The sequence below is a fragment of the Mastigoproctus giganteus genome, chromosome 12, assembly GCF_048544385.1.
Source record: "Mastigoproctus giganteus isolate SK-2022 chromosome 12, ASM4854438v1, whole genome shotgun sequence".
Classification (NCBI taxonomy): Eukaryota; Metazoa; Arthropoda; class Arachnida; order Uropygi; family Thelyphonidae; genus Mastigoproctus; species Mastigoproctus giganteus.
Window position 1 is genome coordinate 75279054 of NC_143586.1, and position 576716 is coordinate 75855769.

Genomic DNA, 576716 nt, shown 5'->3' on the forward strand with positions numbered 1-576716 from the left:
TTCAACAACACCATTTTCTCGTTTCTCCCTTATATCATTAAAAAAACAGCCTAAAAATGCTGTATATATCAGAGTTCGAAGCGGTATGAAAACTTTATTGCAATGTTACTCAAAGAAAGCCCTCGTGGGCAGCACAGTTAATAGGATCCGTCCCCAACCGGGTGAAAAGGCCTGAGTTCGAATCCCTTCGATGACGGGAGGAATTTTTATGGGTATTTTTCATCACGTGGCTGAGTTAGTCGCTTTCAAGGTTAGCATGATTTTCTTCTCCCAGAAACTCGGGTTTTTCGTCCAGCAAACAGAAAATCGACCACAAAACAGACAATATACGCTGAGCAACGTGGCCTTAGTTGCCGATGCTCCTAAAACCCAAAAACAACAACGGCTCAAAGAAAAAAAATATTTCTTTATTTTACTATACCCAAATAAAAGAAGTCAACTGCACAAATTCACATAAAGAGACTCGGGAGAGACTATACAATAAATTAATATTCATTTTATTCTTTTAGAAATGTTACACGAGTCTACGATTATAAATATTTAATAAAAAAAACAATGATTAAAACAGTTTTCATAGTAAAGCTGATTTTGTCCATTAGGATTATTTAAAACTTTCCTTCAAATAATTTGGGAATCAAAATTGCAGCTCTAAGTAAAGGGATGAGGGTAATCTCACCTCTCTTCACCATTCCTGTTTTTCTCTTCAATACAAAAGACTTTTATTTATAAACTGCTCGGGAGACATCTTTTTCTGTCATATTAATAGATGGACGATGTCGACATGTCGGCACTTGGTTTATTGCTGCATTGTAATACAGATAATCGTACTCTGTCATGTCGGAAACAAGAAACAATACAAGTTAGCGAACTGTCTCCTTTCCTTTATTTCTCCTGCAGATGTATTCGTGTAGCAATTGTTCTTTTCTTTCTTATCTCGTTCACCAGGAGACAAGATGAAAAATGAAATGTTCACGGAGTAGTGACCAATGGTTGTCGTCTGCCAAGAAGGAAGGGCCGGGTACTCAATAATGCAATGAGACGTGTGAGAAACTCTGCACCTTTCTCATCAGATCTAATAACAAACGGGCCGCATGTAAGATCAGCGGCAACTTCCAGAAATGGCACAGATGTCTGCGTTCTCTCCGTAAGTGGCACCTGAGATCAGACGAGAAGGGTCCCGAATTGTTACGCAATCCACGAAAGCGAAGTTCACATTCGTTGTGACTGCCTATCTTCCTAACTACGGTCGGATACATCCTGTTCGTCATCACGTTATAGACAGCGGAAGCCTTTTTTGTTTCTCTCCAGCAATCAATTTAAACAGCATAAAAGAGGGAACGTGCCACTCAAGAAAGTTAGTGTAATGTTTCATATTTGGTGCCTAAATTTAGGAAGGAAGTTTAAGCTTACTCTGACAGAATTGCTTATCACGATATGTGAACTTGAATGTATTAAAATGAGTGGTACTCAGTATTTTATGCGAGTTATTTAATAAGAGAATTGATAGAGCAACAAGAAAGGTGATAAGAGTGGTCAGTTAACTGGCATTCCTTCAAAATGAATCTCATTTAATGCAACAGGCTTAGCATATTTTCATTTCCTCTAGTATTTCAAAATAATTTAATAAAAGTTAATATAATTAACTTTTATTAAATTATAAAATAAGTTAAATAGAGTATATAATTTTTGGTACACATATTTCCAGTTTGACAGTGTCGAGGCTGTTAAAATTTACCGAGGTAACTAAGGACATGAGGTATTAGCGTGATTGACCGTAAATTTCATATATGCTGTGATCTAAAGAGAAATGTATATATACTGCCTATACATGCATATTCATTAGCCAAAGCGTTATGACCATCTCTATCTTCAGTGGAAACATCCAACAGCACCTAGGAATTATGTTACCCACAGGCGTAGCATAATAGTGACAGCACGAGTAGTGTCAGTTCGTCAGTGGGGAACGTTCAATGAGGAAAGGAAACCTGATGTAATTTGAATGTGGGGTGATTTGCGGCTCTAGGAAGGCGGTGACCAGCATCTGAGCAACCGCAGGTACTGTTGTCTGTTTGAGGGCCGCTATAGTGAAGGTGTCGCAAAATGGTCCGGAGAGGAACACACAACCACTCTACGTGCCGGGACGGGGAGGCCACCACTACGTGATGGTCAGCGGTTAGTACGTGCTCTCCGGGACAGCAGACTGCGCACCAACCCTCATTTAACGGCAGACTACAAATGGAACGCACAGAGAAACGTTTCCAAGCACAGCATCCAGTGGACTCTCTTGCAGATAGGCTTACGGAGTAGGGAGAAAGCGACCTGTTCATGTGCCCTTGTTGACGTCAGCGACACCCCCTTCTGGACATTGGATGATTAGAAAAGGGTCGCTTGCTCTGATGAATCAAGGTTCCAGCTTCATCATGCCGATAGATGAGTGCGTATTCGACGGTAAGCAGGACTGTGTGGGATTTTTCAATATTAATCTAACATTGAAAAATCCCAAAAAGCCACCTACACTACCAAGTTCTTACAGCTGCAACCAAACTATACGGTTGAACGGTAACAGATTGGCGGCAGTGGTATCACGCTTGGGAGATGTTTTAATGAACATCAGGGGTCCCCTTAGCCCCAATGAACAGTTTCTCACCAAGTTTTGCTCTAAATGCTATCAATGTCACACTGGCCACTGGAAGTCTGACGGGCTATATGCTGAACTGGTGGGTCCAGGACTCGTGGACAACCTTCGACCACAGGGTAATTATTTATTGCCTACAAAGAAACGTGGACAGCAACCAAATTCCCACACAAATATAGACACGCTTTGCGGTTCAAAAGGCGAACTGGGAATGTTTCAAAGAAGTCCTTATTCCCGCAGCACCTAGGCAAATGGAGCAAATCCAACACCTGACAGATCTCGATGAGATTCAAAGAAGCGTCACAAAGGTCATTACGAATGCAAGACAAAAGACCATCCAGAGGAGAAAACAAACCCCAGGACTGGTGCCATGGTGGACCCAAGAGATCCAACACCTTAGACGAGACGTCATTAGAAAAAGAAAAACATTCCAGAGAGCGAGACGAACTTGGCCGCCAGCTGAAGTGGAGGCATTGAGGAATATATACAGAACGGCAAGAAATAAGTATGCTAGCGAAAAAGTCAAAAGCAAACGCAAGACCTGGGAAAATCTAGTTACTGAAACTGGAAACAGGGAACTCTGGGGAGTGGTGTATAAAATCACCACCAACAAGCTCCCCAGGGGAGAAGTTATTACCACAACACAGACTCCACAAGGAACTGTGACAACAAACTAGCATCCATTCTGCTCAAGGTCAGACTTGACATCCGCAGGCCATCCCAAATTAAGACTGACACCAAGACCATTGGCTTAACCGACAAAATGAAATACCTTGGCGTTGTTGTTGATAACAATCTTTACTTCAAGCATCACCTATCCTATTCGCACAAAAATAAAAAGATACTCTGGCCTACTAGCAAGAATCGCACGACGGGACTGGGGGTTATCAAAACATATCCTCAACCTATATTATAAAACAGTCTTCCTCCCAGCCATCTTGTACGCAGCTCAGGCTTGGTATAAAAAAAAATTATTATTTTAGGGTTGCCCGTAATTAAATACATTAACCCGTATTTGTGTCTGTAAATTGCATATGTTCTATGGTCGATTTGCCTGTTTTGCTGGAGAAAAAAACCCCAGTTACTGGGAGAAAACCCTTGCTATCTACGCCTGAGACCGACTAACTCAGCCACGGAGTGAAAAAAGCCCATTAAAGTTCCTCGCGTCATCGACGGGATTCGAACCCAGGCCTTTTCCACCCGGTGTGGGGAGCACGGTGATGATACCACTGTGCTACCGCGCAGACTCAGGCTTGGTATACCAAAACAACAATGGTTGTAAATCGGAGGACCCTGGACGCAATCCAAAGAACTGTGCTGCTCACTATCACGCGTGCCTGTAGCGCCACAAGCAATAGTGCCCTGTAGGCCCTGGCGGGGGTCCTACCCCTAGACTTGGAAATTGCAAACAGTGGAATCAAATACCATATAGTGAAGGGGCTTCCCTGCACCTTTCTAGATTACACGGTTAACAACAGCACGCTATGCAAAGAGGAAAAGAATAGGCTTCAGAACCACCTCATCCAGATCTGGCAACGTCGTTGGACTGAAACCACCGAAGGCTGTATCACAAAAAAATTCATCCCGGACCTGGGGAAAATATTCCCACAAATGCCCACTTGGTTCAAACCAGGACTTCTCACATCATATGTACTGACAGGCCATGGCGCCTTCAAAGAAAAGATGGCCCAGATGGGATTGGAAGAAGACCCGAGATGCGTGTGTGGTGAAGCAGAGAGTTGGACACACGTCATATATAACTGTCCAAGCTATGAGGACCTACGATATAGGTTAATAACTGGAATAAAGTACTTCCCAAAAAATATGGAATCGCATTTGCTGGACTCGAGTGAAGAATATGGAGCACTAACAAACTTTGCTCAGCAGCTCTTCACCAGGCGAAGAACACTCATCGCCTTACACAGAATGACATGAAAATGGTGATACAGAACAACACAACAAAATGACTACGTTCTCACCAACCCTCCCAAGGTGAAGCCAGACAAGCCAACAACCAGAAAACCGGACTAGACAAAACGAGAAAACTGCAATTACTAAATGGAAACGACAAACGGTCTCTTTCCCCGTGCACCACTGAGTGCTCCGTGGTGTGGTGACTCCTGAAAGAACTACCCAAATACAAGGACTGGAACGGACATACTCTGAACCTTGGACGGTTCTCCTGAAAGCCGAGGAAGGCCATCTGGCAAATGGGGCTGGACATCTGTTTCAGCCTGCTTTCTCCCCCTTTTCCAGGTGAGGGAGGCGACGCTTTCACTGTCTACTCCCCCTCCTACCATCCCACTTTTCCTTCTGGTGTGGCATGGGCATGCCTACTGAAAAACGAGGGACTACTTTCCCTATCGGTCCCTTCCTTCTACTTCTACCCCCCAGTCTTCTGCCTCCCCTCCCAAAACTTTTCCTACACAGCGTATTACCCCACAGGCCCAAATCTAATACACCAAAATTACTGCCCGAACTATTAGACCTCTAGAAAAACCTATTCAGCGAAAACCCCACTCAATGTTTAAACAAATCGTATTATTAAGCAAACCGCGAATATATTTTTTTTAAGGTCCTAGCTACTGAAATCTGAGGAAAGTAAGTGACAGGACCTGCCAGAGTGCAATTAGTCTTATTAGTACACCCGGCCGGCGTCCCCGTCGCTGGGTATGGTAACGTCGGGCCCCACTAGGAGCCCGGCGACTGACAGGCCAGATGAACAATGGGCACAACATACTACATTCTACATGACCCACACACTGTCAAACCTCTGACATTGACAGGGCACTGTCACTCGATAGATACACAGAACGTACGCGGAGATGGAAGAAATCCCAGGAGCCGTTAGACCCTCAACATACCCAATACATAGTTGTCCTAGATGGGGATTTGTGCACAAGGCACTAAGGTGATAGTAGACCCAGGCTCGACTCCTTGAGCCTGGGGGCAGGCAGCGGCTGTCTAGATGTTGGCTGCTCTCATTGGCAAGGTAGACTGACACAAGCGACACACCAATACATAAAGCTTTGCAGAGTTTCTGCGCCAACACATACGTGCAAGGTAGAGATGGGTTTAGGCCTAGGAGCCACCCTTGATACAGGTAAAACATACACACACCTACATAGTGACCGTGTATCCAGATGGCACTTGATTCCTTCAACGAGACAACGCCCCGTGTCACAGGGCCCGCATTGAAGAGAATGGTTCGATGATCACGTCCAAGCATTTTGCGTGCTCTCCTGGTCGCCAGATTTACCCGACATCAATCTCATAAAACACTTTTGGAATGCGATGCAACGCGACGTTCGGAAATCCAAACCAAGCCGCGCTCCGTTGCCGAACTACAGGACATACTTCTGTCCGTCTGGTCAAGGATACCTGAGGGGTACCTTCGGCAGTCTCGAGGAGTCGAATGCCATGCCGGGTGCAAGCAGTTATCACAGTGGAAGGCGGCCCAACACGCTATTAGGTAGGTAGGGATAATGTTTTGGCTCATGAGTGCCATTATATGGTTGAATGATTAAATTAATTACAAAAAAAGAGACTGAATAAAAAGAAAAGAAGGAGAAATTCAAATAAAACCTGTAAACAGTTACTGTGTCAAGCAATGACAACATCACACAGATTAAGCGCTTTGAAATGTTTTCTAACGCGTTCATTTGGTATAATTTGAAACGAAAGAGTTATATTTTAAGAACTTCGGGGAACAGGCTGAACGTAGCTGTTGTCACTAAGAGAAATCTACAAAAATAAAAGGAAAAAATAGAAAATCTAGAAAAACAGTAAAAGCTGGAATATCTAGAAAAAGATTAGGCAAATCTAGAAACCTTAAAATTTTATCCGAATAAATAAACTGTCGGCTATAAATATGACTGTCGGTTGTAGAACTCTAAACAAATATCAAAGTTTTACCAGAATCTATTCCATTATTTCCAGGGTTTCCGGTTGTTGAATTACAAGCACACTGAACCCAGTCAGACATATCACAAGGCATCAGCGTTGTACCCTTATTTCCAAATAATGAGCGCCTTCATTAGTTCGGATATTTTCGATACACAAAAAGCCTAAGGATGTTAAGCGATTAGCAGAAAAAGGATTTCAACATATTCAAGCTCATTAATGATATAAAGGCTTCTTCAGCTGATGCGGATCGATATCTTGTTATTATCGATATGGATTCGTTTGATAAATATTCCATAAGTAGATTGCAGTTCAGAAACTGTTGGATATTACTCAAATCTGATAACGCCAAACAGCTTCCGATTATATTGCGTATTTTGTACACGATAATGATGCATAGTTTGTGCACATTAATGATACGTAGTTTGTATGCATTAATGATGCAAATTACCTTCCTGGTCTTATAGAAGCTCTGCAAATGTCTATTCTTTTAAAATCACTTAAGTTTAAAGATGTTTAAAACCGCCAATAAAAACTGAACTTAGAGAGAGAGAGAGAGAGAGAGATACACTGGATTTTGTTTGTACATCATATAATTTCGCCCTTTTTTGAGAGTATAGGAGTTATCTGGAAACCCAAAATAAACTACATCAGAAGTCTTATTCTTAGTCAGCAGTCTGGAGACTTAAGTTGTCGTTTAAATATTTAACTTCGGGAATGAAAGTAACTGGTTCGATTAAATCCAGAGTAAATAAAACTAACCAACTTCGCTTATTTATTTAACAAATTTCCACCGAGTACCCCACTACCGATGCATCGATAAGCTGACTCGAGGGTAATTTAGCACATATGTGCATTATAAATATTGTTTTAGTGCGTTCGACAAACGGGGTTTGACCGACTTTGGATTTACACAAAATTGCTAAATAAATAAATCTCCGCCTACGAATATTTAATTATCCCATACTTCTAAGACGAAGAGTCCACCGTGCCAGGTGGAATGGATTTCTGCCAGAGGTAATAAATTAATCATCGTTACATTTTGTGCATTTGCACTCTGAGGGTTCATAATCAGTAAAATAATGCGCAAACACCGAAAATATCACGAAATTAAATTGAAAGTTTTCAAGAGCTAAATTCATTATAAATTCCTAAACTTCAATCACAGTTTAAAACACACTGATTAGGTAATTTTTATTTGAAAAAAAAAAAAAAAAAAGAACATAAATAAAAACAGTTTTCTGATGCTTCATGTTTAGATCCTGTTCAGAACCAGAAAATTCAGATATTCACGTTTCCCGGTGATGAATCTTCGCCAAACCATTCTATGAATACATTTTGTTTATCAGCAAGCGAAGAAACATCTACTGTGCAACAGAATACATTTTGTATATCAACAGGTGTACGAAAGGGAGAAAGCAGATACGAAGGATAAATCTTCCAACGTTCGGAAGATAAGTAAATGTACAATACAATTCTTGTAACAGCCGACAAAATGAAAGAAATAAAGCCTTTATTAAATTCATTTTTAAAATTATAAAATAAAATATACAACAAATAAAGATTTATATAAAATGTACATATAACATAAAATATATGTGCAGTCCATAAAAAGCACGTGATTAACATAGGCAAGGGACATGATCTCTTGTATTTCATCACAGAGAACCATGGAGGAGTTGGACAATTGTGTTCCAGCAAGACAATACGCCCTGCCAAGTTTCCGGTTGTGGGTGGTTCGCCAAAAACGAAAATGAATTCCAGGTGCTACCTTGGCTGTCGATTCGCCTGATATGAATCCCATAGAACATCCCTGGCATTTCGTGGATCAACGGATCCAGCGTAATGGAATTACTCCGCATCTGTCGAGAGTCCAGATTTAATGGTCATACTCCACCACGGACTATCACCGATCTATGGGACGCAATCATGAACGACATAGTACATCATACATCCTGCAAGGTTCAGAGGCATTATAGAATCTATCCCTCGCCTTGTAGCGGTGGTATAGAAGTGGAGGACATACCTACGATTAGGAAGGTGGTCATAACGTTTTGACTAGACTGGTAAAATAACGTGCTTACTGGTTCGTGCACAGTGGTCTGTATATTCTTATTGTTTTTATTTTTATGTGTATATTTTTATTATTCTATTTTATCTGAATATTTTATTCAGTTGTTACAAGTTCTATTTTGCATAATGCTTATTCCTGAAGCACATGGCCTTTTTCCTAAAAATTTTCAAGAAATTTTCTAGCTAAAAACAAAGTAAAATAACTTGTTATTCTGCAAAAGCCTTTTTCTGTTTTTAAAATCCAAAAAGTTTACCATTCTTTAGTTTTTTTTTTTTTTTGAAATGACAAAAATAATTATGCATTTTGTTCATTTGAAATTAATATAATACGATTATGTTTATTCTTATGCTGTAATATATAATAATAATAATAATACTAATTGCAATTCAATACAAGGAAGATTTCAAATGCTAGTTTTTGATTACATCGAGTTATTAGCTAGAATACAAACAAGCATGACAAATAAAGAAACATTAGTATTCCTTTTCAAAAATCTGAAAACAATATTTTCAGAGTAATCTGAAATAAAAAAAAAATACGAAAATAATTTAAAGGAATGTGTTGACTCCCAATGTGAGTATTATATTACAAGACTGCATTTTATCTGGAATATTTAAGGTCTAGAAAGCCCCTATTGAGTCCTAACTGCGAGGACCATAAACTACAATGCGCATCGCTTCTTTGCAGTAAATATTTTGTATGCAAAGAGTCTCAAGATGTCCACGGACATGCATTGTATATGAAATGAGCTGATCCCACGAAACTTTTTCATTTAATATGGTATAAGAAAAGCGGCGGTCTCTCTCTGTCTCTCTTTCTCTGTCTGCATTGCTCCTTTTATGTCTATAATTTGTTCAATCAACACTTGACTGAATTAGGGTCAATATATTCCATGCCTGCAATACAGCAACAGTTCATTCAAAATTTGCACGTTCTTTTTTTGTTCAATCCCTCTTGGCCCTAATATAGTTATGAAACTTCTGATTTTCACCGTTTGAGTTCTACTTCGACATAATGTTATTTCCCGCGATGCTCCAAAATTCCCCAGTTCGATGCTTTAGGGAGCCCAAGTTTTCGCTTTACATTTTAGATGCGTTCCTTCTTCAAACGCACTACGAAAAGTAAAAATAATTTCCAGTTTAACGATGAAAAAGGAATCCAGACCGAAATGTTATAATGATATATTCTTAATATACGCTGCTTCTATGTATTGGTAAACCTAAATGTTTAAATAATATTAAGGGAGATTTATCTCACAAAACAGTGGTAGAAAAACCCTTAATCAATATGACACCTTAGATATAACAGCATTAACACAGAAGAAGTCAAAGAAGAGTAAACATCAAAATCTTTAAATGAATTTGGGTATTTAGCGCATCACTTTAAAAAAAATGAGGAAAAAACACCCACTGGGATGGGTGTAGATGAGGAAAGCGACTTGAGTGTTATGATGCAATCAAGCACGAAATTCTTAGCATGCAGTATAAGAGGATAGCCAGGAAGGTACACAGTATTTTTTTGAATGATATATTATACTTTTGCTCCTAAAGAGAAGGAAATTGTAATTCCTGTTTTGCAAGTCAGCAATGGTAAGATGTATTCGGAATATTATATTCAGTTCTCGAATCCTTGAAAGGGTCAATGCAGTAGAAGTTCGGTATTATGCGGTCACTTAGACTACGAAGGTGTATTACACAGCTTGGAAACAAAGCATCTCTGGAGAGCGTATAAGGTGCTTACGAGAAGCAAACTGAGTGACATTTTGATATTTATATTTAAATGAGACTAAATACCTTTCTGACATAAGTAAAAACTATTGGAGAAAACTAATAGACTGGACCTGGGGAAATTTTTGTTTGGTTAGTATGTTGTCATCTACCGAAATACATGGTATGTTAACTGAGTGCAGTCTAGGTCTCTTTCGAATTGCAAGAATTCTGAGTTCAGTATACAAGTACTTTGTACTCGTGCATCGAAAAACTCTTCCGGATTCTTAAGATTTAAAGTGTTAATGAAGTATGAAGAATCTAATACGAACATGAACAGTGGAAAGAGCAGAACGTGCTCAAATTGTGAGAGTAAGAGCCATGCATTATGTTCCACTTGTGTACCTTCTACGCTTCTCCGTTGTAGATAGTTGGCATTAAGTGTAGAATATTTCCTTACACTGGGCCTCCTTATTTGAACTCTGAGTAAATGTGAAGGGCTATCCAATCAGCGAAGCTATTCAGATCCGACCATTATACTTCATTTGTATTCTGATTACATTAACCCTCGTGCTTCATAGCATAATGCCTCATATCCATGTAATATATTCTGGAAGGTTCCAGAATTTTAGAGAGGAGGGAAATTTCACAGGAAAGTTAATTATCATCCTTGAAAGAGATTCTAAAGCAATCGCAGCAAGACGACATAAAGGCGCATTCAGTAGGTATTTTAGAGAGAGAGATTCATCATAGTGAAGATAGCATGCTCTCTTTCCACGAGGTTATAATCATCTCGCCATAGTCAGTATCGTATTAGTCAAGAATTATGGCGACTTAACTAGATTATCTTATATTCTAGAAATATTGATGCAACAGGCATGCGAATTATTATGTTTTCTTTTATTAATATAATGAAAATTATATATTATTAAAATTATACAGTTCCTGAAAATTACAGTCTACAGAAGTTCAAGTCCAATGTCAATAAATATCTACTTTCGTCTTCTCAACCTCCAACCCAAGCACGGTACTAAATACTATAGGTTCTAATACCTCTCGTGTTTGGGATTTACATAAAAAAAAAAAAATATATATATATATATATATATATATATAATGGTTCCAAAGTTAAAGAAGCCAAATATTAAATGAGAATACCGTATTTGGAATACCGTATGTATTCCCACATTTCTACCTTCCATTCAGCTTTCGTCCCTGTATTGCATTATATACTGATGACTAATAACCTGTGTAAACCTGATGAATTTTTAACTATTGATTCATTAAACTCATTGAAATTATAATTAGCGCATTAAAATAAACTTTTGTTTATCTTATGTTATAAATATACAAATTTAATACAAACCTCAGCTTGAGGGAATGATTTATCAGTTATATTAAGTCAAGTACTCAAAATATGTTTAGTTTTAAACTCACTTCACAGACCCGAAATACTAACGCCCCATGGCCTTAAGTGCCTAAGCATAAATTCTAAACAACAACTCGCCTTAGCGTTAAATTGATACGTCTGTTTATGGCATTAAAGTTAATATTAATATCAAACAAATAATTCAAAATCTATCTTTGACTGAGGCGATGTAGCTCTATACATTGCCACACTGACGTGTATTGTGTAATATTATATTGCATTGTATTATAAACAAATAATATAATGAATAATAATAATAATAAATCTGTCATTTTATCTACCCACAGTGCTAGTGAGGTTTTTTGTAACCTTACTAGCAATGTTGCTTTAATAGATGAGCCTTTTGAACTATGTATAATGAAACAGCTCTTTGTAAAGACAGAATGATTTATTTGTAAACAGAAAAATGCGAATTAATCAAAATATGTGGCACGCCTTTTACGGGAGATTATTTAGATACAAATTAAATAGCTGAATGTCTCCTTAAGGCATCACGTATATGATTTAAGGGGCTGAAATCTAATGATCGTGTTGCATAAACATCGAGAAAACAGTAATGGATTCTTCTGTTTGGTTCAATTACACTAGTTATGGTTTAATTACACTAGTTCTGAGTGAAAGAATATTAGCGTCCACAAAAACAAATTTTCTTCAATTGCATCTGGAAGAAAGGATTCAACGAAAACTCTACTATCCATCAAAATTATGCCCGTATACTCATTTGCCGGCGTTAATGATACAGTTAAATTCGATGTTTTATCAAGGTTTGGTGTATGATTTCAACAATTTCTGCGATCTCTGAAAAGAAATGAAAAACGAGAAGCTACCACTTCATTCTGAAGTTGGAGGAAATGTATTTATGAGACTACGTGAAATACACTGTTGTTTAAAACCACTTTTTTATTTATGGAGATGGTTTTTTTTTTTTTTTTTGGTAGTTGTTGGCGCATCGGCTTCTATGGCCATAATGCACCTCCCAAGGTTTTTGCAGTACTTTGATCCAAGCCCGAGGCGGGATTCGAACCCGCGACCTTTGGGTTGCCAGGCAAGCACTTTACCCACCTGGCTAGCCCAGCCGGCATATGGAGATGGTCCGTTTCCGTTCGCGTTATCTGGAACTCTGTTCGGAAACTCCGATTAGCCTTTTGACTGATATTTTTCATCTGATAACCTTAGTTTAAATAATACTTTTTGAAAATACCTTCCTGAAATGACTAAATTAAATCTCTCCTGAAAACCTACGAGGAAAAGTTCAGAAAGTACGCAGACCTAAGAAAGGAATACAGAGAGATGTGGCATATGGAATAAGTGACGACCACTGATCTTTTCCGGAGAATTTCGACCATTTCACGAAACTTGATCTTTCATTCCTTCTTCAATATGGTCTTCATTGCATCAATAGATGTGGGCCGTACTTGCCTAGCCTTGATTCGGAATTCAAGTTTTGTCTCAAAGGAAATTCCTGGGAGGGATTCGTAGTAGGACTCTGAGACAGTTGTGGTTCCTGAGATTCCTGGAACCTGGTGCTGAACCAAATTAAAATTATAAGCCTGAACGAAAAAAAAAAACAACAAAAAGTATTTGGTTTTTCGAATTGTGCTTTTAGTGCGCTAATGCTTGACCTTTTATGTCAGTTATGACAATTATGTCAGTATCCCCATTTCGTAAAATCGTAAAATGTTACGATCGTGGCTTCTTTTCCCCCTCTCCTGTTGAAGCAACAGCTTTACTTGCCATAGTGTACAATACCTTTGAAAACAACGTTCTGGCCTTGTTTTGGTAACGTAGAGCACTTTTATGACACCGTCCTGGAATGAACATGGGTCAGTTGATTTACTCTTCATGGCCACAAACTCATTTTTCTTATTTGCCGTGATGATTTTCACGCAGGCGAGTGCGAGATGCCTTAGAGAGACTAAAAATTTGAGTGAGACTAGATTTTCTGAGCTATAGCAATCAGGACAAAGTAGAGTCAATGAAATATATATTCAAAATGATCTGCGACCGAGGATCCAATCAGTTTTTCTTGATCTTTAAGTTTTAAGGTACAATAGTCATTTTTATGTGCAACCGTCTCGTTACACTTTGATAATTGTATCGCTCTTTATTTTCTTTTGGATGGTAACTGATATGTGAGGATTGTTGTCGTGCGACATTCTTCATGCATTTTTCAAAGAAAGGGAATTCAGAAAGGGTAGTGGGAGCAGCATGTTAATTCCCCAAGGGTACTCAGCGCTACAGACGTTTGGGAAGAATTAGAGACATAGAAGTTAATTCTATAGCGCACAATAAATTAATTAAAGACATCGGCGTAAGTTAAGCATTGTTCTACCTGATTCATCTATTTCTTTTGGCACTTATTTAATTTAATGTTTAATTAAATTTCTGTATTATGTACTAATATGGAGCTTTAAAGATTAATTTGTTGGCTGCTTGCAGAGTGTTATTTGGAAAGTACCTGTCTAGACACGCTAATACAACGTGGAATTAATTATGAATAGCCTTTAATTGTAGTTTCTCTTAGAATAACCAATTTCAAAATATCGGCAGTTCATCTTTCCGTCAATTAGTTTAGAAATATTCTTACGTTGTAAGTTCATATGCATTCTTGAAACTTAGGATGGTTAGAATCTATATAATAAAAACTAGCTTACTGAAGTTAATTTTAATCCATCTTTCTGATCGATATTGTTCTGTTATTTATTGAAGTTATTTTGAATTAGGTCTTTTGAACAGAGATAGAATAATCTTTAAGACTGTAGCTAGACCGTTTAGGTTATTCGCACCAAGAATTTCTTTGACGTCATACAGTATGCTCTATCTTTCAGGATGGCCCTGTTTGATCGTGGTAGATACCGTATTTTACAGCATATAAAACGCATGGGACGCACCCCCATTTTAGAAAGGAAAATTAAAGAATAAACGTTTCTGTATATTTAGGCATTTATTATTTATTCTAATGTGTATAGCAGAAAAAAGCTCAACCTAAACATGTGATCAGAACAGCAAGAAAAATGCTAATATTGTATAATAATACATTATTTAATTATTATTATTAATTCACCATTTCAGCAATTTAAAAGAGAAATAAAAGAACCTTAGCTACATTAGAAAATATTTTATATGAAGCAAACTACCACTAGGATTGAAAATGAACAAAAAGACAGTGAGGGAATGGTAAAAAACGTTAGTGTTCTGCAAACGGAAAGTTCAGTCATTTTGAAAACCAAAAAAATCATTGCCTTCAAATCCCAAAAACTCTTTCTCGATAATATTGGTATCACTATCTTCAGTGCCATCAAGAGAATTACTAATTCCAGTCTTATTGAAAGACTTTATAATTATTTTACCACTTATATTTCTCCAAGATTCCTTAGCCCATTGACACACCTGTGCAATTGTGGGCGTTTTCATTCTTCCTGTGGGTGGGAGGTCATGATTGGGTTCTCCCATCCATTTGTTCCACTGTTCTCTCATAATTTGCTTAAATAGCTTGTTTATGGATACATCCAAAGGCTGCAGTTGGCTTGTCAGTCCACCAGGAATGACAACTACCTGTGTATTCAGTTACCTCACCCTCTTATTAAACTTCAGTTCTGTGGACTCTGAACTGGTCCCAAATGAGAAGAGATGGTTTCCTTAAGAGACCACCAGGACCACCGTTTATTACGTGAGAAAATTTCCTTGATCACATGTTCATATTTTCCACTGTCCTGGAAAAACTTCTGCAATATTCAGAGGTTTGAAAGTTTTTCCTCTACTATAAAGCTAAGATGAAGCTCCTTGCAAAATTTCATTAAATTTGGTCCAGTAGAAGATAAATTAAACTGGAATAAATTTTCGTAACGCTTTTCGCATGACGGTTTTTGGTTACAAAAGTTTTGGAATAACCCCAGTAAAAACGTTTCTAACGTCAAAAATGGTGGTAGTTTTGTGCCTTCAGCACAGCAGGCCAAAACTGGTATACTATTAACACTGGTCTTTATTTTATTTCAGTTACCCACAATGACTACAATTCATGTCGTGATTATAGTCACTTCACACACACAATTAAAGTACACTACCATACATGGAGACACACTCAACATCACGAAAGACCGGACAGAACTGCTGGCCCGTCGATTGTGCCACCTTTTAAAACTATTGAGAAACGTGGAGAAGAATCTATTCTGGCGAACAATGAGAAACCTAGAGAAGAATCTATTCTGGTGAACTATTCAGAAACCTGGAGAAGAATCTTGAAGCTTCCATCGCCTTCTAAGACTTTTCCTGTGTTCCCTGGCTTTCGAAACTTCTTAGAACTAATTCCAAACAACTCTGCGAGTACAAAAGTACCCTAGAGAGTCCCGTTATCCAACAGAAACGAAAATATTCTGACCGAACGGCGAAATACAACCTCCCCGCTAGCCTCGATGCCGATGAGGGATAACTCACTTCCGCATATAGGACTCAGGGTGATTTTTCAAGGCATTTTCTCGGTAAAACAAGTGCGTCTTATATGCCGTCAAATACGGTATTTGTAAGAGAAAACGAATTTTCATTTTCCACCTGCTTTGCATAAAAGTATTTTTGTTATAGTTAATTCGGGTAGGATAGCTTATTTGCTATAATAATTTTAAGATTTAAATGAAACGGACATTGGTCGAAATTAGTTGTGCTCTTTGGTCTAGTTGCTTATAATAATAGGAGGGATTGAGATACCAGCTCCTTTCCTTGAAGAACCCCATGCATAATCAATTGGATTCTGTTCTCGAGATCAGGCTGTCCGCTTCAATATCCTTACTTTGAAGGAATTCATCCATCAGCTGTAGCCCAATGACGAAGAGCATTCCTCATTGGGCTATAGCTGATGGATAAATTCCTTCAAAAAGACTCACATAAAGCTCAGAGATCTCAACAATGAAGAAAGTTCCATCACAGATAGAGAATTGAGTTGCCATTCATCGTAATTCCAGTCTGTCAGACTATTACAACGACAGTGACTTAAATTGGATCGTGTTTCATGCGTTCTCTTCAAATGAAAGTATGACAAGTATCAGTTTCAAAACTGAATCTCAACTCATCTCTACGGAGAACATCGGCACATTCATTTTGATTCCAGAGAATGTCAGATGTGTTCTCTTGTAGGGGGTAGGGGGATTAGAAGCAAAATAATGGGCCATCGCCTTTCCTGAAGCTTCGTGTATACACTTTGCCTTAAAATTGTTGTTCCTGTGAAAACTGAACTCAGAAAACACAGAACTGACTGCTTGTCGCCTTCCTGTGGCTTATCGCTTTATAGATCAGATAGCTACCACCTGTGATTTTATGGTTCTAATGTTATTGCCATAAACTTAAAAATTCCTGTTATTGTCATGTTTAAGGCTCTGATAACCTCAACTTGCAACTGTGCTGTCTTACAAAAGTCTGTGTTCCATTTTACAAAAAGAGAAAAACAAGATCAAATGATTCGGTACGCGTTAGTTATGAAAAAAAGCGCGTGCGTACCCTGTACACACGAAAGATGTTTTATGTGAAAACATCATAATATTAGTAGTTATCACTACTAACATTATATTCCTAGTTAACTATAAACTTAATGTTAATAGTTAATGATAGTAGTAAAAACAATATACCCAACCGTATACTACTATATATTCCTATTCACAGTTAGCTATATACTATATTAGTAGTTATACTATACACTATACCTACTAACCATATACTAGACGTATGCACAGACCGCAACCTCGGGCCGGGTACAAATAACATGAATGAATTGTTATTTCAAATATTTCAGGCTATTTCTTACATATATATATATTTTTTATTTAACTTTTTAAAGGTTTTTTTTAGAAAAAAATGTGTATTATTTGTCTGTTGACATTTTGGCCAATAAGGCGCACTTCGCCAGCGTCTCCAAAATTTGTACTCCTTCGTGGAAATAACCCGCCAGCAGTGTAAGCTCAGAAAGAAATTTTTGTGCAGCCAGATTAGCAGTGCAAGAGAGCCGAAATTAGTGACAACGTTGGCTCTATTTTATTTCTGCACAACAATTGGGCGTGGGGTTAACCCCCCACGACTGAAGAACATACAACATACACGAATACAGACCCCGACATACTTGAAAATTCAGTACACCCGTTTTTGGGCGTATGGAATTTTCAAGGGGCACTACTTGACTGGACAGTGTAGTTCCTTATTCCCCATAGAAAAAAATATTCATTTTATTAAGGGGGACAAAAAATTTGAATGTTTTAATTAATAAAAAATAAGTTTATTTTTTGAAGAAAACTAGAAAGAAAATGCAAAGTAAAATTTAAAAGCAGTACAGCAATACTGTACTGCTTTTAAATATTTTTTTTATTATTATTTTTTTTTCACTATGTTTCTGAACTTGTTCTTTTGTCGACACAAGAGGCTTCTTCGGTGTCTTTGAAACTTTCATTCTTGCATAATATTACTACACGCTTCTTACGTTAGTGACTGAGTCAGCGTCATGTAGGCAGTAACGTTATTTCCGTCTCTTATTATGAACGATGCAACGTTTTATTCTCACGCTCGCTAATTACTATACCGAATCAACGTTAGTGCCTGAGTTAGTATCGTTAGCGCCATTTAGAAAGTGGCGTCATTTCGGTACCAATTAGTTTTACTTCAGTCCGAAAACATAGTAGGTACTGCGATAGATGTTTTCACATCAAAAAGTAATGCTGCTGCAGTACTCACTTTCGTAGCTCATCGTAGCTCAATTTGCATGATATTCTGAAAGCATATTTAGATTAAGCATCTTATACACTGCTCAACAAAATTAACAGAACAAAATGTTCTTCATGAATATTTTATTGTGAACAGTATCGCCCAAGGAAAATATTTGATATAATAGGCATCCTGGCGTGAAAATTCTGAGTATCCAATAGAAATCGACCTACCACCTTACAAAGCCGCAAATTAGGCAAATTATTCATACTTATAAAATCATGGATTGCGACCACATCACTACTTTCTGATTTTTTGACTTGCTCAGTGGGACAGCCACATTTCCATTACTCAGGATGGCAAGTCATCGTCGTTTAGATGGTTCCTTGAGATGGCAATCCATTGGACGAAGTGAAGCTGGCAGTTGCAGGCGGAGGTGCCAAGTTAGCTTAATGTGTCACGCAGTCTCGTCTCGGCGCAATACATTTCGGGAGAGGGAACCATTACGAGAAGAGCTGGTTGTCAAGGTCCCCAGAAGGTTATGTCAACCAGAACAGACTGCTGTCTAGCTCTAACAGTAGGACGGAATCCTACGATGTTCTGTCATCGACTGTCTATTGAGATTGCTGCTGCCACAGGTAAAAGTATTTTCAACCGGAAAGTGTTAAAAAGCTCAGTTCAAGTGGACTCTACGCAAGGAAGCCAGTGGTTTGTATCCCTTAAAACCAGTATGGCGTATAGGAGAAACCCTGGAGGCCGCAACAAAGTACAAAAAAATAAATACCTTAAACCACAAACCACCCGCTGCAGAGCTCATCGAAACTGCTGCTATGAATATGTGATATGGAGCCCTGAAAAATGAGGTACAGTTCTGATGTCATGTAACCATATTTTCGAGCATCTTGTATCGACTTGTGTAATGAGATCTTTTTTGGTAATTCTTATACAACCCCTATAAATGTCGGGACCAAATTTTGTCCCCTTTCATTGAAAACTGCACGAGTTTTCACACTGCGTTTTCTTCGTGTTCTTTTAATTTTGTCAAGTAGTGTACTTCTTCAAGACGGAAAAAAAAGTGGTTTCAATTTAACTTCGACACGTTTGCAGTTTCCAAACAATCATCGAAATTCGTTGAGCATGGAGCAGAAAATATGTCTCATTATTACAGAGCAAATTTAATACCGCACCTTCATTACAGTTTCTTAACAGAATCATTTCCGATCAGATTCTTATTTTTGTTCTTAACCCGATGCACTACAAAGAGACTTTTGACTGCGGTCTTAGTTGAATGTGAGGAGAGTTGCACGAGGTTTTCTCCGGGTTTTATTCAATTGAAAGCTTCTCTGTTAAAGATAAAACAAAGTAATATATTTTCAAATTAAAGATAACTAGGATTAACACAGGAAGCAGTCTTTTAATTCGATTATTAGCTATTTACATGTTGTCAAAAGAGAATGGCTAAATACAATAAAACTTCAAAAGGTGTAAGTTGTCCCGAGCAGAAAAAACTGGAGGGTGGAGACACTGCCCCATCCTTAAGAGAAAGCATTCACAGCAGTTACCACAAAAATATCGCATAAATAATCTCTGATTGCACTCTGTTCATGTTTGTGAGGGATCAAAAGAAAGGCGTACAAAATTAACTTATTTCAGCGTGATACATTCATTGATCAACGTCGTTCATGCCGTTAATTGAACAGCAGCAGACTGCGTGCGTGCCAATATTTCTCTGTATTTCAGGTAAAAATTTCTTCACTACTTCCATCCTGGCATAGCGCCAGGATGGAAGTAGTAAAGAAAGAAAAAACAATCTTTGGAATCCTTTGAGTTATTAATTTCCAGAAAACTTTCCACTACTTCAGAAATCTAATTTTGGTATTTCTTTTTTAACGTAGTTTTTAATAAGTCATATAGAAAAGTTTCGATTCAATAACCTTCATCTTTAATCAGACAAATATTGATGTGTTTCAAGCCGTTAATGAATCTGGAGGATAAATAGAAAGTGGTCAAATTAAAGATATCAATTAATTATTCGCGCGACTAAAATAAATATCGCTGATGAAAGATTTTGCTTTTATCGGGACAAAAAGTTTTCCATGAGATTTAAAAATAGCTGTTTGAAACTTTTCATTAAACATCAAAGCAATAAAGGACCATTGTACCCTACCTGACATCTTTGTTTTTCCCAGTCATTATTCGTGTGCAAATAACATTCAAAATATTCATTTATAGTAACGAAGGTAAAATGCGTGCATTTAAATCCATGGATAAATGAACTACTCAACAGTGCTACCAACTTTTTGACAAATGTTTGGAAGGTTATTGCCTCAACTCTCTGACAGAGAGCTACACGCAATTATCTACTGCCACTTATAGCGGAGATAAATATTCAAAACCAAGAATAAAGTATTATTAAGCGCATCACCCAGGATATTCAAAGTACAGTACCTTATAATGATTATAAGGTTAACTGAACAAAATGTGTCACTATATCTGCCACAGAATTCTAAATCAATGTATTGGACAGATAAATCGAGGCCTTCGGAATGGAGTCGGAACCAAATGCAAAGAAATCCGGCAACTTCTTATGACGGACAACTGATCCAGAGAAATGTCAATCAGTTCAGGTTCGAAATCATGCAATAAAACAAAGGGAGATGCCCTCTAGAATCGAAGAATATTTATACAGCAGTCATGGAAAACGGATCACACGAATTCCATAAATTTCCCAAAACATTCGTCTGCCTTACTACATCTAGAAAGCAACAAAATTCTTAACCGCCACTCTCTTAACAGTTACGAATCTGGAGCAAGATATTGAAAATTATTCGTATCAGAAGTAGGATACTCCTTATAGAGCATAAATAACAACTGTTTTTGCTTAAAAAAGCAACGTAAAATCATGAGACCACATGATTTCGAATGCATTGAGATTTTTCATATTTTATACGTGGAAACCAACGCGTCAATCAAAAATGCGGCATCTTCAATTAGAAGTTGACTCAGGCAGTTCCATTCACACGTGTCGATTAAAAATGTAGACCCAGTATCATTGATATACTTAAAATCTAAGGCAATTTTAACAACATTTGTAGACAAAACTTTGTCTGAAATACAATCAATGTACACAATCAACAGAAAATAAAAAGAACAGCAGGGTGGTTTATAAAAAAGTTAGTTGTGCAGTTTCTAAAACATTCTGGGCAGGCGATTAATAAAGGTTTTTACTGTTGATCATCTTAAAATAATTTGGTGAAAATAAAATTTTTGAAGATAGGTAGATTTAAGAGCCCTGGGCGATCATCTCTTAACCAACAGACGATTTTACTGATTGTTTTTTCTCTGATTCTACTAAGTATAACGCAATATATTTGAACTTCACTTTTATCTTTGGAATGTATTTAAAGACAAAGTGATATTTAACTTACATAATTTTTGATTAGTCTGCGTACACGATACTAGTTCTGGACTTATATATCCTGAGCCCAGGTTTTCTGTCAGAATCCTTTTTTAGATGTTGTTTATTGCTGTTTTGTTTTTACTCCAAAGGAAGTAAGGTTACGATGAATCAATGTATTCTATCTGTAAAGTGCATGTATTTTATGATTAGTTTGTTAGTTTATCTGGATGAAAAATTGATGTTCTGGAGGCAGGTGTAATCTTCGATTGAGACTGCTAACTAGGGCATTAAAAGAGAAAGAAAAACTTGACGGGATTTGAACCCAGTCCTTTCCAGATGATGTAATGTAGACGGCAATCATAACAACTAAGACCCCAAGAGTACTTTGTGTCGGAATGCTATCAAATATCTTTTGTTGAATCCTTCAGACATTTTTCAATCTCCTTTGCGTTTTTAAAAAAGGACGCCGAAGAGCGCAACGTTGGAAAAATTAGGGGTATGGAGACTGGCCGACATTTGCTTTTCGGAAAGAAACTGTTGGACAGACAGGGCGGTTCAAACATTTCGATAAAATGCGCTGGCAGCTTTCGAAAGAAAGATCCAGAATTTTGCATAAATAATGAATAATTAGATGAATTCATTTTCGAATGATTTCAACATTGTCTTGACACAAAACTTTATGAAAATCCTACTAATCTATTATTGAGTAGCTCACAAAGAATAGAAGTGCAGTACAAAATAGTAAACGACGAACTGCCATGAAATCATTTCTATTACCAACTATATGGAAAAATTCATGTTATTATCGGTATCATTGTAGTGTCACCATTGCTATAACTTTTGGATAGAACTCATATATAACTATTTTAAGTATCATTCAATAAAAATTCGTTTGAATTTCTACTTTAAGTTTGGTTTACTAAAACATTTTAAGGGGGGGGCAGTAGTTAAGAACTCTTGTATTTGTCAGGGTAAGGACAAAAGCGCAGAATTAGAAATCAGAATAAATCTGTCTTTGAAGAAGTTTATTTTTTACACATTCCGTAAAGCATTTGGTATAAAGGGAATATTCTGTTCGCCCATTGTTCAAACACAAAAGAAGTGCCCCTCCCATGATAATTGCTGGAAGAAATGTGATTCAACTATCGGGGAAAAATGCCCGCTTTATTCAAATTGGTTGTGTAAAAAAGAACTGTCTTTCTACACATCCAGTTCCCAAGCGATAATTAAGGACATTACAAAAATGCCGAATGAGCCGCATAAATAACGTACTTTTAGCGAACTAGTTCATTTAATGAGAGTTTCAGAAGAAGAATGCGAAACTTTACGAGCCTGGAGTGAAGACATCTGTGATCTATGGATATTGATCGGTTTATAATGTCTCACCGAGACGCAGGTGGATTCTTTGAAATGTACGCAAACTTTGTAAACGGTTGTTCAAAATGAGTTATAAAAGAACGGTTTCGGCTGATCTGTGATTTTGATCTCCCTTAATAAGAGTTCATTTCTTTGCGGAACGTTTGTCTACGGCAGACAGCGAAAACTGCATCTGCACCTCCAATCTTTTGTGAGTTTTTTTATCTTTATGCTTCGCAGCCTCCAGCTGTTCGCGAACTGCTTGATTTAAAACATTGCTCTTGTAATTTCGTATTCATAGCAGACCTATCGCCAAGATGTGGAATATATCGCAGAGCATTTACTAAAGATTCCGACCTGGTAATTTGGAAAACTCTGCAAAATGTAACAGAAATTTAACGCTGGATGTTCGTTCCTATTGACCTTTACAGGAATTCAAATTAAAATTTAAAAATTCATTAACAATTAACATTTTCTGTTATATTTTAATTTGCAATGCATCTGATCGTTATAGTACAGGGGTTCTTAACCTTTCTGTGCAATCATATCTTTAATAGAATGAAAAAAATCATGTCATCTTTAGAACGTTCACGGAAATGTGAAATATTCCCCCTAAAGGAGCAGTAGCCTACGAAAAGTTAATTTTTATGGTTTAATATTTCAGACAGGCACAATATTAATCTTGGAAAGCCGTACAAATTTCATCTACTGTCAGGAAAGTTTAGTTCACAGTTGTCACGAACATAAATCGTATAAGGAAACCCCAGTTCATTCAATATCTATGTCGTAACGGTCTTATGACGTCAACTTTTTAAATTTACTTCACCAAATGAATTTTTCAATTGGATATATAGTTCAAGAAAATGGTTTTTGACTCAAATTTCTTTATAATTCCTAATGGCCAAATATAGTCAATCAATTAATTAATATTCATATTGTGGAAGTTCGAATTATTAAGGTTATATTGTAGTGTTATTACTGAGAGAGCTAAAAAGATTTATATTTGTTTTAACCGAAATTATGAATGTTGGGGAAATTTTCAAATCGAATTTTGAATTTCAGGAATCCTATTTTTACCAAGGAAATAATCCGGAAGGCATGCCGTCGAGATTTCGAAGTTGGAGAACTTTTAAGTAAGCATTTAATTGACTAATTTACCTTCTGGCAGACTGTGTAAGGTTTTTAGGTACGTTTATATAGTAAATTTTGAAAATTCCGCACCATTCAAACGCTTTGGGAAGGTTTATTGCGTTGCCTTAAAGCTGTCACAGTTTACAAACTCATGCAACATGATACGATTTTTTTTTTAAATGCGCAAGTTAAAAAAATAATAATTAAAATATCATAATAAGAAACCCGACATAGGTTAAGCCATTTTCTAAACATATTATATAACTCAGAACATTTTAATAAAAATTCGAGTTGGTCTTATTTAAAGAATGTTAAAAATCCGTAAGGTTTTCAAGGTTTGTTTTAATTGTATTCATTGATTATTTCTACAGATTAATTTTGTATAATTAATAGATACCATTTGGAGGCATGGAGTACCAGTGTTCTACTTTGGTTTTTCTTTTTTATTTCCTATTATAATTTCTTTTAATCATAGCCCTTTTAAAGTGCCGATACATTTGGAAAATGGTGTTCTTTTGGAATCGCATTAAACTAATTAAAAATATTCGGTTTTTTCGCAATCTGCATTTGTTTATCTTCCACTAATATATTGTACCTATAGCTATTTTCCGTTTTTTTCCACTGTTTTGCTATTTATTTCAAAACAGTGAGACAATTAGAATTCTTTGATATTCTCTCATTTCTACTATTCATAGTTTTTATTCAACAAAAACTAGATGCCCATTATTTGTAACCCTAATTGCATTTCAGTCGTCTCTTTTTGTTCGCTGCTTACAAGTTTTGTATTTCTTTCAAATAGAAATTTATTTTTCCTATCTGTTTTCGCTACAAAGGAATACTTCTTTCGTTTAATCTAAGACGTCTCCTCTGTTGTCTTTTCTATTCACTTAACCCCAGTGGCGTACCACCATATTGCCAGGCCCGCCACTGCAGGGGTCCAAAGGATCAGGGAGCCCGGACGGTTGATTTGGATTAGTTGTGAAAGAGAACAAGGATACCGAACCTGAATCTCTGGGAAGCTCACAGAATTTATAGTTTCAATACCGCTTAGCTCCTTCAGTTATATAAATTCCATTATTTAGCACAAATGTATGGCCTGCAACTACGAGTATTGATTAAATAATTCTAATAAGTTTAAAATACATAATATCTCTCGTAAATTTCTGTGTTTATAATGTTACAGGTCCCTTTAATGGATATACTTTTAGTATAGTGGTATGAACTAGTGACTAGCTTTAAAGCTTTTTTTTTTTTTACAAAGTCAACACTAACTTCTTCAGAATTTGTATGAAAACTGTGTTATCCAGTTCTCTATTATATAAGAAAATCCTAGTTCGTGATTCCAAACACGAATATTCTCTTTTCCGCTACTTCGTTTTCATCACATCATGGGTTAAAAAGAACAAGGAGAAACTAGGGTGCGATATTAAACCACAAGAGCAGCAATTCGTGTTTGGAATGTGGAAACGAGCGTGAATAGCTGGAGCCTGAAAGATGTAAAGTGGCAAAATAAAAAGGGATAGCGAAAAAAAAATTGGTACAGCGAAAATACTAGCAGCCATGTTAATTAAACAAACCATTAAACTGGCTGCTAAACTCCGGTGCGCTACCACATGTAATTCATTTATAATTAGTGAGGGAATTAGATTTTTTTTTTCCTACGATGGCATTGAAAATACTGATATCAAATGAACGGCTACCAACTACTAGTTTCTTTGGTGTTACACAAGTTCCAAAGTCCTCTTAACAGTATAACGGGTTCACCACCCTTGTAGAAACTGGATTAAAATATCGTCAAAAACTGGAAGAATTGTTAAAAGTCCTTTCATTCAAGGCCAGATAGCCAATCCCCAAGAGGAGAGGAAGAAGATTTTTCGTTTTAGTTATTCATAGATGAATGACTCAAATGAAATCTATGTTTTCCAGCCATACAACATGCAATTGGCCAGTGAGCACACACTTCTACAAACAAACATAATACACGATATACCAAATGGAATGGTATATCTTGTATAATAATGCACTATGACTGAAGCAGCTAATGCGCCGAAAATCTTCCCAAATAACATCATCTGTCATTTATTTTCCGTTGTACATATTCGTGTGCTGCATTGCCCATGTGCAACATACTTTCCTGACAACCATCGTGCAACTCACTGAAAAATAATAGATTTTTTAACAAGTCGTAATGACTATCAGTATGCAAGTATACATAATTTCTTTTCCATTATTAAGATTTGTTAGCAAGAAATAATAATGATAACTAATGTAAAACGTGTAATCTTCTACTCGTCACAAAATCTTAACTTTATCATTTTCACATTGTGGCCAAGTTAGTCGGTCTTGGGACAGAGTTTATGATTCTTTCCATCTGGAAAATTGTTTTTCATCGTGAAACTACTTTGCTGGAGTCAAAACCTGAGCTTCCTTGTGTTCCACACACTTTTGATGGCCTTAGGTGCTTCCTTTTACTCTAAACATCGACAACTATTTAATGTGCAATTAGATTTTTGCATAGGGGAATACTTAAAGCAGTTATTGATTTAAGACTCAGCCTTTTGTAGATATTCGAAATAAATATTTTATGGGCGCGTAAAATTAATTTTTTCAAGCGCATTTTTATACTTTGGCAGTGAAGTATTTTTATTTAGTACACTACTGTATTTTTTCTGGAAAGTTGAACGCTACTTTCACTTTTTATGACAGCTGTATCCACTTATGAAGTAAAGGATCGTGGTCGATAGTAAAGCTGCATTCCTTGCTTAGAATTTTTTGTTTGAACACCTGTATGACTACCAGAAGCTTCCCAGCCTTACATAACCATGTGCAATATCACAAATTGCTTAATCCAGCCTTTTTTATTTCATGCTGAAGTCAGATATACTTCCCAGATATCAGACGGCCTTCCCTATCATTATTCTGTCAGCAAGGGCGCCTGAGAAAATAAGCTGTTCAACTCCGAACAACGTCTAAAGCAGGGCGTAAAACTCAGATCGCTTAGTGGGCCGAATTCCTTGTCTTGCAGTTGTCTGCGGGCCGCACCCATAATTTTTCACCGAAAAATTTACTACGCGCTAGGTTTCTACCATACTAAATTCGAAATATGACTTTTTAAGTTTTTTCCCCCATTGACGATAGTTACCAGCTTATAGTTGATTTAAAGTTGACGAACATAGCGCAAAATAATTATGGATAAAATACTTAAACTGATTATTTGTCTATGATATAACACTTTAGACTGTTGATACAATGCCTTTCAATAAATGCTTATATGAATATGTAATTTATAATCAATTTATATGATTATAATGCGTATAACTGAGACTTAATTTCAGTTTAAATAAGTTAAATTCCACAACGACAACCCCCAAGATCCACTATTCTCCAAAACACAGATTAACAACAACAAAAAACTTTCTTACCATGACTTGAGCTCATCCACTTGTGAGAATCATTGTCATAATAAAGGCAACCCGTAAACCTTCTTCATATTCCTCTTTTACAGAAGTATCCTATTTACAGGCAGGAGAGGGCTCTGTTTTACTCCCAAAAGACACACGTCTGTGTTTCACTAGAAGACCTACTCAGGGATTTTTGTTTACAGACATTCTCCTACCATTCCTCGGACAGAAGAGCAACTTTATTTGCTACACCGGTGATATAAAGATCTCGACCTCTATCAGCACAACCGATGACCGAACACGTACCACCGTTCGTATAAATGAAGACCTTCACAATCTTGCAGTAAACTCATCATCCTTCTCGATAAAAATCAACAAGAAAAAATGGGCCTTCACATTATTTTAACTCAATATAGTACGTGGAACACTTCCGTATGATACCCTCCAGAAATTAAAACGGAAAAAACGAAAAAATCGACAACTTACCGGTACATTAAAGTAAAATATAAATAATTAAAGTAAATTATAAATAATTAAATAATCAATTTAACACAATTCAAAATCAATTCAAAACAATTAAAATTCAAATTAACGCAATTAAAAGAATCTAACGAAAATATTCAAAACGATTTTCCTTCCTGAAGCTGACAATGCTTTTCGACCGACTGTCGTGATCACAGGAATGAAAATTATCGAATCAGGCTAAACCTGCAACTTAAATAGTGATTATGTGTCTTCGCGCATGCGCGTAAAGGTCCACGCATCGGAGATCAAATATGGCCGCCGAACATTAACAGAATTCTCGTGTAATTTAATTTCAACGGTTTCTGCAATTAATAGTCGCGTATAATTACGTTGAACGTTAAGTATTTTGGCCTCGTTAAATAAAAAAGTATGTTTTTCGTTAATGGCATGAAAGGCTAATTCTGACGCTGCTGAACGAGAAGCACGAACAGAGGCTTCGTGTTGATTTACACGGATATTAAGAGAAAACCGCGTGGAACCCTGATAAGACGAGTCGCAATCACCGCAAGAAATGTTGTATACTAGATCATTAATTTGTGTTGCGAACGCCGAAAGAACCGAGCGATTGTTCAGTATAGTGTGTAACTTCCGTATAGGCCTAGCTATAATTTTAAATTCGGTATCTTTAAAGAATCTGTTAAGCTGTTTGTGCCACTGTTCAACATATGGGACAGAAATAAAGTATTTTTTGATATTACTATTGTTGATTGGTGCAGTATTTTGTATCCTATCCTTAGCTTGTACCCTAATTCGATTTATTGTGTTAATGGGATAACCCCTGTTCAAGAATCTGCTAGTTAATATTTGTATTTCTGAGTCTAAAGCAGAATCCGTCGTTGAATATTTATAGGCATTTAGAAATTGATTAAAGATAATCGATCTTTTGTAGGTGAACGGGTGGTAGCTATTATAATGTAGAAGCATACCGGTGTTTGTGGGTTTTCGATAGATGCTAAATTGTATTTTGTTCGAGTCCCGGGTAAGCGTGAAATTTAGAAAGTTTAATGACTTAGTATCCGTATCTTCCCTTTCCAATGTAAATTTGAGTCTAGAATGAATATTGTTAAACGAATGTAAAATATCTTGGATAGTACTACTATCGGTAATAACTAGAACATCGTCTAAATACCTCCCATAGTATGTGATACGGGGACGAAAAGGTGTCAAATGTATCTGCTCAATCGTTGAGAGATAGATCTCTGACATTAAGCCACTCAGGCTCAAACCCATTAACAATATTCATTCTAGACTCAAATTTACATTGGAAAGGGAAGATACGGATACTAAGTCATTAAACTTTCTAAATTTCACGCTTACCCGGGACTCGAACAAAATACAATTTAGCATCTATCGAAAACCCACAAACACCGGTATGCTTCTACATTATAATAGCTACCACCCGTTCACCTACAAAAGATCGATTATCTTTAATCAATTTCTAAATGCCTATAAATATTCAACGACGGATTCTGCTTTAGACTCAGAAATACAAATATTAACTAGCAGATTCTTGAACAGGGGTTATCCCATTAACACAATAAATCGAATTAGGGTACAAGCTAAGGATAGGATACAAAATACTGCACCAATCAACAATAGTAATATCAAAAAATACTTTATTTCTGTCCCATATGTTGAACAGTGGCACAAACAGCTTAACAGATTCTTTAAAGATACCGAATTTAAAATTATAGCTAGGCCTATACGGAAGTTACACACTATACTGAACAATCGCTCGGTTCTTTCGGCGTTCGCAACACAAATTAATGATCTAGTATACAACATTTCTTGCGGTGATTGCGACTCGTCTTATCAGGGTTCCACGCGGTTTTCTCTTAATATCCGTGTAAATCAACACGAAGCCTCTGTTCGTGCTTCTCGTTCAGCAGCGTCAGAATTAGCCTTTCATGCCATTAACGAAAAACATACTTTTTTATTTAACGAGGCCAAAATACTTAACGTTCAACGTAATTATACGCGACTATTAATTGCAGAAACCGTTGAAATTAAATTACACGAGAATTCTGTTAATGTTCGGCGGCCATATTTGATCTCCGATGCGTGGACCTTTACGCGCATGCGCGAAGACACATAATCACTATTTAAGTTGCAGGTTTAGCCTGATTCGATAATTTTCATTCCTGTGATCACGACAGTCGGTCGAAAAGCATTGTCAGCTTCAGGAAGGAAAATCGTTTTGAATATTTTCGTTAGATTCTTTTAATTGCGTTAATTTGAATTTTAATTGTTTTGAATTGATTTTGAATTGTGTTAAATTGATTATTTAATTATTTATAATTTACTTTAATTATTTATATTTTACTTTAATGTACCGGTAAGTTGTCGATTTTTTCGTTTTTTCCGTTTTAATTTCTGGAGGGTATCATACGGAAGTGTTCCACGTACTATATTGAGGTAAACTCCTCTTATTAATTTACTATATCATTATCAACGTAGAACATATTGAGTATTACAGCTCTGATTCATACTATCACATTATTTTAACTTAAAGTTATGTCCAGTAAAAATTCAACTGGTCGTGTGAGGAACATAAATGCCTGAAGAACTTTCTAACAAAAATTTAGGAGTCCTTTTTGCTAGCAAACTATCTTTACATCTGCAACCTAGAGTTCTGTACCAAACAATGTACATCTTGCGTTGGCGCACAATGGAACACCTGCTACACATCAGCAATCTAGCAATGACACTAAAATACGTTTATCATATAGCTTAATTCGACCAGCAATAAATTATAAACTTGGAATATACACGCTCATTATAGCATGGACTTTTGGCACAAACAGATCAATCGAAGGAAAATCCCTTTATAATTTAGGTCTGGTTAACATCTGTCGACTACACCCACGAACTAGGTGATAACATCAGGCTGATAAACAGCTTCGATTTATGTTCACAAGTCGTTTAATGTACAGAAATTATGTAATACTCTAAGTAATTATGTAATTTAAAATTCTTTAATTCCTGAAGTTTCATAATGAATAATTGCTAACCGGTGTCTTTTTTTTTTGCTAGCTATCAATTCTGATTGTTATCAGTCAACTCATCACTGGACCTCTTTCCTATTGATTTCAACGGAACACACCTCCAGCAGGGCCTTTACTTCAAGAAATAAAACGACGTCTTCCTCTTATATAGGTTAGATTAAAACTGAAATTTAAGAAAACAGTAAACGTCTTGAATGTCTTTAAAAAAATCAATAAATGTATTAAAGACGAATCTAATACGTTTGGTGACCGACGGATCAAAGTAATAAAAGTGCTCTTAGTAGGCTCATCTGAGATTTTGGTATATGAAATAACATTACAATCATTCGAAACTAAAAAAGAAAAAACGCCTTTATTGGTTTATCAGTGAGTTTTATTTTGCTGTAAAAGAAAACAACAATAAAAATCAGCAAATTCCATTGGAGGTTACTGCAAGGAAACATATAACATGAAACCTCGCTGTAAGGAAAGAGCACCGTTATTAAAGTTGAAGATACTCACTAAATAATTGCTTTTGAGTTTGTCATAGTATGCGGATGGTAAAAGCGATCCGATGTTTAACTCAGATGATAATTCGAAGGCTATTCAAGCCTAAGAATACATTTTTAATGGGAAGAATTGTATCTTTTGAAAACTCTTATTGCAACTTATTTATATAATGATAATTCATTGCACAAAGAGACAGTCTTTTTCGTATTATCCTCATATTATCGTATCCTAACCGCTCGTCAATTAACCTTATTTCCAAGTAATTTAGAAAGTTTGTTCTGGAAATGGACACATAACTGATTTCTGGAAATGAGCTTTCATCTTCACAGTCTGTCAAGTTACAATTTTCAGCTACTTAAGTATCGGTAGATGAATTGCACGTTCAAAGTTTTGCAATTGGAAGGTCCGAACTAGCATATATCTTAAATGCTCTATGTTTTTAGCTAATGAAAGCAATAAGCTAATTAATAACCACATCGGTTATTCAGACACCACAGAACAGCCTCTTTGTTAGGCCACGGATCCTACTGGATAAATGCTCTCCTGGTCAATCGTTCCAAATTAAGAAGAGGGAAGTAAGATATTTTATGGGCCTTTGTTGGTAATTTACACTTCGACTTTTGCCGTCATTTATGCCTGTTTGAAATTCACCTTCCCTTCCCCAAAGAAAAAGCGATATCGATAATATGTTTGAGCATTACTCGACAAAGAAATAATACATCGCCACCAAAATTTCAGCGTATATTCTACAATTTCCCTGGAAAGGTTTCAGCTAATAATGGACATAATTGAATAATCCCTAAACGATTATTTAAATACTCGAATAGTTGCCATAGTGAGTAATTTAAATTGTATCTCTCTGTCACCTTTTTCTCCTTTATCAATTTATTTTCATATATATATATATATATATATAATTTTTGCCTCTTTTCTCTGTCTATATCTAAATTATGCGCATGAAATTTTGTATAAATCTTTCATTATCACAACTAATTGTTTTTTCTCTTTTTCCATTTATCATTACCAGTTTCCAGTATCTATAAATTTTAGGGCTAATGGATGATATATTAATACCAAAAAGATAACAGTACTGCTGACACAGCAGACAAATCATATTTATTAGAATCAGACTTGACTTATATAAGATATGTCCTGAAAAGATTTCTGTATTTCCTCAAAGACTCTGTACCATTATCTGCGATTTGATGTAGACGGGGCTAAGTGCGCAGAACCGAAGAGATAAATGACACCTGCTGAGGAAGCAACCAGTATCTCCATCATTTGAATCATTTTGTATGGAGGTGAATGCCTGTCGAACGTTAGCTGGTGATAAAAAGCGCCCGTCGAGGGCAGTTCACATCTACGGTCCGGACAAGGGAAAAAAAAAGCGTATTCATCATTTTTATTAGGGTGAACGTCCGAGGATCTTCATCACTATGGAAAAAATAATCTCGGCGGGCTACTACGTGACAAACTGCTCCAGCTGCTCGTATGTGAAGATCGCCGTTACCACCTAACTAATCGATAAAAAATACAGTTTCAGTTGCTGATGATAAGCTTCCGCTAACAGTCAGAAAATTGATAGAGTTAAATGGCTTTAAATGTAAGCCTAATCTTTAGAACATATATTGGAAAATAATCTCTGAAACACGCAAGTCGAATTTCTTAATGCTTTCCGAAATTGAAACTAAAATGTGAGCGGAATACGAGCAAAGTTAAATTTGGCAATCGCTATTTTAGTAAGACATCATGAAACTACAGAATGCGGCTGACTATAAAGATTTTATTTCGGTCATCTGGCAGAGAAGGTTTAGTCAGGATAATGTGGTTATATTTGTTTTATTCGTTTTATTTAAATATGGTTTTTAATGAGCAATAGCTTCTTATCAGATTTAAGCTTAGCATCACATCTTTCGCAGTTGTTTGTGTACTACTGTATAAATAATATGGCTTCCCCCTATTTGTTGTTGAACAGATACATTTAAAAAAGATCATTCCCATGATAGCTGGAAATGCGCTTCGTATTTCGGTTGATCTATCAAGCTTTACAGCCGTCTAAGTAAAAGAGTTCTTCCCTTTCCACAAAATGGATGAACTTTTGTGGGCTTTTTTCACACTGATTAGATCTATGAGGCTTCATCGGTCCCGAGAAAGGTTGCGCGTTTTTCCATCCATTAAACTGGTAAAATAGTCGCAAAATAAAATACGTGTAATTATTTACAGGAAAATACGCTGACACCTCAAAGTCTTAGTGCCCTTAATACAAAATCCTTACTTTTATGCTTAAGGATTAAGAAATAATTTTTAAGAAGTTTTTTCATGTCCTTCTTGAGTAAGTTGTTTGCGTCCAGGATATGAACAATAACCATGACTCCTCCCATCGGAAACTCCAGTTTTTCATCCTGAAAACTAGGAAGGCAAACCATAAAATAGAAAAACTTTACAGTCACAGTATACACAGTACTCATGACTTCGGTTGTCCAGGTTCTTATTCTAAACAACTGAACTTAACAAAAGAAATTAATAGCTTAACTGGACATCTATGAGCAATTTATTAATAATTCATCCCACCGAGTCTTCGTTGTTTTGCAGAGAGACAGAATGATAATAAAAAACCACCATTCCCTCAAAAAAAGTTTCATCCCACCTCAGTTCTCTCAAACATGTTTCCAACAGTAACTAATGTCTTCTTGGAGTAATAGGATGAATTTCTTTGCCTTTGAATGCTTGAAATTAATAGATACTCTGAGCTAATGGAAGGCGCTGCAAGCTGTATGAATATATACCCCGTTGTCATAAGATTAAGGCTAAAGAACGCTTCGTGCATTCTAGCTAATAAACAAAAATTATTACAGAAAAAAAGTTCTTAATTCTAAACCAGCTAGGTAATTTGCATAACACCAAGATTTGATTTGATTTGGATTTTATTGGCGCATTAGCAACTAAGGCTATAATGCGCCATCACCAAGAGATTGGAGCGTTCATTAGGTCTAATCTCTTGATGAACCCATCATTAGCCTTAATCTCTTCGTCTTATTTTCCTCTTTTGTTTTAAGCCTGAACTTGTTGAATTCCATTTCTTTGATAGCAGTTCTACTTTTACGTTCCATATTATTATGTTGTCTGCTAATGCACTTTTAAGCCAACTTTTATTATCTGAATTATTTATCCTCCCATATTCATTTACTTCTACGTACATTCTATTCTTATCAGTCCACTTAAGTCAAGAGGATGGAGAATCTATTCGAATGATTATATGCATAGTACTACGACATTTTTAATGGCTGTGTTACTGACTTCAACTTTTTTTTTTAATTTTAGAATTAACGTAATGTCAATAATATCCTCAGTTTTAGCAGTCTGTGAGATATAAAACTATTTGTTCTAGTTTGGTTACTTGCATTGCGTTAAGTAAATTTTATTTCACTTTTTGAAGGAAGAATGTACTATTAATGTTAGGAGTATTGTATAAAATTTGAAGTAATTATTCTCCCTTTTCATTTCACATGTACTAACGGAATCTTTGTATGATTTCTTAAATCTGTTTTACCCATTCTTGCATTAAGGTCTCCTGCTATTATGATTAATTGCTTTTATCAATCTTGTTAAGTGTCCCTTTCAAAAAATTAATCATAAATGTTTCCGTACCTTGTATGAATACTATTTTCGTTTGTTTTGCATATTCAAATCAAAGAGAGATACTGGAGTTTTTCGTCCATAAAACAGGAATCGACAGAAGAATACATTAGAGACACGATATACTGATTCCCCAGAGCTTGGCTGCTTTAGGGCTTAACATGCACAACCAACACTACCACTACCTTGTTTCCGAGGGATGAAAAACCTGAATAAGGACACGTGACACTGGCCAGAGACCCGACTAACACTGTCTGGACACGAAAAGGACCTGTAAGTTCTGATCATAAGCAATTTAAACCTGGGGTTTTCTCCCATGGAAAGAAGTACAGCATCGCAGCCACTGCACTGTGGTGGCTGTGTATGTAGTAACACGCACAGATTTCACACACACGATAAAATTTGTGTTTGAAAATTATTTATTTAAAAACAATTATTAAAGTGTGCTTAAGAGCTTTCATAATTTGTTCCAATTCATGTGATCCACTTTACTCTGAATGATGAGCACTGATAGGGTAAATCGCAGGGTAAGATTTTCATGTAATTTATTTAGAAACTAGGTCTATTACGGAAATGCAATGGTAAATTAGACGAAAATGAACTGACTGACTTATTTCTTGATGTGACTGTACACAGTGATGAATTAGAAATAACCAATCGATTGCATAGCCAAAAAGAATCCCTCGCAAGTAGCAATTAGATATAATCTTTGTCCTCCCTACAATGAGTGGATTATTCCCGGGTTCGAATCCCGTCAATGTGAGGAATTTTTATGGACTTCACAATGTCGCTGAGTTAGTCGGTCTCATGTGACGATCACATGTTTTTTTTTTTCCTCCCGGAAACTCTGTTGTTTTTCGTATAGAAAGCAAGCAATCATCATCAGCCATTTTCAATCCCCTGCAGGATGAAGGCCTCACCAGCAACTTTCCAGTTTATTCAGTTTTGGGCAATGGCCATCCATTTACTACCCACAAACTCGCGAATTTCATCTGTCCATTTTTGTTGTTGTGTTCCAGGTTTTCTTTTAGCTGCTCTTGGGTACCATTGTTATTTTCTTAGTCCATCTGTCATCATGTCTTCGAATTGTGTCCTGCCCAAGTCCATTTGAGTTCTTTAGTTTTGATAAGAATGTCCTTTACTTGTGTTTGCTGCCTAATCCAGGTTTTTCTTCTTATCTAACAGTCCGATTCCTAATATAATTCGTTGCATTCTTCGCTGTGTTGTTCTCGACTTCTCTTCCATTCTTTTGGTGAATGCCCAAGTTTCACTTCCATAAATCATGGTTGGGAGTATACATTGGTCAATTGTTTTACGTTTCCGACAAATTGGGATATTGCTCCTCAGTATGTGACTATATAATTCCTGAATGCTATCCATCTGAAATTTATTCTTCTCTTGATTTCCAGCCATTTATCATTATTATTCCATTTTTCATTATTAGCAGTGTGTTTCGGAAGAAGGCAAATCAATCACAGAATACACACAATTTACATACACGATATACTGATGTCACATAGCATAGCCTTAGTTACTTTGACACTTAACACACAAAAGAAACCAACAGTAATCCACGAAGACATTGCTGTGTATGGTGAAACAGGAATCTCTGAAAAAATTATGTTTTTAAGTGATGTCGATTGTTCTTGAAGACACTCAGATAACTCACGAACATCACTTATTCCTGTTAATGCTGCTGAAGTTGAACGTATCGCTAAAGAGAATCCTATGACATTGAGAAATACTATAAGAAGAAAGCAACCTCAGTTCCTGAAGATAGAATTTATCTTGCATGACAATATATGACCACATACTGTGCAATTGACAACAGATTTGTAGGAACAGACTGGATGGAACACTTCATAGCATCCTCCATATTGCTCTGATTTAACACCTTCAGATTGATTTTCGTCTGTCTATTCATCTTAGGCGAGGAAAGCACTTCCTTAATAATAATAAAGTTGTATATACAGAGCGCCTATCCAGTATCACTGCATTCCTGCAGCAGCGTGTTTCCAGAATCTCAGAAAACTTTAGGACAAATGTTTTCATGTTTAGGGTGATTATATCAAAAGGCAACACGTTTAATTAAGCATAATTTCTTTTCTATATCTTATAAACTTTTGAAAAAAAAAATGGATCCTATATTTTACATTAACTATAAAAATTAACTCGTTTAATTAATTAAATGAATGAATTAAAACATTTCACTTAAGAACAATTCTGTATATACAGAACAGTAAGTTAATTCTGTCTTCGATACGCCATTTATTAGCGCTTTCATTCTTCTTCAAGAGAACCCTTGAAGACCTATGGACACCATGCCTTTTCCAATGAAAGAATCGCGATATTTTTTATAGGCATTACTTTTATTTGTTTTCATCCGTTCCATTGATAAACTCAGTTTATAGAAAAATAAGCCTTCGTCATCACAACAACCGTTAACAACTTTTTTTATGTTGTTATTTATAACGATGGAATTCTTGCGTGCTTATATCTTGATGTGGTTGTTGACCTTCACACGCGATAGTATTTTCCTTAAAGAACGACTGCTTTTCTTACTTGGAATGTAACAAAATGTGTTTGCCATAATTTCGTGGGAAAATATTCAGAAACTCAATGTGTTTTTGGACAGACTTTTGAAAATACGACAGTGAGCTTGTTGTGAGTATTACAAGATGTCCTTTTGGTTGAATATAAGATGTCTGGGAATGCCAACTATCTCATCTCCTTGAGCCATTAACTGTGTTTCAGCAGCTTCTCTTTTCCTTACATTCTTTGTTCATGTTGTCAATAGACACCGGAAAATATCTTCGAAGTATTCAGTGCGCCTAAAGCTGAATAGTCTCTTCTAAGAAATGTGACAGAGATATGAACATATTATTTGAAATGTGAGAAGACGCGCACAGGAAGTACATAGTGTGGCTTCATTTTCGCTTTAAGTTTTTTTTTTTTTCCACTCTAGAATTTATCATTTTTGTTGTTTGTTTCCTGGGAGTGTTTTTAAGAGTTTCCGTGCCCAGTTTACTATAAGATTTATTTTAACTAGTCATATGAATATTTGTTAGTAAACACTTTCAACTTGCGATAAAGAATAGAGGATAATGAATTATGATGCTAGGAAGCCACATGGGTCTCGTTCATAATTTATAGGACCTCCACTAGTAGGGAGGAGGACTTCATTATCCCTTTATACAAGAGGATGGTTAGAGTTTGGAATATTGTATTCAGGTCTGAAGACCGCTTCTAAAAAGACAGAACTTCTGGAGACTGTTCAAAGAAGGGCGACTAGATTACTGATGAGTGAAAAGAGATGCACATGTGAAGAACTGAATGAGGAAAGTTTATTTTCCCTCGTAGGTGAGTCTAGAACGGAGGAGAGATACAAATATAAAATCTCATAACAGAAAACTGAATGTCATGAAATTTTCTTATGGACAAGGCTTGTGGAACGCTGAAATAAGTTGCCTCTCAGAGTAGTAGAAGGCAATGAGTCTGGCTAGATTTAAAGCACAGTTTAGCTAGAGTCAGTAATATTCGTAGTATTCTTATTCCTTGTGGAAATGGAAAAGTATGAATATTCTCTTTAGTTTTATTATTTATTTATTTATTTTATTCATTTTTTCCTGATACAGAAAATTCCTTGCATCATTTGGTCTTATTAATGTTAATACTAATTAAAAAGAAAATAATATACAAGAGACATTCAATAATCGAAATCCGAATAGGCCTGTGCTAAATAAGACAAATGCAGAACACTGATAACTGCGTTCGTGCAATTGATGGACGTTTTTTTGTAGAGTTGCTTCAAACACACTGAAAAGACAGCGTGAATGACCACACGAGCAAGGTAGACACTTCCATCACTTTTTATAACAGTTTTAATTAAATTCTACATTATGCTTTCATAAAACTCTGTGGCAAATTCATGCAAATTTGGTAATTGTAATTGCAATGGTAGAGTAACCACTTGATCTCACATAACGCGATTTTTTCCTTTTCTTTTCTATGTTTTTTTAGGGTAAAAAAGCTAAGATTTCCGTTTCAGAGATGGTAACAAGATGCAAGTTGCGTCGCTCTAATTGCATAATAGGTTGCGGTTGTAATTTTAGAAAGATCAAGAAAGTTCATCGAATTATCATTGAATTATTGCATTCAAACAAAATCTGTATTCATTCAAATTTAAAACAACTTTGGCTATCATTCCAGCCATTTTAACACCTATTCTAACAATTTTATAATAGTGAAAATTTTATAATAATCAAAGTATACAAACTAACGTGAGGTGTAGAAATAACTTCACAGTATTGCCATAAATATTTCGAAACCACGAATGGCAACATATTTTAATATAAAATATTATTATGTAAAATTACTGCATAGGATCATTAGATTATTAAATATAAAATATTGTTCATATATATATATATATATATATATATATATATATATATAATATATACTGGTGACTATTGCAGTAATCTATCAATAGCCGAAATGGTGTATCAAGTCTATCGGTTGATCAATAAGAGTCGGAAGCTACTCTTTCTTTCTCTCATGTATGTCACGTAACAAGTATTCAGTAATATTTCCTGTAATACATTAGGCCCAAAGATATATTGTAAATGTGCGTCAATTAATCTTGAATGTGTATAAATTTGCTATTTATTCTGAGTTTAAACTTAAATTTAATTTTTCGTCTCGGATTTTCATTGTTTTACTACGTACTCTTGCATGAATCCTCAACCAAACGGCAAAATGTTCTTTCCTTTAGTTAAACATTAGCAGAAACCAATTTTTTTTTACCTTTGAGTTGGTGAAACGTGATTTGCTTTAGTAGCAGTCAGTTTAAAGTTAACTTTTGCTTTCTAAATGACTCGGGCAGTTGATCTAGGTAATCCTAACTCTACAAATTTCTACTAGTGTCATTTATCCACGCTCTCTCTAGGGATTCTACAAAGCACTTTGTTTTACAGAAAATCACATTGCTCTCAGGTTCCATTACCACGCTTACAAATAAACGAATGGACTTTCTGTTTACAGCAATTGGGGATGTTGGGTCATAATCACCAACCATAACGGAACAAGTGTACGTTAGAGTTCTCCATAAACACAAAATCCTCTGATTTCTTTAGACAAAGATATTTGTAAGGAAAGTTGTATCAAATAAGGATTTCAGTTAAAGTACGCAGAGATTAAAATACTGCTGCCGTTAAAAAAAAAAAGAAGGATTAAAAGATGATGCAGTAGATTACATTTAAGAAACTATTTAAGCTGCTCTCAGATATATAGAAGAGTAAATAATTTAATTTTTTTTTTTTTTTTTGTAATGGAGGAATATTAATGTTTTGCAGTATTCAGCATTATAAAATACGAAAATTCAAAGGTCAGCTAGATCTACGCGAGGGGAAGACAAATGGGTGGTTTATTTTGTTATTTATTTTTATTAATTTATTTATGCAGAAATGGTGTATTATACATTCAGGAAACGTTAAGCGGTATACACTGGGGGGCGTTTATTAGCTACACATCTAAAGAATCCACTGCCGTATTAAAATCATCACGTGTCCATACCAGGCTATATAGTATAAGTGACTTTGAGCTTGGAGTGATAATTGGCGTCAGACGTTTCGGATCAATCATCAAGGACACTCAAATTCAAATTATTATATTAGGGTCACCCGTAATTCATTACATAAACCGGTATTTGTGTCTGCAAATTGCCTGTGTACTATGGTCGATTTGCCTGTTTTTCTGGACGAAAAAAAAAAAAGTTTCTGGAGCAAAAACCTTGCTATCTACGCCTGAGACCGACTAACTCGGTCACGGAGTGAAAATAGTCCACTAAAGTTCCTCGCGTCATCGACGGGATTCAAACCCGGGCCTTTTCCACCCGGTGTGGGGAGGACGGTGACGATACCACTGTGCTACCGAGCAGACACATCACAAACACTGCTGCCTTCTGGGAATGTATCTAGAGTGTACAAGAGAATGGCACACTCTAGAACGGAAAGCATCCAATCAACGCCATACCTGTGGCTGCAGACAGCTTGTGAGAGGTTAACGAGAGAAAAAGAATTGCGCATTTCAACACAGGCCGCAATCTGTCAAATGACAGCGCAACAGAACATTAATATGCAAAAGGATATACGGATCCCGCAATGCGTCTACCCTGTCAAATATGGGTTATAGCAGCAAACAACCTTACTGGGTCCCACTTTTATCTGCTAAAATGTGATTAATAGTTATTTATCTTTAGATTGATTTGTTAGAAATGGGGCCCCACAAGAATCAGTTCGGGGACCACTGTTGATTCCGAATTTCATAAATGATATCGATGAAGGGATAGAGGATGTGATGTCAAAATTTGCAAATGTTATTAAGATTTGGAACAAAACTTAATGATCATCGCCAACAAGCACTCCTTCAGGATAACTTGAATAGGCTTCAGAGATGGTCAAAAAGTGAAAGCTGTATTGTAATGCAGTAAAATGCAAAGTTTATTATACTTGGTAAATAACTCCAAAATAACATATACACTTGATGGGGTTGAATTAAAAATAGTAGAGGAAGAAAGGCACTTGGGAGCTACGACACGGTCGAACATGAAGTTCTCCGAATAGTTGTAAGTAGACGGCCATGAAAGCCCATGGTGGGTGTCCTATCGATAATTTATCAAACATTTGCTTGTAGAAAAAGGCAGGTCACGATCCCACCGTGTATAAAGCAATTGTAAGACCATACTTGGAATATACTTAAAAAGATATAAAGCTTCTTGAAAGGGTCCAAAGACGGGCAACCGGCTTGAAGAGATTTGCAAAAGGGTGCATGTACATCGGTGGTTGATACGATGATCGGGATGGTCGTTACTTGTTGCATATGCCACATCTCTTTTATCTCCTGCCTTAGGTTCGTATACTTCCTCATTTTTTACTCGTGGGTTTTCTGGAGGTTGACAGTGTTGGGCATCGCTATGTCAATCAGATAGGTAGCCTTTTCCACAAGGGTTATGCCCGGTCTGTTGTGCGGGACTGTCTTGTCTGTTATTATGGCGCGATTCCAGTATCGCTTGTCTCTAGTACTGCCCGGGGTTCGTACTTGTAATACAGTACACTTTCTTTGATCAATTGGTATTTGCTTGATAGGTTCTGATGTATTATTCTGGCTACCTGATAAATAAATAAATAAAACTTCTTTATTGCTGCTAAGTACGGTACATGTACTAGTGACAATAATTCTCATCACGGCGACATGGCCAGGAGTTTTATATTATATATGTGATTAATTGGCAAAAATTACAGTTACATGGGAAATTATGAGTTACACAAAATTAAACATGTTAAAGTGAAATTATAATAATAGGAAAATATAAAGAGGAACTGAACATCGTATGGAGGTATTTATCCCAGTTCCACAGATGTAATCCACTCGAGGAGCATGTGACGGTATTTGCAGTTGGTAGCCATTTTCTGTAGGTCGACTCCAAGACGGAGCAGTGCCTGAATTTTGAGGAGTGTCTGGGCAGGTAGGAACCGACTACTACACAGTTTCAACCGGCTGTATTTGAGGATTAGTGTGGGGTCTGACCTCAAGGATGGCAGAGGATTGTGCCACTCACAGAAATCCCAGATGTTTGGGGCGTTTATCACTCCTGTGTACATTTTTACTGTAGTCATTAAACGCCTGCTGTCAATTAACCTCGGGAGCCTGGGTGCATTTAGCTGCTCAGCCATGTCAGTTTTTCTCCATTGAGGGGGGTCGGCGATGCTTATTTATGGCCCATTTCAGGGTCCAGTATTCACACGACAACACCGGTTTTTGAAGTGAGGGCGACGCAGATGCCCAAATTTCAGCAGCGTATAAAATAACCGGATAAACAGTGGTTTGAAGATATCTGGTAGTGGTTGTGGCATCGTTGGAATGAAGTAAGTGCTGCTTCGCTCTCCAGCGTAGGGTGTTAAATGCCACATCTCTTTTATCACCTCTTCCGGAGGAGGCGCCTCCGTAGCCAGGTGGGAAGAAGCAGCAGTGCATAGCACACGCTTCTTGATTAGACCGGGGTTCGAGCCCGTCACCACCAAAAACGGAGGATGCGGAAAGGTCAGGGAATGACCACCGCACATCCCGGAGCAATATGGCCTTAGTTGCTAATGCTCCTAAAAACTAAATAACAAACAAACAATAACTCTTCCGGAGGTATTCAGTGTGAACATTAAATTTCAGCTTCGGATCAAAATAGACACCGAGATCCTTATGGCAGGTAACCACTGGGATGAGAGTACTCAAAACTGAAGGTTGAATTATTGTTGGTTGCTATTTCAATAAGTAAATCATTATTGCAGATTTTGAAGGGTTAAGGTTTAATCCAAACATCTTGAAGTAAGTTGAAAGAGCAGTCAAGTTCTCTGTGATTGAAGACGTAATTGCCATTTAGTTTGCAAACGGTGGGATTAAGTTAAGAAATTTTATATCGTCGGCATATATATATATATATATATATTTTTTTTTTTTTTTTTTTTTTGTAGTTGTTGGCGCATCGGCGTCTGTGGCCATAATGCACTTCCCAAGGTTTTTGCAGTACTTTGATCCAAGCCCGAGGCGGGGTTCGAACCCGCGACCTTTGGGTTGCCAGGCAGACCCAAAGGTCGCGGGTTTTACCCACCTGGCTAGCCCGGTCGGCCGGCATATATTAGAGCATCATCACGGGGCTCATGAAAGGAATTAGAATGGCTGAGAAGAGAAGGCGAGACAGGACGCCACCTTGTGGGACTCCTGCATTGATTTTAGTATTAGTAGAGGCATATGATGCAAGAAAGCAAGCTTATGCAGCATCAGCAAAAAAAAAAAAAAAAAAACACGTTCCCATTTCACCCCTCCGTTCGTTCCAAGTAACTGTCCAGTTCAGCCTTAAATTTATTTAGGCTATCAACTTCCACAACAAAGGATGGAAGCCTGTTCCACCAACCAACCACCCGCTGGCTAAAGGCAAACTTCCGCATATCTATCCTACAACTGTCTTTCCTCAATTTCAATTTATGCCCTCTCAAATGATTATTCTGAGCAAGAGGAAGAATTCCATCAGAATTGAGCATGCTCAAACCATTCAAGGCTTTATACACCTCAATCAGATCACCTCAGTCCATTTACTGCGGATGAGGATCGGGCCGGGGCCTAATACAATGGACCCTCACAGGATTCTGATGTATTATCAAGGATCGTTATCCATGGCCACTTATAAAATGTGAAATCAGATCTGCACAGTTTTGTGGGGTAACTGCAAGGTGCTTGCAATTTTGCAGGTGTTATTGGTTCCGAATTTCATTTACTCGTCTATTATGAAAATAACTAGAAATTGAAGAACTTAAACCCATAACGTACGAGTTTTAAGTTGAAGAGTATTTACATTAGTTCAACAAACTCACCAGCGTGGAATTTTAATGAAAGAAATTTACTAAATATTTTATCATATTGAATACGACTTATTAAGGCTATAATAATTTATGAATTGAAACTTTTAAAATTGAAACCACCGCTGAAACTTATTAAACTGAAACTATTGAAATTGAAACTGTTTAAACCGTTACTAAAACTAACGTATCTCCTTGAAGTATTATCACGTACATCTTTCTTCATGAACTTATAAAAGGTTACATCAGTTAGAACTATTCAAAGGTCGATTCAGATTGTTAATCCAGTACTAGCTTGTAAATTTATTGCACAATAGCTCTTCGATATAGGTACTGTAATTACGTTTAAGGAACATAACTGGGCGAACATCTCGTCTTATAAGTTGAAATAGAGATATATCTAACTGTTCTTGCTTGAATTTAAAACCATTTATGTGGGTACGTCCAGTTTATATGATGAATTGGATTCCCCAAACAGAAGCGTGGCAGAGGAGATGGGAGGTAGCCCATAACTACTTGAAAGCTTTGTATAGGCATTCTTCTGGATGACAGTATACCTCGAAACTATACAGCTTTCAACAAAACTCCTCTCCCACAAATAAAGCCTCCAGAACATACTTCCTGCTATATTATGGTATGAATTCACAGACGATATTTTCCTGCTTAAAATACGCGCGACTTTCTTACTCAGAATGTGAGAAAGGCAGAGACATAATTTTGTGAACAAAAACTCTGAAAAAAATTCGATTCTTTGTTTGACAACTCTTGAGAAAAGGTGTGCACAGTTTTCACCGTGAGTATTACGAGATGTCCTCTTTGGTTGAATATAAGTCCGTCGATGCGAAATATTTCAGCACTTCAGTCGGTGACTGTGTTTCGCCAGCTCCATATTCCTCGCATCTTTTGTTCATGTTGTCAATGGGATGTCGGAAAAGTCGAAATGTGCAAGGCGCCTAAAGCTGAATAGCGTTTTATAAAAGATCGGAGAGATACGAACATCGTATTTGAAATGCTACAGATACTCAGAGAGCATATGGTGTAGTCCTGGTTTTACCTTACGTCCTTTCTCTCTCTCTAGAATAAGTTTTTTTTTTTCTTTACAGAAAGTTAACTGTACATTTGCAAAAATATAAATAAAGCTTTTTTTCCCTTTAAGTAAAACATAAGTGTATTTAACAGAACATAGAAACAGAACCAACAATTCAGACTTTTTGGCCCTTTTCATATCATGACTCTTGTTTAAACTTATTGGAAGAATGGTTTCAAAAAAGAAGTTGCATAATTCTTCGAAAAATGGGCATTTCCGTGAGATTTTAAATGTCATAGTGGTTTTTAATAACTTACAACAATAAAATAATGTTTAAATAGATCTGATAATTCAGATCTATTTAAACATTATTTAAATGTTAGATTGATTAAAATTATCTCTTTCATTAACCAGTGTATAAACATGAGGTAAAAATACGTTATAATTGATGAAAGAAGTAAATATGTTCTTGAATTTAATAATTCCTTCTTATTATTATTTACTATTTATATAGCAGCGAATTAATTTTTTGTACAAGTGGTTAAACGAATAAGGTTTTTATGCATATTTTTATTTTATATTTTCGGTTGAGTTTGCTTTTTACTAAGAGTATTTATTTTGAACTTTGGAATTTATAATTTTACATTTTTTTTTTTTGCTAAAGGAACATTGCGGGAGCTGGTTACTGTTGAGATGAATGGGACCGAGAAAGATCAATAGGGCTGAAGTTACAAAACTCCCTGAGGGGTAAACAAACAGTTCCTATAATTCTTCTAAAATTCTATGCTTAATGACAGACGGAACAAAAAAGAGAGAAAAGAAAAAAATAAAATAAAATAGCTTGCAGATACTAGTTAGATATTAAACATTTAATAAAAAAATGGTTTGGTCCCAGGCAGGAAATAGCAAAACATAACGACTTAAAATTATTGCTGCGTTTATACATTTGTCTTAAACTTTCTTAGAGTTGGAAGTTCATCGACATACTGATAGCGATACGTTAGAAATAGTGAGAAACGACCCCTCATATCTACTGCAACTTTCTTTTTTGTAAAAATCGAGTGAGTTAGAACGGCCATAAAGTTTTTTTGTTTGTTTTTTTTAAGTTAAAAATAAGTTGCAGTTACACATCTCACTGACTTTTCTAGGTTTCACAGAAAATAAAGATAATTGTTTTAATAAATTATTTATATTAAAATACACATAAAATAAATCGTTGTCGGAATAGTATAATTAGTGCATATTTTATGGTTTAGGAGTGTTTTAGAATTTTTTCAAAGTTTATCGATATACGAGAGACTCTCTTTTTAGGAGCATCGGCAACTAAGGCCATATGCTTCGTGTATATTGTGTTCTGCGGTGAATTTTCTGTTTGCTGGACGAAAAACCTATGAATGTTTATGTGGAAAAAGCCACATAAATATTCCTCACATCATCGATGGGACTCGAACTCAGGTCTTTTCCACCCGGTGTGGGGAGGACGGCTATACGAGAGGCAGGGTATTGAAAATTTGAATGAAATTCTGTTAGACAGGCACTAGAGACTTTCGAGGTCAAAATTTGCATAAAGAGGTAGTTTTTCTGCCACAAGAGTTATACTGTAGAAATATATCAACAGTTGGTATTGCTGCTGAAATGGGTTGAGTCGATGTTCTGCCAATGTGTTGTCAATCGTTGACTGGGACTACCTAATTAAATAAATAAAAAGTCCGTTGGATATATTTGATTACAAACACACAATAGCAGGTGCCTGCATCTCAGCTGGAATATATTCCACTTCTTAAACGATTACTTCAGAGCCAGCAGTGAAAATGACTGCTCTCATTGCACACAAAACTTCAGTTAACCTCAGAACCAGACATCATGGTGCTGTACATATGGTCCCCAACTTAGTACCAGCGACCAATTTTACTTTTATTTCTTATTATTTTTATATGATAATTATATAATAAATAAATTACATTTACTTGCTTATCTCTTTATTTTGTTGTATAGAGTGCTTCAATTAAAAGGTACCTGGATCGATCTTGGTTATTTAAAATGTTCATCTGCCCCTTTTCTGTCAAAAACCGACCTTTTTTGTCCTCATTGGATAAAAACGGTCCAGCAATGTTTGAATTTAATGTTAAAACTAAAGTAAGTATTATTTTAGATTTTATGATTTATAAATAAAAATTGTCTAAGCATCTGATTGTTTTCTGAATCGTGATCACCGTCCGGTTTATTCTGAAAACGCTATTATTGTGCGTTTGACACGGAAGCTAATCGATTTTATTTGAAGAAAGAACCAAAAAAAAACGCATGGTGCTGTGTGATGTTCGCTCTTCAGTATCCCTGTTTAGCTGCATAAGGGAAGTTTATATTGAGTTGCACGCTACAACTGCTGTATTACAATTATTTTATGATTATTTTTTTTTCACAAATAAAATCGATTTACTTTCGTTTCAGAAGTACGCTGATGACGTTTCCAGAGAAGGCCGAGAACGGAACTCATCGAGAAATCAGAAGTTCATTAGCTAAAATTTAAACGGTAATACTAGTCCAATTTTAAAATCAGATTCAAAAAAGATTTCAGTCTAAATACAACAGAAAAAATGGTCCAGATGACCAACAGCCTAAACCTAAAAATAAGCCAGCTATACCCCGTTGCCTCTTAATTGAGCGACACCCTGTTTAAAACAAAACATTATTATCATTTGGGATAAAGGTGTAACATTTAATTGTCCCAAAATAGGGACAAGTGCAAAGTGTGTTGGTTGTCTGACGGCACCAGGGATTTCCCCTATCTCCGCGTTGTGTACTCTGTGTAGGCCACAGATTTAAAAATTGTGTTGGGAGTGGAAGGATGTGTAGTACACCTTTGTCCCAACATTTCCTTGGAGAGACTGCTACTTTATAGACTCAACAGCCATTACTTAGCTGCGAACCTAGCTTCGACGATCCAATTCGGATTCAAACAAGGAACCAGCACATTACGCAATTCACCACCTGAACTCTACAGCTACAACCACAGATTTCAAGTGCTCTATGGCAATAACCGTTGACTACGAGGGAGCATTCGATAGGATATGGTGGCCCAGCATCCTTAGGAGGCTCCGTCAGATCAACATCCCAACCAGCTTATATAAAATCATACAATCGTACCTAACCTACAGAAAGATTACTGTTGCTGCAAAGTTTCAGCGCTTCACCAGGCAAGTTTCACAGGGCTCTGTCCTGGGACCATTCTTCTGATCCATTGTCCTGGACGAGATCCTGGGAATGGACCTCGAGCAAGCCTCCTCTATGGCATTTGCTGATGACCTCATTCTGAGACTAGGGCACAGCTGGAATCCAGATCCAACTATGCAATCAGAAAACTACAGGACTGGGCTACCTTACACCGAATCTCCATTTCCGGAGAAAAGACCAAGTCAATCCTGTTGAAGGGAATCTTGCAGATTTCAAGGCTTCCGACAATCAAAATCGCAAACAGACCAATCAGGCTCTACTCTGAGATTAAATACCTCGGAATCTTGATAGACGCAAAGCTGATATTTTTCCCCAATTGCAGTACCTAGCCTCTAAGATAAGGAAGTGCACAGCCATGATCACACGCATCAGCCAGACAGACTGAGAGCTTAAACGGAGGGCCCTCTCTCTTTCTCTCATCTACAGAGTTATCTTCCTTCTCATACCTTGTTACGGTGCAATTGTGTGGTGTCACAGAGTTATCCTTGATAGAAATCGCAGAAAATTGGATTCTATCCAACGCTCTATGCTTTTATCCATCACAAAAGCTTGTTACACCGTAAGCACCCCCGCTCTCCAGATTCTGGCTGCTGTTTGCCCCTCCACCTTGAAGTCATCAAGAGCGTACTACATCATAAACTCAGAAAAAGGATCCCTTGCACAGTCGCTGGCATTCATCTTGATATGGCAAATGACCCAAAACACGAAAAGAAAAGGATAGCAGAAAAAACTGCGCGAAATATGGCAAGGTAACTGGGATTCGACAACAAAAGGTGCTGTTACCAAAAAATATATCCCAACTGTATCACTAGCATACCCAAAGTATCCTCCCTGGTTTGCTCCAGGTCTCCAAGTCGCCTTCTTGCTTACAGGGCATGGCCCATTTAGGCATAAATTAACCGCGCTTGGAATTGAAGAAAACCTATTCTGTGTCTGTGGCCATGAAGAAAATTGGGAACATGTCATGTCCACAGTATGACGACTACCGGACTAGACTATTCACGAAGATACAAGAAAATCCCCGAAATTCTGAGCACCTTTTTCTCACGGAAGAAAACTTTTATATAGCTCTTACTGAATTCTCTCAAGATGTATTCCAGAGAAGCCATTCTACCCACTTGAGGCACATTACCAATTCCAAGACAACCCAACTGATGACTCTAACTCTTCGCACTTTTTTTTTACACCTGAATACCTTTGGGTTGGTCGGGTGCACTGAAATCTGGCTTGCCAGAAGTGGTATGACAACATGGCGCTCTCCTTTGTAGTCCTCCCTTGTTCTGCAAACTGTCTTCTTCCCTGACAATGGATGGGCTCCCAATGCCAGGGGTAATTCTCACTTCTCCTCCTCACCTCTTTGCTCAGCTGGAGGATACTTTCTTCCCATCACTTACCATTTCTCCTCTTTGTTCCCACTTTGATTCCACTCTCGTACTATGTTCCCCACTCAATCTCACCATTTTTTTTATTTATTTATTTTATTATTATTATTTTATTATTATTATGTATTTTATTTTATTTTTTGTTCTCCGTCAGGAAGCTCAGGCTGCCCCTGACGGAGAGCAGCCAGAGTACTATGAAGCCTGGCTCACCTCCCAGTGGTGGTGGCGGGCAACGTGGAGTCCCACTAGGGGCCCTGCGGCTAAGAAGCCAGAACATTACAACAGAACCCAACACAAAACTCTTTACATACAACACACTACACTTTTTCTGGCTTTTACAGAGTTCTGTATACATCACAAGATGGTGCAGATGTGGGAAACCACAGGTGGCGCCTTATCCAAACACTATGCCACTATATCCCAACGTTTCCAGTACCGATTTTATAAAAAGTTATTAAAGAGGTGATAGGGTTCCCCCTCCACGCCTGACTGGATTGTTCATTGAGGAATCACATTGGAAACACTAATTTTCATCTCCAGTAGTAATGAAAACAAAAAAAGAGTTTTCATCAGTTTTCCGGACCTCAGCAGAAACCGCAAACCGGTTTCCTCAGTTTTGATATTAGTCTCTCATACGACTTTATTTTTCCCAAATGCTCAATCAACGTTCTGTGACAACTGTTTTTGCACGTACGGTGGAAGGGGACCCCCCCCCCCTTTCATTGCACGTTCGAAACATCTATCCACCCTTTCCTCGTGAAAACTCGAACACGGGAATGCGGTCAACCTTAATCATTAAGTTCCTTGCAGCAAATTATGCGTCCCTGTGGTACTTTTTCCACTTTTAAACAGACTTTAATGTTCACTAGTTTGTTGATCATCTCCAAGCAACACCAGATTAATACGGACCAAAACAAACCAATGGAAAGACGTCAAATGTGCGACACGTGCCGTTACAGGAAGAACACGTGAACTAATATAATATTTAGTTTTATTTATAATTAATGTGATCCACAGTATATGTCTTAAATCGAAAAAAATAGTTCAAGTAGTAATAAGGTCTGCCAACGAACCTTCAGGGATTCGCCATAGTCGCTCTTCAGCCTCGCACACAATTTTATTTTCCCGAAATCCTTAAGTCAAAATCAAAAATTTTGATTTTCACACCTAGAGCGAAGATACCGAATTTTTATTTCCTAATTCCTAACACAGCGGAAGCAAATAACGCTGTTTACGATCTATGTCAAAGCGTCAGACTCTCTGACAGTGCATGGTTGCAATCGTCCCTCCAAGACGTAGAAAAGGAGTAGATTCAAATACCATTAATATGAGAAGAATTTTATGGACTCTTTTCACACCGTGACCAGGTTAATTGGCCTCATGGGAGTTGCTTGGGTTTTCCCGATTTTTCTTAAGGAAAAATAAGCAAAGTGACCATTTTCAAAAGTAAATACATCCGTTGGCCAGTAATTTTAGTCGTAGTTCTACCGTACTGTGTACATTGAAAAGGGTGGAGCGGGGACGCGGTGAATCAAACCTGTTGCCTTCCCCTGCTGTAGAAAGTTACTTAGTTTTTTGTATCATATATGCAATTTATAGATTTAAAAACAACTGCGCACCGGTCGCACTGCCACCCGACCGTTTTATATTGAATATACACTGAGTGATCACTGAATAATGACCACCTACCTAATTTCATACTTCATAGGTCCTTCTTTTGCCCTCAGTACAGCAGCTATCCGACGTGGCATTGATTCAACAAGATGTCGGAAGCATTCGGGAGGTATAGCCAACCAAGCTGTGTGTAATGCGGTCAGCAATGCAGGTATGAAGGTGATTGGTGTATCCAGACGCCTGATATGCCTTTCCACAGTGTCCAACAAGTGCTCTATGGGATTGATATAGAGGGAGTTCGGAGGCGAGTCGATATTCTGGAAGTCAGAACTGTGTTCCTCAAACCATTCCTGCACGAGTGCCCGATGGCTCGGCGCATTACCATCTTGGAAGAGCCCATCGCCATTCGGGAAAAATTGCAACATAGCGGGATGTACACAGGCAGCAAGCAGTTGACGATAGTGGCGACCACTGATACGTTGTTCCACATGCACCAGGGGTTCAAGTTCCTGCCAGTGAAACATGCTCTACACCATACAACCGCCTCCACCGGCCTGCACGTTTGATACCATGCATGATGGATCAAGAGCCTCATGATGTTGACGCCAAATTCGTACACGAACATCCACGGTGTGGAGTAAATAACATGACTCATCCGACCAGCACACCTTCTTCCGGCCTTCTAACGTCCAACTTGTATGCTCTTTGTACCAGGCGAGTCTTTTACGCCGATGAACCTTGGTTAGAAGAGGATACTGTAGGGGTTGTCTTCTGGTATAGCCCATACGTGCGACGCATGGTCATGCCAGATATTGTTTCGGGTTGGCCCATGTTGTATTGGGTAGTCAACTCTTCAACAGTGCTGCTCCTGTTCGCCTGTACGAGTCATCGGACCCGGCGCTCACCTCTAACTTCAACCTCTCGCTGACCTTTGCAGCTTTGCCGTCGGGTCGTTGTTTGACCATTTTGACGCCACGCCTGGTACACTTTAACTACGGCGGTTCTCGAACACCCCACCAGTTCAGCCGTTTGGGAAATCGAGGAACCAGCTCGTCGAGCACCCACAATCTGTCCTTTATCAAAGTCCGATAAATCCTTCCTTTTACCCATCACGCTCGGAATTTTACTACCTACTGAACCACTGACACCTTATCTGTGCTACTAGGTCGACTAACTCCGCACTCTCGTACCGCACGTGGTCACATTCAGTTTTTATAGCAGTGATAACTCAGTATACATTATGTTGCCGAAAGTAACCAGATACGTGCATGTTACAAAGAGCATTACATTAAAAACAAATAACATTACTCCATTAATAGACTCCGAATCAATTTACGATAACAGGAAAGTGGTATTTTGGTCCATCATCCTTCAACACAGCGGACAATTCAGCTCTTGATTGCTGACGCGCTGGCTTAGCACGAAACCGAAGTTCCATTTCATTCTAAATGCGTTCAACAGAGTTAAGGCTGGAGCTCTGAGCAGGCTTGCACGCTCAATGTCAAAACAAGTCACTGCAGGCTGTGCAATATGACATGGTTTTCTGTTTCACCATGACAGTACATTCGCATATTGATACAACAGTGCAAGAAGAACGGAATTGTCCAAAATATCAATGTATTCATGACATTCGTTGTTCCAAGACCAACAATCAATAGTCCCAAGGCCAAACCACGAGAAATAACCACAGAAACTCCGCAAACTTCACAGGTGGGACAATTCTCAGCTAAATAATATTCTCTAGTCATCGGACCCGGCTATTAGATCGGGAAAAACGTGTATCGTGATATATCGCTCCAGAACAGCTTTCCAACTTTCCAGCGGTCAACAAGTCAACACTATGCATTATACGTTATGATGCTTGGTTTGTGTGCTGCGTAAAATTCGGCGCAAATGTAATTCAGCTCCTTAAATATCGTCTTTCTAGTAATATCAGCTCCCATGGCCTTCCTCAACTCTTGGTTGACAGAATTCGATGAGAACTTGCAGCATCTACGTACCAGTCTTTTGAGTACCTCCTATTTCCTTTCCGTTAGTTTTTGCTGCCTAATTGAATGTTACCCGGCTGCAGTAGCACCATGACGTCCCCATTAGAAATGAGAAGATTGTTTGCTAGTGTGGAATCCTGTAATGATGTCCTGTTGGAATTGGTATAACGCCTTGATGAGTGTGCTGTATTTCCTAGATCTGCTGACATCGTGAACACGATTGTTTTTATAGCTGTTCCTCTCATTTGGCAACGATATGGTTTATTTTATCCAAATCCCATGGATGTCCGCTTACTTTTGGAAATATAGTGTATGTGTGTAATCTTCAAGAAATGCGCACATTTATTGAAAAGAAAACCTGCTTGGTAAAGTCGTTCTGAATTAAAAAAAAATACACTAATTATTTCATTATAATACCATACAATGCGGATAATTTTAATCTAATTCCAGAGTTAATTTCCTCGTGACCTTTAAACTTCTGTCGCTGATAGAGAAACATTATGACCAACTAAAAGTAAATCGTGTTGCTTTTTAAAAGCTACTTGATTAACTTAACTCACAGGCATAGTTTCAACTTGTTTTTCTCTCTAAGCGGTTTCAACTGTTGATTTTGGTAATTCGCGTCTACCAATTCTGGTGGTGTCATCAATCCGCTCACAACAGCACGTGGAGTGTTTTTGCTTTCGAATACGTGGGTAATGGCAACTGCTCTCAGCTGCCATTACCACCCTCACCGACGAGCGAATAGCATTTCTGTTTGCAGTAACCGGACACGTCAATGGCCCGGTGGGCCGTAATTACCAGCCATATCGAAACAAATGTAAGTTACAGGTGTTCGCTACATGCGCAAACATTTCTTGGCTCTCTTTCAGAAAAAGTCTGTGTAACAAAAGCCGTTAGACTGACGAGGAACGTCAGCTTCCTGGTAAAACATCTTCAAATAAATATAATAAATTAAAAGAATGCCAATTAACTAGAATTTTATTGAATATAAATGTTTTTAGTAAACGTACATTGCAAAATAAAACTTAGATCCATGGACATTTATATTTATTTAATTTTTTTATCCTTTGAAACATTAATCCAGTAAGAAATCACCCCTATTGATGACTAAAGCGCTGTACATGCAGCTCTGATATTTTCAGTACAGGCGAATCACTAGTTCTTGATTCGGAGAAATTTTGGAGCATCGGTTATTTAAGCAGTAATTCCTCAATTCTTGTGATACTTGTCTTCAAACGGTTTTGTGGTACCTACAAGACTGTCTGTTATGGGCCAATCTGCAGGTTGAAAAAATCTAGAGTAATTGGGTCAAAAATCACTCCCTCTTTAAGAGGCCTTTCAGAAGTTCTGATATTTCACACACTCCAAATAACATAAGTTTTGAAATTGCCATACTTCCCCACCCTCGATGTGGGCACTCCCTTTCTGTCCAATCAGCCATAAATCTAAGCTACTTAACGAAAATAAACTTTTAATACAATTTATGTATGCCAATCATTCAAAGAAAACTCATCTAAACGCCAAATTTTAAAAATCAGCTATTTTTCAATTGATAAATAAAGTTAAAATATCATAAATGGGTGGTTTACTTGGGAAATAATTCCCTCTTGTGTTCGCAGGTTTTCCAATGAATTTTAGTTAAAAATTAAAATTAATTGGAAAAAATATAAAAGATACCATAATCTCATCTCGATGATGCAGAATATGATCGAAATTAATATTAAACTATTTATTTCATTTTATTAGATATAAAATTTATTAAATAGTTATTTAACTGTCTATGTATAATTGTTTAATTATCTAACTGCAGTATCTATTAAACAGTTAGCATTTTTGCAAATAAACTGGCAGATTTCGTTACCCTTCGGCCAATTTTATATTTCTACTTAATCGTTGCAAAAATTAGAAAATAAAAAGCGTATATTATATACTATAAACGGTTATAGTAGTATATGAAAACAATAGTCCAAAGTGAGCTGAGGTAATGAAATGATCGCACTTGGACTTTTAAAAACTGGCAACAATCTTTTCTGTACTGCATTATTTCGCTAGTGTTTCAGTAATTGTCACAGTTTGCAACAATTTGCAAACAAGAATAAAAAGTACCTCTCAACTGAAAATTCCTCAGTTTCAAATGAGGAGGGCAACAGCCTGTTGAGATTAATGTATGCTCGGTATCGAAGGAAGGTTCGCCAAGTTAAAAGCCTGACGGTCGTTGCACAAAAGGTACTGGTTTCTTACGTTTCAATTATCTCCTTAAATTTCCCCCCTTTTCCTGTTTAAAAGAAGAATTAGCACCTTATTCGTAATAAGTTGCTAAGTCTTTAGAATTTTATTAATTAACGCGAGCGGAGTGCTTTAATATTATACAGTAAAATTTCAGTGATTCGGAATAACAGGAAGGAATAGTCCGAGTTGTAGAACGCAATTATCTGTTCATGATTTCAAGTTCGGACAAAGGAACAGATTATTCAATCCAGCAACGTATGTTAACTTAATGGATTATTAGGACCCAGATATGACAAAAAAGAAAGGGTTAGTTAATATGAGGTTAGTTACTCTTTCATTTGTGTTCAACTCTGTTTTTAATCCAAACAAAATTGAAATAAAGAGTTCAGCTGATATAGAACTCGGAGATTGCGGTTTTTTAAACAGTAAACTTCAATGGCTACAATTTCAAGAGAAGACGACGGGTTCATCTCCAATCTTGCTGTCTTTTTTGAATTCAACAAAAGAACTCTTATTCTCTGTCCTATTTTATTTTCATTTCATGGGGTCATTTCATTTCTCTTAGAACGTATATATACTTTTCGAATTCCTTTTCAGAATATCCATGTCCTTTAACGTTGACCCCCCCTCCCCCCAACCCCTTCCCTTTCATAGTTTTCCCCAATCCAGGACCTCTACTAATGAGGGCGGGTAGTCACGCACCCGGATTTCCGAGTGAAAAACTTTCGCTTTATCTTCTACTTTCTTTTAGCTTTACTAAAACCTCCTTTTTCCCTCTCCAATCTATTAGGGTAATCCGAGGGAGCGGAGAGATTTCTAACTGTCCTGATCTTTCACCTTTCGCCTTCTGGAAACAAATTAGGACACCCCCTTTCCTCCCTTCCCACCACCGCCCCTTTTATAGCCTCACAATCCAGGACCTCTACTAATGAGGACGGGTAGTCACGCACCCGGATTTCCGAGTGAAAACTTTCAATCTTACTTCTACTTTCTTTCAACTTTACTAAACTCTACTACTTTCCCTCTCCAATCTATTAGGGTTATCCGAGGGAGCGGAGAGATTTCTAACTATCCTACTCTTTCTTTTTACCTTCCTTCATAGGGTCGATGCTTCATCCATTGAATCACACTTCGGAAACTTATCCACTGTTCTTTCTCATTCATTGGGATGCATTATTAAATCTTTCATTTGTGTTCATCTTTGATTTTAATCCTTATAGTGATTTCATTTAATGGTCTTAACTGTTTTAATGGGTTTCGTTCATTCTTCTGTGTAATAGGTTTATTTCATTTGTTTATTTGTAATAAATGGTTTGTACAAAGGTCTGAATATTCGGCTTTAATTAAATTCCAAATTCTTATATTTGTAGTTATAAAAGTTTATTTGTGATTAGATAATGGTCAGAGGGTCTTGAAGTAGAAGCAAATCTAGGTTCTGTAATAATTCTTGCCTCACATACTGCTTTCTTCCTTAAACTGCGTTGCTATTTCTTCTTCTTGTTTTGCCATATGATATTTAGCCTGTTCTTCATCTTCTCTACTTTATTTAAATCAATAATTCTTTTGCCACACTATTTATTTTTGATTCCAGGCAAATCAATAGGGAAATCTTCATCATTTAATAGCTTTCTTCATACAATTATTATTGTATTCTTTTTTACTTTATTGCAGCTTGAAACCTAGTCGTAATTGGTGCTTTTAAGTTATACTTTTAATATTGTCCAGTGTCTTTTTACCTCCTTTGTCCAACTCACTATAAAAATCCTCAGAAAGACTCTACCAATCCCGTTTCCTTTAACACAAAGAGCTAGGTATGATTCCCTAGATTATATTGGAAGATCAGAAAAGGTACTTTGGATAATTTTTCTTCATTTAAAATTATTGTGAAATCCTTCCATAAAGGTTAGAATATGTCATTCAATTCTCGTTTAAGAAAAATCTGTTCTGTGTAAATACGAGAAGGTACTCAGATTATAGAGGTTTCGAATTAGTGAAGTTTTATTGTAGTTATATTACAGCTGTTATAAAAGAAGCGATCCTACCAACCTGTCTTTTCCCATCCTCACCCAACCTTATCCTTCCTTGCAACAACTTTTCCGTCCTCCTTTAAATCCCTTTACCTCTCCTGATCCCCAAACCCTAACTCCCTCTCTTAAAACAACTCTAATTCAAATTCTGTTCATTCTATATCTCTACCTTTATTATTTAACCCTCACTCAAACTTCCCTCCAATCTCCCACAACTACTTACTTCTTCCTCTCTTACCCATGCAAAAGCTGTGTCCCAGTTCCTCACCACATGACCTTTCCATTCCTTACTTCCATTAAGAGTTTTTAAGTTTTATATTAAATATACACCCCTCTCCCTCCAACCATATTCAATTCTTCAAATGTGCTTTAAAGCTGATCTTAGTCCCTTTTCATCTCTCTTATACATAATGGCCTGCAGTCTCTTATTACAGACTCTTTTAACCGCATTGAAATATTTAACTGCAACGTGTTAACTGTCGGTATGCAGGTCTGCCCTCCCAATCCTTCATTGCTTGTCCCATTGCCTCGGGATTCCAGCTATGAATCAACTACACACCTCGTCTACATATACACTGCCTTACCATTATTGATCACCTCAACAAATGCTAGACGCTGATTAACATGGTGTGAGGAGCGCGAATCCTGGACTGTAGAGCAGTAGTAAACAGTTCTATGGACAGACGAGTCGAGGTTCGCACTCTACCAGTCTGATGGCCGTTCCTGGGTGTGACGAATGCGAGGAGAACAGTTCCTTCCTGATTGTGTCTTCCCAACAATGAAGTTTGGTGGAGGCATTGTCATGGTATGGGACTCCTTTCGTGGTTTGGCTTAGGTCCATCAGTCGTTATCGACAAAACCATGAATGCTGTGCAATACCAGGACAGTCTGGACAATTATGCACTTCCAACATTATGGCAATACTTCGGGGAAAGCCCATACCTGTATCAGCAAGACAATGCGGCGTGCCATACTGCTCGGATCGTAACAGAGTGGTTTGAGGACATGGGGGTGGAAAAGTTGGACTGGCCAGCACAAGAGTGCTGAATTGAACCCTATCGAGCATCTTTGGGATATATTGGATCGTTGGGTATGTGCACGTCGAGATCGCCCAAAGAACAAGGCCGAACTGGTGGCTGCGTTAAAGGCCGAGAAGAGGAACATATCACCTGACATTTTTAAAAAAGCTAGTTGAGAGTATGCCGGGAAGATTGAAGGCCGTCATAAAAGCAAAAGGTGTCAGCACAAAATATCAAATGACACAATAAAATCTCCTTTTTTTGTCAAAAAGCAGGTGTACGTTTCTCAGGTTTACTATGAGAATTAATGGTAGGGCAGTTTACGTATATAAGGATGAGCTATTTGTCAGTTTACCAAGAAGATATGCACTTTGTTGACACGTAAATTAAAACAGAGCAATTCATTTCAATAACAATATGAAATAGCAATATTTCCTTTTAAAGTGGCTCACTTCTATTATCTACTCAGTTAACGTCTCATAGAAATAAATAACATTAATTAAGTAAAATTAAATAAGCAAAATCAACAGCTACCTAAAAGCTGAAAGTTGTTTTAAAAACCATCGTACTCATAACGAAATGTATTTCGCTAATTGCGTTTATTTAAAACCAACTACAGAACTTTAAAAAAAAACAAAAGTTTATTATACAGTATCAAAAAGAGAACTAATTCTACACGAATATTAATTGTCTTCAATTGCTATTGCAAATACGAGAATAGCTGTTTAAATTAGGAAGAGTCATGTGTGGGGTGGTCTCACTTGAAGTTATCGAAGTTATCAAATGAAGTTATCGAAAAATACAGGGTTGCTATCCTGCAGAATAAACCCATTACAATATTGGGCAAAATAATCACCTAACTCTACCACATTTTGTTGGAAAATAAATGAGAAACGTATTTCGAAGCACGTATCGAGTTGGTTTCTTCTTATTCAAAAATTGTATCCTTTCTTTCAAATCTTAATACGGCTAATTATGAAGTAGTCGACTTAAATAATATTATGGGGTACTAATAATACAGTACGAGAATGCGCACGCGTTTCATCATAATATTTAAATCCAAAAATGGACATACGCTTAATGCTAGACAACCGTAGAATCCTTGAGGATGTGATACTTAGATAAAATGAATTTCTCTTCGCCCCTTGTGGATCGTCTGTTCACGTGACTCTTCCTAATATTAAAACTGCTACTCTCGTATTCCCGTACTGACAACTGAAAACGAGCGACACTCGAAACGTTAATCCTCTTTTTAACACATATAATAGCTTTTATGAAGCTACAATTTATATTTTGCAAAGTTTTCTTAGCTAGTTTCAAATGGATGCACTTTTAGTTTTCAATTTTACTTTTATTCTTAATTTTACTATGAGAATTTAGTCAAACAGATAGTATAGGTGAGTCGCTTTGAAACAAAAAGAAAAAGTTTGCTATTTCATATTATATAGAGTAGGATACAGTGATTAGGTCTACTGGGATACAATTTTAATTAGCACTGTCATAAATATGTATTGTAACATAACATTAAAGTAATACGAGCATGAAATTGAGTTCAAGATTTTAACTGTTCAAATTATTTCTCAGTAACCTCACATATGGTCTGCCTTATATATATACACACACCACTCGTTCTTAAGGTATAGAGGCGCCTCCGTAGCCAGGTGGGAAGGAGCAGCAGTGCGTAGCACACGCTTCTTGATTAGACCGGGGTTCGAGCCCGTCACCACCAAATACGGAGGATGCGGAAAGGTTAAGGAATGACCACCGCATATCCTGGAGCAATATGGCCTTAGTTGCTAATGCTCCTAAAAACCAAACAACAACAACTTAAGGTATATAATAAGTGATACTTGCGCATTTGAAAACGCGTTCAACCGAAATTTAATTTAAAAAGTCATTTAATTTACATAAACCTTTGATAATCGGTGCACTTATTACATAGGTATAAATTTAAATTTATAAAACGAAGGAAGCCGTTTTCACCCTTGATTGTGCTTTTGTAGTCAGTAGTATTTAAACTTCCTAGTAAATGCGGTAATCGTAATACTCAGAGCAAAACAACCTTCGCCTTTACCACGATGAAGTGAGGAATTATTATGACCTTTTGTTACAACGTGGCTGAGTTAGCCAGTCTCAGGCGAGGATACAATGGTTCCTCTCCTGGAAACTCGAGTTTTTAAAACAACAAACCTACCACAGAACACACTCAATTTACAGACAATATATACGGAGTGATATGGCCTTAGTAGCTGATGCTCATAAAAACCCTAATACAACAACAGCCTTTACAACGAGTTGTCATGGTATTGCAGTACATTTAAAAAACTTAATTAGTCATTTAAAAACTGACATATTCCAATGAAAGTCTGTTCCGGAATTTACTGGCACCTCGTCAGAGAGCAGGTGATTTCTAGCGACCATGTGCTCCCTATACACTTAATGGTCCTTGTCAGGTAACATATGGTGTTATCTGACAAGGAGACTACCTTATCACATTAAGGAGATCATCTACCACTTGATGAGGGATCAATATCTTCCGAAACAGGCTGTCCTAGTAATGTATCGGCTCTTAAATAAATAGCTTAACTTTTCGGTGATGCCATCTGTTTAAAAGTAGTGCAATACCAAGCAACTCGTGATGAAGACTAAGTTTGTTCTGCTCTGAGAATTAAGACTTGCTTGCACCAGGAAATTTAAAATCTTGCTATCTAGAAAAGCGCAATCAAGAACGAAGCAGTATTTCTGCTAATTTTGGTTAGGCCAAACTAGCATTAACCATGTATTTTTATAATTTTATAAAATTATTATAATTTCCCTTTTTTTTTTTTTTTTTGGCTCTTTTCTATGGATGACCTCGGATTGAGCGAAAGTGTGATTAAAGAGGAAATAAGTTATCGAAATTCCGCTGTAATTTTATTCCGTAACTGCAAATATTATTTTTGGCATCATATTTTATCAAACGTAGAACCAGAAAGTGGTATGCATGCTCCTGAGCAAGTATTTAGAAAGATTTCGAATTTCTCTTGCACAAAACTAATTAAATGCGCAACACCATAAACATCATAGCTTATGATCCGTTAGGTTTACAGCCATACATTCATAACACAGGAAGTCTCCCGTTTACGTCGTTCTGAATTGCATCGTTTCGATATAACGCCGTTATCGAACCTTAAGAACATAAACAATTTAAAATTTTAAATTCTAAATATGAAAAATTTCGTTCCCTCTCTTCCTTCATCAAGAAATACTGGAAGAAAACCTTAAGAACAGGGCCTTATTTGGTTTTGCGCAACGCATCTGGCCACCCTGTTAATATTTAAGTTGTGGATGGGGTCCAGTATTTCATGAACAAGTTTAGGTTAATATTTGTTTTTTAACAAATAGCTAATTAAAGCTTATATTAAAATGGTGATTCAAAAAACTTGACCAGAGGTGAGCATCTCACCTTTAGGTAAAAACATTCCCAATTTAAGTCGTTTCGATATACGTCGTCGTTAATAGAAACATATCCTCGATGTAAATCGGAGACTGCCTGTATTCCTGTTTCCCTCGTAATTTCTTTCTTTCATTTTAGTGAGGGAAATTTAACCTACATAAGCCTGATTTTCTTTCCTCCAAAAGCACCACATAGTTTATTCATAGCTGTAATGCCGAGAAAATTTTTGGAGATATCATTGCAATATAAGAGGTTAATGCCATTGTGCAAGGCTTGATGTAACTTTTCTTCCCAAATCTTCAAAGTTATTGGGCGTACGTTGATAGCAAGTGGGCTCGAGTCGCGCTCATGGGAAACTCAAACGAATGTCAAAAAAAACCTGAAATCATCGATGCGCAGGTCTACAGTTCACACCTTTCCGATGTTTAATTACTCTACACATCTTATCCCAATATGAAAATATTAAGTTCGATTTGACACGGTTAAAAGCTGAAGATGTTAGAAAACGGCGTGATTACCAAATACTATTTAGGTTGAAATAAAACGAAAATTTAAATAGCATAACGCCTCAGTCACGAACACAGTATAGTCCTGAAAAGTCTGTTGTTAAGCAAAAGAAATATTTTCTCACCGCTTGTATTATATAACTCGAAACGCGTTGCCAAACCCCCTCCCAAAAAAAAAAATTCGTTCTCCAAAACAAAATAAAATTCCATCAGAACAATAAAGAATCGCTAAAGTGATGCACTGTTGTGACAGCCTGTTCTGAGATTACTGGTCCCTCATTAGATGGTAGCTGATTTCTTTTTTGGCCCCTTATCTGATTGCATCTGGTGTGATAATAAGGAGACCACTTGCACCTACCATCTGATGAGGAATCAATAATTCCTGAAACAGACCGTGTCAGTTTATTACTTTGTAAATACCAGTATTACTGTGTTAACTTTTAAATAAAGCGGAATAACCAATTGGCCATATCATTTGTTTAAAAGTAGTGAAATGCGTATGTATGAATGCTTGTGTTAAGCGGCAAATCAAATAAGGCTCTGAGGTGTCAGTATATTGTGTGTTCTGTGATCGATCTGCTTGTTTTCTAGAAGAAAAACCACAGTTTTAGGTATAAAAATCATGCAGCGATCACCCGAGACCGAGTGGCTAAGCCACAGTTTGAAAAAGAACGATAAAAATTCCTTGTATCATTGATGGGATTCTAACCCCGACCTTTTCTTCCCGATGTGAAAAACGTGTAGCTGCCGTCCATTAATGAAAAAATTGATTTGATTCAAAAAATTCAAGGATGGTTGTGAACTCTAGGCCTGTGTGACTTAGTGGCTCTGCCACTATAACTAACGTAATTAACAAAACTAATAACTAACGTAATTAACAAAACTAATTGCAACTAAGCTAACCGATAAAATTAATTATAACTAAACTAACATTTACTAACATGCCAAAAGTAATTAAAAAGTGTAGGTAAGCTAAATGAAACAAAACTAGCTAAAACTAACTAACTTTAAAACTATGTAACCCATAACTAACTATAACCAACTAATCAACTAACACTAATTTGCTGACCAAATGAAAAGTGAAAATAGTCAATTAAATTCATTCCTTAAAATTAACTGTAGCAATCTAACCAAATCAAATGTAGTTTAATTACTAACTAATTAAACTAACCAAGTGAGGTTATTGTTAATTATAACTAATCAACTAAACAAACTAATCACTCAGCTAGAACGGGATCATCAACAACATCACCATAAAGGCAAAACAGCTTATCTGCATCTGTTTCGCATCAGAAAGAAGGCTCACTTTCAAGTACACAATAAAAACTTGATAAAGAAATCCTTATCAGGCAACGTAATGTAGTCAGCAGCGATTATAAACTGTTTGATTCTTGTACGTCGCAAGTGTTTCACTTCTTAGAATCTGCGACCTCATTCTTGAAGCTGCTAGGCATTTCTGCATCCATATGACCGAATCTCTGCTTACATTCCTTCACCAAGAAAACTGAAGTAAAAAGAAGCTTCCCAAAAGACAACTGTGTGCCTAGGTGGACTCCCTGTTTTCATCGCTTGTTGTTGGCCTTCTCTTACAAGTCTCCAACACAATTATTTCTTTTTACTCTTTCCTGGATACTGGAATCACTATCTAGTGAAACCTATACCGAAGATCGGTGGCTTAAAGAACCAATAAAGACCTCTAACCTATTTCAATTGGCTACTGACTCCTGAAATATATTGAAAAGTTTATTCACTCATCAATTGATGATCACTGCTGCGGCAACCATTCAACTTACTTCCTCTCAGCAATCAATAAGAAGTAAATTACCACTAACCTCCTCGAAATATCGTTCACATACAGTAGACCCTGAACGCAAGAAACCGGACATCATCTTCTTTGATATAAAGTTAGCGTACGGCATAATTACAATTCCTGCTCTGTTCTATTATGCACTCTGAAATCAGGAAACTTCCTCTATATCCAAAAAGCTATCGTGAACAGCGGATATCTGGCGTCAAACTTCAAGAATTTCATACCAACTACAACTCGCAAAGATGTGGATCCCGTCTAGAATAATTTTGCTTCTTCTACACCCTGTTTTAAGACTGCCATTAAAATGAAATCCTACGGAACAATGTGGGGACTTAGGCCGAAGCTTCTTCGAATATCTGATATACAACTGATTGTTCATCACGCTTAATGATGACTACAACCTGTCATGTATACGTCCATTATTTGATCCTTTGCCCCTCCAACGCATCGAACCTGATTTCAAGGGCTGGAATATTGAACCATGAAGTCGCTGAAGAAGATCAACAATTTCGCCATCTCTAAATTCATTCCATTACAACCTAAGTGTACTATTTGGAGGCAGTCAACAAACGTTTCTATTTTTGCACAGCTACATATAAAATAGACCGCCTAAAATGTCCCAAGTCGTTCAACAATAAATACGATGTGTCCCTAATGATTTACAACCTGTCAGCTACGAAACAAGCTTATTTAATCTGTGACTGTTCCAGGTTAGTTTACCTTACTTTTGCCGTGTTTATATTATATTACATTATATATTTATTTATTATCTGTTTACTTATTTATTTGTTTTACTTTTCATTATGGCAATGTTGAATACAATGTAATACATTCCCACACAAGCTTCCCAATAATGCAGCTGTGGGCCAAAATAATTTGGCCATTATAGGTACTCCAATATTCAGATACAAAACCGGGAAAATGAATAAAATTACCACTAAAACTTATATATTATAAATATATTTATAATTATCTTACTAATCAGTTAAATTATACCTAACCATAACTAATCAACTAAAATTAAATGAACCATCTGTAACTAATTACCTTACGAATTTCAAAAAAATCATTCGAAATTTAAAACTACCGAACGAATTCCAACTAATTAGTTGAGAGCATAAGTAACTCTAACAAACAATAAATAATTCTAGCTAAGTAAACTCACACTAACTGCATCTAACTAATAATGACTAGCTATAACCATAAAACTAAAGCTATAACTAACCTAGCTAAAATAAACAGACCTAACTAGTTCTCAGGCTTGATATACACTGCCCTACCATTAATATCCAGACACCTGCCTTTAGACAAAAAAAAGCACTCTTATTGTGTCATTTAATATTTTGTGCTGAAACCTTTTCCTTTTATGACGGCCTTCAATCTTCGCGACATACTATCAACCAGTTTTTTATAAATATCAGGTGATATGTTCCTCCACTCGGCCTTTAATGCAGCCGCCAGTTCGGCTTTGTTCTTTGGAGGATCGCGACGTGCACGTACCCGACGATCCAATGCATCCCAAAGATGCTCGATAGAGTTCAGATCAGCACGCGTTGTCTTGCTGTTATAGGCATGGGCCTTCCCCAAAGTATTGCCATAACGTTGGAAGTGTATAATTATCCAGACTGTCCTGGTATTGCATAGCATTCATAGTTTTGTCGACAACCACTAATGGGCACAAGCCAAACCATGAAGAAGCCCCATACCATGGCACAGCCTCCACCAAACTTCATCGTTGGGAGGATACACTCAGGAAGGAACTGTTCTCCTCGCATTTGCCACACCCAGGAATGGCTATCAGACTGGCAGAGTGTGAACCTCGACTCGTCTGTCCATAGGACTGTTTTACACTGTTCTACAGTCCAGGATTCCCGTTCCTAACACCATGGTAATCGGCGTCTAGCATTTGTTGAGGTGATCAATTCTGTTGAACTGTTGAGGTAATTCTGTTGAACGTGTCATCTTGCATGCCCACTTTTGCAATTGTCTGTTCGAAGCCAAGTGTGCATATTTATAGCAGGTTCTGTGAGGTGTTGCATGCATAAGACCTATTTCCCCATCCATGGAGGGGTGTCCGGATATTAACGGTAGGGCTGTGTATATACAATGCACTAATGAAAGCTGAACGGAAAAATAAAATGTAGTATTTTCTTAAACAATGTTTATTGTTAAATTCTGCAAAAGTTCTATCTGTTTCTGCTGACGAGCATTTCACTTTTTTTTTTTTTTTAAGGATTTAACGTTTCTTTTTCCTTTTTTATAATTTTCAAAACGATAACTGCAATTTCCAATGCAAGATGCTTCTCCTTTACTGCAGTTTTTTGTTTTAAATTTGAAGTCCTTCATCTTACAAGGGCCGTATTCAGTTTATACCTGCTTTATTTAAACCAACGATGGAAAGCCACACGGGCCACACAAACGAGAACAAATTCGACACTTCTAAATAATTCATAGATTACAATAAAAAATTATATATTTTATTTGAGATGAAATTTGAGCCACATCTAACGGTGAAAATCATAGGTGTAATTGTGTGCAAAATTATGCAGAAACAAAGTTCTCGTTAGAAACTTTTAAGCATTGTTATATTTTATAATATCAATATTAGACTGCTTGGTGATTTTAATTAGTTTTTTTCTCTAAGTATGGCAGGCGAAAATTGTTATCTTTTGTTTAGGCTTTTTTGACACGCAGGTTGGAAAAGGTTAGCCATCGACGTTGTAAACAGTTACATCATTTTTATGGTCAGATTAATTTTAAAGTAAGTTGACAAATCCAATCAAATTATTATATTAGGGCCACCCGTAATTTCTTACATATACCCGTTTATGTAATATACCTGAAAATGGCGTGTGTTCTCTGGTCGATTTGCCTGTTTTGCTGGACGGAAAAACCTTAGTTTCTGGGGGGGGGGACCTTGCTATCTACGCCTCAGACCGACTAACTCAGCCACGGAGTGAAAAAAGCCCATTAAAATTCCTCGCGCCATCGAAGGGATTCGAATCCGAGCCTTTTCCACCCGGTGTGGAGAGAACGGCGACGACACCACTGTGCTAAAGAACAGACCAAAGTCTATCATAGTTGATAGATATCCTTCTCTGATTTACATAACAATGGCTCAAAATCGTGCAGCCAAAAGGAAAGAGTGCACACTTTTACTCGGGGAATTTGGGTTTTTATCTCGATAAATAGGCAAGCTGGTACTTCAACGCACTTTACAGACACAAACATTGCATATTAAGCTGCTGGAATGCCAGAGGTGTATTCAACTCTAGCAGTAAGCTACAGAATCTTGAAATAACTGGGAGTAAAGTGGAGGAGAAACTGTTGAAGATAAACACAAGAAAGGCACCCGGGGTGGATGGGATCTATCCAGTTATATTAAAGGAGGCAGCAAAGGAAGTAAGCAAACCCTTAGCCATAATTATGAGAGCTTCCTTGGACTCAGGGGAGGTACCCATAGACTGGAAATGTGCAAATGTAACCCCAATTCACAAAGGAGGATCAAAGGCTGACACAAGTAATTATAGACCTGTGAGCTTAACTTCTGTTCCAGGAAAATTAATGGAGGCACTGGTTAAAGAAGCACTGCAGGATCATTTAGACAAGACTTCAGTTATAGCTCGGACACAGCATGGTTTTGTTAAGGGGAAGTCTTGCCTGACCAATTTGATTGGATACTATGATGCAGTCACAAAAGAACTGGATGCAGGGAATAGCTTTGATATTATATACTTGGATCTTAGAAAGGCTTTTGATACCGTTGCACATGGAAGACTGCTACACAAATTGGAGCAGTGTGACATTGGAGGCAAACTGCTGCTATGGATAAAGGGGTGGTTGAGGGGGAGAAGACAGAGAGTGGTAATCAATGGACACTGCTCATCGTGGACTAATGTTATTAGTGGAGTCCCTCAGGGCTCAGTGTTGGGTCCATTATTGTTTTCTGTATTTATAAATGATATTGATGATGGTATATCAAGCTTAATGTCCAAGTTTGCAGACGATACAAAGGTTGGCAGGGTTGTCAAGGACACTACTGACACTATGCTGCTGCAACAGGATCTGGAAAGGTTGAGCAGATGGGCTGAGAGGTGGCAAATGAAGTTTAACATTGACAAATGTAAAGTACTACACATGGGAAACAGCAACCCCAGAGCAACGTATCAACTCTGTGGTACTACACTGACAGTGGTAGAGAATGAAAGGGACTTGGGGGTGGTTGTGCAGGCAGATATGAAGTTCTCTGAGCAGGGCAGACGGGCTGCAAGAGTAGCTCATGGAGTATTGTCAATGATATACAGGAATTTTTCCAGCAGGGATAAGGAGGTGATTATTCCCTTGTATAAGGCAATGGTCAGGCCACACCTAGAGTACTGTATACAGGTCTGGAGGCCTCATTTCAAGAAGGATGTAGAGCTGCTGGAATGAGTACAGAGAAGGGCAACAAGATTAGTGAATGGAACAAAGGGGTGCTCTTACGAAGAAAGGCTTAAGTTTTGCAAATTACAGTGTCTGGAGACTAGGCACCAGCGAGGTGATCTGATAGAGGTGTATAAAGCCTTGAATGGTTTGAGCATGCTCAGTGCTGATGGGATTCTTCCTCTAGCTCAGAATAATCACCTGAGAGGGCATAAATTCAAATTGAGGAAAGACAGATGTAGGATAGACGTGCGGAAATTTGCCTTTAGCCAGCAGGTGGTTGGTTGGTGGAACAGACTTCCATCCCTTGTAGTGGAGGTTGATAGCCTAAATAAGTTTAAGGCTCAGCTGGACAGGTATTTTGAACGAACAGATGGGTGAAGTGGAAGTGGGTTTTTTTTTTTTTTTTTTTGGCTGATGCTGCATAAGCTTGCTTTCTTGCATCAAATGCCTCTACTAATGCTAATGCTAAAAGTTCACCCGAGAAGAAACTCATACACCCACGTGCATTATACCTGTAAATTGCGTGTGTCTATTGGTCGGCTTTCCTGTTGTTGGACGAAAAAATCTGGAATTCCGAGAGAAAAACTTTGTTGCCCTTGCTGGAGCTTGACTAACTCACCAACGCAAAAACAACCCATAAATGTTCTTCAGGCCATGGACAGGATGCGGAACTCAAGCCTTTTTCACGCAGTGTGGAAGGACAACTATCGTAGCCACTGTGTTGCCAATGTGGGTGGCTAGCATAGCGACCTTTAAGTGTGACTATACATATACAGTACTTACTCACATTCAAAGATCTGATGCACAGTTTTTTTAGTACTAGTAGTGATGCCGTCGTGGGTAGCACAGTTGGTAGAGTCGCTGTCGCCTACACCGGGTTGAAAAGACCTCAGTTCGAGTCTCATCGATGACCCTAGGAATTTTTATGGTCCTTTTTCACAACGTGCTTAAGTTCAGGCGATTGTAGTATGGTTTGTTTCTACCGGAAACTCGGATTTTTCGTCCAGCAAACAGAAAACCGACTACAGAACAGAACACACGCAATTTGCAGACTGTATACAAGGACGAATATTGCCTTAGCCGCTGATGCTCTTAAAACCATACAACAACCATATATTGACTACAGTTCTAATATACGAAGGATATATAAAGAACAATGAACACTTCTATGGAAAACTCAAACGCATAATAAGCTCTTTCAAATTAAACATGTTATGGGCCTACACATATGGGCCTTCCGTATAAACAGAAAGGAGGATAATCCTAACCAGAGCACGAATCGGTCAGCTTAATCACCTTTTTTTCTCCACAGGAAATGATCCTTCGCAGTGTATGCACAGCAATTAACCGCTCAAAATGAAACATATTCTTGTTAAAAGTACCGTATACACGCAGCCAATCAAGTCTCATTCATTTTTCGATCAAATCTTAAAGAACCTTTGACGCTCTGTCATACTATAACGATGCTAAACTGTTGCAGTTTTCTTGCTTTCTTAAACGGATAAAATTATATGATCGTTTCTGACTGTTAGAGAGAGATAATCTTTAATGCCCTTCACGGCCAAAAAGCCAGGGGTTTACATTTGTACAACTTCCCGAAACTTCCGGGAAAATAGAACAATTAATTTACAAAAACAGGTAATTTTACAAAAGAAAACATATTTTATACAAAGGAGAGAACTCCTTACGAGAGTTAGGTCTGATTGAGCTGACTTAACATCGAGATAAGAGCACCAGCTCAATCAGACAGGAACAGATGCAAGGTACACATGTCAATGCAGATTAGTCCTACTAGACATAATTTTTTTCCTGTAAGTCCGGTCAATAGCGAATTTGTTCAGGTCGGCGTCAAGTGCCTGGGTTTGCTTGAACATCTGGTGAGGGAGGAACCTGTCCGAGAGATGGAGTCGCGCTGAATGCGAGTAGAGCTCGGGATTGGCCCTAAGGGCAGCAGGGGGGATCCTCCAGCCACAAGTATCCCAGAATGAAGGTGTTGCGATTATGCCTGTTATCATCTTGACTGTTGCTAGGAGGCGTTGGTCTTCGACTAAAGTGGGAAGCCGTGGAATCCCGAGAGAGTTGGCAAGCTGCGTGGTGTGAATCAGAGCTGGAAGGTTGTGCTTCCTGTTGGCCCACTTTAGGAGCCAGAATTCTGTGGCAAAGAGTGGTTTCTTTATTGATGGTGCCGCTGACGCCCAAATTTCAGCAGCATAGAGTAAAGGTGGAAAGATGATTGCTCTTATGTACCTCACGGTTGTCTTTTTATCTCTGATATGAAGGAGATGCTGTTTTGCTATCCACCGGAGTCTTGAAGCACGTGTGAGGAGCATGTCTATGTGGGCGTTGAATCGAAGTTTGGAGTCGAATACAACGCCCAGATCACGATGGCTGGATGCAATTGGGATGAGGATGTTGCCGACCGAAGGCTGGAGAGAAGAAGGAGTTTGCTTCAATGAATACACCATGAATTCGGACTTAGCAGGATTGATCTTGAGCCCGAACTGGCAGAGGTAAGATGTGACTGCAGTGAGAGTGTTGTTAATTTCCTTTTTTACCAGATCAAGGTCTTGACCAGGGATGATGGGAGTCAGTATCTTGATATCATCTGCATAGCTCAGTAGACATCGAGAATGTGCAACCAGTGGGAAGATAATAGATGAGAACAGAAGGCCGGAAAGGACCCCTCCTTGTGGGACTCCTGCGGTGACGGATCTAGTAAGGGTGCGATCTCCTGTATGAAGCTTTATAACTCTGTTATTCAGAAGAGAGGAGAGAAAGCATAATATGTTCCCTGTGATCTGGAAGTGGCATTCCAGGAGAGTGAGTAGTTGGTTTACTTGGACGGCATCAAATGCAGCCTCAATGTCTAAGTAAGTCACAGCTAGTTCGTGCCTTTTCTCGAATGCTGACAAGATAGTATTCGTTGTGGCTAGCAGATTTGTGATCGTTGATCTGTTTGGAAGGGAATAGTGAATTTGGGCTGGATTACTGGGCATGATCTGCTTGGTGAGGATCGGGAGTAAGGTCTTTTCCAGGAGCTTCAGCAGGCTGGAGGAGTTGGAGATGGGTCGGAAATGTTTAGGTTTCGATGGCGACTGAACTTTGGCTAAAGGTTTGATGAGATAGTTTTCCCATTGCTGTGGGAAAATCTGGTTCGAGAGTAACTGGTTGAAAATAATTAAAAGTGGCTGAATAATGTACGGACTTAGGCATTTGAGCATGAATTGGGGTACTCCATCATCACCAGCGGTTGACGAGGCAGGTAGAGAATTGATGGCGACGATCAGCTGTTGTTTTGTGATCTGAATGGTGCTCAACACTTCTTGCTGGGTGGGCTCTGTTAGTAGAGCCAGATCTGAGTTTGGAATAGGATTACGATTAAATCTTGTGACGAAATCGAGCCACAATTCAGGATCAAATTGCAGAGGAAAATGAAGGTTCACTTTCTTGTATGGAATTTTTCCTTTAGCCAGATCTCGGTTAACATATAATTTGATTGCCTCAGATTTCATGCGATTAAATTGAGCCCGTGCCCTAGAATAAACGATGCGATCATTGACATTTTGCGACTGTTTCCATGTGCGATGGAGCTGTTGCTTCAGCTGGAAACTCATTTTGAGTTCTGAATTCCACCAAAGTCTTGTATATGGACTGATTGTGATTTTTTTAGAGGCGGCATATTTGGCAACCGTGTTGATCCAGTTTGTGAGAATGTTCACAGCTATTTCTGGGTCACAAGTCTCTAAGGCCACCCAGGGAATGAGAGAGGCGGCTCTGATGCACTTATCTACGTCAAGTAAGTTGGGGCTAGTGATGTCAACCTTTTTTGTTGTCCTTCTGGTTTCTAATTTGGGGGCTGGCAGATATGCAGTCACATGTATTGGTACATGATCAGAGTCGAATGACGTTTCTGCAATGTAATCAAGGGTGCAAGGGATAGAGGCTAGAACTAGGTCTAAGAGGTTATTCCCCCTGGTTGGAGCTTCATTAATAAGTTGTAGATCAGCACATCTCAAGTGTGCCAGAAGATCCTTTTTCATATTAGATAGCTGAGGAGGTAAATTGAAATCACCACAAACTACGTGAGAGGCTGTGGGATGCAGCTGATTGATTATCCAGTTGGAAACTTCAAGGATGATTTGCGGAGAAGGCGTTGGAGGTATGTACACCACACAGAGGTCAAACGTCACGAAGTTGTATCTTAACGTAACGAGGATTGCTTCATAGTTAGGGGAGTTACTGGATTTATTATCCAATAGCTTGAAAGTGGATTTCTTGTAAAATATTGCGACGCCTCCACCCTTGCGTGCAATCCGAGATGTGAATACGACCCCATAATCAGCTGGGGCAGCTGCTGCTAGGAATTCTTCATCGTCATTGAGCCAGGTTTCGGTGATGGCGAGCAGGTCAAAATATCCGGGGAGCAGAATTTGCTCCATAGTGTCAAGCTTGTTCCTAAGACTACGCACATTCTGATAAAATATGGTGCAGGCAGGTACTGTAGGTACTTTGATACGGACAGGTGGTCTCTGACATCGCACGACTCGATTCAGCGGGGTGTGTCTAGGACTGATGAGCACAGGGATCGGCATATTGGTGTTCCGTGTCTGTGGTTCTAGTTGCGGTAACGAGATCTGGGATTGCTATGAATCAGGGTACCATTGGTGGGAGTCCTTTCCATTACTTCTATATCGCTGCCCTTTATGCCCGAGATATGGCATAACAAGAGCTCCAGCAGGACAGATTTCAGGATTGAAGAGTGCTTCAAAATCTGCATCAGCCACATCGATCTTAAAGGAGGCGTAGGTGGGATATTTTGTGGATAGCTTGGTGACTCTACCATTCATTTTGAAAGCAGCAAGAAGGTGTTCCACATCATCAGCTGTGGTAGCAGGGGAGAGCCTACTAATGAAGACATTACGGATCCGCTTGCTCATCATTCCAGTGTTCGCAATTTGCATCTTGCTGAAGTGCAAATTGGTTCCAATAACTTTAAGATTGGGGCTCAGTTCCTTAACAGTTGGATTACGGGTCAGTGTTTGTTCTTTTGTTCGTTGGCTTGCAATCATTGCATACGTTGTAGTGTCTCTATGGGTCTTTACATTAGATGCAATCGTAGTCCCTGCATAATGGTTACCTCTCACGTTGTTTGAAGCGGAACTACAATTGCGATGTACTTCAGCAGCCAAAGCATTATCCGGTTTTGAGCGCGAGGACCCCATATGTGAGTTTTGTGATCGCGAATAGGTGCAATTTGGCAGATTCTGCTCCTGATGAATTCTTTGGGTCTTCTGTGAGGCAGTATTTCCTGAGTATCCGTTGGCATCTGCTGTGATTTCAATATATACTGGTCTAGTGCTACGTTCAGGGCACACAACTTCAGACTCACATGTTGTAAGAATGGGGGCTGGAGAGGGGTCAAGTGGTAATAAAGATGGGGTGGTTTGGGTAGGAGCTCTCGGTTTCGCGTGAAAGTGTTCGTCCGGAGGCTGCTGCTCATGATGGTTAGTTTGAACAGCAAGATCACAAACCGATTGCTTCAGGTCCTCGAAATTTTTCCGCAACACCTCCAATGTTTTGTGTATGCATTCATTGTGTTCTCGTAGTCGCTTGTTTTCTAGCAGTAGGTCTGCGAGGATATTATGAATTGGCGACAGCTTTATACATAGAGTTGTCTCAATATTTGTGAGGAGCGAGACCAGGAGTGGACTGTGTTCGAGTGATGTTTGATTAATTATTGCGGAGATCTCTGTTGATAGGGTGTTATCCTGTTGGGAGCTACTAGATTTTTGCATGATGAGATCTGAATGGTCATTTTGTTCTTCCTGTAATGAGTCGGGTGTCAATTCCACATGTGCATCTGGCGATGTCAATTTTTCCGTGTCTACCTCAGGTTCGGGTTGGGTCCTGTGCTCAGGTGAATCCGAAATTTGGTTAACGTCGATAAAAGTTTCACCAGTTGTTCCGAGTGAATGCATATAATTTTCTCCCTTACAGGGGGGACACTGCCAAACTTTCCGTCGCTGCTTTCCGAGCCTCTTTAGGTCCAACGCGAGACATTCGCTTCCGTATGTCTTGAGACAGGAAGTACATTTTATAGCTACGTCCGGAACAATTCCACAAATTACACAGCTTTCATTATTTGGGTGATCTTGCTTTAAAGGCATTTTCAGATTTTAGGCGCAGATAAAAGGATTACGAGTAGTGGGCTGGAAAAGAGTTTACAATTGTGTTTAGTAGTTGCCTTAACTACGTTTCGTATTCCAAGTGATACGTTTACGGATCAGATACAAAATAAGTCAAAAATTACGGCTTATTTTAGTTGGCTAGACTTGTTACTGTTGGATGTAGAAATCCGCTTGTCCGAGGCGTGGATAATTGCTAGGAGGCAGTAAACGACGTGTGTTGCCATGGTCACTTGACCGCAAGTACAAACCCACAGCGCATTTGCCTGACCTTGACCTGTAGCCGGAAGCGATAGGTATCTCTGGTCAGCCGTGAGTAGCAAAAACAGCAAATTTTGCAGTATAAGAAAACTATAAATAATAAATACCTGGATGTCCAGGTCGCCACACAATGGATATCCTCTTGTTCAGCATCAAATTAGGAATACACCAACATAAAAATCATCATATAAACCTGAGCATAATTCTGTTAATTTAACTGATTAACCGGAGCAACAAAGACACACAGCCGTACAACTGAACAACTCTCTAGTTAGTATGTTCTTCTGACCATCAACTATGTGTAACCTTCATATCATTGATGAGCACAATATAGCCTAACCAGCCCTGTGCCACAACTAACAACAACATATTCAGAAATAAGCAACTGAAATATTGGAAAACAAACCAGAAATTTAAACTCACAATAAATGGAAGAGATAAAAAAACTCCTGAATTCTTATCTTCAGAAAGCTATGAAAGATGGAACAAACCTTTCTTGTTCTGTTGGAAACGACAAAACATTCATGTTAAGTGATTATCAAAAAAGCAGATAAACAATGTGGACTATGTTTGACTGTCTGTTGTGTTTGTTTATATTTGAATAGAATACTATTTTTGCTCATTGAGGATAACCGTCCAGGTTGTTAACCCTGAAGATTCACAAAGCCAAAGTTGTCTAGTAAATAAAGAAAGCTCTCCTGAGTAAATAATACATCTGAAGTTAGGAGTCGACGTTGTTGGGTAAATATTCTTTCTTTGCCACTGAGGTTAGTACGACAGCCTTCCTGAGCCCGTCAATAATTAAAACGTCCGAGGAGAGAGGGAGAGAAAGAAATAGAGGACTGAAACTATGTGAGTGAACTTTAAGTATTGTAGTGCATAAGCACACTAGTTCAATTGTGCTAGAACCCAGAAAGCCACTCACAATTATAATTTTTTGTGGTCCAATCATTTGAAAACTAGATCTCAGTTATGTCTAGTGAAAATCAAAACTTCAGTACTCTGTGATATAATTGGTAACCTTATATGATTTATTTATTTATTTACAAACTTCTCACCCACAGGATCTGCGTGCCCTGTGGGTGAGATATTCCTGTTGTGGAGAGCAACGTACATCACAATAATTAAAAACAGGAAGTATAAGCTGCTTGTAAAGAAGAATTATAACTTTGTCGCTCTTAAAAGTCGAGGAAGAACGCTTAATCAAGCCGAGAAGTCTGGAAGTTTGAGATGTACGATCGACATCGCAAGACGGATGAAGATCAGATCGGAATAAGAGAACTAAATCCTTGAATATGTCAGTAGTTGCAATAGGAGAGTTTTCATATAATAATAATCAGTAAAGACCAAGGGCAGAACTGCACGATTCAAGCGAAAATGACATAATTTACATTTCAATGTATTTAGAAACAAGTTATATTTGTTGAGCCAGAGTGAGAGGGAATCAAGACAGGAATGGAGTTCATATTGTCAGTTTAAGAATAGATAACTATGTAAAGTTTGATATATGCATAGAGTTGCTACTCAGCATTAACAGACTGAAGCACAGTTGACAGATTATTAGCGTAAACAATAAACAAAATACCCAGAGATGATCCTAGAGGAACACCTTGCGAAGCAGTAAACGGAGTTGATGAAGTGCCATCGATTATTCCGGATAATTTACGATTTCCATGCGGTGAATCAATCAAATCCAGTAAAGGAGGTCGTAGACCATAAGATGAAAGCTTGAAGAGAGGAAGATCGATGCGAACGGAGTTAAATGCATCTGAAATCAAGGCACAGTAAATCAATTTGATTTTCCGTTGTCCAAATTAGTTTATGGGAAATGGGAGAACAAGACCAGATCTGAAATAGTTGATTTCCTCTGAAGAAAAGCTTACTGATGATTATTGATAAAAGGATGAAATAAGACGTTTATTAGTTCAAAATTTTTCGCAATTGTATTCAGTATAATAATAGGTCGATAGTTGCTAGGCATAGCTTTCTTACTCTACTTTTATATGTATGGATAATATGGGCCTCTTTAAACGCGGAAGGGTAACAACCATACATTCATTCAAGATACCGTTAAGACACCCACCACCAAAGTCGAAGCTTATATGTGACTTATAACTTGACTTTTTTAACTCATGCCGTATAATAAAACTCAATAAATTATTAATTAATTAATTAATTTAACACAAATAACTAAAATCGAGAGCTCATTATACCGCTTGGTACAAGCCAAGTGAGATAAACTTTCGACATTCATCGTAAGTCCCACCTATCCCAATGGACTTGGTTTCCATCCTTGCCACTGGGAGGCAGGCTCTGCTATCTAGCTTTTATTTGCTCTCTCCTTTTAAATACAGCATAAACAAAATCACAAAATCATTAAGATATGCAAGCTTATATTTTTTCCACAAATATAGTCCATAAGGATCTTTGCTCATGCCTTCCAATCAATATTTCCAAACGACTCCTTATGCCGACATAACAGCTGCAATAGAACATTATATAGACTCCACACGGGCAATTCTGATCTTGTGCCAACCCTAACTCATAGACTTTTAGCAAGACCGTTCCCGGTAATAAGGAAGGCAGCATTCACGCCAAACTGCTGCCAGATTTTCTTCCTTACATCAATAATATTAACTTTTGGCAAGAACATGTAGGTAATCCTACCTTTATTTGAGGTATTCCACCACCTTTTCCATTCTAACATAACTCAAAGTATCCTTCTTTTCTCAGATTGTACATCTTGTCTGGTATACAGCCATCCATCATCCCGACACGAACTCACATTGAATATGGTCTTTATTATATTCCTGCTTGTGCAATACATCAAAACGGACAGAATAATCAACAAATCCGCCGGCAGCCTATCTGAAACAACTTGAAGAGCTTCTGTCGAAACAGTTCAACATACTCTAGTGATAGACAAAAGAGCGAACCTTTGAGCCTACAAAATATACTTTTCAGTTAACGAATTTGTCATCCTACGAAGCCAAGCTGCTCAGGCATAAGTTATTATTGGGACAAAGAGGCAGTCATACAATAAATTAAGTGCTCTACCCTTTATGTCCCAGTCCACCCTTATAACTCTCTTTAGCTTGGCATATATGTTCTTATCTTATTTTTCAAATACTTAGTATATGAGACAAAACTGATCCGCTTTCCTATCAACACACCCAAGTATTTAACTGTCGTGACATACTGAATAGACACTCCATGTGCACGAACCCAAGGTCGCCTATTCTTGCTCAATTATCATTTTAACAATATTTGCACAGTTTTAGTTTCCAAAATTTGTAAGCTGCGGACCATTCCATTAAACCTCTCAAAACTCTCGCAGCCTGTTCTTCTATACGGATTCGAGCATTACCCTATACCATAAAGAGGTCATCGGCATAGGCTATCATATCAACACCCACATAATTATTACCATGCACCAGACCTCAGGACCGATCACAGAGCCCCGAGGACAACCACTCACTACATCTTTTAAAATTTCTTTGTAAGGCGTTTTTACAACTTTCCTATCGTCAAAATATTGTCGAAACACAGAAAAAAAACTTTCGGAACATTTTGTCGCTCTTCACCTAGTTAAGATCCCTTCTCACCACAGCCTATCAAACACACCACGAAAATCCACAAAAACACCAAGTACATACCGCCCCTCATACTCCTGTGTATACCTCACTATCTGACACACGGCATCTTCGGTTGATCTTATCTTCCCTTTCTATAACAAAATCGGTTACAAGAGGACAACAGATTTTGTTCATATATAATCATAACTCTACTACTAATACATAGTCGTCCATATGTTTTTGCCAGCACAGATGGTAAAGCAATCGGGAGGTAGGTATGCACCAGGCTCCTACGCTATCTTATCTGGACTTTTTATAATTAATCTTAATAGAGCAGTTCTCCAGGACGGGAGAAAGTAACCTTTATCTAAACATTTATTGCACATATCCACAAAAGCAACACGTCTCAAATGGAATACTTCATCCTTATCAGATTGATATGAAGCATTACCTCTGACCATCCCTTGATGTGCGTCTGTTTGTTCCATTTCTAATGCCGGAAACAACTGATCCAAGACTATGGTTGTCGAATCGTACCAATCAATGGCACTAAAATTTCCACTATTAATTGCATAACTCATTTCATTAAAACATACCTTTTCAGTTACAATCTTAAAAATCGATCACCCAGTGGTCTCTTGACCCTTTCTCATTCACAAACTTCTTCCAAGAAATTTCTTTTATAACCTTTATACTCTTAACATATTCTTTCCATAACCTCCTATATTATAATTTATACATATCAGACATTACAGTCACCAACGCGATGATAAAAATTTAAACTGTTTTCTAACACTCCTTTACTCCTTTCTCTGTAAATCAAATAATCCATCCAATCCACCAATTTACAGGACGCCTTCTAAATTTCTTTTTTACGCATGCTAACACTTTGATGATACATATAAAGCTTTTTGTAACTCTTGTACATGCTCAATATCGGACGATTCATGACATTTGACATTATTTATCTGAGTACAGAAAGGAAAGTTAAGTTGAATTTGGTCCGATTTGCAGTATGCACCGAAAATCTCTCTAACTCCTTCTCTTCTCTGGAAACTACAACACTACTTATTTCAAAGAGAATTGCTTTAGGGTCACTAGTCGAAAAGTCTTCAAGGACCTGCCAATTTTCTGTCTTACTATAAATAGAAATCATACTCACAGTTAAATCTACATGGGACTTCCTATGTACAGTGGAATACCCATACTGATGTCCTGGTCTATTTATTATCACCAACCCCGAGGCAGAAAGGTAACAACCATACAGAAGACAATAACTAAAGAGATTGGTAAGAATTTGTGCTAGAGAGGAACTACTTTTCTTGAATAAAAGAGTAGGCAGGATATCAGGGCCAAGAACAGTGAAATATTTAAGACGAGAAATGAGACGTCATTAATTAATATACTAAAATAGGCGTTGGAGATAGAACGCTGCTGTTCGGACGAACCAAGTTTCGAAAAATGGGTAGAAAAACATTAGCAAGAGGGCAGCTGATTGAAATATTTGAATCATTGTAACATAGGAATTCTACGAGATCTCGATAGCTGTTTGAGATATCACCATAAAGGTTTGAAATTGAAAATTTGAGTAGGTTCAGCTTCCATTGAGTGAAGGTAATGAGAATATTTAAATTTCGTAAATTTCTTAAAATGACGTCAGGAGAAGAGAAGGAAAACAGCTAAAGTTAGTTTTGAGTTTTAGATACCTTTTGTAAAAGAAATTTATTTTTGCTAAACATTAGACCGTGGCGAGATCCATTATCCTTTACATTTCGAGGGTACAGCTCTAAAACAGTGTTCGCAGGCCGGCCGCTAGTTAATACACCGGACCGAACCTATTGGTAACTCTCTAGGAGGCTTCCGGATCAGCTAGTGTATAATCTTGCTACCTCTACTCTGCCAGATAGTGACTGGAGGGAGTCCGAGTAGTGTGTATGGGGGCGGCATTGTCGAGGCCACGTTATGTCAGGGATCTGGGTATATTCTTACCATGTGTACACCATATTCCAAAATTTAATTACTTCATACAGCATGTCCCACCCACTTTTTCTATTGAATACACCATGAATTGTCAAACTAATAGAGCAAGCTTATCTGTGAAAAGATCTAAATCTCCCATACACTTCCTAATTCATTTCACAAATATACGTGGTCTCAATTCTAATCTCAGCGATGTTCATTTCCGCTTGCAGTCTGCCAAACCCCATGTACTTTTTCTGACAGAATATCAGTTATCGTTTAATTCAACTACTTAACTATTGCTGATCTCAGATGCCCAAATTATCCGAGGTATGATTCCTTTCGCCTCAAAGGTGGTACTTGTGCATATGTCTGTTCTGATTTCTCTGTCAGTGACTTTGTAATTTGGAATCTCCTCTCTTCGATCTTCTCTGGCTTAGTCTGTCTACCGCAATGTGTCAAATTCATCTGTTGTCCCTACCGTTTTCCCAACCCCACCAAACCAATCACTTCGAGCTCTTTGACTTCCTCTCTTTGCAACTTGACTTTCTCCAGTCCAACTTTCCTAACAGTGAGGTAATTTTCCTTGGCGATTTTAATGTTCACAACTCCAGCTGGCTTCCGTTTTCACACCGACCCAACTAGTCGAGATGCTGAGGCTTTGCAATTACTAATGACCTTGCACAGATTGTTCATTTATCTACAAGAATACCGGACAATCCTAATCATACAGCCAACACGCTTGATCTTTTTCTCTCAGACAACCCATCTAAGTACACGGTCGAAGTGAGAGGTCCTTTAGGCACTTCGGATCACAACTTGGTGATTGTCTCTTCCAAACCTTTATCTCAATGGCTATTCTCAACCTCGTGTTGTTTGGCATTACGAGAATGCAAAATGGGATGACATGCGAGATTTATTTTCTTCTTTTCCTTGGTCGGATTACTGTTCCAAAACTTCTGATGTCAACGTTTGCTCAGATCGTGTCAGTGAAATTATTCTTGCAGGAATAGAATCCTTTATACCACACTCCACTTTAAAATCTCGTCCTTTATCTAAACCTTGGTTTTCTAATAAATGTGCTAAGGCTGTTCCAGAGAAGAACGTTGTATATCGTAATTGGCTTGTTTCTAATTCTTCAGTTTCATTTTCTGCCTACACCAAAGCTCGCAACAATTGTAAAGCAGTTATTAATCAGTCCAAACTAGAGTTTGAACAGGCTAAGAGTAAAAAACTTGCTTCTTGCCCACTCTTTTCGTCTTGTATATTAATGACCTTCTTCCATTGACTGGAAATGCTATCCATATTTTTGCCGATGATACACATTGCATTCCACTTCCCATTTTGAGAAACCTTGCCCTGCTCAATCAGCTTCAACTTCTCGAAAATCTGCTACCGATTCCTTAAATGCGGATCTTCAGGTAACTCTCCAGTGGGAAAAAATCAACTTAGTTGATTTCAATCCTTCTAAAACTCAATCGTGTCTTATATCTCGCAAAAAGGATTATTCTGCTCCTATGATTATCTTTAGTGACACTCCGATTTCTAGGCAAGATTATATATCTCTTTTGAAGATTACCCTGACTTCTAATCTCTCTTGGTACAAGCACATTACAAATATTGCTTCCTCTGCATCTAAAAAACTTGGTTTTCTCTTTTGCCCTCGGCGTTATTTTTCTTCCAAACAGCTGCTCACTCTGTATAAATCGCAAATCCGCCCTACCATGGAATATTGTTCCCACATCTGGGTTGGTGCCCCCAAAACCGCCCTTAGGCTTCTTGATTCCATTCAGAAGAGGGTAGTTAGGTTAATTAATGATTCATCTCTAACAGAGTCTCTCCACTCGCTGTCTCATAGACGTACGCATTTTTTCTGCTACATGCCTCTTCTACAGATGTTTCCATGGGCACTGTTCTTCTGAATTGGCTTCTATAGTTTCCGCTCACTCTTCCAAAACAGTCCGAACACGTGCAGCCACCAGCCAACATCCATTTACTGTCCAACCTCAAACTCACAGAACCAACTTTTCATCTTCCTCGTTTATTCATTCAACTGCCGTTTTCTGGAACAATCTTCCGTCATACGTATATCCTGAAAATTACAGCCTATAGAAGTTCAAGTTCAATATCAAACTTCTCAAAACTAGAGTGAAGTCACTACGGTTAATTGTAGGGAATTTGATGGAAATGAACTCAGAAAATGCAGAATGAAGGATTAAGCACAGATAATTGATATGACGATCACTCGATTCAAAGTTTTGGATGGGATCCAACAAATGGCGCCAGAAACCGATTTAAAGAAGTCCGGTCAGTGTTCCTAAAGCGAAAAATGTAATTGTCACAAGAACGTTCAGAAATAGAAGTAAAGAAATCAACGAAGGTAGGGAAGTGATCTGATCGGATAGGATTATAACGAGTTGATTCATGAGTAAAACTAAATCAAAATAGGAGGAGTTCTGGGTCAGAAAGGTACAGTTTCAGTTAGGATATTACTAAGCCAAATGCTATAGAATTCTTTGGCCAGTGAATGTGGTTAGCGACTTAGGTCAAAGGCAGTTGGAACATTAAAATCACCTAAAATGAGTGTTATTTATTGCTTTGGTGGGCTTCAAAGAAGATTTATTCATCTGTAATACTGCTACTTCTTCTATTTCTGAACCTTCTCTAATTGTTGAATGGCGGATAAAGAAAATGGAGGAGAAAGGTAAAAATCATAAGCAGAAGAAGCTTTCGTGTATAATTAACTAATAACAAGATACCCTTAATGAAAGAATGTTTAGTGAATTGCAGCACCTTGATAAAGTGATGTGTAAAGAAAGAAACACCACCACACTTCGAGTCTCGAAATCTAGAGCCCTTGTTGGTTCCGAATGCGAACAGTGGCGCTCTAGTTATGTTAAATGAAGAACAGATATATCAGCAGATATTGTTGATTGTGTATTAGGCAGACGTTGATTAGAGTTCGTGGATCGAAGACTGGTCGTAGGAGCTGAGGAAAAAAAACTGAACATCCAAAATGATGGGCTGAGATGCCTTCGTAGGGTCATTCGCATTATTCGAAATGTAGTCTCCGGAAGAGCAAATAGAATCGAGGCGTATATTCGAAGACCTAGTGGAGCTTAATATTGTCAGAAAGAGGACCATTTAACTGGGCTGTATCTTAAGAAGGATGAAAAACTTGATTGGAAGTAGCTTTGCCTTCCAAGTAAGATGGTAATGCGGTATCCGCACTTATATATTTAGCTGATTCATAGAATAACTGAAGAAAACCTGCTTAGCATTTAAGATTATAAGAAGAGGCACTGTGCGATCCTTGGATTGCATATAGCCCCTTCTTATTATCTTAGTGCCCCATGGATCGCACAATGTGAGGAACAAGTGTGGAACGCTACATCATACGTCTTGAACTGGAGAGCGGCCTTTGATTTTGCCAGTGGGTTTTGTGTAAGAATGTAGCATAGAGAAGTCTGAAAAGTGATAGTTCATACGGAAAGAGGATGAGACTGAAACTTAAATACTTTCAGGAATGGTCACTGATTCATTGTTAGGAGTTTTGGAAGGGAGAATTTTGCAGAGGTACTCAATTCTGTTTAGCTGAAGTGAAACAGATGAGTTTGCAGAAATAAGAGGCCCGTTAGAAATTGCTATATATTTATGCATTTGAAATAGGGTTCCTACGTTTTTGCGGTGTCCTATTTATTGCTTCCGTGAGGTTACTAGTTACAGAAATTTTCCATTCGAGAAGATCCGACCTGGCTAGCCGGTTGGGTAAAGTGCCTGCCTGGTAACCCAAAGGTCGCGGGTTCGAATCCCGCCTCGGGCTTGGATCAGAGTACAAAATGCAAAAACTTTGTGAGGTGCAATATGGCCACAGAAGCCGATGCGCCAAAAACTAACAAAAAAAAAAATCGAGAAGGCTGCGATGCCTGCGCCGGTAGCACAGTGGTATCGTCACCGTCTTCCCCAACATTGGGTGGAAAAGGCCAGTGTTCGAATCCCGTTGATGACGCGAGGAACTTTAATGGGCCTTTTTCACTCCGTGGCTGAGTTAGTCGGTCTCAGGCGTAGATAGCGAGGTTCCCCCAAGAAACTGGGGTTTTTTCGTCCAGCAAAACAAACAAATCGACCAGAGAACACACAATTACGGGTTTATGTAATCAAATACCGGTGACCATAATATAATAATTTAAAAAAAATTGTAAAGTTAGCGTTTCAGGTGACGTTTCTGATAGTTGATCTTGAAAGCTCTGGAACTGTGTTCTGGATGCAGTATTTATAGCGTCACAGCCTAATATAAGTTAAATATCACTGCAGACGCTTAGTTCAGAGGATGGAAGATGTGTGTTTTCTCTTTTATTTTTTATATATACCTTATAAAAACTACTATAAACACGTTTACCCTGGAAGTACAAAATGTAGTTGTTGTATAACCCTTTTTCTTTACAACAGGTTTCCTCAGTCCCTTTCCAGTTAAGGATAATTATTTTCTTTTACCGCAAGATTTATCTAAGTTCCCAAAAAAATAGGCAGTGCATGTTCTCCAGAATCAGGGCACTAAAAATTATCCGCGCTGTTTGTCCCGGTTAGGGGTGGGCAACATGGACGGAACGCTTGTCGTTACGTCCACGTTGATATGTCCAGCCGGACTTTTACAAGCCGGCTAGCCAGGCCTGACGCTCTTGGTTTTATTTTGGTGTTTCCTTCACCCAACGTCAATGCAAACGTTTATCGTACTTAGTAGTCACGGGCTTGAACCATGGTCTACTTAAAGAGTATGTGCCACTGGACTCGCGCTCCTGAACACTCGGTTACGTCGTAGCCTGAATCGGGAAATTATCATTATTAATGTTAAAACAGAACATTTATTACATATACTCTATTTATATGAATAATACAAATAATATGAAATGGAACACAGCAGTTTCTTTTGAAATTTCCACATAATCTTATTACAACTATCCTTACTATCCATTATTATATTTACTACTTTCTAATACTCTCTTTCGAACTAGTCCCAACCCTATATGCATGTATTTATACATGCATATAGGGTTGGGACTATGAATTAAATTGATAGGGTTGGGACTATGAATTAAATATAGAACCTTTCTCTATGAACTATTTTGATCAGTGTTTCTCACAAGATAACAATACTCAATCCTCAGATGAATTAATCACAATATCATACAGGTCCCTAACCTAACTATATATTAATCTTAAGTAGTATTAAGAGTAGTATTTCTCTAATCTCTCTTTTCTGGAGAAATGTTACAAATGACCATACTTTATATTTATACATGACTGGATTTACGCAATCTCAGTATCGGCTACTGACACGTAGAAAAAATCCCTTTCCTAGTTACAATAATTTTCTTATTTTTGTTTAGCAAATCATAATTACAGTTAACCACTACAGTATGTCAAAACTATATCTAATACCAATGCCTGTACCTCTCTTTACTCTCTTTCAACTCCATCTCTCACTCACCCTCAAGAAAAAAAACAGCCCTACTTTCACGTCAATAAAATCAATCAATCACTCATTTATTCCTTACTTCTAATGGTACAGCCCTACTCTATAAACTTGTATGAACCATTAGGAACTTAATAAGCATCTCTAATTAGGGACTTACTTCTTTTTTCCAATAAAAAGGTATAGGTGATTCTGTCGAAAGTCTCTTTTTCTGTACCTCTATTTCCTCTCACGTCATTGCAGAAAATATTCTTTCTTTCTATCTTGGCTAGAAATATCTGAGAACGTGCATTATTCTAAGGAATGTCTCTAGATTCTGGAGCGTATTGGATACGGCATAGTTGGCGTACTCATAAGGCTACCACCATTTTTCTGGTTTCCCCGACTTCTGCTGGTCTTCATAATACTTGCTCTGTGTTAACTGGGCTTCCATGCAACTCATGCGTATCGTACTCATGCTTGTAAAATTCTTATTCTTAAACTACTCTGCCACTGCATTCATCGCGTCCATCTTACGCAAGTTTTCTTCTTGGAATTCTAACTTCTTTCACGTACAGCGCATGCTCTCAGCTCATGCGATTTTTCACTAAAACCTTTCTCCTTTTCATCATTCTGTATTGCACTACTTCCTATCTAGACCCCTGGTCTTCACATGACTTTCTCTCTCTCGCTTTTTCCTCGAAACCCTGTTCCTTTTCATAACTCCCTCCCTCAGTCACATCTTGGCCAATAGAATATTCTTACAATTTATTTATTTTCTTTCCTTTCATTTGCTAACTCTTTTCTCGAATTTCACATTACCCTCTCTTTCCGGAACCCTTTTCCCACAGAAATATCGGGTGTTTTATATCTCTGCCACCTGCTGGGCGAACTCTTCAGCGACACCTTTCATCCGCCATTTTGACTCATTACCATCGTTCTCAACAACTCTAAAACAAAGTTTCCCCACTGGAGACCTCTCCGTCCGTTGAGATTTCCACTCTCTCTTAATATAGTAGGATTTTTCTCGTCTTTCCATTATGATCCAGAATTGGTCTCTTTCACCTCGTTTCCTCTCGGTTTCTTTCATCTTGTTTTCGCTATTTTTTCAATACTGCCTCCCACTTCCTTGCTTGAATGTCCTCACACTGTACTACTTGGTCCATTGGTCATAATTCTAATGTTTACCTATAGCGCGGTTTACTCGCATAGTGTTTATATTCTTTCACTTTTTATGTCGTCTTCTATTACCTATTCATCGCAAATTTTCTTCCATCATTTCACATGTCCTTTCTTCCTCAGACTATTAAAATTAAAATGTAAACATAATATCACATTTATGTAAGACCTGGATCTCACAAGAGATTTATTATTTATTATCCGTAGAAGATAATTCACCGTGACCATATAATGGTGCCAGCAAAAAAAAAAAAAAAAACGGTTCGGCTAGTTTCTTACCATCTCAAATCATCAATACGTACATCAACACCAGTTGAGCGCTCTTACAAAACCACTTATACACTGCATCTTCTAGGTTAATACTGTTCGCTACTTAAATGTGCTTTCTGTCGCCAACTGTCACAACACTTCCATGAACAATATACGTCTGCGAAAACTCCTTAATGCTGCAGTCGCACCTGCGAGGTTCCTCTAGAAAATAATGAACTTGCATTAACTGTTGGAGCACTGCTGTCTGTTCTATTATGCGAAACACTGCAATACTAATGCAACTCGTTGTGAAGGCAAAGTTAATGTTCTGCTGTGAGCGTATGACAATTATATTTACTCTAGGAATGCTTGAAACTGTGTTTGTTCATAATTCAAGTTATTCAATAAATTGGAGATGTTATTTATCTGAAAGTAGTGCAACTCATTGTTAAGGCAAAATGTGTTCTGCTGTGAGTAGCAATTAGCCTTGATTTTTACAATATCTGATAGTTCGTTTTTAAACAAAAGCAATGGAAATAATCCCGAAGTTCATCTGCATGTTTAAAACAGAACTTAATTTTTTTATATAAACAGTAAATTTAGTTACAGAGGGAGAAATTTTATGCATAAACTCTGCGAATGCTAAATACCTTCATTCAATCGATTAATTAACTTTGTGATATCACTAAACTTCGCGTCATTCGTAATAGCAATCCAACCTATAGCAATTTCTCACCCTTAGACAAGCGACTTATTTTCAGCCTATCCTCCTTAAGCACTTCTTTTTAAGGAAAGTGAAAACAATGGCTGCGCTGCGTAAGAGCGCACGTGGGGAATTTCTCGATGGACGCATGCGCCACCTCTATTTGGTTAACCACATCAGGAGCGGTCTTCCCCACAGTACACAGAGGTGGTGCTCGGCTGTGTGATTCACAGGATAACGGATACAGTTTTCGGTGGGTGCACGAAGGCTTTGGGCAGGAAGTGTGACGACCATGAACGCCGTGCGGTCCGTTGCGATGTTTCAGGCAATCGTACTCTCTTTAGTCCTCGATGTAGTGACGCACACTAGAACATGTAAGTGTTTGTCTATTTTTTGCTCCTTTCTTAATGTAACGTGTAGTTCGCGTGTCACTGATCCACTTGCACGTGGATAAAGCCGTACCCAAATAAAGAAGGGTAAGATAAACTCGTAATGGCCGTGTACACATTATCGTAGTTTATTTTCTTAGCGTAAATAGTAATAAATATTTAATATGGGTCTATGTCTTTGCATTAGCGCGTATATTTTATTTCTCTTAATAAAGGATGCGGAAGTTATCGACCTTCGAGCCACCCAGCATCTTAGACACGCTACTTCTCAGTTGCTGTTTTAAAATAATGCGGATGTAAACAAAACTTTAGACGGTGATTATTTTTCAGCACGTAAACAAACTACAAATCGATATACGTACGCATGCCGTGAAATGAAATGTGGGATAAATAATGACATGGAACCATTGCCATTTAAATTCCAGTAGTATTTGTTGCTCTATATTTATTCAAAGTTTCATGAACAATAATGGATTATGTCAGATATAAAACGGTGTTTGAATATCAAAGAATAATACTCTCAAACAAATCAAAGGATAAAACTTTCAAAGTAAGAAACACTGTATTTATGGATTGGATTGTGTTATACAATAATGGATTATGTCAGATATAAACCGGTGTTTGAATATTAAAGAATGAAACTCTCAAACAAATCAAAGAATGAAACTCTCGTACAAATCAAAGTATAAAACACTGTATTTAAACATTGAATTGCGCTATACAATAATGGATTATTCCAGATATAAAACAGTGCTTGAATATTACAGAATAAAACTCTCAAACAAATCAAAGTATAAAACTCTCAAAGTATGTAACACTATTTTAAGAGTGAAATTGCGCTATATAGTTGGTGACTGCTTCAAAATTTTAAAAACATTCCTTTCCGTGTTTTTATAAGCCGTCCCCTTTTCGTACAAATGATTAAGTGGTATATTAATATGAACTTGTCTGTCTGCCCTTTAATGGAAGTACTGTACCTGTTTTAAAGCCTCAATTATTTAATATTTACATTTCGGTACATTTTCTAAGGCGTAGTTCACAAATTAAATTGCTTCCACAATAAGAATTGTAATAGATGCACTAATAAAGACGAAATTTTCTCTGTAATTTAACTTCGAAATAATTTACGAGTAATTATTTTGTAATTGAACGGAAGTATAGTTGGAGGGGTAATGATTTGTATTAAAATTGTTTTTAGCAGACTGCAGTGTCATAACAATTATTTACATGGCTCTCTCCCTCTCTCTCTCTTGTAGTATCTACCTGTGGCGACTCATAATTAGAGTGCAGATCACCAGCAGAAAGTAATTAAGAGAATATCCACAATTCATCCGCACAGTGTGGAAACAGCTGTTGCCACCAATAGTTTTTGCTGAATCAAGAACATTAGTTCTCGATTAACCTTCTGCGTTCTACCATTAATTCCACCGACTTTTTTTGTCCCTTCTACCTGTGTGTGTGTTGTAAATGGTGATAATGAATTACCTTCGTGTGAGATAGTCATTGAAGTCCTCAGAGAATGGGCCCTGCGTTATCATGATAGTATTTAAACTCGGCAATATAAAATGAAGTGTTCCATTGTGTGAACACAAATGTTTATTGGAGTACGGTCATGGGTTATTGGATTTGACTGCATCGACCAACTGAGAAATAATTTATCAATTACAAAGAAATAAAATCATTTAATTTTTAAGTTTATTTTTAGTCATTTGGTTTTTTTTTTTAGGAGCATTAGCAACTAAGGCCATATTGCTCCGGTATATGCGGTGGTCATTCCCTAACCTTTCCACATCCTCCGTATTTGGTGGTGACGGGCTCGAACCCCGGTCTAATCAAGAAGCGTGTGCTACGCACTGCTGCTCCTTCCCACCTGGCTACGGAGGCGCCTTTAAGTTTATATTTGACCGCTTTTAAAGTACAAAGCTCGTCTCGTATATGAAGCTACTTACCACTTTAAATAACCAAATCTTCTTGAAATGTCTCGCGGACGCTTTAATTTAATTTCTAATAAAAACAAATTTTCTACCTTTTACATGGTGACTGCATGAGTTTTACTAACTTACATTTGACTTTTGAATATCTCAAAATAATCCAGACAAAGTCTAGACAAAATAATCTATAAAACATAGAAAATACCCTCTTTAACCCATTAATCCTCGTAATCAGTCCTTCATAAAGATCGTACAATTTCTCGAAAAGCTGCCATACTAGCTTCTTATTGGCTGCTATTTTTGTAGCCACGAGGAAGACGCTTATTAGCTTTAAAAAGAAAGTTAAGTACTTTGGGCGGTGTATCTTGTTAAATCCAGCCAGACTAGCGTCTAATCCTAGGTTCGATGCTTAAGTTTTTATACTACACGTGTCATGCGCCGTTAGCTTTTAATGTGGTGTTTGAGTAATGTTGCAATATCTACAGTGTATATCAATGTAATAAAGGATACGTCATTTTTCGAAATATGAACAACTATTTTTAGAAAATGTTAGTCGTTATTTTGGCTCGCAATGTTTGGACACGAACGATAGCGTTCAGTGACATTTATTGACTTTTAGTTTAGCTGTTCTTGTCCTAAAGAACTTTCGGTTATAAATTCTTACGAACTCCACAAGAACGTGCAGTTGGCAAGAAAGTAAGCCATTATTCTTTATATGTAGCCTTCTTAGGAATGGTGAAGCTTTTTTCGTATCAGGTAAATTTAAGAGATGTGATGACTAACCTCTCACTCTGTCAGTGTAGCAAAATGAAACCCGAACTTTAAATTTCGTGGAAGATATTGCGACACCTGTCTAGCTGTCAGGCAATGAAGGATAATAAGGATGTGAACTTTACTCCTGACGGCTACAGATACGGCGTATTCGTTACCTACGGCAGAGATGCGCAAACTTTCCTTTCACTTCCGCTTTCTCAACTCCTTTTCATTCATGGATTTGGTTTTGCGTCTGCTTCATTTATTTTGGTTTCTCTTTATATCAAAAGTGCTCATTCAAATTGGCTATATTCAAATAAATCTGCATCATACAGCGACATGTCCCACCGTCTTACCATCTACTCTCCATATTAATGCAAAACATTATCTCTAGACCAGAGATTCTTAATTTTTTTCTCAAAAGAGAGATACCTCATAGAAATATGAAAAAATAATCTAAACAAAAAAACTGAGAGAACATAATTGGTCTTTTAATGAAAATTTACAGATCAGTAACACGCACCAAAGTGTAATATATATGAGAAGAGCGAATTTTGTAATCTTGGTCAAGAATATCAAAAAGATCCAAAAATGTATCCACCTAAACTGATAATACTTATTGCACAGTGCTATACACGTAGAATGCGCAATAGGTGTATAACCCGCGATACGTATACTTGCCATAGACTAGAGACCATAACTAAATAGGGGATGTAATCCACTACGTTTTAGCTTCAATTACTGTTGAAATTCATCAGCTACTATTTCAGAATTTTGCTGGTATAACCTTTAAAATTGGTGTATGTAGCCGGCTTGGGATCGCACCACACTTTGGAAATCAGTGCTAATAAAAATAGAGAAGAATTTCGTTCCCCGTTCCTGCTTGAGAATTGCCCAACTGTTTTCAATATCCCTTATTTATTATTCATGCTATTTAGTCTACAAATCACTCAATGCCTCAATGTGATCTCCATAATCTTCACATAACTGTTAACATAACTCCATAATCTTCACATAACAGACATAGGAAAAGCTCACAATCCGTCTATGTTATAGGAGATCAAGCAATTAGAACCATTACTGGAACATATAACTAATATTTATGGAACACGAATAATTTCTCGTTTAGAGAAAACAAAAAGCAGAGAATTTACCATTTGTTTATTTAATCTCAAATTGCTCATCTGGTATTAGTAATGGTATTATTAAAGCCTAATGATGCAAGGAAGTGGACTTTTTCTGCATTTTTCAAAAGACAATAAATCAAAAAATAAAATAATATGAAATAAAACAGTGTATTCATACTATTCCACTCATATAACTTAATTATCCAGTTCCTCTATGAACGTAGCCAGACTCACTACAACGTTGGGAGGAACTTTAGGGCCCGAGTGGTCAGGGCGAGGATACATAAGTACTCGTGTTTTTGAGTGGCCGTGATTCAAGTCCGCTTGATTACTAAATACGGTGCTGTTTCTTGTATTCTCTTTATCTTGCGAACTCCTCTGACCGTGTGGTTATCCTGGAGTATAAACAGAAAATTTATTTATTTTCTTTTACTTATTTCAGTGTTCGATAACCCGCTACCCATAGGTGAAGTTCATGAGATCAAATATTTTATTTCCTGAGATTTCATATTTATACCCCCTGGTTCTTCTCGCGCTTACGAGGGAGAACAGATATGCTCTCTTCTTCATTTTGTTTAACCCCTTTAGACCTTATACATCCCAATGAAATCTCCCTTAAAATGTCCAGATGTCAAACTTTGTAGTCCACACCTTCTACGCAGTTCATATGTGCATCTTCCTTGCACTCGTCAATAATCTGGTTGTTCTTCTTTGAACAATCTCCAGAAGTTAAATATATTTTAGGTGCGATATCCAGACCTGAATGCAATATTCCAAATGTGGTCTAACCATCGTCTTATATAGAGGGATAATGATGTCCTTCTCCTTACTGGCAGAGGTCCTATAGATAAATTTTAGGATACCATGAGCCTTCCAAGCCGCCTGTTTACATTCCATGGAAAATTTCACATCCGATTCAGTTATAACACTTATGTCTTTTCACCTTAAGCCACTTTTAGATACTCGCCTCTTAGATTATATGCGACTCCAGAATTTCTGTTACCCAAATGTTACCCAATCTAAACCTCACATTTAGAAACATTAAACTTCAATTGCCATTTTTCGGACCAGATACACAACTATTCCAAGTCGTTTTGAAGCCTGGCTCAAATTGTTAATCACCCTTCCCACATTAAGATCATCAGCAAACTTAGACATCTTCCCTTGAATAGTTTCGTATATATCATTTATAAAAATTAGAAATAGGAGGGGACCTAATGCTTGAGGAATGATCTTTTATGAAAACCCTCTGTATTCTATCTTTTAGCCAGCTTGCGATCTAGCGTAGAATCTTACCAGTAAATCTTGCCTCTTTCAGCAACCAACCAACCTTCCATGAGGGACGGTATCTAGATTTTTTAGTCTCCCTTATCGTATCATTTATTTTGCAGCAATCTGACTACTCAACATAGCCCAGAGATTTGAAATTTCTTCAGACTATAAATATCGTAGAGAATTGCATTGTTCAACTCAACTCATTTGCCATTTTTGGTAGCGTTCTATGGTCCATCCACTGCAATCAATTAAATATTATTATTAGTATTAGCCATATGGTGCATAGAAGTCCTATACTTTCGCTGCGCCAATCAAAAAATTAATTAATCAAATAACTAAAATAAGCCATCTATATGACTCCGTCCTCACACAGGTATCTATCCAGCTGACTTCTGAACCTCGCTAAGCTGTCAGCCTCAACCACTCACGGAAGCAAATAATTCAAGTAATTAACAACTCGCTGGCTAAGAGAAAACTTCCTGCATTTCAGTCTAAACTTCTTCCTTCGTAAGTTGAATTTATGGCTCCTAGTTCTGTAATAATTTATAACACTTAAGATGTCACCCTCATTCATTTTACTTTCCCTTCTGAAGTCTTATACACCTCGGCCATGTCTCTTCTAAGGTGTCCAGCTTCCACGCTCTGTAGCCAACACATTTAAAGTTTTTCCTCGTATGGATGCCCTTCTGTCGATCTCAACATGCGCGTTGTCCATCTTTGGATCCTTTCAAAACAAAGTCCGATATTTTTATAAGTGTAATCTACAACTGCCTTACCTGTTTTGATTTACCTCTTCTTTTTTGTATTGGCATATGAGAAATCCCTCTCCCCTTCTTAGCTCTCTTTGCTAGTGCTCTTTCTTTTAATCAGCTTTCGCCTGCCATACCCTATCAGTGGTTTCGTTACATGCCCTCTTATAATGGTCATACAAAAAAATCAGAATCATATTATAGTGGTTTTTCATAGTAAAATAAACTTATGAGAATTGAATTAAAACGTTGACACAATAAGTAACTTTTAATAGCTAGGACTTATTCGATGGCACTAGTTTTAATCTGTTGTTTCCATACATATATGAAGAAATAAAAATATATTTTTAATTTTTTTAACAGTTACCTCGCCACCGTCTAAACTACTGGTAGGACCGACTTTCCTCCACGAACCGCCTTCAAGAGTCGAATTTTCTAATAGTACAGGAGTTGTAATTCCATGCAGCGCGCGGGGACATCCAGAGCCATCAATAAACTGGGAAAGAAAAGATGGAAGTCCCGTTCTTAGTGTTCCTGGTGTTCGTCAGATTCAGCACGATGGATCTCTCGCTCTTTTCCCATTTAGTTCAGATAGAATGAGACAGGATATTCACAGTTCGGTCTACAGATGCATAGCAAGAAATTCCATAGGAAGAATAAGAAGCAGAGACGTTGACGTCAAAGCAGGTAGGGCAAAATATTGCTTGATAGTCTCTTAAATATTCAATTTAGACATGAGTTTACAACAAAATAGGGAGAGCCGCTAGCACAAGAGACGTGTACTATGAGAATAACATACGCCGATGCTACGTTATTGATGATATGAGACCATTGAAATAGATATTAAGGTGGTAACATCCTCCTTACAAATAAATTGAAATTATTTTTTCACTCAGAAAGTATCTGTAATAATATAATACCGTGGCACCTCAGGCAAATTTCCATTATTAATATATTAGTATTATTTTTTTAGTTTATTATTTCTATTTTTTAGAAACTTTAGTTTTGTGTAGAAAAAGAAGCATTTTAAGCTAATTATACTTGAAGAGAAGTTACCGCTAAATGAGTTAAAAACTATTTGTGTATATACTACGTAAGTACATTGAGCATTTCTTTTCAATTTAAACTACGAGTACTTGAAATAATGAAGAAACTGTCCTAGTGTTTTACGGAAAAATGCAACACGAATTTTAGTAGCTACCTACCGTATTAACCAGCTAAAATGTCTTCTCTCTTTTTGTTATCCTTCCACTTCTTCTTACTCTACAACAAAGAAATAGAAACATGGCGCGCTCATGTCGGCTCACAACCGAAAACTTATCGGAGAGACGTCTCTCCATCTCGGGCGAGTTTTAATATTCAAACTTCGAATTTCATTGGCGTAATTTTTGTTTGATGCTACTTTGTGGTTATAAGGAGATTTAATTTTTTCATTAACTATGCAAATTACTTTTGCACTCATTTCCGTTTTGAACAATCAGGGATTTTCACTGCTTGTACCCAGATTTGGAGTTTCTGGTTACGGGAACCGCTGGCATCCACTGGTATTACGCTTTCTCCAATGGATGCGAGATTCTTTGTGGTCTTCATCAACGTACGTGATTATAGGAGACTGCTGCACCCATACGACTTGCGCTTTTTCCTGTGGGTGCTGGTAATATTACATTTAGTTTAGCAAGCGTATAGTAAGGCCCGCCTCCTCGTGGCGTGGACGGTACCGGGAAGCAGCCTTCCTGGTAGCAAAGCGGCTAGAAACTACTAAACAACACACGTTATGCAAACATAGCACTACACTCATTTCTGGCCATTGCACAAAGTTTTGTATATCACACAGAACCATGGCAGAAATGAACTAACGTTTAGGGGCATCCTTATATAAGATACAACACATGCTCCCACGCACACATTTTTGAACAATCAGCTTTTTCAATATATTCAAGGTCATTACATTCATTTTCACATTTGTTCAGGTAGTAAATTTATGACGACATATATACACAAACAGATCTAACCGACATTCAGCAGGGTAAGATTTAAATTCCTGCCTTGAATATGCTCTGTTTTAAAAAGAATACTAAAGTTTTAACTATACTATTAAATCCTATAATTTACCAAACACATTCTGAAATATTTTTTTCCATAATGTCAGCTTTTCAAAAATATTTTATTAAAAAAAAAAATTATATGAGTAAAGAAAGGCCAAAAATAAGTTTCCAGTTTAACGTTCAGGGGTTAGTTCATTTAATCATAAAATACTCTTCCCAGTGGTATGCTTATTTATTCATCTCTCATTTAAATCACTTCATTCAATTTTTCTTTCAAAACAATAAAGGAATAATTAGAAAGAAAAATGCATAGGACTGGCTTTAATCTCGCATACCCAAAGTAATAAAAAACACATGGAAACCCTTTTATCCACTACATTTCTGGTTAAATTGTTATCCTGATATATAATGCAATTTATGCAATCACTTAATTTCGTGTTTAAAAATTAATTCATTAAATTATGGGTGATATAAACTCGAAATCTCGTTGAGATTTTTAATGATATCTGATTTACTTTTGTAGATGCAAAACTAGAGGTAAATATCGTAAAAAAACATATATTTAACAATGTTTTTGATAATGTATAACAGATGTCTTATCCAGTTATCATTACTCGAAGGAAAATTAGTTAATTTTCATTCTAGAAACGTTTGGAAACTTTTCAAAAGGAATTGGAAATCAGATATTGCTTTTTTTATGTTTTCTTAATATACTCTTAGAACCGACCGTTTTCTTTCCAGTGTCTTATAGCTCGCTTTCGTTTCAGCGCAATAAGTCCTTTCATCAGAATACATATGAAAAATGGTCTCCAGAAACTTGCCTTGCTCTCTTCAGATCCATTTCCAACAGTTTCAACCAGTTTATTAAAATTTTGCTAAAAAAATCTTCTCTCGGTAGTCCGTGAATTGTTCTATAAAAGTATCAGGCGATAACATTAAATGTTCCTGCAGATTTTTTTGATCACATTCTTTTGGATTGGAGCACTTTTCACAGCTGAGATTATTTTATTCATTCTCTTTCCGTATCTAAGAAATTTTTAATAAATTCAAGAAAGGCACGCACTGCCTAGTAATCGTGTCTCTTTATATTTCACGATTGGAATGAGTCTTGGAGAGCAAAAAATAAGAGTTCGGAAAGGTCATTGAAGATTATACGTGCTATAATGGCGTTATCGTAGCCCTTGTGTTATAGAACACAGTAAGATCATTGGGTCTGATGCCTTTGACTCAGAAAAAAGTACTTTTTTCTTAATGTAGTTTGAAGTGCTTTTTCTCAGATGTGCCTAATTTCCTTACTTTTTCTCCAAACTGCCCATCTCTGCGATTACCTGTCAGCAATCAGAACAGTTATGAAATGTTTAAAGCTGTTTGTTAAGTCTTTAGATTTTTCGTTTTCTTTGCTAAATCAATAATCTTTCCTTCGTTTCTTGGTCTCTGGCTGAGAATAAAAGTGATCTTTTTATTTAAGATAAAATATTTTTAAGTACATGCGAATTTTACTAATTTCTTCATTTCCTAATGACGATCGATTAAACTAGGACTAGTCCACCCACCTCTTGATTTCTTACTGCTTGCTGGCTTAAGTGGGTTCTTCAAGATTGCAATCGCTCTAGTTAATCTTTCGAAATAAATATATCTTTTTTTTGCCTTCAATTTTTAACGAAGTCATCTGTATTTTTGTGAAAATGAAATAAAATCAAATAATGATTATTAAAATGTTAATAACTCAAACAGCTGTTTTTGATACTTGAGAAAAAGGTCTTTTAGTCTTTAAATTATAAAAAAAAAATAATAAGGAAATATCAGAGATTTCGCTAATCACCAGAAAGAACTTCCCTACATAAATATGATTTAAAAAAAAATACCTCTTCAGCTTAGAATCCTGAAATTATTAAATGAAATGCAAAAAAAGAATTAAGGTAAATTACTCCAATTTCTCATTTAAATTTATCATAAAAACTACGCTTACTTTCACATTCAATAAGTGTAGAAATGGAAAATAAGATTTAAAATATGTACATTTTAATGATGATAAAAATAAAGAAATATTGCTGTATTGCTATTGGTCTAATTTCAATTAAATTTATCAAATCTTTCTACCAAATATAAAGTTTAATGAAAATCCAACCCACTGGGAATCGAGTTATTGCATGCGGACGGACGGACAAAGAAATAATAATTGTCGAATTTTTATTCTTCCGATTTTTGGAATGACTCGACAAATCTTTATAAAAATTGGAAATATAAAATTTCATGAAAATCCGGCCGCTGGTAGTGGAATTGTTACATGTGGATTGGTGGAGGGACAAAATGAATTAGAAGATTTGTTTTTTTTGTGCTCTTCGATGATTTCATAAAGGGCTTACAATTTTATTGTAGATTAAACAGCGCTTTTTTGTGTCAACTTACAGATTCGATTATGTGACGTTCGTAACAGTGTCCAGGTACGTTACACCTCAAAGCCACAGGCAGTCTCTGGTTTGAGAACTTACTATTTTCTGAACAGTGCTTCCTTTCATTTCGAATGTGAATTTTTTTTATTTTTTTAAATTGATAAAAGAAAGCAAGCTTAAATTAACTATAAACTCACCGCCTCTTGAAGAACGTTTACCGTTATATATTAGGTTCCATTGCCATGAGCGACAATTCTTCTCTTTCCAATCAAGAATGGCAGAGCTATGAAATAGCAGTACTGCGCGACAATAGCCTCAAGTGAAAGGGGGTCGTGGTTGTAGCAAATTAAATGAAATAATGTCACGAGTAAGAAAAAAGGTTGAAAGCTTAGGTGAGGGGTAGCCATTGTCGTTGGCCTTTTAATAAAAACGTATCTCAAATGCAATTTATTTTAAAAATGACACACATCGATTAAGTTTAAGTTGGTTCCTCGTTTCCACGTGAACTGCATGTTATTTTACCCGAAGGGCTAACCGGACTGCTCATATACCGCCTGACACGGACCAGAAATGGCGGGGATATATTTAATCTCAGTCTACTAGCTGTATTGCGAATGACAGAATTAATTAACCACCTCTTATAATTCATCTGTGGTTGAAAACGACTCATATCACTGGGTAGATAATGATCCATCGGCAACTCAATCACTGCGTAACTCACAAAGAAAAGTTCGCTGTATGCATCATATTTGTTTGAAGTTAATTCGCTATCTGTTGCTTGTCTTCATAATCCGATTTCCACTATTCACGTCTGGATTACGAGGTCCTGTCCAATAAGAACGGTTACGCAGCAACGCTGCCAAGAAAAGCACGAATATTTCCAGTTAGGTGGCGATACTCTATACTTTAGTAGTAGTTTATTTCGTCACACGCAATTGTGCGTTGTCATTCATGTATGCGAAGCTGTACAAATTGCTCTACGTTTTATTTTATTATCATTATTATTTTTTTGTAATGAGCGACCAGAGATTTCTTGTTTACAAATAGGAAATTGAAACTTAAATATAAGGACATCTTGGAAATTCAGCAAACATCGCATGGATTATCAACAGTATTACGGAAAACAATTTCAGACATGATTCTAATGATTGCAAAGCTCGATGTGTTAAACTCTAAGAAAGCATACTTTGATTGGGAGATGTTGCAAAATTAGGTAAGTTGAACGAATCTTTGTTAATGGGTTGGGCTATTTCGAATTATCACAGAGGCAGTTAAGAACATAAAGCTTCACTATGTCGTGTTTCTTGGCAGGCTTTAATCTGCCTGCCTGATTTTATAGACAAAGTCGCAAGTCCCGAGAAACCATGCAACAACCCTCGCTGTAGATCGACTAACTCGGTCAATCAAAAACGCTCATAAAAGTTCTTCCCGTCGAGATGGGATTCGAATCCATACCTTTTCAATTCTTAATGCTTTTGAATCCCATGAGATTTGCTGTGGCTTCTGCATATATTGCTAAAAAAATGCACACATAGACTTTAAAACTTATGTAAAGTTCCCTGAGATATTCTCATTCTGAAATCACACTCTTCTTGCACTGTGCCTGGCACTGATCAAAACTTCTTGAATTTCTTTATTCGACTCAAATCGTTTTCCTTTTATGGCCTATTTTATTTCTGACAATAACCAAAAGTCGCATGGGGCCAGATCAGAAAAATAAGGTGGGTATGGAATGGCTGTAAAGTTTTTATGGATCAAAAATTACCGTAAGCTGAGTAACATGTGACGGGGAGCATTGCCATGGTGAAGGCGCCAACCATTTCGTGATTTTTTTGGGTAATTTACGGAGCATGGCGCTCTCAGTCTGATATCAATCCTCGATCCCATCAAATGGTGGTGTAAAGGTCACTGATGTTTGATTGTTTCGGGTTTTTGACGGGGAATCACTTATCTGTTTCAATGACTGACTTTCCAGCTTTGCAACAAAATTTAATGTTCGAACTTTGTTCAAGTTTCCCTATTTTCAGTACACGTGACAAATTTAGCTCAAATATCTCAGTATCCCTTTGTGTATGCAAACGCGAGTTTTAATTCCACCCTAAAAAAATATTTTGATGGCATTCTTTCACTTTTTCAGACAACAGACACCGGAGGGGACATTAATTCAAATTGAGGGAGGATTGTCGGAAGTTTGTCTTCAGCCAGCGGGTGGAAACTTCCATCTGTTGAACTTTTTGATCAAACTTGTAAGCAGTACCACAGAATGTTCTTTTTTTTCTTTTTTTTAGTTGTTGACGCATCGGCTTCAGTGGCCATAATGCACCTCCCAAAGTTTTTGCATTTTACTCTGATCCAAGCCCGAGGCGGAATTCGAACCCGCGACCTTCGGTTTGCCAGGCAAGCACTTTACCCACCTGGCCAGCACCACAGAATGTGGATGCAGTTAAGAAGACTAGTCAACGTAGCATCAGTAGCAACAAAAGCCTAAGCCTTCATACTATCCTAGGAAGTGTGAGGTGTTTTACGATTTATAATAGGGTTATAAGAAGTAGGGGACTCTGCGTAGTACGATGCTGGAGTAGTACAATTTAACTCCCTTCGCTTTTGCTAAAAAGATGAGTGCGACGTCATCCGTGATTTTCATGTTTATGCTGAAAGATTTTTTGCAAAAGAGCGTTTATATCTGAACAGTATACGTTTTATTATTGTACAGTTATATTAACTGATTTTATTATCTATTTTTTTTTTATCTTTTTATAATTTGCACTTTTAATGTGGTCGATTTAGTCCTGAGTTTTTAGAAGTATCTTCCTTGCTCCCCGTGGTTATTTTATCGAATGAAAATATTTGTATTTAAATACTTCCTCAAATTTTGTAATTTCAAGATATCAAAGATTATCTGACTTCCGTTAAGATGCAGTAATGTGCTGGCGAATATTCGCCGCCTTCGTGTTATCTTTACGGAAATTAATGGTCCTAACTTGACTTTCCGCAAAATTTGAATCTCTTTAAAAATATACATTTTTAAAATGTTTGGCATTTTGAGTTAAGAAACGCGTAGCCAACTATCAGTGTTTATAACAAGTTATCTTAAATGCTGACTGAGAAGAAAAGTCTCGGCATTGCAGCACCCTCTAGATTGCAAATTTTTATTCACATAGATCTGAAATATTTTAGTAATTTGCGAATTAAGAGAGTTTCACCGGAAACTGTTATTGATTAAAACCAAAATGACCATATTTAATTAAATTAGCTTGAGTTCAAACGAAACCTTAAATCGGAAACATGAGTAATTATTTTTCAAACAAATATCTTGGTGCCAATTCAGTTTCAAACAGCTCTGCTGCTAAATAACGTCCCTACCTATTATTAATTAAAAGACAGAAGGTTCAAGTTCTCTTCTCACAATTGGAAATTCGATATTTTTCTAGTTCATTAAATCATACAGGATAACATTTCTTTTTAACTAAAAGGTCGCTCGTAAATTCCACTTTGCGCTTCAAATTTATACGCAACTGGGAACGATGTTCGAAATGTATAATTTTGCCTTAAAAAAAGAACATTCGCTTTTGCTGGCTTCCCAGTGACAAGCTTAAACGGATGTTCTTGAGGAAAGACACTTTTGATTTATCTTAAATAAATAACCAAAACATTCCTAAGGTTGCCATTTCTTGAGATATAGCGGCGTTCTTCTTTCTTTTTACATGAACCCCACTCAGGAATATTTTACGAATGTTAAAAGCAAGCAATCCAAGAAAGCATCTGGAATACCTGGTGGAATTTCTTTCTCCGTTGAAATCAACCATTACTTCTTTGCGATGTCAAAACTTCAGTGGAAAATGGTCGTTGCAGCCACAGTCAGAATAAAAATAGTCACTGCCAAAAGTAGTGCAATCGGTCATACATCCACGCATTCCTTCTATTTTTAGTATACTGCAGCGGCTATTTATGCTGTGTATTCAATGCCACATTCAATCGGATATATCAAATGTAATATAGATCTACCTGCAAGTTAATCACCTGGCATTGCGGTAAGAGTAAAATCAATCGCTTTCCTTGTTATTCCAGTCACAGTTCCTACCTGTTTTCTTTTCAGCTGTTGCTAATCAAAATTCTTCCATACACTGTCTAGCTTGAATGTGGACTTTTCATCCATATTTTGATCATTCAACTTATTGACAGCTATTACTTTGAATTGTTTAGGCCTTCCTTTTCGTGATGTGACTGAGCAAAGGTCAAGGAAGACCCAGCTCCTTTCCGATCTTTCTGAGTAGATTTTCTAGGAGATCTCGCTATTGATTTGTTCCGATGTTCGATATACTCCTCTGCACTGGTTGCTGCTGCTCTACAACTTTTTTATCTACCCAGCAGGCATTCCGTCTGAAATGTCTTTCTCTTTTTATCAATAGCAAGGAAGTTTTTTTCCGTTTTTGATATTACTTTAACAAAATGGATAAAAAGTAATTTCTAACTTCAAAATTATTTTTAATACGTTTATTATCAATCCAAATGGGCTTAAATAGCAAATTGGCTTCTGCCTGCGATCTTTGGGAGCTGGAACTTGACTGAGTTATAACTTGAGGCATGAGCTAAACAAACAACCAAAAATAAAAGATTGGTAAAGATTCTACATTCTGTATTTAATATACATTTTAACCAGCACTGGCCAAAACGTGCATTAAATACAGTATAACATTATAATGCAATAATGTAACTGCTGGATAATATTAAACAAAATGTTCTTGGGGGAGTTTTTCGTACCCTTAGCACCTTGGTTGGGTGCGCCTATTCCCAGCAAGTGTGATTAGTTAGTTAAAGCTAAAAGAGTAAAATAACAAGAGGTTACGAATTACAATCAACTCGTATAAAGAATAAATAGCTAAATGATTTTTATTTGAAATAACACACCATAGACTTTGTTAACGAATGCCGTAACCCAGATGGATAAAGTTGTGTGGGTAAGAACGTTGGTTAATTTTTCAACAAGACATTACTTTTATGTTTATGGCGGAAAATAATGTACGAATTCCCTAGGCCTTGAAGAGTAAGTACCCTGTGTTACATATTGCCACGACCTCTTTGTTTGACTAAAATGAGTTATTCATAGAACCAACAAAGTCTGCGTTGCTGTCAGAACTATAAAAATGCCTCCATCATCAATGAATTATGGTCACCCTAATGATCAGATGATGAAAGGTGTAATTATCGACTCCCTACTGAGATCCATCAGATTTACACAAAAGGTATCATAAAGTTCTCGGGACTATTCGACATGATCTGGGAGGGAGCAACACGTCTCCCTTGTGTAAAAGGACACAGAGTGTGGTAAATGTCAGATTACATACCACGTTTACTCAAAAAGCGTTAGACGGAAAGTTCTGTCAGCCCACTAAATGATGACTTCTGTGCTCGATACTAATCGCCCTGTACAAATGGAGAAGTTCCAAAAATAAAAAGTTGTGTCAAATAGCTTAAGAAGAAAGTAGTGGTTGAAAATCGTGCTTGGTGTAAAAATAATGGAATGAAGTGTTTATAGTAACCAATGTTCAGCGTTCATGCTGGTGAAATTCAAGTCTGGAAACAACTGTCTTTACCCGCTGAATAAGCAGGATTATCATACGATCATTGCTGTATAAAGCTATTAATTTTAAAGTAAAGTGGGACAGCGAATATTCAAAGCGTCCATTATCTGAAGCAATCGAAGGAGCGATAGTTAGAAAATTCATATCTTTTGTTTTATTTTAATTGTTATTTTTAAAGTTCTTAAGATACGAATGGAGTTCGTTTTCTTTTTTTTTTTTTGTTTAGAAGGTATGGGCTCAAGAACATAGCTCACGTTGTTCAACCCAAATTGTTCTTAAACCTAAAGTAAAGGGAGACCAACCGGCATAAGTTCCGCGCCACTGTAAATTTAAAGGTTCTGCAAGAGTAACAGTCCATTGTCCGAGAAGCAGGAATAATGTCTCGTAAAGATGCCATATGTGATCATTCTTGATCACATCATGCAATACCTTTGATATGATACCACAGGAATGGAAGGGATATTTGTGGCGTTTTTCTTGAGATCTTCGCCAAACATTATCTCGTGGAATAATTTCACATGGAACTAAAGCAGATGAAATACTGGCCTACTTCATACAATTGGCAGAACATTCAACAATTAGTTTAGTGACAAACGTGCGAGAATTCAACTAATGCATCTGCTGGAGAATTTGCTGAAATCTTGCTCAACTTGGGAAATTATACCATGAATCTGATAATCAAGGTGGAAGTTTTTAATCGAACTATTGAAAAACAGCTGCAAATTCAAGAAACTGAAAGAAGCACTTTTCCAAGTGTTGAATTTCACTTCCACGAGAGTAAAAGTCATCCTGCATAAATGATGTAATTTATACCACAAATAAGAAGGCCCCTCATCAATTTCCTGGCACCATGCAAAATTATGTATACGTATTTGACACTATGCCAAACAGCAATGAGGCAGTCGACTACTTTTGGACATATGTGGTACCTTATGTAGGGCAGCCCTAGACTTTAGTTTAATTCCTCCGTAGTACATTGTGATGTTACAGAACTCTCTACAATGGACACATGTATAATGATGTATTTGTGCACTGAGTGTGTCGTTGTGTGGTTTCATGCCACTGCACTACCGGGAAGCAGCGATTACAGGGGAGGCTGTTTGCCGTCCACTCCACAAGGAGGCGGGCCACAGCCATTCACGTACTAGCCTTAATGGACTATATTCACTACCCATAGGAAGTAGTGTATATAGGTTCCAAAATTCCTTTACGTACGGTGGTCATAACCACAAAAAAAATCCCACAGGCATTGGGAGTAGTGCAATACTAGTGCCAACAGTTATCGTAACCAGGAAATCCAAGTCTGGGCATAATCCCGCATAATTCGGGGCCAGTATTAAAAAAAAAAAACATAACAGAATTCTGGAAATACAGGGAGTATCCCCCACATAGACTGAAGCTCAAGGCTAGCGCTTCCAATATGCTTCGTAGGAAAGACCGCCAACACTGCAATCAAACACAATTAGCTGTCAAAAAGCTCATTTCATGTGCCACAGAAGCCACTAACATGACTGGCCAGGCGGAAGGTCAGAGTTAATTCACACAATTGTTCCCTGTGACCTGCTATTTTAGTTTAAGCTTCTACAGTTTTGTTCGCATAAATACTGGCATAAGCTTCAATAAGGTTCACGAACATTTTAACAAAACTTTATATAACATATTTTTTTTGCAGATTAGTTTCTAATTCATTTATACGACTACGGGCGAATGTCATAACTTCTAGGTTTTTACGTGGTTCTTTTTAAAAAAAAAAACACGTAATGTCCTTCCATAACTATATTAGTCCGAGGTTTTTCACACTGAAAGAAGATTACACAAATGCGGGATTCTTTCATTAAGAAAGTCTGCATTTTTACCCAACAAAACAGACAAACTAATCTTTAGAACCCACAATTTTTGCTCAATACACTGACGCTTTGTGAACCATTTTACCTTAAAGGCTAATCTAAACCAATCCGTACTTTAAGTTCTTGAATCAATCCTGAGTTATTCTGAGATCATGACTAAGGAAACGCTACTATGCTTGATTCCATTTAAAGCACTCGAATGTCTTGAAAATATGGGTTAATATCTGATTCATAAGAAACAAATAAATAATATTTGAAAGATGGAAAATATTATTTTACAATAGATCTTTCCATATAAGAAATGGCTTTTCTTAGTGAATAAAAAGTTGTAGATTCGGTTCCGAATTATTGGATCATTACTCTGAGTTCTTTGTAAATAAAAAAAAAAAAAAAAAAAAAAAACCTTATATTTCAGAAGCTAGATAACTACAATAAGACCAATAGAAAACTGGCTGCTCTCTGTGTTAACATTATTCAGTTGGCGCTTTTACAAAATTTGGTATTTGATTAATTCAAAGATCGATAAGAAAGCCTTTGAATCTGAGAAATCCTTGCTGGTCCTTATCTTCTTAATACCTTTTTTGTGAGCACACCGTAAGAAGAAGATTCTAATTCAAAAGAAATCACTAGAGATTTCACCTATTGAATACGTTTCAATTTTTTTTTTTTTTTTTTGCTGTTTTCTCTCTAGATGTTTACAAATAAAACTTGAGAATGCGGAGAGGAAGTTTTGTTTGGAAAAGTTTGTCGCTTCGTGTGTGAAAAAAAAAGGAAAAAATAATTCTACTTAAATCGTAATGGAAAAGAGTTTTGTTTGTTTTTACCTCCGCTACGCCTTTCCATGAAAGAGATATTAGAATTATACAAAAATACTGCGAGGGTGTTGTTCTCGGACACGAAAAGTAATAGAAATGTGAAAAGTTATAAAGTTCATTCGAATTTCAATATTCCTGTAAACAAGCTCCTCCAAAGGATTTCATGATACACAATTGGTAGTGAGTTCATATTTCCATAACTGTATAATTTGTAGCTTCAGGTATGGAAGATAGAAAGAAGCTGGTTGAGAGCAAAGATGAGTTAAAGGAATATATCAGGAAAGAGGTAGGAACACAGAGAGAAAGAAGCTGATAGAAAATGTACAGAGAGGATAGGGGAGGCGGATAAGCTAAAGAAAATATGAAAGAATTGTAAGGCACAGAAGTCTGGTGACTTGAAAAGATACCAATTACCTAAAGTAGGAATGGAATTTAATCTCTTTGTGATTTTTCCTTTTTTCTAAACTGGAAGTTTCAAAATGCTTCAACAAGTGATAGCATCATTGAAATAAGGCCATTCAGCCGCACAGCAGGAGGCAACTACTTTGAAGGGGAAGCATTTTCAGGAGTGTGTAAGTAGCTGTATTTATGTGTTACTGAATCAGTTTCAGTACTTTTGGACAGGTTCTCGTATATTTCGTTTAACAGTAGAAATTCGAAAGAGTGAAACTAGGTGATTGAGGAGGCCATGATGCTGATCGTCCGGGTTCTAACCAACGAACACGATGTTATTCAGTTTCTGGTGGGTCTTACTGGCAATGTAGGGGATAGAGCCGACTAGTTCTAACCATACCATTCAGTGAAAAATCATCGAGTTATTCAGCTATAGTTTTGTCCTGCAATCGGCTAATTGCAATTGAGTACATTGTTTGACAAGTCCTGGAAGCAGTATGGTCTAGCAATCATGTTATCAAGCAAACAAGGAACATATACGTCTGTACGTGAGCATGACTATTCATAAAGAACAGGCATTAATCACTAACCATCACACATAACAAAAGTTAAGCTTATTTTCCAAACGCTTAACGTCCAGTGTAGGGTAACAAGACTGTTTTGGGGGATTAGTACCACGTATTGTGCGCAAATGCTGCAATTTCTAAGGGTAAAAATATTTCTCCTTTAGTAGCCATACAATATATTCACTATTAATATCCTCTCTCTGTCTCTTTTGGGCTTGATGTTGAGCAAACTTTGTAGGAATCAGATTCCATCTTTGCAAATACCCTTATTATTGCACAATGTGCGTTATTCTTATGTTGCTGATATCGAATGGCCACTTCTTTTTTTTTTTTTTTTTTTTTTGTCAAAGACTGGGAATGTAGTGCTCATTGGTGAGGCAGTTTGGCTACAAATTGACAACTCCGCTAACTCGTTCTTCTCGTGTCATCATGGTTAAGATGCATTTGGTAAGCGACTTCAATTATCAACCGGGAAATTAAAGTAAGATTTTTGGCAATTTATTTTTCTGATTTGTCAACCTGACTTTGTGTCTTAATGAATAAAGGATAAAAACCAAGAAAAAGTAGTTGCGGACAATACGAATGAAGAGAAAGAATCTGCAGGGTGAAGACGAGGCACAGCGGATGGCAAGAATAACAGGGAGGCCACATATATGCTTCCCGTTCGCTCAGTACATAATGAAAAGGATAATTTCTCTCCGGATAATTGGATTGAATAGATTTCGCAAAACTGTTGAATGCGGAAAATAAAAGTATAGAAGAAAATAAGGTAAGAGGGGTTGCAGCGGAAATCAAAAGTACAAAAAAGGAACTTACAGCTAGATCCAGCGAGCTGATATTCGGCAAGGTAAAAAGAGCTTTTGTTAAGGTGGAGGAAATAAAATACGTGCAGAAGTTGCAGCCCGATACCCAGTGTTGGAGACTAGCACTTCAGTGAACGGGATTAAGTATTCTAGGAATCGAAAAGAATATATATTCGGCAAACTACTGTGCAGACTAAAGAAATGAAACAGAAACTGATGAATATCTGAGGCGGCGAACAGACAGCCCTAAGTATTAAGCGGGTATTAAGTGAGTAACGAGATGTAGCACATCACAAGGCCGGGAGGTAGCTTCAAGGACACGGTTAAAGGAATTGCTAGGACCTACTGAGATGAGAATATTTAGCTGTATGATGGTTAGACGCAACCAAGCAGAAATGTGGATACAAAGAAAGAGGTTCGGCGATAAAAAAATATTGGAAATAGGAGAAAGGCGATTATAGGGAATTAAGAGAGTTACGTTTTGGAGAAGAAACTAACTAGAAGAGTATTGCCATGCAATTAGGGGAAAGGCGCAAGAGGAAAACAAATTGGAATAACAAGGAATATATATGCAGCAAAGAAAACATGTCCCGAGAGAAAATAAAGACATTATTGAAGATGCAAAGACGAATAGCATTCATTTGATCCGTAAATGGCACTTGGCGTGTAAGGTGACACAAAACTATTGAAATTTGCCTCAAAATTATATTTATAACCTATTTATTGCTAAAATAAATTTTTATATAGAAAAATACGAATGATTCTTAATAAAAACTAATATTATAAGAAGACTTGTTATGAGGCTTCAGGATAGGACACCGTGTACGAAATCTTAAACTCGGTTCTGAATTAGTTTTCTGCCAATTAAGTCTTTTTCTTTTAAATAATTATATGAAAGAAGTTTATTTTTACTCAAAAATTAGAGAAAAGTTTCTCTTATAGGAAACGTTTAATATAAAATCGAATTACAAAAACATAGTAAGCATTGTCAACTTTAAATAAATGGTTGTATTTGATAAAATCTTGCAGAAGTGCGCAATGAAGTCAAACGGGATTGATTTATGACGCTTCCGATGAGCTGTTTCATATAAGCTAATGTTTCGCTCTGTTTTTTTTTTTTTTTTGGCGAGTTGTGCCTATTATCTTGACCATGCCCACCCGTCCGTCGGTCCGCATGTAATAACTGGGTTCTTTTTCATTAAATTATATTTCGGATCTCTACAAAGATTTGTCAAGATATCCCAAATTCCTACATATCACATAACTATTCATATATCGTATATTGTAGATGAAACACTGGATATCAATTTTTTTCCCATGTCCTGATTGGAAGAATGCGCAAAAGCAAAATGTTCTCTGTTCGCGCATAAAAATAGTTCCTTTTTGTCCGCTATGTTGTCGTTGTTATAAAACATGAATTATTACTATTATTTAATTATATTCTGCACAGATTAATTAACTTTTTATTATTATTATTTCATATTGAAAGTGACTAGATCCATGGGAATCTTCAGCAATAAGCTAATTTTTTTTGTTTGTTGTTTTTATATGAAAACGAGAAAAGGAAGTAAATGTATGCAGATTTATGAGTGCTAACGAAATGAAAATATAATTCTGCAATTTAAGCTTAAAATGGCACTGAGATTCAAATATATTACTTCTCTAATTAGCATACATGAAATCAAATCTGTGTGGAGAACTTTTCTGCATGTTCAGACCAAATTAAAAATATAAATAAAATTTAATATTTAAGTGAAAGAAAACTGAGTCTGTCTCCTACTGCTGACATTCTGCAACATAAAAAGTTGAATTTGAAAACTTTTAAGCTTGGTTTCTGAAAACAAGAGATTACGTTTAGTGGGAAAATAAATGATGGGAGAAGCGTAGATAAGGATTCATATAGTACTTCTCATTAGGAAGTAGCAAAATGATAAGTAGCACATTAAAATACTATTCTGAAGGTTTTAAATTTGCATTTACATTTTAATTGCAGAGATCCACTATCATTCTTGTATGCCATCAAGTGAAATGTAATCAAGTTTGCAATAATACGATTAACATAAATAAATATTAGTTTTATTGGTCTCTGGGGTGGGGAGATTACATAGAAGCATTGCATAATGTAATCAACATTTAACTTGCAGTCGCTCAACAAATAGGAATCTCTGTCGACTTTGTCACAACTTTTCCCTTGATTTTCTGTATATTCATGGCCACATTTGAGATCACCCCATTTCATGACTATATATTTCTCAGAAAGTAAACCTTTTAGGTTAGAGAATGAAACAACGGATCAAATTTCAGTTGCACATAGTATGGAAGTGACAGTTTATCGTAAAAATTTCTAGGGGATTCGTAAGTTGTGAATGATATGAAATTATTTATTTGTTCATTATTAATTATTTTTATTTCATTTTTATTATCATTATTCACATGTATGTGATGTGATGATTAAAATATGAAGGCTTGAATGCATTAAGGTTGACAAAGTTTGCGACAAGTCTAATAATGCATATCCTTGTATGTACAGTGTTACAAAGATATGATTAAAAGAAATAAATATTAGTTTTATTGGTCTCTAGTGGAGATAGATTGTTTCAGTGTTTAATTATTTGGTGACGAAAGTGAATATATATGCATACTAGCTAAGCGGTGTTATAAAGTGTGCGCCATGTAGACTTTCCTTTTGAAATGCCTTTTCTTCAGAAACTGGGCTATCAGGCTATGATCGATTGGTAAAGTTGGTTCTCGTAGGTAGGTCAAAGATCAATGGAGTCTGTCTAGAAGAGTTCCCGAAGGAGCTCGGGACCATTAAATTAATAGTGAGCTCGTCTTCGAAATGAAAATGAGAGAGAGAGAGAGAAAGATTTATGACAAAGTTAGCGAATTTGAGATGCGGGCCAAATTTTGTTTCAATTTTAAGCACCAAAGATTTGGCACTGAATGCTTTTTGAATATCTGTGCAGAATCCTTAACAAGCTGTGAGCTGGAGAAGCTTAAAATAGTCGAACAATTACTTAAATATAAATTTAAGCTCCTGCAACGTACATTAGGTTCGTTGGGAACAAATATATATACATTAGGAGCACCCGGTACTAAATACTACACACTAAGTATAACACCAGCTCTGTACTGAAAGTCATTCCAGTCAGTTACTTCTCAACACGGGAGTACACCACTGATATTTGGGCCTTGTTTTGTTGTGTTGCATTATCAGACTTGACGAAATGATCATTCTGAAAACCGATTTCGGAAACGATGGAGAGCTTTTGTTCTCTCTATCGAGCAGCGAGCTAATGGGATACGAGAAACGTTTTGTGCGCCTGGAAATATTCCCCGATGTGAAACTGATAGTCATTTAAACACCTGATACTCGTCGTGAGATGATTAGCAAACATCTCCCTCGAGTGATATGTATATTTCCCCCGAGTTGAGCCTGAATATTGCTTCGAATAGACGGTTCCATATCGACTTAGTGAATTTTGTGAAGCGGTGGTTTTTGTGAATAGTAATGTAGTGCTTTTATTTATTTATTTTTGCATGTATTAGGACTGCGACATCTAATTTTTGGAACTTTTATAACTTCCGGATAATTTATCAAGGCAAATAAGACTCATGCAATAATAGAGATCGTACCTTTTTTAAATTAAAAGTTCAATCATCAACATCCAGTTTCATTGAGTATCTAATTATACTGTATAATAGCGGGGAAAAAAATATAAAAGCATTTCTAGTTTTCGTATGGAGATCAGTTCAATATACGTTGCTATGATCTTTCTCTTACTTCGATATATTTTCCGCCGCATCTTAATATTGTTAAAATGAGCCCTAAAATTATCCAGTTTCCTATGAGGTTAAATGCCAAGGAAAAGTAAGTATTCTATGTGGTGGCTGTTGCAGTTAAATTGCGAGGGAGTGTAGATTAAGGCACTAAATTGTGTAAGTACTACGTTAATAAAACAGAGTGAACTAAGTGAAACCTGTTCTCCTATATAGTTATATTGCATAAATTTAGATGCGTTCCAGGGTACCGTGTTTACACTGTGCACCTTAATAGAAAGTTAGATTATAAATACATTGTATTTTTTTCGAAGCCAGTTGAAGGTATGATAATTATTTTTAAACGACACAAAGTATTCTCTAAATTATAACACTCGCTATTTCAGTCATATATCCCTATTCCCCTGAAATTTTAAAAAAAATATATTAATAAACAAAGTATAAAAACTTATAAATGAACCTGTTCTGTAAGGTAATGCACTTTTAACTTAATTTAATTAACCAAAAAGTAGCCAGAAAATATGATACGTGCTGCACATGTTCAAAGGATCACAAAAAAGAAACCGTATATATCAGAGAATCGAAATTTTTAAATTATAGTATTTCAGCATTTGATGCTAAGATACACTCCTGTCAGTTCTTAGTTCTCTTTTTTATATATATTTAAAAAAAAAACATTTAAACATTGCTGCTGTTATGCTAACGTTGGCAGGTTTCTTGATACATTCTGCCAAGTTTACCATAGTTGTAGCATTACGCGGGGATATATTTTATCTATAAAATCAGTCACCATGCTTTCTTACTGCCGTATTTTTATTCTGTAAGGAAAATTGATTTTTCTAATACTTCGTTGAATTATTACGTCCATGTAGAAAACTACGACCTTTAACCCACGCAAAAAGGAGTTCAGTTGCGTTATCCATTAAACTAGACATGCAAGCATACACGCAGGGTTGCAGCTCTCCGATCAACAGCAAATTACTGCCTGCTGGCTTGAAGTATAACTATAACATAATCAGCCCAGTTCCGCACGCCATAAATTCACAAGGGTAATTACAGGGATATCTAATCTTCGGGTAGCTACATTTCATATTTTATTTTCAAATTATTTGTTCTTACAGGTGACAATCTACTTTCATTTAATGAGGGAAACTAAAAAAATGAGTAGTCTAGAGATTCCGATAGTTTATTGCAGTCCAAATTATGGTCACAAATTAATGTGCATTTAATTTATTACATAAATCTACTTTTATTCTTAAGTTGGCGTATTTCCCCTTCCGTTACGTAAAATAAAATAACCGCATAAAAGAAATCTGGAAAACAAAAATACGGTAATTGGAAAAATGGAAAACAAAAAGTAATTCAAAATATGCAAAACAAAAATTAATTAGAATCATCATTATTAAAACAAAAAAGGTGTATTCAATGAATTGTGGAAAATTAAGGGTTGGCAAACTCTTCCTAAATACAAAATGCTATATATTTTTAATAGTAATTTGTTATAATTTCATGTACACTTTTTTTTTTTTTTTTTTAAATCGTATTTGCTATCGATAGTTAAATCACTTTTCTATATTATGAAAAATGTAATTTCCATCATAAAAAGTTAAAAGTCGCTCTCTATCCAAATTGGAAGATCATCAAAACAAACGTGTAACGTGCTTACTCCGTGACCATGGCAACAAAGTTCACAAAAAAAAAAAGCCAATGGAGGTGCACGTGCTTGTTTTGATGCTTTGCCAAGTTTGCCGAAGCTAGAATATGGGTTTCTTTTATGTTTGTCGCCGAGCGATGACATTAAAGAGATTTTTAGTCGGGCAGTACTTTAACTGAATCCCAAACTACAAAGTTCACACATTACAGAAAAAAGAAAAATCTTTATGTAAATTGAAAATGTTCTTGAAGTAATTAAAGAGTCCACTACTTTCGACTTATTGCCAAAGTCATGTCACATTAAGTTTGATAACTTCAAAACAAAGACATACATTACGATTTTTTTTCCATTTCTGTCCGTTTTTTTTCCCACTAGTTTGTACTTTATCCATGCGTTTGTAATGATAATGGCTGTCATTTGGATGGCGAACGATTTAAAAAAAAAAAGCCGAATTCTTTGAACTTGGCCACATTTGTAGGACCTGAATAAATCCTTACTCTAATGACTGCCATTTAAAAGTCGAAACTTTCACAAATACCCTCATAAAAAACCACAGAGCCGAAGATTACAGTTGGAGTCACTGTCACCTGCTACGCAGAATTTGGTTTTCAAATCGCCTTCGTTCGTTCTTTCTCTTGAGCACAATTTTCAGCTAAAACTAGCAGCTGCAACTAACAACAGTAATGAAGTAGTAGTTTAACCTCTAATGCATCCCTCAAATCTTTGAATGCCTGCCGTACGCTCGACTAGACTTGTCCTGATTTTCTTTCGTTTTTGCCGCAATGGCGAACACTCCCTGACCCCAATGCATTATCCATTATCCTGGCATCGAGGTATTAGGATTCTAAGGCTCTGTCTTATGAAGAAACCGTTAAGTTGGTCAGAGGAACATCCATCACCCGCACCTTCCCCTGTTCGCATGCCGTGACATCAAACTTTAAAGAGGTTTGAACTGCTCGAGGTACTCTTACCTTTATAACTTTTTGTTCAGACAACGAAGAACTAGCACGCAATTGAGACATGAAGACGATTTACTCAAAAAATGCAAGTGATATTTGTGGAAAGAGACATAAGCGGTCGAAATTACTAATGTTTTTGGTTAAATTATAGAATTCTTCCTATAGTATTTAATAATATTTCTACTGTGAATATAAATATTTACTTTTTTTTAATTTTCTTCTAACTACACGATTAAAATCATCCGATTTCCGCTTTAGCAGATAGAAATACTAAAATGACAGTCTGATGCATTAGAATTTCCTCCTCCAGAATATGGATAGGAGACAATAGGGAAAACGTTGCCTGGTCCGTTTCAAAATACGCTGTGGCAGCTCTCCCATTGAACAAGCGAGTAGCTTTAAATATCTACAGATTTTTACAAATAATAAGGACCAAGGCACACAAATTACAAGCAGAACTGGTATGGCCGAAGAGGTAATTAAGAATCTTAACAACTTCCTCTGTGACACGAAACTGGATTTTCAGAAAACATATCGAATGGCTAAATACACATGAAGCACTCATCTGCATGGGTGCGAGACCTGGGTCATGTGGAAGGCAGAAATCAGGAAACTGGAAGCGTTCGAGATGTGGACGCTCAGAAGAATGCTCAAAATTCCATGGACAGATCGGGTCACTAATGAGCAGATCCTTAAAAGAGCAAGGAGCACATGAATACTACTAACTACAATTGCAAAGAGAAACTCTGTCTATCTCGTACTTATTATAAGAAGCCCACAATATGACTTGCAGAGACTAATCCCGCAAGGGAAGATTAAAAGCAAAAGAAAGACAAAGAAAAAAGCAGCTTTATAGCATCAATGAATGGACAGGAGGTCTTACGAGAAAAGAACTATTTCACAAAGCAAGAGACAGAGTTTGCTGGATAACGTTGGTCTCCAACGTTCAAATTGAACACGGAACTTGAAGAAGAAGAAAAAGGTCCGTTTCATGAACTACGCATCCTCCCATCTGCTGTTTCACGATCCATCCTACCGGGTTGTCAACAAGGCAGGTTGCTGGTGGCAGTGTAATGGTGTGGAGAGTGTTTTCGTGGTGCACAATGCTCCCCCCCCCTTGATGGAGCAGGGGAGCAATATTTCGATGCACTGATTATCGGGAAACTGTTTCGACCAGGCAAATCTCTTCCTGGCTACAACGTATCCATCTGCGAATGGGTTCTTCCAAGGCTGTCTGAAGGTTCTTCCAGCAAGATTATGTTCTGTGTTACAAGGAAGACATTTACAGAAATGATTCCAAGGAACGTAAGAGTAATCCATCCTAGTGCGATAGACTCCCCGGTCACCAGATCTCACTTCAAATGAGCACCAATTTATTAGATAGTGATACCTAGTAAAGTGTCTATACGGTGTTTTCTAGAGATTCCTATTTTCAACATAATTTGTTACTTAAAAATTGAGTTAAAAATTAAACAATAACAAGTTCATTAACAGGAAGTTTAAAACGCTCTTAATAATCGTTTTCATTAGAAGATACAAGATTGCAGCAGTTAGAAGAGTTTAAATAACAGGAAATGTATCTTTTAAATTTCTGCATTTGAACCGATAACTATGACTACGCTTTCAGTTTAAGTACCCCACTAGAGCAACCAACTACCATTCTGGTTGACTTGAGAAATCGATAGTAACAAGTGAATCCCATGAAAGCTGTCATGCTGTTCTTGTTTACGTTTTCGTGGATTGGTTCAAGTAGGCTAAGCAATTACGAAAGTGTCACCTTTGATTCAGTATTAGTGGCAACATAACTGTCCTTAAGGAAATATATCGAATGTTATCGTAATAGAGTTTCTAAGTACTGATTTCGGCGTTCAAGTTATACATTTCAGTTTACGAAAGTTGAATTTAAGGGAGACTCTGTTAGCCAGCGAAAAATCGTGTGAGATATTTTATTACTGTGGGAAATATAAATATTTCATAAGAGAATTTGGGAATAGAGCTCATGATTGAGATGCTGCGATTGTTGAAAAAACTGGGAGTGGCAGCGCACTCTTGAAATCCAGCGACTTGGAGGTCATATATATAAATTGGATTTCATTTTTACAGTGGCAGGGGCTAAGTAGGTCACACAAGTAGAGTTTTAAATTAGGTGTAACTATGCGTTGTAGTTTTTTTAGAATTCTTAACGTGGATGCGTCTATGACGCAAGTAACTTTATGGCGTGAATGTAGAATTGAAATATCTCACTGGACCTATGTCGACTTAGAACTTAGTGGGACAACAGAGTCTATTTTGCAAAATGCTTTGCTTACATGAAGATGAAAACTTATGCTGTTTCACGGGCTACCAGACACGAACTTGTAGAAACTAGAGACCTTCTCGTAACGACCCAATACATTTTAAAATGTGTTCTTCTTTCAATGTATGCCTCTCAGATCTGGACCTCCGCTCCCGATTCACAAAGCAAACCAGTCTTTCACTTCGAAAACTGGCTCTTGAGATGGCTTAATAGAGTTTCTGACAACCTCTTCATTACCTCAAGGGCCATTTCTACTCGCTACTCAAACCTTATTACACCCTGCGTGCAGCTGATAATCAATTAGGACAGTGTTTCCCAAAGTGTGGTACGCGTACCCCCAGGAATACGCAAAAAGGGTTTTAAAGGGTACACGGCAGAATTTTTTATATTATTTTATTATAATTTTTTTTATCTTCAGAAAACAATTTAATAAAATTTAGTACAGTGGGTTCCGTTTATAGAAATCACTAGTTAATTGAATCATCAGCCGCTTCATTCAATCAAAACTTGAAAACCAGAACCCTTTATATAATGCAGTGTATAAAACCCTTCTCTTATTAAAATTACATTTTGTTTATTGACTCGTCAAAGATGATAGAGCTATATAATCCATGATTTTTCCGGTTTTCCTTTCTTTTTTTGCCTTTCATCTAATTTCATTCGACACCCTTAAAAAGCTTGACAGTAAAAACCATATTAAATTTCAGATGACTATCTAAAATATAAAGAGATAATGGTATGACACAGAGTTCAGTCGTTCCTGATATATTATATCCTAGGATGGAATGCTATTCTGCTGTATTTTTTAAGGTTAAAATAGTTGCTAAATCAGAAAATAAACCCGAAAACAGCAAAGCAGGTCAGCTTTTCATACTCTTAGAGCTTCACTTGTCATCTCTTACAATGATGTACTACATGTTTTCTGTAGATCAAACAGAATTACATAAAAACTGTTTCAGCCAATTTTTGAAATAGGTAGTTTAGAATGACAAAAATCAACTTCGATGTTTGACACTAATAGCTTAGTTCCTTTTGTTTTATCATTATTTTTTTTTCCTTATGAAACAGTGAAGCTATAATCTAATCATTATCTGCAACATAACAAGATATGAATTCTTTCTCTTTTTTTTAAGTATGGCATCCACGTTTTTGTATTGTTTTTCTCTGTTGACTCAGGTCTTTCATTTTGCATTTTTCCTTCTCTTTTCAGTACCTCAATCATATTGCTTTACTTTCAAATATTTTAGGAGTGGGAAATTTCTGTAACATACAGTAGATGAGGTAGAATTTCATCCTTTTGAACAATCGAAGCTACTGCTTTCATAAACTATATTCAGAACGTCTGCGGCTACGTGTTACCATTTTTAATAACACTGTTCAATGTTTTTTTGTTTAACATTAAACAAAAAAATTAAATAAGACATCATAAAAATGTTTAATGATTATCCAGAATTTAAAAAATAATCATTATTTTTAAATAATCATTTAAAAATTAATCATAAGGAATCAAGTAAACCGAAATATTAGGATGGGTACTGGAACCAGGAGGGTAGGAGTCTTTCTTTGAAACAGCACATCGAAAGGGCTGTCCGAAGGCTGTTGCTGTGACGTACATACCCTGGCAACACGTCAGGATGTGTAACGGTCCTTTGACTTCGAAAGAAGTCAAAGGGCGATTTATACATCTTAATAGAATTAGTCACAAGGAAATAAAGTACAATTGTATTTTTAGAACATTAAAGAAATTCCATGACGTCTGTAGAATGAGTAAGAACATCAAGATGATGCCCTTACCCATTTGAATATTTCTGAACTGTTCGCAGGATCATCTTAGAACCATTCATAAGCTAATTAATAAGCACAAAGGTTGACCTGAAGTACTGCGTAATGGAAGGCCATGAGATTCAATTAGACTAATGAAAAACTGCCGTTTACAGAACTACTATTAATACTCTAATGTAATGAACGTAGATAATTTAATAATAATGAACGTTGAATAAAATGGTGAAACGCCAGAAATAAAAAGGAAATGGCAAATTTCGCATTAAAGATCAACTATTAAAAGGTCTATGGTATAATGGAAAATCCGGGAAATACTCAGGTTACGTGGGTAAAAAACTTTGATAGTTGATTAAAATATAACGAAATTTAACAAGTGAAAAATACCATTCTTCTTTATGAGCTACGACTACTTTTCCCTTCATTCAGAATTCAGTGAATGCATGAAAATAGTATTGGCAATTCAAGGAGAAAATAAATTTAGCAAGAATATTTTAATACGAAATTTGAACAAGCAACACATAGTTCAGACTCGGATGCAGCAAATGAAACTGCCCTTGGTTTTCAAAAGAAGCTTGAGGAGAAAATTGCTAGACACGAAGAATACATTTTCTTATAAAGGAAGAGCATGAAGGCGTTTTATGATTTTTTTTGACGATAGATCTGCGAAAAAATTTAGAAAAACCAAGAAACATAAGTATAATATCTTTATAAGGGATAGACGAACTTGTAGCCGCTCTACGAAATGCACTAACAGAAAGGAAAAAGCCAATAACTAAAACAAAAAATATCGATTGCTGCTGAAATTTATTGATTCGTTGAAGAGAAGAAAGGAAAATTTTCTGTTTTATTTTTAGTACAGAATTATTATAAATGAATAGTAATGGAAAAAATATGTACTGTAATAAATGTTTCTGTTTTGATGACTAGTAAGCCTTCAAGATTGCCTACTATATCTTGCGCAATAGAGATGGCAATGACTTACACACTAATCCTTTAGATAATCCTTCTCATCGTCATTTATTTTAAGATAATTTTTTTACTTTTCTACGGAATTTTAGATTATTTTTGTTAGTTAGCAGCGATTTCCTTACTTCCTCTTGGACGTTTCTTGTAGTCGAAATGAGCATTCTACTCGTGACTCAATTATCTTTTATATGAAATGAATGAATTTTCATGACTCATCTTTAGATCCTCAAAACCCTTGTCTTCTCCTACAGAAATATCACACAAAAGTAGTTTTATCGAAGGCTCAAGGTATCACTAAAGGTTAGAAAATATTCCAAGCTCGATGACTGAGAAGGCAATGGCGGTATCCAATCAGTAACATAGGCTAACTTTGTTATTCTGAATAAGCCTTGAGTGCCAAAGCAACTAAGGCTATGAGGTATACAGTTTCTGTAAATTGCTTGCATTCTAAGGTCGATTTTCTGAATGAAAAACTTGATTTTCCGAGTTAAAAACCATACAGCCCTCGCCTTAGACCAAACAACTCAGTCGCATTGTGAAAAGAAGTCCATAAAATTCCCCGCATTATTGATGGGCTTCGAACAAGAGCATTTTACACCCGGTTTGGGAGGAAAGTAATTATATTCACTGTGCTACATGCGAGATTCACCCATTCTGTCTTTATTAATACTTTATGCACTGTAAACAATATATATATATATATATATATATATATATATATTTTTTTTTTTTTTTTTTTATGTAAACCCCAAACACGAGAGGTGTTAGAACCTATAGTACTTAGTACCGTGCTTGGGTTGGAGGTTGAGAAGACGAAAGAAGATATTTGTTGACATGGACTTGAACTTCTGTAGACTATAATTTTCAGGAAATGCGTATGACGGAAGGTTATTCCAGAAAACCGCAGTTGAATGAATAAACGAGGAAGATGGAAAAGTTGGACAGTAAATGGATGTTGGCTGGTGGCTCTACGAGTTCGGACTGTTTTGAAAGAGAGAGCTGGAATTATAGAAGCCAATTCAGAAGAACAGTGCCCATGAAAATATCTATAGAAGAGGCATGCAGCAGAAACAGTACGTCTATGAGACAGGCAGCGAGTGGAGAGACGTTGTTAGAGATGAATCATTAATTAACCTAAGTGCCCTCTTCTGAATGGAATCAAGAAGCCTGAGAGAGGTTTTGGGGGCAGCACCCCAAAACCTCTCTCAGGGCGGATTTGCGATGTATACAGAGTGAGCAGCTGTTTGGAAGAAACGTAAAGAGAAAACCAAGTTTTTTAGACGCAGAGGAAGCAATATTTGTAATGTGTTTGTGCCAAGAGAGATTAAAAGTCAGGGTAATCTCCCAAAGAGATATATCACTTTTGACTAGAAATCGGAGTGTCACCAAAGATAAGCATAAGAGCGGAAGAATCCTTTTTACGAGATATAAGACAAGACTCAGTTTTAGAAGAGTTGAATTCAACTAAGTTGTCTTTGCCCCATTGGAGAATTACTTGAAGATCGGCATTTAAGGAATTGGTAGCAGATTTTCGAGAAGGCCTCCGTAGCCGAGTGGTCAGGAGCGGGAGTACAATAGTACACGCTCTTTGAGTAGACCGGGGTTCAAGCCCCTGACTACTGAATACGGCCGATCTGCCAACCCGCACTGGACCAGCGTGGCAGATTATGGTCCATTTCCCTCAGCATGATTTGTTGAGGAGGCTTCCATCCTGCAGTGAGTTGATAATGGCTGCCCTTTACCTTTTTTTTTTTTTTTTTTTCGAGAAGTTGAAGCTGATTGAGCAGGGCAAGATTTCTCAAAATGTAAAGTGGAATGCAATGTGCTACCATCGGCAAAACTATGGATAGGATTTCCAGTAGATAGAAGAAGGTCATTAATCTACAAGAGTAATATAGGCGCCTCCGTAGCCAGATGGGAAGGAGCAGCATTGCGTAGCACACGCTTCTTGATTAGACCGGGGTTCGAGCCCGTCACCACCAAATACGGAAGATGCAGAAAGGTCAGGGAATGACCGCCGCATATCCCGGAGCAATATGGCCTTAGTTGCTAATGCTCCTAAAATCCAAATAACAAACAACAAGAGGAAAATAGTGGGGTAAAGAACTGAACCTTGGGGGGCACCGGTATTAGTGGAGAAGTTAGAAGACAGAGCCATCTACCATCACCCTCAGTGAGCGATCAGAGAGAAAACTGGATAACCAATTACAAAAAACAGTTGGAAAACCATAAGATGGAAGCTTGTTTAGAAGACCTTTATGCCAAACACGATCGAAAGCCTTTGAGATGTAAAGAGCAACTGCTTGTATTTCACGGAACCTTTCCATTGAATTAGTCCATAAATGGGTAACATAAGCCAGAATATCACCAGTGGATCGACATTGACGGAATCCATACTGGCGATCGTTCATCAGACAGAAGGTTTCTAGGTAGTTTAAGAGTTAGCGGTTAATTGATTTCTCCATTACTTTAGAAAGAGTAGAAGTAATTGCAATGGGACGATAATTGGATGGGAGGGATTTGTCACCCTTTTTAGGAACTGGCTGAATATGAGCAAATTTCCAAGCAGAAGGAAAAACACCTTTGGAATAAGAAAGTGAAAAATATAACAAAACACTACATTCATTTATATATGCATTATGTACATTTGTATGCATATACTCTTAATAAACGAATCTTTAAAGAACTATGTTACCGTCATGGTTTCATCTCAAAAACATATGAATCCGAAAAATTAAACACGAAATCTTCAAAAACCAAAACTCTCATTGAGAACATTGAGCTCATTCTCTTCTTTCCGATGGGTTCCTGACACATATTGACTTCTGTGAAGTATAAAATCATCAACGATGGGGAGAAAAATACAATGAAATCATAAGATTGTAAATATTATTTATTTTTATGAATCATTTCTGTTAGAACAAAGATGTAAATATCGAGAAATCCGCTTAGCTCTATCAACAATGGAGCCAGTCTAAAAGGGTAAATTAATATGAATGAAAAGCAACATATAGTCATCATGATGATGGCATGCAGATAAGCATGGGATAGCTGATCAGTACACATTCTCTCTCTCTCTCTCTCTGGACTCCTGCAAAAGTCCGCTTTCTCCATTCCTTCATTGAGAATTCTAGAAGCAACACTCCCATATATCACTTTACGAGGTTTCTTACGACACTCGTACCTCTATGGGTCATATCCTTAATCTGAAACTCTATCTTCGTGATTTATTTGTCAGTTTTCCGAGTTGATCTTTCTCTCAGAGGAAAGGGGAATGTCTGCCAGAGCTCAAGCAACTCACAACAGAACGATAGAAATGGAAACTCTGAATCAGAACTTCGATCTGCATCCCTCTTTTATCTGGTAGCCACTTTTCCAATCAGTCAGTCGGTGGAACTTTAATATTTAACTTTGTCATACCCAATTCAATATAAATAGTAAAACGGGCGCTGCTGGCGAGGTGATAAATAGGTTTTATTGACAATAAATGGAGTTTGTACGAAACCAATAAACTTTTCTATCCTCGGTTTAAAGTGAGTTGTGACAATAAACAATGATGTTAAAGAGTGAAACTGAAATCTGAACTGTTTCATTAATTTTTATATAGTCGCATAGAGACAGGTTCACAGTATTGATCAGTAATTTTTAAAAGGATTCAAAACATATCTTATAAAGCAAAACAAAGAAAAAAAAAGACTATTTCCAAAATCTCTTGGTAGTTCAACAAGTCTCAGAGCGCATTTATTCATCAGCTCATTAATTTGAACTATAATCCATAAACATACTTAATACCTTTATCAAGTCGCATAAGAGCGTCTTAAGATACAGCGGAGAAAGTGAATATAAAGTAATTATTTTATCTATGGCTGGCTTTGATATTGTTTACGAAGCAAAGTTCTTGATGAAGTCATCCATTTTTAAGCAGAACGAACACATCATTAAATGGAGATTTGAAGTCAATTTATTTTTCCAAAGACAGATGTATCCTTTTGCAATAAAAGCAAAGCTTGCAAGCTTTTAAATTAGAGAAAAAGTCTACTTTAAATTCTTATTTGAATAAAACTAAAATGTTGTTGTAAGCCTAAGCTTCTTAACTAGATCCTCTGAAATTCTACAAATTGAAATATTAAAACTTGAATGAGGACAACAAACGCTTATTTCGACTGAGATGTCTGATGCGATAACAGAAATAAATGACTTAGTTCTAGGGAATATGACATAACAAGATCACATAGAAACTTCAATTGCAATACTGAATTAATATTGATGACTTAGACAATGAGAATTTCATCTTTTACGCTTAGATTCTGAAAATGTACACTGTTTGCCAATATTATATATTCTAATGTTAAAAGAGCGTACATTTATAAAACTTCTTATCTAATGATACTAGTGATAGAATATCTGCGAGAGAGCGCACTTAAATATTATGTTTTGTTCTTAAAAACTGAAAATTTGTCAGCCATGATGGAGGAATTTATTGGGCCTTTTAAAGCTGGACTGTTGCTGGGTGTTGATTATTGATTCTGAGCAAGAGACGTTAGGATTTTCTAGACCTTGCGGGTCTATTTTTCATCCTGAAACAAATAATATATGCAATGTATAGGCACTATATATTGGTTCTTCGTCTAGGGGAGGCATTCTTATGGATGCTTTCATGCTGCGGCCAAGTTACTCACTTTCGGGAGAGCTACACTACTTTCCACGAAAATTCTGGTTCTTCATTCTGCAAGATAGATAGAAAATTGAGGTTATGATGAACACCATGGCGAGATCCAAACTTCCTTACATTTCGAGCATACAGCTCTAAAACGGTATTAGAAAACAGGCCTTGTGCGTCGGGTTGCATTAGATCATCAAAGTTTCTTGCGACGACCGACTAACTGGTTATTTTAACAAGTTAGTCGGTCGTCACAAGAAACTTTGATGATCTAAAACGGTGTTCTCAGGCCGGCCGCTAGTTAGTACACCTCACCGAACCTATTGGTAACTTTCTAGGAGACTTCCGGATCAGCTAGTCACGCAGTGGTTTTCAACCTTTTTTTAATAACGGCACTCCTAAGTCGTTTATTTTATTTTGCGGCACCCGTACTTAATTTTCTGCCTGTTAGATCCGATTCTATCTCTCTGTATGTATATAATATTAAAAAATATATACATTATATGATAGTTAATACAATAATATAATTATAAAAATTATATTTCATAATACAAATTACATATATACACTATATAATTATTTTATTCTTTATATAGAGGTAATAAGTAAACATCAATTATAGATCACCACAAAATTAAAAAAGATACCGTACATCCTTTTATAATGAAATAAACATATAAATTAAAAATAATAATAAGTTTAAGTAACTTAAACCCAAATTACGTGGCACCCCTGGAATGTTGTTGTGGTACCCCGGTTGAAAACCACTGAGCTCCTAGTGTATAATCTTGCTACTTCTACTCTGCTAGATAGTGACTGGAGGGAGTCCGAGTAGTGTGTATGTGGGGAGCATTGTCGAGGCCACGTTATGTCAAGAATCTGGGAATATTCTTATCATGTGTACGCCACAGACAAAAATGTCATTACTTCCTACAGCATGATCTCCCACACTTCTTCTTACTATTGAATACACCATGAGTTGCCAAACTAATAGAGCAAACTTAACTGCGAAAAGATCTAAACCTCCCAAACACTTTCTAGTTCATTTCACAAATATACGTGGTGTCAGTTCTAATCTCAATGATGTCCATTTACACTTACAGTCTGTCAAACCCCATGTACTTTTTCTGAAAAATCTCAATTATCGGCTGATTCAACCACTGCTTATCTCAGTTGCCCAAATTATTCGCTCTATGATTCCTTCGCCTCAAAGGTGGTACATGTGCATATGTCCATTCCTATATCCCCTTTTTTTCTTTTTTTTTTTTTTTTTTTTGGTAGTTGTTGGCGCATCAGCTTCTGTGGCCATAATGCACCTCCCAAGGTTTTTGCAGTACTTTGATCCAAGCCCGAGGCGGGATTCGAACCCGCGACCTTTAGGTTGCCAGGCAGGCACTTTACCCACCCGGCTGGCCCGGTCGGCATATCCCCTTTGGTTTTGGTTATTTGGAATCTCCATTTTTCGATCTTCCCTGGGTTAAAATCACTCTACCTCATTCTGTCAAATTCATCTGTTGTCGCTACCGTTTTCCCAACTGTACTAATCACTTGGAACTCTTTGACTTCCAATGTTTACAACTTGACTTCCTCCACTCCAACTGTCCTAACAGTTAGGTAATTTTCCTTGATGATTTTAATGTTCACAACTCCAGCTGGCTTCCGTTTTCTAATCACACAGACCCAGCTGGTCGAGATGCTCAGGCTTTTTCTATTACTAATGACATCGCACAAATTGTTCATTTACCGACCATAATACCGGACAATCCTAACCATACAGCCAACACGCTTGATCTTTTTCTCACAAACAACATTTCTAAGTACACGTTCGAAGTGAGAGGTCCTTTAAGAACCTGAGATCACGACTTGGTAATTGTCTCTTCTCCAGTGGAGCCTTTGTTTCATGGCTATCCTCACCCTCGTGTTGGGAATAGCCATGGCTATTCTCGTGGCCCATTTTGCATTACAAGAATGCAAAATGGGTTAGCCTGTGAGATTTCTTTTCTTCTTTTCATTGGTCGGACTACTGTTTCAAAACTTCTGATGTCAATGATTGCTCAGATCTTGTCAGTGAAATTATTCTTGTAGGAATGGAATCCTTTATTCCACACTCCACTTTAAAATCTCATCCTTTATCTAAACCTTGGTTTTCCAATAAATGTGCTAAGGCTGTTAAAGAGAGAAACGTTGCATATCGTAATTGGCTTGTTTCTAATTCTTCAGATTCATTTTCTGCCTACACCAAAGCTAGCAACAAATGTAAAGCAGTTATTAATCAGTCCAAACTAGAGTTTGAACAGGCTAAGAGTAGAAATATTGCTTCTTGCCCTAATGGTAGCCCAGCATTCTGGTCTCTTGCCAAAGTTATTGGCCGCAACTTTTGCCCAACTCTGTTCCACCTCTGTCAAAACCAGATTGTTCTATTTTCACTTCAGCCAAGGATAAAGCTGACCTGCTAGCATTGCATTTTTTTCCAACTCATGTATTAATGATCTTGGTAAAACACCCCCCACCATTCCCAACACGTTCCATTCACTGCTTCATGGGGTCTTCCGTCAAAAGGATGTCAGAAGGACTTTGATGAATCTTGACGCTAAGAAATTTCCAGGTCCTGATGGTATTTCTCCTATTATTCTCAAAACCTGCGCTCCTGAACTTAGTCCTACTCTTTGCCGCCTTTTTTTACTTTCTTATTCCAAAGGTGTTTTCCTTCTGCTTGGAAATTTTCATATCCAGCCAGTTCCTAAAAAGGGTGACAAATACCTCGCATCCAATTATCGTCCCATTGCAATTACTTCTTCTCTTTCTAAAGTAATGGAGAAATCAATTAACCGTCAACTCTTAAACTATCTAGAAACCTTCCGTCTGATCAATGATCACCAGTATGGATTCCGTCAGTGATATCCACTGGTGATGTTCTGACTTATTTTATCCATTTATGGACTAATTCGATAGAAACGTTCGGTGAAACACAAGCAGTTGTTCTTGACATCTCAAAGGCTTTCGGTCCTGTTTGGCATTATTAGGTCTTCTAAATAAGCTTCCACCTTATGGTTTCCCAACTGTATTTTGTAATTGATTATTCAGTTTTCTCTCTGACAGCTCACTGAGGGTTGTGGTAGATGGCTCTCTGTCTTCTGATTTCTCCGCTAATGCTAGTTTCCTCCAAGGTTCAGTTCTTTCCTCGACTCTTTTCCTCTTGTATATTAATGACCTTCTTTCATTGACCGGAAATCCTATCCGTATTTTTGCCGATGATAGCACATTGCATTCCACTTTTGGAAACCTCGCCGTGCTCAATCAGCTTCAACTTCTAGAATATCTGCTAGCAATTCCTTAAATACCGATCTCCAGGTAATTCTCCAGTGGGGCAAAGACAACTTAGTCGATTTCAATCCTTCTAAAACTCAGTCTTGTCTTCTTTCTAGCAAAAAGGATTCTTCTGCTCCTATGCTTATCTTTGGTGTGCACTCCAATTTCTAGGCAAAAAAATATATCTCTTTTGGGGATTACCCTGACTTCTAATCTCTCTTGGCACAAGCACATTACAAATATTGCTTCCTCTGCATCTAAAAAAACTTGGTTTTCTCTTTCGCTCTCGGCATTACTTTTCTTCTAAACAGCTGTTCACTCTGTACAAATCGCAAATTCACTCTACCATGGAATATTGTTCCGACATCTGGGGCAGTATCCCCAAATCCTCTCTCAGGTTTGTAGAATCCATTCAGAAGAGGGCAGTTAAGTGAATTAATGATTCATCTCTAACAGAGTCTCTCCAATCTGTCTCATAGACGTACTGTTTCTGCTGCATGCCATTTCTACAGATACTTCCATGGGCACTGTTCTTCTGAATTGGCTTCTATAATTCCCGCGTTCTCTTTCAAAACGATCAGTACACGTGCCGCCACCAGCGGAACGTGTACGGATCGTTTCAAATTTACAGAACCAACTTTTCATCTTCCTCGTTTATTCATTCAACTGCCGTTTTCTGGAACACCCTTCCTTCATACGCATTTCCTGAAAATTACAGTCTACAGAAGTTCAAGTCTAATGTCAACAAATATCTTCTTTTGTATTCTCAACCTCCAACCCATGCACAGTACTAAGTACAGTAGGTTCTAATACCTCTCGTGTTTGGGGTTTTCATTAAAAAAAAAAAAAAAATATATATATATATATATATATATATATATATATATGCGGTTTACCCATGTAATACGTTATTTTCAATAGCATACGGTGCTTTGACTCAGAAAAAAAAATTAAAAAGTGGCTCCTCATCGTTTAGTTTTCTTTGAGAAAATTCAAACAGAACCTGTTGGACACTGTTGGCATGAAAGGTTGTAAGCCGTGTTGACCAACCAGCTTATGACAACCCAGTAATCGTACCTATTTCAAAGTCTGCCCGCTGTGCATGCGTCACTTTATATTAAATGTATTACCAACTCATTGACGTTCATTCAATCACTGTTTTATTTGTCTGCTAATATTTGCATACATTTTTATCACACCTTCAGATTCCGATATCAGGATAGTAACGGATATGCCTCACTGGGCGTTTTAGTGCGTCCATCACTTGACAAGTCAGTCATTTACGTCCCTATACGTCACAATTATGCATGCAAATCGGTCTAATAATTCTGGGTGGAGCAAATATAATTACGAAAATTGTATATGAACCTTCACAGATTAATTGGCTAACCGGCGTGCAACAAAGAATCGTATGTAGAGTAAAAGCATGCCTATCGCTTGTATCTAAATGCTTAGTAATGCCCAGTTTTATCTTCAGCTATATTTCTGTGTCGCCTTTTTTGGAGAACGAAGTGTCGTTTGCATTTCTTTTTCCCTTTTTTCACAATTTATAAGGGTTAAAAGTGGTTATTAAATAGTAGCGTTAATTTTATTATAGCATTAACATTATCAGTTAGTCTCACTGTATACAGTATAAAAACTGTTTAGACTACTCTAGTCACTCTTAACAAAAGCAAACATCCTTCCCTTTATACCCTTGATGGTAATTGCATCTCCAAGTAAATCCCACAGCGATGCACTGTGATCACTGCAACCTAGTTGTTCTTTTACCTGCAGATTCTTTATGCATGAATAATCACCGCTGATAATCACATCAAGAATATCACGCTCTCTTGTTGCCTCTCTAATATGCTGCTGTAGAAAACAATCATCCAATAAATCCACAAAAGCCTTGCTAGAGTGCGAGTGACCAACCCACAAGTTCGAGTCAATATTTGGAAAGTTGAAATACCCCATCACACGACATTTACTAGTCCACTCTATTTCTCTGTAGAATTGTTAGTTTTACTCCTCAATTCAAATTCTGCATCCCTTATATCTGAGTGACACCACATCTCCGATATCCCCACAATGTCTACATTGAATAACTTAACCAGCACTTCAAATTCATCAAATTTATTAACTATTATTTTAGCATTAGTGTACATGCAAGTATACGTGCACCTGTTCTTGCTCTTAGTTATCCTAACACAGTCCGTGTACCTATTTATATGATGACTCGCGGCATGCCTTGAAATTCCCAGAAACTTCTTTTCCAGGATGCTGCACGTTCCAACAGAAGCAGCGCAAGAATCACTTCCACTTCTGTCTGCGGCTACTGTTAATCCACTAGTATGTGAATCCTTCCCAGATAGCTGTTTTCTGACCCACTTTACGCTGTCTCGATAGCATCAGCAAATATTCTTGCACCCTCTCTATTTAACTGTATGCCATCCCTGTAGAAGTAGTCTCTTCTGTTATACCCCGCTGAGAAAAATTCTACCCCATGAGCCGTGCACAATCTCTCCAGAGCCGAATTGGTTGACAAGGCACTCATCATATCCTCCCTTCTATCGTGTCTGGGCAGAATTACACTTTCAAATTTTAACCTAACTCGCGACTTTTCCTCAACGTTGCCTTGTACTTGTTAAATAAGTCAGTAGATCTCTTACTCTTAATGTCATTAGTGCTAACGTATACAACAATATCACCTTTTGTGCGCTTAAAAGATGATATCTGCTCTTCAATGTCTGCAATGTTTGTCCTTGGAACCTTGTACCATAACAAGGTGGTACAGCGTTTTGTTTTTAATCGAATTCGATTATCAAAGGTATATTCAGTACACACAGATTAATTAATTTCATATTTTTCACTTAAATTTTGTTATTATAGCATTTTCCGATGAATTGTGAAAAGAATCACGTACGAAGTGAATGTTAAAAAAAAATCGATAAATAAACATTTTCTATACTGATTCATTCCTCCTTGACCCCAGATGTTGGGGGGGGGGGAGTTCTCAGCTTTCGGAATTTGAGATCTATTCGATCAGGTGGTCGAAGAAGCGACGGAAGAATTTTCTTTTAAGAAAAGATAACGGCACACGCAGATAGAAGCAGTTCGTAGAATAGGCTTAGGCTACAACTTAATATCGCTAGGTTAAGAGACTTAGAGGTCGCAAACAGACCCTTAAAATCTGTTTAGAAGTGAAAGGTTTCAGATGAGTCCACTTAAATCGTTTTACTGAGACTAAGTAACGCAGAGCATAATACTTGTAAGGTGGTCCTAAATCACTTGGGGATTTCAATAAATCTTAGAAAGGCGCCAGTGAGAGATGTGTGAGTTATCTCTAACTTTTATTGGGTGAACAAATTGCCAGATGGCAAAAAGTGGATGAAGCAAAGAGCTTTCCTTCTCTTATCTCGAAGTAATGTTGACTGAGTTTTTGGTTGAAGAAGTTAAAGGAATGGATCAAAGCCATCATAACTATCACAGAAATATTTTTCCTTTTACTCTCCATTAAATTAGTGAAAACTCCAATTCACTCTTATATGAAATTAATTTATTTCATATTTTTCACTTAACATTTGTTATTATAGCATTTTCCGATGAATTGCGAAAAGAATCACGTACGAAGTGAACGTTTATTACATTCTCAAGCTGCGCTACAAAAATTTTTAATGAAAAGTATTTAAAAATAAATACGGATATTTTTGAATTTCTATGAATTATTTTTCAGATCAGTGTGCTCGGGGATTATCAGAACTTTATAAAATGATTTTAATTTATGACTAATTAATTTGTCATATAAAAGCGTACATTTTAAATCAGTACACCTTAGAAATTTAAATTCAAATCAAATTTATAATTTCAATAGTTTCAATCCATTGCTATACTCATTGGACTCACTGGTAGAGCGTGAACTCATTGATAGAGAATGGACTCATTGGAAGAGCGTGTCTGCGCTACGTCAATGAACTAGGGTATGGCCATCTCGTTCCGGAACCCTAGGTGCACAGAAATCTGTTATTGCAAGGCCATATAAATAATACGAGAGAATCATGAAAGTTCTTGGACTGTCGGGAATGATATTTTCCGTGGTAAATAAGCGAATTTATGTTGGCCTTACCTATCAGTTTTTAGTAGCCATAAAAATAAGGGCACACTCTGCTGCTCCAACGCAATCTAATTAAGTATTATAATACTCTTTCATAAAACATTCGACGGAATTCTATCAATACATGTTCTTCAAGATTTTATGGTTGTAAGTAATTCGTTGGCAACCATTGTATTATTTTTGTTGTTAAAGATAAATAGCGATTCCTAAACTCAACGGTCTCCTCAAGTTTTTTTTTGTCATGGTTTAGCTTTTTCTGTGTGTATGCACTTTGAGATGTTCAAAACGTTTTTTCATGGATTTTCATGAACAATTATCCAGTTGACACTTGAATTTCCTCCTCAACTACCAGCTGAGGCAAACCGTTCCAGTAATCAACTGCTCGTTGGTTAAAAGAAGAGTGCATCCTCATATGCGGTCTTCGCCTCCTTATCTTATCTGTGGTACTATTACAGATCAACTTGCAACTGTTGTAGGCTTCAGTATTTTTCATAGCCTTGTGACTTTCCTATGTTATATTTTTCTGCCCTGTTAGACCAGCCAGCTCCATATTCATCCAATTCAGCATCCTTCTCGTGCAATATTTTCTTAATGGAATATATGTGTTCATTGCATGTGATTTTTACTTTAAAGGTATTACATAATTCAAATGTATTCGTCCTCTCCTCCATCTGCAATCCGACCAATTAATAGATGTCATGTAATACGGTAAACTGTCTTAATCTCCTCTTCTGAAATTAAACCGTGCCTTACCTTTAACTACTCTAACATATTTCTTCATCTTCCATCTAACCACTGCATGATCACTACCCGCCAACGGTTCCTGTACTTTAAGCTCTGTGATGTCATCTGATTCGTGATTAATGATGAGGCAGAGAAAATTCTTACCCCTAGGACTTTTTCTAGCATTTGGTACAAAGTAAAGAGCATGCTTTTCCAAATTTCATTAAGATCGGACCAATACAAATTCGGCAATATTTTGTCATACTTATCTTAATTATCCTTTGGACGTTTGGATAATAACTCGAGAACAAGAAAGGACGGATCCACACACAATTTTCAAAACTATGAGAAGGATCTTAAACAGAATTCTGATTCCATAGATTCCGGTTCCTTTACAAAAATATTTCTGTAAATTTGGGACACGTTGTTGTTGTTGTTGTGGGGTTTTAGGTGCAGCAGAAACTAAGGCTGTATTTCTCCGTGTATACTGTCTGCAAATTGCGTGTATTCTGTGGTCGATTTTCTCTTTGCTGGATGAAAAATCCGAGTTTCCGGGATAAAAAAATCATGCTACCCTCGCCTGACACCGACTTACTCAGCGACGTTGTGAAACAGACTCATTAAAATTCCTCACGTCATCGAATGGACTAGAAGTGAGTTCTTTTCCACTCGGTGGCGGGGAGGGGCGTTTCTGACAACTATGCTACCCTCGAGGGCTTTGGGACACGAATTTATAGAAAAAGAACACCGACCATTTTAAAAATATCCAGACTCATTTAGAATATTTTAAGTCCTTTGTACCAAATTTCATGACCTATTTCCCCCGGTGCCCACTCAAGAAGTATCACATAATTGAACGAATCCGAAACATAATGCAATATGTACAATACTTGTTACTTTATGATCTGAAGATAGATTAGGTAGTCTGCATTCTATTTCCCATTTGAAACATACTCACTTAATGTTGTCAGTATTTCCCCCCACCATTTTATTTAAAATATTTATCTGAAGAAATAATATCGAAAGATATGTCGTTTTGAGATTACTTGACTCGATTTTGAAACATTTTAATTCGCACACTAATATGACCTAGAGATTTCCACATCTTCAGTTTCTTTGCGAAATGGTTCTATTATTTCCGCAAAGACGACGCCAGACATTGCTCTGAGAGAAAAAAAAGGGCTCATTGAAACTCTAAGTCTTGAACAATAGCCTTTTGGAATACTTTTGCGAAAAACTGAGAAGCTACTGGAAATCTTTAAAGCACAGTTGAGCCCTTTCTCTGGTGAGCTTTTCACGGTACAGCTTATAGATATTGTCTTCTTTGTTTCACTTCCATTAGCAAGCTAAGGCAAGGGAATTTCTGAAAATGGTAATCTAGTAATCTCTTGGCTTTGTTCTCATGTTTAGCTAGTGTTTCTGCCAGACAGAATTCAGCTAGCAACGAAAAGATGAATAGAGCCAGCTTTATTATTTACTGAAAGACTTTTTTTGCGAAATATCGGAGTCTATAAATATTAATTACATTTTCCCTTATTAACACTTCATAAGTTTCGTATTACAGTAGCCAATTACAGATTTTTAATTTATTATTCTGGTTTATGGTTTATTTATTACATGAGCATGAAAACCAATCCGTTATCAAATGAAATAATTATTTATGTTCACGCTTACAGATTTGTCAGAAACTGCTAAATAATTACATTGTTTCTAGCTATTGGGGATCTCTTAATTAATATGTTTTAAAATATACTAGATGAAAAAAAGCAATGGATTCATGAAAGATAGCTTTCATGATGCAAAGTACTTTGTTGTTTGGCTCTGCTTTCTGGAGCTTACCTGAGATTGGAAAGTAAGCTATACAAATTGGACTTTACGTCACCACCGCTGACGAATAAATGCTATCCAGCCTCGCTATTTCTAAAGTCTTAGAAGAAATTGGAATGAAAAGAAAAGGGTTAATCGAGGAAAGATAGAAAGCTTCCGAGCTACTTTCATTTCTGGTTTTGGTGAGAAGGGTATCAAAGCTTGCCCTGGTTTCTCGAGTAGGACGTCCCTAAGGTGTTATTATTGTGAAAATATAGAAGGAAAAAGTGTTTCTCAGGGCTACAGTCTACACTGTGTGGCTGGACTCGTTGACGCTAGTGCGGATACTCAAGCAAGATTGTTTGGCAGCAACTTGTATCCCTAAAATATGTTGCCCCAGGTGGCTCTCTCCAGCGCACATTTTGGAAATAGAATGACTTTCCCGAGGCGTTTATCACACTTTTAAAGTCAAAATAAGGGCTTAACATTGTTCGAAACATTTCATGGACCCTGGAGCAGTGACAGAAGCAGCGAAGTCAGCACAGTACCTTCATTACTTACAGCGGTAGTGTTTACTGTGTAGAAAGCTTAAGAGGGAATGCTATTCAGAGACATTAATTTGAATAGTTTATGGAGGATGTAGGAGTTTTTTCTAACACCTTGTCATTTTAAGAGCAATTAACAGTAGAACAATGGAGGCAAATTAACAGTAAATCATTCCTTCATCATTCTGACCGATTACATGCATCAAAGGATTCGACGTTCTTTCCTCAACAGAAATTGTTTTAGAATGGAAAACATGTGGACAATATAGGTGGTAAACATACTAAATTTATTTCCTATCTCTATAGTTCAATGCATTTTTCCGGATCAATAAATGTTTGTTGGTTCCTTATTCATTGTTTATCGAATATCGCATTATCTGTTTATAAACTATACATTTTGGCAAACCTAATAATGAAGTACTACCCAAACAGTGCATTGCACGTCCGCCATTGGATGGGGATGCACGGCGATATTCGCTATTAATGTTTTGTGGGCAACAGTTTTGCCTCAAACTTATCCCTAAACATTTCGAGCCTTGTTCCCAAATTTGGTGAAGATCAGATTATTTGTTATTTAGTTATAAGCGAAACACACGCGCACACGTGCTTTTCACTTTCTTGGTTCTACAGTTCTTATCATTATTTTAGGTTCCGTTTTCTTAAAATATTTACGAAAGGAAATGGAAACTTTTCCATATCATAAAAAAGCAAAGTACGTTTCTTACTTCTTTCCCTGAGATCAAGATTTGAACTGCGTGCTGATTACGAATAGTCAAGCATTTCATTCGATAGATTGAGATATTTGCTGATGTTATTGGCATGAGCGTCTGTTCAGTCTACAGTTCTATCATACTCAGCAATTTCAAAGCGTATCAACTTCAACAGCGGTATTGTATTATATCTGCTTCTGTTTTATGCATTGTGCAGAATTAAATTTTATTATTTCCTTCATATTTAATTAAAATAGTTTATTATTAAGTTTTACAGATAATTTTTTTATAGTTGGTTTGTTTTTGTTTGCCACAAAGCTTTGGTTCAAAGTTGACGGTGTTAGGAAAACTGATGATGAACCACAAAATGAGAATTCGGGACTTAAACCTTGTGATAGTGTTACAAATTCTCCACGAGATGATCTTAATAAAACATGCGAATTATGAATACCCATTCTTAACTCACGTACAGTGCAGTACGACCAAGAAAGCGCTGGACTTTCAAACAAACATATCAAAACAAGAAAATATGATAATTATCCAAAGCAGTGTACGAGAAATCAAAACAAAGTTTGATTTCTCGTACACTGGGAATAGATGGGAATAATGTTTAACCAGAATGCTTAAAAACAGTTATCATGAAACCTTCTATATTGTCTTTTAGGGCTGAAAGCTTTATTCAAGACAGTCTAATTCGCATTCTATTGGGTTTGAAGCAAGAATAGCCACTACTTTTTGAAAAAGCAGTTGAATTTATTATCCCATATCAACTGTTTACCTGTTTCTACCTGCGCCTAGGAAAATTCAAAATGGCCTGATAAACTTGATGCAGAGACAGATTTAACACTACTTTTGCCCTACTATCGTACCAAGAACCCTATCAAGAAAAAGAAGAACCCCATCAAGAAGAAGAAGAACCCCATCAAGAAGAAGAAGAACCCCATCAAGAAGAATAACCCCATCAAGAAGAAGACTCTATCCAGAAGAAGAAGAACCCTATCAAGAAGAAGAATTGTATCAAGAAGAAGAAGAAGAAGAACCCCATCAAGAAGAAGAACCCCATCAAGAAGAAGAACCCCATCAAGAAGAAGACTCTATCCAGAAGAAGAAGAACCCTATCAAGAAGAAGAATTGTATCAAGAAGAAGAAGAAGAATTGTATCCAGAATCCTATCCAGAAGAAAAACCATATCCAGATTTAGAACCCTATCCAGAAAAATAGCCACATTATAAGAACTCTACCTAGAAAAAAGAAGAGAAACCTTAACAAAAAGGTGAAAAAAACTATTAGACTATCAGAAAAACTCTATCCGCAAGGAGAAAACCCTATCCAGAAGATCGTATGAACATGACTCATAGAATCATCTCCTATAAATATATTCTAGATAGGAGCATCTTACAAGGCATTCTCTTCTCTTTCCTCTCTGCCACCGCCCTCGATTTCTTCCTGTCATAGCATGACGATTTCCTTTCTTATACATATAATCTGTAAACGTTTGTTACCTCAAGGAACGATAGCAATAATTTATAACTCATCAAAGCATCACACAAGATTTCTCTCTAACTGCACATCTCAACTCTATTGGTCTTGAACTATTACCTTGTCAAATTTGCCCACATCATATTTAAAAAAAAAAGATCTAGGAACAATACTGTCATCCACTTCGTTACCTAACCCATGAACTTGGTCCAGCACTACTAAGACTTCAGGGCCATATGGGAAGAACAGCTCACGTTTGGTCACCTGTCCATATTTTCCGACACCCGCTTGTAGAAACCTAGCAAGAGTTCAGTGGAATACATTATCCAAAAACAGATCACCCAATAAATCCTCAAACCTGTCTCCAGTGGCAATTTACGCTGCCGTTTATAGGATCGTCCACCTCGAAATCACAGTTCACAAACGTCTCAATGTAGACCACTGGGTCCTCCAGTGGCTCAGCAACATCCACAAGAAGAAGAAGAATATCGTGTTAGAATACCCGTATTCCGAAAAAGAACCAATCTCACCAGAAAAGAAGTAGAACTCCACCCAGAAGAAGAAGAACCCATCCAAAAGAAGAATCCTATCGAAAAGAAGAACCCATCCGAAAGAAGAAGAACCCATCCAAAAGAAGAATCCTATCGAAAAGAAGAACCCATCCGAAAGAAGAACCCTATATAACCCAGAAATGGAACCTTATTAAGAAGAAAAATCCTACCTTTAAGAAAAGAAGAGAAACCTCATTCAGAAGATGAAGGATCCTATCCAAAAAAATAAGAACCCTACTCAGAAAAGAAGAAGATCGACTGAATTTAATAGAAGAGCCGTATCCAAAAAAATAGTATCGGAAGAACCATATTCTGAAGAAACCATATAAACCAAATCCTGAAGTATCATACATATCTCCCTGGGTTGGATTCCCTGGGAATTTATCTTAACCCTATCCAGAAGATGAAGAACCCTATCCAGAAGAAGATGAAGAACCCTATCCATAGGTAGAAGAACCCTATCCAGAAAAAGAACTGTATTAAAAATAAAATTTCACCTAGAAGAAAAGAAGAACGCTACTCAGAAAAAGAAGGACCCTATTCAGAAAAAGATTAGAACTGCATCCAGTAGAAGAGCTGTATCTAGAAGAACGTCGTATCAGAACTATATCCAGAAGAACATCGTATCAGAACTATATCCAGAAGAATATCGTATCAGAAGAACCATATTCTGAAGAGACCTAATCAACCACATCCAGTATTCAGAAATATCAAGAAGTATCATACATACCTCCCTGGGTTGGATCCCCTGGAAAATTATCTTCACTCTGGAGGAACTATGTACTAGCAGGATAGACTCCGGAAATACCTTCATGGCCATCTCGCACACCTCCAACCATCATAGAACACGTCATAGCGGAGATTGAACACCACAGTACAAACTAGTGCGTTCCAAAAGTCTATAAAGAATGCTTCCATCCAACACGGTCGATACTTAACAAGCTGCCCATTAACAACGAACAATTCTGCACAGAGCAGAATTGCTCGTTATTACAGAACCACAGTTCTTTAGCAGATTCGGCTGTTGAAGTGTCACTTATAAAGCAAGGGATGCTCGTGAGTTCGATGTCATCGATCCACCCTGCGAACAAATGCAGTCTCCAACAGACTCCAATCTACGTTTAACATCAAACTAGCAGCTTCTTGCGTCAACTATTGTGGAATAACAGAAGCTGTCAATTTCGCTGTGTCTCGCCTTGTCATAAATCAAAAAACGTCTGTATTAATTGTAAAACTGCTATGCTGGCGTAAATTGTAAAATACTAGATGATGAGTAAAATGTAAAATTGTAAAACGGATTACATTTGCCTAAAATAAAATTGTTAAGTAAACTGCAAGTTGTTGTTTACTCGAGAAGCATCTGTTTCGGACTCAAACTATCAAACAAATATAATGCATCCCTGCAAAGCATGCACATTCATGATCCACCCAGGGCCACCACGAATTTCAGTTCCTTCCGCATCTCAAAGTCAAGTATGTACATACTTAAATTCTCTCCTTTTACCATTCTCTTCAAATCTTAAATTAATATAGTGAATAATGTACGAGTACGTTATACTTTCAACTGTAAATGGTAAATTCCAGCGATCAAAATAGAAAAACTGACATCACTATTTGGTAATGAGACTTCTGTCCACAGTCTCGCGCTAGTTCTGAATTACCCTCACCATTACTCCAAGTGCAATTTTCTTTAAAACGTGACTGACCTTTCTAAGATCAATGGAACACCTAAAGATAAAGCAAATTGACAGATATATACCACATATTCGGCAATACTGTTAAAGATTTGTTCAATATACGGCAGAAATAATTTTCCTCCTGTGCTCCACGCTTTCTATATTTAGTTTCAATATCAGTAATCGATTTACAGTAATACAGATTTTGTTTAAAGGGAGAAAGGTCCAAAATATTACGACTCTCTCTCTCTCTCTCTCTCTCTCTCTCGTGAATCGAACTGAGGCATGTTGGTCTCCTTCACTTCTGTCACGTGAGCCCTGGCCGATATATCACCCTTTACGACGTCTAAGAAATTTCGTGTTGATGTATCATTAGAATCCCCCAAGTTCTCTGTGTGGGAGAAAAAGAGGCCATTTCCAACAACAATCGTAAATGTTTTCGAGTTTCCAAGAATAAAGCAAACTACCACTTATAAGATTAACTGCACAACATCTTGTATTTTTCTACTTTCAGAAGAGAAAAAAAAAACTTCTTCCATTCGCTCTCTCAATAAAATATCATACTTGGTTCACCCAGACGCTTGGGAAAGGAATAAACATTCTTTAAACACGGAATGTAAGAGCAATAACGCTACTGTAATGTGATATATTATAAAGAAAGTACTGTACGCTCGAAATTGATGATATTTAGTAATACCACCACGGTGAATGTTTTATCCTAATCAGCTAAAAATAGGCGGTGCGAGAACTGGAAGAAATGAATATTAAATTTTCAGAAATACATTAAGGAGGAAGATAAATATGTGTTTCATGTTCGAAACATACCATAGTTGGAGTAGCTGTATAACTGGAGAAATAAGACTGATTATTACAGTAAAGATGATTATATGCTGCATCAGCTCTCTTGATTTCTGGAATGTGTCACTAAAGGATTCCACATCAAATCCCCAGAGCTTTTCTCCTCTGACTCCACAACAACAAGCGTAATAGGGTCCACTTAGCTAGCTGTTTCATCCTCACCAACATGAGTCAGACAGTCCAGAACCTTGATGCAGGCTTCCGCCGATTTGTACGCAATAATAGGTAAAGAAAATGAATCCTACATCCACCGTAGAATGAATTTTTGCAAAGTAATGGAGATCACTAAAAGATTGGTTCGAGATTTTTCCATTATTCTGCTCTGAGGTGATTGTGTCCAATTCATTCGCACCATTTCTCTTTGCTGTGTACATGGCAATTTCATTTTAATTTTATTTATTTATTAATCTTCAATTTTATCTGTTAACTTGTCCGCCTATATGAAATCTATTTTTATCTTTCTCGTAATACTTACTCATATTTTAATAAATTTATAAATTATATCTGATGCCTGGAGGTATCAAATTTGTAAATTATATCTGATGCCAAGATTTTGATATGAGCCCTGCTGCTATAATTCTCTTTCGATGTAAAGCCTGGCTATCTTATTGTCATGCGTTATTATTACAAGTTGGAATTCATAATCATAAAACAAATATTTATTATCTGCAAGGACTCTCAAAATTTCCACCCGTCATGTCCGCCAGACTGAACTCCGGAAACTATCGATATTGAAAGCTTAACATGCTTTCCTCTTTGAGCACCCGCCACAGTTCCAATTACAAAGATCTTGGGATGATATGTCTAATCAGCTGTTCATTACTAGCTGTACGCCTATTCCTTCTGTTCCCACCTAAAAAAAAATTCTCATCCCATCTAAACGGTTTCTTCTCACAAGGTATTGATAAAATTCGCTCTTATGCATGCCACGCAGCAGGAGCCGTTTGTCCCGAGTGACAAGTGATATTAGTGAGAGCAGTGTATTTTCATAGTGATTATCTGGTACGCTTAACTGTAAATACATGTGTATGTTTCTGCTGAATTTCGCAAGTCCGTTAACTCTTGAGTATTAGAATAAAATACATCTATTCAAATTGTATAAAATAGAAAGGAAAGCCACCTTTCTTTAATCCCTCTTTCGCTTTAAGTTTATACTAACCGTTTCTTATTCGCTTGGGTCACTAGGTGGTGTCACTTGGCGGGGTCACTAGGTGACCAAGTGGCTCCACGTGGCGGGACTGCAACCTGAGACGAAAAGTGAATCTCCCCGAGCCAAAACGAGCACACTATGAGTAATCCAAACTCTGATTTATCTGGGCAGCTAGACGCTCCCAGACATCCAAAAAGAAAGACAGTTCCACTGCAAGTACTGCCAAACGCCAGAAAACTGAGACAGAGACCTATCCTATTCCTACTTTCTTAATCACCACTCAATTGGTGCAAACGCAATTGGAAAACTCTCACCATTTAAAGTCCAAAAGGAATTAAAAAGTAGAGCTCGATCTCCCAAGTCTGTAAAGACTGAGGTCAGGAGACATTCTCATGGAGCCCTCTAATGCTAAACATTCAGAGAGGCTTTTGAGCATTAATCTTTTTGCAGGACTACCAGGAATTGTGATAACCCACAGATCATTGAACACCTCTAAAGGAGTGATCTCAGACTGCGATTTACTAGATGTGTCCAAAAGGAGATACTAGAACTTAAAGAACAATAAGTTTTTAAAGTCAAGAGAATCGTCACCAGAAAAGATGGCATTCTGACTCCTATACGCAATCTCATCTTGACATTTAGCACAAACCGCATCGTCCAACATCCATTAAGGCCGGATATCTGGTATGCAATGTCAGACCATACATTACAAACCCACTACGGTGTTTCCGATGTCAGAAGTACGGACATTCCCAGCCAATTTTCCAGGAACCCGGACTTGTTCAAAGTGCGGATCACTAGAACACAACTGCGAAGCCTATACTGCCCTCAATTAATATTCCCAAATTGTAAAAAAAGACCGCCGGGCCTATGCTAGAACATGTGAACCCTGGAAAAGTGAAAAACTTATTCAGAAGTATAAATTAAACCATAATGTGTCCTATCAAGAAGCAAAGCGAATCATCTCGCCACCAACCCATCCAAACAGACCTACGTATACCCAAATCACCAAAAAATACCAATCCACCGTAACGCAAATTGAACTAACAGTACCCCCAAAAGAGTCTTTCTCAAATTACGTTAAAACCCTGCACAGTGCAACTCAAACTCAAGCAGCCAATATCCATACCACGTGAAAAAATCCTCCCCACCCCGCACCGATGATGCAAAAAAAAAAAAAATAAATCATAACTTCCAGATATCAGACAACAGGAATAGATATTAATGAAAAATCTGCAGATGATGCTGTCCTATAATTTTTCATGAAGAAGACATGGACAGAAAGCCTTTTTTTAAAAATATATATAAATAAATAAAAACAAGATTGAAAAATAGAGAACACATCACAGCACCCAAATTCATTGATCCACCACGATGTCTCGATACCTTGAGAGAGAGGCTCTCAATAATTGTGATCTCGAGCTAGCTGTGGACCTCATGACCAGATGGTGCTACAAAAACTGTCTGCATCACTCCCCGTTCGAGAGCTTGGTGGACACCAGCATTGAACAACAGCTTTCAAGAAAAACAAAATCTGCATAAGAGATGGAAAGAATCAGGCGCTATACAAGATCGTATTGCCTTCTCCAGAGCCCGGGCAGTTTTCAACCGTCCGAAAATATTTGCAATTAAAAAGCAGTCAAATGCAACCCTACGAAAAGGCAAATCGTTTTATGACTCTCAGCACACAGGAATTCCTAAAACATTGGACCTTGAACTGTGGATGGACCACATTGCACGGTTCTCAAACACTGTAGCCTAGGCACCTAGGCAACTTACCCATCAACAACATCCCTAGTGATATCCTCGCCACCGTTCGCATCACCAGGAAGCAGCTTATAACTGCTATAAATGGATTGCCACCCACTGCAACTGCAGGCCCCGATCTTGTGCCACAATTCATGATTAGATGTCTTAGCTCGTTTATCATCGATCCTCTACTATCAATTTTTAACCGTGTCTTAACGCAGCACTACTTTTCCCCTCTCTGGAACAGATATGCTGTGAGGCCACACAATCTGCAACCCTCATTAAACAGTTCAGGCCAATCTCTCATTCTTCCTGCCTCTTGAAGCGCATGGAGAAGACATTACTTTCCACCATTACCAATCAAATCATGCCTCACAAACCCCCACAGATTCACTATGCCATTCCAGGAAGTTCCTCAGTCACCAATTTAACATCCATAACCAACACCATTCTCAGTGCACTAGAAGCTAAAGCTGAGCTTGCCGTCACCTACATCGACCTGGAAGCTGCCTTCGACTCCATCAGTATCCCCTCACTTGTTCACCTCTTAGAAAACTACTTCTATATAAAAGGTGACATGTTGTGGTTTATCGCAACCTTGCTCTCTGACAGAACCATTCTTCTTAAAGCGGATCAACACACAATCTGGAGAAAGATCACTGCGGGAGTTCCCCAAGGCGGAGTCCTCTCCGGAGCATTATTCACTGCAGTTATTATTCCGTTTGCAACAGAGAGAAGACACTCTGCTATGTCGATGATATTAAGATTTTATAATCAATAAAAAATCTGTGAAATTTTTATTGATGTTCTCTCAAACATCAATAAAAAGATCTGTGAAAAGTTACACGACTTAGGATCCTATCTCCATCAATCTGGCCTCCTCATTAACCCTGCCAAATCAGCCCAAATTGTCTTTTCTCTGAAGCGCCAACCCACTGAAATCCAAGCTTCTCCAGACGGCATTCCCTTCCCAGTGGTCAAGATGCATACAGACATGGGAGTCGTCTTCGACTATAAACTGAGCTTCAACCCCCCACATTGACAAGCTCATAGCAAAATTCTGTCAAATGCGCTGGACCACAAAACAACAACTGCTCCACGTTAGGGATCTGGATGTGACTCGTCCGTACATATACACTTCAGTATACTCCTTCGTATTGTATGCCTCGGAAATTTGAGGATCCGCGGCCGCTACCAACATCAAGCGCGTGTACTGCGCCGAATACTGGCTCCTTCGTTGGATCACGCAAAAACATCGTCGTCCACCCCAGCAAAGGACAACTGCGATGGCGATGTCAATTAATTTTTCCCGACTTCCAGATCTTGTATTTGAAAAACGCCTTGTTTTCACTGTCAAGATGACAACCGGAATGGTTCCAGAGCCAAGCATCTGGGAACTGTGTGGCTGGAGGATCCCTCTACCCAGACTGAGGTCAGCTCCCACGCTCACAATAACAGACTAGCGCTCAGTGACCGCTTTCTCCCCAGGGAGATGCTCCCCACAATCCATTCAATTGACGGCGACCTCTGTAGGTTTGCGAAGGATCGGAGGCACCGAAGACAGATCCTTAAGAGCCTGACCTTGGCCAGACAAAGTGCACATTGATAAGGGCAGCATAATAATGCCCAATATATTGTAAATAATGTTCAAAGCACGATGTCTTTATGAATGTGTTGTAAATAAAGTCAAGAATATCTTTATGAATATAAATATTAATATAAATGTAAATATGAATATATTTATTAATTCATTGTAAATACTGTCAATAGCATATATCCTGTAAATAATCTGACGCTGATTCTATTTTATTGTTGGCTCTGGGGGATGAGCCCGAACTTCGATGTGGGCCCCGTCTTCCCAAGGCTATTGTCCACCAGCCAATTTAAAACCCCTGGTATTGCTGCTGTTAAGGGTCTATTGTATATACCACGTTTATATACAATAAAGATTATATATATATATGCCGAAGCGCCTCTCTCAATCACTTATATTACGCTATGCATAAAAAATCAGATCTATGCCTGAACATCCAAACTAGCAGAAAAAAATTTTTCATCCCTCAGTAAAGCATGTTATACCAAAACCGCCCTTCTGCTAACCGACCTTTAGGTATATGAATAAAACACCTTTCAGAACTTAATCTGACTTTTAATAATTTTGCACATATCCTTCCATTTTTTCCTTAGTGTTTGGAACATTACTCCACCTTCATGCGATTTTTACCTCCATAAATGAAATAAACCTGCATTACACAAAAAAAATAAATAAATATTAAAAAATAATCTTGAAACTGCATGAGTTACCCAACTTCGTCGTTATGCATACAAATGGATCAAAGAATGATATCTAGGTTGGAATTGCCGCAGGTTTTCCGAAGATTGACCTATCTATTGCCACAGGAGTTCAGTATATTTTCTGCCGAAAAAATGGCAGTTCTGGTTGCCCTGAAGTATATTGAGTCCTCCGATATTGAAAACAGTATAATTTTTTCAGATTCTTTAAGTGCACTTCAAGCCCTGCAAAACACTATGAACATCACCCACCCTGTCAAAAAGGAAATAACCACCTCTTTGCATATTCTTGGAAATGAATTAACCAACAATGCTGAAAAATCGGCCGTCTTAACACCCGATGACAATTGGAAAGTCGCATATCGAGACTATAAATCAATAATCCAGGAAAAATGAATGTACCAGTGACAGTTAACATGGCAAAATCAACCTAACAATAAGCTTCGAACTATCATGCCAAATATTGAGCGATGGCCTTCAAGCTTCAGTTCAATTCGACAACAGTCGATATTGCCTCCAGTCAGGAGGTAACGTTGTCTCGTCTCCGAATAGGTCACATAAATATCACTCATGGTTATCTTTTAGAAGTGGAGATTCAAGTTTCATCACTGTAATTCTACACATTCAGTGAAAAATATCCTTGTTGATTGCACAAAATATGCAAGAGAACGCCAGAATCTCATCTCTCCAGTCATATGACACTCTCACGCGTATTTCACTTTTGGGTAATAAAACAAACGTCTCAAGCATTTTTACCTTTTTTTAAAAAATTATTAATATATATCACCTCCTTTAGCTAGTTAAAAACTGATTTACTGGTACTAGTTTTGCAGTTATCCCCATCTGACAAGAAATAGCATATATACTTACCATACGTATGGCGCACCATGGCCATAGAAGCCGATGCGCCTAATAAATACTCAAACAAACGCACGCATCTCTTTTGCAAGTCGTGTGGGCTGAAACTCCTGTGAATATACTTCAGTCGAACATGAGCTGGGCTAACTATAGTCCGCAACTAAACCAATAGCATGTAGCGAAATCACTATACCGTCACTAAGATTACTGGGGTAGGATTTTTCTCCAAGGTGTAAGGGCAAATCCCTCCCACCTTTGCTCAATTAACAAAAGAATCCATATATATATATATATATATATATATATACACACAGTACACACGTTTTTTAGTCACACCCACCCAGTTGGTCGAGATGCTAAGGCTTTTGCAATTACTTATGAACTTGGACAGATTGTTCGTTTACCTACAAGAATATCGGACAATCCTAACCATACAACTAACACGCTTGATCTTTTTCACACAAACAACCCTTCTAAGTACACGGTTGAATGCAAAATGGGATGACCTGCGAGATTTCTTTTCTTCTTGTCTTTGGTCGGATTACTGTTTCAAAACTTCTGATGTCAACGTTTGCTCAGATTATCTCAGCGAAATTATTCTTGTAGGAATGGAATCCTTTATTCCAAACTCCACTTTAAAATCTCGTCCTTTTTCTAAACCTTGGTTTTCCAATAAATGTGCTAAGGCTCTTCAAGAGAAGAACTTTGCATACCGTAATTGCTTCTTTCCAATTCTTCAGTTTCATTTTCTGCTTACACCAAAGCGTGCAACAATTGTAAAGTAGTTATTAATCAGTCCAAACTAGAGTTTGAACAGGCTAAGAGTAGAAAACGTGCTTCTTGCCCTAATGGCCGAGCATTCTGGTCTCTTGCCAAAGCTATTGGCCTAAAATTTTGCCCACCTCTGTTCTCACCTCTGTCAAAACCAGCTGGTTCTGTTGTCACTTCAGCCAAGGATAAAGCTGATCTGCTAGCATCCCATTATTCTTCCAACTCATGTATTAATGATCTTGGTAAAACACCTTCCGCCTTTTCAAACACGCTCCATTCAATGCCTCCTGTTGTCTTCCGTCAAAAGGATGTCAGAAGGATTTTGACGAATCTTCATGCTAAAAAAGCTGCAGATCCTGTTGGTATTTCTCCTCTGTTCTCAAAACCTGTGCTCCTGAAATTACTCCTGTTTTTTGCCGCCTTTTTTCACTTTCTTATTCCAAAGGTGTTTTTCCTTCTACTTGGAAATTTGCCCATATCCAGCCAGTTCCTAAAAAGGTTGACAAATCCCTCCCATCCAATTATCGTCCCATTGCAATTACTTCTACTCTTTCTAAAGTAATTGAGAAATCAATTAACCGCCAACTCTTAAAGTACCTAGAAACCTTCCGTCTGATCAACGATCGCCATATGGATTCTGTCAGAGTCGATCCATTCTTGATATTGTGGCTTATGTTACCCATTTATGAACAAATTCAATGGAAAAGTTGGGTGAAACACAAGCAGTTGCTCTTGACGTCTCAAAGGCTTTTGATCGAGTTTGGCATAAAGGTTTTCTAAACAACCTTCCATCTTATTGTTTGCCAACTGTTTTTTGTAATTGGTTATCCAGTTTTCTCTCTGATCGCTCACTGAGTGTGATGGTAGATGGCTCTCTGTCTTCTAACTTCTCCACTAATGCTGGTGTCCCCCAAGGTTCGGTTCTTTCCTCCACTCTTTTCCTCTTGTATATTAATGACCTTCTTCCATTGACTGGAAATCCTATCCATAGTTTACACGATGATAGCATATTGCGCTCCACTTTCCATTTAGAGAAACGTTACCCTACTCAATCAACTTCAACTTCTCGAATATCCGCCAGCAATTCATTAAATGCCGATATCCAGGTAATTCTCCAGTGGGGCAAAGACAACTTAGTTGATTTGAATCCTTCTAAAACTCAGTCTTGTATTATATCTCGCAAAAAGGATTCTTCTGCTCCTATGCTTATCTTTGGTGACACTCCAATTCTAGGCAAAAAGATATATCTCTTTTGGGGATTACCCTGACTTCTAATCTCTCTTGGCACAAGCACATTACAAATATTGCTTCCTCTGCATCTAAAAAACTTGGTTTTCTCTTTCGCTCTCGGCGTTAGGTTTCTTCCAAACAGCTGTTCACTCTGTATAAATCGCAAATCTGCCCTACCATGGCATATTTGCGATTTGTTAATATTACTACTATAATTTTGTTCCCACATCTGGGGCGGTGCCCCCAAAACCTCTCTCAGGCTTCTAGATTCCATTCAGAAGAGGGCAGTTAGGTTAATTAATGACTCCTCTCTAACAGAGTCTCTGCACTCGCTGTCTCATAGACGTACTGTTTCTGCTGCATGCCTCTTCTACAGATACTTCCATGGGCACTGTTCTTCTAAATTGCTTCTATAATTCCCGCTCTCTCTTTCAAAACAGTCCGAACACGTGCCGCCGCTAGCCAACATCTATTTATTGTCCAACTTCAAACTCACAGAACCAACTTTTCATCTTCCTCGTTTATTCATTCAACTGCCGTTTTCTTGAACAATCTTCTTTCCTACGTATTTTCTGAAAATTACAGTCTACAGAAATTCAAGTCCATGTCAACAAATATCTTCTTTCGTCTTTTCAACCTCTAACCCAAACACGGTACTAAGTACTATAGGTTCTAATACCTCTCGCGTTTGGGATTTTCATAAAAAAAAAAATCCATTAAACTTCCAATGCATCTTAGCGTGCTTTCATGATAACACAGTGTGTGTGTGTGCGCGTTGAGTAATTTCTGGACACTGGTGTACAGTTTATTGCATCAACCGAAGCCACTAGTAGAGAGAAATTCTTAGGTAGTCGAAGTTCATTAGCTGCCCTCACTCTGTCATACCGTATACCTTTCACCTACATAATTCGTGATACCAACTGCTTACATAAGCAGAACTGCAGCGTGAATGCATCGAGGAACAGTTAGTGAATGACCGTGTCCCGTCTACAGAAATTCTCTCGACTATAGTTGAGAAAGGCTTTAAAAAAAAAGCCACAAGCTACTATCGATTTTATGCTTTTATCACATTTATTACTGGTATGTTTTAATGCTTTTAATCAGTTTATTTTAATTCATATGCATTATTATTTTTATTGCTTTTACCTCAATTTGTACGTTTTATAAAAATAAACTTCATTACAAAACAGTCGGTGGCTACACGAATTGGTATATGTATGCTATTGTCGACCTTAGGGGGTTCTTTACTTATCTACGTTCTACCAAGTTTTTCCGCATTGCTTTCATCGCACTGATTTCGTGCATATTACAGTTTAATCTACGTCTTGTAATGTAGATTCAACCGTCGCTTGACATCTTATACTTCGGTCTAAAAAGAGCCTCTGCACTAAAAACAGCTGTCGAAAATTATTCTGGCGCCAAGTGGTGTAGAAAATCGTCTTGCATTACTGTGGAGGTAAGCCAGAAAAAAAGTTTGAAATCGCTGGTTCAGCAGACCTTTAAACTTCGTTAGCAGCCGTGTATTGCTGATAGAGGAATTTTGAGATATGAAGGAAACGAAGAAATCTTTTTCTTGGGCTAGTCATAGTCAACCAATATATTATGATTAATAATATTTACTGATATGTAATGAACTCACATGTTTTAGGAACAGATGTATTTTCAATAAACAGCACATTGTGGACACAGTTATATAAATTACAACCATGTTTTTAAGGTATTTTCGCAAATTTTTATATGAAATTGGAAATCCTTCTGTAATGTAACATGATACAGCCAAAACAAGTTCAGAATACAGTTATAATCTGCAGAACAAGGAAATCAAGGTGGGCTATAAAAGTGGCATTACAACAGAACCAATCGTTTCTAGTCCAGCGCGTACAAGAGCGCATCTGATCAGGTTTTCTCTTTCCGTGTATTAAAGCGTAAACGTTCTGAAGATCTGAAGTGGTGGATGACTAAAATCATGAAATCTGAAAACTGTGCTGAGCACAACTTTAAATGTCAAGAATGGTAATTTCAAGGATAGAGAAAAGGCAGAAGTAAACAATGATGAAAAGGAGTTTTGAAAACAAGTTCAACTTCGGCCAACAGTTACAGCTGTTCACTCCCAGGATGACCATTATTATGGCCAGATGTTCTTTCTAGAATTCTCAGCAGCGAGAGAAGGGCTTCAGAAAAGAAATTTTATGCGAGATGGCCTATTACTTCCCTTATTCTTTCCGGTTCCTTAATCTCTGAGGGAGGTACCTTGACTGCTCCTTGGTTTATGGAAGAGATCATCGAGCCCAATGTGAGGCTTTTTCACAGTATCATAGGACCTGAATTCATTTTCATGGACCAAAATATTTTCCACACAGTACTCAGCTGGTCGACGAATTCCCTCGAAGTGAGGATGCACTTCGAATGGAGTGGCCAATCAGTCTCCTTTCTGGAATCGGACATGTATGGGATGACTCATCGGAAAGAATAAGGACATACTGGCTTCCTACCAGAATCCACGATACTCTAAGATCTGAGAAAATAAAATAAATAGGATAAGATAAGAAGTGAAATTTATGACCACAAGATTATCAGCCTTTATTATTATCATCAGCCTTTTAAAGAGAATTATAAGTTGTTTGAATGTCACTGGTAGTCGACTTTCTATTAAACGCCTTAATTATGTATGACGATCCCGTCAATCTTGGATAGTTACAATTTCATGATTATGATTCATCCATCTTTTAGACATCCCATATAATAATACTCCACTACTAAAGACACATGATCCTACCAAAAGACATGGCACATTCTTCTAATTACAGGAAATATGGAAAAGGTGTAACATATAACGATAATCAGTAGTTAAACGAAATTTATTTCAAACATGTAAACGACATGAATGAAATGAAAAGAGATAATACGATTTCAGAGAGAGAGAGAGTGACTGTTGCATGTTGTAAGATAAAATGTCAGCGTATGTTTTTTGTCAAGAATTAAACATTTACAAGTGGACAGTTGAACATGCTGAAGATATGGAAGTCCAGAGATGGTAGAGAGCCCAAAAACCGCTAGGCAGGTAAAAAATACTGATTGACATGAGCAATCGAGCACCTTGAGATGACGTTTAGCACATTGGCCCTCAGCTCTGTATAAATTAAGTTTAGAACTGTGAGTGGCCACAGAAAACTTTGTGTTTTGACAAAGTTTTCTATGGCCACTCACAGCTGAAACGCAGAATTACGGTAAGGATAAGACCGCCCTGTTTGTTAAAAGAATGCACGAATGCTTGCCCAGTTTTCTATGAGCAATTACAAGGGTCTTCCATGACGTATTGCAGCACTCATTATGATAAAATTGACACCAACATGCTATTAATTTTTGTGCACACGTTATAAACAAAACAAATGTGTTTTGTTCATAACTGCAAGTGTCCCGGGACTTTTTGATCGGATTATGTATGTTACAATGATATGAAATACATATTTTAATTCATTCTGAGATTTTATGAAATTCGGTGATTCAGATTTTACTCTTTGCAATTTATTTTATGACAAGAAACGTAGTTAACGATAAGTAATAACCAATAACGTATAGATAAGTTTCAATTTGTATCATTCTTCCAGTCTGTCCTTTTTTATCGCCTTGTTTATATCGTTTACAATGTAGCACATGCTTTACATTGTTTTTCACGAATAAAGAAGTGAATCGATTTAAAACTTATTGAATTTTGAATAGTTTTTGTTTAGAATCAGAATAAGTCCAAAATACTCGATGATATTGAAAGCATCCCTTCCTAACAGATTATTCATATTCGCTTTTTGCTTAGAGGCTGCAATTGGAGTTTTCTGTAGATAAGACCAAGCCAATTAGAGAAAGAGCATGTCTCTACCTGCTGGTTGCCTCTTCGTGCACTTCAAAGGATTACCTCTGAAATTGGAATCCAAGAATTCTATTAGATTTTCGATACTGGGAACGAGAGAATATGGAATTCAGCTTCCCCAACGTTAAATGTATTTTTGTACAGAAAAAAATGAAAACATCTAGACCAAAGTATCAATAATAATAAAATAATTATGGTAATAAAACATACGATATTTAAAATTCCTTTCACGTAAAATATTAAACATTTGTTGTAAGAAAACATGCAACTCTGAATCTGAAAAACTCGAATAAAAAAAGAAAAAATATATTAAAATTTAAATAGTATTAAGGTATTGAATTTTAGATATTTAGATATTAGAATTTTACATTATTTTTTCGGAAACATTACTTTAGTCCTTTTTATGTCTCAAACTCTGTCCAAATAGGTTGCCTGAGAGCAACCTCTTTCAAAAATCCTATTAAATTTCTCCTCTCCTTGTCTGGGTTCGCTATTGTACCATCATAAGAGCTGCTTACCTTTTCTGATTTTCATTTATAGTCTCTAAATGACTTGCAAGTCTCTTAGCACTCTTTTCATTAAAACATCTCCATAAGCCGATCACGTATGCCTGAATTAACTTTAACATTGTGTTGAATCTGATTTATTCTTACGGGTCTATCCCTTTACACTTCTTTTTTGTTTCATTGAAGAAACCTGTATATGTGGTGTCGGCAGATCTGAGGAAATATATAGTTTTCTTCCTTTACTTACAATATGTGTCACCTTTTTGTAATCAAGCAATACTTGAAAAATATTTGTGAAAAAAAAACGTAAAAGTTCACGCTCCCATAACTCACAATCTTCCATTTTCTTCTTGAAATTAAATCTAGAAGGTTTGAATGAAATTACTATAAAAAGTTTGCAGTTTGGTTATAAAAATAGAGCCTTTGTGAAAAAAAAATTTTTACCATTTGTTTTTAAGCTATAACTCTGAAGCAAAATACTGAATTTTTTCCCTTCCACTCGCTCATTTCTATCCGCTTTTTTGAACCCCAGGTTCTAAAACTAGTGTTGCCATTACTTTTTTTTGAAAAATCCTCGTAATTACGACCCCTCACAACTTGGTGAAGAATCGCCTTCTTGTTGGACACAGAAATAGCTGTTTGACTCCAGCGATTTCCCCAAAAGGTGACTATACGGTAATATCTTCTGCTTAAACAGAAAAACCGCCTTATAACACACTCACAATGCATCAAACTGAAACAGCTATCTATCTCACGAAGGCGCATTACTTTTGCTGTGTTCTAATCTTCAATAAACTACAACTGCATGTGAAATAGCCGTTCTAAATGTTTCTTGAAGTTACGAGTATATTACAGGATTTCTGCACTTCATTTTCTTTTTAAACACGTTCCTGGTCATTTTACATCTCATATATCACAGCTTTCGACACTAGAGCTTTCTAAGCTGTACATCTTTATGTGTACTTCGAAATTTTTATGAATATCCCCGAATGATATCATAAAACCGTGAACACCTGAAATCCATTTATGCGGTAATACGGTTCTTTATATAAGCAGCACTCAATATTCCATTCCCATTTCGAAATATCTATAACATAAAACAATCTAATTTGAAATAACTTATATTAAAAAAAAAACTATAAAAGTTTTAACAAAAACTGCAAACACGACTTAAGTACAACATTTCAGAAAGCCACTTAAAATGCATAAAAAGAGAACAAAAATGCGTACAATATTTCGGTAAGTCATGTTCAGTGGACGTTGTCCGTTATTTCCGAAATCACCAATTCGATTTCGAAAGTAACGTGTACTGCATTCCAAAAAACGGCGCGTTTTTGTACTGTATTCCAAAAAATCTTGGAATTTCAAAACTTGCTTAGTAGACAATCATCATCAGTCATTTTCAATCCACTGCAGGATGAAGGACTCTCCAGCAACTTTCCAGTTCCTTCTGTTTTGTGCAATGGCCATTCATTTACTACACATGAACTCATGAATTTCATCAGTCCATCTCCGTTGTTGTCTTTCAGGTTTTCTTTTAGCTCCTCTTGGGTACCATTCTGTTATTTTCTTAGTCCATCTGTCATCATGTATTCGAGCCATGTGTCCTGCCCAAGTCCATTTCAGTTCTTTAATTTTGATAAGAATGACCTCTATTTGTGTTTTCTGCCTAATCCATGTGTTTCTCTTCTTATCCAACAGTCCGATTCCTAATATAATTCATTCCATTCTTCGCTGTACAGTTTTCAACTTCTCTTACATTCTTTTGGTGAGTGCCAAGTTAGCAGATAATACCATTATTCAAATCCATATAAATTGGTTTCTCTCTTCAGGCTGAGTAGTTTCGCATTCTAATTGAGTTATTTATTGTTATTTATTTTTAACACATAGAAACTAAGGCTACGAGGCATCAGTATATTGCGTTTGTAAATTGGTTTCTACTGTCAGCTTGACTATTCACTGGGTGAAAAATCTGAGTTTTGAGAGTGAAAAACTTTATAAGTGACAGTTTGGAAAGCATCTTTCCTTATATGAAAGAGAGGTGTCCCTTCACTTTACTAAATATACTTACGTTATTTAATATACAATAGTCTTTGTTTCAGAGAACATTTCCTTTCGATTGAGTGATAAGGTTATACGAGTTTTAAGCTGATTTTCAGAATTTGCTTTCTCATCAGCAACGAGATAAAAGAACTGAAAATCGCACACCTGTGGTACTACCAGATATCTGTATAAAATTTACAAACTTTAATTTAATTCTAACATCAACAGAAAGAAAGTTACGACAGTAAACAGAATAATAAACAGCACTCTCGCCATCAGATTTCTCGGAGAGAAACGAAGTTAGCGTGTTCATTTTTGTTGCTCTGTAGATGCATCTGAATCCGAATTTCGGCACTCACTTTCAAAACTTTGTTAAAAATCCATCTGAATAAGCAAAGCCGAAATGGGTTGGAAGGGACGAAATGCACGCATTTAACCCAAGGCGTAAGATGGAAATAGCAACAGAAGATGTACTAAATGTGAGGAGTTTTGTTTATACGATAAGAGAGCGCGAACACCCACCTCGAACTGCTTTTATCTTTATGCAGTCGCCATCGACGTTTCCCCCCACAGCCTTCCCCTGCGTACTTTGAATTGGAGAAATAATTTATTAAAAGCTTCCTGCCTACTCTTGTGTGAAATCGACTAACTTGTCTTTTCGAACATCCTTACCACGGCATACAATCCCCCACTCCTTTCCTCCCACCGCACACTTCCCTCAGCCTCTTGTATATTAAAGTAAGAAGTTTTCTTCGTTCCGAGAAAGTTTTATCTTTATGATTTAATTTCCCTTTTATGCTGCCGAAAATCTCATTGTGTTAGATTAAGCATATGTAACATTTCAACAAGACGAATCAGGTTTGCTTCTTCCCCATCCAGTAAACAAAATCAGTGAATGGATTAATACAACGTAATTATAGAGAATATTAAATTATTACTGGATTTAAACAAATTGGACTCCAGCAAGGATTTCTCTTTTGATTGATTTAAAGACGTGGCGATAAAATTATTAACATCAATCCACTACAGAAGAACATTAATGGATTTAAGAATTCTAATATTTGTTATACAAGTTTTTGTGGTTTGAAATAGTCGACTGTCTGCAACAAACTTAAATCGTACTTCATTTATAGTTCTAATTAAGTACGCAAAAAATAAAATGATCTATTACATTCTAAATATATTTTAGATAATCTGTATTAATTCTAAATGTAATGGAATACTTTCTCTACGCAAGAAATTTATTTTAATATCGTATAATTACTTCAACGAGAACTGTAATTTCTCTCTCAAATTTAGTCTCCATTATTTTAACAGTAAAATAAATCACGCTTTCTTACTTGTTATAAATATATCTGTAAAGACGAATTTTTGAGTACACTAAATGGTAACTTTATTAAGTACACCAATCTAATAGCGAGTAGGTCCTACTTCATCTCTAAGAATATCTGTATTTATCCTAAAATTACTCAAACAGGTGTCAAAAGCGTGCCACAGGAACGCTGGTCCATGTCGGCTCAAATACACTGAAAGGACAGAATTCATGGATAGCTGGTTCCAGGGCAACGCGACGGTGTCATCCCTTTCGCTAGTGGACGAACCCACCGCTTGGCAGCCATATAGGTACACTGCACTCACGTAGACGGTAATTCGATGTCAGTATGGATAAACGTCGTGAGTTAACAGACTTTGAAAGAGGGATGATAGTGGGTGCCCGACGCATGGATCATGCTATCGCAGAGGTGGTACAGAAATTGCACTATCCCCTTTCGACAGTATCAAGAGTGTATCAGGAACACGCCATTTCCGGAATAACATCTGATTGTTGACAGCGCTATGGGCGTAGACATGTATATTATCTTGTGTACGACGGCACCTGAACATCAGTTCATCTCTCAGCCTTGGTACATTGTGATGGATACAGAACTCTGTAAAAGGCCAGAAATGTGTTTAGTGTTATGTTTGTGCAGTGTGTGTATGTTGTTATGTTGTTTAGTTGTTTCTGGCCTCTTTGTCAACAGACAGGCGATCACCTGTAAAGCCTGTCCAATGTCTATACCACGGGGAGGTGGGCCACAACTACGCATGTGCTGTGGCGTACCTCGCTTAGCTCGTGGGTCTATTATTCCACAAATATTGCACAAATCCCGCACCCACCGGAGGAAGTGCTATACCGTCGAGTGCAGCGGTGTGGGCGGAGAAAGGTGGTGGACGAATTGCATCTGTCTCGCATTGTTTCAGATTTGTGTCATTGTCGCGACAATGACACAAATCAGCGTAGAATTCAATGAGGGAGGTGCCAGAAACGTCTCCACCAAGACCATCAGATGATCATTTGTCGCAAGAGGTTATGGGAGCCACCGAGCCACCAGAGTCTCATTGCTAACACCGCGACACAGAACTCTACGCTTCAACTGAGCGAAAGAACATCGGCACTGGACGTTGGATGATTGGAGATGGATCTCCTGGTCAGATGATTCCCGTTTCCAGTTATTTCGATGGAGAGGAGGGTGCGTATCTGGCGGAAACCGCATAAAACTATGCACCAGTCACGTCAACAAGGAACTGTTTAGGCAGGTGCACGGTCAGTAATGTTCTGGGGCTTGTTCGATTGCAACACGTTGTGACCTGTGGTATGTCTGGACGCATGGAATAAACTTACATTTGTCATTGTAGAAGCTGACAGCTTAAATAAATTCAAGGCAGAACTAGACAAACATTTGGAGCGAATGGATGGGTGAAATGGGAAGGGTTTTTTTTTTTTGTTTTTTTTGCTCTTTCTGTATAAGCTTGCTTTTTGCATCATATGCCTCTACTAATGCTAATGCACCTCTGAACGGTTCATGTTATGCGTCCATCCTTGCAGACCATCGGTATCCCTTCATGGTCATCGTGCACCCACAGGGCAATGCGCTTCCCCACAAAGTCGTGATGACTAGAACATGGTTCGAAGAGCATTCCGTAGATTTTACCACCATGGAATGACCTCCCTGTTTACCAGACATGAACGCTGTGGAGCATCTTTGGGATACTGTAGGAAAAAAAAAAAAAAAAAAAGGTCCGTTCGAGCTCTGGATCCTCCAGCCAGGAATGCGACAGAATTATGGACAGCAATGCAGCAAGCATTGATGGAAATGCCTGTGGAACGCTTTCGTGAACTAGTCGACCCAATGCCTTGCCGTGTAGCTGCCCATATCCGAGCGAGAGGTGGGCCTACCAGTTACTAGGTAGGTATTCCATGATTTCTGTTCACTCAGTGTAATTATACCGTCTTGTTTTTTTTTTTTTTTGTTTTTTTTTTCTGCTGACAGAAGAAGAACCCAATTTGGTGGTCGGCTGCAATATCCAACCCGTTACAAAGTACAAAGAATTGTGCGTTATGAAAGCTTCTGTGGTTACTACCGTTCTACCGCTGGGTTGTTATTTAACTGATTATAGCCGTTTTGTTACTCACTGAATCGTCGTTAATTGGATATTATTTGATTACTGGACGAATCTCGATACACCTCAGAGCTGTACGTGAAAACCCCAGCAGGGTGAGTTCCCTAGATACTCATACCAGCAGGTCTGCCGCCAATTACTATACCATGTTCAAAATCAATTAAATCTTTCATTTTGTGCCGCTCAGTGTAGATAAGTTCATTTTCATACATTGTTTTCTTCTATTTTCAGAAATCGTTTTCGTTTCTGTAAACTGAAGTAAAACAACTTATCTTGACCAGTGAGTGTCCTGACTTAAATATTAACACTGCGATTTGGCAATACGCTTTCTTTCGTTAAAAAAAATACTTCTGGTTCAAGGTCCCGATGTACCCATTAACTTTTTTTATGATTATTGTTATGCCTGCATGCATTAACAATTCAATCTTACTACTTTGTTACTTTAACAATTCAATCTTATATCCCAATTCGGGTTTGCTCTGAAAACCGATTTCTCTGTTAGAGACACCTAAGAACAAAACGGTCAGAGCTGAAATCACAGTAAGTGCTACTGAGGAGGAATGAATGCAAGCTTGCAAAGATACTTTGTGGGGGGGGGGGGGGGTGAGGAAATAAGAATTATCAATTGGCTTTAGTTTTTGTTGTATTTTAGCTTCCACCCTACTGAAGTCACAAGCGCACCCCACAAAACGCAAATCTGACTGCAATTCACAGAAAATTCTAGATTCTAGGGTGTGTAAAGCGAGTGTTAGCAGAACGTTAAAGACACACATTTTTTCAATAAATTTACAAACCTTTAACGAACATTGTATACAATATTTACATAAAAAAACTACATATATGCATATCAATTTCCATATATATGAACCATAGTAGTACAACATACTATCTCTCCCTCATCAATTATTCTCAATTCACAAATTATTAGCATCAGTTTGTATTAGTTGTATCTTACTAAATATGAATCCTCGATGATTGCTCAATCATTCTCTTCCATTACCAATTTTTATCACTTACATCAGTAAAACTTATTTCACCTTTTATTTCTCTTTTTGTATATTTGTTTCTAGCCTTCAGCACGTGAAGTATATTACAACTGGTATCCTCGTGCCTCAATAATATTCACTATAGATTACCCATTCTATCTTAATTACTCACTAGTTATCATCTTAGCCATCCCCTTTACCCCCCTTACGTTATTTCATTATCTTTGACATTCATAACCAATTGTCTCAACCTTAGTAACTAACTTGCCTAATACAACAGGAATGTTCCTTTGTTTTTTAAAGGAACATCACTCAATTCCTTACAGAGCAATTCCTCACAATTCCTTATGAGTCCTTGAGTTCAGGATTCGAGAAAAAAAAAACAGGAACAGACTTACGTTCCGGAATGGCCGCTACTTCTAATTCCCTTGCGTTCAGGCTTCCTTCATGGCAGACAGGCTTTCTTCCATGTTTTTTGGGCACTCTGCTTTTCTTAGTGGCGGACAGGCTTTCTTTCTTTTCTTGGCTCACATATTTGAACAACTGGCTATTTCTCAACTGGCCAGACCCTAGACATAGGCTCTTACACGACAAAACTTCGGAGGTACAGCTTGCGATTACGTTGCCAGGGACGCCGATCACCCTATCACTGCCCTCCAATAATGCCGGACCAGGCTTTCTTTCTCTTCTTGGCTCACTTATTTGCACAACTTTCAACGCACATGTTTCCCACTCTTCCATACCTCCAAAAAAAAACATCATCACTTTCAGTCCGCACGTACTCGCGTCCTCTACGCCTCATTACCTCTTTCTCTCACCTACCTCCATTTTTTTTCTTTTTTTCTTCATCTTGCTACCACAAGATATAAACTCCGACCACCAAAAAATCTACTTCCACTTCAACCCGCAAACTCACCACTTTTTCCCCTTAGACCACAAAGGTAATCCTTTGTGGTCTAAGGCGTCACGGTCCTATTGTTCTTGCCCTCAGCAAACCCTTTCACGCCTATTCACAAATGGCACCACCCCTAATGCTGACGGCTGTTCCTGTTTGCTCTCTTATATTACTCGAAATTACTTGTTTCCATTTAGCCGCTATTTAACATATACGTCTATAACTTTCCCTTCCCCAAATCCAGTGTTTCTTCAAACTTTAACTTTATTTACATTAAAACTAAATATCGAATCTAAATACTTACTATCTTTAGCTTAATACTCGGGCATTAATGCTAATTCTCACTTTCCATTACCCTTCATGGATTTATTCTAGCTAAATAGATATTTCTATTATATTTGTAAGATCTACTTCTTACAACTTGAATAAGGTAGTAGGTAAGAAGGAAAATTAGTATGGATCATGGCTCTTGTAGCTGGGAATGAAAAAAGCAGCATCTAACCTTTCCACACGGTTAGCGTAATATAATATTAAGTACCGCAGTATGGATATTAAGTTCTACGCATCTTCATGCTTGACAAATTTTTCACCCAATTTGGGGATCGAGATCCCTAGCCTCCGCATTCTATAGTGTAATACCACTTTATCAGTAATTATTTATTTGGAATGGTCCACGAAATATCCAACATATCAACTAAGATATCGCTTTCTTAATTACACAATATGTTCAGCTGAAAATGAGACGAAATTAATGTGTTGAGTTGATTTTTGCTGAAGCTGTGAGATCAGCAAACAAGGTGATTGAAATTAAAAGAGCGAATAACTTCCTAAACGGACTACGCAGAGTTATACACAACTCTGTGCTGCACTCACAACGCCTGTCAAATAATCTTCAATAAACGTGTGCAACGAATTTTCCTCCTCTGCATAACAATAAATTTGAGCTGCAGAGACTATCTTCAGTCTTGAAGATCATCTTACAGTCTGTCCATTTTAAGTAGCATCGTTAACAGCCTTGTAGTAAGCAGGATTTTAAAGCATCTAGAAGTGAGGAAGACGGGCATCTGAGTGCTAGACTATAACGATACTAAAGGCTGGTTTCTGGTTAATGTATTAAATTGATTAACACTCATTGCACTGAGCTGATAATGTGCGCATTGCGTTGCTGGAAGCACTTCTCGCTGTGAACTTTGTTCCAGGAAATTAATGGCATGTCGATAACTGAGTACAAGTGAGAACAATAAAGAGAAAGCAAAATCGTCTTAGGGAGTGTCTAAATGGATATAATTCCTTAAAATAAATGGCGAAGTTCCGTATAAATAAATGACGTCCGTGCCCTATTTCGTATTGTGTTTAGTTCCATTTATTTCAGGAGTAAATGGGTTATTGCATGTTATATTTATACAGCATGGATAGTGAAGGAATTTTGAGAATGGTGAGGAATCTCCTGAAACATTCAGACTTGCGACAGGTATTTACTAGTGTTGTATGCAATGAAATGCGAGCTGTATAGCTTTAAAGTCCAGACAATGGATTTCATTGTATCTGGACCAACAGCCGATTGTCTATGGAATTTTATCTTTGTCTAAAACAGAAATTTGAATTCTTTGATTAGAAATCCAAAATGTAGTGACCATACTTCACGAAAGACATGCCCTACAAACGATCTTCCCATTTTAAACCTTAAAAGGAGTTTCCTTTGGTGAGTTGTTTAGTATACTTCTTTTCCATTACCATACCCTGTTCAGAATTAGGTCTTCTAATTTACGCAGACGCAGAAAGAAATATTAATATTACTGAATATTACGAATTATTTTCAGCACGTTTTCGATATTCCTAATATGAGATTCTCTTATATATGCGATTGGCTGCCATCAGAGGTGCCCAATTTGAAATAATTGAATCCCTTCCTTGTTCATTAGATTTGATCCCTTTCCCTAGTGAGTTACACTTGCTCCTGAAACTTAAAAAGCATTTTAAAGCACCGAAAATTTCTAGAGAATAAGATGCAAGAACAAGATGGGACCAGAAAAGGTTTTAAAAGTGGAAGGTGCACTTCTGCATACCACTGAAACAACAGTATTTCATTTCTTTGGAACTACGTTGAAAACAATCATTTAGTTACATATGATTTTTCGTATTTGAAATGCAAAGGTTTTTAAATGGTTTTTTGGCAGGTTGTAATATAACTTCTTATAATATAACCTCTATTAACTGGAGTATATTCTTTCGAACACGAATAGTTTTACCAAAGCTATTTGGGAAACTATTCGTGATTTCTGTCTGAATCCTTAAAGTATACTTCCTAAGTAGTCTGCAGGTTCTAAACAGTTACTGTTATAGTTCGAGAGTAGTGGCATATCTAAAGACAGAGAAATGGAAATCATTGCTGATTTGGCATTGCTACATGTCTATGATGATATTTAATACTATTGCATGCTTGTTCTCTCATAGAGATAGAGATCGTTTTAGTTTTCTCCTGAATCCTGCAGTAAAACACTAAAAGAGATTTAAATTTTTAAATTTCAATTTAAGACAATGAATTAAAGTCGTCTTGTGTAGCGAAAATTAATATTTTTTATATTTTAAATAAATAAGACGTTGTCTGCATTGAAGCATTAAACGATCCTTTACTTCCATACTAGTATTCATAATCTATCTTCAACTTCTGACTTGATCAGGTTTCTTTAAATGAGTCGCTGAAGATTCCTTGAAAAGTGTTTACAACAGAACAGAAGCCAATGTCATTGCTTGTTATACTGGAATCACCTGGGATAATCATCTGCGTGAGGTTGTTATGGAAACCTACAGTTTGCTTCCTGTTGTCATCTTCCGATATATTTCAACTCGAATATTAATTTTCTGCTAAGGTACCATACAATATAAGATATCAAAATCAATTTACTTTTTAAAGTATTTGAATTACGAAGCAATAACTTACATTTTTTCTTTTGTCAATGTTATTGACGAAGGAAGTAATTCATCGTATAAACGAGAAGGCATTCTTCAGTGGCGTTGTAAAGGATCCTTTCTGATAATATAACTGTTTTTCCTTATTGTAAATGCGGGACACAACTGTTCACTGTCCCTTATGCATACCCTAAAGTGCCTTTTGTAGAGACATAAACATGTAACCAATCATAACAGATGTCAGAACACGACCTCGCAGAAGTAGATTTCCCCAGAAGATAGACTGTCAACACTCATCTGATCGAAGTTATCACTTAAGAGTAGGCGTAATCGATGCTGGCTTACAGAAGGAAACAAACATTCGAGATTAGATTAATGTCCGTTCTTGTGCTGATCTCAAGAGGACCAAGTGAATGCTTTCATGCTTATTGTGTCGTTCTGATGAGATCGACGACTGTTCTTTCTTCAGATTAAATAGAAATACGAGAAGAAGATAGAGAAAATTGTGGATATTGGTGATAACGATGAGAAAGGAAATAATTTGGTCTCTAGTATCAAGATAAGATTAAACTATAAAGAAACCATAGACGAAAAGAAAGAAAAAAAGATGAAATCTTGACATTTGAAATCTACCAACTGGTACTATGATTGATTAAAAAAAATGCTTTATCTACCTATTACAGAAAAAAAATGTATATATTAAAAATAAACATAGAACAAGAAATGTATAAAATGATGTTATTTCAGCGTTATTGACTAATACTATTGTAATAATACTAAAAGATACTACTTAATAAAAAGCTAAATTTTCGTATAACATTGCACCGGAGAACCATTTGTGCAGCCCTCTAGCTCCTTGAGAATTGCCTGAGCAGCCCCTGATCACTTTTCAGTTTGATACTTCTCATTGTACAATGCTATCACAATTAATGGATGCGTACACATCGTTACATAATTACGTTGTGATGTCATATACGTATATGCCATTCCAATTAATAGATGTATACATATCTTTATTTTTATTATGAAATTAAATTAATATATTATATATTTAGTGGTCATTTCAAAATTAATCTCGCATATTAATCTCACATATACAATGTCATTCTTTCCCGACTTATTTTGCTAATGATATCGTCTTTTGACAGGCGTTGTTGTTTTAGCGATTCTCAAACATGGCTACCTACACGAATGTCCGTCAAATATTATTGAATCCATTGTACGCGAGAAGACAATTGGAAATATCTTCTTCTGAGTCTGAAGAAGAAATGTCTTCTTCTGAGTCCTTTAGGCCACTACTTTGAAGCAGGAGCCTAAACGACTCAAGTCATGAATTTAACCACGAAGGCATACTGACTCTTGTTTCGAAAAGGCTCAGTGAATACGACGGTGCTTATGTAGTCAAATAAGGAATGATCCTAGATAACGTATCTATAAAGTTTACAAAGTGACGGACAGGGATGTGGTGGTCTGTTCCTGAATTCGGGTGGGTGTTCACTTCCATATGATCGACGTCCTCTGTTTCTACTTGAAGTCCTTGGTGGTTGTAACTGGTGGTTGTAATTGCCACCGGCAGTTGCTCGTGCTGGTTCGTACAGCAGTTCCGGTTCCTTGCGCCGGCAGTTCTTGTAGTGCAGGCAGTTCTGTTATAGACAGTTCCTATAACAGTGCAGGCTTTTCATAGCGAAATTCCTGGTGCCCACAGACTCTGAGAAGATGTAACTTCGTGAAGACTTCCTTATTCAGCGTCTACAGAAGGCTTTGTGCTGCTTAAATAAAAACGTCTGACAGACTGAGGCACATGATAGTGTTACATTTTGTTCTTTTGTTTACTGTGGTTTGGTACTGTTTGACATGATCATCTTAATTGATCACACTGTGCACTTTGAAATAGGCTGACAGTTACTTATAACTTGGACACCTTAACCAGGACTCTGAACTGTGTGAGTTTCTAAATGAATTTATTTTAATGTCTTCTTAATGTATCTATTTTTGTGTAGTCTTAAAGGTCTTTCTTACCCTGTAATTGAAAAAAAAAAAAACAGGGGCGGAAGTATATTACAATAAAACGATGTACGTTATCTTCGATAGACAGTGACGCTGCCAAAGATTGGCTGCGACTGCCTAAATGCAATAAATAAAAATGAATAAAGTCTACACAATAAATATGACTGAGACCTGTACAATGCCCTCCCAAGAAATGTAATGTACTATGTTAAATGAACAACACTTCTGCGTTAGCAAGAATTATTGATCTTCATTTGAGATTATTTCATATTTTAAGACAGCAATACAACTGAAACAGTTGAGAGAGTAGCCGGAACTTACTGCAAGAAATGGTAGTGATATTCCCTAATGCAAGCTTGTAGTTTGTTTGAAACTAGCCGAAGAAATTCAATATTCAATCACAATAGTATGCTAGCCCTAACTCCTATTTGAAAAAGAAACGAATTTAGGGTATGAGTCAGAAAATATGAGAAAATCAAGGGTGACCAATAAAACTACTGTTGCAAAGGAAATATTGCAAACCCTTCTTCGTGTCAAGAGAGACAGTGACAAACTGTCAGCCTTAACATGCCACATATGTCAGCACGTAAGAAACAAAATATATGTGCAGAGAAGAGGAAAGCAGCAAGGAAACAGCGACTGGAGAAAGAAGAAAAAAAGCGAATCGAACGGTCTGCGAAAACACGCGAGAGAAATAATTCATACATTAATACAGAAGCAGCAGTAATCCAGTAAGTTAAAACAGGTTAAATTACGCTCCATTTAAATTTTAATATAGGAAAATTAACAAAATCCTAAATATATCATTATGAATAAACAATGCAGATGTGAGATATCATAGCAGAAGAAACAGCTTATTATAGAGAATTTATTAACTGTAATTATGCAATAAATGAATGAAAATGCCAGGTTTGTGTACTCGAAAGAGACAATTTGAATCTGTGATGTTCATATATACACTACTCGATATGCGCATGCGTGTCACTTTAACTTCTGTATTATACTTTCACTAGAATTATTTTATTTAATTAATTGATTTTTTATGAATCAGTCTGCAATCTCTATCTTAATGTCCATTAGACGATATGCCAACATGCGAACATTGAACAGGATTGCAAATAAAGAGGAAAGGAGTCGTATTGAAAATGGCGTGAATTTTCTTTGAGCATTTCTGTTATGATAAAGTCTGGACTCAATAAAAAAAAAAAATCGCCCAGTAATGGAAGAATGTTAATAAATGGAATTTCACTCAGCAATAAATAAATATAAACGGAAGCACTTCACTTTACCACTGCCTTAGCTTTGGTAGGATGTCGAAAGCAAAATGGTAAGTATCAGTTAAGCAAAAATATAAAATTACTTGAATTTCCCCAATTGTGAGAAATGGGAAACATCATCAGAGAATATTTCATTTTTCTGAGTGTATTCCTATTTCAATAAGTGAAGTTTTTCAGCTGGGTCGTGGAGTAATGAGGTCTTCAAGGCCAACCGATTGGAAAAAGCAATAGAGCTACTTTCGTCTTTGGGGGGTAAAACACTCCCTGAACAATCAAACAATTCAGAAACTACATGCAGCTCACTCCTTGGCAAATGCACACACACTGCAAATTTATACTGACGGCTCCAAACGTGACACAGCTGTGGGAGCTACTGTGGTCCTACCAATATCAACAGTTTCTGTTTCTTTACCACAGGAATGAAGTGTTTTCACTGCAGAACTCTATGCCATTAAGATGGGTTTGCCTTACCTTTGCTAATGATTTCACGTCGAAGACTATATAACCTATACAGACTCTGTGTGTAGTGACAGCCCTCCAAGGCAATTTTCAATCTCCACATCCATTTAGAAATCAAATAAGAACTCAAATATTGGAACTTCATACGAATAAGCAGACTGTCCATTTTGGTGGATCCCATGGCACACTGAAAGTAGCAAGAAATCCCTTTGATAACAACCGTATCCAGATTCCTTACGTTGCTTTACTTGCAAGTACACTCCCACCTAAAAGTTTCGAATCACAGCTTATGACAGCAATTTTTGTTAATTGTTTTTGAAGTTAGATATGGCAATGTAAAGTTTAATATATAAAAAAAAAACACACTACAAAGTATTTTAAGGTTTTCTCATTAAGCACTGAAACATTTACAGTAAAAAATATTGAAATGATTAATATTAACAACTATACTGATTTTTTATCAATTATCAAAATAACCTCCACGAGATTTTATCACTGTCTGACACAGACGCGTCATTCTGGCCGCTAATTTTATATAGTGTCTTGACTAAGTGTCCCATAGCATCTTGGACTAACATTATTCCAAGCGATCTGAAAGGTTCCTGGGCAGGCTTCACGGACTCAACTATGCATAAAACCAGACTATAAACCAATCACACGGCGAGTATGCAATGAAAAATGGACAGAAATTTGACATAACAAGTTACGAAATATAAAACAGAATCCACAGCTAAGGAAACCAAGCTTCCGCTCAAACAGACACAAAGAGGTGGCGCTTGCCAGAGCACGTATTAGTCACATCCACCTTACGTATCTCTATTTATTGCAAGGAAATAATCCCCCACTATGCTTGCACTGTTATTCAACACTAATTATAAAACATATTCTTATAAGGTGCACGCATTATGAGTCTTTCAGATCCACATCATTCCGATTCCTCTCTAATTTAAACAAATCTCTTCAAGTTAGACATATTATTGGGGAAAACTCTTATTTGAGTTTTTCTACTATATAAAATTGATTAATATATATATATATATATATATATATATATATATATATATATATATATATATATATATATATATATAGTCTTCTAAATTCTTTTTATTAATATGTACGGTCTCTCTCCACAAGAATAGGCGCAAAGGCTAGTAGCGACCAAGGCTATATTGCTCCGTTTATACTGTCTGTAAATGGCGCGTGTTCTGTGGTCGATTATCTGTTTGCTGGACGAAAAAACTCGAGTTTCCGGGGGAGAAAAAAAACACTGCTACTCTTGCCTAACACCGACCAATTCAGCCACGTTGTGAAAAAGGCCCATTAAAATTCCTAATGTCATCGACAGGACTCGAACTCAGGTCTTTTCCAACCGGTGTGGGGAGAACGGCAATTCTGCCAACTGTGCTACCAACGACAGCACTACAACACAAACAACATTATTACGTTTATTTGTAGTGAAAAGCTTCTGAGCTCTTGTGGTACTTAAAAATTAATCTATTCTTGTTGGTAAAATCGTTTTCTGAGAGATTTAATCTTAGGTTCGTTAAGGCTGAAATTATGTTTGCAACAGTTTTGTTACGTCTAACCTGAATGGTCATATTCCACTATGAAGTTTCATTCGTGCTGCATTAATAATTCGAAACGAAAATTTCTTAATGGGATCTTTTAATCCTAAACTGGCTGAGATGACTTTATGTTCGTGGCAACTAACAAGAAATTTGTGCCTAAATTTGGCTTTTGTTATTTTAATAAAAAAGTTTTCTAATTCACGAATGTGATGAACTGTGGCTAGTCTATATACTTGGATTTAACTTAATTTGGAAATGAGGCTTGTGGAAATTATCCATAGATTAAATTTTGAAATGAACTACTCTTATACCAGTTACGTCTCAGATAGGTGGATAATGAGTGGTTCATTTTTAAAATTATATGTTTCCATAATTATTTTTTGTTTCGCATCACATCATAATATTAAACAATCCCTTTAAAAGCGTGTTTTGAGTATAAATGAATCAGATTCGAATTTTATAACTCGTTTCTTTTTTCGGCCAATGGTCCGCGGAACTCCTTCCAAAACACAGAGAAATAGAGCTACACTTGCTCTATTTATTTGTGTTCTGGAAGGAGTTTGCAGAAAGTAGATTTTAAACGGGTACACGATTACAAAAATGTAGAAGACTGCTACAGAATGAACTTTTTCTAGACATCGGCGCTTAGCAGCTGTTCCATGGTGACGCTCAAGTTTATAAATATTAATTCTAAAACTAAAAAGATTTTCAAATAGCTTTCTCTATAAGCTGATCTTTAGCAAGAGCCCTTATTTTATAATTTAGGACAATTACCTTCATGCATCACATTGTAAATTTAGAATTAGACTTTCGTTGCTACAAAACTTTTATTGTCTGTGTAAAAATTATCTTTAATCCAGAGCTGGCAAGCATTTAATGGCATTCCATTTAATTAAAAGTTGGAATTACTTGCAAACACTTTTCATACAAAGTATAAAAATATCACAAAAATGCTTATAGTTTAGAGGCGACTTCAATTATGTTTTATCAAAATAACAAAAAGAACAAATCTCACGATGGATAACCGAAACAGCCGACAACGTGAACATATTCTCGTACATCAACTGAATTACGTCTCCTAAAGAATGTGAGGATAAGGGTCACCAAAGTCTTGCTACATGTTTCACCCCCCACCCGAAAATTATGTAAAAATAGCTGAAAATTGACGGTTGTCAGGGTTAATTTATAAAATTTGTTTTCACACGCTATTTTTCTACATAAACTCGTCTTCTTCTTTATCATTATGCCACATGGATACAGGAGCAGATGTTCCTTGCCGGTAGCAAGGAACATCTATCCCTATGTCCATGGATCCCTTGATGGAAGGATTGAAGCCTTTCATCAATCCTTGGTGGACGCTCTATTGTCTTTCCGAACCAGTTTTTCACTCAACTACAACTTCCTAATCATATCTAAACTTTTTGTTCATCAAAATAACAGCTTTCTTTCATGTCCAAGAAGAAACTGGTCAGTCCTTTTTCCTGCCGAGTAGGCTTGTTTGAACTTCTTGTTTGGAGGGTTCTGCTGATTTCAATACACTGCACCTGCGCTCCACGGATGTCATTTGATTTCTGGTTCAAACTAGCTTAACTAGGTTCATTTCTCACGGTCAGTCCACCAAAGGAAATCTTCCCTATCTGCCTAATATTGTGCCAGAAACTCAAGCAATTTCTTTCTTCTGAAGTCTGTGGTCTGGTACCAGTTGTTGTGAAGTAACCAATGGCCACACACACCTTTGAATAACCCAGATGGTTTGATTAGTGTATTCACAATTGACAACTCCCTGTATACAACACACTGATCCCGTACAGTGATGTCCTTCACGTATTGCACGTTATTCAGTGTTGCTGTCAAAGAAAGGCGACCGCTATGTAGTTAATCATGGAGGTCAACATTTTCGCTTTGCAACTTTTTTTTCTTTTGTTCCCTTTCCTTTCTTTATCAACTTCTGTTCTCGTGATGCACTTGATCTTGGCAAACAACTGTTTTTCTTTCAACACTTTGCCCACCCCATAACATAATACAACACAGTTTTCCGACTTTTATGAAATTATAACCTCTATAATAAGTTGGCTAAACGAAACCAATCCTAAACTAAGAATCACGGATTAAAGGATTAATTGGATATTTACAAATGGGTAGTAGAAAACATTTTGAGGAAAAGTAAGTGACAGAGTTTCGTAAAGATTGGGCAGCTTGCTTCAAGAAATATAATATAAGATGAAAAATAAAGATCTTGCTGTGCCTAAAGTAAGGAAACCGAAAAAAAATGAGATTTTTCATTTAAGTTATTTGGAGGGAAACGAAGAATTGCTTAATTAATGTGGCGAATCTCAAGCAGGGTAAATATTTAGTTCAGGCGGTAAGAAAGTTAAAAGGATTAACTAAATCTTCCATCTAAAGATAGTAAAAAGTGGATTTCTTTTACAAGTTGCATAACCCTGTACAGCTCTCAAATTAACTAGCATGGCGACATGTTTATGTGCTCGTTTAGTGCGTAAACATCCATGCAGTTAATCTGTACAAAATTTTCCATTTTGCTGTTCCAATAAACTATGATTTTATGACGTGCAAAATAAGAATATTTCCACTTTATCACAGTCGGGTTTTTAACCAAAAGTACCTAGATAACCCGAAGTTGCAAAGTCCATGCTGATATCTGTGTGGCGTATCTACAGAAAATCTAAAAAAGTTGTCGCACAGGACAAACGCTAGCTCTCCGACACGCTAATTACTTAGAAGGCTAGGGGGAAAATCCCGGAGGATGGATAACAGGTGATGCGAGAGAAACTTTGTAAGTAAATCATCTTTAATTAAATTGCAGTATGCGCGGGGAGAAACGATGAGAGTGAAACTGAGGTCTTTTAGTAAGAATATAAGAGATGATGAAAGTTGTTTAAAGTTTAAACGTTCAAATATGATTGACTTTTAGTTAAGGTGTCATTAAGTCAGGCATCATACTCAAACTGAATTCATTATGAAATGCCGAAATTTCACAATTAAATCTTCCATAGGTAAAGCACCGTACTCAACTTCTTTCACGTTACGCTTATAGGACAGAGATTGACATTAGCAGCCTTAAGTAGTGTAGGGTTTTCTCGCAGTATCCAGTAAATATGTTGTAGTTGTCTTCCTTTCCCAGAAAATGACAGAACAAAAGCGTGCGTTTCTCATTGCTGTGAATGACATCAGTGACAGTGCAAATCCCATCAACGACGCTAAAAATTTTACTCATTTTCAAACAAGAAATAAGGATAAACGGCCTCCGTTATAGGTATATATGTTTCCGGGGATTGTCCATCCTTTTCAAAACCATACTGGAAGATAGAAAAAATATAGCAGATGTTTTTCAGTTCCTCAAGAAAATAAATTACTACAATCAAATATGAAACCAAATATTATCTCTGAAGCAAGCTATAGTCACTCTCTGTGACTCTTGGAAATTAGTACCAGCAATATACGAATTAGAACAAAATCGTTGTATAAAATCTTACAGGTGCATTTTAGCCGCAGTAGCTCTTGCGCCAAGAATTCTTAAATCAAATCAAATCAAAACAAAACTATCCTTTTCATCCTACAAGCAAACGAACTTCATTCGCTCATAAACTGAGTCACTATCAAAAGACTGGGCTTCAGTCCTCAGTATTGCTGCTGCCCCCTCTGCTTCAGGAAAACAGATCCAGGAAAACAACTGGATCTCTTGAATACTGAAAAGTTTTATTTATCAAGTGTTTTTTAATCTCCCTAGTCAAAAATTGCAAAGGTTCTTGCCACTACCTTCTCTTCCAGTTAAAATTTTAATCTTCACAATATAACTTTTGCAAATATTTCAAACTTCACAATATAACTTTTGCAAATATTTCAAACTTCAGCAGTTGGCCAAGAACAGTCCAGTCGATAATAAGTGCCAATCTAAGCATCAGCGTTAATAATCTACTGTATTCTTGATCAGATTTAATAGCTTACTTCCAGTTTCACTGAAATTTGTGAAAGTCAGAATAAAAGTCAGAATAATTATTCTGACTTACAGAAATTAATCAATGCAGATGCTTGATAAATGGCGTACCCAACAAGATGAGAGATAATCCCTTTCTCACGTTGGCTATATACATTGCATAATCAAGAAAAGCAATTGGCTACTAAAGAACTTCATTCTGACGTGCAAACTGTTAAATGGCAACAAAAATAAGAAGTTACGAAACCTAGCTAAATACCGATATTACAAATTCACATTAACAGTTTTTCGTTTAACTTACAAGATGAAAATTGCTTCTAACTTATTAATAAACTACTTCTCAGATGTATACGGGTGCCTGTCCAATACTAATAAAGTTCGTCATGCTTATTTTGTTCTATTTGATTAGAAATCTGAAACTTGTGAATGCCTGACGAAAGACTGATAATTGCTTATCGCTCTTAAATAATTATATAATTTAAGGTTAACACTGAGGCAACCTGGTTGCTACAAATGCAGCTTGATCGATAACCATCCCATAATCACTATTTCGCATCAAACATTGCCTCCTGATTCAATATCACTGTACGTTTATAATTCATGGATAATTTGCCCTTGCATAATTGTGAAACCATGTGCTCGTAGGACCGCACAGTCATTGATTGGCTTTACTATTCATTAAAATTCTTTTTAATAAACAAACAAACACCATTATCGTGAGAACAAGTTTCCAGTATTGCCAATTTTATATCGCAAAATTACAAGCATGTGGAAATACGTATATAACGAGTACTTATATCCTTAAAAATATTAAGAATCATCTTATGTAAGAAGTGTTGTAGCTCTCAGTAAATTTTAATATAGAGCATTTGTATATTTGTTATGTTATTCGTGTTAAAATTTGGTAACGCTTAAGTTATAAAGCACTTACTAAAATATAGCCCCCCCCTCCACTTTCTAGTAACATCGAAGGGGTTAATCACATGGCAAGCACGTCAACTTCGTTCGCTAATCAACAGAAAATCGACACCTCTGCCGAATTAGAAACTTGCATTTAAGTCTGCTCAATTAAACATAATTGCTGTCACTGAAGATGGCTTGTAACCGAGCTCAGTCAGTATATGTGGGTGTTTGTATGGCGTAGTATATCCGCGGGTAAACACGCGGCTCAAATTACCGCAGATAAATGATGGATGCAGCATCGGAACATTCAACACAAACTAAATTATAATGTATTGCTGCAAACTCCAGTTTACAAGGAGGTGCAATTCGGGCTCTGTGCAGACAATGATTCCGTCATTATCGCGTATCATGTGGTTGTGTCAGTTCACGCACATCTCGCGACGGGAACGTGATAAATTGTATCCCTGGTACTAGGCGAGTTAGGAAGTAGGGAGCAGAACTTGTTCCTCATTTCTAGCTCGTTACTTCCACGGCGATATGGGAGACAGTCAAAGAGAGAGACGAAACTACCACAGGTTGCCCTTTGTTAGTAATCCTTTGCAGTAGGCGAGGATAAGTTTCTCGTTAAACGTTTGTAATCTTCTGGTTTAACGAGAGGTATTTCGAACAAGCTACAGTCAGATGTTTGTATGCCATTACTGCGAATTCCGGAAATAAACACAGAACTAATGTTCCGATTTAGGAATAAATGGTAAGCCACATAATAAATTACAATAACGCTAGTTCTGTTTTCCTGTTCAACTGATTCACTTACTCCGATTCAACCTGCAAATGTCTACAGTAATAAAAAATAAACTTATTGAAAAGGAGATTTATAACAACGTATGAAACTATGACCTGTGTAGAGTTCGTTGTTCCATCCATAAATTTAAAGAAACATCAAAGTACGAGTGATTACAGATATTATTAAAAAATAGCTATTTTCGCCATTACATTATGTTCACGTGGTGTACTTGTGGAATCCGTAATTTCGCATACTAAACCTCCTGTTTTTGTCAACTGCTTTTTCAGCGAATCAAATTCCAATTATGGCACGGCACGACCATTCCCATGTCAGGCTGTCATTGGAGGTTCATCTTCTCCCAAGGAGATCAAACCCCCCACTAGCTGAAACCATTGAGTTATGGTAACATGCAGACATTCATGCATTTGAAATTAAGTTTGTAATCATAATGACTTATTTTCCATCTGAAATTCAAGTTACATCGGGCTAATCCTGCAGTTCATACAGTTTTGTTGTATATTATTTCTGTACAAATGTATGCTTGCATATTGTGTAGATGAGAACGCCGCGAGTAACCCATTGGTAGTCTAGTCCATCTACCTAACACTGTATGCATTTCCAATCGTGAGTTAGTGTTCTTTAAATACTGTTAAATACGAAAATATGGAGTGGTTTAAAGCTTATTGAACCATTCTATATTTCAGAACTTCGGGAGCGTGTTTGGGTAATAATAATAATGAAAATGAGTCTGAAAAGAATTTCTTGCTCTGCTAAAGACCTGAAATGTTGCCAGTCTAATAAAATCTCTAATGATCCATTTTCTTATTCACACATAAATATCAAAACCATTACCTGGTGTCCAATTTCAGTTTGGAAGAATGCTTTGCATTAACGAACAAGTAATTTCCACAGCAAAATTGTGACTTACACTGAAGAGTCTTGTACTGTAGCAACACTTTAGTCGTGTATAACAATTGCTTTAGATGTCTCTCCAAACAAAAATCTAATGGATTTAGGCTGAGGGAGTGAGAAGACCATGCAAGTAATTTCCCAAAAGGTAGTAATTAGCACACAGAAACCAGCAAAATTTCAAGAAGTTTTAATTCATCAAGTGGCATCACCCTTTTTAAAACTTCATAAAAATAACTTAAGATAAATAAAAATGAATATAATAATAGACAAAATATTAATTCTTAAATAACACTATGTTCTCTATTTATTGATCCTAAATACGGCGCCGAAATTTGATAAGGACATTATGAATCATCACAGACGCTATATTATCAAAAAACAAGTATTAGGACACCAAGAGACATTATAAATAAGACTTAAACAGTTTCAATATGATGTAGACCCGCCTTTGGCTTTCAGCGCAACAGTCTGTCTACTTAGTAAAAAGTATCCGCCAATTTTTTGGCAAGTTTCAATGGCAATATTTCGCCATTCCTCATACAGGAAGTATTTTAAAAGACTCTTATGAAGTCGCCTCAGTGGTTGATTGGACACACGCTCCTCCAGGTCATCTAATAGATGCTTAATGAAGTTCGGGGATCGGAGCCGCGTTCGTGCGTATTCTGCAGCATTGCTCATAATATCACGGTAAGACAACCCAGTCATCGTACCTTTCGTAAACGTCAGGCAGTTCAATGCCATACCATGAAAGAATCCGGTACACAGAACGATGGAGCACGAATGGAAGAGTTCTGTTAATTGCCACCCAGATCCTTCCATTAGATTGAAACAGCATATACCACGACTCGTCACTCCCGTCAACGCACTTCCACTCATTCTGTCTCGTTCCAATGTCTAATCGTCGCTGAATATTGGCTCTTGTGATCATGGGGTTTGTGTGGTTGAGTTTGTCCACGAAATACATCGCAATGCAGTTCAAGGGGACAAATCTCTCTCCTAGACCGCCTGGGATTTTACTTCAGCTGTAGTGGCGATTTTGTCCGAAATCCATTTGATAGAAATTACACGGACTTTCAATCAGTATAAATTTAACTTACAAATTCCCTTATCACATTCAACTTCCCGTTTAGGAATCGTGCAGTGGTCAGTGGGACTTCAAAGTCCCACTAACCACTGCACGATTATTAATCGAACACTGGTACTAGTCCGCTTTCGAACTAAGCTACGCTCCACGTGGCATTTCCGTTTGAACTGAGAGATACATTCTGCAGTCAGTTTATATATCTTTGTTATCAGTACGTCACATACCATAGAGTTTCTGTCGCCTTAATAATATTAACACCCAATGTTCAGTGCACGACGCTTTCCTTCTATTCAAGTATTCAAATAAGTAGGAAGTAAGAAAAATAGTATTATATCAGAAATTAGAGGACTAGTCAGAAAATTAAAAGCAGAAGAAATGCATAAAGAACGCATTAGAAAGAGGACGAGAGTCTCAATATCGTTAACCAATGTTCAAGTTTCCATAACAACTTTTCATTACACGTGTCATATTCCTTGCTGTTTTCTTAACAGATGCCATAACATTCATTTAAATTGTGTGTAATGTTTCGCGTCTTACCGAAAAACTTACATGCCGGAATTATCTCATAAATTCCATGTTTGTGTCACTCATGCTGGCAATATGCAACGTAATCTTAACCGTCCTCCTTACAACGCTTATTAATTAGCTCGCTATATGAGTCCCACGTCACCTGAACTCGTGTATGCTTCAGATTAACGAATATGAAATGAGACACGAGTCGTTCGTATTACAGATTTAAAACGATGAAAGGAATGAATTAGGAGAAAAAAATAATGAGAATCTTGCACTCCAGCAAGCTGGTTACTATGACAACCCCAACGAATTGATCGCTTCTGCACTTCCATCAAAAATAACGAACGAGTTTCGTACCGAATTAAGCCACGCGGAAATAAAGCATGAAACCCAGGACTTCGTCACCAAGGTACCCTTGACAGCTTTAAATCACATTCGTGCTCACCTAAAAGAAATTAGACGATTTATGATTTCTATGTCTTCGCTAAACTGGTGACACTTCCACTATGTTGGGACAGGTCATTCGTTTGCGATCTCGGTTTATATGTGCGTTTGTGTGTCGGATATAAACAGCTTTGTAGGTGATTTATGTAGTCTTTTTCGTATCTAAAATGAAACCATAGTCTTGAAATCACCGTTCAACAAAAGAACGAATATTTTGCGTTCACAAATGTTAAATATTCTCGCTTTTGTCGAGAATGTTTGCGAAGTCAATTAAATATTGTCGCTGTTCATGTACTAGAATTCGGTTTTATCTCCAAGATGCAATATCTGGACATTTCCTTCTTGGAAGGCCATTACACAGATGTGTTTTGTCGATGATCACCGGGTATTCATTCAAAAAAAGAACAAAAACCTTTAACGTACAAATAAAGTACATTACTCTCTTTGTCAGAGTACATTAAGTTTTGAGTTGCCGGAAAAGAGATCGCGTACCCTCTATAATGGCTTCAGACGAATTCATATTTCTTAATGGGTTTCCTAATCCGGTTAGGAAACAAATAAAACGCATTATTTCGTTTATTCTAGACGTTCCTCACTTTTTTTTTTTGCAATGTCTCTGAACAAATAAAGAAATATTGTTTGAAAATCAGTAACTTCAAAAGCATTAGCGAGTGAGTTTGTTTCTTGAAAGTTACTCATGGTTAGTGACGCCTCCGTAGCCAGGTGGGAAGGAGCAGCAGTGCGTAGCACACGCTTCTTGATTAGACAGGGGTTCGAGCTCGTCACCACCGAATGCGGAAAGGTCAAGGAATGACCACCGCATATTCCCTGAGCAATATGGCCTTAGTTGCTAATGCTCCTAAAAAAAAAAAAAACCTAACTCATGGTTAGCATATTTCGAGCCAAAACAAAAATGCAAGTACACGCCCATCTAAAAGTTTGGAATCACAGCTTATTACAGCAGTTTTTGTTAATTGTTTTTGAAGTTAGATATGGCAATGTAAAGTATAATAAAGTATTTTAAGGTTTCTTATTTTATAATAATCTTTTATAAAATAAGATTATAATATAATCTTATTTTATAAACGGCTAATTTTATAATAGTGTCTTGACTAAATGTCCCATAGCATCTTGGACTAACATTATTCCAAACGATCTGCAAGGTTTCTGGGCAAGCTTCACGGATCAACGGTTTACATGATCCCATAAAAGCTCTACTGGGTTTAAGTCAGGCGAATGGGATGGTCCTCACCATAGTTTGCAATACCCCCTCCTGATGTTTAGTTGCTAGAAAGTTCCTGCACAGCTTAGAGCTGTGTTTCGTGTTATTGTATGTCCAAGAGCGTTTTTATAGCGTTCTTTTCTTAAAATTCTTTCAATTCTGATGACATCACCCACTCCAGAAATATGGAAGCAAACTCAGATCATGATTGAACTACTACAGTGCTAGACTGTCGACACTAAACAAATGTGCCACCATTTTCTTCAGTTGATCGTCTCACATAAACCTTGCTTGCATTAAAAAGTTTCAAATTTGGTTTCATACATCCATAGTACGTTTTTTTTTTTTTTTTTTCAATTATCCAATGTTGATGGCTCTTAGTCTAAGCCAACTGTTTCTTTGGATTTTCCAGGTTTAATAATGGTTTTTAGAACTCAACACAACCATGAAGTCCTGCTTGTTTAAGACGAAATTTTATAGTGAATGTAGACACTGGGATTTTTATGTTCCTAATAAACTCAGCTCGGATTTCAGGTGCAGTACGTCGTCGACTGCGCTTAGAAATCATTATTATGATCTTATCATGTGCTTCCGTTGTTATGCGAGGTCGCCCTCATCTTGTTTTGTCCTTTAAAGTTCCAGTCTCCTTGAATCATCAAATGGTAAGTTTTACTCCTTTAATTGAAACAACTAGTTTTTTGCCAATAATTCTCATGAAATACTTTTTTATACAGAGTTATACACATTCTCGCTGATTGTACGCTATACACTGATGCCCGAAAAGCCTCATTCTACGAAATCTTCAAGAACCATTAACACTTCGTCATATTATAGGCAATGATGCAAATCTTCCAGAATGAATTTTTCTGCTTCCTAAAAGGGATACAGCTATATGATCGCCTCTGACATGAATCTATAATTACTATGTCTGAACTCCATACCGTTGATAGGCGCAATATGGCCCTAGTAGCCCTTGCGCCAGAAATACCAATACCGAGTTATAATAGCACTTATTTTTTCAACAATGTTCCTTTATTTCTTGCCATGTTTAACACGAAATACGCAAAACACTCTTCCTAAATGACGGGTACCAGTATTCGATTTTATAAGTTACACCTCTTACACCCCCAATTTACATTATTGCAAAACACTCTAGAATCATCTACATTCTATAATATTTTATAATATTGAAACAATACTCCCACTTTATAGAATATTCTGGAATCATCTACAGCATTTTTCTACATTGAGGATTTTTCTACAATGTTCTATTACATTCAGGAATATTCTATATGGTTCCACCACGTTTAGCAGTCTTCCACACCTTTCTGAAATATTCTTGAATAATCTAGAAATTTCTTAAATATTATTTAGGTTTTTTTTTTAATTTTCATACATAACAGAAAATATTTAATAAAAATTGGTAAACAAGTTGATTCTATTGAAAATTAAAAAAATGAAATGTTATGTGTGATTCCAAACTTTTAGGCGGGGATGTATGTTTATATTTATTAAAGAAAATGATATGGTATTTGATAAATTAAACAAATACTGAAAAAAATATTAAAAACTTTGGCTCTTAAACGCAGGACTTTGATGTAATCTCATGTCGGGCATATCTCCCAATTTGTGGGCAAAAAAAAAATAAATAAATATTTACATAATGATAGCCCTTACACCAGATTCAATCTTTATTTCCATTTCATAATTTGAGCTCAACTAGAGATCTGAGTTGCTTCAGATTATCGACATAAACCATAATGAGTACTCCTGCCTATGGAATGCTTGCATTCCAAGGTACGTTTTCCTGATTTGGACGAAAAACCTCGTTTCCAGAAGGAAAAACTGGGAAGACCTTTTTAGACCGACTGACTGTGCTACAGTGTGATAAACCCTTTTGAAGTTCATTGCGTCTAAACGGGAAGCATACCTTTGTACTTGACCCTATTATTTTTGTCCACATTATAGGGACAAATGCTGTATGCTTGCGTATTATTCTCTATTAAACAAACACCTGAGTTTTTTTCATGCTGCTGTTTTTATTGGATTTTAGGAGCATCGGCTACTTAAGTCATGTTGCTCCGTGTATATATTTGTCTGTGAATTACGTGTGTTCTCAGGTCGATTTTCTGTTTTGCTGGAAGAAAAACCCGAGTTTCCAGGAGAAAAAACCATGCTACTCTCGCTTGAGACCGACTAACTCTGCCACGTTGTGAAAAAGACTCATAAAAATCCCTCCCATTCCTCCCGTCATCGATGGGATTCGTTTTTCTTAATGAAGTGTGCATGCGTGCGTTGTGTTTTCAGTAACAGATATAGTTCCATATTTATTCCATCTTCAACATAAGTTTTTAAATACTTTAATATAATAGGCCTCATGAATTCAGGACAATCCCATCATCCTCCTGGTACAGGGTCTTTAAGATATTCAGCGTTATTATAAGCGATCATGTCCAAATCAGCACGCAGACTTCTTCCTTAACTTTGATTATATCTGCACATGGAGAGCAAATCAACTTTTGAGATTATTAAAGTTAATATTAAGCATAATCTTTCTTTTAATTACTCAGCACTAAGCCATTATGGATAATGATCATGAAAATGATGGCTTATGAAAGATAAGCGCTATCTAAGATCGGCTTCTTCTTCTTAGTGTCAATTACTCTCATCATTTTATGGCTTTCTAATTAAGACAACTAACTTATTATATACTGTATACAGTATATTTTAAAATCTTTCTTCTTAGCGTTCTAAGATTTACTGTACATAAACGAATTCGCTGAAGTTGTTTAGAAAAATATTCGCTAAAATTATTTTGAGCTTCTTTCTGCTTTAAAGAAATTCTGCTAAAAAGGAAAAGTTAGCAAAGAAAAAATCAATCAATACTCATTAAGTGTATTTTTCGAAAATGTGCATCGTACGTTTTCTCTTCTATTCATACACTCTCGTCAAAGCACTACTTACACTCTGTTATTCAGAGAAAGGTAATTTGGACAAGATATAATTAAACTGTTTTGCGTGGTTTGAGATGTTCATGAAATATGCTATGAATTTATTTATTTATTCACTTAACTATTTAACAAAAATAACAGGAAATTATGTTCCTCAGGAAGATAATAATAATTATCATCATCGTAACGGACCCGAGCGTGACCCATATCCGTATGCGTTTATTGTGTCTATGGAAGTGTGAGTATTGCATTCACGAGCGAATTTCCATGTGGTGGGGGCTAAAAAACTCACGAGGAAACCAAACCCCCTTCCCCTACTTACTCTCATCCTTTTACAGCCCTCTGATTAAGACAAATACCTTTTATGTACTGTATATATTGTAAACATTTTTCTTATTGGCGTTCTAACGTTTACTGTATATAAACGAATTCGGCTAACTACAGCCTCGATTGAAGAGTAGTAGAAATTTCTTTAGAATATGCTCCAGTCTTCGACGGGACTCGAACCCAGACCACGCCAAACGAGTACCAAGGGCGAAACCAGTAAGCTGTCACGGACGACAGATAGAGATGTATGTATGCATTTAATATTAGGCAGCACTTAGAACATCAGTTAAACCTCGCTGGGCGGAGAGAAAGATAGATAACTGGATGGTATCTCTAAGCAAGTACTTTTTATCGTTGTTTGGAGGGTGATTATGTCTCGAAAAAGGTGCAAAGTGTTGTTTTAATTTTATGGACAAAAATCTGAAACCTGCTGAAATTCATCGGCAATTAGCGGAGCCCTATACCTGGAACGCCATGGCGAAGTGTCAGTCAAGCAGATGCATAGAGCACAGGAACAATAGGAGCTCCTGATCAAAAAAGGTGTTATGCAACAGTCGAATCTATAAACTAGACAACCGAACAGATAGATGGATGCTTTTCCATCAAGTTGCTGAAGATGCTTACACCGAAGGAGACAAACTTCTATTACAGAGGCGTAAAGAGTTTTCCACTGCACTTTGAGATAAGTGTCATTGCACTCTCAATGACTATTAAAAAGTAATATAACCGTGTCACTGTGAACTAAACTAGTTTTATTGCAATCAGGCAACACATTTGGATAAATATAAACAACTTTTAGAGACTTAATGATCTCTCCCTCCCTTATATTCATAGCTTCATTATGAAAACAACCTGAAATTTAAACAGTTGACCTCCACCAATAATCCATAAGGAGCACGACAAATCCTTGACTGGTCTTCAGTGTGGTTGAAAGAAAGATCCTTTAAATCGCGAATCCCGCACTAGGAATCCACAACAGTTCAAATCCACACAATCGCGAATCCACACCACTTTCACCACACCAGGTGAAAAATACCTGGGCTCGAATCCTGTCAATGAGGAATTTTTATGGGCCTTTTCCACAGCGGCGCTGAGTATCAGGCGAAGTTATATTGGTTAACAGCAAATAACCACAGAACGCAATTAACAAACAGTTTGCACAGAGCAATGTTGTCTAAGTTGCTGATACACTAAAGCCCTACAACCAAACAATCATTGGTTCTACATAGAATGAAGAAATATACCGTTGAAGAATGAAGAACAACCGTACCCAGACGGAAGTGGCCTCGATTTCTGTCAGCTAACGAGAACAAAACCCATGACTTTTGATAGAACAATAACTGAATTCACCTACATTGATGAGTTTCACGAAGCTTTTCCAATTTATTCAAGGCATCCTTTTGTCAGTCTACAGGATGATTTTCAAATCGTAGCTGAGAATTTCTAGGTAAGACAAAAAATTAACAGACCTTGGTCTTACTTGAATGTACTGTGCCTCTAATTGAAACTTAGTAAACGGTATGCTGAAGAGATAATGGTATCGATGTGATTATTAAATGTGTTGTTTAACTCAAACGTGGACTACAAAATCTCTTTGGTCCAAGTAGTATTCATGGATGCGATTGTGCTCTAGTTGAAGTGATACATATTTTGCTTATTCTGTCTCTGCAGCATATTTTTGATTGGCACTGGAAGACTACCTTCTAAGTTAGGTCTAGCATTAGAATCCAAGTCATAGATTTAAAATTTAACTTTTGCAACACGATTGGGGTCAGTGGTAAAGCAGATAAGTTATGAACTTCATATTTTCTTCGTACAGTAAGAATCTAGCATTATAATAGACAGAGGTAGAGGTAATATCATTGTCCACGACGAAGAATATTAGTGACTTGAGATTTTACTGCTGATGACCACTAAAACGCGCGGTCTGGAAAGTTAGCCTCAACCCTTAAACAAACTGACGTTAGTTGCTTAGAGAGCAGAAGACGAGTTGGAAACAACAAATAAACTCAGTTTCTGTATCAACGATCCATGATCGACTGAGTAAAAAGTTTTACTCAAATCAGTATAGACCACATTGATTTCATGGAAGATGTCAAAGGGTTATGACCTTCCAAAGTACCAGACAATTAGCTGAGAGACATTAAGTAACCAAGTTCAAACATGAGAGATATCTTGGAACAGCCTAAAATTTCCTGTGAAGTCGGTTATATCATTTCTATAAATGGTGATAGGGCTATAGTTCAAGACTATTCATTTACGCCCAATATTGGGAATAGGAAGGATTTTTGATGGTTTGATTGGGGGTTTAAAAGGTGATGTCATTATTGAGCGACTTGTTAAAGGTGATGGTAAATAGATTCAATGACTCAATAAAACAGTATTTGATTAGTAGGCGTCTTCTCACTATTTGACTTCAAGTCATGGATTGCACATATAACATCTGCAGAAATAATGTCGAGAGATACAGAAAGCTTAGAAGGGATGTGCGATTCCTTGTATGAGATTTTGAAGGGAAGAAGTTTAGTTAAAAATGTTATTTAGCGAAACTAACACCATGACTGCATTGAAAAAATAGTATCCAATGTTGCTGAAATAAGCTGTTTTGAAGCGACAGTGAAATTCATTAGTTTATTTAATTTATTGGCTTGTCCTCGTATATTATAACCGATATCAGGTCAGGACTAAGCGGTGTGTTATCTCTTAATTTGTTCTAGGTAGATATTAGCTCGGGCAGGCTTACGGCTAAGTAACCTGCAGCATCATGATGATTTACTACAAGGTCGTAGCAGTCGATGAGAAAGGATTATTACAAGCATCGGATAAACTTGCAAAGGTCTCGCTTTATTGCAGTTGAACGAGAGGGAGGAGCTCAGATATCTATCCAGTCTATGTTCGCAGCGACGAAAAGGATAAGTGAATTGAGAGACGGAAATCGAAAAATAGAAACTGGAGAATAACGTTTTCTAGTATCAGAAAGTGGTTTGAAAACTTCTAAAGTTAAAACTAACTATATGCAGTTATTTATTTTTTTTAATAAAATGGACAGATGGATTATTGCGCAATTTATTATACGATCCTGTTAATGAACATCAGTTTGATAAAAGGAAAATTCTTTATTCTCTCTCTCTCTCTCTCTCTGAAATGAATAATATAAAATTTTTTATGAAACATCCAGATCTACTTTGATATCAACCTTTGGTGTAAAGATCATTCCCGCAGATGCCCATTACGAGAGCAGTTAAAGTTATCTTGCAGCGTTTAACAGTTTTCGTTCTGTTAATTATAAATTTTAAATGAATATTGGAACTAGGCAGCGATGCGTGATGCTATCACTCGAGTTATACCTCTGATAAGTGAACATTCACGGAATCACCAGCTTGTAATTTGCTAGTAGTAAAAGAGAGGGTAAAAAAAAAGATGGAAGAAATATATTTCTCTCCAGTAAAGGGTCTTTCTTTTTGTGTATTTTCACGTGGTTAAAATTTCTTTTGTTTTTATGTGAAATTTCATTTGTATGACGGTCGATTCCAATTTTACCTAAAACCAGATCTGCTGAACGAATATTGAGAACTTAGTACGAATAGCAAAAAAGATAGCATCCATCCATGGTATTTTTGTTATAATTAGAGTTAGGTAAGCTACGAGTTGTAGTGACCACAATTATCAAGAACCACAATACCACACTGGAAGAGTCATCTGAAAGTGTGAGAGGAATCACTATCCTGACTCATCTGTTGACACCCGAATATGGATATATTTTTCAGTGTACTGCGTGTACTGTATTGTCGATTTTATTATTTTTCTCTACTGTCGGGTAATAAGTGAAGAGGGAAACAACCACCCAACTCTCGTCAGAGACAAACCTACTCTGTCGAGCGTTAGTCCCATAAAAAATCTGTATGCTGACATCAAGGGCATATACAAGGTACACTGAAGTCTTAACATGCCGATTGAGTAATTGGTTAAATCTGACGAAACGTTGAGTTGGCTGCTCCTCAAAAAATGGCCAAACCTAAGGACAATCTTTCAGGCAATAAATAAAGTGGTCTTTCAGGGTATATTCCCTGGAATGCACGCGCGAAATTTTAGATGTGAACAACCTAATATACAGATATTCAACTCCAAAATTCCGCCGTTCCACCATAATCAATAATTGCGCTCGCTTTCGCTCTCTCTCTCTCTCTCTCACATGACGTTTGTGTTTGTAATAAGTATGATCAAAGAGTCCATTATATTCCATAAATCCTGTTATCCTGTGTTGAATAATTCGATTTTCTCGAAGTAGTTTGGCGTTGTGCCTGAACTACGAGTGTTTACTCTTTTGTTGTTGTTGACTCTTTAATGGAGAAATGTTCTTTCTGTTAGCAGAGAAAGTTTGAGTTGTTTTCTCTATTCGCCAAACTTCTGTGAGAAAAAAAGTTTTGCTATCCATTATAAATCAGGAATTCACTGCGCTAGAAGAGTAGGCTGTTTTCTCGAGGAGAAATGTCTCGTGTCTGTAATCCTTGCTCCCTATGATTGTTATTGCTGTTGTATTGGACACAAATTCACTGTTATTGAAACTTTTAACTCGCACAGTCATATTTTAAGAAGTATTATTCTAAGAGGAGTCAAATTATACCTTTCCTAAAAGTTACAAATGTTGATTTTATCATGCAAGAAATTGATATTTTGCATTTTGACAAAAATATCTAAATTGAACTGGTAGCTAATGTTAAATAAAGGCAATATTTTTCAAGACAAGTAGCCACTTGGACGTGATCTTGAAATAATTGGTTTAGCAACTAATTCGCGGAATATGGCATAATGTATTAAGGAGATCAGTTGAGCTAATTTATCATTCGTAATGATAAATTAGAGGGAAGTCTTAGGAATGGGAAAATATCAGTAAAAAGAGAAAGAAAGAAAAACAAAAATATTATTAATTGATAAGATAGGGCTATATTTTATTATTTTATTAGAAAACAAACTTGTGTATGAGTCCAATACTATTACAGGGGTTTAACATAGAAATATGAATCAAAAGCAATCAAGGGATTACAAGAGTGCTATGGATAAAATGACTACTGCGGATTAAACAGGATTAAAAGACATGGTTTAAACACTTTTATAGATTAAACATGATTAAAATGCTTGTGATTTTGAACACTATTGTGGATTAAATAGGATTAAAAGACTTGGTTTTAAAGACTATTATGGATTAAACAATATTAAAAAACTGATATCATTTAAAAGAATATTACCGATTAAACAGGATTAAAAGCCTGTCATGGTTTAAAAGACTTATGAATTAAAATCAAGTCATTCTAAAAACAACAGTTTTTTTTCCAAAAGAGTGACACTAAATACATTTCCAAATTGCAGTTTTGTTTCATGTATAATATAAATTAATAAATGAAGACTGTGTAATGTTTTATTTAAATTAAGGTTTTAATTTGAATGGGTTTAATAAATGATTTCATAGTTTTATATAATGTTTATTGGAAGTTTTAATTAAATTAGTGTTTTTCCGATTATTTTTGTCATGCTTTTTTTATATTGTAATGTTCATTATTTTAATGCTTTATGGTTTCTATTATATAACGTAATTTTTTTTTTGTTTTCAGCAAATGGTTTATGTACAATGTAAAGGGACAATGCCACTGTTTCTACGTTTACTAATACAAAATAAAGTATTAAATATAGATATAATTTACAAGAAATGATAGATTAAAAGTTTTCTACATTAACCACTCCGTATCCAGTTTACTCATGCAATTTATGGAAATAAATGCTATCTGTAACTACATATAACATTTAGCTACGTTTATTATATATTTTCTCTCTCTCTCGTTCTACTATTCCGTTGCCTTGAACCCCGTAGCATTCACGACATATCGATCGCCGTTTGTCATTCATTCATTTATTTATCAACGGGTTCGATTCCCATTGAGGAATAGATGAATTTATTCCTGTTTTTTGAGCTGTAAATCGACCCATCAACACATACTTCTTTAAACAAAAAAATAATACGGATATGAGCGACAAAACCAAGTCAATACCTTTAAATAATTAAATTTTTTTATTACTTTGCATTTCTAGATTTCCTTGCAAGGATTAAAAAGTTACACTACTCATATAAAAGTCGGCATACCAGATAATTTCACATAATTGTAAGATCGATGTATGAACAAGTATAGCAATAAAAAAAAAAATAAGACAACATTCCAATTAACTGGAAAGTCTAAAGTTCTCTAAGCCTAAGCGCATATCAAGCACCTCTCCCCTTCATTCCGTGTGCACACATTTTTGCTAAAGACCAGCAGAAAGTGCCCGTACATCCCCTGCTCTTTTCTGTCTTTACCATTCCTTCCATCCTAAAAGTATATTGATATATTTCGTCTCTAGACGGCCTTTGCATGTCGCTTCTGTTCTGTTCTATACTATATATGAAAAATTCCATTCTTCTTACCTCATCTTATTTCAATCTGTTCAATTCTATCTACGTCGATTACCTGCTCTCCTCTATTTTGTAGGATGTAATTAGAATGCAGGAGGAAGGCATTTTTATAAAGGTATGACCTCGTCTTTCTTCATTCGGTTTTCATTTTTGTGAAATACTGTTTTAGTCAAAGTCAAAGTAAAATTAATTTCCATTCTAGTAATTCGACGGCTTCATGTTTCTGTATCTCCCTCTCCTTTCAATTTGTTCGCGTATTTGTTTATAGGCTTAATCTAGCAACATACAGTTCTCAATTCTGTATTCCATCTTTGTGTCTTCATTTATTTCATGCCATTCAACCCAAGACACTAATTGAGTTCTGCCATGGCGAAACGACTTTTATAACAATCCGTAGAACAGGCGTTGTCAAAATTCAATCTTCTTTTCATTTTCATTCCGGGCTTCGGTATTAAATTGGAACAAAAAATTCTTTCTTGAATCACTTGGATGTAGTTTTCTTGGTGCCTCGCCTTAGAAATATCTAGTTATACTGTTGGCAGGTTTATCTAAAGGTTTTCACTTTGAGCTTTTACAAAAAACTTTCCAAAATAATATGGACATGTTTGAGCAGCTGCATTTATTATTTCTCTCAATAATTTGCCAGAAACGGAAGTAAATTTCGGTATCATATTTTCTCAATAATTCTTAAGAAGCTTATAAGCATAATGTGGCGAATGAATGTTTTTCGGGCATTGTTGAACTATACTGGGGTTCAGGTCGAATTTAAAATAATGGTATTAATTTATTTCCCAAGAATACAAATACGCATATCGACGATAATACCGCTTTGGAATCTGTTGTTATTGTTATTGTTGTTAGGTTTGTTGGTGCATCAGCAACTGTGGCTATAATGCACTGATTTCTGACTAGTATATCTTTGATGTTGATGCTGATTCTGATAAAAATTTAAACAAGGTGATATTTATCAATTGATTTTAGGAAAACAAAAACGTCATCCATATCTTGACGATCTTCCAGAATATTACGTAGTGTTAATTGATTGCAATTTTTGAAAAGTAAGGAGAAAGCAGTTTTTCGTTCTCTTAGATATAGCGGGCATTCGATAATGATATGCTTTACAGTGAGTGGACATGAACAGTTACTGCATTGTGGGGCATCTTCCTTTCTTAATAGATAACTGTGAGTGAGGTATGTGTGACCTATGCGCAGTCGCGCTAGTACAGTTTCTTCTTTTCTATTTCCTCTCAGACTGGATCGCCACTGTTTGGGTTCTTTCTTTATTTCAAAAAGTTTATTATTTATTTCTTTTTCCCATATATGTTTCCACTGTTCTTTAGAGGTCTGCTGTATAATGGATTTATAGTCAACATAAGGTGTCCTGAAATTGTAAGAAATAGGATTTGAAGCATTTTTGGCAGCTAAATCTGCCTGTTCATTTCCTGGGATTCCAGAGTGTCCAGGAATCCAACAAAAAATTATGCGGTGACCACGTGCATGAATTGCCATTAGCTGAGCCCAGATTTGTTGTACCAGAGGATGACTGTTGGGGCGTTTACTTTGCATACAATTCACGGCACTTAATGAATCGGTATATATTATGGATTGAGTATATGAGGCTTCTTTTATTTTCTCCAGGGCTAGTAAAATACCATACAACTCAGCAGTATAATTACTACATTCTAAGGGAAGCTGTTTCGCGATGATAGCATCCGGCAGGACTACAGCTGTACCAACCTTACTGGCAGTCTTGGATCCATCTGTATATATCTGCATATAACTCCTAAACTGAATTGAGTGGGCCAGATGTAATTGTCTGATGTTAATATCTGGAAGATTATTCTTCCCCCATTTCTGGAAATATCTGTCAACATATATTGTGGGTATTTGCCATGGCTGAATTTGCATGCTAGTATCCTGCATTATGTTATTCATGCTGATTCCCCAGCTAGTGTTTATAGCTTGAAGCCTAATGCCAGATGGTTTGTTGAGACGTGATTTAGTACGATAGAGGTTTTCCCATTTTGGTCTGAAGAGATATTGCCATATCGGGTGATGTGGAAAGCTGCTGATTTTTGCGGCATAATTTAGGAGAAGAATTTGTCGCCGAAGGTCTAGCGGCGGTTCATTGGCTTCCGTATATAGACTTAAAATGGGAGATGTACGAAAGGCACCCAGTGCTATTCGAAGTGCACTATGATGAATGGGATCAAGCCATTTCAGGACACTTGGCCTGGCTGAGGCGTATGCAGGGGATGCATAGTCTAAGCGGGATCTAATTAATGAGCGGTATAAATGTAGCAACATGTACCGATCTGCACCCCAAGACATAGAGGAGATTACTCTGAGAATATTTAGTTTCTTAAGACAGCTGGTACGAATATATTTTATATGTTCAAGGAAGTTTAATTTTTTATCAAGTATTATACCAAGAAAACGAGTGCTTGGTTGAAATGTAATACAATGGGAGTCTAACTGGAGGTTTGGATCAGGATGCAATGTACGTTTACGACAGAAGTGTACTGCAGTTGTTTTCGGTTTAGAAATTCTGTAGCCATTGTTTTTGGCCCAAGAGACTATTCTATTAATGGTGACTTGTAGTTGTCTCTCAATAAGTCGCATATTTTGAGAATGACATGAGATGGCAAGGTCATCGGCATACAGGTATGCATCAACTGTGTTAGGTATACTATTAGTTATAGAATCGATCCTGATGGCAAAAAGTGTTGCACTCAGCACTGAGCCCTGGGGAACTCCCTCTTCTTGAACATATGTGCCAGAAAGTGACGAGTGGTAGAGGACTTGGAAGGATCTGTTAGATAGGAAGTTCTGAATGAATTTCGGGAGATGACCCCGAAGACCAGATTTATGTAAGTCCCGAAGAATCCCATAACGCCAAGTTGTATCAAATGCTTTCTCGATGTCAATGCATATCATAACAAAGTGCTCATTTCTTAGAAAGGCGTTCCGAATATTTGCTTCTGCTTTGATAATGAGATCGAGCGTCGATCTACTTCTCCGAAAACCATACTGGCTTGGACTCAGAATGTTTTGAGTCTCCAAATACCACGTTAGTCGGGTGTTAAGTATTTTTTCCATTGTTTTTCCCAAGCAACTTGTTAAGGAGATAGGTCGATAGTTTGTTGGGTCTGTGTGGTCTTTTCCTGGTTTCGGGAAGGCTAGCACATAAGAGTGGCACCAGCTGGTGGGGTAATATTCCTCTAAGAAAATTCTATTATACAGTAGTAAGAGAGCACTTAATGATCTTTCATTTAAATGGGAAATCATTGAGTAATAAATTCCATCAGGACCTGGAGCACTGTTTTTCACTTTTGTGAGCGCATTAAGCAATTCAGTCATGGTCAACGGCAGATTGTATGAATGTTGGAGAGCGGTATTAAAATTCAGTTTATACTTTTCTGTATCGCGTTTTAGCATCTGAAAGGCTGGTTCATAGGCGGAGACAGCTGAGAGTGATTCAAAAGACGAGCCAAATGCATTAGCAAGTTCTTCGGGTTCAGAAATTTCCTTTCCTTTCAGAAATAGAATTGGGGAAGTAACAAGTGGGTATTTGCCATTGATACGTTTGATTTTTTTCCAGACTGTAGCAGTATCTGTGAATCTGTTTATTGTGGCAGCATAGCGTGCCCATCCTTCTTTTTTACTTATCCGTCTTATATAACGAGCCTTAGCCCTTGCTCTTTTAAACTGTAGGAGGTTGGCTGTGGTTGGATGTTTTCTAAACTGATTCCAGGATTTATTTCTTTCTCTTTTAGCAATGCTACATGCTTTGTTCCACCACATTTTTGGATGGAGTCGGATTTTAAATGATGATTTCGGGATAGCGGATTCAGCTGCTGTCATTATTCGTTCTGTGATATAGCTTACTGCAGAATCGATCTTGTCAGTAGTAATGATAGTGGAATCTAAATGAGCTATTTCTTGATATTTAGCCCAGTTGGCCTTGTCAAATTTCCAGATTGTTCTAATTCTGTTGATCGGAGGAGAACTTGTACAGAAATTACAGATGATCGGAAAGTGATCACTACCAAGAGGGTTGTCAGTAACTGTCCAGTCTATGAGAGGAAATATTGTTGGAGAACATACTGTTAGGTCAATGGCAGAGCTTGAGCCAGATGGTACATGAACGTATGTGTGATCACCTGTGTTTAAAATAGTTAGATTGTGTTTATCCAAGAATTTCTCAATTATTTTCCCTCTGCAGTCAAGTTGTTGAGAACCCCATAGAGGGTTATGTCCATTCCAGTCACCCAGAATACAGAAAGGAGCGGGTATTTGTCCTACTAGGTCATCTAAATCAGCCAGGGTGAATGCGTGGTTTGGTGACAGATACAATGAGACTAATGTTATCGTTATGCCAATGGTGATACGGGCTGCAACTGCCTCCAACGGTGTTTGCAAGGGAACAGGTCTGGAGGGAATTGAAGAGTTTACTAACAGCGCTACTCCTCCGTGTGATGCATTAGAGCAGTTTCTATCTTTTCTATACATGGTGAAGCGTTTAACTGTTATAGATACTGCATTCGTCAGGTTTGTTTCTTGTAAGCATGCTGCGACGGGCTTATATTCACTTAGCAGATCGTAGAGGTCATCTAAATTAGCACGAAATCCGCGACAATTCCATTGAATCACTGTCTGCAGTGTTTGGTTTTAAAAGGAGGGTTTGGTTTCTTACGGCGGATTTTTTTGTTTGCGCTTGTCTACTTTTGCTTTTTCTTTTTTTGGGAAGACTGGCCTACCGGTGTCAATGTCATCCTCTGGATGAATCTCAAGAATTGAGTCATCTTCATCTATCTTTTCATCAATATCCATGGTATCGGATATAAATTTAGTAGTGTTGCTTCTTTCAGGGGTCTTGGCTCGTTCATTTGGTTTCTCATTAGGCTTCTTATCCGGAGGTATTGTTACAGGAGTATTTGCTTCTCGAGTAGCATATTTAGGAATAGGTTTTTCCTTTGATGACGAGAGGAGCGATTTAGCCCAACCAGATATTGAGATATTTGGAGGGACTGAGCAGTCTGTCTGAGTTTCTACTGAGCGTAGCCGTTGGGTAACTGAAGCATATGTAGGTGACTTAGCAGGTACTGCAAAATGTTTTTTAGCTTCTTGATAGGATACTTTCTGCTCAATCTTATATTTTTGAATATTCTTTTCTCTTTTCCATTGAGGGCATTCCTTAGAGAAGGAAGAGTGGTTACCATGGCAGTTAGGACAAATTTGCACTTCAGTGTTACAGTTTGTGTGTGTATGCTCTTTTGATCCGCAATTAGCACAAGTGGCTATACTTCTGCAGACAGCTTGGGAATGACCAAATTTTTGGCACTTAAAGCACCGGACTAGATTTGGAATGTATGGTCTTACTTGGCATCTAAGATAACCAGCTTTAATATAAGTAGGTAGATTTGGTGTTTCGAATGTTAGAATCACCGTCCGTGTGGGAGTAGGTTCTCCATCTCTTTTAATAATAATTCTTTTGGCTTGTACCACGTTTTGATCTCTTAGTTCATGCACAAGTTCATCCTCTGATACGTTTAATAGATCCCACTCTGATATTACCCCTTTAGAGGAGTTTAAGGTGGCATGTGGGGTAACCTTCGTGGGGATTCCACCGAAAGTAGATATTTTCAATAGCCTCTCAGCATGTCTATGTTCGGTCATTTCGATCAATAAATCTCCGGATCTTAATCGCCGAACCATTTTTGGAGGGCCAGCCACATTTTCGAGACATTTCTGTATCAAAAATGGGGACAGCTTACTCAATGGTTGGTTTGTGGAGGAGTGTAGTATTAGAAAGAGTGGTGTGGTCTTATCCATTCCTTCTTTTTTTTGTCTCTTAGCATGGGATACATTTGTGTCGTCATGATCAGGGTTATGTTTGTCCAGTTCTGAATCATAAGATCCACACGAGGACTGTTTATTTTTGTCCATCGTTGCTCCTTTTAGCCCTGGGAGAGTGGATTTCTTCTCCCAGACTTCCAGCCCCGCCACGTGGAGGCAGGAGCGGTGCCACCTAGTGGCCAAGCGGTTGGAGAGGTTAGTTTGTTAGTGCGAAAATTAATAAATATACTAGGAAAAGAAAGGTGATTTTCCTTTCTGGGTTCTTACTTAGGATCTGTTAAGTACAGAACCACTTATAAAGAAATAAGGATGAGGAAAGCACTGGAAAGAAAATATAACGAAATCGCTTAGAAAGAGCACTATATATCACTTAGGAAAAATCGCTTGGACACTATCGCTTGGCACTCGGGGCCTTTGGAATCTGTGTCCTGTACGTTCCCCACTGGCGCTAGCGCTTTCGTGAACAATTTGCATCATGTGACCACTTCAGTTTACAAATTTTTTTACAGGCTGTGGTATATAGCCAAAACCTCCTTGGTCCTGTTAAAGTAACCCGGATGCGGTGTAACTTGTAGTGCTGTACAAGTTACTAATTTTGGCAAAGCAAAATTATCCAAGACTCCGGGGTCCCACCCACTTGTTCTCCATTCTATTGATCTGTTTCCTCCATAATTAGTGAAATGAATCCAAACTGGCGATAGCTGAGATTATGTCTAGAAGAAATATATATACAGTAGCGGCCACAGAAATTGTCCTTTCTCGATATATTTCGAACAAAGCTGGTCTGTAGTCTTCTCTGTCAAAAATTCTAAAATTCATTTTTCCTTGAAACGTTTTCAGTCTCACATTTTTCAGGAACGTGAAATCAAAAACTTCAAAAGGCAATCGAAGCCGATGAGGACTACAACACGGGACAGACTTTTAAAAACGACTAAGCCTACATGATCGTCTTGCAGATTAAAAGTCATGTGGGATGCATATATGGTATTAAAGCAAGCAAGCGAAAGCACTATCCAAGGAAGATTTGTCATGAGTGATCTGAAAAGCGTACTGACAACCTAAGTAGCCCATATTGATCAAATTCACGAGTGAAAAACGCCTTACCTGCGGTAATGCCAATTGGGCAATTGAACAGTGGGAATGTCTAATCTTCTTTAAGTCCAATCTCAGTGGATCAGATGAGAACCATTACGTTCAGGGCACACCCATTGAAGTTTGCCTCCCTGACTGCATGACAACAGTGAAGTTTCCATTGAGCCAAATAATTTGAGGGTGCTTAACAAACAAAAAGGAGGGAGCAGAATACACTCTGTAAATGTTACTTTTAATGATAACCGTTATAAAAATATAATAAATAAATAAATTAAGGAAACTCTTCCACCCTCTACTTCTGTCCACTGAAGACTCACTCCTTACTTTAAACCCATTACTTAGTGTTTTAAGAATATTTTTCAGTTAAGTAACAGATTTAAGGAAAGTAATGTGCTTTTGACTAGAGTGTGACAATTAAAAAATGCTAAATTATTGGATAACACAGAAGTCAGTAACAAGTTATCCAGGAATTGCAAAAATAGTACCCAAAAAAGGTATTTTAAAGTGGAGCGGAGTTATTCATGCAGTAACGGATGCATTGAACGTTCCTTATGCAATTTCGAGAAGTGCTATTGATAAAAATCGCTTGCGAATGCGATGGGGGTATGCGTAAGGGGTAAGGAGTGCATCTGAGGTTTGCAAGGTGCCTTAGCGAGGAAGTTTATCTCTGTGGAATTTAAACTACTGAAATTGTAAAGAGAGAGAGAGAGAGAGAGGACTACAAGATCATGAAGAGAAGTGGTAATCTAAAGGGAAAATGGATAGATTGGTGCAGGGATATCCTTCTTCAAGGCTTTCAAAAATATCTCAACACTGTTCTCTGAATACAGTTGTGAGCTGAAAGATACCTGACGATTAGGAATGAAAGGGACCCTAAGATAAAAACAATGTGATTTAGTTTCAGAAAAAGACAGATAAGTGTCTTTTTCTATGTGTGATATAGTTTCAGAAAAAGGCAGATATACAATTTGCGTTTGGCATTGAAAGAAACGTATTTAATGTAGACGGCCTGGCGAAGCCAAGTTGTCAAACTCAGGTACGTATATAGAATTAAACGCGTTTCAGTTGATTGTATTCGAATCCACGTGACAACTAAGTACCGTTAACGATAATATTAATTGTCGGATAAAGAGTTGTAACCTCATCTGATCCGTGTGGCCGAGTATAAACAGAACATTCTTAAATTTAAACGATTCTAAAAAAAATTCGATTGCTCTGCATTGGATTTTACGGAAATCGTAAAGGAAAATATTCATTCCGATTTTAGATAATTCGTTTCCGTTTTCTTGGAGCAATTTAACGTCAATTTGCTGTTATTTATATATTTATGATAAACACAGTATATAAATAATGATAAAGTCTAGTGAGAGAAGAAAAGTAAATTATAATTTCGTGACTAATTTTGGACTGTAGCTGATTGTTGCGCGTGTTCTGAAAAATCGAACTATCTGCAAAAAGGCACACAGCAAAAACGAAGCCTTTGTTTGATAAGAAGTGGATGGAATTCATGAGAAAGGACTAGTAATGATCACTTGCTTTTGAACAGAGTAATGGATTTTTAGAGACTATCTCAAACGGAACGGCATTCTGTAGTAGGTATAAAATTAAGAATAATTATTTTTCTAATCTTTTTAGAACGTCTTTAAAGCCACTTACAGTGAAAGGCGTAAGCAACAACGCGGTTTAAACCAGGATGCTGGTGAAAACCAGTATCTAAACTGATGCCCAGCTATCTGGGATGAATTGGCAAGGTGAAGTGGCCTGTGACGCCCTAGAACCCAGCCCAGTTCACGGCGGCTTACAAACGTCGTTCATGAGAATCAAGCTCCATAAGATATATAACGCTGTAATGAACGCACAATCTTCGCATATTTATTTATTTATTTCGTGATCAAATACAAATAGTGATAGATAATGGTTGATCTGTCAACTCTGTTTACCAACGATACAACTGAAGTGCATTATATCAACTTAATGAAAGAACCATATAATCGAGAAGTATTTTAACCTCCCCATCACTAAGTTTGCCCACAGAGCCAGAGATCCCAGATAGGCGCAAGAAGAAAAAAAAAAACGTACTGTTTAATAATATAGTAAAAAGTATATCACGTTATTAATTAAGTAATTTTATTCATTTAGCTATATCCCAATTTTTGGATATAATCACATAATCTAATTCGCCTTGTGTACTCTTTCAAGAAACTCAAAACCATTCTCAAATGCGATCTCCAAACCCCCAACACAGTGCTCTAAACGTAGTCTCGGATGCCGGAAATAAATTCAGTTAAGATTGCCATAAATCTAGAACTTGAAGTAGCTTAAAATTTCTTATATGTAATTTTTAGCAAAGGGAAGGGGGCGGTGACTCTGATAAATCCTTCTCGCCCAAGGACTCCGGATTCGCTTCGTTGCCACTGATTAAATTGAGGAAAGTTTTGGACAACAGAGGGGAAGACAGAGCCCTTTAGATCTGGAGGGCAGTGATAGAGGAAAAAGTTAATGGACAAGGGTGATTAAAGTGAAATGAAGAACAGATATTTAAATTTTATTCCTTTTGAGAATGTTTTTGTGTTTGTATAAGGTACCGAGAAAGTGTTAGGAGCAGATGGTTTAAAACAACAATCCAATCAAAGAAAGCAGGTGCAGATATTAACAACAGTCATGCTCTTTTACTTATTAGAGTACAACAAAGATGCACCTGTGAGAAAAGGGATGAACACATATATCAAGCTATAATTCTAGTTATATAGAGAGCCAACATCAAATTCTACTTGGAAGGGGTAACGAAAAAGATTTAAAGCGTGGCTAGGCTTGAAGTATTGGTATTCCAAGAAGTGAACATCTGGTTTAGATCAACCATGCCAGCGACGACAGTTAGGAAAATGAGTCAGTAGGAGGTAGGACTACTCGAATTAAAGTTAGGGATAATTATTATCATTAGCCATATGGTACAAGAAAATCTGAGGCTTTCGAGAGAGAGAGAGAGAGACAAAAGAGTCAGAAGTAGAAGGGAATCACCAAGAAAGAGAAGAGTGATGACCCTGGATGTGCCAAGCCCATACTCACCAGATGTGAACCCCTGGATGCAGATACACATTTATAAATCCGAATAAAATATTATCTTTTCTGGCCCTGTATAAAGTTTTTGAATAGTTTATTTCTGGAAGGCTGGGTTTCTTTCATACAGATGTACATTAAAGAAAAGAATCTTTGTGATTCTTGTAGCAAAGCCGCTTACCAGAACGGAAGAAACCCAATTTGGGACTTCTTGGTCTGATTAATGCATTTTATTCATTTATTCCTGATTTCGAATGAAAATTAGAGTAATTGACATTGCAAATTGAAACTGAAATTCTAAATGTATTCATGAAATATTATAAAAACCCATCAAGAACCAATTATGTGTCTGTAGCGATGAAAGAAATGGTTCGAAACATTTAGCAAAATAACTAAAAAAAAAATAAAAATAAATAAACCATACTAGAGTTCTGCAGCTGCACGCGACATTATTTTCTGTCAATTAGCGCACTCCACAAGATTATATTTATTGATTTGTGTGAAGGACTGTGCGCTGCTTGCTTGTCAAAGCCGCTAGATATTCGTGTGAGAGCGAAGGAAGCCGACAACAACGTCGGAAATTTAATTAGACTTTGTCATCTACTTTGACTGATGTCCAGATATAATCTTTTTAAGTCTTTTTACTGTCTTATCTGTCGGAAGAAACTGTATGTTTGGCGGAACATTGTACGAATATTGATTAAGGTCTTCTTGCGAATAGAGAAGTACGTTAATGACTGGCTATAAATTTAGTCGAAGATCCTTAAAAGGCGTTAAGGAAAAATACTGAAACAATTTGTTTTAAACGTAGAGAATAATTTTACTACTTGTCGGTAATTTCGTTGTAACTGGTGCTAGGCGCCTTATTTGCCTAAAGGTATCCGTTATCCAAATAACGAATAATACAAAACAAGAAAACGTTCCTCAGATGGTCGCCAAAAATAAAATCATAAACGATGCTCTCATATACATGTTATAAACCGCAACTATAAGTGCTTGTTGTTAGCTATAAAGTATAAGGAATGCTGCTATAAATGACAAAGAAATTTGGCAATGAACTGTACATAAACTGAGTTTATTATTTCAGTCCTAAAAATGCGTACTTCGTAAACATAACTGTAAATGCACTTTGAGAATTACTTTTAAAGAATTAAATGGCTTTCCTTTCTTCACTTCGGGATATAATTAGAGATTTGTTGGAGGCAATCTAGTGATTTTCATTAATTTTCTTAAGTCCGACTAAAAAAAATACAAAAAAGATCATGAAAGTCACTAATGCCCGCACACAGATGTTCTTTCTCTCTCGCCTATCAATACATATCGATCAAATGCTTTCTTTTCCTGTTGGCACCTGTCCATTATCAGCAACATCAAGAGTGTTATTATCAGGCCAACGTTGCTTGTTTCATGAAGGACATACTCTTCCAGAGTTTTTCGATTTCCTACATCACACAAGAGAGACACAAAGTAGATAAAAGATGCTGTTAACACAAGTTGGGTAAATTCGAACACTTTTTTTTTTTTTTATTAACGTGAATTTCATAAACAAATAATATAATTACAATTTCACTATTAAACATAATCCAACAAGCAAAGAAGCAGTACAGTAGCTAAGAAAGTAAACAATCAGAAGTCATAAAAATATTTATATTCTATTCATTTTTACCTTACTGATTTATTATATCCCAGATTTGATTTATTGCAAGGTTCACACTGCAAGTGGACACAGACACACACACAAACAAGAGGGGGCCGGTCATGCATTTCTCGCAAGGTGATGGCATCGGTTTTTTGATATGCTGGTGCAGTATGGCTAGTGTGTTAGCTTCAGAAATTCCAGACAGTCACAGGGGCATATTACTCAGTTGTTGTTATTAGATTTGTTGGTGCATCAGCAACTTCGGCTATAATGCACTAATTACTGTCCAACAGCTTCTTCCTTTATCTTACAAGTGATATGGTTTAGATAAGGTGATATTTATTTATCAATTTTAGAAAGATAAAAATATCATCCATGTCTTCGCGATCTCTTAGAACACACTGTAATGATAACTCGTTGCATTTATGAAAATAAGAGGAGAAAGCAGTTTTCCGTTCTTTTAGATATTGCGGGCATTCTATGATTATATGTTTTACTGTTAATGTGGAGGGTCATCGTTTGTTTGTAGGTAGCTATGAGTGAGAGATGTATGACCAATGCGTAATCTGGCTAGTATGGTTTCTTCCCTTCTGTTTTGTCTCAGACTGGATTGCCATTGTTTGAGTTCTCTCTCTTGATTTCAAGTAGTTTATTATTTCTTTGATCTCTCCACATGCATGTCCACTGTTCTTTACATGTCTGTTTGATAATGGATTTATGATCAGTATAAGGAGTCCTGAAATTAGATGGCATCACATTGGTAGCACTTTTAGCAGCTAAATCTGCTTGCTCGTTTCCTGGGATTCCAACGTGTCCAGGGATCCAACAAAATATTACGAACTGTCCATGAAATTCTAATAATAGTTCCCAAATGTTATGTATCAGAGGATGACTAAGGAAGGATTCGCACTGTAGAGCATTTACAACACTTAACGAGTCCGTATATATGATCGATTGAGCATACGAGGCTTATTTTATATTCTCTAAGGCTAGCAGAATACCATATAGCTCTGAGTTATAAGTGCTGCATTCTGATAGGAGCCGTCTGGAGATGGTGGCATTTGGTAGTACTACAGCTGTACCAACTTTACTACCAGTCTTGGATCCATCTGTGTATATTCGAAAGAAACTTCTGAACTTAGTGGAGTGCGCCATATGTATTTGCCTAATGTTGATATCTGGAAGGTAATTCCTTCCCCATTGTTGAAAATGTCTATCAATATGTATCTGAGGAATTTTCCATGGCTGGGTTTCCATAGTAGTATCCTGAAGAGTGTTATTGAAATTCAGGTTTAGTTTGTGATTACAGCTTGAAGCCTAATGGCGGATGGTTTACTGAGCCGTGGCTTACGTTCATAAAGGTCTCTCCATTTTGGCATGAAGAGATATTGCCATATGGGATCATGTGGCAGACTGCTGATTTTGGCTGCATAATTTAGTAGAATAACTTATCGCCGAAGGTGTAGCGGCGGTTCACAGGCTTCGGTGTATAGGCTTAAAATTGGTGAGGTACTAAAAGCCCCCAGTGCAATTCGTAGTGCACTATGATGTACGGGATCGAGCCATTTCAGTGCACTCGATCTGGCCGAGTCATATGCAGGAGACCCACAGTCTAACCTGGATCTAATCAGCGAGCGGTATAGGTGTAGCAACACGTAACGATCTGCACTCCATGACATAGAAGAAATCACTCTTAGGAGATTTAGTTTTCTAAGACAACTTGTACGAATATGTTTTATATATTCCAGGAAGTTTAATTTTTTAAACTTCCTCCAACTGCGAGGTTGGCCCTCGCAGGCAAGCCTACTAGGAGCCCTCAATCACCAGGATCCCCCGTTCCGAATTTCCACAAGTCGCAGCGCTCGGCAAACACGCTGGATTCCATTGATATTAGCCCGGAACAGAGGCTGGGGCGTTGGATCCAAGTGATGCTAATGTGGAAGACCAGCAGCGTCACTGGAAGGCCCCCTCACCAGGTACAGGTACTCACGTCGAAGGGAATGATTAGGGAATACTGTAAGTTTTTTGACTACTTCGGGGTTGGGAGGGTTTTAACGATTAGAACCACACTGTACTGTTTCAAAAGAATTTGCACCGACTGAAAGTATGGTGTGAAAAATGGCAGCTAAAGTTTAATGCTACGAAATAAAGTATTGTACTTGGAGAATGGAAACCTGGAAGCAGTTTATAGATTAAGGAGAGTACAATTAAAGCATGTACGGAATAAAAAAACTTGGGGATCATGATACTTAAAGACACGATGTTTGTTTGTTTGTTTGTTTGTTTCGGGATTTATTGGGCGCATCGGCAACTATGACCATAGTGCGCCATACATATGATAATTATGCATGCTATTTCTTTTCACTTACAGAAAATGGAAAAAGAAATCAGGAAATAATTTTTTTTCCCTAACTAAAGGAGGTGATATACTTTAATCATCTTCAGAAAGTTATATATGCTTGAGGCATTTGTTTCATTGTTTAAAAGTGAGGTAAGTGTAAGATCTTTTGTCGTGGCTGAAGTGCAAAGAATCTGGCGTTCTCTTGTATATTTTGTGCATTCGACCAGAATGTGTTTCACTGAGAGCAGTGTATTACAGTGATGACATTGAGGGGGTATTTCTCCTCTTAAAAGATAACCATGAGTGATATTTGTGTGCCCTATTCGCAGTCGAGCCAATATTACCTCTTGATGTCGGATTGAATTAAAGCTGGAAGGCCATCGCTCAAGGTTTGGCTTGATACTTCGAAGTTTATTATTAGGTTGATTTTCCCATGATAACTGCCATTGGCACATGCATTTTTCCTGGATTATTGGTCGATAGTCTTGATGAGGCACTTTCCATTTTTTCTCGGGTGGTAGGTGAGCTGATTTGGCAGCATTGTCCGCTAGTTCGTTTCCAGGAATTCCAATATGTCCTGGGACCCAGCAGAAATGTATGTTTTTTCCAAGTTCTGATAAGCTATGTAAAGAGCTGACTATTCTTTTCACGACTGGGTGGGTGATGTTCATGGTGTTTTTTAGTGCTTGGAGTGCACTTAAAGAATCTGTGAAAATTATACTGTTGTTAATATCAGAGGACTCGATATGGTTCAGTGCAACCTGAATTGCTATTAGTTCGGCGGAAAATATACCGAACTCAGGTGATAACTGATAAGCTAATGTGATGTTTGGAAAAACTGCGGCGATTCCAACGTGGACATCATTCTTTGATCCATCCGTATGTACTATGGAAAAGCTGGGAAACTGGTCTACTACTGCATGGTATAGTTGCGAGAAGTTTTCTCTATGCAAAGTAGATTTATTCCATTCATGCAGATGTAAGTCACATGAGGGTGGAATGATATTCCAAGGAGCAAGAGAGGATGGGAGGCTATGTGCCACATTGTTTAAGGTTAGATTTAGTTCTTCTAAGAGGTGTTCTATTCTCATACCCAAAGGACGATTAGCATTAGGGCGGTTTTGGTATAACCTACTGTGCTGTGATGTGAAAAGTATAGGCCAGTTCGGGTGTTCTGGCATAGATCTAATTTTATAGGCATAACGTAGTATCAGTTGTTGTCGCCTGATTGAGAGAGGTGGTTCGTGTGCTTCAGCATATAAACTATGTATTGGTGACGTGCGATATGCCCCTAAAGCAACGCGTATTCCACTATGATGGATAGGGTCAAGCCAGCGAAGGGCACTAGGTCTTGCTGAACTATAGACTGGTGCTCCGTAGTCAAGTTTCGATCTTATTAATGCTCTATATAACCGTAATAAAGTAAGGCGATCAGCTCCCCATTTGGTTGCAGAGAGAACCCGGATGATATTTAGTTTTTGTTGACATGATGTTCTTAGTCTTTTGATGTGCTCAACGAAAGTGAGTTTATGGTCTAAAGTGATTCCTAAGAACCGTATGCTGGGATGAACTGTTATTTGTTGGTGATTCAGTTGTAGCTCCGGATTGGGATGGAGTTTGCGTTGGCGGCAAAAATGGATGCAAAACGTTTTTTCTGGACAAAGTTGAAATCCATTAGTCTGAGCCCATGAACTGATCTTATTTATTGCCACTTGCAACTGTCTCTCAATAGTATTCATATTTTTAGCATGACACCAAATACTAAGATCGTCTACAAACAGTGCTTTATCAACAGTGTCTGGAATTTGTCCGGCAATGGAGTTTATTGCAGACACGATGTGCAATTGTCAGTGTAAGCAAGCGACAAGAAGGATACGTAGTACTTAATCTATGATTTTTTTCTCTTTACTTGCAAATTCTTTGAAAGGAGGGAGAGAGAGAGAGAGAGAGAGAGAGAGAGAGAGAGAGAGAGAGAGAGATAATTATTCCTTTATATAAGACGATGATGCTCCCAGACTTGGAACATTCAACCAAGTCTGAAGACCACATCTAAAGGAAGATACAAACTTCTGTGGAAGGTGAAAAGAAAGACTCTCGGATTGATGAAGAGTGCTAACCATTGATATAACAGATGATGATGTAGTCTGCAGAACTTACCAAGTGCACACCTTAGAAGGGATTTGACTGAAGTGTATAAGGCCTGGAAGGAGATCAGAAATAATGAGGAAGGTATATTCTTACTGGTAAGTGTGAGAAGACTAGACTTTACGCAGTTTATCTCGGGCAGAGTGTTGTAATATGTTGGAATAAATTTCCTGCAGGGTGGCCGAGCTGGGAGTCTGACAAACTCCAAGAAAGAATTGGATAGCCACGTTTTGACGATACGAATAATACGAGTCTTTTTTTTTTTTTTTTCAGCAGATGAAGAATTAGTTTTGTCTTGCATGATTATGCAATTTTAATACTAATAATGAGAGCCACGTTACTTTTAATAAAAGATAAATGGAGCATTAGAGGAAAGGCCAATGAAATTTCACTTGATAATCGAGGATTTCACTAATACATCAATACACTGAAAAGAAATTATAAGATATTCCTGATGAAATTTTTCCGAGAGTGTGCTGTAAGCGCTTCCTGTCCTTTCATACCTGTCTAAATATCTCTAGTTTCATTGATATAGCAGAAGACGGAGATTAAACTTGGTATGCGTATATCACTCTTTCTTTCCCGAAACGCAGTAATTCGCATGAATGCTTAGAGAAATTAGATGTTTTCACCTCATTAGGTTTTAATTTCCTCAAGTAGAAATCCTGAAATACTAGGAAACCATATCTAGCAAATGATAATCGGTTTACTTGTGCAATCGGCCATGAACTTCTGAAAAAGGAACTGCAGTCTACGGAGTTCCCATCTTATCCATTTAAGGTGGAAAACGACTTTAACAACCAAAGATTAAGTATTGGAACTTGCTTGGTGGTTCCATCGATAATGGGTACTATTATGCATAGCGAACCTAAGAAAAGAATTTTAATATGATACGACAATCGATTTTCAAGTTTGAAATATATATATATAAAAGAAGGAAATATGGAGAATTATACATACTGAAAAAAATAAAAACTATGCATATTAGAAAGAAAAGTGGAAAACAGGCTGATTAATACTGGAAGAAAAGTATGCGTGCCTTAAGCTCTAACAAAAAGAGAAGCCCCTAAAAATAATAATAATAAAACAACTAATATTGCTAATTATCATAAACATATACTGTGCATTGCTCTAATATTTTCTTTAAATGAGCAGTAATATTAGCGAGTCTAAGTTAAAGAAATACGTGGATTTGGTAGAGGAAACTGTTGGCTTTCTGGTTCGAATATTTTTAGTCACGAATTGGTAAATATATAGAATATAGATACAAATTTAGGTTGCGGCAGTTGAATGTTCTCAGAGCGTAACTGCCTTTTAATGACTTCCTATGCTTTACATGGGTTTTTAAATGAGAACTAATATGATTCAAAATTCAGGGACTGTTTCTTACTGACAGTCTTATCTTAGGTCACGAACCTCTAGCTCGAGATTACATGTGTAGAGGTAAAAAGATTTGTAGAGGTGGCTAGTATTTAAATTACTTATAGTATTCCAGGCCCAACGGTTTTAAGTCAGATAGCCGTTAACAATAGTCTACGTTAGTCGTGAAAGATGAACTGTTGTGCCATCTCTTAAATTAGTCATAAATGTAAACTCTAAAGAAATATTCAATAAGCTTTAGGTGGCATAAGCTCTACTACCGTTTACTATTTACTTTGCTCAAAGTTTACATTTGCGGATTCTCACCAAAGGAGAATCCTTAAAGGTTTAGGGTTTAAAAGGCGCAAAGGACAAAGGTAAGATTAGAGAAAGACATTTGGATGATAAGTTAGGGGACAGATCTATGGGTTTAGTTGAAGATATGGAAACACGGGAAAATACAGTAGTTATTGAAACAAAGGACAATAAAATGCTGTTGGGTGGAAAAGAGTGTGATTTTGATGTCAATGGGACATTGGTGAATGAGTTTTGCTCTCTCACGGCAGGGAATAATCAAGACATAGTGAAGGGAAGTAACGATTGCTTAGGATCTTCAAATGACAAGATTGTTCTAGATGCAATCTGTTCAGGCAAATTGAACTTCTTCAAATCCAATGCTGCCTGGTTTACCTTCCTCCAGACTACAATGAAGACTCTAGAGCTGAGCTGCTCACGTGGTTAGCAACCAACTTAGTGCCTAAAATTCCAACTGTTGTAGCAGGTGATTTTAACTTGCCACTGCCCAGGCATGGGAATGCCCTTGAGGGCATTTAGGCCACTCTTCGGGCCTTTAAACTTACACGGTTGGCGACGCAACCAACTAGAGCTTGTCAAGCCCTAGACCTAATCTTCCACAACTCGCAAGATATCAAACTCCTATCTAGCAACTTTCGATTCAAATATGATCACTCGCCAATTGCATGTAAACTATCCTTGCAAAACAATTCCCTTGGGTTCCTGGACGAGTACTCCGCTGAATTGCCTAGGATAGCCTTCTCTATCAAATATCTGAAGCCAGAGATCATTCTCCAATGCTTGATTGGGTTTGACTGGGGGCGTCTCTATTCTGAGCCGTTGGAGGATGCCGTTATGTTCTTGTCCGAACAACTGAAGTTAATTGCACTACTTGGTGCAGCCAGAATAACCAGGATTGGTAACAGGTCGAATCGGGGTTTTAATAAGACTAAGGTGGCTTTCATCAAGAAGCAGAAGGCCTACCGGAAATGGTAGAAAACTCAACTTCCCTCAGACCGTTCCATCTTTAAGAAAGAAAGAGCTTGCTTCTTGAAAAAGAAAAGGCAGGTCCTTAACCAAGTTGTTCTCGATAGGTTGAAGAGTGGTAGAAGGATCCTTTCGCATTCATCATCATCTAGCCATATAAATCAGGGTCTCTAGTTATTTCTATTTCAGACAAGTGTGCCCTAGGTAACCAGTCCTTCTGCGAGAGAGAGGAATCAGAGTCAGGAAAATCTGCCTGCAGTAAGCTGAACGGTGCCCATTCCTGGACAAGCTTGTGACAAGCACTTGTGGGGACAGTTCAGCTTACTACAGGCAGATTTTCCTGACTCTGATTCCTCTCTCTCGCAGGACTGGTTACATAGGGCACACTTGTCTGAAATAGAAATAACTAGAGACTCTAATTGATATCATCAATAAACTACCCAACAAAGCCACTGTAGGCCCGGATGGTTCCCCGCTCTTTATTATCAAAATTTGCAGCCCATATATAGTCGACCTTCTCCTTCACCTTTTCAGACAAATCCTGCAATCTGGAATAGTTCCTTCAATTTGGGGAACTTGCCATGTTAAGCCCATTCCAAATATCAAGAAACCGAAAATTCCTAAAGACCTGCGACCAATCTCCATCAGTTGTTCTTTACTCAATTTTTGAAAAAGTAATTCAGCCAACAATTGCCCAGCATTGCTTTGAACACAGGTCCGAATACCTGCATACCGTTCTAAAAAGTTGATCGAAAACTACCAATCTTCTTGATACCCTCTTCAGAATACAGCGCACTCTTTATAACAAATCACAAATTGATATCATATTCCTCGACATAAAATCGGCTTATGACAGAATACACCTCCCAGCTCTTTTTACCATTCTGAAACACTTCTTCGGCCTGGCAGATACCTTACTTCAAAATTTGAAGTAATTTTACTTCCTAGACACCTGTCTGTGATCCACAATGACTTTCAAGTAACTATTGACGTCTCAAGAGGCATCCCGCAAGGAAGCGTACTGTCAGCTATCCTGTTTGCAGCAGTTTTGGAGCCTTTCCTTGCTCAGAATCCGAACTTTGTCTCTTATGACGACGATCTGAAGTTCTATGTAAGCTCAGATCATAATCATTAGATTCATGATATCAACCAACAAGCTTCTAGACAGATATTGAGCTTGGAAAGTTATCTTGCCACAATTGGGCTGCATCTGAGCCCTTCCAAATCAGCGTAACTGACGATAATCAAGAAGAAAGTCAAAAATGATATCCAAATTTTTGTTAGTGGGGAAACGGTGCAAAAAGTGACCTTTCATACTGACCTTGGCCTCACATGGGATGTTGGGGCTCACATTTCAGCCTCACTTTGTCAGGATGAGGCAGAATACATAGGCGGCTCTTTGGGCAGTGCGTCACGGGCTCGTTGGTGTGCATCAGCCAGCGCTGCTTGTTCGGCACATCCTGAGGTGTATTACGCCGATTCCTCTCTATGCTTCAGAAATTTGGTCATCTCCCCCTGCCTCATACCTTCAGAAGTATCTCAGTTTAGAGTACTGGTTGCTTAGATGGATGAACAGGGTGGTAGGCCGGCCCCTCCGAAATTCTCAGTGAGGCAAAGCAAAATAGCAAATATGAGATGAATGCATTTTCAAGCTTTGCAAAAGATAATGATATTTGTATTAAATCGCTAAAACTAGTTTTGACTCACGCAAATATATGTGGTCACTAGCTTGCATAATGATATTAACAGTTCATATTTAATATTTAGAAAAAGGGAAAATAGGAGTACGGAAATGGATTTCAGTCCTGTTAGCATTCCTACAATGGTTCTGCAGCGGGAGATGGCACCCCCCCCCCTTCAGAACATTATACGAATCCCATTACACGATTTTTTGTTGCCTTTCCCGAGAAGCAGGTGAAACACCTCCCAATTTCTTTATACAGTGATGGAAGCACAAAACCATATACTGAGCCCAAATCTACGAACTCCTAAGGAAATTCAGTTTTCGATGATCAGAGTTGAGCTCCGGATTTTGTTGCCGATGGGTTTCTGTAGGTGTTGCCTATCTCAAGAGAGTTATTGTGTGGTGACGATGACGTTGGAACCTCAAAAGGATCGTGATCGTCGTACGAAGAACGCTGTATCGTACTGAGAAGTTTGTAGTTTCCAACTTACTTTCCTTGGGATATATTATAACTGGAATACTAAGTTTCGATTTGAGGCAGAGAACTCTCTCTCTTATGGACACTACCGTTGCAGCTTTCATATACGTTATAATACCTTCAATATTAATACTGTTGCGATTTCCATATATATTATCTTCGTAGAAATTCTACGAAGACAACATATATGGAAACTTTATAATTGATATATATATTTATATATAGATGTTTCTCTAATGGATACAACTTGAATTTTCGAAAAATTCTAAGCACTGGATGTTCTGTCATTTTAGTAATGGATATAAAAATATATTTTAGAATTACTGTCTTATTTTAAAATAAAAACTTACTTTATTAGCTGCACCTAGGTGCGTTTTCTTGTGAAACTTGCGATATAAGCAGTTCTTGGTTATTTGGTACATTGAGGCGGATGACAAAACCCATTCCTCATAAAAAAACAGTTATAAATTAAGGTTCGGTCCCTACTCCCCTATTATCTCGGCTATTTTCACCTAATTATTAAAACTACTGATCTTATTACATATTAAATACAATACAGTATAGTATTGTATTTATCAATCCAAATCATAAAACCTTAAATACAACGTACGTATTTATGTTTACTATCAATAATAAATATTGAAAAAAGGAATCGTTAGGATAGTACAGCGTTCGGATATCACATCACTTTAAAATAGGGCACAGTACAAAAATTGGCAAATGCATTAGTGTGATTTTTATTTGAACAGTGTTATATATGTGCCGTACACAAAAAATTAAAAATAGTGATTAATTTATTTTTCCATGCTTCCTTTCTTTCTTCGGTTTAATAGATCTAAAGTTATTGAAGTAAAGGCGAAGGTTGGGGTAGAGTGAACACCTTGAGGAACTGCGAAGTTTTGCTGGAAAAAAGAAAACAGCCGAAAGACTCTGTCCAAAGAAATTTGGACTGTTGAGCTTCTGTTCTGCCTGTACATTTTTCTATAGGAAGCAGTATGGTTAGATATATCTTGACTGTCTGCGAAGTCATTAAGGTTAGAATCTGCAAAAGTGCCATGGTACAGCATACTATAAGATCTCAACAGTATATTGATCAGTTGCTGAGAAGAAGCTGGTTGCGGAGGTCAAGATCGATCGGACAGGAATGCATCACGTGGTTTCAGTCCTCTGGCTCTCTACAGATGCAAAAAGCATCGTCAGCTAGACCAAAGTCGAGAAGACGTCGTATAAATGATCCGTGGCTAGTCAAAAGAAAGGACGTGTAGACATAAGGATAGAACCAATTGCAACGTCCTTTGTTGAGGAAGGTGACATCCGGAATAAAGAGTTTAGTAATTTCACCAGTTTTTGAGCTATTCCATCGTGTCTGTCATAGCGAAACCAGTTCAGTCCACACACGGGTCATCTCATGTTTGATGTTAGTGTCTGTACGCATTTTAATGGCGAGTATTTCAACCTTTTTATTCTTCTAGATGGGCCGATTCTTCTACATGAGAGAGGCCGAAGTATATGACATGGAGATCTAGAGGTAGGCATCCATAAGAACTTGTAGTGCAGCGGTTGACGTGGTCCGACACGCACGAGTCATTTGCAGCATCATAAGCCGCTGGACCTGAAGGATCAGACGTTGCATTCTTACTATCCTCATCCTGTTATACCACACTGCTACGCCATGTGTGAAAATGGGAATAAATACAGCTGTGCAAAGATGTAAAATGCGGCTTCCGACGCCCCAGTCTTTGCTGGTGGAGTGTACCAGCTTGGTAATATAGGCTTTAATTTTCTCTTCGATGGAACATAGGTGGGGAATTAAAGTTCCTCGGTCATCCAGTGTAATACCCAGATATTTGACAGCGCGTCGGTTTTTGAGTGATTGCCATTTTTAATGGATGGTCGGTGGCCTCCTCACATCCAACTTTCCTTTCAGTAGAAGGATTTTACTCTTTTCAATAGAGACTGAAAGTTTTTTCTCAACCCACTCGGAAAAGGAAGATAGTGCTGCACTGGCCCTAATTTCTTTTGTAACTCTCGTAGGTTCTTCAACGACGATGACAAGGTCGTCGGCATAAGACATTAGTGTGACGTTGGGATATATCCTTAGAAGCCAGTCATCCAGGATCATATTCCACACTGCTGCCTTGCGGACAACCTCTGGTAAGTTGCCGGGTGATGGAATGGAACTGTGTTTTGATGGCGGGACGTCGGTTAGAGAAGTAGCTCTTGAGGCAGTTGAACAGATTCTGAGAGCAATCAGTGGCCCTGACCCTCTGTAGGATGCCCGGCCACCTACAGAGGGATGGCCGGTGTCAAAGGCGCGCTTAAAATCTATAAAAATTGCAAAGACATAGGTTGCCTCAGAATCTTTTGCAAGTTTCAGAATAATGGTCAGAGCATAAATTGTGGAACAACTCGGCCTGAACCCGAACTGGAGGGGAGCTGCAAGACCGTTAGTTTCGTATGCAGGCTGGAGGCGAAATATTAGGAGTCTCTCAAACACTTTACCCAGTATTGGTAAAAGTGTTATAGGATGATAGACTGATGTCCTGTCAGTGGGATCCTTTGGTAAAAGTCTCAGGTTTGCAAGCTTCCAGCGTGATGGAAATATGCCATCTTTCAGGCAGGTGTTGAAAAGCTGAATGAGGATAGCAGGAGCGACAGTCCAAAGCATTTGACAGATCCCTCCTCGATAAAGTCCAGACCAGGAGCATTGCCATTCTTGATCTTGTTGATGGCCATGGCCACTTCCTCTTCAGTAAAACGATCTTCAATAGTGGCAGGTTGGAAGTTTTGGTTGGCGATAGGACTTGATTATGGAAACCTGTGTTATCATCTTGGTAACTCAAATCATCCAGAATTTTGTTCATTGTGTCCAGCCAATTGTTTGTTGTCTCAGGGGAGCCATTATTGCGTATGGAATCAATGATGTCTGTAGATCTGATTTTGTACCTGACACGTTTATGCACCAGGCCCCAAGAGTTCGTCTTCCCTTCTGTTTCTACCAGTGTGGGCCATGAGTTTTGTTTGTCATGGTAAATCCTATTGCAATATTCTCTGCGAAGGGCTCTGAATATTTCTTTGTATTGATCAGCAATGTGGGGAGGCTCAGTTCTGCGTTTACGCTGGTATGCTCTACGTGCATGCTTGAGATCATTCCGTAGGTTTGTAAGATCCTGCGATCACCAGGAGTCGCAGGACTTTGGACTTTTAGAACATTTCTTCATCGACACTTGTGAGGCTTTCGGGAGCAATGATTGAACAAAATCGGTTTTCTGGGTACTATTCATGGAGTGATACCTATTAAGGGCAGAGGGACTGTAGGTAGCTTCCCGGATGTTCTCATCAAAAATGTCCCATTTAGCCGATCTTATAGAGAACCTGGAAGTATCATGCATGTAGATTTGGTGAGGGGTAACTTCATCAGTAATATAGTATGTGATAAGGCGGTGATCACTGGTGGTCGCATATTCGTGCATCTGCCGTTGTTGGAGACGATTGCTGAGGGAAGGCGTTATGTTGTTGTTGTTGTTGTTGTGGGGGTTTTATGGCGCATAAGCTGCTTTGGCTATAATGCGCCTATTCTTTTATTGTAATAATATATATATATATATATAATATATAAGAAAGTCTTGTCACGTCAAAAAGGGCAGTAATCAGAAATGACTAAAAACTCCAATTTGTTTCAGAAAGTTAAAAAATTCCGGAATGTTTGCATTGTCACCAATGATATTCTCTAGAGTTATTGGTTTTCGAGGGTTAACCAAAGATAGCAGGGTTGTATTTCTGTTTTGTTTATAGTATGTACATTCAATGAGAATGTGTTTCACTGTCAAATTTAGAGAACAATGTGGACACTGTGGTGGATCATCTCCTGTAAGTAAATGAAGATGGGTCAGGTAAGTATGACCTATTCTTGCTCTTGAAAGAATTACTTCTTCCCGTCTTGATGTCCGGACACTGGAGAGCCAGATTTTCGGAACCTGTTTAATCTGTAAGAGTTTATTATTCGTTTGGGAATGCCATAGTGCTGTCCATTCTGATAGGCATGCAGCATGAATCATTAGTGCACAGTCTGAGGTTGGAACAGGGATGTTGGTTAAATCTAAGCTGGTTGGGTTTTTTGCAGCTTTATCAGCCTGTTCATTGCCTAAAATACCAGAATGTGCTGGTATCCAGCAGAAGGTGACCAGTTGGTGATGTTCTTTTATCTTTAGTAATATTTTTCTAATCTCATTTATAACAGGGTGAAATTTATCTGAGGAACTACACAAAGCCTTGATTGAGCTGAGGGAATCAGTGTAAATTACTGATTTTAAAGAGCAGTCAGAAGGGAGATTTTTTAAAGCTAGTTTAATTGCGAATAATTCAGCTGAGAAGATACTGAATTCAGGAGGAAGGGCTGCTGATATAATTGTATTCGGAAACACTGCAGCTGCTCCAACTTTTGAATTGGATTTAGAGCCATCTGTGTATATTGGTAAAAAATCAACATACTTTTGAGTGTGAACAGCATGAACTTGTCTGATATTTGACGATTGCAAAACATTCTTCCCCCACTGACAGAGGTAAGTGTCACAGGTTGGTATAGGAGGTTGAACCCATGGTGGTTGAGTACAAGTGGCTACTTGTTGTACGGAATGGATGGATATATTCCAAACCTGCAGTAGTTCAAGAAGGCGATGACCAGCTGGTTTTCCTATGCTAGGTTTATTTCTGTACAGATTTTCTAATGGTGGATTGAAAAGATAAGGCTGAATGGGATGCGAAGCACAACTTTGTATCTTGACAGAATACTTTAGCAATAGCAATTTCCTACGTAAAGATAGTGGTGGCTCGTGAGCATCAATGTAAAGGCTATGTGCTGGCGATGTTCTGAATGCGCCAAGTGCAATCCTCATTGCACTGTGTTGTACTGGATCAAGCCAGCGTAATGCGCTCTTTCTGGCAGAGTCATAAATGGGAGCTCCATAATCAAGACGGGATCTGATTAATGCCCTGTATAATCGAAGAAGGCAGGTACGATCTGCACCCCACGTTTGTGCAGATAAAGCTCTGAGTATGTTTATCTTTTTTAAGCAGGCAGTACGTACTTTTTTAATGTGCTCTAAAAAATTTAGCTTGTTGTCCATGATTAAACCTAGAAATCTAATGTTACTAGTAACTGGGACGGAAATATTAGAAATGTGAAGTTCAGGATCCAGATGAAATTTGCGTTGTCTACAAAAATGGATAGCAACTGTTTTCTGCTGTGATAGCCTATAGCCGTTAAGGCTGGCCCATTGCTGTATTTTATTTAATGATATCTGAATCTGTCGTTCAATAGATCTCATATTTTGGGAATGACAGGAGATGGCAAGGTCATCCGCATAAAGGTAAGTTTCTACAGTATTTGGAAGTTGTTTAGTGATAGAATCTATTCTTAGGGCGAAAAGAGTGGCACTCAGTACTGATCCCTGTGGAACACCTTCTTCTTGAATGTAAGTTGCAGAGAGGGCATGTTGGTATCGAACTTGAAAAGATCTAGTGTGTAGAAAATGCTTTATAAATATAGGAAGGTTTCCCTGCAGACCAAGAGAGTAAAGGTCTCTTAGTATGCCATGCCGCCAGGTGATATCAAAAGCCTTCTCTATATCTATGGATACCATTACTAGATGTTCATGCTTAATAAAGGCATTACGAATGGCAAATTCAGCCTTAACCATAAGGTCCAGGCATGACCTGTTTTGACGAAAGCCATACTGACTATTGCTCATTAACTGTTCTGACTCAATGATCCAGACGAGTGTACAGTGGACAATTTTTTCTAGAATTTTGCTGAGGCAGCTGGAGAGGGATATTGGTCTATAGCTATGGGGATTGGTTGGATCTTTTCCAGGTTTTAGGAATGCCAAAACAGTAGAATGATGCCAAGAAGTTGGATAGATATTTTCTAGAAAAATACGATTGTAAAAGAGCAGAAGGAGATGCAATGCTCTGTCATCAAGATGTTGTAGCATGGCGTAATAGATTCCGTCTGGTCCGGCAGCACCATTGTGGGCTGTTCCGATAGCATGCAAGAGTTCGGAATATTGTAGGGGTTTGTTATACGGCAGAAGGAGAGCAGTTTGGAAGTTAACAGAGTGCTGTTCTGCAGTGTTTTTAATTCTCTGGAAAAGTGGAGTATAAGCTTCTGTCGCTGAGATTTCAGCAAATGTGTTGCCCAAAGCATTTGCGATATCTAAAGGACTAGATAGATCTTGCCCATTACAGGACAGAATTGGTGAAGGTACGGTAGGGAACTTACCAGAAAGCTGTCTAATTTTTTTCCATATTATTTTGGTGTCAGTGTTTTTGTTAATGCTTGATGCAAAACGGATCCAGGATTCTTTCTTTGCTTGCCTTTGTATGAAGCGTGCTTTTGCCTTTGACTTCTTATAATTTATTAGATTGGGTGTTGTTGGATATTGCCGAAACAAATTCCAGGCTTTGTTTTTTGCTTTTTTGGCTTTTGTGCATTGCTCATTCCACCAATAATTATAGTGCTTACGAACCGAGGGATTTGATAGTGGTATTGTTTCTTTAGCCACATTTAGGAGATGTGACGTGATGTATTTTGTCACATCATCGATAGGCTGGAGACGGATTTTTTCCTGATCAAAAGATATTGATGACCGGAATTTTGCCCGGTTTGCTCGGGCAAATTTCCATTTTCTGCAGGGTTGAGCTGGAGGAGTCTGTGTTGTTAATAGGTTGCATACGATTGGGAAGTGATCACTACCCATTATATCATTTAAAACATACCACTCTATGGTCGGGACCAGTAATGGGGAACAAATGGAGAGATCTATGGCTGAGGTATGTCCATTTGGGAGCTGAACGTGAGTGTGTGTGCCAGTATTGAGTATGGTGAGGTTTACTGCCTCTATTAGGCTCTCAATGAGTCGACCTCGTCTATCTAATTTAGGATCGCCCCATAAGGGGTGGTGCCCGTTGAAGTCCCCTAACATACAGAGAGGTGGAGGTATCTGTATAAGGAGATCTTCAAGATCTTTTAAACAGTAGGTACGGTTTGGCTGTAAGTAGATTGATACTAAAGTTATTTCAATATAGAGCTTTATACGCACAGCAACAGCTTCTATTTCAGTTTGAAGTGGAATATGTTTAGGTGGGATCATTGAATTTATCAGGATTGCTACACCACCATGGGCAGCATTTGCTGTATTACGATCCCTTCGATAAAGGCAATAGCTCTTTATCGAAGGAGAAATTTGCAAAGTTAAGTAAGTTTCCTGAAGACAAAGGGCAACTGGAGAAAATCGATTTATTAGATCTTGGATATCGACTGTATTGCAACGAAAGCCTCTGCAGTTCCATTGTAAAATACAAGGCATTATTTGTGTTTAGTTGATGGAGCTGATTCTGACTGCTTTTTGAAAGTGACTGGTTTATGGCGATCCAATTTGTGTTTGTCTTTTTTTTGGAAGACTGGCCGACCAGTGTCCATTTCTTCTTCTTCGGCATGGATCTCTAAAATAGGATCTTCCTCTATAGATGTGCCATCTGTGTCCATGGTTGTGTCTCGAATATTTTTGATTATATTTGAATTTGTAATACATGCTGTGGTAGCACTTATTGGAGGAGGAGATTCTGCTGGTATTGTAAGAGGAGTATTATTTGCTTGGTCTGAGAGTTTGGGTTGTTGTTTACGGTCATTTGGTTTTTCCTCAGAGAGGACAGTTCTAGCCCAATCTGAAATTGAAATATTAGTAGGAACTGTAACATTGGTTTGAGTAGAGACTGTTTGGTATTTTTTAACTGCATTAGCATAGGAAATATTTTTATTCATAGTAGGTATCACTAGTCTTCTCGCTTCTGGGTAACTCACTTTGTTCTCGACCTTGTATTTTACAATTTGTTTCTCCGTTTTCCATTTTTCACAAGTTCTGGAATAGGCAGGATGATCACCTTTGCAATTTGGACATATCATTTTAGTAGTCGTACATTCACTTTGTATGTGATCCGAGGAACCACAGTTGGGACAGACAGGAACTCCTCTGCATACAGTTTGTGAGTGGCCATACTTTTGACATTTAAAACATCTTAAAGGATTGGGAATGTATGGGCGGATACGGCAAAGTAAATAACCTGCTTTTACAGAGGACGGTAAGTTGGGCGTATTGAACGTGAGAATAATGTTTCTAGTTGGGATAAGTTGATTATCTTTTTTAGTCATTATACGTTTGGCTTGAATTACATTTTGTCCCTGCAGCTCTTGGGTAATTTCTTCCTCTGTGACATTTAACAGGTCCCAACTGGATATGACACCCTTAGATGAATTTAGGGTTGCGTGAGGAGATATTTTTACCGCAATGCCCGCAAAGTTTGTTAACTGTAAGAGTTTCTCCGAATGCCTGTGGTTCGTAGTTTCCACTAGCAGGTCTCCTGATTGTAATCTCTTAACAGTCTTAGGCGATCCTGCAATACCTTCGAGATGTTTTTGTATTACGAAGGGAGACAGTTTGCTCATTGGCTGACTAGTAAGGGAGTGGAAAATTAAAAAGGATGGGCAGGGTTGCTCCATCTGATTAGTCTTCTGTCTCTTTGGATGATCATTTTCTAAGTCATTATTGGGGTCATAATTAATATAAGTGTCTGTTCTTGAGCTCAAAGGCTCTAACGGTGGATAATTATTTTTATCCATAATGGCTCCTTTTCGCCCTGGGGGTTTCTCCTTACCACCCAGGTTACCGGCCCCGCCACGGGGAGGCAGGAGCAGTGCCGCTTTGTGGCCAAGCGTAGAGTTAGTACGGTTAGTAAATCTAAATTAAAGAAAAAGGTGATTTCCTTCTTCTGGGCTCTCTTCTTATTTCTTATAAGAGACTAGAGCTACTTAACAGAAAATTGAATAACTGCAAGATAAAACAAAGGAAAACTTATTCGCTGGGAAGAAAAACGCTTGATATACGCACAATAATCACTTGACCACGGAAACGCTTGGCACCCGGGGCCGGAAGGCGTTATAAGGGTAACATCCAAATCGGATTCCACGGTTCCTGAGGTTAGGTTAAGTTGACCGGTTAAGTAGATTAGCGATGTCCAATATGCGGGCAGCAATAAAATCTTCAAGTAAATCACCTCTAGTATCAGTGGTGGCATTGTACCAACTAGTAAAGTGTGCATTGGAGTCGGCTGCGATGATAACATGTGAATCTTCAAGCAGGTCAAGAGCCAAATCCAGGGTGGCAATATGCGGGTGGATGTCAGTGCCGAACTGAAAGTAGGATGTAAGGAATGAGATGCGGCCGAAGCAGCCTTCTACAGTGGCAGCAGCCAGGTGGGAGGTGCATTAGGAATCGAGTTTGGTCACAACTTCGTCCGGGTTGCGGATTATGATAGCTGCAAGGCATAGCTGGTTTGTAGTCTGTATCTCCCGGTATGTAAGTGGATATCCAGAGACTACCGCAAACGCAGTAGGGTTCTTGGAGAAGGTCGAGGTCAAGTTCGTCCATGGTGGGATGGAGTTGAGAAGACACAGAGATTGATTTTTGTCCATTTATTTGGGCGATGCGAAGTCTGTATGTTGTCGGGTTAGATGGCCTATTATCTATAGGCCATCTAACCCGACCTCTCCATCTGTATATATCCTCGGGGACGTTTTATTCTAATACCGTTCAGTGAAAGATCTTTCCACTAACCGGGTTTTTTTTTTTTTTTTAACCCTATTTCATTCTGCGCCGTTTAAGTGATTTAAACTACTCAGAATATTATGAAATTCATATAATTTTTTTAGTTTTTCTTTTGAAGAAGGTATTTCAAAACTCCATACTTTTTGCTAGCATAATTTAGTATTTCATGGGTTATATAGAACTTGTGCAATTTTAATTCATTTTTATCTTGATATAATCCAATTTGGAGATCGTTTAGAATTTCGGTAGATGAGGAGAATAAAACCAGCTTGTTTAATATTTTATGAATATTCTATTTGTCTACATAAGCCTTCAAAGAATTCTGGTGCCCTCCTGAGTAGCAGTTGGTAGAATCGCCGTCCTCCCCACACTAGGTGGAAAAGACCTGTGTTCGAATCCCATCCATGACAGGAGGAATTTTTATGGGTCTTTTTCATAACGTGACTGAGTTAGTCGGTCTCAGGCGAGGGTACCGTGGTTTTTTATCCTGGTAATTTGGGTTTTTCGTCTATCAAAACAGAAAATTGACCTCAGAACACACGCAATTTACAGACAATATACACTACACGGAGCAATATGACCTTAGTTGTCGATGCTCCTAAAACCCAACAAAAACCAACCAAAGTATTTCGCAGAACAGCAAATCAGAGTTCAGCTGTCACAACCTTCCAAATTAATAGTCACATTCTTCTCACAGTTTAATAAAGTGATTTATTAAATTGTGAGAAGATTTATTTTGAGGGAAACGTGACTTCCAAATTCCCATTGTAGTTAGAACCTTATGCAGAAACGTCGTATGTTACTGATATGACCAACTTATCAATGCAGTAAAATTTAAACTAGTCACTTAAAATTGATTTCCAAGCTTGTTTCTTCTCTGTTTAATAGTTTACTATTCAAAAGCTAAATACAATGTACGCTAATTGTGCTGTCAGATATGAAGTTCTCTGAGCAATACAGACAAGACAGGATTCTAGGCCAGGTCATGTGGTTTTGTCAATGATATACAGGAATTTTGCTAGCAGGAATAAGATGATGATTATCCCATTGTATAAGGTACTGATCAGGCCACATCTTGAGTACTGCACACAGGTCTGGAGGTCTCATTCTAGGAAGGATGCGAAGCTGCTGGAACGAGTATAGAGAAGGGCAACGAGATTGGTCAGGGGAACAAAGGGGTGCTTTTACCAGAAAGACTCGGTTCTGAAAATTTCAGTCTGAAGACTAAGCACCTGCGCGGTGATCTGAATGAGGTCTTTAAAGCTTTTAATGTATTAAGCAAGCTCAATACTGGTGAGAATGTTCCTCTTGCTTAGACCACACACATGTGGGGCAGCTCAAATTGAGGAAGGACGATTGCATAATAGATGTGCGGAAGTACTTTAGACAGCGGGTGGATAATTTCTGGAACAAACTGTCATCTGTCGTTGTGGAAGTTGATAACTTAAATAAGTTCAAGGAAGAACTAAACAAACTATTGGAGGGAATGAATAGGTGAAATGGAAGGTTTCGTTTTTTTTTTTTTTTTTTTTTTTTTTGCTGATGCTGTGTAGGCTTCCTTTCCTGCATCATTTGCCACTGCGAATGCTAATATGATTGATATCCTGCTAAATGGCAGTAGCATAGAGCCTTGCAGTTACATTACTATGAATTGGGACAGCTGTCATGTTGCTAGCATGCTCTTAAAATTTTGATAAATTATTGCATTTTACATTACATTTTTCTTGCTCAGGACTATTGGCCAATTTTTAGGTCCTGAAATTACTGACAATTAGCAATTAGAAACAGATAGCTTTTACTGAATATTCCGGGGTTCGAGCCCGTCACCATCAAATACGGAGGATGCCGTACGGTCAGCGAATGACCACCGCATATCCTGGAGCAATATGGCCTTAGTTGCTAATGCTCCAAACAACAAACAAACAACGCACTGAGTATTAGTTGTACGTATTGAATGGTACTAACCCTTTATAATGTATCATTCAATGTATATTGATATTTATTACTTAGAGCGGTCCCAGACAACCATTTGCAACCCCGATGTCAGTTACACATAATTTAGCAGTACTCTTATATACTCCCTCTCCTGTTTGCCCAAGTACAGGGAGGGAAAAAACCTGCCATGACCAAAAAAGATTGATATGAATAAATTGAAAAATAATCAAATTACATAAAAAATAAAATATAATTAAATTTCAGACAAAGTCCAAACTTCATTGGAAATATCTGTATCTGTTCACAGTCTGTTGGAAAGCCAGCAGCGCTAGGAGCTGCCGAGAACAGAAATGCTAGCACAAGGAGCTGGAGTTGCAGTGGATATAGCAGACTCAACCCTTCACGATTTCACAGAATTCTAGGTAATTTGGTGTACACCATACCGCATTACAAATCCAAGGCCTTCCAGATGCAGTCTTCCGCCTAAGAAATATTGCAGTTGCAAAGGCTTGGAAAGCCAAGAAGTTCTCCTGTATATCAACTAAAATTGTCTCGCAGCCTTCTGCCAGAAGATTGAGTTTACCAACCCGAAATACCAATTCAATTCGTAGATCGCAGTAATCCTCACAGTTGTACATAATGTTCCCATGATTCTCTTTCGCCACAATGGCAACTAGATCTTTCATTAATTCCTAAATCATGCAACTTTGCATTAATCGAACCATGACCAGTTAATAAGAACATATCTTGTAAGTTTGTGGCAAACATTTGAATTTTATCGAGGCTTCCTTTCTTAAATCTGGGAAAAAATGTTGTGTAATCTGCCCTTTATCACAAACATTCCAACGCTCTTGCCAGACTTTTACCAAAACATCCCAGATTCTTCTCCTTTCCTTCCTGGGATCTGCCAAAATGTCCACCAGTATATTCAGAAAAGAACAGGGAATGCCACGGCGGATGAAGTAAGCCAATGCACAATACAATAAATGCAGATCAATAGGCAATTTTCCAGTCACAATCTGCAAAGTAGGGGGTCGACACAGTTCTACATGCAATGCACATCCTAAGGAGGATTATTCTTTGAATGGAACTGAGCTTTCTAGTAAATACTTTTCCACTTACACGTTCAAACCAAATTGGTGCACCATACGTTACCATGGGGATAAATACACATTCATATAGCAAGTTCAGTGCCTTACCTTTTATTACCCAGCCAACTCTAGTGATTCGAGTAATCATCCCAATAAATTTCCTCACGTTTTCTGATAAGTAACATGTGAGTTGAAAGTCAAAGATCCGTCAAACATAATGCCTAGATATTTTAATTGCCTTGCCGATTTTAGGCTCGACCTATTCATTCTAACAACCGGGGGTCTTCTACTCGAAAATTGATCCTTAAAGACCATTGTTCTTGTTTTGGTTCCTGATACAGTCAGTTTATGTAACCTACACCAGTTATTAAGTTCAAATAAAACCTGCTGTGACCTGGTTTCTAGTTGCATCCGTGTATTTCCGTCAATAAGCAACACAAGATCATCGGAATATGTCACCCTCTCTGTATGCTCGAAGTCCCTACACAAACAGTCCTCCAAAACTAGGTTCCATTAGTGGTCCAAAAACGACTTAACAGTTACTGTACGGTGCGTGAAGTAGTCCTTTACCACCCTAAAGATCTTAGTTGAACAGCCTGCAAGTCTCGACATCATAAGAACGCTGATCCATTGAATGCAGTCAAACGCTCCCTCAAAGTCAATAAAGATTCCAAGGATATACTTGCTGTTCGAGCCTAATATAGTTTCGCAACGCCCGAAGCGCAACTTCTGTTCCACAACCTGGAGTAAAACCATATTGTCTGCCATACCAGCCTAAGTTTTTTTCAGTATAGTCAGTAATCCGTCTCGCCAGCATCCTTTCAAACACCTTTCCTAATCCAGGGAGGAGGGCAATAGGTCGATAAGATCGTGGATCATTCTTTGGCCTAGATGGTCCCTTCAGTATTAGCTTTAATAGGGCATCCTTCCATGGTGATGGAAAGGCCCCATCACGCAAGCAGCCATTAAAAGCTTCAAGAAGGATCCCTGGTATCAGTCGATGAGCCCGTTTAATGACCTCTCTTTCAATGTGGTCCATCCCTGGACATTTGTTCCTTATGCGTTGTACTGCATCACAGAGTTCAATCAGGCTAAAGGGATCCTCGTCATGTACCCCAGAGTAAGCATGATTAAGTCTTTTCATGAACACCTGTTCCTCATCGTCTTGCTCAGAGATAGTATCTCCAATCAGATGATCCAAAATCGCAGACATACTTTCTCTCCAACTCGTACTTTCCTGGGCAACACCTCCAAAGGCCGCCGTAGCCTAGTGGTCAGGCGCGCGGGTGCATAAGTACACGTGCCTTGAGTGACCGGGGTTCAAGCCCGTGACTACTGAATACGGTGCTGTTTCTTGTATTCTGTCTATCTTGTGAACTCCTCTGACCGTTTGGTCGTCCCGGAGTATAAACAGAAAATTTATTTATTTATTTATTAATAGAGTATGCCGTATCTCCATTATATATTTTAGTCTTGCCAGTACATAGCTTATAGGCGCCTCCATATCCAGGTGAGAAGGAGCAGCAGTGCATAACACACGCTTCTTGATTAGACCGGAGTTCGAGCCCGTCACCACCAAATACAGAGGATGCCAAAAGGTCAGGGAATGATCACCGCATATTCCAGGAGCAATATGGCCTTAGTTGCTAATGCTCCTAAAAACCAAATAACAAACAAACATAGCTTATATTCATTTCCCCATGGGTTCTCATTGCTCACTGTTCTAACCAACGTTCTCCAGGCAGTTAATTTTGATTCAGATATCATACGCACGTATGGACACCGAATCCTCTGATACTCTACTTTAAGTACATTTACTTCCTCCTCCCCATTGTTACAGTTACTTCATTGATACCTTTTCCGCGCTTTATGAACCTGTTTCTGAAGTTGGCTTGACTCACCAGACCACCATTTAACTGGAATCCTATTACAGTTCTTTTGCTTCATAGATGCGCTGGAAGCCTCAAAAAGAGAACGCTGAAGTAACTCCACTGCATTATCTCCAGACATCTGACTGAATGCCCATATACCCAGATTCCCAAGTCGGACATGAATATATTCGTCAAACCTATTCCACTTTGCATTTTCGATAGAAAATCGTCGTAACTGTTCCTGAGACGGAGCTAGTTTTGTTATGTCCCTGAGAGAAAATACAATGGCCCGATGATCAGAGCAGACCCAGTCTGCTCTTTATCGCCAATCGTCCACGATACCAGCTGCCCTTACGTTACAGATTGTCAAGTCAATATTTGATTCTCCATTAACAGTGAAGGAAGTACTATCCGAACTTGGCAGATTTTGTATAAACAATCCACAACAAGCCAAGAATTCATCTAGTTGACGACCGCGATGCTGACCATGCGTTAGAATCCATCGCAAATATTACTGAATTACTACCCAAGCGATCTTGAACAACCAGTTCCATGTACCTGATGTAGAATTTAATGTCAGTTGAGTGATGACAATACATACAACATAGATAGAATGATGCAAGTTCTGACTCTACCCCTATGCCCACCATCTGTGAAGAGCACAACGAATTTATAACAGTAATAACTATGTCCTTATACAGTACAATTGCAGATCTTGAGTCTGGTTCATCTGCACAGAGTACACTTGCTGAAAGTGGATATCCTGTAGGCCGACCTTTCTCTAAGTATGGTTCCTGTATGCAGGCTATATCAATATTCTCTCTGCTGCACACTAGTCTAACTTCATCAACCACCGATTTCGATCTCTGAGCATTAATCTGTAGTATACGTAGGTTACCATTCGATTTTGCATTGTACTGATTAAGAATTAAGTGATTATCAAAATCTGCCATTAACGTTATCAAATGACCGTGCTCTTTCTTTGACCAACTAAAGTGCATTCAAGTATTCTGAACACTGTTTACTCTTTACAGAATGATTTGCAGCTCGATTTTTTGCCTTACGATTGGAACAGATCGGTTCTCGCTGATGAGTACAGAATGTGTAGGAGTGTCCTATACCTGCACAGTGACTACAGACAGGGTCTGTGCGATAACATGTTCTGGCTGTATGACCAAATCCCTGACAAACAAAGTAACTAAATGAAAGTCATTGAACTAATACTAAATGAAGCCAATGCAAACCCTACTACGCAGTAACAAATGACTTCTAATATGCCTTGACACATGGAGGACCCAAATATTTCCTGTTTTTTCTTTAATACTACAAAAACGGACAAATATCTCCATCTTCACTTCCTCCCTAGAGATGCTCATATTTAGTAAATTTTTGTTGTATAAGTCTTCTAACAGGTCTTCCTTGTTGATCGTTTTTTCCACATCATACAATATTATTTTTCGCCCTGGCTCTTTTGGAGTCGAGAGAATCCCGCCCAATCGTTTAATGCTCTCGCATTCCTTTACCTCTTGTAGCTCCTTTTCTTTTTGCATCTCCAATACCACACCATTATCCCTAATCTTCCGAAGCCTCCTTATCCTAATCTTCTTTAAGCTGCTTTTAAGCTCTTTAGTTACTGCTAAACGCACCTCATCATTATTTTTCAATCTTGATCTCTCAGCTGCTTTCACTATCAGAACATGTCCTCCTGTCTCATCCAATGACGAGGAAGACAAGCACACCTGACTTTCATTTCTGCCCTTAGTTTGCCCTCGTCCCTCGATGTTTACCTGATTCTGAGGTGTTCTATGCTGGATTATCTTACTATATAGTTCTCTTACCATATCACTATCTTTATTTTTCAGTCCTTCAATTTTTTGTTTGTATTCCTCCAATTTCACCTCCAAGGATGTAATGTTATCCTTTAAGCATTTATTTTCTGCTCCCAACAAGGAAGCATTAAACAGTTTCTTTAGTAAGCCAGTCTTCCTTGATCTGGATCTGTCTCAGTTGTTTCTCATTCACATCTAGTACTCTCGCTAAGCAAGTGACCTCCTTTAGACGTTCATTTTCAATGCCAACATCATGTAGAGCACTTTCAAGTGTGCGCCATCTTGAAAGTACTCCATTTACAATCTTCAAACCAACATCTTTTTTCTCCTGAAAAAGAAATTTCTCCAGGTCCTTGCGCAAGCAGAGGGAAAGCTCACTAAATGTTTTAAAAGGTATTTTTCTCAGCTAAATCTACAGCTAAATCTCAGAACATTCGGTGAATTATTAATTTCTACAAGTAATTCATTATGTATAACCAAAGTCAGAATGAATAATTTTCTCCAACTTTCATTATAAATGAAACTTTGACACAAAAGGAATTACCTCAAACTGCTAGATAGTAATAAGGCTTGTTAGCAAATATCAACGTATTCTCCCGCAACTCTTCATGAATATTATATTTTCCATTATTACTAACTTGCTAGAATGAGCGCCTGTTTGAAATGCAAGAGTATACGTTCACTAATTTCCGCTACCAGGTAAACAAATTATTATATACTCAACGGACAAAACCCATATATAATGGAAATTCCTATAATGATTATTAACATCTCATATCCTTCATTCGATATTACGTGAAAGAGACGGTAAGTGAGCCGAGCAATTTGAATTCCCTACATTAATGAGAAAAACCGCGTGACCCTTGTCGAATACTGACAGAAAAATCTCTCGATAAATAGTATACTGGAGTATTAATTATTAAAAATTTTAGCAAAAGCTTATTTTTCAGTACTAGCCTCTTAAAATCCGTAATTATCGTTTAAATTCCATAGGAAATAAAAGTGAGCAAATATAAAATTAACTATATGAATGAATAAGACCATGACGCCTTTAGGGAAAAAGAAGTGCACTGCTCTTTCTATGGTTGCCGTATATTAAAACTGCATAACATGGAACTATAATACAACACCGATAACCAAGACTCTAAACGTGGGACTTGCGATGCATTCATCATCAGTTGGTTTAGGATACACGCGAAGGGAATTATTTTATAGTAGCTTTAACTTCCATGATGAAAAGCGTTAAACACGTGGAAATGTTAGGTGTGTTAAGAGCCATAGTGACGAAAGATTTGTGGGTAATTTCGCGTTTAGGATTTCGTGTGACGAGTTTTGCCGGAACCACTCTATTGTTAAGGTTTCATACTGAAGTATCCTGTGATTAGAATTTAACTTAATAAAATTAATTGCAATGTCTATTAGTGGATTATGATGAAAGAACTGTGCATCTTGTGTGAGTTTAGTTCGATGTCTGTTACATAGATTGTTCCTCCTATTTTTGGCGCCTCCGTAGCCAGGTGGGCAGGAGCGGCAGTGCGTAGCACACGCTTCTTGATTAGACCGGGATTCGAGCCCGTGACCACCAAATACGGAGGATGCGGAAAGGTCAGGGAATGACCACCGCATATCCCTGGAGCAATATGGCCTTAGTTGCTAATGCTCCTAAAAACCAAATAACAACAACCACCAACCAAATTTCTACCACTTTCCACAGATGTCTCTTGCTGATCGCCAGAAAGCAGCTTTATATAGTCTACTCAGACATGCTGGCTGCATTTTTATCAGCCAATCTTGATTTGTTGGCCTACTTACACAAATTAGAAAATCACTATGCCATTCATAGTAATAATTTGGTCTTTTCGTGTCCTTCAAAACTTCGAAATGGAACATCACTTTAAAGATAGATCAAGGATAGGATATTCCTCGTTCTCTCCATAATCCCTTCCCTGGGAGATATTTTAGCTGATATTTGTTAGTTATTCGCTTCCACTACAGTAGTATGTAACATCTTGTCTATGCGCAGATGATTTAAACGTGTAGATTATGTCTTTGTAATACACATGATACTTCAAAGAAATATCGTTTCTTAAAGCAGACTGTCAAGTCTTAAATCTTCTTCCTTTTTTTATTTTTTTCAGTGTTGCTTTTCAATGAATATTTTTGGTTGTAGTTAGATAAGCGTGTGCTAAATAGTAGTAGTGGCATGTGGTGCAAGAACGCAAGTGTATGAGCTTATGCAGCAGCCGAAAAAAAAAAAAAAAAAAAAAAAAAATCACACCATTCCCTCCAAATGCCTGTCCAGTTCCTTCTTAAATTTATTTAACCTATCAACTTGCACAAAGACAGATGGAAGTTTGTTCCAGCAATTAACCACCCGCTGGCTAAAGGCAAATTTCTGCACATCAATTCTACATTTGTCTTTTCTTAATTTGAATTTATGCCCCCGTAGGTTCGTAATCTGAACAAGTGGAAGGATGTCATCAGACTTTAGCGTGCTCAACCCATTCAAGGCCTTATACACCTCAATCAGATCACCGCGCAGGTGCCTAGTCTCCAGTCACTGCAATTTGCAGAATTTAAGCCTCTCTTGGTAAGATGATCCCTTCATTCCCCTCATAAATCTTGTTGCCCTTCTCTGTACACGCTCAAGCAAATCTACATCCTTCCTAAAATGAGGCCTCCAGACCTGTACGCAGTACTCAAGGCGTGGCCTGACCATTGCCTTATACAGAGGGACAGTCACCTCCTTTTCCCTGCTAGCAAAATTCCTATATATCATTGACAAAACCCCATGACCTGCCCTGGCAGCCTGTCCGCATTGCTCAGGAAACTTCATATCTGACTGCACAATTACTCCCAGGTCTTTTTCATTTTCTACCATCTTAAGTGTAGTAACACACAGCTGGTACGTTTCTCTGGGGTTACTTCTACCCATATGCTGTACTTTGCATTTGTCAAGGTTAAACTTCAGTTACCACTTCTTAGCCCATCTGCCCAAATTTTCTAGATCCTGTTGCAGTAGCACACTGCCATTACTGTTATTAACAACCCTGCGAACCTTTGTATCATCTGCAAACTTGGACATTAAGTCTGATGTACCTTCATCAATACCATTAATAAATAAACAAAACAACAGTGGACCCAACATCGTACCCTGTGGACTCCACTGATAACATTAGTCCACGAAGAGCAGCACCCACTGATTACCACCCTCTGTCTGCTCCCACTCAACCACCCTTTTATCCATTGTAGCAACTTACCCTTAATACCATTCTGCTCAAATTTGCACAATAGTCTTCCATGCGCAACAGTATCAAAAGCTTTCCTGAAATCCAAATATATGATATCAAAATTATTTTTTGCATCCAGTTCCTTTGTAACCAAATCATAATATCCTATCAAATTTGTCAGACAAGACTTTCCCTTAACAAACCCATGCTGTGTCTGAATTATTGCTGCAATCTTGTCTAGATGATCCTGCAATGCATCTTTAGCCAATGGCTCCATTATTTTACCCGGAACAGAAGTTAAACTAACTGGTCTGTAATTACTCGTGTCACCCTTCGATCCCCCTTTGTGAATTGGGGATATATTTTCACATCTCCAGTCCGTGGGGACTTCCCCTGAGTCCAAGGATGCTCTCATAATTATGGCTAAGGGTTTGCTTAGTTGCTTTGCCGCCTCCTTTAATATAACTGGATAGATCCCATCCACCCCAGGTGCCTTTCTTATGTTTAACTTCAACAATTTCTCCTACACTTTGCTCTCAGTTATTACAAAATCATTAAGCACTCTGCTACAATTTGATAACCTTGTGACATTTTTAAACCTTAATAACTCCTCATGTGTGAATGTAGATGCAAAATACTCATTCAGTTTGTTTGCTATCTGAGCAGGATCATCAACAGTCGAACCATCGATGTCAAGTGGACAAATCAGATTCATCCCCTTCCTTTTAGAGTTTATATAAGTAAAGAAATCCTTGCTATTTTTCTTAGCATCCTTTGCCAAAGATTTCTCGTAATCTTCCTTCGCCTACCTAACCTCCTTTGTGAACTGATTACAGACTAGCTTATATCTGCCATAAGCTTCTGAGTCGATTGATAATTTATATGCATCCCATGCATTTTTATTCTCTGTCACGAGTCTCATTAGTTCATTTGATAAACATTTAGGCCTAAACCTTGTACAATATTTCTTAATAAGTATGACACTTCCACGATTAATTCCTTGAATGCTTCCCACTTAGAATTTACTGTTGGTAACATCCTCAGTTGATCCCACTGTACAGAATTTAAAAACTGTCTGAGACCACTGTACTCACCTTTAAGGAAGCAAAAACCCTTTCCTTTACCACTGATGGTAATTATATCTTTAAGTAAATCCCATATCAGTACACTGTGATCACTGCCACCTAGTGGTTCCTTTATCTGCAAATTCTTAATATATGAATGATCACTGCTGATAACCAGATCACGAGTATTACCACCCTCTCTGGTTGCCTCTCGAACATGCTGCTGCTGCAGAAAACAATCATCCAATAAATCCACAAAAGTCTGACTAGCTTATGAGTGACCAACCCACAACTTCCAGTCAATATCTGGGAAGTTAAACTCCCCCATTATAAGACATTCTGATTTACTAGCCCACTCTATTTCTCTGTACAATTGTTCATTGTACTCATTCAAGTCCTTAGGTCTATTACACACTCCTACTCTTATTTTTGCTTTCGAAGTGCTTATGTCACACCAAACTGGCTCACCAGTGGCAAAGCAACTATGATTATGAGCCGTCAGTATATTGTGCCTATAATTTTGTGTATTCTTTGATGGGTTTGCTGGACGAAAAACTGGAATTTCTAGTATAAAAAACACTTGACACCAACTCGCGACCTTCTGAAAAAGCCCGTAAAAATTCCTCAAGTCATTGACGGAATAGAACTCAGGCCTTTTCCACACAATATGTGATGGATGGTGATTATAATTACCGTGCTACTTGCGAGTACTTGGTTTTGGTATCGGTTACCTCGCTGTTATTCTTACTGCTGGGAGCTTTAATCATATACAGCTGTAAAGCTAGGAACGTTAATCATATACAGCTGTAAAACTGAAGCTTTAACCATATACAGCTGTTAAGCTAGGAACTTTAATCGTATACACATCTTCGGTATCCAGTTTATATTTGATGTTTGAGAGATCGTTTATTTTTAACGTGAATATTCATTATTTATCGATGTATTAAATTTTAATACATTTCTAAGAATGACATCTCGGGTATTTATACAATACCAATACCAATTTCGTAATAGTTACTATTTTATTAAGGCAGAAGTTAAACAGATCACCTTGCTTAAAATTTAAAACATTCGTTTTCCCTGATATTTTATTTTCTTCCTGAGTTTGTTCTTCAATAACCGAATCCTTTGGAGACACGTTTGCGAAGAATATATCTAATGCAAATTTTCCCCTTCCAAAGTACATTTTCTAGAAAACATAATTGAATCGTAGTTTAGAGAAGGGAGACAAAAACTAAACTTTATCTAATGAAAAAGAAAAAAAACAAGAAAAAAAACATTATATGAATGAAAAAGGAGAGTGCTTTCCTAGCGGTAAGGACTAACCAAAACAAACTACCCATGCATAGAACCTCCACTTACTTAAGTGTTTCTTATTTTGTATTTGTTTCAATCATTTTGAAACTTTTCATTTCTGCATTTAAAATAACCATAATGTCTTCTTTTCTGAAAATAAATTATCGATGGACATTCAAAGATTTACCGTTCCCGAAAATTTGTTGCATTCTCCACTGTTCTACTAAAAATAATGGGATCACTCTGATTGCAAGATATTGAGCGTTAAAACGAAATATGCAAATATTTTGGCTTATAAAGGCGATCAGTGATTACTCCATAATTATTTTCAAACGAAATGAGAAAAATAAAAGAATTGTTTTGTACACGGAGCGATGAACACAGGAAAACAGTTAAGATTTTCAGATAGCAATGGTGGTTGGATTATTGGGGCCATGTCTGTGCGCGCTATTACTCAAGAATTAAACATTCTCAAGTCGAAAATCGACAAAGTTCTCAGAAAAAAAAAATACTAAATAATAACAGAAACTGAAGTGCGCGCTTTGAAGTGGCTAATTACCTTATCTTACCATTAGTTCTTGAAACTTTGCGTTTATAGCTGCGAGGACCACAGGCAAACTTATAAATGTTTCCTTAACAAGTATAGAGCTTCATGCCTTGAATTTTTATGGAAGAGCTGCAACCTATAACCTTTTGATAACAGGAAAAAAACGTATACCATCGTTGTCTGTACCAAGGTATTCTACTGTGGGTAGTCGAAGAGACCAGACATCGTTTAACGGGGCTGGTTGGTACACACAGCAACCTCTTGTCATGCCGAATTACTAGAATGACAATTCGCGCACCACTCAAATCACAAATTCCCCAAACATAGTTCACACAATGCACAACACGACCGTATTGTGACAGTATGACATTACTTTCTCTCCTTAGCCCTCTCAGTCACTCTTGTAGCCCCACATCATAAAAACTCTCTCGTTTAACAAAGTTTCACTCGATAAGCTGTCACGAGCAACACGTGGCATGCGACATGAAGTGAAGACAGCTTTTTTTAGCTATAGTGCATTAAAACAACCATTTAAATACAGCTTAATGTTCCTCACTGATTTTTATAGCCACAGGAAAACATCTTTGCATCTAACAGTTATAATTAAAATTCAATAAATAAATGGATGATTACACCAAAAAACCAACAAAAATAAGATCTGTGCCATGAATTTTTGAATCAAACATCACATTAGTTAATAAAAAGGAACTAAGTATACAACTGAATATTAACCAAATTAAATTGAAATTAAAACGGGGCTTTTGCGATTGTGACAATTGATTCGACAGGACCATTTTCAATAGAAATTCGTCCTAGAGTTTATTGTCTAGTATATTACATCTTAAAACATTTGTTGCCAGTGATTGAAATAACTGATAGATATAGTTGATGGTTTCGTTTCCACATTTATGGTTGTTTGCTTTAAAACAAAGACATTAAAAGCCCTTCATTTATTTCTCTTTGATTTCGTTGCTTTAGATTTTTTTTCTGAAGAATGAATGCGAACTTGTTGTTTCTATGCTGGTTAAAGACTTTATTTTCGACAGAAAACATTCATTATTTTTTTCTAACGTTTTATATTCCTTAGGGATGCAATTTAATCATATTTTTTTTATATCTACCATAAATATATACAGCACCTTTTAATTTGTGCTTGAGATATTTTTATAATTGCTCTTATGTGGATTTTGAAGGAAACTATTTTTTTAGCAATTTTTCTAATTTATTTTCACAATGTAATCTAACTAATTTGCATAAACAACTTACTTAATGTGCTGAAATATACTAACCTGAAATATAGCAATAAAAAAGAAATGGAAAGGATGTAAATTAGCCGAGCTACTTGCTACAAAAAATTAATTAATTATTTTTCTATAGTTAAGAGAGAGAGAGATGCATTAGAAAACGGATACTACTTTTTAACTTCAGATAAAAAGAGAACGAGACAGAAAAGGCCGAACGGCATACACACAGAATCGTATGAAAAAACTAAATTTAACACACTCTATGACATGTTGATTCATTATTTAATTATATTGTTTGCTTTAAGGTATACTAAAAATATAATTAATAAAAGTTGGGACTGGTAAACCAGCAATTTTAAAAACCAATTTTCTGGGTACCGGTGTGATGGAAGATGATTTCGCCACTAGGCATACTCTTGCCTACATTATGCTATTTATACTGGTGTGCAAAATTTAAGAACCAGTCAGATTTTCACCTGTAGTTTCTCATAGGAGTGGCCTGGATATGAGAAAAGTATACCAAAGGAACTTCGTGAGGTATAGAAATGATGAAAGAAACAACACGGAAACAAAACGGTACTTTATTCAAAAATGGCAACATAGTACTGGCTGCTATGATATAGATGCATCACTGCCAAAGATGGAACAAAGGGAAGAGGTGGTCCTCAGCAGGAGATATGGCCACCCATAATGTCGATGCAGACTTTGCACCGGCTGGTCCATACTTAGAACAATGTTGTTGATAAGTTCTTGCGGTAACATCGTCCGTTCCTCTGTCAGCGCCATCTTCAGCCGGTGAACATTTTATGGTGGGTGTGGACGTGCCGCTAGGCGTCTCCCCAGCGCGTCCCATATGTGTTCGATAGGATTTAGATCGATGGAACGGTCAGGCCAATCCATACGCACTTTCCAGAAGCATATCAACAGCTTCAGTGCGATAGGGTGTGGCGCTATCATTCATAAACTCGAGGCCAATGGCACCTCGGAACAGACGCACATGGGGAAGGATTACTTCAGTACAGTAGCGTGCACCGGTTACAGTACCGCCTTCCAGTATCTAGAATTGTGTACGTCCATCCAAGATAACGCCTCCCCAGACGAGAACACCTTGACCGCCATATCGACCCCTTTCAGTGATGTTTGCGAGGTGATACCGTGTGCCAACCTCTCGCCAGATTAGCTGACGTCGGTCCTGAATCGCTGCTGAGACTGAATCTACTCTCATCAGTAAAGATTTTGTGGTTGTAACCTTTAGAAATAGTGTTGGTCCTTAAGTTTTGCACACCAGTGTAGTAAGTGTGGAACAGTGAAGTGATACACAACGCGCTTTTGCCATAAAGGAATTTTATAAAACGACGATATGTACGAGATCACTCGGCGTTTATTTCGCGTTCACTTTAATCTTAAGCATCAAGAATTCTGTACCGATTAATTGTACCTTAAAGCATGGATACGCAATTTTGAAGAAACTTATTCTGTTCTCAAAAAGTAGCCTTTCGATGGAATAAGAAGCGTCAGTACAGCTGAAAACATTGCAGCTGGCAGGACTACTTGCATACGGGCTCCAAAGCATTCTGTAGGACGGAACTTGCTATCGTTGAACTTGTCCAGTAGGAGTGTTTGGCGAATATTGCACCAGGGCTTAAATTTCCATCCTTTCAAGGTACAGGTTCTGCAAGAACTCAAAAACTTGCGGTCTTCTCACCCGTAAAAATTTTTGTCATGGAAATCTAACTCAAATGATCACGATGAAGACTTTATTCATAGTTTATTTGACTGATGAACTAGCTTCTAAATTTCCTCAAGTTGAAAAGGCCAGTTGGTTTCAGTAAAATGGAGCGACGTCTCATACCATCTGGGTGTCAATGGATAACATAATCTCCAGGAATAGTGACATTTCTTGTCTTTCAAGGTCCTCAGAACAGTCAACGTGGGGGTTTTGCGGGATCATGTGACTTTTTATGGAGGAACTTAAGAAGCAAGGTGTGCTTTCATTGTCTACGCGTTATTGGAGAGCTGAAAGAAAGAAAGAAAATTCCTGAAGAAATTTCCAGAATTCCTTTTGGAAAACATGCGCGGAAGATTAGAAGAATGACTGCCCAGAGATGGAGGTCACCTCGAGGACATCATCTCCAAAAAATAAACATGCTATGTACTTTAAGATGTTATATTTGTAATATGGTAAATACAAATTCTTTATTCAATTTTTGAGCTTTTAAAATCGCTTATTTGCTTGACCTAATAATATTTTAATTATATTAATATTTAAATTATAACAGAGTTTGGATATTGGCGAAAAATCAGTTTTGAAAACCAAGCGCACGGACTCATTTTATTCTATATATCCTGCAGAAGGACATTAAGGTCAGAAATAATAATGGATACGATTGGACAATTGATATATCTCGAATCTAGCAGATGGGAATGAACTAATTCATGTGCTCCCTTTGGTATATATGATATTACGCTCACGTATAGAAATTACTTATTTATCAGATAAGGTTAAATTATATTTTATTAACAAATTGAATTTTTCCAGTTATTTTACAGCCTTATGAAGTTCATGTTGCCGACCATTTTGTAATCAGAGGAAACATTGCAGTTCTACAATGTCATTATCCTGCCTCACTAAGAGCATATATTAAAGTTATTCTTTGGATAAGGGAAGATGGGGTAACAATCGGATCCCCAGGAATAATTGGTAAGTTGCGATAAATCGGTCCTATTATTTTATACAAGTGAGTGCTTCGAATAAATAGTTGTAATAAAGACTGAAAGCAAAAGTATTTTGGATAAAGTAAACACTTAAAGTTTATATTTAAGACATTTTTAAGACATTCATTAGGAAGATAATTTAGTAAACAGTGAGAATAGATATAAAAAATGAAAAAGATAAAAAAAAAAGGTTATTTAAAAGAAGCGTAGGATCTTTATAAATGAAATCTGGACTGAATATTTCTAATAATGTGCCCTCTTGGGTAGCACAGTTGATATAATCATTGTTCTTCTCACATTTAGATGGAAAAGTCCTGAGTTTGAGTCCCGTCAATGACGAGAGAAGTTTTTATGGTTCTTTTTTTCAAACGTGAATGAGTTCATCGGTCTCAGGTGAGGGTTAAATGGTTTTTCTCCCGGAAACTCGCGATTTTCGTCCAGAAAACAGCAACTCGACCAAGGAACACGCTCAATTTACAGACATATTATATACGGCGCAATATGCCCTAAGTTACTGATGCGTCTAAAACCCAACAACCAACCATTATTGCTGTAACTGGGCAGAAATAATTTTCTTCAAAGAATCTGTACAAAAAATATATATACAGGGTGATTCACTACCAGTGAGACAAACTTGCAGGAGGTGTAGGGGGCACAAAGATGAATCGGAATCACATAGCATTGCAGGGTCCGAAATGCCTTCGTCATGCGGTAGAGGACGTTGAACGGGAGGTCGCGTGAACAGCAATCCCGCTGGAAGTCAGCACTTGCGAACCATTTCTGTTGAAGAAACCAAGTAGCAAAAGTCCTCCGGAGTGGATAATCCGCAGGATCCAATGATTGGACGCGTTGCAGATGGTATGAACTCATTTGGTTTGTTGACAGTATCCTCCATACAGTGGATTGGGAAATACCCAATCGTTGGCCTATCGCTCGAGTACTCGTACTGCCTTCTGCAAGACGTAGGACATCCTCCTCATTGTCTGGCGTCCTCGTCGTTCGCTCTCGATTCATGGTACCTCTCGTGAAACAACCAGTCTCACGTAACCTTCTGTGCACACGTGCGAAAATTGTATGATGAGGAGCACGCCTGTGCGGGAAACGTTCCTGGTACAAGCGCAGAGCGGCGCACCCGTTACAGTCCGCAGCTCCATACGCGAGGTGCATGTCGGCCAGTTCAACGTTTGAATACTCGCCCATCCTACTGCCTCGGGAACCGGTTCGCAAATGCTGACTTCCAGCGGGATCGCTGTTCACGGGACCTCCCGTTCAACGTCCTCTACCGCATGACGATGGCATTTCGGACCCTGCAATGCTACGTGATTCCGATTCGTCTTTGTGCCCCCTACACCTCCTGCAAGTTTGTTGCACTGGTAGTGAATCACCCTGTATATACTGAGTGATCACTGAATTATGACCAACCCTATGAAAACTGAATGCGACCCTTTGACCGCGTGAGGTACGAGAGTGCGGAGTTAGTCGACCTACGTAGCATAGGTAAGGTGTCAGTGGTTCAGTAGGTAGTAAAATTCCGAGCGTGATGGGTAAAAGGAAGGATTTATCGGACTTTGATAAAGGACAGATTGGGGGTGCTCGAGGAGCTGGTGCCTCGATTTCCCAAACGGCTGAACTGGTGAGGTGTTCGAGAGCCGCCGTAGTTAAACTGTACTAGGACTGGCATCAAAATGGTCAAACAACGAGCCGACGGCAAAACTGCAAAGGTCAGCGAAAGGTTGATGTTAGAGGTGAGCGCCGAGTCAGACGAGGCGAACAGGCGCAGCACTGTTGAAGAGTTAACTACCCAATACGACATTGGGCCAACATGGAGCAATATCTGGCATGACCATGCGTGGCATGCTTGCACGTATGGCTGTACCAGCAGACGACCCCCTACGGCATCCTCTCCTAACCAAGATTCATTGGCGTAAAAGACTCGCCTAGTGCAAAGAGCATGCAAGTTGGACGTTAGAAGACTGGAAGAAGGTGTGGGGAATGTTCACTGGCAGGAACTTGGACCCCTGGTGCATGTGGAACAACATCGTCATGAACAGCTATCGTCAACTGCTTGCTGACTGTGTTCACCCCGCTGTGTTACACTTTTTCCCAAATGACGATGGTGTCGTCCAAGATGACAATGCACCGAGCCATCGGGCACTTGTTGTGGAGGAATGGTTTGAGGAACACAGTTCAGACTTTCAGCATATCGATTGGCCTCCGAACTCTTCCGATATCAATCCCATAGAGCACTTATGGAACACTATGGAAAGGCATATCAGGCGTCTGTATACACCAATCACCTCCATACCTGCATTGCTGACCGCATTACACACAGCTTGGTTGGCCCCATACCTCCGGAATGCACGCTTCCGACATCTTGTTGAATCAATGCCACGTCGGATAGCTGCTGTACTGAGGGCAAAAGGAGGACTTACGAAGTATTAGGTAGGTGGTTGTAATTCAGTGATCACTCAGTGTGTATATATATATATATATATATATTACGCAACGGATATCAATAACATACTAAAGTTGAACAACTGAAGTAATATTTTTCAAAAACAATTCTTAAAAATTTAGTCTTGGAACTACTCTTAAACAGTGCACTGTTCATATCTAACGTACCTATTACATACTACCAATACATATGCAATCGATTACTTAGACATCAAAGAAGATGAAAAAGTACTCTGTAATGCGGGGACGCACATCTTTCACATGAGAATGTAGAGGGAAGCGTTATCTGGAATTTCAAAGGAAGCTAACTTTACTTTTATTAGAGATTCTTACAAGATGGTGCAGACTGTACGCTAGCCAGTCCCAGATCTAAAGCCCAAACTGAACTAAAATTAAGTCTTTTATCTTCAAAGGCAGAGCACAAAAACGAACCGCATCGTAGGCCTTCTGGTTTCAAATAATTGGCAATTTTCGAAAGTATTGCTCCTTAACTATTGTGTTCATTTATAGAGCACATAAATGGGATTTTTTCTTTTATTTCGAACTCCTCTGTCATTTTTAGTAAGGGCATGAGCATTTTATCTTTAATTTTCAGGAAGAGAAATAAATTTTGTTCTTTTCCAATATATGTTTATTTTATCTTTCGGAAGCTATAGATTTCAAAGTTATTACTCAAATTATAATTTTGTTATAAATAAAATATATCCGTCTATATGTAATTTAAAATACACCAGATCATAATAAAAATTAACAATAATATTAATTAAGAAATAATTCATTAATTTCACTAATTCCTTATTTAAAAATAAACCCATTAAATTCTGGTTAATATCATAAACTCAATGAATGATAGATGATTTATCTTTGTAGATGCACAGCCCATTCTAGCATCGTGAAGAAACTTATTCAAAGAACGGTTTTGATAATGTATAATAGATTCGATGATCTTTTATTTATGGTTTAAAAAAGTTTTTTTATTTTTTAACCATCTTTTAAAACATTTTTGGCAGCACCTACTTAATTTTTGGACTGAAGTAAAACCGATTAGTAATGAAAATGCGAGACGGAAATGACGTCACTTTCTAAATGACACTAACTCAATCACTAACGTTGATTCGATAGAGTAAGTAGCGGGCGTGAACATAAAATGTTATATCGTTCATGCTAAATATTTCGGACTGAAGTAAAACCGATTGGTAACGAAAATGCGAGACGGAAATAACGTCATTTCATAAATGACGCTAACTCAGTCACTAACATTGATTCGGTAACAGTTTTGATTTTGTTAAAGTTGTTTTCACATAAAATAACACATCTTTCGTGCGTACAGGGTACACACGCGTTTTTTTTTTTTTTTTGTCTTCTAGAACTTCGGTTTTTTTATCCAGCAAACACAAAAAGCGACCATGAAATGCACAAAATTTACAGACCATTGCAATGACACCTTATGCCCTTAGTTGCCCAGTCTGGCATAATAGAACCCATCGGTAATATTAAGAAAAAATTATTGGTCCCACAAATTGCATGATGCCATTATTCGCATAGTTACCCGCATATATTTTATTATTTTACCAACTACATGGAGGCCATAAAGTAATTTACTCTTAAGTCGCTATGACGTCATAAAACGAGCTAGCCCCATATTTTGGTCGAAGTTTCCCGACCACAACACTCAAATTTACCTAATATTTTATTTTATTATATTATTTTTTTTTGGTCAAATATTAAAATAAAGTATCTACAGTTTGTCTTCTAAATCAAAAAGCAAAACAAGGAAGAAAATTCAAATTTGATTCTGCTGATTCAAATTTGATTCCTCCAAGCGAATGCCGTTGTCAATCACTTTCTGTATATATATGAGAATATTATGAATTGCAAAGTTATGATTTTAATATTTATGAAATTTTAAATTATAACAACAAACTAACAATTATCAGAATTGCGCATTACATCTATCAGTTCAAATATATCATCTATCGTCCAACTATCAATTGAACCTCGCTCCTTCTCAGAGTTTGTGGACATTGTTGGTGGCGCTGGAGTAACTCAATGTATATTCAGCGAAAGCTTTGGAAGTAAATCACTCCACTTCACTCTGCGCCCGTATGTTTATACGCGCGTATTTATTATTTTGTGGGCTCGTGCTTAACTGTCTTCCTGATAGTTAACTCCGTGTCCAGCGAGTGTTATTGATTCAGCTGTCAAATCCACCCGATAAGAGAACTAGGGAATATTAGTCCTTAAAACTTCGCTGTCTGATTTGAAGCTAAAGATTCTGCAGTATCACCAGGGGTATTCGGATTATTCTTGCACGAAGTTTACGTACTTTGGTGTTAATGTATCCTCGCTATTTGATTAAGTTCACCATGAACGGAAAATGTTTCGTAAAATATAAATCCTACTTAACAACATTCATCTGTCTTTCCGGCATTACTTTGGAACTATTATTATTTTCAACAGATCCACAATGAAATAATAGACTGATGCTCCAGTAAGGAAACCATCGGATGGTTTTAATTAAGGTGTTGATGTTTACTATGCAAACATTCGTAGGTATTTTAAAAGAAACATTTATATCTGTTGTCAATAATAATAATATGATTTAACCTAAATTGTATACAATTGTAATTCCTTACACAGAAAGCCAGAGGAATCTTAAAATACGTTGTTTATACAAGTGATTTTTTTTATTAGAAAAAAATAAAATAATAATAATAATAATAAATAAATAAAAACAAAAATAATAATCAAAATGTAATAATGAAATAGTAATTAAATCGAAAAAGGGCTACAAGTTGAGCAAAACATGAAATGACATCGGCTAAGACCGGCACTTACATAACTGTCCTTTACAAATGGAAAGATAGGACAAGATGCCATCGCGATATGCCTTGTCTATAGTCCACAGGTCGATGTTGAGCGGCGAGTTGAGTGTTCAGAGTCACATTCCGGAAGTGTCTCTTGAAATTCTGTAACCTCTGGAGCCTTGAGCACAAGGAGGGGTACTGCAGAGACGTCTGCTTGGCAAACACCAACCAACCGTATCCCAGATGTTGATGTGGTCATGCTTAGCTGAGCATAGATGAAGGAATGCCTTTATTTTCCGCACATGGGCTCTGTGGACTGTGGGCGTGTATTGAAGATTGGAGCATGGGGCAGATTTAGATGTCGTTTAGATCTGGTGCGACCACAAGTTGGCCCACTTCAGCACCCAGAATTCGAGGCCCCATAGTTTCTTGAGGCTAGTGGGTGGTGCCGCCGACCAAACTTCCACGGCATAGGAGAGCACACTACAGAAGTAAGTCTCAAAGTGTTTCCTGATTATTTGCTTATTGTGCATTTTCATTCCACAGAAGGCTGTCAGGGCTTTGGAATACTGAGCTTGGATTTGTTTTTTATTGGTTAGGTTTGCATCAAGGATTACTCCTAGGAATTTGACACTGTCTGTGGGAGTCAGAACATTTCCTGCCAATTCCGGACGTAGAGAAGATGTAGTATCAGCAGCAGTCATCCGACTTGGAGTAAAGATGAAATAGTTTGACTTCTCTGGATTAACTGACAGGCCAAAAAATTTGGCATACTTACAGAATGTATTTAGGTAGCTGTTTACAGATTCAGAGGAGGTTTGTCTTTCTTGTGAGCCACCAACAATATCATCAACATACGACAGGACTGCTGGAATTTGATCCATTAGTGGAATGAATATTGCTGTAAATAGCAAGGCTGAGAGAGAACGAACCACCTTGTGCGATCCCTACATCTACGCTTTTAAGGACTGTAATGCCATTGCTTGTGAAGTGAAGCATTCTCCTAGATAGCAGATTATTAAGAATCTCGAGCATATTTCCGGATATACCATAGAATCTTTCAAAGGAAGAAGGGGTGTGATTTGGACCGAGTCAAAAGCAGATTTCATGTCCAGAAAAATGGTGTGAAGATCTTCGTTGTCATTCCAGGCGTGAAGCATTTTTTGTGATAAGGACTGTAGACAGGTTACAGTAGATCTATTAGATATGGCGTAATGGGTATGTTGGGGCCTACGCGCAAAGATTGCGAGTGCTACGTCATTATAGATGCACTTCTAGAGGCATTTCAGGAAGGGAGAGGCAATTGATATTGCCCTGAAATCAGCCGGTGTTTTCGCATGCGGTTTCTTCGGAACTGCCAAAACTCTATACGACAATCAGCTTGATGGCACCTGTGCATATTTGACTACTTTTTTGTAGAGTTGAGTGAGCTCTTTGCTGATGAAATAAGAAGCAATTTTTAGACTAAAAAGAGGTATCGTGGCAATTCCTGTGGTGAACTAGTCAGGTAGTGAATTTATTATATTTATTAGCTGTTCCTCGGAAATTTCAGTATTAATAGTAGGTGAATAAATGTTAAGCGCTTCGTTCCAAGGATATGCTTCGGACACACGGTGATATGCTCACACCATTCCTGGACATCCAAAGACAGATGGTACAAGTATAATTTGTGGACTACACACGTTTTCCCCTGGATAGCCGGCCGTTCATGAAATTGTCAATAGCTGATTGTTTACTCTTCTGTAAATCCATCCTTGCTTTGGAACTTTTGGCATATGTCTTGTGAAGGCGATTTCTTGTAGGAGGCATGGGCTGCCTGTTTTTCCCTAAAGGCCTTAGTCAGGAGATCATTCCACCATGGCTTTGGGTGGGGGCTAATGGTGCATGTTTTGGACATTGCAGAGCTTGTAATGAATAATGAATTCCATCCATCTCGAAAGCCAGTAGGCAGCCTCATTGATGTGCTCAGCCAATATGTTCCATGGGTAAAGTTGGAAATAACTTTTCCAATGTTGATATATTTTGGATTGTATACTCTCCTGACAGTCTTTGTAGTTTGTACTTGCGTACGTTCATCCTTAGGTGCCTACAGTGATATCATAGCAGCGATACAGATCGTGATCGGACGGAAAGAAGTTCTTCCTTATAGTCAGGATTTCCTTTATTGAACAGTTTGAGAAGATGCGCTGCAGAGTGGCATCGCCATGAGAGGGAGGAACATGAATAAGACCAATGCCCATTTCCAACATGTTCAATCATAGTGTATCGAGGAGCTTCTTTGTGACTGGCAGTGGAAGGTTAAAGTCTCCGAGGATGATGAGCTTTTGCCGATGATTGATTGTGGATGACAGCCATGCTGTCAGATTAAGGCCAGAATCCTCAGAAACGGGTTGAGGGAAATAAACGGCACACACGGAGATCGACAAACCAGCAATCAGTAGATTCCAAAAACTGCTTCTATGCCACCTCCTGGATAAGCGGATGGCTTAATTAGAGGGAGTGAACTCCTTTGATAGATTGCTACGCCGCCACCTCGTCTCCCAATTCTATTAGCAGCCAGCGTGTGATAGCCAAGATTTGAGGTGAAGGCAGGTAGCAATTTTCATTTCATCTCTGAGCCAGATTTCAATCAGAATGACGAAGTCGTACTGTGCGCAGGAAAGCAAATCAAGTAGGCCATCTAGTTTGTTTTTGACACTCCTGATGTCTTGCAGGAAACATCGGATATTTACCTCCACAGAAGGTTGTAATATTATGAGATTACTCTCCGAACAGTATCTGCTTTTCATATAATGATCTGAAATCTCGTCCAGGGACCGATGTTGCGTTCGATGTGCCCTGTTGCTGGATATTCTAACTGGAACGCAACCAGTCTGATGTTATCCGTCATCTCCACGCTACACTTCCAAGAATTGCACTCGCTTCCAGATATAATTTGAGAGACTCCGCTAGAGAGGACAGGTAGCTATGTTGGCGTAGTTATGCATTGTTGTGGAATGGGGTTCGGACTTGAGTTCTTAGCCTTTAGTCTCCCATAGTATGGCATCACCAACAGACCTCTGGGCCAGTATTCGGCATTGAGGCATTGTTGGTAATTGGGCCCATCAATCTGAATCCTGAAGAAGGTATAAGACAGATGCTTGGTATTGATTTTGAAAGGCTTACCGGGTATACCTAGTTCCTTCAATAGGGGCCTCTATTTCTTCAACTGTTGTCAACGGATACAGCCTGCTAATGAAAATATTTGAGTGAGTATTGCTGGTCGCTTGGCGATTTCGTATTCTCAGGCTAGTATTAACTACTCTCGTGCCAATCAAGGTGGTCTTGCTGTTTCTGGAATGCATTATGCAAATAAACCAAGAATAGTATGTAACAATAGCTGTGTTGAATTAAATCAACAGTATGTAGTTCCACGTTATCTTCTATGCAAATAAATCACAGTAAATACTATAATATAAGCTTTCCCATAGGTAATTTAAAAACGCGTTTTGAATGAGCACTGTTTGGAGACAGCCCCATTAAGATTTAAAAAGTAGGGGAAAAGTATAGCACTAATCATTATTGGAAAGTCCAACTGAAAATTTTACTAAAACTTAAGTGAATTCGATAGATACTGAGACAGAAAGAGAGGAGAGAAGGAATTGTTTATTAAGTGGGAGTTTATAATATAAAAAAGCCATCAAACAAAGGAAAATGTATTTATTGCTCAAAGTCAACCTAAAACAGATAAAGCAATCTTCAGAACATGCAATGTAGACATTAATAAAAATAAACTAAATGTATCTGTGCTCCTACAAAATAAATTTCTGACCAACCCAGTCTTCTTTAAACTAAAATAGACTCTCTATTATCCGAGGCCAGTAATTTTTAACTAACCAAGGGGTCTACGACCCATTGCAGTGTAAGACAGTCTAAGTCGGAAAAGAAATATGTAGAATCCGTTGCAGATTGTTTGTTTATATTTTGTAATGTTCGTTGAATTTCTGAAAAACTACAACTCCACCTTTTACAACCGCACAGTTAATTTAACAGTCTTCTCCAAATGTTTTATTATTCTATTTACATGAGTTCCTGTGCGTCCATGATGTTAAAACAGGAAGGGATGGTTCTTTCTATTGAAAATCTTCAACTCATTAATACGCTTGAAAATGGGACTAAAATTTTCAGTTTTAATGGGTCTACCTCCACTACATGCAAATAAGGATACGGACGCCGATCTCGCTTACTTCAGCGATTATTAAGATAAATTAACCTTTTACATTGACAATGTTAGACTTCTCTACATATCAGTAACGAAATCGAGAAGTCACTCAATGTCACAAAGAGTAAATCAAGCGTATACTACATGCATCCAACTCAAAACGACAAAGAAAATTCTGTCTGCGCAAGATGACAGTTACCACCAGGCTTTCTTAAGTTGAAAAAGAAACTATAGGCCGTACTTTTATGATATCACATTGAAGATGAAAGTATCCATGATGCCGCTAACGACTTGAAGCTCGATTTAGAATCCGATTGCCGACCGGAGAAACTTTCTTTAGGGTTTTCTATCCCAGGGCTTAGTTGATCGGTGGTCTTGGCATGGATCCCAATGTTTTTACCCACCAGAAACTTCGATATTTCAATCCGAAAAATAAACTAGTCTTCAGGATATACGCAGTTTACAAACACACACGCGCTCTTTTCAGATCCTAGACAGTAAATTGGTTTCGTCATTAGTTTGAAAGGGTCTGAATTCGAGTACCGACGTACATTGGAGGACCTTCTAAGAGCCGCATCAATTGGGGCTGCAGTTAAGCGATCATCCGCCCTAATAACCCCCTCCCTCAAAGCGAGAGTAATCTTGCAGATAACGAACGGCCAAAAAGTGTCGAAGGACCAGTGGTTGAAGAATTCTAAATCAAGCAGTTGTAAACCCAAGATAAGCTAATCACAACTAGAAATCTTACGTGACAACTGTTCATTTATTACAAACTAAAAATTTCTTTTCTTTTTACATCCACCCTTGAGGTTTAGTCAAAATACAGAAGCAAAATCAGTTTCTTGCGGGATGCACTTGAAGCTCGTGTCTTTTCAACAGAATATAAAAATTTCAAAGCCATTATGTATCCCAAGCTTCATTTATGCGCTCCTTTAGGTGTAAATGCAGCCTGGAAACTCACTTACCCTACAATATAGTACTTGTCTCATTAACTCCGTGTTTTCTTTCTATAATTTATCGCCCAATGCAATGACTTTGACAGCAATGGGTCCAATGATTAATTGCATCTTGTCAGGAAGGAAGGGTGAAGTGATGTAGTGTGATTAAATCCATTTCGTTTAAGTGATTAATTCATGATTTGGCGATTGCTATTTCTCTGATCTTGTTATTAAAATAAGGTGCCGGAATGGCCAGTGCAGATGACAACAGAAGGTCCACGCAATAACCCGTGCTAATTTAGTGAACTTGCGGTGATTTATAAAGAAAGTTGAATGCCGGGACGTTAGCCATCGATCACATGAAGTGTGTTCATTCTCCAAATATTTACTCTCGACTCATCGGTGAACGTGTTACCCAGCATGTTTCAAAGTTAATGTGTTCTGCATCTCATATACAGGAAGAAACGCGAGTTAAACGAATATCGAGCGGTATTTCTGGCAGTGATACGTTTATGATATCCAACACAAAGGAATGAATCTTTTAAAGCTGCTTATGAGATCTCTTTATAGAGAATTTATCCCTTGATTGTAAATTCTTGACAAACTGTAGTTGGAACCATTCGTTATTTCTGCCAGAGCTGCCAAACTAAATTTTTTTCCAATAACAAGCCTGAACTCAAATACAATTAGGTTTAATGCGCTATTCGCCTTTTTAAGACAGAACATCTTGTCAAGGAATTGCTAATAACGACTAGAAACTATCTAAGGATGGACCATTAATTCGCTAAACACGATGTCTTAGCACATATTAAGAAAAATGGCAGATTTACCTTTTGGTGATAAAAGTAGTGCAATACCAAGTCAACTCGTGGTTACGACAACATATTCGTCCAGGCATAAGACCATAAAAATGTAAATTATAAATAAAAAAAAAAATAAATAATAAATAAAAAGGAGGTTAACGCTAGAATATAAAAGGCAAAGAGCAATGTAAGCATGGTTTAAATTTGGACGTTAGTAATTGATGAGATGTGTGGGGGTGTACACTGCGAGATAGAGTAGGGGGAGCTGAAGACTGGGGGAAAAAGACAGAGGGACGATAGAGAAGGCGACTCCAGAAGTCAGGCCCAGGCCTCACCAGGCGGAAGAAGGGGGTACCAGGGGGAAGGAGACAAGAACCAATCTCCTCCCCCCGGCAGGGAAGGAGGGTAAAAGAAAACCAGGCTAGAGTGCTCGGTTTGATCGCCAATGTGGCTTGGAGCAGAAAAGCTGCTGGTGTCTCCAGTGTCTGGGTTTTTGGAGTCTTCAGTGGGATCAGGTACCGGTTGATCTTGCCTGGAGATTCAGTTGAAGATATCAGCCCGATGGAACTTGGATGAAGGAAGTGAATTTCAGTTCAATTGAGCTTCGATGAGGTCGGCAGTTGATGCTACTGGAGAGGGGTGCCCAGAATCTGTCTCAAGTTATTGTTCTTGGTGGTTTAGGCTCCTTAATGTTCTTCGTCTGTTGAAGACATCCTGTGCAAAAGTGGTGAAGTGTTTATAATTGTCATGGTTATGAATTAGTATATGTTCTTGGTCCTTTGGCAAATTAATAATCTTCGTGATCAGAATAGATCTCAAGTCTTCATAGTCAGGACAGTCATACATTATATGGTGCCAAGATTCGTCAGTGCCACAGTGGCAGCGTGGATCATCTGTGATGCCCAGAGACGTTAATTTTTCTCGTATCGACCCGTGGCCTGTGCGGAAGTACGTTATGTACAGGCCAGGGGAAACCAGCTTGTGGCTTTTGGGAACGTGAACGTTACTTCAGGGATGAATTTCTTTGTAATTGCTCCCTTAGTGGATGTTGTCCATCTGTCCTGCCAGGCCTGCTGCAGGTGTGCGAGAAAGCGCCTTTTTTTCTGTCTTGCGATTGATTGCTGGGTTGGTGGTGAATCCAACGGTGGTAGTGGAGATTCCTTTGGACAGATGATACAACATGCCACATCTAATTATTTCAAGATCTAGAGGGAGGACTCCAGCGATTACTTGGAGAGCAGGAGTGCTCACCGTGCAGCAGGCTCTTGTGATGATAAGTAGTATTGCTCTTTGAATGGGAGCTAATTTCTTCTCATTTGTGACAATAGTTGCCCGATGACTGGACGGTGGCTTTTTTCTTTTCATCGTAGATTTCTTTGTAGCAAGCAAGCATATCATTCACCCCTTTGTTAACTTTTAAAACTCGTTCGCTGTCAGGATCCATCTTCTCAAACCTCGCCATTGCCGATGCAATTTCACGAAATGCCATTGCCATCTGTCTGGTGATGAAGCATCTCGGCTTCTCATTTGGTTCAACTTGAGCTTCGTCAGCATTTTCTTCTTTCACTGTCGCTTCCTGCAAGTCATTAAGTTCTTCGTTAGATAATTCCTTCCTTTCTTCGTCTATTAACTCCTCCACGTCTTTGGCATCAACCTCTAACTGAAGTAGCTCTGCAACCTTTACAATCTTATCTGTAACCGCTTCATATTCAAATTTTCAAATCCTTCGAAGCCTTTTACGTGCCGTGGGCATATTTTCTTCCATGCTCCATTTAAACAACTTTTATTATTAATTTCCGCTCAGACCTTATTAATGTTTAAGACGGCGTGGTAAATAATGCAAGATTTCCAAAAGTCTCTTAACGTAAAGTTTTTCTCATCGTCTACTGCAGACAATGCCTGATCAAACATTGTCCGTAAATAGTATGCTTTTAAATTCGAAATAACACCCTGATCCACAGGTTGGATGAGTGAAGTCGTGTTTGGCGGTAGAAATATGACTCTCACGTTCGAATTGAAATCATCTAGATGCGTAGGATGTCCAGGAGCATTATCTAATAGAAGCAAAATCTTGGAAGGAACGTCGTTGTCTTTACAATATATTTCAACCTCGGGAATGAAGCAGCATTTAAACCAATCCTCAAAGAGAGATATTGTTATCCATTCTCTCTGGTTCGATCGGATATGCACGGGTAGGATGGCTTTATTGATGCCCTTAAATGCACGAAGATTTCCAGAATGTACACAAGCAGTGGTTTTAATTTGTAATCTCCCGCTGCATTAGCCTCAAGCAAGAGCGTGGCCCTATCTTTTGACGCCTTGAAACCTGGCATTGTATTTTCCTCTTTGGCAATGTTTGTTAGATCAGACATTTTTTTCCAATACTGAGCAGTCTCGTCAACGTTAAAAATTTGCTGCGTTCAATAGCCGCCTTCATCAATAATTTTTTCCAACACATCACAAAATTTCTCTGCAGCTGCAGAATCGGCACTGGCAACTTCACCGCATACTTTAACGTAGTGGAAACCACGATACTTGAACCTATTAAACCACCCGTTGCTTGCCACGAACTTGGCTTGGGGTTCGCCGTACTTATCCTTAATATCTTCATAAATACTTGTTGCTTTTGCTTGATTGGTCATTAGACTCAGGGGCACTCGCTTCTGAATCTGTTTTTCCATCCATATGATTAACAGCTGTTCCATCTTCGATATGTTCGACTTGCAAGTTCTTGGAACAAATGAAAAAAAAAAAAAAAAAAAAAGCAGTGTGTTATTGGGTTTACGATATTTTAATGATTCCTCCATTTATTCCTACGGAATGGAAAATACGTATCCACGATTTTTTTAAGTTAGCACGGGCCGGGAAAAACTTCCGTAAAGTCGAATTTCCGTAAGTCGAGTATTACGTAAGTCGGGGAGTTCCTGTGTATGAGAGTTATTTTTTAAACAATAAAAAAATTAGTTCGAAATTTGACCACGGAGTAGGGGTGCAAAGTGGTTAATTTAGAAAAAATAACACAATGGTAAAATTTTCACAAGTCATTATGGATGATCAAATTTCTAAATGTCCACCATTATTTCTAATAATAAAACAAGACAGAGCGTTCTGTTCTCCGCAACTACCTTTCGAATTTCCGATGGATGGTTTATTTCCTCCTGGTACATCGCATCCATCAAATCTGAAAGAATTTTTGTTGTTGCTCTTCATCGGACAGTTGAATCACTTCTTGTGATGGTGACATACGACCACTTATATTCTTAGGAATTAGATGGACTTTTTCAATACGGTTCTTCTCGAACAAACAAAAAAAATACAAAAGATCCCAGAGCCACTTCTTTTTATAACGAACACAAAAGCTAATTTGTTCATTAGAATGAATAAACTGTTTAGTTAGATTTCAAACTATTTCTTTAAAAACAAAACTCCCACATGAAAAAAAAAAAAAACGAGTTTCGTACGACCTATAGTTTTCGAGTTATTCATTTTTAAAAGTGTGGCAAAGGACTTTCAACAGTCCTGTACTTCAACAGCATCATAAGACCACGGATAAGTTCGATTGCTACCCTAAATGAGTTTTGTTAAAGCTACGTTGCAAATAAAATTAATGTACAGTCGCCCTCGTTGGCTGTGTGGGGTTTCTTTGGCGCATTGATCACTCTGCTCTTAGTACGACAGTTTATACGGTGTATTGGTATTGTGTCTCTACAAGGGTGGGCTGAAACCTCCGGAATAACTCACCCAGGAAGCCCTACTTCCTGTGCCTGAGATGGGCTAACTACAGCCTCGATTGTGGAGGCCTTGAAGAATTCCTAGTCTCCAAACCCAGAGTTAAGCAAGCGAGTGATAAGTTGCAAACCCACACTCTCACTGAAGACCCGCAGTTTCCGTACCATACATTCTGATCTGTGGTAGGTACTTTTGGCGAAAGATAAAAGAGATGTGACATTCAACGGCCAATGAAGGCTAAAGAGGAAAACGTCATGTTAATAGATTAGTTCAGTCATGACAGATTCCTATACCTTCCAATCGAAGAAAATAATACAGTATATATCCAGTAATTAGAATTTTAATGACAAAGAACGAAACTTTCAGGGCGAATGGACCCCTTCCTCAGCAAACGTATACAGATTATAACAGAATATGGACGCTATAGATAAAATTTCAATAGATATAAGAGCTGCGCGTGCTCTGATGCGTACATGGCCGAGAGATTGACATTCATCTACTAGACTGGTGTTCATTGTTGGTACACGGGCTTGTGTGAGTTTGCTGCCAGCGTTTATCAATCTTCAAGACTGTTGATTCCAAGGTAGGGTGTAGCCTCGGGCCTTTGCAGCAATTCAAGGTTTTTGAATTGCATGATTTCAACGATTCCAGCCAAAGGGGGTGGCGGAAATGGTCGGAGCTCATAAACTAGACTTTTTGACTTTTTCATGGACTTTTTCAAAAACCTTGACTTGTAATGTTATCTCTAAAAGATTAACCTGCCAGTTGTACTACTCACCAGTTCGTTCTTCTTCTTCTTCTACGGTTCGATACATTTTTCATACCCTACGCCACTGAAGTCCACATTAACACGGCCATAGTAAGGATCAACATTCTAAGTAGTAAGGGTCATTGTTGGCGGGTCAATTGACCCTCCAAAAAAAAACTAACATTTTGTAGACCTCTTCAGCCTTACTTGGAATGGCGCGTTGGATAAATATGTCAAACGTTGGCCCACAGTAAATAATAATGCTCATTGTCGTGTAACTGAGACTTCAAATACGCAGTGGTCCATTGACAAAGAGAGAAAGAGTTCCTCGACAGTATAGTTGTTATAATCACCATCCTCCCCATACCGGATGGAAAAGACCTGAGTTCGAATCCCGTCAAGGATGCGAGGAATTTGTATGTGTCTTTTTTCACACTTGACCAGTGAGCATTCTCTCTTAAAATTAACAGCTGCAAGTTATCTTGCCGTGTAGATAATCATTTTCATTATCTTCTCAGGGTACATATTACAAAAATGTGTTTCTTATCGATGAATTCACAAATAATACCCTAAGCAGAAACTGTAACGTGCCCTAACTGGATGTACGTATTCCTAAAATGAGAGAACGAGTAATTAAGCTCGTAAATTCTACTAATGCATTCAACAGGAGTGCAGAGACCGTGTGCTGCTTAATCCTATAGGAATTTGTTCTACTGAAAATGGAGCACTCCTTTTCAGAGTGTCATAATCGTATTTATTAAAATAAATAAAATTCGGAAATTATCTGAAATGTAGCCTTCAATATTTATTTGTAATTGAGTTCTCTCCAAAGTTATCTGGGAATTTGAGATACAATAATAAACAAGGTTAATTACTACTTATTATTGAATCTGGGATCCCCTTGGTAACTGAACTCCCCAAATACAACTGAGTTTTGAAAACTAAATTTGAGATAATTAGTGAATTTTATTTCTTTCAATAAATATGATACCCTGAGAAAAGAATGCGCTATTTTTAGCAGATCAAAATCCTATAGGATTAAGTAGCACGCGGTCTGTGCACTCCTGTTGAATGCATTAGTGAATATACGTAATTATAATCTATGCTCTAATTAGGCTATGCTGAAGCAGTGAAGTAATTCCACTCTCTCGAGTATTACAATGCAAAGTCGACTCTCAGACAGGTAATCTACAAGCAGAATAATATAATAACTTTAAAGGAGACGAACTCCACCGTTGTCATCCTTTGACGAGATAATTAGGAATTATTAGCAGAGGATATTCATTTTCTGTTATTAATTGGATTAAGAGATGATTCATGAGGGGAAGCACATGCGTCTTACGTGGAAGTTAATACTTTTTTACTTATTTTTAATAACGTATCCATGTTCATTATTAGATTCCAGTGAAGAGAATAATTTATAACACTTCTGTAATTATTTCTCCTAACGTATTCTGTTCATTATTTAATTCGGTTGAATAAAAGAATTTATGATTCTTCCCAGATGTACGAATAAAATATAATTATAATTTATATTTATTTATTTTAGATTATGGCGTATTATTTATTATTGTTATATATGTGTTAAGAACCGAAATAACTAAGGCTATGTGGCGTCAGTATATCGTGTCTCTATTTACATGTACTCTTCGGCTGATTTGCTGGACGCAAAATCCGGGTGGATAAGCATGAAATCATCACCTGAGAATGACTAACTCAACCAAGTTGTGAAAATAAGTCCATAAAAATGTATTGGCTGTAGTTCTGTGTCCATCCTCCGAGTTTTGACGCCGATGGCACCTGTCACTATCTTCCGCGGAGGTGTCCTCCTCCATTTCTGACAACGTGGCTGAGTTAGTCGGTCTCAGGTGAGAAGTGCATGTTTTGTTTTTTATTTTCAGAAAATTCTCGTCTTTCGTCCAGCAAACAGCAAATCGACCGAACAAGACACAGGCAATTACCCTTACACTCTTATAGCCTTTATTTTAGGGCTTAGCACACACCTAAATTTATACAAGGTTCCATGGTAGCAATAAAAATTCCATGAAATCCGAAACAAATATTCTCGGCTGTGGAAAGATGTACAAGTACTGTATTGTATTGTTAGTACATCTTTTTACAGCTTTCTTTTTATGTTATGTATCTTTTATGTAGAAATTTAATGGGTGCTTACTTTAATATCTATCTTCTACATTACTTGTTCTTCTTTCAGCTTCAGTATGCAACTAATGCTAGATTTTATTATTTTTTTCAATACGTCTTCATTATTATTCCCACCTTCCTTTAATACAGTTATATTAATACTCCCCTTTGACGTGGGCACCTCCCAGTGATGCTGCTGGTCTTCCAGATTAGCATCACTGGGGTCCAACGCCCATACCTTTGTTCCAGAGTCACATCATTGGAATCCGGCGTGTGCAGGCGTGCGCCGCGACCCATGAAAACTGGGAAAGGGATCTTGGTAGTTGAGGGGCCCTGCCTCAATACAGCACTTCGGCCCCTGCTTCTACAAGACGGTAGGTCCCGGACCGGCCCGACTGGGATCATTCCCTTCTGCTAGGGTCAACTGCGTTCCAATAAGTCTCCCTCCCTTTGGTCCTGGACGGCATCAAGGCTTACTTGGCGTGCGCAGTACCTGCTAGTTCAGGAGTGGGCGTTCCCTCGTAAGGCTCCGTGGTGGGTGAGGTACTTACGGCATCTGAAATTTTTATCTTACTCTCATGAGTAATTTAAATCCCTATTTTACTTCTGGAGCCACTACCTAATCGATGCGATGACAGTGATAATATCACTCAAAAAGAGCCAGAACTGAGGATAGACCATCATCAGTGACACCGCGTTTCTTCATTTTCCATTCCGCCAGAGAGCAGTCACTTGGGAAAATGTCACCCCACTTCATCCAGAAAAGATTAAGAGGATTAATAGGATCTCCAAAATCCATCAAAAGGCTGCGTTCTGGAGACATTTTATTTGAGGCTGCAAGCCAAAAACAAGCGAAACAACTTCTGAAAGCCACATCGATAGGAGGAATTCCCATCGTTGTTATCCACATAAAACGTTGAACTCCTCACGTGGTGTCATCAGAGCGGGACCTTCTTCATGTCTCTGAAGAAGAGATCTGCTCTGAATTGAGATACAAAGGAGTGGCAACTGTCAAGAAAATATCGATGCGGAAGGATGGGAATCTCGTCCCCCCTACCCGAATTTTCATCCTAAATTCAACACCCCACGGCCTCCACCTCCATAAAGGCAGGTTACTTAATCTGCCCAGCGAGGATCTACATCCCAAACCCAATGAGGTATTTTAAATGCCAAAAGTACGGCCATTCCCAACCACCTTGTCGTGGCTCCCCTGCCTGTGTGGGGCTAAAAATCACGAGAGCAAGGAATGTTTAGTTTCTAAGCCAAATTGTACTAACTGCCAAGGAGAGCACCCTACATACTCTTGAGCATGCCAGCGATCGAAGGACTAAAAAAAAATTTAAAAAATAATGAAAACACAGCTGAACATATCCTATCAGGATGCCAGAAAACGCATACTAGCAGTAAATAGCTCCAAGCCCTCATATGCCCAGATAGCTTCTGTGAAGAATACCATCGGAACACAGATTGATATGACAATTTCACCAATTTACTGCGATTGCGCGCTATTTATTAAGTTCCCAAAAGACAACCCAAAAATTGCAGTTAGCTGTCACTCCTATATCCGTACTTCCTAATGCTCCAACACTTCCAAAACACAGTGCTAAAGAAACTCCAAAGAAATTGGAACGGCCACCCATAATCCAAGAAACAATGTATGTGGAAGATAAGGAGGTACAGGAGGAATCAGTCCTGGAACTCTTTGCGGAAGAAGAAGAAGAAGAAATGGATACGGGCCAACGCCCAGTCTTTCCAAAGAGAGGGAAATCTAGGACTGCGAAAACAAAGCCCTCAGCCCTTCGGAAGCCACCAGACGGGCCCAATAAATCTAAATAATGGGTACATTCAAATTTATAGAATGGAATTGTCGTGGATTCCGTACAAATAATGATGACATCAAGGCTCTCCTGAGTAAGCATGAACCAACTTGCTTTTGCTTACAGAAGACGTATTTTAAGGCAAATGAGGATCTTTACTTACGTAACTGTTCAGTTATTCGCAAAGACAGAGGTGGAGATGGATTTGCCCACGCAGGAGTCGCCATCCTTGTGAGTAACCACACCCCCTTTCAAGCTAGGCCACTCACCGCTAACCTAGAGGCTGTAGCAGTTCTTCTTACAGTAGGCTTCCTCTTAACAATTTGTTCCATCTATTTGTCACCTGGGAACTACATCCCCCAGGCAGACCTCGATAATCTCGTTAACCAACTGCCACCCCCTTTTCTATTATTAGGCGATTTCAATGAACATTGCGCTCTGTGGGGTAGTTTTGATATCAATAGAAGCGGTCGAATTATCGAGCGACTGCTTGAAAAGAATTATCCGACCCTTCTAAATGTGGGATCTAACACCTTTTTCCACACGGCTACCCGTACGTTTACTGCCGTTGATCTTTCCATTTGCTCCGCTTCCCTCCTGCCTGTGTGTACATTGGAAGTTGAAGAAAACTTTTATGGCAGTGATCACTTCCCCGTGCTGCCCATCATTTTCAATGAGAGACAGTGCCACCAGTCTAAGATACCACGGTTGAAGCTCTATCATGCAGACTTGGATGCCTTTAGACATTTTGCCTCGTTTATTACCTCCAATGTCAGGAAGGAGCTAATTAACGAGGTAGTAAAACACATCACAAAGTATCGTTCAAGCAGTAGCAGTGGCAGTTGCGATCCCAAGATGTTTTTAATAAAGTTTTTAATAAAGATGCAACTGCCATCTTTATTAAAAACTTCCTCTCTAACCGGTCTTTTCAAGTTCGTGTAGGATCCATCCTCTCTCGGCCACTTTGTCAAGAAGAGGAAGTTCAACAAGGATCAGTTCTAAGTGTTACGCTTTTTGCCATCTAAGTTAACTCTGTAACTCAACAACTTCTTTCAACCGTAAACAGTGCTCTCTTTGTAGATGACTTTGGCATCTTTTCGCAGTCATGCAAAATGAGGGTTATCGAAAGACAATTGCAGCATGCCATTAACTGCATCAACTCTTGGACAATGGCTAATGGTTTCAGATTCTCTCTATAGAGGACCGTCTGCGTACGCTTGTCGCTAACTGAATCTTCACCCTGAACCAGAACTTAAGCTTGAACAAAATACCATTCCAGTAGCACCCGACACAAAATTCTTGTGGTTCATATTTGATAAAATGTTGACATTTCTACCACATATATGTCAACTACAAGCAAAGTGCACAAGGGATTTGAACCTCCTACGCGCGATCTCCTCCAATAAATGGGGAACAGACCGCTGCTCTCCATTTACTGGAGGAGAACGTGCCATGAACTGGATCTAGCCAGCGATGGCTAGATCCAATTCATCATCAAGCCATCCGCGTTGCTACTGAAGCTTTTAGAACATCTCCTGTTTAGAGTTTATACATCGAAGCAGGTGAATCGCCTCCTCTGTCCCTGAGACGAAAGCAATTGTTTCTAAAATATAGTTTTAAACTGAAATCCCTGCCAGACAACCCTACGTGGACATGCGTTTTTGAGCCCCTATGGGTAACTCTCTACAACACCCGTCACACTGTCAACCGTCCCTTTGGTATACAGGTCCAAGAGCTGCTCAGAGAGTTTAACATCATGATAAACAATGTTTCTGAGTCATCAAGGCAACGACTTCCACCCTGGTATGCTCGCCATCTATCATGCGATTTCTCCATCAAAAATTGGAGTAAGGTTACCACGCAATCTTCTGTTTACCAACAACTCTATACTGCTCACCGAGCCGAATACTCTGATTTCTTGCCTGTCTTCACTGATGGCTTGAAGTGAGCGTTATCTGTCGGATCTGCTGCTATCTTTCCAGATAGTACTATATCTGGGAAGATTCTCCAAGAATGCAGCATATATACAGCTGAGTTGTATGCTATAGAATTAGGCTTGGACCATATTGAAACTCACAACTACCAAAGGTGCATGGTATATACTGACTCCTTTAGTATACTACAGGCTTTATCAGGGACTGGGTACAATCCTCAACCATTCCTGACCCGTATCCAGCAGAGATTATGTTTCCGTTTTGAGCATTCTTTGATATCCATTTCTGATTGATCCCAAGCCACATTGGCATCAAAGGTAATGAATCGGCGGACACCGCTGCCAGATCACCGCAGATCCACAACAACAGCAGCTTGTTAGTCCCTTATACAGACTGGCTTTGCTACCAGGAAGCAGCGATCACCAGGAAGGCTGCTTCCCAGTACCCGTACACGACACGAGGAGGCGGGCCCAACTATACACTTATTTAAACTAAATGTAATATTTCCAGCACCCATAGGAATAAGCGCAAGTCAGTCCTATGTATGCCCCATTCTCCTATAATCACGTACGGTTGTGAAGAACGGCCGGGTATCCAGGAGAAAACGTGTGTGGTCCACAAGTCATACTTGCACCCCTCTGTCTTTAGATGTCCAGGAATGGTGTGAGCATGTGCTGCGTTTTAAGCGAGATCACCGTGTGTCCGAAGCATATTCTTAGAAGGAAGCGTTTAACGTTTCTTCACCTTCTAGTAATACAGAAATTTCTGAAGAACAGCTAATAAAAATAATAAATTCACTACCTGACAAGTCCACCATAGGAATTGACGCAATACCTCTTTTTAGTCTAAAAATTGCTTCTTATTTCATCAGCAAAGAGCTCACTCAACTCTACAACAAAGTACTCAAATATCCACAGGTGCCATCAAGCTGGTTGTCGTATAGAGTTGTGTCAGTTCCGAAGAAACCTCGTGCAAAAAGACCCGCTGACTTCAGGCCAATATCAATTGCCTCTCCCTTCCTGAAATGCCTCGAGAAGTGCATCTATAATGATGTAGCACTAGAAATCTTTGCGCATTGGCCCGAACATACCCATTATTCCATGCCTAATAGATCTCCTGTAACCTTCCAACAGTCCTTATCACAGAAAATACTTCACGCCTGGAATGACAACGAAGATCTCCACACCATTTTTCTGGACATGAAATCTGCTTTCGATTCAGTCCAAATCACACCCCTTCTTTCCTTACTTGAGAGAGTCTACGGGATATCCGGAAATATGCTCCAGATCCTCAATAATTTGCTATCTAGGAGAATGGCGATGGCATTACAGTCACTAAAAGCGTCGAAGTAGGGATCCCACAAGGTGGTTCTCCCTCAGCCTTGCTATTTGTAGCAATATTCGCTCCACTAATGGATCAAATTCCAGCTTTCCTATCGTATGCTGATGATATTGAATGATACTTGCCATTCAAACGACATGTTGGTCCTTCACAAGAAAGACAAACTGCCTCTGAATCTGTAAACAGCTACCTAAATACATTCTGTAAGTATGCTAATTTTTTTGGCCTGTCAGTTAATCCAGAGAAGTCAAACTATCAAATCTTTGCGCCAAGTTGGATGACTTCTGCTGATACTGCATCTTCTCTACCTAATGTCCTGACTCCGACAGACAGTGTCAAATTCCTAGGAGTGATCCTTGATGCAAACCTAACCAATAAAAAACAAATCCAAGCTCAGTATTCCAAAGCCCTGAGAGCGTTCTGCGGAGTGAAAATTTATCTGTGCAAAACGCACAATAAGCAAATAATCAAGAAGTACCTCGCAACTTACTTCTGTAGTGTACTCTCCTATGCCGTGGAAGTTTGGTCGGCGGCACCACCCACCAGCCTCAGGAAACTATGGGGCCTCGAATTCTGGGTGCTGAAGTGGGCCAACTTGTGGTCGCACCAGATCTACACAACATCTAAATCTACTCTCTGCTGCAACCTGCAATATACGCCCATAGTCCACAGAGCCCATGTGCTAAAAATAAAGTCATTCCTTCATCTGTGGTCAGCTAAGCAGGATCACATCAACATCAGGAACACGGTTGGTTGGCGTTTGCCAGGCAGACGTCTCCGTAGTACCCGCTCCTTGTGCTCAAGGCTCCAGCGGTTACAGAATTTCAAGAGACACTTCCCATATGTGACTCTGGATACTCTCAACTCATTCAACATCGACCTGTGGACTATAGACAAGGCATATCGCGATGGCATCTTGTCCCATCTTGCTGTTTGTAAAGGACATTTATGTAAGTGCCGATCTTAGTTAGTTAGCCGATGTCATTTCATGTTCTGCTCAACTTGTAATCCTTTTTCGCTGTAATTACTACTTCATTTTTACATTTTGATTATCATCTTTGCTTTTATCTATTAATTATTATTTAATTATTATTATTATATTTTTTTCTATTATAAAACAAAATCACTTGTATAAACAACGAATTTGTAAGATTCCTCTGGCTTTCTGTGTAAGGAATCACTATTGTATAAAATTTATGTTAATAAAGAATCTTATTATTATTAATATCACTCAAAGAATCCCATATCCACTACAGAAAGTGTAATAGCAAGATAACGGAATTTCCTGCATGTGATGCTTAGTGTGTTAAGTATCGTAATTGTTTCTTGGTTAATCATTTGACTTTTTAAATTTTGTTCGCCATATAAGCATAGAAACAGGTAAGGAAAGATTCTTGAGAAAGATTACCTCCAAATCTTTGGGAGAGCCGACTTTTGATACTCGAGTTTCAATATCCACTGGATTGGACTTTTTTCTGGAGAATATGTCATTTATTCGGATTTTTTGTATTAATAGTTAGGTCGGGAACTGGAAATGCTAAACCAGGATTTTCACTAATTCACTGACGTCCTGATTTATTTTTTGTACGTCATCACTGTGTTTGGACGTGTGAAAGGTTTAAATCATATGCATTTGATTGACGTTGGGAGTGATTTAAATTGGTGGTTGTAGAAAAGCTGAAAAGCTAATTGTTGAAGGTACTCCTACCTGGGGCATACCTTCTGTCATAGTGACTGTAAATTCTTGGAATTAGATGTAAACATGAGCAATATACAGTTGAGGATACACATGAGACTGACAGCTATTGTTTAGTTTATCTGTATGTCATTCTTAAGAATTTTTAATACTTCTTGAGATTAAGATGACTTAATATGTAGGTAGAGAAACCGGGTGTTTGATTTGGTTTAATTTTTAGAACAAATAAACAAGGCAAAAATGGCACCTGTCATTTATCCCTTAATGGGAGCCAGTACCTCATTTACAGGTGATTTTGCTAAATACGTTAAAGGAAAGAGAGCTTATCAGATTACGAGGTTATGCCATTCCTTAAATTTTCAGCACAATGTGAGGGCTCATGGGGTATCCCTGCGATATCCCCAAGGATACTCCCATGCAGAAGCTTCATGGGAGTATCCTTAGGGATATTGCAGTGTCCAAATGCGTTAAACACAACGGTTAATATTTCTTGGAGAGAGATTATCAACTGTACGAAAGGGGTTGGCAATATCGGCCACTGGAAATGTAGCTTTTACATGTACGCTGCGAATATTTCAAGAAACAGAGAGAATTGAAGTGCTGAACGATCTGAGCAACTGCACTGGATGTTCCAGTCCTGTATGTGTCATGGACCTTCCACAACAATCTTCGCTACACTTATTGGATAAAGTCCCTGCAGTGGGACATTGTGTGCGTGTTACACAGGTGCACGATGAAAGATCTATAACGATGATAAGAAATGATTAAACTCTCTCTTTCTCAACCTGCTGATGAATGTCTGGCGTATGTGGACAACTGGTATGTTTGTTTTCTAATATATACAAAGAACTTTGAGAAATAACGGGGAAAATAATATAATTTACTTCCTCCTCTTCAAATAAACAGTTCTGAAGAACATTCAAAATGGATATTGTTAAATTATAAAAAAGATTTTTTTGATAGGAAATTACAAACCTGCACAAAAGGGGACGATTCATAATGCTGCTGGTAAACCCCTTTTTTATTTCTAATATACAAAGGAGGCTTTGTGGTTGTTGATTAGTTTAGAATCTCCTGACTTCGGTAAGTTTAAAATATTTAGAAATAGGAACTGTCTGGCGTGCATGAAGGAGCAGCAGGCAACAGCTGCAGAGTAAAATTAAATCTAATTTATCCCAAGAAAGCAATATTTCTTTGATTGAACCTCAGAAGCATCTCCGTAATTCTTTTTCATTCCCAAGGAAATAATGTTTCATTTCTTTGTAAAACCGCAACTGCACCAACGTATTAATTTAAGACTAGGAATAAATCAAACCGCTACATTTATCAAAACAAAAAAGGAACCGCCTGCCTGTATTCGAAAACAAAAAGTAATATTTTATCGTTGTGGTTTTTAGGTGAAAAATATACCGTCCTTCCTTCTGGAGAGATTCTTATTCGTAATGCCAGTCCGCCTGATGCATTTGTGGGTTACCAGTGCCAAATTCACAATAGTTTAAATGGAGAAAGCAAGTTAAGTTCAACTACAGGGAAACTTATTGTCAGAGGTGAGTTAAACCTCTTTCGAACTTTTATTACTTTCCTATTAAGCATTGCGAAGAATTTTGTTTTGTTCTGTTCTAAACAAATCTTTGTCTTTTGGGAAGCTTTCAGAAATTTTTGTTTTTATATTTGACATCAGCCATCTATTTTATCAGTAAAACTGTTTTTTTATATATACAGGGACGATTTTTTTAGGTTCTTTTGAAAAATATTCCAAACTGACTATTTTATAATGCTTGTGATATTGACTGATAGACTTGAAATTCAAAAGCGAGGCGCACCATAGTCCATGAACTTTACAGAGATTGCTAACGTTTTAAGCCTTCAGTAAGGTTTCTAAAAATTTAACAGTATTTTAAATGGTCATATTTATAAGTCTTTAACCAATTTAGAAAGTTAATGATAGTTTGATTTACAGGTGAATCATGACTCCACTTTTGAATGTGCAGCAGAGAGCCAAAAGCTCAGCCTGCCGCAGGGTTTGCGTAAAGTTATAAGAGTTCAAAGGTGGTGGAGGGCTGAATTTGGAGTCCATGCAACACTGGATGCTAAAACAATTGCCATAAGAAGTTAATAACAGCAGGCTGTGTCACCGATAAGAAGAGAACTAGAAGGCCATAAACTTCGTGGACTCCAGAGAACTTTGCGATTGTGACTGAGATGTTTTGAAAGAGCCTATAGAAGTCTATGTAGTTGTTAAAACCATGGAGACATTATTTAGCAATTGTTTCCTGATGACTGAAACAGAAGTTTGGAAAATTGCAGGACTTACTTTGAAGCAGAACGAAAGGTGGGCCAGAGGACAGTAGAAAATCCGGACTTGTGTTGAAAAGACTCAAGAGTAACCCAAAGTTAATTGTCTTATTTGGAATCACATCGTACACAGTCGTTGGACCTTCAATTCTGCAAAACACGATGAATGCCAAAAGATCAGGCGAAATGTTGAGTGATCGTGTGTGGCCAGTTATTTCAATAGTGGGACAACGCTGAAATTATTAACTTTAAGCAGAATGGAGTCATGTCGATATATGGCTGCAAAAATCATTTTCCAAGGAGATGGATTGACAGATGTAATGTGCATAGATGAGATGACCACCCCGCAGCTCGGATCTCACTCCTTATAATGTTTTGCATGGGGGTGAAAAAAGTAAGGGGGTTTGCCATAAAAACCACGAAAATTGGACAAACTGGAAGAAACAATCGCTATGTTCTCGCACATATATCAAGTACACAGTACCAAGTTCTCACAGATGTTCTATAGTCACTCTAAATATCTGAGAGATATCTGTGGAGTGACTTATCAGATACTCTATAGATAAGTCTTGACATAGGAAGCATTGATCATTTAATAATAATTAAACCATGGATTTTTGAGACCTGATCAAAAATTAATATAAATACTGTAACTAAAGTTAGCAGTGAAAATAACTCCGATTTTTGAATTTAAAGGGCAGATTTTGTTAATTTCTCAAACAATTTAGAAAAATCTATATTTCATATTATTTATCACGTTGCCTGATTTCAGAGCCTCACACTCCAGTGCCTCCAATTATAACGGAACTAAACCTTGTACTTCGAAGCAAGGAAGGAGAAAGAGTTTATCTTCCCTGCATTGGGCAGGGATATCCCGTTCCCAGATACTACTGGTTTAAGAAAGATGGAGAAAGGATACTCCCACTTCAACATGGAAAGAGAATGGTGAACAATGACGGACTACTCGTTATCGATCAGACCGTAATACAAGACAGCGGAGTATACCTTTGTGTCGTCAATAATTCCATCGGAGAGGAGAAGATGGAGATAAAGTTGCTGGTATCGGGTAAAAAAATTAATTATTATTTTTAAAGAATTGTTATTTGATGTTTGTTCCTGCACGCTTTGTGTGCATAATTAATAGAATAAGTGAGCAGCGATCTTTAGTTGAATTAAGTATACGCTCAAGTATTTTATAATATTTGTTTAAAGGCGAAAAATGCTGTTCAGATAAAACTTCTTGTGTGAATTTCAATTTATAATTTCATAGATGCGCGAGTTTTTATAACTATAAAATGTACTTCAGCATATGCATTAATTATACAGCGCAAGGAGCATTACAGGTATATTTAAACAGTACGAGTCAATTTTTATGAAAATTGTTTGATTTTTATTATTCACTATTTTTGATAAAATAAAAACACTTGAAATAACCTATAAATTTATCTGTAATATTTGTTTACTTTATTAAAAAAGTTAGTAAGATAAAAACACTCTTTTGATTATCGAATAATTTTCTATAATTAATTCTTTCGTATAGTCGAAAATTTCATGTGCGCAATCAATCGAGAAATGCGTGATTGAAGCGTTTGCGAGATGTAGCATCGAGTACTCTGTTCAGGAAAGTCACTAACTTAAAAAGTTACTAACTTTCCTGAACTAACTTTTTCTGCAGTTAAAGACATTATATGAAAGTATTAAATTTGGAGAATAATTAAAATTTTGCACGAAAAGCGTGAGGATACATTTCTTAATTCAAACTTTCTATATACATATATATTTTTTTAAGTCCGAGATTCATGTTCAAACAGGAAATTATAGACGTAGATACCATAAATGTATTAACAGCCTTCGTATGTAATTAGGTGAGGTGGTACAGGGCAGCTTTGAAATTTCTAATCCTTACTCTGCTAATACGTGTCTATGTCATCAATATGAATTAACATTAGTTTAAATCATTACAAAACTTACCTACTGACCGTATGATTAAAATATTGATAATTGAATAGAAAATTAAAAATACACGAATATATTAAAGAACTTGAAATCCATTAACTTGAACAATTTGTGGCCTTGATTTGTTTAGAGTTTAACCGAGCAAAGACAGCTCAAATGTCATTCACGTAGAAGTCACACGATAATATCAACGTTATCAATGGATTACCCATTAAAAAAGCTAAAACGCACAAGGATCTGGGGTTAGTATGGGATGAGGGTCTGACTTTCCAAGCACAGCTCCTGAACACGAAAACAAGAATGGATTCTGCTATATGGGCAAGCCACCAGGAACTAACCGGGATGCACTATGCTGAATTGGTCAAGAAATTCGTCCTTCGATGTCTCTACCCCATTCCTCTTTATGCTGCAACTATTTCGTCATCGGCCTCTACTTGAACAAGTTCCTCAGCCGAATTGTGGCACCTTCTTACACTGGCCAGACTAATCACAGGACGACTTGACGTCCCTGGTATCAGTGACCTAATAAAAACTCCCCGAATTGCCGGAAGAAGTCAACTGGACACAAGGCTCCCGCTGCGTATCAGTTTCAGCAACCTCAAAGCCCTGAGATGCATGTTCCCACGAAACACAGTTGATTTGATAAACATCTAACCATCGACCTCGCTAAATTCTGCCAACAGCACACCTACATACTTAAATCTACCGTTATGACTCACAGTGACACCACCAAAAGTAAAATATGGACTGCCTCAACCAAGGAAATACCTTTTTTGTACATGTACTTCACTTTTTATCCAGCATTTTTGATCAAATATTATTTTGCTTCGTTTGGGATTCTGTAAATAATGTTCCTTTCAGGTTAAGCACACATGTGGCTCCATGTAATCCCGGACACATGTCCCTGCCTTAACCTGTGAATGTAATAATCAACCCCCCCCCCCCCAAGCTTATTGCTGTCCAGAGAGTGACTCTAGAGCAGAGCAATAAACAGATAATAATAAAATAATAATAACTTAAAAACTTAGAGATTATTACACGTAAAGAGATAGGTTTGTACTTATTTTTCTCTTCTCTAATCAAACAAATATTCTCAGTATCGTCTTTTGGAATAGTTATTACTTAAAATAGAATTTGTAAATTGTACGTAAAAGCAAACTTCATTAGGTTACCCCTAAATCTTGTACTTTTATTAAGTTATTAATAATATCAATGCATTTAGAGCAAGTCCTCGTGGTACAAGGGATATAAAACAATTGTGCAAATAAGGAATAGTCACGCTGTACGTAACACTGAGGAAACAAAGTTTACTACCAATTACACAATCACATAAAGTCGATTTTCTTCCTTCACCAGGAGTTGCCCCAGTATTGCACTATGAAAAGCGCTATTCCAGTGGAGATGTATATTGCTATTTATTTAAGATGTACTGCATTCTCCATTAATAGATTTTATTAATAATGTATATTATACACAATATGTTTACTTTACGTTTCTTATGAAATAAATACAACTAGAATATCAGCTATTTTAGTAATAAAATTATTTCATCAGTACCTGTGTTGAAGAAGACTTTACGTGATAGCTTTATTATTATATCATAAGTTGTTAGATTCAGAACATGTGGAGTGTATATCATTCTACAAACGAACAAATATTAAAAGGAAAACTTTTTTTAGCATAAACATAAAATATTGCACGTAATTATTACATGAATGTAACAATTGTGTGTTATCCTACAGAACCTCTCAGAGTGAAATTGGAACCAGTCTCGCAAAGGGTGGACGTTGGTAAAAAAGCTTCTTTCACGTGCACAATCACAGGACATCCTGTTCATGCAGTCAGTTGGATAAAGAATGCTGCGCAACTTCTGCCGAATAGTAGAATATCTCTGTTGGGTAGAGATCTCATGCAGTTTTCTTCAATACAACGAGATGATGCGGGGATGTATCAATGCTTTGTGTCCAACGACGTTGATACAATCCAAGCCACAGCCGAGCTGTTTGTAGGGGGTATGTTATAATGCTTTTAATGGTCTCTATGATTTGCCAATTTTTAAACTTACCTATCTTTAATTATCTGGAGTTAAAAATAGCAGTTTAAAATTTCATACGTTTATTCCAATAAAATAAATTTATGTATTGCTGCCTTTGAAACTGATCTACCATGATACCAACGTTAATAGCTATCGCGAAGCAATTATGCCTGCTCCTATGCAATATTTTAGCTAAAACTTAAACTCTTTCAAGGATGTAGTGCGTGTTCGCTCTAAAAGTTTGACCAGTTCTTCCTTGAGTTCATTTAAGCTGGAAACTTTCACAACGACAGATGGAAGTTTGTTCCAGCAATCAATTACCCGCGGGCTATAGGAAAATTTCTGCACATCTATTCAACAACTGTCTTCCCTCAATTTCAGTTTATGTCCCCACGGGTTTGTAATCTGAGCAAGAGGTAGAATCTCATCAGCATTGAGCCTGCTCAAACCATTCAAAGCCTTATACACCTCAATCAGACCATCGCGGGTGTCTAGTCTCCAGACGCTGCAATTTGCAGAATTGCTGTTGATTTAAACCCCACAGATCAAGGTGTGATAACAAATTTAAAGAACCTTTGTGGTATTCCTTTAATTTTTTCAAAAGCTACTCGATGCCTTATTTCTGCTCCATGAACTTGATCTTCAAAGGTGAAACTGCTGCTCTGTGAGAAGATGAAGACTACTACAGTAAAGGAAATTTTATAGCTCTAAGAATTTCAAAGGCGTTTGATTTGGTACAAAAATTTTAAGCAAAGTCCAATCCCACGGTCTGTCTTTTAGCTTTTCTACATGTCTATCATTACATAACGTCTGTCTGCGCGAGTAGCAACAATGGTATCGTCACCGTTCTCTCCACTCCGATTGGAAAAGGCCCTAATTCCAGTCTGGTCAATGCCACGAGGAACTTTTATGGGCTTTTTACACTCCGTGACTGTGTTAGTCGTTCTCAGGTAGATACCTCTTTCCACACGGAAACTCTGGTTTTCCTTCCAGCAAAGCAGGCAAATCGGCCATAGAACACAAAGTACGCAGATGAACTAATATGACAATTTATTTAAAAAAAAAACTCCATAACGTCTTAATCTACAAATCTCAAATGTTGGAGTGCGTAAATGATTCTGTTCATGTAATTTTTGAATATCAATGCGCCAATGTCCTTAAAATTCCGAGAGCTCTGTACTGTGACCAATACTGACTGCTACCAGTGATATCTGGGGTGTTCCCTTGACACTTTTACTACTGCTTCTACTGTGCATACGGTTGGTTCTATTTGTTAATATCGGAGTAGTTTCCAAATACTTTTGAGGGCAGTGTATACACAGTTTATCACATCGAATGACATTTTCAAACGTCTTCCTTTATTCTCAGCTGTATCGAGAGTGTCGTAATTTCATAAGAAGTGGGTAAATGCAAATTAATTATTCTTCGTGTTTCTTTGTGTACCAAGCCGTTCCCTCTTATGCAATTAACTTCCTATTAAAGAATGCTGTCTCGAGAATTTCGCAACATTTATCGTGGACCCGCTTTCATAGTTTTAACGATATTCAGGTGAAAGTTGCAGTAAACGTTTTGAAAACATTTTTCAAATATAATGCCCAAAGATTTCTTTTCTACATCTACTTGTAAAGCGCTCGAATAATTTTAATTAATCCTCGCTGATACAACAGTTCATTGAAGTCCAGTATGAAAAATTAAAGTAGTTTTCAGCCTATTACGTAGCATTACAGTTGGTTGCTTTGCTACATAATGGTAACAGCTGCGATTCCAGTCCTGCTATTAATTATGCCATTCCTCTTCCTTACTCCCGCATTACTGAACCGTAAAGAATACTAATTTCTAGTTTGCTTTAATTTCTTTACTCGATAGATCTTTCCCGTCTTCTTCTTATAGCATTTTTCTTTAATTAGAACCAATTCACAGTTGGGAAAGATATTTCAGTTACCTCGGTGATATGTGGACCATGAAAATCTCTATAAATTACGAAACCGTACTAATCAAAAAATGCAATACCTGGCAAATATTCCATTGTCTTTTGGGGCAAGATGGACGATGTCTGATGAGATTAAAGAATAATTATGAAGGGGTTTTTCTCTTCATTCCATTTTCTGCAGATTATTGAATGGCGATGGAAGGGTTTTATGCTGGATTCTTTAGATTAGCGCTAAAGTAACCCTAACCACGAAGCATCGGTGCGTATCACGCATATAAATTGCTTGAGTTAATTTTATCGATGATGGGAGCAACTGATTGAGGTTTGTTCAACGATGGTGACCCATCAGATCTTATGCAGAGGAAAAGGATCATCCAATAACAGCGAAATTAACTCGACTTGACCCAAGATAACCCCCTCGCATATTAATAATCGATTATTACCTCAAAAAGTTGAAATGTGAAGTTTATGTCAAGTGATCCATAAATAAAATTTAATAACCCTCGGCCATGGTTAAATTACCCTCGGTTATCATTTGGCCAGAATTTTTGGACACTGTGGTGTCTCAACTATTTTACAGAACTTAGTTGATGTTCAGTGAAACTTGGCGTGCTAGGGATCAAGTGACTCACTTGTACAGCGTGGGGTATGGAAACAGGCGATGTTAAATCCGTTTTTTTTTGGGGGAGGATTGCGTGACACAAACATACTTCTGTCCACAATGTGCCATTTAATAACCATGGAATAACAGAGTGGAGCACAACGTGCTTTCGCGTCAAGAAATTTTACAAAACCAACGACAAGTTCAAGTCCTCTTGATGTTTATTTACCATTTATCTTAAGCGTTAAGATCCTGTACCATCTGCTCATGCCATTAATTTCTTACAAACACAGGTACGTAACTTTGTTCTTCTCTAAAAAAGAAGCCTCTCGATGGAATAAGAAGCGCCCGTACACCAGAAAATATCGCAGGTGCCAGGACCGCTCTTATACGAAGTCAGTATGATGAATATTGAACCAGGACTTCAATGAATATTGAAGTATTAAAAAAAGTAAAACCTCGTGATCTCCTTACCCATACATTTTTTGTCAAGGAATGTCAAATGGATCGTGATGAAGACTTTATGCATTGATGAAGGTCACTTTCATCTAAATAAAAATTTTGTTAATGGTCAGAAGAAAACTTACGCCAATTCCACCAACAGCCATTTCATAGTGGTCGAGTAAGAATGTGGTGTGCATTTCATTTCACGGCATTATTGGTCCCATATTTTTTGAAGAGGATAATGGAAGGGTTGCAATTGTGAGGTCAGGCCGTTATGGTATTATGATTGCAACTATTTCGACCGATGAACTAGCTACTAGGTTTCCTCCAGTTAATGAAACCAGTTGGTTTCAACAAAATGGCGCGAAGTCTCATACGGCCAGGGTGTCAATGGTTGCCGCACGATTGTTCTTGCATAAACACATTATCATCGCCAGGAATGGATACATTTCTTGGCCTAAGGTCCGCAGATCTATCAGCATGTAACTTTAATTTGGAGCACTTCTATCATCGTCCACAGTACAGCCAAAAAAGGAATTGAGAAGAAATTGCCTAAATTCCTTTGGAGATGCTGTGCCTCGTCATGGGAAATTACGCGTGGAATGTTAAAAAAATGTCTGCGCAAAGATAGTGGACTCTTCGTGGATATCATCTTCAAGAAATAAATTATATGCTATGTACTTTAAGATGGAATATGTGTAATTTGGAAAATGCAAATTCTTTATTTAATCATTGAGTTTTTAAAATTGCCCGTTTTCCTTCATGCTGTGATTAATTATATTCTATAGCCAATTTACCTGTTTTACTCGATGAAAATCTCAAGTGTCCGATGGAAAGTCCATGACGTAATAGAAACAGAAATTAGAAATGTTCGTGTTGAAACCATTGTGCAAACGTTTTTGAGAAGCGATTACCCGAAGTAGTATAAAATGGAACTTAATTTGGTTGATGCATGTTGCTGGTCACGAAGATTGAAACCCAAGTGTCACTTTGTATTTCTGAAATTTAGTCCAGATTTGTGATTATTTTATGTTATATTTTTGTGTTTATTTTGTTTAATGACAGTGATTGTATATTTATGAACGAGATTAAGTAATAATTAAATGATGAAAGTATTCTGGGTGTAGTTTACACCTATGGTCAATTGAACTTGAAGGTCTCAGTATTCGAAGAAGATTAAACAAAATTAGACTTTTACCGAATCCGGTTGAAAACAAAACTGAAATTTTTAATTGCTATTAAAAGATATTAAACTGATAATTTATTTATATTTACTTTTGGTTTATTAATACTTACTTAGGTTCTTCTACAATTTCTTTTTTTTTTCGTCTGTTCATTTTTTTCTTTATTTTTATTGTTTATTTATATTTTATTTTTATATTCGTATTTTAATTTAAAGGAAAGGATATAAACAACAATGATCAATTCTACATAATCGTTGTAATCAATTATTCCCCTGTTCATGAACTTTTTCACTCTTGAGTTCGCAATCAATCCATTTTGATAAGCATTATTAATAAGTTAATTTGCTGACTAATTACAGCAATTATTACAATTTGTCATCGTGGTTTGAATTTGTGAGCAATCTATTATAACAACTTTTTTTAGATGATTTTGCTTTAAATCAATTTACATTTATAACTTGTTAACATTAGATACTTTATAATTAATTAAACTATTTGAAATTATGAAAATCTTTTCTCATCACTCATACCCAACTTATAGAGGATGCTCCAGTGTTTACAGCCACATTTCCCGAACAAGCCTTTCGACTCGGATCCTCAATATCATTAAAGTGTTCCGCTTCCGGAACTCCTTTACCTCAGATCACATGGACGCTAGACGGACATCCGGTTCCGGAAGCTTACCACATCCGAATCGGGGATTATGTGAGCGACGAAAGATCTGTGAACAGTTATGTGAATATCACTTCCGTGAGTATAGAGGATGGAGGAATGTACTCCTGCATAGCGGAGAACTTTGTGCAACAGATAAGACACTCGGCGAAATTGAACGTGTATGGACCTCCGTATATTAGACCGATGAAGAACGTCACAGCCTTGGAAGGAAATACAGTTCTCGTTCACTGTCCGGTTTCTGGATATCCCATATCCAAAATATTATGGGAAAGAGGTAATGCATTTCTTGGTTTTAATTATGTTTTTATTTCATTATTGTCCATTAATTGGTAAAAATTCCCAAACTGTAGCGCGGACTTAAAAATGTGTAAATTTTATAAAAGTTTGGGAGAATGAGATTAAACACGTGATTTATTTTTTCCATGACGTAATGCGTGTTCTCTTCGCGAAGGTTTGAGGCAATAGATCCTGGAAGATGCTTTTCTTTGAGTAATGGCGAAGCAATCGAGAAAGGACAAAAGATTTGGGACAGGGGACATTGGCTATTAGAACAGCCTTGAATTAAGTGAATTAAGATCGACATTCGCATGGCTTTGCTGAACGCTCCACATGACTGATGATGGAACTCTCGCTGTGTACGTTTCCCAGGGATGGATGTCAGGGCTCCTGCTTACAGAATAGTTCTTTTAAAGTGTACGGAAAGATTATTTATTCTTAATAAGTTCGTCAGGTATACGCCCCACTACAGTTTAGCGCATGAGAAATAGGATTTTTGAATAATCTTTGTGAACAAAGGAAATCCATTGAGACATTTAGAAACCAGATTCGACAATACTGAGATCTTCCACGAGAAAAGCTCTAAAAGGGACTTAGTCGGTTGTTCAAATAGTTTTGTTATAGACCTTTTTGATCTCGTTGTATTCTGGATTCAACTTAGGAGTTTCCTTTTTGGAAAAGTTTGTATTTATTAAAAGGATTTGTGTATGATCGGGGATAAATGGACCTGGAGTTATTGCTGCATTTGGCTCTTTGCAGTTTGTAACGACCTTTGAAGCGCAGGATGCATCACGTCTAGATCGGCCGTAAATTTTAACCAGATTTCTTTAGGGAGTAGTTAAAATCGACAAGGACAATCTTGTGCACAACGTTAATGCCGCAGACCAGAGAAACTCTACAAATGCTTTCTTAATCCGTGTCTGTAATTCTGGATTTCCAAACATGGCACCCACGGGCCACCTGCGAGTCGCTAGTTCATTTTCTGTAGCCCATTCAGCGATCTTATTCTAATTATAAAATATGGTCCGGTTTAGTGATAAACGAGTTCTAATATTAATACACGAACGTTATTAAAAGATATATCATTTAAAGGCACTACGGCTGGAAATCAATAAAAAAATCCTCCATTATACTGTTGAGAAGATAAAAAGCATTAAAACTTCTTCAGTTAATGTACAACAATTCTAATTTTGGAATTTGGATGCTTGACCATTAAAATCTAAGTAAGCTTCGTCGAACATGGAGTAATATAACGACATCGTGACTGTCTTCAAAGATGCTGAGTATGGTCTGACAGTAGCAAAAGCGATGATACGCTTGCAAGATTCTCCCAAACAACAGAGATCTTTCCCCACTCCAACCAGAAGTTTGTTTACAGGGTTTTAGCGCATCAGCAACTTTGACCATATCGCACCATATATGATATGTCTGTAAATTGCGTGAGTTCTGTGGTCGATTTTTCTGTTTCTTGGGCGAAGAAAAACTAACTTTCCTGGATAAAGGATAAAAGAAAATTGTGCTACTTCGCCTGAGACCAACTAACTCAGCAACATTCTGAAAAGCCGCATAAAAATTTCTTAAGTCATTGGCGGAATTCGGGCTCAGATCTTTTACACTCGGTATGGGAAGGGTGTGATTATATCAACTGTGCTACTGCGGGGGCCAGCCGAAAGTGAACTAAAGACTGCCTTTTCATAGTGACCATCATAATAATCTTAAGTTTTTATGATAATAGCCCAAATTCCTCAAAATATAATAAGTGTATCAACTGGAAAAAGAGAAACCCGAACCTGTCGGGGCTCATAAACTAGCCGTTTAGCCCTCTGAACAAACGTAAAGCCGTAGCCGAAGGGTCAAGCGTGAGGATAAGAATATGCAATCGCTTAGAGTGACCGAGCTTCAAGCCCTCTTGACTAGTAATACGGCGATGTTCTTGTTTCTCTTTATCTTGCGAATTCTTTTGACCTTACTGTGGTCATCGTTTCGGAATATAAACAGAAAAATTCTTTATTTAAAGTGACGATTTGATGAAAACCGTCGACGTTTCTCTTTGAAAACGAATAACTAATGGCGATGCTTTCTCTCTTTTGGAAACCGGCGTACAACTTGGTATGGAAGCAATTTCATTGTCTTGACCATAATGGAAGTCCCATCTGTTCGAATCATTGTTTAGTGATCCCTGGAACTATTTACTATTTGAAAAACCTTAGGGACTAATTCAGCGATGGGGAACGTTTGGGAGTATCGTAAAACAGACTTTTTTATACGACATTTGAGCTACCAGAATCATAAGCATGTAACACGCTTGGATGAGTGTGGAATGTTTGTTTTTTTCCCTTCTTTAAGATATTTTAAAGTAACATGGGTGGCGGATACATAAACTGATGGCATTCGTCTCTTAAGAAAATTTTCTTGGAGCATGCCAATGAGTATTGCAACGAATGCCTTCACAGCCAGTAAAAATATGGATAAGTTTGCCTTTTGAATTTTTTTTTTCTAATTTAGTATATCAACTACGTCTATTAATATATCTTGCTACTGTATGTTTTTGGAGTAGTATTTTTAGGCACATCAGCGACTTAGACCATGCTGCACAGTATATAATACATACACTGTCCTACCGTTAATATCGCGACAACCCTCCATGGATGGGCAAACAGGTCCTATGCATGCAAAACGCCATAGAACCTGCTATAAATACACACACAGGGCTTTGAACAGACATTTGCAAAAGTGGGATGCAAGATGACACGTTCAAACAGAATTTATCACCTCAACAAATGCTAGCCGCCGATTAACATGATGTAACGAGAGCGAATTCTGGACTGTAGAGCAGTGGAAAACTGTCCTATGGACAGAAGAGTCGAAGTTCGCACTCTACCAGTCTGATAGCGGGTCCTGGGTGTGACGAATGCCAGAGGAACAATTCCTTCCTGATTGTATCCTCCCAACAATTAAGTTTGGTTAAGGCAGTGGCATGGTATGGGGCTTCTTTCATCCCCATTAGTCGTTATCGAAAAAAAAAAAACATGAATGCTGTGGAATACCAGGACAGCCTGGACAATTATGCACTTCCAACATTATGGCAATACTTCGGGGAAGACCCATACCTGTACCAGCAAGACAAAGCGCCATGCCATACTGCTCGGGTCGTAACAGAGTAGATTGAGGACATGGGTGTGGAAAAGCTGGATTGGCCATCCCAGAGTACTGAACCCTATCGAGCATCTTTGGGATATATTGGATCGTCGGGTACGTGCATGTCGATCTCGCCCAAAGAACAAGGCCGAACTGGTGGTTGCGTTAAAGGCCGAGTGGAGGAACATATCACATGACATTTATAAAAAGCTGGTTGAGGGTATACACCCAGATTACAGTGTATGTCTGTAATCTGTGTGTATTCTATGGACGATTTGCCTGTTTGCTGGATGAAAAATACGAAATCAAGGAGAAGAAAACGTGCTATACTCTTGCCTGAGACCAGTGATGTCAACAGTGTTGTAAGAAAGGCCCATGAAAACGTCTCACATCACTGATGGGATTCGAACTCGGGGCTCTTTCACCCAGAGTGGTGAGGAGTGTGATTCTACTAAAATTCTGCTATCCACGAGGGCAATATATCTTGCAGTAGGAGCATATTATTTTAAAGACCTTATATTGTACATAACGTATTGACACCTTTTGTACTTCTTATATAATTTAGCTAAAATCACACACGGTAAAATAAATTCTCTTGTTCTTATATTTCTTTTTTAAAATTAGTAATAATGCTGAACACTGGTAAAACATGTGATTTTATTTTGCAGTTAACATGCATCTCCGGTCGAAACTTCGTCCAGCATAGCGCCTCAGGCTCTCTCCATTTGGATTTGCTACCATAATCCTAAATTTGCTGCTGTCCCTAGTTCAAGATTTCACTTGTCCGAACGACCTATCTCTCTCTCTCGACCATACATCCCATATATGTTACCTTCGGGCACCGTGTTAACTCAAAGCTCTTATTCAGATATATTCAAAATGAGTTGGTATTGAAATTACTAATAAGGAGTTGATGAATCTTTTTCATGCATTGCATTCTGATATCGATCTATAAAAACAACATAAATCTTTAGGAGGATTCGCAATTAAAGTTTCTCTACAACTGAATAGAACAGATAATGATGCTTTGTTGCTATTTAATTGAGTGAAAGAAGAAAATTCATCTGGAATGAGTATCTCTGGTATGAACAGTCAATATTCAGTTGTTAATATTCCTATAAGGGACAGAGTAATTTTAACAAAGAACTGACAGTTGAACTGATTGTAAAGAAATGATATACATTGTAATTCGTTGCCCAAAACAAATTGATGGATCAATTTTAGAGGACATTTAAGCGGTGGGAATTATACATTGCAATTAATTGTCACTATGAGAGTACACCATCTTTCAAAGAAAATTAAAATTGAAGTGAAAGTATCAAAAGCTTTTTATATTGAAATTCTACCTAATTATTTATTCAACAGATTTGTCAGAGTTGCTGGAATCTTCAAAATAACTTCGAAAGGCTGCAGTATCTTGAATGAGTTAAGGTTGGGGAATAAAAGCGAACTTGTTGATTTGGTTTAGAATTTATAGTTTGTAATCTTGAGGGAAAATAGAGGAAGGTTGTTCCAGAAAAGAGAAATTGAGAGAATGAGTAGAGAAAAAGAAAATTTAGTTCCATGAACTTAAGAGTTCAACTGTGGATGGATGGATGCTTGTTAGTGTTCTGAATGGTTTAGAAACAATTCGGAACACTAACATTTATTGATATAAAGGGGAAGACCCATACCTGTACCAGGTATGGGTCTTCCTGTACTAGGAACTTTGTCCTAGAGGACAAAGCTGAAATTACAGATGCAGTTGAAAAGATTGTTGCTCGTGGAAATACCTGTAGAAAAGAAATGGAACAGAAAATTAAACATCTGTGTAACACGGTTGGTTGTTGATTATTTTGCCAAGGAAGCTAGGACCATGAGGCAATAGCATACGATATCTAAAAATTGCGTGTATTTCGTGGTATGTTTTAATGTTTTCTTCTGGTTACCTAATTAAGATATCCGGTTTTGATAAGATAAGAATGTTTCTAAAATGGATGGGAAAATGGATAGGAGTTCTAGTTATTGAAAGTAAGCTGATATACAAGAGGAGAAGAGTAGGCGAAATAAAAACAGAACTTTGAGGTTACCAAGCATAGGTTGAGAAAAAACCTGAAGACTGGGCCACCTTCAATCACAGGCACTCAGAATGTTCCTGATTATTAAGTTTCAAAGGGTGAAGAGAAATTACAGTTTGGGAGATCGTTTAGAAAGCCTTTCTGCCAAATCCAATAAAATGTCCTAGAAGTCCGTAGAAGAATTTCTTCAGTTCTCGAAATCTATCCTTTGAATTTTTCTAAAGATCAATGGCATAAATGAAAAGGTCTGTGGAGGATCGACACTTACCGAATCAGTTTCGGTAATCTTTAATGAGATTGAGGATTTCGAATTGACTTAATTTTCCGTGTCCTCGCAGTATTGCAGCAGACAGCATTGCTATTCTTCGTGTCGTCGTGTGGAGCTGGCCTTATTCTGGTTTTCGTCGTTCTCCAAAGTTCACCTCAGCACCTCTAGATTTACCGTTGTCAAGATCTTTTGGGTATCTGACACAAAAAAAAACGACCAATGGCTTTAGTAAACCGAATATAAAACGTGACTGCTCTTTGAATAAGGCGTCAATGTATGCAGAAGGGGGAAGCTGAGAATTTTAATCCGTTCATTGAAATTTGTTCATCTTACTCCATCCCGATACAGCCCTGTAGACGAGTACGAACCCAACAACCGTCCGAGTGGCTATTTCAGTCTCCGTACTGCGAAACGGCCGTAGTTTGAATTACAAATCAAAATTTTGCATGCAAAATGTACATTTTCTAAGTGAATTGTGACTCGTTTTAAGAGAATCGTTGAGTGAATCTTTTATCTAAAAATATGAAAAGGAAACCTCAGCAACCATAATACATGTACTTTTGAAGCCATGAACTCAGTCCCTACCATGGTCCTAAACCGATTAACTTTATATCAATAACGCAAATGGAAATTTAAAACATTTGTAGGAGCTCCGAAAGCTAAACCAGGATTGAAAAGCAGGTTAGATTCAGTGAAGTTACGTTTTTATTTGAAATACAATATCCGGTTTTATTGGTCGGCAGACACTAAATCTCATATCTGAACTCGTAATACTCTATTCTGGATGGTTCCTTCTGCCACATTTATACCGGATTCGCACACAAAGTTCAATTCTAATACACAGGACTAATTAAAGGTTTCGCAGTTCTTAAAATTAAGAAGACTCAGTTGTTCCATCAGAGGTTTTGTACGATTTAATAATAGAGAAAAATTCGGCGTCATACAGGGTTATTCTTCTAAGTTGCCATTAAGTTAGTGTTGTTTATTAAATTTGAGTAGCATTGAACTGGCTTTAGTGAGCATGTGGAAATTATTAATGAAAAGACCAAATTTATCATTCAGGAGACAAACATATGAAGTGCTAGCTTTCACCATCCGCCCTTTAGTGTTTCGCCAGCCATCTTTTCTTATCAAAATCTCTACTGTTGTCAGGTTTAGAGCACTGCGGATGCACATAAGGATGAAACGAATAGTCTTCCTGCAGAAACGAACATTTTAGCTACAAAGTCACGTCTACCCTCTAGCATCTTAATGGCTTCCTTCACATGTGATGCGACAAACGAGTGCAATTCCATATCCATATGCACCCTGCGTGCAGGAACACAGTTAAGAACGCGGGATTCCCTACGTGTGTTTTCTGGATTTCTAAAGCGCATTTTATTCATTTTGTAGAATGAAAATACCTTTATTCTACCAATAAGCTAGTTTTTAATCGCAAGGGAAAGAGAGAGGATTTTATTATCCAACGATCATTAACCCGCCATCTTACTCCACCCAATAAATACTCTTATTGGCTACCAACAGGTAGGAAACCTATAAAATTGTAACGAATGGTTGGAACTCCCCCCCCCCCCCGAGACTATATGAAAAAGATTCAACTCATGAAAGATGCTGAAAGCGTCCGCTGCTAATATCCAGACTCTTTCGGACACGAAACTTCAGATTATGGTAAACCCACACTATGATCATTCTACTTGCTGTGATACTGCGCTAAACATTGTCTGTGAGACTTGTTTCCGAATCCTTCCCTCTAGAAATTAAATCCAACCCGGTCATCTGTCTTGTTAGAAAAATAATATCGACTTCAAAGGTTCTCCATCTATTACAACCTGTATTTTTTACAATTTAACGCATTAGGAGTAGTTGTAGCTAATTCTTTTACATTCTCAATTTAACGGATTGCTAAAATAAAATTATCCTTCCTTAAAACTTTCAAAAAAAATGCATAAAACTGTCACAGTACAAGTTATCTATCACATAAAACTCAGATACCTCAATTGTTTCACGTGGCTGTTTTTCTGTTCCATAAAGCAGACTCAAATACCTTATTAATATAAAAATCTTAGGTGGAAAAGCATTGATTGCTCTAATTATTTATAGTCTGTTCTGAACAGATAAGGGCGAGATAGGAAATAGCCAAATAAAACCAGAAACCAACAGAATCCTTATGCGTTTCGAGATAACCAAACGTTCTGCATTTCCAGAACGAAATGACAAACGTTTATTGTTAAATATGAGATCAGGCAGGTTCTTTTTGGAGAGTTAGCGTGAAAAGATAAGGTTGGATCTTAGAAGAACTGAAGTTAACTTAGTTATCATATTAATGTAAAACGTATTAATGAAAATCACGGAGAAGGATGGAAGCCACCTCAGCAATTCATGCTGAGGGAAATGGACCATAATCTGCCACGCTGGTCCAGTGGCAGATCGACCGTATTTAGCAGTCAGGGGCTTGAACCCCGGTCTACTCAAAGAGCGTATTCTACTGCGCGCCCGATCCTGACCACTCGGCAGCGGAGGCCTCTTACTGGAGAAATGGCCATCCAATTGCAAAAGGATACAGATCATTCTAAGCTTACTTAGAAAACTTTTCTACAAAAACCATTAGATCATAAAGTCTTAGGGACGAATTCGTAGAATGCTGTAACTTCACCACGGATCCTGGAACCATGGACTATAGGCTATAAATGAATCCAAAGTATCATGAAACGCATTTTTCAGGGAATGTACCATCCAATGTTGTAATATTGTTGTAATATGTACCATCCAATGTTGTAATATTGTTAGGGAATGTACCATCCAATGTTGTAATATTGTTGTTTTTGAGTTTTAGGCACATCAGTGACGATATTCGACTTCAGGTCTCTTTCGCCCTGAGCGGGGAATACGATGATTGTACCAACTGTGCTACCTACGAGGGTAGAGCAGTTGGTACTCGCAATCAGTATTACTATTTTTAGCAGTTGCGCCATTTTATTTATCTGTATCAGAGCAAAACATTTGGTTTTTTTTTAATTCTCTCTGTTTCTCCATGTGTTAAATGTTGCTTTAAGTACGTTCTTTATCCCATACTATTTTAAAACGGTATTAAATCTACAATAAAAGGAATACAAGACACATTTTAAAGGGTGAAATGCAATTTATTTCTTTTTGTGATGACATTAAAGACTGGTTTTATAAATGATCATTAGGAGTTGAAATTTAAAAACCGTTTTTCTCATTTTTAAGAGCATCCTTTTATTGCCATTCTCTTCAAACGCATTTATTTACTATACTTTCCCTCGCTAGAGAATGAAAAGTCATTAAAGTAACTTTGAACTTTGCTCCGGAGTCATGTTGCCATCTAAATCTATTTTTCTACAGATGGAAAGCCATTACCTCTCAACCACCGGCAAAAGATATTTCCAAATGGGACGTTGGCAGTTGAAAATTTGCAACGCTCAAAGGATGGGGGTTGGTACACCTGTGTGGCTGAGAACAACAAAGGTAGAACTGCTCGGAGGAATGTAGCTCTGGCTATTATGAGTAAGTATGAGCGAACAATTTATATTATGGGCAATTCCACGCTTCTGTCCAAATGTACTGTTTCTAAAGCTCTTCCGCTGGAATAAGTGTAATGATATATTCTATTGTACTAATACCACTGGAGAAGCAAATAACGTTAAATGCAATAGAGGCTGATGGAGATTATCATTAAAGTACGCTGTAAAGATAAATAAAAGTATATTTCTTTGATAACGACTGAAATGGCTCTTCTCTTAATAATAATAATATGAAGCGCTTAAATTTCAACTTTAAACATTTTAACATATTCTAAATAATTTACTGAAATATTTTAAATTAATTTTCATTATATAATTGTTGGAAGAAGCCTACAGTCCCGGAAAAGTACGTCTAATTTTATCTGATCAAAAACAAACTATGAAACAGTTAGCCCATTTTTGTTGTTGGACATTTACACTGAGTGGACAGAAATCATGGGACACCTAGCTAGTAACGGGTAGGTCCACCTTTCGTCCGGATACGGGCAGTCACACAGCGAGGCATTGAGTGCAGTAGTTCACCAAAGCGTTCCACGGGTATTTCCATCCATGCTTGCTGCACGGCTGATCGTAATTCTGTCGCATTTCTGGGTGGAGAATCCAAAGCTCGAATGGACCATTCCACAACATCCCAAGATGCACGGGGAGGCCATCCCATGGTGGCGAAATCTGTGGAATGCTCTTCGAACCATGTTCTAGTCACCACGGCTCTGTGGAGAGGCTCATTGTCCTGCTGGAAGAGTCCATTGCCCTGTGGGTGCACGATGACCATGAAAGGATGCAGATGGTCTGCAAGGATGGACACATAACCTGGGCCGGTTTCGAGATGCGTATAGACGTACCAGAGGTCCCACGTGTACCAGTTGAACACGCCCCAGACCATTAGCGACCGTCCACCTGCCTGAACAGTTCATTGTTGGCATGACTTGTGTATAGCTTCGTGCGGTTTCCGCCAGATGCGTACCCTCCCATCCACAGATAATAACTGGAAACAGGACCCATAAGACCAGGAGCCCCGTCTCCAATCATCCATGGTCCAGTGCTGATGTTCTTTCACCCAGTTGGGGCGTATAGTCCTGTGTTGTGGTGTTAGCAGTGGGACTCCGGTGGGTCCCAATACTTATTGCGGCTAATGACCGCCTGGTGGTATTGGTGGAGACGTTTTTGGCACCTTCCTCGTTGAAGTCGGCTGTGATTTGTGCCACTGTCGCTCTCCGGTTGGCTGAAACAATGCGAGACGTACGTCGACCGCCACGTTCATCCACCACCTTTCTCTGCCCACAGTGCTGTCATGATGAGATGTTATTCCGGAAATGGCGTATTCCCGATACCCTCTTGAGACTATCGAACAGGGATAGCGCAATTTCTGTACCACATCCCCATGCGTCGGGCATCCACTATCATCCCTCTTTCAAAGTATGTTAACTCACGACGTTTATCCATACTGACATCTAATTACTTTGCTTTATTCTGACTGTAAATGCAGTGATTCAGTGTACCTATATACATGCTAAACGGTGGGATCGTCCCCTAGCGAGAAGGGTGACAGAGTCGCGTTGCCGAGGAACGAGGTATCCCATGAATTCTGTCCTTTCAGTGTATTTGATTAAATGATTTGCTTTATTTGTTTCAGAGCTTCCTAAAGTAATTTTTATGACGTTGCGTCTAGTGGGAAAATTTTGATCTTTTCAGCTGGTCTTCTAATATAATAACAAATAGCTGTAGAAATTCTCTATGCTAATCAGTGCAAGTGTTCCTAAAATTCTCTTCCTGTTTTCATCGAATCTGTCATTAACGTGCAAATGGTCCTATGGCAATTACGTAAATGATCGTGAAGTTTGGATATAGCAACGGTTACAATGATGGATTGTAACAGTGAGCACTTCCTTGTAGTTTGTTAAATAACTGAGTTTGCGAGATGCCCATTAAGACCTTATAGAATTGGGTCTATACAGGAAGGAAGAAAAAAATTCAAAGCACTTGATGGCCACATAATGACATATATCCGAATTTCAAGTTATTTTTATGGCGACCTGATATAAGAGAGATCTTCGAAACCTAGAATACTCCAGTACCATGGATGGATTGAGGGATGATAACTAAGGAAGGAGTTGTTGATACCGGAATTGAATATTACTATTATATAATCGAGTAAAATTGTTCCAGAGGAAAGACTGAAGCGAATAAATATGAAGAAGAAAAGTTCGTTATATAACTTGCAGTTGAATTGTAAATATATCTTAATTTGTTTATGCACGTGTTAGAACGACTCACTTGGAAGTCGGAAGGGAGTCGCAGATGCCATGAACAAAAGTGACGAAGAAATACCAGTATAAAATTCATGCATGATATTTTTTTGCCAATTCGCCGATTGAGTTGAACGGGCTGAAACCTCAGGACCCCCAAGTTCCAAAAAGAAGAAACTTCCTATTGGCAGGATTCGAACCCTGGTCTTTTTCACCGGCGTGGAGAGGACAGTGATTTAACCACATGGGCAATAAATTGACTGAGATTGCTCCACAGAATTGTCTCCAAGATCTCATGTCTTTGCTTCGTTGGGCTTCTTTTAAGAAAATGTAATGTTTATGAGTCTTCAACAGATGGGAGAGATTCCAAGTGATCTAGTCGTATACTGCACGCAAAGATATATGGTGTATACGATTTGCGTTTCTTGATAAGAACACACCAGCCATTGCAGAAACTCAAGTAATCAAGATGTCCATGCCAAATAAGTTGATTCACAAAATTTCAGTCTTTACCATTATTTATAGCAACTTAGTACGTATTTATCAAATAACACACTTCTTTATTTAATATGAAATGAATTATTCTTCGTAACTATGAAAAGTTTCAAGAATATTTATTTATAATAATTTTACTATTAAAATATAATAGTTATAATAAATAAATATAGAAATAGGAAGCAATCTTGTTCGGGTACACGAAAGCAATCAGTAAGTTACTTTACTTGTAAATGTAAACAACAAATAAATAAAAATAGTAATCTTTTCGATCGCGGAGTACTTCCTTGAAGCGTGTAGTGTAATTTTGGTCTCCCACCACTAGAATGTACGAAATAATTTGCCCCTAACTCTTATCACCTTTTCAGCTCCTCCCACGATTGAGCCATTTTCTTTCCCGAGCGAACTGACTGAGGGAAAACGAGCCAGTGTAACCTGCGTCGTGTCGGCTGGCGATCTACCGCTTCAAGTAAGATGGATGAAGGACGGAAGACCCTTCCCGGATGAATTGCGAGAAGCAATCAGCATGGCAAATGACTTCACATCACTCCTGTCAATTCCAAGTGTGAAGCAGTTTCATAGTGGAAATTACACGTGCATCGCAACCAATCCTGTCGCCTCCAGGGACTTCACTGCAACAATGGTAGTGCGGGGTAAAGAATAAAATCTTCTGACTGGTTTTGTCATAAATATTTCGAACTTAAACACTTTGCTCAAATCAGCCTTAGCACATTAACCAAATACATAACGCTGATACTTTTTCATTATTAGTATATATAAATGCAGATGAAATATATAGCGAAACTTATTCGATTTTATGAAATATGTATTAAAATTATCCTTTTTTAAAATTAAAATACTCAGAAATACTGCAAATATTTCTAAATTATTAAAAATTATTTTATTTTTTCTTCTTTTTATTAACATATTTTACATTTTTCTTAGCTAATTCTAAATATTCATTCAAATGAATATATTATTACTAGAAGCAAAAGTACAGAAATTTCTAGAAGTTTACAGAAATAGCGAGGGATATTTAAAAGAAATCGCACTTTAATAGATTTTTATTCTTAAGATGATAGTGAGAAAAATTATAAATTTTATTGATTCTTTGTATTGATTGGCAACATAATCAACTTGGAATTGTAATGAATGCAAATTTCAAAACAATATTATTATATAATTAAACGAATTCGTTTAAAAACAATTTATCACGGAATTCCAATTTAGGTGATGAGGAAAGAGGCAGTAGTTGTTCAAAGGCAAAAGAATGGGTTTAATTTCAGGAAAGGAGTCTGACAGCTTAAGGCTTCACATCCTCTGAGAACTGGGGTGAAAGCACACGGAAGGTGAACTTTAAAACAGTCACAGAAGCCATTAATGCATCTGTGCCATTACGAAAGTAGAGCATGAGGAGGATGCTGAGATGGATGAATAGAGAGCCGGCCAGTAAAAGAGTACAAAAACATGACATAAGTTCCAGAGCGATGAGAACCTTATAACAGCAACAAAGTTCATCCGTAATAGTACTACAAAAAAGGTAAGGGTGACAAAGCTGATTATAAGAAGTCAGTGGATAAGAGAGAGCAAGGAGTTTTTCACGTATAAAGAAGGAAAGAACGAACATGATCGCGATCTTGCGTATACAAATGCGAAAGATATTTATAGACGAAAGACCAGAGTGAGTAGAAACCGTGAAATTAAAGCAGAGTAGTGTGTAAGTAGCCATACTGAAATTACTGAAGATTATTTATTAGACAAACTAGAGCCTAAAGGCAAGTAAGGCGACAGTTGATGACATATAACCATTAAAGTTAATTGTGAGGATATCTTGGAAGAGATTTCTTTGGATTAGATAAGTGTATTGCTATTGGCTGTTCTAGAAACCAAGCGGGTAACTATAGACCCGTCAGTCTGACTTCAGTGGTAGGAAAAATCATGGAGAATTGATAAAGAGTGTAATACAGGGTCATTAAGATGACCCTGCATTACACTCTTTATCACTGCACAGTTATACAAGGGCTAAATCATGTTTAAACAACCTGTTTAGCTATTTTTAACATTTCGACATTGTTTATATGGAATTTTGGCGAAGCATGTGAATCAGTCATAATCCCACTGCTTAAGACAATTGTAGGACCGCATCGCACTTTGAACACTATGTCCAAGTAAAGGAACCGTACCTGAATATTTTACGAAAACCACAACAATCCATTCAGATTATGTATGGTCTTGTTCATGGTCTTGGAAATAGTTTACACTTGAGAATAATCCTTAAGGATTTTTTTCGCAATACAACCCTAAAGATACGACATAAAGAATTAAGGACAAGCCTTGAGTATTATCCTTAATTCTTGATGTTAGAGGAGTGTTGATTTTAAACAACTTTAAATGTTTTTAAAGTTGTTTAAAAATGAATGGACTTTAAACACTTCATTTCATAACTAAAATAGTTACAAAATCATGAAAACCTAATCTTGCAATTATAAAATCATGACAACCTGAAAACAAACTACTGTATAACGGTATTCCACACAACAGCAGTCATTAGTAGACCAGTATACACACGCACACAACTAATGTCACCATTCTATAAATAGTAGTATATTAGTAATACATTTCTGCAGTATAATCTGTCAGCAAATTCACAAAATGTTTTGGTGGAGGCAGTATAATGGTATGGGGCTCCTTTCATGGTTTTGCTTGGGCCCATTAGTCGTTATCGACAAAATCATGAATGCTATGCAATACCAGGACAGCCTGGACAATTATGGCAATACTTTGGGGAAGGCACTATCTGTATTATTAGGGCAATACCTGTAACAGCAAGACAACGCGCCAGGCCACACTGCTCGGGTCGTAACACAGTGGTTTCAGGACATGGTGTTGGATTGGCCAACCCAGAGTCCTGATCTGAATCCTATCGAGCATCTTTGGGAGGTATTGGATCGTCGGGTATGCGCACGTCGAGATCGCCCAAATAACAAAGCCGAATTGGTGGCTGTGTTAAAGGCCGAGTGGAGGAACATATCGCCTGACATTTATAAAATGCTGGTTGAGAGTATGCCACGAAGACTGAAGGCCGTCATAAAAGCAAAAGGTTTCAGCACAAAACATTAAATGACAGAACAAAAGCTTTTTTTTTTTTTTTATGACTAAAGGCAGGTGTCCGGGTATTAGTAGGGCAGTGTAGATTCCAGTACAAACTTCTCCCACACGATGTGAACGCGGTCGTAGCTACTGCGATACCCGTATGGGCTTAGAGAAACTTTAATTATTTTATCTCTGAAAGTAGATGTTATGAATATTATTTAATATCATTTCTCGTCTTCGGCTGTAACTTCAAGCATAACGTTTGTACAGAATAACCATCTCAACCGATGAATTGCAAAAACCACACTCAATCCTCATGGTTTTCTTCTACAATCATACTCCATCCTAAAATTTTTGACGAGCAGAAAATCGCCGTGGTGAATGGCGGCATAGTGTTTAAATTGCCATGTCACGCTTTAGAAAAATGTCTGAGGTTCGATTCTGTTGCAAAGAATGTGTGGAACGCGTTATATTGGCATCATGGTATTTCACCCAGGAAATGCTCAGGCAGACTGCAGAAACTGATAGAAAAAGACAGAAGGTGCTCAGAGGAGTGGTACGCAGATCTCTTCAGTCCTCGTTGAATACTGTTAAGCAGCAGTTCAGCAGGGCCACAGGAACTAATTATTAGCACAAGAGTGATAAGTAATCATCTTCACTGCATTGGAGTTTTTTGAAGAACTGCAGCGCACTGGTCAAATATCACGGTATGTGGTGCACAATGTTGACTCCATGTGTACAACCCACCGTAATTGACCCCTGAGAAGTTGGAAAGCTGCGTTATGGAGTGATGAATCATGATACATCAGCAATCACAGTTTTCCGATAAGACGTCAGTGTTTGAATCTGGCAGATGCCCGGACGAAAACACTGCTATCAATCGGATATACTGTTTGAGTTGGGCGGATGCTCAGAGAACATTATTTATCCCATTGTGGTCCTAACTGTGAAGTTTGGCCGAAGTGCCAAACCACGAGAAATAATCCACCGTTTCGATTGATTTTCATGGTTTGGGCTTAGAAAATTGGTTATCATTATTGCAGAAATGAATTTCATGCGTACAGCCATATCCTAGAAAACTCCGTTCTTCGTACGCTCTGGCAGCAGCAGCATGATTGGTCCTTTTCTGCTTAAGTATGACAACGCTCTTTGTCATACTGATGAGCCTGTAGTAATTTGATTTGAAGACGTGGACATGCAAAAGGCTTCCTTGACCTATCCAACCTTAACCCCACAGAACACCATTGAATGCCCTTCCTCGTCGGCTTTTGGTCAAGCCAACAGGATATTGAAGGAGGAATGACAAAAATTGGTCCGGTGTCTACCAACAAAGATACAGTGTGTTATTAGGCCAACGATGGGGCAACATATTATAACAGTAAGAGGTTCTTTGAAATATGGAAGTGTTCGGTTATCCTTGCAACATAGCATACATGAAGGCTCTTGTCATAGAGCGCTGTACCTGACTAGTCTTTATTTTTGCCCCAAAGAGAATCGTTTTATCTCGTTGTATATTTAGTAGGAATTTCTGGGCGAGAATAATATAAAAGACTTCTTATTTTTCTTCGACTGTTTTAAAAATATTCGTTGGCATCTGAGTATTTTCCAAAGGCTACATCAAGTTGTTTGAAATTAGGGGTTTTAGTCACTGCGGTAAAATTGCCATTCCCTTATCTGTACTGTGGCACTCTCTTGATGTGTTTACTGAACTTGTATTTCCATCAGTGATCCAATAGGAATTGTAAGGTTTTTGCCTGATAAAGCTGTATTAGGAAAAACATCCTTTGATGCTGTTCCTTCTGAAGATAAAATACATGGTTCTTCTAATCCACTTTTAGACCAGTTTTGCAAAAAGGTATTTTTAACTTGGTATTCAGCAAAGGTAGCGTTCTCTTGAATTAGTATGTAAAATATAAGGAAAGAAATCTTACAAAATATTTTTCAAAAAGATAAATATCTTAGGTCCTAGAATGGATTTTAGTTGGTATTTAATGCATACGAAAATAAAGTTTTAAAATAAACCTTGATATCAAAAAGGTAGTCTTCTTCGTTCAAGGCTGGAGCATACTTCTGCGCCAAAATATTTCCAAATGATGGATGAATATCACAAATATTTAGCCTGGAGCTAGTTATTTAAGCAATGCCCATTTTTCAACAGCAAATACCAAATATATTTCAATCTATCGAATTTCTTCCTTCTTTTTTATTACGAAGCCTGCTTTATCGCTAAGCCATCACCTATAAAAATCACTTTTTGTACAAAAAATACGAATTCTTGCGGTCCTATTTGAAAGTTATTGGCAAATATGTCTCGTTTTTATAAGTCCGTTTTTTGAAAATATTCTGTACAGAGGCCATTACGAGCTCACAGAGCAAATATTTGTATGTGTCTGTATTGCTCTGGAGTTTGGTAAAAGTTGAGTTATAGTGAGCTATTTATTCAGGATTATTTCTGTCCGAAATCAAATAAATTTGCGCATCCGACCAAGAATAACTCTTTCGATCTTTCATTTTCTTTTCTATTTAGTATAAATCTGTATTGCTCACGCCTATGTTATTCCTTAGCTATATTTCTTCGTTTTTATTAAAAACAAAAATCAACCTCAAGTATTCATTCGCTATTCGCAGTATTTATCAATCACTATATTTTCATAAAATATATCAAAGTAATAAATAAATTCTTTTTATATCATTCCTTCTGTCTCAATAAAACTCTACTTTTAAGTATAAACATAAAAAAATAGCTGATTACTTATTAAAGTGTTCAACAGGTTGTGTTTTTTAGTTTACAATTAGATAAAGAAGAAATTATTTTCATAATTACAAATATAAACGAATAAATTACTTAAGATATATTCGTTACTGCTTATAGTTCCTCCAAAGTGGAGAACGGAACCAATGGACACATCGGTGATCAAAGGAAAACCAGTCATATTTGACTGTCAAGCTGATGGATTTCCTGAGCCTGTTGTTCGATGGAAGAAATCATCTGGTAAAGTATCCCTTTCTATCTTCCGTGATAGCCCGTGGCTATTTGTTTGTTTTATTTATGATTATCTGTCCGCCAAATGCTGTCCACATAAGTGTATTGATTTTTTCTCTTGTCATCCATTTTATAACACTCACATTTTACTGACTTAACAGTAAACTGTTTCAACACAAAATAATATGGCAGAGTTAAAATTGTATTGCGATGTCGCTTTGCGTAAAACCCTTAATACTTTTCTCCTTCTTCTCTTAACTTTCTCGCAGATGCATCAGAGCTTTTCTTGACAAAATTCTTTTGATTAATCACATCGTGAAACCTACTCACTGCGTTTAATATAATGATAATGTACATTCACTGACAAAAATATTAGAAAGCTTTTGGAATTGGAGTCAACAGATAATTACACGTACGATATGCAAATGTAAAATTATCACATAATACACTGGTGTGCAAAACTTAACGACCAACACTATTTCTAAAGGTTACAACCACAAAATCTTTACTTACAATACTCTTTACTGATGAGAGTACATTCAGTCTCAGCAGGGGATCTGAACGTCAGCTAATCTGGCGAGTGGTTGGCACACGGTATCACCCTGCAAACATCACTGAAAGGGGTCGAGGTGTTCTCGTCTGGGGAGGCGCTATCTTGGATGGACGTACACAACTCCAGATACTGGAAGGCGGTACTGTAACCGGTGCACGCTACTGTACTGAGGTAATCTTTCCCCATGTGCGTCTCTTCGAGGTGCCATTGGTCCCGAGTTCGTGATTATGGATGATAAAGCCACACGCCATCGCACTGCAACTGTTGATAGGGTTTTTGGAAAGTGAAGTGAGGACATTGTTCGTATGGATTGGCCTGCCCGTTCTACAGATCTAAATCCTATCGAACACATATGGGACACTCTGGGGAGACGCCTAGCGCCACGTCCACACCCACCGGAAAATATTCACCAGCCGAAGATGGCGCTGACAGAGGAATGGACGATGTTACCGCAAGAACTTATCAACAACATTGTTCTAAGTATGAACAGACGGTGCAAAGCCTGCATCGACATTAGGGGTGGCCATATCTCCTACTGAGGATCACCTCTTCCCTTTGTTCCATCTTTGGCAGTGATGCATCTGTATCTTGGCAGTCAGTCCTTCTGTACCGTTTTGTTTTCGTTGTTGTTGTTTCCTTCATGATTTCTGTACCTCACGATGTTCCTTTGGTATGCCTTTCCCATATCCAGGCCAATCCTATGAGAAGCTACAGGTGAAAACCTAACTTGTCCTTAAATTTTGCACACCTGTGTATGATAGCAAGTTCCTTGGTGTCAAATAAATACTATACGTTTTCCTGGAGCTTCCTTGTCGATTAGGTCATTTGGAAGACAAGTGATCTCTTAGATTTTCACGAACGGTGTTATTGTTGGAGCATGTTTATCAAGAACAACAACTGAGAAAACATGGAAATCAACTGGTGTGTCGAAGCAATCATCTCAAAAGTAAAAAAATAACTAGAAGACGAAAGTAGATTGCAGCTCTGAAAAGAATAAATGCGGCGCAAAATTGGTAATCTAAAAACGAGACCGCAAGTATTTGAAAAGAATTACGAGTCAGAATAAAAGGTCCGGTGCGCAGTAAATGACTGAAAAATTCAATTCAGCCAAAGCAAAAACCCACTCAATCGAACTATGCGACAGGAGTTGAAGAATCTGGGATTTGACATTCGTGAACATATATGAAAGACACATCTTTCAGCAAAAAATTGAAAGATTAGACTGGAGTGGTGCCGCCAACGCCAAGACGGCACTGTGGAACAGTGGACAAAAATCACGTGGTCTGAGAAGTTTCGATTTAATTTGTTTGCATCAATGGTAGTGTGAAAATGTGGTGTGAACCTCATGAAGCCATGCATCCAGACTGTCTTGTGTTCACCACTCAAGTGGCTGAAGATCGTATAAAGCAATGGGGTGTGTTCTTTTGGTACGGGCTGGGTTCTTTCATACCATTAGAAGGTCATATTAACTCTAATGAATATCCTTCTGTCGCATTTTAACCGGATTGCGATGAATCATTTCAAGCAATGCAATTATCCATCAGCGCAACTATCCACCGTGTAGAAATTGTACCCTAATGGTTCGAGGAAAGGAACATTAGCAACATTTCCAATGTTTGCCGTGGCCATCTAATTCTTCAGATCTGAATCCAGTTGTGAATATTTGGGAAGGGCAGTTCTCTAACGCTCACAGTACGGTCGCTGACAAATGTCCTGATGGAAAAATGGTGAAATACGGAGATAATCTTCCTCAAACACTTAGTGGAATCCAAGTCACAACGTGTACAGGCTGTAATTCTGGAAAAGGTGGCCCTACTAGAAATTTAATAAAGGTTTCTGATTTTTTAGCAAGTGAGTGTACATTGACCAAATGTTTTTTGTGTCTTTTTATTTATTATTTGACTTATTTGCCTTGATATAATTTACTAATCTTGTATAGCGGATTACCCATTTATTAAAGTATTATAATTAATTTATATCCTTATGCGTATATTTTTTTTCTAATAAAATATCCACAGCACATAAATGTACCTTGAAACAGAAAAATAAAAATGAAATATGTTTTTATATTATTAAAATTTCATTTTATATTCCATAGATCTCTTTGAATGAATGGTATTTAATTCCGATCCACTTTTTATTACTATTTTTCCAGGAAGTTCGCTCACAAATTTCCAAGTTATTATTAGCAGTGAAAATATACAGATTTTAGAAAACGGATCTCTTGTGATTAAGGAAGCTACAGAGGCAGATGGAGGTTACTATATGTGCCAAGCCAGTAACGATATAGGACCTGGAATGAGTACAGTTGTAAAGCTTACTATACATGGTAAGATTTGAATTATTTACTAAACGTTTAGTCCCAATATTGCTAAGAATTACTAGAATAAAAAAAATTAGTAAATTTTTTAAAAAAAGTTAAGTAAATTTTAAAATTAAAAGAAACTATTATTTTGTTAGAAAAGGCAGTTATAATTCTTAATGCAAATTAGGGTATGGTTGATCATAGAGACATTTAAATGACCACCAAAAAATAACAACATATTCCGAAAATTTACAGGTTTTTTAATAGGTAGAACTTTCAAATCTTAATCTGATGTTTATTTAGTTTTCCAGTTTGAAACGAAATACGTTAAAATGAGGAACATGGTTTTGATCAAATATATACAGTATTTTCTAATTTAGATACCAGCATTAATATTGTTATCACAAACAACATTATGTACTTTTAAGATCCATAATCGCCTCTTGTTTTATTATCATCGAGGTCCGTTCTATTCTCGATTTTCGTAGAAATAAATCTAGGAAAATCACCAAGTTCTCCTCTGGCGGTAATTAATGCCAAAGAGGAATAACTTCCATTAGAAATGCTATTCATTATGCTATCAAAACCATAATTTAAGATTACCTTCAGACTTACGGCTAATCCTCTGTTTAATGGGATATTCTTCAACGGATAATCGCTCATTATTCATTTTGGACAATCAACAGAAAAATCCATTTCGGAAAAGGGAAACAAATTACTGAAGGTAGGATTATAGTGCACCTTTCTTGATAAGTCTGACTTATAGATCGTTAATTGTGTAGGATACGTTAACACGAGACAGAGCGAGAGACTTGTGTTTATTAGGAACTATGCCATTTTCAGATTTAAAATAATGAAATTATAGCACTTACGGTGCATCATTGCATTTATTTTCTATTTAAAATTAGTTGCAGCCCACTTCCAGCAAAAGTTCCACGCCTATACTGCAAAGCGAGGTGACAGCGTTACACTTATTTGCAAGGCCATGGGTGAAAAGCCGATCACAATTGTCTGGAGTAAAGAGAAGCATCCGTTTAATCCCGCTTTCGAACCTAGGTAATGTTCATGTGTGTGTTATTGCTAGCAGTTAAGTTATTGTTAAAATTTCCTTTCTTCAGAAGTAGATGAGCCAAGTAAAATGGAAGCCTCTGCATTTTAAAAGGACTCAAAACGTAATTGGGGTAATACTTTTTGATCTAACGCGATTGGTGTTTATAGATTCTCTTCTTCGTTTTCATGTCTATTTTTAATTTTTAAGAATGAGTTCCACCCATTTTTAAACTGCTTAAGCCATGCAATTTTAATTTCTTTATTACGAGCAATAATTACGCACAAAAAAAAAATTCATATTTCTTATTTTTAAAATGAAATGTGCGTGTTCATATTTTTTTGAAATGGTTGCTCACTTTTTGAAAAAAAAAAAGTCTAATCCGGGTCTGTTACAAAAAAATATCTTTGTCTATCTCGAGTTAATCACATCTGGATAGGAAATTTTGTTTAATTCCCGGTTTACTAACTGATGAAGATAAAAAAATCAAGTTAGACAATATAATCAATGCAAAATTTCAAAATCAGGAAAATCTCGGACACATTACTGCATAAAGTAGACTATCAAGAGAAACACTGTAATCATAAATCGATATTTGTTCAATTTATTTCAGGTTTGTTGTTTGAATTGTTTGTTCGAAGTTGCTAATGTTAGCAATGTGTCAATATTTCACTTCTATTAAACTTACTGAATATTTTCGTACTCGTGGGAGTACAAATAGAAGTGAAAAGTAAATAATTTATGTTGTCACAAATTAATTAACTAATGATATATAAGAGTAATTATTTTCACTTCGCTGCACGTACCTCAACGTTTTGTTAAACTCCTGTTTTTAAATGAAACCTGTATTTCACGGATCTTTTTGTGATTTAGTATCTTGTAATTTGTGTAATTACAAATAGCAAGTTTGTATAACTGTTTAGTTTAATAACAAATAGAGTGTTATTTGTTTAATATTTAAGCAAATAGCACCTCAAATTTTACATGACTTACAACCAAGAATAAACACAACCTTAATGCTGCATTATTAGTATGCAATCAGCATTTTTATAATGTACTTCACTTATCCCCTCCTGTATTTGAATAATAAATGAATGATAATATATATTTCACGTTTCTGTTGTGATTAATATAGTAAACAATAAGTAATAATTCATAATTACGTATTTAGTAAACTGATAACAAAAAACGAGCTCTCCCTTTCATTCCTCCAATCGGTGCACGGTAACAAAAATATCCAGTGCTTCAGCTACAATATACGGTATATGGATAGCCTGTGTTAGATGTATGAAAAAAGAAATTAAATAATATTTGCCAGGTTTTTAATTGTCCGATTTTAATAAAATTCGGGGTAGAGCTATAATTTTTCCTAACAAGAGCTAAATATAAATGTCCTGAAAATCCGCCCACCGGGAGTCGAATTATTAGACGGGGCCATTCGGACAAACATGATAAAGACAAATATGAGCTTTAAATATTTTTTTATTATGAGAATGCACCTGAAAAACGCATTCATAATTTTTTTTTTTTCAAAAAATTGATACATTCATTCAAGAATGGATTTTTATTTTAAATATTCTCATCCTGATTGTGTTTTTTGCATGAAACAACTTTCTTTTACATATATAAATGAGGCTTTTGGTAATTCAATATAATCGTACATTAACATTTTATAGATTTCATATACATTAATGTTTTATAGCTCTCATATTCTAATTCCTTCGATGTAAATTTGTTAGAATTTTGAAATATCAGCACCTTTTGATATCACTTATATTTTGTGAATATAAGAGATTTTATCAACCAATTTTTTATTGCTTGTGAATGGCTTGGCAAGTAGTATTTTCTTTAATTCAATTATTCGTGTTGTTTATATTTGAAAGTTGTTTCGAACTTGTGCATATTAATGTTTAGCATATTACTCTTGTCGTAAATCAGAAGTATTGTTCTAAATTTGCGTTTTCAGTTATTTTGGTTCTGCGAAAGTGTACACTTTTGTCTCCAAAAAATATTTATAATCTTCTGCTCACACATGGAAGTGTTTACTGCAAATTTACAGTTGTGAGAAGTTTTCCCTTTACTTGGGAACCTACTGTGCACGCGCCTCAAATTCTACGGTTGGTTACATAGCATTTTTAGCAATAACCAACAAAATGTCAGCAAATGGATTTTACCACTTGTTCAAGGCTCGAAGCGAGCAGAAAGCATTTGCGGACCCACGTCACGCTTTCATGACAGAATGTCAGTATGATCTGGTGGAGAGTCTGCTCAGAAACTGCCATAAAAAAAAAACTTTTTCGCTGTACAACTTCGCTCATACACCACCGCCTACAATTTCCTCTCTTAAATTGCGTCAATCCAGTTCTATTCAACACACCTCCCGTTGCCCTGTACAGTGTTCGCCACTAGATATAATCTTTTACGTGCAACTGTTTGCAACTACAAATAGCACTCACGTTTACATCTTCGTGTTCTCTGACAGCTTTGACCGATCACTCAACTTTTTATCATATTTATAAAATTTGTTGTATGTCACATACCTTTTGACTTTTTGAAATAAACCTGCAAAGGTGAGTGATACGTTAAAATGACTTCAGATGCGCTGATAATGATATCAAAAGAGGATTTAGGTTATCACGGATGGCTTGTATGAAAGATCAATATCATCATCAAAGAAGTTGTAAGATGATGATATTGGATTTATGATGTCTAGGTTTTCTTTCTTTTTTTGACCGCGACCAACTTAAATCACCCGGAGCTCGGAATCAAACTGAATCCGACGGAATACCTTTGTAAAGAGCTCGAATTACTGATCGGAAATCAGAAAAATGACAGTTAAACGGTATAATCACTGAAGGAGCAGAGGGCGAACATAGCATAGTCATAACTTTAAACCAGAGATTTTTTTATCACACGAAAAAGATCTGGAATGTAGGGAAGAGGTTGAAACACCTCCCAACGGAATCTGTATACTATGCATCTGTCTTTGTTGCCTACTACACATGGGTAACGTGTTCTCTCCCTGCATTTTTAACAATATCTGGCACCAATGAAAAAATATTCAGCATAAATAAAGCGTCATACCATATTTATATTTATTTATAGCATATTCAGATATGAATATGCTTGAAATTATATTTTTCATAACCAAACATTTTTACTTAAAATTCTCATACTTAAAGAGCAGTCATCCAGCGTATGCGCCATTACTGAATTTCTTTAAACTAAAACATTCACGATATTATATTTCAGCATGAAGAGGAGACAGAAAGAAAACTCTCATAATGCTTCTTTTATTTACTTTTTTCTGTACTTTATTTACTTTCGTAGTTTTTTTTTTTTCTTAACAGAACTGTGTCCACAAGCATTCTTCAAACTCATTATCAGAGTGTTTTTTTATTATTTTTTTTTAGAGTACACGATAAAATCTCTTTCAAGACAGAACTTCTACACCAGTTGCATGCGAGTTAGTTCCATACCACGAACGGATTTTAAGGATTCTCAACGTAACCTCAAGGAGAAAAACTCCAGACTATTAAAACAGTTTTTATGATACTCGTTTTATAAGGTACGCCTTCTGATAAAGTTTTGATAATACCTCCCTATCGATCGGTGAAAGTTTGGGAATAAAGTCCTTGCCACTAGATGTCATCTTTAGCGTGCACGAAATAGAAAAAGAAAAAAAAAATGGAGGATGGGTTTTTTCTTGTATCTGATTGATCGATGAACGTCATGGTGAGAGAAAACTTTGAATTAAGGCTTTTTTTGTGCTTCGGCTGTTGCTGAATCTCGTTAAAGGAAGCTGATTTAAAACTCCTTAAATAAGAATCTTTAAAAGAATATCTTGAGCTGAACCTGGTTGAAATATTATAGTCGCTCTTTCTTTTAACAGAATGCTAAAATACTTTTAGTTTATCAAACGAATTGCTGTTTTGAGTTTATAAAAATAATCTACTTGAGCATACATTCAACCATTTTTATTCATCAATAAACAACAATATCTATCATTTATTATAAAATTAGTTATTTGTCAACTTAAAAAATTTGATATTCGAAGAACATTCAATTTTATCAATCGAGAACATGATTTCGGACCGCTTGATGAAATGTATACCATAAAAATAAGTTTATTACCTTTAAAAACATGTGTAGTCCAAAAGAATTAAAAATACCATTTCAGTGCTTTACAATGTGATTGTTTCTTATTAATATTTTTAAAAATATGTATTGTATTGTTATGTACAGTAAAGGAACTATCTCTCAGGTACGTTTTCGAAGAACACATTATTCCAGAAGGTATTCAGTCAACGGTTCGGATCCCATCGACCACCAGAAGGGATTCCTCTCTTTTTACTTGCACAGCGGAGAATCCGTACGGAAAAGACGATACAAATTTTCAAGTGATTGTCCAAGGTAAAGAGGAGGTATAAAAAGCAGCCTATACATAGATCAATGATTTATAACTTGTTACATTAGAATGGGTTCATAAGATAAATTATACAATCAATGGCCAAAAAGTTAGAAACCTTTTTGGAATTGGAATTATCAACTGATAAAACGTGCAGTATGCAAATCGAAGTTGTCATATGGACAAGTTCATTGGTATCAGACAGATACTGTACTCTTTCCAGACGCTTCTTAGTCGATCCGGTCTTGGGAAAGACAAGCGATCTTTTCGATTTTCAGAATGGTATTATTGTTGGAGCACGTTTAGAAGGAGCTAAAATTGAGAAAACAAAGGAAATCAACAAGTGTGTCGAAAGAAACCATCTCAAAAGTATATAATGAGTGGAAAACGAAAGGGAATGAAATAATGCAACAGAAAATCTGTATTCCAAGAACGAATTTACAGAACTTAAAGCGAATCATGCACTGGAATAAAAGGTCCAGTGCGCAACAGATTAACTAAAAATTCAATTTAGACAAAGAAAGATTCATTTTCAACCAAAAGATGCTACGAAAGTCGAAGAATGTGGGCGCCAAATCCGACTGGAATGTGGAACGGTGGAGAAAGTTCATGTAGTCTGACCAGTCCTGATTTACACTCTTTTGAACCAATGGTAGGGTGAGAGCGTGGCGTGAACCTCATGAAGCCATGATAATAATTTACCACAATTTTATTAAGACTGTCTTGTCACTAAAGGGGCTGGAAGTGGCATCATGGTATGGAGTGTGTTCTGTGGATTTGTTCATACTGTTAGGTCCTGTTACCTCCAATGAAAATCTTCATGTCACATCGGACCAACTTCACCCTGCAGTTCTTCATTTTGACCAGGATTGCGATGAATTCTTTCAAGATGACAACGCAACTATCCATCGCACAAAAAATTCATATCTCAATGGCTCGAGGACCATTTCAAACATCTACCCTAGCCGCTTAATTTTCCAAATCTGAATCCATTTGAGAATGTCTAGGAAAAATTGGAAAGGGCAGCTCGGATTGTTAGTTCTCTACCGCCCGCAACACTGCAGCAGGCACATATCCTGATGGAATAATAGTATAAATCCAGAGCTCCACTTCCTCATACACCTAGTAGAACAAGCCACGATGTGTACGGGCTCTAATTTGCGAAAATTGGTCGTATTAGATGTTGAATAAAGGTTTCTAATCCTTTTTGTCCAGTGATTGTAGTATCCAGCGCAAAAGTTGGAGGAAAATAACGCTTGAGTGATTGAGAAAAAATAAACTAACCAATCAGAAACTATTTTTGATTTGTTTAATGTTTTTTTAATTCATTTATTTTCATTTTTTATTCATTATTATTCCTAGAAATAATTGACCATTTATGTTGTTGAAATAGTGGTAGTGAACTTAACTTTGAATATTTAATAGTGTTATAGCTATGTACATGGCTAGTTAGTACACGGGGCGTTTCATAACACGTTGATCGCACTTTAGGTGTAGATTTGAGATCAAAAAATTGAAAAAAATTGTTTATATAAATGTGTCTGATTTTGACAGTTGCAGAACTATGGCTATTTGAATTTTCAAAAAATAAATAGCTGTTGAGTTTTGAATGGTAAAAATAATAAACACAAAATAATAAATAAAAATAAGTAGATAACAACATACCTATGAAAATGTTTATTCATGCTCGGTACGTGTTTGCTTATTCTAATTCTTATTTATTAAATTTTTTTTTATTATTATTATTTTCTACCATTGAAAACTCCAACTTTTTTTGTTGAGTTTTCAATGGTAGAAAATACAAAAATAATAAAAATAGTTATGGAATGAAATTAATAATACTCTTATTATTAATTTCATTTAATAGTTCTCTTAAGCGTTCAGAAATTGGGCACATGTTTATATGAACTTCTTTCATTGTTTTCAACCTTTGAATTGATCCTGAAAGTATGAAACGCCTTTTAATAAAGAAATATAAGTTGACTATTTTGGACACGCGTGTATTTATCTAGCTGTAAATATTGCGAAGGTTCCAGTATTCACAATAACGCAAACTTCTGTACCACTTAGGTATTCGGTAACTTTAAACAATGATTTCACCAAAACGATAGTCTGAAATTTATTTAAAATAATTTAATTAATTTATTTAAAGTCATTTATTTAAATAATTTAATTGAATTTAAAACAATATTAAAATATAGAATATTAAATTCAAAACAATATTAAATTAAATATTAAATATTAATTAAATATCAAAACAAATTATATCACCTACAGACCGGCCTGTAGGTGATATAATTTGTTTGAAAATAGTGCAATATCAATGCAACTCGTCATATAGGTTCTGTTGTTGTTGAGAATGAATTACTCATTGCAGTTTAAAATCTGGCTAGCCGAAACACCCGTTTGGGGCCAGAACAGTCAATGTGTTTTTACTGACATGCACAATAAGAAATTATAAGAATGTTTTGTGTTGAAAATAAGCGATCTCTGAAATATTATTATTTACATTATTCTCTTGTAGATTATTTATTTACTTACAATATTTTAATAAAGATTTATTACGATATAATTTTTATATTCAGCATAATTTTGTTTACAGGTGTATATATATAGAAATAATCATTGTATTTTCTTTCCAAAATATTTTATTTAAAATTTCTTTGGATGTATTAAATTATCTAAACATTTCTTTGTCAAATTTTCAGTGATTAAAGTTGAAATTCAGTGAGTTAATTCGTCTCGGGAAGGAGTTGCATAGGAATTGAATTGAATCCAAAAAACTCTTATTATTCAATCAGTAGTCAGTCAAACCGACTATAGAATACGCAACAATTTGCAGAAAAGGTACACCGCGACTCCTTTCTTTCATTTCCTTAGGGCAAATTCATAACACCCAACTGATCGATTTCAATGTTGTATGTGCTGAAGCACTGGAATCATTCACTGGGTTAAAAAAAAAAAAAATGCCATGCCTTCTGCTTTAATCGGCTAACTACAGTCTCGACAGAAGAGTCCCTTAAGGGTTCTGTCTTCAACAGGATGTAAATCGATCGAGGTCTTCCTAACGAGATGTGGTGAACCGACTACACTGCGATGGAGGGCATATTCTAAGCAAGTTGTTATTCCATGTTTAGTGTAGTTCTGTTTTTTTTTTTTTTTTTTTTTTCTTATTAAGTTTTCAGACCTACGTACAGGTCTTTAGTCAGAGTTGGATTTTCTAGTATGAATTAGAAATGGAAGTTGCCTTTGTGATAATAATCTATAAAATAATTTGCTTATATCTCTCCATTCGGAAAGCTCTTTGAACTTCAATAACTCAAAGATTAAATAACGGATATTCTAGTAAAGTTTAACTATTCTAAAGCTATTCTAGTAAAGCCTTCCAACGTCGCTTTATTTTTGTTGCAATCAGTTCAGAATTTCTTGACTCGCGGCAATCTCCACTCTAATCTCCACCTTCGTTATGTTGATTCTTTAGTGAGTTCGTGTTCTTTTCGATCATCGACATTTTACCGTTACCAAATACTAAAAATCCGTACACTTTTAAATCTCTGGCCTTTACAGTGAACTGTCACACCCACAATGAAAGCAACGCGGAGAACCCCTGGTGCCATTAGACACGAATACTCTATACCAAATACTAAAAGTTGGATGCGATGGATGATATGCACTCGAACATGAATTGCCGCTGCCCACCTCCTGCAGATGTGTTTTTATATACTGTATTTGTTATAAAAAGATAATTCAAAATCTGATGATCGTAAAAACATACACAAAAGTGGACTGAATAGTCCAAGTGAGATCCATAAATACATTATCATTTTAATTTGACAAATTCGGAACCATAATAACTTAATTGCCAAATTTCATTCACGAGCACCGGAAAACTTAGTACTTCGCTCATTTCATTCCTGAATATTTCTGGCTATTTATTGGTTTGTTTGCTTTGGCCATTGTGCTTCTGTTCATCCCTTGTGCTAAATTCATGCGTTCTTTCATCGCCTGTTTTGTCAGTATAAGCACTGGCCTTGAATATACATTTGTTTCCTCTATTCTAGCACCGCTTACGGAAGAAATTTTGTTGGGGGAGATAAGCTGCTCCGTCTAACTAAAAGAGTTCATGCTGTAGAATACTAGACTTTACGTCGGATCTCTCTGAAACACCATCGTTATGAGCGTGCGATCACAAATTAGCTGTCCAATATGCTAATTAATCCTCGCATCACCCATTATGTGAGATTAATCATCATAGTGAAAATCCTCGAAGAATGGATTAATTGTACCAATATCTGGTACCACTGCTGTTAGCGTATCTCTATCTGTTCACTGAAAGTTTTGCCTTCCCTGTATCCTTCAAATACAAAGCTGCATGTGGCTGATAGTTTGTTATCAGCCAATGTGTGCAGAACCTTGATGCCGACCTCAGTAATTTTATCTTAGAAAACATACGGAAAACAAACTTTACGGCTTCTACATGGATCTGCTGAAGAGGTTGGCTAGACCTCGGTGAATACTCTTCAAGATATCTTTATTTGCATAGAGATTTAGCCTGCGTGAGCTAGAACTACATATTCTGTGATTTTTCTTGCTTTAAACTGAAATTGTGGTGTGTTTTGTTACTCAGTTTATTTTATGTAAAAGGTGTACCTGTATATAAATGTTATTACATTATTCTTAGTTGCATACATATTATATAATGATCAATCTGCATCTCGTCATCACCCACCCAACTTCTCCACAATTAGTTGTGTTTTTGTTATTGTACACTTCTGTCATATTTCTTGCGAGAACTATTGTTTGTACACGCCATATCCAAACATTTATTTATTTATATATCACATAACTGGTAATACTGAACATAGTACCAGCTAAAAAGACTTATATGAATAGAACAAATCATTAAAACCACAGAAACGTGATTTAAAGATACTTTAATCAAATATATTTGTACTTGACCAAAAACATATATTTAGTTTATGATATCACATTATGGTAAAAAGGATTAATTTATCGCCAATAAAATGATTCGACAGACAGTTATGATAGAGAATTATGTGTAGTTAAGAGTATATCCTGTCTTCTAATACGTTTTTATTTTCTTTTTAATTCTTTTTTTGCAATTTGCAGATTTTAAACTGCTTACTTAATGCGTTTAATGGTCTTAATCTCACAGTAGAATAAACACTGCCTTCATAATGAGTTGCCCTAGTACTGCGCTACTTTCAAAAACTGCTTGAAAAAGATTTGTCCTTTTATTTTTATTACCAAAAGATTTATCTGCCATTTAATTAAAAGATCAAATATTAAAAAGACTGCTTATGGAAATGTGTTTATTTTTTGGATGGGTAAACTCAAATAAGCTTCTGGTACACAATAGAACACAACAAAAACTTTGTAGAAAGGACAGAGAATAATTAGGCATTAGAGCAGAAATAGCGGTCTGAAAGAAGGAGCCAAATCTCCACCAATCTGATCCAGTGGATTACTGTCCCCTCATCAGATATGCTCTCTAATGGCCATTCAATCACTACAGAGCTAAACAGGTTGTTCAATGTGGACTGTCATGCATTAAATGACGTTAGAGGTTCAAAATTATAAAATAGCTAATGATCGATTTACTGAAATAATATCTAGTTAGAACTTCCTCTCTTCTCATATGCTTTTCAAGTTAGTGATCTCAAGGCTCATAGCAGTATAAACAATACCTTCATAACGAGTTTTCCTGGTATTGCACTACTTTTAAACAAAAGGTTAATCTGCAGTTTATTCAAAACATGACAAACTATTATGACAGCCCATTTAATTTTAGGACGCATATACTTAAATAAGTATAGCGATAGAAGTAGAATACAGAAAAAGTTGGCAGATTATAACAGGGATAGCTGTCTAATATAGATTAGGTCACATCTGTATCAATCTCATCCTATAATTTGCTGGTTCCTCATCAGATAGATGAACATTGACAAATATTTGGGCACCCAGACTGTAATACGCAAGACATTAAGAGAAGATTATCACCAAGGGATTTCCATTAATTCTCGTAGAAGGATTATATCTCGTAGAAGATTTCATTAATCCAGTTTTTCAAATTCCAAACATGATATGAAAATTGTTGGGCCATATTTGTAAAGAAAAATTCGAAGTATTCGTGACAAGGTAAGAGTGCATGTTCGAAAAAGGATATTTATCCAAATTAGACATTTCAATAAGAATCTCAAACAAGAGAATAATGAAAATGTACATTGGAAAGAGGAAAAACACCAGAAGAGTTTACACGATCTATGGGTTCAGTAGTCTTCAGCAAACAAGAATAATTAAAGTCATAGTGAACAATTATGTGCGCGATGTTCGGCAATGGTCTACCTTATACAGTCTCTTGGATCTTATCGCTCAGGGTAAAACAAATTCTTCCTTCATATGTTTACTTATGAAGGAAGCACTACTTATGGAGCTTTCTTAGAACTCTTGATGCTAAGAAAGCTCTAAGTCCTGATGCTATTTCTCCACTTCTTCTCAAAACCTGTGCTCCTGAACTTACTCCTGTTCTTTGCCGCCTTTTTTCACTTTCTTATTCCAAAGGTGTTTTTCCTTCTGTTTGGAAATTTGCTCATATCCAGCCAGTTCCTAAAAAGGATGACAAATCCCTCCTATCCAATTATCGTCCCATTGCAATTACTTCTACTCTTTCTAAAGTAATGGAGAAATCAATTAACTGCCAACTCTTAAACTACCTAGAAACCTTCCGTCTGATCAACGATCGCCAGTATGGATTCCGTCAGTGTCGATCCACTCGTGATGTTCTGGCTTATGTTACCCATTTATGGACTAATTCAATGGAAAGGTTTGGTGAAACACAAGTAGTTGCTCTTGACATCTCAAAGGCTTTCGATCGTGTTTGGCATAAAGGTCTTCTAAACAAGCTTCCATCTTATGGTTTGCCAACTGTTTTTTTACAATTAGTTATCTAGTTTTCTCTCTGATCGCTCACTTTTCCACTAATGCTGGTGTCCCCCAAGGTTCAGTTCTTTTCCCCACTCTTTTTCTCTTGTATATTAATGACCTCCTTCCATTGACTGAAAATCCTATCCATAGCTTTGCCGATTATAGCACATTGCATTCCAATTTCCATTTTGAGAAACCTTGTCCTGCTCAATCAGCTTGAACTTCTCGAATATCCGCTACCAATTCCTTAAATGCCGATCTCCAGGTAATTCTCCAGTGGGGCAAAGACAACTTAGTTGATTTCAACCCTTCTTAAACCCAGTCTTGTCTTATATCTCGCAAAAAGGAATCTTCTGCTCCTATGCTTATCTTTAGTGACTCTCCGATTTCTAGGCAAAATGATATATCTCTTTTGGGGATTACCCTGACTTCTAATCTCTCTTGGCACAAGCACATTACAAATATTGCTTCCTCTGCATCTAAAAAACTTGGTTTTTTCTTTCGCTCTCGGCGTTACTTTTCTTCCAAACAGCTGCTCACTCTGTACAAATCGCAAATCCGCCCTACTATGGAATATTGTTCCCACATCTAGGGTGGTGCCCCCAAAACCTCTCTCAGGCTTCTTGATTCCGTTAAGAAGAGGGCAGTTAGGTTAATTAATGATTCATCTCTAACAGAGTCTCTCCACTCGCTCTCTCATGGACGTACTGTTTCTGCTGCATGCATCTTCTACGGATACTTCCATGGGCACTGTTCTTCTGAATTGGCTTCTATAATTCCCGCTCTCTCTTTCAAAACAGTCCGAACACGTGCCGCCCCCAGCCAACATCCATTTACTGTCCAACTTCAAACTCGCAGAACTAACTTTTCATCTTCCTCGTTTATTCATTCAACTACCGTTTTCCAGAACAACCTTCCTTCATACGTATTTCCTGAAAATTGCAGTCTACAGAAGTCCAATGTCAAAAAATATCTTCTTTCGTCTTCTCAACCTCCAACCCAAGCACGGAATTAAGTACTATAGGTTCTAATACCTCTCGTGTTTGGGTTTCATAAAAAAAAAAAAAAAAAAAAAAAACTTAGTATTGAACTACACTCCTTGACATAATTAACAAAACAAAATGTTTTTTTACAAATATTTTATAGTGAACAGTGTCGCAAAAAGTAAATATTTATTATAATAGGCATCCTTGCATGTAAAATTCGAGTATCCAATAAAAATCGATCTACCACATTACAGAACGAACATTATGCAAATTATTCATGCCTATAAAAACATGGGTTGTGACCACATCACTTTATTCCCGTTTAGATGATTCTTTGAGATGGTAAGCCTTTGGATGACTTGAAGCCGGGCAGTCGCAGGTGGCACGCTTGCTTAATGTGTCACGCAGTGTACTTTCGGCACTATGGAAGCAGTTTCAGGAAACAGTAACCATTACAAGAACAACTGGTCAACGTCGGCCGAGGACTACGTCAACCAGAACAGACCACTATCTGGCTCTAACAGCAGGAATGAACCCAATGATGCTCTGTCATCAACTGTCTCTTGAGGTTTCTGCGGCCACAGGTGCAAACATTTCCAACCGGGCTGTGTTAAGACGGCTCAGTTCAAGCGGACTCTAAGCAAGGAGGCCAGTGGTGTGTGTCCTACTAACCTGAAACCACGATTGATCTCGTCGAAACTGGTGCCACGAACATGTGACTTGGAGCCCTGGCAAATGGGGGTACATTTCTGTTCTCTGACGAGTCCTGTTTTAGTCTATAAACAGACTCTAGACGTTGTTTCATCTTGAGACAACTAGGAATGCAGTACCGTATCTCTAACATCAGAGAAAGGAACACTTACGGTGGAGGCGGTGTTCTCGTGTGGGGCAGAATAATGATCAACGGCCGCATCCCTCTTCATATTTTTTATAGGAGTACCGTAACTACGCAGAGATACCGAGAACAGACTCTCAAATCCCATGTGAGACTTTTTAGGGTCCATTTTGACCAGATTTTCTTTTCATGCACGACAACGCCACTGCACATGGAGTTTAAGCGGCGGAAGAATATCTTAGAACCGAAGATATCCAATGACTAGCCACAGCAGTCATTGGATTTGTTGAGATCCCATCAAACATGTGTGGGACGCCCTTGGGCGTCGCGCTGCACGCCGACATCCGACTCCTTGGTCACTTGGTGAGCTAAGGTCTGCGCTGGTGGAAGGATAGAATTTGTTGCCACAGAATATTGCAGACACCCTTATATCGAGCATGGTTCACCGCTATCAGGTCTGTTTAGCCGTTTGGAGGGGATCATACGCCGTACTGATGTCATGTGACCATATTTTCGAGCATCTTGTATCGACTTCTGTAATGTGACCCTTTTGGTAATTCTTATACAACCCATATAAATTTCCCTTATACCTGTCGAAGTTTCTCGTTGTCTCTTCATTTCATCGTTATTCTATGGTACACCACATACCAATTCTGTCCTGCTTCATCCAAAGCTGCGCTAGTTACACCACGTTTTTCACGTGTTATGATAATTTTGTGGAGCAGTGTACTTTTACACAACTAATATCGTCAAACGAATTGCCTGCTAAAAAGAGTTAACCTGCCATTGGAGAGTAGTGCAATATTGTGAAGTCAAAGTTTGTTCCAGTATGAGCGATAAGACTACTACTCTATATTGATTTTAACTCGTTAGCTTGAACCTTCATAGGAAATATGGAACAAAAAAAATCTGTTCGGAAAATCTCCTAAAATCAAAACTAAGCGAATTTAATTGCATTTTTAAGAATTTACTGAGTGGAAAGATCTATCTAACATTCCAATTCTACTGAAAATGCAAAAAGAACTGTATGGCACATTTGCTGATTTACACGATCTAATGAAGTGTCAGTAGAATTTTCTTGGTAGAAAACGCTCAAGTCACATAAAATATATAAGCTGACCTTTTAGGTGTTGTATTAAACATTGCATATAAATAGGAAATAATTGAAAAGGGCGAGCATCCCCCCTCTTGAGTAAGTAATGTTTCTATTATTAAATTATTTCAGAGAACAAACTTTGGATTCCTATAATTGTAAAAAATAGTAATGTGCATTTAGTATTAGCATTTATCTATTAAAATATGTTCCCTGAATCGTACAAATCACTATTTGTAAAACCACAACAGAATCTCCAGACCGCCCACATGGAATCGAAGTGACGAGTCGAGGGAGTCGTAGCATGTCCATTGCTTGGGTTCATCCGTACAGTGGCAACAGTCCAATAACAAAATATCTTCTGGAATACAAAAGTGCTTCAGGTAAGTCCTAAATACAATAAAATAATTGTATAATCAGTTCTTGAAAACGCTTAATTTCGCTTTCGTTATTTTTTAATACTGTATTTTGAAATAAAACCTTTGAACAATCAGAACGAAAGCGCCGAAGAAAAGCTTTTAACTTCGATTTCCCAAAAATTATTATATGTCATATTGTATCAGTGCATAAGCATGGTGTAACATATATCCTCCATATTATGCATAAAGCTTAATATACTAATATTTAAATTTTTATGGTACTTTTCTTTGTATTTAAAACGCAGTTTAATTAAAGTGATATATTTTAGTATAGTTAAAATGTATTAACCTAAATGTTAAAATCAATAAACGTTACTCTTAACGTTTGCTGTTTGAGGAAGAAAGAAATCATATCATTATTTCATTTTAAAATGAAATAATGATATGATTCAGTTTAAAATCTAAAATATAGATGACTGCGTATGATTATTTCATTTTAAAAATTGAAATAATGATACGCATTAAGTCATCTATATTTTTGATTTTAAACTGAAATTTTTAAATAAAATATAGATGACTTAATACTAAATTTTCTTCTAAACAACTTCGTTGTGCACAGCTCACTACTTTTTTTTGATCAACCATACGCATTCCAAAATAGACTTCATATGTACTGCAAAACTTAGTTCCACTAACGCGAGTTATGTTTCTCCTGCTTCAGATGTGCATGATTACCACAAACACAGCAGTCCTAGATTACAAATTTATATATTTATTGGTAGCCATAGGAAACTGAAAAAAAAAAATACAAGCACTACAGACTGTTGTACAGTACGTCAGAATATTGTTTGTTATCCACTTTGAATACACATAAATGTCGCAAACACGTGAAACTTCAACTGCCACCCAAAATATTGACACTAGAGAAAAACCAGTGACAGTTTGATTCAGCACGCAAAAAGATATAAGAAGCACTTAATATCTATAGGGTGTCTCAAAAATATTTGTACAAACATTTAGGGAAGGTAGGTAACATCTAAAGGAATGTGAATCGCAAGGAACCCATAACCGGAAACGTCACCGTAAGTCGGTAGACGGCGATGTTCATCAGTTCGCGAGAGGGAAAATTTCTGGTTTACTCAAATAAGCAGAAGTCGCCGCACGAAGAGCATGCATCAATATACGAACTTTGAGCTGGCAGACATGCACCTCGTGTATGGATTAGCAGAGGGCAATGGACGAGCCGCTCAACGAATTTATGGAGAATGCTTCCCAGACAGACATGCACCGTTTGTTTGCGCGTGTGCATCAAAATTTGTGCGATTATGGGTCATTTAGAGGTAACAGGAGTAGTGCGGGCAGACCATGTTCGACGCGAACTCCCGCCATGGAAGAAAGTGTGTTGAAGGGCGTCCAGAATAATACTACTACCAGCACACGTGCCGTTGCCTCTGCCTTAGGAATGTCTCGTTGAAGTGTACAGCGTGTCTGGCACGACGATTCCTTACACCCCTTTCATCTCCAAAGGGTTCAGTTACTGCTCCCTCAAGATCATCCTGCACGTGTGGCTTTTGCGCAGTGGTTTCTCCAAGAAAGTGTTCAAGACTTCAATTTTTCAGCCTATGTTTTGTTCAAGGATGAAGCTTATTTCACTCGGGAAGGCTTATTCAATCAGCACAACTTACACGGTGTGGGCTCACGACAACCCATACGGTGTGCGACCCCATGCGGCACAACATCGCTTCGCAATAAATGTGTGGGCAGGTATAGTCGGTGACTGCTTAGTCGGCCCATACCTGTTACCATCCCGCATGAACTCCGCTAAATATCGGATCTTTCTTGAACAAGTTCTACGAGGGTTACTTGACGATGTTCCAGCAAATGTGAGACGCAACATTTGGTTTCAACATGACGGGGCGCCTGCCCATTATGGAAGGTGTGTTCGTGACCATTTGAACAGGCGTTTTGGGCGTCGATGGATTGGCCGTGATGGACCCGTTGCCTGGCCCCCACGCTTACCTGATTTATCGAGCCTCGATTTCTTTCTGTGGGGTCCCTCAAATCTATCGTGTATGAATCGCCTGTGGAGACGGAAATGGATCTCGTGGCGAGACTCGTCTGCGCTGCTGCTACTGTCAAAGATTGTTTGTTTGTTTGGGGATTTTTTTGGCGCATGGGCGTCTATGGCCATAATGCGCCATACATAGGTTAGTATTTATGCTATTTCTTTATGGATCGAGAGTCAGGAAACTGATTGTTGACTAGCTAAAGGAGGTGGTATACATTGATCGCTTTGAGAAAGGTAAAAATCTTTGAGACATCTGTTTTATTGCCCAAAAGTGAACTAAGCGTTAGTGGGTTTTCAGTTGTGGCTGGAGTGAAGTGATTCTGGCGTTCTATTGCAAATTTTGTGCATTCCATAAGGATATGTTTCACTGAAAGCACTGTTTTACAGTGATCACACCGGGGGTGAATCTCCCCTCTTAAAAGGTAACCATGAGTAATATTAGTGTGACCTATACGAAGACGAGCTAGTATTACCTCCTGTTGTCGAATTGCACTGAGGCTTGAAGGCCATTGCTCAAGATTTGGCTTGATACTTCGAAGCTTATTTTCAAGTTGGTTTTGCCATGTTGATTGCCACTGGTACATGCATTTTTCCTGTATTATTCGTCTACAGTCTTGATGTGGAACTCTCCACTGTACATCAGGTGGTAATTCGGCCACTTTTGCGGCATTGTCCGCTAATTCATTTCCCGGAATTCCCATATGTCCTGGGACCCAACAGAAGTATATGGTTCTTCCAAGCTCAGATAAGGTATATAAAGAGTTTGTTATTTCTTTTACGACTGGACTGTCAAAGAAACTCCAGGTGTGTTCGACCGTGTCCGCCAATCCATGCTGCATCGGTGTCACGCATGCATCGCGTCTCATGGTGGAACCTTCGAGCATCTGTTGTAACATCATGAAATGCATGCATCTTGTACTCCATTGTTAATATTATGTGAAATAAATGTTTGCCACTAATTACTGTCTTGTGTCATTTCTGCTTCTTGTGCCTCAGCTACTACTTTCCCCGTGACGTTTCCGGTTATGGGTTCCTATGCGATTCACATTCCTTTAGATGTTACTTACCTCCCCTAAACGTTTGTACCAATATTTTTGAGACACCCTGTATATAATATCGGTGTAGATACACCATAGATAACTCTTAATATGATAACTAACATAATTTAAGAGTTAACCATAGATAACGCTTAAATGATGCCTTCCACACTACGATGGTAGTATGGGAGGCATCATTTTCTCTGTATCTCATATTGTGCTCTTCCTTCATAACGAGTTGCCATGGTATTGCACTACCTCGAATAAGTAACGCTTCACTAACAGGGAAGACTGTGAGTACCACCACCCAGTCGGCACCGTTTCAGAGCTATTTGTATATGTGTGGGATAATAACTCTACTATCCACTTGTCCCTATCAGACTTAGAAAAGCAAAAAGTAGAGGGAAAGTTAAAGTAAGAGTGTAAGAAGAAAATAAACTGTGTACAAGAATGAAAGGGACAGTAACTTCTTCAACTCACACCACTCAAAAACTCAAATTCCCTGAATAGGCAACATTTCTCCAGTAGAGAAGACTGTTGTTACCTATTCTAGGAAACGCCCGGAACATCAGGCTCTCCCTGGTGATCGTTTGAAAGCTATTGGACTATCATCGGTGGGTGGGCATGTACCCTGGTATTGCAGATATGACAACCCAGTTGTGAAGATAATCACACAATATGAGAATGCCAAAAGGTTTATATGATAATATTTAAAAATAACTAAATGCATAAGGCATAAAAAGTTAAGAGTTTAATATCGGTGTAAATACACCATAGATAACTCTTAAACTAGGATGATAGTGTGGGAGGCATCATTTGTTCTGTTTCTCATATTGTCTCATATATTTCTCATATCACCCACCGATGATAGGCCAATAGCTTTGAAACGGTGTCATCTGGGTGGTAGTACTCACTGAGAATAAGTAACAATAGTATTCTCTATTAGTGAAGCGTTACTTGTTTGAGGTAGTGCAATACCATGGCAACTCGTTATGAAGGAAGAGCACAATATGAGATACAGAGCAAATGATGCTTCCCACACTACGATTGTAGCTTCTTAAGAGTTACCTATGGTGTATCTACACTGATGTTATCTAGATATTAAACCCTTACTCTTAACGTATTGTCTCTTGTGCATTTAGTTATTTTTAAAGAAGTACTTAAATATAAACATATAATCATTTTTTGATACGTAGTGTTGTCATTATTGTACGAGTAGTACATGACCTCATTTTATACCTCGAAATGACCAAATTGTTTACTACAATTTGCCTCAATGTTGCACTACTCAATAAAAAAGCACAATGCCATTACACACACCATTAGCCTGACGTAGCCGTGTGGTGGGGGCATTAGTGCAGTAGTACGTGCTCTTTGAGGGACCGGGGTTCAAGCCCGTGACTGCTAAATACGATTAACGTTTGTATTGATGATTTATTGTAAACGCTACTCATCTGATGGACTTGCCAGGACAAGAACCTCAACTCAGATGAGCTCAATATTGGCAGGTTCTACTACCGCGATTTACATTTTGGGATAGACGAGTGAGATCTCTACCTTCCTTATTAATAGGGAGCATAAGACAGCGAACAGTTTGATGACAGGAAAGAGCGATAATATATGAGACGAAAATATGTTGTCTGAAACAGGAGATCAAACTCAAAAAATCTCAGTCTCAGTTTGTCACCTAACACCTGCATATAAAGGGGCATATAACAGGTCTCTTTAAACAGTTTCTGTTTAGAGAGACCTGTTATATGCCCTCCCCTTTATATGCAGTGATGAACTAGTCATTTCAACATGCCAGACTCCCAAGTGGGGGATTGAAAGAAGTTGTACGTAGAATAGTAAAACTTATTAATTATCAGATTTTGCTGTAAAGTACCCTATTTCTTCAAGTATACGCATTCGTGATAATGAGGGTCAATCATCTGATACTTTCACAGGTGGCTATATCATTTAACGTGAATTTCTGTTATGCTGCTGTTGAAATTCGTACCTTATAGAAAACTCTTCATTTTATTTTCAAAACTTAAAAAAAATTATTAACACTAATACTGAAATATTAATAGCACCTGTGTAATTTCCTGGAATTCTATATTTCTCGCTAATATCCTTTCATTTATATATATATATATATATATATATATATTTTATTTTTTTTTTTTTTATCATATGCAGTTGAAAGAAAAGATTTTTAAGGAAAAATGTAACGTTTGATTTTGAGTAATTTAAAATTAGTGGAAATTCCTTTAGCTTAACTATTTCAGGACATGATATTTACTAAGGCAAAAAATACGTCTCGATGTTAAAATTTACATCTACAGTGGCTGACAAAAAAACTGCATCACCTTAAAAAAAAGTAACATCTGTAGTGAAACGTATAAAATATTGTTTGATTACAGTCATTTTTGTTTGTCACAAAGCAAAAACCGGGATTCCACTTGTTGGAATCCCACTTAGTGTAACTTAGATAGTTCCTGGAACGCCTCCACGTGGCTAGGGACGGGAGTCGGGACGCAGGTAGCTTGCTCCCTGCCTCCCGGCTGCTAAGACTCCAGGGCCGGCAAACAACAACCATCACAACACACATATATACTTACACACACACACTTACACACTTGCCGGCTATAAATAACCTACAGATGCTACAGCGGTATATAGGGGTAACCCTGGAGGCCGCAATCAATACAAGAATACCTTGTCCCTTGTCACAAAGCAAAGATATTGCGTCAGATAACGCTTCTATTGCATCAGACAGTAATTGAAAGGTATTGCATCAGCCGTTTCTATAAATATGGCGTTGGAAGGGTATACACGCTCATTAATATCCTGTTTTGCGGAGGCGTAAGCATGGCCCCATATGTTCAGTTGATACCAAGAAAAAAAAAAAGTGTAGTTGTTGCTCTGTCCCAGGAAGAGCTTTCTACGCGTGCTATCGCTGATAAAATAGGCTGCCACTGGTCAACAGTATCCTGGGTGCTGAAATTAAAGAGTGAAACCGGTGATGTGAAGAGAAGACCTGGATCAGGCCGTAAGAGAGTGACTACGCCTTCCCAAGATCGATATTTGAAACGGCTATGCCTTCGTAATCGCCATGCTAGTGCTCCTGATCTAAAACTGCCCTTTGAGATGGCCTCTGGTCTTGAAACAAGTGTACAAACTATCCAAAGACGGCTTTCAGAATGTGGTCTGCATGCCTATCGGCCCAAGAAGAAGAAGCCTTTGTTGACCCAAAAAATGAGGAAGAAGCTACTTTCTTGGGCTAAAACGCATGTTTCATGGACAAAAGAGCAATGGGACACCGGAAACGATATGTCAGAAGACAAAAATCAGAGACATGATCCTGACTGCAAAGTTCCCCGCGGGTCAAATGGTCTGGGGATGCATAACAAGCAAAGGGATAGGGCGAATTAAATTTATTAAGGGAACGGTGAATGCAGAAACCTACACTGCTATCTTGGAGGAGTGCCTGAAACCCGTTATTAAGGATCACCACACAGAGGACTCAGCACGTTGCCACACAGAAAAATTGGTAAGTTTTATGCTATTTAGATTTAATGATGAGTTTGTCTTCTTGTCTCACAAGGCATAAAACATACTTACGCCAATGTTTTCTCTCGTTTTTCTCCCTTAAGGTGCAGTCATACCTCAGAAATGCTGGCATTACAGTGTTGGACTGGCCCGCCAACAGTCAACATTTGAACCTTATTGAAAATTGCTGGTACATAATGTCGTCTAAAATTGCTCAGAAGAAGCCAACAAGTAAGATTCAGCTGCAGGAGGGCATTGTAAGGGTGTGGTACTACGAAATTGGGCAACCGTATATCCAGAAGTTGATTAACTCTATGCCAGATCGTTGCAAGGCCGTAATTGCAGCTGAAGGAGGAAGAACAAAATATCGAGGACTTATTTTGCTGATTTACAGTACATAATATTATTACGTTAACTTATCATTTCAGTTTGTACACATAAATGCAATAAAATGTATGTTTGGTTGTCATCATTGTTTCCATTTGCATGATTTCTCATATTTCCATTAATTACGCATTTTACCCTTTGGGAAGATATTTATGGCAATTAAGTATATCAGGTGGAGTCTTTTTATTGGATTTCATTCACCGCTATATAGATCCCATCTAACAAATGCATTTAGAACCTTTATGCAACCCACAATGCCACGCAAAACACATTATTTGCAAAATTCACAAGTGATGAAGTTTTTTGTCCGCCACTGTATTTATACATTTAGACAAGTGGTAACACAATTGCTGCTTGTTTAAACGTATTTTAATCCATAATCATTAATACTGCATTTCTTCTTATTAGACTGTTTTAATTCCGTGTTACAGTAAATTGTTCAAAATTTTAAATGAAATGTATTTTTAAAGACTTGAACCCGATCGATGGGGTTAAAATGTTTACGTCAAACCCCAAAATGCGTGGGAGACAACCCAGGTGGCCTGCTTCTCAGATGGGTCTAAAATATATTATTTAAAACCCTTACAGAGGTTATTTTACTGTTGGTGCTGAAAAGTGACGTTTCATCCTCTATCAACAGTTTAATAATTGATGCTCATCATCAATCATAAAATATATACATATTCCACATTAAGATTTAGAACTTATTCTGTTTCGTAATTTTTTTATCTGAATGTTCAAACAGATATGTTTCTATTTTTATTCTACATTGCTTCCATTTTTCACTTCCTCATTTTGTGTACTGTCGTATATTTGTCATAGAGATAAGCTAAAATAAAAATGAAAACTGAAGAGCATTAGCATGAAGTTAAAATTGAAATAAATTTACTCGAGCCAGCAAGAATAAATAATTATAGCAAAACAAACCTGGTAGCAAACTTCGACTTTATATAGCGTATCACCGTGGAAGTAAATTTATGTGTAGTACATTGAAGTAGTTTGAATTCCTAAATAAATTGAGTTCTTAATCCAAGCCATCAATGATGCATTTCTAGAGACCTGGACAAATGCCAAAACCGTAACGGTCGAACCAGCAAGCAGCGTCTACACACTGCAAGGGTTGTTGCCTCAGCACGTGTATCACATCCGTCTTCGAGCAGAGAACGCCGTAGGAAGTAGCGATTTAAGTGAAAATGTAGTCGCTACCACCGATGGAGAGGGTAGGTTGTACTATTCAAAAATAAATTCAATCTAGCAACACTGATAAATACACGTGCAGAATTATTCCCAAAATATATGAATTTCATTTTCATCTATTAACAGCAATAAATCTTATTTGGTAAATGGTAATAAAATTAAAATGCAGACCTCATTACTTATACGTAAATGTAATAAATTGCATAAGTTAATCAAATGTGCAATTCCTTGAACGCAGTATCACTTGTATCAACCTCGCTTATAAACCCTGAAAGGCTGAATCTTTGAGAGTTAATAAGCTTACCGTTTAGTCCTGTAGCCGTTATTATATTTATTTTCTCACTCTTTCTCTGTCTTCTTTTTTTTATTATTATTATCATCAGTTTATTCAAGAAACACCCCTGTACAGAAATTTTCTAGGAGGGTGATTCTCTTAAATGAATTCAGTTTTATCTGCTAATATTTTCTACCACCATTATTTACATCACGATTTTTTCTAATTAAAGCAAAAATATACAAAATACATAATTATTATTTTAAAAGCGAAAATCTGCTGCCTTCAGTTTCAACTGTATTTAAAAATTATATATTTTAAGTACCTTGCTCTTTTTTGATAATATTCTATTTTGTAATACCTATTCCTTTGTTAAACCTCTTATTTATGAAATGCTCATATTCCTCATAACAATAATAATGATTTATTAATCGAGTTTGCATTACATCTCTGCTAAGAACTTCCCTCATGATTTCTAGATGATCGTGACTGACAATGTGCCTTGAAATGAAAAGTGTATTTTTAGAACTCAAAATATAATTAATCTGCAATAAAATAAGTATGTTACATTATTGAATAGTAACAAATTTATTATTTCATTTATGATAGAGATCGCTTTCTTTAGAAAATACATTAATAAAATTTCAAAAACCTAAAATAAACTTATATGTATCGGTTATATTAAAGCGATACACAGAAATGGTGTTTGTAGATTAAATTTACCATTGTTATCAAGTAACTTTCATGACTAAATTTTACAGTATTTGATGAGCTTCGTGTTTATTGCTCGTTTTTTTTTTTTTTTTTTTTTCATTCACATATGCATAAATCACTAAAATCAAACTTTGTAGGTATGTTTATATCAATTTATTATTATTTGTATTAATTTTAGCTCTCTGTATGTAGTGCAGCTTCTCTCTTTCTCTCACAGCGTTTTAAAATCCCTGAATGCGATTTTGTTGCCTCAAATTTGCCTTTGTTACCTCTCAAACCGAAATAACTGTCCAATTTTGAAATTATATTCGCTTATCAAAGAGGAATTCCAAATAAATCAGCATTTGCATTTATTAGTACATTTGCCCATAAGAATGTTGCAGTTGTTCATTCTGTAACGGTTAATTAAGAATATTTAAAATATCACAAACACTTATTAAGTGCTCCTGTGTCTTCTGAAATTAAAGGTAATTTTAATTTTTTTAAATCGATTTTAAATATATTTTTAATTGTATTTTTTTTATTTTGGAAATAATGATAGTTTTAACTTTCATATTTAATGAGATTCAACCAGCTAGATTTCCAACTAGGGAGTCAGCTGGCAGGGCCAAACTTAAATCCCTTAAAAATACCAGACTATGTTTGGTAAACTGAGCGTCCCTACTAATGAAAATCGCATGCTGAAGGGATGTGGGCGATACTATTTTGATAAATGCGTATAAAAATTCCAGTCTACATTCCTTTAATGAAAGAGTTCTGTGTGTATAGAAATGTCAGTCCGCATTCCTGTGACAAAGATATACGAAGATAACTCATGATGTCACTGTGAGAAAGAAATATTAAAATACCACGAAGCATTCTTAAGTAAAGCCTTTGCAAAGGCAACTTCCTTGTCATGTTTATTATGCCTAACGGTTTAAGCATGTAAGTACTGGAACTTCCTCGAAAGTACTAAATATCCCGAACGTAGGATACACAGACACACTAGAATCTAATTTCCAACCATACGAATATATAAAAAAAAAAATAAACTGAGAAGCACACATTCAGACGCTCTGCCAAGGACCAAACAAGAAAACTCAAATATTAATTTATCGCATAAATATTAATTTCTTTCGCTCTCCTTTACGTCATACTTCATTTAGGATGAAACGAGTTATGCATTTAAAAAAAAAAAGGCAGAAAGACAATAAAACGTTCACACAGTTTCTGTAAATATTAGAATGTTATTAAAGTCGCTCGCTGAAGCTTCTTTTTATGACCAAAAAGTAAGCGTTCCTTAATTAACTTTATTTCCTCAGCTCCAAGTGGTCCGCCCAGGGATGTGAGAGTAATAGCTACCAGTTCCCGCTCTCTGCAGGTCTCATGGAAGGTAAGGCACTTACTCTGATATTTCTGTGTACTTTGACTCTAAATTTCATTACCTTGGCTCGTTGATTAAAAACTCGGATTAACATTTTTATTTTGCACAAAGTGGCATCAAATATAAAACTAAACTTTTACCGCTGACTTGAACGTTTGTAACTATAAAAGGGCGCGCACACACACAGGTAAATGCTCTCGTCTTAAAAGTTTATTAAAAAGGTTGCAGATAAGATGGTTCTTTAGTGCTTACATTACTTACCATAGCAGAAAAAAGTGGCAAACTATTTAGCATCTATAAGTCAGACATTTCTACGCTCCCAACAAGAGAAAATTAGCTATTTTAATTTATCTCAGTCAGCTTATTTCCATTGGTGGAGTTGCGGTTAAATATCGAAACGAAATTAAAAAGTTTTTAATTAATGGTAGCAAAGAAATTCAATTTGCATAATTTGTTAAAGCTATTGTTTCTTAGTCGCCTGTGTTTTTATTCAAAAATAAGAAAACTTTTTATTATTCCCATATGATTTTTAATATGAGAGCTTCCTCGGACTCAAGGGAGGTCCCCATGGACTGGAGGTGTGCAAATGTAACACCAATTCACAAAGAGGGTTCAAAAAGTGACACAAGTAACTAAAGACCTGTTCGTTTAACCTGTGTTCCGGGGAAAATAATGAAGTCACTGGTTAAAGGAGCATTGCGGGATCATCTAGACAAGACTGCAGTAACAGTTAAGACACAGCATGGGTTTGTTAAAGGGAGGTCTGACCAATTTGATTGGATACTATGATGTGGTCACAAAGGAACTGAATGCCAAAAATAATTTTGATATCATATACTTGGATTTCAGGATACTGTTGCACATGGAAGACTGTTGTAAAATTGGAGAGGTATCGCATTAAGGACAAGTTGCTACAATGGATAAAGGGATGGGTGAGTGGGAGACTACAGAGTGGAAATCAATGGACACTGCTCTTCGTGGAAAAATATTATTAGTAATGTCCCTCATGGTTCGGTGTTGGGCCCATTGTTGTTTTGTGTATTTATAAATGATACTGATGAAGGTATATCGGGTTTAATGTCCAAGTTTGCAGATGATACAAAGGTTAGCAGGGTTGTTAACGACAGTAAAGACAGTATGCTGCTGCAACAGGATCTAGATAAGTTGGGCAAATGGGCTGAGAACTGGCAACTGAAGTTTAACATTGACAAATGCAAAGTACTGCATATGGGTAGAAGTAATCCAAGAGAAACGTACCAACTGTGTGGTACTACACTTAAGGTGGTAGAAAATGAAAAAGACCTGGGAGTAATTGTGCAGGCAGATATGAAGCTTTTTGAGCAATGCAGACAGGCTGCCAGAGCAGGCCATAGGGTTTTGTCAATGGTATATAGGAATTTTGCTAGCAGGGAAAAGGAGGTGATTGTCCCTCTCTTTATAAGGCAATGGTCAGGCCACACCTTGAGTACTGTATACAGGTCTTGGAGGCCTCATTTTAGGAAGGATGTAGAGTTGCTAGAACGAGTACAAAGAAGGGCAACAAGATTGGTGAGGGGAACAAAGGGGTCCTCTTACCAAGAAACTTCTGCAAATTGCAGCGCCTGGAGAGTAGGCACCTGCGAGGCGATCTGATTGAGGTGTATAAGGCCGTGAATGGGTTGAGCAAGCTGAAAGCTGATAAGATTCTTCCTCAGACTAAGAACCTTAGGGGGCACAGTTTCAAATTGAGGAAAGACAGTTGTAGAATAGATGTGCGGAAATTTGCCTTTAGCCAGCGGGTAGTTGATTGGTGGAACAGACTTCGATCTTTTGTTGTGAAAGCTAATAGCCTAAATAAATTTAAGGCTGAGCTGGACAGACATTTGGAACGAATGGAGGGGTAAAATGGGAGGTTTTTTTTTTTTTTTCTTTGGCTGATGCTGCATAAGCTTGCTTTCTTGCATCGTATGCCTCTACTAATGCTAATGCTTAAATTATATATTATTAAAAAAAGTTCAAAGTTAAAGTACATTACAATTTTAGTTTGACTCCATTTTAGCTCTAATTCAATAAAATTGAAAATTAATTTTATTTAATTTTCAATTTAAGATAATAATAATACAGCACATCCAGTAGAGACAATAACTAGATTTTTAATAACTAAATAAGTTAAGACTAATTCGTAGCTTTCAGGATAAACGAACTGTGAACTGTGGGGTGGGGGATTATATAAAGTTATTATTATATTATATCTCACAGAAGATTCTCAGGATCATGAGGGTAATTTCTGTCCAGGTTTATCTCGCCCAATTTGTGGGAGAGCAAAACATAATATACAATTGAACTAGATAGCATATGATCATAATATACAAAGTTGACTCAAAGATACCTTGCATATATTATTCTTATTACCGTTTCCCTTCACTAGTTATTCTGACTTATTCCCTAATTCACTTCTTGCCTTATTCCCTAATTAACTCCTAACACTTGAACATTCATATCTATATCTATTTTCTTTACTCCTGGATATAATACTGTTTCATATATTAATAATCAAATATGCTACATTCATCATTCAGCTCTTTGTTCTCACCACACTGTTACAACATAATTGTAGACCGATCTTCAGTATCCTAAAGTCCCTACTTGTTACTAATCAACAGTTTGAAACTCGACAAACGCTGGCAGCAATCCCATACACGTCTGTGCACCAACGAACACCGATCTAGTGAATGAATGTTGGCATACTCCAGCGACCCTGTACGCATCTGAGCACGCACAACTCACTTAGTATTTATTTTGTTTTATTCCATATCTAACATATATTCTGTACGCGTTTATTCACTTGCTGAAAAGGGGTTCGTTTACCCTGATTAGTCCTGTTATATTGTCTCTCTACTGGATGCGATGCATTAAACCATTGAATCATTATTTAACCATTATTTATTTATATTATAATTATAAATATTATTTAACCATTAGTTATTTATTTAACCATTTCCTATATAGGCTTTGTGTATTATTTTAATAATAAAAATAAATAATATTAAAAAGTAAACTTAATTAATGATTTATTTTTTATATTCTTTAATATTACATAGGATTTTAAAAAAATTCTTTCTTTTTCCGTTATTTTTCACTTTCCTAGCCTCCTCTAAGAGAAGAGCAGCACGGAGTAGTAGAGGGTTATTATGTTGGATACAAAATTGAAGGTTCTAAAGAACCATATGCTTATAAAACTTTAGAAACAGCGCAAGGAATGGCACAGGAAACAGAACTTGGAAACCTACAGAAGTTCACTAAATATAGCGTTATAGTACAGGCCTTTAATAGCAAAGGTGCCGGACCTCCTTCCGAAAAAGTAATCGTCCAGTCTTTGGAATATGGTAAGTAGAGTCGAGATTACTTGCTGTAAAGTGTTTCAATTCATTATGCTCGCCCCGAATTGCATAGTGAATTGAAAAACTTTCTTAATTTAGTTAATAAATTCTTAGACATTTTCTTAATAAATGTATGCTATTTTCTAAACAACATTTATTTTGTTACTCTTGGTAGGAAACGGTTATACACCCACAGCTGTGTTTGGGGACGGCATCCAAATATAAAATGATATTCATCACAAATGAATAACTCGAGTGAAACCCGACTGCTGAATTATGTGTAATACATGTATGGATATATATTATATACGAGAGACGGTCAAAAACTTCTGAGAAGTAGAGCATATGAAGTGTATTAATATAGAATATGCAATTTTCATAGCTTAATGTGTTATAAAATAACATGAAAAAATTCAGTATTGTGCAGTTTCTAAAATATGAGGATGACCAGTTTGGGGAAGTATCAACCAGTTACGCCACTGTCTTAATATGGTCGCCAGAGATCAAAAGAGGACTGAATCATCAGTTGAGTTTCAGCAAAATTTCAAATTTCGTTCGTAACACGTGTCTGCAGCACACGTGCTCCTTAGCTTACAGAACATGTCAGAAACAGAAGTAAGTACATTGCGCTCTTTCTCACAATTTTGGTGGATGACCTCTGACGAAGACACTGAAATTGTGAAAAACACTGCAATGTATTCTTATTTTGGGTCTCCTTTTCATTTCTTATTTTAGGTTTTTGCCAACTATCTGTCCCGTTTTCATATCTTACTTGGTCACTTCATCCTAACATATATCGTTACATTTCTTATCCTTTTCGCCGAATTCACTTCTCGTGTATACCGTAGATTCAACAGGATAATATATATATATATATATATATATCTGCCATTTTTGCTTTGTCCAGAACGCAAAGCAAGTCCATAAGAAAAGATAAATCCAAATTATTTTATATAAGAAGTCTTATTGGTCCATTTCTGATTATTTCTAAGTGCCTTTAACACAAAATGTGAGCAAGTTGGACCTATGGCTTTCCCTTTAGAATAAAAGGGAATTTTGAATAATACTTCAATTCCATGCATGATTCCTATTTTTATCGTTAAATTTGCCAGTCATTCTATCTGTTAACCTTTAACTAAAATATTCTATGAATGTTTGTGTCAAAATTACTTTCCTGACACCTATAGAAAATATGCTGTATTTTCTGCTAAAAATTCAGAACCCTGTTCATCCTAAAGACTGAAAACCAGTGTTTACCTCCTCTTTCCTTCTGAAAATGTTTAAAAAAAATATATGTTCTGTCTCGTTTAACATCACATATATTATCATTATGGGATCTGTTAACAAATGCTTAATCTCTATTTCTTTTCTTGCCACCTGTTTACCATAATTCTCAGCAGGACTTGATTTATTTAGATGTCTCCTAGACTTCTGACGCTGTTAACTAAAACTTTCATTCTCTGTCTTAAGGAATGTCTCCATTACTTTTTTTTGCTATTTGGTAGCTTTCATTTAAGACACTTTCTTCCTTTCAATCTTTCTTCAAACTAACAATGCCTGCATTAATCAGCGTCATCTTTATCCTTAATATTGAGAATATACAGATCACATTTAACGCATTTGTGGACTAAACTAACCAAGTTTAAAACTTTATTTTTGAAGTCATTCATTAAACTCTATTGTGTGCTTATGCTATTTATATTTTTATTAGTTAAACTTCGTACGCAAGTAGTTATACGAAAGATAATTTTATATTTTATTAATTATAATATTATTTATAATATTTATTTCTTAATAATAAATAAAATCTGCACGTTGAGCTGGCTGATCAATGAACTGACTGATATTTATATGTTGTTTATTTATTTTTTTTTATTATTATTCCATGTAGAATAGTGGCAGAGACAATTTTAGAAAAATGGCGTAGTTATATTGCTTATTTTGATACGATGAAGAAATTTGATGTTCGTTGCTGATATAAAATCTTTAAATGAACGGTGATAAAAATAAATAACTGCAGCTGAAAAGCGCAAAATGCTCTCCTGTGTTTAGTTACATTGATATATAAGAACATTTGTTACTTATAGCCATGAGGTTCACTTGAGCTCATCGCTCGTTTATGATATAGTTATAAACTTCTGCAGTGATTCAGATTGTTTACTCCTTCGGGGCACTTCCGAAACGTGCTTAAATTATGAGACGCTCGGAGAGGATAGCACGGAACAGCATCCGAAGCGCATATGTATATTATACTCCAGTTACCAACTGAAGGCATCTGTGAACTAGTTCAGTAACTTCGTGTTATCGCTGTAAAGGCATTCTGAATTATGAATCATCCCTCAGTTTCTGCTGTAAGTTTTATTTCAACTCCTGTTTTTTATTTCCTTTCATTATTCACGTTCCAAACGCATTAAAACAAATGGATACAATCGCTCGTGTTAAAAGTAATAATAATATTTTTACTAAATTCATAATTTTTTCTTTTGTCAACCCAAAAAAAAAAAAATGTGTGATGAACATGCGTACCAGAAGTTAAGTGAAACGTCTTTAAAATCTTTTGAAACGTTTATTATTTCAACGTTACAGTGGTTTAATATTTTACAAGTTGATTACAAAGTTTTTAAAGATCTCTCCTTTGTATCCAATGGTGGTGGTTTCGGTGGTGGCATTGCACGTATACAGTACGTGCTCTATACACCTTACAACGCTCACTATTAGTCTTCAACATGCTGAATTATAAATTTTTTCCGAATTTTTTTATTAAATATGGTAGAGAATGACGAAAGAATATTTTGGTTTTTAAATTTTTAAAATCGGATAGAAGCCGAGATATCGCGATTGTAGGGGTAATGATTGTGTGTAATGCGTCGCTCGTGCCTGGGTACGGAGTGGTACAATGGTGGGTGGCGATGTATTACTTCGTGTCGCATTTTCGTTGCGATTTTTGCCAATCCGCGTACGCAGATTACTCCCAAGTGAAAACTTCCTGGGGCGCGCCTAAAGAAGTTTCACTTCAAAATGAATCAGTCACCTCTTACCCTTGAGAAAACGAAGAAAATCACACAACCACATATTAAAGAAATGCTGTTCAGAGTAATTCATCAAAGATGAATAACAGATGAATTTAACTGTCAGAGTAATTCATCAAAGTATTTTAAGCTTGAAATAATTATTATTTCACGTGGTTGGACAGATTTTCAATAAATACAGTTTTCTCTCAAATTCTGTTCTCCGATCGCAAAGACTAATAGGCTATATTGTGGAGTTCATGTTACAAATCAATAAAAGCGTCATACTCACTTATTGTACTCCAATAATGGAGTTAATATTACTTCTCACGATCTGTGATGGCTGTATCTCTGTTTTCTCTAACAAAGATATAATCGAAATCAATTTGAAACATCTACTCCAGTGAAGGTGTATCGTTTTGATAAAATGTGTTGGCGACCATCAGGTTGTGCGTTTGCCATAATTCACTCTTTCAATCGTTACCATAAATGGTAACGCAATCATTAATTGTGACATTTTCACTGGATCCAAACGTTTCGTAATTATTCTGCTCTCCATTTGGCAATTTAAATCTGTCTTAGATTAATTTAACAGGCGGTATTAATATATGATACTAACTGCGTTATTTTATTCTCCAAAGAAATTTCATTAGCATCATAATTTACGATAATGCGAAGTTCGTTTGTAAATATCAAAGTTTATTCATCAGCAATCAATCTATTAATAATTAATTTATTTATTTACAGCAATACCTTGCAATAACTGCTCCATTTAGAGTTTATATTTACATGGTATGAAGCAGAAATTTCATTGTAAAAATACTTTAGAGAAAACATGACATTTGTAAAGTTTTATTAAAATACTAATTAGTAAAGAAGCAAAACCCGGTATTCCGAGGTTGTCAGACACCCTCCCAAGTACTAAACGGACCTAACGCTGCTTAACTTCGGTGATCGGACGAGAACCGGTGCATTCAGCCTAGTACTATTTTATTTATTTCTAGATATTTGCAGTTGACTTAAAATCTTATATACAGAGTATTTAGAAATTACGTGAGAGGTTCATTTTATATTCAAGTTTTTCTTATTTTCATTTTAACTATTAATTTTACATTAAGGTGTGATTTCAGCTTAGTATAATAGTTGGCTGTTCAGAGCACCTATAATGCTTTTACTTATGGTTTTGTCACATTTGTTGTGTCGTATTTTCGTTGCGATTTTTGTCAATCCACGAACGCAAGTTACTCCCATTTGAAAACTGCATGGAACGAGCCTAAAAGAAGTTTCACTTCAAAAATTCCTCCGCTACTTTGATTTCTTAATCTGTTTCAGATTGTATTTCTATTCCAATGATAATTTTCATTGGTACCGATTATTCAAGATAACGCCACTTAATTATGATATGATCTGAGTCGGATCTTAGAGTGCTATTTCAATTATTAAGGAGAAGTAATTTCTCCTTCCTTACAAATCAATTTTAGCTGTCCTCCAAGCATCCTAGGGACAAAATCCTTAACCAAAAACAACTGAATACCCTTATTACCACTTTTTTCAGCAAAGTCATAACAGGTATAACTCTGAATTAGATTTATTCTTCACTTAGGAAGATTCCAAAGCAAAGAAATATCTTAATATGACTGGAATTGCTTGTTTATGAATTGTCCAATTAATTTATCTGTACCGAAATTAGTTTTACACTCTGATAATAAAGATATTTGAAGTTTTGTATATTATTTATCAGTTTCAATATTTATTTCTTTGATTTCCAGTTCACGTCATAATATATTGTACATACAGTACTTTCAAACGGGCAACATATCTAAACTGCACAGTTTTTGCCTCGATTATTATTCAAAAACATGTGTACTTTTTATAGGTGCATTTCTGTTATAGTCATTTACATATTTCTTAAATATTTATCTTATTTAGTAAAGGTGATTTTGATTACGGAATAGTTTAGGGCTAAAGCCTCAGGTTACGTAAATAGTTTAACTAATGTACAAGTTAGTGCATTTGCATCATTTCTATACATAGCCAACTACATAAGTAGTTATAAATGAGCATCAATAAGTATATCTCATATTGTGAATACCTTCACAACGAGTTGCCATGATATTGCACTACCTCGAATAACTAAAGCTTCACCATAGGAGAAGACTATTGTTACCTATTCTCAGCGAATACCATGACCCATACAGCACCGTTTCGGAGCTTATTGGCTCCTCATCAGTGGGTGGACAGGTACCCTGGTGTTGCAATGAATTGTTATTAATATAAATTATTAATATAATAAAATTACTGCATAAGCCTTTTCGATGGAAAAATCAGGGTTTGCCAGTGCAGATAAACTTGGATGATAATTATTTTTGGCGAAACATTTCATCTTTATACGTGTCTTCATATTTATGTTATTAAAAACATGTCGCATAAGCTGTTGATGCATACTGGGAATTTATATATTTTTTAAAGTTATACAAATGAATTTCCAACCTCCACAGCAGTTGGTGGGAGTTTATTGCAATAGTGACTCAACCTTTGTCTAAAGAAATATTTTCGATCATCTATCCTACAGCCACCTCCTCTCAATTTAAATTTTTGTCCCACCTTTTCTGTGTAACGTGAATAAGTGTAAAAATTCCCTCGAGGTTTCGTTTACTCAACCATTTTTTAAAGTCCTAAAACTCAATCAATATAATCTACAGATGCGTGGATTCCCGAAACTGCAACGTACAGAATTAAAAATTCTCTTGATAAGAATATTTTTTTTGTGTTCTTAACCGGTCTCGTCACTCTTCTCTGCCACCTTTCCAACAGGTCCACATCTTTCCGAAAATGCGGTTGCAAAACCTGTATGCAGCATTCAAGAGTGGGCCACTGCTTCTACTGAATTCTAAGTCAATATATGTCCCAGAAGGACGCTTCGAAGAGTGTGAGAATCTAATCAGCCACTGCTTTAAACCGCTATTAATGTAATGCAGACCTTCCACAGCTAAATAGTTAATAGCATCAGCAAATATTTGTGTCTCTTATATTCAAATGTATTCAGTCTTTAGAAAAATAATTCCTTCTCTTAAAAAATAGACTGATTTTCGAAATCAGTTCCATGTAAACATGCGTTCTCTCTTCTCACTTCAATGAAGAATATGTTCATCAACGTTTTGATCGTCTTATTTCGTACAGGCTTGTGTGGATATACACTGTGCTGTCATTTTATTAGGTACACCTACTTAGTAGCGTGTTGAGCCTCCTTTAGCCTTCAAAACAGCCTGAATTCGTCTAGGCATGGATTGAACAAGATGCTGAAAACGTTCAAGATGAACTTATAAACCAAGATGCTGAAAAGTCATTGTCATGATCCTGGAACCATTCCACAGTGATTCGGGCTTTGTACACCGGCGCATTATCCTGCTATAAGTAACCATCTGACTGAGGATAAACTGGCAACATGAACGGATGCACTTGGTCAGCAACGATGTGGCATTCAGACGTGAATCTATGGGTATCAATGGACCCAACGTGTGCCAAGAAAACATTCCCCACACCATAAAACTTTTTCCCACCACCTTGTACAGTAGTCGTCAGACACGAAGGGTCCATGGATTCATGTTAGCTATCTTTTGTCCAAATTCTAAGCCTTCCATCAACATGCTTGTTTGTTTGTTATTTGGTTTTTAGGAGTATAAGCAACTAAGGCCATATTGCTCCGGGATATGCGGTGGTCATTCTCTGACCTTTCCGCATCCTCCGTATTTGATGGTGATGGGCTCGAACCCCGGTCTAATCAAGAAACGTGTGCTATGCACTGCTGCTCCTGCACACCTGGCTACGGAGGCGCCCAATGAAACTGTCTTCTGGCAACAATCTAAAAATATCTAACGTCACACGCGACGGCATTTTATGTGCTCCGTTTCCATAGTTACCATGTATATGTCATTAGCAACTTATGTAGTATCATTAAATACAGATGAATTCATGATGAAACGCTAAGTTTCGCAAATATATGCTGTACAGTATTTAGATATCTATAAAAATTTAATTATTAAACATCTATTTAATATTTTATTATTATTTTGCGTTACCATTTTTTATTTCTTACTTTAATTTATTAAAACACATTTTAGTAATAGTTTAATTAGCTATTAAGCAATAAATGATAAATACGGCGCTGTCTCTTGTATTCTCTCTATCTTGTGAACTTCTCTGACCGTGTGGTCGTCCCGGAGTATAAGCAGAATATTTATTTACTACACTGTGTGTGCCACGCTGCAACTCAATTATGGCAGACCATTTTATTTTACTGCAGCGCTTTCTTGCGCTGCTGTTCCAGAGGATGTTTCTGAAAACTCAGAAACGTCTTAAAGTCACCATAAATATCCCACTTATCTAGTCATATTTGATCTTCTATAGTAGGTGCTTTACATTTTCGTAGTCTTATTAAATATGAACACAGTGCGCAACAGTGTAATGGCATACCACCACATTATCTGATGCCACAGAGACCATAACAAAACCAACTCCAAAAACTGCTGTTAAAGGAAGAATGCATATGATCAATGCAGTTGGAGTATTTTGTTGGTGGCCACAACAGCTCCTCAAGGAACTATGTGACTGGAAGAAGAAGAGCGCAACAGCACTGGATGGGTGTGTATTCCCATTGCGATTCAACACCGATTTCAAACTTTTACTTGAACTGTCCATGAAAGACACCACTCTCATGGAGTGAAGAGTAAAGGGTAAATAGAAGGCCTTTGCTTTCGTAAATGACTACAGTGGTCTCAGATACTTTTTGATATTTACAACGGCACCAACTAATGTTTCCAGCAGCAAATTCTAAATAAGAAGCATTCGAGGAAGTAATCGTAGAAGATAGCAGTCTTTCGTACCAACTGAGAAATACTATTCAAGGCTTACACTTAAATGGATGTCACATGACCTAATGAGACTCGTAGCAGAGAAAAAAAATGCACGGGATGCATATAAATCATCCGGTGATGCAGAAGCCCATGATAGATATAAAATGCAATAAAATGACAAAGGAGGTTAAACAAGCTAAGGCAGATTATGAGAAGTCTTTGGCAAAGGATGCAAAGAAAAACAGCAAAGACTTCTTTACTTATGAAAGCATTGAGCGGAAGGGAATGAAACACATTAATCCAATTAACGTTGATGATCCTGCTCAGGTTACCGACAGACTAAATACGTATTTTGATCTACATTGACACATGAAGATCTCTCTAGCGAAGGAGATTTCAGACGTTTATGAAACTCGAACAGTGAGCTAAATGATTTTGTGGTAACTAAGAGGAAAGTGGAAGAGAAATTATTGAAATGAAATATAAAAAAGGCACCTGGGATGGATGGGATTCATGTTTTCTATATTTATTAATGATACTGATGAAAGTTTATATCAGGCTTAATGGCTAAGTTTTCAGATGATGCAAAGGTTGGCAGTGCGTTTAATGACAGTAATCAAGGTATACCATCCAGTTTTCAGTAACAATCGATTCCAGTCGAACACTAACATTGTATCCAGCTGCCATAGCCTCATGTTGTTTTCTCCAAATGCGGATACGCCCATCACCATAATACAGTTGGAAACGGATGCATCAGGCCAGGCGCCAGATTTTCATATGTCAGTGGTCCTGTGTTGATGTTGAAGTGCCCATGCAAGGCACTGTTTCATGTCTCGCAGTGAGCAAAGTTACCCGTGACGGCCATAGCCTGCACGAGCAAATGTCCAGCGTGCGTAGTTGATATGGATATATTGGTTTTGCTATTTCTACATTGTACCGGACAGTTAGCTGAGCCACTATGCTGTGTCGCTGCTATGTGACGAGACAGCTCTCACCACCCGCGTCGACCACACGTGGCTGTCTCATATGTGACCTCTGGTTGGTTGTTCGCCTGCTGTTGAGTCAATATCGAGATACTGCCACCTGCACGTCTTTTCCCCACAATCATTCCACTTTGAAAGTAGGAAAGATATCGACGCCGACCCATTCTTCCTCGCAGACACTCAAAAACCGCCTGCCGCGTGTGCAAACTACCACGTTATAGCAGAATCCGATTTGGAGTTTTCACCAGCGTCACAGACCAATCCATTCCTGCACAGGGAGATGTTTCTAATGCAAAGGTTGGTTGTTGAAAGTTTTAGGCGCATCAGCAACTTAAGTCATATTGCACCATTTTCTGTACCATATTGCATATTGTCTGTAAATAGCGTGTGTTCTGTGGTCGATTTTCTGTTTTCTGTACGAAAAGATCGAATTTCAGGGAGAAAAATCATTCTACCCTCGCCTGAGACGCACATGTCAAGATCGCTACAGCATCAATGTACCTAAACATGATGGATTTTTCAGTTATATGTTGTTAATACTGTTTACACAGCCATTTATGTCTAGCAGCTCTTGTCTACTTGTTTATTTAATGAAGCTTTGGATCAAATATCAGTCACACTCCTAGCTGAGTGTGACTGAAAAAAAGTGAGATGGCACAATTCAGGGCTGGCTGGATTATAGTTGGACGTTGTTTTAAATACATGATTACATGTAATTAAATGAGAGAGATTTTGAATTATTTTCATCCCTCAAAGGATGACTGTTTAAACCCCACGTGATCTAAACAATCATGCGATTTCCGCCATTGTCTACATATTTGTTTTTTATGATAATTTGTTATTTTATGTATATTTTTACATCTATAAGAAAATTAATCTCTAATTAGATATCATCCAACGTTCAGTATGTAAAGTTGCCATAACCAAATTTTTGAATTTAAACATTTTGATATTAATGATGTATAGGAAAAATTGCGGAATCATACAGTTTAGTATATATTAGTAGAACATTTCAATCCTAAAACATCATTTATGAGTATATCGTAAGCTGTAATAAATATTTCATCGTCCCTTCACAGATCCTCCAGTAGCACCAACATTGCGACTAGTTTCTTCCACGCCTACTTCAATCCATGTTACTTGGGACCACAATGAAAAGGAAACTAATCCCGTAACAGGTAAACGAATAGAAAAATATTTCTTTTATATTATGCTATTTAAATGTTCGTCTAATATTGCTGCTCCAAGTCACCAAGAGAAGAAATATCTATTCAATTTGTTCTTAGAACCGTCAACATTTTTATATGAATTGTTTATTAATAACAAAGGCCAATGTCTTAATGTATAAATCAAAATCCATTTTAATTGAGGAATACGTAAAATTCACATTCTGGAGTTTAGAAAAATAAGAGAGTTTTTGTGCAGCTTTTCCTTTTAGCGTAGTGTCTTGGTGTTATTCTTTGATAAGTGAGTTGTGCCTTAGGATTTTTCATTTCTCTAAAAGAAACCAGCTGCTAAAATCTACCATTGATACACACTGAATTTCCTGATGTTGACAACGATGGGATCCTTGTGTGTAATAGGTGCAGAGAAGGAACAACACAATTCCAGCGCTATCACTTAGGATTCAATTCAATCACTTAGGAACAACACAATTCCAGCGCTATATAATTGTTGAAAGGTTTTATCTATCCAGAAATTCCATCGCATTTACCGAAGTTAGATTGATTTAGTGACAGAGAGGCTTATTTCTCCTCCCTTAACGTTCATACAAATAAGGCGCCTGAGACACGCATACGGACAAAGTGCTTGTTTCAGTCAACACGATGGAAACAGAATTGGTTTGACAAATACGAGAAGAGACCACACCACTTGGATCATGTTACTCTAGCATACTTTGTCGCAAATTACACATGCAGCGCTACGAGATCTGCAAGCAAAGACAGTATCCACGCATAATACGCTATCGAAACTATGACTTGGATCACGATCTCAACGAGTACAAGCGCGAGATGGTAATGCTGCTCATTCCATTTCGCAATGAGGAAATAGAGATAGCATTAGTAGAGGCACATGATGCAAGAAAGCAAGCTTATACAGCATTAGCCAAAAAAAGCCTTCCCATTTCACTGATCCATTCATTCTAAATGTTTGTCTAGTTCTGCCTTGGATTTATTTAAGCTATCAACTTCCACAACAACAGATGGAAGTTTGTTCCAGCAATCAACCACCCGCTAGCTAAAGGCAAATTTCCACACATCTATTCTACAACTGTCTTTCCTCAGTTTGAATCTATGCCCCATCAGGTTTGTAATCTGAGCAAGAGGAAGAATCCCATCAGAACAGCTTGCTCAACCCACTCATGGCCTTATACACCTAGTGCCTAGTCTCCAGAAGCTGCGATTTGCAGAACACCTTAAGCCTTTTTCCATAAGAACACCCCATTGTTCCCTTCACTAGTCTTGTTGCCCTTCTCTGTACTCGTTCTGGCAACTCTACATCCTTCCTAAAATGAGGCCTCCAGACCTCTACACAGTACTCAAGGTGTGGCCTGACCATTGCCTTGTATAACGGAATAATGACCTCTCTATCCTTGCTAGCAAAATTCCTATATATCATTGACACGACTCCATGATATGACCTGCCCTGGCAACCTGTCTGCACTACTCAGAAAACTTCATATAAATAAATAAATAAATTTTCTGTTTATACTCCGGGACGACCAAACGGTCAGACGAGTTAATATCTGACTGCACAATTACCCCGAGGTCTCTTTCATTCTCCGCTACCCTGAGTGTAACGCCACATAACTGGTACATTTCTCAGGGGCTACTGCTACCCATATGCAGCATTTTGCACTTGTCAATGTTAAACTTCAGTTGCTACTTCTCAGCCCATTTGCCCAACTTTTCCAGAGCCTGTTGCAGCAGCATACTGTCATTACTGTTATTAACAACCCTGCCAACCTTTGTATAATCTGCAAACTTCAACATTAAGCCTGATATACCTTCATTGATAAATATAAAAAACAACAGTGGACCTAACACCGAACCCTGTGGGACTCCACTAATAACCTTAGCCCACGATGAGCAGTGTCCATTGATTACCACTCTCTGCCTTCTCCCCCTCAACCACCCCTTTATCCATTGTAGCAACTTACCCTTAATACCATTCTGCTCCAATTTGTACAGAACTATTCCATGCGCAATAGTGTAAAAAGCTTTCCTGAAATCCAAGTATATAATATCAAAATCATTTTTTGCATCCAGCTCCATTGTGACCACATCATAATATAGAATCAAATTGGTCAGACAAGACTTGATAAATCCATGCTGTGTCTGAATTATTACTGCTCTCTTGTCTAGATGATCCTGCAATGCATCTTTAATCAGTGACTCCATTATTTTCCCTGGAACAGAAGTCAAACTAACAGGTCTGTAATTCCTCGGTCACCCTTTGTGAATTGAGGACACATTTGCACATCTCCAGTCCGTGGGAACTTCCTCTGAGTCCAAGGATGCTCTTATAATTATGGCTAAGGGTTTTTGCTTACTTCCTATGCCACCTTTAATATAACTGGATAGATCCCATCCACCCCAGGTGCCTTTCTTATGTTTAACTTCAACAATTTCTCCTCCATTTTGCTCTCAGTTATTACAAAATATTTTAACTTCCTGTTTGAGTTTAATAAACATCTGGCCCTCCCCTCCTTGAATAACTCCTCATGTGTGAATGTAGATGCAAAATACTCATTTAGTTCGGCAGCTATCTGAGAATGATCATCTACGGTCCTGCCATTGATATCAAGTGGACCAATCCCCTTCCTTTTAAGAGTTTATATAAGTAAAGAAGTCTTTGCTGTTTTTCTTTGCATCCTTTGCCAAAGATTTTTCATAATCTGCCTTCGCTTGCCTAATCTCCTTTGTGACTTGATTACAGGCTAGCTTGTATCTGCTATAGGCTTCTGTGTCACCCGACAATTTATGTGCATCCCATGCATTTTTCTTCCCTGCCACGAATCTCGTTAATTCATCTGACATCCATTTGGGTCTGAACCTAGAGCAGTATTTCGGAGTTCGAACAAAATGTCTAGTTGGTTCCAAAATCACTTCCTTGGATTCTTCCCATTTATAATTTTCTGTTGGTAACATCATCAGTTGATCCCACCGTATAGAACCTAAAAAATCTCTGAGACCACTGTAGTCGCCTTTACGAAAGCAAAAACCCTTCCCTTTACCCCTGATGGTAGTTATATCTATAAGTAAATCCCACATTAAGTACACTGTGGTCACTGCCACCTAGTGGTTCCTTTATTTGTAAATTCTTAATGCATGAATAATCACTGCTGATAATTATATAATGAGATCATGAGTGTTACTCCATCTTGTTGCCTCTCTACCATGCTGTGTAGAAAACAATCATCCAATAAATCCACAAAAGCCTTGCTAGTGTGCGAGTGACCAACCACAAGTTCCAGTCAATACCTGTAAAGTTAAAATTCCCCATTACAAGACATTCTAATTTACTGTCCCACGTTATTTCTCTGCACAACTGCTCATTATATTCGTCAGATTCATTAGGCCTATAACACACACAGCTACTCTCATTTTTACTTTCCCAGTGCTTATGTCACACCAAACAGACTCAATATTGCATTGTTCAACGACATCAATTGGATGTACTTCCTTAGATTTTGTGTTTCTTAACTAACAGCATAACCCCTCCTCCCTTCCTATCCTATTTGTACGCATTGTACTCCCCAAATTCCAATTCTGCATCCCTTATATCTGAGTGACACCATGTCTCTAATATCCCAACAATATCCGCCTTGGATGTCTTAACCAGCACTTCAAATTCATCAAATTTATTAACTATACTCCTAGCATTGGTGTACATGCAAGTATAGATGCACCTGTTCTTACTCTTAGTTACCCTAACACAGCCCACGTATTTACTTGTTTCATGACCCCCAGCAGTTCCTGAAATCCCCAGCAACTGGCTTTCCGGGCTGTTGCTCATTCCAATAGAAGCAGTGCAAGAATCATTTCCACCTCTGCCTGCGGCTACCGTTAATATTTTAGTCTGCGAATCGCCCAAACTAGCAGTTTTCCAACCCACCTAACATTGTCTCGATAGCATCAGCAAATATTCTTGCACCCCTTCTAATTAAGTGTATCCCATCCCTGACATTTGTAAAAATCTACGACGACAATAAAGAGGTCATACTAGAATAGCGCAAATGGTATGAATCGGACTTGGACATTAGCAAAACGATTAAAATATGTAAGACGATGTGTCAAGACAACGGCTATGGTGACCCTGACGAAGAATGCGGTAATGACCTGGCATAGCCTTGTAACGCGACTGCGAAAAGACCCCTTTCGAAGCTTTTACAGTGATACAAACAGCAATCGATAAAATATTTACAACACAAAAGCTCTTTTATGTCGTAATCGATGTATCCTTTCCGGAAAGTTACTGACACAATTTCCGGAAATGACGTCATTTCCGTTTACTAAAATAGTGACAAATTGCTTTTACTATAGTCCGAGGTGTCGCCAAAGATGTTTACATGCCAAAAACTCAAAATGTAAAATTCACACACAAGAGACAGCAAGTGCAAATAAACAAAAACGTATGCTTATCGCATATTAAAGGCATCAAAGGCAAAATATAGGGTGTTGACTCAGTTGGAATGAAGGATTAGCGTTAACTGTGCACGAAAAAGAATAACCCAGAAAGAATGGCTGAATTTAAATCCACAACTCTCTTCTTTCCTTCAATATTAGCTCGCTTTTGTTTACGCGCGCTGTCTTCTTCCTTGAATAGGAAATTTTGAAAGTAGCATTATAAACATTTTCCAGAATATTCTGAGAGTAGTCTCTTCATTTTATTTTCGCTTCCAAGTGAACACTAATGATTGTTACACTGTATAAGTTGATTCACATAATGTATGAAGAGTACTATCGGAATAATCAATTAGTCAAAGATATTGAGCTCTAATTTGTTACCAACCATTGGCAGCCTGCAGCAACATTTTAACGTACTATCTCTTGTTTGAACAATGCAATCATTTCAAACTATTCAAAATTTATTTGAAACTGTTCAAAATAGTTCACACTATTTCTTAAAAAATATATATTTTAGTTTTTTTTTCTTTTTTGTCTGGTTGCATTTATTTCTTTATTTTAATATCACCATTTGAAACATTAACAATCTCCAATTATCAATAAACATGTTGGCACACCTTTCAAAAATATAATTATTAATTATATTTACTGCAAAATGTCAATGTCATATTGTAGATGTCATATTGTAGAGTTACTTCACCTCGAGTTGCGTCGGTATCGCACTCGCAGTTCAAATAATAAAGCATTGCTCCAATTAGAAAAAAATAAACGTATTTATTTGTACCGTTTTAAATATAATATGATTAATATATAATATCAATAATTATATTTTTATATATAAAGAATTTATCAAAATTCAATTTCCTTTAATTCAACGTCCAATTTCCTTATTTTTTTTTGTTGCAAATATGACAAATGAGAACGAACTCTGATGATAGATTGGCAATCAATTATACCAATGGCCTACCTAGAAAACGCGGAAATAAAGATTAAATTCTTGAAAGTAAGCCTGCAACGCAATTCTGAACAGTTAGAAGGAAAGCAATGTCCATGTTGTCAACGAAGAATGAAAGCACACCGCACTTATTGTCATAAAAGCGGTTCGAACCTATAATGACAGTAATTACTTATCAATTACGTTCTATCACGCCAGGATTAATCAGAAGGACATTTATTTCTTCTTGAAATAACTTCCCTGGTAGCCTATCATTACGGAATCATGCAACCTTATCACTAATTGATTTCCCGATACCGATCAATGTTTGTGGGAGATATCAAAGTGGAACCATACACAGCCTGGTAATTAGACCCATTTTTGTGGCTTTTCATTCTCGTTAGGGTTTAATGGAAGATAAATTAAGTTCATTGCGTTAAGTAATGGCAATTAAGTGAACTCGCTCTTTACCAATAATCCCGAAGTATACTTCAATAACTAAAATAGTTTTCTAGTTGAATAAACTAACTTTCTAATTAAATTTTCTTCGGAGTTTTCAAGCAGAAAAACAATTTTTCGTCCGTTGTTTATAGTAATGAGGGACTGCATTAGCAAAGTCGACTATTTTATTTAATTGAACGGAAATAAGCCAAGTATGGGTTAAAGGATTTGTTATTTTAGTATTTGTCTTGCTTGGAGAGAATATAAGAACTAGTTTTTATTTAAAATGTCAGTAAATACTAGGAGTTACACTTTGGATTCAGGTTTATATCAACAGGCGCAGTGGTTTCTATTCCTTATTAGTATAAACTAGTTTTGTAGAATGCTGTTTAGGAGCTTTTAGTTTTTACTAGTAAGAACTTGTAGTAATGGATTTCGGGTTTTAACTGTAACAAATATACTTGAACAAAATCTACTACAGCGGGTTGCTTGTGAATTGGTAAATATGCAAATACTTTCTGTTATATTCGTTTCTTTTCCTTCGATATCGAAATATTTTATTTAGAGATTCCTTCATCACAAAATCTATGGGAACTTAGATTATCAGTGCTTGAAATCATCTAAATTTGAGCTCGTAATTAAAAATCATAAATTATACGATGCGGATTACACAAGAATTAATTAACTCAGACTTGATGGGTTGGGATAAACAAGGTAAAGGACAGATTTCCGATAAGTTCATAGTTTAAGGAAGTAAACAGCACTGCTTAAGCAAACCTACGAATGGGCAGGGCAGGATGCAGTATCAGAGTCTAGCGAAGCTTACATTAAAACATCGATCAAAGCAAACATCATTGATTTTCTAAATGTACGTAATAGTGATTCCGTAAAATTGATTCGGGGAATGTAGGGGGCATGCCTATACTGCCTTGCCAAAAGTATGCAACTCCAAAGTATTTATTTGCGAGGGTAAATCAAAAAGTAAATGCAACTTGTATGTAAAATTAACATCCCGTGTCAGAACACGCTCCATAAGTCAACGTACCTCTACGTTGTTATACAGGACTGTCGCCTGTTGCCTGCATTCAGTCTATTTTTTTAAAATAATAAATAGGAGAGTAAATTATTTTTTTTTATTCGCTCTCCTATTGCTTTTAATATTTCACCAGCATTATTGTAAAAATATTTTCAGGCTCTGGTCCATAATCAGGCTTAGTTGTCTCCTATATATTATTAATATCTTTACTGCAATCAGCGAATAGAAATAAGGTTTTACATGGAGGACTGTTGCACTACCCATAACAGCGACATTGCCAGTGCATTTACATAATAAAAACATTAACATGATTAGTCAAGTTATTTACAGAGGATATGTATTCATTTTATTTTTTTACCACTCCTATAAGAATGAAATTATCATGCTCGCTAGGTTCGGCAGGGTAGCCTCGCCTACGCGAAACACAGTTCATAGTATCACTTTGACAATCACTCAGCTGAAGACGAGAACTGTTCCTTGATAACACGTCTTCTGTAGGATTTGTCCTCAATGAACTACTCTTAGGAGTTTCGGGAGGGATGAGGACTCTCCAATTATACATTTGCTAACAACTTGACATATTTATTTCTCCTGCGTGTTCCCACACTTGGTGACATGAAGGTGTTGTGTGGAAAGCCATCTGAACTTACAGACCTTGTTGTGGATATCTGCAACAATGGATTTCCAGGTGTAACTGAACTGGATGTGATTTTAATGAGAACGCCATTTATGCAGATTTATTTAGATTTATCTTTAGAGCGAACTGTGCTAGGTACGTAATTAGATTCTTTAGGTTGTTGATGATTATTTCGGAAGCACTGTCTCACGGATCCAATAGAGGAGCTTCAAATCACCCAAGTAGCTAATAAATTCCGTTTGCTAGCAGAGGAATTGGTGGATTGCAACCATGAAGAGGAGCCGGAATAGAACTCCACCCTGAGAAACACAACACAAACTTTCCTTGCGAAAGATTTTTTATTCACAGTCAGGTGAAGAACCCTAATCGTTAGAAGCGACTTTTAAGAATTCTAGAATATTTCCATTGATCTGGTAGGGGAGAGATAGACTGTTGAACTGGAGGCGAGGACGGCATCAATGCAATTGAATATGGACTGGATACCTAGGTAAACAACTGCTATCTCAGCCCCATCTTGTAGAGCCTCCAGAATAGAGTTGCTGGTTGCCAGTAGGTTTGTAATGGTGGACCTACGTTTCAATGCATAATATAAGGAGAATCACACGGAAGAATCTGATTGGTTAAGATGGGTATAAGGCACGTCTCCATAACTTTGAGGATACATGAGGCTTTTATTATTGGTCTGAACCGTGTAACTGAGGTGGCTCCTTTTTTTTTTTTTTTTTTGATGAAAATGGAACATTATCGTTAGAAGGTAATGTTTGTTCGATATTTAGGCAAGTTTATTCTTCTGTGGAAAGTGATAGTGATTCCTGAATTACCTAATTTACCACACATTTTCTCACTTCGTGTAGAAATTCCTGGGATTGATAGCACTCGTCGGCTCAGGTTGAGAAACAGTTGCCATCTACACAGAAGGAAGTTTTATGGGTTTTTCACAAGATAGTTGAATTAAACGATCTCAAGGCTAGAGCTTCTTGTTGTTTTTCCACCAGAAACTGTTTTTTGTTCTCAAAAACTAATACAGTAATAAAACGCTTGCAGTTCAAGTCACAATATACTAATTCCTCATGGTGCTGGAACTAGGGTAGTCTTAAAGATCTCTTCAATCGGGAGTGTAGTTAGCTGATCTCAGGAGGGAGTAGTTTTTTCTAGTAAGTTATTCCGTTTTTCAGCCCTCACATGTACAGAAAAACATATCAAAACATGGCCTAAAATTCTAAGTCTCCGTTAGACTAACAGCAACTAATGTCTCATTCAATACAATCATCAAAACGATAGGAATTTAATGTTAGAAGTAATTAGTGTTGGCAAATGCGTCAAAACAAAATGATTAATCCATCATATTAAGTCAGTCAATGAAAGCTAAATCACACCAGAAATCACTTTTAACCTGCGCTACTCTAAAATTACAGTCGATCACCATGAATTTCTGACAGAGAATCTAAGTATGGAAATGCGAGTTTAAAATATTCAATATCTCCTTAAACGGACATTGAGAATTTTAGAGTGGGTCAATGAAATCGTTTCGGAAGAGGATGATAAAAATGCTTTCCAGGAAACTGATGGGTAATATAATAAGACCACAAGGGAAACTTTTATCTGATTACCACCAACGGAAATCCAATCTAGTCACAGCACGAGACTAAAACTCATTTTCTATTACTAGTGGTACATGCAGCACTAAAACCAGAAAGTGGTGCGATCTGTTATCCTTTCAGTCTCTCTCTCAAGTACCTCTGCGCCAGGATACGAGACGTGTAATAAATAATACACTTATCTTGTTACTTGTATAGCAAGCCTTTTTTTTTTTTTTTTTGCTCCTGCAAAAGGGAAACAACCAATAAAATATTCCTCTAGGAATGTATATAAAAGTGATACCACATTCTGCTTCGCTCTTACGAATGTTTATTTCTTTCCGCCAGGTTACATTCTATTCCAGAAGTCGGAATCTCAGGAATGGGAGGAAGTTCAGCTTCCGGAAGACCGTAACAGTTATACCTTCCGTGGTCTGCAATGCGGAATGCGTTATCAGTTCTATGTGATCTCTTTTAACAAAGCTGGTAGAGGTCAGCCAAGTGATATAATTTCAGGGAAAACCGACGGAAAAGGTACGATAATTGGTTTGGTTTATCACCCTCTTTTACTGTTTATTTAGCGTTTACAATAAAAGCATGTAGATAATGGTTTCTATTTATTGGTTGGCTGCTGTGAAGGTAGGAACCAAAATTGTTCGTCCTATTCATTGTGTGGGTGTTTCGAACAATCTTTCTGGCATTTACTCTGTTATATTTTGTAGAAAATTTATATTCCATTACTACCTTAATTCCATGAAGCATTTCTGTTGAGTTACTTGTATTTCGATAGAATTAGAGAAATTTACCTTTGATAATTGAACTTCACACTTGTAAACTCAGAGCGATGTCTTAAAATATCTAAATCTGTTTCACTATTTTTTTTTTCGTTTTTATTTAATTAATCAGGTCGATCTATTAGAACTGACTTAATTATTTTTTAACTTACAGTACAGTACTTCTTAAAATTATTAAATATTGGACTGGGTTATTTTACCTTGTCGCGAGAGACTAATTTGAACAGGCGTTTATTCACAAATGGAGCTAAGAAAGAGTTATGGATCAACATCGTATGCATGGAAGTCAACATCCGAGGTATATTTTAGTTTATAAATTATCATCACATCCTCAAAAGAAGAAATATTATCCTGACAATACAACTACAGGGTCCAATTAATTAGAGGCTTTAACAAGGCAATACTAGAGAGGATTATTTATCAAAATGATGTATTCTTATCTAAGAACCCATATCTGCTTCCAACAACAAAGTTTTTATTCCTCGTATCTGGTGGTCTCAACCAGCAGTGTTTGACTACGGAAGTATGGAGCAGCTGGTGTAAATCTCATTAACAGGTTCCATTTTGTTGCCATTAAGGGGGGTTACTCCAGCTGATTCATTCTAAGCACAGGAGTTCCTCAGGGTTCAATATTAGGTTCTCCATTTTTTTGTTTTGCTGTACACAGCTGTTTAGATTTTTATTTTCACTCTTTATAGATGTTTTATCAATGTTTTGATTCCTCTATCTGTTATACTGGTAATATGAGCACCCACACAAGGTTTAAAGATTTCGCTAACTGTTGTCAAATTGGTATTCTTTGTTGTTGTTCCAAGAAGTTTTTCCAATTTGTTCAAAAAATGGAATGTCTCCCTAAGTGCCCAAAATTCCTCGTATACTGCACTGTTATAGGCACAACTTTAACCACGCTTTTAAGTTCGAGCAGTTTCTTAAAAAAAAAGTTACTCCATTCCATTAAGACCCTGTTTTCCTTTTGAAACCGATTCGTGAATTATTTTTAGATTATGAATCATTTATATGAAGTCTCCACCATTCTAACTTCATTCATGTTATAGAAAGTGTGCTGAGAAGGTTTGGACAGAAAAGAAAATATCGTTAGCCTTGATAACTGTTGACAGCCCACAAGGGTCAAAGACCTGCTTTTTTTGTTCAAAACTGACACTGCTATTATCGATTTGCCTTCAGGTATCTAAAGATATTAAATGTTACGTCAGTACACGTAATTTTGATAGAGCCGCTCATAATTATGGAAAAGCCTCCATCTTTATTCTTTTGATGATGGTAAATAGCACAGCCAAGAGAATAAAGACGATGGCTTTTTTCATAATTATGGGTAGTTAAAGGGTAGTTAACTGCAATGGAATATACCAACTTGGTATATGACAGAAAAATATGTTAGTGAGTTTCACAATTACATTATAACAAAATTACAAATTATAATAGGAACCGTTATTAACCTACACTAACTGATTTAGTTACTCATAATTAGTTCAACTGTTTCCCGAAAAATTCGAAAATTATCGAGATGCAAGAAACTACAAGTTTTGGATATATTTTGTACACTGCGAAAAGAACAGGTCAAAAAAAAAGACCAAGAGGCTTCTCAAAGACATACAAAATAACTAAGTTAATATTCATAAATAACGGTAAAATAGTAATTTTAATTTATAAAATTATTAATAAAAATTTATGATTTGTATAAATATTACAGATTCTTTTAACTATTTTTAAAAATAATAAAAATAAATGAAAAAAAAATCTTTACACCTGTAACAATTTAGAATTCAAATAATCTAAATTTTATGTAAAACACTTTTAGAAAAGCTTTTTTTATTGTAACTTGACTCAACGTAAATAAATATTTTCTGTTTATACTCCGGGATGACTAAATGGTCAGAGGAGTTCAAGTGATAGACAAAATACAAAGAAACAGCACTGTATTTAGCAGTCATGGGTTTAAACCTTGGTCACTCGAGGCACGTGTAATTAGCACCCGTGTGCTTGACCACTCGGCTACGATGTAGTGTTAGTGAATACTTCATTTAACGGTAATTCAGTTTTTTATTTCATTTCAGAATTCTGTTTTTGTACAGCTATTATTTATTTCGGAAATGGTATTTCTCTCGTTTTACTGTAGTTATTGTAAGCTTACGCGTTGGTATTGTGCAAAACGGGCATTATGTAATGATCGCGGTGCTTTCATAAATTTTCCGAGTGAATAGTCGGCTTCGAGATAGGGACACTAACGACGACATTCGCACCATTTAAGGAAATCATCGTCGGTACTTTAGCCTCACGTACAACCTTCTTATTTCTATGGGTTAACACATAAAGGCACCTGCCTGATGTTCATTCGCACATAATTCTTTGCACTACAGACACTCGGATGCATCTGAAAGGCCGAGCTGCATTGTAGCAGCTCCTGTGTGAACTGTGATTACTTAAAATAACGCGATTTGATCGTTGAGAGTATCTGCAGTTTTACAATTCTAAATCATGTCGGGTCTCGTAAACACTTTTTTGTTTCTTTATAATTACATTTTTATTAAACACGCGCATAATCTATTCAAAGCGTGCAATATTTAAAGTCATATTTTAATGGAATGCGTTATTTAAGCGACTTATTATATGCGAGCTAATGAGAATATTCTATTATCGATTTTTCTCAGGATGAGTAAAAATGACAGTACGGAACTATTATAGCAGCGCTAAAGCGGCAATTTCTTGAACTAATATTAGTTTTAATGTTATATATATGGTTTAATTTAATTCAAATTGTATGTGAATATCTGTTATATATTATTTGAATTTACTATTCATTTTTATCTCTTAATCGGTTTATCACTAAAACGAGTTATCGTTTTATTATTCATTTGATATTCGTTCATTGTTTTAGATATTTAAGCTACCTTAGGTACTACAGACATTCCTGTATGCCCTATATCATGGATATGCATTTGATTGACCCTGATTAATGTCATTAACTAATTAGACAAAGCTACTGTAAGATCAGACGGTTTTCCACTATTCATCACATACATAGTTGACGTTCTACTTCATATTTTCAGACGAATCCTACAATCTGGAATCGTTCCACCAATTTGGAGATGTTATCATGTCACACCTATTCCAATGATTAGGAAACCTAAATCTCCGAAAGGTCTGCGAAAAATCTACATCAGTTGCTCTTTACTTAAAATCTTTGAAAAGGTAATTCAGCCAGCAATTGCCCAGCACTGCTTTGGTCACAGGCCCGAGTACCTTCATACCGTTTTGCCCAAGCGATCAGCAACTACCAATCTTCTAGATATCCTCTTCAGAATCCAATAGGCCTCAATAGCAAAACTCAGATTGACATCATCTTCCTGGACATTAAATCGGCATATGATATAATATACCTTCCAGCTCTCTTTTACTATACTGAAGCACTACTTCAGTCTGGCAGATACCTTGCTACAAATCTTGAAGTCAATCCTACTTCCCAGACATCTATCTGTTACTGTCAACGACTTCCAGGTAACTTTCGACGTCACAAGAGGCATCCCGCAGGGGAGTGTGCTTTCGGCTATCCTTTTCGCATCAGTTTTGGAACCTTTCCTAGCATGTAATTCTAACCGTGTTTCTTATGCCGACGATCTGATTGAACGTGAGCTCAAATCACACTCAATCAGATTCTTGATATTAACCAACATGCCTCTATACAGGTAGCAACATTACATTTAGATCTGACCACAAAAGTATAGAATTGCAAGAAACAATTTGCTGTGGGAATCCTCGCCTCCCTCTAAAAGCACTAAAAGAATATCATCAATTAAATTCCTTCAGAAAGAAAAGGTTTTGCAACTCTTAAAATACTATCCATGGGATTCTCTTAAAAATATACCTCTTCAGGACGCCGTTTCTAGTAATAAAATGATTAAATCAATTAAAAACAGAGTCGGCATCCAAACTTGTAAGACTTTCTTCTCAATCCAAACCGTGGTTCAAATCTCATCTAAAACCATACTTTAAAAGAAAACCAAAATGCCACAGGCAGTGGAAGAAGTACGGCACTTCATCAACATATATAAAGTATAAAAAGAGCAGAGCACTGTTTTAGCTCAAAAAAATTTAGGCGTACAAAAATTACTTAACGTTCAGGCTCAAGCATAATAAAAGAGCACTTTCTTCAAAAACAAGCGCTACCTTGCAGCATGACCAGACTTTGGAATGGATAAAATTAAATATGGAAACATGCAATTTTGACATCTGCAATGAAGATATGCAAAACAAATTTAAAGAATTCAATTCTTATAAACACGCAAATAGCGTTCAACATGAAATGCATCCTAATCAAGCCCTGCTAATCAACCAACTTGTAAACAAGGATACAGTTCAGAAAATTATTAACAAACTACGAATTGATAGTAGTGAAGGTCCTGACGGCATCCCTAGTTTTATTATTAAATTGTCCAGTACATTCATCATCGATTCTCTAGTTCATATTATTTCCAGTTGCATCTCCCAGCCATTCCTTCCAAGATTATGGAAGACTTTTAGAATTACCCTGATTCCAAAACAGGCTAGTAATAATAACCACATAAGCTATCGTCCAATTGCTGTATCGTCAATAATCGCTAAGATTATTGATAAGATCATGCTGCCATATCTTCGGGATGCGATCTTCGCTAATGCACCCAAAAACATGCATTTTGGTCCTACAGGGTGCTCTACAACAACAAGCCTAGCTAACATTGTGCGCATCCAAACTGCGTTTCAGGATAAAGCGCAATGCGATGTCTTTTACTTAGACATCAAAAGTGCTTTCGACAACATTGATCACAAGAAAGCCATCGAAATACTGAAAAATCATTTCCTCATTGACACAATGGTTATATCCTATCTTCAGTACAGCCTAAATCATAGAAATCTCATCTTCCCCACTAATACTGATAATATTCTCGTCACAACCGCAACAGGCGTTCCTCAAGGAGGTGTTCTCTCCAGTGTTATATTTTCAGCTTCTCTACAACCACTCCTACAAGAAAATCCAAATCTGCTGGCTTATGCTGATGATTTAAAGTTGTTTATTATTTCCAAATCCTGTGATGACGTTTCCAAGGTTAGCCATGATGCGAATTTACAGATGTGCGGAATCATCAAGTATCTGAAGAATCTCAATCTGACTATAAATACAAACAAATCTGCTCAAATAACTTATTCCTTACAGAAACAACCAAACCACATAGAAATTAAAATTGCAAATGTTTCAATTCCCAACGTATTTGCTCACAAAGACCTACGAGTTGTTTTTGACAAAAATCTTTCATTTAATTCTCACTATGTATATGTTGCTAAAAAAATTCAAAAATCAAGATGGTTGATCAAGCAAGAAACAGCGGCGATTCAAGATAGGAAAACAGTCATTAACCATGTTCAGAGATGCATTTCTCCCATTCTGTCCTATGCCTCCGAAATCTGGTCTGGTGCTCCTCAAGTTACCGTAAAAAAATTCCTTGCGCTAGAGTATTGGATTCTTAGCTTTTTTTTTTTTTTTTTTTTTTTTTTTTTTAGGAGCATTAGCAACTAAGGCCATATTGCTCCGGGATATGCGGTGGTCATTACCTGACCTTTCCGCATCCTCCGTATTTGGTGGTGACGGGCTCGAACCCCGGTCTAATCAAGAAGCATGTGCTACGCACTGCTGCTCCTTCCCACCTGGCTACGGAGGCGCCCCTTGGGTTCTTGGATGGCTGAACAATAAACTTCGTTTTCCCCATACAATATCCAGGCAACAGCTTTATAAAAACTTAAAAACAAAGCCTCTGTAACAGGTGATCAAAGAGTCTGGAGTCATGCTTCTTGCAAAGTTAATTACTTCTGCATCCAGTTCACCAAACCTAGCCAACATAATAGCTCCCACCAACAGAGAAAACTCAAGAAACCAACAACAATTCAAATCCAAACTCTCCAGACTAAAACAAATGGACAGGATGTTCCCCAATGCATCCCTTCGCCTCATAAATTATCACAACATTGATTGTAAGAGGTTGCTCAACTCTGAAGCCTACAGAAGTCTCATTTCCAAACAAATTATGAGAAATACAAACAACTGCCTGCCTGCCTGCCTGCAACCCAATAACTACATCCGAGAGCCAAATGCGATCTTCTGCAATATATATTTTTGATCATTATAATTCATATTCGTTGTTAATGTATATATAGAATATCCTATGTATTTTTATATACTGTATATATATATTTGTCTCCTTTGTACTGAATTTATGCCCCTAGCCTAGTGCTGTGATGGGCTTCCTGTAGTTGCAGTAAATGAAAATTTATTTATTTATTTATAATGAAACTGGAAAGCTATCTAGCCACAATTAGGCTTTGTCTGAAGCTTTCCAAATCTGCTCAACTATCGATAACCAAAACAAATATGGGTTAACATTAAAATAATTTTAAAAAAAAATGATATTCAAACCTTTGTTAGCGGGAAAACGGTGCAAAAATGACTTCCCACAGAGACTTAGGCCTCACCTGGTATGTTGGACACACCTCCCAGCCTCACTTTGTCAGAATGAGACAGATGCCGTACGCACTTTGGGCAGTGGCGCCAGGAGCTCGTTGGTGTGCATCAAGCCAGCGCTGCTCTGTCCGTACATCCTGAGGTGCATTACCCTTATTCCTCTCTATGCCTCTGAAATTTGGTCATCTGCTCCTGACTCTCACCTGAACGAGTACCTCAGTTTGGAAGATTGGTTGCTCAGATGGATGAACAGAGTGGTGGGCCACCCTTTTACCCCTCCAAATTCATCCTGCAAGCTAATCTAGGGACCACTCCCTGGAGACTTCTCAACATGAAAAGAAATGCACTCACGCTAGCACGGCTTATCATAGGCCGAATTAATGCTCCATCTATATCTCTATTAATCTCTGACCCAAAAAAGACAAGAGGAGAACACCCCGACTCCTGCCTTCCTCTGCGGCTTACGCTTACAAACATTGCTTCCCTTAGGGACATGTTTCTGGCCAATTGCCTCCAATCTAAAATAAATTAGGCATCCACCCTGACAAGTTCTGCGTTTTCCCTGGAAACTGGTTTTTTTTTTTTTTTTTGGTCCAGAAAAACAGGCAAATAGACCAGAGAACACACGCATTTACAGACAATAAATGGGAGGAATTCTGGGTGATCCTAAAATATAATTGTTTGTTTGATAATTTCTGCGAGGACAAGCTCTACAGAAAGTAAATCCTTAAGAACTGTTACCACCTATTGAATATGTGATAATTACCTGCGCCTGGACTTTTTTTGTCTGCTGCATTTATGTTCCTTTTACTTCTGCCTTGCTGTTCATTATTACAAACTTTGTTTTTATTTCAAGCTTATGTAAGTTGAATTCTGTAAATGTCTCAGGTCGAGCACACATGTACTCTTATGAATTGTGCATGTGGTTCCTCGCACAGTACAATAAAATATCGCAAAGTACAATAAAAATAAAATTATTTATCCTTCCAAAATATTATTGGATTAGTTGCCGGATTCCCTAAACGTTTATTGTTTGTTGAAAAGCCATTTGACAATCACTAATCAGCTAATGAAAATGTTTAACCACTTTGTTATTAATTTGTCCATATAACACACGCTTAAGTGGATGTTTAGAGATGAAACTGTTAATAATTTAAAGATATAAATTTAAATAAAATACAAGTGTAATTAGGTTATATTTAATTTCTAAATAATATCCAACAAATGTTTTTAATGACACTCAACTTGCGATGTTTCTGAATAATACAAAGAAAAAAGAAATTATGTAAAATATGGCGTGTTAATTAGATGTCATATTTAATATTTTCTTTCAAAGTTTACTGAATTATTAAAGTTTACTTCGGCTTTATAATGAATATTTAACTTGTTTCAAAGCATAGATGAAGATGTAATTCAAGTTTTTTCATGTACATAAATTTTATCTTTAATCATATTCTTTTTACTTATTTCTGAAGTATTTTTTTTAATTATGTTTCCATTAATATTTAGTTTGCGTAGTTTATAAATATAAACAGTAGCGGGAAGTAAACTTTTCCAACATTTTATATTCAATTTATTATTATTTATCTTTAATTCTGCTTGTAATTCATGAATATAATTATATTTATTAATTCTAAGAAATATAATGTTAACATTTTAATATAAATTATGTAGGAAATCTGAACTTTTAATGGGAATAATTCCTGGTGAATTCAAACATGTGAAATTCTTTACAAGACTATTGGGTCATACCGATATTTAAATATTTTAATGTGAAGCGCTTTCAAATTCGTGAAATATTCAACAGAAAATGTTTATTATTTATTTATTTTTATTTTATAGCCCCGATTGCACCTGAGAAGAAACAGCTCCTGGCTGTTAACACAACGTCCGTGAATGTGCAGCTGCAGAGTTGGCAGACTGGAGGCTGCCCTATTAATTTTTTCGTTGTGCAGTATAAACCACGAGACCAAAAAGAATGGATCCTTCTATCGAACAATATTCTACTAGAGCAGAGAACGGTTACCATCTCGGATATATTACCAGCTACCTGGTACACTTTGCTGATGACAGCACATAACGATGCGGGGGCGACAGAAGCAGAATACGTGTTTGCTACTTTAACTCTTAGCGGAGGTGAGTGGGTTTTTCTTTTAATTTTCTGCACTTTCAGCTTTAATGTCTTGTTTACTGCTGTTGGAAAACGTCTTTTTTTTTTTTTTTTTGTTCAAAAAAATGCTAAAAATCTGGTAATTAAAATAACAAAGAATATAAAATCTTCTCATATGTTGTTTTAAATAAAATAAACTCCATCTTAATTCCATATTTCTTTTAAATATTTAAATACCATTTTGTTAAAAATGGTATTTAAATATTCACCTTTTTAATTTTCATTAATGTGAAAATTAATTCCCTGCAAAAGAAAGTTGCTCGGCGATTAAATCAAGATTCCTGATTTCACTATGATGAAAGTCAGTAGCCAATTGATTCATTATATCATACAATATGATATCATATTGAAGTGTAGGACTCGACACAAACTCTAAACAGCTCAACTCACGCTCGTCATACTTATTTATTTATTTATTTTTTTGTTTAAGAGGTCTTCATTAAAAACAAAGAAAAAAATTCTTTATTTTCTGTAATATAAGCGAATTAAACATCTAACTTTATTTTCCTTTTATTCCAGCTACTGTACCTCCCTTGCCATCTACCTCGGAGTCGGATAAAGAGTTTTTACAGCAACTGAAGATAATTATTCCTGTCGCGTGCACTACTGTAGTTTTGGTGTTAATTCTTACGGTAGCGTGCGTCATCCTAATACGTAAGCGTCAAGCCAGCACCACGGCCCAACAAATTCCGCAAGGTAAATCAGGCTCCGATTAAATTTCACATTTTTTTTAAAAACAGTATTTTAATGTCACGACGACTTTCGAAACTTACGCAAATTCCCTGAAGATGGCGTTGATAAAGTTACCATCCTGCTCTGTTGGGGAAGAAAGTGGGAAATCTTCAGATTTCAGATTCGCCTGCTCCCGAGAGATAATAATCATGTTAGAGATAAAGTCGAATTTCTGTAACCGTAGTAAGGAAATGTTTAATATTTTCCTCTTCATAGTAAGCTGCGGTAATACGCTATATAAAGTATTTGGAGCTCTTACATAATCCAGAGAGAGTATTAATGGAGAATTTATGTAACCCAAACATCTCTTAAATTCTTATATTTTGCCCCTGCGGTGCAATGAAAATATGCATTAAAATATATTTTTGTAGGATCTATTTTGCTTTGTTATATGCCATCTGATGATATATAAGGAGTTGTCATTTAATTCGCGGACTGGTGAAAGATTTTATGTTTACAGCGCGAACTTTCCATAACTGCCGCTAGAGGCGCTCTTCCTGATCGCTACTGAGCAGACTGTGCGCGCATGCCAGAACTTGTCGAACTACTGTTGAGTGAAGAGAGTTTTTTTAGCCGCGTGTCACTAACGATCGTTTTGAAGCAAGTATCAAATCGGACATACAGACTGAACAGCGATGTGTGATTCGTTGTTGTGTCAGACGGGGCTTAAATGCATCGGAAACAGTTAAAGAGATGAATTAATAGCATGGTAATGAGTGTCTTGGTAGGATGGCCATATTCCGGTGTGAAATAGTTTCTCCACCAACAGATGCCAGGCCTCATACGGCTAATATTGTACAGGTAGTAATCACTAGCATAGGTGCTGAGTTTACGCCACATCCCCCTTATTCAACGGACTTAGCCCCGTGTGATTTCTTCTTGTTTCCACGTCTGAAGAAACTCTGAAGGGCATGCGTTTCGCGTCCGGCACAGAGATGTTCGCAGGCCACAACGGAAGTTGTGGCCTGCGAACATCTCAGTCTTTCGAAAAAAGGCTTTCAAGAAGCATTTAATGAGTGGGTACGACGGTGGCGAAAGTGCGTAAAGTTCAAGGGAGAGTATTTCCAGAAGGAGAAATCCAGAGAACGTTCAGATAATGACAATTAATATAAAATCTTGCACCAGTTCGCGAATTAAATGATCACCCCTCGTATAAAATGAGTCTCGGTTTTTTATTCATAAATGAATTATAAATATAATTTGTAAGCTTATATTTTTGAATAATAATGAAAACTACTTCATTTTTATAAAATGCTCTTAGATTGCATCAAAACACCATTCTCTCTTTTTAATCATAAGCATATATGTGTTTGTGTGTGGTGTGTGGGAATTCAATTAACATTCACTTGCTCGTAGGTTTTTTCTTTACAACAGTTTATTTTAATTTATTTGTTTTCATTCGAGTAGCTTCATTGTTGCTAGGGGATGGCTTCAGCCAACCTCACGGATTATAGAATATTCACAGGGCGATGCGGGGCATGTGATTCTCTGGCATTTATAATTGGGCCTGGTGTTGGGTTCCCCTGAAGTCCGATGTTCACAGTATGCATAATACGTATATTATAACAAGGTATACCAATATTTTAACTGTATTTTGATTTTTTTTAAAGTGACAAACATGAGCGAATTCGTCTATGAGTGAAAGACACTTTAAAAAAAAAAGAGAGAGAGAAACGAATAAAAGAAAGAAATAAAACAATTTTCACAGAGGTTCAATAAAACTGCTCCTTCAGGTGAAACATTACAGTTATAGAAAAGAAAGCGTTCAATATGGGAGCGTTCTCATTGCGGAACGTGATGTCATCCGGACTCGTGTGGTGCGTATTGATACAACGGAAGCATCGCGTTCCATTTCACAATATAAATAACGCAGGAAATATTTCGGCGCAATCTATAATTCTCAATAGACTTAAAAAGGAGGCTTACACCTTATTAATTTGTTCATTAAAACGCTTGCAGTAATGGTGTCCTAACACTTCTTGTCAGATAGTGCATTCATTAAACTGATCATGAAATAAGGTTTTCATTTCAAAATTTGTTTATTTATTATTTATTTTATTTTATTCTATTGAATTTTGAGATCACTCAGCTGCTGGTTAAAATTTTTACAATTTAAAATGGATATTTTTGTAAAGGTCATGGATTTATCAAGCATATTTCATCATTTATTTTCAGAGGAAGTTCGGGAGAACGAACCAGCAAAGACGGTTGACACAGTCCCAATGAGTGTTTGGGAGAAAGGAGGGAGAGGCGATCCCCGACTGAGCCATAGCCGAGAACAGCTCTACTTCCCAGCTCCTTACGCAACCAGCCGCATATCGATGTACTCAGCAGACGGGGATCCCGAAGGAGGTGGAGGAGGAGGAGGAGGTGGAGGAGGAACGCCACACCACTGGAGAACGGAGGAGAGGGAACACACCTATGACGTCCCATTTCTGCCTAGACAGGTGACCAGGCTGTAGAAGTGGGCGGGAAGGAATGCCCACGGATCATTGTTGGGTATTTCTGCTGACTTTGGTCTGACTTTTTTTATCTGACTTTACTTTATTTTTGGCTGTCGCGCCCATTAAAAGAACAAGTGCCTTATTTTGCAGACTCAATTCCTGGATTCTGGAAGGTACAGCATAGCAACAGATAACCTGGGACGGCACCTCTACCTGAATCCCGGTCAGCCATGTAAGAAAAGATATATTATCTTCTATTTTAAAGAATATCCCGTATTTAAATGTCGATTTTAATGTTCAGTACCCCGGCAGAATAAAATGAACATTCCAATTATTAAATATAATATTCTTAATACGCGTTTGGAATTTTGACAGAAAAGTTGATGAAATCAATGGTCGGTTCTTCCCTCCCCGAAAATTGCGCTGTCAAAGGCAACACTTTAGCGCAAATTGCACGTGCTGATGCTGGCTTGCATGTTTTTTATGGAAAGAAAAAACCCGCAGTGACTCACGGAGAACATTCCATCTTAGTCTGAGACCGATAGACAACCCCGTTGAAAAGTCCCGTAAGGAAGTTTTCTAGTTGGTAATGGGATTTGAATCTAGAATTTCGAAAGGGGTGATAAGCGATAAAGCCATTGTGCTCCTTGACTTCAGCTGAAGAATGCTTTGCATATTCGATTCGCATGACAGTTCAACTTCTACCGAAGAAAGCAGAGGCAACCAATGGAGAAGGAAGTCCATAGAGCTTCATAATGATACCTCCCAAGTTTGCAACAAAAGATGGAATAAATCCCACATTTAATTATCATGGACTGGTATTCGGAAGAAGTCTACCTTCACTGAAGCCAACGGCAACATGAGCTTATCTAGTTTGCGAATATGGTTGGTTCCCCGGAGAGTCTGGAAGCATTCTGATGAATCCAAATTCAGCAACTCGATACAGGTAAACTTATTTAGGTAGAATATTTCACGCATCCTCTTAGCAGCGAACATAGTGAAATCAATGCCAATGCAATCCACGTCTAAAACATCTGCCAATTTATTACTTTTTTGCTGTTCTGGAGAATCGCATCAGGCTAGCATATAACGAATGAGTTTTATAACTGCAAATATACATTCCAGGATACAGGCGTCACTTGTCATGTAGATGAACTGGATAAACAGAAGAGATTCTTTCTTCCATGAGTTTCACAGAGTTCTGAACCAGAATTGAATCTAGAAGCCAATTAATTATACGTTAAAGCATTACAATAAACTTATCTTTACTGAGAATTGTGGAATTTTCTTTTTATTCAGCCAAGGTACTGTAAGAAATTTTTAATAATACAGCTGAACCAAATACTAGCTTCAACGATTAGAAGGTAGAGCGAAGGATGTAATCAAAGCTTAAAAAATAATAATAATCATTCTCGGGAAACGAGGATTGCAATTATAATTAAATTTAGTCTTTAAAATATGAACCAATGGGCAATCTCTTTGAATTTAACATTTCATTCACGCAGTTAGAATAAGATTCAAACAGCTTTCCATTTTACGTGAATTTTCAGTTACGAGTAAATTGGCGTCGCATTTGAACTTTAAAAAAACAATAGCTACGTCAATTCCAGGTTCCATTGGAACATTAAGGAAAAATCGGTTGAAAGAATGCTTTTCGTTCTATCTTTCCATATATCGAAAGCTACAAGAAGGAACTCATTCAATTCACGCATGCATCTCTTTTTGTTCGTAATCGTTTTGTGCCCTTAATTACTTACCAAACTGCCAAAACTATGTATGCTTTTAATTCAGTTAATTCCATTACGGAAAACGAAGTAGAATGTAATAATTACTGCACATAGCCCTTTTTTTTACAAATATACAAGCAGAACGATAAAATTAACGCTTATTAGTACTAATGATACTCCTATTGGAAAAAATACAAGAAAAACTCTGTTAATTATGTAAATTGGATGCAGAGGGAAAATTAGTGCAAATAGTTGGATCATTAATGAAATTATAATACTCCACGTGAATGTTCTGCACTTTTTGGTAACTTGTTGCTAATGTTATGTTAATTATACTTTGTTGTAAAACTATTCTCGCTTCTTTCCTGCTTCACTCTGCTGAAACCATCACGTTTCTTAACGCCATTTAAAGACCTTTTTTTGGGTTCGTCATGTAATCAATGTAAGTAACGCTTAGCAGAAAAGATTGAAGTTTTTCCTTAGTCTTATATTTTTTTACTTCCTGCTCTATCGCACTGAGTAGGATGCAAAACAGTAAAGCTCAGAGTTTATAAGAAAGCTAGCACTTCTCGGTAAGTGCAGGAGTTAACTGTTTTTCAGTATACAGTATTTCTAAACATGGACATACAACGAAAGGTATTCAAAAATTACCATCGCAACTTCAAACGTAATAAAAACTCAAGTATAGGGGGAATGAGGTTTAGACGACGTTTACATCTAAAATAACATCTCTCAATGTTTTTTTTAAATACTTTTGTGTATTCTTTCATATTAATTACAGTTGGCATCCTCACCAAGTGTAGTATTTTGATTAGTTTACAGAGAACAAGTTAGGCAGGCAGAATTGAACTGCTACGTATACACTAATTTAACGATTATGAAATTATCACACAAAATGGTACATAATGTTCACGGTGACCTGATATACGTGTACAACGGACTTGAAAGGGTTGTACCAATGCTGGGTTTAAATAGTATGGTGCCATGGCACGCATAAATAATAAAAGCGAAAACACTTTACTCCTTTCAGTAATTGTGTTGGTCCGTGGTTCCAAAGACCTTGGAACTCTTTGGAACAATTACACCACTGTACCCCGGTAAACCGGAATTTCGATGGACGATGCCAACGGATTGTGATACGAATCTTTTCATGTTTCAAGAATGGTTAACATTATTATCTGGGGCTCTCCAACCTCTCATGAATCCCACACACAATGAATACTTATTTATAGCGACTCCATATCCTGTTTTATACAACCCTACCGTTTACAACATCAAAAGGTTCATTATTATTATTAAACAGCATATCCGATCGCCTCAATGTGATTTATTAGAATTTTATACTAAATCTGCGTTCTCTTGTTTTCTCCCTGTGGTTTTAATACGGGCGAAAAAGGCTGTTTTTAGAAACAGCTATTCTCTTTTGAGAAATATGCATCCCTGATGCTCTCAAGCTTCCTAAAATGCAACAATTTATTCCGAATATGAAAAAAATTATTAAATATTAATCTTTAAAATATAACCTTCCCTCATTATTTTTTGATAGTTTTTTCACGGTGTGAACAGCTCCCAAAAAATTAAGTCCCAGTATTTTAATAATCATTCAAAAGGCACCAAAAGGTTAAACCCTTTTGGTGACGTCAAAGAGTCCATCATAAATATCTATTCTTTTAAATAAATGGCAGATCGAACTTTTTGGCGGTGCCATTATAAAACAAAATCCAATCCGAACGATTTCTTAAGTAATTTTAATTCGAATTGCCCAAATCATGTTCAAAGAGTACTTCTTAATAGTAGCATATTAATTAATCTAATTCCATCGTATACTTCATCCCACGAGATTATTAATTGTTCAATTCTATGCATTCCACCAGCTGTAGAAGCCCCGCAAGAGAAGGTATTCGCGCCAGCTGATATATCGCTTATCAAATACTACGAAGAAGCCCTAATGGAGTCTTATGTATATTATAAACCTTTAAGAAGAGTCGGCCAGAGGAAAAGCAGGCATCACAGACATTACAGAGATCGTCGTCGGCGAATCAGACGATCAAACGTGCAGTAAGTAGGATTTATGAATATATAATTCTCTCTCTCTCTCTCTCTCTCTCTCTCTCTCATTTATCACATGATCTGCAAGCCGTCTGGGACGTTCATTCATTCAGAGGTACTCTCTATTAGTCATGTTCTTCTTTCCCAGTTGGAATAAGAAGATTTAATTTATCGTCTTTCAGAAATTTATTTCTGTTTGAAACAATAAAAGGTTACCAAAATACCCAGGTAAAATCCAATCACTAGAGAAGTGTATAAAAACCTAATGAATATATCTAATAAACTTCTTGGGGTATAATTAACTAACAATTCTGTTTTTTGAATCGTTATCAACTTTTATTATCTTACCACAGGACTGCGAATTCGTTATACTTTCAAGGCTTCTATTTCAGAAGATATCGTGCCAAAGTTTAATGCTAGTAAAGCTGCTACGTGTACACCTTACCCTTCGTATTCGCGAGGAATATGTTAATGGTGTTATCGCGAATGACGAAATTTACGAGTACGATCCCGGTCCCAAACGTGTCCTTTTAATGAATTATATACACACTATACACTGGCGGCGGATCTTGAACAAAATTTATTTCAAAATAAAATGCAACTTTAAAAACAATCTTTGTATGCCAGTATAGTAATATGGAGAGAAGTTGAAAAGTTTCTAGCCTCTCATAGAAGTTGTGAAAGCTGGAAAGTTGTGAAAACCCATTTATTTTTAAGCATAGTCCTCCATAAGTTAGCACACTTTCTGGCTCAATCCAATAGCTTTCATAACCCTTCCAGACAATATTCAGAAGATTTTGACTCAAAGTATGTAGTTTGGTTTCATCTATCGCACTGTCGAATTTCTGTCCTTTCAAGTCTTTTTGGAGATAGAAAATACTCCGATCGAGCCAAATCCAATAAGTAGGTGGATGCTGTAATATCTCCAACACACAGTGTTTCCTGAGTCACAAATGATGTGTGCATTATCATGATGCAAATGACCTTTGGCCAAATTCTCGCGCTTCTTGAGCTTCATTTCCTCGCGGAAACGTCTCAGTAGGTTAGGATAATACTTGCCCACGCTTAAATTGATAGCGGTACCTTGTTCAGAAAACCAACAATGATCACTTCTCCTGCATCCCAGAAGACGGATGCCAATTTTCCCTGCAACCACTCGAAGCATTTTACGAGAAGAAGAAGGGGGGGGGGTACTGCCACCGTTTCGATTGTTCCTTTGTTTCAGGGTCGAAGTGGTGCAGTCATGTTTCGTCTATAATGACATACCGCCCCTGAATTGAGCTTCGTTAGCTTAAAATGCTGCTCAGTCTCATGACAACGCCTCACTCTTTCCGCTTCCGATCTACATTCAGTGTTTTAAGGACACACTTCGAAGAAACCAGTCTTGCATGATCAGGTCATGAATGGCATCCACATTTGCAGACGTCGACACAGTAACTTCTCCCTCTGAGGGAAGGGGGTGCATCTTCAACACTGTCTCGTCCACGCTTAAATTCTACAACCCAGTTTTTGACCGTGGTGTATGAAGGACAAGGTTCTCCTAATATTTGCTCCACGCCTTCATGAATTTCTTTTGGCAACATTCCCTTTAAATGAAGGTACTCAATGACTGCATGCTTGATTTTCTCAGCTTCTTTCACTTTCTACACTTCACCCCCCCCCCCTCTTTAAAAGAGAACAATATATTTACTAACCCGAAGTTTTCTGTGGGCACAAAGAGTCACAGCATAGATTGGTACTACTGTCTTTCGCGAAAACGTTAATCTTGGGGGGGGGGACTCAGTGATATATAAGGCCCTGAAGGGAATGAATGAGGGAGGTACGTTTTCACTAGCAGAAGAGAGAAAAACCAGGATGCACAAATACAAAATTTGTGGAGTAACGGAAGGCTGGATGGCTGGCTTAAAGTTTACTCTCGTGCAAAGTGTAGTAAACCATTGAATAAATTGCCTACCAACAGTGGTCGAGGCAGAAAGTTTTGTAAAGTTCAAAGCGGAATCGGACAGCCACTTTTTTGCAAGTGGAAGATATGAGTGATAGCGATTTTTTTCTGCATTTTACCTTTTAATTTGCAGCTTTTTTAATGTTATTTTACTTTCTAAGATAAATGTTCAACTGTCGTCAAGATATTCCCTTTAAATGCAGCTCCCCTATGGGCTCCATTCCCTTTAAATGCAGCTCCCCTATGGGCTCCATTCCCTTTAAATAGTCCCTTTCTCTTTAAATTCCCTTTAAATAGCCACTCTAGCTTGCATGCTGTTCAAGGGGCGATTGTAACTAGCAATGAACTGATTAAATTAATGATATTTCTTTTAAATAAATTCACAGACGCATGGCTTTAATACGGACATTCTCAAGTTGCGGTATTCATTGAGCAGCTCTTCAAATAGAGGAACAAATATGTCAGGAAGAAAGGTTTCAGTGCCAACGATTTCTTTTTACGGAACGCATTTAGTTTATTTAAATGTATGCGCATTAGAATCTTCAGAAATTAAAACAGAATGGGTTTTTCTATATCGAACTATATGTTGAAATGCTATTACACGTATAAAGAAGCCGAGCTTGATGCTTGCATAAATGATCTTGATCTTTCAGCTGAGTTTAACCGAATTATTTGTGTGTCAAGGAACGACAACATACAAAAAAGTATCAGATTTTGATCTAAGATTTCTAATTACAAAAATATCGCCATCAGTAACACTGACAGAATGCCTCTGATAGTTTGACTGTAGAAATACATTTAAAAATTTATTTTAAAAATAAATAAGCAATAACAGTTTTCTATAACGCGTAGACGTTACAATGGAGAAACTACTAGATGTCTTGTTTGTAATTCGACAAAATCTAGTAATATCTTTTATTGTGAAAGACACTAGAACCCTATTAAGAAGTTTTCGAAGAGGGTGGAGGTTTAAAACTTCTTATGAGGGAGAACTTCTTAGAAGGGAAAATGACCTAATAGTATGAAATATTAACTACAGAAATAAAAATGAAAAGATACACATACATAAGTTAAAGATCATTAAAGTACTATTTAAGAATTTATAAATATTTTACTCTGCCTGTGGGAAACATTTTTAAACTGAGGATTTCTGATTGCTTAACATTCTGTTCATTAAATTCATTGCCAAATATTCATTATCAAGTTGAAAGGACGAACTCCTTTGGAGTTCATCCATCCGACTGTAACCCTTCAAATTAGAAAAACATAATTAATATAATCAGTATAATTAACAATTATTATACTCATATAATCAGCATAATTAATAATTAATTTGTAGCGTTAAAATAAAACTGCCAAGGAGGGACGAATAATTAGGGCCAATACAGTAGATAGACAAAAATGCTCTTATTCTTTAAAGAGTTACCAAACATACAACAGAAATAAATAAAGTATTATAAATTCAGCTTTCAACGTAACTTAAAAGATCATAGTTACAATAATACACAGCAACAACCCAATAAGTAATTCAGAACTATTCAGAATCATCAGAACTTACCGACAAATGCTTCTTTGTGCTTCACGTGATCGATGCTATCCAATTATGGATATCGATGAAAACAATTGCAATATGACACTTCCATTATATCAAAATGTTTATACTAAAAAGATTTGAGCTGAAAGCCTCAGACTACTTACGGAAAATTCACTAATCGAACAAGTAGTGGCGTAACTAGGGTGGTGGCGTCCGGGAAAATAAAAAAAAAAATTGCCTCCCTTCCTTTGAAAACTGTTCTTTTGGAATTTTTGCATTTTTTAATCATAAAAAGGCATCCCCAAATATGGAGCCCAGGGAGCGTGCCCCATCTGCCTCATCCTAGTTAGGCCACTACGAACAAGTTATTGTGTAGTGTAGAACAAGTCATTTTAGTTCGTAGTAAATTACCGAAGTTGGTGAAATGGCATCGTTTTGGGTACATCTCAAATTGTGAATGCCTTCACAACGAGTTGCCCTAATATTGCACTACTTCAAATAAGCAACGCTTCGCCAGTGAAGAAAAAAAACAAAAAAAAATTTATTACGGACACCCGGAATATAAGTTCAACTACCCATGTGTATTATGTCTGCAAATTGCATTTACTCTTTGGTCGACTTGCCTGCTTTGCTGGACGAAAAACCTCGATATCTACGCCTCAGATCGACTCAGCCATAGAGTGAAAAATGTCCATAAAAGTTCCTCGCGTCACCGACGGGATTCGAACTCGGGCCTTTTCCACCCTGTGTGGGGAGGATAGTGACAATACTACTGTGCTACGGCACAGACTCGCCAGTGGAAAAGACTAATGTTCCTTATTCTCGGCGGATACCGGTGGTGCTATCCGCCGAGAATAAGGAACATTAGTCTTCTCCACTGGCGAAGTCTGCGCGGGTAGCAGCGTCCTCCCCTCACCGGGTGAAAAAGGCGTGGGTTGAATCCCGTGGTGACGCGAGGAACTTTTATGGACATTTTTCATTCTGTGGCTGAGTTAATCAGTCTCAGGCGTAGACAACAAGGTTTTTCCCCGAACCCGAGGGTTTTCGTCCAGCAAAGCAGGCAAATCGATCAGAGAACACACAATTTACAGTTACAATACATACGGGTAGATGAAATAACTTGTCCTGGTGACCCTAATAAATATATTTTCTCCCCTCCACTGCGCGGGAAGCGTTGCATATTGCAAGTAGTGCAATATCAGCTCAACTCATTGTGAAGGCGTTCACAATATGAGATATATGTATATTAAAAACGATGCCATTTCAGCTGTTTCTTTGGTTTTCTACGAACTAAAATGATGTTATTCACTGACTTGTTCGATTACCAAAATGTTTATATTCTTTAATATTTTTAATACAAAAATAAAGAATTTCTATATTTAAAAAAACGTATTAAGTGGGAAAACGTAATTATATAATTCACTGTGTGTTCTTTATCACGTACTTCTTATGGGGGAAAGCTTTTTACCCGGGAAACTTATAATGAGGGGGAAAATAGTACATTACAATATATAGAATTGATAATATGAATTAAGAGGGGAAAATAGTACATTGATAATATGAATTAAGAAACCAAACCTAGTACAGGAGAAAACTTCTTATCCGGGTTCTACTGTAGTTCCACTGCGGGAGGATTCAGCTAGTGGAAATGGGTTGGTTCCGATCGGAAGACGAGACTACACCAGCAAAGCAGAGCCATCTTACTTCTGTTCTCCGATACACTTTTCTCCACTGGATGTCATAGCCAGTTTGAGTTTCAACGGAAAAACAACAACAACATGGATTCACAAAAGGTAGATCTTTCCATCAATTTCGTACTGGCTTGTGAGAGTTTTTGCTGACAGCTGATGAGGTGGATCTCATCTTCATCCATCTTTACCAGACATTTTATAGTGTCCTATGCCAGATTTTCATCTCAGAACCTTGCCATTTGATCCGGTAAAATATGGCTATACTGATATTATTGCGTCTCACGCTGGGTTGCACACCAGAAACTTACACATCCCAATACTAATCCATAATTAGAGACACTTGAACCATGTTGAGTTAGTCGGAACTAAACGCTTGAAGTTCCTGTTTCCCAAATACTGTATCGTATATGCATCGATTATATAATAATATCTCTGATGCTTTTCTGCTTTTAAGGACTAGCTTTCGTTGCTGGCTTTATCTTCTCTAGAATTGTCATCACAGTTCATCCTCACCTCTGGAACTAAATTAAATTAAAATAAAACAATAAAATTTTAATAGAATAATTTTATCAATATTTTCAGGAAATTCAGTATTGATAGTTTTATTGTTAGCTATGAATTAAACAGAAAAAGTTTTTGAAAATATTTTCTAAGCTTATTTGGAGTGTGTTTGTTTCCACACTTTTTTGCTTTGTTTAATTAAAGCATTATGGAATTTTAATAACTTTTTATAAATATTTTAATCTCTTTATTTCAGGAGATCAGATGACGACAGCGACAGTGATGTCGGAGAAACCTACGCGTTCAGCGAGGTTGATCCAATGGAAAGTACCGCAGAAGCTTACGAAATGTCTGAAGCTGAATGTGATATGTACCTTCGAATTGCGCACAGAAGAAAAGAAGTCTGATGATTATTTCTTAAGAGATTTAAGGATTATTTCTTACCGAGGTTGAAAAACGTTTTGCAATATGCGCTTCAGGTTTTGTAATGATGTGAATGTTTATTGGGTTTCAAACAAAATGCGAACGTAGAGAAAGCAAATACACCCATCTAGTTCATGTGTGGATTCAGAGAATTGTTACGCTAAAGCTTCCATTAGTGTGTATCATCTAAATTTATACATCGTCTTAAAGAAATCTAGTTGCAAAAAATTTAAAACTTTCTTATCTGTATATCCCTTTAAATTATTATATCTCTTATCGAAAATTCTAATAATTAAAAGTGAAAGTATACTTTATCTCACACAGAACGGCTGCATCCGAGGAATTCTAACAAATGAGGGAGAATCTGTGTATTATAAGTCCAACTCAAACAAATAAAAACGTAAATACGTATAAAAGTAATAAAAAGTGAAGTCTGTTTGCTTAAATAACTGCCACGAATTGAATTTCGGTGAAATATATACGGTATTAACTATAACTTTGTACAGGATTTTCCTTCCATTATTAACAATAGAAAATCTTAAGACGCATAATGCCTATTGAGAAATCATACAAAAAATAGATAATCCATTAATTATTGATTCTATAAAACAACAGCCCTAACTTTGTGTTTCCTTAACTTTTTTTACAAGAAGTGGCTTCTTTTGCGATGGACAATTGTATTTTTTAAATACTCTAAATGTATATTGAACATAAAATTTTGATAACATATACAACATATATATATACTGTATATGTATACAATGTTAGTTTTAAGGAATATACAAAACATATGAAGGCGAAAAAAGGTGTTCAATTTATACTTTTGTAATATAATGCATGGGTTTGTGGTAGAAGAAATTAATTTCGCTTTGTAATGATGTCATTTATTTGTTCTTAATGTAGTTGTAGGCTTTAGCCTAACTTAAAGGAAAACTGAAAAATATCATTCCAGGAAGTAATTTTAAATGCTAACGAAAGATCTTCATTATAAATAAAGGTCTTCTAATATTATTATAATTATATTAAAAAGCCGTCAGATGGACAGCTTCATTTATGAGAATTTTTGGCAAAAGAGAACAACATTAATTAAAATTTAATTTCGATGTTTGAAGCAAAGACAACTGATTGCTAATTAAGAAGTAAACTGTAAGGAGTAATTAAAAAGAAAAACGGGAAATATTTTGACTAAGAATAAAAATCAAATACCCAAGAAAGGTTGCATAGTAAGGAACTGAATAAAAAAATAATATTAACGAAAAAAAAAAAAAAAAAAAGAGCCTGGAAGTTAATAATCAACAACCTTACGTATAAGGTGTCATTGTTAATCTTAAGGTGTCTTGTTATGTCTCCGACTTATATTTTTACTATTTCATCGTTGCATAAGTACCAGCTGTTTCGCATTTCATTTTGAAAGTCACCAGTTGCTTGTTCAACGATATTCGAATGTTATAAATATGTAAATAAGTGATGGGATGTCCAGTGAACCATGATGTAAAACGGTCAAAAACTTTGTCAAAATATTTCATATATAATGCGCAATAAAAATAAGAAGAGGAAAAATGACAATTGCTTTCTTTTTCTTACATTTTTCTTATTTTAAACTCTTTAACTGAATGTTCAAGTAGCTACCTGAGAACCCTTGCAGCTGTTTAAAACTTTATATGTAAATATCTTTCTTATAATATTCTACATGAACACGGGAAAATTTGTTCTTTGCAAACAAAAATCACTCACTCACATCTATTTCATACGAGAATGGATGCGATGAAGCAATTAATTTTTGCCTCGTGGCAGTTGCACTCATGGCCAGGGCTGGTTGCGCTGCTGTGGCTTAAAAAAATGTTTGCACATCTATCCTACAACCATCTATTTTCCATTTAAATTTATACCGCCTTGTGTGTGGTGTCCGAGAAAAAGTAAGAATGGCATCAGCATTTAATTTACTCAGTCCATTTAAAGCCTAAAACATTTCAAATGTTGAAATTTCCAGAACTGAAGTCTTCTTTCATAGTAAAAGTACCCTTTTGTTCTCCTGACTAATTTTGTTGATATTCTCTGCGCCCATTCCAACAGATCCACATTCTTCCTCAAAAGCGACTTCCAGACCTGTATGAAGGACTGAAGATGGGGCCTGATTATTGTCTTATACATTGGAACAATCACCTCATTGTCCCTGCCTGTAAATTTCTGCATATTACTGACTGAACCCAATGACTGTCCTAGCAGCCTTTCTGCACTGTTTAGAGAACTTCATGTCGGACTGCAAAGTTACTTCAAGGTTTCTTTCGTCTTCCCTCAACTTGAATGTAATATCACCAAGGTATGTTATTTATTCAGCCATTACTACACTGCTAATAAGCAGTACATTCCATTTCTAAATGTTAAACCTCGATTTCCACTTCTCAGCCCATCCGCCAAATTTCTTTAGGTCTTTCTGCAGGAGCATACCCTGATTCCTGTCATTAATCACCTTTCCAACTGTTGTATCATCTGCAGACTTAGACAATAAACTTGATATACCTTCATAGATATCATTAATAGATATAGAAAACAATGGGCCCAATAGCGAATTCGGAGGGACTTCACTAATAACATTAGTACAAGAAGAGCAGCGCCCATTTATAAGAACCCTTTGTCTTACCACTCTGTCATCACTTCATCCATAGCAATAACTTGCTATGGAAGAAACTTTACTACCACACTGATCCAATCTGAATGGATATTATGATGTGGTAACATCATAATATCCATTCAGATTGGTCAGACAAGATCGCCCCATAACAAATCCATGCTGTGACTTCAGTATAATTGCATTCCTGTCTAGATGGCTCTGCATTACTTCTTTAACCAGTGGATCCATTATTTTCCCTGAAACAGAAGTCAAACTAAAGTCTGTAATTACTCATATCACCTTTTGATCAACCTCGTTGTTAACCGGAGTGATATTCGCGCATTTCAATCCATAGGAACCAAGCAATCTTTGGGCTAATTATGAAAGCATACTTGGATTCAGACTCCTCTGTATCCAAGGATGCTTTCATAATTATGGCCAAACGTTTATTCAATTATGTGAAAGGATGCTTTCATATAATTTAATAAAATCTGTCAGCCTTACTTAAATTTATCTTAAACAATTTCTATTACACTTTCTTTTTAGTTATCAAAAAATCATTTATCTCCGCATTATTACTCGTCGTACTTCTGGTATTTCCATCCCTAAAAAAAAAAACTTCTTAAGTAAATGTAGATGCAAAATATTTATTCCGTTTATCAACAGGGTATGATTTTTGTATCTAGTGGGCCAATGTGATTCTCCCCTTCTTCATCCCGTGTTCCTCTGGTACGCTGATAATAATTAATTTTCACAGAGTTTAATTATAAACAGACCGTCCAGTATCACAGCATGAGGTTGATTGATATCGGCTGCTTTGGAAAGTTTGCATTACATGAATTTAACGCTAATAAGCAAACTCAAAACCGGTATTTTCATCTCATTCTCTGACTGGAGTTTAATGCATAATGACTGTTCTAGAAGAGTTTTTTCTTAGCGTTCCATCCCCCACTGCAGCTGGCGATCAGGTCTTGAAAAATTTGTCGAGGTCTGGAAGAGAATTAATAAAATTCGCATAGCATCAAGACTAAGAAGAACATTACATACGAATATTCCTACGAATATTTAAAAGAACACATTTCGAACGTGAAATATTTAATTAGTTCATTGTTTGAGAAGATCAATTTACCCAAATAATCCTAATAAACAGATAGAATTGGCTACATTTCATATTTCTATACCGAATTCGGCCAGTTTTATCTCTTTTGGCCTGAGGTTTGATCACAGGAGAGAACCTAACTGTTCCACACTGTGGAACGTTATCTACTAAAGTCTAATTTCTGTAGATAGCGTTCCTAATAAACTAAATATTTCACTTAGAAACGTGTATTTTATTAAATATTCTTACTAAATACTGTACCTTTTCTTGATACACTAATTTATGCAAATTTATCATATATATATATTAATTATAGGGTCATAACTATGGATTCAGATCTGTCCTTAATCTCAATGTAGCAGATAAGGAATGTACAGCTGACCGGGCTAGCCAGGTGGGTAAAGTGCCTGCCTGGCAACCTAAAGGTCGCGGGTTCGAATCCCGCCTCGGGCTTGGATCAGAGTAAAACGCAAAAACTTTGGGAGGTGCATTATGGCCACAGAAGCCGATGCGCTAACAAATAAAAAAAAAAGAAATGTACAAATTCGATTAGAAAAACAGTGTTCAAATTCAATTGAATTGAACATCGTGCAATATATATTTTCTCTTATGGGGAATGTACACAGAACATTTTGCTGATTGTCATCCTTTAGGATATCATAACATAAATCTTTTCACAATCAAGGAAATTGAAGATTTATTATTTATTTATTTATTATTTTTTTTTTAAATAACGCTTCTTTAGTTTCACCGTTGCGACATGACTTATTTTGTGATATTCTGAAAGTATCCTAGTCTCAGACAGGTTAGCTTTATGATAAATATTTTATTTATTAATGCGTATTGTTATTAATAACAACTATATTTAATACTGTTAAATGATTCTATAGAAATTCAGTACATGTGGCGTAATAAATTGCCGTTTTAGAATGATTTTTTAATTATTATTATTATTTTATTTCTTGAAATTATATCACGTTGAAGAGATAGTTCAAACTACTACTAGTAATGCAGCGATCCACATGCAGTCCACTAAAACGAAAAACCTAAAAAGAAATAAAGTTTGAGTACTACAGCGACACTAAACCAAAAAAGAAAACTTTCAGCTTTTCACCCAAATTAAATAAAATGTATTTATTTCACGTAAAAGATACAATACACGTCCAATACGGAGCGTAGCCAAATGGGACTGTATAGAAACAAAAGAAAGCCAATAATATAACGTAAAGTACCATTTAACCCAAAAAAAATGTTATAACCAGCATTAAATCGTGATATAGCAGTAGTATATTTATCACAGACTATTGAATTTTTCTAATTAATATGAACCAGAAATAGGAAATAAAAAGCAATTGTAGGAAAATTATATAAAACATCTATGAAATAATATAGTAATTGTAATGATAAGTGAATATAAATGTTTTATTTTTAAATACTAATTATGTTCTTTCCATTAATAGAATTACTTCTTTACACCTAATTTAAATTTCCGAAGGTTATTATTTAAGGAATGTTTACAAACCTATGAATGTCAAGCGATCAAAGCAAATCTAAAAGCGCCTGCTCTAGAATTTAGAATTAAGAATCACAGATATTGAATTTTTCTAATTAATATGAACCAGAAATAGGAAATAAAAAGCAATTGTAGGAAAATCTATGAAATAATATAGTAATTGTAATGATAAGTGAAAACAAATGTTTTATTTTTAAATATTAATTATGTTCTTTCCATTAATAGAATCATTTCTTTACACCTAATTTAAATTTCCGAAGGTTATTATTTAAGGAATGTTTACAAACCTATGAATGTCAAGCGATCAAAGCAAATCTAAAAGCGCCTGCTCTAGAATTAAGTTTTCAGAGAAAGTAGTTACTTCTTGCTCTATGCACAAAACCAGAGTTGGTCCTCATAGACATGTCTGTTGAAATGATGCATACCGTGATGCCAAAAAAATAACAGAATAAAGCGTGGAATCTATTTCGCAAGAATCCAACAACTGACAACCTGATACATTTTAAGAAACGTAAAGCTAAGGCACGTTACGTGCAGCAAATAAATTTTGCTTTTGTAAATCCCACCCGGAATCAACGCCTATTATAAGTTGGAAGAGTAAAGATTTCTCCTCTCCAATAGAAACTGCAAACGCCCTAGCAGAATGCTTTTCTGAAATCTCTGCCACATCATCATCATATGAATCAGCCTATAAACAGATAAAAGCCAAAGCAAAAAAGTATAAGCTGAACTTCAATACAACGGCGTCTCTTCCATATAATCGACGTTTTACATTACTTGAACTAGAGAGCTCCTTAAATAGGTCAGCTAATAGTGCACCAGAGTTTGGGATACACTATATCATGCTAAAACACCTAAACAAGAAAACTCTAAACTCATTACTAATATTTTTAAACAGTATATTCTCTGAAGGCTACTGCCCTCTTTCTTGGCGCCACTCAATAGTCTTAGCCTTTGCTAAACCTGGAAAGGATCAATCAAATCCACAAAACTATCGGCCAATATCTCTTAGTAGTTGCCTTGGTAAGACATTCGAAAAAATGATTCACGCTCGATTAGTATGGTACCTAGAATCTCATTCGATAATGAACAGGAACTAGTACGGCTTTAGAAAAATTCAGTCAATTCTAGATCTTATGATCAAGGCAGAATCCAACATACGGAACGTTTTTATCCCTAAAGAACATCTTGTCATGGTCTGTGTGGATATAGAGAAAGCCTTTGATACCACCTGGCGCTACAGCATTCTTCAAAATCTATATGCCACAGGACTCCGGGTTAGCTACCACTAATCATATAGAGCTTGAGCTTTCTACAAAATAGAACCTTTCAAGTGCGTTACTGCAATTCTCTATTCAGTACGTTTGTCCAAGAAGAAGGGGTCCCACAACGATCAGTTCTTAGTGCGACGCTCTTTTCAGTTAAGCTAACAAATGCAACAGAGAATATTCCAGTTAACGTTGACATCTAACTATATGTAGATGACCTTACAATATTGTGCCACTCACAAAACATGCGCTCAATCGAGCGTCAATTGCAGCTCTCAATAAATAAAATAGAATCATGGGCATCTCACAATGGCTATCGCCTCTCAGGAACAAAACAACTATCCACTTTTGTGAAAAGCGTCAGCTTCATCCAGATCCTGAACTCAGAAATCCAACAAATACCACTTAGCAACAATATTCGGTTCTTGGGACTAGTACTCGACACTAAACTTTCTTTTCAGGCGCATATAAGGCAATTACGGACGCAGTACATGAAAAGGATAAATATCCTCAAAGTTATCTCTTCAGAGGCATGGGGAGCGAACGCTTCACACTTCTGCACCTGTATCGAACCTTAATAAGATCTCGTATAGACTATGGAACCCCAATTTATGATTCTGCACGTAAGACATCATTGGCTTGGCTCAATCCAGTCCAATATAGTGCTCTGAGGATTGCCTCTAGAGCGTTTAAGACCTCCCCAGTGCAAAGTTTGTATATAGATGCTAATGAACCTCCACTAAATCTTAGGAGAAAAGTATTGCTTCTTAGCTATGCAGCCGAATTACGTAGCCTTCCTTCTCACCCCATCTGGACCCAATGAAAATAAACCTGCAGATATCCGGCTACAAGAGTTAACAGAAGACTGAGGCACCTATCTTGGAAATATATCTCAAGCTGCAGATGCAGTACAAGAACCATGGGCAATGAATATACCTCTTTGCGATAACTGTTTTCTTCAGAGGGGAAACACTCCCTATCGAACCACAATCTTAGACAGTTACATGTGGCTCACGCATTGTCCAATGCTCGTAGTCTCCAAATATATACAGATGGTTCCAAAACTGATATATCCGTGGGAGCTGCAGTAATCAGTCCTACAACCGCTGTTTCTGTCCAGTTACCACTTGAATGCAGTTTTTTTACTGCTGAACTGTATGCAATCAAAATGGCTTTAAATGTCCTTTAAACACCCAGATCATAATATACACAGAATCTTTAAGTGCTGTGAATGCCCTACGGAATAAATCACAAAATTTCCATCCACTTCTCCTACAAATCAGATCTCAGCTGTATCACCTCAGTAAAAATAAGCAGACTGTCTCACGTTTTGCTGGATACCGAGCCATGTTCGAATTCCAGGAAATGAGCGTGCAGATGAAGCAGCAAAGCGAGCTGCTTGCTTTGATTCCATCCCAGTTCCTTATTCTGAGTACAGACCAATCATATGGCGGATATGCACTGATATATGGTCTGAAATGTGGCATCACCAAACTCCTTCAAATAAAACTTAGTGAAAACATCAATTGTATTATTTCTTTTAGGGTTTCGAACCCATCAACAAGGTTAAAGGAACAATACTTTTTTTTTTTTTTTTAGAAAAAATTGAATTCTCTGCTTAACGAACGTTGCAGTTCCTAATAAATTTTCATGCTGACAAAATAATACACGTTTAAAATATTGAAAATGCATTAGGAATTTTCGATAATCCCGCTCAGTGCAAATTTATTGTTTTCCACATAGCATAACGGTCTTACTAAAGGTGAAACGCATGATTTCACTTATGTCTTCTTCCATTAATGGACTTTACAAATTACCAGCTTCTAGAAATTACGGCTATAATTTTGAACAGTTGTCATTCAACGCAGTTATTAAAGGGGGATTAGGCCGAGAGTTTTTCCGTCTTCTTTATCAGTGAAATGCCTTATTGATTTCTAGCAGAGTACAAGAGAATTGCAAAATTTAATTATCTTCCTTGAAACACACGAAACAAAACTGTAGAATGAATTCCCAGGAATTAATATAACTAAGTTAAAAGGAACACATCTGTCAGGCATGGAGAGCGCTTCTTCTGCAAACTTTTGCTAAGCTTCAGTGTGAGGAACTATGATCAATATTTAATTATCAATCTGGAAATATCTGAACGAATTAATATTTCATACAACTCCAGTTTCTTATTCCCTGGTGCTTAAAGTTTTGCTCTGGAATGATCTTGTATTATAGATCATTTGCGGGGATTCGTCTGTTTATGCAGTATACCTTCCCATGGATTATTTTCTTTATCTGTATGTAAAATTCTCCACGGAAAAGGTGTACTGCATAGACTTACGGGGGGGGAAAGAAGAAAAGAAAATAAGAAATTAAATATTATAAGATTTCCGAAGTTTTGGATTTATGAACTGCTGAACTTACTATGACCCATATATATGGCGTAATTTTTGTACTACGATACTTTCAGATGTTTCCTGTATGTGATTACTCTAGAGGCAGTCAACAAGAACGATATGCCAAAATATCCCGCATCTTATACCCTACTCAAGTAATCGCCACAAAGGTCGACACACTTTTCTTACCGGTGAGGCAGGCGATCAATCGCATGTTGATCGTCTGACTTGATTTAGGCTAGAATCTGATTATTTGACGATGAGAGAGAGAGAGAGAGAGAGAGAGAGAGAGAGAGAGAGAGAGAGAGAGAGAGCGATTATTATACTTTTCATGAGATTCACACTGAGGCCCAGTTTTCATCTTCCTGGAAAGTCGGGTTTTTCATTCTGAAAGGCTTTTAAAACCTCATGTAATGTACAGAATTAAAAGATACGCGATATTTTCATACTTCACCGACTGGCTGGCGAATATTATAAAAAACCGAACCAAACCCAGCACTTGGGAGAAACTGGACAACATTCAGTTCTACCAGACTTTTTCTCCTTTTTTATTGGGATTTTTTCCTTCCATCTGATTATTATGATTGCTACTGTTGGTCGAGAAACTCTCTTACTACCCTACAGATATTCATTATCGCGGCTTTCTGGAGTTCCATATAAGTGTTCTCTGAGAGGTCTATTGCTGCTAGATACTTATAGAGGCTCTTTGGCACTATGTCAGTGGTTGACACGGTGATAGGGACGATCTTATTCCATATACCACATATGGAACAAGACTTGTTTCTTATGTCAAGTATCTTTGACTTCCTGTCTCATGTCTGAGTACTTACTGATCTTTTCGTCGTATGTTTCCTGGAGGTTGCTGGTGTTGGGCACCGCTATGTCGATCAGATAGCCTTTTCCTTCTTGTCGATAAGTGTTATGTCTGGTCTGTTGTGCGGGATCGTCTTGTTCGTTATTATTGCACGGTCTCAGTATAGTCTGTGAGTAGATATCACCAGTAGTATGGGCTGAGGCTTGCACCTGTAAAACGGTAAAGTTTCTGATGTATTATCCTGGCCACCTGGTCGTGTTTGTGACTGTACACGTCTGCGTGATCACCCTGCATCCTGCGGTGATGTGCTGGATTGTTTCTGGAGCCAGATGACATCGACGACGTGTCATCTGTTACTCAACACGAGGTAATCAACCTCGTGTTGATTACCTGATCTCGGATGGCGAGCATGAATTCTTCGGTCTCGGTGAAGAGCTTTATTTTCGTGAGCCAAGTGTTGGAAGCCAACTTATCTATGTAGTCTTGATGGAGGTTATTGTATCATTTGACTTGGAGTGTCTTTTTCGCCCATTTTTCTGTCTTTGTTTCTTCTGTCTGTTTCGGTGTGTTCTTGTTGTTGAATTTGAGTGCTGTTTGTCTATTTTTCTTATGCCGTGGTAGATTGATGTTGTGTTTTCCTGGAGGTGTTCTCAAAGTTTCTTAATCGCCTTCTTTCGTTCAACGAAGTTAACCAATCTTCTCCCTCCTTTCTTTACGGGTTATGGTCAGTTTCTCGAAGCTGACTTTGGGTGCCGTTGGTGGCTCTTTGTCATCATTATCATGGTTGATTTCATAATCTTCTCCATCTCGATGGTGGTCCAATATACGATATTGTAGTTTCTACGTGTTTATGGCTGTCACCATGTTCTCACTATTCAGCTTTGATTTTTTTTCAGGCTTCTCAGTCTCTGATGACATTTCTCAGTCAGGCGGCCTTGATTTCATTGTACTCTGATAGGCCTGCATCAACACCAGATAATTGTACGTCTCTCCCTCTGTCGTGGCTTCAATCTCTTCACCGGTCTTCATCTGGTAGTTTCGTTCGACTAGATGTCCTTGATGCAATCCATGAGTTTTGCATTTATCTAGGCCAAATTGCATCCTGGTGTCAGTTCTGAACTCTTCAGTGATCCCGAGTAGCTGTTGGAGTTGATTCTCGTTTGCGGCATAGCGTTTGATGTCATCCATGTCCATCAGGTGAGAGAGAGAGTGTGTGTGTGTGTGTGTGTGTGTGTGTACAGTTTCTTCCTGCCTTCTTTTACTGTATATCCGTACTTGCTGTTATTAAGCATTGTTGACAGTGGGTTGAGTGTTAGACAGAACCATAGTGGACTCAGCGCATCACCCTGGAAGATTCCTCTTCTGGTTGGTATCATCTGGTCGTGACGTTCTCGACTTGATGGCGGTCCTCAATTTTGCCATGGTTGCTTCCAGGAAGTGTGTCAGTATCGGGTTGACTTTGTAGATCTTTAGTGTTTCTACTAGCCAGCTATGGAGCCATTTAAATCTCGGGAAACTAGGTGGCAGGACCTGGCAGAGTACTATAAAAAATTACTGAGTACCTGACCTGCCCTCCTGGGACATAATGTGGACACCACTAGAAGCCCAACGGCTAAAAGGTCAAATGAACACTACACTCTACAATATCCAAAGATTTTTAAAACTCTTGCCTCCACAGTGTTCTGTCACACGACAATGTATACTACATGGAGATGGGGGGGGGGAACCCCTGGTACCGTTAGACCCTAAACACACTATAGAGCACTGAGTCGAAAGCCTTGCGATAGTCGACGTTAAGCCGTGCACAAGTTGCGGTGCTCCTTGTAGGCTTGCTGCATAACTGCAGCATCAATGGCCAATTGCTCCTAACATCGTTTGCTCGTCTGCTTACATCCCTTTTGCCATGATTGCTTCCATGGCAAAAGGGATGTTCGTCCATGATTATGGCTGTCCAGGTTTTCTCATATCATCTTAGTTATGCAACTGGTCAGAATCTTGTACATTGTTGGAAGACAAGTTATTGGTTTGTACTTTGCCGGCATTGTGGTTTTTTGTCTTTAACCTTCAAGTAAGTGATTACTGAGATTCTAGAATTGTGTCAGGGTGCCTCATTATCTGGGTGAACTGCTCCGCTATGTACTTGTGTGTGCAGCTGAGCTTCGTTTACCAGTAGTTGCGGATGTTTTCTGTTCCTGCTTTTCGCCAGTTTTGGGATTTCCTGATCGACCGTCGTACACCTTCCTCCTAATTTTCCCATTCTTCATCTCATGTACGTTCTTGGGTTTCTTCCTTTCCAAATCTATTTTGAAAGGAAGAACTGTAAATAACTGAAATTTCAGGGACGTCGGCCGTTACGGCTAACTTCGTTGCTCCACAAATTATCCCAGAACTCCTCAAATGCCTTCTGGTTGGGGCGTACGTTGCTTTCGTTCTCCTTTTGAAGGGTCTCTGGTTTTCATTAAATATCCTATTGTCTGTTAACGGCGAACTCAGTTGCTGAGTGCCAGAAGTTGCTGCTTGAGGGTCTGAAGGTGGCCATCGATCCTCTGATCAGAAAGTTATGAACAGGGAGGTTTTGTATCGCATCAAGCCAGAAACATCACTGGAAGCCAAGATAACCAAGTTACGATTGACCTATTTCGGTCACATAATGCGATCCAATTCATTAAAAAAATCGATAATGCTAGGAAAGGTGAGTGGAACAAGAAGAGGTCGACATAGAAAACGCTGGTTCGACACCATCAAGAGCGACGCTGGAATGGGCATGAAGGACTTGAAAGAAGCTGTTGAAGACCGGACAGCATGGAGGCAGCTCGCCCATAAAAGTCTCCGAAAGTCGGCTGCGACTGAACGGGCGAAAACAACAACCGTGTTTCCAGAAAACATGCGACTCAGGCCTTTGAGATTATTTCTGAATGGAAGACTAAGAGCGACTTATCTACTTACAGAAATTCGATGAATTTTAATGAGGTTTGTAATATCAGGGGGCGTCGAGGCATGTTGTGATAAGTCTGGTTTACTGCCACAATCTGTTGTGTACATGGGATGACTTTAAGGTTGATGTAGAGCAAGATTTAGAAATAGTGTAGTAGTGGTTGCCACTATTACACTATTTCTAAAACGTCTTAAACTATCCGGTTGAGCCATTTAAAGAACCAATATTCAACAACCAGAAATTTGTTAAAATATTTTGTTGGAGCAGAGGGCCATATAGTGGCTACATACATGAATATGGGATTGACACATCAGAGGACGTATTTCATGACCAATTCGACGTATTTTATCCGAGTTAGTTCCTGTCGGACAATCCACATTGCAGAGTAAACTTTTGGTTTGGTTTTTCAGGAGAGAGCCTGGAATGTCAGCCCCTCATCCGATACACGTCGGTTGTTTTTACAGTGCAGAGTTCCTCAAAGTAGAAAGAAAAAAAAGAAAAAAAAATGGCTTTTTGGACAACTTGGCCGAGTTACTGGGTCTCAGGTGAGGCTAACAGTTTTTCTATTATGTTTTTCTTCCAGAAAACTAGCAAATCTACCAAAGAATACACCCGGTTTACAGACATAACAAAAAATTTCCAGCTAGATAGAATCATTCACATGATGTGAAAAAAGCATCATGCAGTACAAAGACAGTACATTAAACATTTGTTGTGATTTATTTTGGGCGTATTTTCAAATACTTTTTAATTCATTTCTTCTGTTTCTTCAACATCGTTCTTTTACCTTTTGTGAGAACGATGAAATACAAAAATCAAACTTCGTGTTTGAAGTCTTTGTTGGGACTATTTATCATATTGACAAGAATAATAAATGATTCTGTTTTTATTATTCTCATGTCTCCCAAAGAGTGATTCATCTTATTGCTCACTTGAGGGCAGTTATCCGTCAGAAGCTGGTTCGCAGGTGCATTTTCTAGAAATGGAAATTGCCTTCCCGAAGGCGATCAGTCCAAGAAAATAATTACAAAAATGCGTGCCGTTTCAGATGAGCTTACATTTTTTACGCAGAGTGTTATTGTTTCCTTAGCAATGTTTGATGTTATAAGAAAGCCACAAGCCTGTAAGCGAATATATCTTCTCGAAAAACATAAGCAGTCTGATTCCTGGTCACTTTATTTTTCTCTACATGAAAAAGTGTACAGTATGTGGCAAAATAATCACACTGGAATACCGGTATATCGTTTTTACACATGCATTATAAAAGTTCCAGGAGCTCTTTAAGTTGTTTTCTTAAGGTGAAAAAAAAAAACAAAAAGAGAGAGAGAGAGAGACAGAGAGAGAACTTCAGCATTTTAACTGTTACCCTGACCTCAAAGTATCTCTATTATAGATGTTTACTAGATCGTATAGCGTTTGAAATTTTAAAATGAATATATTTTTCTCTTTTTCAGAGTTTTTAGTAGATATTTTCCATTAGGTGTAAGTTTCAATCTTTATATACACTATCCTACTATCAATACCGGACACCCCTTCATCGCAGATTGTTGGTCATGTCCTAACCAAAGACTACTCGTTAGACAACTATAGATGTACATGTAGGCCTTCGCGGAGGGCTGTAGTACGATTGTGAATGCAAGATGCTGTGATCGACGGAGTTCCAGAACGGAATGATAATAGGGTGCCACATATGCAATATACTTGAAATTTCAACGGCCCTGAAGAATCTAGGTAGATGACTGGGAAAATGGAAGCGGACTAGTGCTGAAATCGTCGCGAACCGATCCGAAAAAATCCACGAAGCTACGATAACGTGTGACCAAGAGAACCCTGCAAAGAATAGTCCGCTCGGAACACAGGTCGACGTTGTCGCAGCATACATAGGCCTTCAGTGAGACGAATAGGATGCATGTCTGCACCAGTACAGTGCGCAGGTCACTGCATGATATGGGTTACCACGGTGGTGCACAAGCCACTAATCACACCGACTACTGCCAGACCCTGTCTGACGGTGTATTGGCCTCCATTTTTGGAAAGCACATCGATGGAAACTGTGCTTTGGAGTAGCAACTCATGGTTCGTAGTCTACCAGTCGTGCCAGGTTGTAAAGGATGCCCGGAAAAAGCTATCTGCCGGACTGTATCGCCTTGACAATCAATTCTTGTGGAGGCAGCGTGTTTTTCTAAACAGCGTTCTAGAACTGTTTTTCATGGGTTAGCTTGGGGCTATTGGTTGTTTTGAACAAAGCCATGAATGCTGAGGTCTACCTAAATGTGCTGGATAATAATGCGCCACCTACGCTGTACAGCAAGTCAGAGAAGGCATTGCGATCGATTGGTTAGAGGCCATGAGTGTCGAAAATTTGAATTGGCCCGCCCTGTGCCTAGACTTCAATCCTATAAAGATCCTTTGAGATGAATTGAATGCTTGAGTGCGCATGAAAAAAGACCACCCAAAAACAGCTGAGTTGGCCCGTAAGGAGGAAAATTTCGGAGGTCATTTACTATAAAAAAAAAAAAAAAAAAAAAAAAAAACTGGTGGAGAGTGAGTTGGCCTTTATATGACAGCTTCTAGTCTTCTACGGAGACTAGAAGTTGTCATAAAGGCTAAAAGGTTTCAGCACATTTTATTAGCTTTCCTGTAAATAGCGCTTATCTTTGGAGAGGTAGTGAGTATACATTTTTAAAAGGTTCTTATGTTAACTTTGTATTTATTTTTCTTAGGATATTACGCAAACTTAGCATAATTTCCGTCCTGATTCCCTCAGAAATGCAATTTAGCATTAGTAGGGGTATATGATTTAAGAAAACAAGCAGCAAGCTTATACAGCAACAACCAAAGGGAAAAAAATAAAATAATTCCCATTTGGCCTATTCCTTCCCCCCAATACTTTGTCTAGTTCTTCCTTGAATTTATTTTAGCTATGAACTTCACAACAGATGGAATGTTTGTTCCAGCAATTAACCACTGTTGGCTAAAGGCAAACTTGCGCACATCAGTTCTGCAACCAACCTTTCTCAATTTGAATTTATGTCCACTCATGTGCATAGTCTGAGCAACAAGAAGCCTTTCTTGTTAAGAGCACCTCTTTGTTCCCCTCACCAATCTTTGTTGCCAATTTCTGTACTCGTTCCAGCAGCTCTACATTCTTCCTAAAATGAGGCCACCAGAATTGTATGCAGTAGTGAAGATGTGGTCTGACCATTGTCTTATACAATGGGATAATCACGTCCTTGTTCCTACTAATAAAATTCCTGTATATCATTGACAAAACCACATGAGCTGTCCTGCTAGCCTGTCTGCATTGCTCAGAAAACTTCGTATCTGATTGCAAAATTACCCCCAGAAATTTTCAATTTCCACTACCCTGAGTGGCGCACCACACATTTGATAAGTTACTCAGGGATTACAGATGCCCATATGCAGTACTTTGCATTTTTCGATGTTAACTTTCAGTTGCCATTTCTCAGTCCATCTACCTAACTTTTCTAGATCCTGTTGCAGTAGCATGCCGTCATTACTGTCAATGACCAATCTGCCAACCTTCTGAAAACTTGGACATTAAACCCGATATGCCTTCATCAATATCATAATAAATATAGAAAACAATGGACCCAACACTAATCCCGGGGGTTTCCACTAATAACATTAGTCCACGAAGCGTAAGGTCCATTGACTACCGCTCTCTGTCTTCTCTCACTCAACCATCCCTTTATCCATAGCAGCGACTTTCCCTTAATGCCACACTTCTCCGATTTGTACAACAGTCTTTTATGTGCAACAGTATCAAAAGCTATCCTGAAATTCAATTACATATTAAAATTATTTTTCGCATCCAAGTCCTCTATAATCACATTGTAGTATCAAATGAAAATTAGCCAGGCAAGATTTCTCCTTAACAAACCCAAGCTGAGTCTGAAGTATAACTGTAAATTTGTCTAGATGATCCTGCAGTGCTGCTTTCGCTCATCTTCAACCTTCAGGGACCTCCCCTCAATCCAAGAGCATCTTGTAATTATAGGTAAGAGTTTTCATACTTACTTTACTGCCTCCCTTAATATAACTGGATAGAGCCTATCCACTCCAGGTGCCTTTATTATGTTTAAAATCATTTAGCTCCCTGTTAGAATTTCACACAAACATCTGGCATCCCCTTCTCTAAAGAATTTCTCATTTGTGAATGTAGATGCAAAATGTTTATTCAGCTTGTCGGTAACCCGAACAGTACCATCAACAGTTGAACCATCAATATCAAGTGGACCGATGTGATTCATTCCCTTCCTTCTGGAGTTAACATAATTAAAGAAGTATTTGTTGATTTTATTTGTATCCTTTCCAAAGATTTCTCGTAATCTGCCTTCGCTTTCCTAACCTCCTTTGTGACTTGATTACAGACAGAATCCTATCAAAGGCTTCTGTGTCACGCGATAATTTATATGCATTTTTCTTCTCAGCCAAAAGTCTCATTATTTGATCTGAAATCCATTTAGACCTTAAACAGCATTTCTTAGTTGATATGAAAAGCCTAGTAGCTTCTATGATTAATTCCTTCAGTGCTTCCCATTTAGAACTGGCTGATGGTAACGTCATCAGTTGGTCCCACTGTATAGAATTTAGGTTCCCTTTGTTGGAGATCATGGACAGCCCTTTCGGACGAAGTGAAAACACGCAAAGGCACTACTGTAAGGTAGCAGGTTTAACAACTGTTTGCTTTCGTTAAGGTGGGAGATCTGTCTTCTCAAATTATTCATTGTAGTCGACTGTTACCGTAATAATTCGATTGTACAAACATTTTCGATTCCCGAGAAACATCCATTTATCAATTGAACAAGCGCATATTTCGTGAAAAATATCATTATGTCTCAGGCACACGAGGTACTGTTGACGCTCTGCTCTGATACAAATTTATTTAATGAGGTAGCTGCTTTCGAGTGGAATGGTGTGTCTTGTATTGTGTCCTTATATTCTCACAGTCGCCTGTCTTTCGTATAGTTAATGATAATTTGCATTTTGACCACCTTTCAGTCCCTTTTAAGAGTTTAATGAGCATTGTGAAACTTAAGTCAGTGAGATAATTAACGCGCTGATTTCTATTAGGGAACAAAGGGTATTATCAACAAGCTGCGCTAACATTTACAAGGATTGATTTAGCTCGTTTGTTCGCGCGGTAGGAGAAGAAAAGCTGTTGGTGGACTGAAATTAATCTCCAAACGTGAAAAATGCAATAATAATAAGCCGTTCTTCGAATAAAAGCTAAAACAAATAAAGAAATTTCTAGTGTAACGGATCGTTTCTCAACAGGAAATGGTTTTCGCAAGAAGATAATACCCAACCATTGTGTGTTTTCAAAAACTTCGACAACCTATTCTTCACGTTGTTATCCAGGAACAATTAGAAAAATTTAATGACAGCGCGAATTCTGAAATTTTATTTTCGGACGTAAAATAAACGAAACTATTATTGGAAATCAGCGCCTGTTGAAACATTTTTATTTAATTTCTCGCTGATTTTAATTATTTCGAAGAGCATCGGTTTTGTATACGTACGCTGTTTGGCGCATGCGCATTACAAGGAACACGCAATATGTGAAGGGGAAAGTTGATACGCGCTCTTTTCGAGTTATAGTCGAGTTTGTGTGAACCTTTTCCAGTTAATATGTGATCTTTTCAATACGAGTTTTAGAGTCATTAATTTTTAAAAGTGGGAAAGCACAGCTCTATAATCATCCTGTGACTCACTATAATATTTTGTGTATAAACTTCGTGTGTTATGAGTAACGTTTATTCTTACATTTTCCAACTAATGTTCTTACAAAACCAACGACAGCGAGTTCAGAATTATTCTCGAAGACAACAAAAATTGTAATCGTCAAATAAATCGTCTTGGCGGCTTACCAACCAAGAAAAATTATGTGCATAAAGAGACAAGACAACTAAGGCCATGAGCCATCGGAAGAATGTATCTGAGCGTGTTGCTAGAAGAAAAATCAAAGTTTTCTGGAGATAAAGATCTCGAAGCCTTTCCCACAACGGTCCATAAAGGATGGTGGAAACATATTTTTCTGTAATCTTCAGCAAATTAAGAGGTGTTCTCAACATACTTGCAATGACTGACAGAAGATGGAGCTGCAATTTTACAGATTGGATGCACAATATACTAGCAGATAATATTACAAGCATATTAAGGCAATGAGGCGTTAATATGTGTACCTTAATCGCCTTGCTGGATGCAAAACCTGAATTTTCTTTCTTCTCTGCTCCCAATCTATCAGATTGGGAGCAACCTACACATTTTAAAATGGTATGCAGGAGAAGTTCTCGTGCGTATGCGTTTTCTAAACGCTAAAGCAACTAAGGCCAGGAGGTGTCTATGTTGTGAATATAATTGCATGTATCGATTGCGTGTTTGCTGGATGAAAAACATTTTTCGGAGAGAGAAAGCACTCCGAAAACTCTCGAAAGAGTTTTTTTTCGAAAGCTCTCGCTTCGAGCGTAAGTTAAGGATGGCAAGTGAAGATTAACTTCACGAAAATAATCTTTTAAAATTTCAGCTGAGGTTCTCAATATATTGCCAAAGTACCAAGTTGATTAGACTGCATGCCTGTTGGTTTGAACAACACGAACTTATTTATTATAAAGTATCGCGTAATTATTTATTCAGTGAGACATTAACAGTCTTCTAATGCCGATTAATTTATATGCAAATGTGAATATAGTGGTTACTTGCAGAGACATCTAGCGGAGAATGCGCAGCTGTCAATAGACGAAGTATATTGGATTATTGCTAATTATAGATGATAGTTTCCTGAAACTGCGCGCTATTTAATCCCGTTTCCTCTCTTGTAATCTTGTTCATCTAATCATTAGCTATTCCTTAAGCACCCCCAGTTTAAAGCGTCCTCGCTTTAGTAGCTTGTTTAATTATCATTGGGATCTGACTTAGCCATCATAACCGAGTGAAATGTGCCACGTGTGGAATATCACTCCTCTTCGAATGGGGAAAGAGTATGTGCAACGCCGAGGTGAGACGGGGTTATTGACCTACGTGTGGGTGCATATAAACAATGAAAAGTTTGTTAAAACATTAATTTCGCTTTATCATAAAGTTTCGGTAATGAACCATAAATATGAAATATTAGCCAAGACTTAATGAAGGAATCTTGAATCTTCGCAACTGCATTCTTTATTTACTAATCGGAATTCTATATTGCATTAACACGTCACTCAACCGGTTATTTAAGAGAGAGAGGAGGGGGGGGTAGTCGACTGGTTAAGGTGCCAAATGTATCCAGCTTCTTAGCTGGAAAATTTCAAGGAGGTAGAGATCTGTGGTTTACAAGATTATCCTCCCTGTCGAGAATTTATCCTTCCTCCTTAATGTCTCTAGTAGAGTCCCTTCGCTAAGAACGGTGGAACAAATCCCTGTCATTCTCGGCTCTTGATTGGTTTAATAATAATCGTTTATTTAAATCAAAATGTCTTTGGAGATTTTCCATCGTCTTCCAAGGCAATTTTGCACTGTCTCCGCTTTAAGCTGCTTATTTGTGATAAATATATATGAGTATTGTACGGTTGAGGTCAACGCTGTCAGCTGAAGGTTATCCATCAGTCCCCGAAGTCGCCAACAAGTTTAATTATATTTCAACACCACTTTAAAATGATAGTTAGATGTCCTCCTTGCTTATTCGTCAGTTCATTCGAGTTGTGCGACTGTGGGATTAAAACTAGGTGTCTGAGGTTACGAGTATGCCGTAATACCCTTTGATCGAGTGCCTCATTAATCACTAACACCATGACAACCTCTAAGAGAAACCGATTAGCCTTATAAAGCTCAACAATAAGAATAGTTATTGTTCTTGACTTAGCGCTCAGAGATTATTCACCGAAAATTATAACAAGTTAGAAATAATCAGCACTTAATAGAATCGTATGGATGGATTAAAAAATCATGAGTTCCATGATTTTTGATCAAGAATGACTTTCTAAATGAAGTCAGCGTAGCGTAAGAACGAGGACATTATTTTAATCCCTTTCCTCTAGGTGATTTTTGTCAGTCCTTTATTTTCTTAAGATAAATCCAAACAAAGTTATCGAACCTTTAGTACTCTAATATAATGAACGGTTGCGGGTTGAGAAGAGAGAAGAATATTGTTGATATTGAACTTTTTGGAGATTATAATTTTTAGAAAATACATAAGGAGAAAGACTGTTCCAAAGATGAGTTGTTCCACTACTCAACAACGAAGGAAACAGTGGATTTTAGGAGGACTGAAATTTATTAAGTTCTTCTCTCTCGCTTGCTGCTGAAGAATTGCTAGTATACCGCCAATCAATAAAAGTGGTTCAAAGAGAGAAACGGATAACTACAAACCGTTCAATAAATTCAGTGGTAGGGAAAATTATGGAGGCAATGATTAAGAATGTAATACGGGGTCATCCAGATAGGAATGGTTTTCTCAAAGAACTCAGCGTGGTTTTGTTTACAAATCTTGTTTAACTAAGTGATAAACTGAAATTGTAGTGTCACTGATGTTGTTTGCAGCAAATAACTTTAACGTTGTTTATTTCGACTTCGGCAACGCATTTGATTCAGTCCCCACTCCACCACCAGAGATCTCTATATAAATTGGAACATATTACGATAACAAGTAAGATCATTAGATGGATTACTGGACATTGGCAGGAAGCAAAGGGTTATAATTAATGGCTACTCTTCAGAGTGGACTTAGATTTCAAAGCGATTGCACTCTTACAAGTGGAATCGCGTGGGAATTGGTGCTTGTATTACTCCTGCTTTGATTTTCTTAAATCATATCGAGGAAAGGATACAGCGAACGATGTTTAAATTTCGCAGATAGTGTGAAGATCATGGTTGTGTTTAATGATGAGTGTCATCAGTACTCCTTCAGGACTTAATACGATTTAGGGATGATCCAATATGCGTAAACTGCATTTTAATGCAAGGTTTTACACTTGAAGAAATAAAATCCCCAAAATAACTTGTAGCGGTAGAAATGAAAATGGTGGAGGAAGAAAGAGATTTCAGGGTCACAATACAGTACAGAGAAGCAACAAGAAGGGTGTACGGTATCCTGTCTATGAGGTATCTAATATTTACTACTGGAGAAAAGGAAATCATAATTCTACTGCATAAGGCAATTGCGGAACTGCACTTGGACTGCTGTGTCTATATATGGAAACCTCACCAAAAAAGATATTGAACTTCTTGAAAGTTGAAAGAGACTGATGGATGCGATTGAGTTCTATAAGGCTCCTGTAGAGGGCAGTAAAATGAATGAGTGAATAGGAGAATTTTCACTGTATTAAGTGGCACTTCAATTATGGGATATATAATCGAACTAAGGGGGGGGGGTTCAGTTGATGGACAAAAAATCGAATTTCAAAGGGGAAACCATGCAATCCTTGCGTGAGGCAAACTAACTCAGCCACGTTATTAACAAAGCCCACAAATCCCTCGCACCATTGACGTGATTTATACACGGTCATTTTGAGCTTTGAAGGACAGTAATTTATAAACATTGTGCTACACCCATGGGCTATAGACTGAATTGTAAAAGTTTATAGAAAGTTTTTCTTTAGCTAGCGAATTTTAACCATTAACTGATAGTTGGTAATTGAATAGTCGTAGACGGTTGTGCTGAGCAAGGTTGGTCAAATATAAAAGTAGAACAAAAGGGCAGCTAAAGGACAAATAGGCATTTGAATGTATTCTCTGTTGGTATGAGCGTTAATAGATCCTATGAGTTCTTCTAGTATGGCATATGGTAGCAGATATTTCTCTTTTTTTTTCTTTTTTTTTTTCGAAATGGTTTCGGGTGCGACGTCACAATCCTAATTTAGGCCTAAGTCGCTTTGCCAGCTGACTTTCGCGACAGGATAGGATTTAACACAAGCTGGGTTGCATTTGTTTTTCTTTTTAAGACCTGTTGTACGAAGATGGCTGTTCAGATTTTTCACCTACATTCTGAATGATTTCGTTTGCTTGATCTAGCGTGTTGAACTCAAAAGGTTCCGCGTTATCTGTATACAATGAAAGGTTAGGATTAAGAAGGAGAAGATATTCTAAAGCCATTGCAAATAAAATGAACTTTGGGAAACCCAGTGAAAACCCAATTCTTAATGGGAGACACTTCAGTGTCTCCCATTAAGAATTGTTTTGAATACAGCAAATTACAAGTGCTTCCATTCACTCTCGTTACCCCATCCTCTTTCAAGGTACTGTTCTTTGCTTGTTTCCTGCATACTTTCTTCTGTTAGAAGTTTATTCAGTCCTGGAGCCAGATTCCTTAAAAACGAATTTTCCACCATTTGACGGTAAAACTGAAAATAACATAAAAAATAATGCTGCGCCAAATATTTCACCATAAAACTATATTGTGGGCTGATGGGTGAAATGCTCAAAATAGTTCCTGTTTCTAGTCATGCAGCGATCGTAATGTGCAGTCCTGAGTATCCGGTTCGGATTTCACCCTACGTGGCAATCGATGTGACTACTGAACGAAAGGTTTTAGGAGTAAGTAGCGCGTTTAAATATTATATATTATGCAAAATCAATTGCGCAAAAAGTGTCGCATATAACGAAATAGTATAGCCGTTTTCACGTTTAAAGAACATGTTCAGTTTAGATTAAAATCGAACACTTCAGCAGTTAAAAGTCGAGAAATATAAAGCCAATGGCCATATTTTTTTCCTAACGAATAGTTGAAATGTGTATCAACGACAATATACTAATTTTTTATTTCCTCATCAGATTAGGTCCTCTCACACACATGCAATTTTCTGAGATTGCAGGTGTGGCAGAATTAGAAATTCAGTATTCATAAAATCCTAGAGGTTTGTTGAGAGTTCTATAGTCCCCTTCTTTTTCCAAAGAAAAAGGAGACTATGGAGTACCAACTCCGTAGAAACCAAAGCCCTCATTTTTTTGGTTCATTGGTCTCAACAAAGGCCAAAAATTCATATATCTATAGAAAATTGAAAAATTGACAGCATTTATGGACATTTGCATTCATTAACCATGCTTTTTCAATGCACTCTTGAACTGATATCTAAATAGCATTCAGTCCAATATAGATGGAAGGCCGCAAACATTTAGAGAGAAATCTAATGGAATAGATTCTGCCTACAGGTCAATTATTATCAATAGAATTTAGAAGACATTATGAATACCACCCAATGAAATAAATAGCACCACCTTACAATATCCGCCTATTATCCAATAAGTTGATGTTTCAACGTATTGACGTTTATACCACCATGTATTTGACTGCTTCTATTCGTAAGCACAGAAATCATGGTACAAAATCGGTTATCAACACTGCGTGAAATCATTAATTTTAATTGTTTTTCAGAAGAAACTCGGACTAAAGTCGTTAGTCTCAAATGAACGATGCTTGTCTTGCTTTATCTTCACGTAACTTCGATAAGTCGCTAAAAAGGAAACAGATAACCTCCTATCCGGTTAAGCCATTCACAATCCCTGGCAAATGACGCTACACTTGTAGAAGGATAATACCTTTCCGAGCGTGCAACGATTGCTGCCTCTTAATGTTTCAAGAAGCAGAGACACAGCTGACTTGAATATCGAAGTATTTTCAATTATTCTGCGTCCCGAATCCATTTCCTGTAAAAGTGTAGCACCGAGAAAACTCAGATTTAACCGAACTGCAGATTGTAACGTGAGATTTAACACGCAGAACTGCATTCTATTTGTAGAAATAAACGCCTATCGTAATCTATTCGGGTGAGTTAAAAAGTTTTATTTTATCTTTGAATACCAGGAATGAATACGCAGAATCCAATTTCATATTTTTAAGCCAAATATTCCATAAAATCAAGAAAACTGTTCGAAGAAATATTAATAGTAAATTAATTTGAAAATCTAAAAGCTCTCTTCACTTCATGGTTAAGTATTGTCACAACAATTGAACATATTGAAAATAAGCGTGTTACATACGATTCCCGTAAAAGAATGCCAATATTTCAAATTTAAATGTTGAATTTTGCTATAAATAATGAATTTATTCATTTATACATACATATTAAAAAATACACTGTCTTCCGCCATCTTGAAAGAAGCGTAATAAGTGCGCATGCGCATGAAGCATTTTACTGGAATGCAAAATCTCTTATTTTGAAAACTACACATGTGTGATTAATTATAGTGTAATTAAATTTTTTTATGAAAATTCTGAAGAAAAATATTTTAAAATATCACTGAATTATTATCGTAACTATTAAAAGTATTTCTACCAGATGACTTGGTAAAATACTTTAAGATAAAACAATTATTATTTTTATCCTGTTTTAATATGTTTAAAATAAAGGGTTTAGGGATTCTGATGATTAAGTTTATTTATTCCGAGTTTTTAAGGTCAAGTAAATAACTCTGCTACACTATTTGTAGTCTAAAGATAAAATTAATATAAATGCTAGAATTCATCTATCTGAAAAGATTTCTGAGATGTACATATTATAAGGGCTATATGCATCCACTACATGCAGTAGAAAGTGTGTTAATGCCATGTGCGTAACCAGAAAATATGTCAAAAGTGAGAGACCCAAGAAAATGAAGTTTTCGCTTGGGGAATGCTGAAAAATAAATTTGTTATTCGGAAGAAGAAGAGAAAAAAAAAGCTGTCACAGAAAGGATGCTAGCAGAATATTTAAATTATGAAAGGGAGAGTGTGTGGCACATTTAAAAAAAAATAATTAAGCCGTTTTGCACAAGCGCAGTTATTTCTGAAATTTCTTTCTGCACTTAGAAAGGTAATTTCTTTTACACGAAACTGATTCTTTTTTTTCACTTATTCGGTTTATGAGTTTTCTGAATTGCCTCTGGAATGCATGATTAAAGGTGGAAGTAACTTTGGGAAAAGGAAGCAAAACATTGCCATGGATTTATGTAATAAGAATAATTCTTATTACATAAATAAGAATACTTCTTGTAACTCGACAGTCCACGCTAAAGGATTTGCTTTTTTTTTTTTAACTGTTATTTCAACAGAGTATCACTGGACACTGATAATTATTCAATCTGATTGAAATTACCACGACGATTCCAGTCTTTTCGAATATTAATGAATAATTTTAAAGGTTAGAATATCATATCTTCCAGGGATGGTTTATTCATAGACCTAATTGAAAATAATCGTGTAAAATGTCTTTTGCCTTAGCTCGATTAATAATTATTTATGAATACGTCGCATGCATATGGCCCGATTACAACCATCGACAACCACGTGGATTGTTATTCGACTTGTTTCATGCTTCGATCGTTCTGAGTAATTGGAAGTGTCAGTATCCAGAAAAACTTTATTGCTCTTCGTGTCTTAATTTAACCATCTATCTTTCTAATTATAATGAACATATTTACATTGATGTATAAAGTATCGTAATTATTAACATTTGCTATTTATCGCCTTGTGTATTAGAAGTATAGAAACAGTTAAAAATTTATTTTCTATTTGTATACCAAGAATAATTGCGTTTCTGTAACGTAGAAATGTACAATAAGTTTCCAGGTTATTAGGAACAACGGCATTGTATAAGGAATCGACCATCAGAGATAGTGTGTGTGTCCGTGGCATGGTTTATAAAACAGGTCATGACGTATCAGTAGTAGTAATGACAAATGATGCAAGAAAGAAAGCTTATAGAACAATTAACATCAGCCAAAAAAAAAAAAAAAAAACAGTTCAGCCATCAGTACCCTCCAAGAATTTGTTTGGTTCTCCCTTGAATTTATTCAACCCATCCACTTCCACCACAACAACAGATGGAAGCCTGTACTAACAATCGACCACCAGCTGGCTGAAGGAAAACTTCCTAATATCTATCCTACATCCATAATTACTTGAATTTATATTCCCTCAGGTATGTAGTCTCAGCAAGTGGAAGAATACCATTAACATTCAGCTTACTCAATCCATTCAAGGCTTTAAACACCACAATCAGATCTCTCCGCAGATGTCTGGTCTCGAGACGCTGCAATTTGCAGAACCGAAATCTTTCTAGGTAAGAGCATCCTTTTGTGTCCCCTCACCAGTCTGCTTTCCCTTCTCTGCATCCGTTCCAGCAGACCTACATCCTTCCTAAAGTGAGGCCTCCAGACCTGTATACAGTACTCAAGATGCGGCCTAACTATGGTATTATACAAAGGGATAATCCCTTCCTTATCCCCGCTAACAAGATTCCTGTATATTATTGACAAAACCCCATGAACTGTCTTGGCAACATATCTGCACTGCTCAGAGAATTCATATCTGATTGCACAATTACCCCCAGGTCTTTTTTCATTCCCGACTACCTTGAGTGTAGTACACAGTTGATAGGTTACTCTGGGATTACTGCTACCCATGTGCAGTACTTCGCATTTGTCAATGTTAAACTGCCATTTGTCAGCCCATCACACAATTTTCCTAAATCTTGTTGCAGTAGCTCACCCTGATGACTTTCGTTAATCACCCTGTCAACTGTTGTATCATCTGCAAACTTAAACATTAAGCCTGATATACCTTCATCAATATCATTCATAAATATTGAAAAGAACAATGGGCCCAGCACCGGATACTGGGAACTCCACCAATAATAACATTAGTCCACGAAGAGCAGTGACCACTGATAACCAATCTGTCTTCTTCCACTTAACCATCCCCTTATCAGTAACTTGTCCTTATTGTCACATTGCTCCAGTTTGTAGAGCAGTCGCTTATGTGCAACGATATCAAAAGCCTTCCTGAAATCCAAGTATATGATGTCAAAATTATTGTTTTGCTTCCTTGGTCACTGCGCTGAGGGATTTTAGGTGTGATTTAGTGAGAGTGCGGCCAGATGCACGATCCAAGCGACTGAGAGAGGTATATTAGTTATCTTTGTCCAAATATCGATAAATAGATCCTACCCTTTTATATTCTATAATAATTCCCCGTAAATTTAAATGTAAAATTAAATGGTAATGTTAAACAAAATTTATTAAACGTTTTTGCAGTAATATTACGAAGTTTGAAAACCGTTAGAAACTATTATACAAAATGTCTTAAATTTTAATTTATTCCATTTTTTTTATAACATTAAGATGTCCCACAGAAGATTCTGAAATCTTTGTCTATTTTACTCTATATATTTGCGTTAAAAATGGTAAGTGAAGTCTCAGTTTGTTAATAAAATAAAAACAACAAAGTAGATAATTATTTTAATTAAGCGGAACTGGGAATAGCAAAACAATTTTTGCCTCGTTTCTACAATAACACGTGCTAATGTCCAAAGACAACTTACTAGTCATTAACAACTGCAAGCTTTCTGACAAAATGCGTATATTTTATCATTTCTCTCAGGTAACTAAACGCAGAATGACACAATTTCCATTGGGATTAGCTGTCATAAAACTCATCCGTTACTTAATTTATATATGCATTCATGGCATTATAAAGTCAAACGTCTGTCTTGGAAACTACGTATTAGTCATTATGCAAATGCGTCTACTTATAATTAGAATTAATCGTAACATCGGTCCAGTTTCCGATTGTATTAAACATCACAAAGAACTTCTTCGAAGTTGGCGTTGGTCTAATTAGCAAAGAGAGAAATGAGTGCGTGTGTCATGTGCACAGTTTGACTTGTCTATCGGCTACGATTAGCAAAATATTGCACTCAGCGAAATCTAGTCGGAGGGAATGTTGAAATGAAATGTTTTTAACGATTCTTTATTATGGAATAAAACCTAAAGGGAGGATTTAATCAAGTGCATTTAATCATGCCTGATATTATTTACAGAATAATATTTATTAACTTAAAGATGTTGTTCTTTAAATCTGCCAATTTAGCGGCTAAATCCATTTCCTTGGGAATCCATGATGATTCACTTTCAATTTTTTTTTCTTGGGCATTGATATTCTGTATTTAAAAAAAAAAAATAGCAAAACTATTAACGTCTAATATTGCTACAAAACATCTCAAAAGACATAAATGACGTCAATACATGTTTAACTATGGTTAGAATTTATTTATCATGATAAATCTGTATTGAAACTGTGCTTTATAAAGTAAATAATACAGTTTTATGGGATACATCCTCTAATTGCAAAATTTTTAATTTAGAGTTGCATTTCATGCCTTTCTGTAAAAGGTATGGTAGCCTAATATGAGTTGTATTTAATTTAACTAGAAACCAGAACAGGAAACTGTCCCGGTTTCCAGATAACCCAATGCCCAAATGATTGATTAACGAGCAGCAACAGTGCACATGAAAATAAAAGGGTACTCTGATTTTAAGTGAGAATCTGAGATTATTCGGCTCCCAATAATTTTAATTTACATCCGGAAAACCGAAAAAGAAAAAAAAACTGACGCCTCCTAGCTTGCCTTGGCTCAACCGAAACAAGAAGAAGTCTACAATTTCTGCACTTCATCTCTAAAATTAAACAAACCTACCATAGAACACACAGTACGCAAAGTCAAGTTTGTCAAACTGTAGATATGATCTTGGAAAATAATGATCTACTTATCTTAGAGTTAAGAGCAATAAACTATGGTCGAGAGATGCTATAGGCTCTTTAAAGTCACTCACTAGCGTCTCTTTTCTCACTCAGTATACTTTTCACCCAAATAAATCGTTGAGCCGGCTGCTGGAAGAAAGCAGTCTTTCTTAAACCACCAGTTTGTTACTGCCATAGATTGTAATCCCTACGCACCCTGTATTTTAAATTTTTCACCAGTTTCTCTCAATTTAGTTAGAAACAAACACAAGCATTATAATCCTTCATTAAATTACAATATTGAAGCGGTCGATATTAAATTACAGAATGATTTAATATCGATATTAAAATTCAGAATAAAAGCGATAGTTAAATATTCTTAAATATTTAACCTTTTATATTTAAACCAGAGTTCGGTTTACAAAATAGTTCCAGTTGAATGATAACTTCCAGTAGAAACCATTTTGCCTTTAATCTCTTTGCTTTCGTTTCCTTGGTGCTTATTCTAAATAACAGAACACAACGGCCTGCCATTTATTGATCAAAAATATAAACAGGCAAACTGAACATAAGCTGTTATTCATTAACATAACGCTAAAGATTTTATTTTTTAATCATAAACACAAAAGAGCTTTCCAGTATCAGCATTATTTATATCTCTCCTTTTAGTTTGCTGACGTGATTTCTTACTTGAGCGTTGCTCCTGTAAGAACCTTCGCGAGGCAGACAGATTTGATTACAGCTGCAGGGAAACCGTGTTCCTGTATTTTTCTTAGCACATCCTAATCTTGTAGGGCAAATCTCTGTACATTTAAATCAAACCCACATGCCCGATATGTCAGTATTGCACACTCTACCCCGACAACGTGAAAGATTTGTTCATGGAATTTTATCTTACCTCATTCACAAGGGAAATCTCTTTCGATATATGGCATTTTTTTTTGTGAATTCATTCTTTTCACTGAATCTCTATTTGACAGGTCAGCGTCAAGTTTCCTTTCAAAGAAGATCTGAAATTTCTTCGGGGGCATTTTGTTAGACGACGTACGCGTTTCATTTCAGAATTATTTTTTTTTCCAATCGGAGTTTTTACTATAATCGTATCTCCCATGAACTACTGAAGAAATGAAATACCTCTGCACAATCTTCTCTGTGTTCTGTTAAGATAAAACAAAGATCCGAAATATTTAATTTGGAGTAGCAAATTTCCAGAAGAAGATGGGAATAAGCTTTCACTTAAATTAATTACAGTAAATTTAAGTTGTTTTTCCGAGGACCCTTTCGAGGGCACATTCAAACTCACAACAGATTACTGTGATCTATTACCACTGATTATTGGTTGGTTAGAATCCCTAATCCAGAATAAACCAGAATACACAGTTACGTGTTATTCGACACTCAAAAAGTGATATTTGTATTATTATTTAATTTATTTTATATTTGTAATTTCCTGTGCCCAAAACGTGATAATATTAGGAAGCCATCTTCATAAAGAAAAAAGTGAGCGGCCATGATTGAAACGTATTTCCGTTCTAGCCGGATCAGTCTACTTGGTTTTTTGGAAAGAGGAACGGCCAGAGAACACATTGATTGGCCGATCAATCAGGTAATGGTTGGAAAGCTAAGTTTAACTAAGTTACCAACTTTCTTGAAGTATGGAACACTTTGTGTTCCTGGGGCTTCCACTATTTACCTTTTTAATAACAGAGGAAGATACAGTAAAAGGAAAAAAATATATATCGATACTATTTTTAACAAAAATCGATGTTCGAGTGGAGGGGATTTGAAATTGAATGCAGCAAAGAGCAGTAACATTAACTAGTTGTGTACTGCGTTGTAGATTCAACAATTAAGAGAGTGCTAACATTAAACAAATTTAAACCTTGTTTTCTGTTTTATAAAAATAAATTTCTTAACAGTTCTCCATATTTTGACAGTTTTCTCACATGATAACAGTTTCCAAATAACCAATTACCTAAATTAGGTAATTGGTTATTTTGGGGAATGCATATAAATTAGAATTCCACCGCTCGAATTGGGACATATTTTAAAATAATAATAATTATTTTTTATGAAAAACCCCTAACACAAAAGGTATTAGAACCTATAGTACTTAGTATGGTGCGTGTATTGAAGGTTGAAATAAAGGTTTTGTATTTCTACTAAAACTTTGTTTAACGATGTCCATTAACCTTTAGAAAGCCATTTGTTTGAAATTGTACAATACCAAGGCAACTCCTTATGAAGGCAGAGTTTGTTCTGCAGTGAGCGCCAAGACTATTGCATTGAATGGGCAGTTAAACCATGCTGGCCACAAAAATATATTGAGGGAAAAATAGTCGTTACTTCATATAATTCTAACAAAGCCAGCATTAGTTGTTTCGTAATCTTTAAGTTCCAACTTTGTGCAGTTCATTTTAAAAATAAAGTGATTCCGTAATGATTTTTCAATTAGGATCCACATACACATCTGGGGTCCTAATTGAAAAAATGCAGCACATAACGAGTGTAATAATATGTATTTATTTCAATAAATGCCGACTTACTTCTCTTTCTATGCAACGGTTTTTTAATTGAGGTACGTAGTGAAAAACGTACAACATTATTCTGTCTTTCAATTCTATACCCAAAATTTATTTGTATACGTTTTGTTCAACTACTTCAGTTTTCCTGTCATTAGCGTATGTACACAGAGGTCCATTTTTATTGCATTAACTGTTGTTAATGCAATGTCAGCAGATACGCGCTCTGTGGGGGGTGGAAAAAATGAATGAAGGTATTAAATATATTTGAATATGTATAATAATAATTCTTTATTAGATATTCCTTATTTGTTCTGTTCCCTTATAACTATATAGACCTCTATTCCTTACACCCCCACGTACACATCTGACTTTGCTTCACAGGAGAATTCCAGATTCAAGGGAACTTCTCAATTGTGTATAATTCCCTTCGGAAAGGCTGAGTGTTCAGGAATAACAAACTCACAAATTAATAAACAACAAAGTTTATTTACATATATATATATACAACATAATATACAATTGAATTAAAAAACATGTAATATGCATACAAAGTTAAATCAAGGATACCTTGCATATATTATTCTTATTCCTATTTCCCTTCACTAGCTAATCTGAGTTGACCATTATATGAAAACACTTGATTCATTCTTCTTGCCCTAACTAACTCCTAATACTTACACACATTCACCATACCTATTTCACTTACTCCTGGATTCAATTGTGTTTCTTATATTAACAATCAATATGCTACTTTCATCATTATACTCTGTGTTCTCATCATTCTGTTACAATACACTGAAGACCAATCTTAACTTTCCTAAAGTCTCTATTTGTTATTAGTCTTTCAGATGAACCAACAATTCTTCATCAATACAAACACTATATTCAATTATCTATCCTTAAAACATTCAAAGTTTCTTATATTAAGAATTATCTGTCCTTAAAACATAATCAAAACTTCTCATATAAACCTAACTACCCTTGTAACACATTATAATCATTTGAACAACAATTTAATCTATTAGTCATCCTTCGTTTCTCTTGCATTTACAATAACCCTTGTTTTTTTTACATAATAACTCTGTTAGTATATATATATAATTTATTTCAGAGATAATTTATCTATCATTTTACTTCTAGTGCTACCCCTTTTTTTAATTAATCACTATACTGTTTCACTATCAGTGCTTCTAGTTAACTTACAGTACTTAACATCTATCTCACCTACTTCTATCTTTTTCTTGGTACCTTTGCTTTCCGGGGCTGTTTCAACCTTCCATTTTTGGCTCTCTGAGGATCTCCTTCATCTGCTTCACCTGAATCTGCTACAGATAATTTTCAGGAACTCTTGGCTGCATGGGTCTGGCGTCATCATATGTCAAAGGCATTCATCTCCGGACGTCTAGCGGTATTTTCGTGCGGGTCACAACTTTGGTATACTCTGCTGATCTTACTGTTCTATCTGGACTGGACTGGACTGGCACTTAGCGGTACGATCATACTCGGTCGTTTCGGGGACTGCTATCTTCCTTCTGCGGCCTTTCTACACCTTATACGGGCTACTTCCATTCGCCACTTTATCGAGCTACTAATTCCGAGTTTTCGCTCCTTTCTCTCGAGCTACTGATTCTGCGGATTTCGCTCCCTTCCTCTCCACCTTATTAAAACCTTTCACAAGGAGAAACTCATAGGGTGCTACCCTCGTTTTTCCGCTCCACCTATTAAGAACTCTTTCAAGAAGAAAACTTCCCAGGGCGCTACCCTTCTCTTTTCCCACCACGACCAAACACTCTGTTAACTGACACACATTTCCTACCACAACAGAACCCTCAACTGTCCATGTTACTAACTCATTTTACTTATATCGACGAAAATCTCGACTGCTGTGTCCGCTGACTATTTCATTTTCTCTAGCACCAACAAAAAACTCAACTTAGAATCCCACTAACCCATTTTCATAAACACCCACATAACTCTCAACTTTGGGTTCTGTCTCCTCTCTCCCTGTTCACTCGCTTTTTTCATCTCAATTACGTATCGCCTCTTTGTGTCAGGTAAGTCCTAGTTCTCAGTCTTAACCAATCTTTCTCATTTTATCAACTTTCTCTCTCTTCTTATTTGCCCGTTTTATTTTTTCTCATGCTGTCTATTTAGTGCTCTATCCAACTTCTTATTTTAAGAAATTTGTAAAATTTCCGAGGCTGTCTGTACCTTTGAAGGTCGCCGCCTATAGTTATACTTTAGCAGATTAATTTCACACGATCTACAAAACTTGCCATCGCCGACAGCCAGACGCCAGTCTTAAATCTAATTCCCAGCATTTGTTCCATATTTACTACCCTGTCTCTTCTCCAGATGTCACCAATCAAAGAAATGTCCCGACAGTACCATGGTCCACGGCACCATTGTTTTCCACAGTTAACACCTATTACTAACAGCAGTTGCTACTCGTTTCTATTGTTTCTGTGTGCTGGGAGTCGAAGTGTACCCAGGTTGTTAATAGCCTTTCAGCATACCGCTCCCCTTGTATAGACGTTGTCTAATTTAATCCCTTGCGAGTGACCTTAGTAATATTCTTGACTTGTAAGGTTTCGCTCCCCCATATTGTCATATTATAAGTTTTACTTTAAATTAATCTCACTTTTCTATAAAATAATATATTCGTAAGATTTTACATCTTACAGCTCCAGCAACATAAATAACAAAAATCCTGTTTCACGCCTCTAAGACCAGGATAGATCTAACAGAATGTGGTAAGTCCGAAATGGATGCATCCCTTCGGGAAAGTGGCTTAGATGCCGAGAAGGACCAGCTACTGGATAAGCTCATTGCCATGCGTCCTTGGCCAAGGACGCGATTGTGAGTTTGATGGGTTCCACTCATCAAAGAATCCCACAATGGCAGGTCTTGGCATAGGAACCATTAACATTCAAAGCCTAAGTTCTAACTTTAAGAGAAACGTAGTCTAAAATTTAATGAGTAGTCATATTTTTAAAAATCATGTTCATCCAGGAAACACACGTCGCTCGGGTTAGAGATATTAAGGAAATTGAAAACCGACTTAAGGTTCACTCCTTTTGGAGCTTTGGAAGTCAAAACAGTAGGGGCGTTGCCATTTGGATTGCCCCTCCAGTTGTAGGTACTTTTTCTAACTTTAATAGAGACACAGAAGGCAGAATAGTTTCGATAGACTGGCACATGGGTGGGAATACAATTCAGCTTGTTAACGTATTACTCGTATCGACAGATTTTCCCTTTCTGAGAGCCTCCTTCACCTAGTAAACAGCACAGCCCATCATGATATCAGAGAACATAGACATGTAACAGATTACAGGCTGGTTACTTTTACAGTCGCAACCAACAGGCAGAAACCCAGCTGGAACATGAATGTGGATCTCATTGGGCTGGTTGTGGGGGACTTTCCAGTGCTCTGGGAGAGTACAGAAACAGGAAATGCACCTCAACTGGACCGCTGGATTGCGTTCAAGGAAATGGGGAAACGACTGAAAGAAATAGGGAGGGAAAAGGCTTCCCAGGAGAGAAACTTAAGCAGGTCTTTAATTAAAGAACTTAACCATATATCAGACATGTAGAATAGATATAAATAGCAATAGTGAAGAAATAGACCAAATCAAAACTGAATTATACAATATGTACAAAAAACGGGCAGAAAAATATAAAACTAAGTTAAATGTGCGTTTCAAAGAGGCAGATAATGTCAGCGCTGCCTTCTTCGAAAGGCACAAGCTTGAAATGTAGGCAGGAAAGAACATAACGGGAATTTGGGAAGGGAACGCATACACACAGACATACAACATATAAGAGAGACATTTACAACACATTACAGGAGGGAATTTGCACACCCTGAAGACGAAGTACACGAATACACGTGGGATTGGCAACACACACGATTCACAGACACACACAGACAAAATCAGGATGCACAAATAAACGCAGAACTCGACAGAACAATGAAACAATGCAAACTTAGGAAATCCCCCGGGCCGGATGGGATCAAAATGGAATTCTACAGGCGGTATTGGTTCTTCCTCAGACTGATACTGCTTGTGGTATTCAATTCCCTCCTTAATGGTGCAAAAGTCAACAGTAGATTTGTAGAGTCCATTACAGCCTTTATTCTGAAGGAACTGAAGGAAGGCAGAGACCCAGCAACAATTGGTAGCTGGCGACCTATCTTCCTGCTCAATACAGACTACAAGATTTTCCAAGCTCCTTAATAATAGAATTTTGGACAATATTAAACAGGTAACTACCAGTACCCAATCCTATTCGGTACCGGGTCGTAGCGTCTTAATGAACACGTGGCTCTTCAAAGACCTCTTGCAGCAAATCCAAAACCAGCAGCTGAACATAGCAGAGTACAGGTCGATATAGAAAAGGCCTTCGATAGGGTCAGACACAGTTATCTATTCGACATCTTAATTAAGTTTGGGGTGAGACCAAAACTGAGGGGGGCCCATTAGGTGCTTGTACAGCTCAGCCAGAAATAAATACTGTATAAATGGGTTCCTCACTGAACCAATTGCTATGGAGAGGGGAGTGCGACAGGGCTGTCCAATGAGCCCAATGCTCTTTGCATTAGCTTTAGAACTCATGTTACAGAAACTTTATGAAGATACGGAGTTGAAGTGAGCAACAGTTCCGGGTGGGGGAAAACTTCAGGTTAAGTCCATCGCCCACACGGACGACGTGACCCTATTCCTGGCAGATACCATGTCTCTCCAAATAAGCGACCCACGTATGTCAGACCTTTGGGGAGTGCTCAGGGTTGTGATTTAATAGTCAGAAGTCCTTCCTAAAGCTTTTCGGAAGTTGGGATCACTCCAAAATTACTGACGTCGTTCCTTCAAATGCAACTACCACCATGCTAGGGGTACCCTTCCTGTAATTAAAATACGGCAGATAAGGGAGAAAATGCTTGCCATCTTTGACCAGTGGTCAACAGGTGTGTTCTCCGTTTGCCAGGTAACAGAGTCATCAAAACAATAGTCATGTCAATGCTAATGTATAACTTTAGTCTTATATACATAGATAATAACTTATGTAGAAGTCTAACTAGTATGATGGGCACCTTCTTATGGAGGAACAGGCGTCACGAGGTGGCATTCCAATGGATGCAGAGGAACCGAGAGGAAGGCGGTTATAGCATTCCCCGACTTGATTGGCTGCTGCTCTGTAGGGCTATTAGCTTCTGTGTAGAGCTGCGGAGAGCGGCCATCCAGTCGGTTATATAAGATATCACCTTGGTGGTGAATATCACCCTCCTGAGTTTAAAATATCAAAGGAGACTAGCTGCAGCCGAAAGCACCCTACTCTACAGACGATGGTCAGATTGCTTAAGGCCCTGAAGAGTGAGGGTACAACAATGGATTTCAGGGGCTGGAGGGAGGGGAAATCTATAAACTAGTAGACAGTTCATTAATTGTAGAAAAATTGATCCCGCAGCTGACCTCCCTAGGTATCCGGATGGACGCGTGCTTTCTGGAAATACAGAAAACTCCAGGCTACAGATCACGCAAGGATTTCTCCTGGATAATGGTATACGGCCGCATCCCAGTCAATGCAGTTCCAAATCCAAAGGGGGTGAGGTTAAACCTTCCCCAACTGCAACGAAGGAAGAGAAACAATTAACCATCTTTTCTGGAGCTGCAGGTTGGCAAGGGAGATCTGGCGAAACGTAAAAAAGCTGTTCTGCTTCTCTCTAACTTGGGAACATGTCGTCTCCCACCAGTTCAATTTTCTATTAAAGGGATGATTAAGTATCTCTTGCTCGTCGTGTTAAAGTATCTGATATGGCGGATGAGAAATGAGGCAATCAAGCCGAACATTGGTGACTTTAATCACATGTTTAAATGCAGTCTACCTTTCTTTTTCAGACTAGAATTAGAGAACCTAGGACAGGAGCAGTTCCAGAACAAATGATGTTCGCCTGACATACTGGTTATCCTGTATGAAGGGCAGCCATTTGTTAAATTCGATGCAGTTAGTATGAATGCTGAGAGTGAATGCGACGATGAAGACCCGAATCCTGGACATCAAAGGCCAATCACAAGCGGTAATCCTCAGGGGGAGGTCGCCCAAGCGAGGTCAAGAGAGAGAGAGAGAGGCGTATGAATCAGGGCGTGTCACGCCGGGGTCAGAGTGCACAGAGTGGCATGGGTCTGGTCCAGGCGGCCCATCTCACAGAGCCCTGAGCACTTCTTTCCGAGAGAGATAGAAGAGAGAAGGGGGGGGGGGAACAGAAATAAGGGTAAGCGAGGAGAGCCTGGCGGGATTGGTTCGGGGAACAATGATGCAAGGAGGCACATAAAAAGTCTCGAGTAGAGGCGGTTGTAGATACCCAGAGACTGAGTTCCCCAAACCAAACTGTTGTTAATGTGTTCGCAGGAACTATTCCCGTAATGGTATCGAGGCTTGTAGGGATGGAACTAAGTGGTAAATGGAGGTTAATATAGTTTCTACTGTTTTCTTTCTGCGCCTTAATGTGATGTGTATCGTTGAAGATACATCCATCCGTCAGGCGATTGTTTGGAGTGTCTTGAACATTTTAGTTAGTTTATGACTCTAAGATTGTAGATCTTAATTTTCAAGTAATGTAGATGCTGGGATGGTTAGCGGAAACCACAGCTCTGTCTCATTCATCTCAAGATCCGGTATTCTGTGAAAAATATCTAATGCCCACGATGTGGACTCCTTGGTGAATATTCACAGTGTTGCTTAGATTTTTCTCTTAAACTTGTTGAATGGGAAGTTCTCATCCCACTTTAAGCCAAGATGGGTATGAGACGATGTCTTTCGGTTGATCTGATTATTTATCGCTATCTGCATATTTTTCTTTCTTTTCGTCTTGGTCGATTGAGCTGATTTTTTTTTTCGATATTTATTCTTAGGCCTTTAACATCCAGGTACTAGAAAATATTTTTTCCAGCGAAGTTTCACTTAAATTTTCTATTTATTCTGAAGCATTTGGTTCTATAAAGGGTTTTATGTCGATTGCGTAACTGGTGAAATCCTGAAATCCAACATAATCGTGAAGAGTCTTGAGAAGACGTGAGAAGAGCTTGGGGTAAGCCCATTCTACACAACGAAAAACGCCGATTTCATCTTTCTAGAGCTAATGCTATTTGACTTATAGGAGTTGTATTGAGTTGGGAGAACAATCCACCTTTTTTTTGATTAATGGATCACGGAAAAACAAATTTCGCCTTCACATCCAGATGTCCTAAATTGCATTACCTTCAAATTTCATAGACATTTTCTGTGTTTTCAATTTTCTTTGTTTTTATTTGATAGTTTGATTTTTCTTTTTGCTGGCGTGAAGGTGACATTTTGGGACTCCTTCAGCATTGCTTGTTGACGTGGCATAAGTGTTATGCCTTTAACGTGGCATAACAGTGTTCACTTTTTAAATCATAATGCACCGAAACCAGCGCTGTTGGCAGAAGTAACGTAATTTTAGCTGTTTTTACATCTCCATAACGTTAATTTCTCATTTAGCCATTGCCTACTCTTTTAAATAAATGACAGATTAACCTTTTGTGTCATATTTGCCTAAAAGTAGCGCAATAGCAGGGAAACTTTTTGTGAAGGCAAAGTTTAAGTTTCGCAATTGACAAATACAGTGTATATTCATAGTCCTAGCTATAATAAGCATGATGCCTATAAGAATGATGTCTTGATCTTGTGCAGTTAGAGCACAAGTAATATCAAGGCATGCGTGACTGAAAAATACCATTAGAGACCCAGAAGCCTGCTCAAAGCAAAGCTGAACGAAGGGAACATAGCAAAAGTCATAAACACCTATGCAGTCCCAGTGCTAATATATTCCTTCGGGATCACCGATTAGACTAACACCGAACTGGAGAAGATCATGAGAAAGACAAGGGCAATGATGATCAAGAACCGCCAACACCATCCGAAGTCGGCCGTGGAGAGACGGACCATAGCGCTGAAAGAAGGGGCTTGATAGACCTCATTGAGCAACAGAAGAAAGCGTTAGCGAACCTGAAGGATTACTTTAAGAAAAACACAGGGCCACTCTACCAGACCATAAGGAAGACAGACAAGCAGAATACCTCAGACTCAATCTATGCAAATGAAAGAAGACGATCTATGCTAAGAGATCCCTCCCACCCAGACGGAACTAAGGATGCAAGAAAAAGGAGCAAAGAAGACACTCCATCATGTTACATTAAAGAGATATAGCACATGCAACAAGTAATGATCATCCCGATCATCATGTCAACCACCAGTACGGTGCCAAAGGCAGACACTACAATGACCTCCATCAAGACCATATAGGTAAAATGACTTCCAATGAGACCGAAGGATTCAAGCTCGCCATCCAAGACCAGGTAATCAACCCTGGGAACTATAAAAAATACATTGCCAAGGAGCCCAGAGTGACAGATGATACATGTCGACGATGCCAACTAGCCACAGAAACGATCCAACACATCACTGTAGGATAATCACCCCATACGGAGTACACTGGTACACACTACCAGGTAGCCAAGGTCATCAGAAGCTACCAGAAAATAAGAAAATACCATTTGATCAAAGAAAGTTTATCGTATTACAAGTACGAACCCCAGGCCGTGCTATAGCACACGGTGCGGTCCCAGTACACCAGCTGTACTGGGATAACGCCGTAAAACGGAGAGGACAATCCCACACAGCAGGCCGGACGTAACCCTTGTCGACAAGAAGGAAAAGGCTATCTATGTGATTGACACAGCGGTGCCCAAACACGATCAACCTCCAGAAAACCCACGACAAAAAGATCAGCAAGTACACAGACCTAAGACAGGAGATGAAAGAGATGTAGCACATGCAAAAAGTAACGACCATCCCCGATCATCGTGTCAACCACCTGTATGGTGCCAAAGACCCTACACAAGAGCCTAGCAGCAATAGGTCTCCCAGAGAACACCTACAAGATATCTTCTAGATACCCTCTTCACAATACTATAGGCCCTAAACGGCAAATCCCAGGTGGTTGATATTATCTTCCTGGGCATTAAATCGGTATATGACAGAATGTATCTACCAGCTCTTTATACTACACTGGAACACTGATTCAGCTTGTCAGATAACATACTATAAATTTTGAAGTCGCACTCTTACTTTCGAGACAACTTTGTGCCCCACAACTTCCAGGTAACCTTCTAACCTGGAAGTGGGTATTGGGCACTCGGTGCCCAGTACCGGACAGAAAAAACCCTATTAAGAAGAAAAAAGTTTTTGTATAATATATATTTTTTTCCAATTAGTATAGAGTGAAATCAGATAGCTCTATTGCGTGTATTCATAAAAATAAAAAAAACGCGCTTAGTGGAAATTGTCGTCTGCCTTGCTAGTCATGTGCCGCTTGTTGTAGTCTCAGCGCCGATTTAATCCATTTTGAATGTTGTGCAACGCTGATTTTGTTGGCGCAGACACAACGCTATCAGGAGATAGCAGAACAGATGGCCACCAAGTGACCTCTTCTTAGTAAAATGTGCTACTTGTAAGTGTGAAAACGCTCTCTTTCGAGCATGTAAGTGCACCCTTGCACGCGTAAATCGAGCTTTCTTATGCGAGGAAGTGAACGCAAGCCATCTTCAAAATTTATTTCGATGGTTGCTGATATTATCGGCTAGAAATATAGGAAATCACGTAGCAAGCGTAATTGTATTGCTGGTTGCATAAAAGGAGATGCGCTTCTTGTAGAAAACATGCATTATTTATTCTAATAATGTGTGTGGGTGTGTGTACTCTGAGTTCTGAAACTTTTATAGAGGTGGGAGAGTCAATTCATTGGAGCGTCTTACGTCTAAAGATTGTTCTAATCAATTGCACCTGAATACGGATTATTCGTTTAATTTCTGTTTATTTTAAAAATAAATAGCTGAAGTGATACGTAAATGAATGGCAGCATTGGTAAAGTTGTCTTTACCAATGTTAATATTATTTACAGAACAACGTTGTAAACTTTTCTTTAATAAATAGAAGTGAAAAGTAAATAACTAATTATCGTGTTACCAATTGATGACTAATTAACTAACTAGTAATATATAAAGTAATTGTTTTCACTTTACCCCAAAACGTGGATTTTTCAGGGTTTATATATTTAGTAAACTGATAACAAAAAAATGACTCTTCGATTTTTAATATGGAACATTTATTTTCTGTTTATTCGCCACCTCGTCGATTCAATCTTCCGACCCGTACTCGCCACCAACAAAAAATATCTAGTGATTCACCGATTTGAATAGCCTGCGTGATGGGTATGAAAAAAAAAATATATCGAATTTTATTTGTAAAATTTTAATGAAAATTGGAATAGTTCGACAAGCCTTTGTAAAAGAACTAAGAATAAAATTTAATAAAAATCCGTCCATTTGTAGTGGAGTTGTTAGATGCGGACTTTAGTACAGACGGACGGACACAGTGATGGCAATAAGCGCTTAAGACATATACATGTAAATACGAATGCGCCTAAAAGCGGCTGCAAAAATCCACTCCTGTAATACAGTGGCAATATAGTGTAAGAACTATGTTACCTTACTAAAGACATTGGAACTGTATTACATATACTATATTACTAAAAGTTATGGAACAGCAATGTCAATTAATTCTTTAAGAATTCTGTTAAAAGTATGAATAAATGTTAATAGCGTTTTGGCTAGGAATTTAATTACTGATGGAGATCTGTAAATGGGTGTACGAGTCTCGATGTAGCACAAGTAGGCTAAAATAATCTATCAACAAGACAAATCATTCACCACATGACTACAAAAATTGTTGCATTGCAAGCCTCGGTAAGTGTTTGGGAGAGTAGAGGCTATTTAGAATAAATCTCAAGACATCCAGAACACAAAGCGTCTGCTAGTATTAGTAAGTCCAAATTATTCAAGGAAGTGGACATTTTCTGCATCAGTCTAAAAAAAATAATCATAAAATAAAACTTATATTATTTCCATTACCACAAGATAACCAACTGTTTAATGGTTACTGTTTGCGGGATGAAAAATAAGGACATTAAAAAACAATTCTTGGAGCAACCGACCGAAATTGAAGAAACAAGCACTTTGTCCTAAACATTAAAGCTGTACAAATGGAGTATATGCGATTAAAATAAGATTAAAAGCATAAACGTGATAATTTTATCTATTTCAGAAGAAAGTAGATTTTAAACTGCGTGGATAACGCAATAGACTTAACTACAAACTTGCATTTGTAATGATTTGTGCTAATATTGAACTAATTTCAACAGATATCTTTGGCTATGCTCTAATTTTGAAAACTGATTTTGTATACCGCATAAAAGCTGACATCTAATAACTCTTAATAGTGTTTTGTACATAATTATTATCAATCACGCTCTATTTAATAGGGGATGATTCAGATTGGTCTACGTGATATTGATGGTTAGACTGATAAGTCAAATGTGAATTTTGCTTCTACATTCACACATGAGGAAGTATGTGAAGTATTAAGGGAGGAAGATGCCAGAAGTTTTTATAAGACTATCAGGGTGATTAATGATTCTGTAATAACTGAGAGCAAAGTGAAGGAGAAATTGTTCAAGATAAACATATGGGGTGGATGGAATCTATCCAATTATATTAAAGGAGGCGGCAAAGGAAGTAAGCAAACCCTTAGCCATAATTTTGAGAGCATCCCTAGACTCAGGAGAAATCCCCACCGACTGGAGATGTGCAAATGTATTACTCGTGTCACCCTATAATCACAAAGGGGATCGAAGGGTGACACGAGTAATTACAGACCAGTTTAACTTCTGTTCAGGGTAAAATAACGGAGTCACTGGTTAAAGATACATTGCAGGATCATCTAGACAAGACTGCAGCAATAATTGAGACACAGCATGGGTTTCTTAAGGGAAAGTCTTGTTTGACCAATTTGAATGGATACTATGAGTGGTCACAAAGGAACTAGATGCAAAAAATAATTTTGATATCATGTACTTGGATTTCAGGAAGGCTTTGGACACTGTTACGCATGGAAGATTACTGGACAAAATTGGAGCAGAATGGTATTAAGGGTAAGTTGCTACAATGGATAAAAGGGTGGTTGAGTAGGAGAAGACAGAGTGGTAATCAATGGACGCTGCTGTACGTGGGCTAATGTTATTAGTGAAGTCCCACAGGGTTCGGTGTTGGGTCCACTATTGTTTTCTATATTTATCAAATGATATTGATGAAGGTTTATCAGGCTTAATGTCGAAGTTTGCAGATGATACAAAGGTTGGCAGGGTTGTTAATGACAGTGTGCTACTGCAACAGGATCTAGAAAATTTGGGCCGATGGGCCGAGAACTGGCAACTGAAGTTTAACATTAACAAATGCAAATTACTGAATATGGTTAGAAAGAGAAACGTACCAGCTGTGTGGCACTACACTTAAGGTGGTAAAAAATGAAAAAGATTTGGGAGTAATTGTGCAATCAGATTTGAAGTTTTCTGAGCAATGCAGACATGCTGCCAGAGTAGGTCATGGGGTATTGTCAATGATATACAGGAATTTTGCTAGTAAGGAAAAGGAGGTGGTTATCCCTTTGCATAAAAGCAATGGTCAGGCCACGCCTTGAGTACTGCGTACAGGTCTGGAAGCCTCATTTTAGGAAGGATGTAGAGTTGCTGGAACGAGTACTGAGAAGGACAACAAGATTGGTGAGGGGAACGAAGGGGTCCTTTTACCAAGAAAGGCTTAAATTCTGAAAATTGCAGCGGCTGGAGACTAGGCACCTGTGCGGTGATCTGATTGAGGTGTATAAGGCCTTGAATGGGTTGAGCACGCTGAATTCTAATGGGATTCTTCCACTTGTTCAGATTACGAACCTGAGGGGGCATAAATTCAAATTGAGGAAAGACAGTTGTAGAATAGATGTATGGGAATTTGCCTTTAGCCAGCGGGTGGTTAATTGCTGGAACAAACTTCCATCTGTCATTGCGGAAGTTGATAGCTTAAATAAATTCAAGGAGGAACTAGACAAACCTTTAGGGGGAATGGATGTGTGAAATTGTTTTTTTTTTTTTTTTTTTTTTAGCTGATGCTACATAGGCTTGCTTTCTTGTATCGCATGCCTCCATTACTACAACTATTATTTTCTAGTAATACTGTCTGATCTTAAATTGGACATATCGGTTTCAGTGAATGAAAAAAAATATAAATACCAGAACAAAAATTACAAAACATTATTACAAGTAAGAAAAATGTTGAAAATGCACAGGAAAATGCATCCCGTTTTTCTTGCGAGTTTAAGGTCCATCATGAATTTCAATGATAAGTTTGTAGAAATAAGAATAAAAATCAAATTTGACAACGAACAAGTGAAGAAAGACTTAAAAAAAATGAAATGCGTGCTGTGAAAAGTTGAAAACATCTCTAATCTGCCTTTTGCCAGATTAGAGATTTCCAAAAACTGTGCAGCGTGTTCCCATCATCATAGGTTGTACAGCGTCAAAAACAAAATGGAAATACCGGAAGAGAAGTCTGGGAATTCGACCTCTGATCTCACAAGGTAAAATAAGTAGACATTGTATGTGTTTACGGAAATTCATCTTCATCGAAGCGCAGTAGAGGGTTGACAAGAGCAAACACAAATCCCTCAAGGTTTCATTAACCGTCGCGTATTAAAAATAGAAGCAAGTTCATTAAAAACCATTCTTCTGTGTAACAATCCTGCTATTCATTTGCATATCTTTCTGAAATTGTAAAAAAAAAGTAATATAATAACAAAAAATTAACTCGTGATGAAAATAGAAATATGGCGGAGCATTTTTGTTAATCATTTCAGGGCGCTATTTGTTCTCATTATGTTGAAGTCCAGAAACATTCATTAACCCTAATAACACCTCGATTAAAACCCATTAATGATTCGGTTTGTATCCTAGAAAACAGCTTTGATGACACCACGATGTGATAGGATAGGTAATTCAGCTAGACAAACAATTTTTTTGGTAATATACGCAGAAAGAGAAAAATGGATAAACAGGGTTATTATATTTTGTTATATACAAATCAAGCGTAATGCATTTAGCCGCCATATTTATCATCTCGTAGAATCTGTTTCGTTGTACGCATGTGCAAAATTCACCTATTAATACATTTATTAACGACGACCATATTTATACAGATGTAAGTTTATGCAATATTCCTGCCCTCGTGCGTAGCACAGTTGCTAGAATCGCCGTCCTCCTCACACTGGCTGGAAAAGACTTGAGTTCGAATCCCTCAATGACCAGAAGTAATTTTATAGACCTTTTTCACAAAGTGGCTGAGTTAGTCAGTCTCAGGGGAGGGTAGCAAGGTTTTACCTACCGGTTATTCATCCAGTAAACAGAAAATCAACCATAGAACACACACAGTTAACAGACATTAGATATAACGCAGTGGCCTATAACCCTGCAACAACCAACCAACTTCTTAAATTAATATGACTTCATTTCATCAATAAAATCAAATTCTAAAAGATCTTCTAAGCAACATAATTGGGTCAACAAAACTCGAGTTCAAAGAGTTTTTCCCCTCTTATTAATATCTGCATTATTTTGCAGAAACTACATTAAGAGGAGACCAAATCATTCTACAACTCAAACATCGCATATTTCAAAGCAAAGCACTTAAATATCAGTTCAAATCCCGCATCGGAACTGTTGATATTGTGTAGATCGCTGCTATTATCCAAACAATGCTGGCAAATAGGACACGCGTGAGAAGATTGTACAGCATCCCGGATACAATTCGTGGGACGATACATTGCAAGTCAAATATTTATACGCCGCGATAGATCAACTGGAATGCCTAAAGTTTCCTTTAAGGACAGATATACGAGAGATTAAGAGTATACAAATTGAATAAATGAGGAAACTAATAATGGCTATTTTGTGCAGTAAACTTGAAAGTTGTTTAATTGTTTTGTATTAATTTACTGCGCAACAGCTTTTGGTAGGATTATTTGAAGGTACGCTCGATTGAACACATCCTGGAAGTAAAGACAGAAAGCGTTTAACCCAGGTGATTTACTTGTTGTTGTCGTGTAGTCAATATATGTACACACAGACAATCAACTGTTGTTTCTAGTGTAACATTAGATAACACTGATTGCCTTTGTTTTGTATATTTTTCATTCTAAGCACCAATTTTAAAAGCATTTCTGGTGTTGAAAGTTAAGGGCAATAATCGGCTTTAGCAAAATAACCCACCTAAAGGTTGATTCGTATCTGTGCGCGCGTAATGTCGAAGTAAAGATGATGGCTTATTGGAGAACGACAAAACCATTAGCTATTATCATTGCAAGCCACATTTCAACTTCTCTAAAAATTCTCAAAAAAACAGTCACCGGATTTCATCTTCCATCAACTAATCCACGCCATTTTCGATGTAATCACGAGCTATTGTGTATCCTCTTTATTGTATTCAGACAATGTTGTTTATTTGAGGAAATGCAAATTGATTAATTGATTATTCATTGCTTCGAAAGCACGTTCTTGATAATGAGTAAGATTAATTGTTCTCCTCTTGAATGCGTCTTTAAATCTTTCATTTATGTTTGGCTATCGAGACAAGAGTTTTAGGATTAATAGTTCATAGAATCGATAACTGAAGAGCGTTCACACATAACGGAAATATATTTTAAGAAATTCCGAGGAATAAGAACTGATAGCGTAGTTACCTAAATCTTCTCTTTCAATATTATAATATGTGGAATAGACAGAAGGCAGAAAAATAATGTAAACACCTGTGATAAGAGTTACAGATATGCACTTATATGGTGTTGGGCTACCCTTGCTTTTATAATAGCTTGTATGCTACGTGGAACAGATTCAAATAAATACCGAACTATTTTAAGTGGAATCTATATGTTTAATACGGAAGCCGTTTTCTTTCACAGTCAGTGTCAACGATAGGCTTAACGATCGGGTTGGAAGCGGTCTAAAATTGAAAATATTTCTCCCCAGATGTGCCGAAAGCTGTTAATTTTTTTAATATTCCGAATAGTTTTATTTTACGGAACGGGCCAGTTGTACTGCAAACGAGAATAGTTCGACATTCACTTGACAGATGGAACAAAAGGAAGTTAACTGTTAAACAAACAGTTGTCCAAGTCATTTTTTTTTATCGACAGTTTAACTGATTAACAATTTGCACGTTCGCACAATCGTTTCCTTGGTTCCGAAATAATAATACTCTGCTAACAATTGCCAAATTTTCTACCTTAAAAGAAAGAACTAATCGTTAGGATTCCATTGCACTGCTCACTATATGTCCCCACGTTGCGCACGCCAGCTCATACACTCATTGCCATTCGTTACGTTTAACACGTTCAGAACTCATCATTTTATCGTTATCAACTTCGAGTTTATTTATTTTTTGTTTTGAAGTTAAGTAATTTAAGGATTTTGAAGTATGCCACAGTCAGGGCATGAAAGACTTGTCCGCCGCCATGCTTACCCTGATTGGTCGTGTTGAACGTATCTTGCGGCAAAGAAGAAACATGTCTTTCAGAAATATATACGTTTACACGTATATATTGATACTACATGAGTACTACATTTCTTTAGAACAGCTAGAGAAAACTCTGCTACCAATTTCGCAACAGGTACAGCTAGCTGTAGCCACTGCGTACGATAGGCCTAAGCGATTTGGTCTCAAATTGAAGACATTTCTTCCTAAGTGTGCAGAAACATGGAAAAATAAAAATTCCGAATAGTTTTATTTTACAGAACGGGCCAGTTTTCTCTACTAGAGCTGCCTAGCTTAAAAGAAAGAATAGCTTTATTTTTCAGAAATAAGAAACGATTCGATGCGTACTGGCTTACCTCCTCACGATCAAACACGGACTACATTTCTTTAGGACAACTAGAGAAAAACTCTGCTACTAATTGCGAAATTTTCACAATTAGTACTGCTAGTATTGGATTATTCTTAATGGATGAAAGTTTCAAGCTCCTTGAGTGATGAAGATGAAAGAAATCTGCTTCTCGCTCTCCTCTCAAAATATGTCCACAGTTGCTTAACTTTTAAGTCCAGTGATTGCACAGGCCATGGGAGAAGCCGAGCTTCAGTTTCATGCTCCCCAAACCAAGATGGGACACATCTGACTGTGTATATTGGAATTATCTTGATATATGGCATCGTTTGTGGGACACAATGTTTGCACCATGAATTGAACGTGGTAACTCAGAATATCAAGGTAATCAGTGGAAATAATTCGTCTGTTCAAGGTGATGATAGGATCTAAAGAATACCAAGATATCGCTGCCCAAACCATCGTTGATCTCCCTCATGTTTGACTGTCTCCTGCCATTGATGTCTGAATCCGAATGATCAGTGAATGATGTCTCATCTGAAAATGGCATGGTTCTAATTATTGAGTCCATCTAAAATCAGCAGTTTTAGCCAGGGCCGCACTTACTAAATGTGCATCAAAAGTTTGATGGAATTCTGACAGATCGATCATTTTCCTCAAGTCACCCTGTCTTTCAAATACCGATGTCCCAAAATACTATACGCAACCGATTGCTGTATTCCAAATATCCCAGTAAAGCCAGTTGAAAAAACATGAAATAAAAAAAAAAAAAAAATCGTTAATGACTTTTTTTGTATTTAAATATAAATTGCATTTTTTTTTAACTTGTGACATTTGAAACTTGTTGAAAACCTCGTTAAAAATCAAAGACGGCAACAGCTTGTACGTAAGACTCATTGAATTATCGACCACCTGTTCTAATATCATTTTTATGAAGTAAGGAATTTTTCACCACTCTTGTTTACGGAAGCTAATTACTTTCTACACGAATTAACAGCATGCTAATAAGGACGAGCACGGTCTGTTACATACCCATTGTGTTGTAGAGAAGAACAAAAACTATTCAAGTTTGGCGATATTTAGGCTCAATACGGAAATTCCTATTACGTAGAAATAAAGGAGACTAGGCGTAAACATCTTATGTTGCTTCTCACTGTCCTTCCCCCAACCTTTTTTTTTTTTTTTTTTTTTATTTCTTTAGTAAGTTCGTGGTCGCAGTTATGAACACTTCATGTTCATAAAGTCAAAGAAATGCCCTGACTATTTCTAGCACGTATATAAACATATTGGATACATGTCCCCGGAACTAGTGAGTAGATTAGAAAGTTAATCTACTCACTAGTTAATCTAGTGAGTAGATTAACTTTTTAAAACAAAACACTCTTCCAAAAGGTTAATAAAGATTAACCTTTAACAAGTGACGTCACAAAAAGTACGTTATTTATTTGGGATAGTGCAATACTAGCGCAACTCGCTTTGAAAGAAGACTGTACTCCGCTAATAAATAAATGTTTGTGGAGTATAAACAGAAAACTACACAGAATTTCACAAAATAGAGAGAATACACGAACATCGCTGTAATTATCACTCACGTGAGCTTTAATTACGGTTAACCCCTAATAACATATGTTTTTTTAAAATTTATTACCTATTTATTTATTCATTTATTTATTTATTTATTCATTTATTTTTATAATCTAATTAATTAAATAAAATACTACTATAATATTATAACTGATTTAATTAATTTAATAAATTCGTATTAAATAATAATAATTATTATTATTTAATACGATCCCTGGAAATGCAAAATGGTGTATCTTCATTTTTCATATCCGAAACAGTTTTATACCCGGATTTGAAGGCTAAAATAGTAAGCTTCATTTAACTGATTAAAACTTGTCAGATTTATAAATCTTAAAAGCGTGCTCATTTGGTGGAAGGGCTATGGTTGGACACTCTTACAGTAATTTTCTAAGTTCCTAATTACCTTTATATTGACATTTATTGGTCACACGCAAACCTTGACTGACAGCTGCCTGGCTGGCTTTAATGTATTCAGACACAGGTCACGTAGCAAGTTGATCGTAGAAAAAGGCGCACCTGAACAGCAAATTCTCTGTGTAAATCAACTATTTGCCTAAAATTAACTGTGCTTGCTCTAGATTTATTAATTTGATGTGCCATTCTCAATTATTGCAAAGTGTTCCTTAAAAGCAATATTAAACTTTATAACAAGCAAGATTGTCGAAACTGGCCTCGAAAGAGAAAATATAAAACGTGAAGATATCCCTGATGATATCCCAGAAGCGTATCCATGATATTTTGAAGGTTCAAAATAATTAGTTTAAACATTGTTAATATGATTAAGAATTTCACATAAAGGGATAAACTGACCGCTTGGCGTCTAACAACAGCTCCTTACCCCAGTGGACTATTATGAAGTAAATTATTGTATTATCATTGCGCACTCGTGGCACTCTGGTCATTGGTTCCACATCGCAGCCCTAGCCTAAATTCAATCACACATACTGGTAGTGTCCAGAGTCTTAGGGTATAGTGATTTCGCTAATTCCAATTGCAGCATCTTGTCTGACTTTGGAGAAGCGTAATTCTATGTACCATCATCAATACACAGGCAAATAATAAAAATAAGTATAATTATCTCTGTTGTGGTAACACTAGTATCTTCGCTGCAGCTCTCGACAATAATTCCATGTTCAAAATCGGTTAGAATCACGTCAACTCTCTCTCCAATGTACTGTAAATAATGGATAGAAGCCTGCGCTAACTTCCACGCATACAGCCCTAGACATTTGATAGGATAGCACGTATTCGATATCTTTAGATTGGAGAGTGGTATTCCTAATAAATTTTCCAATAAATATATATAACGAGAGAGATGACGTTGTTGTTGTGTTGTTTTCTGGCGCAAGGGCTACTTAGGCCATATTGCGCCTCCCAAACCAGTTGATTTTTTATATAAAAAACTGCTTGAGCAGTAGTTAGAAATCGTCATACATTTTTATTTGTTTCAAATAGAAAATGAATTCAGACAGATTTGCTTTTTTAACTATTATGCTATTTAGAGAGAGAGGTTGCTGTAGATGTGAAATGAAACTAAAAGACAATTCGTCGGGCATTGCTGAATAAGTTACATTCCAGGAGTATATGTTTCACTGTAAGTGGTTGCGAGCAGTGCGCACAATGCGTAGGATCGTTTCCTGTAAGCAGATGGAAATGTGTGAGGTGAGTGTGACCTATACGAGTTCTGGCTAAGATTACTTCTTCTTTTCTATTTTTCCGAAGGCTAGAAGTCCATAATTGTGGTTCAGGTTTTATTTGGAATAGCTTGTGATTTGTTTGCATTTTCCACAGAAGTGTCTATTGTTCCATAGATGTTCTTCGTATATTATGTCTATAATCAGGATATGGGACTAGATCATTTGTTGAGGATATGATGGAAGGATACTTAGCAGCACTGTCTGCACATTCATTTCCTGGAATACCACTGTGGCCAGGGATCCATGAAAAGATAACAGTTTTCTGATGCTCATGAAGACGTATCAGCTTATGTTTTATGAGCTTTAATAAAGGATTTTTAAGTGGGGAAGTCCTTTTCAAAGCTAAAAGAGCACTCTGTGAATCAGTATATATTATACTTTTATTTATTGACATTAGCGAGATGTTTTCCAGAGCAAGCTTAATGGCATGGAGCTCAGCAGTGTAGCTGCTGCATTATGTTGGAAGTGAAATAGAAACAGTTGTGTTAGGGAAGACAGCAGCTGCACCCACTCGATTGTCAGACTTTGAACCATCAGTATAGATCTTGGTGAATTCGGGGTACTTTTGTGAGTGAGCAATATGTAGTTGTTGGATGTTAATATTTGCTACAGAGCCTTTACCCCATTGCTCAAAGTATTCATCAGAAGAAAGTGTGAAGTTAGTCCAGGGGGGGATCCGGATCTTTTGATTCTCTGAGGATATTATCAAGCTGAATATTCCAGCTTTGTCAGATTATGCAGCATGATACCAGAAGGCCAAATTGTTCTAGGTTTATTTGCATAATAGGTTTTCCACTGAGGATCATGCAGCAGTGGCCAAACAGGATGAGTAGGCAGCCTTTTAAATTTTAGCTGAGTAGCTCATCAGCAACATCTTTCTTCTGATGCTAAGTCGAGGTTCGTGAGCCTCAACGTAAAGACTTTGAACTGGTAATGTTCTATATGCACCTAGGGCTATCCTAAGAGAAGAGTGTTGGATGGGCGCAAGAAAGGTCAAGGTGCTCTCCCTTGATGAGTCATAAACAGGTGCTCCGTAGTCTAGCCGAAATCTAATTACAGATTTATATAAGTGGAGCAGGGTATAACGATCGGCACCCTGAGATGTACTGGAGATGACCCCTAGTATGTTAATTTTCTTTTTGTGAATGGTTCTTAGATACTTGATGTGCTCCTGGAAGTTTAACTTCTTATCAAAAATTAGCCCTAGGAGGCGAATACTGTTCACGATTGATAGAGGGTGATTGGCCAAGTGCAACTCAGGTTCAGGATGCATTCTGTGCTTTGTGCAGAAACGTATGGCTGTAGATTTGTCGCTTGACAGCTTGTAGCCATTTCGTGCCATCCATAATTCAATGTTGTTTATGGATATTTGTAGATGCCTCTCAATACAGTTCATATTCTGGGAATGGCAGGATATGGTAAGATCATCTGCATAGAGATACGAGTCAACGGTATTTGGAATGCTGTTTGTGATGTTGTTTATTCGTATTGCAAACAGAGTGGCACTAAGAACAGAGCCTTGTGGGACTCCATCTTGAATGTATGTTTGCGATAAAACCTATCGGTACATAACTTGGAAAGATCTGTGCCGAAGGAAGCTTTGAATAAAATATGGTAAATGACCTCTCATATGAACAGAATGGAGATCTTTTAGGATACCTTAGCGGCAGGCAGTGTAACAAGAGAAACAACATTTTTACTACACTGCTCGAAAAATTAACAGAACACGTAGAAAACGTGGTATAAAAAATTCGCGCAGCTTCTTATAAAGCGGCACAAAATTTGGTGTGGAGGTGTACCATAGAATAACGATGAAATGAGGAGACTGAGTGAAACTTCGGACAGGTATATGGGATATTTATAAGGGTTTAATGAGAATTACCAAAAAGGTCACATTACAAAAGTCGATACAAGATGCTCAAAAATACTGTCACGTGACATCAGTACGGCGTATGATTCCCTCCAACGGATAAACAGGCCTGACAGCGGCAAATCATGTTCGAAATAAGGGTATCTATAAGATTCTGTGGCAACAAATTCCATTCTTCCACCAGCCCAGAACTTAGCTCATCAAATGACTGCCTTCCCAGACCTTAGCTCACCACACATCTTCCATCGGATTTATGTCTCGTGATCGTGCTGGTCACGGCATTCGTTGGATATCTTCAGTTTCAGGGTATCCCTCCACCACTTGAACTCTATGTGCAATGGCGTTGTCGTGCCAGAAAATAAAATCTGGGCCAACCGCACATAGGGTTCGAGGATCTGTTCTCAGTACCTCTGCCCAGTTACCGTATCCTTATCAAAAACATGGAGGGGGTGCGGCCAGTGATCATTATTCCGCCCCACATGAGAACACCGCGAAAGTGTCCCTCTCTCTGATGTTGGAGGGATGGTACCGCATCCCTCGTTGTCTCCAGATGAAATAACGTCTAGAATCTTTGTAGGCTAAAACGGGACCCAACGGAGAACAGAATTGTATTCTATTTGTCAGGGCTCCAAGTCACATGTTCATGGCACCAGTGTAAAGTGTGTTTAATGTCAAACGGCACCAGGGGTTTCCCCCTCTCTGATGCACCAGTGTATGAATTCTGCTGTGGTTTGGGGTTAATGGGAAACAATCCATTGACTTCCATGCGTATAGTCCATTATGGCCATGTTGCCCTTGCGCCGTAAAGCCCACAAACAAACAAGCGTACAGTCCACTTGAATTGAGCCTTCTTAACACAGTCCAGTTGGAAATGTGGCTACAGCAACCTCAAGACGCAGTTGAAGACAAGACATCGTAGGGTTCCGTCTTGTTGTTAGAGCCAGATAGCCGTTGACATAATCCGTCTGTTCTGGTAGATGTAGCCCGCGGACGACCTTGGTCAGCTCTTCTTAAACTGCTTCCATAGTGCCGAGATGAGAGTGCGTGACACATTAAACAAAGGTACCACTTCCGGGTGCGACTGCCCGGCTTCAAGTCGTCCAACAGTTCGCCATCTTACAGAATCATCTAAATAACGATGACTTGTCATCCTGAGTACTGGAGATGTGACTGACCCACTGAGCAAGCCAAACAACGGGAGTGAAGTGATGTAGTCACAATCCGTTTTTATACTCATGAATGATTTGCATCATGCGTGGCTCTGTAAGGTGGTAGATCGATTTCTATTGGATACTCGGAATTTGCATTCCAGGATGTCTGCTTTTTATCAAATATTCGCTTTCGACAACACAGTCACAATAAAATATTCACGAAAAGCATTTTACTCTCTTAATTTTGTCGAGCGGTGTATTTATGTTTCTTAAAATTTCCTCATCGTTTTGTTCAATCCATCTCGGGACAGGAATGCTCTTCTTAAGATTTTTAAACCGTGGTATTCCGAAGTAGAGCCGAGGGGTTACTGTCGTACTTGCTACTGTGGTCACATCAGTTTTGATTGCATCTAAAGCATTCTGATCACTTGATCATTCTGGCGTAAGATTTTCATAAAAGCGTACAACGAATGCGCAAGTGAGGATAGTGTTACTTCATCATTTGGCCCTTTTCGGTGGCGTCCCGGTCGATCACCACTGTTATTCGTTTTTTAAGAAAAACAAAGGATGTTACACCGCACCACGTGCGCTAATATGGACAACTGTTGCCAGGTTTCAGTCTTTGAAGAAAAACGTTCTCAACACTTCGATAATCGAAATGAAATAACATTTAATTTTAATCGAACTGCACAAAAGCTGCAGGACGTCATATTCTGAACATAACTCTGCACACAATACATCCTTGCAACAAGGACTCCAAGGTGCATTCTGCTCCACAATTCGGTGAAAATCGAGGCACGCGTTTCCCCATTTGCATTTCTGAGTGTACTCGAGCAACGAGCATGGAAGTTATCCTTCATCTAGCTGACTTATCATCCGACTGTAGCTCCTGCAACGCACCGAAGTAAACAGGGCTAAGATTATAAGCGCGTGGCTTATCTGAATATCTTTTGAAGTCCGAATGAGAATATCTTTTGTGTCGCAGGAGACGAAGTGTTATTCGGAAGGCCTTTCTAACGGTTAAATTACGTAACCCCGCTTTAACGAGACGAGCACGTGCTCCGCATTCCTTGCTCGTGCGCTTCGTATATTTGCCCGGTACCGTTGAACACGAAGGATCTCGGATTACCTCTTCCCCGACTGTTCACGGTTAGATGCCCTACCGGTCTCCATTAACTTGTGCATAGATCGTTGAGTTCCTGCACTGTACGAAATTATGCTCTAAAATTCTCTTCGTATTCGCGGAGAAATTTAAATTCCTGTATTTCCATAGTAACAGGACCATCAAAGTTATTCATTCATACAGGGTTAGCGTAGTTGTTGCTGGTTGAATGTAAGCATCTGCTTGTTGTTGTTACAGTGGTGGAAGAGCAGGCCCCGCAGTTATGAATCTGCAGTATTCGATCTCCCCACCGTCTGAAACAGATTTACATTTCTGACCTGTTTCTTGGGATTAATAAAGTTCGTAATAAATAGTAAGTACTTCCAATAAGTCATCAGGTGGACGTTTTTATGTTGCTCTTTCCGATTTTTAACTACCCTCCAAACTGACTCTTCTATTTGCACAGATGCAAGATACCACCATTCTAATTCAGAACAGCGAAAATCCATGGGGCCATGCAAATTTAAACAAAAATGCGCCTTTCTGGCTTGGTTCTATAGATTTTTATACTGAAATGGAATAATTGTGCTGCTTTTTCTCAAATCTTTATGTTCAAAAACTTTGCAAGAACTTTCCCAATATTTTTATACTTCAGAAAAATCCATGACTTTTTTTTTGAAAATTTACAGCGTAGAAATTTTCTAGGTTCCATGCATGTATTTCCATTCTCAAAATATATCCGCAGGAAACCATTCTATCAACAAGAATTTCTCAATGAAGACTTCAGAATATTATTTATAAAAACAAATCAAAGTTATTCGCTTCATTTTCTGCAATCTTTTACAAAACGGGTGACAAGGCCTTATGGTAACAATCCTCAATCCTCTAAAAGAGCAGATCTTAACGTGTGGTAGTGGTCGGAGGAAGTTTTCGTGCCCTCTTGGTTTTCATGGAACTAAGGTCAAAACTGTGGACAGGTCACTGAAGCTTCTACATTTCCATGGTGCATCCATTGGTGATTATATCAGCTACCCTTAATCTAAGGTGTTTCAATGGCACCGCACAGACTGATTTCTAATAACCATCTTTTGACAATTACTCATTATAAGTCGCTAAGCTCAACACTTCAAAGCTATTCGTTGTATTTCTTTGATCTGCTTACTTCTGCCGTGAAATGGGTTGCTTTTATATCTATTATTGACACTTGCATGAACCGTTAACCATACCTGTGGATTACGGGCATGGTTAACTGTTCCTAAACTGTTTTTAGGAACATGGGTGCTCGGATACTTTGGCAATATACTGTACTTCAAGTACGTCTTCCTCAATTTATGTTTTTAATATATTCCTAAAGGAAATAAACCTTGTAATCAACAAGAACTACTCAAACTAAGAATACTATTATAAAATACAGCAACTCAAACCATTTCAAGATCTCTTGCTGTAACCCTTTTCAGAACAATTTCCTCTGAGTTTAATTCAATTTCACATTGCTTCCACGACTTGCTGAAAGCCGTTATTGGAAAGAACTCGAAAGAACACAGAACGATTAACAATTGTCACACGAGTTCCATGCCCTTCCATAAGAATAATATGAATGGTAAAGTGCCAATACCTACCTATCGATATTTTCAAAAACATCAATCATTTGTCTACCAGCCATACATAATAAAGGCTGCTATCTTTATCATTTCCGATGCTGTAGAACTTTTTGGACCCTCTAAACCAACTGGAAGCACGCGATTTTCTAAAATAAACTTCTTGACCCACACGACCTTTGGTACTAACTACACTGGAAAGTTTCTTTTTCGGCGAGAGTCCGTACATTTCCAGGTGTCAATTCCATCCGAAACTTTCTCATGTTAATGTACATACGGCCACATCAAAGACGTTGAAAAACTTCTGCCTCAACAAGAGCAGCACAATAAGAGTCAACAGCTGAATGAGTTTTCCAGGTCTTGGAGATTTCAATATACAGAAATTCCTGCTGACATCGAAGTGAAGAAATGACTTCGCCTTTTTATTTCTACATGGCTTCCTGGGGGCTCGGCAGGTGTGTGGAAACTAGCGTCTATTCAGACAGAAACAAGAAGCTTGAATTTCTTTCTTGACTGTTCATATTCGGAGGGGGATTGTCAGGAAATAACAGGAAGCGCAGGATTTCCTGTCACAAGAAAGAAGCAAGCGGAAAGAAATTTCGATTGTCAAGTCGGGTAAACGTCAAACATCCATTTGCGGAAAATGTTCTCCCCGTGTATGACGCTACATGCGGCATAGAATTTCTTTTCTAACCTCCCAAGTACTTCTGAATGTGTTATTGCTAGCCTTTATATTCGCCTTTGGGAGTGGCCGTTGAAAGAGTTCGTTCCTTTAGCGAAAGGTCAGTTAAAATTTCATCGAAAAAGAGATCGGTTTTCTACTGTTACTTTCAGGTCACCATTAATTGATTACTCCAGGCGTTACTGGATTAAAGGAAAAGGAAGACGCTATTATTGGATTACTGGTTTGAAAGTTACTCATTGAGAAATCTAAATTTTTATCCTCAAGGAAAATTGTACAAAAATTTGTGTTCTCTTTATTTTCTTTCGAATAATAACGTTTGAATACTGTGGTCCGAACAAAATGCTCAACAGGATTTCCATCCTATTTTTAAATGTCCTCCTCAAATATGTTGGGAATAAATCACCATACTAATAAGTTTATATTTATTCAAAGATGGCTGACCCAACTCCAATGAATACTATATTACGTCCTGGAATACTTTCTACAAATTTTCTTCTTCAAGGAGTGTTTCAATTTATAATGGGTTTCCTCACCCTACAAGTTTCCCACCATAAAGTGCGGTTCAGGATTTCTTGATCAGTTAAACCTCGGGCTGTCATGAACTCTCGTACACCATCCATCCAGGCCCTCCTTCCTGGAGGTATCCATTCCAGGATAGCCTTTGGATATCTGGTTTCTTGCATCTGTTTTACATGTCCATACCATGTTAAACGCTTTTCTTCGAGAGTATCAATAATACTCTTTTTCACTTCCATTTTCTCTCAGTCTTCATTCTGTTTTCTCTCTTCTAGAAGTTCTTGCTGAGCATTTCCAAAAATCCATTTCTGTGGAGAGCAATTTGTTTTTCCCTCGCCTATTCAACATCCAGGTTTTCGCTCCATAAAATAAGACTTTGTACGATCGTTTGAAATATGTTTCTTTGTTTTATTTAGAATATTTCTGCTCCATAGAATAGAATTCAGCATGCAGATAGCCTTTCTGCCGTCTTCAATTCTTTCTACAAATTCCTGGGAAAAAGCTGGTGATACTGTGCTCACCCCTCCATTAAAGCACTACTGAACTTTTCTAATGAATACGTACGTCTTGGCCTTGTTCTGATTCTGAATTTCGATACGAAGATGTTATATTTGATTCAGGTGGAAACTCTGCGCTGGTCACTGCAATTTGGACTTCAAGAAACTCATAAAACAAAAACTGAACTTATAAATTAGGAACATTCAACACAAATTTTGGATGCCTAAGTGGAGACTCATGAATTCTCTTTCATTTTCCATTCGTTTCTTAACCTGACTGCCTCCATGGTAGGGGCACAGACTACAGAGTATACTGCACGCCATGGAAAGATAGGCTGTCTCATAGTTTATGAGAACATGGCATCTATTTGTAGAGCGAATTACGAGAAAATTTACCACCTGTTAGTGCCACAGTTCTTCAATAACTGTCACCATTGGCCACTCCAAGAGGACAGACGGGAAGTGGAAAGATTCAATGAACTTAAGACGTATACGTTGGTATATTTATTCACTTGGGTATTTTTATTCCACTGAAGTTTCTATTCGGCAATTGTCTTTATTTTAAAGAAATAATTTAACCGTACTGTTTAGTGAAGATTAAATAAAAGGTTTAAAGTTTATTTATGCTCAGTTTTTTGCTTCCAGGAAGGGTTTGTTGTTATGTTATGGTTCCAAATGATAAAATACCACTGGAACAGAACTAAATGGATAAGTCATGGATCAGTTAAGATAAATACATTTACTGCTGTATACATTGGCGAATAAACATCCTAAACATGCAGTGTAAAAGTAAGTATCAATAATTACCTTTTGATAGCGATTTCTAAGGTTTTTCTGTAAATTTTAAGTGAGAAACAATCAAGTGATCAGTTTTATTGAACGTTTTCTGCTTGTTGAAAACTGAATTCAACTTTTACCCAGAATTCACCAAACGCTATTTACAGTTTGCAAGACCACTTAAGAGGCATTCTCTCCAGCATGGAATAAATTAATGATAATTGCTAGCGAGTCTGCCGCTTTCAAAGGAGTGACGTTAAGAGCACCCAAAAGAAGCGAACAGAAAACTAATCATGTCTGCCCCCTTCTTTCCCTCCTAGTTGCACAGACCACTATGACAAAACGTGGATACTCCCTTCTGTCCGCAGACAATCTCATTCGGAAACTCATTTGCTGGCTGATTGCATTACTTCGATCGAAACCAGAAACTGAGCCTAAACAATAGACGATACTGGTAACAGATTAGGAACAGTCTCGAGCTAAAGAAAACTGATAACTAACTGAAACTGATATTTCCTGTTCGGAAACACAATACCTTGATATAATAAACCCATCAAAGGAAAGTAAGTACCAGATTGGCATAAAGTGGGCATTTACTGCAGAAAAACATTTTGGTCAATCCAATATAATAAAGATCCACTTACCGTTGTGTAACCAGCCATAGACTTTGGGTAGACGTCTGTTAAATTAACTTTCCCCATCAGTAATTACACCTAAATGTAACTACAGGAAATTTCATAAGATTAGAATTTCGGGATTTAAGGTTTGTTTACGTTTCTGTTACAATTGTGACTGAAAACACTGAATAAAGACAATTCTGTGGAGTTCGTGGTCAGCAAGAAGTTACAAAGCGTTCAATTATTCATCCAAAACGTCCTCTAGTGTATAAGTTGTTTAAGTTGTTGCCGAAATTCAGGGAGGGAGACTGGCTCAGTGGTGGATAAAGAATTTAATGGACCCAAGAAGAGTTTTCCAATGAAACAACAAGGACGCCCGTGCTTGGAAAGTTTTAACTCAGCCGAACAATTTTTCGGTGTTGCATTTCTACGAAAACAGATATCAAAATTCAATATTTAACATCATGAAATATTTAACATCATGAAAATAAATCAGTTTGTTAAGGACAACCACTGATTTCTCTGGAATTCTTAAATTCTTCAGGTGCTGCATGAGGATGATCCCGATCGACTCTTGAAGTTCTGTGAATGGAATTTGCTCTCGGAGCAAGAAAATTGATTTTAGAACAACTGCAAGTTTCCGTGTTAAGGCTGTCTTTGTGTGTCCGGTGAGCCAAATCGGAAAAGCGCACATTACTGGTCGAAAAGTAACCCTAGTTGAATTAGCCGGTCTGAAGAGCAAGGTGGTAACCGTATGATGCAGTGAGTTTTGGTAAGACCGAATATTGGCCCATTCTTCTTCCAAGACGTGTCTTGACATATTGCGAAACGAACCTTTCCCCAAGCATACTCACTGAGCGTAATATCCAGAATGGCTCCAGAACGATAACACGCTTCTTCATTATAGCCATGCTGTTAGAGTGATTGGATGAACAGTTCCACTTACATTGGGTTGGAAGGTAGAGGCTAGTGGAAAACCAGAGACGTAAGATCAGTCTCCTAACCTTATGCCTCTGGGACTTTCACCTGTGAAGTCATCTTCAAACCAAGCCATGAAAGTACGCAATGTAGAACATCTTAAAGATCGAATTGATACTTATGCAGTGAAATCACACTCAGACAATTCATGCTGCTCTCCTGAGCTGGTAGTTATATTTCCATTATTGTCTTGGCATGAATGGTGCACATATTGTAGTTGATCTGAGCACGATTTACAGTTTAACTACCATAAACTCAGGTTTTTCAACAACAAAAAAAAATAAAAAAACATGAAACCGTCAAGCCAGGCATAATGCAATTAATTGGCACAAAATATTGACGCTTTCTTGTTGAGTTTCCGCAGAAGGCAACCCTGCTGCCCACCCCTGAGATCGACTAACTCAGCCACAGAATGATGCAGTAGGGATTTAGAAGCATCAGCGACTAAGGCCATATTGCTCAGTGTATACATTGTCTGCAAATCACGCGGGTTTTGAGATGGAATTTCTGTTTTCTGGACGAAAACCCCCACGTTTCGAAGAGAAAAAAACATGCTACCCTCGCCAGAGACCGACTAACTCATTCATGCTGTGAAAAAGGCCCATAACTCAAGTCTTTTACACTCGGTGTAGGGAGGACGGCGATTCTACCAACTGTGCTATCCACGAGGGCACCATGGAATGAAAAACGCTTATAAGAGTTCCTCGTGTCGTTGACGGGATTCGAACCTAGGCCTTTCCCACCTGGTGTGGGGAGGAGGATGGTGTAATCACTGTCCTCCCATAACATTGTGCTAACCACTTGATCTTCAAAAAAAAAAAGCAAGGAATTTCAAGGAGTACTTAAATCGTCATCCCACATTTGAGTTCAATTGCACAAATAAAGCAGATGTAGCTGCCGACACTATTTGCATCCTGTGGTCGTTCTGTCTGTTACCTGAAAAAAATCCAGGAGTCCTTGAGAAAATCCATGCAACATCACCCTTGAAGACTGACTAACCCAGTCTCAGCGAAGGTGCAGATAAAGACTCCACTAATTTCTCAGAGGAGGTACCTCTCAACTTCCCCTGGAAATGGGAATTGAGCCTAGTTCCACTTGGCGTGTGAGAGAGCAGCAAACCTACCCACCACACTGCCAGGGAACAGTCAGTGACACAGATGGTCTGAATACAGGGACCATTTATTTGATGAGTGACCTATCCACATTAAAATACGTACGTATTCTCTGCTTTTATAATGGGCGTATGCAATTAGAAGAAAGACACCAGCAATAGTGAATAATTGGACATAAGAGATATTGATGTTGTACTTGGACATATAATTTCCAGTCACTTTTCAAACTATAAATCAAATACAGATGTGTTAAAGTATCTGAATTTGCTGTTTGCAAGTACCTCAACTTTAGATGAGGAGGAGAATGGCTTAAGAAAAGGAAGCTATGCTGTCTAAAACAGATAATCACGTGTCGTTAAAACCGAAGAAGTTTATTCTGAACAACTGCTTGAAATTTCACAACTCAAGAACGCCAGCGTCGGCGGTGGTATCTTTCTTTTTATCGAAAAGGGATCCATCTTCTTCATGAAACCATGAAGAACACTGCCCTATATTCCATCTGAGAGATGCTGGGCAAACTCCTGAGCCCCTACAACCAAGACATTGTTCAAATTTCCACTTCTTCAGACCGCTAAAAAATCTTTTGGGAAGGAGAGAAATTGAACAGCAACAAACAGCGTTCTTCAGTCTTTGCGAACCCTCTTAAACGAATTACAGGTGGAGCAAGTCAAGAAAACTGCCTAAGACGAAACAGGTAAGATTATTTATCGACACGCTGTGATCAAAATTTCGGGTGAAATTTAAAACTCCTCCACGTAGCAGTTCAATACCGTTTGTAATTCTTCTGGGTCTAAAAATAAAACAGACGTCCTCTCCACTTTTCTTAGTAGATGCGTTCTTCGCATAAAGTGTTTGCTGTAGACGCGCGCGTAATTTTATTAGTTTACTAAGTAAATATTTTAGTTATTGAATGAAATATAGCTCGTTACTTCTCCTGCAGAAGCAAAGTAACGAGCCTTCTTTCCGGAGAGAAGAGTTTGCTGCCTGCTCTGATAAAATTGTAACTTGTTTAAGGAATTTCCATCCCTGAAAAAGTTAGTCGTCTACGTTTACCAGTTTTTTTTTTTTTTTTTTTTTTTATGCTTGAATTTAACCACCTTCAATACAAAATGTCTAAAAACATTCGGTTATTGTCTAAATGAATTGCTAGCACGTGCTCCTCCTTGGTATATATATATAGTTTTTCTTGCTCGAGCCTGTTTTAGAAAGATACTCTAATGGTAAGTTGGTTAGACTAACGGAGTAAATTTAATATTTTAACATTCGTAACTCGATATGGACAATTGCAAAGTGAATCAGTAAGCTAAAACAGTTGACGTTTCTCCACCTTCAAATAACAAGAGGCAAAAAACAACTGTTATTTTCTTTCTACATCAGACTCGTTAACAAATAAATCTATAGTATTTAAATATCTATAAAAACCACACCGACTGAACTATACGCATTGCTCTTGAATAGATATTATGTAGTAATATTGTATCAACTGATTAAGACACTGAAAAGAAGTTTGAAAGATATAACTACTTATAAATCAATGTTCAGTAATTGTTTCTGTAAATTGCGCGTGTTCTGTGGTCGATTTGCCTATTTTTCTGGATGAAAAAACTCCAGATTCTGGGGAAAATTTGTAATTCTACTTTACCATTCTTATATTTGATAGCCAAGTTCCATAAGCATCCGTTGGCTTCAGATTCATTACAAGTGCCAAAAAAGTGGCTGTTATCTGCCAGGCAAACAATTTTTTAAATTGTTTGCCTGGCAGATAACATATATCTACAGAAGACTAATAAATAAGAATATTTATTAGTCTTCCCTATGTCCTTTTCACGTAGATTTCTACTGAGCAACCCCATAGTCGTCATAGCTCTCCTCCTTCTGTTTATATTCCATTTTTATTTACTCATCTTGATAAAATATTTTCTTTCCAATGTTTTTGTTTTCTCCTATTCACTATTTTTATTTACTTTTTGGCATTCTAAAATATAACACAGGCTCGTGGTGTTAGTTTCTACTAACACTCACACAGCCAAGGTCCTCTCTAAGGGGTTGGGTATTTAGGCACCTAGCTTGCCTAGTATCCTTAACTCTTTTTCTTTTCTTCTTTCTTCGGTCCGTTGAACTATTAGTGCAATACGAGGGCGATTCGGACATTCATACTTTTCTCCTTCTTGCTATTTTCGCCTCCCTTATTTTTATTATTTTTTCCCTCCCTTACCTTACATTATTTCCCATTTCTATACCACTGCCTGTTACATTTATAACACAAAATCACCGTTTCGTCTTTTTCAAAAACTTTTGGTCCTTTACACGATTCAGAATTTACATTGCATTTTATACTCTTAAGCCATGTTCATGAAAATAAGGCATTTACACTTTAATTTGTTTTAATTTAATTTAATTACATACACTGCATTGGGGCTACCTTACTTATGTTTTTGGAGGTTTTATCTCCCCCCTTTTGTTTTTTAAATTTTAATCTTTCCTCCATCAACATAAGTTTGTATAGAAACGCAGTGTTTTGGTATACGATCAGGTGTAGTCCCCTGATGAAATACCTGATCTATGTACCAATTTTATTTAGTTTGCATCAAGGTTTTTTTTTTTTTTTTTTTTTTTCTCTCCCATTTACCGTCCTACCACCCTCATTTTGATGCTAGCTATTATTTAACATTTATTAATTTCTGCTCTCCCTTTCAGCTCATGTACATATGGTCCTTGAGGTTGTCACAGACATTCTCTCAGATAGGCCAGACAAGCTGTACTTGCTACCTGGGAGTCTAAAACGCTGATGGAACTGATATTCGGGTGACACTCAAGTCAAATGGGCCCAATTTCGGCGAAGTCCGGACGGTATGTGACAGTCAAATCCTCTGCTTGGACCTTCACGATGGTGGGACTGTTAATAATCCTGGGTATAACCTCCATGCACAAGTACATGGTGGGTGACCACTCAAGTGTGAACCAACGTAAGCAGGAGTCCAGGTGTGGCGGCCACACCACACCACATGGAGGAATGCCACCCCTCTATGTTACCAGGCAGTACTAGGTGGTAGATGACTCTCATCAACCGGTGAAATACCACCACTTTGCTTATTGGAGGCTTGAAGTGGTGGAACCCATGTTTAGTTTCTAGAGCTAAGTTCTGGTCAACCCTTCCCTATCTCTTCCATCATGCAGTATGATTGATGACTTTTGAGGTTGTGATGAACATCGTGGCGAGATCCAATATTCCTTACATTTCGAGGGTACAGCTCTAAAACGGTGTTCACAGGCCGGCCGCTAGTTAGTACACCGGACCGAACCTATCGGTAACTCTCTAGGAGGCTTCCGGATCAGCTAGTGTATAATTTTGCTACCTCTACTCTGCCAGACAGTGACTGGAGGGAGTCCGAGTAGTGTGTATGCGGGGAGCATTGTCGAGGCCACGTTATGTCAAAGATTTGGGTTTATTCTTACCACGTGTACGCCATACCCAAAATTTTCATTACTTCATACAGCATGTCCCACCCACTTTTTCTTACTATTGAATACACCATGAATTGTCAAACTAATAGAGCAAGCTTATCTGCGAAAAGATCTAAACCTCCCAAGGACTTCCTAATTCATTTCACAAATATACGTGGTCTCAATTCTAATCTCAACGATGTGCATTTCCACTTGCAGTCTTCCAAACCCCATGTACTTTTTCTGACAGAATCTCAGTTATCAGTTGATTCAACTACTGCTCATCTCAGATGCCCAAATTATTTGCTGTATGATTCCTTTCGCCTCAAAGGTGGTACTTGTGCATATGTCCGTTCTGATGTTCCCGGTCAGAGACTTGGCAATTTAGAATCTCCTCTCTTTGATCTTCTCTGGCTTAAAATCTCTCTACCTCATTGTGTCAAATTCATCTGTTGTCTCTACCGTTCTCCCAACTCCACTAATCACTTGGAGCTCTTTAACTTCTTCTCTTTGCAACTTGACTTTCTCCAGTCCAACTTTCCTAACAGTGAGGTAATTTTCCTTGGTGATTTTAATGTTCACAACTCCAGCTGGCTTCCGTTTTCTAGTCACACCGACCAAGCTGGTCGAGATGCTGAGACTTTTGCAATTACTAATGACCTTGCACAGATTGTTCATTTACCTACAAGAATACCGGACAATCCTAATCATACAGCCAATACGCTTGATCTTTTTCTCACAAACAACCCTTCTAAGTACACAGTCGAAGTGTGTGGTCCTTTAGGCACTTCAGATCACAACTTGGTGATTGTCTCTTCTCAAATGGAGCCTTTATCCCATGGCTATTCCCAACCTCGTGTTGTTTGGAATTACAAGAATGCAAAATGGGATGACCTGCGAGACTTCTTTTCTTCTTTTCCTTGGTCGGATTACTGTTTCAAAAGTTCTGATGTCAACGTTTGCTCAGATCGTGTCAGTGAAATTATTCTTGCAGGAATGGAATCCTTTATCCCACACTCCACTTTAAAATCTCGTCCTTTATCTAAACCTTGGTTTTCCAATAAATGTGCTAAGGCTGTTCAAGAGAAGAATGTTGCATATCGTAATTGGCTTGTTTCTAATTCTTCAGTTTCATTTTCTGCCTACACCAAAGCTCGCAACAATTGTAAAGCAGTTATTAATCAGTCCAAACTAGTTTGAACAGGCTAAGAGTAGAAAACTTGCTTCTTGCCCTAATGGTAGCCGAGCATTCTGGTCTCTTGCCAAAGCTATTGGCCGCAACTTTTGCCCATCTCTGCTTCCACCTCTGTCCAAACCAGACGGTTCTGTTGTCACTTCAGCCAAGGATAAAGCTGACCTGCTAGCATCCCATTTTTCTTACAACTCATGTACTAATTATCTTGGTAAAACACCTCCCACCATTCCCAACACGCTCCATTCAATGCCTCCTGTGGTCTTCCGTCAAAAGGATGTCAGAAGGATTTTGAAGAATCTTCATGCTAAGAAAGCTCCAGGTCCTGATGGTATTTCTCCACTTGTTCTCGAAACCTGTGCTCCTGAACTTACTCCTATTCTTTGCCGCCTCTTTTTCACTTTCTTATTCCAAAGGTGTTTTTCCTTCTGCTTGGAAATTTCCTCATATCCAGCCAGTTCCTAAAAAGGGTGACAAATCTCTCCATTCCGATTATCGTCCCATTGCAATTATTTCTACTCTTTCTAAAGTAATGGAGAAATCAATTAACCGCCAACTCTTAAACTATCTAGAAACCTTCCGTCTGATCAACGGTCGCCAGAATGGATTCCGTCAGTGTCGATCCACTGGTGATATTTTGGCTTACGTTACCCACTTATGGACTAATTCAATGGAAAGTTTCGGTGAACCACAAGTAGTTGCTCTTGACATCTCAAAGGCTTTTGATCGTGTTTGGCATATAGGTCTTCTAAACAAGCTTCCATATTATGGTTTGCCAACTGTTTTTAGTAATTGGTTATCCAGCTTTCTCTCTGATCGCTCACTGAGGGTGATGGTAGATGGCTCTGTTTTCTAACTTCTCCAGTAATGCCAGTGTCCCCCAAGGTTCAGTTCTTTCCCCCACTCTTTTCCTCTTGTATATCAATGACCTTCTTCCATTGACTAGAAATCCTATCCATAGTTTGCCGATGATAGCACATTGCATTCAACTTTCCATTTTGAGAAACCTTGTCCTGCTGAATCAGCTTCAACTTCTCGAAAATCTGCTACCAATTCCTTAAATGCCGATTTTCAGGTAATTCACCAGTGGGGCAAAGACAACTTAGTTGATTTCAACCCTTCTAAAACTCAGTCGTGTCTTATATCTCGCAAAAAGGATTCTTCTGCTCCTATGCTTATCTTTAGTGACATCCGATTTCTAGGCAAAATGATATATCTCTTTTGGGGATTACCCTGACTTCTAATCTATCTTGGCACAAGCACATTACAAATATTGCTTCCTCTGCATCTAAAAATATCATTACTACTATGCTCGCGCAGTGCTGACGTCCTACAACGTGCTCCTCCAATGTCTGTAATATTTCAGTGCCACAGTAATCCCATGCCATAAGTTTAATACCTTCAGACTCGGATTTAAGTCACCAATCCAGATCTTTAAGTGATTCTGGAAAGAAGATAAAAGGTAAAAAGATATTTATGATTTTAATATTAGCTATATCAAAAGCCAACAGCGCTCTACGTGCCTTTTGTGTCCCGTCTCTTAAACATTAGCTTCTCTCAAGGTCGTCCGTGCGAGCTTCCCCTCACTGCTTGGGCCGGTTGTTTTGAAGCTGAAAGAACCCCCTTTCTTCGTCCTTGCGAGTCCCGACCTAACAGAGTGATTTCCTTACTACAACTTTCAACCATTCACTAACTAACAGCCCTATTCGGCAACATGAAAAAAGTGGCAAAGCGCCTATCGGGCATAAACACCGCAGTGATCCCTCATTGCAACCACCGCGACATACCCGAAAGTAAGGGTAACGCCGCCCAAGAGAACAAATCTTCCGATAGCCACGATATTTCAAGGGCATCTCCCCGCAAGAGCGAAATCTCGGAATGCACAATCAATCGTATGAAACACACGAGAATGAGTCGCAAACTGAAATCTGTCCGCAGCGAAACCAAATCAAAACGCAAGATTGCAATAACCCCTCCACTCTTGAAAGAAAACAACTTGAATTGTAGTAGTCAAACCAAAAATATTAAAGCAGCACCGACAGCGAACAGCAGAACGTCAGCCACACCCAAACTACCCAGCTTAATGACGATACGGAAAGAAATAACACTGCTAAAAACTCATGTAGCAAAGAAAGAAAAAGAATTCGCGGGACAGATTTTGAAGGTGCAGGAGGCTGATTGGAAAAGAAAAACAATAGCAATCGAGGAAGCATCTACGAAATTGTGTGAAGTCCTTGGGACAATCGCTCGCACCCTTCAGGAAATAAGTGCTGAACGGTGTCTCTGCACTAATGACCGCTGCATAGTCACAAAACGGGATGCAGCCACGCAAACAACACCCCTAGAGTCTGCCGAACTGCTTACACAAAACGAAAAGATGCACAATAAGAATTCCTTTAGGGTGGCTAAAGAAAATGAAAGCGCCCTTGAAACTCTTCTAATCAAATCAGATTACTGTAAGTTGCTGAAATCACTTGAGAATCGAGATCAGAAGAAGAAAAGCGACAAACGTCCACAGGAAGTAAACAAAGTCACCCGCGTAGTGAACCACACTAATAAGTTGACTCTGTGTCACGAAAGAAATGATGATATTGTACCACACGACAGACATGACCAAGCTACTGAACCGAGAATCGCTGACCAGAGATGTGTATCGAGAAGCAAGAGCCCCACCCCCATTTTCTCCCCCACTAGAAGGCAACCAAAGAATTCCAACAACATTAACAAACAAGCGATTATCAAAGACTCACCCTAGTAAACAGACGCTCGCAGAGAAATATGACATCTCTGTCGCTTTGCCCAGAACCAAGATTTTTGTCTCCCGGTTTGGACCCTCAACAAGCCCCGATTCCATAAAGAGAATGTTTCTTGTAGAACACAATGTCCCCATCGAAGTAAAACAGCTTAAAACTAGGCAAACTGGCTACGCCTCATTTCTAGTAAGGTGTTCCCTCTGCCAACGAAAAATTTTTGGATCCCGACTTCTGGCCTCCAGGCATACTTATCAGACCTTTCTCTGACGAAAAAAGGCCATCCCCTCAGCAATCCCTGCTTACTCGTCCTCTACAATAGCAATCATCTATTCCAAAAAACCTCCATCCATGCCCCACAATCAGGGTCTTCTAGCAAAATGTGCGCAGTATTGTTAACAAATTGGCCCCTCTGCAATCTCTCCTCCTGCTCGACGAATATGATTTCATCTGTATCCAGGAAACTTGGCTTAACCATGGAAGATAACTCACCCACTTGGCCACTCCCCACCATTACAGAAATGTTTGCAACGGCAGGGACCACAGACGTGGAGGTGGCGTCTCCATCATTTACAAAGACATCCATCACCTTGAGTGTGCACAACTCAGCGACTCCCCTGCATTTGAAGCCATTTCTGCAATTTTTAAAGTTAAAGAAGTGAGAACTCAAGTTGTAGCGGTATATTTACCTCCTGACCATAATCCCGACACAAGGGATGAGTTAACTACCTGGATTATAACCCATCTCAAGCCTCACATGCTCACCTTTGTTTTAGGAAACTTCAACATGCCCTCCCCAAGACACGAAGCTGCTATGAAGGACGTCGTACGCTCCTTCTCATCTCTTGGCCTTAGACTAACCCATACGCAACCTACAAGACGACATCAAAACCTCGACCTCTTATTCCATAACCTTGACCATCTCACTCTCACAACGCCGATTTTTAAGTTTGCGTCAGATCACCTCCCAATTTCCTTTGATAGTGAAAGCCTATGCTCTCCCCGACAACTTGAACATGACCATAAAGAATCCCAACTCACGATCTTCTCATTAAAATATATGCAACCTCAAATCATCCTACAAAGACTAAAAGCTACAGACTGGACAAAAATTGCTGCTAGCCACCCTGATAAAACGCTTACCAATTTAGCTAACTTGTTAAAAGACATCGCCTGTGAAGGGGCCTCCAAATCTGTACGCCTGTCTCCCAGAACCAAGAACTGGTTTACCAGCAACGCAAAACTCGCCTTCATCATGAAACAGAAACTATACAGGAAATGGCAAAGAACACGGGATCAAGCCGACTACCAACTCTATAAAAAACATCGGGCACGCTTCCTACGCATTCGGAGGAAGGCGCAGAACGACTGGATTGCACACAGAATGAAACTTGGGAAAAGAATCTTCACTAACAAGAACCAACAGTCCTCATGACCACTGACATCTTCCTCGCATGGGCTAACTCGCTCGCAACTAAGCCCCTATCTGCTCTAAACCCCTTTATTCAGGTTAATCCACCAGCTAACCAGACATCACTGGATAAAATAGCCATCACAAAGGAACGCCTTACTGAGGTAATCAACAGTCTTTCCAACAAGTCTACCACGGGCCCGGATGGATTTCCTATTTTCATGATTAAAATATGCAGTGTATATATCATTGACCTCTTGCTTGATGCATTCAATTCCGTCCTCGTAACAGGAGTTTACCCTGCTATCTGGAACACATTATTATTATTATTATTATTAATATCAATTTATTTCCGAAGAACTGTCCTTTTACAGCTATGCGGCTAGAGGACATGAGTTATATACAGAGAAAAAAACATACAATACAGACATGTGCATTGCATACAGAGCCAGATACAATATACGGCCTTAAACAGCCACTGGTGAAGATACAAAAACATAAAGTTATAAGAAATACAAAAACATAAAGTTACAACAAATAAAAGTGCATCCGGATACATCGAAGCGTGGATATTGCGGTATCACAGAGAGTCCACCTAGAGCTTGACTAAGGCATACATGTCTGCAAGAATGGAAGATCTGTAGGTTCTGTCCTTGCAAAGTTTCTCAGCGTCTATGGCTAATCTGTTAAATATTTGGAAGGAGTTGTGTGGAAACATGTTGTCCAAGGAGGACATGCTACGCAGCTTCGACCTGTATGGGGAGGTGTTGGACTGGCATCTTCTACTGTCGGACGGTCTGGCGATGATATCCCAAATATCGGGTGACTTCAGTTTTCCGGATAGAAGCTGAGAGAGGGTAAGAAGGTTCCTAGAGATGATGTGATACCTCCAAGGAAGCGTATTAAGATTGGTGACCAGAACAGATTTTGAGATTGTAGGTGTTAGCCCAGCAACCCTATTTAGCCATTTCAAGATCCAGAATTCCAGGGAGAGGAACCTGGCTTGGTATGATGAGGGTGCTGAGGACCATATAGTCGAGGCATATAATGGAATTGGGAAAATACAACGAAGAATGTATTTGATGATAAGGTCCGGGTTATGGAAGTTGGAGATCTCTTGTTTTACTGCCCATAAAGCCGAATATGTTTTCGTTCGAGTGGCATTAAAGTGAGGCAAGAAGGTGAGGTCTTTGTCCCAGATGATACCCAAATCTTTATGTTGGGTGACTTTTTTAACTGGAGAATTCGCAATAATGATGTCCACCTCGTTGGTATTTTTCTTCTTAGTGATAGAGAGTTGTGCAGTTTTCTCTTTATTAATGGAGAGCCCAATCGCATGAAGGTAGTTTTCCAGTTCATGTAGCTGTCGGTTGGAGCTCACAGTAATAGACTGGAGAGACTGGGGGCATTTTGTGATGACGAAGAACTTAATATCATCTGCGTAGGTGGTAAAATTAGTACGGTTTGATAGGAAGGGTTCTAAAGATGCGGCGAAGAGGGCGGCAGAGAGAACGCCCCCTTGGGGGAGCCCTCTGGAGCAGAGAATGTGGTGATTATGGTTTTGATTTCTGATCCATAGGATCCTGGACTGAAGGAGTTTCCTAAGGAGAACTAAGATGTTGCCAGAGATTTTGAAATAGTTGCACAGTATGGTACATAATGCATGGGTGGACAGATTGTCAAAGGCCGCCTTAATGTCGAGAAACACAATATCCAGTTGCTCTTTGTTGCTTAAGGTACTTTCAATTCTGAACAGTGTGTCCAAGAGGTTGGTGATCGTGGAACGTCCAGGTAGTACACTATGGAGGTATGGAGGTTTGTGGCCGAACATGTGATGGATGAGAGCAGGAAGTATGGCTCTTTCCAAGATTTTGAGAAAAGTGCATCCTACAGAAATTGGTCTGTAGTCATTAGGCAATTTTGGGTTAGACTTTTTTGGAACTGGAGAAACATAATATGTGTTCCAGATAGCAGGGTAAACTCCTGTTACGAGGACGGATTTGAATGCATCAAGCAAGAGATCAATGATATATACACTGCACAGTTTATGTTTCTCCCGTTCCAAAAAGGTCTAACCCAAAATCGCTTAATGACTACAGACCAATTTCCGTAGGATGCACTTACCTCAAAATCTTGGAAAAAGCCATACTTCCTGCTCTCACCCATCACATGTTCAGCCACAAACCTCCATACCTCCATAGTGTTCTACCTGGACGTTCCACGATCACCAACCTCTTGGACACACTGTTCAGAATTGAAAGTACCTTAAGCAACAAAGAGCAACTGGATATTGTGTTCCTCGACATTAAGGCGGCCTTTGACAATCTGTCCACCCATGCATTAGGTACCATACTGTGCAACTACTTCAAAATCTCTGGCAACATCCTAGTTCTCCTTAGGAAACTCCTTCAGTCCAGGACCCTATGGATCAGAAATCAAAACCATATTCACCACATTCTCTGCTCCAGAGGGCTCCCACAAGGGGGCGTTCTCTCTGCCGCCGTCTTCGCCGCATCTTTAGAACCCTTCCTATCAAACCGTACTAATTTTACCACCTACGCAGATGATATTAAGTTCTTCATCATCACAAAATGCCCCCAGTCTATTACCGTGAGCTCCAACCGACAGCTACATGAACTGGAAAACTACCTTCATGCGATTGGGCTCTCCATTAATAAAGAGAAAACTGCACAACTCTCTATCACCAAGAAGAAAAATACCAAAGATGTGAATATCATTATAGCGAACTCTCCAGTTAAAAAAGTCACCCAACATAAAGATTTGGGTATCATCTGGGACAAAGACCTCACCTTCTTGCCTCACTTTAATGCCACTCGAACGAAAACATATTCGGCTTTATGGGCAGTAAAACAAGAGATCTCCAACTTCCATAACCCGGACCTTATCATCAAATACATTCTTCGTTGCATTTTCCCAATTCCATTATATGCCTCGACTATATGGTCCTCAGCACCCTGATCATACCAAGCCAGGTTCCTCTCCCTGGAATTCTGGATCTTGAAATGGCTAAATAGGGTTGCCGGGCTAATACCTACAATCTCAAAATCTGTTCTGGTTACCAATCTTAATACGCTTCCTTGGAGGTATCTTATCATCTCTAGGAACCTTCTTACCCTCTCTCAGCTTCTATCCGGAAAACTGAAGTCACCCGATATATGGGATATCATCTCCAGACTGTCCGACAGGAGAAGATGCCAGTCCAACACCTCCCCATACAGATCGAAGCTGCGTAGCATGTCCTCCCTGGACAACATGTTTCCACATAACTCCTTCCAGATATTTAATAGATTAGCCATAGACGTTGAGAAACTTTGCAAGGACAGAACATACAGAGCTTCCATTCTTGCAGACATGTATTCCTTAGTCATGCTCTAGGAGGACTCTATGTGATGCCGCACTATCCACGCTCCGATGTATCCGTATACACTTTTATCTGTTATAACTTTATGTTTTTGTATTTGTTGTAACTTTATGTTTTTGTATCTTCACCAGAGGCTGTTTAAGGCCGTATATTGTATCTGGCTCTGTATACAATGTATTTGTCTGTATTTTATGTTTTTTCTCTGTATGTAATTCATGTCCTCTAGCTGCATAGCTGTAAAGGGACATTTCTTCGGAAAATAAATTGATATTAATAATAATAATAATAAAAAACTTGATTTTCTCTTTTGCTCTCGGCGTTACTTTTCTTCCAAACAGCTGTTCATCTGTACAAATCGAAAATCCGCCCTACCATGGAATATTGCTCCCACATCTGGGGTGGTGCCCCCAAAACCTCTCTCAGGCTTCTTGATTCCATTCAGAAGAGGGCAGTTAGGTTAATTAATGATTCCTCTCTAACAGAGTCTTTCCACTCGCTGTCTCATAGACGTACTGTTTCTGCTGCATGCCTCTTGTACAGATACTTCCATGGGCACTGTTCTTCTGAATTGGCTTCTATAATTTCCGCTCTCTCTTTCAAAACAGTCCGAGCACGTGCAGCCAACATCCATTTACTGTCCAACTTCAAACCCACAGAACCAACTTTTCCATCTTCTTCGTTTATTCATTCACCTGCCATTTTCTGGAATGACCTTCCTTCATACGTATTTCCTGAAAATTACAGTCTACAGAAGTTCAAGTCAAATGTCTTCTTTCGTCTTCTCAACCTCCAACCCAAGCACGGTACTATAGGTTCTAATACCTCTCGTGTTTGGGGTTTAGGTAAAAAAATATGATTGGCTTGTTAATTCAGCCTTTAATTCTATATAATTTTATATTTTTTTTTTAGGTTCTTAACATTCTTTTTCTTTTAATTGCTCATTTTCTTCTCTTTCTTACTTTCCTTCTATTAGGCTTGACACCTTGTGTTAATTACTTCTCCATATTTTTGTATTTTCTATTAATTACTTTTAATTTTATCATTATATATAAAGCAATCGGTTCAAAAAGCAAATTTGAAAACACCTGAACTCCATTAAGGAGAAAAATATAGTAGTATAGATAAGAGATAGTTTCTCCTACATCCTCGGATTACCCTAATAATTTCGGAGAAATAAGAACGAAGAATGAAGGACAGCTTAAAGACAATAGAAGATATAATGTTATTGCAAATATAAGCAATTCTCAGACATTGGGATAAAATATTAGCATGTACTGATTTTGATATATTAGATCTCCAGTTTGTAAGGCCGACTACATTAAAATTAAATGCGTCTCTTTTATTATATACGTTTACATCTATATCATAATTATGAAATATTTCTATATGAAGATCCAGGTAATTTGCTATGGTATCAGAACTATTAGTTCTTTCCAATACAAGTTCTTCTGGATATAATTTACTGTAATCTTGAACGAAATGTGGACAATTTAACACATATCTAAATATAAGTAGGTTATCTTGGAATGCTCTTTCTGCATAATATAGATAGAGGTTTGCAATTATGCAAGATACTGGACTTCCCATAGGGGTGCCATTCACTTGTAAGTATAACGAAATTCCGTCATATACATAATTATTGAAGATACATAAATTTATTAAAATATCCCAGTAAGTTAAATCAATCTTTATTTTTATGTTCGAAATATAGTTTCTGGAGAACAATTTTTAAATTGTCAAGATTGATACTAGTGAATAAACTATTAAAGTCAAATGTTTGTATTTGCTGAATATTGCTATTTTTAATTGCATTTATAATCGATAAGTTGTTATTTATTATAATAGTTTTATTTACGTTATTTAATATAATTTTAAATAACTTTTCTAACGTTTTTCCTGGAATTTTTGCATAACTATCTTTACATGATGTTATAAATCTAAATGCAATAGGTGATTTATGAAATTTGTGTACACCATATATAAACGGATATATTAGGTTATTATATTTTAACTTTAATTTTTTATGTGATGCAATTAGTTTTTTGATTATTGCCTCGGGGTGAGATGATTTATCCGTAAAATATGACTTACATATCAATTGCAAGCTGCTTTGTCAACCGGAGTAATTACAAAATGTTCGTGTATTTCTTTCAATACATATAATTTATTTATTAATTTTGTATTATTTAGATTATCTGGTATGAATCTCAATTGATTATATTTGTTAGATATGGTATCAAGCATTGTAAACAACCACATGCGGTATACCTCAACCGGTATGTTATATTTGTATGCAGATCTTAAGCAGTATTTTAATAAATCTAGATATAATAGCTTTTTAAAAATTATTTATTAATAGGTAGATTAGATCGAAATTTAAAACCCAGTGATAAATTTTCTTCTTACTATCTGCATGTTTTTCTCTTTACGTTAACTTAAATTTAATTAATTATTTATTTATTTTGATTTATATTTTTACCATATCCATCACATAGGGGCCACCACATTAACTCACTAGGGGGATAGTTATTTTGATCATTACAGAAACAGAGAATTTCTTGTCATTTTTTGCCTTCAGTCTGGGTGGTTGGCCCCAGTTGAAGTCATCTGGATTGTGGGTAAATAGCGATTTTTTTTTTTTGTGCGTTTTCTTAATTTCCTGCTGGGTATTATTTGACTGATTTGCCTTCTATATTATTATCTTTAATATTAATTTTACACATTTTATATACATTATGGTTGTAATGCATAATTGTTCCGCAAGTGCATTGACCCATAAATATTATTTGCAGTTTGTTACAATTATTAACTTTCTTATATATATACACACACACACAATGGATTCCAGCAACCGGTTAATCAGGGCAACCATTTACTTGGGGCAAATCTTAAAAAACAGAACCCAATCAAGAAAATAGCCAGGGTTTCTTCGCTTAATCAGAACAACATGCCATTTAATCGGGGCAGGAGACCCCAGTACTGGAGATTACCCTCCGATTGTCTCTGACCATTCCATGTGGTTCGGTCGGATTTCTGGAGGTCACAACCATAAAACAATTAGCAGTCACCTGTTTATTGTGCTTTTCTGTTAGTGATATCTATCATAAACGGATATCAAACTCGACCTTATTGAATTTGCGATAATACCGACAGCTGAAATTCTGTGGGTTATTATGGTGAAATGCGTTTACACTTCCATGGAATCTTCAATCATATAAAAAAATTAATTTTCAGAATCTTCTCTTCATTCCTATTTTTAAAGCTTCGTAATTTGTTACTCCGTTCTCACTTGCGCGTGCGTATCGTGTTACTTGCAATTTGTGTGTGTGCCGTGTTCTTTGTTATTGATTCCTTATCTTTTTACTATTTTCAATTTTAACTCCAACCCACAAATGTCAGTGAACAGAAATGTCAACTAGTTAGTATGTACCTATTACAGTACGTATTAATTATTCTGATTATCACGTATATTCTTCCGATTTTCACATATCATTTAATTTTTTAATTGGTAAGGTAATAAAGAGTAAATTTGTGCTTAATATAGCTTTACTTTTATAGCCTGTAGTAATATTTCTTCTGTTTTCGCTAATTAGAATCGCTGTTTAATAGAATTAAAATCACAATGACCGGCACTTACTGCACATCGTATAGTGAACGGTACTTTACTATGGTGACTCCATCGTAACGTGTTTTGATTGTACAGTGAACCAATTGCAAAGCAGGGATCTATTGTATTTTTAACTTTTTTTTTTTTTTTTAACGTGAAACTTCGGATAATTTGGGCAGCCAAAATGCGCTAGTCCCGATGTGGCCCAAAAGACTGTATATATATATACACTGGTATGCAAAATTTAAGGACCAGTCATGTTTTCACCTGTAGCTTCTCATAGGAGTGGCCTCGATATGAGAAAAGCATACTTAAGGAACCTCGTGAGGCACAGAATTGATGGAAACAACACCGACACAACAACGGAAACGAAACGGTACAGAAGGACATCATTCAAAAATGGCAACATAGCATTGACTGTCATGATACAGATGTATCACTGCCAAAGATGGAACAAAGGGAAGAGGTGGTCCTCAATAGGAGATATGGCCACCCCTAATGTTGATGCAGGCTTTGCACTACCTGTCCATACTAAGAACAATGTTGTTGATAAGTTCTTGCGGTAACATCGTCCATTCCTCTGTCAGCGCCATCTTCAGCTGGTGAACATTTTCTAGTGAGTGTGGACCTGCAGCTAGGCATCTCCGCAGAGGGTCTCATGTGTGTTCGATGGGATTTAGATTGGTGGAACGGGCAGGCCAACCCATACTAACAGTTTCTTCACTTTCCAACAGCATATCAACAGATGCAGTGCGATGGGGTGTGGCGTTATCATCCATAAACATGAACTCGGGACCAATGGCACCTCGGAACAGATGCACGTGGGGAATGATTACCTCAGTACAGTAGCGTGCGCCGGTTACAGTACCGCCTTCCAGTATCTGGAGTTGTGTACATCGATCCAAGGTAACGCCTCCCCAGACGAGAACACCTCGACCGCCATATCGATCCCTTTGAGTGATGTTTGTGGGGTGTTACCGTGTGCCACCCTCTCCAGATTAACTGACGTACAGAATCACTGCTGAGACTGAATTCACTCTAATCAGTAAAGGGTACCTTAAGTAAAGATTTTGTGGTTGTAACCTTTAGAATAGTGTTGGTCCTTAAGTTTTTCACACCAGTGTATATACTTTGTAGGTGGTAGATGACTTTCATCAACTGGTGAAATACCACCACTTTGCTTATTGGAGGCTTGAAGTGGTGAAACCCATGTTTAGTCTCTAGAGCAAAGTTTCCATCATCCCCCTCTCCCCCATACTTCTCCTTCAACCCATGCACGGTACTAAGTACTGTAGGTTTTGATACCTTTCGTGTTTGGGGTTTTCATAAAAAAAAATATAAATATATATATATACACGAGGTATGATAAAAAGTTTCCTAATTGTATTTTTAAATTAAATGTGAAAAAAGGTCATAAAAATTACTCCAGTCTACACGGGATTCTAACTCGGTCGTTTTCCCCAAGGAAAGTGATCTTTACTACACTGTATTAGTCACGAGGACTGCATAAAATGAACATTGTCAGTACGCTTCGGTTGGGGAAGAATCCCATAAGAGACATAAATGAAGGAAATTGTTGTTGTTGTTGTTTGGTTTTTAGGAGCATTAGCAACTAAGGCCATATTGCTCCAGGAATATGCGGTGGTCATTCCCTGACCTTTCCGCATCCTCCGTATTTGGTGGTGACGGGCTCGAACCCCGGTCTAATTAAGAAGCGTGTGCTACGCACTGCTGCTCCTTCCCACCTGGCTACGGAGGCGCCCATGAAGGAAATGCAACATGGAGACATAACAATAAATCTAATAGCCACTTTACCACAGAATCATCGCTGTAACGGCCATAATTGTAGGAGGCCATACAGACCACATTTTGGTAGCTATTGTGGTCAACAAAGTATGGTGACCACAATAGACCTTTCCCTCCGTTATGGAGGAAAGGCCTAGTGACTTTGAACCGACTGTTGTTTTCCCCCAAGATGTAGTCCTGCTTGGGCTGTAATGAAGTTTGGTAGAGTATAATTTTTAAACCTCTCACACGTAACAAAGCAACCATAAGAAGCTAGCTACTAACGATGGAAAATAATTTCCTCAAAGTCACATTTTATTAAAATATTTGCCATCAGAATTGCAGGGACATTTTCGAAATGTTGATGATATTTATAAAATATGAAAAATCAATACTTTGTTTATTAACAGCAACTAAAACAAGTCTTTTGTTGAGATAAAACACCGCAACGCAGAGTTCTGAAATATGAATGTTTCAAGCACTGGATCTCTTTGAAATTACAGTATTGCGATAGTAGGGCAACATGTTGCAGAGACAAATTTGTTCTACTGTGAGAACAGCTACAGAGCAGCCTCGACATCATAATTTTTGCTATTGCATGATCGATGCAGTTACATTTTTCAGATTCCAAAACACTTCAAAGAAAAGATTGTCCTGCGTAATTAAATCCATTTTTGCAATGATTGCTGAAGACAGCCTTTGATACGATTTCTGAATTGTGTTTTTTGTATTTTCGGCTTGAAAAATTTGTAAAAGGTGTGGCATTCCTAATTGGGAAGAGACGGAAAACTGTATACAGCGTTTAATTTTCAAATCGTTGTAACTGCGGGCACTCAGATACCGAGTCCCCGCAGTTTCAAGAATTTGAAAATTAAAGCTTTTTCCCTTGAAAATCGAGCAAGTATTTGTATATTTTTTGTGAGGACGATCTTCTTTTATAGTAAAAAATGTCTAATAAAATAATTTTTCCATTTTCAGTTTCTTCATCCACTTTTTTACTATGAACAAGTACATAATAACCATTACTATATAATATCGCTGTAGATACATCATATTTACTCATCCTTCACAACAAGCTGCCAATGTATTGCACTACATTGAATAAGAAACTCTTCACTTGCGATACCAGGGCACCTGCCCATCAACCGATGAAAAGCCAACTAGCTTTGAAACGGTGCCGTCTGGGTGGTGGCGCCCACCGAGAATAAGCATCAAAGATTTCTCTATTAGTGAAGCGTTACTTATTCGAGGTAGTACAATACCTGGGCAACTCGTTGTGAAGGATGAGCACAATATGAGAAACAAATGAAATGCATTCCACACTACTCCGTGGTTTTTCTTTAAGAGTTGGCTGTGGTGTATCTACACCGATATTATATACCTATAGAATCTTAAAATATTATGCCTAGTTGCATTTAGTTTTATTTAAATAATAAATATTACGAAAATTAGTTCCCTTTTTAAGTGGATTCGTTTTAATGGAATATTCTGGAACCAATTATCCTCGGATAACGAGGATCCCCTGTATAATATAAAGTATTTTTTCAATTAATATGTGGGATTGTAAATATCCTTGTGTGTGTGTGTGTGTGTGTGTGTGTGTGTGTGTGTGTGTGTGTGTGTGTGTGTGTGTGTGTGTGTGTGTGTGTGTGCAGCGGACAGCACGACTAACTCTTCCGTTAATCACATAGAATGAGAATCTTTGGATTTAAGTGAGCCTACTAGACAAATTTTTATGATTTTTTCCATATATTAATTAACTTTTTAGCGACAGAATTATTTTTGGAAATGGAACTGCGCAGTCTCCTAGCAGGAAAATAATTCTAATTGTTACACATGATAAGTGTTAAGGTTTCATTTAATCGTCAAACCCACCCTAGAATACTCCCGAAATAAGAGAAGCTTTGATATCAGTGTTGCCAACTCTTAAATAATACTTCACGGTAGCCGCATGTTCAAAATCCGCTATTTTTAACACTTAACTGGCCAACTTTTTAAATTTTCATTTCGGTTAAATCCTATTAATGGGCGCCATAAAAAATTTTAAGACCCTACTTTATGTCCAGACAAAAACCTCCAAATTGCATATTAAATGCAGTTTATTCTGAGGAAGAAGTCAAAAATAACAACTACCGTTTAACGGAGTTGATGAATTTATGCAGCGGCAATATTAATCACTTGATTTCTTGGTTGGCGAAAAATCACATTTTGCAAAGTACAGCTTTTGGTGAAGTTTGCAAACTTGAAATGCGGCTAACAAAAAGTAAATGTAAAACTGATATGTTTAGATGGGGTTGTAAGAAACCTTACCGTAAAACAAAGAGTATTAGACATAAATCATTTTTTGATGATAGTACATTAAAGTTATATCAAAATTTATTTCTATACTTCTGGTCCTAAGATTGGTCTCAAGGTCGCATTGCTCTTCATTTAAATATCAATAAAAAAAAATAAAAAAAACACTATTTTTGAAAAATGTAAAGATCTGAGGGAGATCTTCATGATATCAATAATTGATTAAGATAGTTAACTAGGGGGATTTCAGAAAATGGAATACCTATCGAAATTGAAATTGATGAATCAGCATTTTTCAAAATAAAATATATAATAACCTCAGGGACTCACATCTGGTGAGTATGGGCTTGCGATACCCAGGGTCCTGAGCTGGATATCATCATCGTTCTTCTCTTTCTTGGTGATTCCCTTCTATTTCTTGCTTGCTCTCTCTCTCTCTATAATTCAGATTTTTTTTTTTTTTTTCGGCTGGTGCAGCATAAACCTCAGGCTTTCTTGCACCGTATAGCTAATAATAAAATAATAGAGGACAACTAATAGGAACACAATGGGTTTTTGGTGCATTCGAAAGAATTACCAAACGATGTTTTTTTTTTAGTTCCGGTAGAAAATAGAGATAAAACAACTCTATTATCAATTATAAGAAAGAGAATATTGTCAAGTACAAGAATCATCAGTGATGGATGACCTGCATATAAAGATATCTACCGAGACATTAATTATACCCATTATGAGGTTATTCATCGCTATAATTTTGTTTCTCCAGATGATTCAATTACGACAAAGAAAAATAATCCAATGGCATGCCTTCGCGGTTTCAAAAAAAGGTGGGGCTAACCCATTAGAATTTTTTCTACATTTTTAGATTTTATTCAACAATTTAAAGCTATGAACCAACGGTCATATCGTTTGACCGCGAGTGTAACTACGTATTGAAATTGTTGTGGTTCCCCCCAGGGGATCCCTGAATAATATAAAACCGATTCTTCGCTTTATAAAAAAAAAATATTAAATAAGATATCCCTACTATGTTTACCATGTAAAGAAATAAAACATTTCAATTATGAAATATTTAATTGTTAAATAAATATTTTTTAATTTAAATGTTACATTGCCAAAATATATAAAATGCTAAACATCTTTTAAATTTTAAACTCATTCCACTTAAAAAAACCGCTATCACGTATTTTACACAGCCAAACGGGCCTACAGATCCTTTAGCGGAAAAACCGCTAAATTGGCAACACTATTCGGTATTCGTTAACTTTTTTTTACTAGAAATTAATATATGAATCTTATATAGGATTTTTAATAGTGTCTTTAGATAAATTAAAATTTCCTGTTACATTTTTAAGAGATTTCGAAAGTTACTTTTTAAAATAAATTATTTTTCTCGATACATAAGATATTTTAAAATATAACTTAATCATTTGAAAATTAATTTGAAATGTGATTCTACTAAATATTCACTTTAATAATAAATTCATTAATAAATAAATTATTGAAAACAAATTAAATTAGGATATGGTTCATATAAAACTAGTATAATGGAATATAGAAAAAATTCTTAAAAGTTTAGTGGTAAGAATATTGCCCTTTACGATTTGAGAAATTGTTTCAATTTATTTTTTAAGTTTCTTTTATAATCTCTCCTTTACTAATACATCTATTGATGGATAAGGTAATATGGTTTACTGCAATTATCTGCAGCCGTTATAATAAAGTCTGAAATTATTAAAGAAATGTAGTACAACTCAGATAGGATAAGAAATTCCCGCATAAGAAATGTCCCCCTCTACTAAGTTTGTTTTCTTAATTCCCAATGTCAACTCTATATAATTGTAATGTATTATTTTCCCCCTCGTTAAAAGTTTTCCGGTTAAAAAGTTTCCATGCATAAGATATAGAATACACAGTGTCATATCATTTTTACGACTTTTCCCATTTAATACGTTTTTGAACTATAGACTTTATTTTTATATTAAACAATTTTATATTAAACACTGTAATCGAACAAGTTAGTGCATCGCATCATTTCAGTTCGTAATAAAACACCGAAGTAATTGAAAAGGCATCGTTTTTTAACATCTCATATTGTGAATACCTTCACAACGAGTTGCCTGATATTGCACCATCTCCAATAAATAACGCTTCGCCACTGAGAAGACTAATGCTCCTTATTCTCGGTGGCTACTACCACCAGGGGTGAGAGACTCCACTGGTGAAGCCTTGAGTATTCGAGAATCCACTTCGAAGGGGCAACTCGTTGTTTAGCCATTCACAATGTGACATGTAACAAAATCAATGCCAATTCACTTACTTCGATGATTTACCCACCAGTAGCGTAGCAAGGGGGGAGAGGATGGGAGGCGCTGGGTGATCAGGTCCGGCGCCAGCCAGAACGAGTTAGCATCACTTGAAAATACAGGAAGGAAAGTATTAACTTTCACAAAATAATTTCCAACTTTTTTTTTTTATTTATCTTTCTCCACTTAAATTTACAGTTAATTGGAATTTCCATTTGGCACAATTTAATTAACGACAAAACGTTTTGGTTTTTGCATTACGCGACTGCGACTATAATATTTGCGCTTTAAATTTTTCGTATGTTTTTAAGGCATATAAAACTTTGAATGAAAACAATATTCAGCCTTTACAAACGCGTTTAGTTTAATCACGTGTTTTTTTACTAAGTTCGTTTCATCATCATCAGCCATTCTCAATCCACTGCAGGATGAAGGCCTCTCCAGCAACTTTCCAGTTCCTTCTGTTTTGAGCACTGGCCATCTATTTACTACCCACAAACTCATGAATTTCATCTATCCATCTCCGCCTTTGTCTTCCAGTTTTTCTTCTAGCTCCTCTTGGGTACCATTCTGTTATTTTCTTAGTCCATCTGTCATCATGTCTTCGAGCTATGTGTCCTGCCCAAGACCATTTTAGTTCTTCAGTTTTGATAAGAATGTCCTTTACTTGAGTTTGCTGTCTAATCCATGTGTTTCTCTTCTTATCTAACAGTCTGATTCCCAATATAATTCGTTCCATTCTTCGCTGTGTAGTTCTCAGCTTCTCTTCCATTCTTTTGGTGAGTGCCCAAGTTTCACTCACCTTAATTATATGGTGGGGAGTATACATTGGTCCATTATTTTACGTTTCAGACAAACTGGGATATTGCTCTTCAGTATGTGACTATATAATTCCTGAATGTTATCCATCCAAAATTTATTCTTCTCTTGACTTCCAGCCATTTATCATTACTACAGCTAATAACTTGTCCCAGATAAGTATATGACTCCACCTTTTCAATTACTGCTCCTTCAATCATTATGTCCCTTTCTGTGGCTATAATATTTGCGTTTAAATTTTTCGTATGTTTTTAAGGCATATAAAACTTTGAATGAAAATAATATTCAGCCTTTACAAACGCGTTTAATCATTATCTTTTGTTCATCATTACTTTTGTTTTAGCCATATTCATCTTTAGTCCAAAATCCTTACTAACTGTGCATAACTGATTAAGATTTTCCTCTAATTCTTTGGGATCGTGGCTTATGACCACAATGTCATCTGTAAACGGTTTAGGTGCTCTCCATTCACATTGACTCCTTTCTGCGACCAGTCTAATCTTCTGAAAGCTTCCTCAAGGGCAGCAGTAAACAGCTTCGGAGATATTGTGTCTCCTTGTCGAACTCCTTTCTCGATTTTAAATTTGCTACTGTCTTTGTCTAGTCTAATAAAGGAGGTAGCATTCTCATATATTTTGTTCAAAATCATAATATATGGAGTATCTATGTCTTGTCTTTCCAGTGCCCGAAACATTGCTTTATGCTGTATGGAGTCAAATGCCTTTTCATAATCCACAAATGCCAGGCATAATGGTGTTTTATATTCATTTGCTTTCTCCATTAGCTGTGATATTACGTGAAGTTGGTCCCTAGTTGAGAATCCTATCCTAAAGCCAGCTTGCTCTCTTGGTTGATTCTAATCAAGTATTCTTTGTAATCTGTTAGTAATGACCCTTTTGAACAACTTGTAGATGCGGGATAGCAAGCTAATTGGTCTATAATTTCCAATTTCTGATTTATCTCCTTTCTTATGAAGCAAAACTATGATTGCATTATTCCACTGCTTAGGCATCGCACCTTTTCTAATGCACTTTGTGAAGAGCCTTGCCAGTTTTTGTGTTATGTCTCTTTCTCCCAATTTTAACAACTCTACAGTAACTCCATCTTCCCCCGGGGCTTTCTGATTCTTCATTTTCTTCAACGCGTGTTCTATCTCATCAGGAAGAATATCGGGTATGTCGTATGTGTTGCTAATTTGCAATCCATCTTCCCCACTGCTGGCATCATTCCCTATAGTAGTCTTCTGCTACTTGAATTATGCCTTCTCTGCTGTTTATAAGTACACCATCGCTATTCTTCAGTTTCAGTATCATTTGTCTTTCTGTATTACTGTTCATGGCTGCTGATTTAAATCCTTTGTTTTCCCTTAATGCTTGTTCTACTTTTCTTGTGTTAAATCTTCTTATGTCCTCTCTGAGTCTCTTTCTAATGGCTTTGCATAACTCAGTATACTCAATTTTCTTCTTGTCAGTGTTTATCTTGCTCTTCATTTTTCGCCTTCGGTTCATCATGACAAGTGTTTCTTGACTATTTTTTTCTTCTTTGGATTTCTTTTTCCCTATAGGTTTCTTGGGCTTTATCACTTTCAGAAAGTTGTAATATTCCTCGTCGATATCTTGGTCCTGAGCAGTCTGCAGAAGCTCAAACTTGTTCTTAAGTTCCAGTACATACTGCTTTTTCTCCTATTCTGTTATCTCAAAGACCTTTGTATTATTTACTCGAGTCAGTTTTTTTCCTTTCCTTTCCTACATCAAGTGTACATCTTACCATTCTGTGATCACTTCCAACATTTACCTTATTCAGGACGGTAACATCGTTCACAATATATCTTCTGTTATTGAGGATGAAGGCGATTTCATTAGTTGTTAATCCATTTGGACTCTTCCATGTCCACTTTCTGTTCACCTTTTTCTTGAAAAAAAAAAGTGTTCATTACTGACAATCCTTGTGATTCTGCAATTTCCACAAGTCTTTCGCCTCTTTTATTTCTTTCACCAATTCCAAAATATCCTATAGTTCCCCTTTCTGCACTGTTTTGTCTTTTTCCAACCTTAGCATTGAAGTCCCCCATAATGATAGTATAGTGAGTTTTCTGTTCATCTAGAAGACCCTCAATTTCGATGTACATTTCTTCAACCTCTTCATCATCATGGCTGGATGTTGTTGCATAAATCATTATAACCTTTAGCTTGTACCTCTTAGAAATCTTGAGTATTAGTTTTGACACCCTTGGTTATGTACTTTTGAATTCCAAAATGTTGTTTTTTAAATCTTTATGGACCAGAAACCAAACTCCACCTTCACTCCTTTCACTGTTTCCATTGGTGTACAGCAGATTTCCACTTGATAAACTTATAAATGATTCATTTCTTCTTTTTGTTTCAGCCAAACCGATGATATTCCAATTCACATTTTCTAATTCCCTTTCCAGCTCTAATATACCGTCTTCACCGATAAGTGATCTTACGTTGTAACAGGCCAAGTTCAGTTTCCGTGCATGGCAGCCTGGTCGTACCCAGAGATTCTTAGCACCCTCTGCTTCCACTCTGATACTCTCGCTGCCGTAAAAGGGGGAATGAAAGCTGCTGGGGACTGAGGACCATTTGTTTTGTCGTGCTGTCATATGCTAGAGGGTTTGGTTTTTTCCTCTTCACGCTGACCAGACGTCTTGAAGAGAACCACTCTACACGTTCGTTGCCACCTAAGTGACGTAACAGGGCTTACCATCAAGAAGGCGTGCATGAGTGGATTTTAGGGAGGCAGGACAACCGGACTTCCTGTCGATTTCATTAGTACCCACACAGGATATCTGTTCCCCACTAAGCCTCTAAGTTCGTCTTACAAGTCATTAAAATTAGCACTACATTTTTATATGCAACCGAGCCCTTGTATTTCCTGAAAACTAATTTTTCATTTTGACTTCTACTTATTTTCCATTTTTTAATGAACTTCTTCCAAAGGATTCCAACAGGGAAAAGCAAAGAAAGTTATTGGAGCAATGTCTGGATCATTGTTGAAATGTGTTGCACCTTCAACATCTAATGCAATAGATATTCAGCATGATAAATGAGAAGATCAAGTACAAGAGTCGTCTTCTCAAGGGGATCCAACAGAGAAAGTTATTCATCCACTAATGGAGAAGAACCTAGAAGATGCTTATTCATTCACTAGTGGAGAAGAATGTAGTGGAAATACACATGAGCAAAGGAAAGATTCTGAAAAGGAAGAGGAAATTAAATAATTTAAATTTATTTTTGAAAAATAAATTTAATAGCAATAACCACTCATACAACTTCCCAAGTTTTTCTAAAAGTGATATCAGCCTACAGGATTAGTTAAATGGATTAGTTAAAATGTTTGCTTGGCTTATGTAACAATTTCAAAAGTGCAACCTTTCCAATATCCAAGAAATAAACCCTCCAATAAACAATTATTGTACACGCACGCAACAACCTGAGGGAACATTTCAACTAACTTCAAAATTCAATTATTTTCAACTAAATCTGTGCCCAGTGTCTTATTAATATTTATTTTAATATTTATATTAAAAATATTAATATTTATTTTAATAAGACACCGGGATAGACAAAAGCTCGCGTTCAGTAAATAAATCTATATCATCTGGACTTAAATAAGACTGATTATCCTTCCTTAATTTACTTTTTTCATCATCTGAAGCCAAATCATCCAAAAACAAACTATTTCTTATAATCCTAATAGTATTTAATAAATTGATTACATTAATTTTATTGCGTGCTAAATTAAAAAGCAAACACCAAGGTTCCGTGTTACCAACAGTTACAACTAAATCTTTCCATGATTTTAATTTAGACTCATAAATACATTTATAGTAAATCTCTCTTTTAACCCTGTACAATTCCCAATATACATCAGCTTCGGTTGATCCCCTCCCCAACTCCTGAATCTTTGATAAACTTTTCTCAAAGAAAAAAAAAACTTCTCTCCAAAAAATATACCCAAACATATTTTCAGAAAAAATAACTTCTAAAAATTGACTAAATTTATGCCAATTAATTCACTTATAGTTAATTGTCTTCAAATCATCTAAAGATTGTTCCTTAAGTTCATACTGGTTAACCTTAACATAAAATCTAATAGCTCGGTGATCACTATTAGTACAGTCTTTTAGTGCATCCCAATCACAAACCCTTCTGAAATATCTGCTGAAATATCATAGTTACATTAATTTTTGAACTGCCATGTACATTGTCAAATGTACATGGCAGTTCAAAAATTAATGTAAAAAATTCAAAAATCAAGGATTACCCAGTAAATTGAAAACATGTAAGTTATGCCCTAATACAAATTCTTCCAAAAAATGACCTCTTCTATCAGCAGTTAAACTGTGCCATAATTTAGATTTGGCATTAGTATCAGTTGCAATTATTAAATTGCTATTTCCTATATTAGCCATTACGTTAACCAGGTACTGAATTGAAACATCTATATCTTGGCTTGGAGGACAATAAACAGAAGCCAAATAAAACGATTACATCCAGATTTGGGTTAAAAACAATAATAGCTGGTTTAGGCTTCACAATACAACCGTGAACAACTTTAGAAGACACTGGAAATCCAGTTACTTTATAACTGTTAGCAACAACACCCACATACGGTTCCTGTAAACACTATGTCCACCTTATTGTCAGTCATACCGCTCCCACAGTTCATCCCTCAGAGCTCTTGACCTTTGTCCATTCAATTGAAGCACAGAAATTACTACATCACTATTATCAGGAACTCTACACAGGTTCACATTATGTGTATTAGCCATTCACAACCCTCGTACCAGCTACCTCCCGGGCTCGAATGTATTCAGGACATTTAGGGTCTCTCACAGAATGTCGACACTCCCTATTTCTTCTTTAACAGTTCACACAGTTCGGAGGCAAATCCTTGTATTGACAATCCATAAAAACATGACTACCTTGCCCACAATACACAGATTTGTATGTACAATAATTGCTGAGTGTCCATAACCGAGACATTGAAAAAAAACTCAGACACAGCTGTAAATTTTCTAAGCTTATGTGAAGAATAGTTAATATAAATTCTGTCATTCTCAAACAGGTTACCAGGTTATCAAACCTATATAACTCTGGTTCAAAGCCAATTATTAACTTTTGCTTTAGAACCGATACTAAATCTAAAGATAATTCCATTTTTACCTCCTCTTCATTAAATCCAAAGTCTTTTAAATTTTTGTTAAACAAATCATTAGTAATTTATTCCTTTGAAGTATCCTTGAGCATATCACACACCAGCAAGGTCTCCTTCTTCTTACAGTCACAGTTCCATGAGGAGCTGTTTTGGCGCCACCAACAAAATTCTCCAACTGCATCGATCATATGCTATACTATTATTATTAGCTATATGGTGCAAGGAAGCCTGAGGCTTATGCTGCCCAGCCAAAAAATAAAATAAAATAAAAAATAAAATATACGATCGACATCGTTCATCCTCTTGACATGTCCAAACCATTTCAAACTATCCTCACACTACCATTTACCATCAAGGTAGGATTAGATAATTTCAACTTACACTTAACACGCTTTCCCATAAATTAAGATTCAATCATTATGTTCAGATCATCCGAATTGGCAGTTTCAATTAGAACACCTTTATGGTAGTGTCTATCAAATTATGACCCCGTTTTGAAAGAACATATTTTAAGAATAAATATAAAAGAACTTCATACTTATCTCCGGAGATTCAAAATGAGTTCATTAACATTTTAGGAAATTATGTGAGAGAAAAAAATAGCTGCCCATATAAAACGCCAAAATATTTTGGAATTATATTTGACAGATGAATTAATGAGACTCAGTTTTTATCTTAGTGTCCTTCAATGACTAAAAAAAAATCAATAAAATTCACTCTCCAATTAACAAATACAACTTCTCAAGACGTTGACATTTCAATAGGACGAAGAAGTTATGTTCCAGTCAGAAAACTTTAATTCTAGGTTATTAAAGTTTCAGAAGTAATCGTGCTATATTTATGAATATTGTATGCAGATCGTGTTAGGTTTCTTAATATTTTTTAACATAACTAGTATTGAAAAACGAGTCTGGTTTTATTAATCTATTTATTAATTTACATATTATCTTTTAGTATTAGTTATTAAGAGAGAAATTATGCAAAGTCAGTTCCAAAGAACTCATCTGTTGCTATCGCTATTAAAATTATCAATAAAGAAAAACCCGATTTTTCTTTATTAAAACATAGAGGGCGTTTAAAATATTCATGAACTTTTGTGAGGATAACTCTCGCTTGCCACCATTTGTCAGTTGATCACAAGTCGAAGTATTTTAAGAGTTCTTTCTCTGTCTGGTTGAAAATAACGAAACTTGGCTATTCAGACTCCTTTTTTATATACTCTCACCACTGAGAGTATACAATAAAACAAATGCAGCAGCAGCTTTCGTAATTTCTACGTCCAAGATTAAAGATAGAACAACGTCGTTCATAAACTTGCTCGCGATTTCTTTATACTTAAGAAATAATTACTTCATTATCTTAAAATATACATTTCGCTCTTTATGTGCATATTTAGCGACTGTAAGTTGTGAAAAATTAAGTTTATTTAAGCTTTCAAAATGTACGTATGAAATAAACGTTTTCGGAAAATCGGCAACATGCTTCATCAGGAAATTAGCTGCATAATTACAAGCACGCGCTGGATAAATTTTATACCGTATTTAACCAACTCCATTTCTTCTTAATTACACTTTTTGTAATGAGGCAGCCTTTCGCGTCTCGAAGGTAATTTTACTTAAATAATATAACGATTTCCATATAATAGTAGTAATTAGTTTAAAGTAAAACGAAGGATGGAACGGGCTCTTCATCAGATCTTCAGGAAATTAAATAAAAGTGGAATTCGTTCTCCAAATATGCCCTGAAATATGGTTCTAATTCAAAATATGTTTTATGGCCCGACTAGACTCATAACTGCTTTGAAAAATTGATGCTTCCCACCTTTGGATTGCTTCAGTTTTAATGGTCTTCCTTTTCTTAACTGTTACTGCTCCACTCTATTACGCCTATCTTATTACCAGAGATATTCCTTAAGGAATAATTATCTTTTTTTCTATTTTCCCACATTTAGATTTATCTTCATTGGAAGTGTCAGTTGTTCAGTGCGTACATTAATCTGAATCCCAAGCGGAATTTTCCATTCTATTTTACGGTAACAGAAAGTAAACTTCTTTAGATATTTTGGCCTCACGCTGTCTCCGGGATTTAAGGGGTAGACGAAAGCGAGGATATCGACGTTAAAGAACGTAATTACAGAAGGAAAGTATACACATAATCATTTTATTTAAAGCAGTTTTGGGGAAATTTTGTTTGCTCGGAAAGTATCTGGTCAAATCGTTAAGTGCCATTGAAACCTTCCCTCAATCTGTTTTGGAGTACATTGATTAAACTTAACCTAAGCTTAAACTTTAAACTGCAAAGGTACGAAAAGCATTTGTTGGTGTTATCTATCGTTGCTTATTAAATAAGACCACAAAAAAAGCATATTTTGGCAAATGGATACTAAGTAGCACTTCAAGTGATCAGCGTTTAATTTCAAACAAGTTAAATTCTTTTAATAAACTGAATAGTCGACGGCTGCCTCTTCATGTAAAAGTTAGCTGCATCAATTATATGTATATAATAACAGTGCAACCCACTGTTTTACATTTCCAACTCTTAAAACACCAAGCTCCAGGAGACTTGCATTATATGAGGAACGTACTGAAACATTGACTAAATATTAGTGTAATTGATTGACATCGATTGATATGTAATCGCATAATCATTACCAAAGGCCCTGATTCACTGGTCCTAAAGAATCCAATCGAAAAAAAAAAATGTTTGGTATCTGAAAATGTTTGATATATATTTTTAAAAGAGTACCTTAACTCCTTTTAAATGATAACTAATCATAATTAAATGTATGCGTAATTATGACTAGATAATTGACCGAGATCACGTATTTGTAACACTAAAAATGTAAATTAAATCTGATGTTATTAATGGTGTCAAAAATTGCACACTATTTCATCACGTATGGCCCTCGTGGGTAGCACAGTGGGTAGAATCGCCCTCCTCCCTCACACTGGCTGGAAACGACCTGAGTTGAGTCCCGTCCATGACGTGAGGAATTTTTATGGGCTTTTTCACAACGTGGCTGAGTTAGTCGGTCCCATGCAAGAGTATCACGTTTTTCTGATGCTCCTAAAACCCTATTAACAACACCCATATGATGACTGCGGAAAATTTCAAGTAACCCTAAAGATATGCTAACTGCTGGCCTCTTAGAAGGAAAAAAATTTAAAAATAAAAATCTACCTAATGAAAAACTATCAAATAACAAATGAAACAACAGAATGCTCATTCATTCATCCAGGGAGTCATCCCCCGTACCCACAATATCCTGCAAAAAGTAGGGCGCAATTGCTGCTTGGAAATACTCAAGGAAACCCCCTGCTGCATAAACCTAATGGGCGAATACAGACACCCACAAAAAAGAAAATTAATACAAATTTTAGGTGAACCGCAATGATCACTTCTTCAAGGAAGTATTGATCCTCTGGGGATTCCCAAACAATTTAGAAAATCTTTTATTATACAACATACTGATATGATTATACCTTTGGAACTTATTAGCATCCTCTTATTTATTATATGATTTAATAACCGCAAATTTTAATCTGCATAGGTTTTAATCCATCAATAAAGTTTTCGTGTTGGGCATCAATCAGGCTTCCACAGCTACTTTCAGCTCTTCATCATCTTTAAAATGAGTTCCATGAAGAGAGTTGAAGGTTCTGAACAAATAATAGTCACTTTAGGTCACTGATATGTACAGAGCTTACTTTGATTCTTCAAATCCACATTGATGTAACAAGGAATTTGTGCACTGTCATGAAGAAGCAAAATCCGATGACCCAAATTGTCTCATCTTTTTTTTCGATTTGCGGCTTTTAATTTTGTCTTAAGCCTGGCATAATATTCTCTTGTTATTGTGGATTTAGTTGCAAGATAACCAGTTATCTAAAAATCTATCTAAATTAGCAAAAATTAACTTTAAATTCTCTTTTGATGACTCCATCAGACGTTGTCATGCATGGAAAGGTTTCTCGCTCGCTCGTTAGAACACTTTCATTTCTAAATTCTTATTTTTTTCCTTGTTGCTAATTTATCCAGGAACAAAAATAAAACCGCATGGAGGTAGAATTCATTCAATTCTTTTTGTAGAAATCCAGGACTGCTGATAAAGTAATTTAATTCCAGGAACGCCTGCAATTCTATTCATTTTAGTATGATTTACGATCGCTTGTATTATAGATTACAAATTTCGACCATAATTTGTGAATCCATTTTACAGAAATGACGAGCATCTAATTGTTCCGTTATTAAAAATACGCAAGCGCCTCTTCTATTTCCGCTCTCCCCTCAAACATGGCTGCCTTCTAGTCTCATTGTTTGGCTTTCCCGATTTTGCTCCAGCGTCTTTTCGATCTTTAAAACAACACCGTCCGTTCAATTCATACAATGGAAGAAGGATACCCCTTAACCTCACCAAGATGATAGATGATTCTGTCCAATGGAGTGACTAATGGATTGGGAACTCCTTCTAGAATGACAATGACATCCCATTCATCATACCAAACATTTGTCTCAATCTCAGTGCCTTAATGTGGCAAATTATATCTGATTCAAATATCTTTTATAGGAAGAAGGAAAGAATAGAGAGAACAACAACTTCCGTACGTTAATACAGAATAAATCGTTCAGAATGCAATTTTTTAAGAGCGCTGTTAATATTTTACATCATTACTGAGATTTTTTGAAGCTGTTTCATTTTTCATTGTTCTGTCAGTACTTTCGTGTTGCTGGACAGGAACACGAATACCCATTGCAACCGTGTCGGACACGATTGGAAAGGCGATGAGAGTTTTATGTTACGCGCGAGACGATATTCAAGTTTAATCTTAAGCTTTATCTGTGAAAAGACCTACTTAAGAAGCGAGTGAGTTTTCAAAGCATCGAACAAGAGTAAAGGCAGATAAATCTGCTTTTACTCTTGTGTGTGCGTCCATGTACTTCCTTATTGTGTATCTTATAGTTGTAATGACTGATGTTAATTTTGTAACCAAGGTGTAATCGTCCTATAAACATCGAAATATTCTAATAAGTTTTACTGTTTATTTATTAAATCAATATTGAATTTGATTATCTACCTCTGTGAAACACATTACAAACAGGATTTAATAGTTATTAATTTCGGATTTTGAGAAAATATTATCCGTTTTTTCACCTTTGAAAACACAAAGTCAAACAAAAACAAATTTTATCAAATCATACGAACTTTTAGTCACATATTGTAGTTTTATAGTTTTAAAAATACAAATTTTGGCCCAATGCACTCTGGAACCATTTCTATACGTTTCTGGCATTGTGACATGGTGCCTTTTCCTGTTGGAAGAACCTATTCTTAGATGGATGCAGTGCAGCCTTGAAGGGATGCGCATGGTCGGTAAACAGCAAAAATCGGGATTCGTCAGATAAGGCAATATTGTCTCAATCCTCCAATGTCCAGCCTTGGTGTTTCTGAGTCCACTATAACCATACCTTCTTGTTTTTTTGCTGACAGCAATGTAACTGGGCTCCGATACCCCCATTTTGTGGCAAGATACGACGAGTTGTGCATTCTGAAATACCTCTTTGGTTACTGGGTTGTTTTCTAACTGACTCTAGTCTTTCTCTTAGAAACGGAGACGGAGATGCTAACCTTTCTCTTTGTCAACGAAGACAAGACTTTTTGCAAAAAAAAGTCCTGCCAGCCTCCGTTGGCTTCTCACATCAATGGGCTGTTTTAGATTACAGGATTGCAGTTCGCTGGATGTTATTTTGTTAATGAACCATTTTTACTCTTTTTAAAATATGTTTAGATGGTTCTGGCCAGACTGTGACAACCTTGTCTTGTTTTATGCAAAATTACTGTGCCCAGGAAGGCCAATCAATGCGATAGCGTATGTTTTTACCATAATGTCACGTTAGGCTGGGTTGTTTGGGTTGAGTGATCGGCCTCTTAAGTGGACAGTGGAGTATGCCACCGACTGGTTTCCGTCCTTACCTCATGGAGGCAGGGCAATCCATATCAAGAGTTCAAATAAAGGACATACTGATAAGTCTGTATGGTTAACAGAGTCGGACGACTCTGTTAACCAAGAAATAAGAGTCAGCAATATTAAGTCTAAACTAGATACGCCTAAAACATAGTCGTATATGAGAACTCCATTAAAATTATAGTTTCAAACGTACTCGTGCCTGCGGGTCTGTCGCTGCCACCTTCAAAGTCAAGTCTTGTCCATTTTTGCACTGAATGGTACGCCTACATCATCTCTACATATCTTCAAACTTGCTTCATATCGCAAAGTACGAACGCCTTACTGAACGATCGCTCCCTTTCATTAAAAGGGTAGGCGTACCTAATAAATTGGCCACTTAGTTTATAAAACTCCGAAATAAGGTGCTTTCTGATGCATGCTTATGGCTTCCTTTTAACTTATTAATTAATAAATACATTTTATGCGTAAAATATTGAGACACGTAGCTGAGAAGAGAAGTGCATGGGATGCGTATCAAGTGATACAGAAGCCTATATAAATTAGTCTGTAATCAAGTCACAAAGGAGGTTAGGAAAGCTAAGGCAGATTATGAGACGTCTCTTGCGCAGAAACACAAAGACTTCTATGCTTATATTAGCAGTAGAAGGAAGGGGTTGAATTATGAAAGAATCCTTGGATTCAGGGGTAGGCCCTATGAACTAGAGATATGCAAATATATCCCCAAATCATAAATGGGAATCAAAAGGCGACATGAGTAATTACATACCTATTAGCTTAACGTCTGTTCCAGAGAAAATAATGAAATCACTCGTTAAAGTAGTAATGCCGGACCATCTAGACAGGCATGCAATTATACTGCAATCGCAGCATGGATTTGTTAAGAGGCGGTCTTGTCTAACCAATTTGATAGATTACTATGATGCAGTGGTCAAGAAACTCGATGCAAAAGAATTATTTTTGTTATCACATACTTGGATTACAAGAAAGCACTTGGAAAACTACTGTACAAATTGGAGCAATGTGGTATCAAGGGCAAGTTAGTGCTATGGATAAAGGGATGGTTAAGTGGAAGAAGACAGAGTGGTTATTAATGGGCATTGCTCTTCTTAGACCGATGTTATCAGTGGTGTCCCACAGGGTTCAATGCTGGGCCCATTGTTTTCAATATTTATCCATGATACTGATGAAGTTATATCAGGCTTAATGTCGAAGTTTCTAGATGATACGAAGGTTGGCAGGGTGGTTAACGACAGTCATCAGAGTGAGCTACTGCAACAAGATCTGGGAAAATTGGCTCAATGGGCTAAGAAACGCATGTTGAGTACTGCACACAAGTCTGGAGGCCGCACTTTAGGAAGGATGTAGATCTGCTGGAACGGGTGCAGAGAAGGGACCAGACTGATGAAGGGAACAAAAGGGTGCTCTTAGCTAAAATGCCTAAAGATCTTGAAATTGCAGCGTCTCGAGACTAGGCACCTGCGGGGAGATCTCATTGAGGTGTTAAAGCCTTGAATGGGTTGAGTAGGCTAAATGTTAATGGCGTTCTTCCACTTAAAAAGACTACACACATGGGGAAGCACAAATTTAAGTTGAGGAAGGATGGTTGCAGGACAGATGCGCGGAAGTTTATCTTCAGCAGCAGTTGATTTATTGATGGAACAAGCTTCTATCTGTTGTGGAGAAAGTGGATCGATTGTATAAATTCAAGGAAGAACTAGACAAATTCTTGGAGGATACGGATGGGCGAACTGTGTAGGTTGTTTTTTTTTATGGTTGATGCTGTATAAGCTTGTTTTCTTGCATCATTTGCCATTACTACTACTATTATTATAATGACTGAAACTTCCATATTCTCATTAAATTTGCCTGCCTTTCACACAAAACCCGCATCTGTGCAACAATTGTGTTTTTTACTTAAGCTTCTTTAAGTAACAAAATGTTCGAAACAAACAAGGTCCTGTAATTGAGATTTTGTTCCTTTATTTCTCTCCCTTCTTGATGAACAAAGAGAATCCCCCCCCCCCCCGTGATTTAGATGTAGCGTGCATGTTCGCTGCTGCACATATTGCATATTTGAATTCATATGAGCAAAAAATGCATGCTCCATTGTTCACTGAGCAGCGTTGTATCAGCTGCAGTAAAAATAAGGTTGGAAATCCTGTAGCTTGGTGGCTGTTGCAGAGTACGAAAAGATACTTTTTAAATGTAAAGCCCTAAAGAATATTTTCAAATTTTAATGGCAGGTTTTTATTATGATAATTTTAATCCATTTCGTTGTTACCGTTATATTTCTTTCACATCCGTGTACAAAAGCAATTTAATGTTTTGCGAAATTGCCCGTTTACGAGTGTTTTGGTTAGATGTGCGGCTTTATTACTCTAAAGTGATGCACCACATAAAGCTCCATTGATTTACAAACGAAATAAAGAAACACGCGTCTTTCTTGACTCGCAGAAATCGATTTCAAAGGTGCTTAGAGAATATTAAAAGCTATTTCTTTCCTTTTTATTCAAAGAAAAGATTTGAAGAAAGATTAAATCCCTTTCGGAAATCACAGATGGAAAAAATACTCCCCACAAATTAGTTCTCCGCCACAAAGTTACCGTAACAAAATTAGAGCTCACCTACTTCCGAGGCACAGGCGCCGAAGAACAAAAATTACAAAGCACGAAATTCAAATGTGAGAAAAGAACAGACACACGCCTTCAGGATAAAGGGACTTCTTAAAGGAATATGGGCTTAAGGAACGACATCCGAGAGATCGTTCGTGCTCTATTTCTTAAAAAGAAATAAAAACTATACTTCCTGCTTTGTAAAATTGACGCAAGACTAGAATTGTTTTAGTACAACTGCAGATTGAGTTGATTGTCTCTAAATGGAAACAGAATAAGTCTAAAATTTTCCAACGCAAAACCAGGGATTTATCCAAAGAACGGTATCATTATTATTATTATTTGCAATTAATATTTCTTAAGAAAACGATTCTCTTTCTCTTCGATGAACTTTGCTCGTTATATGGCCCAAGAGAATAACAGAATCATAACGCACACGCGCTTCCAGATTCTGATAATCACAGCTGTTGTACTAAGGTTATTTAGTCATTCTAGTTCAGTATTATGACCACAAAGTAGGGGGTAAGTTTCCAATTTTGTTGACATCTCTAAGTAGACCGGCATTCTGGCTATTAAAGATGCCACGAAGTGTAAAATAAATTCTACCACTTCCCATAACTTCCATCAGCAATATAGGAAGTTTCTACTTGCGTAATATTGTGAGAATAGCGCGAGCAGGAGGGCATTAGTTTGATAAATAGGTCTGTGAGAGGCCAGTAGTATTGCAATCTTCATGCGACCTCGGAAGCCCTGTTCTCATCATGTTCACAAAGATGAAATGTTATGTCGGCAGAAGGTGGTCTGTGGACAATCATCTCTAGAGACATCTGTGAAAGTGAATGTTTCTAGTTATTCCAAAAGACTGCGCTTTTCTTCAAGTTGTCTAGCTGTTAAATTCGCTGGCCTGAAAATATATATTTTATTTTCACTGGAATATAAGGCCTCGAAGGACATTCAACTACAAACAAGAAAATAAGGAACTCCAAAGTTGAGATTGCTTTTGTTTCTTTGTAAGTCCAAAATACGGTGGATTGAAAGACACTTCAATCAACTTGGGACTAAAGTATAATGAAATGGTGGCCAGTTGTCGCATTGTACTGGTTAAGAAAAGAGTGGTGAAATTACAGATTGGCATTTAAAGAATGCTAACGGAAATGCTTATAGAAAAGACAGAAGAAGAAACTGAACGTCAGTGATAAAGGATAGAGAGCACGCTTGTATGATAAAGTTCTGTCTACTTAACCGCTTTGAGTTTGATTAAAAGAGAAGAAAAATTATAATATATTACCATCACCAGATTAATCATAAGATGAGCAGTCTATGTAAAGCAGTTATTGATATATCCGTAGAGATTTAAAGAGTGCGGAAAATCTGCCAAGGTTTCCGGCCCTGCCACGGGGAGGCAGGAGCAGTGCCCCTAGGAGGCCAAGCGGTAAAAGTGTTAATTGGTTAGTGAACTAGAAATGCAAGCGGACAGTCAACTCCTCCTCGGTCACTTGATGAGCTATGCTCTGCGGTGGTGGAAGAATGGGATTCGTTGCCACAGAATCTTATAGACACCCTTATATCGAACATGGTTCGCAGTTGTCAGGCCTGTTTAACCATTTGAGGGGCTCCTACGCTGTATTGATGTCATGTGGACATATTTTCGATCATATTGTATCGACTTCTGTAGTGTGACCTTTTTGGAAATTCTTATGCAACCCCTATAAATGTCCCTTACCTGTCCGAAGTTTCTCGCTGTCTCCTTATTTCATCCTTATTCTATGGTACGCCACCGTACCACATTTTGTCCCGTTTCATCGCAAACTGCATGAGTTACACCAGGTTTTGTACGTGTTCTGTTAATTTTGTCGAGCAGTGTGTTAATATACGTATATAAACTTGTTAATAAATGTAAGTAATGAGTTAAATTGGTGTTTTGGATGGTAGTATTTATAGTAATATGGTGTCTACAGAAAGTACCGTAATCCCCAAAATTTTTGCACGAGTTGCTGAAACTAAAACATCTGAAAAATCGATTCGTGTTCTCCTACAGCACACAAACTTTTTTAGGACTTCCATAAGATCAGATAAATCGAAAATCTTACTTTAACATTTGAATACCAATTGCTAATTTATATGAGTCTGTTTTTAACTCTATCTTGACTACAATTCAGGAAGAATTACAATACAATATTTACTTCTAATATAAATAGACAAATAGTTACAATATTTATGATCACAGTTCAATATATTTACACTGCGACAATGCCCAAGGGGGCAAAGGGCCCATCTGGACTATCCAATAATTTAATATCCCTCAGACACTGAGGTCCAAAGGTTATGCATCCACTAACTACTGTAGCATCAAAAAGGAACCATTTTGGGCATGGTAATTCTGTAAAATTACTGTTTTATTTCTGGACCCGTTTCTATATCCTAGTCCGGTGTAAATATTTTTCTTTCTTTTCGTTTACTGAACTTAACAAAGAATATGCGAAGTTAAGATTCTCGCTAGTATTTTTGTTTTTTGGTAATCTATAGGTCCTGGCAAAAAGTTGCATCATTAAAGGAAAGTGCAGCAGGATAATAACCTAAGTACATCACTTTGAAATCCCCAGTAATTGAGGCTCTTCCCTTTCAAAGCCGTCTAGGATTTCACTGCAAGATCGAAGTTTACGTCAGCCGAGTCATTAATCAACGCTAATAAACACGGTGTTTCTTTTACAAATTGCTTATTTTGAATATTAATCGAACGGAAACACATTTCACGAGGCGAAAAAATGGCCCTAAATTAGAGGGAATGCATCACGGACGTTGTTAATACTGCTCACGGTGGAACCGTTAGGAGGAGGCAGAAATATACGCATCTATAACGACAAAAAGAGCTTGGATACTCAGGGCACAACGAAATACACTTATCTGGAAATTTGATTCTCAGTGCGCAGGAAATAAACAATAAATTTACCAAATGAATTCGAAACAGGCTTATTAATATATTTAAAGCACAGGAAATTGTGCAAAATATCTTTATAAAAACTGTCACTTCACATAAGCACAATAATAATTAAAAATAACTTATAAGGTCTAATTAACCCTATATCGCTGCCAGAACTCCTTGTCATTCAGTGAGAAAAAGTTGAGCTCTCGATCGATCCTCTTAGGTAGAGCCGAACGATGGATTTATAGAAATGGTAAGAAACCTGGGTTCAAAATTCTCTTCGTGTATTGTTTATTGTTCGTTTTTCTGTAGTTCAGTAAATCCGATAAACTCTGCCTACCAGGATGTATTCGTCTTCCATTGGATTAGAAGGCTTTCAATTCAGATGGCGTCATCTGCTTCCCATTGATTGTCTAATAATGAAAACAATACTGGAACTTAAAATAGGCCCACTATGTTCGTTTCTCATCTTTAAGTTACTGATGGTCGCTGGTTATCTTCTTTATTCAAATAGGCTTTGCACTCATGAGCCAAAAATTATGACCACCCGCCTAATAGTGTCGGGCCACCTTTCTCTGTGTTAGCCGGTTGCATTGGGGTGGCGTCGACTCCATGAGACCGTGGAAAGTGTCCCCAGGACCAGCTGGACGACCTTGAGCGAGACACTGGCGTAGACTTGCAACTGTTGCGTTCCACCGCATATCATAAATATTTGATGGGATCGATGTCGGGGGGAACACGAAATGCTTGGACATGATCCCCGAACTATTCTGCACAATGCGAGGCTTGTCACACTGGACGTTGTCTTGTTTCAAGAGTCCAGTGCCATCTGGACATGATCGCCATGAAGAGCAAAACTTAGTCCGAAACAATGCCAAAGATCTGACATTATTATTTATTGTGTGTGGCGGCTAAATGAAATCACATTTTGTAACATAATCCATCCTTCCCAATGAGCCTGGTTACCATCCCTGCCCTTGGGAGATGGGTTTCTACTAAGTCGGCGCCCAGGCCTTCGCCGATGATTTGATAATAACTGTTGCTGCTGACTCACGAGCGCAGATCGAAGAAAAAGCCAACCACGCGATACAAATTTTACAAAACTGGGCTACAATCCATTGCCTGGGGATTTCTCCAAGTAAGACCTGCTCGGTACTCCTGAAGGGCAGACTCGACCTTGCCAGACCACCGCAAGTGACAATCCAAGGCACCACAATAAAACTTGCTACAGAAATCAAATATCTCGGAATCATCATTGACAAAAATCTGTCTTTTCAGCCCCATCTAAAGTACATTAAACAAAAGATACGGAAATATTCTGCATTGGTCGCAAGAGTGACCAGGAGGGACTGGGGGCTAAGCAAGCGGACCCTGTCCCTCTACTACAAATCTACCTTCATCCCGGTCATCACATATGCTTCACCAGTTTGGTACAAAAAGGTAACCACAGTTGTAAATAGAAGAACCTTGGACAGCATCCAGCGGTCAATAATTCTGACAATCGCACGAGCTGTCTCCACAGTCAGGACGCACGCACTCCAGGTTCTGGCCGGAGTCCTCCCGCTGGACTTGGAAATCATCAGATGCGCCCTGACATATAATATGGCAAAAGAAATACCGTGCACTATCCTGAACTTCACGTTGGATCTCACCAACAACAGGAAGCTTGAAAAAACCAGACTGCTCGACTACCTCCGACAGGAACGGCAGGATCGGTGGACAGAATCCACTAAAGGGGAAATCACCAAGAAGTTCCTCCCTAGCGTAAACAGAGTCTTTCCAAAACTCCCGAGTTGGTTCCAACCAGGGCTCCACGTCACCTTTCTGCTCACAGGGCACGGGGCATTTAATGCAAAACTATGTAGCTTCCGAATCACTGAGGATCCCCGTTGCCTCTGTGGCCACGAGGAAACATGGCAACATCTCATGTATGACTGCGACCAGTATGAGGACCTGCGATGCAGGCTCACCACTGCTATCACCTACTTCCCGCAGAACATGGAACAGCATCTTCTCGACTCGGAACAAGCATACAAAGCCCTTACCATTTTTGCACAGAAACTCTTTGCTAGAAGGCGAGCACTTATAGCAAACCACCATGCACAGCACCCAGAAGCTGATGATGAATCCCAAAACTAGGACTAGAGAAAACCGGAATACACAAGAAAACTGTACCAAATAACCCACAACCACGAACATGACCATCATTTAGCCTTGTTCACGAGGGAACTGACAACCAAGAAGACCTACGTCTGAACCAGAGACAACCTGACACAGGACTTGATTCATGTATGACCCTGCGACTGGGATCTGACTCCTATATTGAAAAAGAACACCAAAGAAGATCCGGTTCAGATCGCTTGGACCCCCACGTGCTCACAACTGTCAATGCCTGATGGCGATCTGTACCGGGCTCCCTTGCCTGGTACCTTTACTCCCTTTCCCCTGGTGGGGATGAGGAGACAGTCTTGTCTCCTCTCCACCCCTGCCAACCCTGATTCTTCTCCTGGTGGGGCTTGGGCCTGCCTCACTGAAAATCCTGGGGTCGCCTTCTCTATCGTCCCCATATTTCTGTCTTTTCCCCCCAGCCTTCAGTCTCAACGCCCCCCCTATTCTGCCTAATACGCCAGCGTATAATCCCACACAAACTGCAAAAACTTAACTTCGTCCAAATTAAACCGCATACACCTCAATTGGCTTTTCTGATTCCAGCGCTCACCCCTACCGAGTCTTTTTTTTTTTTAGGCCCTAGTCACTGAAATCTCAGGAAACTAGGTGGCAGAGCCTGCCAGAGTAAAACTTCATTCTGTGTACCTGGTCTGCCTCCACGAGGCCAAGTGTGGACAACGTTGGGCCTCAGTAGGGGTCCAGCGGCTAAACGGCCAGATGAACAACGATACACAACACTACACATATACAAAATCCACACACTTTTAAATCTCTGGCCTTCCCAGTGAACTGGTACACCTACAATGAAAGCAACGCGGAGATGGGGGGGGAAACCCCTGGTGCCGTTAGACATCAATACACTTTACACTATCTAGCAATCAAATGCGCTCGGTCGAAACATGTTGACACGAAATCATTGAAATATGTAAACATTCGCCTATCAGTAAACAGGACCCAGAGCTGATCCCTCAAAGATATTCCAACGAATCTCTATATAAGTTTCTCTCGGACAAATCCAGCCGAAAAAGCCTTAACGCAAGACCATGACTAGATATTAGAAAAGAAATGTGGCATGCAATCCAGATTTCAGCCATGGTTTGATCTTATTATTTACAATGTCTACTTCGGGAAGAAGTTTGTCTTCCTTTACTACACAGGCCCAACTATCTTGCCATAGTGAGTACTATTCTATTAATAACCTCTTCTCATTCTTTACATCTAGCTTAGTATACACCCGTTGTAAATGAGGACAAGTTACAATACCCATGATACTGACTGAAATGTTGGTGGACAGTGGTTCCCTATGAACAATCTCAGATCAGCTGTAGCTGGTTTCATCATATCCCATTTGTGTTCATTTGCCAAGATCTTAAAAAAAAAAATAGTCCTAATAAAGTGGCTGGACACGGTATGCTTAGTACTTTTTCCTAAATGTAATATCAACTTTTTCTTGCTTACTGCCAATATCGCGTCAACTAAAGACAGGACAACGTAAAACAAGTGCATCTTCGTGTTAGGCACCTGTGGGTCATCGATATTTTCACGCTGCCTGTTCCATCTGCAGTATTTCCTGACAAGCCAGATTCTCCACCACCCCGAGACAAAAGAATCTACCTCTCCCAGTGGGCTCTTTTCTTAGGAGCATCATAAAGGATTTTGGGACTATGAAGAGCATCTCCACACCCTCTTTGACGTGAACTTTTACAACATCCAAATGGGCTCAATTTGCTCCATCTGCAGTTGGGATGAAGTGTTTAGAAAATGCAATGCATAGTCCAAAATAAACTCATACCACTAAAGCTGGAAGGAAGCGAATATTTATGCAGCTCGTTTTATATGCATTTTATATATTTATGCATCCCCAAAGAGAGGGGTTTCCCTTTGGGTATTCCTACAAAAGAAAGTGCTAACTTCGAATGTCAAACATTCATCTAAATATTATCGGGAATAACTAGAACAAACATCATAGAGAAAATAAGAGGTTAATTTCTCCCTAGGTATTAAGTGTAGTGAACTGCCAGTTCTGAAGATCATTACGACTATGTTTCCTTGTGTAATTAATCATCAGAATTACGTCAGACTTCGTCCACAACACTAGACTCCATGTATCCCTACAGATTGCGAAACAATCTCTTATTAAGCTGTCCTTTACGCTCGGTTACCTATTATTTACTTTCCGCTCACTAAACGACATGGAAAAATCTGTAAACTGAACTCGCGGATATGGTGATTGGAAACCAGACATCTGGAGATAAACAAACCGTTAACAAATTAGCGCAGATTTAATGCCTGGTGAAACTCGTGAGGCGTAAGGGAAGGTAGGGCAACCGGTACAAATGGTATTTCACGTTTCGAAGGGAATGAAGGCTAGCAGAATTTGATGGAAAATATTCCATAAATTTCGGAGCTTCAGGGGTTGTTTCATTTACAACGGAAATAACTTGAACTTCTGCTCGGCAATCATGCGCTGTCTATGATTCTGAATTGCTAAAGACTGATGTCAATTTAAAAGGGAAGCTACAGGAAATCCACTGCTAAAATTTACTGTCTAGAAAGGCTATCACGGAAAAGTCAAGAAATTTAAATATTATTAATTTTATATATCAGTTCAGAATTGGCCATTTTTAATAGTAGGTTTCCTCATAATTGGAAATGTCTTGATCAGAAACTTTCCTACCGTATTTTACGGACTATAGCACGCAACTAGAAAAGAATGCTATTTATAGATTTCCCTATTAGCGTTTCTAATTGATTTTTAAAATTTTCAAAAAGCGTTTTACCTGTATCTAGTAGATTTTGGACAATCCATTACATTGAAATTTAAAACTGCTCAGTTATAAGCTGGGATACTTTTCAAAATTTTGGAACAATTTATAACTTTAGAATATACTGTATGTTTAAATAATGCAGATTTAAAAGTGATATAAGAGGACAAATATTTCAAGAAATCGCTCAAATTGTTATTTTAAAATTTGTTAATACATTAATTGTATTATGTTTCAACTAGTATCAAAAATTATGCATTTTAGGCTGTAGCAAATTTTAACTGCGATAGAAGTTTTTAAGTCAAAGTTTTTCGAGAAAAATATCTTTAAATTTGGAACCTATCGGTTACATTAAGTGAGGTATAACGTTTTTATTTCGGGTGCATATTCGCAATTCGAATTTTAAGTGAAATTACTCTCTTCTCACAGATATCGACTCTTCTTGACGATGAATTTTCGTTATTATTAAGCAGTGCAACTTTAGAGAGCGTTTCAGAATATCAAGTATGTCTTAGACACTACGAATCACAGTACTTTTCGAGTCAATATTAGACTTTTGGTTTTCGTGATGAAATATCTGAGACTTTGAGAGGGGAAAACCCTTCAACCTTCATCCCCTCTAATGGTCAGGCCCATGTTTGTTTCAACAGGATAATGTCCATGATATATAGCCGACGCGGTCCTAGAATTGTTCACAGCCATCGACATACAAAAGTTGGAATGGACGGTACAGGGTTCCAATATGAACTGTATGAAACATCTATGGGATGAACTGGATCATCGAGTGAGGACCAGACCTAAGGTCTGCAGGTGGGATGAAGGATTACATCCACAGAAATTTATCGTTCGTTGAAATCCGATGTGATTCCAGATACGTTTTGGAGGGTGGTGTAATTGAAGGTATAAAGCATGTATAGAAAAGATTTCTAACCCTATTTCCTTCAATGAACCGAGTTTTCATACGAACGTGAAAATTTTAATGAAATGTCTTCCATTCAATGAAAAGGCGCGATTAGGAGCCATGGATACCTTACCATGTCTAACTAATTGTATTCAGTATTAGTATATTGGCAGAGTGATTTCTAAAGCAAAGCTTATACAGCCAAAACACGGAAAAATATACCTACTTCAGTTACCCATTCCTTTCAATAATTATTTTTACAAACTTTATTTAATTTTATTAAGACTTCCCATTTTCACAACACCACATGAAAGTTTATTCCCGCAATCAATTATTCTTCGTATGAATGCAAATGTCAATACTTTAATCTTGAGGCATCCTTTTTCAATTTAAATTTATCTCACCCCTTTCGTGCGTCATTTCAGACACACTAAGAACGTCACCAGCATTCAGTTTACTTAACCTTTTAAAGCCTTATGCACTTCAATTTGGTCACCATGCAGATACCTAGAGATTGCAATATGGTATTAGAGATTGAAATTTATTGAATCCTTTATATGCCCCAACTAATCTTGTTGCAATTTGAATCCATTTCAACAAATCTGCCCATCCTAAAATGAGGTTTACAAATCTGTTTGCAATATTCGAGGTACGATTGGCCTAACCATTGCCTTATACAATGGAATAATCTCCTCTTTGTCCCTGCTGGCATAAATTCCTGTATATTATTGATAAAACTCCATTAATTGTTTAACGATACGCAGAAATATATGGTAATACTGTTTGTAATGGATTTCTCACTAAACCCAAATGTTAAACTTTAATTCATTGTCCACAGAGCTATCACCACAAAGGTACGCGTAGTTATTAATTCACCAAGAATGTAAACACGAATCCATTTCTGCACATTTTTCACATTACAGTCTCCATTTAGAGCTTATAAAAGAGCCATTGGATCTGATGAACACGAAGGAAAGATCTATTTGAGGATTCCAGCCTTCAAACAGTCTCAGACCCCACATTCATTGTGTAAAATAAAAATTGGAAATATTTCTTTTGCGTGTGTGGTTCTAAAGATTTTGTTATTGATGCGAAGCAGCACAATGAGGGTTGGAAGTGTGATATAACATTCTAAGTAGACTGAATGCCATTTAAGAAACTCAAGAGTCATAAAGAAACATAGAATAAATAAGAGTATGGTATAAGCACACAACATGAGAGAACAATTTCCTGTAATGGAAGTTCTCTTCCTTTCATTTCAGCTAATAACCCCACCGTGATTTTTGCTAGGAATTATCATTGTCCCAAATTGCCCACCAAATGCCAAACAAAGCAATTTTCTTCTCGATGTTACCTCTGAGACACGTTTCTTATAGCATATTAGTGTTTATTTCGTGCATATGGAGATTCCAGTCCAGTGGAATCGTTTTATAAGCACCGATTCCAAGTCAATCAAACGTTTAGAGATTGCTGTTTGTTGTGGTGAATGAAGAATGAAATCGTGCGTTTCAGTCTTAATACAACGTTCGTTTACTTAATTTAAAACACCACCCAACTCAACTATTTTTCTATTTCCAAATAATAATGCGTCACTAGAAGATTTCCTGCGCCTGCGTAACAAATATTTTTATCCCTTTCTTTTCAAAAACGATCAGCGATTCCATTTAGTTTGTAACTGTTTTTTTCCTAGATTGAATAACAAATATTTTTCAGTTTTTATCCCTAAAATCCCACCTACAATATTTTATTTAAATAAAAATTTAAAAACGCCTTTGCGTTATAAAACGAATTTCTTCCATGAAAAGAGCGGTTCTTTGTGTAGATATTGTGGATATGGAGCGTGCAAATGAAAATAGCAATCCTCTTACACTTTCAGAAAGTGTAGTATTTCAATTTTCAGTTGACCAGACCTTTCTTATGCGTATACAAGGAAGAATCTCGCAGTAGGAACCAAAACAGGTTTATTTATTTATTTTCAAACTTGCACGGGGACATTGAATACGGAAGTAAAGACAACATCGATGTTTGGTCGCCAAGAAGAAACAATCAATAATTTCCGAGGGTGTACGCTTTAGTTTTCTCAATATATTTTTCAGAACGCAACAAAACCATATTGTAAGAAAAGCAACGCCAAAATATAGAAAAGGAATAAAATAAGAAACCCGTTTCGACATCGATTATTTCCAAATCTTCTAGTCAGTTTCCATTTTAGGTTTGAAATCATTCTTGAATATTTGTACAATGGCAGCCACTTTAACTCTAAACAGGACACAAACTGCACTGCTCAGACAAAATGTGCGCAAAAACCCAATCCCATTTGCATCGAGAACAGGGAATCACACTATATGGTGGTCCTTCACGACACTATAATGGTTTCGTCATTTTTCCCTCCATTATTCCCGTCTATGGCTGGAGGACCTTCAAAGTCCTGTTCAATTGTGGCTGTAATTAGCCGATCTGAAGCAGAGGAAGTATGGTTTCCCCAACGAGTTATTCTGGATTTTTCAGCCCCACAACATGCAAATCGGCAGTTAAAAAACACGTCGCTGTATACACACACACACGGTGCTGTTAAAATAATAATAAAACTTCTAACGAATTTGCTGAAAATCAGGAAAAGACTTCGCTTTGAGTTCATAAACCGAGCTGTATTCATGCCCATGGAAGTCCTACAGGACCGGAGATAAATTCGGTTTCTGATTTTTTTTTTCGTGTAGTGTATATAAGTACATTGTTCAAGAGATCTTTAATTCTCTGTTTACAATTTACAACGGTGTTCATCCATTAGGGGGTTTTAAATATAGGAGCAATGCTCTTGAAACATCACACACTTATATTCTTACTATTGAATCAATTTTCTCTAAATTTTGTAAACACGCATCGTTTATTAAACAAATCATTAATTTACCATTCATTTACAAGTTACGTTCAACTTTTATACTCAACCTAGAAATACATCGTATTACATTATCATAAGTAGAATCTTAAAAATGGATTCCTTAAACGTTATTTTCTGGATTATCTGTTTTTTTCGCACAATTTTTAAGTTTACCCTTATTTTAATGAAAAGTGCTGTACGTTTGATGGAAAATTCATGTTTCCAACATCATAAAACGCTGAAGTATTGTTAAAATCTCTTTTAGTGTGCAAATATTACCAAAAAGTTGAACACTCATAAAAAAATGCTCTGCAAAGCGTTTTTCTTAATGTTTCGGCCAGCCATAAAAATTTGATTGATCTCTTTTCACCGTTTTTAATTTTTTTCCTCTTACGTTTTTCTAAACATTTCTAAAAACTGAAACGATTTAATTTAGTTAATAATTATATCATCGCGCTAATTAAAGAGCAACTCGAATGGCCCAAGTATTCGATCCATTTATTAGAAGTCTCGTGTAATAAAATGCAACTGTCCGCGTGACGTATAATCTAATATTTCGTATCACGCTCTTGTGACACGCGTCACATGGTCACATGGGATTTATTTTTGACGTGTATGTAGTCTTTGGACATGGAAGCCATTCATTTCTTTCGACAGATGTTTTTTTCCTTATTTTCATTTACTCAGAAGAATAGGGAGACGTATAAAATGAAACAACTCCTAACCAGCGTTGTTTATGAGGTCATTTTCCTTGTAAACAAAAATGCATTGCAAGAATTTTTTTTGTTAAATTGTTTGTCACATTTTTAAGGGAAAAAAAATTCGAGTCGAGATGAACAACTTCTACAAATAAAGAATGTTTTAAGTGATGTATCAGAGAAACACGCGACCATTACAAATTTATTAATGACTGTAGCGTGTATGTGAAGTAAACCGTAAACTCTCTATAACAATAAATTACCGGATGTTTACTTTTAACTAACATGCATCCCTTCTTTTCTTCTCCACCGCATCTAGAATTTAATTAGCGCATTTTGTGAATTACAAATTACTGTACTGTATTTTCACTTTGGTATACACTAGTAAAATCTTGATGGTACGTGGTATCGCCCATGTTCTCATAGGAAAATGCTCTTGGAAACCATTAATTATCAAGTACTAAGAGAAAGGTACCACTTAATTTTCAAAGCGAAAATTTTGAAATTGCAATCTGTGTTTAAGCCGTAATTCAACGTTCCGTTTATCTGATAGTAACTATTTAAATCAATATCCATATGTGACTCGATATAAACAATTTCTTAATCTACCAAGAAATCAGCTACATTATTTACCACATACATTAAACTGAATCATAGTCCTCGCATAAAGACGTTTCGCTGAACGCTAATTTTACATTACGCTCTGTTCCTATAACCCTATCTCATCTCAGATTTAGTGATGTAACGGTATTCATGATAACGCACGCTTTTTATTTGTTAGGGCACAATTTTATTGGTTAGAAATTCCACATCTTTCTTTGAAAATCGTCTATTTGACTATTTTGTTATATACGGTAATTGAAAACATATCCAGCGTTTTTAAAACTACAGGCTGTACTTGATTTATAACTATCCACACTTAATTAACTAGTGGATTACTGTATTCTTAAATTATCAATTTCCTCATATAAATTATACTTTCTTCCGGTTGGAACATCCTCCTTGCCTCCGTCACTCCTACTTTCCACCAAGGCACCGCCTCACAGACTTGCAAGAAGACTCATACAAGATCTCTGTTATGATCTTGGATCTTTCGTCTGTCAGGCTGCTGTCTAACTTTTCTCTATTTGCACTCACCATTTTATTTATTTCTTCATCAAAACACTGCCAGTACTGAAAGTAAACCGATCTTCATAACTCATATGAACTCCAAAAACCTCTATCCTGAGTTCAATTAGAAGAATTAGTAATATCAATAATAGATTCTCCTTGTGTAGAAGAGAAAGTGGAGGGCTGGTCCAGCCTATTTACCACATTTAACCGATAACTTATCAATACTTCCTCTAGTTGTTCTCCTCTTAAATCAGAGAATTCATTTCCCAATGTCATTGAATTAGATTTGGAGTTCGCGTCGACTCCTCCAAACCAACTCATCTATCTGAGTCACCAAATCTCCATTACGTATTACGACAGCAGCCTGACAGTTTCACCTATTTGCACTACCTCATCAGTTACTTTAAAGCTTTTTACAATATTTCCAACCATATATGGTTCGTGAAGAAGGAGAATGACGACACCTATCTCGTCCAACTTTTTACTTAACTGTAGACCTACATTATACGATCTCTGTTCATTCATCTGAACTGTCTAAAGACTATGCATTTCCTGATTATCCATTATTAGTCTTACTCTTAAATTGTTATTAATATCTGTTATATTTACTACATTCCTTACTTCTTGACAGAAATCTTTTCCTTTACTTTTATAGGAAAAATTGCAACATGCGATTTTTCCCTTACACTGATAGGCAACATGACCACATGCCAGTCATTTAAAGCACTTCAGAACCAAAACACTGTCCTTCACCCATAGGGGACCACTGAAAGTATATCCTTCTTTTATTCACCAATAAATCTTTAAGCTTTTTAGACACTTTACAAATCGAATTATTTATATCCCCAGTCGTTAACTTCGACACCGATCTTGCTATCACACCTCTTTTCACTTCCTCCAAACTATAACCATATTCTTGAAGGTTCCTTTCCCAAATCTCCTGCATCAACTCCTCTTTCTATAAATCTCATAACTAATAATTTTCGGTCCTGGCTTCTTTGGTGTCTCTACTCTTAGACCGATCTGCTCAAGTCTTCGATTGTTCTGCAACTCTTTAACATCCTCTACCTCCAGCAATACCCCTCTATCTCTTTTTTGCCTAGACCTTTTAATCTTCGCCTTTTTCTTGAATGGTCTAACCTTCCTTTCAATGTCTCTTTCACTTCCTCACTAGTTTTAATATCTTTACTATCTGCTTTAATCATAGCCGTAACTATATTATTTTCCTTTTTCCAAAATCGACTCATAACAGACAAATTGCTGCTCTTGATTCCGAGCCAGAGAATCCTTCACGCTATACGATAATACTCCATTCTCCATGTGCAGTTTTATCGCCTATTCTCCCAAAATATCCCACATTCATGGCCACCCGAGTAACTTTATTTGCTTCACAAAAGAGAAACTTTTGGAGACCAGTTCTCACCTTCCTTATTTCTAGGAACTCTTCCCATACCTCTTTATCTATTACAGTCCTCTCGCTTTCATCACTATCAACATCTTTCAACTCTGACCCTCTTCGATGCCTTAGTTCTCTTCCCTGGCATTCCTTCATCACATTTCGATGTCCACTTCGCCTTTTGTCCTTTTTCTTCTTCACAACAACACAGGCCCATTTCAGAATACATAATCGTTACAGTCTTTTTATTTAATGATTCTGGTTGCGCTGAAACCAAACTGTTCGCGTAATAGAAGATGCAGAATTGGTATGTGACACTAATCGATGTACGAAGATTTGCAATTTGCTTTCCACTCAGCTGAGGCACCAACAGTTGAATACAGAGTACGTTGTTGGCCATTAGATCCCCTAGAGTCTAGACCATAGTGGTTTGATTTTCGTGCATAAATCTCCAGCATACACAACATTGGATAAACGTGATTTTAATTTGTACGCTTCATAGATTTCTAGTTGGCTTTTGGAAGGATTGTGTAACTACAGTTTAATTAATGGCACTGCTTTTTATGTGCTTTGCTTAGTTATTTTTAAAAATGCCCATGAAAATTCCTGTAACGGAAAAGCAGATACAAAAAAATAGCTGATTCTCGCTTTTAGCTGTCAATGAAGGATCCGCTACATATGTGCATGTTATGAATATGGATGGTGTGAAAAAGACAGTTAAATCTTTGACGGTCGTTAAACTTACGATATTAAGATGCAGCCTTGGGCCACATTTGGCCGCATGCGTAGCTTGGGTACTGGTGTTTCTTAAAAAAAAAAAAAGTTTAAAATATGAGTGAAAAAAACCTTAATTAAAAAATCGATACGAACTTTAGAAAAGAACACATTTTTTCTCCAATACGTTTAATATTAAAGGCAAAGGAATTAGTGGAAATTTTCCATTGAGGAATTATAAACTTTACTGATTATAAACAGACTCAATTGCTGAGTTACAGTATTTTAAAATTTGGTTTGAAAGATGAAACCGAGTTTATTTAACTTGTAAAATTCGGTCAATAATGGATCTAGACCTGCCCCATGTTGAGGATTTTATAAATCTATAAGGGAATAGGGAGCGTGAAATTTGTAGCCACAGAAAGGAAAAGCCGCGATTTTTTCTAGAAAAAAGTTGGCTCTGTGAGTTTGAGTTTGAAACGTTAAATGGATGCTGGCTGGTTGTGGTACGGGTTCAGACTTGTTTGGAAGAGAGCGGGGGACTTACAGATGCCAACTAAGAAGAACAGATTGGACAAGAACAATAATAAAATTAGTTAAACGCTGAATATTCAAAACTAAACACGCATTAGAATAAAATTCTTATTTTAATTTTGTATTCAGCATAAATATAAAAAAGAAACAATTTCTGCACTAAAATGACATTATCAGGCTGCTAATTTCTCTACCAAGTCTTAAGAACCTTGAAATAATTAAAAATGCTCTCAAGCACAATTTCAGATCTCACTTGCCGGCCTAAGAATAATAAAATCTGTTGGGTTAACACTTTCTCTTTCAAAAAAAAATAAAAATTACAAAAGTGTTTGTCCATTACAAGTTAATTATACGGTGGCTCTAAGAAAACACAGTAAAACATGCCTTGACGTACATTTTATATCTTTCTTCAAAAGAGTAATGTTTATCTTTTGTAAAATTTTTCACGTGTCTGCTATTATTATTACCATAGTTAATTATTTTCGCTATGTTGTGTACTCTGGGCACAGCTCGGTAATCCCAACAACTATTTAGCCAAAACCTATTTTGTGTTTGCTCGCCTACAGTTAATCTACTCCCTAGACATCGAGTGTAATTAAGGGACCCCGTGTCTAACACTTTTACTTTAATTAACACCTCCGTATTGTTGGTACGATGATGATGATGAGAGAAGAGCGAACATGAAATCCCTTTAGACTACCGTGTATTGAGACTGAAGACAATTATGGTACCAGAGAGTTAATGAAAGGTAAGCAGCGACATAATTTATACTTAGTACATGTACCGAGTACCTGCTGTAATTAACGCGCGTGCTTCCTTCCCCAATGTCTGACAACTATACAGTTTTAGATAAAAACATCTCCGCTTCATTCTCCATTTTTTCCACTGAGATAAGTTTCCTAGTTAAGGTTGCGTAATTCATTTTTTCCATGTTCGATACAGAAACAGGACGCTACATCGTTGTATGTATTATTATGCTTTGTTAATAGGCTATATTGTCTTTAAGATAAAGCTATAATATCTTCGAATATAAATTGCAAAGTATCCTAACTAAACTGCAACAAAGTTTGTCAAGTTCATTGTTCTGTGTGTATGTTTAGACATTGAGAGTATGTTGGCGAGTTGGCATGAAGCGTCAGTGTAATGTGTCTGTTATTGCGTGTATTCTATGGTCAGTTTGACTATTTTGCCGGGTAAAAGCCCAAATTCCTGTTAGATAATAAGTATGCCATCCTTGACTGAGTCTACTGACCTTTCCTATGGAAAAACTCTTAAATCTGCTTCTTTTCTAGTCTGACCTCAAACCTTGTTCAAATAGTGTTAAACTACAACGATTTTAACCACTGTGGGCGAGGGCCTGTGCATATCTACAGCTATATAGGCGTCGTACAAAGGCTCTTTGAAAAGTAAAATAAAAAGATATTTAATTATAGAACAGCGAAACGATACAAAAGGAAAGCTACCTGAACTGGACTGAACTTTAGTTGGTGTACCAAAAATTTTCTTATCACTTAAAACTTAATCGCAATGTGAAACGACAGCCAGCAGCTTTTGTCCATCAAAGTTATGAATTTCATTTTTCGTCGAAGTAAAACTTTGCTTCATTAAAAATAAGTGTCGAATTTATCCAATTTTAATGTTTTTAGTGTTGCGTTAAGTGTTTAAAAACTGGAACAACAATATTTAACTCACGTAGTTTAATAACTACTTATTTTAAGTCACCATCGATATTTTATTTCCTTCTAGAACTGTGATGTAATTTTTAAAATTGTAATAATAATGGCGATGAGTTGCGTAGAATGGAGTAATTTTGGGTTCCTACGTTGGACCAGTTTTGGTTTCCTAGATTGGAACCACTGGTTCAGTAGATGAAAACAATTGTTATATTTAGGAAATCAATTATTGCAAAATGTAATCGTACATTTTAATAAAATTTAGTTGATATTAATAGAAACAACAATTAATTTACATATATTGATAAATTAATTAATATTAATAAAATAAATACAGATATAAACTCATAACCAGTAATAAGAAACAAGATACATTAGCAATATTAAATTTCGAATATTTTTTCTCTGCGTTGGAATAAAAATATTATTTTGTTCGAAAATAAAAATAATATTTGCTTACGATAAGCTAGTTATGTTTGATAAACATATAATAAAATTACCTTCATTCGTTCTTTATTGATTGTTTATGTAAGTTCTTTGGGGGAAAAAAAGAACTAAAAGATAATGCAGATGAGATGTGAATCAGGGGGCGCAAAATACCATCTCAGAAAAACGACAGAAGACGGGATCTTCTCGTGAAGTTCACGTATTGACATTGGGTTTTTCAATACTGGAATAAATTGTCTTTCGATGTGCTAGAGGCAGAGAGACAGAGATTGGGCTAAGAGAACTGTCAAGAGAACACACAAGGTATATTACGAATACATGTTTTTCCATTAAAAAAAACAAAAAAACATGGAGTTCCATGTTTTTTTGGTTTTTTTTAAGTCCACTTTTGCTGTATTCAATGCACAAGAAGCATTGAATATAGTTTTTTGGGGGGTTTGATCCTGAAATACCACCTTCTTCCAGCTTGCATTTGCTAATTAATATGGGTGACATCTTTTGAGCTCTCTGACTGCTGGTGGATTGATGTTCCTTGAACCGCTTATATTTTTGAAGATTGCTTGGATTCCTGCAATGCGATGATCAGTCTCTGGGATGTAACGCTCATCTGTGGACATTGTCTCTTAGGCAGCAGTTTCTATTGTAACTGCTGGTCTTGATTGATCATATTGAATGGCTGCTTCTAATTGAATGCGTTTGAATCTGATGTTGACTTTGTGCAGTTCCTTATGCTGAGCTAAATAAGCTAATATCCTCAATTGTATTAACGCAGCATTTGGTGCTGCTGCTTTTCAATTTGTTTTGTGATAAATTTACAGTTGGTGGTGCTGTATCTTCTTTGCTATAACTGGACTCAACTTGATTACGCACATACATTTCTTGCTGTTGTAACTGTTACTGTGCAAGTTTCTTGTGTTGCCCAGTTACTGGAATGATTTTAGTATTTGATTTATTCTGCTTGTCCAGCTCATTGGGACTTTCGGGATGAACATTGCGAAATATACTTAGTTCGTCGTCAATAATCTTACAACTTCTTGTGCTACAGTGGAATCAGAAGAATGTGTTGCCTTGCTGTGCAGCTGTTGGAGTACCTTTTTTATATTCTATTTGCTCTGCTTGTTCAGCTCTCTGTGCTGTAGCTAAGTTCGCGATGAAACTGCAAAGTATATGTGAGAAATGTCAATGATTATGTATTATATACCACGTCTACACATCTACTACAGTAAAACGGCTAGGGGTCGCTTTAATCAATAAATGAAAAAAATAATAATATAATACTGCAGAAATTATCATTATAAAGAAAAGAATAAGGTGTCTAAGTAAATTTAATTTTATTGACGAATCACTGCTAAAATCTAGATAATTTATTAAAAAGTTTAATTAAAGTTTCTATTTCCATATTATTTTATAAAATAATGTATAATATTGGAATTATATATTTTCATCGTGTTTTAATTTATATTTAAACCTGTGATTGAGTATCTTTATGTTATATTTAATTACCATTATCCTATATCACTTTCATATATTTTATATTAATAATTTCATTTATGTTTATGTAATATTTCATTTGATACTTCCTAAACATTCATCATAAAAATATTACTGACCCTCAAAGTTAAGTAGTCCATTTTAAGAAACAATTCCCAAAATGAAGGCATTAGTTTTCGATACAGTGCAAATCACATCTAGGCATTTTCCCCCATCATATTGCGAGTGTCAACAAGCCTGTGTCGTAAAATTCTGAAACATTTATTTTTCCACTTTTAAAGAAAACAGTTATTTTATTTTAGTCACGTAATGTCAACAAAAGATACAGCACTTGTAAAACGAGGAAATGAAACAATATTCTTTTATTTTTACGCAGTTTTACTATCGGGGGAAGGCATCGTTTCTCTATAAAAACATTTCACCTTCAAAACATTCCTGGTATGTTTATGCAATACTAAAAGTGTCTAGTACTTCTGTGATTGGCATTTTTGTTTTTTTGTTTTTTTTTTAATAATAAAATAAAATTTTGATGGAGGAAAGTTGCTCAATTTGAAATTCACAAAGTTAGTTGTTAGTGGATAGCGAATTAAAAATAAAGCTTTTTATCTAAAGCAACTAAAGATTAAAATGAATACAGACTTACACGTTTTATGGTTTATATGACGTATAATTCGGAAAAGATCGTGATTAAATTTATTTTGCTGTTCGACAAACATATCTTTTTTAAAAGTACAACTTTTACCAACGAATACACAGGAATATTTTCGTAGTGTACATTCTTATTGATAAACCACGTACAAATAATGAAATAAAGGGATAAAAAATAAATAAAAACGATAGCAAAGGGGGAAAATTGTTTCTTGAAATATGTTATCGACTGGAAGTCGTTAGAAAGTCCGTGAACTGGGATTCAACATTTTAAAAGTTTTTACTCCAACACTCGCTCAACGGTCTTTTCTAGAAGTGGAAGAAAAAAAAGCGGCAGGATGTTTTCAGTTTCCTTGACCTACGGTGTTTGTTTGACTCTAGGGAAGATACAAACATTCGTCGTCAAACACGTGTTCGATAAAATAAAAATTCGCCGTCCTCACGAAGCCAGATCGATAAAGCGAGGTGAAGTGACATATCGCATCACACGAGAAGCATGCAGGAAACTTTCTTCGACCTCGATGTTGCTATCTTCTCGCGCTGCTTGCTACTGATAAGCGTACACTCGCTTACGTGAGCAGTCGCTATAAAAACAGTGCGAGAGAGTCTGGGGATCACACAAAGTTTGCATAGAATAAATAATTTTCTGTCCACTTTATTTAAGTGGATTTGACACGACTCTATTCATGGCGAAAAGGATATGCGGTTACACGACTTGTACCAATGCCGATTTTTTGGTTAGCTGAATTTTCTTTTATTCTGTTAGGTACTCGCAACAAGTTTTTTTTTTTTTTGTTTGTTAGTAGATAATATCAGTTTAGGGATTGAGCGAAACTATTAAAAAACGCTACAATGTATTTCGCTATGATTATGTAGCGTTATGCAATAATTTTTATAAAAATCTATGAAAAATCAAATTTTGTTTAAAATTTTAAAAATATTTTTAGAGATTTAAGTTAATAAAGGAAAATATTTTTCAAATACTATTTTATTTTATTTTTTAATACTATGTCTGGTAAAATTCCCTTACACCTTTACAAAGTTTGTAAAAGTGTAATTGTAAAGGTATTGTAGGACTATATCTTTTCATAAAAACAAGGTATCTGCTTATTATCTGCTTATACAATATTATTGCCACTTTTGCTTTGGAATGTTATGGTAGTTGTTATAATTTTTTTCAGAAGAACAACTGGTACCTCCGAAGCTCAAGCTATTTGACTGTTCACTTATTTCAGAAGGTCCCAGATTCTGAGGTTTCATTTATTTTTTCCCCCAACCAGGATAGGCTCAGTGGATTACTCCCAGAGCTGTGCGTATTTCTCTTGAATAATGAGACAACATTCAATATAGCAAACATAACAGATTTATTTTCACTTCTTAAATTTATACACAGCATATAACATTTAAACGAAAATGTACAAACTTATTTAAAACTCTTCGTCACACCACATGTACGCATAAATGCTACTTCAAGTAAAGGGTATGGCCTTTGTACCACAGTCCTCTTCAATCTCTCACCACACATAAATGATAATTAATATACATATATAACCTTGGTTGCCTTCTCAGGCTAAGTTATCAACTCTTTGGCTGCTATTTTCTTAGCCTAAGAAACCAGTTATCTTTATAATGCACAACAATACCCAATTTAATCCGCACATATGTCCTCTTTATACATTCCTTCAGACCTTAACATAACATCTGCATATATTCTGACCACTCTCGTTCAGCAAAGAACAATACAATGTTAATTAAGCATGTGCATACACATTGTATAAACCAAAACACTAGTTAGGACATAAATCATACTCTTTGTTTTCTAAGATTCCCTTTCTGTAACTTAGAATTACCAAACCTTCGTTCTAACAATGGTTTTAAATCATAGGGGAGCTTACACATTCTCTCTTATCCCTCTTTCCAATTAATTAACAAAGTCTTCCCACTTTTATTTCTATTAGTTGTTTCTAACATGCTACCCAATTCAATACAAACTCCAGATGCGATAAAGTCCACCAGTCTTTCTTACATTTTAATTTCTAAACAGTCAATACAAAGGGGACTTACTTTCACTGCCTTTACTTTCTTCCCGCTGCCTCGATAAGATTCTTTCCTCCCGGATTCCTATGACCCGCCGTCTTCCTTATGGCTCCTGCGTAACACTGGCTTGGCTTTCTCCTTCACTTTTCCTTGCATATGTAAGATCATCCAAGCTCCTCGTTGCCTCACTATTTCTTACCGCGTTACTTTCTTTTCTCCGCCGGCTGTCCTCAGTTTCCCACTATTACATTTCGCTTCCCACATCCCTTTTCCAAAATAACCGTACTTTACATAACTTTATTTCTACTGTCCCTGCACTTTCCCCTCTGACCTCCGAACTCGACCAGGACTTTCCGACCCCACACCAAAAGGAAAAAACACTCTCTCCTCCTCTTTTCGCGCCCTTTTTCCTTTTTTCATCTCATCCTTCTCTCTGGCCAATCATCTTCCATTTTCCCACAGCATCCTCATTCTAATTCCACTCTGGCCCTCTACCTTTGCCTAGAACCCGTTCTGATTGGTCTGCAACTACGTTCATAGTTAAGACAGTATTATGTTCCCCAGCTTCCAGAACATCTTTGCCAGCAATCTATCTCCACTTATCCCCTTTAGTCACACCTTATTGAAGTGACCGCCCTTGAAATTTATAAGGGTGCCCTTAGACATCGGCCCTTTTTTCTCTTCACTTCTAAAACTCTACTCCTTGCTGCCTCCCTAATAGCCATAACGCTCTATATTTCTAAAATGGTCCCTCTCATATCATTCACTTTGTTTTCTGCACCACTTTCACTCAGTTAAATTCCCTCACGGTAGTCCACTCTACTCCATGTAAGCCGTCCAGCCCCACTGCAGTTTGTCATCCTTTGTTTTCCCCTTTCCCTCTTGTAGCCACTCTTACAAAGATGAATGCGCCCCTACATCACACACGTCCCGCTAATCTCCTTTTGACCAGATATCACTCTTACTTTCCAAAGATAGTCTTATTTCCAGAATTTATTCACATAAAAAAATGACACTTAAATTCTCATCATACAATTCATAAAAAAAAAAAAAATCCTGTAAGATATGTATTTTACAGTATAACAGTGTTTTAACCTTTTTAACTTTTGACAAAACTTGCTATTATATATGTGAAACTTCTTCAAATGTTATATTGATAAAAAAATGTTTTTTTTTTTGTTTTAATAGTGCATTTTGAATTAGATTAAAATAAAATTATAATTATGGTGTAATTGCTTATTTTATAAGCACGACAGTTCCATAATGCAGAATTTGTTGGCTCAAACAGCAATTTAAAAAAACCTGCCACAATTTGAACACTTTTTAGATTAGCAATAAAGTAGAACGAGTTGCCTTAGTATTGTAGATGAAGAATCTGTAGATGAAGTGTTACTAATTCGAGGTAGTACAATACCATGGCAACTCATTGTGAAGGTATTCACAATATGATATATAATTAAAACGATGGCAATTTAACTACTGTGCTAGATGGCTACGAATTAAACTGATACTATTGCACTAACTTATCCGTTAAAAAAAGATATTAAATGAAGATGTTCTTATTTATTTAGATGGATTAAAAAAGTAAAGGTTATAAAAGTGTGTTGCAAGTGAGGAAAAGGATGTTAATTTGGGTAATAAATAATGTGGATAGAAGAAGAACAGTAACAAACAGGCACATTTCTAAGGAGAAATCTGTACATGAAAAGAAAAGTGGAAAAAAAAGTAAAATAAAAAAAGAGAGTAAATTGCACGTAGGCAGAAGTTGCCTTGCTACTCTTATTGAATTTCTCCTTCTGTCAAGGAACTTAAAGTATTTCTACTCTAATAGAAATGAAAAACGTTATGCAGCTGCAATACAATAGTCTTTAATCAACAGAATATTTCCGATTTCTTCCAAAATGATAATACGATTGGACTATGGAAAAGATCATGTACATCTCATTAAATTTATAGTTAACGTTAAACTAGTCAAAGTTCATTGTTTAAAAATGGTATGCTTTTCCTTCTGTTTAATTTGAACTTTTTGGTTTACATTCAAAACAAATTGTTTTGAATAATAAAGGTTTAGTATTTTTTTTTCTTTTCTTGCTTGTGGCCTAATGTCATCTAAATTATTTTCTTGTTTGTGAATAACATTAGCGTATTTTTATAGACTACAACATGAAAACATTTACAGTACTTATAATAATCTATATATTTAATATGGAAGTCGTTTTTTTTTTTTTCGACAGTCAGTGTGAACGATAGGCTTAACCGATCGGACTCAAAGTGGTCTCAAATTGAAGATATTTCTTCCTAGGTGTGCAGAAAGTTGTTGTTAAAATTTAAAAATTCCAAATAGTTTTATTTTACGGAACGGGCCAGTTTTGTGCTACAAACGATAATAATTCAACATTCAATTCATAGATGAAGCCACAGGAAGATGTTAACTGTTAAACAAACAGTTGTCTAAGTTGATAAGGCATTTTTTCTGATTAACAATTTGCACCTTCGCACAATCGTGTCCTTTGTTCCGAAAAAATAATAATAGGACAGCTAGAGAAAAACTCTGATACCAATTGCGAAGTTTTCGCAACGGGTACAACATCGGTTAGGCCTATTGGGTACAATAGGCCTAACCGATGAGGTCTCAAATCGAAGATGTTTCTTCTTAGGTGTGCAGAAACATGGAAAAATATAAAAATTCCGAATAGTTTTATTTTAAAGAACGGGCCAATTTTCTATACTAGCGCTGCCTACTTTAAAAGAAAGAATAGTTGTATTTTACAGAAATAAGAAAGGATTCGACTCATACTGGCTTGCTTACCTGTTCACGATCAATTTCTTTAGGACAGCTAGAGAAAAACGCTGCTACCAATTGGAAAATTTTCGCAATGGTACTGCTAGTATTCTATAATTCAAACTTTCAATAATTCTGATTACATCATGAAAAATGCACATCGTTTTTCGAAACTAACATAAAATTATTATTTAAAATATTATGTAATAATTTTATAAAAGGATCTGGAAATGTTAATTTTAATTTAATGGTAATTTAAAGTGAATTTATTATTTAGACACCCTTTTTTTTCTCTACGATTATAATCCCGATATATAACTTGGATTATTTTTTTGTGTCTGTACTCTAGCTAGAAAACGTTACTGGTAGATATTGTTTTGCTTTGTCTGTGGTAATAGAAAAGAACAACAGGCGTACAAACTAGAAAAAATAAAAATAACTGCAGGAAAAAATAAATAACAAAATGAAAAAATTATATACTGACTTATTAAAGATTATCACCAGCGGAAGCTCATTTATTTATAAATTCTTGCTTCACATAATTATAAAACGAATGATGCTAAAAATAATAATAAAAAAAAAAAACGGGATCCTCTTTACTGCTTCCATTCTTTTAAAAATATCAAATTGAGAAGTAAATCCAACGTTTTCCTGTTGGTTCTTGCTTTGGCACAATAAGTTCACTTGTGTTTTGGCTATAATGGGATTTACTGGGCTTCTCCTAACGATATCGAACTCTCTGCAGGCAGAGTATCTTTGTGGAGTTCTCTTTTGGGAAATTCATATCTTAAGACGACCAGGCGAGTGAAATCCTTCTACGGAAGTTAAATCTGCCCTTTAAGAAAAAAGCATCTGTGTACCGCAGAAAGAAATACATGAAATAAACGCTTTCTTTACGAAGAAAAGAAACTCATTTCATTACAAAATAGGTTCTCGATCAAGTGGATTAAAATTAATCCAGACACGCGAGTTGTCGGTTGTTTTCAACAGTTGTGTTGATGCTGTTCGGAAGAAATTAATTATTTTTCTTACTACTAAAACTGTGATCGAATAAATCCTTCAGATCAAAACAAAGAAACTAGTTTTTATCGAGTTACTTGAGCCCAAGAAGTTTTTGTAAGAAGTATTTCCTCAAAAAAATAAAGTTCTGAATTCGTCGTTACAAACAATTCTAGTATGTAGTTTAAAGATTATACACTCTCCTCCAATAGGTATTCATACACCACTGTTTTCATACTCCAATGAACGTTCGCAGATAAGCAACTGGAATCGCTATTATACAAAGAAGCCGTACGAGTTTTACAAGTTAGTTGTTTTCGCCATGGCACGTAGAGCCGAGGTGATTGATTTCGAGAGGGATGTTGTCTGATGTCACATCACTGGCTTGTCGATTTTTTCAATTGCGGACAACTTACACCATACAAAATCCGTGATTAGATCATGAAATGGTAGCGTGACGGTGGCACTATCGTCCAGAGTCTCAAAGGAAGACCACGGAAGTTCATTCCACCTGACCAGAAGGTACTCGGAATGGTAGTACGACAGTCTTCTCAGTTTTCACGGGAGTGCGACGGCGCATAAGCCAAATATCATCATCCGTAATCGGTGGTCTCGTTTGCATGGTGCAACAAACGCCATAATTGGTCCATAGCGCAGTGGAAATCCGTTCTGAGAAATCAAGAATCTCTTCTGAACCCTGTTCTGATGAGATGGGCGGCAGTGAGCGTGGAGGATGTCTGGAGAACGTCTACTGTCGGACTGCGCTGTGCGAACAATGAAGTTCAGAGGAGGTGGGGTTTATGGTGTCACCCCGTTTCTAATGGTATAGACTAAGACCATTGGTAATTATGTGGGGAACCATTAACCCCGAGGCCTACCTTAACGTTTTGGACAGTCCCGCGTTCCCTTTCAATGTAGCATTTCTTAGTTATCGATCCATGTTTGTTTCAACAAGATATGTCAGAAATGGCCCTTGGATACATGTGTGTATAGGTAGGGTGGCTCCTAGAACGTCCGTTCAAATCCACCTCCTTTCTTTGTACGTTATACAGAAGACTCTGCAAAACAGGCCAAGTGTAATAGTGCAATGTTCGTGTAGTTTAATGCATGTTGTGTTATGCTGACCTCTTGGCTACCCAGAAGCAGCTATCACCAGGAAGGCTGCTTCTAGATACTCGTCCACACCACGGGAAGGTGGGCCAGTTCCAGTAGATGGGACGCATACGGTCTCAGGTTATGAGACAACAACACTAAAAAAAAAAAAAAAAACCCTCTGGGGCCCAATCCAGAGCTTAAAAAAAAAAAAATATATATATATATATATATATATATACATACATAAATAAAAATAATAATAAAATAAAATAAAAGTAGAGTACTGATTTTAACCATATGGAACAGCAATAGAACATCAGGTAGTGTATCGTTCGCCTGCCCAGGGTAGTGGAGTGTGTCATGGCGTCTAAAAATGAATTGTCACGCTATTGAATTTAGTGGGTCAGGAGACTTTTGAATGCTAGATATAGTTTGAGATTTATTGTACATAATAAAAAAATAAATAAATAAATTTTCTGTTTATACTCCGGGACGACCAAACAGTCAGAGGAGTTAACAAGATAGACAGAATGCAAGAAACAGCACCGTATTCAGCAGTCACGGGCTTGAACCCCGATCACTCAAGGCACGTGTACTTATGCACCCGCGCGCCTCACCACTAGGCTACGTCGGCCCTTATTATACAAATATTTATCGTATTTAGTAGTCACGGGCTTGAACCCCGGTCCACTCAAGGAACGCGTGCTATGCACTCTCGCTCCTGACCACTGGGCTACGTCAGGCCTCTATAATGATGTGCAGCATCGCTTCATTTTTTTTTTTAGAAAGAAAGAGGTGAAAAAATAATACAGCTAATGATGTATTTAGCACATATATTAATTAATAACATTGAATTTTCAGAGGTGATCAAGCACCTTCCTCTGGTTAACTAAAATTTTACACTACACTGCCATTAATATCCGAACACCTGCCTTTAGACAAAAAAAAAAGCTTAATTATGCTGAAACCTTTTGCTTTTATGACGCCCTTCAACCTTCGCGGCTTACTTCAACCAGCCTTTTTTTATAAATGTCAGGTGATATGTTCCTCCACTCGGCGTTTAACGCAGCCACCAGTTCCGCCTGTTCTTTGGGCGATCTCGACGTGCACGTACCCGATCATCCAATACATCCAAAGATGCTCGATAGGGTTCAGATCACCACTCTTGGTTGTTGGCGAATCCAACTTTTCCATATCGTCCAATCCTTCTGTTATGACCCGAGCAGAATGGCATGGCCCTTCCCCGAAGTATTGCCATAATTTTGGAAGTGCATAATTGCCCAGGCTGTCCTGGTATTGAACAACATTTGTCGATAACGACAAATGTTATCGATAACGACTAATGGGCCCAAGCCAAACCATGAAAGGAGCCCCATACCATGACACTGCCTCTACCAAACTTCATTATTGGGAGGATACAATCAGGAAGGAACTGTTCCCCTGGCTTTCCCCACGCCCAGGAACGGCCATCAGACTGGAAGTGTGTGAACCTCGACTCGTCTGTCCAATGGACTGTTTTCCAGTGGTCTACAGTCCAGGATTTGGGCTCCTTACGCCATGTTAATCGGCCCCTAGCTATTTGTTGAGGTGATCAATTCTGTTGAAGGGCAATTTTGCATGCCCACTTTTGCAATTGTCTGTTTGAATCTCGGTGTGCATATTTATAGCACGTTCTGTGACGTGTTGCACGCATTGGACCCGTTTTCCCATCCATGGAGGGGTGTCCGGATATTAATGGTAGGGCAGTATATGTTTTCCATCATCACTCTTATGCTCTCTCTCTCTCTCTCTCTCTCTCTCTCTCTCTCTCTCTCTCTTTAGTGCCAATGTCTCAGCCTAAAGCTGAAATCGTACTGCCTGTACATTTTTACCCCTATATTTATTCTGTCCTTTCCCCATCTTTCCTTTCCTTTTCTTAGTATTACCTCTGCGTGTTATATTGAACTACGTTGGGGAGAGACAACACCTACCCTTTTACCTATTTACATTTTCCTTCTATGTCCTTTGGAACAGTTCATCTATCAGTCTTCTATCTCTCTAATTAATGCGATATCCTTCAGCAACTCCAACTTTTTTTTCCAAATCCACGTTCTTATTTATCTCTATATTTCTTTCCATAGAAATCCTCATTAGTCATATTTCATACTTTATTTCATAAAGAGCACAAGAAAATTTTCTACTATCCTAACGACCAAGTTACTACTCAATATAATGATCATTCTTAATTTTAAAACTGAATTTTAATATTTAAAAAATATTTGTACAGTAAAACACGAAATAGAAATTTCATTCTGTTGTATTTTATATGTGTAGCCTCGTTTGGACAACCTACATGTCCTCAAAAAATTCCTTCGAAAATATCTAAACCATCAAAGGGGTGCGCTGCACGGAATCACAACAGCATTCTTTGGCACACTCCATCATCTCGGAGTTAAAAAAAGTTCATACAGAAAACTCCGCCCTCTAATGCATGGGTTATGCTGAAGGAATACAGCGAAGGAAGATTTCATAAGGATATTAGTCTTCACGAAGTCTAATATTACAAAGTATTTCATCGGGAGAATGGTAAAAGAGGGGTGCGGTTCGTTCTGGGAAGAAAATAATAACATCGCTGCTGTAGTAAACCAACCTTTTTCTCAAATGCATTACGTACACAATACCTGTCTGCAGACAAAGGCTAGCAAATATGGAAATGTCTATTAGCACTGAATATGTGGTTCCATTTACAATATAGAAAGTAACAAAATACGTAAGACTGGCAAACCTATAATCGGATTACGTATATTATATCCACATGGATATAGTGGTGATCTGCTGGTTTACGATGACTATGGAGACTTCATCCTGCTCATGTTACGCGCAATTTACTAGTGATATAAGTCAACCACTTTTAGCTGATATCCCAAAAGAGCTTTCCAAGATCTAATCTTTTGTTGATATTGCAGCCTTGATGGAGTCTGATAGTAATTTTGCTCTTCCCATTTTACGTATAAGGTGTTAATTAAATAACGTAAGAGTATTGAAGCTTACGTATAAATGTTTGGTCATATGAGAACGCATAACTCAGACTATATGAAGCGCGTTCTGTAAGGAATGCAGAAAGTGTCCATTGCTGCTTGGACTTGCTGATCCATTTATAAAACCTGCAGCTTGACTGTCGATTGCTGAGATATCCCAGGAAACGTTATTCTTCGATGTCGTTGAGCCTTGTTTTCGAATACTTTCGATACCATGTTCCTTTGGTGATTCCTCATAAGAAAAATTCTGTAGTTAAACCTGGCGAAGAGGAGATCAAAATGGTTTATAGGTCATACTACGGATTTTCCGGAATTTCAGCATCTCTCTTGACCGAGGAACTGTTTCACATAGTCTTGATTATTCTGGGTAACGAAGATATTAATGATTTCATGGGTTTCGTTCTCTACCAGTAGTTCAGTTTGTTTTAGTACGTTGTTAGATTTAACTCCATTCTAAGAACGATTGTGAAACTGGGTTTGTGGCCACACCAATATCTTTCTACGCAGCTGGAAGAGGTGAAAATGCCAATAACACACGGAATTTACCGTTAAAGGACCAGATTGCTATTTCACATAACTGACAACAATTTGCGCCCTTGTATTTTGCATAGTGATTATAATGGCTGCCCTTCCACAAAATGTGGAAAAGGTCTAGCTTTGAATCCCCTGTTTAGATGAGTGCAATGTCTAGGGCGAGGATTGCATAGGTTTCTTTAGAAATGAAATGAATCAGTTCTCTCTGAATTTTTCCTTATAGCTAAAAGTTATAGTAGTCATTTTAGATCAATAAACATACAATAGCTTACAGAAATCCATGTATTAAGCCTTTAGAAGATGCAATCTAATATAAATAGCAGAATCCTATTGGCTATAGAGCAGGTGTTGGCAAAGTTTTATTTTGACAATATGCATGCGCACGCTTGCTATAAAAATATAATTGTAATAAACGAAATAACTGGAATAAAATCTGGCTTTAATGCCTTTTAAACGAGTCGTTTTATTCTCCGGTGATGTTGGTTGGTTATTGTAGGCGCATCAGCAACTTAGGCCTTATTGCGTCCTATATAATATGCCTGTAAATTGCGTGTATTCTGTAGCTGATTTGCTGGACGAACAACCATGCTACTCTCGCCTGAGACTGACTAACTCAGCCACATTGCAAAAAAGCCCATAAAAGTTCCTCGAGTCACTGACGTAATGGGAACTCAGGCCTTTTCCACCCGGTGTGGGAAGGACGGTGATGGTTCTAACTGTGCTACTCACGAGGACTCGGTTGATGTTCATCAATAAATGAACTCTTCTAGAACTTTATACACCAATAAATACTTTAAAAAACGAGCAACACATTAAAAATCCTTTAATGGGTTCTTTTTCGCATTCACAATGAATACGAATCCAGCGTTCCTTACTCATTGTTCATGTGAACAACCATTAATATACAATAATTCATTTCTGGAAAAATGGAATCTGATTCAATATGACCTGTAGTGCACTGAAATCATGCAGTGGAGCGATCCACAGGGGATATCGGTTCACTTAACATCAAAGATGTATAAAACACATCTCCTATATGGCAACTGTTATAAAGATTCAAATAAACTTTGAATTTTACTAAAATTTTATAAAATCTAGCGCATCTCCTTTGAATATCCCCATTTACCGTTATTTTCATATAGGCTTAGTATCATGAACTTTCTAAAAGCTGGCATTTTACATCAGGAGGAACTACCCGAGAGATCTTAATAAACAGCATTAAAACCCTTCTTTAGAAATATGACTGATAATCTGAAAAGTAGCGGAGAATTCTTTGAAAATAACACAAGAACCATTAGTTAAGATGGAGTTAGTTTTCTTTTCAAAACAATAAGATATGTAGTCTCATCAGAACGCATACTGAAGATGAAAGGGGTCACTGACCCATAAACGGTTACAATAAGTAAAATAGATTTTTCTGTATTTTTCTAAATAAACAGTGGAATGCTTTTACTGGTCACTAAATGTTTTCAAACTGCTGTTTCAGGACATTGTAATGTCAGTAATGGATTCTGCCTTTGTTTTCCCGACTAGTTATATTATTTTTCATTCCAGGTAACGCTTTCTAGTAATCAGACATCCGAATACCCCACAGTGTTCATTATTTAAAGTGTACTTCTCTTTATCAATCTCCTTTCTCCTAAAAAAAACTCTTCCCCCGAACCCTAAAGCGCAAACTGAATGTTTACGAGTGTTCTCATAATTACATAAAACAATATCCGACTGAGATACATTTTTCCGTGTCAAAATAATCTCGATAATCATACGAAAAATAAAACGAATGGCATTAAAATTTTCTTTGTGAAATAATTTTAAAAAACGTGACTGCTATCAGCTTCGCCCATTATCTTACTTAAGGCAAAAATGCAATTTCGTATCCTCAAATACAGCCGCACATTTTTAGAGAGTTAAAATACTCACGTGATCCACCGATATCTTCATTAAAAACCGAAACATTTCCGAGAGCTTTGGAATATATTTGTTAGAAAGTAAGAATAGATATCGATCACGCAGTTCTCATTAGCGGCCCTGTAACAGCACCGACTCTGAATGCAAGGCGTGAAAAGGCTTTGAAGTTGATACAGAGAATCCAATTTCACTTTTTTTAATGTTCTGTGTCTGACTCTATTAAGAGATGAAAGCTTTACAGTTAACGCGAGACTCCCAAGTGAATGGCTAGGACTTTTAACTAAATTACTCTTACCGTTTAATGCATTTGTCACAGAGAGAAGCTATTTAGAAACTAATACATTACACAAAAGTGAATGAACTTCTCCGTGTATTAACAACACTTGCAAAAGGATAAACTAGGTAGATTGTCTTCCAGATAGAAATACTTACTTCTGTGCGTATATGCACTGTGCCTAATACGTATGTATAGAGACTTTCCTGATGAGTTAAATTAAGAATTTGTTTTAACCGAGTCCCTTTAGATGCATTTCAAACTTGTATTGTACCATTTAGGCCTATGGAGTTTCTATTTTTAGAGAAAGAAGCTGAAACAATGCACCATTATGCCTTTAGTTCGTTCGTTAGAGCTTCCTGCCTAAAAAAAACGTTGTATTGCAGCACATTGTTTAGAATTGAGTGAAAGCTGCCTTTTTAAAATAAACTAGGTTTTGCTCGTTAGAATTCAGGCTTATTGTTTGCGTTATAACATAACAGTATGAAGCCTAAAGATTAAGAATTGGATTGTTTACCACTATGTTGTATATATTTGCTTTTATAATAGATCAACTTTCTTGGAATACTCAATTTGCAGCTTCAGCTAACGGTGGTTAGCTACTACTTTTTGCAGAACTTCTCTGGAGAGAACGCGTGCAGATGAGATGTACAAGTTTTCAGAAATATTTTGATTGTTTTTTTTATTTTATTTTTGCTTTCCCATTCATTCAATTTACGCTGGAACAAGTCTGGGATAAAAATTGAAAATCAACTTTGAGACATGTGTTCCGCAAGAAAGCTTCGATTGTTTTATTTGAGCGTTGAAGCGAAGTAAAAAATAAATGGACTCACATGAAATAGCCTTGTTTTACTTGCTTTACTTGCAATTCTTTCTTTCGATTTTAACCAGTACGCTTTAGATAATAAAAAAAAAGCCAACTTCATGTATTAACGTCCATGAGCAAAGAAACGTAACATTTTTAGTTCGGGTACTCGCTCTTGCTAAGAAATAATAAATATAGAAGAAATATTAGCCACCTCTCCTGTTTCTCAATGTCGGAATGCACTTTTTTTTCTAAAATAAAAAAAAAAGTCTCTTATTATGTGGATAAAGCTGCATGTTATCTGGAAAAGGTCATTTTTCACTTGGTTTCAAACACGAAGTAAATCTACAGACCAATTCAATTTGTTCCCATTGGTAAATGTGAAGTGTACATTATCTAGAATCACTGGCTGTAATGTCTATTAAATTGATATTTTTTATTTGAAACTATTTTAAAATGTGTTGTAGTCAGTAGAAAAGGAGAAATAAGATGGTAGTTCTTGTAATAATCTTGCACAAACATTTATAGATATTAAAATCGTAAGAGTCTTCAATATTAAGCCTTTTCCGTCGGGCTAAATGACAGACAGGCAAAATTTACCAAGGATTGGTAAAATTCTACGTTTCTCTTCAAATAAGAAATTAGACAAACAGCATTTCCGATTTTTCCACTTCGAGTTTACTTTGCTCTCTAAAATTTAAAACATCCTATTTTAAGCTAAACTATTGATCTTTTGAAGTTGTTTGCAATTGTAAGGGAGGTTCTTTTAAACTCCATCAGAACTTCATAACTCAATAAGTTAGCTCTTGTAGAAATCAGATTATTAAGCAGTCACTATGCTAGATTTAAGACAGCTTTCTTTTTAAACGAAAACTTACATAAAGAAGAAAATATTTACAGGGGATGTCGTATCGGTCGATATTAGGAAGTGCATGCATTGGCCTGTCAACTTTCGTTGTCTAGGGCATTAATAACATCGGCAGAACGCGTATTTGCAGGATGACAGCTGCAGAGGTAGAAGACTTCTATTTTTATATCTTAAAACTTTTCTTGTTTAAAACAATATTAGTTAAAAAAAAAAGGAGTCAGTGGTTAACACGGGGGATAACGCAATAAACCTGCAGTCTGCATATGTCAATATTCTTCAGAAAGAAGGAAATGGGGTTAATACCCGGTAAAATGGGAACAACTTTCAACGAGTCCACGAAAACAAAAGTTTCTATCTGAAACTTTAAGAAAAATGTATTTTCGATAATTTTTGTTATTATTTCAGAAGAAAACTTGGAGCGATGCATATGAAACGCAATTAAAATTCCGATATTATAACTTTGTAATATTAGATGGATTGTGTAGAATTTTTACACAAAAGTAAGAGTATTAAAAAGATAAATGTGATATTACAGAAATGGTAAATAGTAGTCACTGCTATATAGTAGGTAAATACAATGGTCAATAGTAGTCACTACTCCATGATCCCTGATGTCTTGCTTTGGTATACACTGAATTCTCCAAAAAGAATTCACCGAATCATTGTATTCATCGAATTAACGTAGCCACAAGCTGTCTTTCACCAAATTGTCACATACAGAGACATGTCATTCAAAAAATTGTCTTGTACATCGAACTTCATGCACCGAATTATGATGCGCCCAAGCTGTCCTCAAAGAATTGTCTTACAAGGAATTGATGTGATCTGACGTCTATGGTAGGGAAATATATCGACTTTGTGGCTAGAGGCAAAAAGTAATAGCTGTCCCCGTGATTATCTTCTCTCCTGGCAATTTAAATATGTCCGAAAGTCTGTGGTGAAGATTGCATAATTTCCTCCTGGAAACCTTGCGTTTTCATCCGTCCAGCAAACAAGTAAATCGACCAAAGAATATACGCAGTATAGACAAAGGATATTGACGCTTGATATCCTTATTTGCTTAGCTACTCAACAGGAGACCAACTAACTTGGCCTTGTGAAAATGCCTCATGAATCCCACTAAAACTATTGAATGTGTATGAAAGAATAATCATTAATTCATGAAAATAACAAAAATCAAAGACCCGTGTCCAACAGATCCAATCTCTAATAATCATCCGGTTTGTATTCTCCAGTTTTGTACCTACAATTTATTTCAACGTTTCATTTTCTTTTGTCCATCAGTGCTTTATGTAAAGGACAGTGAAAAATAAAACGAGTATAGTTAAGAAAATAGTTAATTTATTATCAGAGGTGTAAATATGACTACTTAACATATAGGCCCTCACGGGCGAAGAAGTGGATAGCGTCGTCGATCTTTTACGCTGTTTTGAAGTGGCCTGTGTTTTTCTGTTTGTTTGACAACGCATCTAAAACCATGAAGGGGCCAGTATATTAATCGGAAATTTATGTACGCCAACAGAAACACTTGATTTTGTTTTTTTGTCTTCGTTCTAATGCATCTACGTAGTGGCTGAATGGATAGTTGTCGTGGTCCCTTGATCTAAAGAGCGCCAATGTTTATACTACTCGTAGTATTTCCCCACAATTCTACGAACTCCCTATTTACCAATCAAGACGTATCTAGTTCTCCAAGCTGACACTTTTATCATGCAAAATGACATCCCAGTTCAGGATCTCTTTGCGTTAGAAAGAAGACAAAACAAAACCGCATCATACATTTCTATTACGGACGACATCCTTCGATCTGAGAGGGGTGTAGTGAAGGAGTTCACATTCTTAATCCGGAGATCTCTTTTCAAAATTGATGGTTAGTCAGTACAACAGACACCACCGTAGAAATGCGATATATCTCGAAGACAGTCAGTTCTCGTCTCGACAAACCTTTCCAATGCAGGAATAAGTTCACCAAGTACTAACTGTAACAGTCATTTATTCATACAATGTTTATTTGCGCAAACAAAATACATCGTCCAGAGAATGTACTCCCATTTATTTACCTCAAATCGTTTCTGTATACACCGTGATTTTTCTATCTGTAGAATTATTTTTGCCCGCAGAAGACGCCGGTATTCAGTTTCGTTCCAGCAGGTTTTATTTTCAAGATTTATTGATTTCCACTTTGGAAGTTTTCCGAGTAACATATCTGACTTGTGGAAAGCATTTTATTTTGCTTTACCAAAAGGAACATTGATTCCGAAGATTTCTCCTTAAACTCTCTCTAAATTATGATAAGTTGTGTTGTCTCTTTGTCAACGAAATTCAAAACTCACCAAACGGGACTCGGAAGACGTATCATTATATCTTGATTTGCTTCCTTCGTGTACCGTTTTAGTAAATGCTCGTCTCCGAGCTGGTGGCTTTGAAAATTGATATGTCTTTAAACTTTCTTCTCGAATAATGACTATTTGCTCTTCTGGCAAAACAATTTGCTATTTTACTTGATACGTTTCCCTACAACCGCAGTTTTCTGTTAATTATACTTCAAACTCCTTCCACTTAGCTGTATGTAGAGTAAACTGGCCAGTTATCAAAATGTTCCAATTTGTTTTATTTCAGTTTTTCTTCGAATAATTGCTGATTTATTTTTGGTCAATGTCTGCTGCTGTTATTTGGTATGCATTTCATAAAAACGACACCAAATCTGCCAAATTGGTAGTTAAGGTCCTCATTCTAAAGTCATCATGGAAATGCTATCATAAAAGATTTATTTCAGGGAAAAAAAACATTAATCGAAGAAAGGAAATACTGTATTTACGATATCCAAAGATTAGTTCAATAATTACACACAAAAAGTAATATATAACTAATTAAATGTTAAAACAAACAGATAAAAAAAAATATCAAAAATAAAGCTAGTAATCTTTGAAGGAGAGTCCTGGTGGGTTGCACGTTTGGAATGACCACCGTCCTTCCCAAACCGAGTGGGAAAAAACTTAATTGAATCCGAAATGGCTTTAGGAATATTTACAGGCCTTTTTCACAACGTGGCTGAATTAGTTGGTCTTAAGCGAGGGTAGCACGGTTTTTTCTACCGGGAACTCTGTTTTTTTGTCCAGCAAACAGCAAGTTGACCACAGAATATACGCAATTTACAGATATATTATATACTGCGCAATATGGCATAAGTTGCTGATGCGTTTAAACCCTACAACAGCCAACCATTTACGAATTAATCATATTTCATCGCACTACATAATCTATGAAACCACAGAGAAAATCTATCAAAATCACATGCACGGTAAACAATTTCCTGGATCAGAATGACATAAATACGCATTATTAATAGACAAACAACTACATCTTCGGCCGTCTGACCCAGCTTTATGATGATTGTCATGTGATTCAGTCTGAGTGTATCAAACCATTTTGACCTTTCTAAAATCCCGCTTCAGATGCAAAAATCACTGATTCACGATGTAAACAAGAAACTTTTATTTTTATTATTAAGATGACTTTAATAAGAAGTTTGTTAAATACTGCTGTTTAATAATAATAATTTTTTTTTGCTTTTAAACTTGAAGATTCTATATAGAAACCGATTCAAATCCTATCAGTTATCAAATTTAAACGAATCATACTACTAATTAAGTTTTAAGTTGTTAAATTACGCAGGTGTTCAATGCTAAAGGACCAATAGTTGTGATAACTTTTTTTTATTTTATAATTATGACGTCATTGTCATCAAACGTTTCTTTCACTTGTGTTATTAGAAACTCTCTTCAACCTTCTTTCTTCCATGGAATTATTTAGTCCACTAACTACCTGCACTATTCATACTGCTTGCATTTCCTAAATGTTCCTCTAAAGCATCTTACTTGTGTCTCTATGATTACACTTCCTGCCTTGGCAACAGCAAAAGATCGTTGGCAGTTTTCTTCAGCTCATTTTCTTTTATCACCTAATGTTCTGCCAATTTTTGCGAGTGAACGCTTTCTTTTATCCTTCACTTATTACATTTTTCCGGTTCGTATTTGACTTTTTCTTGTTTTATGTCAATTTATGTTAGTATTTATTTACGGGCACACTGAAAATGAATCGTATTACTTTTCAGGTAATACACGCAAAAGTGGGAATATTCGTGAACTATAATAGAAGGAAATTACTGTAAATAAAGAATGGAGAAAATTGAGGAAACAATGTCCCACTTTTAGTTTTTATATTCAAGTAGTTCAAATTCATTTTATGATGACTTTAACAATGAAAATACAATTTGAAAATAGGTACAACCAAATCAAAAGGAAAATGGCCAAGGTTATAACAGATCTCTGGATTAAGCGAAAAAAAATTGCATTGTTCTCTAATTTGTTGAGACTCGTGTGGGTTTTAAGGGTTTTATTGTAGCTAACGTAGACAGGCTATCTTCGTCTTAAGAAAGCTTAAGTATTTTCTATTACTAAGGAAAAAAGTCAAGATGTGACCACCTCTTATGAGCCTTCGCGAGTAGTAGCGTTTATAATCACCGCCCTCCTCACACCGGGTGGAAATGCCAGAGACGTATTCGAATTAGTGGATCACACTTTTGAATTCTTTCAGAATAGCGAGGAATTGAGGCAGTTTCAGTTTTATTTCATCACAACTTGAAACAGTTACGCCACTCAGATTATTCTCCGTGAGCTGTAAATTTTTAAAATTTTGTTTGGAATTATAAACATAAGACTTCGCAATGTGTGGATGGTGTACAACGGCCATCTTCTTTCCAGATGGTGGATTGCAGAACAAAAATACTTCCACCATTTCACATTCATTGTAAAATTTGATTTTAAACGGATTATAAACACAAAATTTCCGAAAAGGTAGAACATGTAATCTGAGTGGCAGCCATGTTGTTTCAAAATGGCGGATCGAACTAGAAATACCATTTTAATTAATAGAAAACATAAATAACACAAATTATACTAAGTGAATTGTCATGGAGTGAATTTTATTGTGCACGAAGTATTATCATAAGTAAGTTAACTTTCCATAGAAAAGATACTTAATAATTGGTGACGTTTCTCGATTCCATGTTGAATCTATCATCAGGATAAATCACGAAAAGCGTCCATCTTGCTTTGAGATGGTGAATACGCTTTCTCGTTCCATGATGCGAGCATCTTTCAAGGTGATGAATCGAATTTATTCTAGAAAATTATCTCTAATACGTAATATTCATCTGGGCCTGTATAATAATGAAGTAGTTGTACAAATCTAACGTCTGTAGGTACTTTCATTGGAAATTTTATATAATCGCCTTATATTCGTAGGCTTATTAAGTTTGTTAGGCATATAATTAATTATTTTCTTTGCTACTGTTTTGGTAACACGATGGATATAATTATCGTGTTTGGGTTCCAAACCCGTTAATGACGCTTAGAATTTCTCTTGAGTTTGAGGGGGGGGGAGTGTTTTGTTTGTTTTTCACAACGTGGCTGAGTTAGTCGGTCTCAGGAGCCAGTTGCATAGTTTTTTCACCCAGAAAGTCGAGTTCATCTTCCAGCAAACAAACAGACCAGCCATCGAGCATACACAGCTTGCAGGCACAATAATCTTATAGCCTTTGTTGCTTTGTTCTTTATCAGAATATATAATATTTCCTGGTCTGAAGACATGATGCTGTTGATATCCCCAAACGTAGCCAATTCTACAAATTTTGGTGTTGTTATGGAGCTAGAGAGGCGTATCTAAATATTGCATTAGCAAATACAAAAATTCTAAAAATAATACTGTTCAAATGGACTCAGAGTAATTACTTTTTAATCTTGAACAATTATGTTTTATCGATCTTACAAACAAAAATTCTTTAAAATTAAGTTACATAATCATTTATATCACGAAGCTATGACGCAAAGAAACAATAAATCGCTGCCAACTGCGAAGGTGATTAGCGCCAACAGAAGGCCCAACTGTAATTAGCTGTACCAAAGGCTGTCGAAAGCAGTTCAGTGACGAATGTGCAATTGTTCGGCCAGTACAAGTTGTTAATCAGAGCGATACAGCGACGAAAACAGGCGAAGATATACTGCTAAGGTCGACCATCAGGGTGCCGAGAGTAGAAAAAAACAGTGTCTAATATAGTGGTCAGAGATACAGTTGCTAGTTTCCGTATCCATGCCAAGTCCTGCAGAAGGAGAAAGCTGTGAAAGGAGCTCGCACTCGAAAGTGTGACGGCCTCGCGAAGAAGAGGGGGAAGCACTCTCAAAAAAGCTCCACGAGACCTAAAATAAGCATAGACGAGAGAGAATGCAGTTAAATCCCCCCTTCACAATAACTCCTCCTCCTATGGCACGCGAAGGCAACTGCACGTATTGAAGAACCAATTGAACTCATCACTAACCTCATCGGCAGCGATCGCAGCCAACTCTTCTCTCCTTTGCAGCTTCGTGAAGTGAAACAGTCTCTGCCAGTTTCTGAACCACTCGAAGCTATCACATTCGTAATCGATCGCGCAATTGAAACATCAGTTACTTCAGAAATGATGGTGATTTGACCCAAGATACGAACATCGAATGAGAAACCTCTTTTTCACCCGACTCTTGCCAGAACAAATCAAAGTTGATCAGGCCATATTTTGACTTACCCAACACTCTGCTTTTTTAAACCACAATACATTTTACATTTTCATTATTTGTGGTCAGGTGGTTCCAACATTATTAAAGCCAACAAGAAGAAGCAGCTGGCTCCTAAGTGAGACCGAAAAAATGGAAATCTTTCTACACCTTACCCACGCAGACAAGCATGCATTGGGTGAGATAGGAAGTCTCACCCAAATGCGGACAGAAATTCAGTGACATCCCTTCGCATGATGTTTCAAAATGCTCGCAATATTAAAATTAAAATGGAAATGACAGGGACTGGACTTCTCTCGCACATATTCAATATTCTGTTCATTGCAGAAATGAGGATTAAAATCCAGAAGCAATGTTGCCCTCTTGTCAGTCAATCCTGACATCTGAAAAATTTATGCCAAACAGTGCGGCAACGTTCAAGAGTGGAGCGACTCTAGTTAATGGTATTGCAGTGTATCTTTATCAGGGTCTAGGCTGTACGGCTGTGGATGAGATAGCAAATTGGGCCCATAATAAATTACACGCGTCATCAACTAAAATAACGGGATTTTAATCTTAATGAGGCCACACTTGGTAAAAACACAGGATTGAGATGCTTCCCCTCAGAAGGTGTTGCCCTAATGCCTTCACCTGAGACCACGCACGAATCTGATCATGAACCGATCATGTTCTCGATTCAACTCGAACACGCCCAACTAACTTCCCGAGAGATCTTAAAAGACTAATGCCACTGTCGTCCCATAGCAAGTCGTATAGAATTGCACTTGTGGACTCGTGCAATGTGGGTTCGGGCTCAGTGCAACTGCAGCAGTGACCAAAAAAAACACCCTTTCGGCATGGTTAAAAGGCATGGTGGGCCTCCATCCCTGACCACCAATTTCAAGTGTATGCAGGGAGCGCACAGCCACTGGAAAACCCAGAAGACAGGCTCACCTATTAGAGAGACCATATAGTATTTAATAGACAGAAATCTCAAGACATCACAGTCTATCTGAATTCTAAACGGCACATTGGATGGTACTCTATCCGAGAAAAACACAAGGAACTTCCAAAACAGCAAGACCCCTCCGACTGGCACAACTGCATTATGAGATTTGAAAACCAATCCAGTAATCCCAATTGCCTTTCTTGCAAACTTCGCAACCAACAGTACTTTCCACCTTGCAGTTTAACGGAGACCAACTAACCAACAGGCTTCACTGCAGTCCAGCTAATACTGTTGCTGGTACTGATATGCCAAAATTCTTTATTAAATGTCTCAGTCTGTTTTAATCGATTCACTCCTGCATATTTATATAATAATAATATTTACAACTCCGTACTCTCACAGCTATATTTCCTGAAACGAGAAATATGTGGTATAGCCAATCCCAAAATTGTAGTTCCAGTTGACTTTAGTCATGGCAGATCATATAACTAAGGCTGTTGTGGGGTTTCAGGCGCACAACGCCTGTACATTATCCCGCCTTATACTATGTCACTTATAATATATCAATAAATTGGGTGCATTCTGTGGTCAATTTGCTGTTTGCTGGACGAAAAATTCGCGTTTCCGGGAGAGAAAACCTTAGTACCCTCGCCTGAGACCGACTAACTCAACTACGTTGTGAAAAACAAGCCGATAAAAATTTCTTGCGTCATTGATGGGATTCGAACCGGGCCTTTCCCACTCGGTGTAGGGAGCATGGGGCTTATATTCGTTGTACTATCCACGAACTCCGTAGATAAGGCTTCTTGCTTACAAAAGATTTCAGAAAAAATGTTGTTACCGCCATCACAACTCAATTCTTGTCTAGCAAGCCGGAAAAAATCCACTATGGCATCAAGAACAGGTCCACCACTAAAAACCTACTGGCAAGCAAACAAAGCCTACAAACAATATCTTGTCCACTTTTAAACAAATTATGGAATTAGCGATAATATACTTGGATATCCAAGCCACCTTTGACATATTGACGCCCTCACGGACATCACGAGGCGGAAAAGAACCGAATTGGAATCTAATTAATGACGCGAGGAATTTTTATGGGCCTTTTTCACAACCTGGCCGAGTTAGTCGTTCTCAGGTGGGGATAGCACGATTTTTTCCCGGAAACTTGAGTTTTTCGTCAAAATACACAGCAAATCGATTACTGAACAAACTTAATTTACAAACATTATATACGGTGTAATATGATCTAAGTCGCTAATGTGCCTAAAAGCCCAATAACAACGACACACTAATATCACCATGTTTTCCTCCTCCTGTAAATAATATTTTCAGCCAAATGAAATGTTCTGTTTCTTAATCTCCCTCCTAACAGAAAGGACTTTGAGCATAAAGATGCATAATAAGAAAACTCCTTTCTATATTCAGCCAACACTGTGTAATGATCCTATCCCCATCATTAATAAGTACCTTGATCTCTTATAGTTGTTTTTGATGTGAATGAAGTAACAACTACGAGAAAATATACAAAAACCACGTATACTCTCCGCTTTTATATGCTGCAGAGGTAAGGGCATCTGCTGCCCCTAACACAATTAAGCCACTTTTCGCTGCTAAGTTTAGGCTCTTAAAGTGGGCCATAAACAAAGATAAACTTCCTCCACACTTAAGAATAACTGAAATGGCCAGCTTGCTACAAATTCGCAGGTCCTCAAGCTGATTAGGGTGAGAAGCCTTGCGACTATTAAAATTATTGTTAGCAAGATTTGGGCACCACCAATCTGGGACTTGTGCTTTGGGAGGGTCGTTAAGCCTTCTCTTAGGGTGACTCCAACTCTGTACCCACATCTCAACCACCTTCACTTGTCCGATAGGTTTTGCCTTTTCAGCTGCTCTCATGTGCCCAGTCATTAGATGCTGACTTTCATAAGTTTTCTTGTGGCATGGAATACACACGCCGCATCCTTGAGTTGTACTTCCCTGTCCATGATCCTTCTGCTTGAAACTCATCTTAATGCCACAAGCCAAGAATACTATCCGATATGAAGAGGGTTTTCAGTATTACGATGAGTAATGATGAATTTACTACTTCCGTTCAGTGCAAAAAAAAAACGTTACCTGTGTTTTATTAAAACATAAAATTATTTGTTTACACCTATACCTTCTTTGCATATTATGGTGTACACTGAAAGGACAGAATTCATGGGATACCGGGTTCCTGGAAAACGCTAGGTTGTCCCCCACTCTCTCTAATGGACGAAACCACAGCTTAGCAGTTATATTATAGGCACACTGCAATCACGTAGACGGTAATTCGATGTCAGTATGGATAAACGTCGTCAGTTAACCGGTTTTCTAAAAGAGGGATGATAGTGGGTGTCCGACGCATGGGTCACTCTATCGAGGAGGTGGTACAGAAATTGTACTATCCAACATTCGACAGTATCAAGAGGTGTATCGGAAATACGCTATTTCCAGAATAACATCGCATCGTGGACAGCACGGGGGAGGAGAAAGGTGGGGGATGAAAGTGACCGTCGACGTCTGTCTCGCATTGTTTCAGCCAACCGGAGAGCGACATTGGCACAAACCACCGCCGACTTCAACGAGGGAGGTGGCAAAATCATCTCCACCAAGGCCATCAGGTGATCATTAGCCACAATAGATTATGGGAGCCGCCGACCCATCAGAGTCCCATTGCTTACACCACGACGCAGGACTCTACGCGTCAGCTGGGCAAAAGAACATTGGCACTGTACCTTAGAAGACTGGAGACGGGTCTCCTGGTCTGATGAGTCCCGTTTCCAGTTATTTCGAGGGGACGGGAAGGTATGTATCTGGCGGAAACCGCATGAAACTATGCACCAGTCATGTTAACAAGGAACCGTTCAGGCAGGTGGACAGTCGGTATGTGTCTGGGGCGTGTTCAACAGGCACATGTTGAGACCTCTGGTACGTCTAGACGCATCTCTGAACGGTCCAGGTTACGTGTCCATCTTTCTAGACCATCTGCATCACTTCATGGTCGTCGTGCACCGGCAGGGCAATGGACTATTCCAGCAGGACAATAACGCCTTCCCACAGAGCCGTGGTGACTAGAACATGGTTCGAAGAGAATTCCGCAGATTTTACCACCACGGAATGGCCTTCCTGTTCACCGTACATGAGCCCTGTGGAGCATCATTGGGATGTTGTGGAAAAGTCCTTTCGAGCTTTCGATTATGAACAGCGGTGCAGCAAGCGTGGATGGAAAAACCCGTGGAACGCTTTCGTGGACTAGTGGACTCAATGCATCGACATGTGACTGCCCTCATCCGGGCGAAAGGTGGGACTACCCGTTACTAGATAGGTATCCCGTGATTTCTGTCCACCCAGTGCATAATATAGTACTGTTCTTGGAGCTGCACTTCATTTTATGCTTCCATACACGTACTCAGAAATCAACTCTAATAATTATTCACAAACAAAAACATTTATCCATTCATTATAAAAATGTATTAAAATGGAATTGACGTAGGTGAGCGCAAAAATGCAACATCACACACGTTCCAGTTGACCGCGATTGATTTGAACCCACATGATTTCTGAATAGGGCATTGACTGCAATTATTACGAAAACGAGAGTCTGTAAACTGCAATAACTAATGTGGTCTTACTTGTAAACAGGTTATCCGTTTTAAATCAGACAGCAAAGCAGTGTTAGAATTTAAATTGTTAAAGTTTGAAGGCAGTTTTGCAACATTGCGATCTTCTGAAAAGGGAGTTACAATTTTATGTATTTTGACAGAAGTTTAACTGCCTGATCGGTCCAAAGTGCTTTCTGAGTGGGGTAATTTAGCATTGAAGTTGGTAGATTACAGATGATATCTAGAAGAGGGAACGATAATGATAGTTGAAAATAAGTCAGATGAAATACTTTTCTTCCTTCTGAAGCATCCCTTCATAAACCGATATCCAAATTTTCCATAAAAACTACCTGCAGTAATCATTTAAGAATATTCATTTCTCGTTATCCAACTCGCTTGTCATTATTACATACTAATAATGGATTATATTTATTATAATTAGAGAAAATCGTCATCCATAAATTCTTTTCAAATAGAAAGAGCCTTGTAAAACGGCCCTTTTCCATTATCTGTTTAATTTGTCGACGTACTGGTAGCCATTTATGCTAGCCACTTGGCTTTGCCTGAATTTTCGCGGTATCTTTTATCTGCCTAATGAACATGCCCGCACTTTCTGCTGTTCTACACTATTCACTCTTTCTGTTCCATCTACTGTTGAGCGTGTTTGCCTTTTTGTCCTACGTTTTTGGTACTGACATTAACTGTTATGGATCTATGGAATTAACTATTACTCCGGATTTGTGAGGTATTTCAAGAGATAGATTTGATAAAAGTTTAGTCCTTAATCCAAAGTATTCATGCGTAGCTTGTAATGACATGACACGACGTCAATAAAGTGTTGGAAATTGGCTCGAGGAAAATATTGGACCATTTGTGAAACAAACTCCTCACTTTCTGGAGTGGCATGCACTGTGGTAACGAGGATGCCTTTCTGCTTCATCCGATAGATTAGATGCTCAATGAAACAACGCTCCCCAGTTAGTCGGTCTCAGGAGAGGGCGGCATGCTTTATCTTTCTCAAGAATTCAGGTTTTATCCAGGAAACAGGCAAACTGACCATGGGATTCACCCAATTAACAAACAATATTTTGGCGTTCCATATCCTTTCTTTCGGCGCTTAACACACACACACACTCACTAAAAACGAAAGATTGGGCTATGCTGCCCTTCAAGGGGATCGGCGGACGAATTGATATGTCATGGAATTTTGTACCATATGATTACACCCCCTCCAATAGCCCATACTTCTGGTAGATAACAGGATGGTTTCGTTTCCAGGTGTGGTGTTATTCATATATTTTCTAAAATAGCGTAAATCGGGCCCGATCCCAACCCCTACTTGCCTGCGATCTTTATGTATCCATCCTTAAATTTTCTGCCATCGACGCAGCTCTATTTTCCGGTTGGGGTCTGTATCAGTAGCTTCCGTGATGGTCTACTCCAGTGATGCTTTCTTTGTAGGGCTATTCGCACGGTGAGTGTTCTGATGCCTTGTAATGTCCCCACATTCAAGGTAGAGGTTAATAATTAACTTCTACGTCGAATATGGAAAACAATTATTATTCTGTCTTTTGATGACAGCTAGAATTATAATCCCCTCCAAGCGACGAGCGCCTTTCTCCACCATCTTATAGATTTACCGATGCTTTTCGGTCATTTTTCGTTCGTCAAACACTGGAATGACATTACTCTTTGAGCATGGAATGGGCAAAGGTCTTTTCCTCCCCACAACCGGGTGGAAAAGACCCGAGTTTGAATCTCGTCGATGACAGGAGGAATATTATGAGCCTTTTTCACAACGTGGCTGAGTTAGTCGGTCTCAGGCGAGGGTAGCATGGTTGTTTCTCCCGAAACTGATTTTTTGTCCAGCAAACAGAAAATGGACCACAGATCACACCCAGTTTATAGATATATACACGGAGCAATATGGTCGTAGTCGCTGATGCTCCTAAAACCCAACAACCAGTCGGGTCACCTGCTCTACAGGACTTTCCTAAAAACGTCACACACACCATGTGATCTGACCTCTTCGATTTTCTTATTATTGTAAGATTATTGCGCATATTTCAACTCTCCATGACCCTAATAAAATGAACAGGCAGTGTATTTGTTCTACGAGATTAAATTTTCTCGATTGCTTTAAATATCTCATCATTTTCTTTCTTTTTTCCATGAAGAAACCATGTTTTCGAAAGAAACGGTGGTTTTCTTTCTTTAGAAATATCTAGAGATATTATCGACTTCATTCAGAACAGATTTCATCTAAAAAAACATTTCATCGAGAAGTCGCTCCAGGGAGAAATATGACGTTAGTTTGTGTATAATAATATCTACCAGACATTTTCTCGTTCAGAATTTTCCTCTCGACTATATACTTGATTTGAATCGTTTGTTCGTGATTATCATAACGTGTTAAAGATAATTTAGTCTCGCGAGGTTTTATAAAACAATATAAACCACAGTATCCTTTTTCGGTTGTATACATTATAATTCTGCCAGAACTCATTTAGTTTTTACAAATTAAAGTAAGGCGAGTCTTTGAGTTAAAATCCCTCCTTACACCTGCTTCACTGAATACATAATGTTGATTTTTTTGCATAATGTCTTACAAAGCTTGAATTGGAATCAGCCAACTTAATAAAAGGACTGAATCTACAGCAGAAATGTGTTTTGCAGCCATATTTTCTCTTCCTATGCAGAGCGACTGCATAAAATTCGAATAACAGATAGCAAATGTTCATACATCGGAATTTTCGATGAATTTTGAAGGAGTCATAAGCGCAATATGGTCTTCTTATATTTGTGCATAAGACCGAGCGTCTGAGATGTTTATGAATTTTCTATAGAATAAAAATATAAAATTCCAGTTTTGTTATTCATGACTCTTGTTTAATATTCGAGCTGTGGAGTCATATTTTAAGGAAAATATGAAATTCCTATTTTACCCCCAGACAGAAAGGAAATATGTTTTATGATACAATATCGGTTAGTGATATTTACGTGAGCACCTACAAAGAATATTAAAGTAATTTCCTTCGCTCCTATAGTAATAAATCCTACAGTAATAAATAAATCTGGAATTACGCACGAGTATATCGTACATTATGTAAGAATTAATTATGGTACTACTATTGTAAGAATACCTCATCGCTGAAATTGTTTTCTGATAAAACCATTTTACACACAGCCATATGTTCGTATCTAATAGCGAAGTTGACAAGTAATGTATACTAAATCACTGAGTGCATAACTGAAAATAGGGGGAAGGACCTGAGTAAAGCTGGCGCGAATCGATTTACGTCTCACAGTTAAGTCTCTAGCTGTACTCTTTTTATATAGAGGAAATTGGTTTCAAAGTGTAGTATACTTTTATAAAGTGTAACCGGAAATATTCTGTACTTCCATATCCGTTATGATGGTTTTTCTTCCTTAGGATTCAACAAATTCACTTTTTTTAAAGTTTCTTCGAGTATGTATATATATTTTGACTTTGCTCCTAGGAACTAAGGCCAGAAGGCGTCAGTAAAATAAAATAATAAACGCTGTTTATACTTCGGGATGTTCACGTAGGGTCAGAGGAGCTTAAAACACCATGGGATCGCCAAATATATGACTGTGCCGTCACCTAGGTTCGAACCACGGTTAACTGAACACCGTCGAGTAATACTACACCCACTCAATGACCACTCAGCTATGTCAGAGGAGATGCACGACTCTCATCACATAACACAGCAGCGAGAGACGCAGCAGAATGGTCTAGTTAACCACCCAGAACAACATGACCAATATTCACGTGTTGTACGTCAGCACTAACACTGGACCACTGGCATTTGGAAATCTATTTCTTGGTCTGATGAATCAGGTTTCCAGCTATCATGCTGATGGGAGTATCCGCATTTGGAAAGAGCAACATGAGGCCATGCCATCTGGATGCACTGCTGGTTGTTGTAGTAAGGTTTCAGGACCATCAGCGACTAAGGCCACATTGCTCAGTGTATATGACTGTAAATTGTGTGTATTCCGAGGTTGATTTTCTGTTTTATGGACGAAAAACTCGAGTTATATGAAGAAAAACCCATACTACCCTCGCCTGAGACCGGCTAACTCAGCCACGTTGTGAAAAAGGCCCATAAAATTCTTCACGTCATCAACGGGACTGGAACTGAAGTCTTTTCCATCCGGTGTGGGGAAGACGGCGATTCTACCAACTGTGCTACCCACGAGGACGCACTGTTGGTGCTCGGGAGGCTTGAGGCGGTGATGTTATGGTTTGGTCTATTTGTGTGTCAAGTTCTGTCCCCTCTGATCAACGGCTCGATGGAAACGCCTACCTTTCTATCATCATCGTCGTAAAACGAATGAAGCCTTTCATGATAACAGTGTATCCAAGTAACTCCACCGTCTCTCAACAAGATAACGCACCATGCCACAAAGCCCGGTAGGTTACAAATTTCAGAATCATGACAAATTCTCCGTCCTCCCATGGTCGCCCAACTCGGCCCCACCCAATTGAGCATGTTTGGGACATACTGGAAAAGAACATTCGATGCTACGACCATACCCTTCACAATATGCTGGCATTACTGAACACATTGGGCAACCCATTGGTAGCACTACCACAGGAGACCCTACAACACCTTTTGGAGTCCATGCCAAGGCGTGTACGGGTTATATTACGGGTATAAAGGTGACTCCATGAGGTATTAGGTAGGTGCTGCTAATGCAAAGCCAACTCAGTGTATATAGGAATCAGAGCTGTATTATCTAATAAAAATAACGGATTACACCTGAATACTTAGGCTATATGAATAACCTCCAAAACGCTAGACATGGCAGGTTCCGGAATTTTCAAAATCCGGATCATGCTAGATCTTCGAGGCCCACAGATTTATGAGGTTCTACTGTATTTAATATATTCTTATCATTAGTTCTTATAATATTCTCAAGTGTATCAGCCGAGTCATTGCACCGTTAAATCTATTTCACTTACCCTCACATCCAGGTCAACCGTGGTACTAAAATTGGTTCTTGTTAAAAGCTTATCAATCGCATAAGTTTCATTGCCACGCTATACTTGCTGCATGAAAAGAAAAACACGCGCTTTTTAACTGTCACTTAGAATAATGATATAACATTTAGCAAATGTACCTATGTTATCGTTAAGCTTTCGGTACTAAAGAAGCAAATAAGAAACAAATTGCCTCCCTTGAATGTGTACAAGAAAATAAATAATGCAGTAGAAATTGTGAATGTTTCCGTACATTTGCTAACTTAATTGCGTCCATATTTCACTGTTAAGTAGTTTGTAGTTGGTTTGGCAGTTTCCGTTTTTCAACTGCGAAAAATCATAAATATAGCTGAATCTCTTCTTCTAGTGAAATATGGAACTATACAAGATTAGCTAAATGCGTTACTTAAAATAGATACAAATGCGTCTTTGAGAACGCAATTTAACCGACTTCAAGTAGCCAAGAGGGAAACCAGCTATAGAAAGATACTGGAATAGAAACAGCTTAACGTGTATCTTGAAAGAAATTCTGGGCAGTGCGTTTAATATCACAATCTCAAAGCCAATTTTCTTTCTCATGATCAGAATGAGCAAACTACGACAGTGTAAAAAGCATTATTTTTGCTATCCATCTGTTGATCATAGCAGTTCGCTTTCTCCTTAGCGAAAGAAAAAATTAATTTAGGATGTCTAAAGAATAAATACTGTAAGTAAAGATCCCTATTTGATAACTTTGAATTGCTTTTTAACAAAGCTTCAAGAAAGAGGAAATTCCGAAGATAATGTATAAGTTAAGTCAACAGAAGAACAGAAAGAATATACAGTACAAGTATGCTCTGTTGCTTACCTGTTAAAAGTAAGTAACAAAGAAGTAATAAGTATTAAAAAATTAACATGCACATTATTAAAAAATTAACATGTACTTATTATGTGCATGTTAATTTTTTAACACAGATCTACTAATTGAAACTTATAGAATTCATTTTATGTTCTAATATATGTTGTTGATTAAACATTTACACCCTTTTCTAGTACACATAACGATCCATGTAATGCCTCAAATAATGATTACCAAAAAAAAAAAAAAAAAAATAGAAAAAAGATTAAACACGTTTAGCCTTATTTTGTAAATTTCACTTTATTCAAATATCAACTAAAATTGGGAAAAACTAAATTAAAACGAATAAAACAGAATAATATTAATGATCAATACTTAAAACCAGATATGGATTAAATTATTATCATCAATTTGGCCCAATCAAACAAATCAATGATTTGTTTAGTAGAAGATACTTGTGATGCAAACAAATATGATATGTTGTATCAAAACAACTGTTTTCATTTTAATTACTCTCCTATTAACATCAAAATTAAAATAAATAAATAAAAATGAAAACGTCATTTAAGTGACAGAGATTCAAATAATTCGGAATTTATTATTATTATTTTTTTATTTTTTGAAAAGTAAAAATCTATTCACGGAACCAGTAGGTTCTAATGAAAGCGAAGATTTCCTTCTAAAGTTTTGCAACACAAACGCTAAAGTTTATTCCACATAATTAATGGTGCACTTTCAGAAACATCTGTTTGGAACAACTCTTAAATCTGCTTTTACACGAGAACCAGATAGTTATTTTCGTCTATATCTCGAGGTTTTATGCAGAAAATGAAAATCCTTCAGTAATAAACGATAATGGAAGTAAAGAAGAGAAAACAGCTGTTTGTGAAAGACGACTGCTGTAGCCCAACTTGTACACACGAGCTATAAACTCGTGTAAAGTTATAATATTCATGTTTGATTATTCCAGCAGTTGTTTACCTTTGGTGGAACGTCTAAGCCGAGTGTGCAAAGTGATTAGATTTTGTACCCAACAGTCAGTAATGATGGGAAACTGTATCGGTTCAGTAAATCAAACCAGAACGAAGTGCACAAATTTGCATCGTAGTCTATCAGAATAAATGCGGAATCAGTGGACCTCTCCGTGTGTTTCCAATAGCTGCGGTCTCCTAAGACTTTTCGACACGGGCCTACCAAGTTCTCTGGGTTAGGCGTTCAAGCCAGAGGCAATTAAGTCGGAGACTGGCATTCATTAAATTCGCTCCTAGTTACGTCTGGGACTGCGTTAAGGTAATGAGGGCAACTCGATGAAGACATACCCCCCCCCCCCTCAGCTTCCCATACAAACGGATGCACGTGCTTCGACACAACACACGGCATTAATAATCAAAGACGAACGATGCACCGAGATATAACGCGCGTTAGATAATGGTGTTAACAACAGCCGACGTTATCTCCTGTCCTGTTGGATGCATGTTTCTAATTATGGGACACTTCATTTACATAGTTGTTCACTCGTCAACTGAAAACGGTCATAAATTGATAACACAAGATAATAAGTTACTACTATAGTTACCAAAACTATTGTTCGGTAACTGGATGGCCATATTCGGTTCGGTTCATAAATCAACAAGTAAATATCTGCTGATTGGATAATGTTAGGAGTTCGTACTGTGTGATTGCAAGTACGACACATTTCGCAGCCGAATATTAACTTAACCACATAACAGAAACTTAACACTCACAACTAAGCTCCACACCTGGTTATGAATATAAGCCATAAAATTACAGCGAATTTAACACAACACCTCTTTGTTTCTTAAAAACAGCATTCTCTAGTATAAATAAATGTGGTGTTTTATTTTTATTAACAGTATGACATACAAAAGTTTAATTTTTTTTTAAATTTTTAGTTTTTTATTATGCATGTAAAAGTTAACCGATACTTTTATTGCTAATACTAAAAAAAATTAAATACTTAAAATTAATGCTTGATTGTACTTTTAACTGGAAAGACCATATTGTTTTTTAATGTATATGTTGCAGGAAAAGTGTACAATTCAGGAATTGCTAGAATGCCTTGCAAAGTATCATTTATATTTCGAACTTTATTTTGGACATTACATTTAACAGATATAGTGATATGGGAAAGTATAGTGATATGGGAAAGTAATACCTCTTCCCCACCGTTAAGTCTGGAAATTCATCTAATATGCTTGTTAGGCATTTTGTACAACTGGTATTTACATTTTCCGGTAAAATATATATATTTACATTATTGGATATATATTACACTATATGTATAACAAAGAATAAATATATGCAATTAAATTAAATACATGAAGCAACGAATTAAATTTTACAAATATAATAAAAGGAACAAGAATGTATTTAGAAAAATTAATAATAAACTACAATATATTCGAAATTAAAGAATAGTTAGAAATCTCAATAGTAAAACAGTTAACCAAAAATCAATGTTTAATAATAATGAAACAGAAAAATTTAAGAAATCTGCTAAAATATGATGTAATGAGTCTCGTAAAACACTGTCAAGTTACTTAAAAATAATTACGTGGATCTTAACTTAAATATAAATAAAGGAAGGGCATTATTTTTCCAAGTGAAAAGGCTAGTTTATTTTTTGTATTGGTAAGCATACGTTACACCGCATCAACAACAAAAGCTTGCTAAAATAATTATTGTAGGCTACGTTTCTGGATCATTTTTTGTGGGGGCATCATCAGCCCAAAAGTTTGGATTTAATTCGGCAGTAGATAATCACAACGTCGCACCAAGATAGGCTGTGAAACAGAACATTTTCGGTTTCTGTTCTTGGTTTTTATGATATTACATAAAAGATAATATCGATTAAAAGAAACACATTAAAAACAGTAAATCACTGTAAATCATAATGCTCTGATATCATTAAAACATAATAACAATATCAATAAAATACTATTTCTGGATGTAAAATACTTTTTATGGAAGTTTTAAAAAAAATGATACGATCAAGTGACTGCTATATTCTACTCTACAGCAAATTAGCACTTATCATCACCATGATAGGGAAGGTCCAACGGAGTCTGGAAATATTTAATAACAGGATTTCATTTAATTGCCAAAATTTTACGATAACTGTCAGGAAACTGCTAATGGAGGGAGTAGGCATTAAGAAGGAGTTCATTTATTAAAGATTTGATCGCAATTAAGCTACAAACTTACGAACCAGCATCATACAAATATACATGATATAGAAGACACCATAGCATCATAAAAATTCAGTTCTTCTAGGACTAAACTTTTATTTAAACAAATATAAATAAAACATTCAGTTATAGTTATGTCGAATTTTTCAAATCATATACATCTTGGCTATTAAACATTTCCATTGGTTATATAATTGCAAGAAAGCTATTTTGAAGTCCTTATTTGAAAGTTCTTCGATTGGATTTGTCGCAGCTTCCATAAACTTCTGCCTCATAGAAAATCCTGAGTTAATGAGTTCTTTAGTTTTGTTAAAAATAAAGATCACATGACTGAAGGTTAGTAGGATGTTGTAAGACTGTTACAGTGTGTTTCAAAAGGTATTGGGAAATTAATTCCGCACGATAGATAAGAGAATTTTCATGGAGTAGTTTCCAATTATTTCCCTTCCCACAGATCAAGTATCTTCTTTCTGATTGTGCCTATTGCTTTCTAAGTATATAGTTTTATTACAAGTATGAAATTACTTAACATTAACAACAGATAAAAATAAACCTTCGCGTATAACCAACGCCACCTACTGTAAAAATTTCTAGCCATTATAGCACGCAAAATAAATAACGTGTTTCGTGTTTACTATTTATTAATTATTCGCTAATTATTCCACATACACAAATATTGATACAACAGGAAGTTGATAACTAATAACTATCAGCGATGAAATTAAATTAAGTAGTTAATTTAATTATTTTATTTAAATTCGTAATCGCAATAAAACAAAGTCAACTAAATTAGAATCATTTCACGCGATTAGCCAAACTGGTAGCTTTCTTTCGATGCTTTCTTGCCTCCATCCCTTAGATGTCAAGAAACATTTGTTTCTCGTTATCTTAAACATTACGGTCTTAAAAGAAAATCTCAACCGCTCACTCGTAAATATTTAGGCGTCACGGACATTTGCTCTGTTATCCCAGCAGCGCGCAGCAAATGGAAAGCACAATACACAAGTGGATTGTCTCGAGAAGGAAGCGACAATCGAAGGAAATCTAATTGAATGTGCGACACACTGGGATTCGCTAATGAAATGCATTAATCTCAGAGAGTGGTCACGTGCGGGATAAGTAGGAATGCGGATGTGACATCTCTGTTGAGATAATTAATGTTAACTATCACGATTTTGTCCGCTAATGATTGCTGGTAGTGGTGAATTCGGTAGCTGCAGCTTGGAGCAGGCAATTTAACCCGAACTAAATTCAGACATGATTTGGGTGTGGAAATTGAAGGTTCAGCAGGAACCTTCCGTTCCTGTTCTCAGATTACAATAATTTGAGAAAAGAAATGGATAATATTCGTGGTAAAGTGCCATATATCCATACGTTATATTCATAAACCGATTTGAATTCCAAGACTTGAATTCCAGAATGATAGTTCAGCCACTAAGTGTTCAATCTTGAATTCAGAATATAGACATTTGAATATTTCCACTAATACTTCGTTTATTCACCCTTCAAATCTTTTCTTTACACAATATATGCTAGTTCCTGATTTAGACTTTTTTTTGTGTGTTTTCAATATTTTATTTCACAATCTTCCTTTACGTTAAAAGAATGAATAACTAATATCACATACATTTTCAGATAAATCGTTACAGTTACAATAGATTATATAATGATGCTGTAATATATTTCCAGTAATTAGCGGGTTATGTTGAATATAAGAAATAGAGAAGTACATACTCAGTAACATCAAGTAATTTGAATATAATATTAAAGTTATTATTATTTACCGCAGTTAGGGAAGAACGCTACATGGTTATTTTCCATTAAGGTTATTACTATATTAATATCACACATACACCACGTGAAATTAATAATATAGTTTATTGGGCTATTCACCTAAATTGCTATACCTTAAACAAATACGTCAGGAATACTGGCATCAGTAATAAAATTAAGAATATTACAATTACATATTTTTGAAATTATACGATTTGAAACTATTAAGTTTGAATTGCTATTTACAATAGAAAACAGGAAACCTTATGTAAATACCACTCATACACTACGTAAAATTATTAATTTCACGTGGCATATGAGTTGTGTTAACATAGTAATAACCTTAACTTTATCATTACTATTATTAATGGGCACGATTACCCGGTGGTGACGCCACCTAACTAGCAATATCATGGACCCGTTTATTATTTATTTTTCACAGTATGTCTACATTGGATTTTAATGGCAGACATAGGCAAGATTTCCATAGGAAATAACACCAACAACAGGTTTATGATCGTGGAAGAGAGCACGCAACTTATAAGGGCATGAGAACCAGATTTTCATATAGCTTCAATAAAGTCGATCCTTTCGTGCGAAGCATTACAGAAAGTGCTTTAGATTCAAAACGTTCGGTCGTCTCGCAGCACGTGCGATACGATGGAAACCTCCAGTTCAACTTCAACGAGGGAAATCAATTTGAAAACCTTTCAGCAGAATTGATATGTCCGCGTTGAACAGTCCATAAGATTCTGACGAAGCGCTTTGGATCGAGATATTTTAAGTTTGAACGCATTCATCTGAGCGATGGAGACCTGGATGTGCCCGAAGCTTCCTCTCACCGATCCCATTTCTCATTTATGAACCTTTCACTTGATCGGAAAAAAAAAAAAAAAAAAAATGGCGTCAACAGATTAACCTTGCAATATGCAAATGTAAGTTGTCATATGATATGCTCATAAGTTCTTTGATATCAAATAAAGACTGTACGCTTTCCTGGGCTTCTTATTTGATCTGGCCGTCATTCTATGGGGTGTGTTATGTTGCTATGGGCTGGGTCCGCTCATCCTTTGAAAGATCGTGTAATGCTTCATTTGTACCGGGATTGCGATAGATAGATCCTTTCAAGATGACAACATAACTATCCACCGTGCAAAAATGGTATCTGAATGGTAAGGGGAACATTCCCAAGTTTTCCAACATGTACGTTAGCCACATAATGCTCCAGATCTGAATCCAGTTGAGAATGACTGAGGTATGTTGAATAGAACTTCGTAAGTTCTCTACCGCCCAGAGTACAGAAACTGACGTATATCGTGATGGAAGAATGGTCAAATGTAAATTTGACCAGGGTCCCTCAGACACGTAGTGGAATCCTTGAAACGAGTGCGGGCTGTAAATCGAGTCAAAGGTGGTTTTACTAGATGTTGAATAAAGATTTCTATTTTTACCCCTAGAAAATGGATTATACATTATCAAAAGCGTTCTTGATTATGTTTTTCGCAATATCGGCCTCCGGCTTTGCATCTACAAAGGTAAATCGTATAACGTTCGAAAATCCTCAACTTACACAATTCCATATGCGTGATCGAATTCAGACGTTAGCTTTTTAGGTACTATTCTGTGATTTTTTTTTTTCCAGAGAAAAATTGAATGAAGTGAAATAAATAAAAGATATAATTGAAAAAACGAATGTCATAGGGAAAATAATTTATTTATTAAATAAACTACTCACCGAACATTAAACTGAAGCCTTATTTTTGACCTTTAAATCCAATTTCCAAGGCATTGTGATCATAAATAAACATCACAGACAATCATAGAATCCGACTCACCTCCAAGTATACTAGACTTATACTATATGTTAAATTATTATTACTTATTTAACATTTATAACGCGCATTTTCAAATATCTTTGAGCGCAGTCGACTTTTCAAATCACGTATTATCAAATTAAATGATCGCAAGTTGATCTAATCTGGTGCACTTCCGTGAAACGTTTAAAGTACTATCTTGTTAAAAATCATTATTCGTTTCATTTTTACTAACAAAAACATTCTATTAAAAAGCATTTTAAAATTCTAATGGTTTAACCTTTAAAGGAAAGTAGCTTCGAGTGTTATTTAAAATGTGTTTCTTCAAGCAAGTTTTAATGTAACCAAGCTCGATGAAAATAATAAGGATGCTAATTTTGTAACAAACTTTAATGTAATTTATAAGTGTGTGAATATGATGATTCAATCAGTCATTCGTGGTCAGAAGGTTGGTAGTCGATCTCGGGCGGAGGGTGTAGGTTATTGTTGGTTAATTCGAGGAAATATCTAAAATTTTATGGGCGTTTTTTACAACGTGGCTGAGTTAGTCGGTTTCAGGCGAGAATAGCGTGGTTTTTGCTGCCGGAAACTCGGATATTTCGTCTAGCAAACAGAAAATTGACTTCAGAACACACAATTTACAGACAGTATAAAGAGCAATATGACCTCAGTTGCCAATGCTCCTAAAATCCAACAACACTTATTCCTATATAAAAAAACATAATCGCCTAGATTTCTAGAAAAGAACTTTTTTTTTCTTAAATTGACCTTAACGTCCATCATTTAAAAAAGGGTCCTTTCTTTCGCTCTCCGCCTTTGTAACTTCTTCTATAAGAACCTACTAATTCTGTTCAAATCCGTTTTACCATGCACCATTATTCCAACTACTAGTGGAATTTTCCCTACAAAGTACTCAAACTCTTTGCCCTCTATCCTTTTGAGTATAAATAAAGAGAATAACGTCTCTCCTTTGAGAGAAGTCATATTAAAATGACAATTACTTTGAACGGTCTTTTCTCATTCAATTATCGAAGATTTTTCTTTGACGGATGCATGGGGCACATGCACTCGTTGGAATATCATTAAATGCTGGAATTCATGCAGTAGAACAGCATGCATCGCTCTACAGAGGATGTCATCTTCGTGATAGCGAGATGGAGCAATAGTTTTGTTTTGCATACAGCGGCATATCAGATGAGGACAAACGATTGTACCGTAAACCACCGTATTCTGGTGGACTAACGCTTCCACGGCCAGCTAATCTCGCAGCCAGCAGCTGATATTTGCTCTTCCAGTTCAGTGAACACGTTACCGCGGTTCCGTATTTGAAGTGTGTTATGTACCGGTGCAGCATACGACTGCTGATTGTGACTAAGTTAGAACAACGATATTAGTTTCTTCGGTGATTCGAATGTGAATTCACACTAATGAATAGAGCTACAGAATCACAGTCGTTTAGAAAAGATATGAATGGATGGAGGTTGTTGTACAGAGTTTCAACTATAAAGCAACAGGTTACCATTGACCGTTTTGTAATGAACTGTACAAGCCCGTTGCGAGCCCTTTAAAACCAAACATTTTTTTTTCGAATTTAGTGAGGTGTAACATTATTTTAAACAGCCTTGGAAAGTATTGCGAACAAGTGGTTCGAACATGGCCCTAACAAACTCATTATGAATGATATGAATCTGAACTCGCAGATTTAGGGCAAGGCCAATATGGCCTTCTTCGTTAATGGAGATCACGAATGTTTTAAAGGAGGGTTGGAGCACAATTCGACTAGAAATTGTTATGTCCTCCTTGATGCATTGAAGCAGCCATCATGGTCAAAGGTGAGCAAATTAATTGCTAATATTCCTTACTGTAAAAAAACCGTTGGAAGAAGAGGTGACAACCTAAACGCTGAAAATTTACGATGTTTGGAGGGAGAAGAGACATTTTTTGGGTATCCAGCCATTAACAATCTTGATACGGTCATGTACCATCCTTCTGCAGTGGCACAACGTTTCCCTTCTAAGTTGGCTATAATCGAGGCCTCCCCAATCGCATGGAAAAGTCCCGGATTCGAATCCCGTCAATGACGCAAGGAACATTTATAGGCTTTTTCACTCCATGGTTGTGTTCATCGGTCTCAGTTGTGGACAACAAGGTTTTACTGCCGAAACTCAGGTTTTTCATCCAGAAGAAACAGGCAAACCGATCAGAGAACTCAATCGACATATTACACATGGGCAGATGAGTTAATTCTCGGGTGATTGACTTTTTCTTTAGCTTCATTCCTCTAACGCAAGCAAATGCAGTTTTCAAATCCTATATTTTCAATTATATTGCAACCTACAACTCTCATCTGTCAGTTGATACTCCTTTTTCTGTGATTTAGAACTCTACTGACATTTTCGCAAATGTATTTACCAATTCTCTATTATTTATTCACCAGAATCCGAGAAGATAATTTGTGTTCAGACCATGGTACGTTTCTAGCGAATGCACTGCGTAAATATCCATAAATAAAAGAGACAGTAGAAGGAATGATGACAGATGTTAAAGAACACACACTGGGATGTAGAGAAAATAGCATCTTTCAATAAACAAAAAACGGTGCAGTTGAATCTAAGGCAACATGGACTCATAAAAATTTTAAAATCATTGCTATGTAAATTTGGCCCGATGGCAGTTAATTTTTCTCTATGAAAAAATAACTTTTGCATTTCTTGGCATTTTTCCACCACTAAACCAGCTTCTTTCTTAAAATCTGGTGAAAAGACGAAAATAAAGAAGTATTCTTCAGAGGAAACTATTCTGGTGTTTCCTTGAAAGACGGCAATTACCTTTACTTGCCCTCCAAGAAACTGAAGTTTCTCCCGTTGTTTTCTTATTTCGAAAAAATGCCCTCCAACTTATCCACTATTGTATCTGTCACGAAGGAAAGTGATGGAAACATTAGGAGAGCTCGAATGCAGGAGGGGAAGAAGCACATAATTCCGTTCTTGAAGATTTAGAGCTTTTAGACGTCACTCTATCCCATAAAAGTCGTTACTTCGTAGTTAGTGCGCTGCCTGATGAAATCAGTAAATCATACCAAGAAACGACAAATAGATTATAGCCACTGGAACGTCCATGAATGTCAGCGCCACCACATAAAAAAAGGAAATTTTATTGTTTAATAAAACCGTTCTGCAGATTTTTGAGCATAAAATTTCTTTTTCGGTAACAAACATAATCCGACGCCACATAACAAATATTAAATCGATAAAATGCAATATTAAACTATCGGTATTATTCCGCTTTATACAGGAACTAAGGATGTAGGTACTTAAAATGTTTATTATCAAAGTTTGGGTTGTAAACATTGCGGGCTCTGATTTGTATCTGATTTTGCTTTTAATAGGGAAGATCGAAAATGAAGTTCGCAAATAGATTGACTTAAACACTGCTATTTGCATTTTATAGCCCAAAATATGATCCTTTGTTGTAGATCTTGCAATCATAAACTTGATAGAAATTTTGATGTTCAAACATCTATCCAGTTTGCTTTTTTCATTACTCTCTACGCTTTTCTAAGATTAATATCCACTATATAAGTTCATTTCTGTGCAATATTAAATATTTTTAATGATGTACTGGAACTACCGATCACTAGTAAGTTTATAAATGATCTTTATAGTCTTCAGAAGAATCAGGCGAACACAGAAAGAACGGATGATAATCAAAATTACCTGTCAGATTATTAAAATCAGTACAAAAGCATATATGCACCTATGTCTTCACCATGTCCGTCCATCTGTCCGCATGTAATAACTCCTAGTGGGCGGATTTTCATGAAAGTTTATATTTCGGCTTTAAAATATTTCTTGAGCCATCCCAAATTCCATTAAAATAGGAATAACATAAATCAGATGATTATTATTTCTTCGTCCGTCCGTGCGCATGCAATAATTCGACTTCTAGTGGATGGATTTTAATAAAATTATATTTTGCTCTGTTAGAACGATTTGTTGAACATTCCCAAATGTCACTTAAATCCAACGAATAGAAATTAGAAAATTATTTTTTGCCTACTCACAAAGGCTGTCCATATCTACTGTAGCTGAAGCACTGGACAGTATATTTGTTGCCATGCGCGGGTTAGAGGAATAAAACAGCAATATGGCGGATGCGCAAAGCGAAATTTTCTCATTTTGCGCATAGCTCGTTTCTTTTTGCACATTTTTTGGTTATAAATCATTCATTGTTGCTAACGTGCCTCAAATGTGACGCACTGCATAAATTAAGAATTATTTTACATCACTGGCAATTAAAATGGCTGTCATTTAATTATCAAATGATTAAAATTAAAATGACTTTAATCATTTTACTCACTTGATATTTGAAATAAATTGAAAAATTAACCGGCTGGTTCATTCTGAGATAATCGCTATAACATTGAACAGCTGCTGCAGGAATAAATCTGTGTCAGGTTCGTATATACTCTGGTTTATGACATTCAGGCCTTTGACTATGAAGTTCATTTCCATCAGCTGTCGTTGTTGGGCTAGTATTCTAAGGCCCAGAGGGATAATTATGGAAATGTGTGCTAAGAGTTATTTTAAAATTAAATATTAATGAATCATATAATTGATAACTGCGTGTCATTAATTATAGTCCAATCTCTCTGTTTAACTGTATCCTTGACGTAATGCTGCACTACGTGGTTGTAATAATGATTTATTCATATATTTTGCTGTAATGTGTTCATTAATAATGGATCATACAGCATAAAGCCTAAAAACACTCACTGCAGAATTGTACAGGAAAAATATTCTCCGATTCTTCGTTTTGTTTTCTTCTACTAAATAAAACACGTTTGAGGACGTTCACGTATTTTAATTGGCATTTTGTTTCTTTTGTTAATGAGGTCAAGTTTCAAGTAGCTCTACAAAAATAATAACTAAGAGAACAGCATCTTGAAGTTTGGAATAAAAGAAATTACAATCAAAAGTATACAAGTGAGTGTTATTGGTCTTTATGACATAAGACATTGATTCAAGTACTGAATGAAAACAAACATATACAATAGAGGAAGGCAGCGTGTATTGTAGCTCTATCTTTATACTCTCTTTCGGTTGACATGTGGTAGCGTGAATGTTTGAAGTTAAGAAAGTTGCGTGCCCGAATTCGCAATTGAAAAATACTCAACTGAATGCCCGTCTTAATAATTAAGTTCTAAGAATTCGTCAAGCCTCATGTCCCTCCTTTCTCAGCAGAAAGTTTTCAATCTGTTTGTAAAAGCTTCAAATTTGTTGAATCTCTATGTGGACATCGATATTATTGCTATTCCAGCTTATCTAAATTCATCAGTTTATACATAAAATTAAAAAGTTTCGGAGATGCTTTTAATTTTCAGATTATCTAAACAAAAATTGAAAAAGAAAAACTGGTTTATTATAAACCGTCAGTTTTGACGGGCTTTTAATCTAGTTACTGTCATGACACACAACGGCTTTAATTAAGTTGCTACAGACATCTGGTTTTGAAGTACGGAAAATAAGAGGAACTGTGTCCCTCTTATTTCCATAATAAGTAGCCAAATTGCAAGGGTCCCCTTCCAATTATCTCCCTTAACTCCAGCTAACCGGTTTGAACACTCTTTTTTGACAACTTATTGGTAGCTTAGAAGGATTTAGTTTTTCCGATGCCCGGGGAAAATTCCATGCTCAAAATACAGATATACATAGTTATGTTGTTATATGACTATCGATTTCCTGGATATACGCATCTATTTTCATTTATCATACATTTATAGCCCTTTCTTGGAAACGTGAAAGAAGAGAAAGGACGGAGAAATCTCATTGAAAAATATCTTTGCTATCTGTCGATTAAAAAAAGTTTTCAGATGTTTGAAATATCAACAGAAGGTTTTCAGAAATCCAAAGTCTTAAGTCATTTATAATTTACTTCAAATTTTCATTATTTGGAGATAAAATTTAAAGTGAAACGTTATATCCGCAGCTCTAAAACTTACAGCTGTGTCAATGACTTTAAAATACCCTTACCAATATTAGAAACTTCCTGGAAATACGTATCTTCTGGCGAAATTGGATTCCTGTCTTGAATTCTAAGGGAAATAAATAATTCCAAGGTATTTTCTTTGAAATAAAAAGTTGAAGCAGTTAACATCCTATAGCATATCACAGGCATTATGATGGATAATCCCCTTTAATAACCTGTTGTACTGAATCTCTAAAAGAGACACCACAGAAGAGAATGGACATTATATCCAAAGCACAGATGGTGCTGATGTTCATTTCTGTCTGATATAATGCTCCAGGAAACGTACGTACTGCCATTACGACTCAGTATATTGTCATTAATTTCTTGGTCTGGTATTGTATGGGAATCAATAAACCGTTAGGAAGGCATTGGAAATATATATAAAAAAAAGACATCTGAGCAGTTCCCAGTGGACTGAAATAGCAAACGGACACACCGCACTGGATGGATCAATAACATAATCCGATTATATGGGTTTCCTTATGGCTAAATATCCTAGATGAATCTTATTGCGATGCTTTTAAGCCAGGATAGTAAACTTTTCGGTATTAAGTGTTGCTTGAAATCGTCCACTGCAATACAGGACTATTGTTTTATTTTATTACGCATTTTATCTTTAAATAGTTTCATTTTTTCACTCTGAATTTGTAATCGGTTAAAATGTTGCAAGCACTTAAGGAAGAAAAATTTTCTTCGAAGCATAATTTAAGCATTTCGATCCTCTGATGCATGCAACTCATGAACTCTATTATTAAATTTTCGGAACATTCAAATTTTATTAATTACTTATCGAATATGTCAAGTACACTATACATAACGTGGAAGTACGCTGCATGTAAAGGAAATTCAAAATTTTTACAATATCTTTCGGAGACTTTGCTTCTGAAAGAAAAAAAAAGCCCTTAATACTTAAATTCTAATACTCAATCGATCGCCTGGTATAAACTTAAACCAGCAAGTTTTTTTTTAATGCGTTAATAGCTTGTTATACGTCACATCTTCTAAATAAAAAAATAATATCAAAATTACAATTAAAGTTCACGTTTCCTTGAGTAAGATAAGTGAAGATTGCAAGACACACTCTGTCCACTGTCTATGTGAAATTCCGTCTTTTAGCGAATAAGATGTTCTGCAGAATAGCAAGCAGGTGCACTCAAAATCTTCACCAATAAAACGGCTTGTAGATAGAAAGAAGAGAAATATACGCCCAGCTGCCATCCTCATTTATTTAGATTCCTCTCTTGGTGAATTTACGCGCATGAGTGGCTTTGCCAGCATTGAAAATGAGAATTCGTTTTCTAAAGTAGTATTTGGTAGATCTAGTGCGAGAATTAATCAATTCTTGCAAATTGAGATGGTAAAAACTTCCGGGTAAACTATTACGTTTAAAATTTCGAAATACGTCCATTTTTCTCCCACAAGAAACTTGCGAGACATTGGAAAAACCACACTGAAAACCAGAAACGTTTAGCCACTCTTCTCTAATCACAAGATATCACAATGACAATTTATCTATTTCTAATAGAAAATAAAGCCATTTAATTCCTATAGAATCCTTTAACAAATGCTAGCATTTATCCTTGCCATTCACGTGTCACTACATCCGGTTTTCATTTTAATTGAAAATGTTACAATAAAACACACACATCGCTAACATTAATTTAAATTATGGACTTCCTATTAATATACGCTGGCTCGAATTTGTGCTGTAAGGACCCGTCCTTACATTAATTAATAAAAATGGTTAAATATTATGAGAATTTAACTGTAGTACGAATAGTGGTTTTCTGGTACAAACAACATGGATTAAGAAACACTGGAATTCAAAAATACCTTCCAGTCACTCTCTGTTTAGTAGTAGCTTGTTTGTATAGAAGTTCTTTGACGAGTGAGTGAAAGTAATATACCATGACAAATCCCCCATTAAGACAGAGGCAGATGCACCATAGAAAGGGCCAAGAGTGCTTAAGCTGGCCCTGTTAAAGATTTCACGGTGAAACGCTATTAGAGGTAGGCGACGTCACCAGGTGTGCGCGCGTGAGGTCACGGGAGGAGCTGTGACGCTTCTCAGTTGACCTGAACTTCCGCTTCTCTTTCTGGATTGTTCTGGTATGTTCGAGGTTCACGGAAGTTGGGGCACACAGAGTAAAGAAGACCCGCCCACGGAAGAGGAGAGGAGAGGAGACAAATGAGAACACAGGAAAAACGATGTGCAGATCTCCTATTGGCCAGGAAGAAAATAGAGGGAATTTTGAGAGGGAGATTCTGAAGAGGTTTTCGGGGCATTCTGGAAAAGTTTTCGTGAGATTCGGAAGAAGTTTTCGGAGGAGTCGGAAGAAGTTTTCGGAGCGGTCTGGAGGATGATTTGAATGAGTTGGAGAACGATACAAAGCAGAGCAGTAGTCTAATTTGGGTGATAGCTGCAGCCCTGAGGTAGATGGAAGCAATGATAGAAATTCTGCGTATCCCGACAGCCCGTAGGAATGTTCACCTGTAAGCATGGAAGCCGTAGCAAGGAAGAATCACATCCTGAAAATTATGTAGGCAAAGCCAGTCGAATGAGTGGTCGAACCATTGACCTACTAGACAACTCCTCTATCCACGGAAGAAGAAATGCTGACCGGTAAAGAGTATGCGACCCTGATTGATTCCAGCCGTGCAGTATCCGGTAGGGAGACACCATAAATCACCGAGATCCCCAAATGAGCGCCCCCGCATTCCAGTACCTGAATGACCGATATGAAAGGAAGCCGAGCAGAGAGGAAAGTTCCAGGCCAAACATGTAAGTGCTATAGAGTTTACCGAAATAGGTGTACCCAATTTATTAAGGAGAGGACTTTAGGAGAAATAAGTATATATAGTTAAGGAGGGAGATTTAAGCAATGAATATATGTATAAAAGTGTAATGTATTTAAGACGGACGTAGCCTATAATTTGAAGTGAAGCTCCTCATAATAATGCTTGCTGGAAGGAGAGGTTATAATAGATAATTGAGAATTGTTTAGGGTTGGGAAAGTTTTTTTTATGTTATATATGAAGTTAAAGGTTGGAATTTTGAATTATTTATGAGTTGATTTGTGGAGAGTATTTCTGATTTGAGTAGGGGCTAATTAAAAGTGATATATATATAAAGGTATAGAGGATTAACGGTCCTGAAGGGTAATGTTAAATTGAATTGATTAATATTTCCTGTTAACCTGATTGCAGTAAGGGTGTCTAATTGAATAAATGAAATTTTCGTACAAATTGAGACACAAACTCTGAAGGGTTTTGTGAGCCAGTTCATTGGCTGGTAGTTGTTGGTTTGTTATACAGACTGTTCAGAAGAAGAGTTGGAAGAATCTATGTAAAGTGAATACCACGACCTATTGAAGTCCCTGTAAAGAACATGAAGAGACACCATGTCATAATGAATAATAATGTGTATTAGAATAGGATATCGGATGATGAAACATTTGAGTTTGAACAAGATATTTACACATATAAAGGTTAATGAAATAACAAGTCACTATTATTAGTTTCTGTATGATATGTTAATAAACATTGTTTTATTTTACATTCATGTGTTGGAGTCTGTCATTCCGAAACTCAGCCAATCCTGTGGAGAAATACTTAAAAATAATTAGGGTCCCCTTCGAGTCAGGTAATCTTCTGAGATCAAACAAGTCAGATGCTAAAGTGGGAGGATTGGACTACGGGGATATACATTAATACAAAAGGAAAAGATACAAAAAAATAACCCCATAAGTAATAAACGTTACCCCGCCCCCCACAATTGGCGATATGCCAGCCAGGAAAACTCCTCAATGGAAGGCTGTGTTTAGAAATGACAAAACAAAGATTCATTATAATCAGTTGCTGAAACTGTAAAATTCAGCTGGCGAGCCAGAAAGCGTAAGTTAGAATTATATATGTATTACTGAGTTGATTATTGTTGAATGAATTTTAGATGGAACAGGTAAATAACGGTGGATTTTAGAGACAAGTATTGATTTAGCGTTGAACTGGAAATTATTATTTATGTACAATTGAATTAATTAGTGAGACCGGACAGGGAAACTTCAAGGATAGATAAGTAAAACTTAATAAGTTTTATAATTATTGGATGTTGAATTTTTACTATTTGATTATTGATCAAGCAGGTAAATGTTAATGACAGATTGAATTGGATTATCTAATATAGTTAAAGAATTGTAGAAAGATTAATCGGCAGACATATTGATTAGTTAAAGTTGATAGCTAGAGATTAATAGATATAAAATAAAAATGCCAAGAAAGGGTAGGAAACGCGGTGAGGATTGCGAAAATTTTGGGGGCCACAGTGACGAACATGAAGGCCAAGAAAAACCGGAGGTGAGAATGGTAAGCGGGGTAGCAAAGGGGTCAGGACAAATCAAATACAGCAAGTATTTGAAACCATTTAAGGGGGAATCAGGTGAAAGGGTGGAAAAATTTATTAATAAATTAAAGCTAATTAAGGATAAGGAAGAGCTAAGCGATATGGATGTCATAACTATAGGGGAATTTAAACTAGAAGGACAGGCATTAGAAAAATACAGGCAGGCTACAGTGGCAGAAGAAATAGTAACGCTCCACAGATTCACTGAGACATTAAGAAAAATATTTGGGAAAAAGAATGACTTGTTAACAAGCGTAGGAAAATTGGGAGGATACACGCAAACCACTCGCGAAACAGTAAGCGAATTCCACCAGCGCCTCCTAAATTTAAAACTAAACACAGAAACATCGGAATCGGAGAAACAGGCATTCGAAAAAATACTAACTGGGCAGTTCATCACAGGGCTCAGGCACAGTTTTAAAAAAGAAGTACTAAGGAAAAACCCAGAAACATTAACAGAAGCGTACTCACACTCATTAGAGGAAGAAAGACTTGAAAACTTTAGTAGAAATACGGGGGCAAAGGAGATAAACGCGATAACCGACAGAAAGCAGCCTGAAACAGGAAAGGAATCGAGGGAGTGGGGGAGCGAAATCGAAGGGTTAGCTAAACATTTAAATAGCATCGAAAGAAAGATGGAGTGGATGATGGAAAGGCTCTCTTTAAGCAATGATGCTAGAGAAAATCAGCAACAAACGGAAGTGAAACAAAGATTGGGTATAGTTTCACGAACAAACGAGGGGGGAGACAAGGATAGCAGTCGAAAATGGTGTTATAAGTGCCAGAACTCAGACCATTGGACCCGCTATTGCAAAGTGAAACAGGGTGCTAAAGAAAGCTGGGAAAGGGAAGAGTATTGGGAACGAGACAGGTACCCACACGTAAAAAACGCCAGAAACATGGACAAGCATAGGGAGGAAAGGCATTGCGCAAAACAAGGGGGGTATCGGAATGAACGAGAGCGCATCAACAATGCCGTAGTCAAGAGACATGGATCTTTTAGACATGCCCGCTGTGGGAGGCCATCATTACACTTAAACACCGCCAAAGGAAAGGCCATATCTTTAGGTGCGGTAAGTGCTAATGGCAGTAGAAACGACCTATTATATGTGAGAGGCAGCTTAGGAGGGGTACCAGGTAAGTTTCTGGTGGACACAGGAGCCTCGAGGTCTATTTTAATGTGGGACTACCTCATTAAATACTGCAAAAGGCCGAATAAGGGAGATATAAGATGTTGCCGCGATTTTCTTGTGGAGGGGGTAGGTGCTGAAGGAATTCACACCGATTATATTGTCAGAGACAAGGTAAGAATACAGGGATGTGATAACTTGGTGGCCCATTCGTATTTTGTGGCAAACAGAATAAACAGTCGTCGACACGACGCAATACTAGGCACGGACCTTCTAAGGAAATTAAGAGCCAAGATAGATGTGAGAAATGGCCGCATTACCTTCGGCAGTAATACCCAGGCGAGTCCAAAGGTAGACAGGAGGCGAAAGGCAGGCGGCAGAGCCCAGTATGAGCCAGAGAAAGGGGAAACTCCACAGGAAGCTAGTGGGAAAGAATTAGAAGGGTGTAAGGCAAGCACAGATAATAAAGTTCTGGTTACACAAAACAAATGGGAATTAAATAAGAACACCAAAATACATAGGAATAATGAGGGAAAGTGCCAAGAGAAGGGGAGGGTGTTACACGTAGGAATTTTGGAAACGAGAGAAAGGGTCGGTTTACATTCGGGAGAGAAAACACATGAAGGGGGAGAGAATGGCTGTGATGAGAAGGATCGCAAATTAAATGGAGCAACAGAAATTAAAGGAATCAAAGGATTAGGAAATTACAGAACTGAAGCTTCCAGTGAGGAGAAGGCACACAAACTGAAGGAAATAAACAGGATGCAGCAAATGTATCTAGGAGCAGTATTCGACGAAAATATGGGATGGGAGTAGTTAATGAAGCTTAATATAAGTTTAGGTAATGTCTGGTATATAAGTGTAATTAGAAAATATAGAAAGGCAATTAGAGGAGATTGGCTGTTGATAAAGTGGATCTGGGATAAAGTCATATCCATCTGAGGACAGAAAGAACACAAAAAAAAAAAAAAAAAAAATTTATATATGGAATATAAATTTTTTTAGGGGAAGAGGAATGCTATGTAAGGACCCGTCCTTACATTAATTAATAAAAATGGTTAAATATTATGAGAATTTAACTGTAGTACGAATAGTGGTTTTCTGGTACAAACAACATGGATTAAGAAACACTGGAATTCAAAAATACCTTCCAGTCACTCTCTGTTTAGTAGTAGCTTGTTTGTATAGAAGTTCTTTGACGAGTGAGTGAAAGTAATATACCATGACAAATCCCCCATTAAGACAGAGGCAGATGCACCATAGAAAGGGCCAAGAGTGCTTAAGCTGGCCCTGTTAAAGATTTCACGGTGAAACGCTATTAGAGGTAGGCGACGTCACCAGGTGTGCGCGCGTGAGGTCACGGGAGGAGCTGTGACGCTTCTCAGTTGACCTGAACTTCCGCTTCTCTTTCTGGATTGTTCTGGTATGTTCGAGGTTCACGGAAGTTGGGGCACACAGAGTAAAGAAGACCCGCCCACGGAAGAGGAGAGGAGAGGAGACAAATGAGAACACAGGAAAAACGATGTGCAGATCTCCTATTGGCCAGGAAGAAAATAGAGGGAATTTTGAGAGGGAGATTCTGAAGAGGTTTTCGGGGCATTCTGGAAAAGTTTTCGTGAGATTCGGAAGAAGTTTTCGGAGGAGTCGGAAGAAGTTTTCGGAGCGGTCTGGAGGATGATTTGAATGAGTTGGAGAACGATACAAAGCAGAGCAGTAGTCTAATTTGGGTGATAGCTGCAGCCCTGAGGTAGATGGAAGCAATGATAGAAATTCTGCGTATCCCGACAGCCCGTAGGAATGTTCACCTGTAAGCATGGAAGCCGTAGCAAGGAAGAATCACATCCTGAAAATTATGTAGGCAAAGCCAGTCGAATGAGTGGTCGAACCATTGACCTACTAGACAACTCCTCTATCCACGGAAGAAGAAATGCTGACCGGTAAAGAGTATGCGACCCTGATTGATTCCAGCCGTGCAGTATCCGGTAGGGAGACACCATAAATCACCGAGATCCCCAAATGAGCGCCCCCGCATTCCAGTACCTGAATGACCGATATGAAAGGAAGCCGAGCAGAGAGGAAAGTTCCAGGCCAAACATGTAAGTGCTATAGAGTTTACCGAAATAGGTGTACCTAATTTATTAAGGAGAGGACTTTAGGAGAAATAAGTATATATAGTTAAGGAGGGAGATTTAAGCAATGAATATATGTATAAAAGTGTAATGTATTTAAGACGGACGTAGCCTATAATTTGAAGTGAAGCTCCTCATAATAATGCTTGCTGGAAGGAGAGGTTATAATAGATAATTGAGAATTGTTTAGGGTTGGGAAAGTTTTTTTTATGTTATATATGAAGTTAAAGGTTGGAATTTTGAATTATTTATGAGTTGATTTGTGGAGAGTATTTCTGATTTGAGTAGGGGCTAATTAAAAGTGATATATATATAAAGGTATAGAGGATTAACGGTCCTGAAGGGTAATGTTAAATTGAATTGATTAATATTTCCTGTTAACCTGATTGCAGTAAGGGTGTCTAATTGAATAAATGAAATTTTCGTACAAATTGAGACACAAACTCTGAAGGGTTTTGTGAGCCAGTTCATTGGCTGGTAGTTGTTGGTTTGTTATACAGACTGTTCAGAAGAAGAGTTGGAAGAATCTATGTAAAGTGAATACCACGACCTATTGAAGTCCCTGTAAAGAACATGAAGAGACACCATGTCATAATGAATAATAATGTGTATTAGAATAGGATATCGGATGATGAAACATTTGAGTTTGAACAAGATATTTACACATATAAAGGTTAATGAAATAACAAGTCACTATTATTAGTTTCTGTATGATATGTTAATAAACATTGTTTTATTTTACATTCATGTGTTGGAGTCTGTCATTCCGAAACTCAGCCAATCCTGTGGAGAAATACTTAAAAATAATTAGGGTCCCCTTCGAGTCAGGTAATCTTCTGAGATCAAACAAGTCAGATGCTAAAGTGGGAGGATTGGACTACGGGGATATACATTAATACAAAAGGAAAAGATACAAAAAAATAACCCCATAAGTAATAAACGTTACCCCGCCCCCCACAGTGCATTGTTAATGTCCATATCTGCCTTTATTGCTGCGTACTCATTTAATTTGAAATTTAAATTGTTTCCAATCAAGGGCTCTAAATTTCTTTCATATATTATACTGTGCTTTGATATTTATTTATTTTTCTATTAATGCCATTTTAATCTGAAATATTTAAAGTTTTTTATAAAATAAATAAATCTTATTAAATAAAGAATGAAATTTAAAGTATTGCAGTAGTTTAAATTTCGCTAAACTTTTGATGTTTTCTGCAGTGCGGGCAATACCTAGGGAATTCCTCTTCATTTAAAGCCAAAGAATTCTCTTCAGAAGGAGGAGAAAAAACCTTAAATATACCGTTTGCTTCTTCCCAACGTGTTGCATTCGAAATCAGTGAAGAAGCACTGAGTGGTTTCATATAAGACATGAAATGCGTTGCGCAGGTATGTCTTTCTGATTACTCTTATTTACATAAATCGTTATTAATAGTAGTATTTGACTAAAATTCCATGACTGCTCCAGAAAATTGTTTTCCGTATGCTCCACAGATTTATTTTTAATTTCCTGTCCTAAATTTTAGAAACACAAATACTGAATAGTGGAGTTCAAAAATAGCGTAAGTTTTTTTTTTTTTTTAAGTCAGTAAAAGCGGAGGATTTTCAAAAGGACATTCCTACAAATATGAAACAAAACTCGAAGAAAAATTCCCCTTTCCCGAATACTAAAAATCGGTTGAGCTCAATTTTATATCAACTTTAATATAAACAAGTAGAAAAGGGAAGAAAAATTAAAACATACTGCTGTGCTTTGGAGTATTACTCAAAAGGAGTTTATGAAGAATTCGCTTATTAAATTATTATAAGAACTTGAAGAACAAATTTGGTGATGACACATCTGCAAGGACGTTTTTATTTATTTATTTATTAATTAAAGAAGGCGGTCCCAGCCAGTTTTCCTCGCAACCTCACCATCTATCGCAATACTGTACAGATAATTCCTATCATAACATATGCTGCCACTAGTTGGTTATCATTCCTGCTCATGGATACATCCAGGGATCATCTGCCAGAGTACGCATTTTACCAAAACAGTATCAATCGCCTACCAGCGTGCTTATAACATCTGCAGGGATACTGGAAATTTTTGCATTCATTTATTAGTTAGTGAAAAACAATTACAGGAAGGACAAAGTTTGAGGATTGTGCTAGCCTGGAGGGACACGACTTGGAGAGGAAGATCTGCGTACCATGTGCAAAAATATTAAATTTATATTTAAATACAGTACTTAAATTTATTCGTAACTACCCACCTGTACAACACCAGATGGAAGTTTATTCCAGCAATCGAACCCGCAGGCTGAAGGCAAATTTCGGCACAAAAGTTAAGAGAAGTTCAGAAAACTGAAGATGATTTATAAATTTCCATAATAAGCATATTGTCTTAAGTTTTAGGAATTTTTATAATTCATTTAAAATAGTAGGGAAACTATTGTACAAATAGGAGACTATTGTACGTAGCAAAGAGTCAGCAAGGTTTGCTGCTAGTGCATCGATCTCTTATTGTGAATGAACTTCGTCAGTAGTTGCCTTGGTCGTTGCTATTGGGCTTTTAGGAGCATCGGAAACTATGGCCATGTTGCTCCGTGTATATTGTCTGTATTCAGAGGTCGATTTTTCGTTTAATGGAAGTAAAACCCGAGTTTCCGGGGGGAAAAAAAACACGCTATTCTCTCTTGAGACACTAACTTAGACACGTTGTGAAAAAGACCCATAAAAATTCCTCCAGTCATCGACGGGATTCGAACTCAGATCTTTCCCACCCGGTGTGGGGAGGACAGCGATCCTACCAACTGTGCTCTCCACGAGGGCATTTGCCTTGGTACCACTACGCTGAATAAAAAGCATTATTCCAATGGAGCAGTATATTGCTATTTATTTAAAGCCTATGCAACTAACCGAAGGACGCTTTTTTAATTAGAATAGCGGAATACCGAATAAAATCATGCTGAAGTTCCTTCACAAATATGAGATCAATGGAGTAAGTAGCAAACATAATATTCTCATTGCTACGTACAGAATGAGGTCCATGCCCAACTTAATATTTTGTACCTCTTGAGAGCAAAAACTTCGTTCTTGGCTGACAAGTTCACTTGATGTTTATAGATTAAATGCGCAGTTGTCGCTATTAATTCTCCTAGTGCGCATATCCAATAATATTGTGATTTCGCTGTTGAAATTACCATCCAGTAAGCTTAATATGTGAAGTTAAAGGGAGGAATAGAGTGCAGTTTATACATGGTACTTTAAAGATATCGCTTGACTTGCAGTGGTGTGCAAAATTTTAACAGAAAACCCAAGTATCGTACAGAATTCATATAAAACAACTTGCAGAAAATGCTCAGCGTGTTCTTGTATTCCAAGTGGGTTTTATAATTTCCACCAAATTCCTTAACAAAAATCAATAATTTACAGGTAATTCACGAAGATCCAACGTTATATTTGTAAGAGTTATATAATAAGCAAGAAATTATTATAAGTTATATAATAAGAAGTTATATAATAAGCAAGAAATTATTATATAACTCTGAATAGAGAACTCATGCCTGTATACTACTGAAGATTAACGTAATATTCTAATTTTAGGAGCTGCTTTTTTACAATAGAAAACGAGGCTTTGAAGGGGTTCTTCTTGAAAAAGAGACTAACAATTTCACAGTAGTTGGATAGCCATTAAATGAACCTTTTACTTTTATTTCTATCTGGAATTTCTCGCAAAATATTTCGCTTCTTTGTGTTCGCTGTGGAAAAGCAAAGGTAAGGGCGAATTGTAGTAGCAATTAGCTATTGAGCGGTCCTCTGTCCAAAAAGATATCAAGGGGAAAATCACACTAAAAGGAACAAATAAAGGTAAGTTTGCCTTTTATTTGTTTTAATCTCGTAGTGCATTAGCAAGCTGGGTTTAGACAATGAAGAGGATGCGGGTGGCATAATTGAAGTTTAGAACCTCAGAAGTCCTTCAGGAGGCCCAGGCTGCACTAGTGTAAAGAGTAAATTTAATTTACACTGGTCAATAGCAGAGCTAAGTGTGTATTGAGAGCGGATTATTTGTGAAAGCTGGCGGTTGAACCTTTTCAATGGGATTTGTTAAATTTTGAATTACGTGCAAAAGCTTGTTATTCGCTACTCTAGTCACACTATACTACTGATTTAATATGGTCGTAATTCTGAAGAAAAAGAATTATATTTTAAATAATATAATTAAATAATAATTAATTTTTTTTAAAAAAATCGAAAAACTCTAAACAAACAAAAGAAATAAAACAAAACAGTTAATACACCATAATAGAAAAAAGTTTTAAAACAATTTGAGACTGACAGTTTCATTAGGCATGATACTTAATTTTTTTTTTATCGATAATAAAACTGGTTCAATATAATACCTTCAGTAATTTACAGATAATTCACGTAATTGTTTAATTGTAAATGAAAGAACTGTTATTTCATTTACAATTAATCAAATATCAGAAAATACAATATGACGCAAGATATTCGTCAATAGTTTTTTTTTTATTATATATTTGATTCACGAGTACGTAAATTTATGAATTCGTACACCGCACGATACAGCTTTGTGTGCCAGTATTATTAAAACTGTACTTGTAGCTTAGGCAAGTCCATTCAGGATTTAAAAACAGCTTTAAGGTTCAAAATGGCGCCCTTATCACATATCTGCACGAGCTGATGGAACTAAATAACGGTAACGTGATGATTGAAATTTCAAATCAAAACTGAAAGCTGTAGTTGGTTTTGGTTTTTTTCTCCAAGGTCATAAGGCGTATTCATATAAAAGATCTGCTTACGTAATGTAGCTCTTATATGTCAATCTGTTACGTGAAACAACACACAGAACACAACAGGAAACTGTATAATTATAGAAATGCATCCTTCTCCAAAACAAAGGAATTTCTTGGGAAGCAATGTGGTGATAAACTGGAAAGACTGGCCCCACAATATTACATATGTGAGTTTTAACACGTCAAGACGGATACAGAATACGTAAGCTTTATGTCGTGGTACTTACATATGAATTACAATTTGGAGTTGGAAATTTCGATAGCTCAAAGCCAGATCTGGGAAATGTTCGTACTCAGCTTGTAGGGTAATCAGATTCGACAACTGGTAATTACTACAGCACACATTTCAATATGAGCCAGCACACGTAGTGAAGTTCTCACAATGAAGCTTAATTTTAACGTTGGGTTAATAATCGAGTTAGAAACAGTAATTTTCACATAGAAAAGCTTAATGCAATTCCGCATAAATCGTTAACTATCACGTGATACGTGTCAGCAAATTATTAATTCAATAATTGAAATTGGCGATCTAATAGTTTATACTGCTATGAAAGTATGATAGTAGTGCTTCAGCATTTTCAATTAACTGTGGGTATATATATACCATCAGAAGGAAAAGATAATTATTCATTCAGTTACCGTTGATAACTTTAGTTGTCCTAAATGGGGGAAAAACACGTAATAGCACGTTAAAACAGTAAATTCTACTTATTTGCTGATCCTTTGCGAATAATAGAGTAAAGGCTCAAGACATTTAGTAAAATGTAATTGATTGATAGTCCTTTCATTTGTTTATTTTTTATAGAAATTAAAAATTACTTATCAGAAAGTAGTTTATAATTTTAACACCTATTGTCAGCTTATATATCAATTAATTATATTGGAGTGATGCATTAAGGAACATGAGTAACTGTTGTTTATGAATGTGTGTCCTGTTTAAGTTGTTTCTACAAAACTCAAGCCAGGCTATTATTTCTATTTTGCAGAACATTGGCATCGCATTAAAGTTACTTAGAAAAATTAAATTTTCAAGCGAGAACTTTTCGTAAGGCTTTTACCAGTCGGTGATTCCATTTTGAACCTCGGGCTGTTCGAACACTGCTTTTAAAAAGTATAATAATACCTTTTATGCAAGGATGAAAAACGTGCAAGGTTAGTCAAGAAAGCATTGGAAGAGATTCTTACCTCAAGGCAAAGAATCTACTTTGAACATACAAAATCTGATATATTGAAACCGAAAAAGCAAAAATTCCATATTGGAAACACGATATCGAGGTAATAAATCATCTTTCGAGTCTTGCTACTAACCTCTAGCCTATGCAATACTTTACAGTTTACTTCCAAATGAAAGGAACCTGCGAGTTCTTCTACAAGTTTCCGGGAAAAGACGTCAGAGATTCCATGTGAAAGAAAACTTAGTATGCATGTTCGTGAGAGATAAGAGGACAATTTTTCAGTGGAAAATCGTTTTTCTGTTGAAAAAGTAAGACTGGTGGCTAGTTATGAGACATACGGTACTATAGATAATTCATATGATTGTTTCTCTCTACGCTTCAAGACAAATATATTTTTACCTAATGTTCGCTCAGTTTTATTCGTATAGAAACGTGCCCTTTGACAACACCGAAGTTGGAAGCACAGACATCAAGATGTACACAGCGCAGAGAAAAATAGAGAAGGTAACAAAATTTACCCTTACTGGTTACCATGGGAATGTTAATCTACCTCCCTTCGGCTAGCACCATCATTATAACCGATCATTTTCCATCACATCGTATGCAATTCAATTCCAGTCCGGACTGGACGAATTTTTATGGGATTTTCCGCGACATAGCAGAACTAATTTGTCTGGAGGAAGGATTATGCGGGGTATTTTATCAAACAAACAAGCACGCCGACTAAAGAATGTATTTTATATACATAATCCTTTTATAAACTCGATATATTAAAGGCTTTCGCATTTATTTACCGCGCAGCAATTCCGAAAAACAACCAACTAACCTTAAAAACATTGCTAAATAGAAAAGGTGAGGTTGTTGTTTCATAAGCTCTATGAGAAACAATTGCATCAACATAACCGTGCTTTTGTTTCTGTATCTTGATAGCAACGACACAGAAGAAGTGAAAAAAAAAAAAAAAAAAAAAAAAAAAAACCAGGACAATCTTACTCAATGTGTAGAGAAGAACTGGTGAGAATTTTATTCGGTCAAGGCACTGTATTATATACGAAGACCACTCCAAAAATAATGAAACAGATATTCCCACGTCGTGTTTGGGGATGGACCAATGTCTCCCCGATTAGATCCTTGAGGCTGTCACAGACATTCTCTCAGGTATGCCAAGCTAGGCTTGCTATCCGGGAGTCTAAAACGCCGAAACCTAATTTCTGCGAAGTCCGATGGGTCTATGACAACCAAATCCTTTGCTTGCACCTTGTCTTTGATGTTAGCTGTTAAGTTGCATGAGATGCCGAGAATCTCTCCAGGAACTCTGTGCTTTAGACAATAGCATAGTCCTTCGAAGATAACATGCAGTTCTAGTGGTAAGACTCCAGCAAGGACCTGCAGAGCACATTTGGCCTGCAGGCCTGGAGCATGGCAAACAGCATAATCCGTTGACTGGAGATGAGCTTGGAACGGAGTTTAACATTAAGGTCTCTATTAAACCAGACTCCCGAAGCATACCCCATATATGTTTTCTGACATAATTCCAGTTATCGGTTGATTCAACCCCATCCCTCTCAGTTGTCCTAATGTACGATTCCTGTCGCTTCAAAGGTGGTACTTATGCTTTTGTCCGCTCTGTTATTCGCTGTGAGAGATAGCAATTTGGAATCTCCTCTGGCTTAAAATCTCTCTACCACATGTCAAATTCATCTGTTGCCTCTATCGTTCTCCCAATTCCACTAATCACTTGGAACTCTTTGAAACTTGAATTTATCCAGTCCAACTTTCCTAACAAGAATTGTTCATTTACCTACCAGAATACCAGATAATCCTAAACACGCTTGATCTTTATCTCACAAGCAACCCTTCTAAGCACACGGTCGAGGTGAATGGTCCTCTAGGTACCTCTGATCACAACTTGGTGATGGTCTCTTCTCCAATGGAACCTTTCTCTCGTGGCCATTCTTAACCTCGTGTTGTTATGCATTATAAGAATGCAGAATGGAATGATCTGCGAGATTTCTTCTCCTTGGTCGGATTACTGTTTCAAATCTTCGGATATCAACGTTTACTCAGATCGTGTCAGTGAAATTATTCTTGTAGGAATGGAATCATTAATTCCACACTCCAGTTTAAAATCTCGTCCTTATCTAAACCTTGGTTTCTAATATATGTGCTAGGGCTGTTCAAGATAAGACTGTTGCATATAGCAATTGGCTTGAATCCAAATTTCCAGATTCATTTTCTGCCTACACTACACCTGGCAACAGTTGTAGAACAGTTAATCAGTACAAACTAGATTTCGAGCAGACAAAGAGTAGAAATCTTTCTTCTTGTCCAAATGGGATTCAAGCATTCTAGTCTCTTGCCAAAGCCATTGTCCGAAACATTTGCTGTTGTGATGAAATTTAACGACACATAGGCTGCTAGGGCAAATATTGTGTCTTTCTAATGGTTAATAGTAAGTACTAACTTTTGTAATACTTGTTATATTTTATGGTATATTCCTACATTATTTAGGAAGGCAAACAATTCTGTTTTTATTAGGGTCATCTCCAAGAATCTGCAATAATGTTAGTGAAGACTGCATAAGCACATGATTTAAAGCTGTTTGAGTAGATACTGAGAAGGTGAGGACAGTCCAATAATAAATAACGAATAGCCAGTTGCACATGACATGATCTGCATTGAGGAGCGCTGTCATTCCTTAATAGATAGAGGTGTGCGAGTAGAGTATGCCCAATTCTTAGTCTTCCTAGAATTATTACTTGTCTACTTTTCCGAAAGCTTCGGATCTGGTTTTATTCGGCAAAGTTTGTTCCCTGGATAACCTCTCTAGATTGTTGACCAAATATTGTAACATGCTTTAAGAATGATGGGTTTGAAATCGGTATATGCAACTTGAGAAGTCTGTAAAATTGAATTATGACTGTTTGGCTGCAAGACCTGCTTTTTCATTCGCTGCTGTCACAGAATGTCACAGTTTGATTTGACTGATTACGCGCAAGTAATTTAGAATGCATTTGTTTTGTTACAGGATGAGAGGAGTTGGTATTAGTATTCGTGGCTGAGATAGCACTGAGCGAGTCAGTGTATATTAAAGCAGCCGGAATTAGACGTTCAATAATGCGACCCAGAGCTAAGTTTATGGCATAAAGCTCAGCAGTGAAGATACTGCATTCTATTGGTAATGAGACAGAAGTGGTGAATGATGGGAATATTACCGCAGCACCTATTTGAGTCTCAGTTTTTGACCCATCTGTATAGATTTCACAGGCCTGCGAGTGAGAAAGAAAATAAGTTGCATGCAACTGCGTGATATTGGAAGGAGACAGGGTGTTCTATCCCCACCGTTGGAAACAGCCATCATATATTGCACAGATATTTGTCCAGGGTGGATCTGGTGGTGTCGTGTCCTGAAATGTATTACCGATTTCTATATTCCATGATTGAGCCAGTTCCTTAAATCTAAGTGGAGCAGGTCTGTTTACATTTGGTTTACCGTTGTATAATGTGCACCATTCGGTATTGTAGAGACATCTCCAATTAGGGTGAGAGGGCAGACTACGGATTTTTGCGGCATACATAAGAAGTAATGTTTTTCTGCGAAGATGTAAGGGAGGTTCATGGGCTTTGATGTAAAGACTCTGAAACGGAGAGGTTCTGAAAGTCCCTAGAGCGACTCTCAGGGCGCTGTGCTGGATGGTGTTTAATCGCTCTAAAGCACTTTTTCTGGCAGAGTCATACACTGAAGAAACATAGTCCAAGCGAGACCTGATGAGAGCTCTATAAAGATGGATGAGGTTATGTCGATCAGAGCCCCATGACATGGATGACATACCGGAGGATGTTCAATTTCTTCAAACAGATGATTCGGAGATAGGCCACATATGCTTGAAAGTATAGTTTCCCATGTATTGTCAAGCCAAGGAAACAGACATTGTGAGCAAGAGGAACTGGCACGTTATTTATCTTTAGCTCTGGATCAGGATGAAGTGACCGAAATTTGCAGAAATGAGTGGTACTGGATTTCTGTCTAGCGAGATGGTATCCATTGCGTAAGCTCCAGGACTGAATTCTGGTTAGAGCAATTTGCAGCTGTCTTTCGATGGTATTCAAACTTTGCGATTGGCAGGCTATGGTGAGGTCGTCAATGTACATGTCTATTGCAATCATTTTTGGAAGATCTTCCAATATATTATTGACCCTTCCAATATATTATTGACCCTACTAGCAAATAAGGTTGGACTCAATATCGAACCCTGTGAGACACCCTCTTCTTGATTGTGAGCTGCTGACAGCATGTTTCGATATCAGACTTGAAATTGCGTAATTTTAAAAAGTTCTGAATTATTAAAGGGAGGTAGCCTCTCATCCCCAACTGATGCATCTCTTTAATGATACCATGGCGCCAAATGCTTTATGAATATCCAGGTTGACCATCACTAGATGTCTCCTGACGAATGCGTTACGAATGTCGGATTCAATTTTTACAAGTAAATCGAGAGTGGACCTGTTTTTACGGAAGCCATATTTGGAGTCCAGAATCTAGGTGAGCCTCTTATGCATCATCCTTTCAAAATATTTTGCCCAAACAGCTTGTCAGTAATATCGGTCTATAACTGTGAATTTGAGAGATGGGTCTTTGCCGGGTTTTGGTACAGCGCAAATATAGAAATGACGCCAAGAGAAGAGAGGGTATGTATTTTCTGAAAAGATCCAGTTGTAAAAGAGCAATAATATACATAGATCAGCTTCACGTAGATTCTTCAGCATACTCTGGTGAATGCCGCCTGGTCCTGCTAAGCTGGATGGAGATTTGCTCAGGGATTCTTTCAGCTCAGCATAAGTAAAGGGCTGGTATACGGAAGTGAGACTAGTTGAAAAATTCAATTTAATGCGGTCTTAATTAGTTTTAATGCGTTGAAAGGAGGTCACATAAGAGGAAGAGGCGGAAATATTACAGAAAGAATTTGCTAAAGCATTTGCAATATCAGTAGGAGAGGATAAGTTCTGCCCATTCCATTCTATTATTGGAGACTGCAACGGTAGAAATTTCCCATTGAGTGCTTGTGTTTTTTTCCCGAGATAATCCGAGTGTCAGCATTTTTATTAATAGTTGAAGCAAAGTTAATCCAGGCGTCACGTTTTGCTTTTTCTAATTGTCTTGCTCTGACTCGGAGTTTTTTGAAAACAATTAGGTCGGAGGTAGTTGGGAATTTGCGAAATTGGTTCCAAGCACGGTTTTTTTCTCTTTTAGCTTTGGAGAAATCTTCATTCCACCATTGGTTTTGGGGTACCCGTTTGCGCTGGTCGGATTTTGGATTGGAAATTTCAGCTGCCGATAATATATGGCTGGTAACGGGTTCGGTTACGTCATCAATGTTGTTGCTGTATATACTGTTTGTTGTTTTTTTATATACTGTTTTTTTACTGTTTTTTTACTGTTTGTTGAGTAGGACACAAGTAGAGTAGTTTTTCGAGGCTTCTTTGTGGAAATTCCAAGAACTGGCTTTAGGGAATGATGCGACCTGTGTTTGAATTAAGCTGCTGATCGGAAAATGGTCACTGCGGAATGGATCATTCAACACCAACCAATCCATACTTGGAAAATGGGATGCCGAACACATGGATAGATCTATGGCCGATGTAGAACCAGCAGGTAGTTGAACATGAGTTGGAGAGCCAGTGTTTAATACGGTCAGATTATAGTTATCCAGGAATGTTTCAATTAATTGGCCTCTCCTATCCATAGTGGAGGATCCCCACAATGGATGGTGACCGTTGAAATCGCCGAGTAAACAGACAGGAGGTGGCAGTTGTGTTAAAAGGTTGTCAAGTTCAGTCTGGGAACAAGGATAATTAGGTGGTATATAAATAGATGCAAGGGTTAATGATATTCCCATTGCCATCCGAACTGCTACAACTTCTAAGGAGGTTTCTAGTTGGATATATCTTGACGATATGGCAGTTTTGACAATAATACCTACCCCTCCACGAGGAGAAGAGTCAGAATCCCTGTCTCGCCTAAATATAGTATAGATTTTGAATTTGAGCGAAACGTTTGGTGATAAAAATGTTTCCTGTAAGCATACTCCTAATGCGTTAGTTTGTATGAGTAAATCATTCAGGTCATCTATATTACTGCGTAATCCTCTGCAGTTCCATTGTAGGAATTTGTTCATTGCTTGGATTTATTTGACGAAGATTGATCTGACTGTTTTTTCTGAGGTTTCTGTCTGCTTAGTTTTGATTTTTCTTTTCTGGGAAAGGTTGGGCGTCCTGTGTCCATGGTATCATTGGCATGTAATTCTAGTACTGTGTCGTCATCCTCTGACTGAAACTCCATTTACATGTCGCTATAGTGTTGTTTCACTTTCTTCTGGTTTCAACACTAACAGATTTTGTTGTTTCGGGCGAGGTTGGGATGGCATCAGTTGGGATACTGATTGGCGTGTTGCTGGTTTCATTAACTGTAGATATTGAATTGCACGTTAGCACAGTTTTCGCCCAGGTGGCAAAGGAAATGTTTGGTTCTATGGAGACTTCTGTTTCAGTTGCAGCTGACCGGCTGTTTTTAGTGACCGATGCGTATGATGGGCTAGACATGGTTAACAGTGTTTGCTTCCTTGCTTCAGAGTATGTGACTTTATGATCCACTTTATATTTCTGGATTTTTTTTTTACCTGTTTTCCCTACTTCACATGCTTTAGAAAATGCAGGATGGCTTCCTTTACAGTTTGGGCAAGTAGGAGTGGAAGCTGTGCAGTCTCCTTGGGAATGCTCCTTAGAGCCACAAATAGGACACACGGCATCGCCTCGGCATGTCGTCTGAGAATGGCCATACCTCTGGCACTCAAAGCAGAGAATGGGATTTGGGATGTAGGGCCGAAACTTGCAGTTTAAATAACCTGCTTTAACGGAAGATGGAAGAGTCGGAGTACTAAATTTTAAAAAGATGGACCTGGTTGGTAGTAGGCTGCCATCTTTTTTGGTCATTATTCTTCGCGCATGAGTCACTTTTTTTTCCCTGAGTTCTTGTATTATCTCTTCTTCAGACACGTATAGTAAGTCCCGTTCGCTGATAACGCCTATAGAGGTGTTAAGAGTGTTATGGGGCGTAACTGACACGGAATGCTGTTAAATGATGTTAATTTTAACAGCTTCTCTGCATGAGTCGTCTTAGAAATTTCAATTAGAAGGTCTACAGATTGGAGACCGACAAACCGATTCTAAACATTTCTGTATTAGAAAAGGCGATACTTTGCCAACAGGTTGTATGGATAATGAGTGCATTATAAGAAATGCTGGCAAGTCTTTATTCTGAGTTTCCGTCCATAGTCGTTTCGGACGATTAGAGTCATAGTCGATTTCAGGAATTTCTGATCTTCAGGGCTCTAAAGTTGGATAGTTACTTATATCCATGATGGTTCCTTTTGGCCGGGGTTTGTTTTTACCACCCAGGTTACTGGCCCCGCCGCGGGGAGGCAGGAACAATGCCTGGTGTGACCAAGTGTAAAGTAGTAGGTAGTAGAACTATCAGAAAAAGAAAGGTGGCTTTCCTTTCTTGCCCTGTACAAGTACTTTTTGTATCAAGAGCTGTTATTAAATAAATATATTGCTTAACGAGAGGAAGGTAAAAGAACTATAGATCGCTTTTAGGAAATCGCACTTAAAGCACAGAGAAATCGCTTAGTCACAATCGCCGGGCATCCGGGGCCTCCACAACTTTTGCTTATCTCTATATCCACCTCTGTCAAGACCAGATGGTTTTTTTGCCACTTCAGTCAAAGATAAAGCTAACCTGCTAGCGTCCTACTTTTCTTCCAACTCTTTTATTAACGATCTTGGTAAACCACCTCCTACAATTCCCAGTACTACATTCAATGTCTCCTGTGGCCTTCCATCAAAAGGATGTCAGAAGGATTTTGAACAAACGTGATGCGAAGAAAGCTCTAGGCCTCGATGGTATTTCTCCACTTGCTCTCAAAACCGGTGTTCCTGAACTTACCCCTGCTTTGTATCGAGTTCTTTCCCTCTCTTATTCCAAAGATATTTTTACTTCTGCTTGGAAATTTTCTCATATCCAGCCAGTTCCTAAAAAGGGTTGCGAATCACTCCCATCCAATTATCGTCTCATTGCACTTACTTATATTCTTTCTAAATTAATGAAGAAATCAATTAACCATCAGCTTTAAACTATCTAGAAACTTTTCAATTGATCAATGCTATCCGCTAACGTCGATTGACTAGTGATATTCTGACTTATATTACCCATCTATGGACAAATTCAATGGAAAAGTTTGTTGAAACTCAAGCAGTTGCCTTAATATTTCAAAGGCTTTTGATCGAGTTTCGCATAACAGTCATCTGCATAAGTTTATCTTATGGTTTGCCAACTGTTTTTTTTTTTTTTTTCAATTGGTTATCCAGTTTTCATTCCAACCGCTCACTACGGGTGATGATAGATGGCTCTCTGTCTTCTATCTAATCTACTAATACTGGTAGGCTCCTCCGTAGCCAGGTGGGAAGGAGCAGCAGTGCGTAGCACACGCTTCTTGATTAGACCGGGGTTCGAGCCTGTCACCACCAAATACGGAGGATGCGGAAAGGTTAGGGAATGACCACCGTATATCCCGGAGCAATATGGCCTTAGTTTCTAATGCTCCTAAAAACCAAATAACAAACAACAAACTAATACTGGTGTTCCCTAAGGTTCAGTTCTTTCTCCTACTCTTTTCCTCTTGTATTGATGACCTTCCATTGATCGGAAGTCTCATCCATGGTTTTTCTGGTGATGACGCATTGCATTCAAACTCCCAGGTTGAGAAACCTTGTCCGCCACAAAGAGCTTTAACTTCTTGAATTAGTTGATTTCAATCCTTCTAAAACTCAGTCTTGTCTTATATCTCGCAAAAAGGACTCTTCTGCTCCTATACTTATCTTTGGTGACACTCCGATTTCTAGGCAAAATCATGTATATCTATTGGGAGTTACCCTGACTTCTAATCTGTTTTGGCACAAGCACATCACGAATATTGCTTCCTCTGCATCTAAAAAGCTGGGGTTTCACTTTCGCTCTCGGCGTTACTTTTCTTCCAAACAGCTGTCCACTCTGTATAAATCGCAAATTCGCCCTGCCATGGAATATTGTTCCCACATCTGGGGTGGTGCCCCCAAAACCTCTCTCAGGCTTCTTGATTCCGTTCAGAAGAGGGCAGTTAGGTTAATTAATAAGTATCTCTAACAGTCTCTCCATTGTGTCTCAGAGACGTTCTGTTTAAGAACTTACCTCTCCGAATTAATGCGTCAGGTGGCTTATATCTTTTTTTGATGTATAACTCATTAGCAACGCAAATAATGAACAGAAAGTACACCTTCCTGGAAATTTCCGTGGACTACAGTTTGTGTCATTAATGTAGGGAGTTGACACGCAAACATGTATAGTAGGTTGTGTAGGCCAACTCCAGAAAGTGTGTGTCGTTCTGTTCTTCAGTTGTTTCTGGTCACTGCCACCAGGAAGACAAAAGGCAATCACCTGGAAAGTCTGCCCAATGTCCCTTCTACCAAACGGGGAGATGAGCCACAACTAAGCTTGAACCTTGCTGGACCCCGATTATTTTATATAGAAAGCCCAAAGCGAGTTCGGAATCATGCTAAAAGATAACTGCGTTATTCCTTGTCACTTAGCCACCAAAGAGCACTTGGTAGGTTGCTACCCGGAGCAAGCCTCTGCCAACGAGGAAGCAGGCGAATTATATTAGCACTGTACTAGAGGAGAGGAGAAAAAAAGAACACAGTAATTCTTCACCCACCAAAGGCGAGCAGTACCAGTGGATCTTTGCCATATTAATCACTGCCATTCAACACACCCGGTGGAAAAGACCTGAGTTCGAATCCCATCAATCATGCGAAGAATTTTAATGGGTCTTTTTCACAAAGTGGCTCAGTTAGTCGGTCTCAAAGCGAGGAAAACATGGGTTCAGAAAAGACGGATGGAGATCTGGATAATAGATTAAATGTTCAAGGTGGTCAGAAGTAAGTAAGAAGTAAACGAAGAAGGGCCATCGTCGGTAGTACAGTTGATTAGATCGCAGTTGTCTCCCACACCGGCTGGAAAAGACCTTAGTTCGAGTCTCGTCGATGATGTGAGGAATTTTTATGGGCTTTTTCACAAGTGGCTGAGTTTGTCGGTCTCGGACATCTTGATTTTTTCGCCCGGAAATTGTTTGCTACTATTGTTTGCTCCCGAGCAACCCCTTTCACGCCTATTCACAAACGAACCCTGCAACCTATTCCTGCTGTCCCTGTTTGTTTTCGTGTATATTGGGAGCTGCCAGTTTATCCGGCTATTACTAGTTATTCTCACGCTTACCCCATCCCTTCATTAAATTTTCTCCTGATTTAATCTCGCCTTGCGAAAAACCCACTATCTTTATTTTATTAAATCTGTAACCTTTTTTTTCAACTTTCAATATCACTATATCTAACTTTTTTTTTATTTAATCTAATCTCTTAGTTTGCAATAGACAACCCAGCTATCGTCATTTAAATTAACTTGTAAGATCTTATATCTTACACAGACAATATACAGGGAACAATATGGTCTTAGTCGCTGATACTCCTTAAACCCTACAACAACAAACGAAGAAGGGTTGTCGATTAATGTTATTTCTTTGCCTTGCACTAAGTTGTTCACTGAATTTCGTAGGTTTAGACCTCGACTGGAGTATATATTAAAATAATACAGAATGCGCAGCTATTTCTTCAACACCGCAGTTTTAGAGTATCAAGTTAGAAAGCCCAAACAGAAAGGTTTAAAATTAATGGAGCCGGGTCCTGTCAAACGTTGTAGTGAAGATGAGAGAAAACCACCTAACACTCTTACTTGTATCGAAAATAACTCCTCTCAAGAATTGACGGGGAACACTGCCAGTAGAGCATATGTCCCAGCGGGTTTGTCACGCATTCGTTAAATCGTTCCATATACGATTTTTCTCTCTTTTGACTTTGCGGAGAGATCTCGGGAAATCCCTCGCGTCTCAGTTGGGGTTCTGCTGTTCAACTTATAGAGAAGTCTTTTGAATATTCTGCCGCTACCCTTCAGCATTTTGTAAATAAATTTTCGAGGTGGGCAGCTGGCAAAGGCCTTAATATCAACTCGTTTAAATCCATAAATGTTACTAAACACTACAACAGAAATCTATAAAATATGATCATACAGTAACTGACACCATAATCGGCAGATCTCAAACTGTAAAAGGCTTGGGAGTAACACTCAACACAAACTGTACATTCAGTGAATGAACACATTAACTCAATAGTTGGAAAAGCCAATAGGAAAATTGAATTTATAAAAAGCAACCCACGTGTGTACTGGGATCTAAAATTTAGTACCACGCTATTCAATATGTACTGCTCATTCTCGAATATGTATCATCTACTTGGAACCCATCAGGCAATGTGGCAACTAAGCGGATTGAGGGTATTCATAAACATTTTGTGCGGTGCCTTCTCTCCAATGGAAATCCACTATTTTGCAGGAGCAAGTACCACCTCTCGCTACTGGACCACTTTAATCTTCAGTCTGATTACTCGCTGAAAGAAAGCTGACGTTAAACTCCATTAGATATTGACAGGAAGCTACACCTCACCTGACTTTCTAAAGAAGATGGACTTTAACTGATCGTTGGCAGCAATTTGTAAAATATCTTCTTCAAGGATATCTTCAAGGAACTGCAAACAAGATTGCGCGCTCAACAGCCGCTTCCTCAAATCAAACAACCTGGAATTCGAAGACATTCCTGGATTGGCATCACAGTTGGATACATCAGGTGGTAGAAAGGCAGGATGGAGTTTGTATTGCTTATTGGGGGAACTGATGTCGTGGTCCAATCCCCTAGTTCTCACATTCAGAGAACATTAAGACATAATCTTAGTAATTAATTGATAAGGAGATAATTATATTAACTTTTCCCTTCTATTAATCACAGAACAAGAAAAAAATCGAAAGAGCCTGAAATGTAACGCAATGCGTTCATAATTTTCGACCTCTGTTCCTTGGAAAAACTAATGTTAGAGTTAATTTAACAACTCAACCCATTCTGTTCGTTTCTATCGTCTTTCCCTTTAATTAAATTTCAATGCTGAGAGGTTACTTAGTCCTGGCACGTACTTTTATACAATTTTGTCCCTTAATTCTTTTCCTACAAGAATTAAGTTATTTTACTCACAAACGCTTTGTCCCTCGCGTGTTCTTCGCTGCATCTCACAAAATTTCATTCGCGTCAAAGAAACTTTTCTCCTTAGAAAGACACACCAAAAGCGGTAGCTCTCGCAAAAACAGCAAGATGGTTAAGAAGAGGATAAGAAAGAGAGAAGCAAAGCACTCATGATAAATAGAACAATTTAGTGGCTTATAAATTAAAACAAGTTATTTAATATACGCACTGCATTACACTTCAGAATTTTAGTAAATTATAATAATTCATGATTTGTAACAAAAAAAAGAGCAAAGAGGAAAGACTTAAGCCAACTAGAAAATTTCTTTTCAACTCAACCGCCGCATTGCCCATTCGTTCCTCAAAACAGCGCATGGCAACACAATAACCAGCGCTTCACTTGCAATGTACGGCATGAAAAAAGAAATTATAATCGACAGATTTTAATAAAATTGGGTACGTTTAATAAAGTGTCCCAAACGAGAGAGCTAAATATAAAATTGCACGGAAATTCGTTTAACGAGAGTCGAGTTATTACATGCGGACGGACGAACGGAAGGAGGAACAGACAAAGAATAATACTTGTTAGATTTCTGTTGGTATGATTTTAATGAAACTTGGGATGGCTCGGCAAATCTTTTAAAAGGCCTAAATATAAAATCACGTGAAAATTCGTCCACTGTAGTCGAGTTGTTACATGCGGACGGACGGACGAACAACAACTACGCTAAGGCAACGGTTTACTGAAATAATTCAGTCTTCGTGGGTTGAGCAATGAAAAACTAAAATACAGTAGCTGTATTAAGTGAAACTCGATAAATATGAAATCTAGATTTCTTCTCTTTATTTCTTTCTGTCTCTCTTTCGACCAAACGGAAATGTGCATCCATTCCTGAACAAAAATATGAAACGTTTAGTTCGGTCAACCGTAATTTGAACGCCTAATAATTTTCCTAAAATAGAACAGAAAACAGCATCCAGTGGACAAATTTGATGAATCCGGCTAATGCAGGGAGTCATTTCTAGTTATTATGAAATCATTCGCTTGAGTAAAATTACTGTAATTATTTCCTACCCGGATATTACCGTTTGCGGTGTATACTTTTTTTTAGAGAATGGAATGGCAAATCTCCATCGTGGCTAATTTTTATATTTAAAATTGGTCATGTCGATTATGGGAAAATGGGATTTAAGGTTCAGTCGATACAGATTACAGAAACAAGCTAATGGGAGTCGCTATCATTAGAAATACGATTCGTTTCATCTTGACCGTCTCGAGGCTACTCGAGACGGTCGTTTTCAAAGCCGCTAAGTGGATTTTTCTTATTTATTGATTTGAAATTATTGTTTTTCTAAAACTTTTGATTTAAATTTAGTAGTATAACATTATTTTGTGATTTTTTGATTAAGTTGGTGTATTTATTCTTTACTCGGCCTTGTAATTGCATAAAAGTATCGGTAAAGGTTTCCACGTGTTTCAACTCCGCTAACCGTTCGTAATTTTCCCGCCTTTGTGATACGATATACCGTACTAGACAGCGTTAGTTGAACTTCGTTAGCAGTTAAATTGTACGTTTAAATAAATACATATAACGACTTAGATTACAAACGTAATATAATTAATTTTATTTAACATAATTAATTATACATATAACCACTTAGGTTACGTAACATAAATAATTAGTAAAAACAAATAATTAATACATAACTTGATACGAAAGTTATATAAAGGGATTTCGCAGATAACACTCGTTACTGAAACATAAATATAGCGTTATAACTGTGTTTGGATACAAGTTTAGGATTTAATTTTGTACAGAAATTGAAATTTTATTGAAAGTAAATCTAAATCATGACTCAAACCAGAGCAGCAAAGCAAAGGCCTCAAGCTAATGGGAATGCTGTGGCCCAGGGGAGAACTGAGGGGGGCAGTTGTCCTCTGAATCACAGCCTTGTAAGATGCACTATTTGCTTGATGTTTGCGGAGCAGTCAAGTATGGGACATGATACTGCCATGGGGGATGTCTTTGTGTGTGTGCGATGCAAGGAGTGTAAGGAGATAAGGCGACAACTCAGCGTTGTTATGGGCCTATATGAGAGCTTGAAGGATAGGGTGGATGCCCTCGAAGGATTACAAGTGAGGGGCCCATCAAGCTCTCAGCTGCCCACACCAATGCCAGAGCTTGCACTTGGTCATCGCGGAACACAGCGGCAACCCCCAAGGCAGAATGCGCTGGTCCCAAAGGAACTAGTAGTTGTTGGTGACTCTATTGTCAGGGAAACGGGAAACATGCTTTGTAAAAAGGATAGGTGGAATAGGACCAGGGTATGTCTGCCAGGGGCAAAAGTTGATGACGTTGTAGAGCGGATATCATCTTTTAAGGGCACAAAAGGTGATATAGTTGTACACGTTGGCACTAATGACATTAAGAGTAGGAGACCGGCGGAATTACTTAGCAAGTACAGGTCACTGTTGAAAAAAAGCCGTGAATTAGGGTTGAAATTGAAAGTGTCTGCAATTCTGCCCAGACACGATAGGAGGGAGTATATGATGAGAGCCCTGTCAATCAATTCGGCCCTGGAAAGATTGTGCAGGGCTCAAGGGGTAGAATTTTTTTCAGCCTGGTCTGTACTTGTTAACAGGAGAGACTGCTTCTACAGGGATGGGATACACTTAAATAGAAAGGGTGCAAGAATGTTTGCTGATGCTATCGAGGCAATGTTAGGTGGGTCGGAAAACTGCTAGATTGGGGGGATACAAGGACTAATAGATTAACAGTAGCCACTGGCAGAGGTGAAAGTGATTCTTGCACTGCTTCTATTGGAATGAGCCGCAGCCTGGAAAATAAGATGCAGGATATTTCAGAGACTGCTGGGCATCATTGGGGTACAAGTAAACACATGGGTTGTGTTAGGGTAGCTAAGAAAAAGAACAGGTGCATGTATACTTGTGTGTACACCAATGCTAGGAGGTTAGTAAATAAATTTGATGAATTTGAGGTATTGCTCAAAATATCAAAGGCAGATATTGTGGGGATTTCAGAGACGTGGTGTCACACAGATATAAGAAATGCAGAACTGGAATTTGGGGAGTACAATGTCTACAGAAAGGATAGACAGGATAGGAAGGGAGGAGGGGTTATGCTATTAGTTAAAAAACACATAAAATCCAAGGAAGTGAAGCCAGTCGACATCGCTGGACAGTGCAGTGTCGAGTCAGTTTGGTGTGACATAAGCATTGGGAGATCAAAATTGAGAGTAGGAGTGTGCTATAGGCCTAATGACTCTGATGAGTATAATAAGAAACTGTTCGGAGAAATAGAGTGGGCCAGTAAATCAGAGAGTCTTATAATGGGGGATTTTAATTTCCCAGATATTGACTGGAATTTGGGGGCTGGTCACTCACACAGTAGCAAGGCTTTTGTGGATTTATTGGATGATTGTTTTCTACATCAGCCTGTTCGGGAGGCAACTAGAGGGAGTAATACTCTTGATTTGATTATCAGTAGTGATTCTTCATGCATTAAGAATCTGCAGATAAATGAACCACTTGGTGGCAGTGATCACAGTGTGCTGAAGTGGGAGTTACTCAAAGAGGTAACTACCATTAGGGGTAAAGGGAAGGGTTATTGCTTTCGTAAAGGCGACTACGATGGACTGAGACAGTATTTAAATTCTATACAGTGGGACCAACTGATGATGTTACCAACAGCAAACTCAAAATGGGAAGCATTCAAAGAACTTATCTTGGAAGCTACTAGGCTTTACATACCAACTAAGAAATATTGTTCAAGGTTTAGGCCTAAATGGTTGTCAGATGAACTAATGAGGCATATGGCAGAGAAGAAAAATGCATGGGATACATACAAATTAACACGTGACACGGACGCCTATGATAGATACAAGTTGATCTGTAACCAAGTTACAAAGGAGGTTAGGCAGGCGAAGGCAGATTACGAGAGATCCTTGGCAAGGGGTGCGAAGAAAAACAGCAAAGAGTTCTTTACTTATGTAAACTCTAGAAGGAAGGGGATGAATCAGATTGGTCCACTTGAGATCGATGGGTCAACTGTTGATGACCCTGCTCGGGTAGCTAACAAACTAAATGAATATTTTGCATCGACATTCACACATGAGGAGTTATTCAGCGAGGGGAATGCCAGAGGTGTATTCAACTCTAGCAGTAAGCTAGAGAATCTTGTAATAACTGAGAGCAAAGTGGAGGAGAAATTGTTGAAGATAAACGCAAGAAAGGCACCTGGGGTGGATGGGATCTATCCAGTTATATTAAAGGAGGCAGCAAAGGAGGTAAGCAAACCCTTAGCCATAATTATGAGAGCTTCCTTGGACTCAGGGGAGGTACCCATTGACTGGAGATGTGCAAATGTGACCCCAATTCACAAAGGGGGATCAAAGGCTGACGCAAGTAATTATAGACCTGTGAGTTTAACTTCTGTTCCCGGAAAATTAATGGAGGCACTGGTGAAAGAAGCACTGCAGGATCATCTAGACAAGACTTCAGTTATAGCTAGGACACAGCATGGTTTTGTTAAGGGGAAGTCTTGCCTGACCAATTTGATTGGATACTATGATGCAGTCACAAAAGAACTGGATGCAGGGAATAACTTTGATATTATATACTTGGATCTTAGAAAGGCTTTTGATACTGTTGCACATGGAAGACTGCTGCACAAATTGGAGCAGTGTGGCATTGGAGGCAATTTGCTGCTATGGATAAAGGGGTGGTTGAGGGGGAGAAGACAGAGAGTGGTAATCAATGGACACTGCTCATCGTGGACTAATGTTATTAGTGGAGTCCCTCAGGGTTCAGTATTGGGGCCTTTATTGTTTTCTGTATTTATAAATGATATTGATGATGGTATATCAGGCTTAATGTCCAAGTTTGCAGACGATACGAAGGTTGGCAGGGTTGTCAAGGACACTACTGACACTATGCTGCTGCAACAGGATTTGGAAAGGTTGAGCAGATGGGCTTCGAGGTGGCAAATGAAGTTTAACATTGACAAATGTAAAGTACTACATATGGGAAACAGCAACCCCAGAGCAACGTATCAACTCTGTGGTACTACACTGACAGTGGTAGAGAATGAAAGGGACCTGGGGGTGGTGGTGCAGGCAGATATGAAGTTCTCTGAGCAGTGCAGAAGAGCTGCAAGAGTAGCTCATGGTGTATTGTCAATGATATATAGGAATTTTTCTAGCAGGGATAAGGAGGTGATTATTCCCTTGTATAAGGCAATGGTCAGGCCACACCTAGAGTACTGTATACAGGCCTGGAGGCCTCATTTCAGGAAGGATGTAGAGCTGCTGGAACGAGTACAGAGAAGGGCAACTAGATTGGTGAATGGGACAAAGGGGTTCTCTTACGAAGAAAGGCTTAAGTTTTGCAAATTACAGTGTCTGGAAACTGGGCACCAGCGGGGTGATCTGATAGAGGTGTACAAAGCCTTGAATGGTTTGAGCATGCTCAATGCTGATGGGATTCTTCCTCTAGCTCAGAAAAATCACCTGAGAGGGCATAAATTCAAATTGAGGAAAGACAGATGTAGGATAGATGTGCGGAAATTTGCCTTTAGCCAGCGGGTGGTTGGTGGGTGGAACAGACTTCCATCCCTTGTCGTGGAAGTTGATAGCCTAAATAAGTTTAAGGCTCAGCTGGACAGGTATTTCGAACGAACAGAGGGGTGAAGTGGAAGTGGTTATTTTTATTTATTTATGTTACTTTTTTTTTTTTTTTTTTTTTGGCTGATGCTGCATAAGCTTGCTTTCTTGCATCAAATGCCTCTACTAATGCTAATGCTAACATTTCAATTTCTGTTTAAATGAAAGACGTTTCCAACCATAACATTCTAAAAGTAATTAGTACACCAAGAAGAGCATCAAACTGTTTATATTTTTAGCTTTTATTCATTTATATTTGAATATTTAATGTGGAAATACTGTGAGTCAATGAAAGATGGTTCTTTGGGAACTGATTCTGCACCTTTTATCACGAAAATCATGGGTGATAAACAAGAAGGAATTCTCAACACAGAAGGTTCTCTCTCTGCTCTTCGGCCGATATCATATCTAAGTGGTAACAGTAGACGTACAGTAAAGACTTAAGAAATTACTACTGGCCACAGAAAGCTTTCAGTTAGATGAAATGTTAAAAATAAGAGAGTAATCAGACCCAACGTCTCGTAAGGCAAAGTCAAGGAAGCAATTTTAATTAGGCCTGCTTCTTTCCAAAATTTCAACAACATATCCATTTCTCTTCCATTAAACCACAAAGAACCAGAGACAGAAAATCGGGATTTATGTTACTACTCTTCACATCACTTTCTGTAATTTTCTCCGAAATGCTTTTAATGCAGATTTATGGATATGTCCAGTGTACTTAGAGAAGCAAACTCAGAAGAAGAAAGTGTTCCATGGAAATCTTGAAGACTTCCATCACTCGTTGAAGTTGTACGTTTAAAACTGAACGTACTGTAGACTGGAAATTAAGCTAATCTCTTAAAGTTATTAAAAATTGGGGCAGTGCGCTTAGTTTTTTGGTCTCTACACGAGGAAGTAGCCTTCACTTTCTACTGCTCATGTTATATTTCTTTCCCTGGTATCTTTTTCGAGATTTTTTAGCTGACGATGGACAGCATCCGCTGTCGAAATTTGCTCTACCATTTTTTGCTTTTCGATTTTGGGTATTTATCTTTATTTTATGGCGAAAAGAGTACCTTTCTAAAGAACTGATAATACAGAGCTTAAGATGGATAGCAGACAGCTGGGAAGAATCATTCTCTGTACTGGTTGACGATTAAATAAAATAAATTTCCTATTTATACTCCGAGACGACACACGGTCAGTGGAGTTCACAAGGTGAAAAGAATAGAAGAAACAGCGCCGTATTTAGCGGTCACGCGAGGTTGAACCACGGTCACTTAAAGCGCTCGTACTTACGAACCCTCGCGCCTTACCACAGCTACGGCGGCCTTTTTGAAGGAGTGGAATCAAGGTAAGAAAAAAATCTCTGCCTTTCTTTCTCTTCCTATGGTCTGGAATGAAATGAGTAGCTAAAGAGATGGTTTTTGCTGTTAAATAAATCTTTATTCCCATCACGTTAAGTTTCCAGGTGTCAAAGGTCACTGTGAAAGGCCCAGTCACCATGGTTTCGTTTAAAGTGCAACACCAAAAATAGAAGGAACATTTCATAATCGAGTCGACTATCCAGTTATATTCCGAGTCCACCACAATACTATGAGACCAACAGTGCATGGACTTGATCAGCTTATACCTGCTCCACCAGAAACTCTCAATATAGTTTCGTAGAGATTGAGAAACCTCCCAATAAGGTGGGAAAGACCTGGATTCGAATCCCTACAATGACGAGGAGTTTGTTTTTCACACATGGCTGAGTTAACCAGTCTAAGGCGAGGATAGAATGGTTTTCACTCCCTGAAACTTAGGTTGACCAAAGAAATACGCAATTTACAGATATTATATACGGCGCAATATGGCCTAAGCTGCTGATGCTCTTGAAACCCTACAACGAAAAACCAACCAACCAATCAATCAATCAATCCCATCATGAAAATATATGTGAACTACAACAGTTCTCATAGAGCCAGCTAAATAATTTGATCTTACACAGTGCCCTCGTGAGTAACAAGTGGTTAAAATCGCCTTCCTCCCAAAAATTGTGGAATTTTGAGGTGCATCCAACAACTTAGGCCATATTGCGTCGTATATGATATGTTTGTAAACTGCATGTGTTCTGTGGTCGATTCCTGTTTTTTTTCCCGATGAAGAACCCTGGTTTCCGGGAGAAAAAACCATGCTACACTGACATGAGGCTGACTGATTCAGCCATGTTATGAAAAAGATCCATAAAAATTCCTTGCCTTATTGTGAATTCGAACAGTTCTTTTCCACCCCGTTGGGGAAGGACTCGGATTACACCAACTGTGCTACACCCACGAGGCTGTTCGTCAATGAGGAAAGGGATGAACGATTAGCCACCACGTTCACCAGGTTCGAGCCCATTGGATTTCTATGGGAACATGTTAAAACTATTGATTATTCAAAAAAACCTCCCTCTTTAGAAGATCTTCGGACTAGGATAACTAATGCGATTCAGGGTATTACAGAAAATCAACTGCCAAACGTATTTGTAGAACGTCTTAGTTTGTATACGCAATGAATCAGAGAATAAATGTACGTAAAAACAACACAAACAAGGACTTTATAATGACCCTGTACAGCAATTTATATGTTAAACGATTACAATCTATAGTTGTAGACTTAGAAATAAAAGCCTAAAATATTGGCCTATAGGAATATAATATTTTGAGATATAATAGTATATAAGGTGTACTACAAGTCACTCTTTCAATGTGTAAACACCAAATCAATTGAATACGTTAAAATACGAGGTTTGTTCTTTTAAAACCGTGATTGTCACTCATTTATAATTAATTCAGTCAAGACAAACATGGGACTATAATGTCCAGAACTAATTTTAAAGCTTAAATATTCTTTTCCCAACGGACCGGCAGAATAAAATCCGGACACACGAGTCCCACGACAGAACTTGTACATTCACCCGGCATCAGCTAAATAATCCTGTTTGGAATTTATTTATTTTATTTCATTTAACAATTCTAAAACTTAAAAAAGTACAATAAAACAAATCAAAATAAAAACAAAAAAAAAAAAAAAATTAGAATAATACAACAAAGAGAAGAGGAAAAAGAAATTGCAAATTGTCTTCTGAAGTATTCATAGTGCAGGACAGAAGACAAATTTAAGATTTTTCAACAGTGATTGTTATTTAAAGCCAAGATGCCTTTTTTTAGAATGAAAACATTTTTTTCTAAACTATGCTTTCAATGTCTTTGAGATAATAACATAATGCATGTCAATAATTCGATGTATTAAATGTTTTTGCAGCGAATTCCTTCAAGAATTTCAATTAAATCATACAAAAATACAAATACCATATTCCGAAGGGTATTTGGGCCCAGGAAGAATTAAAACCATTGAAATTTCATAAATTAAATGATAATACCAATGCTCTTATAAACCTTTGATAAGAAAAAGCATGTATTACTGCTAAGGCTAATCTGCTTACAGCATTAAGTGTCGTTTGAAAGAAAGATTTATTTCCACACACGGTCGAAAAATTTACTATCATCTTTAAAAAGTCATTAAAATACATCATTAAATTAAAATACATTAAAATAAAAATGTCATTAAAAAAGAAGTCATTAAGATACATTAAAATACATCATTAAAAATCAGTTTTGTATTAAATGGTATTATTATATATAAATAAAGGTGATATAAAATATTTTAGTTCAAAATTAGAAAATTTTAGAAATTTTTCTATAATTCCCTTAAAATTCGAAGAAAAAACTGAAGTACCTTTAGAATATTTAAATGGCGAATTCTAAGTAGCGTTAATGAAAATTTGAATGGAGTGCATTATTTATGTCATAAACGATCATGCTTGCTTAGATAATTTAGTGACAGTACTAAAGCGCATGCGTACTGTCCGAGAACATTGTTTTGTATTTAAAATTTTTTTTCCCTTAATGCTCGAAAGTTTTGCGTTTAACTAGACTATCATTGCCCCTGTTTCTTTTGAAACTATTATTCTTTTCATGGTGCTGATGTTTCCCCAAGTATGGCTCACTGTTATCGAATGATTAATAATAGAGTCAAGGAAAGTTACGTGCCGGGTAGACTGCAGAAAACTTTTACGAAAAATGACAAAACCTTCAAGGCTTTATCTTCTTCACTATAACGGAAGTGCGCAAATAAAGAACAGGAAATTGCTGTCAAGTACACTAAGTAACTTTCTTACTTAGAGTTCATACTTTAATTCTTAAAGTATCCGAAGATAAATGAATGGTTGGACTTCACTAAGTGCATTTATAGGCAAAGTGAGGATAATATTGCTTGCTTCATTGAGAATACTGATAATCATTTTCTGGCGTTTATTAAGCACGGATTTTTCCTGTTTGAAATTCTTTAACAAATCAAATTATAGAAAATTTTGATGGAATTATGTTTAGAAAGATGGTGGAAGGAGAGGACTTCGTAGAGGTGGTTCAGAAGGTTTCTGCTTGTTTTCGGTGCTAATTTATCATATGAAAATAACTGAAAAACCATTGTCAACACATGTCTTTTCTGTGTACTTAAAAACGACATTTGTCAACAGTATATATGGTTTTCGAGTACACAGAGATCAACTGAGGATCTCTTCCCTGGCTTCTCATGCCGTAGTGATGAAGAAATTTTTGATCTTCTTAAAGAGAACAAACGACGGAACTTGTAGTTTTAGATTATTCTAGTGCCAAATTAAGGCACTGAGATGAACAAGGAACTATTTTATCATACTGGGAAAGAAAAAAGATCAAGATTCGTTTGTTTAAATTTTCAGAGACAGATAGAGAAAGGAAGCATGAGGCAGGAGTAAGAGTTACAAAATTTAGACAAAAGATTTAAGTCTTAGATCCAATTATTTTCTTATGGGGTGCTACCTGGGTTATAATGCGTACAGTATCTGTTTTGGGTCAAATAAAGGAATGTTTCCACTAATATTGAGCTCAGCAGGCAGGCAGACATATTTTGATGTTGGGCAGGATTACAACTACCACTGACATTTCAACGGATCTGAATAACGTAATCGCAATTGTGAGGATCGCTCTTCACACACCGAACTATAGTACAACAAATTCTCTTGCAATAGATCCTCCCCTTTGATTCTTTAAAGAGAAACACGAACTGTGTTCCTTCTGCCCCCCCCCTGAAAGTCGCTATTGTCTTTTACATTATATCCGACTGCCGACAAAAGTTGTAACTACTCTTCGCTAATAAAAACTTCCGAAAGACCATGATTTTCATCTAGTGCTTTGCTCGTTGTGTTTTAAGTTTAAAATAAATGTTATAGGCTAAAAATTGTAACCTTGCTTTTGAAGTTAACATTTGCAGACTAAATTTTCAATCACGAAAAACTTATTTGACATTTTTTCCCTTCTTATTTCAATCGAGGCTGCCATTGTTTTTTACTCCAGCGATATTAACTTGAATGAACTAATTAGCGAGCGTGTTTATTTAGCTTAATCAACATAACGATTTATTCGGTAAGAAATTTTACTTCTCGTTGCTAAATTCTAGAATCAGATTTTCTTCGTAAGCAGAGCTTGTATTAATTAGCAATTCAAAATAATATTTTTCCCTTATGGAACCTTTTCTTTTAAAACATTTTTCAGTTAAAATGTGTGTCATCTGGAATCTGCTTGACAGGAAGATCTTGTTTGCAAGATATTAGTAAAGAAATAAACAAACGTTCAATTTCATTCTTCTTTTGTAATTCCACGAAAGTTAATTAACACAGAGAGAAAACTATGACGAGTGTTAATGAGCTATCAGATTCTGAAAAATTATAAAAATGCCAAATCGGGTAGTTATTCCAAGAGACGAATAAGATTGAGAATATTAAAGTCCACACAAGCACGTTTCTCATTTTTAAGTTTCGAAAGTAAATACAGAAGAGTTGAGAAAAGAAAGATAGGAAAATCACAAGCAGCAGTTATGTCACGAAGTTTTCAATTGGGTTCATTATTTAGAACAAGAGCCCTGGAATATGTAAATTGCGTGTATTCTATGATCGGATTGCGTTGTTTGGGATGAAAAACATGTTTCTGGAAGAAAAAAAATGTGCAGCCATTATGTTCGGGTTTGACACTGGCATACCATCTGTACACCAGTATTTACATTGATTAAAATTAAATGAGGGGAAAAAATAATCGTCTGGGGCAAAGTTCTACACGTTTTGATATCTGCCACGCGCCCAATAAAGGGCGCGTGGCAATTTTTTTTAAATGAAAACCTCAATGTAGTTCTTTCATTTTGGATTCCACGAATTATGAATGACATTGTATTAAATGTAATTTCCAGTGGTGGGGATCGCATACTTCTGGCACGTCAGGGTATCTAAGTAGTGTGAACTCCTAAAATATCAGGTAAGCTTGTCGAATCAAGATGCTAAAGAATATTATTTAAATTTGTTCATTTTTTTCACAAAATCGAAATTTGACAGCACATTTCGATTTTGTGAAAAGGTGGAAAGGAACTCGTATTTTATATGAAAATGCTATTTCTGTTATAGATAACAATGAAATTCCTTTTAAGCTTATTTTTGCTTAACAAAACCTTATTTGTAAAAGAAGATTTTGCAGAAATAAAGTTTTACACAATCTAAAGAATAATGATGCAAAGAACGTTTTAGCCTGAAAATTAATTCTACGAATTCACATCTTACAGCATTTTCCACGAAAGCACTTTGATATTCAGTCCCGGCTAAATCATTCCTAAAGAATTTTCGCTGTTGATCTTATTTTTATTAAATCTTCGAGTTGGTTGCATTTGTTTGATTTACTAAGTGAAAATATCCGATACGTCGTGCACTTCTCTCTCTCTGGGATTCGTAATTTTACGGAAGTGTCGAAAATCCAAGCGTAGTGGAAGAAAATCTAGAATATATATGTTTGTGTATCCTGCTGGCACGTGAGGCAATAATCAGTAGTGAACGACATCCATCTCCATGTGTTCACTACTCGGGAGCAAGGTTGGCTTTCCCTGGAGATTAACGCGTTCCTTCAGTTCTCCTCCTTACAAAAGCAAACCTTTTGTGGTTGTTGTATTTTGAAATCACGCTAAAATGCGAAGAACTTTTGAAATCACGTCGAGTTGAAAATTGTTGAAGCTTGAGAAAGACAGTTCCGGTAGAGATCAGTGGTACTTGGCATGTGGCCAAAGCAATTTCCTTTTGAAGTTCGTAGTGAACTGGGCGAAGAGCACTTCCTGTTTGTATGGAGATATCTGAAATGGGAGCAACCTATAATGGGAGTGTGAATCTAAAATCAACCTTTTATTCGTTCGTGTATTTGGGAGAAGAAACGCGAAATCAATTGCGGAAAATTGAAACCTTACCCATCAACGGTATCTTTGTATTATCACCTTCTGTAAGTTAAAATAAAAACTGCACACACACACGCACGCACAGAAAACATTACTGCAAAAACGCGTAAATAATTAAAACCGCTTCGGAGACGATTTCCTTTATAAATTTACCGACACAATAATAGTAATCAAATACAAAATCTTTTCTACCTGAATTAATACAATATATTAATTAAATGGTTTGGTAGTTTTAGCCCACCAGAAAGTGTTCTGAATAGGATTTCGTCTCTTTAAAGCCGAGATTTACTTACCACGTCTTCGACTGAAGAAGCCTTCAATAATTCCACCAATCTTGGAAAAGTGGCAGAACCACTATGCTGCCATGAAGGACACTTCGTTCATCTTCTTCCACAAGAGTGTGCGATTTTTTGTGGTAAACAGCATGAAGCAGAATTCGTCTGATCATATTAAGTACTTATCTGCTGCTCCATAAACCACTGTAGCCGTTCACGACGCCTTAAATCCATGAATTTAATAATATCTGTGCTTTTTCATGTTAAAGAATTCTTTATGGCATAACATTGATTAAGTGGGAGTATTTTACTTTGAATTTCGCACACCGAGATGTTCTGATTATCTAATATTTGGTTGGTTAGTGAGTTTTTGCCCTCTCAGTACTCTCCTGTGTATTAATTATGGTATTTGATTCTCAATGATTTCTCTTAATTTGTGGGGAACCCTAGTAACTTGTCTAGGAGATGATTATCACTGAAAAATTTGTAGTCAAATTCTTGGGTGGAAAAGAAAACTCTTCTACTCCTACTACTGTTTTTGTCCACCAAATTAGAAAGTGTCAAGTGATTTGTCTCTTAGCTTTCTTTCTTGTTGTCCAACAAACTTAAAGGGCATTAGAATGATCGTTCTCCCATAGATATCCCATATCTTTAGCAGAGCAATAAACCGTTCTCCCATATCTTTGGCAGAGCAATAAACAGATTTAATAATAAATATGCATGGATTTATGCCTACGAGAACTATATCTAATTTAGACCTTAGTTGAAGTACATCATGTATCGATGCATTGCAATTCAAAAGTTACGACTATTTTATATAAAAAAAAAAAAAAAAAACCTTTCCCAGTTCTTTGTAGTTAAATTTTACTGAAATTTTAACTCACTCCAATTTTACTATAAAAATTTCCACATACTACATTCTCGAACTTGACGCTAGCAATGAGGAGGAGGAGACAAAGTACAGTGAAAGGCAAACAATTCTTTTACCGATGTTCTTTTCGGTGCTAAAAGGAAATTACCCAGCCAGGTATCGCCAAAGAAATCTGATACAATTCATCTGGAATGTGCGGGTGCAGCTGAATATTTTATTTATTTCTTATTGAGAATACACGAGTGTCGAGCATATAGATAGAACCATACATATATAAAGAATGCTTTTGTCATAAATTATTTAATGAGTGCCAGTATTTGTGCGCTGGGTTGTTTAGCTAACAAAACATAATCTTATGTTTCATTAATAAAGATACGGACAGGCACAATAACTAAAAGCTTAATGAACGGTACAGAAGTAGTATATATATGCAAAAAAGGGTAAGTTTATTATTCTCCGAGTTTATTTCTCATAAAATGTGCAAGATACAGAAATGAGATGCAAGTCATTTTTCAACATCATTTCTTAGAAGGAATACACATTTCACACCTGTTCTTCCAAGCTGCCAAAGCCGCTTAGGTTTGTTTGAAGGTGTGTTCATTTTGTTTGTTTGTTTGTTGCTTGAGTTTTATTGGCGCATTAGCGACTAAGGCTATAATGCGCCAAAACCTGGTCATAAAAAGTAAAATTTTCAGTGGCCTAATGATTTAGGTCACTAAGTCAAGGTATGAAACAATTATAAACTAAAAGATAAATATCAGTAAACAAGTAACTATAATAATAAGATTTTTTAAATGTGACTAAAAAGGTTTACTGAAGTCAAAAAGCTAAAAACAGCAGACACATTGTCATTGTCAGATAAAATCTGACTGAGTGTATATGGCTCAGTCAGATGGTTAAAAGCGGTAAAACGGATATTGCTAAAATCTGGACAGTCAATTAAAAGGTGTCTAATCGTTAAAATTGTGCCACAGGACACACACATAGGAGGGTCATCAGCCCTCAGCAAAAACGAATGAGTCAAATGACTGTGTCCTATGCGGGTCCGGGCAAGAACAACTTCCTCCTTACGATTCCTGCGCAGACTAGACTGCCACGGTTCAATTACAGGCTTTATGCGATGTAATTTATTCGCAGTCTGTCTATTCCACGAGTCCTGCCATTGGGAGTGTATCTTCTCGTGTATTATTTGCCTGTAGTCTGTATAGGGGACTGACACGCAGCGGTTATTATTGGGAACTGCTGATTTGGCTGCGGTGTCAGCCAAATCGTTTCCCATAATCCCAATGTGGCTGGGAATCCAGCAGAAGCGGATTCATATTCGCGTTCATGGAGAACGTGAATCTTCTGCTGAATGCTAGACAGAACTGGATGAGGATTATATCTCACGGTTATTAAAGCCTGTAACATGCTAAGAGAGTCGGAATATAAAATGAACCGTTGGTATTGGCATTTACTGATGTGATTCAAGGCTAACTCAATAGCGTGCAGCTCTGCAGTAAATATGCTGTATTCAGAGGGAATCTGCTCTGATGTAGTGCTGTCTGTAAAGACAGCAGCAGATCCCACATATGATTCTGACTTCGAACCGTCTGTGTAAACTGATGCGAAGTCAGAATATTCAGCTCGGTGTGCTGAATGAAGCTGCAGGTAGACAGATGATGGAGTGTCCGACTTTCCCCAATTTCTAAGAGACAAGTCACATGCCGGGACATGAGCATGCCAGGGTGGAAAGGGTTGCTTTGGTATTTGGGCAACCTTGTCTACCTTGATATTAAGTTCTTTGATTAGCTCTTGGAGACGAATACCAAAAGGACGATTGGCAGTCTTACGGGTGTTGTATAAATTTTCCCATCGTGGCTCAAAAACGAATGGCCATGTAGGATGGTCTGGCAGGGATTTCAGTTTTAAAGCGTACTTTAAAGACAACTGCTTACGTCGAAGCGATAACGGTGGTTCGTTTGCTTCGACGTATAAGCTCTGGACAGGAGATGTGCGATATGCTCCAGTAGCAATACGTAGGGCCTGATGATGGACGGGGTCCAGCCACCGCAGGACACTGTCTCTGGCTGAGGAATATACCTGGGACCCATAGTCTAGTTTGGATCGCACAAGTGCACGGTAAAGCCGAAGAAGGATACATCTGTCTGCTCCCCAAGATGTAGAGGAGACCGAGCGGAGAATATTAAGCCCACGTGTGCACTTTGTGCGGAGTTGACGGATATGATCCAAAAAGGTCAGTTTTTTATCGAATATGAGTCCCAAGAATTTTATGTTCGCTGCTACTGGAATAGCATTTTGTCCGAGCCTTAATTCGGGTTCAGGATGAAGATTTCACTTGCGACAAAAGTGTACGCAAACGGTCTTCTCCGGCGAGAACCTGAAGCCATTAGCAAGTGCCCAGGAATTCAGACTATCAATGGCTTTCTGCAGTTGTCTTTCAATAACCCTCATGTTGCACGACTGGCAAAAAATGCTAAAGTCATCAACATAGAGGGCACTGTTTACAGTTGGAGGAAGTTGTTCTGTGATGGAATTTATTTTGATGGCAAAAAGCGTGACACTTAATACTGATCCTTGTGGTACTCCCTCCTCTTGGCTAAAAGAGCGAGAGAGTGAGGATCCCACACGAACTTGGAACGATCGATTGGCTAAAAGTTTTGAATAAAAAAGGGGAGATGCCCTCTTAGGCCTAGGCTATGTAAATCTTTTAAAATGTCAAATCTCCAAGTTGTGTCATACGCTTTCTCCATGTCAAAGAACACCGACACCAAGTGTTCGCGTTTTAGGAAAGCATCCCAGATGGATGCTTCCAATCTAATAAGATGGTCCAAAGTGGACCGGTTCCTTCGGAAGCCGCACTGGATGCTGAAGAGAAGGTCATTTGATTCTAAATACCATATTAAACGAGAATTAACCATTCTCTCCAGGATTTTGCACAGACAGCTAGTCAGAGCAATAGGACGATAATTGGTGGTGACTTTTGGATCCTTTCCTGGCTTAGGAAAGGCAAGAACGATTGCCTTTCGCCAGGAGTCCGGAAACTGCCCTTCAATAAAGATTCTGTTATACAGAAGGAGCAGACAATCCATAGATTTTGATGAAAGATGTTTAATCATTTCATAATGGATGCCATCTGGTCCAACAGCACTTGCTTTGGAAAGAGTGAGGGCTCTTTTCAGTTCCTCTATAGTGAACGCCCCATTGTAGGGATAGAGGCCCTTGGACTTAAAATTAAGTGCTTGTTTTTCCAGTTTATGTTTCAGGACCAGGAACTCTGGGGAGTACGAGGATGTTGCGGAGATGTTAGAGAATGTTTCCCCAAGAGCATTGGCTATTGCAGTTGGATCTGCAATAGCGCACCCATTATAATCTAGGATTGAAGAAGGGTGGGATGTGTATTTTCCCTTCATTTTCCGGATTTTATCCCAGACTACCTTAGAGTTGGTAGACTGGTTAATAGATGATGTAAAACGGATCCACGATTCCTTTTGACTCTGACGACGGATGTAGCGTGCTTTGGCTCGTGCACGTTTAAAGGCTATAAGGTTGTTCGTGGTAGGATATCGGCGAAATATCCCCCACGCTTTGTTTTGAGCCTTTTTTGCTGCTGTGCATTGTGAATTCCACCAAGGTTTGGGAAATGGTGGAAACCGGGCTGATGTTTTTGGAACAGCATTAGCAGCTGCTTGGACGATGATTTCTGTGATGTACTTTACTGCGTGATTGATCGGCTCCCGACTGACTGTACTGAGGTCGAAATTTGCCTGATGTTGGAAGGCATTCCAGTCACCGTGATCAAACTTCCACCGTGGTAACCTAAAAGGAAGACATGGTCTCCGACTGTGTAACAAGGTTATCACAGGGAAGTGATCACTTCCGTATGGATTCTCCTCCACTTCCCAAGTGAATGAAGGGAGTAGAGAAGGGGAGCAGATAGAGAGATCAATGGCAGAAAAATTACGGGTAGGCACGTGGAAGAAGGTGTTTGTTCCAGTATTTAGAAGGGAAAGGTCATTGTCATTTAGCATACGCTCTATGACTCGTCCCCTTCCATTGATGTTAGCACTACCCCACAGGGTGTTATGTCCATTAAAATCCCCGAGAAGTAAGAAAGGGGGAGGCAACTGCGTTAGAAGATCATCAAGGTCTTCCTGGGAGATGTCAGTCCCAGGTGGCAAATAGACAGAGCAGACGGTTAATAAAAATCCCACCGTAAAGCGAATTGCGACAGCTTCTATACTAGTTGTAATTAGCAAAGGCTGCACTGGGGTCTGGTTACCCACAAGGATAGCCACTCCCCCATGTACAGAGCCATCCGCAATTCTATCCTTCCGAAAAAATGTGATTTGTGCATGGTGGGATCACCATGATATGGTGATCCCACCATGCACAAGATATGGTGGGATCATCATTTGCCTTCAGATATGTCTCCTGCAAGCAAAAGCAAACTGGCTCGTGCTTTTGCAGGAGGGCCTTGATGTCATCAATATTTCGCCGGAATCCACGACAATTCCGTTATAGGAATTTAGCCATTATTTTGGCTTGGTAGGTCCATCAGGCGGCTTCCGAGGTGCTGAGGGCTTACTTTTATCAGTCTTGGGTTTATCTTTTTTGGGGAAGAATGGACGCTGTCCCGTGTCCATTTCTTCCTCCGCAAAGAGTTCCAAGACTGAGTCTTCGGGTACCTCCTTCTGCTCGACATCCATCTTTTCTTGGGTACTAGGGGGGACTTCCCCTTTCTTATTCTTTTCTTTCATAATTACCTTTGTTACTTGTGGAGCATTAGGAGGTACCGATATACGAGTGGCAGCTGATTGGTCCTTTTGTGCAGGTTTTTGAGAACTTAAGAGATAACGCGCGATGGGAGTGAAAGACTCCTTTGGGGGAATGGACATGTCCGTCTGAGTTCCAATGGAACACCTTCCTGCTACCTTCTGGGCGTAGGTAGGTTTGTTGATATTCAGGGGGTTGACCGCTTTCCTTGCCTCCTGGTATGATATATTTAGCTCTGCCTTCAGCCGTTGAATTTCTTTTTCTTCTTTCCACCTCTGGCATGCTCGTGAGTAGGCCGGGTGTTCGCCTTCACAGTTAATACAGGTAGGTTTTCCGGCTGAACATGCTGTTGTTTCGTGGTCCTTTGCACCGCATCGAGCGCATGCAAGGACTCCACGGCAGGCCATTTGAGAATGTCCATACTTCTGGCATTTAAAACACCGTAAAGGGTTCGGAACATATGGACGCACTGAACAATTGATGTATCCAGCTTTAATCTCATCAGGAGGTTTAGGAAAGTTAAAAGTCAGGATAACGCTCCTGGTTTTAACAATTTTTCCATCCCTTCGCGCAGTGATTCTCTTAACGGCAGTAACTCCTTGTAGTTTCAATTCTAAGCAGATTTCCTCCTCGGTTACGTCGAGAAGGTCCCATTCCGAAATGACACCTCTCGATGAATTGAGTGTTCTCTGTGGTGTCACTGTTATGGGTACTCCTCCGATTGATGTTGCACTGAGTAGCTGCTCAGACTGCCTGTCAGTTTTGGTTTCAATTAAGAGGTCTCCAGAAGGGAGCCTCTTAACCGATTTGGGTGATCCTGCTAACCCATCTAACCTTTTCTGTATGAAGAAGGGCGACATTTTGCCAATCGGTTTTTCTGTGGTAGAATGAATAATTAAAAATCTTGGAACAGGCCCAGATGGTATTTCTGTTCGCTGCCTCTTTGTAGCAATAATGCTATCTGCCTCTCCGTCTGTATTTTCAGATAGGGACCGGGTTGGGGCCCCTGAAGAAGTAAGTTTATCAGGATTCATATAGTTTTTTAAATTGTTCAGTGCCCGGGCTCCCCACCCACCACGGAGCCCAAAGGGACGCCCACTACCCGGCATGCAATAAATGCGCTCGGGAGTGGAACGCCAGGGCTACCCAGACACTATACCCACACCGCCGCCAGCCTGAATCCTGTACCTCGGACCATGAGGGTAGGGGCGTGGCATTGACACGGTTGACCCTCGCAGGCGAGCCTACTAGCCGATTGATCCTAGCCGGGCCTTCCAGGACCACCCGTCTTGTCGAAGCAGGGGCCAAAGTGGTGTATTGAAGCTGGGCCCCTCAACCACCAGGGGGCCCCTTTCCGAATTTCCACGGGTCGCAGCGCACGGCAAACACGCCGGATTCCATTGATGTAAGACTGGAACCTGGGCTGTGGGCATTGGATCCCAGTGATGCTAGTCTGGAAGTCCAGCAACGTCACTGGGAGGTCCCCTCACCACGTACAGGTGCCCACGTCGAGGGGGGTGTGTTCAGTTGGTTGGTGAATGGCCGAAGCAGTTCTTGTCCGATAGGAAAAGTTCTGATATGAGAGCAGCCTTCATCGTTGGAAACAATCAAAAGTCACTAGGTGCGAGGTCGGGCCTGTATGGAGGATGTGAAATAACCTGGATTTTGTTTTCTGTGAAATAACTGTGCACCTTAGCAGCAAAGATGAGGCGAAGAACTGTTCTGATGGAATCATATGTGATCTAGTCCATATTCAGTCAGTATTCAAACGTGAACATTTTTTTTCTGAAACACTGAGAGAAACTTTTTCTTCAGAATCCCTTCATACGAGTTTCCTATCACTGTAGTGCCCTTGAAAACAAAACGTGTAAAGATTATTCTATTAATATCCCAGAAGACAGCAACTATAATTTTCTTTGAACTTGCAGCAACAGTTTTTGGCGATGGCACTTAGCTTGCTTTCACTGGGCAGACTGACGCTTAATTTCAGGATTTAACAGTGGAAACCATATATCATGCGCTGTTACAATCGAAGAGAACAAACCACCATCCACTGAATCACCACGAGTGATCACTGCTTCACACAAATATCTTTTTATTCCTGATAAAACTGTGGAACACGTCTGGCTGATACCATGCTCAATTTAGAAATCTTTATAAAGATGGCATACACTGGGGCCAATAGAAATGCCTGTAGCTGGTCGATCTCAACAAGATCCTGTCCAAAACAATTTCTTCCACCCGGCGTATGTTGGCCTCAAGAACGACTGGTTCAAAGTCTTCTTTGATCAGCTTTGTTCTCGAAAGATTCCTGTCCTTCAGGAAACTGTTTCACCCAGCTATGCAGATTTTTCACATCCATAACGCGGTAAGGACAAATTTTGGACAGTTCACGATGAATTTCCTGATTAAATGCAAATATCGAATAACGACATGTTGTTCTTGATGGCTGAAGAACGCCATTTTAAGTATTACAAAGATACTACACTGTTGGAATAGTTCAATCGATGTGTACTCACATCGTGCTGCCATCTTTTGATAATCTAATCCTTTAATCATTTTTGAAGCAGTCGCAATATTACACTTTCTTATTCTATTCAATTTGGAAATCTTATAACTTGAGCGCATCGCTTATACAGAGATATAACATGATTGAATAAAATAATGTGAAAGTAATAATTCTAACAAAAAAAATTCAACACTACATTTCTATAATTAACATCCTCTCCACTAGATAAGGAACCAAAATTTGGCTTATATTTAACCTTGAACCCAGGGGTCAATTGAGCTACTGATTATGGCGTGCTGGCCTGAGCCGAAGTCGACATTCCGATTCAAATCAAAAGGTGCTCAATGAAGTTAAAGTCCGTGATCTGGACAAGTTAATGAAGCTTTTGCATGCTTGTTCCTTCCCAGCAAGTCACTATAGGCTGAAATAACGTTTTCTGAGCATTCGCCATTCCATGATACAACTTTACAACTTCCAGGGATCAATCGCAATGGGTGTACATCATCAGGCTGACGCTGCTGCCATGATGCTTAGTTTGTATTTCCTTAAAAAATTGTTCTAGTACAAAGCGTTAGATGAGAATTGATGAAATCTAATGCTACTCTTCTCAAAGTCCTCCGGAATCTTTGTTAATTTCTGAATTCTACTCAAATATTTCCTGGCTAAACTATAAACGTCATAGTACAGCAGTACTATGACGTTTCCATTTAGAGCCATCTTCCATCTAAGGTGTTGCAGTGTTGCTTCAATTCCCGAACAGATCGATTGCTGATAAAGCATCCAATGATGACATCCCCGTTGGAAGTCGCTAAGCTCAGCGTCTCGACACATCTGCTGTGCTTTGTCGATTTTCTTTCCTTTAGTATTGGCTTTTATACTTATTCTTCAAATATGGGTGGCCAATATGGTTACTTTTTTCTAGGTGGTCCGATTCGTTTGGCAATATATGTGTATATTTTATTGACCTTCCACCATGCAGTAATTATCTAAAATAGGCGTATTCTTTGGAAAATAATAAAAACAAATCACTAAAAATATTCTAGTGTGTTCCTATGCAAGATAAAGGAGCGGAGAAAAAGGAGATAACGAGTACAGTCCCGGTGTCCACCTTTGG

General features: G+C 37.4%; 1 protein-coding gene across 2 annotated transcripts; it reads left to right on the top strand.

The window, feature by feature from the left end:
* Positions 1–89253: 89253 nt before the first annotated feature.
* LOC150077203 (cell adhesion molecule Dscam1-like) lies at positions 89254–364540 on the top strand. Of its 2 annotated transcripts, XM_090386702.1 has the most exons (25): positions 89254–89409; positions 95623–95946; positions 236341–236502; positions 262524–262673; positions 264194–264487; positions 267120–267389; positions 272113–272520; positions 281349–281510; positions 284637–284921; positions 290234–290353; positions 293053–293226; positions 294111–294258; positions 298515–298663; positions 308769–308900; positions 316958–317122; positions 319389–319459; positions 322578–322815; positions 332733–332831; positions 342257–342442; positions 351053–351346; positions 351900–352076; positions 354288–354559; positions 354707–354788; positions 358158–358341; positions 364257–364540. In XM_090386702.1, exons 1-25 carry the CDS (start codon positions 89328–89330, stop codon positions 364405–364407), a joined length of 4779 nt encoding a protein of 1592 aa, XP_090242828.1. In that variant the 5' UTR covers positions 89254–89327; the 3' UTR covers positions 364408–364540. The 2 variants fall into 2 exon arrangements, with proteins under 2 accessions (XP_090242828.1, XP_090242829.1); XM_090386703.1 differs by lacking the exons at positions 358158–358341; positions 364257–364540 and having other exon boundaries at positions 354288–354611; positions 354707–354740.
* The last annotated feature ends 212176 nt before the right edge of the window (positions 364541–576716 follow it).

What these genes read in the sequence shown, in the direction of transcription:
- LOC150077203 (XM_090386702.1), top strand. Translation starts at nt 89,328, where the DNA reads ATGAACGCCGTGCGGTCCGTTGCGATGTTTCAGGCAATCGTACTCTCT. An exon ending in AGGGAAACTTATTGTCAGAG is followed by an intron (nt 262,674 to 264,193) that starts GTGAGTTAAACC and finishes GCCTGATTTCAG; the next exon opens with AGCCTCACACTCCAGTGCCT. An exon ending in TCGATGGAAGAAATCATCTG is followed by an intron (nt 290,354 to 293,052) that starts GTAAAGTATCCC and finishes CTATTTTTCCAG; the next exon opens with GAAGTTCGCTCACAAATTTC.